The sequence below is a fragment of the Nematostella vectensis genome, chromosome 13 (genome assembly GCF_932526225.1).
Source record: "Nematostella vectensis chromosome 13, jaNemVect1.1, whole genome shotgun sequence".
NCBI classification, from domain to species: domain Eukaryota; kingdom Metazoa; phylum Cnidaria; class Anthozoa; order Actiniaria; family Edwardsiidae; genus Nematostella; species Nematostella vectensis.
In genome coordinates, this window is record NC_064046.1 from 7784318 (window position 1) to 8338612 (window position 554295).

Genomic DNA, 554295 nt, shown 5'->3' on the forward strand with positions numbered 1-554295 from the left:
TAAATAAATTAAGTAAATAGATTAATTAATCAATCAACTATGTAAAAAAATAATATAATAGAAAAGATAAAATAAGGTGAAAAGATAAAAATCGTTTAAACAGCACTATTGGTATTAATATGATTTTATGCTTTTCTCTCTCGCAATTACAAGGTAAAATGCTGCTTTTCCTGAAGCTAGTTTACTGGGCCCAACCCCGATCAATGTAGACCACACCATTGTATGGACTTAATTGGCTATGGGCCACGCCCAAAGCCGTATTTAATATAATTATTTTTTCACTTTATATTTACAATATTTTCAATTATCTTAGCCCAGTAAAGGTGAGGGCAACAAAACGCAACCAACTTGACAACTCTAAAATCTGATAGTGTGAGGAGGAGAAAAGGGGGAGGTGGTGGGTCAAAAAACACTTCTGTTCTCAACGAGTTACAGAAGACAAGTGATCCTTGCTAAGCGGTCACGTGTATGTGATAATGCACAATTAATTGACCCCCCTCTTTGTCCTCCTAACAGACATGGTGCTGACACGCGACCACAAATAATATTACATAACATACATGCTACTAAACAGTGCTCGAAATAAAGCATAAAATTTCTATTTGCAAACAAATATTTCCTTTATGCTTTTCTCTCTCGCAATTACAAGGTAAAATGCTGCTTTTCCTGAAGCTAGTTTACTGGGCCCAACCCCGATCAATGTAGACCACACCATTGTATGGACTTAATTGGCTATGGGCCACGCCCAAAGCCGTATTTAATATAATTATTTTTTCACTTTATATTTACAATATTTTCAATTATCTTAGCCCAGTAAAGGTGAGGGCAACAAAACGCCAAAAGCATCACAAACATGATGCTAGCCCCACCCAAAGGAAAAACAGCACATACTTAGGAAAAACAACCTTATTGATAACTATAATCCAACTGTTATTGACAAATCATTGGCTCTGAAATAGAGAACCCCGCTGCCCTTGCTAGACAAGGCCCCACTTCAGAGCCAAGAATGAGTGGCAACTGCCCTTGCAAGTTGCGTAAAAAGTATGCAGCATTAAACCTGCCGCCTTTGCTAGCCAGATACCAAGTTGCAAATGCTAATGTACTCTTGACCCCGAAACAAAATCTCCGCTGCCCTTGCTAGACAAAGAATCAGTTCAGGGCCAAGCGTGAAGGACAACTCCCCCTGCAAGTTGCCTTCTGGTTCTAAACAGATGTGGACACTGATTGGATGCGAATATATTTCAGAAATGCATTGGATTTCCAGCGGCCTAAGGCCCTAATCTGCGCATCGGACATGCCAGCATCTGCAGCATTAGAAGCAGCACCTATTCTGAAACTATGGCCCTTGTATCTGGAGGGGTCTAACCCACATGATTTAATGGCAACTGAAAGCCTGTCCGTAAATTCTGATCTAGGTACAGGGGAACCATCCGCAGAAATAAAAATAGGTCCTGGCCCACTACCCCGGAGAGATAAATACTTCATAATATGTTGTACCGGACAAACATCATTCCTACGCGATACTTCGATTGAAAATGGGTGCTGATTGTAACTATGCTTAAAATTACCAAAGGTAAGCTTAAGAGCTACAATTTCCTTTTGTTCATTGACCATTTTGGTAATTTGATAGATAGCAAGAGGGGGATTACCTTTGTTACCCGAGGAGGTGGTTATCTCACCAACTCGTAAGAAGGCATGAAAAGCTAAAAGACACATAGCTTGGAACCGCGCAATAAGAAAACTACTCAATGAGAAATTATTTGCAGCCTCTATGAGTTTATGAAGAATTGGGAGGGTTATTGGAAGGCGCGAATCTAAACGGAAACCTATTTTTCCGTAACCCTTAAGCATCTGCAAAATGAAAAAGGCTTTAGAAGGGTCTGGCAAATCTGAAAGCCTATGTAGATAGCCTAAGGCTGAAACATAGGTATTCACTGTTGCGGGAGCATAATTCTTGTCAAAAAGATATGCTATGAACAAAGCTAATGTGGAAGGTGAAATAGGAAGGGTTGCTGAAAAGGCAATGTTGGTAGCATAAATAAACTGAGAAAAAAGGTTCCAAGCTCTCCTATAAATTGGCATAGAAGATGGCTGTAAGCTAGACTGCAATAGTTTAGTTACAACAGTTGCAAGTTCTGAGGCTGCAGATGGGCTGGAATCTCCGCTGGCAGCTGATCCACTGTGGGAGGAGCCATTAATCTGAATCTCTGAAGCTGTAAACGAGATAAGGAGTCGGCTAAGCTGTTCCGAACACCAGGAATGTGTTTCGCCTTGAAAAATATGTTATTTTTCAGACATGTCAAAACTAATTGCCGCACAAAAAACATCAATTCCTTATCCTTACAGGACTGCTTATTTATCACATGTACTAATGCTTCATTATCAGTCAAGAATAGGATACACCTATTGCTCATGTCATTGCCCCAGAGTAAGAGACTGAGAACTATGGGATAAAACTCCAATATCGCAATGTTACGATGCTTCCAGTTGTCTGGCCATGTACCATAGCACCACTTATTTCCGAAAACAGCCCCAAAACCTATAGCTCCAGATGCATCTGTGTATAACTTAAGCTTATCAGAACTGTGCCAGGTATCCTCCAAAAAGAATGATTTACCATTGAAATCTTCAAGAAAACACTGCCAAACCCTTAAATCCGCCTTGACCTCCCTTGATAACCTAATGTAATGCAAAGGCGAATTGATGCCTATTGTCAAATCGATAAGTCTCCTAAGAAATGCACGGCCTGGGACAACCACTGAACATGCAAAGTTCAGTAGGCCATTCAAAGACTGTAGCTCCCTCAATGTGACTTTCTTTCTAGTCAGAAATTTAGAGATGGTATCTAAACACTTCTGAATCTTGTCTACAGGCAGCCGTGCTTCAAACAGTATAGTATCTAGTTCAATTCCAGCAAAGGATAATGTAGTGGAAGGCCCTAGTGTCTTTTCAGGGGCTATTGGGACTCCCAAATAATTACAAACATCCAAAAATAAATTCAAATGCATGACACCTAAGTGTTGACTTGGCGAAATAAAAAGAAAATCGTCTAGTAGGTGGACTACCTGTGGTAATCGCAATTTCTCCAAAGCTATCCACTCCAAGGCAGTGCTGAATAACTCAAATGTTTTGCAAGAGCTAGAGCAGCCCATGGGCATGCAACGATCATGATAGTAAAACCCTTTCCATTGCATGCCAAGTAAATTATAATCCTGAGGTCGGACAGGAATAATTCTAAAGGCATTTTTGATGTCGGTTTTAGTCAAAAAACACCCCCGCCCTGCAGCCCTAATCTTGGAAATGGCATCCCCAATCGTGGCATAGCGCACTGTGGAATGTTCCAATGAAATGCCATCATTCACAGACAAGCCCTTGGGGTATGACAGGTGATGAATTAATCTGAAGTCCCCAGGCAACTTCTTGGGTACCAAACCTAGGGGCGAAACCCTGAAAGGGACCAAGGGTGGAGTGACGAAAGGTCCGGCTAAACGCCCAGATTGCAATTCTGTTATAAGTTTTTTATCTACGGCCTCAGGATTGTCCTTGGTGGACAACAAGTTACCAGAAACTGCCGACTCACGACTGCCCTCATAATGCAAAGCAAAACCAAACTGAAAACCGTTGAAAAGAATAGAAACCTTAACCGCATCATAACCTACTAATAATGAGGCCAACCTATCAGCACTGACAGGAGTGGGTAGCTCAAGACCTTGGTTGTTGTGGTTTAGCCTGGGGGCTTGCAGCCGGGGAATGATTGGAGGTTCTCTTAGGGGCACGAAAAGTACAGGCCCCTGGCCTGTGGTCGCCATCACACTTATGGCACTTGTGTTTGTAACCACAGTCACCTGAACAAGGGTTACCCCTACTAAATCGATAGCAATATCCCCTGACAAGACTGTTACCCCTCAAATTCCGGCTCTCATTCTGCTGTTTGGCTGAAGAAGGTAGGGCAGATCGCTGTGACCGGAGCCAGAGCTCCCAGTGCGTGTTTTGCCAGGGGTAAGCACTTGGCTGACCCTGGCGCAAAAACCTAAAATTCTAATCGTAGTACCTCCAATCATGTCCCCGGCTGGCAAGGTCCTGAATGGTCTCACCGTATTTCATGAGAGCAGGGGCCTCATGACAATACTTTTGGGTATAGACACCCACAAAAATATGGAAACATGATATCCAATTCTCTATGCTTAAATATTTTTTGGTTTTACTGACTGGCTCAACGTTTAACGCTGGCATGGCCCCGTTTTGGGAGGCGGAGAGAGTAAGCTGGTATTTCCCTGCTAGGATGGGATTGGCCAGCAGCAGCCCAAACTCGACAAACTCATTTTGCCAAATTTTGGCTTTTAACTTGTCAGATACCCTGGCATCCACCGGCAAACTGGGGGAGGAGAAGAGGTTACCTGGCATGGCAGCAGGACCTGTACCTTGCATCGCAGGTTGGCCGGTGTGAGCTGCTCGTGCTGCGGCAATAGCCTCCTCCACAATCACTTCACTTGGACGACTGTTGTGATCTACCTGGTGTTGAGTTGATGTTGATGGACAGGGTAGGAGCTGCTTGGACAACTCTGCAGTTACCCGCTGCACCACTTCTTGAATCACACTCTCAGGGATCTGAACCTGGGATGGAGGGGTCTGGTGTATCTCATCTTGAGCATTCGACGAGTCCTTCTCCTGAGGGGTGTTGTTTGACTGGATGTCTGATACATTGGAGTCGTTGGTCTGGGTAATTCTGGTCCTGGCCCGTTTCCGCCCCCTGACCTGGGGTGCTCTGTCCTCCTGAGGGGTGATGTTCATCTCCCTGACTGGAGCATCCGCTGCAGCGTCTCGGTTAGTTCTACCCCGATTGGGTCCCCCAACCTGTCTGGCTGCTAAACGCCTGGAACGCTTAGGCCCCGCAGAACTCATTGCAATAACTCCAAATAAAAGGAAAGAAAATGCAATTAATGTGGAGTGAAAAACAAAAATTAATGAAACAACTCAAAGGAAAATTGTTACTCAGTTCCACAAAGCATATTTTACCAGTCCTGGACCAACAACTTTAACAGAAAATTTGGCAAAGAGAAAGTCTGTCAGACGCAAGGTCGACGCATTGACTCCCCTAAATTGCCACATAAGAAATGTGTTGCACGGGGACGAATCCGTATAAACAAGGTGGATAAAACACCAAACAAACGGAAGGTGAGTCCATATCAAACAAAGAAACACCTCCTCAAAAACCAGCGGGCTAGCGCCCGCGAAATGGCCTAACGGCCCGCCGGATCATCCCGTGAACAAAAATGAAGCAAAACAAACGCTCCATGCACACAACGATTAATAAAGGTTTGGTGACTGCCTATCGGCAATAAACCGAAAAATGTTTCCAGGACTAGTAAAATATTACTTTGAGTATACGCTAAAGCGGTACCGGAAACATAAGCTTAAAGGAAAGACAATGTTTCAAAATGGCGCCTTTGAAACTGCGGTAAAACAAATACTGCCCGGCGTGATGCACTTCATATTCATCAAAAAGTACCCGCACGAGCTCTTCTATAGCTGAGCCCACCCTTTGGGACTTAAAAACGTAAGGTCATTGGTTCCGATTTCCAATATGACCACATCAGGACTGAAACTCCTGACTACATGGAGATCGTAGCTGTGAAGTTTGCTCACGGTCCGCCCGCCAACGCCGTGCAAGCAAACCGTCGCGGTGCCACGTAGTTCCAAATCCTTGCATACCCGATGATCAAAACGCAAAGAAATATCACTTTTTAAACGCCGAACGAAGGAATGACCTAAAATAAAGACCTTAGGGGCACTACCTGCCATGACTAAACAATTCTCAGCCGCCACGTGCGTGCTGAGATGCGCCGCGAGTAATGCCTAAACAGCCCGAGATTTACGACAACTAACGAAATTTCTGACAAATCAGAAATATGAAAGTTCGAATCACTTATAACTTGATAGCAATTCGAACAGAAAATGATAATACAAGGTCAACTTACCTCCGAATATGGTGGCACACTCAAAAAACACTTCTGTTCTCAACGAGTTACAGAAGACAAGTGATCCTTGCTAAGCGGTCACGTGTATGTGATAATGCACAATTAATTGACCCCCCTCTTTGTCCTCCTAACAGACATGGTGCTGACACGCGACCACAAATAATATTACATAACATACATGCTACTAAACAGTGCTCGAAATAAAGCATAAAATTTCTATTTGCAAACAAATATTTCCTTTATTTATTTAATCTTATTCTTTCTCCGAATAACTAGTGAAATTTATTGTAAGGTTCGGCAGCTTGCTCCATTGTTTGACCGTCCTGCAGAAAAACGAGTTCTTGTAAGCTTCTGTTCTTGGAGATAACTCTAAACATTTATCTAAATTAGAGCTGCGTAATTGGCGGGTGCATCTCTCAATATAGTCTGGTATCTCAAGTGCTGATTTTTCGTTAACGGCCTTCTAGAATAAGGTGTGCCTAACATCCTGGCGCCTTTTAGAGAGAGGGGACCACTTCAAATCGTTAAGGATGTTTGTTACTGTGCCAGGAGTCCTATCCCAGCAATTTTTTTCACAAAACGACCCGCCCTCCTTTAAACCTTCTCAATCTGTTGGACGTGTTTCTTTAATAACGGTTCCCAGGCAGAGCTGGCATACTCTAAGTGTGGACGAACTAGCGATTTATAGGCAGCTTCATTAATGTTCTCTGGGCAATTGCTAAAGTTACGCCTAAGAAAGTCTAAGGTCTGGTTGGCTTTGGACACTATGTTGTTTATATGCCAGCTCCAGTCAAGTGTTCTCGAGAGCTCGACGCCTAGGTATGGATGATGTTCTACTGATTTAGGGATGTGGTTCATCAATGTGTAGTCAAATACTACAGGCTCCCTATTTCTCAATTTGTTTAAAAAAACAAATCAGGGCTGCGCTCGAGGCGGATCTTAGGAGCAATAACCTCAACATTTGCGTCATGTCGAAAACATATCTTTTCACAAATATGCCTGACTCGACAGTCAATATTCCTGGATACACTCGGATACTAGACAGAAATGCAGTTGCAATTTATGTCAGGGAAATCTCAATGTTTTGAGCGTCTACCGTTCCAAACTGTATCAATTGGCCAGTTTGACACTGTTACTTCCCTCTGGGAATCACTTTCTTGCGATTGGTCTTTATAATCTACCAAAACACAAATACAAAGATAGAGACCTGATGAAATACATACAGTAATTGGCCTCGCTGATGCAGAACTAGACAAACACCAAAACACCGTGGTGGTATGTGGCTGTGACGTCAACCGTTTACATACACAACAGCTCCAAGCCATGTCAGGTTGGAACGCGCTGGTCAGTTTCCCCACACGTGGTGGAGCCTGCCTAGAAAACTGTTTCATGAATAAACCTGAACTCTTCGTTTCGAGCACTAATGAAAACGGATCATACAGGTGTTATTTTGCCACAAAGAATCAAGCTAAAACCCACACGTCCTAAGTCCAGATCAGGGATTGCAGAGGACACCGAAACATTCAAGAGAGGCAGGTTTGGGACATTGGCCCAGAAGAGATCTTGGCTTGGGTATGGAAAGATCATGCGGAGATATTCACAAAGATTATCACATGGATTTGGAACCTCTCCCTGGCCACCCACACCTGGCCGGAGTTGTGAAAGAAAGCGCACATTAACCCTCTGTCAAAGGTGGACATTCTCAGTCTGCACAGGCGCTGAATATGGCGGCCATGTTTTTGCTTGCTCTGCGTTTATCATATCTAGTGGTTTTCGGCAACCTTACTACCCAACCTAATAATGGAATCTCACCCTATCGGAGGCTCCCTCGTCGACAAGACTACAAATCTTCAAGCTATCATGTATATTTACAGAGATAATTCACTCTCTTAGGCAGTCAAGCTCTAGTACCTAAACATCGATCTCTCACACCACCTGGACATTCCAGGTCGAAGATCCCTATTGAAAAATGGTCTAAGCATGGCTTTACATTTTGGTAGTACCGGGGCATGATCCACCGATCTACATTACCGTTTTTGTTGATGTCTCTTCTAACCCCGGGTCCCGATCAACTGGACCCTAGGAGTACATCTTTGGAGGGAAATTTGCATATTCGCCAAACCAACCATTCCAGTACCACACCACTCTCTTATTCAAGAAGTCAACTTTTAAGTTGACTTTTAAGCTAACTTGACTTTTAAGTTAACGCTTAAAAGCGACTACATGGATTTGAAGACAGAAGTGTACTGACCTCCGAGCTTATCAACACCCTGAAATCGAACAATCTCTCCCGCTTCCACCGCTTCCATGTCAAAAAGGCCTGTAAGAGATAAAAAAGTAGAGAAATTTTGCTATCGTCTGAATCCTCTTGTTTTGCTCGATATGCAACTGTCGCATCCGAAACGGGAAGAAACGCCCCACGCCTGGCTGACCGCGTACAAAGCCCTTTAGCACAGGAACAATGGTAATTATCCACCCTTGATCGCCCTCTCGAACATGAGCCCATTGACGATTTGGATGACGATGTAAACAGTCCTACAGAACCGGCAAAAGAGCTACGGTCTGTAAATTCGTCTCGCCCGGCAATTCCATCGCTGATCGTCTGCAACGCTCGCTCACTAACAAATAAAGTACAGAACTCTGGCTGCGTTCTATGCATTACGGAAACCTGGTTTTCCGACCAAATATCAGATGCCTCAGTCGCAATGTCTGGGTATAATTTCATATGGAACGATCGTTCGAGACACGCTGGTGGAGTTGCGGCGTACGTTCACTCATCTATTCCTTATAAGAGATTGGCCAATCTCGATCTCGTCAGTTCTATCACCGAAACCTTGTGGTTTCAACTCCGCCCGCGGCGTTTACCGAGACCAATTACATCCCTTCTGATCGGAGTTATCTACCACCCTCCACAAGCTACCGCCGAGGACAACGACAACTTGTATAATTATGTACAGAGCTTTGTCGATGATTATCAGGCCAGCCATCCTGATTATTTGGTTTATGCGCCGGGGATTTTAATCCCAACTCAAAATTTCCCCAGTGGTGTTCAACCGAGCGTGCGGGCTTTCCCAGATAATCAAAGTTTTAACACGTGACACGGGAACTCTTGATTGGTGCTTAACAAATCTACCTAATCAACTGGCGTCCCCCGACCAGCTTCCTAAGCTCGGGTCCAGCGACCATTTCTGTGTTTTGATAAGACTGCATATAGACTCAACCAAGGCCATAAAAAAGTCGGTCACAAAGCGCGACACTAGAGACAGCGCTGGTTGCTTTTGGTCGTTGGATCACAAGTTTAAGCTGGGACTATCTTTTCACCCTAGAATCTTGCGCTATTAACACATTCCTTCCCTCTAAGGTGTGTCGTATGTATGGAAACAACAAGCCGTGGCTGTCCTCTGCCATCAAAGCTATGATTTCTAAGAGACAGAAATGCTTGTTGCTTTTCGGAAAAGATTCTCAGCAGTTTCTTTACTGGCGTAACAAAGTCCAAGTGCATATTAAGGACTGCAAACAAAGATTCTACAACGCCAAGGTCGCAACACTTAAACAGTCCAACCCTGACAGGTGGTGGATGGAGGTCAAGTCACTGTCTGGGATGTCTCGAAATGACAACCAATGGTTCAACCAGTTAATTGACGGGACTAACATTGTCACCATCCAACAGTTATGTGAAAATATTACAGTAACACCTTTTTCACAGGGCTTACGTCTGAGTTCGCCCCCTTGTCTACTAACGACGTCGACGCGATATCTGTCACTGAGATTCCCGACGATCTATTTGTTACCCCGCGGGAAGCTACTGCAGCACTACGTTCCATCAAGCTAAGGAAGGCTCTCGGCCCTATTTGGTTTCGAACTTGCACCTGTTGTCGCCGAGTTGTATAACTCCTCCCTCCGCATACCCTGGCTCTTAAAATGCGCAGCTGTCAACCCTATTCCTAAAGAGCGTCCTGCCTCAGTCATTGAAAACCATATTCGCCCAATCTCCTTAACTTGTCAAATAGCTAAAGTATTGGAACGGTTCACCTACGTGCGACTCCTTCCGCGTATCCTAGTTAAACTAGATCCCAAGCAGTTCGCGGTCGGAGGAAAGTCCACATCACAAGCAGTCTGTTACATTTTACACCTTGTTCTTGACGTCCTTGACATAAACAACTCTCTCGCGGAAACGGAATTTTCCGTATTGGAAAGACCGTCTCGTACGCCTAGATACAGAATTTTTCGTATTTTCGATATGCCCATAAAGACAAAGGGACTGCCTTATATGGAAACCGACACGTTGGGTTTATAAGGCATGAAATTTGACATGTTTCTTTCAGTCACTGCAAAGTGATACGACAAAGCGATCAACTCGAAATTTATCTGCAAAGTTTTAACTTCTTCGCCTGCTCCCGATCGATTCTCGTCCATAGAACTTGCATTTGAAATCAAGGACTTAGTCCGGTATATTTTCGATGATTCAGACAGCGATTCGGAAGAATTTAACGGTTATGAAGACGATAATTACGGCGATTGTAGTAACTTTTTGATGAATGAAAATGTTCGTATTTTGCGTCCCAAAGAACTGGTTTGGTCTAGAACTGCTACTTCAATTGAAGAACCGAAGTTTTTTCCTTTTGTTCGACCCTAGAATGGTCCAAATAACGACTCTGAACTCGGGTTTTTTTTACACCCGAATTGATAGAAATCATCATCGATCAAACGAACTTGTATGCAGCTCAAGTAAATGCTGAAAAGAAAAACTAGTATAAACGTGACTTCAGGTTCTGGACTTGTTCCATGGCTGTGTCTCCAATGCTTTGAGAAGGCATTTGCAGTAGTAAATGATTTTGTGCACTTAGCACAAGAAACGGTAAATGAGAAAGAGGGCATCGTCTCGAATCGTTGCTTGGTGGCGTACGAGAGGGTTTCTTTAGTTTGTTATCGTGTGTCCAGGACAAAGGCGTCATTTCCGGATGATAGCTACGAAGTTCTCTGTGTCTTCTTTACGCAGCGGGCATAACCAATCAAACAAACCTTGATAGTCCATTGAAATCTATTTGGTGATTAATTTTGATGCGATCATCCGTAACAGTTCCAAGCATAAAGATAGGAAATCAAGTTTCAGGATAAAGCTAGTATGCCCACAGAAAACAATGATTCAGCATAGAGATCGCTGACCATAGTTATGTTCTGACCAAATTTCGCCATTCACGAATAATGGTTATGATAGCCATCACCGATCACGAAATTCCGATTTTACACACTCGCGATTCACGAAAAAAAAGGCCACTCACGGATGCAATCCACTACATCCACGGCCCCAATAAACACGCCAAACTCGTCACGTAGGAAAAATGTAGCACCAAGATGTAATAACTGCCTGTTCCTATACGTAAATCCGCTGATGTCTTGTAGTTAAAACAGAACACGCCTATTTCCGCTTGAAGCAAGCGATGCTAAAGACTATATATCGGGCTAAAAGTCACCTATGAAAATCAAATAGAGAATCTTCGATCGCTACAAGCTTACTGTCATGAATAACGTCGTAGATAAAACTTCTACATCAAAAATGGGTCATCCCGACCGGCTAAAATTCAGAGCTATCAGGAACCTTAAAAAAAAGCAATGGAAGAAGAGAAAGCAGGCTCGTCAGGAAAAAAACACTGCGTCGGTTGATGATTCTGACGTTTCAAGTGAAATTAGAAATGCCCAGAGAAAGAAGCGTTTAAAGTTCATGGAGGAACGCAGAGCCCAGTGCCGATATGGAAGTCGAGAAAAACTCGGAGATAGTACCGCACACCAGCTCCGTAAGTTGGTCTCGTGGTAAGAAAATGATGGTGCAAACCGCACTCTGGAAGTCAGTAAACCCGCTTCGAAAAAAGTGGGCGCCCATCGACCCGCCGGCCGCTTCACAATCGTCGAAGAATCCGCCGCATAAAAGGGGGCGCCTATCGACCTACCGCCGCTAAAGAGAAGGAGCGAAGTAAAGGAAGTCGCTCCCGTGAAGAGAAGAAACACGATAATGGAGATCGATCGATCGTTCGTTGCTAAAGAAGGAGTCACCCCTAGGTAGTGGTACATTCGGTGTATGCTACCTAGGGAAATACCGTGAAAACACCTCGGTAGCGATAAAGGAAGTTAAAGACGGCGACGGGAAAAAGGACCCGGCCAGCTTACAAAAAGCCCTGAGAAGAGAGGCAGAGGTGATACTTCAGCTTGGGGACCACAAAGGGCTGCCTTACTTGTTTGGCATTTGCAGCAAGGAAAAGCCTGCCCTCCTCGTTACGCTCTATCATGGAGACGAAACAAATCTAACAATCTACAAGGCAACTAAACCAAAACCTAGTATCGCCTTAGCAGACTGGGGGTCAATTTTTGCGGGAGTTGCGGATGCACTGCATTTTATACATGGCAGGGGCTTTGTCCACAACGACCTCAAGGGGAACAATGTGGTCCTGGAGGGAGAAGCTGGCAATTTCAACCCGATGATTATAGACTTCGTGAGCGCCGTCAATGCAAGCCTGGCTAAATGCCGCGTACCGACGGGCCCACCACTTGAGCCACATAGACTCATAAATCGCCCCCGAAGTTGTTAACGGAAAGGGCAAGCCTTAACCAAGTAGTGATATTTTTTCCTTTTGTATAATGGCTATCTTTGTTGCGGCACGTTGTAATCTATCCGTGATTTCGGCGATACAGCTAGCGACAAAGCAGTCGAGTGAGCATCGACTCTAAATTAGAAAGCCTGAAATATCCGTTTAACGGAATATAGAGTCGGCTAACGAAACGGCAATAAATAAGTTTTGATTACTAGATACAACACACCTATTTACAGAAACGTTTGCTTTACTCAATAAATATAAATTGCATTCTTTTAGTGTTTCGTTCAAAAATAACGTTTTGTAAATACTGTTTTAAAGTTATAGAGTATATCCTATTGTTGCTGTTATTATCAGTTTAACATTTACTTGCCTTGAGTGTAGTTATTTATGCTTCGCAACTGAAAACTGTTTGACTAGATATTGATAGAAATATAAACAAGGACCCATTACACCCTGTGAGATGTCAAGCGCATAAAGCGACGCTGCTCAAAGGTGTTGCGGATTAAAACACCATCTCGAGTGTAAGGGTGGTTTGAACTCACCCTTACGTCACTTTTTCCCCTATTAAAGCTCCTCGTGGAATAACGCTCAACTTCAACAGCAATGCGACTCCGCTTTCGCCCAATTGGGTAATATCACCGTTGTCTTGTGGCGAGATTAAGCCAAGAACAAACCTGTGACTGTACTTTCTACAGTTCACAAGGCCGTAGGAGACGACACTGTACAGCGAAGAAGAAAGGGACCGAATGGGAAGATGCAAACCATTGAGATCAACAGACATCGCCAAGTATTGCAAATACATAAGTGTCGAAAATCGCTCTTACTACACTGTTTCTTTTCGTCTACACGTCAAGTGGTGGAAGTATGTGTTCTTTTTTCTATCTGACATTGCTCTGCTGAAATCTTGGTGCCTAATGAAAGCTGTGACATGAGCTAATTTGCCGCACATTGACTTTCGCAAGACGCTCGAGAAACAGCTAACCAACAACTTCAGTGGCCGTAAGCAAACAGGAAGGCCAAGAACTGTGCCAGTGATTGCCGAAATCACATATGAGTACGTTGAATTGGTGACTTCTGGCAAAGGCAAACAATGCAAGAACTTCCAGCGAAGGAAGAGAACTGCAAAGGCTGCAATTCAATAGGTGAAGAGACCACGCGAGTCACGCTTCGGCTGTCGTCATTGTGATGCGATTTTGTGAAAGGGACAATGTTTTCAAGAATGGCACAGGTTTTAAGCAGCGCTATATTTCTACAAAAATATTTAAAACAAGATCATAGTAATTTTAACAAAGCTTTAGATGCCCACCCTCTCTCTTTTTATCTACCACAACCTAAAGATACGACTTACAACCTACATAGAAAAAAATGTGTATTCCCTAGGGTCAACACAGAACAATTTAAATCAACTTTCGTAAATAGATGGATTTTTAACTAAGTGTGTCTCAAAATTGTATTGTAAATTATTATACTATGTTAATGTCTCACTTTTTAACATATTTTTATCTTTTTAATGATTGTAACATAGGATACACCTTGTTCTTTTATTTTATGAATCAATAAAGACATTACTAGTAATATGGGAAATGCTTAACACTAATAAATGACATTTATTAGTGTTAAAATAAGAGAAGCTGTAAATAAGGACAGGCCATTCTTACGTAAAAACAAACAAAATAAACAAAATACATAACTTATAACATAACGTTTGAGAACCTTCAGTACAAAGAATGCACAGTCTTGTGAACTTTAGTTTGCTGGAAATATGGGTGTAAAACAACATTCTGACTATAAAGCAGTAGTTTGATATTTTATTAACCAATGATGCTGTCTACTGCTGCTCAGATTAGAACATTTTATGGCATACCTGTGTTATTACCATCAGGGGACTGGGACTAGCCAATTAAACTTCTCATTTGTTTTACTCCATCATTCAAATTAGATAGCACAAATAAATTACCAAAATGGATGGACTCTTAATTAGGAGTACAACCAAGCTTAGAAGATCAAGATTTAAGGAGTGATTTATCATGAAAATCACATTGAAAGCATGAAAGGATTCCATGGCAGCCATGTTGGATTTGACCATCATGCATCAAAATAACGCCAATACCACACTCAAGAATCACCAAATCATGCCAAAATACAAGTGCCCCTTCCCCGACTGTGACTACAAAACAGAAGATGTCTCTGATGAACTTGCGCCGTCCTAATTTCCATTCACGCGAACATTGGACTCCTTCAGCAATTTACCCTCAAGCCCAACGTCCAAAGTCGAAAAAGTTCACCGACCCACCATTTTATCAATGGATCAAGTAAAAACTGGTCCTACTTCAAGACATGCTGGTAAGATTACCATATTTCCAGGCGTATAATGCACACTTTTTTACTCCCAAAATGACCTTGTTGAAAAAAAACGGGTTTAGCATTATACGCAGAACCTATTGTTCTCAGTATGATAAAAAGCGGAAATCAATAAGAAAATGCAGCGATCCAATTGTAGGTGAGAAAATAACATAGTAAAAGGTATTCCAAACGAAGAATATCTCTAATTTCCTCATGTGTTTTGTAAAAAAATAAGCACAAAAACTCCCCAGAAAAACAGCAATTATTTATGCTGCCTTCGCAATTTTCTTTTGTCTGCCAAGTTGGAGAAAATTTAAGAAAATTTACTCGACCCAGTCTCTTTGCACCTCATCCAAAATGGCAGTAATTGCTGTGAACGAACACAAACTCGCATTTCGATGTTCCATGTGAAAATACAAATGTTCAGCGATGAGAATAACAGCTTTACAGTTGTGCTAAGAGCTTCAAAGTGATTATTGCCTTCAAGTTCAGATGTATAAAAGCATGTAATGTACTTATATACAATAAATAAAATTAATTGTGAATCGGAAACATTTATCTCATCTTGATACTTCTGTTTCTTTTTTGGTTGTTTCTCATTTCGTTTTTTCTATTGGGGTTGCATATTTTTTAATTTTCTTATTATTTTTTTTTTTTAAAAGGCCTTGAAAATTGGGGTGCGGATTACATGCGAGTGCGCAGGTGTGTGTAGGTCATGAAAATTACTGTAAAGACAAAGTAATTTGGTTAAATCCTCTGATTATTTTTTTTATTAAAATGAATGCATGTTCCAGACCTTATTTACTTTATTATTTCGTTGATTTTATAATTTTACCTAGACTTTTTAACACACATTCGCAAGCGCAACCCTTCAATGAAACTATTAGGTAATATTTATTTTACACCATCCTCAAAGTTAAGCGAGGGCTTTTACAGTAGTATTTGCAGTATAATTACTTTTGAAAGGTAATGGAAAGTAATGTATTGCCGGGGAAACTGCAATCTAATGTCACAAACTATAAAGAACCACCATTTTTAAAGATTAGAAAAGAAAGACAATGATTCAACAGTACTTACAACTGGTGGTGCATGGAGTTCTGCACAACACAAGCTATGTAGAGTGTTTGGCAACCTGTGGTAAAAATTGTAAAAAAATAACACTTTTTAGTACACAATGTTAATAATATTGGGGGATCTTTTTCAAACAGAAAATTTTAATATCAATATGATGCTTATTTTGTCCATTGTTGGGATTATTAAGACGTCACGATTTTTAAAGACAAATAATGGACACTGACCATGTGCTAGCAGGTGGCTGTGATCTTAATTGCCTTATTAAAAATTTATTTTGTTGAATACAGTAGCTTGTCAATAATGAGGTCTCAACACTTTTAATAACAACATTCGGATATCAAAATCTCATTAATTTGAGGGGCACTTGCATGCTTGTTAAAGTCAGGGCATCTGACAGGGTGCGAATCCACACAATATGGCAAATTCAGCTAATTTTCCGCTGAATTTCTGTTTTTTTGTCGAAAAACTTCTAAAAAATACTCAAACCTTGATTATAGCTTGCTTATATGTATTTTTTTCAGTGATGAGACTATTTTTCCCTGGTTGTGTGATGAATAATCTATGCCCTCGTCAAATTTGGTGAGGTACACATCTCTAGTAAAAAGTGCACATCTCTGAGAAGCAACGTCTGTTATCAGAACAGTTGTATGAATTGAGATGAAGCCTGTATTTCGCCTTACCTATCGTGTGTGTAATTTTAAATACAGTCTTTATAGTCTCTTTATAGTTCTAAAAGTGTTAAAAGGGTTAAAATGTGCCAAGAATTGCCAAAGACAGAGCATCGCAATCAGAATGGTCGACGATGACCGGTCGATGATACCAAGGAAACATTACAATTGTAACTTTTATTTGAGCATTGATACATCTAATATGCTTCTACTATAATAAAGGGTCTTGTCAATTCCAACTATGCGACTTTCATTGTTTGACTTGATCTGCAGGTTCAAGACAACACAAAGAACAAGAAAGCAAAATTTATTCTTTAGTGTGTTGATTTTGTAGAGTAGACAATAAAAACACGAATCCTTTCTCGTTTTGGTTGAGTGATTGTATGGGCTTTAGGTAGCGAAATATCCAATAAAATGTTGAACCAAGCAAATTTATCGTGAAGGCTCTAATTCCATCCATGTAATAAAACAGAAAATCGCAGAGAAAGTTACTACCATCGTGGTTGAATTCTGGGACACAAGTTGACTTTGCAAAGTAAACAACCTAAACAAAAGCCTCCTCCCAGTTGCCGTTCCATCCGCTATACAAAACACTAACCAAAAAAACAAATAAAGTTCAAATATTTGCACGATTCCAACTTCTCCCCAGTATACTTTATTTTAGTAGTGCGTATAGGTTGTTGAAATCGCTTTACTAATAAACAATGTCAAACAAGTTTGCTCGTTGCCCTACATTGGTTATGTGATAAACAGAATCGAGTCGAATGGACAAAACGCTCTCTAATCCTACATCTTGAAATCTGGTGTGAATATGGTTGAGAGCGAGAGAGACTGGGCCCCAATGTTTCGATCGATGACATCAGGCTATTGTATTGACGTTGATAAGTAGGGGCAAGTTATTTTATCTTTTTAGTTTAAGACTTTTTTTAAAAAAGTAGCCTGCGCTTGGTGGAAATTAAAATGGCGCTTACGCTGGCCGCGGGAGCCTAATGAAACCCCTGAGAAGCTTAAACAAACTTTTTTGTTTATGTAGAAACAGCAAGGATTACCAACTTGTGTAGTTTTTATTCGGTCCCAATTTCCATATATCATAAATAAAATTGAAGGAGTCCCTCTGACAAATGCATCTAGAACTCTTTAATAAAAAAAGGGTGCCAAATTCCAGCCTGTAGGTTCTCAATCTCTGGGTTCTTATATGCGAGTGTTTACTGTATTTGAATCTAAAGCTTTTGATTTCAAGTTGGCATTATTGGAACAAAATATTTGAAAAAGGAACAAGTGCTTTTGCAACCACAAAACAATTTTGTGGCTGCATGGATGCACTAGCAGACAACATATTGATGTTATGTAGCTTCTCTGGTAAAATAAACAAAAATTTACACTTTTACCACCAAGTCTTTTTGAGCCCAAATTACCACAGGCCTCTAAAGAAACCAAAATTGAACAGAAATTGTATACACCTAGTTTAAAAAATGGAGCCACTGCAAATGGAAAATGACAGTTGAAAGACAGGCAGATGGTTATTGTATTGATGATTTATTAAGATATAATAATTAATAATTAGATATAATAAATAATTAGATATAATATGCAATGTTTGCCATACGTGCTACTATAAACAGCAAAGTTTTTGACAAGCTTTTGACAGGTTTTGTTCAAGTTTGTTGTGTGACATCTTAACTCTGTCTAATCAGAGGTGTGAGTTTTTTTGGAAGAATGAGCTGTCTATGGTACTATGAGAAAGCTATAATATATATTTAAGGTATTCCACAAAGTCAGCAGCCTAACAATTGCATTATGGCTTTTGATAATGGGATCCTATCGGAAAACACTGGGGCCATGTATCAGGAATGTTAACAGCGTCACAGGCCCCAGTAGCCAGGAAAGTAATGAGCATTTAACATTATATTAAATGTTAATTTCCCCGCTATGTCCCGGGGGTCGGGGTGCCATGGTTTGATTTGACTGGTGCATAACGAAAGTAATATCAAGCAAGAAATATAGTATTTCTGATCTAGCAGTCTATTCACTAGTTGAAATAAAATAGTTTAAAATATGCTTTCTACAGTAAGCAAAAAATAATTGGTAAATTTACGCAATAAAATTTGCTCTAGCAAAAACAATAGCAATAACAATATAACCTTACTTACCAATAGTTTGTGAAGGTTGTGAAGGTTTGAGTTCTCATATGGGAAAAACATAAGTAACGTCTTGCAATCTATGGATTTTGAAGAGAAACAAGACAACATCAAATTAGTAAACACACGAAAAATAGCATTACAGATGCATGGATCAATTACGACAATGTTAACATAGTTTAACTAAACATACATACCACTAAGCTGTCAAATATTTGAAGAATAAGTACTTGAGCTCACTTGAAGCAACAGGCTTCCAAGAGTAGCGATCTAGTGGCGAACAAAAATGTCATTACAATACAAGTTTTTTGGCACAAATAAATCACAAAAAATAGGTTTACAAATGCATTAAAGAGTTACGGACATGATGTGATCACGCTTTGGGTGATAACTTTGATATTTGAGTGGATTTGAAGTGATTTTGAAGTTCGAGCTCGAAAGCGATGACCATTACTCCAAAAGGCAGGTATGGAAGGGCGCTATACTGCTCATGCGCAATACAAAGCGCGGGAAAAGCTGTTCGCTGGCCAAAAGCTGTACACCGCTGGGAGGCCTTTGGTTTTTTACAACTTTCTCAGGCCCGCCGTACCCAGGAGGGGTGCAGGGGCTGCGCACCCCCCCCCCCCCCCCACCCCCCCAACGGCCGAAGGTCCACTTTCGGTTCTCAATAGACGTGCTATTTGTAGACAAAACCATCAAGCATAGGCTAGATCACTCTGGTATGTAGCAAAATCAAAAAATCTCCCATAGAAATACTGCAACGCATAAAAAAATCCCTTTTTGTTCTTTCGGGGATGGTCAGATTTTTATCAGAGAACTCATTCCATCCCTCCCCCGGAAAAGTTAGGTCCACTTTTCGGATTTCGCAACCCCCAAGAAAAATCCTGGGTACAGGCCTTGTATCTCATAGTTTTCCACGGTGTGCACCCTTATACACCACAAATTTTGTCTCCATTTTATAACACTTTACAACAAACACAGTTTATTTTGGATATGTAGCCAGCGCCTAGCTAGCAGTAATCACTGCTGAATGAACATTACAATGCCAAACAATCTGACAAGCAGTAAACACTGAATTTTCAATACAATTACAATCTGAAAAGGTGAAATATTATAATCACCTAATTTATATTTACAAGAAGATCATACTGAACCGGACACGTAAACCAGACTTAAAAACCCTGTGGGAAAAAAACTCTGGACCGTGTTCCCCGAACCAATGCTCAGCATTGCGTGCTCTCGGGGCTTAAGAGCCGAAGAAAAAGTTTAAAAAAGAAAATACACATTAAAAATAAAATTAGCAAAAGTCAATATCGCTTCGTGAGGCTATACAACACAAACAACTTCTTAGAAAATAAAATGAACATGCACATATAATAAAAATAACGTCACTTTCAGTGTTTTCTGACGTTTTAATCCGTGTTAGTGTGCACGGCTGGATCCAGGCGACAATGCTGCGAAAACGATAGTGTTGACGTGAATCAAACGAACGTTTTCGGCGAAACGAATCCGGATACTTTTGAATCCGTGCGAGTTTGAACGACCCCTTCGCTTCGAACCTACCAGGCAAGTTATTTGACCAACGTTTTGTCTACTACGCTGGCACTATGTGTAGTAGCCATAGTGGCAATCTTCTTCACACTTTTCCAATTGAAGAGATCCCTACATTATCTTAAGGACTAGCGTCTTTTCAGAACCGCATGCATTTTTACGAACCTAAAAACTGGCATTACGAACCTAGAAAAAAGGCAAAACCTCATTTTTCATTAAGAACAAAAATATTCATATCTAATGAACAAAACATAATATGACTACTATTCTTGATATGTGTCATGAAGGTGTCAAGGGTGCACCAAAATGGTCACGTGATTGTGACGTCATCAATGACGTCACTAGAATAAAAAAAATATGTTGACGTCTTCAAAATGAAAAATATTTATATATCATTAAAGAAACATCGTATGACAACCAAACTAGGTAGGTGTCATGTTGGTGTCAAGTGGGTCACTAAAAGCAAACACACACTCTGACGGCGAAATATCGTGTGACAACTCCACTTGTAATGTGTCAAAGGTGGGGGGAGGGGTTTAACAAGTTTTTCGCTTGATCTGTGAAATCGTTGACGTTGTCAAAAGCAGAAATATAATAGTAAAATTTGATATTTCTAATATTATTAATGGAAATAAGTAAAGATTTGGTCGTTTGAAGCTCCGCCTTTAGACAATGCCTCAATCTATATATTAGCGGTGAATACTGTCCATTTTTCGTGCGAGGGCCTATAGAATTAGCCTGATCCAGAAGAATGCCGTTACACCAATGTACAGTGGAACCTGGGTTTTACTACAACCTCGATTTTACGATACAAATCTGTTCTCCCAATCGTAGTTTTAATCTCGATACAACGATATTAGAGATGGGCGTGTTAATCAGGAAGAGATGGGCGGTGTGGTGAGCACAAAGGGAAGGATGGTATACAAGAAGGGGTTGGTTGGTTATGCCATCATGATGTGCCATGGCTTACCATACTTTCAGTATGACACGCCATGGCATGTCATAGCAATGTTTTGCAGTGGCGTGCCATGGCCTGGCATTGTCCACCAAATTATTGCCATAACCTGCCATACATTGCCATGACGTGCCATGGCATACCATACTTTGAGTACGGCACACCATGGCACGTCATAGCAATGTTTTGCTATTCATTGCCATGGTGTACGGTGGTGTGCCATGGCATGGCATGGTAATGGATTGTAATAGAGGTATGCATATGGCATTAGATGGAGAGGGATATTACGATTGCCCATTTTGTGACCTAAGGATAACGGGGTACGTAACTGAGGAAGAGTCGGCGAGGTTCGAGGCATGTTGTGATGGGCAGGATATGATAAATGACAATGGAGCTAATATATGTAAAAATTGTGGTTTTCACCATGGATACGATTATGCCACCGAGTATGTTGATTTTCATGCGAATAAGTATAGAATGTACAGAAAGTCGGTGTACCAAAGTACTATCTAGAAAATGTATAAATTAACTTCGGTTTAGAGTACTAACCGAAGCAAAGTTTACGCAGGGGGTTCAATCAAGTTGAAACGGCTATGAATAAATTGTTTACTTAAAGACGGTATATCCCATTGAAATTTATTCCCTACAAATTATTTCAACTAGAAGATGATAAACAGGGTATGGAAAGGTGTATAAAATATATCAGTCATACAACACTGGAATATTATGAAGGGTTATGGAAACGGATTTGTGATCATCTGGGATGGACGTACATTCATGGTAGTGAGTTTATAACTAAACGCGTAAAGACGAAGTGATCACCATCTTTCTCTAGAGACATGCATACGCTTCCCATATAGGGTCTTATCATAATAAAACCTTATGCTTAAGTTTTGTTTAGTTTGTCCCTCATTTTTACTATAATCTGTTCTCGTATATGGCCCTCGTTTTTTTTTTCTTTCAAATTAGGTGAGTGTTTATATACTTTTTCTAAACCAGAGGAGTACGACTACGACTAGTCCAAACTCACCGAAAGTAATTAAAAAATAATTTCTAGTATAGTAGTATATGACAGAAGTTGGACGAGTAGTGAAGACTACAGACTTTGTAACGTACAACGACAATGGCGAACTAACAGACCTCCTCGTAGAAGTTTACCACAACTGTGAAGACACTCCGTTCCTAGAGTACGGCTCGACAACGTACAAGGATCCTGAAGGCGTGTCGCATTCTGACCTAAGAAGGTTATTCTTATACAACCGCGATGATCCCAACAGCCGTATCAACCGAGACTACGACATATCAGGCGTAAGAAGCACAAAAAAAACATTACTCACATCAATTAGGTACAGTGACAGGAGCTAAAAGACAGCTGAGAACATGACAACTCAATCATCGTTTAGCAGCCCACCGCCACTCTGTCGAGGTCCCTACGTCGGAGGGCACCACGCGCTGCCACCCTTACACAGATCGGAGCCGATTGACCTAGAGCAACTCTCAAACGCATTATCGGAAACTGACGGCTGTAAGGCTAACTATATTTAATTGACGCACTGCTGAGTTACTACACTCTGGTGCAAACGGTCGACAAACATACTTTCGCGGAATTAGGGGGTAAAAACACCAACGTATGGTGCCATGGTGCGGTGACCATCATCAGAAGTCTCCCTTCTACCTCTTGGTCTCCGCTTCGTTCCAATCAATCCACTGTCTCGCTATAAATGCGATATTAACGGAAAAGATATATAGTTTCCAAGAAATCAGTTCCAACATATAGTTTTCATAAAATGGATTCCATCATATAGTTTCCATAAAAATTGATTCCATCAGCAGTTTCCATAAAATGGATTCCATCGGCAGTTTCCACATATTGGATTCCATCACACGGCAGCAGTATTGCAGTTGGCTTGGTTAGAAAACACTTTCACAAAAGCGTTCTCAAACCGCCATTTCCTATACTACTGTAGAACTACAATAGATTCTGCATAAACACCCTCTGTGCTTTGTTTAACAGCGATAGCAGACCAAACTAAGATATTCTTGGAGGCTGCCAGGGGTGAGGAGTAGAAATGGAGGAGAAGTGAGGAGGAGTGGACGAGGAGGAATGAGAAGGAGTTAGGAGAGGAGAAGTGAGGAGAAGGAGAACTGAGGAGGAAGAGAAGTGAGGAGGAGGAAGAGAAGTGAGGATGAGGAGTAAGATTGGCTCCATGTCAGATTGACTAGAAATCCACTGTGGCATACCCCAGGGTAGCCTGCTAGGTCAGTTATGTTTTAACATCTTCATAAACAACTACATTGTCCTTCAATCGTCACTGCGATTATGTGCGGACGACAAAAATTAGTACAAGCACCTGTCCAGTAGCATATCTCTCAAATAAACGACTCGTTATCCAGCAATTACCTCGGCATCAATACCAGAAAAACACAGGCAATGGTGCTTGGCAGGAACAGCGCATACGGATACGATCTTTACGTTAGTCCTGTCCACATTACAGTAGTTACAACTTTGAAAATACTGGGGGTCACTATGGACTCGTCCCTCTCCTACAAGCGACACATATCTACGGCTCTTAAAAAAGTCTATGCAAAAGTTGCTGCGCTTCGCAGGATCAAGCGTCTTGTCCCAATTCAGACCATGGTTGCGCTCTACAAGACATATGTTGTACCCCACCTTGAATACTGCTTCCCTCTGCTACTAGGGGCTACCAAGACTTAGAAGGACAGAGAAACGTAACTATTATAGCGGAGCTAGCGCGGCCGCGGGCCGAGCGCGGAGCTCCATAGCTATAGAGAAATGGTAAATAACTATGCGACGCAGTTTTTTTGGTCATCGCGCGGATAGCCTGTGGTCGCCCGCTAGCCAATTTTGCGATAATTTTGCTATACGTCTCCCAAATAAATAAAAAAATAAAAAATGAATACACTTTTGCACTACCCGGGATTGTTGAATTCGTTAGAAAACTCTTACAGTTACAGTAAGAACCTACAATAATTTGAATTTTTGTATTTATGTGCTTACACTCACGGGAACCCTGTGTTTTAGTTTTTCGCGCGTTTTTGCTCTTGCAACTCGCGGTCAACACAGTGAATATTGTTAACACTGTTTTTTTTTTTCATAATTCTTTTCGTCGTGGCTAAAACCAAGAAAGAAAATCGATAATCTTAACATTTTTATTACATAAAGACATACAAACGATGGAAAGAAGGACAAGCAATGGGTTTGGGATAGGCTCGTTTATTATTTATTAAATTGTATAGGATGCTACAGGCTAGTTATCTCTCCATCTTCTTTGTAACCCGGTCCTCTCAGTACAATTGGCGCTCTTCTGTTAATAATTTCACAAAGCCACCCTATAAATCGATGTATATGCATAACTCTTTTAATTAATACCACATTTTTGAAACCAACTTCCTCACTCTGCCAAAAATGTAAATTCCGTCTCTGAGTTCCGCGAGAATCTACCAGACATGATCCTGCATGACTGCCAATGCAGCAACGGCATGTAAATTCTCCCTTTTTTCCCATAATTATAATTATTATGTAATGTGTAAGTGTGTAATGAAAAGTGTTGTCGAGCGTTGTCATCGACTGAAAATAAATTATTGAATTGTATTGTGAGGAGGAGGGAGAGTGAGGAGGAGGAGAAGTTAGGAGGAGCAAGGAGGTTTGGAGGAGGAGGTGTGAGTAGGAGTGAGGTGGAGTGAGGTGAAGTGAGGAGAAGTGAGGAGAAGTGAGGAGGAGTGAGGAGGAATGGAGGAGGAGTGAGGAAAAATGGGGAGGAATGGAAGAGGAGTATGGAGAAGAAGGAGGAGTGAGGAGGAATAGAGGTAGAGTGTGGAGGAGGAGGAATGGAGGAGTGAGGAGGAATGGAGGAGGACTGTGGAGGATGTGGAGGAATGAATAAATAGGAGGAGGTGGATTGGGAAGGAGTTGTGCTTTAGCCTAGTTAGATACACAAGCTCTATAGCCTGTCGCTTTATAGTCAACTCAGGAAAGTTCTATACCCTATAACCATATAGACAGGAGCAAAGAATGGCAAAGTTAAAATTGTAAACTCGTGTTAACTTATATTCGCTTGATTTTTTGCATAGATGTTCCTTGTGTAATATTAACCAAAATAAGTATTTTTGGTTAGATAATCCATTCTACAGATATTGCAAATTGTAAGACTCTTGATTTGTTTGAAATTGTCCAATTTGGGCTTGCTTCTTTTTTTATGATTTATGGCAACTTTGCTCAATCATATTTCAAGAATGGAATGGATCATCTACCAAAAAATACTAAAGCTAACACAACAAATTTAATTTTGCCATTTTTTGCTCCTGTCAACCATATAGCTTAGCTAATCGCTATATAGCCTAGCTCCATAGGCAAGCTCTATAGCCTATCCCTCATCACTGTATAGCCAGCTACATAGACAACTTACATAGCCTATCGCTATATAGCCTCCCCATCATTACATAGCTTAGCTACATATCTGTATACATAGTATTTAGAACGCCAAAGAGGCTATAGAGCTAGGTTATAGATGCTCCATATGTACCCCTTATGTACCCCGTATATACCCCTTCATAACCCCTTATATACCCCGTATGTACCCCTTATGTCCTGTATGTGGGGAGGAGAAGTGAGGAGGAGAAGTGGGGTGGAGGAGGAGTAAGAGGGACTGGGTTCGTGGCTTGCCGTATTGCCTCGGTTCCGAAGCATGGATGGCCTAGTGTGTTAGCGTGTGGCCTAGTTTCGAATCCTGGCTCATAATTTCTTTTTTCGGTGTACAACCTTGATTCGAATTTGTGTCACAAGTGAGTTGAAGTTATTCTCCCGTGTTTCCATTCTTCTGGGATAAGGGCACTAAACCGGAGGTCCCGTCTTTTCAAGCTGCAATACACTAACCTGAATCGAAGGGACGTAAAAGAACCACTGGGGACGCAATAAAACCTCTGGCAGTGACCACCCCCCAGTGAGAGTGCTTACAATGCTTACTAACAATACACTCAAGGGAGTATTTGATTTGGAGTATTTGATTTGAAAATTTAATAAATAAATAAAAATTCGCCTGAAACCTGGACTACTATTAGGTAATAATATTATGCAAAAACCTTTCGAGACACTTAAATTATATAATCTCTAAGATTGTTTTTGCTGACCGGTTGCTTTTAGGTGGATTTTGCTAACATTTCCTGTACGAGTCGAAATCACCGAAAATGTAGCCAATTCGTTAGACAAAATACCTTTTCTTGTCTCAAGCCAAAACCTTTTTAATGATATGGCTAAAAACTAGCACAAAATACTAACATCGTCACGGCTAACCTCTGAAAAAGTATTTTTTTTTCAAACCACGCTTCCCATCCTTTGAGACGATCCATCTTAAACACCAAGGTATGTGATTTTTAAAAAACCGTATTCTTTCGAGTTTCCGCCGGTAACAGCACTACAGCTACTTCCTCCACAATACGAGCCCCCTCCCCCACCGGCTTGCCCGGAATGTGTACCACTCCCACCTCCTGAATACCCACCACCACCCCCTGAGGCACCGTTATCCTCGGATCCTCCACCCCCTCCTCCAAATCCACCCACAGCACCCGGGGCAGGACCGCCGTTGTAGCCACTATTCATGCCCCCAGCCCTTCCCCCGACCCAGCCCTTCTCTATAGACCCCCCTCGCTCACCATGTTCGGGCCCAAGCCTTGTACAGCCAGTACCATCCCAACCCGCACCCACTCCCCCATGGTAGCTACTTCCAGCACTGTTACACTCCCCTGGATTGCCCCCTGTCCCTCCCGCGCGTGATTGACCATAATTTGTCCCAGAGCTTCTGTATCCATTTTCACCTGACTGACCATCCACTCCATTGTACCCATTTGACGCACCCCCTCCCCCACCAGCTATTACTAATAGCCTTCTATCGCTAGTATACACAAACGATCCACCCCCTCCCCCTGTGCCTGCATTATCCTCCACTGATTTTCCTAGCTGTGCTGCTGTCATTGTAGTACTCTGTCCATCTTGCACTTCTACCGAGTCCCCTCCGCGCAGACCGACCACAATCTTCAGCTCGGTGCCGTTTATGAGTGTGAAGATGCCCGACACGATGGCGCCTTTGCCACCGTAGTACGTGCCGGGTTGATCACCATAGCTTGGACAGTGCGTACCACCACTTGCGCCTCCTGCCTCGATTCTGTAAAGACCGGTTTTGGGGACACGGAAAGTTTGTATCAGGCCTGATCTCCCAGAATGCCCCATGTTGTCAAATTGATTCACTGATAAACAAACAAACAAATAAACAATCAAAAACATGCAATACCTTCGCTTTATCTTAAATTTGATTCTTAATCTTTCGAAATTAGAAAAAAACAGATTACAAAGTTGCTTGTAACCTATTGTTACACGTCTATAGTCTATAATGTAAACATGAAAAGCAAGTAGTAAGAAAGAAATTCGGAAATATCAAATAAGGCCTGTATGTATTTTAATGTAAACTAATAAGACAAGCTGAATAATGCCGGGGAATAAAAAAAACCTAACACCGATAATCGTGTGGCCCTTGGGTTTTAATTCATTAGGTTATCAGAAGACTAACCGATAATAAAACACGTTTTTCCATCCCCTGTAAAGCCATCTTTGCAAGCACATCTGTAGGATCCCGGGATGTTGATGCAGCTTGCGTTGGCATGGCAACCATGTGATCGACCTCCGCACTCAGCCACGTCTGAAACGTTTTGTTTTTTTGTTAAATTACATTATTTTACAGAGCTATATCTTGCTACAATCATAACAGTTTTGTTTGGGACAATTTATTAAGTGAACGCCTTTGTTCCAAAGTAATTGTCCATGATTGCAGATAATGAAAATATCGCATACTAGACATGAGAATATACTAATCACAGAAAATCTCGATAGTGGCTGATCACTTCCGCCTGTCATACTTTACAAATATATTTTCAACAAAGGAGAACACATCTGTCCAAAAGCTGGAACAGATTCGCCTGCCAAGCTGATACAAATTAAAAATTCCGTTAAGGAGACTCATTTAGCTAGTGGCTGTACGCTTTCGAAACAAGTTTAAGCGATAAGACTCGACGTGTCCCGAAAGGCCTGTTTTGCTTTTGGGTGCGTTTTGCTTAATAATGTTCTGAGTATGTTAGGTTCTACTGTAAACCACAGTCGTTCATTGTACATTTTATGAGCAGTTTAAGATAAGCATTAAACGCCCCCTCAAGACTTAGCTGAAGGAGGAAAGAAATAACACTAACCTGCTGAACAAGTTTGTCCAGTAAAACCGGCTGGGCATGCGCAATGGAAGAATGGCTCGTGGTAAATAGTCACACAATCTCCATTCTTGCAAGGCGAGTCTTCACAAGGGGACTGGGAAAAGATGGAAGACGTGTTTCACACATGGTCTGGTTGGGGTTAGCTCATGACTGTGAAAGGGCTTGAAAATAACTGTTAACTGATAATTACACATATGTGTAGAACCGATATAAGCGAAATAGCTGCTTCCTGATAGTTTTACTATCCCAAGTGCAATCATGCGTGGCGGCCACTATATTTTAACTAGAAGAACGATGACCATCTAGCCAGTTCGTTACTACCACACGCCGCTTCGCGGACATGGGCTCTTAATGGCAGAGACTCGAGCGACAGGAGCTCCGGCTCAGATTATTTTATCCCTGAAACACAAGTGCCGCTTGAATAACCAGCGGTGCAACCGGCTGAGCCGGATAATTTTGCGATAATGAGTGTTCTCGTTCTTAAATGGCGTTGGAGGTTTTGTAAGTGTATGTTGTATGGATTTGTTTTTGGTTTAGCCTTTAGCTGTATATGCTGGTGATTGTGCTACCAGAGTCATACCCTATTTCGTCGGTGTTTATCGCCTTTGCCGTAATTGTATTTTTCAGTCGTTGTAGGTTCCTTAGTTTCCTGTGTTTAAATTCACAGTCTGCACTACATTATATAGCATTCTATACTGTAATTTTTCTGTTAAGTTAATGTTCTTCTGTTTTCTCGGAGATCTTGATTGCAGTAGTAAACCACCCCCCACATGCTAATAGCGAAATTAATCACTGTCTTGTGGATCATATACAGAAAATATTGAACACTTTCTCAGAAATCATCCTGAAGGTTTAATCTTCGTGACTGGTGACTTCAACCCTGCAGTACTGGACTAAAAGAGAACTTTGTCAAATACAAATGTGGATTAAAGCAGATTATTACAGTTCTCATCAAAGATTCAAGCATCTTTGGTTGGTGCCTCACTAATAGGCTTGAACTGTTTAAGTCACACCTGAGTTGGGGAGTAGGGACTGTTGAGGCCACATATGTAACAACCTGCCGCATTTGTTATAACGGCCACATTTGTAATAAGGTAGGACACATTTGTAATAAACTATCTGATATCTCATAAAAAAACATAGTAAGACAACCAAACTTGGTAAGGACATGTAGGTGTCGAGGGGGGTGCAACCAGATGGTCAAGTGATGTGACGTAATCAATGACGTCACCAAAAACAAAAATATCCGTATCCCATGAAAGAAGCACGTATGACAACCAAACTTGATAGGTGTCATGTAGGGATCAAGGGGGGTGCAAAAAGATGGTGACGTGATTTGTGACGTCATCAAAAACAAAAATATCCATATCCCATGAAAGAAGCACGCATGACAACCAAACTTGAGAGGTGTCATGTAGGTATCAAGGGGGGTGCAACGAGATGATCGAGTGATGTGTGACGTCATCAAAAGCAAACATATCCATATCCCTGAATTTTAGCTGTTACTAGGTACATGGATTTCCTCATCCAGACCATGTTGAAACAGTCTTATGATAAATCATCACTCCCAATGTAGGTTTCTGAAAGTTGCTGTACCTCAGAGACTTAAACTACTCTATCTGGAGCATTTTCTAATGTATACAGAAACTCATTAAGAATATTTCCCTAGTTAAAGAAATCAGCACACAAAATGCACAAATCCATTAACTTCCGAAGATGCAAGGTGATTGATCCGCCCATGTCTCGAGCTCTTTTTTGTGTCTTCGTCTTGTACCAAGTATTCAGAGTGATTATACCAGCCTACCTTTATCCCAAAGTGCACGGAGTCTTTGTCTTGTACCGAGTATTCAGAATAGTTATACCAGCTTCCCTTTATCCCAAAGTGCACGGAGTTTTTATCTTGTACCAAGTGATCAGAGTGATTATATCAGCTCACCTTTATCCCAAAGTGCGCGGAGTCTTTGTCTTGTACCAAGTATTCAGAATAGTTATACCAGCTTCCCTTTATCCCAAAGTGCACGGAGTTTTTATCTTGTACCAAGTGATCAGAGTGATTATATCAGCTTACCTTTATCCCAAAGTGCGCGGAGTCTGAATTGTACCAAGTATTCAGAATAGTTATATCAGCTCACCTTTATCCCAAAGTGCGCGGAGTCTTTATCTTGTACCAAGTATTCAGAGTGGTTATATCAGCTCACCTTTATCCCAAAGTGCACGGAGTCTTTGTCTTGTACCGAGTATTCAGAGTGGTTATATCAGCTCACCTTTATCCCCAAAAGCGCAGAGTCTTTGTCTTGTACCGAGTATTCAGAATGGTTATATCAGCTTACCTTTATCCCAAAGTGCGCGGAGTCTTTGTCTTGTACCAAGTATTCAGAGTGGTTATATCAGCTTACCTTTATCCCAAAGTGCACGGAGTCATTGTCTTTTACCAAATATTGAAGGTGGTTATATCAGCTCACCTTTATCCTAAAGTGCACGGAGTCTTTATCTTGTACCGAGTATTCAGAGTGGTTATATCAGCTTACCTTTATCCCAAAGTGCACGGAGTCTTTGACTTGTACCAAGTATTCAGAATGGTTATATCAGCTCACCTCTATCCCAAAGTGCGCAGAGTCTTTATCTTGTACCAAGTATTCAGAATGGTTATATCAGCTTACCTTTATCCCAAAGTGCGCGGAGTCTTTGTCTTGTACCAAGTATTCAGAGTGGTTATATCAGCTTACCTTTATCCCAAAGTGCGCGGAGTCTTTGTCTTGTACCAAGTATTCAGAGAGGTTATATCAGCTTACCTTTATCCCAAAGTGCACGGAGTCTTTGTCTTGTACCAAGTATTCAGTGTGGTTATATCAGCTTACCTTTATCCCAAAGTGCGCGGAGTCTTTGTCTTGTACCAAGTATTCAGAGTGGTTATATCAGCTTACCTTTATCCCAAAGTGCACGGAGTCATTGTCTTTTACCAAGTATTGAAGGTGGTTATATCAGCTTACCTTTATCCCAAAGTGCGCGGAGTCTTTGTCTTGTACCAAGTATTCAGAGTGGTTATATCAGCTTACCTTTATCCCAAAGTGCACGGAGTCATTGTCTTTTACCAAGTATTGAGGGTGGTTATATCAGCTCACCTTTATCCTAAAGTGCACGGAGTCTTTGTCTTGTACCAAGTATTCAGAGTGGTTATATCAGCTTACCTTTATCCCAAAGTGCACGGAGTCATTGTCTTTTACCAAGTATTCAAGGTGGTTATATCAGCTTACCTTTATCCCAAAGTGCGCGGAGTCTTTGTCTTGTACCAAGTATTCAGAGTGGTTATATCAGCTTACCTTTATTCCAAAGTGCACGGAGTCATTGTCTTTTACCAAGTATTCAAAGTGGTTATATCAGCTTACCTTTATCCCAAAGTGCGCGGAGTCTTTGTCTTGTACCAAGTATTCAGAGAGGTTATATCAGCTTACCTTTATCCCAAAGTGCACGGAGTCTTTGTCTTGTACCAAGTATTCAGAGTGGTTATATCAGCTTACCTTTATCCCAAAGTGCGCGGAGTCTTTGTCTTGTACCAAGTATTCAGAGTGGTTATATCAGCTTACCTTTATCCCAAAGTGCACGGAGTCATTGTCTTTTACCAAGTATTCAAAGTGGTTATATCAGCTTACCTTTATCCCAAAGTGCACGGAGTCATTGTCTTTTACCAAGTATTGAGGGTGGTTATATCAGCTTACCTTTATCCCAAAGTGCACGGAGTCATTGTCTTTTACCAAGTATTGAGGGTTGTTATATCAGCTTACCTTTATCCCAAAGTGCACGGAGTCTTTGACTTGTACCAAGTATTCAAAATGGTTATATCAGCTCACCTTTATCCCCAAGTGCACGGAGTCTTTGACTTGTACCAAGTATTCAGAATGGTTATATCAGCTCACCTTTATCCCAAAGTGCACATAGTCTTTGTCTTGTACCAAGTCTTCAAATAGGTTATATCAGCTTACCTTTATCCCAAAGTGTACGTAGTCCTTCTCTTGTACCAAGTATTGTATAGAGGGTGGTTATATAAGCTTAGCTTTACCCCAAAGTGCGCGGAACCTTTGACTTGTACCAAGTATTCAGAATGGTTATATCAGCTCACCTTTATCCCAAAGTGCACGGAGTGGTTGTCTTGTACCAATTTTTGAGGGTGATTATATCAGCTATCATTTATCCCAAAGTGCACGGAGTCGTTGTCTTGTACCAAGTATTGAAGGTGGTTATATCAGCTTACCTTTATCCCAAAGTGCACGAAGTCGTTGTCGTGTACCAAGTATTGAGGGTGCTTATATCAGCTTACCTTTATCCCAAAGTGCGCGGAGTCTTTGTCTTGTACCAAGTATTCAGAGTGGTTATATCAGCTTACCTTTATCCCAAAGTGCGCGGAGTCTTTGTCTTGTAGCAAGTATTTAGAGTGGTTATATCAGCTTACCTTTATCCCAAAGTGCACGGAGTCATTGTCTTGTACCAAGTATTCAGAGTGGTTATATCAGCTTACCTTTATCCCAAAGTGCGCGGAGTCTTTGTCTTGTACCAAGTATTCAGAGTGGTTATATCAGCTTACCTTTATCCCAAAGTGCGCGGAGTCTTTGTCTTGTACCAAGTATTCAGAGAGGTTATATCAGCTTACCTTTATCCCAAAGTGCACGGAGTCTTTGTCTTGTACCAAGTATTCAGAGAGGTTATATCAGCTTACCTTTATCCCAAAGTGCGCGGAGTCTTTGTCTTGTACCAAGTATTCAGAGTGGTTATATCAGCTTACCTTTATCCCAAAGTGCACGGAGTCATTGTCTTTTACCAAGTATTGAAGGTGGTTATATCAGCTTACCTTTATCCCAAAGTGCGCGGAGTCTTTGTCTTGTACCAAGTATTCAGAGTGGTTATATCAGCTTACCTTTATTCCAAAGTGCACGGAGTCATTGTCTTTTACCAAGTATTGAGGGTGGTTATATCAGCTCACCTTTATCCTAAAGTGCACGGAGTCTTTGTCTTGTACCGAGTATTCAGAGTGGTTATATCAGCTTACCTTTATCCCAAAGTGCGCGGAGTCTTTGACTTGTACCAAGTATTCAGAATGGTTATATCAGCTCACCTTTATCCCAAAGTGCGCAGAGTCTTTATCTTGTACCAAGTATTCAGAATGGTTATATCAGCTTACCTTTATCCAAAAGTGCGCGGAGTCTTTGTCTTGTACCAAGTATTCAGAGTAGTTATATCAGCTTACCTTTATCCCAAAGTGCGCGGATTCTTTGTCTTGTACCAAGTATTCAAAGTGGTTATATCAGCTTACCTTTATCCCAAAGTGCACGGAGTCATTGTCTTTTACCAAGTATTGAGGGTGGTTATATCAGCTTACCTTTATCCCAAAGTGCACGGAGTCATTGTCTTTTACCAAGTATTGAGGGTTGTTATATCAGCTTACCTTTATCCCAAAGTGCACGGAGTCTTTGACTTGTACCAAGTATTCAAAATGGTTATATCAGCTCACCTTTATCCCAAAGTGCACGGAGTCTTTGTCTAGTACCGAGTATTCAGAGTGGTTATATCAGCTTACCTTTATCCCAAAGTGCGCGGAGTCTTTGACTTGTACCAAGTATTCAGAATGGTTATATCAGCTCACCTTTATCCCAAAGTGCGCAGAGTCTTTATCTTGTACCAAGTATTCAGAATGGTTATATCAGCTTACCTTTATCCAAAAGTGCGCGGAGTCTTTGTCTTGTACCAAGTATTTAGAGTGGTTATATCAGCTTACCTTTATCCCAAAGTGCGCGGAGTCTTTGTCTTGTACCAAGTATTCAAAGTGGTTATATCAGCTTACCTTTATCCCAAAGTGCACGGAGTCATTGTCTTTTACCAAGTATTGAGGGTGGTTATATCAGCTTACCTTTATCCCAAAGTGCACGGAGTCATTGTCTTTTACCAAGTATTGAGGGTTGTTATATCAGCTTACCTTTATCCCAAAGTGCACGGAGTCTTTGACTTGTACCAAGTATTCAAAATGGTTATATCAGCTCACCTTTATCCCAAAGTGCACGGAGTCTTTGACTTGTACCAAGTATTCAGAATGGTTATATCAGCTCACCTTTATCCCAAAGTGCACATAGTCTTTGTCTTGTACCAAGTCTTCAAATAGGTTATATCAGCTTACCTTTATCCCAAAGTGTACGTAGTCCTTCTCTTGTACCAAGTATTGTATTGAGGGTGGTTATATAAGCTTAGCTTTATCCCAAAGTGCGCGGAACCTTTGACTTGTACCAAGTATTCAGAATGGTTATATCAGCTCACCTTTATCCCAAAGTGCACGGAGTGGTTGTCTTGTACCAATTTTTGAGGGTGATTATATCAGCTATCATTTATCCCAAAGTGCACGGAGTCGTTGTCTTGTACCAAGTATTGAAGGTGGTTATATCAGCTTACCTTTATCCCAAAGTGCACGAAGTCGTTGTCGTGTACCAAGTATTGAGGGTGGTTATATCAGCTTACCTTTATCCCAAAGTGCGCGGAGTCTTTGTCTTGTACCAAGTATTCAGAGTGGTTATATCAGCTTACCTTTATCCCAAAGTGCGCGGAGTCTTTGTCTTGTAGCAAGTATTCAGAGTGGTTATATCAGCTTACCTTTATCCCAAAGTGCACGGAGTCATTGTCTTTTACCAAGTATAGAGGTTAGTTATATCAGCTTACCTTTATCCCAAAATTGCACGGAGTCATTGTCTTTTACCAAGTATTGAGGGTTGTTATATCAGCTTACCTTTATCCCAAAGTGCACGGAGTCTTTGACTTGTACCAAGTATTTAAAATGGTTATATCAGCTCACCTTTATCCCAAAGTGCACGGAGTCTTTGACTTGTACCAAGTATTCAGAATGGTTATATCAGCTCACCTTTATCCCAAAGTGCACATAGTCATGTCTTGTACCAAGTCTTCAAAGTGGTTATATCAGCTTACCTTTATCCCAAAGTGTACGTAGTCGTTGTCTTGTACCAAGTATTGAGGGTGGTTATATCAGCTTACCTTTATCCCAAAGTGCACGAAGTCGTTGTCGTGTACCAAGTATTGAGGTTGGTTACATAAGCTTAGCTTTATCCCAAAGTGCTCGAAGTCGTTGTCGTGTACCAAGTATTGAGGGTGGTTATATAAGCTCACCTTTATCGCAAAGTGCACGGAGTCGTTGTCTTGTACCAATTTTTGAGGGTGATTATATCAGCTATCCTTTATCCCAAAGTGCACGGAGTCGTTGTCTTGTACCAAGTATTGAGGGTGGTTATATCAGCTTACCTTTATCCCAAAGTGCACGAAGTCGTTGTCGTGTACCAAGTATTGAGGTTGGTTATATCAGCTTACCTTTATCCCAAAGTGCGCGGAGTCTTTGTCTTGTACCAAGTATTCAGAGTGGTTATATCAGCTTACCTTTATCCCAAAGTGCACGGAGTCATTGTCTTTTACCAAGTATTGAGGGTGGTTATATCAGCTTGCCTTTATCCCAAAGTGCACGCAGTCTTTGTCTTGTACCGAGTATTCAGAGTGGTTATATCAGCTTACCTTTATCCCAAAGTGCACGGAGTCTTTGTCTTGTACCAAGTCTTTAAAGTGGTTATATCAGCTTATCTTTATCCCAAATTGCACGAAGTCTTTGTCTTGTACCAAGTATTGAGGGTGATTATATCAGCTTTCCTTTATCCCAAAGTACACGTAGTCGTTGTCTTGTACCAAGTATTGAGGGTGGTTATATCAGCTTACATTTATCCCAAAGTGCACGAAGTCGTTGTCGTGTACCAAGTATTGAGGGTGGTTATATCAGCTTACCTTTATCCCAAAGTGCACGAAGTCGTTATCGTGTACGAAGTATTGAAGGTGGTTATATAAGCTTAACTTTATCCCAAAGTGCACGAAGTCGTTGTCGTGTACCAAGTATTGAGGGTGGTTATATAAGCTTTCCTTTATCGCAAAGTGCACGGAGTCGTTGTCTTGTACCAATTTTTGGGGGTGATTATATCAGCTTTCGTTTATCCCAAAGTGCACGGAGTCGTTGTCTTTTACCAAGTATTGAGGGTGGTTATATCAGCTTACCTTTATCCCAAAGTGCACGGAGTCATTGTCTTTTACCAAGTATTGAAGGTGGTTGTATCAGCTTACCTTTATCCCAAAGTGCACGGAGTCATTGTCTTTTACCAAGTATTGAGGGTTGTTATATCAGCTTACCTTTATCCCAAAGTGCACGGAGTCGTTGTCTTGTACCAAGTATTGAGGTTGGTTATATCTATCTGTGGAGATGAGCTCACAAACGTGTTGCCCACTCTTCGTCAATGTCAACTTGACGTTTAGGGAGTGGCACCACTTTTCAGCAAGACACTCGAAAGAGCAGTCAATGACATCATTTGCTAAAAGGCTTTTCTGTGTAACTGAACCACAAAAAAACATCATATAAGATGAACGCTCCTATTACTAATTACTCTAAAGTTCCTAATCAGTCCTTTAGTGTATATTAATAGAAACAAAAAAAAAACATTCGCGCTACGCATAAAGGTTCGTTTAAGTTTAGTTTATCATCTTTTTTTTCATGTTTTATCACTTTACACCTTGCTGGTCCCCTCCCCCGACTCCTCAACACACCCTTTTCCCCCTTTTTGGGATTACTACTTCCCCTCCCCCGATCCTTTTGATCCCTGAAGATGCATGGAGTCAGCATCTCAATCTCACCATCTCTGTGAAAGGTGTTCCCTGTGGATTTGGCTGGAAAGAGAGTCATGCGCGCTCCACAATATTTATTTCTTCCCTACGTGAAGAATTAGTTTGTGAATCTCCTTGTGTTGTCGAAAGGACAATATCAGGTGCTGTTCATTTATTTCAAACTATTTTGGAAATGGCTACCTTCAAAAGTACGTTTTTCCATGAGCATCAACTTTGATCACTCTTGCTACAGAAAATAGCAAGAAAGTATCCGAATTGATAATTCAGAGAAATGTCGCATGCCATTACTCCATTACTTAAGATAATAATAACAAACCTGCACAAGTATGCACTTCTTAAGATTCCAAAAGAATCTTGCTCTTACCCACCGGTTTCATTTGACGTGTTAGCAGCAGAAATAGGCACCAAAAGACGCTTGCCTTGATGTGCGACAAATATGATTGAGCGACGATAGTAGTCGTCGTCTTCATGAAGAAGATTTTGTCCGAGACATGTAGCAATGGACATTAACAGGCACAGAACAGAGAGGCCTGAGCCAAGGGTCATTGCTAGTAAAGCAGACTTGATTTCGAACGCTAGTACATCTCTTTCTATAGTTCCTGTTAAGAAAGCAAATTATGACAAGTTGAAAAATAAACAAAGCTGAAATCATCATTAAGAGTGAGTTCACTTGGCACAAATAAAAAATGTAACGGAATGGCTTTATTTCAGGGGCATAGAGCATGCTGGTGGTATATATTTTTCGTCGACTTAGATAGTTGTAATTACACGCGACCCAGAAATGCAATAACTTATAATTTGGACATAGAAACATCGTTAGAAAGCAAAAATCGGCAGATGTCATGTGGGAGCCAAGAAGGGTGGTACATGGAGGACATGGTACCTCAGCATAACGTAATCGATGACGTCACAAAAATGTAAAGTACTCATATATCATCATGAATAGACATCATAAGGCAACCAAACTTGGCAGATGCCATGTAGGTATCAAGGAGGGATGCAACGATATGGTACATCGGCATGAAATAATTAATAGCGTAACCAATATCTCATTGTACAAACTTCATAGTTACACCAATGGGGGTGCAACGTTTTATTGCATTTATGGGCGGTGTGTTATTAGTTTATGGTGAACATGGTTTATTATATTTATGTGCGATGACGTCACACAACACTTGACTATCTCCTTAAATTACATGACATCTAAGTTAGGCTGTCAGACGATGATTCTCAAATGATATTTTTAAAAAAAAATTTTTTGTTCTTAATGAAATCGGAATAATTTTGCTTTTAGTGACGTCATCTTTGGCGTCACGTATCACGTGATCATATCTTTGCATTTCCCTTGACACATACATGACACCTACAAAGTTTGGTGACCATATGTTTCTTTCATCATGAGATGAATATTTTTGTTTTTAATCACGTTTTGATTAGTTTTGCTTTTAGTGACGTCATTAATGACATCACACATCACCTGACCATATTACTACATCCCCTTAAGATCTTGGCACCTACCGAGTTTGGTTGCCATACGGTGTTTCTTTCATGAAATATAAATATATTGTTTTATGTTGATGAAGTCAGCATATTTTGCCCTTAGTGATGTCATTGATGGCGTCACAAATCACGTAACCACATTTTTGTAGCCCTCTTGAGACATAAATAACACTGCTTGTCATACGATGTTTTCTTGAAACGGACAAAATTAGTTCTCTTTTTTAAAAGAATATGCCTATTTTCGAGTTGGAGTTTTACAAAAGAGTTCAGCTACATAATGAATCTATTGAATCTAACATTGGCGATATTCCCAATGGGTGTCTTCGTTTAGACCTTTCCCGGTTTACTCCCAGAGGTGAAGATGCTAATTACATAGGAGCTGAAAATTTTGCGCGGCATTCGCTTATTAATATTATCCACACAAACCTGCATGTGTTAAAATAGAATATCGTCAATGAGATAAAAACGGTAATAACAAACCATTAATCAAAGATGTTTCACCGATTCGTTCAGCCGTGATAAAAGCAGCTCTTTTTATGTAAAGATAAGAGAATATTTTTTAAACCAAACCATGTAAACAATGATTTCGTTTAGAATTTTGTCAATACATGAACAATATATTTCCGATTTTGAAAAGAATTGCAATTTAACAAAACAAGAAGGGGCATTCTATTACAAGTCATGCATATTTTAACAGTGAAGAGATCTTTCTCTATCATTTGATGCATATCTGACCATTCGCACTTTTGATCAAAATCTGTTCTTAGACGGTTACAAGAAATGTTCTTTAAAAGGATTTAATAAATCCACCCTCAGCACAAACTTTAGTGTTATGTTACTTGTTGATTACAGAACATTTACCTCGAAATGATATTATAAATTATGATTCTTAACTAAAAAAGTCCAATTCATATAGGCTTGTATGGTGGAAATTGCACCTAGAGTTTAGATTAGGACATAAAGGGGAAATCTTACCTTTCAAATGATATTGATTTTTATCAAAAAAGCTTGAGAGTGGCAGCTGTGTGGTACTAAGAAGGTTGGCAAGAAGTTTGAGACAGTTTGACAGAATATCCATAGCCAATGATGTGAAAGCTGCCGCGGGTGCTTGTTTAAGGGCCCAGTGGGCCGTTGAAAAAACAGCCCCCGCCCCCTGTGGGCCTTTGTTTCTGGTAATTGGCCCGTAAGTTATCGGTACAGATTTAATTAGGTAATCATGGAAATTGGCCAAAAAACACGATTTTTTCTACTGTCTGACTTAGATAGAAAGATTTACTTAGGTTTAGCCTTCATATTGGAAGCAAAAAGGTTGTCGTCAACGCATGTAAGCGTGGGTAAAATACACGATTTTTTTCTACTGTCTGACTTAGATAAATAGATTTACTTAGGTTTAGCCTTCATATTGGAAGCAAAAAGGTTGTCGTCAACGCATGTAAGCATAGGTAAAAACTACTGAAGCAACTTGCTATATATAAAATGGTAAAAAAATTCACATTTCCTAGAAGCTGAAATAATGCTTATTTTAAAATATTCGCAATACAATTCGTTCCTTTAACGGCATTGCGTTGATTGACGATCAAAATGCCCCCCAAAACAGCCCCTTCAATAGTACTACCCTCTTAGGCTCAAACCTCCGGAGTCAAAATCTTGACAACAAAATTGTTAGGACTCAAATGGGTGCTCGTGCGTTAATCCATCTATTAACCCCTTTCAGTTGACCAAGTTTGATCCAAATCGAAGACTTAGGCAAAAATACAAACAACAGTCTCATTTTATATGTAATTGAAGTAAGCTAGGATAATAATATATAGATTTAGGCACTGCCTAAATGCGGAGCCAGCATTTAACACCTTTTTGTGTTGACTGATAGGGGTAGTTTTAGAGGGGATCTTGGTGTCTCTAGAATGTTATTTTCAATGAGATTAAAAATATGTCAAATTTTACTGCCATGTAATTATGAATTGTATTGGCCCCTCCAAATGGATCAAGCAAGCACTCATTTAATAATATTAAATATGCAGTATGAAAGTTAACAAAATACTAAAACTTGGTGTGAAAAAGGCTGTCAAAGTTAAAGGTGTCACATTGACGAGAATGTTTTTTCAAGAGTCTAATGGTCAATTCTTATTTCCCTTTATAGAAGTTCCACTATGTATATTTTTATCAAAACACCATTCTAACAAGCTTTGACCTTGTGAAGAATACAGGATGTAACAGCATTCCAAAGATTTAGATGCCATACTGTAGTTCAGGGGCGGATCTAGCTTTTTGCCAAGGGGGGGATTTGGCCCAAATATTTTCGTCATTATTTTACCTTCGTAACGATTTTGGGGTGAAAAGATACACTGAAAATAATAAAAAAAAAGCCCAAGGGGAGGTTTAAACCCCCTACCCCCCCATAGACCCACTACTGTAGTTTTCATGTACCACAACTGATTATTCAGAAAAATGTGTTGAAACTTAACTCCACAAATATACCTCCTGTCATGCATTACATATTGGTGCGCCCACCCATTGGCCTGTTGGTTTTAGAAACACTGGATCCGCCCATACTGGCTAATCAAAAATGGATGCAATGGAGGCAAATCCTAAATTATTACTGAAAGTAATAATAATAAAGTAATTTAAAACCAAACCATGTTCATTGACCTATGTTAGGGTTAGAGAAAAATAAATATAACAAAAAGTCAATGGGGAGAAGAAAAAGGGAGAAAAGAATGACTCTATTTGAAAAAAATGTGACTCTACTTTAAAAAATATATAGCAATAAGGCAATAATAGCTTAAATGAGCATATTCCTAACATTTTCCCCTGTTTTCTTTACAGATTTATTATTGAAACAGTACCTTGCTCCCAGGGGGGAGGTGGGGGGACTTTTAGAAACGGGAGTTTGAGAGACGGGGGTGCTCGACAGCATAATCAATTTTAACCCTAAGGGATAGCACTAAGGGCATGGTGTAGTGTCTAACTTCGGGATGGAAAAGATTACACAGGATGATTGTCAACACAACGCTTTACTCGCTCAGTTTCCGCATGTACATAATCCAATATAGCGATTTACTTTTCCTAGTACCCAGGCCTCGCCCGGCTGCACAGCCTACCCACTCGAACACTACACATGGTCAACAACAATTCTTACCTCTAAGAGATAGCACATTGGGTGTGGTCAGAGGAATTTTTAACCCAGCATTAAAAAACAATGCTGGTTTTAATTTGCTGACGGATTCTATATTGTTATGTTACCGACAATAACGTCAAAAGTATTAACTGATCAGTTGACTTGTGGTTTATTGTAAAATACATTTCAAGCGATTGGGCCACCATTAAGCATGAGACACCCTAAAAGATAGCAGAATCGGAAAAATACTCCTCCCCGGGCGTGGAAACCCCCAAAAGATAGCAGAATTGGAAAAATCCTAAAACACACCCTAAGAGATAGAAGTTGGTAAGAATATTATACCATAAAAGATAGGTCGAGCACCCCGTCTATCTTTCTGGAGAGTCCATCCGGACCTTGCTCTAATAAAAAACCCTTCCCTTGATAGAAGTTTCATTAATGTACACTTGTATCAAAGCTACATTCTGACCAGCTTTGCCCTTGCAAATAAACAAATGATGGATGCAACAGCATTCCAAAGATAGAATGATACAGTTAGATACACTTCAGGTGCACTATGGAAGATTAATATATCACTTATTACTGGTGATACTCCATCACCAAGGAAATTAGAATTCACAAACATACCTTCAGTCATGCATTAGACATTGGTGCACCCACCCTGTAGGATTGAGGCCTGTTTTTTTTTTTTATAGAAACCATGGATCCACATATGCTAATGCTACTCCAGAATTAAATGCAAGGAGGAGAATTTCAAACCTATTACCTATTTTAATTTATTTAGGGTGCAGAGAGGAAACAGCAAATAATATTAATAGTCGAGAGAGAGAGAGAGAGAGAGAGAGAGAGAGAGAGAGAGAGAGAGAGAGAGAGAGAGAGAGAGAGAGAGAGAGAGAGAGAGAGAGAGAGAGAGAGAGAGAGAGAGAGAGAGAGAGAGAGAGAGAGAGGAGAGAGAGAGAGAGAGAGAGAGAGAGAGAGAGAGAGAGAGGGAGAGAGAGGAGAGAAAAGGAAGAAATTGGACTATAGTTTTTATAAAAAAATCATCAGTAATGCAACAACTTGTTTGAGCACTCTCCTAACATTTCCCCTTTCCTCATTATCTTTAGGTTGATAGAAAAAATGTTTTCAGATCTATCATTGAGGGAAAGTATTTGCTTTTAAAATGTCTATTTCACATTTACTGCTGTATCAAAGTAAGAAATCCCCTACTTTATTATCTTTAAGACATTTGCCTATTCTCATGCCTCCCAGCCTTCAGCATCAATCATGGCCCTTGGGTAGAAGTCCTTGGTTGGTTTTACCTAAATAAAAATGAACACAATTATAAGTATTTTTTTCTTTCAAAACAACCTTTTCATCATGCCAGTTATAACCTTATTAACTTTTCACAACTATTTGAATAATAAATAAATAAACACAATAGATAGTATTCAAGATGCAGACAATATAAGCTAAGCAAAAAGAATATAGGTAATAGGGGTTGCATTTTGTGTTTTTATTTTCGATGAGAAAATTCTTTTGTAACTGTAAAGTTAATATATAGTAGGTATATATAGTATATATAAGTTATTTGTAGTTATGATAATGTTAAAAAAGTTGCTGTATCTTCGAGAAGCCTAAATACACAGAATATAAAGACAGGAAAGGTCTTCTTTAGCAATAAATGACAGGATGATATTTGTCAGCCTTTATTAAATATCTCAACGCAGTCAGTATAGAGAGAACGAAGAATATCAAAGGATGTTGTTATGCTCAAATTGTTTGATTTAGACCACGAATTCTCAAAGCACACTCTATAAACAAATGTATAAATCGAACAAGCTAAGTGACATTGAAACAGTAACTAGACTACTACGTATTTCTGTCGTTAAATTCTTACTTACCGTTAGGAATATATGCCTGAATTTATAGAACGTGTAAGTATTTACGAATTTAACATTTTCATGGCGATTGCAGTGGAATGAAAACCACTCAAGTGCACTCCAAAATTATAAGTCGATCGGAATTCAAGTAGATGGTATTTAAGCCAATCAAAACAGTGATAGATGACTTTGATATGACATCTTGACGTCAAACTGGTACGGTGTTTAGCTTGAGCGATTGGTTTTGGAAAAAAAAAACAGACGAATAAACGAGCATTATAAAAGCACAACAATAAAAGAAAAATAACTGTGATATTCTCAATACAAACCGTCGTTCAAAACTCACCTTGGCAGTGTTTTATGTCGCTTTCTGTTTGTCGCTTGTGTGGTTGTGTTCGCTTTTTGTTGTAAACTGTGAACTTGTCGACTTTCTGCTAGCATCCATATATATAGACGTGAAGGAATGTTATTAGAATGGTAGTGTAGAGCCTCTAAGTAGTCCTCTTTTCGCTGCTGCAACGGACGGGATTCACGAACACTCGGGTAGATTTTACTATCGGCTCGTACTTCAGACAAAACGGTTCCTCAAAGATTTCAGCCCATTTGAATCCGCATATTTTCTCATTAAATACTATTTTCAATCTGCCTTTTTTGCTGTGAACATACGAACTTTGATGGCGGTAAAAAAATAAAAGACCGAGGGGGCCTGGGAGTTGCACGATTGACTGGATGGATGGATTGTGACACCACAGGATACCCGCGCGATGACCACAAAACCAGGTCGCATAGCTATACCATATTTCTATACCTATGGAGCTCGCGCGCGGCCTGCGGGCTCCGCTATCAAACACAAGTTTAATGGTAGTACTTACACTGCTCTTGTATGTATGTGGTTTGTTTGTTTTTTTGTTTTTCTATTCTTCGTAGTAAATTTTATACGTGTTATTTTCTGCAATTTGAGTCTCAAATCTACACTAAAAGTGGCCGGTCAAAGAAAACAGGGCTAGAACTTTCTACGCTGACCGGAAAATGCTCATTTGCTAGTCCAGATTCGCAGAAACATATCTTAAATAATTTTTGCCGTCGATTGGCGACTTTTTGTGGGACATTTGTGGGACCACATGGGTGTTATTTCATTATCTCTTTCCTGAATGGCTATTCGTGTGGGCGTGATTGACATGTCGGATCTATGAATTGAAAGTTTGTCGGGCAGCAGACAGTGCAATACAGCTCACAAGTAATTTTGATAAACATCACGTTCACATTATAGCGGAGCTCCATACAAGAAAAAATGGTATAAAACAAATATGGTAACAAATATTGGTAACCATCGACTCAACGCGATATCCGTGCGTCCGTCCGTCACTTGAAAGCACCGTATGACAACCCAACTTGGCAGGTGTCAAATATATGTCAAGGGAGGTGCAAAACTGTGGTCACGTGATTTGTGACGTCATTGATGACGTCACTAGAAGCAAAAAAGATGTTGACGTCATCAAAATAAAAGAAAATTATATTTCACGAAGGAATAATTAATATTATAATATGTATAATTTATATATATATATAAATATATCATTAAAATATCTATTATAAATATTATATTTCACGAAGGAAACATCGTATTGCAAGCAAATATTGGTAGGTGTCATGCAGGTTTCAAGGGGGATGCAACAATATGGCCACGCGATGTTCGAAAAACGTGATTAAAAGCAAAAACATTCATATCTCATTTTGTGTCAAGGGTGTGCAAAACTATTGTTACGTGATTTGTGACGTCGCCGATGACGTCACTAAAATTTAAACTATTCCGATTTCATTAAGACTCATGAACGAAACATCATATAACAACCAATCTTGGTATGTGTCGTGAGGGTGTCAAGGAGGTATGTTTCGAAAGCGAAAATAAGCAAAGATTTGGTCGTTTGGAGCTCCATTTTAAGGCAATGCCTTAAAATCTATATATTAGTTTTTAAAATAAATAGAGCACGGCGGAAAAAATTGCGTGAGCATGCGAGCAAGGCGGAAAATTATAAGGTTTGAAATAGTTTTTATAAGAAGGACTGTAAATTAAGAAATATTTAAACAAATAAATGTATTACAAGTTTCCAATTTCCATTGGTTTCTTTTAAATATCCTTAGGCATTAAGGCATACATTTTTTGTCTAGTCATAAAATCTATCTGTTGCACAAGCAAGGAAGGGTGCACGATTTCAAGTCCTGATAATTTTTTATTTTAGTCTTGAAGTCTCACCTAATTCATTTCTTGTTTTTTTTTATAGATTGAGACCATGGAGAATTTTTTTAAGCCTGATGGTCTTCAAAAGATTATGTTTTATTATCAAGAAACAGACAACATACCAGAAGCAGGTACTGTATTTTGTATTTATCCTGAATTTACCTGCTGACCCCCTCTTTCCTTTGGTCATGGTGTTTAATTAATAACATTATCAATCTGTTTTCTTACAGTTGAACATGTTCGACTGGGTCCGGGTGGAGCACCAAGGACTACCATAAAAACAAAGCCAAAAGTATTTGTCACTGATGGCAAAGATAACCAGCTTTCTGGTGCATGCGTGTTCTTTATTCGTATCAACCCATCAAAACAGATCAATACTTCCAACATATAACAGGTAAAAATAAAAGAATTGCCCTAGCTAGTTTGACAGTATTATTGTTAAGTCCATAACCCTGAAGGGACTCTCCAGAAAATAAGACGGGGGTGATCGTCCCATCTTAAAGGTATAAAATTTCGACCAACTGCCATCCCTTTAGGGGATAGTGAAGGACAAAATTAGTTCTCTTTCTTAAAAGAATATGCCTATTGTCGAGTTGGAGTTTTACAAAAGAGTTCAGCTACATAATGAATCTATTAAATCTAACATTGGCGATATTCCCAATGGGTGTCTTCGTTTAGACCTTTCCCGGTTTACTCCCAGAGGTGAAGATGCTAATTACATAGGAGCTGAAAATTTTGCGCGCATTCGCTTATTAATATTATTCACACAGACCTGCATGTGTTAAAATAGAATATCGTCAATTGGATAAAAACGATAATTACAAACCATCAATCAAACAAGAAATTTCACCGATTCGTTAAGCCGTGATAAAAGCAGCTCTTTTTATGTAAAGATAAGAGAATATTTTTTAAACCAAACCATGTAAACAATGATTTCGTTTAGAATTTTGTCAATACATGAACAATATATTTCCGATTTTGAAAAGAATTGCAATTTAACAAAACAAGAAGGGGCATTCTATTACAAGTCATGCATATTTTAACAGTGAAGAGATCTTTCTCTATCATTTGATGCATATCTGACCATTCGCACTTTTGATCAAAATCTGTTCTTAGACGATTACAAGAAATGTTCTTTAAAAGGATTTAATAAATCCACCCTCAGCACAAACTTTAGTGTTATGTTACTTGTCGATTACAGAACATTTACCTCGAAATGATATTATAAATTATGATTCTTAACTAAAAAAGTCCAATTCATATAGGCTTGTATGGTGGAAATTGCACCTAGAGTTTAGATTAGGACATAAAGGGGAAATCTTACCTTTCGAATGATATTGATTTTTATCAAAAAAGCTTGAGAGTGGCAGCTGTGTGGTACTGAGAAGGTTTGCAAGAAGTTTGAGACAGTTTGACAGAATATCCATAGCCAATGATGTGAAAGCTGCCGCGGGTGCTTGTTTAAGGGCCCAGTGGGCCGTTGAAAAAACAGCCCCCGCCCCCTGTGGGCCGTTAATTTCTGGTAATTATAGGGCCCGTTAGTTATCGATACAGATTTAATTAGGTAACCATGGAAACTGGCCAAAAACACGATTTTTTCTACTGTCTGACTTAGATAGATAGATTTACTTAGGTTTAGCCTTCATATTGGAAGCAAAAAGGTTGTCGTCAACGCATGTAAGCATGGGTAAAAACTTCTGAAGCAACTTGCTATATATAATATAATAAATTCACATTTTCTAGAAGCTGAAATAATGCCTATTTGAAAATATTCGGAATACAATTCTTTCCTTTAACAGCATTGCGTTGATTGACGATCAAAATGCCCCAAAAACTGCCCCTTCAAAAGTACTTCCCTCTTAGGCTCAGACTTCCGTAGTCAAAATCTTGACAACAAAATTGTTAGGACTCAAATGGGTGCTCGTGCGTTAATCCATCTATTAACCCCTTTCAGTTTGATCCAAATCGAAGACTTTGGCAAAAATACAAACAACAGTTTTATTTTTATATGTAATTGAAGTAAGCTAGGATAATATCAAACACAAGTTTAATGGTAGGACTTACACTCCTCTTGTATGTATGTGGTTTGTTTGCTTTTTGTTTTTCGTTTCTTCGTAGTAAATTTTATACGTGCATTTTCTTTGAGTCTCAACTCTACACTAAAAGTGGCCGGTTAAAGAAAACAGGGCTAGAACTTTCTACGCTGACCGGAAAATGCTTATTTGCTTGTCCAGATTCGCAAAAACATATCTTAAACAAATATTTTTGCCGTCGATTGACGACTTTTTGTGGGACATTTGTGGGACCACATGGCTGTTATTTTTATCATTTTTTTCCTGATTGGCTATTGGTGCGCGCGTGATTGACATGTCGGAGCATGCGAGCATTAGCCGAAAACTGCGAGCACATCGAAATTTCGGGGCCCTCTCTCTCAGGGTCAGCGAATAGCGGTAGATTGTCCCCTCCCCCATCCTCCCTTGGTACGGGGCTTGGCTTGGACCCAAAACGATTATTACGAGAAATCAACGAATTTCGATTTTTATAATCAAATGCCAAGTGAGAAGGTGATTCACATAATACGATGGATTGAATGGAACGGATCGAGCAGGAAATACGATTCACCGGTCTTCCTGTGCCCTGTAATGATTTTGCATGCATAATTTATTTTGTTGATAGCACTCGACTGGCTTCCATGGTAATTATAGAAACCCAAAATGGCCGACACAAAAAAACTTGCGGATTACCGATCAAGTCCGCTAAACCTGCTACAATGAACGCATAATATATATGCCAGAAATATTCACAGTCCATTAGAAAATATTTATAACAAATTATTATCAAGAAAGAGAAGTAATGGCAGATCAAAGTCAAAATATGGAAAGTTCCCATAGCCAGTCACAGGGGGTTCGATCGAGCGTTCGACACCACAGAACTAGAAAACAACAGAAACCTTCCACTGCAGAAAGAGAACAGAAAAAAGCCTCCAGATTACAGACCTTAGGCCCTGGCGAAAGCATCAAGGAAAAGCAAGTAGGTAGAATGTGATTTATAATGTTTTGGCGGCAAAAACACAACGAAAGTTGTTTGACTTTTGTCGCGTAGTGAAATTGGAATGTGTTATTGTTTCGCTGTAATAAAGTTAAGCTCGCACTGAACTGTTATTTTTTCTCCCTAAAATATTTAACTTTAGAGTCGCTTTTTTACTATTTAGAAATTATCGTAATTTATTTTATTTGAGATTTCTCGATCGCTCACAGGAACAACTCACAATAGGGTTTTCAAATGTGGATCAAACATTTTGTTTGCTTTGAATTTCGATGTGCTCTGAGCCTTTATTGTTGCGATAATATTGCGAGCTATTTCCGGGTATGAATGAGAGTGATTTTGTGAAAATTACGACCCTTTCTCTTCTTCGTTAAATGGCCGTGATTTGCGGTTCGTTAAAAAATACTGTTAACAATATTATTGTAAACACCAGAGCAATATGTTACGACACCCATATTACGAAGTGACTTTTTTGCATTTATTTAAACTTTTTCTTCATAAATATCTACACTTCACTATATTATCGTAAATAAGGCTCTGTAAATTCAAAACTTTTATCTGTACGATGTACGCTGTAAGTATCCGTGTTACTGTGTTGATTGAATATAGTAATGCTTGAATAGCCGTATAGTTGCATATTTTATGTTAAGTGGTCAAAGTTACTTGCATTCAGTGTTGTTTAAAAACCAAACTGCCATGTAACTGTTCAGAGCACATAAACGTGATTATTGCTGTTAGCTATGCATCTATCTCTTTTTGTTTGTAGTTCTAATTATAACTTTTAACTAAATTTCCATCGCTTCCCCCTCCCTCTCGTCTAGTATAACTTAAAAAAATAATTGTAGCATGGTTGTGGTTTAGTAAAAAACTGAGCAAACTACTTCACAGCATCATTTTACACTCTAGTTTGTACTACTTCATAAATATAGATACACCAACAAAGCCCCATATTAAAACCCTTATTATTTTTTCTTTGTTTATCCAAGCAAAAAGCAAGAGAAGAACGAGAGGCAAAGAAAGCGATGATAGACTTTCGTCATGACCATCTTATAAGCACTGTGGCTTCAGCTCTTGGTTTGGCTCAAGATGACTTAACAGAAGCCATGCTTGATGGAAATCAGGTTTGAAATAGTTTTTATAAGAACGACTGTAAATCAAGGAATATTTAAACAAATCAATGTATAATACAGTAAGTTTCCAATTTCCATTGGTTTCTTTTAAATATCCTTAGGCATTAAGGCATATACATTTTTTCTAGTCATAAAATCTATCTGTTGCACAAGGGTGCATAACTTCAAGTCCTGATATTTTTTTATTTTAGTCTTGAAGTCTCACCTAATTCATTTCTAATTTTTTTTTTTTATAGATTGAGACCATGGAGAATTTTTTTAAGCCTGATGGTCTTCAAAAGATCATGTTTTATTATCAAGAGACAGACAACATACCAGAAGCAGGTACTGTATTTTGTATTTATCCTGTATTTACCTGCTGACCCCCTCTTTCCTTTGGTCATGATGTTTAATTAACAACATGATCAATTTGTTTTCTTACAGTTGAACATGTTCGACTGGGTCCGGGTGGAGCACAAAGAACTACCATAAAAACAAAGCCAAAAGTATTTGTCACTGATGGCAAAGATAACCAGCTTTCTGGTGCATGCGTGTTCTTTATTCGTATCAACCCATCAAAACAGATCAATACTGCCAACATATACCAGGTAAAAATAAAAGAATTGCCCTAGCTAGTGTGACAGTATTATTGTTAAAGCTCCATAACCTGGAAGGGACTCTCCAGAAAATTAGACAGGGGTGATCGTCCCATCTTAAAGGTATAAAATTTAGACCAACTGCCATCCCTTAGGGGATGTTGAAGGATTTTTCCTTTTTCTGCTAAAAAATTCCTTTAAGCACACCCAATTTGCTATCTTTTAGGGGTAAGAATTTCTGTTGACCGCCCCCAAATTGCTATCCCTTAGGGATAAAATCGATTTTGCAGAAGAACACCGCCATCTGTTTTTATCGGAGTCCCCTCTTTAACCGTTGGTTGTTTTTTAATTTACCCTGGAAACAACCAACTGAACTAATGTCCACTCAAACCATCACTGCTCATCAGGCATAAAACCCTGCCATCATCATTTTTTTCAGCCTTATTGCTATAAGCCTTGTGTCATATACACTATAGTATGTGCCTGCTTTCCCTTCTCACTTAAAACCACAGACCCCTCCTACGTCTAGTGATAAAACTATCAATTACCTTTATGTTCTTTTACTAAAATTGTCAAGGGGGATAAGCGTCAGTTACGTCCTGCTAACAACAGTATGACCCTTAAATTACTGTACAGTACTAAGTTCTATTACATACACATAAGTACTTCAAGCCTATATATTCAGAGGAAAAAATATGATACTTTATACAATGTAAATATTGTTATGATAAATTTTGCTTAAAACAATGTTCCTGTATATATGCAGGAGACATCTTTTGGAGTGCTGGACACTAGAGGTGATGGTATGCTCAATGCCGTTGAGAGGGTGCTAGGTGATGTGTTCATCCCTGCTCTTGGAAAGAATTCCAGTTGGGGAGAGTTGTCAGATAAACAGGGTTCCTCTGTGCGACATGAGTTTATGAATCAGCTTGAGTCATTTGTGGGTATGTATGATAATCATGACTAATTCTATTGACATTTTACTATGCTAACCAATTAACTCCAGGGGTGCATCCAGGGTTTCAAAATGAGGGGTGGATAATGGCCTGATGGGCAGTTTACTGTATAACTGATTCAGTTGGTTCTTGGTAGGTCACATACATCTAACAAACTTAAAGCTGTATTGGATCTGTCACGTCTGCAAAGTGAAGCAGGCGAAGGCAAATGGACAGTACCTCCCGTCCCTTATTTTCTACAAACAAAAAAGACTTTTCACTTTTTCTACTAAAAAAGGGGGGTGGATAGGTGTGGAATTTCTCTGTCACTCCGCCTTTCTATGAGGAGGAAAAGATGGATGGAGTAACAGAGAAAGTCCTGTCTCTTATCTCCCGCCCCCTAACCCCTCCCACTCCGCCGGCCTTATTCCACCTCGTTTTAACTTCTGTGACCTCAACGCCCTTGGTTTCAGAGGATGATTACAAACTTGATTCCCAATACTTGGCAATTAGGATATAGGTTTAGAGAAGTTCTGATACCCTTTTTTGTTTATTAAAAATCGTTACACTAAGATATAGGTTTAGAGAAGTTCTGATACCCTTTTTTGTTTATTAAAAATCGTTACACGTTTCCACGGTAACTGTTTTCCTTTTTTGAGACGCCTTTTTTTCCCCTAGCTATTCTTGCCAGTGCACAAGCCAGTCTCGAAGATGCTGTGACGCTAAAGGAGTGCGATACTGTTGATTTGTCAAACATTAATACTCCAACTGACTTTATCGCCGCTGCGAGCTCCAGCGAAACCCTTGAACAGATTGAGGCTGTTGTATCAGCATGGATTAAACAGATCGAGCAGGTATGATCAGCTTTTTATGGTGGTTTTTTATACTTTGTCCACGATTTCCATCAGCTAATTAACATCCTGGTATCCGTCATTCAAAATCCTTGAAGCGTTTTCATTGGCCGGTACTGAAAAAGTCTCAATGACATTTTTGGTGAGAGAAGAAATGACCTTCCCACTTACTTGCTCGACGAATGGAATTACATCTGGCTAATGGCCTGGCCATCGTTTTTAATACAGTTTGATTATAATCGCGTGTTCTCATTGACAAGGGCCAATTTCAAACAGTCAAAAAACTGCCTCAAATAGGGTGGCATCAAAAAGTCATTGAGACATGGAGAATTAATTCCCGAATGCCGACGTTATTTGTGATCCCTGGAATGTGTTAACTATACGTAGAAATAAAAATTTTAGTTGTATTTCATTGATATGCTTTGTAATATTATGTACGTCAAGCATCTCTTTCCTGCCCGTTGCCTCAGCCGTCGCCGTCGTCCTTGCATCGTGTCCCTATTATTATAGGAGAATGTCATCCATTCTTTATCTAGGTGCTGGCTGAAAGTGAGCAAATGCGTAAAGAAGCTGATGATGTTGGACCAAAGGCTGAGCTAGATCACTGGAAAAAGCGCATGGCGAAATTTAACTCACTGCTGGACCAGATCAAGGGCTCCGACTGCAAGGCTGTTGTTGGGGTGCTTCACGCTGCTAAATCAAAACTACTAAAGGTGCGTACTAGTCACGTTTCATTACAATGTCTCCTTGTCACAACACGCCTAAAGTAACGTCATACCTTCTTTATGATGTCGTCTTTGACACATTCCACACCATGGCTTCTATTATCCTGGTTAAAACTTCCTCTATAGCTCTTATTGATGGTGTACGGGAACTTATGAACCCAATAATTTTTCCATCAATACCGCTTTGTTTCTGAGCGGACCGTATTTGCGTTTCTAGTTTACGCCTTAAGTTTCCAGTGGGCTTCGCTAAGAGTTGAAATATATTGTTCCAATATACCAAGCGGATGACCGATCTGTTCTCAGTAGGTTGTTTGTTCACCGTGGTTCACCGACAACTTGTGAAGCAGCCCTATGAAGGTTCATGTCACCATCAGCTCATCATGTGTCACACCACATACTTTCTTATGTTACACCTATATTTCTCACGTTACTTTACATCCCTGCGTGACATGTCTGTCTTTCTCTATCAGACCTGGCGAGAGTTGGACATACGAATAACTGATTATGCCAACGAAGCTAAAGACAATGTGAAATTCCTGTACACGCTGGAGAAGTTCTGCGACCCGCTTTACAACAGCGACCCGGTATGTGCTTCTTGCGCATCTTTAATTGACGTTAAGTCGCTAGTTGATGTATGTTCAATGGCGCACTACATCGTTTGTTTGTACCCATAGTATATCACTATGATACATCGTTGTTTTACGAGTTGGTATAGTATATCGGATGTTGCATGTTGCTATAGAAATGAATCGCTTGTCGATATAATAACAAACTTGAATCACTTGTCGTTATAACAACAAACTTGAATCGCTTGTCGGAATAGTAGCAAACTTGAATCGCTAGTCTGTATAATAACAAACTCGAATCGCTAGTCGGTCTATAAAAAGCTTGAATCGCTTGTCGGTATAATAACAAATTTGAATCGCTTGTCGGTATAATAACAAACTTGAATCGCTTGTCGATATAATAACAAACTTAAATCGCTTGTCGTAGGTTGGTATGATGGACGGTATTCCAGGCCTCATCAACGCGATACGGATGATAAATAGTTATTCCAGATACTACAACACATCCGAGCGGATGACGGCGCTCTTTGTTAAGGTAAGTTACCCATTGATGTTGGTGTTTGTTAGGAATTGGAAGACACCAAGCCCGACTTGACGACGTGACGAATAGTTTGTTGCTAAAATCTGCGTTTCAACGCACTTAAACAAGTACTAGCAGACTCATCTTGGTTTCATATATGAAAATGGATTATGTAAATGGTATCTTACCTTTTCTGATAGTAGGAAGTAGTAACACGTTTATTGTCGAACGACCCGCACTTTTAAACTATCTTATCAGTATCTCTTTGACCCTGGATTATATTCTCAGTTGTTTATTTCCTTTATCAATCTATATGTAAAAAAATACCCCCAGGATTGGATTTATTGATTTGATCAAGACATAAAGACCTACCATTTGGAAAGACCTTTTAGTCGTTGTAAGCATGTAGGCGTCATACGAATACCACAGTTTTACGTGATTCCATTCCATAAATTGCGTTTGACTTCCAGGTGACGAACCAAATGATCACCGCCTGTAAAAACTACATCACCGAGCACGGGTACAAGAACGTGTGGGAGTATACTCACTCTGAATTAATCGAGAAACTCGGCAATTGCATCAGGCTTAACGAGGAATACCAACGATGCTTCCAGAAAACTAAACAGGTAACGAGAGCATATTCTAGTTCACAACTTGTCATGGTAAGTAGTGCGTGGACGAGTCAGGTGCGATAAGGTGATTAGAGGTACCACAAGTGAGATGTGGAGAGATGTACTGTAAAGTTAGGTCAGTATTGGGATGCGGTGATATGAGTTAAGGTGAGGTTGTTAAAGTGTAGTGTGGTGGTAGGGTATGTAGGTACTGTACGGCATTGAGGGTAGGAGCGTGGAGATAGGATATAGTGAGATGAGGTGTGTTGAAGTCAGGCTTGAGAAGGCATGGTAGGGCAGGTAAGGTATTGAGGCTAGGAGAGTTGAGATATAGTGAGGTGATGTTGGTCGGATCAGGTAAAAAAGTTACTGCAATGATAAGGTGTTAGGATGAGATAAAGCTACCGTACTGTATCTGTTCTCACACTACTCGTCATTATGTTTACAGAGACTGGAACAGAATCCAGACGAGCGCCAGTTTGAGTTCAGTGAGATGTACATATTTGGCAAGATCAACACTTTCTCCCGGCGCCTCAACAAGATCATCGAAATGATGAACACCATGCAGAAGTAAGTTATTTTCCTTAATGTTTTGACTAGGTTATACCTATTTCGTTGGCTTCACCTGACCCTTACTCGTTGGCCGCACCTGACCCTTACGTTATACCTATTTCGTTGGCTTCACCTAACCCTTACGTTATGCCTATTTCGTTGGCTTCACCTGACCCTTACTCGTTGGCCGCACCTGACCCTTACGTTATACCTATTTCGTTGGCTTCACTTGACCCTTAAGTTATGCCAATTTCGTTGGCTTCACCTGACCCTTTGCGTTATACCTATTTTGTTGGCCGCAGTTGACCCTTACGTTATACCTATTTCGTTGGCCGCAGTTGACCCTTACGTTATACATATTTCGTTGGCCGCAGTTGACCCTTACGTTATGCCTATTTCGTTTGCTTCACCTGACCCTTTGCGTTATGCCTATTTCGTTGGCCGCAGTTGACCCTTACGTTATACCTATTTCGTTGGCCGCAGTTGACCCTTACGTTATGCCAATTTCGTTGGCTTCACCTGACCCTTTGCGTTATACCTATTTTGTTGGCCGCAGTTGACCCTTACGTTATACCTATTTCGTTGGCCGCAGTTGACCCTTACGTTATACCTATTTCGTTGGCCGCAGTTGACCCTAACGTTATGCCTTTTTCGTTTGCTTCACCTGACCCTTTGCGTTATGCCTATTTCGTTGGCCGCAGTTGACCCTTACGTTATACCTATTTCGTTGGCCGCAGTTGACCCTTACGTTATGCCTATTTCGTTGGCTTCACCTGACCCTTACGTTTTTGTCGGCCTGCCAAATATTTGAGAACTCCAAAAACCTAAGGGAAAACATAATTGCATATAATGATGTGTAGCATTTTGTACACTTCAAAAGACTGTGAAGCCTGGTAACCCAAATACTAGCCTTCTCGAAGTGAAGGTGACAGTAACAGAACTTGAGCAGAACTTGTGCCTTGCTAAAAGATATTTTATTTTATTTGGTCAGTTTCATCTGACTATGCGCTCCTCCCTGTCTGTCAGATAAAGAGTGTCGCCTGGCTCGTGAAGGCTTGTTAATCTGCTAATCTTTATTAGACTGGTTACCTTAACCCTTGCGTTGGGTTTGTGCAGGCTTAAAGCCGCATTGTCACCAGTTTACTTCCGGAGGTCCGACGGAAACCTCAACCGTTAAAAGACAAAAGAATCTATTAGAATCCGAGATATTTAACAGGACATCCGCTCTAAATTATCGATCACATCCTCGGAGAAACTTCCAATAGACACACTGCTTTCAATTTTTTGCAATATTTTTCGCGTTTTCCGTTAAAAATAATCGGAGATTGTTACGTAATCGACCGGAGGTAAACTGGTGACAATGCGGCTTTAATAAGACTATGAGAATCGCTATTTGACCGGTCAACTAAATGCTCTATGTAGGCCTTATGAACCTATACGAATCCTATTCGCCCGGTCAAGAGAATATTTGTTGCCCGGTTTTTGTAGGTTTACGACCCTTTTCAAGTCATGTTAGGCCGGTCAATTGAATGCTCGTTGCTCGTTTTTTGCAGGTTCATGACTCTGGGCGAGTCCCGTATTGAGGGCCTTGAGCAGATGTGGAACAAGGTGCAACTCATAATGACGACTATGAAGAAAAAGCCGTATGATCTGCTAGACTACCGTAAGATGGAGTTCGACGCTGATTTCGAAGAATTCAAGCGACAAATAAGCGAGTTACAGGTAACAAGAAATAAGCCAAAGCGGCTACTGATCTCTAACAGCGAGTAAACAGAAAGTGCGCCATGCTTTATTCGACATTATTACAGGAGAGACAAAAGCTAGGGCCTGAATAATTATCGATATGATTTTCCTCCCTAGGCTCAGCTACAGAATTTCATGGACATATGTTTTGAGAAAATCCCATCTACGCAAAGGGCTCTTAGATTGATAAGGAAATTCGAAAGGTAAGATGATGGATGATGGTTATGACGATGTTAATGATGTCTATAATGATGAAAATAACGATCATGACAGTGACGTCGATGATTGTGACGCTGGTTATAATGCTAGTGGCAAAAGGGGACTTATGCATATCTACACGACGAATTGCAACCAAGAGGGAGAGTTTTTCACGCTCCACAACGTTAGAGGCATTGTTATGTAAACACATATAGGCGTCTCTATCTCCTAATATAAAATGAAGGGGATAGTGATGATGGTGTTTAGTAGATATGGTTATGAGGGCGGCTATAATGATAATGATGATGATGAATGATATTAAGAGAAATACCCGTTTCATTGTGGCATTGTGTTTTATGCTGTTATAATGAAAACATTGAATTTGCTAATTTAACAGCCTCGGTCTTGATTCCTTACGTGACACAATCCAAGAGAAATACGAGCGCATTCTCATCTACTTCGGCCGTGACATCGAAACCATCCAGAAGATCTACCAGCGTCACAAGACTGACCCCCCTGTTGCACGAGATCTGCCCCCAATCGCCGGAAAAATTGCATGGGCGAGGCAGATGTACAGGCGGATCCAGGAACCGATGATTATGTTCCAGAAATACCCGTCCATTCTACAGACCTCTGATGCGCGCAAGATAATCAAGAATTATAACAAGCTTTCTAAAGTGCTGCTGGAGTTTGAGTTGCTTTACCATCAAGCTTGGGTGAAACAGGTCTGTAGTGTCTAAATGCTAATCATTCGTTTTTTTTTTTTGAAAGGATATCATATATTCCCAATACATTGTCGTGGCAACTTCGATAGTAGGTAGTTATAGTGTCGACATGTTTTCACCGAACCCCCCTTAGGGTTGGTTTAGGCGCCGTCCTTCTCGTGTTCCGTTCAAAATGTAAATGCATTCAAACGAAGATGAAATAATAATCTCCGTTCATTCGTGTATTTGGATTTGGACGGTAAATGAAAAGAGCGGCTTCTAAAATATGCTTTTATTCTTTAAAGTGTAAAACCCGTTTTGTCATCACGTCCTCATTAGCGTCATATTAGGCCCTTCCGCTCTCATAGCAAGAAGGTATCAACCTCTTCTTTTTGTATTGTTTACAATTGAAAATACAGCGGTTTATTTGTAAGAATTTAAAATAACCATTCACGATTGAAGTCTGATACTTCATTAGTGACATTCAATAGAAGGTTTCTCTGTTACATAAAATAACGGCGTGATCGGCCTTCTTTAACTATTACATGTGACCCGTTCTTCTAGTGCCTCGTGGCACATAGTGGCTCCTTTTTTCCAGTTGTTTCTAGTAACCTTCTCTTTCTCACGAACACCTCAATATCGTTCATACAGGTCGAAGTGATCAAGTCTGGTCTTCAGGCCTCTCTCCTTGTCCGTCACCCTGACAACAAAAAGCTCTTCGTGAACTTTGACCCCCAGATAATGACGCTCATCCGGGAAACAGAGTGTATGGTGCGACTTGGGCTGGATATTCCTTTCTCGGCGCATGCGCTTTTACAGAAACAATCAAGTCTCAAGAAGAACAGTGACACACTCCAGGTAACTGTACCCACATGGGTGACGATTGGTAGTCGAGTCGAAAGCATATACTACCACCATACGATTGATATCTGAGCACGGAACACACCTTACTGTAGGATCGATATTATCGTTATTTTTATTTTGTTGGTGGCGGAAAAGCGGAGATCCTGAAGAAACCTCAATCAACATATTTAAATCACCTCGGAACCGGTAGTCAAACACCCAGAATCCAGTAGTGAGGCACACTAACTACAAGCAACACTATGCCAACTGCGCCACACCAGTTCTCCCTGTTCATTTGGCTTAGCGGTCAATCTGCGCTATAGTTGTATAAAGAATAGCTTTACTAACCAAGTATACATCTAAAAGCTTCGAGACCTCTTAAACTCGGTGCATCAAAATGACCGTACAGGAGATCAGTTCAACTTCCAACTTTGATAATGTTTTCTTTGTGCTGCTTTTTTTTTTCACGTCTTGCTTTTTTTTACCTGATTATCTTTCCTTTCTCCAGTTGTTGCTGAATGAGCGTGAGCGAGTTCTTGGAAAGATTCCCCAGACGTTCCGTCCGCTGATGGCCCCACATCTCGCTAAGGTGGAAGCTGCCATTGACCCTGGTCTTACCATGCTCAACTGGACGTCTCTGAACCTTGATACTTACGTGGATAGCGTCTACGAGTCACTTGGTTAGTATTTTGTCGAGATAGCTTAAAACTCTGCGCGGTAGAACCAGGCTTTTCAGAAAATGGCGGCAAACAATTCGCCATTAGAGCACGCACAACGCTATATACAACCCCATTATAAATAAACATCTTCTGTACTTTATTGCTTTAAAGCTGTAAAAACTCAGCGACTGAAATCAGCTGTTCCCAGCCTTACTCGAATGATTTAAAACTTGAATGTTTTAATAGATACTCATTTTTACGTTCCAATTGTGGTCTATTATGCTACTCATTGCATTACTGATAGCGTTACCGATTCTGGTTTCCACAGGAGAGCTTGAGTTACTTATCGATCGCGCCAATGACCTTGTGGCTTTCCGTATCGATGCCGTGCTTGAGGAGATGAGTTCGGTTCCTCTGTGCGAGCTGCCCACGGACACACCGAAAACCATCGAACAGTTTCTCAAGACTACAGAGGTATTCAACCAAAACATTCATTATAGCAGTATTCCCCCCCTCCATTCCCATTGCCCCAATCTCTATTGCCTTCAGATAAAATCTTGAAATCGAAGCTTTGTACCAACCCTCATGAACTCGGACTCTACTGCTTATGTCAAGTTTGATTTCTATACAATTAGTAACTTTGTAAAAACCTTAACATCCCTTAATTCTAAAATGTTTTGTATAACATTTGTCAAAATTTTATAGCACATGTTTTTTGTACTTTTGTATTTTAATTTCTGATTTCCACCATAAAACGTTCGCCCATCTCGATCATTGCACTTTGCCTTATTCTTGCATACATTCCGACTGTTATACTTTTTATTCCAGGGCCTGTGTAAGCGCGGAGCAGACCTTCTAGAGACAAAGAGCGCACGCGTGGAAGAAGCTGCCAACGAGCTGATAACCATGCTCCTAGAACTAGAGAACGAAGAAGAGGCGAAGGAAGACGAGAAAGATAAAGACGAAGAGAAAACTGGTGAAGAAGAAAAGGACCGCAGCCGCTCCCCTACCCGACCCCACACGGGGAGCAGCCGACCTGGTAGCCGCGCCAGCAGACTAGGCAGCGCCGCTATCAGTCCAGCGGCTGCAGCTGCTAAGCGCAAGCGCGAAATGCGGGACTACCTTGCTGAGGAGGCACAAGAATTGCTATCTTACTTCAATCACCGCAATGTGGACGCCATAGTTCGAGTTACTCGCGCGACTCTTGATTCCACTCGTCGACGGATTGCAGCTAGTGCGGCACACCATTTTGTTAAACCTCGGTCTAATGTCGAAGGAGAGAACTCCTCGTCATTCGTCCCACCCCTCTTCAAAGCGAACGTGACCTTACAGATACCTAACGTGACAATGCAACCGGCATTGGATGAAATCCAGCAAGGCCTAAATAAAGCGGCCCAGTGTGTAGTGTCTGTGTCCAAGGGCGTGTCGCAATGGGACAGGACCTGCCGAGCACTTCGGAAAGCTGAAAAAAGGGACGATTCAGATAACGAAGACAGTCGGAGTCGCTCGGCAAGTAACGTCGGTAGTGACGATGAAAGCCGAAGTGAAGCAGCGCCGACGCGTCGCTCTGCCCGAATGCCGACCGATGATGCGAGCACTGTCGTGAGTATGCCGATCTTCCCACAGAAGATGAATTACTTCAAGAACGTGTCGGAAAATAAGGAAGTGGCGAAGCTGTTATCCATGCTCTCCACTGTGGTCAACTCGCAGAAGAAGGTAGGTATTACGATAAGTTCATATTTTCAAATGTCCTGTCATCAACTCGACTTAGGAACTTGACTTAGTAACTCGATAGGAAGTTTGAGTTATCCGGTTTCCACTTAAGTCTTGCTTGCAGGCCCTTGCTTTGATTGCAACATCTCTTAAAATACACTTGTTCGACTTTCAGAACACTGTACGTTTTTACAATATGAGAAACAAAATGCTGATTGATTCAATTTCAAACGAATTTATATCCCTTCTAATTGACCATCTCATTTGCATATCCATTTTATGGCACTAAATGATTTCTTTCAGAGGCAGGATCGGAATGTTAATATATCACTTGATAAGCACGTAGCCATGTCTGCACGTGACGGTGCCATTTCTGCACGTGATCATTCCTTATGAACACGTGACTTTCCTTTGTTTTTGCAGGAGGTAATCACCGCCCTGGAACTGTTCAACAAATACTCGTCCGTCTGGCAGGGCGATCGAGATCATACCATCTCCGCCTTCCTCCAAAACGACCCAAAACTCTCCGAATTTGAAGCACAAATCCTTCACTATAAGGAAATGGAGCAGACGATCGTACAAGAGCCTGAATCCTACAGTGTTGGGTCCATAGCACTCATGACAGGTACGTACATGCCTTATTGAGGCTTTCCTTTAAGAGTTTGACTGTAAGAAAGACCATTGGAAATGTTGGATATGATTGTTTTTACTAGTGTATCGGACTATCAAAATATCCTACTAAATAATCCCCTAGTGAAGAGAGACCGAGCCTCCATCATGTATCGTTGTGATTTTCAAGACAATCCTCTATTGACTCTTAGCGTGGCCCATGTAACTCCATGCACAATCAAGATGCGTGCTGATGAAGTAATCCCTTTAGGTAAAACATCCCCAGTGGACACAATATCGGACACACGTGTTCTTTTCAACAGAGAAATTGAAGTCTTCTCTGTGCGCGGAGACCAAGGCGTGGTGCATCTCGTTCAGTCGGTATTGCAATCAAAAGTACCGCATGGAGATGGAGGAGATCTTTACGTTTGTGGAGGACATGACGAAGAGACTGAGTAGACCTATCAAAGACTTGGACGACATCCGACTGGCCATGAACGCGCTCAAGGAGATTCGCAGCCAGGAGATTAAGATTGACATGAATATTGGACCAATCGAGGTGATTGTCATTAAAGAGGCATGATAAAGCAATGGCATTGTAAAATGGCTCAAAACAGTGCAACTCTAATTACTCCTAAGGACGACTATTACTATCCGACTATCTGACTCTCAGCGCAGGCTCTTAGCTGATCTTGATTTAAGAGACGTTCGAATATCACTTTTTTCACTTTCTCTGTCTATGTATGATCAAGCAATGTGAAAACTTACTTTGTATATTAAAGGTTACGAGGGTTTTCTTTGAGGCACTCCGTATTGCTACGAGCCACTGATGTATACCTAGATCACAGCTATCATTTTGATGTCTTTTGATTGGGCTGTACAGTTTTATCCCTCCGATACATTTGGGTATAGCTTTCTCTGAATCGTCATCTTTAAATGCACCGGCTTTTTTTAAGAAACTGAAACTTTCCAACTCGTCTTTCATTCTTGCCGTGATAGTGCTTAATCATATTTACTCCGTTTTTTAGGAATCGTACCAAATGCTTGCTCGGTATGATATGCCGATCGCTCGAGAAGAATCTGAAAGGGTGGACACACTTCGCTACTCCTGGGAAAAGCTACAATCTCTTGCTGTAAGTATGCGGTCTTAGGTAATGTAGTAAATGTAGTATTATGTATATTGTAGTAATATGCACCGTTTTCTCCCTTAGACTGAATCTCAGGACCATCTGATCGGCATTCAGTCCAATTTTAAAGGTGGGCTGATAGACGAAGTTCAGACGTTTATCTTAGATGTTGGCTCCTTTGCTGGTGACTACAACTCGGTAAGATTTGTATATTGACGCTTTAAGATTTATTTTTCTTATCTGATTCATGTCTCTCATCGTTGCACCAACCTTACAGTTCCGGATAGATGAGAGTGGCAGATCTTGGGAGGGTTGTGTGTATGTGTGCGTGGAGGGTCCTTCACATCACATTCCATGTACCTTTGACAAGCTATTGGGAACAATACTAGAATAAATTAGCAATGGCAATGGCCAATGGCAATCTCTTCTTTGAACCGTGATCTTGAGAAGCTGATTTTAAGTTATCACTTATTTGCAGACTGGTCCAATGGTTCCTAATGTCCCTCCACGAGAAGCTAGCGACCGACTCATCATTTTCCAGGTAGCTATCGCGGCATTACTCGCGAATCTTCCTTATACGCTTGCGGCACTCCTCGCGAATCTGCCGTTTTATCCGTTTTTAGCCGTTTTATTGTGGGATGAATGGGGTTTTACAGTATAACAAAAGTTTAGTAGCTCGCGCTTATTTTTTGGATTGCAAAATAAAAACACCGCCTAATTTAGTACCTGCTGTAAAACATTATGGCCGGAAATATGAAATCGCGATCAAAGGCGCTAAAAGACATCCATCTATTTGATGACAACTTGCCTTATTCCAGAATCGGTTTGACACCCTATGGCGTAAATACATCACCTACTCCGGGGGCGAGGAACTGTTCGGGCTCCCTGTGACAGAGTACCCAGAGCTGATGCAGATCAAGCGAGAGTTGAACCTGCTGCAGAAGCTCTACGGGCTATACAATGACGTGATTGACACTGTCAATGGTTACTATGACATCCTATGGCAGGACGTCAACATTGAGAAGATTAACCAGGAGCTGCTTGACTTTCAGAACAGGTGGGTGCGCACGTGCTAGCTGCGCAGATTTTTTTCTTAATTTGCCAAGCCTGCCATCCCTGTCCAATCCTGCCCAATTCACTTTGAGAATTACTTATATTATCATAACTTTTTTATTGTTTTTTTTTTTGGTTTAGCAATTTTATACGCCTGTCTTTTTCGCATTTTCCTAAGGAATGACTGATGAAAATATAGAGCAAAAATAATTAAGAAGTAAAGCATTTCGAATCAGGCAGATAATTAATTTTAGGTGTTCAATTTCATATAGCGTTTTTGTAAAGCAATTCTATACAAGTCATTTCGCAGCTTGAAATGATTCTGACTAATGGTCCTTATCCTAAATGTTTGTTTTACCGAGGCTTGATTTGCATTACCAGGTGTCGCAAGCTCCCTCGCGCCCTGAAGGACTGGCAAGCTTTTCTCGACCTGAAGAAGACGATTGACGACTTCAACGAGAGCTGCCCCTTGCTGGAACTGATGGCGAACAAGGCGATGAAGCAGCGTCACTGGGATCGCATCGCCAACCTGACCGGACACACATTCGACATCGAGTCTGATACTTTCTCACTCAGGAACATCATGGAAGCACCGCTACTTAAACACAAAGAGGACATTGAGGTAAATAAAAACCCTACGGCCTTTTGTTTAGTCTAAAATACTGCGGAGATGGCATGTTACCACGTAAGATTAGTGTAAGCTAAAAGTTTGACGGCGGGACCCTGTAGAATATTGGACGGTGAAACCTACCATCCATGTGTTACACCGATGGTCTCCTTTAATGCTGCATGGTATAGATGTCAAAACAACCGTGTTATTTGTGGGTGGCAAAAGATCTGACGGGGGCCTGTAGCTGTTTTGTGACTCTTAGCTCTGGTTCCCCAATGTTTATCATTTTGATGTTACAGTGCCTTACCTGAACCAAGTGTTTTACTTTACCATGGCGGGCCCAATGCTACAAATTTGACCGTAGGTTATCTCTTTTCTTCACACTCACTGGCAACCCATTTTATCCCAGGATGTATGCATTGCTGCAGTCAAAGAGAAAGACATTGAAGCTAAGATGAAGATGGTGATTGCAGACTGGAGTACTAAGGACCTTACATTCGCAAACTTCAAGAACCGCGGTGAGCTGCTGCTGCGAGGAGACAACACCAGTGAAATAGTGTCCCTCATGGAAGACAGCTTGATGGTCCTTGGATCCCTAATGAGTAACAGGTAACAGACCCTACAGAATGATGTTCCCTTTGAAAGTGCTGGCTAACTTAAATATTGTCGCACCTAAAGTACTGGGTCCCCTTTAGCTTTTCCGGGGGGGGGGGGGGGGGGAATGGAACTTTGATAAGGCAGACTTGTTGCATTCTATAATTAAAACTTACGGTCGAGGCACACCCTATGAAACATTTTACAAGAGAGTTTGACAGAGAGTCAAATTTGCCGAGTTCTTTAAAGCGCATTCCAACATTGTGTCTTAAAGTATTGTGCACTTCTTTTGTGTATCTATGTCATGTTTACATCTCTTTCCTTGACTGACACTCTCTCTCCGCGTGTTTTTGTTTAGATATAACGCTCCATTCAAAAAGAACATTCAGTTGTGGGTGCAGAAATTATCCAACACTACCGACATCATTGAGAACTGGATGACAGTACAGAACCTGTGGATCTACTTGGAAGCCGTGTTCGTAGGTGGTGATATCGCCAAGCAGCTTCCAAAGGTACCTTGCTAAACTCTCCCTATCTTATCATGTTTGTATCTTTTTCAACTTTATTAAACTTCTATTAAAATAGAACCGTCTTTAGCGTAGGATGGATTAAATGTCCCGGTAAATCAAGCTGGTTAAGTTCTCCACTGAGTTCGGCTTTTCCAATGCACTGAGATTTGTATTTTGCGGAACCCAAGCCATGCGGGTTATAGCTAAAGCCGACATTTACATTTGTTCACATCTTTCAGGAAGCGAAGCGATTTCAAAACATCGATAAACAATGGGTGAAAATCATGACACGGGCGCACGAGAACTGCAATGTCGTGCAATGCTGCGTTGGTGATGAGACCCTCGGTCAACTGCTTCCGCATTTATTGGAGCAACTCGAGCTTTGCCAGAAGTCACTGACCGGGTACGTCACATAACATGCTTAACGGTCACGCAACGCATATCTCCGTTACCTAACGTGTTTCAAGTGACACGGAGCATAGGTGCAACTACTTCTGCATTTTAAAGAAAAAAAAAGTAACGAGACCAGTTACATGTTATGGTCACGTAACTTTTGTCACGATTACTGGACTACTATTGTATCAACCAGAGCTTTGCCAGAGCGGGTTAGTAACATAGTGATGCGTCACGGCCCGTTTCCTGTCACCCCTAAGAATATTATAAATATGAAGGCCCACTCGTAAAGTTTAGGCAGAATGAGTGTTTCATATGTTGACCTTTTTTTCCTTCTCAGATACCTTGAGAAGAAACGATTGGTTTTCCCGCGCTTCTTCTTCGTCTCCGACCCAGTCCTCCTGGAGATTCTCGGCCAGGCTAGCGACTCTCACACGATTCAGGTCAGTGCCTATTGGTTGACATATAAATCGGCTGGGCATCGTGCCCTGTTTGTTAGTTAGACTGCTAAACGTAGGTACGTTTCTGTCGGTATTCTATCACATAAAAACAACTAGGCGGCTCTGTTTACGTGACAAATGTAATTAATAAATATTGCATAACATTACGAATGTCGAATCTCCTGGAGATTCCAGGCGACAAGGGTATGATTGCGTGATAACTTGCCATACGTATAATGACATGACGTTTTTGTTTTCGTAGGCGCACTTGTTGAATGTGTTCGACAACATAAAAAGCGTGAAGTTTCACGAGAAAGACTACGACAGAATCATGGCCGTCATTTCTTCGGAGGGAGAGACTGTCGAGGTAAGACGGATATTGTAACCTGGTCTTGCCTTAACTTAATTCTATTGTCTTATTTACTTGATGCTTCAATATTGACACATACTTACTTGCGTTACCATACCTACGTCATAATTCATTATAATTCAAGTATGACTTGTGTCATACTTACCTTACTATGCGCCTGAAAACAATGCGGCTATTATTATCTCTCAATTGCGAAGTGAAAAACTCATTGACTACAAGAAAAAAAAGAAACTAATGATAATTAGGGAAGACCTTACCTTTTGCTAACGTGGCTGCAAAACGATATTAGTAAACTGTTTACCTGTTCTTACTCGATACATTGGTAATTTCAGATGGTGAAACCGGTGATGGCGCAAGGTAATGTCGAGATCTGGCTCGGCACTCTTCTCACTATGTCACGCCAGTCCCTGCATAACGTCATCCGACAGGCTTACGTAGCCATCAATGACTCCAGCTTCAACCTTCTTGAATTCCTCAACACATTCCCGGCACAGGTAATACTATAGTTACGATGGTATGAGTTACAGCAGTAATGTAGTAATTTCCTGTAGTAATTTCCACAAATAAGATTTCCGTTTGCCTTTTTAAAAAGCTCGCGCTAAGCCGGGTTTTTGTTGATGGTAACGGTGGGGGAGAAGTAAGAGGATAGGTACCGTTTACACGCCACGCAAAGTGACGCATGGGATAAGGAAGAAAAAGAACCGTTCCGATCCTTCCTTCTCCTCTTGCTTCCTTGCCTGCGTCTCCGCACCGACTTTTGCACTCGTTATCATCTTACGTCTCCGAAATGAAAAATTCATATGATTTCAGTTAAAATCTTGTTAAACTCTTTGGCCGATTAAAAAAAAATGATGTAAAACTGTGTCTTTATGGCAGCTGAAATATCAGGAGTTTTGTCTGTTGTACTTATGCCCCCCCCATTTCTCAGGTTGGGCTGCTTGGGATCCAGATGATCTGGACACGTGACGCCACCGAGGCCCTTACGAACGCTAAATACGACAAGAAGGTGATGCAGCAGACAAACGCTGCCTTCCAAGAGCTGCTCAATGTGCTGATAGAACAGACCACCAAGGAGCTGACTAGAGTAGTGAGAACGAAATTCGAGACGCTTATCACCATCCATGTGCATCAGAGGGACATCTTCGATGACTTGGTCAGTGCAAATGTAACACCAAATTCTATTGGTCAGCACAAATAAGACACTAGATTCTATTGATCAGTACAAATCAGACACTAGATTCTTTTGGTCAGTATAAGTATAACACTTGATTTTATTGGTCATCATAAATATAATACTAGATTCTATTGGTCAGTACAAATCAGACACTGGATTCTTTGTGGTCAGTATAAATATAACACGTGATTTTATTGGTCATCATAAATTTAACACTAGATTCTATTGGTCAGTACAAATAAGACAGTAGATTTTATTGTTCAGAACAAATAAGACACTAGATTCTATTGCTCAGTACAAATATAACACTAGTTTATGTTTGTCAGTACAAATAAGACACTAGATTATGTTGGACGGTACAAATCTAACATTAATTGGCCAGTAGTCTCTATATGTTAATTAGAAATGCTGAAATTTTCACCAAGTGTTTCGTTTACGGCTATTTTTTCTGCAAAGCAAATGATGGTGGGGATGCTTACTCGAGTAAATACGATAAAGGCACCGATCCTGTACTAACAATATTATATTTGTAATCACAGATACGCATGCACATTCCGCGTCCTCCACTCACCACAATCTATTTTACCTCCTCAGTGTCGCATGCACATTCGAACACCGTCAGACTTCGAGTGGCTCAAACAGATTCGATTCTACTTCAACGACGACACAGACGTGTGCAGCGTGAACATCACTGATGTAACCTTCATCTACCAGAACGAATTTCTTGGCTGCACGGAGCGGCTTGTTATCACACCGCTGACAGATAGGTGCTACATTACATTGGCTCAGGCGCTGTTTATGTCGATGGGTGGTGCGCCAGCCGGACCGGCTGGAACCGGTAAAACAGGTACAACCGGCTTTGGAGAAATCTTTACAGATCAGGCGCTACTTTTCTTTCCCAAAAAGCTATTTTTGCAAGGAAAAACTCAAAATAAAATCTAGTTAAGGTATCTCAGTTGATCCCCAGTGAAGTATCTCAGTTTTCCTCTTGAAATGGCAAATTATAATGGGCACTTTATGTGACTTCATATTGCAGGAAGGGGGAGGGGTAAAGTGGCGGTTGTCCTTCTTCAGCAGACATGAACTTAACACCTTCACAAATAGGATGGCTGCTTGATGTTTTACATTTGGGTTACCTGTTGAAGCATTTATACTTAGTGGTTTTTATAATCAAACCGAAGATAATATAACTCACTATGGCTGTAGCTGTGTTTTTTTACAATGTTCTACTGAGCCCCTTTTCTTGCTTGGTCGAACATAGCAGTTTAAAAACAAATGCTTGAACGGATTCTATACTAAGGTCGCTCTATTATTGAAATCTTGTAAACAGAAACCACCAAAGATATGGGCAAAGCTCTCGGCAAATACGTGGTCGTGTTCAACTGCTCCGATCAGATGGATTACAGAGGCCTGGGCAGGATATTTAAAGGTGATTATTGTGGCGTTTGTGATGGTGGAATTGTTTGTTGTGGTAATAGCGTTCATGCACATGTTGGTGTTTGTAATATGAATTTGTTGTTATGATAATAATAATGAAAATTGCGCTTTTGATGATTATCGTGATGTTGAGTATGGTGATGTTATTGATGATGTTGATGAATATCATGAACTTGATGATCATGTTTGGTGAGGTTTTTTTTTATTAATAGTTTCGGTTATGATGACAAGTTCCATGATGATAATAATATTACTGATCATTTTGTTTATGAGCAATAGGAGAATTGTGAAGCTTATTATAACAATTGCAATAATGGTGTCGACAGTCTTACTTTATAATGCTGAGAAAAGTTGATTAAGTTGATGTTTCTAATGGTGGCTTCAATGATAACCTCACTTGTGAATATTAGAAATAATAAAATAATAATAATGGTAAAGCCACCGTCGCTGATCGTGACAGTTATCATTGTTTCATAGGTCTCGCGCAGTCTGGCAGTTGGGGCTGCTTTGACGAGTTCAACCGTATCGATCTTCCCGTCCTGTCCGTAGCTGCTCAGCAGATCTACATTATTCTGACGGGGAAGAAAGAGCGCAAGAAGCAGTTTATCTTCTCTGATGGCGACGTCGTCGACATGAACCCTGAATTTGGCATCTTCCTTACCATGGTAGGTCTCGTCAAAAACAACAACAAGAGCAAAGATAACAAACAACAACAACAGTAGCAAACAGCAAACAGCAGTAACAATAACTAGGGGCAACACCTCGCCTGGACTTGTTCCTGTTCGTGCTGACCCCTTTGTGATAATAAAAGCAGTAGTAATAATACCAACGACAACAAGAGCAACGATATTGACGACAACAACATCGACCACAAACAGTATCAGGAAACAGCGACACCAGTAGTAAGAACAGCAGCGATGATAACAGGAGCAACATCACCAATATTCACAACAAAATAACGATGACTTTTATATTTCAATGGTGAAAATGGACACTAAACGCTAACAACAGCAAACAATACCATCAAATGAGCAAACATTTACAACAGGAACATAAGTATTTGCAAATACAAACAACACCCGAAGGTGTCCTAATAGGCGGATTCCTTTCTTTTCTTACAGAATCCTGGTTACGCCGGTCGCCAGGAGCTTCCAGAGAATCTAAAGATTCAATTCCGTACGGTGGCCATGATGGTCCCTGACAGACAGATCATCATCAGAGTCAAGCTCGCGAGCTGTGGATTCATCGATAATATCACTCTGTCTAGGAAGTTTTACACGCTGTACAAGCTTTGCGAAGAGCAGCTCTCAAAGCAGGTATGTTGGGAGATGGTCAAGGGTGTGGTTTCTGTGGTTGCCATGACAGTGAAAGGATAGTGATTGTATATGCACATGGCAATCACAGAGATACACGGATTCGGGATGGTGTGGCTTCAGTATTAGAGGTTCATCCACTTCGGCTCTTATCGAGAATCGTGAGACACACGAAATCACTGAATCGGGCTTCTTGTGTTGCGGTAACCGGAAGCGAGGAATACGGATTTAATGATATGGGGTTTATTTTGTTTGTTGATAAGAAACGCCTGCGGAGGTGTCCGGGAGAAGTCGGGTTATTCATTTGAGATGAGGATATGTGTAATCACTTTCATTGTTGATGCTTGTGATCGTGATGACATTTCTGGTAAACATGGTGATCATATTGATATCGAAGTTTATATGATGATGGTGGTGATGATCGTGATAATGATGCTAGTGATGATGGCGCTGACAATGACGATTATTATGTTGTTGTTGATAATATTTCTTTTATTTACCTTAGGTCCATTATGATTTCGGTCTGAGGAACATTCTATCTGTTCTGAGGACTCTTGGGGCCGCAAAGAGGAACAATCCCGGGGACAGCGAGAACACCACCGTGATGAGGGTCCTTAGGGACATGAACCTCTCCAAATTGGTTAGTGCTTTTGCTATCGTTCAAAACATTCCCATTTTCAAGTTTAACGATTGCATCCATTTTAAACTAAGCTTGAATGACTATTTTAGTTAAAATTCGGTTAGCTGGCAATTGTGAAATACACCGCTAGCTTTTTCGTCTTTCAAAATTTTTCTTAATTTGTTTATTCCATCTGAGCTCGGACATTTTTAACACTGCTCATTCGCCAGTGTAGATCTCATGGACTTTTTACTTTCTTGGGAGGAGGGGGCTTGGGAGGGGAGTGGCTACAAAAATTGATCTAACTGCCAATTCAATTCTTAGTAATGTAAATTTCGCCTTCAGATCGACGAGGACGAGCCGCTCTTCCTGAGTCTTATCAACGATCTCTTCCCTGGCATTGTTCTGGACAAGGCGGGCTACCCCGAGCTCGAACAAGCCATCGCAACGGAGGCAGAGGAGATAGGTCTCATTAACCATCCGCCGTGGAGGCTTAAGCTTATCCAGGTAACAATGGGAATTAGTTATGCGACGCAATTTGGATTCACAGAAACCAGCACTATTCAGCGTACGTAGTAATACAAGGTGATCTTATTGTAGGACAAATATATGTGACGTGACACTGTTTTTATCATAGTTGCTCCAAACAAAGCGTGTGCATCACTGTATGGCAATAATGATCTTTTTTTATGTAAACCAATCCTGTTTTATAGCAATCCTGTTGTAATTATATTATAACCCAAGCTATTGTAACACAATCTTGCTGTGACACAAGCCATAGTCGTTGAAGACTTAGCGTGTTCGTCACGGCTTGATGTGTTAGACCCACAACTACATCACTAGCCTGTTATAAAGCACGCATGCTGTAACGCAAGCGTGTTCGTCACGGCTTGATGTGTTAGGCCCACAGCTACATCATTAGCCTGTTATAAAGCACTCATGCTGTAACGCAATCCTGTTGTAACACGACCTTGCAATCGCCATAGTTGTTCGAGACCCAGCGTGTGCGTCACGGCATGATGGTACTAGGACCAAGTGGTGCCGGGAAGACCAAGTGTATCCATGTGCTGATGAAAGCGATGACAGACTGCGGTACCCCGCACAAAGAGATGAGGATGAACCCCAAGGCCATCACGGCGCCGCAGATGTTCGGGCGTCTTGACGTCGCCACCAATGACTGGACAGACGGTATCTTCTCCACTCTATGGAGGAAGACACTGCGGGCAAAGAAAGGTGTGTGTTCTGTCTTCATTTCTGCAAAGGTTTTCTTTTCTAACCCTATTTAATCCTTGACTTGTGTCCTCTTATAATATATGACTTTCCTTGCCAGGTGAGAAGATCTGGATTGTTCTTGATGGTCCCGTGGACGCCATCTGGATCGAGAACCTGAACAGCGTGCTGGACGATAACAAGACGCTAACCCTCGCAAACGGAGACAGAATTCCCATGAGTCCTCAGTGCAAGATCGTGTTCGAGCCACACAACATCGACAACGCGTCACCCGCCACTGTGTCACGCAACGGCATGGTGTACATGAGCTCTTCTGGCTTGGACTGGAGACCTGTCGTACAGGTAGTGTGAGATTTTTCACATGTTGTTGCATGTGTGGTTAGTCATTATCCATCACACACGATCAACTTTCAACCGCGACGTCTCTTGACGTCTCTCGTATTGATGATAATAACGATAATGAAGATGGTGATATTTTTTTTTATTCTGAAGATGTTTTTGTAGGTATTCTTTTAGATGATGACAAGAGTGATGTCGCTAATGAAATGGATGCTAGATTACGGCGATAAAAGTGACTGCAATGTTGTTGTAGTTAGGAAGGAGGATAATGATGGTTATGACATGATGGTTATGATGGTAAAAGGAATGCTGCTGTTGCTGATGATGATGAAGATGAAGGTGGTGGTGGTGGTGTTGCTGATGATGATGATCGTTATGATTATGATGATGCTTATAATAATTTTATTTGAGATGGTGACAAGGGCTGACTGTAATTGTTGTCGTCGTTACAATTGATTGATGACTAGTTCATCTGTTTTCTTAGGCTTGGATCAACAAGCGACCAATCCCAGAGGGAGAGATTCTCAATGGTTTCTTCGAGAAGTCTTACGAGGAACTCCTTACTTTCCTCCGTGAAAGTCTTGTCAGCAAGATGGACATACTTGATCACAACTACATCATCCAGGTACGTATACCACTTACCATTTTCATGTTCATAACTTGCGAATGTTCTCCTTATCCACTTTTCGACTTTGCTTTTCCGTATATCGTTTAATATATCATCTTGAGAGTGTTCTCTTTGCAGTCATCTTGTTTTTTATTTCTCTTTTTTCTTTGACAACAGCTTTCTCTTGCGTCTTTTCCAACTCGTAAGTGTTGCTTTTTTCCTTCGTTCTATTGATCTTATTTCTTTATATCTTTCTCCTTTCACTCAATCTCTTGTATCAGCTGGTTTGCTTCATCTCTAAGGGCATAAACAACTTGACATGTCTCTTTAAATGGCACGCTGATCTAACAAGGACGAAAAAGAACCACTAAGGTCGAGATTAATATAACAGTGGAGACCCTCAGACAGAATCCCTCAGACAGAAACAATTCGAGCTAGCTAGAGTTTGGGTTATCCGAATAGAAATGACTCTAAAACTCAGAGTTTTCTCGATATAGTGAGAAACTATATCCAAGTTTTCACCTTCTTGCAGTGATGTTTGCTCTGTGTAACATAAGAACACGTTATAATCATGCTACCCCGAGCTTGCGTTATCGGGTTTATACAGTAATTACACTTTTGCATACGTCTTATAAGTCTGCTATCATCTCCCGAGGGCGCTTGATTTAGGCAGAACTGTTGTCCCACTTTAACATGTTTTGTTTTTCATATCTAACCATGTTTTAGACGCTGACCCTACTGGACGGACTTATCCCGAAGAAGGACGACGGTGGCCAATTCTCTTCTCAGCACCTGGAGCATTTGTACGTGTTCTCCCTAATGTGGAGTATTGGCGCGCTGCTAGAGCTTGATGACAGAGCCAAGATGGAGACGTTCATGCGCGAGAACTTCGACTTGGATCTACCACAAGTATCAGAGAATGAGAACATCTTCGAGTTTATGGTCAATGATGCGGGTAAGAAAGTTACCTCTTACTTTCGATCATTCGAAGAATCCAAAATGCAGTGGAAGTTCCAAAGGACCTGTTTATTTTGAAGTCAAATTGTCGGCTCTCGTTCTTTTTCGGGCTAACTAGGAACGCAGGCAGATCTAAACAGTGACCAGGCAAAACGGCTCCGTTATATTGTTGTTGTTGACGATTAATAAAGATTGTGTATGCTGTTGTTGTCAATGTTGTTATAATTATCGTTCTTCTTATTTTTGTTGCTGTTATTCTTCTTGTTGCCGTTGTTGCTACTGTTTTTTTTTTTGTCGTTACCGGCAAACCATTATTTTAAGATGCTTAATTTTTAAGTCAAAAAGGTCTTATAAATGTTGTGGTTCTCCGTAGGCGAGTGGGCGCACTGGAACACGCGCGTGGAAGAGTATGTGTACCCCAAAGATCACGTCCCGGACTTCTTGTCCATTCTGGTTCCAAACGTAGACAACGTTTGCATGGATTATCTAATAGAGACTGTTTCCAAGCAATCCAAGGTAAATGATAGCTATTGTTGTTATCAAAAGCGTGCTTTTCTTAGAAGTGTGTAGAGTTCAACTGTACACAAAACGGCTACATAATACACTGTCCCAGTTGAGCTTGTTTCTTTATTCAGATTTTAAGCCTTCAATTCCATATTGTTAGACTCTAACTCGATTAATCTTCCAAGGCCGCACTCCTGATTGGTGAGCAAGGAACCGCTAAGACTGTCATGATCAAGGGATACATGAGCAAGTACGACCCTGAAAAACACCTGAGCAAAAGCTTCAACTTTTCGTCCGCCTCGACACCTTTGCTCTTCCAGCGGACCATTGAAAGCTTCGTGGATAAACGTATGGGCAGTACGTACGGGCCCCCTGCGGGGAAAAAGATGACGGTGTTTGTGGATGATATCAATATGCCCATTATCAATGAGTGGGGGGATCAGGTAAGGGTCTCCTTGGATCTTTTGATGCTCTTTTTGGATGATATTGACATGCCCATTATCAATGAGTGGGGGGATCAGGTAAGGGTCTTTGAGTATCTTTTGGTGATCTTTGTAGATGCTATCGCTATGCCCATTATCAATGAATTGGGGTGGTAGTGGGGTAGGGGGAAGCTTTGGTCCCGGCGACTTTTGTGGATGATATAGGTATACCGATCGTCAGTAAGTGGGGTGATCAGTAACCTGCGTAGCAAGCCCAAAGGGAAAAAAGACAGACGGAGATGAGGCCCGCACGCTTGGGAGAGGAAAGGATATTCGCGCGCGAGGTCTATCCTTATTCTTCCCCAGCCATTGCGCTTGCTACGCAGGCTAGGCAATCAGGTAATTGTCTTTGAATATCTTTTGAATTTGTCGATTTCATCTCAAGGTAATATGGGCTCTTGAGCTATTGAGGGCAAATAAAGTAGTGGTATGTTATGGTTAAATGCTTAAGAAGTACAGGACAGTAACTTGTTACGGTGATAGCTCTACGATTATGATGATGATAATGGTGATGTAGTATGTTTTCGACAGTCCCTTTGAGTTTTAAAGGATGCTATAGTGGCGACTAAGCCAATAAAGTAAGTGATAATGGTACAATAGACGAATTTACTGATTGAAAGTATTCAACTCTCAGGTCACTAACGAAATAGTACGCCAGTTGATGGAAACGAAAGGCTTCTACAATCTCGAGAAGCCGGGGGATTTTACCAACATCGCGGACATCCAGTTTTTGTCCGCTATGATCCATCCGGGAGGAGGACGCAACGACATCCCTCAGCGCCTCAAACGACAATTCCTCATCTTTAATTGCACGTTACCTAGCAACGCTTCTATCGACAAGATCTTCAGTAAGTTCAGTCGAGAGTTGCACGTTAATAGGAGACTTGCGCTCTCAGATCACCTGACTTTTTGAGTGGCAAACTAGCTCGCGCTCAGGCTTTTAGCAAAAAAATAAAAACAAAAAAAGCGGAAATGGCTTATTTTCATTAAGTTTTTCGTCGGTCTCTGGTGTGACGGGCGCATACATTTTTTGTTTTATTTTGTCTTGAATTTGCCACTCATCCCCTCGGCTACGGGCCAGTATTCGACGGAGTTCTTTGCCTATCTTATGAGGTTAGTATTTTTCGGCTGAGACCACAACATCATTCTGGGGCACATTTAAGTACTATTATAACGTACCTTAATATCATTCATATTTTAGATATCGTTAAATGATTGTTATTTTGTAAAATTGACAACGATTTATTAATTTTCTTCAAAGGTGTCATCGGCGGAGGGTATTTCTGCAAAGAGAGGGGCTTTATCAATGATGTGCAAGACTTCGCGCTTAAACTCGTACCATGCACGCGGAAGCTTTGGCAGCTAACAAAGGTAAGCTGTATCCTGTCAATAAAGTGAATGTTTTAACTAATTTAGTTAAAGCATTGATTAATTGATAGAGTGCTTCTTCTGATTATTTTGTTATCGTGGACTGTGCCGAAAGATATTATCTGTTATTATTCACTGTACTCATTACTCGTTTTGTGATTGGCTGAGATTGTACGGACAATTTTAGCAGTCTGCAAGTGCCCGCGCTATTTTCAGCGGAAACAGGTGTCTGTACAGGTTATTGGATCACGCCCGCAATTTATTCAGCGGTCCTCTGTGTGAAACTACAAATGCGCGGTAAAATTATCCGTTTTCTTTTGAAACGATGGCTGCTCGCTGCGACGTTTTCTTCAAAAGACACTGAGAATATTATACAGAACAAAAACTCAAATAACGCTAAAACGTTTATATGTAAAGGCAAGAAAGAAGGACAGTTCGTGTTATTCAATGGGAACTTTATTATACAGCTACGTTATGGTTGATTAGCGGGCCGTTATTTGTCATTTTCCACTAACGCTTACTCATTGAAACAGGTTAAGATGCTACCGACTCCCGCCAAATTTCACTACATCTTCAACTTGCGTGACTTGTCACGCATCTGGCAAGGCATCTTGAACACAATCGCTGAAGTGATCAATTCTGAGCGAGCTTTGGTATCCCTGTGGAAACACGAGTGCCAACGAGTAGTCTCTGACCGTTTCACGAATCAGCAAGACAAGGACTGGTTCGAGAAGACGATGAAACGAGTGATCGTCGACGAACTCGGCGAGGATTACCAGCCTATGATCGACGCTACAGCGTACTTCGTGGATTTCCTGAGGTAAGCGTGTCATACCTGATGTACTGTCAGATAACGCGGAACGTGACACGACTTGCACAGGGTGAACCATCCCCCCTGATGCCTTTACTGCTTTTAACATGCATGTAGCCCCTTCCTATAGTGGCATGCCTTTCACATGCTTGTTACAGTTAGTGCAATGCATGTCACAAATTCCTCTAATTGCTTGTACCGCTTTTGACATTCATATAACACATTTTTCTAATGATTACACAAAGTGGCGTAAATGTCACGCATTTTTCTAATATAAACACGAACGAAGTTGAATGCATGTTACGCATTCCTTTAATGCTTTGAACACTTCCACAGAGATGCACCAGAAGCGACTGGTGACGAGCCTGAAGACGCAGACTTCGAGACTCCGAAGATTTACGAACCGGTGAGCGATGCTAAGTTCAAACGTCGTATTATCCATGAGCCGTATCCAATGCAAATGCGTGCAAATGAAGATGTAACAATCGACTCGATTCATTTGCATTAGATACGGCTTATGGATAATACGTTTGAACTTAGCCTGACATTATATATATTTTAACATCAAAACACTTGTTACGTGATGACATTGAGCGTGCTGGCTCATGGCGTTTTCCACAATATACCAATGTCCCCCCCTGGGATAGTTACAAACCATCAATTTTTAAAAAAGTCAACTGACAGAGATTCTTTGATGTATTTACTTGACTGTAGATCCCGTCATTTGATGGTCTCGAGGAACGCCTGGCAATGTACATGGACCTGTACAACGATAGCATTCGCGGCGCCGGCATGGACCTCGTGTTCTTCAGGGATGCTATGATCCACTTGATGCGGGTATGTACCACAAACTTTGGTCACGCTAACATGTCACACAATACCATGTCATGCGTTACACGCCACGCAATCATTTAACAGTTGTCAAGTGACATGTTACATGTTACGCACTTTACTGTCGCGTGTCAAATGTCACACAAGCTCTAATCTCGCGTAACATATCACACATTACTAGGTTACAACCTATACTTTATTAAACACAGTGTTATATGTTATATATTTCTCCCAATTTGCATCCCATACAAGATTTTATGACATGATCGATGCCAGAGAAAATCCGGTGAATTACTGTTGTGTTTCTAACCGTAAGCTTTTGCGTGACAGGTGTCTCGTATTATTCGTACTCCACGTGGTAACGCGTTACTTGTTGGTGTGGGCGGCTCAGGCAAGCAAAGCTTGACGCGGCTCTCGTCCTTCATCGCTGGTTACAAGACCTTCCAGATCACCCTCACAAGGTAAGTCCGCATATCCAAACATAAAATAATTCGAAGAGTAAGTTAGGGGTGCGACTTATTATAAGACTTTGACAATTTATGATGAAATCTAACAGAATATCGAGCAATTTTCATGACTGACCGTCAAAAATCTTATACCAAGAAATTTTAAAGTCTGGCGCAATAGTTTTGGTTTCTTTAAAAACGTAAGCATGTGAGTAATCATGCATGGTGTTTTCACCGAAACATATTTATTGGAAGCTTTTGAAAGTGATTTTAAAGGCACTGTTTTTTTTTTATCATTTTCTAAATATCAACTCTATAGGCACACTTACTTTGAAAACTGTTTATCGCGGCAGTGCAAACAGTATCGATCAAACAATCGTCTGAGAGTTCGTTTGCATACATTTTTTTGCCAGGTCATATAACTCGTCAAACCTGATGGAGGACTTGAAGTACCTGTACAGAACCGCTGGACAAAATGGGCAAGGCATCACCTTCATCTTCACCGACAACGAGATCAAGGACGAGGGGTTCTTGGAATACCTCAATAACGTCCTGTCTTCCGGCGAGGTGCGCTCTTTTGAGACATATTATATGTCACACAATAGTTTATGTGCAACATGTCGTCTCCGTGTGACTGTCACGAAATCTTACGAAACGTTAATTCCTTTTCTATGTATTTTTTACATTATTACCTCAACAACGTCGTTGACGTTGTATTATAATGTTGAAATATAAGTGTCACGCAATATCCCTACCTTTTTATGTACTTTTACGTCATTCAGTTTACAACACGAAATTCCTCACCACGAGGTGTATATACCAATAACCGATCATTAAGCCAAGCATCTATTTTTGTGCGTATATGAAACACAACACGTGCCAATCACCAGAGTATTAAAAGAACCTGATTGGTTAGGATGTAAATCCTGCTTTCGCGGCTATTTTGTCCCCAGCTCCGTCTTTTCGTTATTATGGCTAAGACCCCGTTTTCGGTAACTGAAATCCTGTTCCCGGCCTTCAATAAAGGTAAATCTCGGTTCCTGTTTTACGCCTTTAGCAATTAAGCTCTCTTAAATTCTTATTGTTAAAGTAGAATATGCACCCTTGTTTTATACGCAAATCCCTCCAGACATTTTAGTTCTTTAACTAAGTAAGTAACTGGGACAGTGTTTCATTGACTCCATCTCCTTTTCTCAGGTTTCCAACTTGTTCGCACGTGATGAGATTGACGAAATCTGCGGCGAGCTCATCCCAGTCATGAAAAAAGAGTTCCCCAGACGACCCCCGACGGGCGAGAACTTGTACGAGTACTTCTTGACTCGGGCAAAACACAACCTCCACGTCGTGCTATGCTTCTCACCCGTCGGAGAGAAGTTTCGCAACCGTTCGCTCAAGTTCCCTGGGCTGATCAGCGGTTGCACCATGGACTGGTTTAGCCGCTGGCCAAAGGACGCGCTGATCGCTGTGGCAGATCACTTTTTGTCGAGTTTTGATATTGTATGTACGGCGGAGATTAAGACGCAAGTGGTCCACTCGATGGGTGTGATTCATGACGGTGTCGCCAACTGTTGTACTGATTACTTCCAAAGGTATCATAATATGATAAATCTGACCTGCCTACAGATTTTTAGGATCATGATAATCGAAAGTAGAGATATTTGTCAATAAAAATCACCCCCAATTAACCCTTCAATAAGCGCGCATAATCGAATTTACACCATTCTTGGTGTCCCCCAAAGCATACTAAACGTGCGAACATAGCTGGCCAAAAGCGGAAGAATTTTTTCGAAGCCCAAACAGGGAGATTTCTGGTCTCCCATCCGACTCCTTTTTGTTTTCTTGTTTTGGGTACAAAAGCAAGAGATTACATCAGAATTGAGGACTTCTGTTTAAAGTTGGCCTTGTTTGTTTTACTATTGTGTGCACAATGTTGAATAAGCTACTCTTTTGGCTATTAGCTCTTTATACGGTAGTTAGTTCTGCTATTAGCTCATCGAGAAATCTTTCATCCTGTCATTTCGTAGGTTCCGTCGTGCCACCCACGTGACGCCCAAGTCCTATTTATCTTTCATCAACGGGTACAAATCCATCTACACGGAGAAGCGCGGAGAGATAGGCGAGCTCGCGCAGCGCATGCACACGGGGCTGGACAAGCTGATGGAAGCGAGCGACTCGGTGGCACAGCTTTCAAAGGAACTTGCCGTCAAAGAGAAGGAGCTCGCTGTCGCCTCAGAGAAAGCCGATAAAGTAAGATAGTAAACCGCAGTTATTGTTTTGCCATTGTATCTGCTGCTACTGTCGTTGTCATTTCAATCAACGTCACAATTGTTGTCGTTGCTGCTTCTCTGTTCTTTCTGCTGTCGTTATCGCAGCATAGAAAAGTATAACAACGTTTAATCGAACATCTAACGTCGTTGTATCTTTTTAAACACTGTTTTTGTCCATCCATTAGATGTGTAAATCTGAGTTTCGCACCACTTTCCATTTTAAAACATTCGTTCTTTTCCATCAATTAGATATTGAAGTCTTATTATTTTTCTTGCACTTTGTCCATAAGGTGTTGAAGGAAGTCTCGATCAAGGCCCAAGCTGCTGAGAAAGTAAAAGCCCAAGTGCAGAAAGTCAAGGATAAAGCTCAAGCTATCGTCGATGAGATAGCGGTAAGTGGTCTGGAACAGTTCATTTAAAGTCCATTGATGTAACTTGCTTGACATGAAACTTTTTCTGCATTGTTTGATACTTTGGAAATACAATTGAGCATTTTTTTATTGTAGGATAGATTGAATTTCACAGTTATTCACGCGGTTTTAGTTTGAAAATTTCTTTTAAAATTTCAAAGCCTAAGAAGTATGCATGGCACAATTTGGACACGCGGACATACTCATGCTCGATATATGCTAGTTAGTTATTATTGTGGTAGCGCACTATTGCCGCATTAGCCACACTATTCAATTCAGCCAACAATTGCTTAAACTGTAAAATTGTGGATAGATTGATATATCTCCCTAAACGATGAAATTCAAGTTTTTATTAATTTTTCCCGCAAAAATAATTGTCATTGCTTTTATAACACGACAAAAGACAGGTGGCTACTAACTCTTTTAACGCTGGAAATCTACTTTTGATATTTACAGGTTGACAAAGCAGTAGCAGAAGGGAAACTAGAAAAAGCGAAGCCGGCATTGGAGGAAGCCGAGGCAGCCCTACAGGTAAGTGGCCATTGGCAGGCGGCCACGTATATTTTTACATCATCAACACAGAAATGTATTTGTATGCTGAGCCCTCTTAAAACAGAGGTGCTTTTGTTTTGAGGATAAGCACTCCTTCTAAGGTTCTATGGCGTGACGGCATTAATGGACCTTTATCTTAATTCGATATGAAGAAAGTTTATGCATCCAACCGCTACCTGCTTCACTCTCTTAAGAGAAAATTAAACCCCAACACAAGAAATCAGTTGAAAATTGTCTGATTTTTTAGAAGTTGGGCCTACGACAAATCGGCCAGATAAATCATCGCGTAAAATACAACGTTAAATTGTGTCCTAGATGGCAGGTTTATGATATGGCTTTCTCCCCATCCACAGACTATCAAGCCCGCGCACATCTCGACCGTGCGTAAGCTCGCCAAGCCGCCGCATCTCATTATGCGCATCATGGACTGCGTCTTGCTGTTGATGGTCAAGAAGGTGGACCCCGTCGTACACGACCCCGAGAGAAACATGCTAAAGCCCTCTTGGTCTGAATCACTAAAGGTACTTAGGCTAAAACTCCCTTGGTCTGAATCACTCAAGGTACTTAGGCTAGAACTCTCTTGGTCTGAATCACTCAAAGAACAAAGGCTAGAACTCTCTTGGTCTGAATTACTCACGGTACTAAGGCAAGAACTCCCTTGTTCTGAATCACTAAAGGTACTTAGGATAAAACTCACTTGGTCTGAATCTTTCATGGTACTTAGGCTTAAACTCCCTTGGTCTAAAGCGGTTTTAGTAAGAAAATCACTCAAGGCACCTATCGATGCTCAAACCCTCTTGGTCTGAATCACTCAAGGTACATGGGTCGTGTGGAGCCGACACATGCACCTCGTCGCTCGCGCCACAGGACTCCCAGTTTTTTAAATATTTGGTATTTACCCCCAAATGAAAGCCTGCTAGCAGGGCTTTATCAACCGTCATGTTATAGCCTTCCGCGCTTAAAACATAGCTTGAACCCAGGTCAGGTTAATATTTAATTGTTTCACATATAAAAAAAATATGACAATCTGTATTAAATGCTCTATATCCCTAGTGTCTCAGATCCCTACATATTGATTTAACGAAGCCTGGTTTAACGTCTTTGTATTGGATTGTAGCTGATGAGTAAGTCGGACTTCCTGAACAATCTACTGAACTTTGACAAGGACTCAATCAACGATGAAACGGTAGAGCTCCTTGCCGCATATCTGGAAGCCGATGACTACAACATGGAGACAGCAAAAAGGGTAAGTCCGGGGGCGGGAGAGTATGCGATACACTACACATCTTAATCCTCTGTTATTCTGAACTTTAAACACAATAAAACCGATTTAATAGACGCTTAACGGGTATCATAAGAAAATGTGTAAACATACAGCAGAGAGTCATTCAAGACTAAAATAAACTCACAATAACAACTGATCAACACGTGGCCCCCTTTAGGTGTGTGGTGATGTAGCCGGACTGTGTTCATGGACACGTGCAATGTCGACCTTCTTTGGAATCAACAAGGAAGTTTTGCCACTTAAAGTAAGTACTGGTACTTAGAAGTTAAGTCCGAACTTGCGCAAATATGTTCATTAATCGTAAGGGGCAGCATTGCCGTATATACGAGATTATGCTATTTCTTTTCCAGGCCAATCTTGCAGTACAGGAAGCTCGGTTAGGAGTGGCCCAGGGAGACTTGAACAAAGCGCAAGCGCAACTTGACGAGAAACAAGCCGAATTGGACGAGGCCCAGGCTATGTACGAGAACGCGGTCAAGGAAAAACAGGTAACCCAAGACATTTCTTAATTTCATTCTAGCTTTTGAAAATGTTCAAAAAATTTTCCAGCGTAAAAGAAACAGCCATTATATTATTGGAATGCGTGACTAATCGTGACTCCATTGTGTTGCATGACAGGACCTTCTTGATGATGCAGAAGCTTGTAGGCGTAAGATGCTTGCGGCCTCAGCTCTTATTAGCGGTCTTGGAGGAGAGAAGGAAAGATGGACTGAACAGAGCAAGGAATTCGCCGAGCAGATTGGAAGGTGAGTAAGCGCTATTTTGCCTGCATTGCCCAACCACCTTATGACAGAACTTTAATTGGTTATTAGAAATTAGTATGACCGGGGGTTCATGTTTTCCCGGAAGATATGACCCAGAAGATATTTGTTGAAAATCCGCATAACCATTAAAGGCTGGTTCACACTAAAACGCAAGCGCAAGGGAACTCAACTGCACATTGGTTTGACTGATTCTTACTTGTTTTACGCTTGTGTTTGACTGATTTGCCTTTGTCTTGAGCTTGTGTTTGACTGATTTGCCTTTGTCTTGAGCTTGTGTTTGACTGATTTTCACCTGTCTTTCGTTTGCTTTTGCGAAATGATCAAAATTTCTTGCTTCCCTCACAGGCTGGTTGGGGATGTATTGGTCTGCACGGGCTTCCTGTCCTACTCAGGCCCTTTCAACCAAGAATTCCGCGAGCTGCTCATGTCAAATTGGCAGAAGGAAATGAAGTCGCGAAAGATCCCCTTTACTTCAAATCTCAACGTGACAGGCATGATGGTGGATGGCGCGACTGTCGGCGAGTGGAATCTACAGGTAATGCAACACAGCACCTGAAGCTCGTAAATTTTAGTCGGATTTTTAGGTGTTTTTTTTTACTGCAAAGCTATCACAAGTATATGGCGAAAAGTGTTGCAATAGTAACATGCGAAATGCGTGTATTTTATTCAAGATACGGCTCAAATTGTAGTTAAATTACCTATTTTTTGTATATTGATACAGTATTTTACAGAATTAATGAAATAGTTGGCTTATAGTAGTGGTATGTAGCTATACCACTTTCCTCTAGGAGGCTGCATTATAAACATCAAATAACCGTCTCTTTCATGTTGCTACAGGGTCTCCCAAATGATGAGTTGTCAGTGCAGAATGGTATCATTGTCACCAAGGCAACCCGGTTCCCGTTATTAGTCGACCCTCAGGGCCAGGGGAAAGCGTGGATTAAAAACCGAGAGAAAGACAACGAGATGCAGGTAATATACGAGAAAAGCTGAAAATATACAAATGAAGTGACACGGGTTGGCCCCTCATCCATTAGCTTGAGAGAGGGAGAGGGAGTAGGCGACTTGATTCGTAAGCGCTGAATAAATCCTTTTTTGTTATTTTGTGAGTGAACGCATTTGCCACGCAATAAGTCGCGTGATGTCTTAGGGCAAGTCGCCTTTTAGCATAGCTCAGTGACACTTGCTTAAGCTAGAAGCTCGAGAGAGCGCCGATCCAGCTCACAACTGTCTTCCTGTGTTAGATCACGTCATTGAATCACAAGTACTTCCGCACGCACTTGGAGGACGCACTCTCGTTGGGAAGACCGCTGCTCATTGAAGACGTGGGCGAAGAATTGGATCCTGCTCTTGATAACGTGCTGGAGAAGAACTTCATTAAGTCCGGGTCCACACTCAAAGTATGGGCGTGTTGCTCGCCGTCATTGTTGTTGCTATGTTTTACGTTATTGTTGTTGTTGTTATTATTGCTATTGCTGCAGCTGTTGTTGTTGTTGTACATGTTGCATTATTGTTGCTGTTGCTTTTGTTGCTCTGGCTGTTTCTGTTTTTGGAATTGATGCCGTATACTGTTTGCTGTTGATGTTGCTGTTGGTAATTTTTGTCAATGACTTTGTTTGTTGTTTTTGACGTTGTTATCGATTTTGTTGCATGTTCTTACTAGTGTCATATTTGTTACTGCTACTGTTTTTTGGTGGTAATCGCGATATTATCGAACAATAAATGTTAAACAAATGATAAAGATTAGTTGGCATATGTTTTTGTTTTGAATCGCTTCATCGTGTTTTTCTTTCCAGCTGTTTTATTTAGTTGTTGTCGCTATTTATAGGTCAAGGTGGGCGATAAGGAGGTTGACGTGATGAAGGGCTTCGTGCTTTATGTGACTACCAAGCTTCCAAATCCTGCCTACACCCCTGAGGTAAGTCACAAAGAAGGCTCACAGGCTAGGCTTTCGTCTCAAACAATGGGTAAATCCAATACCATACGCGACTCCGGAGGAACTACTACATAATAAGTCACCCCCGTGTCTAAATGACGCTTTTGTGGGTTTGTGGTGTACCTTTTTTTATTCAAAAAGCCGCTATGGAAAACATTTTTTTTATAAATCGTTGCGAATGCGGGTGACAGTTTGCAATTTGGAGTGCCAAAGAGACAAGAAAACAATTGAATCGACCTCAGAATTTAAGGTTTGATCTCGTTTGGCCGAGGCAAGCCGAGCTAAAAACAAAGACTAACAGCGCAACCGCAAGCTGTTTTGCTCTCCTACGTTTGCTCGTGGCCTTGTGTTTCAGTGGGCCTTGTATATTCGTTGCTTTGCGCATGCACAAACATTCGTTTGTGATTGACAGATTAGTGCAAGAACGTCGATCATTGACTTCACTGTGACGATAAAAGGATTGGAAGACCAACTGCTAGGACTTGTCATATTGACAGAGAAAGCTGTGAGTATAACTACATTAGGGACTGTATTTTAACATACCAGGGACGTTTTGATCAATCGACCAGTCCCACTTTTTGTCTGGGCGTCACTGTCATATAGCCTTCAAACCCGGTCCCCAACAAGTCGGCGATGACCAGTTTTAACGTTGTTGCTTGTCAATTTTTTTGTCAAGACGCTTGATTTTACGCATGCAGTTTGGCATGCCCTGCCTGCGCTCGTATAGCGAGACGGAAAGTAGATCTGTTTCTCAGATCTACGGCCCAATATATTAGTCGCGCACTTAGTGTCCCTCGTACAGCAAAAGCGTGACATATAAATCTAGCTTAAGATTCAAGTTTAGGTGAAACTTATTCTGACTCTCGTAGCAGCCGAATGGTTTCACTAAGTATTTTTAACAGGAATTGGAGTCCGAGCGAACCAAGCTGCTCGAGGACGTGTCTTCCAACAAACGCAAGATGAAGGAGCTCGAGGACAACCTGCTTTATCGGCTCACCAGTACTCAGGTCAGCGGATATCAATAGCAATCTTGGTCGATCGATTGCTTTGGTTATTTTGTTCAGCAGATGACCATAGTTATCGTTAACAAATATGGTCTTGATATTAAAAGAACAAAGAACAAATTTAAGTCTGTGGATATCTATAGTAATGGTAGGCAACGGGTTTGTGGTTAATGTAGTAACCGTTACCTGGTGGGAAGAAAAAGGTAATTATGGTCAGTGGATAACTATATTCGTGTGATCGTGGTCAGTGAGATCATGGTAAGAACGAAGTCATGACCTGTGGCCTATAAGTTGTTCACCTAGTATATATAAACTATCATTGACGACCATGTTGCATTCGGTGAGTGGCCACACAACCACACAAATTCTGCTCGTAGATACGTCGTATATATTTAGATCTTGTGTGCGGCTGTGAAGTATGGTAAAACCTGCTGCAACAACCCCACTCAATCTGTCGCTCAACTCGCGTTTTCTCCCCATCCTACCCTCCTAGGGCTCACTGGTGGACGACGAGTCCCTGATTGAGGTCTTGAGCGTTACCAAGACAACAGCAGAGGAAGTTAGCCAGAAACTGCTTGTAGCCGCTGACACAGAGATCAAAATCAACGGCGCGCGTGAGGAGTTCAGACCAGGTGTGAAATGAAGTCATGATTATCATGCTACTTGAATAAACCGATATTTTTTAAATAATATTTCCCACGCTATAGTGTAATACTGATGACGTCACTTTCTACTTATAGTTGCTACATGCGGCAGTATTCTGTATTTCTTGATCGTGGAGATGTCGTACGTGAACTGTATGTACCAGACTTCGCTCAAGCAATTCCTGGGATTATTCTCTCAATCGATGGAAAGGTAAACATAATGATCTTACGCTCTCCTGTAAGCCACTGTCCGTTCGTCCGTCGGTCCCACTGTCAGTATCATTTGCTGTTGTTTATTTTTTTATTACATTTTTATCCTCAACAGATCTCATCCTTCACCCATCACAAGTAAGCGGATCAACAACATCATCGACTACCTCACCCACGAGGTGTGGCGTTACTCCTGTCGAGGCTTGTTCGAGAATCACAAGTTCCTTTTCACCCTACTCCTCGCATTCAAAATCGATCTTCAAAACAAGCGCATTAAGCACAACGAGTTCATGACGCTTATTAAAGGCGGTGCCTCGCTGGATCTCAAGGCGTGTCCTCCAAAGACATGCCGCTGGATCACGGACATGACTTGGTTGAATCTCGTGGAGTTGAGCAAGCTCTCGCAGTTCTCGGATATTTTGAACCAGGTAAAGTATATTTTATGACTGTCTAAAATAACATCAACTCAAGTAAGACAGAAAATGGTTCGAGTCATTGAGAAATTCATGCAGTCCAAATAAGATGGATGGGGAAGCTGAATTTACTTCGATTAAGTAGGGAAGTTTTATGCATTCGTCGAGAACTCTAACATCTATTTATACACATCGTTGTTCAGGCGATGGCACAGCCTGACTTGCCCCAACTCGATGTTTAGTACAAACATTTTTGCGGAATTAGATTCAATTCTTCAGCAAGCGGTTCGGGCAATGTACACGTATTGAAAGGGAAAAAAGTACTTTGAGAAAGTCTAAAGTGTGGCCAGATAAAGCAGCTAAGTTTTATCTATTAGAGCTGTTTGTATATACTGCTAGGTTGGTATTGGCTGGTTTGATGTTTGCCTTTTAAGATTCCCAGTAATTAGGTCTTATGTCATTTGTGGCTTTGGGTTGACTTATTTTGTAGATTTCCCGTAATGAGAAGCAATGGAAGAATTGGTTCGACAAAGACGCGCCAGAGGAAGCGGAAATCCCTGATGGCTACGCCAACTCGCTCGATACATTCCGGAAACTACTCTTAATCAGGTATGCAAGGACATCGTATTCTTTATAGAGCAAAGGAAATAAAAAAGTAAGCAAACGCTGTAGCTTTATACTTTTGGAGTTATTTTGTTGATTGTTTTCGTGGCTTAGGGTAGAGTCAGGTCTCTGCCCTTTGTGATTGATATTCACTTTATCGCGTTTGAGATTCTACCAAGTATGAACTTTCTTCACTTTGCAAAGGGAATAACGAGACTCATGAACTACATGCGATCTATTTGCGCTTTCATTTCCTCTCATGGCTCTTGCGCATGTCGTAGGTCCTGGTGCCCTGACCGTACTATTTCGCAAGCTCGTAAGTACATCTCGGAGTCTATGGGGGCCCAGTACGGCGAGACGGTAATCTTGGAGCTCGAGAAGACCTGGGAAGAGAGCGATAACAGGACTCCGCTGATCAACTTCCTCTCCATGGGTTCCGACCCGACAGGCATGATAGAAGCGCTTGCCAAAAAACACAAATACGGTGAGTACGTGAATAGTTGCGTGTGACTGATTGCCTGACACTTATTGCCCAAAAATAATTGTGTAGCACCAATTCCGTGACACTAAATGCGTAGCACCTATTATGTGACATTAGTTGCGTGTTACGTTTTTCTTGGTATCAATTGCGTCACTACTTCTCTTCTGTTTCTGATATGGTCATATTCTTATATGGTCATCTTGTGTACAGACTGCCGTGCGATATCTATGGGTCAAGGCCAGGAGGTTCACGCAAGGAAGTTACTCAACTCGTTCATGCAGACTGTAAGTGTATTCGGCATGTTTTTTCTTACCAGACGGCGTGACATGAACAGAATCCCTTATTTGAGAACTTTAAAGGTTCAATGCATGATCCAAGAAAAAATCTCCCACAAAAGGGAACTCGTAACTCCGGTGATTACGGAAGGGTAAAATTGGGCTGGCTGACGGAACCTGTCTTGAATTTGTCTATCCAGCAAGTGTAACGTGAAACTGCAACCAGCCTGTCAATAATGTTAGGGATGGCTGGCATAAACCCACTTTTTTTTGGGAAATTTTTTTCATGTGTCCGCACCCATTCAACCGAGAACTCTTTGAGAAATGAGCTTTAAGGATCAAGCACTAATTGCGCCTTGATGTGAACCAAAGGGTGGATGGGCCTTGCTGCAGAACTGCCATCTTGGCCTCGAATTCATGCTTGAGCTGATTGACACGGTGGTAGAGTCGGAACACATTCACGAGGACTTCCGGTTGTGGATGACGACAGAAGAGCACGTCCAGTTTCCCATCGGCTTGCTGCAGGTAGACAGTCATCCGCAATGTTTTCTCTGTTTGAATTTTTAACTCATATTCTTTATTCCATTAAAAAATATCCCGCGAACTCTCGCCTAGGACAAATTGGCATCTGGCTTCCGCCATTCAAAATCCTTGAAGCGTTTTTATTGGCCAGCTCCGCAAAGCGCTTATTAATAAAAAAGCACCAAATGTAATCCAGTTAGTTTGAATGAAGGATGCAAGAAAGTGATTTAGCATTTGGAAACTATTGACGAGACAAAATATTGAAAATCGCCGACCAGAACTCGGTTCTATACGGCACACGTCTGTTACGAGTATTGAAGGACCGTAAAAACTGGTTAAGGCTGACAGTCAGAAGATGAATATTTTTTTATAAGATCCTTGGAAAAGCGCCCGTAGAGGTGTCTGGGTCCCCAAACAAGGCGTAACTAGTGAACTTTACCATAGATCATTCATTTATTTTAATATCCTCTGTTTTTTTTTCTCGCAGATGTCAATCAAATTCACCAACGAACCACCTCAAGGGTTACGAGCTGGGCTTAAACGAACTTATAACGGTAGGCTGTCTGTAACAGTTATTGCCTTTTGCAGTTTCTGGTTTACTCCAATAACTCCTTAACCTTTTGCAACGCTGCAAATCCTAAAGTGACTTGTTAAGTCCTAATCACGGTCTCTTAGGCCCAGGGGCTCTCACCTGCCATTCACACACACGTCCTTCTGTCACAGGACCTCTCAAGTCACCCAGATCCTGGACTTCTCAAGGACTTACGTAGTCGTATTTACACAGACTTGAGTCTCAGACTCAATATTCCTCAAATTTTGTCCACGTATTGATCTTTTAGACCAAAAACTAATGTGGTTTCCATGTTAGCTGTTCCCTAACTTGTTAGTCATGGAGTTTTCTACTTAAGTTTGCCTCACTCTCTCAAAAGGAATCTCGCAAGACCAGCTGGATGTCAGTAACCTTCCACAATGGCGGCCTATGCTGTACTCTGTTGCATTCCTGCACTCTACTGTACAGGTAAGAACAATCGCTAACAATTGTCTACATTTGTCTCTACATCGGCCTAGTGAATGGTTAGGCCCGTTAAGAAGGCCAACCTACTGAATGTCAACATAGTTTCTATCAATATCATCATTACCATCATTATCATAATTATCATATTTCTCTGAACAGGAACGTCGTAAGTACGGGCCTCTTGGATGGAACATACCTTACGAGTTTAACCAGGCGGACTTTACAGCTAGCGTTCAGTTTGTCCAGAATCACCTCGACGATATGGATATCAAAAAGGGCGTGTCCTGGAACACCGTGCGCTACATGCTTGGCGAGGTCCAGTACGGGGGGAGGGTCACGGACGACTTCGATAAGAGGCTACTCAACACCTTTGCCAAGGTAACATCACGGCATCGTTTTACTTTTACTTATGTTACGTTATTTTACATTGGCTAGTCACGCAATTCTTGCTTAAGGTAATCAGTAGCCAAGCATTCATTGGACGAAAGATTTAAAAAAGCCGAAGGCGGTGCATAGACAGAGCAAACAAATGAAATTTTCCAAATCTCAATTTATAAGCTCAATATTTCGCATACAAGGAGTTCCTCTGACCAAAAGCTTAATTGAAAAGATATGAAATTTAGATATTAGCGAGCAAAGTGTGCTTAGTTCCTGATCAGAGCCCGGCTTCTCCCTAAAAACGAGGAAAATTCCTACTTTGAACATTTGAGAAGTGCACTTCAAGCCTCGTATCTCAAAGATGAATCCATAAAAAAAACACTTTTTGATATGTTGGTTTACATAACATAAGGAACCTTTATGCAAAAATTCATCTTACCGAAATTAACATTTTGGGAAAACTTGCCATTTTTTGCTCTGTCCGGTGCATATGACGCTTACATTAGCCAGCTATGCTGGCACCGCCTCACTCGGCACAAGACAATGAAAATAGTGACGAACTTGTTTGCAGTACCTTCCACCCTGAGGTACAAACAGCGCCGACATTGCAGTGTCGACAGTGCTGGCTATGTTTGCCAGTGTTACTAACGCTGCTTATAGGGGCCTTAGAACCTGTCTCATTGGATCTGTGTTCTTCTGTGTTCAGGTGTGGTTTAGTGAAGGCATGTTTCATCCAAGCTTTAACTTCTACAAAGGCTACGTCATACCTAAAGGAACATCCGTACAGCAATTCCTCGAGCACATCGACGGTCTCAAGCTTGTTGATTCCCCAGAAGTATTCGGACTACACCCGAACGCAGACATTACGTAAGTGAACCAAACTCCACTTGCTCGGGCGAAAGTGCGAATGCAAACACAATACAGTAAAATCAGTCAACACAACCGTTACGAGATCGAGTAGTTCTCTTTCGCTGGTGTCGTAATGAGAACCAATTCCAAAGGACGAGTTCGGTTCCTAATAGCTCTGAATGCGTTTTGCCTTGACGAAGTACCAGATAAATCTTAATGCGTTTCACCAATACCAGGTACCAGAGCAATCTTATTGCCTTTTATTTGCCATTACCAGATACCAGAGCAATCTAGCCAAGGACTGCCTGGACACTATTCTCAGCATTCAACCGAAAGACAGCTCAAGCGGTGGCGGCGAGACTCGGGAGTCCATCGTGCACAAAATGGCCGACGACATGCTCGAAAAGCTTCCGGAAGATTACATACAGCACGAGGTTAGTCGCTATGCCCTCGGCACCTTCTCGCGAAGTGCTAGTGTCCAGTCGGGACTTGCTAGACTTTGTTTCGTCATGTATTTGGCGTTTACTTTTAATACTTAGTATTTACCATGCAATCTTTCATCCTTATCCCTTTCCCTAAGTCGCCCTGCTACTTGCTATGCACTCGGTACTAACTCGAAAAAATACTGTCGCCTTCATCTCTGCACTTAACCGTTTTTCTGTCGCCTTTATCCCAAAACAAACATTCCGATCTTTCTCGTCTCATCACCACGCTTTGTATCTCAGGTCAAAGCTAGATTGCAGAAAATGGGTCCCTTGTCGCCGATGAATATCTTCCTGCGACAAGAGATCGACAGAATGCAGCGGGTGATCACTGCAGTCCGCATCACGCTCACCGACCTCAAGCTCGCTATCGACGGTACCATCATCATGAGCGAGGTAAGGGGGGCATAAGTGTAGTTGTACAGACGCTTCGGGAAAGTGATAAGTGGGCCGCTCAATGGAGATTGACCTGGCGGTTTACAAAGCAATGGAATGGAGCTGAATTTGCGGGGAACCTTTAGTAAAGGCCGCTGCCAATGTGTTTTAAAGTATGTTTATGTTTCTCAAGGCAGAATGAATTACCTCTTAATACCGCTGTTGTAACCAAAGTATGATTCGATCCACACTTGGAAAAGCTATTGTAATGCATTAAATTGTATCTTAGAACACAACGGATTCACCGTTCCAATAGCAATATAAGCCATAATTAAAGGTGCAATTGGAACATCTTTAAAGCAAACTCTGGGATCCTTCTTTGGCTGGGGAGTCTATTCACATTGGAGAGTCCCATTAATTGTTTAAACAAACTTTATTCTGTTTTTCCTTCTCAGACTTTGCGAGATTCTCTGGATTGCATGTATGACGCAAGAATTCCTACCCACTGGAAAAAGGTAACACATTTCATTGAGGCGCTCGTCATATTGTGTTCCTCGGAATTATACGGAATTATACTGAATCAAATCGCGGTCTCATCTTATCAAGTGTCCTTTTCATTAAGTGCTCATCTAATCGTTTTTTTTTTTCATCATTTCGAGGATCTGATCATCATGTCCCATCTTATTAAGTGTTCTATCTTATTGCTCAAGTGCTTTATCTGATATGTAATTTTCTTTGCATTACATTAAATACTCTTGTGTTCTATGCATTTGATCAAGTGTTGTTCTTGACCACTCATGTGATCCCTTCAATTCTTCAAGTTTTAATTCAAGTCATATGCTAGAACAATTCTTCAAGTACTGATTTATCTGATTATCCTCTTGTAGGTGTCATGGGAGTCATCTACGATCGGATTCTGGTTCACGGAGCTTATCGAGAGAAATGCCCAGTTCCGCACGTGGTGTTTTGACGGCAGACCTAACGTCTTTTGGATGACAGGCTTCTTTAACCCTCAGGGCTTCCTCACCGCCATGAGACAGGTAGCCACTCCCCCCCCTCACGTCTATTTGTGATAGCACTTGTACGGTTAACGAGTCTCTTTCAACCGCCTTTTTCCTAGACATAAAGTTTGAGAAAGCATCAATATCGGCTGACTCTGGACACAGTACCTTAAGAAATAATGTGGGCAACCTATTACCTCAAGAGAATAACTGTCGAAGAACACTAGCACGGCGGACTAAATTTACATTACTGTTAAAGTGATTGGGGTAGACTTGCTCTCTCTACCGGTCCTCTGACCCGAGGCTGCGCTGAAGCATCACTTACATACGCTGATTGGTAATGACAAACGTCTTGTCAATCAAACGTCCTGAAAATGCCTAGATGGTTACCTTAGCACGCGACTTTCCTGGTGCTCTCATTCATGGTCTTATTAATCATCTTGCCTTTGTGACTTACGGTATATCTCTATTTGCAGGAAGTGACGCGCGCGCACAAAGGATGGGCGCTGGACAGTGTGGTCCTGCATAATGACGTCACGCGGTTCTTTAAAGATGACATCACCACGCCCCCCGCTGAGGGTGTCTATGTACATGGTTTGTTTCTTGATGGCGCTGGCTGGGACCGCCGAGGCTGCAAGTTGGTGGAACCACCGGCAAAGGTGCGTAACTAGTACAATGCCTTGATAATCTTAAAGGTCATGGTGATGGTAATGATAAAAGTGATGATGATTATTTTGATGATGTTGCGGATGATGGTGGTTATAGTTATGATAATAATACTAGTGATGACGATTATTGAGATTATGATGCTTATGCTAACATGCCCCCTTTGGTGTGTTTTTTGCAGGTTCTCTTCACGCCTGTGCCTGTTATCCATATATATGCCATCAACTCGACCGGCGGTCGAGACAACCGTCTGTACCAGTGCCCTATCTACAAAAAACCTCGTCGGACGGACCTCACTTACATCGCTTGCGTCGATCTCAAGACGAATCAGAACCCGGATCACTGGATTCTACGCGGCGTTGCGCTGCTTTGCGATATCAAATAACTTCCCACTCACAAGTTTATGCACAAATTTATACAAGTCGTATTACTAGTTACAAGGAATCTTGGAGGGGATATCTCATATCTACTATACATTATCAAAAGAAACAAAGAAAATGTGAAAGTATTTTCAGAAAAATAATGTCTAGTTTAAGCAGACACAGTTCAGGTTGAAAAACCTAAATTAGCCTGTCACCAACGTAACGCATCTTGGTAAGGCTTAGATCTCCCCTTAAAGGCTCGAGTAGAGGTTATATGACTTTCCATTTCTGAACTGTACATAGCATGACTAGCGTGCCACAATACCCTTGCGTAAGTACAGTGTAACCCCGATAACTCAAACTACTCGAGCTCCATGATAAATTGAATGTTTTCATTTCCTAACATTTTTTTAGTCATTTCTACTCGAATAGGACTAACGCTCCGCTAAATGTATATTTGTTGAGGCTTGAGTTGACGGGGTTCTACTGTATGTATACGTTTTTAGATAGAAGAATTAGTCCGCATGATAATATATTCACCGACATAGATTTTTATACGGTTTGCCCTAGTCTCCTCCTTAGTTGTACATAATCTCTTTTATTTATTGCAATAACATTTAAACAGTAACAGAAAGTAGAGAACATACGAATTTATACATGACCTTAAGAACCAGTATTTATATCAGCAAATTAGTCTTTATGTCATTTTATTATTGAGGCTGCGTTGTATGACAATGGCTAATAATAAATAATAACAAGAGACCATGAAACGGTCCAATTTGTTTTATTAAGAAAGTTAACGCTTTATCTTGCTTGTTGCCAAGAATGTGTTTTTAATGTGTTTTAATATGTTTTAATGTGTTTTTAATGTGTTTTAAACACGAAAAAGGGATCGCTCCGCCCCCTTTTCCGCAAGTTCTTGCGCAAGTCGTCGAAAGAGGGGGGGGGGGGGGGGCGACGGAGAGCGGGGGAGTCGCGAAGAGGGGGGGGAGACGGAGGGGGGATTGGGGTAAATGGCGCGTTCCATAAAGTATGTGAAAGCAGCACTCAAGGCTTGGACACTATAGGGTCATTTAGGAGCATTCAACTCAAAACAGAAATAGATTTTGCGCGCACGCTTTTTTAATAGCACCGGAACCCTGTTTCCGAACGCAATGTGACCACGATTGTAGGCTTCATTAAGTGAGGACCTCTGAACTGCCAGAAGAAAACATAGCAAAAGGTAGAGCCGTACGACAAACTAAGACAATTGTAAAAGACAAGAGATTGTTAAAGAACTATCAGGCATATTCTGGAAAGTGTTTGGAGTCAATTCTCTACAAAAACAAAGACAAAAATTGCCATTGAGAAATCAAACACAGCGCGCTCTTTTAAAAAATAGCGTGCGCGAGCTCATTTGAAATGGCGTCATTCAGGTGCGCGCGCGAACATACAACAAATTTTCAAAATTCATTACTTCAAGACCTATCTCATCCTCCCTTGTTTTTCGTTTTGTTATAACAAAAGGCTAATAGACTGTGTTTACTTCAATGATGTGTTTTCGACCAATCTTGAGCTCTATTATAGCTTTCTGGCCTCTCTCTACGGAGCTCTCTGGAGCTCTCTAAAATGACGAATGACAGCTTGCCTAAGGCAAGTCGCTTTTATAGTGCGCGTTCGTGTTTAAGCATATGACGACAGGTTTCACGGCCAAATTTCTCATTCCTTATTTCATTAGCTGCGAATTAAAGATGTCGATCTAGAAGTAATATGTAGGTTTTGGCAGTGCCTTAAAGCGGAGGTCCAAACCAAAACTGTTTATTTTCGTTCATTAATTGCAATAAAAAGTTTTACGACTGTTTGCGATGCTACCGTACAATCACACTAAGTTAGTTTGCCTGATAATGATTCTACGTCACAAATCACGTGCATCATCGCTGCACCACATTGACACCTACATGACACGAGATATGAATATTTTTGTTCTTAATTAAATCGTACTAGTTTTCCTTTAGTGACGTCATCCTTGACGTCAAGCAACACGTGACCATATTTTTGCAACCCCTTGAAATCGGAATATTTTTGCTTTTAGTGACGCCATCGATGACAACATAAGTCACGTGACAACAGTTTTGCACTTCAAGAAAAGCAACTGTATTTGACAAAAGTCCTTGAGCAAAATTTATGTTAAAAAATGATATTAAAAACCAATAAAAAGTCAACAAAAGTAAGCGCGCTAGAGGCACAGTTATTTTCATGTTCAAGTTTTTACGAAACGTATGTTCAACTTAGCATCATAATAAGGAATTATCATTACATAAAAGCATTGAAATTGCTTGCGCTGCCTTTTACATCTGCATCAATCTGCGTGATGGACGTTAAATCTGTTTGACAGCGAAGCTTAAAATATTTTATAGTAAATCAGCCGTGGATTTTCAACGGGAAAATACTGAGATCCATATACGGCAGCAGAACAAACTCTCCAATCACAATCACACAGAAAAAATAGATGGTTTAAGTTTTATTTTCCCAGGATGGGACGATAGAGTCGGAAAAATGATGTGACGATGGAGTCGGTATAATGATGTGATGATGGAGTCGGTATAATGATGTGACGATGGAGTTTGTATAATGATGTGACAATGGAGTTGGTATAATGATGTGACGATGGAGTTGGTATAATGATGTGACGATGGAGTTGGTATAATGATGTGATGATGGAGTCGGTATAATGATGTGATGATGGAGTCGGTATAATGATGTGACGATGGAGTTGGGATAATGATGTGACGATGGAGTTGGTATAATGATGTGACGATGGAGTTGGTATAATGATGTGACGATGGAGTTGGTATAATGATGTGATAATGGAGATGGTAAATGATGTGATAATGGAGTTGGTATAATAATGTGATGATGGAGTTGGTATAATAATGTGATGATGGAGTCGGTATAATGATGTGGCGATTGAGTTGGTATAATGATGTGATGATGGAGTTGGCATAATGATGTGATGATGGAGTTGGTATAATGATGTGACAATGGAGTTGGTAAATGATGTGATAATGGAGTTGGTATAATGGTGTGACGATGGAGTTGGTATAATGATGTGATGATGGAGTCGGTATAATGATGTGACGATGGAGTCGGTATAATGATGTGACGATGGAGTCGGTATAATTATGTGATCATGGAGTTGGTATAATGATGTGACGATGGAGTCGGCATAATGATGTGACGATGGAGTTGGTATAATGATGTGGATGATGGAGTCGGTATAATGATGTGACAATTGAGTCGGCATAATGATGTGACGATGGAGTTGGTATAATGATGTGATGATGGAGTCGGTATAATGATGTGATGATGGAGTCGGTATAATGATGTGACGATGGAGTTGGTATAATGATGTGACAATGGAGTTGGTAAATGATGTGATAATGGAGTCGGTATAATGGTGTGACGATGGAGTTGGTATAATGATGTGACAATGGAGTCGGTATAATTATGTGACGATGGAGTCGGTATAATGATGTGATGATGGAGTTGGTATAATTATGTGATAATGGAGATGGTAAATGATGTGATAATGGAGTCGGTATAATGGTGTGATGATGGAGTCGGTATAATGATGTGACGATAGAGTTGGTATAATTATGTGATCATGGAGTTGGTATAATGATGTGATGATGGACTAGGTATAATGATGTGATGATGGAGTCGGTATAATGATGTGATGATGGAGTTGGTGTAATGATGTGATGATGGAGTTGGTGTAATGATGTGACGATGGAGTCGGTATAATGATGTGATGATGGAGTCGGCATAATAATGTGATGATGGACTTGGTATAATGATGTGACGATGGAGTTGGTATAATGATGTGACGATGGAGTCGGCATAATAATGTGATGATGGAGTTGGTATAATGATGTGATGATGGAGTCGGTATAATGATGTGATGATGGAGTCGGTATAATGATGTGACGATGGAGTTGGTATAATGATGTGACGATGGAGTCGGTATAATGATGTGACGATGGACTTGGTATAATGATGTGACGATGGAGTTGGTATAATGATTTGATGATGGAGTTGGTATAATGATGTGATGATGGAGTTGGTGTAATGATGTGATGATGGAGTTGGTGTAATTATGTGACGATGGAGTTGGTATAATGATGTGATGATGGAGTCGGTATAATGATGTGACGATGGAGTTGGTATAATGATGTGACTATGGAGTTGGTATAATGATGTGACGGTGGAGTTGGTATAATGATGTGATGATGGAGTTGGTATAATGATGTGACGATGGAGTCGGTATAATGATGTGACGATGGAGTTGGTATAATGATGTGATGATGGAGTCGGTATAATTATGTGATCATGGAGTCGGTATAATAATGTGATAATGGAGTTGGCATAATGATGTGACGATGGAGTCGGTATAATGATGTGATGATGGAGTTGGTGTAATGATGTGATGATGGAGTTGGTGTAATGATGTGACGATGGAGTCGGTATAATGATGTGACGATGGAGTCGGTATAATGATGTGACGATGGAGTTGGTATAATGATGTGACGATGGAGTCGGCATAATGATGTGATGATGGAGTTGGTATAATGATGTGATGATGGAGTCGGTATAATGATGTGATGATGGAGTCGGTATAATAATGTAATGATGGAGTCGGTATAATGATGTGATGATGGAGTCGGTATAATGATGTGACGATGGAGTCGGTATAATGATGTGACGATGGAGTCGGTATAATGATGTGACGATGGAGTCGGTATAATGATGTGGCGATGGAGTTGGTATAATGATGTGATGATGGAGTTGGCATAATGATGTGATGATGGAGTTGGTATAATGATGTGACAATGGAGTTGGTAAATGATGTGATAATGGAGTTGGTATAATGGTGTGACGATGGAGTTGGTATAATTATGTGATGATGGAGTCGGTATAATGATGTGACGATGGAGTCGGTATAATGATGTGACGATGGAGTCGGTATAATGATGTGACGATGGAGTTGGTATAATGATGTGACGATGGAGTCGGCATAATGATGTGATGATGGAGTTGGTATAATGATGTGATGATGGAGTCGGTATAATGATGTGATGATGGAGTCGGTATAATAATGTAATGATGGAGTCGGTATAATGATGTGATGATGGAGTCGGTATAATGATGTGACGATGGAGTCGGTATAATGATGTGACGATGGAGTCGGTATAATGATGTGACGATGGAGTCGGTATAATGATGTGACGATGGAGTTGGTATAATGATGTGACAATGGAGTTGGTAAATGATGTGATAATGGAGTTGGTATAATGGTGTGACGATGGAGTTGGTATAATGATGTGACAATGGAGTCGGTATAATTATGTGACGATGGAGTCGGTATAATGATGTGATGATGGAGTTGGTATAATGATGTGATAATGGAGATGGTAAATGATGTGACAATGGAGTCGGTATAATTATGTGACGATGGAGTCGGTATAATGATGTGATGATGGAGTTGGTATAATGATGTGACGATGGAGTCGGTATAATGATGTGATGATGGAGTTGGTATAATGATGTGACGATGGAGTCGGTATAATGATGTGATGATGGAGTCGGTATAATGATGTGATGATGGAGTCGGTATAATGATGTGACGATGGAGTTGGTATAATGATGTGATGATGGAGTCGGTATAATTATGTGATCATGGAGTCGGTATAATAATGTGATGATGGAGTTGGCATAATGATGTGACGATGGAGTCGGTATAATGATGTGATGATGGAGTCGGTATAATTATGTGATCATGGAGTTGGTATAATGATGTGATGATGGACTAGGTATAATGATGTGATGATGGAGTCGGTATAATGATGTGATGATGGAGTTGGTGTAATGATGTGATGATGGAGTTGGTGTAATGATGTGACGATGGAGTCGGTATAATGATGTGATGATGGAGTCGGCATAATAATGTGATGATGGACTTGGTATAATGATGTGACGATGGAGTTGGTATAATGATGTGACGATGGAGTCGGCATAATAATGTGATGATGGAGTTGGTATAATGATGTGATGATGGAGTCGGTATAATGATGTGATGATGGAGTCGGTATAATGATGTGACGATGGAGTCGGTATAATGATGTGACGATGGAGTTGGTATAATGATGTGATAATGGAGTCGGTATAATGATGTGACGATAGAGTTGGTATAATGATGTGATGATTGAGTTGGTATATTGATGTGATGATGGAGTCGGTATAATGATGTGACGATGGAGTTGGTATAATTATGTGATCATGGAGTTGGTATAATGATGTGACGATGGAGTCGGCATAATGATGTGACGATGGAGTTGGTATAATGATGTGGATGATGGAGTCGGTATAATGATGTGACAATGGAGTCGGCATAATGATGTGACGATGGAGTTGGTATAATGATGTGATGATGGAGTCGGTATAATGATGTGATGATGGAGTCGGTATAATGATGTGACGATGGAGTTGGTATAATGATGTGACAATGGAGTTGGTAAATGATGTGATAATGGAGTTGGTGTAATGGTGTGACGATGGAGTTGGTATAATGATGTGACAATGGAGTCGGTATAATTATGTGACGATGGAGTCGGTATAATGATGTGATGATGGAGTTGGTATAATGATGTGATAATGGAGATGGTAAATGATGTGATAATGGAGTCGGTATAATGGTGTGATGATGGAGTCGGTATAATGATGTGACGATAGAGTTGGTATAATTATGTGATCATGGAGTTGGTATAATGATGTGATGATGGACTAGGTATAATGATGTGATGATGGAGTCGGTATAATGATGTGATGATGGAGTTGGTGTAATGATGTGATGATGGAGTTGGTGTAATGATGTGACGATGGAGTCGGTATAATGATGTGATGATGGAGTCGGCATAATAATGTGATGATGGACTTGGTATAATGATGTGACGATGGAGTTGGTATAATGATGTGACGATGGAGTCGGCATAATAATGTGATGATGGAGTTGGTATAATGATGTGATGATGGAGTCGGTATAATGATGTGATGATGGAGTCGGTATAATGATGTGACGATGGAGTCGGTATAATGATGTGACGATGGAGTTGGTATAATGATGTGATAATGGAGTCGGTATAATGATGTGACGATAGAGTTGGTATAATGATGTGATGATTGAGTTGGTATATTGATGTGATGATGGAGTCGGTATAATGATGTGACGATGGAGTTGGTATAATTATGTGATCATGGAGTTGGTATAATGATGTGACGATGGAGTCGGCATAATGATGTGACGATGGAGTTGGTATAATGATGTGGATGATGGAGTCGGTATAATGATGTGACAATGGAGTCGGCATAATGATGTGACGATGGAGTTGGTATAATGATGTGATGATGGAGTCGGTATAATGATGTGATGATGGAGTCGGTATAATGATGTGACGATGGAGTTGGTATAATGATGTGACAATGGAGTTGGTAAATGATGTGATAATGGAGTTGGTGTAATGGTGTGACGATGGAGTTGGTATAATGATGTGACAATGGAGTCGGTATAATTATGTGACGATGGAGTCGGTATAATGATGTGATGATGGAGTTGGTATAATGATGTGATAATGGAGATGGTAAATGATGTGATAATGGAGTCGGTATAATGGTGTGATGATGGAGTCGGTATAATGATGTGACGATAGAGTTGGTATAATTATGTGATCATGGAGTTGGTATAATGATGTGATGATGGACTAGGTATAATGATGTGATGATGGAGTCGGTATAATGATGTGATGATGGAGTTGGTGTAATGATGTGATGATGGAGTTGGTGTAATGATGTGACGATGGAGTCGGTATAATGATGTGATGATGGAGTCGGCATAATAATGTGATGATGGACTTGGTATAATGATGTGACGATGGAGTTGGTATAATGATGTGACGATGGAGTCGGCATAATAATGTGATGATGGAGTTGGTATAATGATGTGATGATGGAGTCGGTATAATGATGTGATGATGGAGTCGGTATAATGATGTGACGATGGAGTTGGTATAATGATGTGACGATGGAGTCGGTATAATGATGTGACGATGGACTTGGTATAATGATGTGACGATGGAGTTGGTATAATGATTTGATGATGGAGTTGGTATAATGATGTGATGATGGAGTTGGTGTAATGATGTGATGATGGAGTTGGTGTAATTATGTGACGATGGAGTTGGTATAATGATGTGATGATGGAGTCGGTATAATGATGTGACGATGGAGTTGGTATAATGATGTGACTATGGAGTTGGTATAATGATGTGACGGTGGAGTTGGTATAATGATGTGATGATGGAGTTGGTATAATGATGTGACGATGGAGTCGGTATAATGATGTGACGATGGAGTTGGTATAATGATGTGATGATGGAGTCGGTATAATTATGTGATCATGGAGTCGGTATAATAATGTGATAATGGAGTTGGCATAATGATGTGACGATGGAGTCGGTATAATGATGTGATGATGGAGTTGGTGTAATGATGTGATGATGGAGTTGGTGTAATGATGTGACGATGGAGTCGGTATAATGATGTGACGATGGAGTCGGTATAATGATGTGACGATGGAGTTGGTATAATGATGTGACGATGGAGTCGGCATAATGATGTGATGATGGAGTTGGTATAATGATGTGATGATGGAGTCGGTATAATGATGTGATGATGGAGTCGGTATAATAATGTAATGATGGAGTCGGTATAATGATGTGATGATGGAGTCGGTATAATGATGTGACGATGGAGTCGGTATAATGATGTGACGATGGAGTCGGTATAATGATGTGACGATGGAGTCGGTATAATGATGTGACGATGGAGTTTGTATAATGATGTGACAATGGAGTTGGTATAATGATGTGATGATGGAGTTGGTGTAATGATGTGACGATGGAGTCGGTATAATGATGTGATGATGGAGTCGGCATAATAATGTGATGATGGACTTGGTATAATGATGTGATGATGGAGTTGGTATAATGATGTGACGATGGAGTCGGTATAATGATGTGATGATGGAGTCGGTATAATGATGTGATGATGGAGTCGGTATAATGATGTGACGATGGAGTTGGTATAATGATGTGATGATGGAGTCGGTATAATTATGTGATCATGGAGTCGGTATAATAATGTGATAATGGAGTTGGCATAATGATGTGACGATGGAGTTGGTATAATGATGTGATGATGGAGTCGGCATAATGATGTGATGATGGAGTTGGTATAATGATGTGATGATGGAGTCGGTATAATGATGTGATGATGGAGTCGGTATAATGATGTGACGATGGAGTCGGTATAATGATGTGACGATGGAGTCGGTATAATGATGTGACGATGGAGTCGGTATAATGATGTGACCATGGAGTTGGTATAATGATGTGACAATGGAGTTGGTAAATGATGTGATAATAGAGTTGGTATAATGGTGTGACGATGGAGTTGGTATAATGATGTGACAATGGAGTCGGCATAATGATGTGACGATGGAGTTGGTATAATGATGTGATGATGGAGTCGGTATAATGATGTGATGATGGACTTGGTATAATGATGTGACGATGGAGTTGGTATAATTATGTGATGATGGAGTCGGTATAATTATGTGATCATGGAGTCGGTATAATAATGTGATAATGGAGTTGGCATAATGATGTGACGATGGAGTTGGTATAATGATGTGATGATGGAGTCGGCATAATGATGTGATGATGGAGTTGGTATAATGATGTGATGATGGAGTCGGTATAATGATGTGATGATGGAGTCGGTATAATGATGTGACGATGGAGTCGGTATAATGATGTGACGATGGAGTCGGTATAATGATGTGACGATGGAGTCGGTATAATGATGTGACCATGGAGTTGGTATAATGATGTGACAATGGAGTTGGTAAATGATGTGATAATAGAGTTGGTATAATGGTGTGACGATGGAGTTGGTATAATGATGTGACAATGGAGTCGGCATAATGATGTGACGATGGAGTTGGTATAATGATGTGATGATGGAGTCGGTATAATGATGTGATGATGGACTTGGTATAATGATGTGACGATGGAGTTGGTATAATTATGTGATCATGGAGTTGGTATAATGATGTGACGATGGAGTCGGTATAATGATGTGATGATGTAGTCGGCATAATGATGTGACGATGGAGTCGGTATAATGATGTGACGATGGAGTTGGTATAATGATGTGATGATGGAGTCGGTATAATGATGTGATGATGGAGTTGGTGTAATGATGTGACGATGGAGTCGGTATAATGATGTGATGATGGAGTCGGTATAATGATGTGACGATGGAGTCGGTATAATGATGTGATGATGGAGTCGGTATAATGATGTGATGATGGAGTTGGTATAATGATGTGACGATGGAGTCGGTATAATGATGTGATAATGGAGTCGGTATAATGATGTGATGATGGAGTCGGTATAATAATGTGACGATGGAGTTGGTATAATAATGTGATGATGGAGTCGGTATAATGATGTGGCGATGGAGTTGGTATAATGATGTGACAATGGAGTTGGTAAATGATGTGATAATAGAGTTGGTATAATGGTGTGACGATGGAGTTGGTATAATGATGTGACAATGGAGTCGGCATAATGATGTGACGATGGAGTTGGTATAATGATGTGATGATGGAGTCGGTATAATGATGTGATGATGGACTTGGTATAATGATGTGACGATGGAGTTGGTATAATTATGTGATCATGGAGTTGGTATAATGATGTGACGATGGAGTTGGTATAATGATGTGACGATGGAGTCGGCATAATAATGTGATGATGGAGTTGGTATAATGATGTGATGATGGAGTCGGTATAATGATGTGATGATGGAGTCGGTATAATGATGTGACAATGGAGTTGGTATAATGATGTGACGATGGACTTGGTATAATGATGTGACGATGGAGTTGGTATAATGATTTGATGATGGAGTTGGTATAATGATGTGACGATGGAGTTGGTATAATGATGTGACGATGGAGTCGGCATAATAATGTGATGATGGAGTTGGTATAATGATGTGATGATGGAGTCGGTATAATGATGTGATGATGGAGTCGGTATAATGATGTGACAATGGAGTTGGTATAATGATGTGACGATGGACTTGGTATAATGATGTGACGATGGAGTTGGTATAATGATTTGATGATGGAGTTGGTATAATGATGTGATGATGGAGTTGGTGTAATGATGTGATGATGGAGTTGGTGTAATGATGTGACGATGGAGTCGGTATAATGATGTGATGATGGAGTCGGTATAATGATTTGATGATGGAGTCGGTATAATGATGTGATGATGGAGTCGGTATAATGATGTGACGATGGAGTCGGTATAATGATGTGACGATGGAGTTGGTATAATGATGTGATAATGGAGTCGGTATAATGATGTGACGATAGAGTTGGTATAATGATGTGATGATTGAGTTGGTATATTGATGTGATGATGGAGTCGGTATAATGATGTGACGATGGAGTTGGTATAATTATGTGATCATGGAGTTGGTATAATGATGTGACGATGGAGTCGGCATAATGATGTGACGATGGAGTTGGTATAATGATGTGGATGATGGAGTCGGTATAATGATGTGACAATGGAGTCGGCATAATGATGTGACGATGGAGTTGGTATAATGATGTGATGATGGAGTCGGTATAATGATGTGATGATGGAGTCGGTATAATGATGTGACGATGGAGTTGGTATAATGATGTGACAATGGAGTTGGTAAATGATGTGATAATGGAGTTGGTGTAATGGTGTGACGATGGAGTTGGTATAATGATGTGACAATGGAGTCGGTATAATTATGTGACGATGGAGTCGGTATAATGATGTGATGATGGAGTTGGTATAATGATGTGATAATGGAGATGGTAAATGATGTGATAATGGAGTCGGTATAATGGTGTGATGATGGAGTCGGTATAATGATGTGACGATAGAGTTGGTATAATGATGTGACGATGGAGTCGGTATAATGATGTGATGATGGAGTTGGTATAATGATGTGACGATGGAGTCGGTATAATGATGTGACGATGGAGTCGGTATAATGATGTGACGATGGAGTCGGTATAATGATGTGACGATGGAGTCGGTATAATGATGTGACGATGGAGTTGGTATAATGATGTGACAATGGAGTTGGTAAATGATGTGATAATGGAGTTGGTATAATGGTGTGACGATGGAGTTGGTATAATGATGTGACAATGGAGTCGGTATAATTATGTGACGATGGAGTCGGTATAATGATGTGATGATGGAGTTGGTATAATGATGTGATAATGGAGATGGTAAATGATGTGATAATGGAGTCGGTATAATGGTGTGATGATGGAGTCGGTATAATGATGTGACGATAGAGTTGGTATAATGATGTGACGATGGAGTCGGTATAATGATGTGATGATGGAGTTGGTATAATGATGTGACGATGGAGTCGGTATAATGATGTGATGATGGAGTCGGTATAATGATGTGATGATGGAGTCGGTATAATGATGTGACGATGGAGTTGGTATAATGATGTGATGATGGAGTCGGTATAATTATGTGATCATGGAGTCGGTATAATAATGTGATAATGGAGTTGGCATAATGATGTGACGATGGAGTCGGTATAATGATGTGATGATGGAGTCGGTATAATTATGTGATCATGGAGTTGGTATAATGATGTGATGATGGACTAGGTATAATGATGTGATGATGGAGTCGGTATAATGATGTGATGATGGAGTTGGTGTAATGATGTGATGATGGAGTTGGTGTAATGATGTGACGATGGAGTCGGTATAATGATGTGATGATGGAGTCGGCATAATAATGTGATGATGGACTTGGTATAATGATGTGACGATGGAGTTGGTATAATGATGTGACGATGGAGTCGGCATAATAATGTGATGATGGAGTTGGTATAATGATGTGATGATGGAGTCGGTATAATGATGTGATGATGGAGTCGGTATAATGATGTGACGATGGAGTCGGTATAATGATGTGACGATGGAGTTGGTATAATGATGTGATAATGGAGTCGGTATAATGATGTGACGATAGAGTTGGTATAATGATGTGATGATTGAGTTGGTATATTGATGTGATGATGGAGTCGGTATAATGATGTGACGATGGAGTTGGTATAATTATGTGATCATGGAGTTGGTATAATGATGTGACGATGGAGTCGGCATAATGATGTGACGATGGAGTTGGTATAATGATGTGGATGATGGAGTCGGTATAATGATGTGACAATGGAGTCGGCATAATGATGTGACGATGGAGTTGGTATAATGATGTGACGATGGAGTCGGTATAATGATGTGATGATGGAGTCGGTATAATGATGTGACGATGGAGTTGGTATAATGATGTGACAATGGAGTTGGTAAATGATGTGATAATGGAGTTGGTGTAATGGTGTGACGATGGAGTTGGTATAATGATGTGACAATGGAGTCGGTATAATTATGTGACGATGGAGTCGGTATAATGATGTGATGATGGAGTTGGTATAATGATGTGATAATGGAGATGGTAAATGATGTGATAATGGAGTCGGTATAATGGTGTGATGATGGAGTCGGTATAATGATGTGACGATAGAGTTGGTATAATTATGTGATCATGGAGTTGGTATAATGATGTGATGATGGACTAGGTATAATGATGTGATGATGGAGTCGGTATAATGATGTGATGATGGAGTTGGTGTAATGATGTGATGATGGAGTTGGTGTAATGATGTGACGATGGAGTCGGTATAATGATGTGATGATGGAGTCGGCATAATAATGTGATGATGGACTTGGTATAATGATGTGACGATGGAGTTGGTATAATGATGTGACGATGGAGTCGGCATAATAATGTGATGATGGAGTTGGTATAATGATGTGATGATGGAGTCGGTATAATGATGTGATGATGGAGTCGGTATAATGATGTGACGATGGAGTTGGTATAATGATGTGACGATGGAGTCGGTATAATGATGTGACGATGGACTTGGTATAATGATGTGACGATGGAGTTGGTATAATGATTTGATGATGGAGTTGGTATAATGATGTGATGATGGAGTTGGTGTAATGATGTGATGATGGAGTTGGTGTAATTATGTGACGATGGAGTTGGTATAATGATGTGATGATGGAGTCGGTATAATGATGTGACGATGGAGTTGGTATAATGATGTGACTATGGAGTTGGTATAATGATGTGACGGTGGAGTTGGTATAATGATGTGATGATGGAGTTGGTATAATGATGTGACGATGGAGTCGGTATAATGATGTGACGATGGAGTTGGTATAATGATGTGATGATGGAGTCGGTATAATTATGTGATCATGGAGTCGGTATAATAATGTGATAATGGAGTTGGCATAATGATGTGACGATGGAGTCGGTATAATGATGTGATGATGGAGTTGGTGTAATGATGTGATGATGGAGTTGGTGTAATGATGTGACGATGGAGTCGGTATAATGATGTGACGATGGAGTCGGTATAATGATGTGACGATGGAGTTGGTATAATGATGTGACGATGGAGTCGGCATAATGATGTGATGATGGAGTTGGTATAATGATGTGATGATGGAGTCGGTATAATGATGTGATGATGGAGTCGGTATAATAATGTAATGATGGAGTCGGTATAATGATGTGATGATGGAGTCGGTATAATGATGTGACGATGGAGTCGGTATAATGATGTGACGATGGAGTCGGTATAATGATGTGACGATGGAGTCGGTATAATGATGTGACGATGGAGTTTGTATAATGATGTGACAATGGAGTTGGTAAATGATGTGATAATGGAGTTGGTGTAATGGTGTGACGATGGAGTTGGTATAATGATGTGACAATGGAGTCGGTATAATTATGTGACGATGGAGTCGGTATAATGATGTGATGATGGAGTTGGTATAATGATGTGATAATGGAGATGGTAAATGATGTGATAATGGAGTCGGTATAATGGTGTGATGATGGAGTCGGTATAATGATGTGACGATAGAGTTGGTATAATTATGTGATCATGGAGTTGGTATAATGATGTGATGATGGACTAGGTATAATGATGTGATGATGGAGTCGGTATAATGATGTGATGATGGAGTTGGTGTAATGATGTGATGATGGAGTTGGTGTAATGATGTGACGATGGAGTCGGTATAATGATGTGATGATGGAGTCGGCATAATAATGTGATGATGGACTTGGTATAATGATGTGACGATGGAGTTGGTATAATGATGTGACGATGGAGTCGGCATAATAATGTGATGATGGAGTTGGTATAATGATGTGATGATGGAGTCGGTATAATGATGTGATGATGGAGTCGGTATAATGATGTGACGATGGAGTTGGTATAATGATGTGACGATGGAGTCGGTATAATGATGTGACGATGGACTTGGTATAATGATGTGACGATGGAGTTGGTATAATGATTTGATGATGGAGTTGGTATAATGATGTGATGATGGAGTTGGTGTAATGATGTGATGATGGAGTTGGTGTAATTATGTGACGATGGAGTTGGTATAATGATGTGATGATGGAGTCGGTATAATGATGTGACGATGGAGTTGGTATAATGATGTGACTATGGAGTTGGTATAATGATGTGACGGTGGAGTTGGTATAATGATGTGATGATGGAGTTGGTATAATGATGTGACGATGGAGTCGGTATAATGATGTGACGATGGAGTTGGTATAATGATGTGATGATGGAGTCGGTATAATTATGTGATCATGGAGTCGGTATAATAATGTGATAATGGAGTTGGCATAATGATGTGACGATGGAGTCGGTATAATGATGTGATGATGGAGTTGGTGTAATGATGTGATGATGGAGTTGGTGTAATGATGTGACGATGGAGTCGGTATAATGATGTGACGATGGAGTCGGTATAATGATGTGACGATGGAGTTGGTATAATGATGTGACGATGGAGTCGGCATAATGATGTGATGATGGAGTTGGTATAATGATGTGATGATGGAGTCGGTATAATGATGTGATGATGGAGTCGGTATAATAATGTAATGATGGAGTCGGTATAATGATGTGATGATGGAGTCGGTATAATGATGTGACGATGGAGTCGGTATAATGATATGACGATGGAGTCGGTATAATGATGTGACGATGGAGTCGGTATAATGATGTGACGATGGAGTTTGTATAATGATGTGACAATGGAGTTGGTATAATGATGTGATGATGGAGTTGGTGTAATGATGTGACGATGGAGTCGGTATAATGATGTGATGATGGAGTCGGCATAATAATGTAATGATGGACTTGGTATAATGATGTGATGATGGAGTTGGTATAATGATGTGACGATGGAGTCGGTATAATGATGTGATGATGGAGTCGGTATAATGATGTGATGATGGAGTCGGTATAATGATGTGACGATGGAGTTGGTATAATGATGTGATGATGGAGTCGGTATAATTATGTGATCATGGAGTCGGTATAATAATGTGATAATGGAGTTGGCATAATGATGTGACGATGGAGTTGGTATAATGATGTGATGATGGAGTCGGCATAATGATGTGATGATGGAGTTGGTATAATGATGTGATGATGGAGTCGGTATAATGATGTGATGATGGAGTCGGTATAATGATGTGACGATGGAGTCGGTATAATGATGTGACGATGGAGTCGGTATAATGATGTGACGATGGAGTCGGTATAATGATGTGACCATGGAGTTGGTATAATGATGTGACAATGGAGTTGGTAAATGATGTGATAATAGAGTTGGTATAATGGTGTGACGATGGAGTTGGTATAATGATGTGACAATGGAGTCGGCATAATGATGTGACGATGGAGTTGGTATAATGATGTGATGATGGAGTCGGTATAATGATGTGATGATGGACTTGGTATAATGATGTGACGATGGAGTTGGTATAATTATGTGATCATGGAGTTGGTATAATGATGTGACGATGGAGTCGGTATAATGATGTGATGATGTAGTCGGCATAATGATGTGACGATGGAGTCGGTATAATGATGTGACGATGGAGTCGGTATAATGATGTGATGATGGAGTCGGTATAATGATGTGATGATGGAGTTGGTGTAATGATGTGACGATGGAGTCGGTATAATGATGTGATGATGGAGTCGGTATAATGATGTGACGATGGAGTCGGTATAATGATGTGATGATGGAGTCGGTATAATGATGTGATGATGGAGTTGGTATAATGATGTGACGATGGAGTCGGTATAATGATGTGATAATGGAGTCGGTATAATGATGTGATGATGGAGTCGGTATAATAATGTGACGATGGAGTTGGTATAATAATGTGATGATGGAGTCGGTATAATGATGTGGCGATGGAGTTGGTATAATGATGTGACAATGGAGTTGGTAAATGATGTGATAATAGAGTTGGTATAATGGTGTGACGATGGAGTTGGTATAATGATGTGACAATGGAGTCGGTATAATGATGTGATGATGGAGTCGGTATAATGATGTGATGATGGAGTTGGGGTAATGATGTGACGATGGAGTCGGTATAATGATGTGATGATGGAGTCGGTATAATGATGTGACGATGGAGTCGGTATAATGATGTGATGATGGAGTCGGTATAATGATGTGATGATGGAGTTGGTATAATGATGTGACGATGGAGTCGGTATAATGATGTGATAATGGAGTCGGTATAATGATGTGATGATGGAGTCGGTATAATAATGTGACGATGGAGTTGGTATAATAATGTGATGATGGAGTCGGTATAATGATGTGACGATGGAGTTGGTATAATGGTGTGACGATGGAGTTGGTATAATGATGTGACAATGGAGTCGGTATAATTATGTGACGATGGAGTCGGTATAATGATGTGATGATGGAGTTGGTATAATGATGTTATAATGGAGTTGGTAAATGATGTGATAATGGAGTCGGTATAATGGTTTGATGATGGAGTCGGTATAATGATGTGACGATAGAGTTGGTATAATAATGTGACGATGGAGTCGGTATAATGATGTGATGATGGAGTCGGTATAATGATGTGACGATGGAGTCGGTATAATGATGTGACGATGGAGTTGGTATAATGATGTGACGATGGAGTCGGCATAATGATGTGATGATGGAGTTGGTATAATGATGTGATGATGGAGTCGGTATAATGATGTGATGATGGAGTCGGTATAATGATGTGACGATGGAGTCGGTATAATGATGTGACGATGGAGTCGGTATAATGATGTGACGATGGAGTCGGTATAATTATGTGATCATGGGGTTGGTATAATGATGTGATGATGGACTTGGTATAATGATGTGATGATGGAGTCGGTATAATGATGTGATGATGGAGTTGGTGTAATGATGTGATGATGGAGTTGGTGTAATGATGTGACGATGGAGTCGGTATAATGATGTGATGATGGAGTCGGCATAATAATGTGATGATGGACTTGGTATAATGATGTGACGATGGAGTTGGTATAATGATGTGACGATGGAGTCGGCATAATAATGTGATGATGGAGTTGGTATAATGATGTGATGATGGAGTCGGTATAATGATGTGATGATGGAGTTGGTGTAATGATGTGATGATGGAGTTGGTGTAATGATGTGACGATGGAGTCGGTATAATGATGTGATGATGTAGTCGGCATAATGATGTGACGATGGAGTTGGTATAATGATGTGATGATGGAGTCGGTATAATGATGTGACGACGGAGTTGGTACAACGATGTGACGATGGAGTCGGCATAATGATGTAATGATGGACTTGGTATAATGATGTGACGATGGAGTTGGTATAATTATGTGATCATGGAGTTGGTATAATGATGTGACGATGGAGTCGGCATAATGATGTGACGATGGAGTTGGTATAATGATGTGGATGATGGAGTCGGTATAATGATGTGACAATGGAGTCGGCATAATGATGTGACGATGGAGTTGGTATAATGATGTGATGATGGAGTCGGTATAATGATGTGATGATGGACTTGGTATAATGATGTGACGATGGAGTTGGTATAATTATGTGATCATGGAGTTGGTATAATGATGTGACGATGGAGTCGGTATAATGATGTGATGATGTAGTCGGCATAATGATGTGACGATGGAGTCGGTATAATGATGTGACGATGGAGTCGGTATAATGATGTGATGATGGAGTCGGTATAATGATGTGATGATGGAGTTGGTGTAATAATGTGACGATGGAGTCGGTATAATGATGTGATGATGGAGTCGGTATAATGATGTGACGATGGAGTCGGTATAATGATGTGATGATGGACTTGGTATAATAATGTGATGATGGAGTCGGTATAATGATGTGATGATGGAGTTGGTGTAATGATGTGATGATGGAGTTGGTGTAATGATGTAACGATGGAGTCGGTATAATGATGTGATGATGGAGTCGGCATAATAATGTGATGATGGAGTTGGCATAATGATGTGACGATGGAGTTGGTATAATAATGTGATGATGGAGTCGGTATAATGATGTGATGATGGAGTCGGTATAATGATGTGACGATGGAGTCGGTATAATAATGTGACGATGGAGTTGGTATAATTATGTGATGATGGAGTCGGTATAATGATGTGACAATGGAGTCGGCATAATGATGTGACGATGGAGTTGGTATAATGATGTGATGATGGAGTCGGTATAATGATGTGACGATGGAGTTGGTATAATGATGTGACGATGGAGTCGGCATAATAATGTGATGATGGAGTTGGTATAATGATGTGATGATGGAGTCGGTATAATGATGTGATGATGGAGTTGGTGTAATGATGTGATGATGGAGTTGGTGTAATGATGTGACGATGGAGTCGGTATAATGATGTGATGATTGAGTTGGTATAATGATGTGATGATGGAGTCGGTATAATGATGTGACGATGGAGTTGGTACAACGATGTGACGATGGAGTCGGCATAATGATGTGATGATGGACTTGGTATAATGATGTGACGATGGAGTTGGTATAATTATGTGATCATGGAGTTGGTATAATGATGTGACGATGGAGTCGGCATAATGATGTGACGATGGAGTTGGTATAATGATGTGGATGATGGAGTCGGTATAATGATGTGACAATGGAGTCGGCATAATGATGTGACGATGGAGTTGGTATAATGATGTGATGATGGAGTCGGTATAATGATGTGATGATGGACTTGGTATAATGATGTGACGATGGAGTTGGTATAATTATGTGATCATGGAGTTGTTATAATGATGTGACGATGGAGTCGGTATAATGATGTGATGATGTAGTCGGCATAATGATGTGACGATGGAGTCGGTATAATGATGTGACGATGGAGTCGGTATAATGATGTGATGATGGAGTCGGTATAATGATGTGATGATGGAGTTGGTGTAATAATGTGACGATGGAGTCGGTATAATGATGTGATGATGGAGTCGGTATAATGATGTGACGATGGAGTCGGTATAATGATGTGATGATGGAGTCGGTATAATGATGTGATGATGGAGTTGGTATAATGATGTGATGATGGAGTTGGTGTAATGATGTGATTATGGAGTCGGTATAATAATGTGAGGATGGAGTCGGTATAATGATGTGACAATGGAGCCGGCATAATGATGTGACGATGGAGTTGGTATAATGATGTGACGATGGAGTTGGTATAATGATGTGATGATGGAGTCGGTATAATGATGTGATGATGGAGTCGGTATAATAATGTGACGATGGAGTTGGTATAATAATGTGATGATGGAGTCGGTATAATGATGTGGCGATGGAGTCGGTATAATGATGTTACGATGGAGTCGGTATAACTATGTGACCATGGAGTTGGTATAATGATGTGATGATGGAGTTGGCATAATGATGTGATGATGGAGTTGGTATAATGATGTGACAATGGAGTTGGTAAATGATGTGATAATGGAGATGGTATAATGGTGTGACGATGGAGTTGGTATAATGATGTGATGATGGAGTCGGTATAATTATGTGATCATGGAGTTGGTATAATGATGTGATGATGGAGTTGGTAAATGATGTGACAATGGAGTTGGTAAATGATGTGATAATGGAGTTGTTATAATGGTGTGACGATGGAGTTGGTATAATGATGTGATGATGGAGTCGGTATAATTATGTGATCATGGAGTTGGTATAATGATGTGATCATGGAGTTGGTATAATGATGTGACGATGGAGTTGGTAAATGATGTGATAATGGAGTTGGTATAATGGTGTGACGATGGAGTTGGTATAATGATGTGATGATGGAGTCGGTATAATTATGTGATCATGGAGTTGGTATAATGATGTGATCATGGAGTTGGTATAATGATGTGACAATGGAGTTGGTAAATGATGTGATAATGGAGTTGGTATAATGGTGTGACGATGGAGTTGGTATAATGATGTGACGATGGAGTCGGTATAATTATGTGATCATGGAGTTGGTATAATGATGTGATGATGGAGTTGGCATAATGATGTGACGATGGAGTTGGTAAATGATGTGATAATGGAGTTGGTATAATGGTGTGACGATGGAGTTGGTATAATGATGTGATGATGGAGTCGGTATAATTATGTGATCATGGAGTTGGTATAATGATGTGATGATGGAGTTGGTATAATGATGTGATAATGGAGTTGGTAAATGATGTGATAATGGAGTTGGTATAATGGTGTGACGATGGAGTTGGTATAATGATGTGATGATGGAGTCGGTATAATGATGTGACGATGGAGTTGGTATAATGATGTGACGATGGAGTCGGTATAATGATGTGATGATGGAGTTGGTATAATGATGTGACGATGGAGTCGGTATAATGATGTGACGATGGAGTCGGTATAATGATGTGACGATGGAGTCGGTATAATGATGTGACGATGGAGTCGGTATAATGATGTGACGATGGAGTTGGTATAATGATGTGACAATGGAGTTGGTAAATGATGTGATAATGGAGTTGGTATAATGGTGTGACGATGGAGTTGGTATAATGATGTGACAATGGAGTCGGTATAATTATGTGACGATGGAGTCGGTATAATGATGTGATGATGGAGTTGGTATAATGATGTGATAATGGAGATGGTAAATGATGTGATAATGGAGTCGGTATAATGGTGTGATGATGGAGTCGGTATAATGATGTGACGATAGAGTTGGTATAATGATGTGACGATGGAGTCGGTATAATGATGTGATGATGGAGTTGGTATAATGATGTGACGATGGAGTCGGTATAATGATGTGATGATGGAGTCGGTATAATGATGTGATGATGGAGTCGGTATAATGATGTGACGATGGAGTTGGTATAATGATGTGATGATGGAGTCGGTATAATTATGTGATCATGGAGTCGGTATAATAATGTGATAATGGAGTTGGCATAATGATGTGACGATGGAGTCGGTATAATGATGTGATGATGGAGTCGGTATAATTATGTGATCATGGAGTTGGTATAATGATGTGATGATGGACTAGGTATAATGATGTGATGATGGAGTCGGTATAATGATTTGATGATGGAGTTGGTGTAATGATGTGATGATGGAGTTGGTGTAATGATGTGACGATGGAGTCGGTATAATGATGTGATGATGGAGTCGGCATAATAATGTGATGATGGACTTGGTATAATGATGTGACGATGGAGTTGGTATAATGATGTGACGATGGAGTCGGCATAATAATGTGATGATGGAGTTGGTATAATGATGTGATGATGGAGTCGGTATAATGATGTGATGATGGAGTCGGTATAATGATGTGACGATGGAGTCGGTATAATGATGTGACGATGGAGTTGGTATAATGATGTGATAATGGAGTCGGTATAATGATGTGACGATAGAGTTGGTATAATGATGTGATGATTGAGTTGGTATATTGATGTGATGATGGAGTCGGTATAATGATGTGACGATGGAGTTGGTATAATTATGTGATCATGGAGTTGGTATAATGATGTGACGATGGAGTCGGCATAATGATGTGACGATGGAGTTGGTATAATGATGTGGATGATGGAGTCGGTATAATGATGTGACAATGGAGTCGGCATAATGATGTGACGATGGAGTTGGTATAATGATGTGATGATGGAGTCGGTATAATGATGTGATGATGGAGTCGGTATAATGATGTGACGATGGAGTTGGTATAATGATGTGACAATGGAGTTGGTAAATGATGTGATAATGGAGTTGGTGTAATGGTGTGACGATGGAGTTGGTATAATGATGTGACAATGGAGTCGGTATAATTATGTGACGATGGAGTCGGTATAATGATGTGATGATGGAGTTGGTATAATGATGTGATAATGGAGATGGTAAATGATGTGATAATGGAGTCGGTATAATGGTGTGATGATGGAGTCGGTATAATGATGTGACGATAGAGTTGGTATAATTATGTGATCATGGAGTTGGTATAATGATGTGATGATGGACTAGGTATAATGATGTGATGATGGAGTCGGTATAATGATGTGATGATGGAGTTGGTGTAATGATGTGATGATGGAGTTGGTGTAATGATGTGATGATGGAGTTGGTGTAATGATGTGACGATGGAGTCGGTATAATGATGTGATGATGGAGTCGGCATAATAATGTGATGATGGACTTGGTATAATGATGTGACGATGGAGTTGGTATAATGATGTGACGATGGAGTCGGCATAATAATGTGATGATGGAGTTGGTATAATGATGTGATGATGGAGTCGGTATAATGATGTGATGATGGAGTCGGTATAATGATGTGATGATGGAGTTGGTGTAATGATGTGATGATGGAGTTGGTGTAATGATGTGACGATGGAGTCGGTATAATGATGTGATGATGGAGTCGGCATAATAATGTGATGATGGACTTGGTATAATGATGTGACGATGGAGTTGGTATAATGATGTGACGATGGAGTCGGCATAATAATGTGATGATGGAGTTGGTATAATGATGTGATGATGGAGTCGGTATAATGATGTGATGATGGAGTCGGTATAATGATGTGACGATGGAGTTGGTATAATGATGTGACGATGGAGTCGGTATAATGATGTGACGATGGACTTGGTATAATGATGTGACGATGGAGTTGGTATAATGATTTGATGATGGAGTTGGTATAATGATGTGATGATGGAGTTGGTGTAATGATGTGATGATGGAGTTGGTGTAATTATGTGACGATGGAGTTGGTATAATGATGTGATGATGGAGTCGGTATAATGATGTGACGATGGAGTTGGTATAATGATGTGACTATGGAGTTGGTATAATGATGTGATGATGGAGTTGGTGTAATGATGTGACGATGGAGTCGGTATAATGATGTGACGATGGAGTCGGTATAATGATGTGACGATGGAGTTGGTATAATGATGTGACGATGGAGTCGGCATAATGATGTGATGATGGAGTTGGTATAATGATGTGATGATGGAGTCGGTATAATGATGTGATGATGGAGTCGGTATAATAATGTAATGATGGAGTCGGTATAATGATGTGATGATGGAGTCGGTATAATGATGTGACGATGGAGTCGGTATAATGATGTGACGATGGAGTCGGTATAATGATGTGACGATGGAGTCGGTATAATGATGTGACGATGGAGTTTGTATAATGATGTGACAATGGAGTTGGTATAATGATGTGATGATGGAGTTGGTGTAATGATGTGACGATGGAGTCGGTATAATGAGGTGATGATGGAGTCGGCATAATAATGTGATGATGGACTTGGTATAATGATGTGATGATGGAGTTGGTATAATGATGTGACGATGGAATCGGTATAATGATGTGATGATGGAGTCGGTATAATGATGTGATGATGGAGTCGGTATAATGATGTGACGATGGAGTTGGTATAATGATGTGATGATGGAGTCGGTATAATTATGTGATCATGGAGTCGGTATAATAATGTGATAATGGAGTTGGCATAATGATGTGACGATGGAGTTGGTATAATGATGTGATGATGGAGTCGGCATAATGATGTGATGATGGAGTTGGTATAATGATGTGATGATGGAGTCGGTATAATGATGTGATGATGGAGTCGGTATAATGATGTGACGATGGAGTCGGTATAATGATGTGACGATGGAGTCGGTATAATGATGTGACGATGGAGTCGGTATAATGATGTGACCATGGAGTTGGTATAATGATGTGACAATGGAGTTGGTAAATGATGTGATAATAGAGTTGGTATAATGGTGTGACGATGGAGTTGGTATAATGATGTGACAATGGAGTCGGCATAATGATGTGACGATGGAGTTGGTATAATGATGTGATGATGGAGTCGGTATAATGATGTGATGATGGACTTGGTATAATGATGTGACGATGGAGTTGGTATAATTATGTGATCATGGAGTTGGTATAATGATGTGACGATGGAGTCGGTATAATGATGTGATGATGTAGTCGGCATAATGATGTGACGATGGAGTCGGTATAATGATGTGACGATGGAGTCGGTATAATGATGTGATGATGGAGTCGGTATAATGATGTGATGATGGAGTTGGTGTAATGATGTGACGATGGAGTCGGTATAATGATGTGATGATGGAGTCGGTATAATGATGTGACGATGGAGTCGGTATAATGATGTGATGATGGAGTCGGTATAATGATGTGATGATGGAGTTGGTATAATGATGTGACGATGGAGTCGGTATAATGATGTGATAATGGAGTCGGTATAATGATGTGATGATGGAGTCGGTATAATAATGTGACGATGGAGTTGGTATAATAATGTGATGATGGAGTCGGTATAATGATGTGGCGATGGAGTTGGTATAATGATGTGACAATGGAGTTGGTAAATGATGTGATAATAGAGTTGGTATAATGGTGTGACGATGGAGTTGGTATAATGATGTGACAATGGAGTCGGCATAATGATGTGACGATGGAGTTGGTATAATGATGTGATGATGGAGTCGGTATAATGATGTGATGATGGACTTGGTATAATGATGTGACGATGGAGTTGGTATAATTATGTGATCATGGAGTTGGTATAATGATGTGACGATGGAGTCGGTATAATGATGTGATGATGTAGTCGGCATAATGATGTGACGATGGAGTCGGTATAATGATGTGACGATGGAGTCGGTATAATGATGTGATGATGGAGTCGGTATAATGATGTGATGATGGAGTTGGGGTAATGATGTGACGATGGAGTCGGTATAATGATGTGATGATGGAGTCGGTATAATGATGTGACGATGGAGTCGGTATAATGATGTGATGATGGAGTCGGTATAATGATGTGATGATGGAGTTGGTATAATGATGTGACGATGGAGTCGGTATAATGATGTGATAATGGAGTCGGTATAATGATGTGATGATGGAGTCGGTATAATAATGTGACGATGGAGTTGGTATAATAATGTGATGATGGAGTCGGTATAATGATGTGACGATGGAGTTGGTATAATGGTGTGACGATGGAGTTGGTATAATGATGTGACAATGGAGTCGGTATAATTATGTGACGATGGAGTCGGTATAATGATGTGATGATGGAGTTGGTATAATAATGTTATAATGGAGTTGGTAAATGATGTGATAATGGAGTCGGTATAATGGTTTGATGATGGAGTCGGTATAATGATGTGACGATAGAGTTGGTATAATAATGTGACGATGGAGTCGGTATAATGATGTGATGATGGAGTCGGTATAATGATGTGACGATGGAGTCGGTATAATGATGTGACGATGGAGTTGGTATAATGATGTGACGATGGAGTCGGCATAATGATGTGATGATGGAGTTGGTATAATGATGTGATGATGGAGTCGGTATAATGATGTGATGATGGAGTCGGTATAATGATGTGACGATGGAGTCGGTATAATGATGTGACGATGGAGTCGGTATAATGATGTGACGATGGAGTCGGTATAATTATGTGATCATGGGGTTGGTATAATGATGTGATGATGGACTTGGTATAATGATGTGATGATGGAGTCGGTATAATGATGTGATGATGGAGTTGGTGTAATGATGTGATGATGGAGTTGGTGTAATGATGTGACGATGGAGTCGGTATAATGATGTGATGATGGAGTCGGCATAATAATGTGATGATGGACTTGGTATAATGATGTGACGATGGAGTTGGTATAATGATGTGACGATGGAGTCGGCATAATAATGTGATGATGGAGTTGGTATAATGATGTGATGATGGAGTCGGTATAATGATGTGATGATGGAGTTGGTGTAATGATGTGATGATGGAGTTGGTGTAATGATGTGACGATGGAGTCGGTATAATGATGTGATGATTGAGTTGGTATAATGATGTGATGATGGAGTCGGTATAATGATGTGACGACGGAGTTGGTACAACGATGTGACGATGGAGTCGGCATAATGATGTAATGATGGACTTGGTATAATGATGTGACGATGGAGTTGGTATAATTATGTGATCATGGAGTTGGTATAATGATGTGACGATGGAGTCGGCATAATGATGTGACGATGGAGTTGGTATAATGATGTGGATGATGGAGTCGGTATAATGATGTGACAATGGAGTCGGCATAATGATGTGACGATGGAGTTGGTATAATGATGTGATGATGGAGTCGGTATAATGATGTGATGATGGACTTGGTATAATGATGTGACGATGGAGTTGGTATAATTATGTGATCATGGAGTTGGTATAATGATGTGACGATGGAGTCGGTATAATGATGTGATGATGTAGTCGGCATAATGATGTGACGATGGAGTCGGTATAATGATGTGACGATGGAGTCGGTATAATGATGTGATGATGGAGTCGGTATAATGATGTGATGATGGAGTTGGTGTAATAATGTGACGATGGAGTCGGTATAATGATGTGATGATGGAGTCGGTATAATGATGTGACGATGGAGTCGGTATAATGATGTGATGATGGACTTGGTATAATAATGTGATGATGGAGTCGGTATAATGATGTGATGATGGAGTTGGTGTAATGATGTGATGATGGAGTTGGTGTAATGATGTAACGATGGAGTCGGTATAATGATGTGATGATGGAGTCGGCATAATAATGTGATGATGGAGTTGGCATAATGATGTGACGATGGAGTTGGTATAATAATGTGATGATGGAGTCGGTATAATGATGTGATGATGGAGTCGGTATAATGATGTGACGATGGAGTCGGTATAATAATGTGACGATGGAGTTGGTATAATTATGTGATGATGGAGTCGGTATAATGATGTGACAATGGAGTCGGCATAATGATGTGACGATGGAGTTGGTATAATGATGTGATGATGGAGTCGGTATAATGATGTGACGATGGAGTTGGTATAATGATGTGACGATGGAGTCGGCATAATAATGTGATGATGGAGTTGGTATAATGATGTGATGATGGAGTCGGTATAATGATGTGATGATGGAGTTGGTGTAATGATGTGATGATGGAGTTGGTGTAATGATGTGACGATGGAGTCGGTATAATGATGTGATGATTGAGTTGGTATAATGATGTGATGATGGAGTCGGTATAATGATGTGACGATGGAGTTGGTACAACGATGTGACGATGGAGTCGGCATAATGATGTGATGATGGACTTGGTATAATGATGTGACGATGGAGTTGGTATAATTATGTGATCATGGAGTTGGTATAATGATGTGACGATGGAGTCGGCATAATGATGTGACGATGGAGTTGGTATAATGATGTGGATGATGGAGTCGGTATAATGATGTGACAATGGAGTCGGCATAATGATGTGACGATGGAGTTGGTATAATGATGTGATGATGGAGTCGGTATAATGATGTGATGATGGACTTGGTATAATGATGTGACGATGGAGTTGGTATAATTATGTGATCATGGAGTTGTTATAATGATGTGACGATGGAGTCGGTATAATGATGTGATGATGTAGTCGGCATAATGATGTGACGATGGAGTCGGTATAATGATGTGACGATGGAGTCGGTATAATGATGTGATGATGGAGTCGGTATAATGATGTGATGATGGAGTTGGTGTAATAATGTGACGATGGAGTCGGTATAATGATGTGATGATGGAGTCGGTATAATGATGTGACGATGGATTCGGTATAATGATGTGATGATGGAGTCGGTATAATGATGTGATGATGGAGTTGGTATAATGATGTGATGATGGAGTGGGTGTAATGATGTGATTATGGAGTCGGTATAATAATGTGAGGATGGAGTCGGTATAATGATGTGACAATGGAGCCGGCATAATGATGTGACGATGGAGTTGGTATAATGATGTGACGATGGAGTTGGTATAATGATGTGATGATGGAGTCGGTATAATGATGTGATGATGGAGTCGGTATAATAATGTGACGATGGAGTTGGTATAATAATGTGATGATGGAGTCGGTATAATGATGTGGCGATGGAGTCGGTATAATGATGTTACGATGGAGTCGGTATAACTATGTGACCATGGAGTCGGTATAATGATGTGATGATGGAGTTGGTATAATGATGTGATGATGGAGTTGGTGTAATGATGTGATTATGGAGTCGGTATAATAATGTGAGGATGGAGTCGGTATAATGATGTGACAATGGAGCCGGCATAATGATGTGACGATGGAGTTGGTATAATGATGTGACGATGGAGTTGGTATAATGATGTGATGATGGAGTCGGTATAATGATGTGATGATGGAGTCGGTATAATAATGTGACGATGGAGTTGGTATAATAATGTGATGATGGAGTCGGTATAATGATGTGGCGATGGAGTCGGTATAATGATGTTACGATGGAGTCGGTATAACTATGTGACCATGGAGTTGGTATAATGATGTGATGATGGAGTTGGCATAATGATGTGATGATGGAGTTGGTATAATGATGTGACAATGGAGTTGGTAAATGATGTGATAATGGAGATGGTATAATGGTGTGACGATGGAGTTGGTATAATGATGTGATGATGGAGTCGGTATAATTATGTGATCATGGAGTTGGTATAATGATGTGATGATGGAGTTGGTAAATGATGTGACAATGGAGTTGGTAAATGATGTGATAATGGAGTTGTTATAATGGTGTGACGATGGAGTTGGTATAATGATGTGATGATGGAGTCGGTATAATTATGTGATCATGGAGTTGGTATAATGATGTGATCATGGAGTTGGTATAATGATGTGACGATGGAGTTGGTAAATGATGTGATAATGGAGTTGGTATAATGGTGTGACGATGGAGTTGGTATAATGATGTGATGATGGAGTCGGTATAATTATGTGATCATGGAGTTGGTATAATGATGTGATCATGGAGTTGGTATAATGATGTGACAATGGAGTTGGTAAATGATGTGATAATGGAGTTGGTATAATGGTGTGACGATGGAGTTGGTATAATGATGTGACGATGGAGTCGGTATAATTATGTGATCATGGAGTTGGTATAATGATGTGATGATGGAGTTGGCATAATGATGTGACGATGGAGTTGGTAAATGATGTGATAATGGAGTTGGTATAATGGTGTGACGATGGAGTTGGTATAATGATGTGATGATGGAGTCGGTATAATTATGTGATCATGGAGTTGGTATAATGATGTGATGATGGAGTTGGTATAATGATGTGACAATGGAGTTGGTAAATGATGTGATAATGGAGTTGGTATAATGGTGTGACGATGGAGTTGGTATAATGATGTGATGATGGAGTCGGTATAATGATGTGACGATGGAGTCGGTATAATGATGTGACGATGGAGTCGGTATAATGATGTGACGATGGAGTTGGTATAATGATGTGACGATGGAGTCGGCATAATGATGTGATGATGGAGTTGGTATAATGATGTGATGATGGAGTCGGTATAATGATGTGATGATGGAGTCGGTATTATGATGTGACGATGGAGTCGGTATAATGATGTGACGATGGAGTCGGTATAATGATGTGACGATGGAGTCGGTATAATGATGTGACGATGGAGTTGGTATAATGATGTGACAATGGAGTTGGTAAATGATGTGATAATGGAGTTGGTATAATGATGTGACGATGGAGTTGGTATAATGATGTGACAATGGAGTCGGTATAATTATGTGACGATGGAGTCGGTATAATGATGTGATGATGGAGTTGGTATAATGATATGATAATGGAGTTGGTAAATGATGTGATAATGGAGTCGGTATAATGGTGTGATCATGGAGTCGGTATAATGATGTGACGATAGAGTTGGTATAATGATGTGACGATGGAGTCGGTATAATGATGTGATGATGGAGTTGGTATAATGATGTGACGATGGAGTCGGTATAATGATGTGACGATGGAGTCGGTATAATGATGTGACGATGGAGTCGGTATAATGATGTGACGATGGAGTTGGTATAATGATGTGACGATGGAGTCGGCATAATGATGTGATGATGGAGTTGGTATAATGATGTGATGATGGAGTCGGTATAATGATGTGATGATGGAGTCGGTATAAAGATGTGATGATGGAGTCGGTATAATGATGTGATGATGGAGTCGGTATAATGATGTGACGATGGAGTCGGTATAATGATGCGACGATGGAGTCGGTATAATGATGTGACGATGGAGTCGGTATTATGATGTGACGATGGAGTTGGTATAATGATGTGACAATGGAGTTGGTAAATGATGTGATAATGGAGTTGGTATAATGGTGTGACGATGGAGTTGGTATAATGATGTGACAATGGAGTCGGTATAATTATGTGACGATGGAGTCGGTATAATGATGTGATGATGGAGTTGGTATAATGATGTGATAATGGAGTTGGTAAATGATGTGATAATGGAGTCGGTATAATGGTGTGATGATAAAGTTGGTATAATGATGTGACGATGGAGTCGGTATAATGATGTGATGATGGAGTCGGTATAATGATGTGATGATGGAGTCGGTATAATGATGTGACGATGGAGTTGGTATAATGATGTGATGATGGAGTCGGTATAATTATGTGATCATGGAGTCGGTATAATAATGTGATAATGGAGTCGGTATAATGATGTGATGATGGAGTCGGTATAATTATGTGATCATGGAGTTGGTATAATGATGTGATGATGGAGTCGGTATAATGATGTGACAATGGAGTTGGTATAATGATGTGATGATGGAGTCGGTATAATGATGTGACGATGGAGTCGGTATAATGATGTGATGATGGAGTTGGTATAATGATGTGACGATGGAGTTGGTATAATGGGGTGACGATGGAGTTGGTATAATGATGTGACAATGGAGTCGGTATAATTATGTGATGATGGAGTCGGTATAATGATGTGATGATGGACTTGGTATAATGATGTGATGATGGACTTGGTATAATGATGTGATGATGGAGTCGGTATAATGATGTGATGATGGAGTTGGTGTAATGATGTGATGATGGAGTTGGTGTAATGATGTGACGATGGATTCGGTATAATGATGTGATGATGGAGTCGGTATAATGATGTGATGATGGAGTCGGTATAATGATGTGAGGATGGAGTTGGTGTAATGATGTGATGATGGAGTTGGTGTAATGATGTGACGATGGAGTCGGTATAATGATGTGATGAATTAGTTGGTATAATGATGTGATGATGGAGTCGGTATAATGATGTGACGATGGAGTTGGTACAACGATGTGACGATGGAGTCGGCATAATGATGTGATGATGGACTTGGTATAATGATATGACGATGGAGTTGGTATAATTATGTGATCATGGAGTTGGTATAATGATGTGACGATGGAGTCGGCATAATGATGTGACGATGGAGTTGGTATAATGATGTGGATGATAGAGTCGGTATAATGGTGTGACAATGGAGTCGGCATAATGATGTGACGATGGAGTTGGTATAATGATGTGATGATGGAGTCGGTATAATGATGTGATGATGGACTTGGTATAATGATGTGACGATGGAGTTGGTATAATGATGTGACGATGGAGTCGGTATAATGATGTGATGATGTAGTCGGCATAATGATGTGAGGATGGAGTCGGTATAATGATGTGACGATGGAGTCGGTATAATGATGTGATGATGGAGTCGGTATAATGATGTGATGATGGAGTTGGTGTAATGATGTGACGATTGAGTCGGTATAATGATGTGATGATGGAGTCGGTATAATGATGTGACGATGGAGTCGGTATAATGATGTGATGATGGAGTCGGTATAATGATGTGATGATGGAGTTGGTATAATGATGTGATGATGGAGTCGGTATAATGATGTGATGATGGAGTCGGTATAATAATGTGATGATGGAGTCGGTATAATAATGTGACGATGGAGTTGGTATAATAATGTGATGATGGAGTCTGTATAATGATGTGGCGATGGAGTTGGTATAATGATGTGATGATGGAGTTGGCATAATGATGTGACGATGGAGTTGGTATAATAATGTGATGATGGAGTCGGTATAATGATGTGATGATGGAGTTGGCATAATGATGTGTCGATGGACTTGGTATAATGATGTGATGATGGAGTCGGTATAATGATGTGACAATGGAGTTGGTAAATGATGTGATAATGGAGTTGGTATAATGGTGTGACGATGGAGTTGGTATAATGATGTGATGATGGAGTCGGTATAATGATGTGACGATGGAGTTGGTATAATAATGTGATGATGGAGTCGGTATAATTATATGGCGATGGAGTCGGTATAATGATGTGACGATTGAGTCGGTATAAATATGTGATCATGGAGTTGGTATAATGATGTGATGATGGAGTTGGCATAATGATGTGATGATGGAGTTGGTATAATGATGTGACAATGGAGTTGGTAAATGATGTGATAATGGAGTTGGTATAATGGTGTGACGATGGAGTTGGTATAATGATGTGATGATGGAGTCGGTATAATTATGTGATCATGGAGTTGGTATAATGATGTGATGATGGAGTTGGTAAATGATGTGACAATGGAGTTGGTAAATGATGTGATAATGGAGTTGGTATAATGGTGTGACGATGGAGTTGGTATAATGATGTGATGATGGAGTCGGTATAATTATGTGATCATGGAGTTGGTATAATGATGTGATCATGGAGTTGGTATAATGATGTTACAATGGAGTTGGTAAATGATGTGATAATGGAGTTGGTATAATGGTGTGACGATGGAGTTGGTATAATGATGTGATGAAGGAGTCGGTATAATTATGTGATCATGGAGTTGGTATAATGATGTGATCATGGAGTTGGTATAATGATGTGATGATGGAGTCGGTATAATGATGTGATGATGGAGTCGGTATAATGATGTGATGATGGAGTCGGTATAATAATGTGACGATGGAGTTGGTATAATAATGTGATGATGGAGTCGGTATAATGATGTGGCGATGGAGTTGGTATAATGATGTGATGATGGAGTTGGCAAAATGATGTGACGATGGAGTTGGTATAATAATGTGATGATGGAGTCGGTATAATGATGTGATGATGGAGTTGGCATAATGATGTGATGATGGAGTTGGTATAATGATGTGACGATGGAGTCGGTATAATGATGTGACAATGGAGTTGGTAAATGATGTGATAATGGAGTTGGTATAATGATGTGACGATGGACTTGGTATAATGATGTGATGATGGAGTCGGTATAATGATGTGACAATGGAGTTGGTGAATGATGTGATAATAAAGTTGGTATAATGGTGTGACGATGGAGTTGGTATAATGATGTGATGATGGAGTCGGTATAATGATGTGACGATGGAGTTGGTATAATAATGTGATGATGGAGTCGGTATAATGATGTGGCGATGGAGTCGGTATAATGATGTGACGATGGAGTCGGTATAATTATGTGATCATGGAGTTGGTATAATGATGTGATGATGGAGTTGGCATAATGATGTGATGATGGAGTTGGTATAATGATGTGACAATGGAGTTGGTAAATGATGTGATAATGGAGTTGGTATAATGGTGTGACGATGGAGTTGGTATAATGATGTGATGATGGAGTCGGTATAATTATGTGATCATGGAGTTGGTATAATGATGTAATGATGGAGTTGGTAAATGATGTGACAATGGAGTTGGTAAATGATGTGATAATGGAGTTGGTATAATGGTGTGACGATGGAGTTGGTATAATGATGTGATGATGGAGTCGGTATAATTATGTGATCATGGAGTTGGTATAATGATGTGATCATGGAGTTGGTATAATGATGTGACAATGGAGTTGGTAAATGATGTGATAATGGAGTTGGTATAATGGTGTGACGATGGAGTTGGTATAATGATGTGATGATGGAGTCGGTATAATTATGTGATCATGGAGTTGATATAATGATGTGATCATGGAGTTGGTATAATGATGTGACAATGGAGTTGGTAAATGATGTGATAATGGAGTTGGTATAATGGTGTGACGATGGAGTTGGTATAATGATGTGACGATGGAGTCGGTATAATTATGTGATCATGGAGTTGGTATAATGATGTGATGATGGAGTTGGCATAATGATGTGATGATGGAGTTGGTATAATGATTTGACAATGGAGTTGGTAAATGATGTGATAATGGAGTTGGTATAATGGTGTGACGATGGAGTTGGTATAATGATGTGATTATGGAGTCGGTATAATGATGTGACGATGGAGTCGGTATAATGATGTGACGATGGAGTTGGTATAATGATGTGACGATGGAGTCGGCATAATGATGTGATGATGGAGTTGGTATAATGATGTGATGATGGAGTCGGTATAATGATGTGATGATGGAGTCGGTATAATGATGTGACGATGGAGTCGGTATAATGATGTGACGATGGAGTCGGTATAATGATGTGACGATGGAGTCGGTATAATGATGTGACGATGGAGTTGGTATAATGATGTGACAATGGAGTTGGTAAATGATGTGATAATGGAGTTGGTATAATAGTGTGACGATGGAGTTGGTATAATGTTGTGACAATGGAGTCGGTATAATTATGTGACGATGGAGTTGGTATAATGATGTGATGATGGAGTCGGTATAATGATGTGGATGATGGAGTCGGCATAATGATGTGATGATGGAGTTGGTATAATGATGTGATAATGGAGTTGGTAAATGATGTGATAATGGAGTCGGTATAATGGTGTGATGATGGAGTCGGTATAATGATGTGACGATAGAGTTGGTATAATGATGTGACGATGGAGTCGGTATAATGATGTGATGATGGAGTTTGTATAATGATGTGACGATGGAGTTGGTATAATGATGTGATGATGGAGTCGGTATAATGATGTGACGATGGAGTCGGTATAATGATGTGACGATGGAGTCGGTATAATGATGTGACGATGGAGTTGGTATAATGATGTGACGATGGAGTCGGCATAATGATGTGATGATGGAGTTGGTGTAATGATGTGATGATGGAGTCGGTATAATGATGTGACGATGGAGTCGGTATAATAATGTAATGATGGAGTCGGTATAATGATGTGATGATGGAGTCGGTATAATGATGTGACGATGGAGTCGGTATAATGATGTGACGATGGAGTCGGTATAATGATGTGACGATGGAGTTGGTATAATGATGTGACAATGGAGTTGGTAAATGATGTGATAATGGAGTTGGTATAATGATGTGATGATGGAGTTGGTATAATGATGTGATAATGGAGTTGGTAAATGATGTGATAATGGAGTCGGTATAATGGTGTGATGATGGAGTCGGTATAATGATGTGACGATAGAGTTGGTATAATGATGTGACGATGGAGTCGGTATAATGATGTGATGATGGAGTTGGTATAATGATGTGACGATGGAGTCGGTATAATGATGTGATGATGGAGTCGGTATAATGATGTGATGATGGAGTCGGTATAATGATGTGACGATGGAGTTGGTATAATGATGTGATGATGGAGTCGGTATAATTATGTGATCATGGAGTCAGTATAATAATGTGATAATGGAGTCGGTATAATGATGTGATGATGGAGTCGGTATAATTATGTGATCATGGAGTTGGTATAATGATGTGATGATGGAGTCGGTATAATGATGTGACAATGGAGTTGGTATAATGATGTGATGATGGAGTCGGTATAATTATGTGATGATGGAGTCGGTATAATGATGTGATGATGGACTTGGTATAATGATGTGATGATGGACTTGGTATAATGATGTGATGATGGAGTCGGTATAATGATGTGATGATGGAGTTGGTGTAATGATGTGATGATGGAGTTGGTGTAATGATGTGACGATGGAGTCGGTATAATGATGTGATGATGGAGTCGGTATAATGATGTGATGATGGAGTCGGTATAATGATGTGATGATGGAGTTGGTGTAATTATGTGATGATGGAGTTGGTGTAATGATGTGACGATGGAGTCGGTATAATGATGTGATGCTTGAGTTGGTATAATGATGTGATGATGGAGTCGGTATAATGATGTGACGATGGAGTTGGTACAACGATGTGACGATGGAGTCGGTATAATGATGTGATGATGGACTTGGTATAATGATGTGATGATGGACTTGGTATAATGATGTGATGATGGAGTCGGTATAATGATGTGATGATGGAGTTGGTGTAATGATGTGATGATGGAGTTGGTGTAATGATGTGACGATGGAGTCGGTATAATTATGTGACGATGGAGTCGGTATAATGATGTGATGATGGAGTTGGTATAATGATGTGATAATGGAGTTGGTAAATGATGTGATAATGGAGTCGGTATAATGGTGTGATGATAAAGTTGGTATAATGATGTGACGATGGAGTCGGTATAATGATGTGATGATGGAGTCGGTATAATGATGTGATGATGGAGTCGGTATAATGATGTGACGATGGAGTTGGTATAATGATGTGATGATGGAGTCGGTATAATTATGTGATCATGGAGTCGGTATAATAATGTGATAATGGAGTCGGTATAATGATGTGATGATGGAGTCGGTATAATGATGTGATGATGGAGTCGGTATAATGATGTGATGATGGAGTCGGTATAATGATGTGATGATGGAGTTGGTGTAATGATGTGATGATGGAGTTGGTGTAATGATGTGACGATGGAGTCGGTATAATGATGTGATGATTTAGTTGGTATAATGATGTGATGATGGAGTCGGTATAATGATGTGACGATGGAGTTGGTACAACGATGTGACGATGGAGTCGGCATAATGATGTGATGATGGACTTGGTATAATGATATGACGATGGAGTTGGTCTAATTATGTGATCATGGAGTTGGTATAATGATGTGACGATGGAGTCGGCATAATGATGTGACGATGGAGTTGGTATAATGATGTGGATGATAGAGTCGGTATAATGGTGTGACAATGGAGTCGGCATAATGATGTGACGATGGAGTTGGTATAATGATGTGATGATGGAGTCGGTATAATGATGTGATGATGGACTTGGTATAATGATGTGACGATGGAGTTGGTATAATGATGTGACGATGGAGTCGGTATAATGATGTGATGATGTAGTCGGCATAATGATGTGAGGATGGAGTCGGTATAATGATGTGACGATGGAGTCGGTATAATGATGTGATGATGGAGTCGGTATAATGATGTGATGATGGAGTTGGTGTAATGATGTGACGATTGAGTCGGTATAATGATGTGATGATGGAGTCGGTATAATGATGTGACGATGGAGTCGGTATAATGATGTGATGATGGAGTCGGTATAATGATGTGATGATGGAGTTGGTATAATGATGTGATGATGGAGTCGGTATAATGATGTGATGATGGAGTCGGTATAATAATGTGATGATGGAGTCGGTATAATAATGTGACGATGGAGTTGGTATAATAATGTGATGATGGAGTCTGTATAATGATGTGGCGATGGAGTTGGTATAATGATGTGATGATGGAGTTGGCATAATGATGTGACGATGGAGTTGGTATAATAATGTGATGATGGAGTCGGTATAATGATGTGATGATGGAGTTGGCATAATGATGTGTCGATGGACTTGGTATAATGATGTGATGATGGAGTCGGTATAATGATGTGACAATGGAGTTGGTAAATGATGTGATAATGGAGTTGGTATAATGGTGTGACGATGGAGTTGGTATAATGATGTGATGATGGAGTCGGTATAATGATGTGACGATGGAGTTGGTATAATAATGTGATGATGGAGTCGGTATAATTATATGGCGATGGAGTCGGTATAATGATGTGACGATTGAGTCGGTATAAATATGTGATCATGGAGTTGGTATAATGATGTGATGATGGAGTTGGCATAATGATGTGATGATGGAGTTGGTATAATGATGTGACAATGGAGTTGGTAAATGATGTGATAATGGAGTTGGTATAATGGTGTGACGATGGAGTTGGTATAATGATGTGATGATGGAGTCGGTATAATTATGTGATCATGGAGTTGGTATAATGATGTGATGATGGAGTTGGTAAATGATGTGACAATGGAGTTGGTAAATGATGTGATAATGGAGTTGGTATAATGGTGTGACGATGGAGTTGGTATAATGATGTGATGATGGAGTCGGTATAATTATGTGATCATGGAGTTTGTATAATGATGTGATCATGGAGTTGGTATAATGATGTTACAATGGAGTTGGTAAATGATGTGATAATGGAGTTGGTATAATGGTGTGACGATGGAGTTGGTATAATGATGTGATGATGGAGTCGGTATAATTATGTGATCATGGAGTTGGTATAATGATGTGATCATGGAGTTGGTATAATGATGTGATGATGGAGTCGGTATAATGATGTGATGATGGAGTCGGTATAATGATGTGATGATGGAGTCGGTATAATAATGTGACGATGGAGTTGGTATAATAATGTGATGATGGAGTCGGTATAATGATGTGGCGATGGAGTTGGTATAATGATGTGAGGATGGAGTTGGCATAATGATGTGACGATGGAGTTGGTATAATGATGTGACGATGGAGTCGGTATAATGATGTGACAATGGAGTTGGTAAATGATGTGATAATGGAGTTGGTATAATGATGTGACGATGGACTTGGTATAATGATGTGATGATGGAGTCGGTATAATGATGTGACAATGGAGTTGGTGAATGATGTGATAATGGAGTTGGTATAATGGTGTGACGATGGAGTTGGTATAATGATGTGATGATGGAGTCGGTATAATGATGTGACGATGGAGTTGGTATAATAATGTGATGATGGAGTCGGTATAATGATGTGGCGATGGAGTCGGTATAATGATGTGACGATGGAGTCGGTATAATTATGTGATCATGGAGTTGGTATAATGATGTGATGATGGAGTCGGTATAATTATGTGATCATGGAGTTGGTATAATGATGTAATGATGGAGTTGGTAAATGATGTGACAATGGAGTTGGTAAATGATGTGATAATGGAGTTGGTATAATGGTGTGACGATGGAGTTGGTATAATGATGTGATGATGGAGTCGGTATAATTATGTGATCATGGAGTTGGTATAATGATGTGATCATGGAGTTGGTATAATGATGTGACAATGGAGTTGGTAAATGATGTGATAATGGAGTTGGTATAATGGTGTGACGATGGAGTTGGTATAATGATGTGATGATGGAGTCGGTATAATTATGTGATCATGGAGTTGATATAATGATGTGATCATGGAGTTGGTATAATGATGTGACAATGGAGTTGGTAAATGATGTGATAATGGAGTTGGTATAATGGTGTGACGATGGAGTTGGTATAATGATGTGACGATGGAGTCGGTATAATTATGTGATCATGGAGTTGGTATAATGATGTGATGATGGCGTTGGCATGATGATGTGATGATGGAGTTGGTATAATGATTTGACAATGGAGTTGGTAAATAATGTGATAATGGAGTTGGTATAATGGTGTGACGATGGAGTTGGTATAATGATGTGATTATGGAGTCGGTATAATGATGTGACGATGGAGTTGGTATAATGATGTGACGATGGAGTCGGCATAATGATGTGATGATGGAGTTGGTATAATGATGTGATGATGGAGTCGGTATAATGATGTGATGATGGAGTCGGTATAATGATGTGACGATGGAGTCGGTATAATGATGTGACGATGGAGTCGGTATAATGATGTGACGATGGAGTCGGTATAATGATGTGACGATGGAGTTGGTATAATGATGTGACAATGGAGTTGGTAAATGATGTGATAATGGAGTTGGTATAATAGTGTGACGATGGAGTTGGTATAATGATGTGACAATGGAGTCGGTATAATTATGTGACGATGGAGTTGGTATAATGATGTGATGATGGAGTCGGTATAATGATGTGGATGATGGAGTCGGCATAATGATGTGATGATGGAGTTGGTATAATGATGTGATAATGGAGTTGGTAAATGATGTGATAATGGAGTCGGTATAATGGTGTGATGATGGAGTCGGTATAATGATGTGACGATAGAGTTGGTATAATGATGTGACGATGGAGTCGGTATAATGATGTGATGATGGAGTTTGTATAATGATGTGACGATGGAGTTGGTATAATGATGTGATGATGGAGTCGGTATAATGATGTGACGATGGAGTCGGTATAATGATGTGACGATGGAGTCGGTATAATGATGTGACGATGGAGTTGGTATAATGATGTGACGATGGAGTCGGCATAATGATGTGATGATGGAGTTGGTATAATGATGTGATGATGGAGTCGGTATAATGATGTGATGATGGAGTCGGTATAATAATGTAATGATGGAGTCGGTATAATGATGTGATGATGGAGTCGGTATAATGATGTGACGATGGAGTCGGTATAATGATGTGACGATGGAGTCGGTATAATGATGTGACGATGGAGTTGGTATAATGATGTGACAATGGAGTTGGTAAATGATGTGATAATGGAGTTGGTATAATGATGTGATGATGGAGTTGGTATAATGATGTGATAATGGAGTTGGTAAATGATGTGATAATGGAGTCGGTATAATGGTGTGATGATGGAGTCGGTATAATGATGTGACGATAGAGTTGGTATAATGATGTGACGATGGAGTCGGTATAATGATGTGATGATGGAGTTGGTATAATGATGTGACGATGGAGTCGGTATAATGATGTGATGATGGAGTCGGTATAATGATGTGATGATGGAGTCGGTATAATGATGTGACGATGGAGTTGGTATAATGATGTGATGATGGAGTCGGTATAATTATGTGATCATGGAGTCAGTATAATAATGTGATAATGGAGTCGGTATAATGATGTGATGATGGAGTCGGTATAATTATGTGATCATGGAGTTGGTATAATGATGTGATGATGGAGTCGGTATAATGATGTGACAATGGAGTTGGTATAATGATGTGATGATGGAGTCGGTATAATTATGTGATGATGGAGTCGGTATAATGATGTGATGATGGACTTGGTATAATGATGTGATGATGGACTTGGTATAATGATGTGATGATGGAGTCGGTATAATGATGTGATGATGGAGTTGGTGTAATGATGTGATGATGGAGTTGGTGTAATGATGTGACGATGGAGTCGGTATAATGATGTGATGATGGAGTCGGTATAATGATGTGATGATGGAGTCGGTATAATGATGTGATGATGGAGTTGGTGAATTATGTGATGATGGAGTTGGTGTAATGATGTGACGATGGAGTCGGTATAATGATGTGATGATTGAGTTGGTATAATGATGTGATGATGGAGTCGGTATAATGATGTGACGATGGAGTTGGTACAACGATGTGACGATGGAGTCGGTATAATGATGTGATGATGGACTTGGTATAATGATGTGATGATGGACTTGGTATAATGATGTGATGATGGAGTCGGTATAATGATGTGATGATGGAGTTGGTGTAATGATGTGATGATGGAGTTGGTGTAATGATGTGACGATGGAGTCGGTATAATGATGTGATGATGGAGTCGGTATAATGATGTGATGATGGAGTCGGTATAATGATGTGATGATGGAGTTGGTGTAATGATGTGATGATGGAGTTGGTGTAATGATGTGACGATGGAGTCGGTATAATGATGTGATGATTGAGTTGGTATAATGATGTGATGATGGAGTCGGTATAATGATGTGACGATAAAATAATAAATAAAATAAATAAATTTGAGTAGCTAATCACTTTCATTGCAGCTGGGAAGCTGAATTACGAGAGCGCAGATTCAGACGTGGTCGAGTTGAAGGCACATAGGAAGGCGCCTCAGGCAGCCGGCATACAACTCATGTCTGACCACGGATCACAGCTAAGATCGAAATTGTTGGTTTTGTGGAGGGATGAAAACCGGAGAACCCGGAGAAAAACCCTCGGAGCAAAGGTAAGACCAACTAACTCTACTCACGTCGGAACCGGGAATCGAACCCAGAACCCAGTGGTGAGAGGCACAGGCACTACAGAGCAACGCTCTGCCAACTGCGCCACCTAGGCTCCCAAGATGTAATTGGTACAACGATGTGACGATGGAGTCGGCATAATGATGTGATGATGGACTTGGTATAATGATGTGACGATGGAGTTGGTATAATTATGTGATCATGGAGTTGGTATAATGATGTGACGATGGAGTCGGCATAATGATGTGACGATGGAGTTGGTATAATGATGTGGATGATGGAGTCGGTATAATGATGTGACAATGGAGTTGGTATAATGATGTGACGATGGAGTTGGTATAATGATGTGATGATGGAGTCGGTATAATGATGTGATGATGGACTTGGTATAATGATGTGACGATGGAGTTGGTATAATTATGTGATCATGGAGTTGGTATAATGATGTGACGATGGAGTCGGTATAATGATGTGATGATGTAGTCGGCATAATGATGTGACGATGGAGTCGGTATAATGATGTGACGATGGAGTCGGGATAATGATGTGATGATGGAGTCGGTATAATGATGTGACGATGGATTTGGTATAATGATGTGACGATGGACTTGGTATAATGATGTGACGATGGAGTTGGTATAATGATGTGACGATGGAGTTGGTATAATGATGTGACGATGGAGTCGGTATAATGATGTGATGATGGAGTCGGTATAATGATGTGACGATGGATTTGGTATAATGATGTGACGATGGACTTGGTATAATGATGTGACGATGGAGTTGGTATAATGATGTGACGATGGAGTTGGTATAATGATGTGATGATGGAGTTGGTATAATGATGTGATGATGGAGTCGGTATAATATTTTGACGATGGAGTTGGTATAATGATGTGAAGATGGAGTCGGTATAATAATGTGACGATGGAGTTGGTATAATAATGTGATGATGGAGTCGGTATAATGATGTGGCGATGGAGTTGGTATAATGATGTGATGATGGAGTTGGCATAATGATGTGACGATGGAGTTGGTATTATAATGTGATGATGGAGTCGGTATAATGATGTGATGATGGAGTCGGTATAATGATGTGACGATGGAGTCGGTATAATAATGTGACGATGGAGTTGGTATAATAATGTGATGATGGAGTCGGTATAATGATGTGACGATGGACTTGGTATAATGATGTGATGATGGAGTCGGTATAATGATGTGACAATGGAGTTGGTAAATGATGTGATAATGGAGTTGGTATAATGGTGTTACGATGGAGTTGGTATAATGATGTGATGATGGAGTCGGTATAATGATGTGACGATGGAGTCGGTATAATGATGTGACGATGGAGTCGGTATAATGATGTGACGATGGAGTTGGTATAATGATGTGACGATGGAGTCGGCATAATGATGTGACGATGGAGTTGGTATAATGATGTGATGATGGAGTCGGTATAATGATGTGATTGTCAGAGCGCGATTTCCGGTCACTTGTTAGGAAAAGTCCTAGGCGTTCATGTAGCGCGCTCGCGCCGGCCTGGACCGGAGTCAGGCACCTTTGTCAGGACATGTTCAGTTATGTAATGGCGATCGAGCGTGTTGATAATTACACAGCGCAAAATCTCGTCGAAATTGTGTGTTAAAGTAATCTTTCTCCGCTCGGAAATCTTTGGAAATAGTCCCCGATATCCCCTGTTACATTTTGGCGCCCAACGTGGGGCCCGTGGAGTTAAACTATGGAGATTACCGAAGAAGAAAAGATGAAAATCGAGCGCGATCGAGTTGTAAGTCTCCTTGGGGCAGAGACCGAAGAAATCACTATCGAATCCCTGGTGGAGAAGTATACAGCTAAGTATAACTGTGGTTTAGAGTTATGGAAAGGGGAGTTTGTAAAAATTGAGGCATTTTTAGCCCACTCGTGCAAAGCCAAAGTAACGGGCTCAAAGGTGATAATAATCAAGGAAGAACCAAAAACTGTTGCACCTACCACCACGATGCAATATTTTTCGAAACCACAGTTCTCACAGTTCTTTGGCTTTGTGCAGACCGATAAAGGGGTGTCGTACCGAGTATGGAGGTACGAAGTTGAAAGTGCACGAAAGGAGGCCATATATTCCAATGAATTAATAGCCGAGCAGATAAGGAAATCTCTTCAAGGAGAGGCAAAGAACAAAATAGTGGGTTTTGGGCCTGAGGCAACACTAGATTCGATTCTAGACAGCCTAGACCAATTTTATGGGGATAATGGTTCGGTGCATGGGGACGAACTAATTTCACAAGCTTATAAGTTCAAGCAAGGGGAGCATGAAGAAGTATCGGCTTTCGCATCCCGACTTGATACCCAATTACGTAAAGCCAAGGAACAAGGGGCAGAACTGTTCAAGGACGATGACGCCCTACGCAAACACCTAAGCTTAATATTTTGGGAGGGTCTGTTGTTCGGAATAAGGGACAAAGCGAGACATAAGAAAGATCAATGTAAGTCATTTAGCGAATTGATTGAGGCTGCCCGTTATGGGGAAAGGGAGTACAGAGTTAGCCATCCCACACATACAAGCGCCAGTTGTAAACAAGCTCAGACTTCTGCTGCAAAAAATCAGGCTCCCGCATGGCTCCCCGAAATTGTTGCCGCAGTGACCAGGGAGGTGAGGGATATTATGAAACCACAGGGGTCCCACTTTGAACAGTCCCAGCCCAAGGTCACCTCAGGCATGAAAAGCCAGGTTTACCAAACAACACCACCCAATTATTCATGGAACCCACCCCCAGCCACCTTTTATCCCCAACCACAGGGAGCCCAAGGCTATCATTTGGGGCAACCACACCCATATCAGTATCAGCAATCTTACCAGTACTGGCCCTCTCAACATTCCAGCCAGATGTTTTCACCACAGGGCTCTGCCTTGCCTAGGACGAGAACATTGGGTGGGTCCTCCCCCCAGTCTCCTGTGCCAGAGTCACCACAGGTACCCCGTGAATATTTACCGACATGTTATCACGGTGGGGAACCCGGTCACATACAGAGAAATTGTACAAACATTCCATATTCGGGAAACAGGAAGGTGCCTTTGTGGAGGGGCAACCAAAGGCAGTAAACTACCAGCCCCACATGATGACCGTTTTAAAGTCTTTGATTGGTGATGCAAATGAGTGTATTACATTTGTTAATGGGAGTCCATGTCTGGCACTTTTGGACACTGGGAGTCAAATTTCATCTATATCCCAATCATTTTATGAGAAACATTTAAAGAACTGTCCGTTGAACTCTGTTGACAATTTGATCAAACTCGTTGGGGCTGGGGGGGAGCAAGTCCCATACATAGGATATATCGAGGTTGAAGTTTCCTTTCCGGAAGAAGAGACAGGTGTTCATTTGGAGGAATGTGCTTTATTGTTGGTGGTACCAGACAATGATTACAACAAGCGCGTGCCCGCAGTTATTGGAACGAACATTGCAAAGGCATTCCATGTACGATGTAAGGAAAAGCATGGAGTTCAGTTTGTTCAAAGGGTACAAATCTCGTCTGCATGGAGAAGGGCTTATGCATCGCTCCACAAAAGGGAACATTTCAATACTAAGCAAAGCAACGGAAAAGTAGAAGTTAAATCCACGCTCCGTCATGATATTGTTATTGGTGCCCATCAGCGTACGGTGGTATGGGGTTTAACCCAGTCCTACCCTGGAGGGGACAGTTTGGCTATCTTAGAGACTGCCGGAGATAATAAGCTTCATCCAGATCTTACTGTTACAACTAGTCTTATCTCGCTTCGCGGAAATGGTGGGAAATGTAAAATCCCAGTCGAAGTCACGAACATATCTGATGAGCCGGTTGTTATCAAAGGGAGAACGAAATTAGCGTGCATTTCATTAGCTTCTGCTGTACACGAACCAATCATCGAACCTGATAGGGGTAGTATTGGGGACATTGATAAAAGTAGTTTTCACGGGCTGTTTGATTTAAGTGGCGTCCAACTGAACTCTGACCAAAAGGAGAGAGTAAATATCATGTTGAATCGCATGCAAGGAGCTTTCGCTAAAGATGCGCAAGATCTGGGCTGCACCGGCGTCATTGAACATGAGATCAATCTTTCTGATGATGGTCCTTTTAAAGAGACAACTAGGCGTGTTCCACCTGGACAACTTGAGGAATTCAAAAATGCGCTTAATGATATGCTTAACTCAGGTGTCATAAAAGAGTCGAAAAGTCCGTTCGCTTCCCCAGTAGTTCTCGTCCGCAAAAAAGACAACTCCTTAAGAGTATGCGTGGATTTCCGAAGACTGAACAGTAAAACGATCAAAGATTCCTATGCTATTCCCAGAGTCGTGGATACCCTTCAGTCCTTGAGGGGATCTAAGCTATTTTGTACTCTCGATCTACAAAGTGGCTATCTACAAGTTTGCATTTCCGAGAAAGATCAACCAAAGACCGCCATGACAACACCGTTCGGACTTTTCGAGTTTACTCGAATGCCGTTTGGACTCACAAATGCACCGGCCACGTTTCAACGGCTGATGGAACATTGTCTGCGAGATCTCAATTATAATACATGCGTCGTCTATATGGATGATGTCATTGTTTTTGCGAGGAATTTCGATGAAATGATGGTACGTCTCGAGGAAGTTTTGACTCGACTCATGAAGTGTGGTCTAAAATTGAAACCATCCAAATGTAAACTCTTTCAGACACGTGTTAGATGTCTAGGTCATGTAGTGTCTGCAGAGGGAATCGAACCTGACCCTGAAAAGGTAGCTCCGTTACACGAATGGTTGTCGAACCCACCAAAGAACACAAAGGAACTGCAAACCTTCTTAGGTTTTGCTAGCTACTATAGGTCGTTTGTCAAGAACTTCTCAAAAGTTGCAGAACCTTTGCGTCAGTTACTCATTACAGGACCAGCCAAGAAACATAAACAATCCTCGCCACCTTCCTCGTTTACTTGGACCAGTGAATGCCAGTCAGCATTCGAGACATTGATTTCACATTTGACAAGTTCTCCTATTCTTGGCTACCCTGACTTCGAGTTACCTTTTATTCTGCATATAGACGCAAGTGGATCAGGTCTTGGAGCTGCACTCTACCAGAAGAAGCATAACAAGTTGCGGGTGATTGCGTATGGCAGCAGAGCTCTAACGCCTGCCGAACGAAACTACTCTGCTTATAGAAGGGAGTTCTTGGCTTTAAAATGGGCAGTGGCAGAAAAGTTCCGCGACTATCTGTATGGGGCAAAGTGTGATGTCTTAACGGACAGTAATCCATTAACTTACCTTGTATCATCTGCGAAACTGACCCCTACGGATCACCGCTGGCTTTCAGCTCTAGCCCCCTTTGATATCACCATAACATATCGCCAAGGAAAGTCAAATGGTGATGCGGACGGCCTGTCAAGAATACCACGAGAGGGGTCTGAACCCACCCCCGAGGATAAGGAAGACTACTTAAAGCCATTTCTTGAACGCCTTCAGACATCGGAAGAAGCGAGCACCTGCCCCAAAGAAGTATTTCAAGCTATAGTCCAATCACTAGTTGTAGACACTGACGACACTCCTGAATGGATCCCGGTTGCCGAGCAAGTTGGTGCCAGACCAGAAGCTGTTGCAGTAGATTTCCAGGAACATCAACGTTTTGTCCCATCTTCTACTCCATTTATTTCAGAGAACGACTGGCCGAGATTACAGCAAGCAGACCCTGTGATCAGTAAAGTGCTACCTTTTGTTACTAGTGGTTTACCCCCGACAAGACGCGAACTAAGAAAGCTGAACTCAAATGCAGCGAGATTAGTAAAGGAATTCGAACGCTTGGTAGTGATTGATGGAACCTTGAAACGCCGCCGAGAGGTTGATGGGGAAACTTCCTTACAACTGGTTTTGCCCTCAAAGTTTCACGCCCAAGTGCTTAAGGGTTTGCATGACGATGTTGGACATTTGGGTCGAGACCGTACTCAAGATCTGATTCAGTCTCGGTTTTACTGGCCCTTCATGGCCAGAGATGTCGAAGCGCATGTATCAAATTGTCAACGTTGTATTGCTCGGAAAGCACTGGACCCACCGCCAGCACCCATGCTCTCGCTACAAGCAAATGAGCCGATGGATCTCTTGGCGATGGACTTCCTTTCTCTTGAGGAGGGGAGAGGGGGTATGTCAAACATCCTGGTCGTTACGGATTCGTTTACGAAGTTTGCATGGGCATTCCCAACTCGTAATCAGAAGGCGGGTACTGTAGCGAAGATTCTATGGGAGAAAATACTCATTAATTACGGGTTTCCAAGGCGTCTACACTCGGATCAGGGTCGCGATTTTGAGTCCAATGTTATCCGCGACTTATGTCTTTTGGCAGGAATTACCAAGTCGAGAACAACCCCGTATCATCCTCAGGGAAACGCCCAGACGGAGCGCTTTAATAGAACCCTGTTGAATATGTTAGGAACATTAGATGAAGATAAGAAGTCGAGTTGGCCGGAGTACGTGTCATCAATGGCGCATGCGTATAATTGCACACGGCATCAGACCACAAAGTACTCACCATACTTTCTAATGTTTGGCCGACATCCGAAGCTACCAATTGATGTAACATTGGGGGTTGCATCGGAAATCGCACCCACGAAATCCTTGTCTTCCTACGTTGAGAGTTTGCGTGCAAGGCTTGACTATGCTTACAAGTTGGCTTCTAAGGAGAAAGATGCAGCGGCTGATCGAAACAAAAAGAGATATGATGTTCGCGCTCGTGATGTAGCCCTCCAACCAGGAGATCGGGTCTTGGTTCGCAATTTGAGTATCCGAGGGAAACATAAGCTGAGTGACCGCTGGGAAGAGACTGTTCACATAGTCGAAGCGCGCCATGCCGACTTACCAGTCTACACTGTGCGACCAGAACAGGGTGGTAGAGCCCGAACTCTACATCGGAACTTGCTGTTACCAGTTGAAAGGACGTACCAACCAGTTGGTTTGCCACCAGATCACAATAGCCGACCCAGACGGCCACCGGAGGGCAAGAGACGTAGGAGAATACTACCTCAAGTGCCCCCAAGACCAATAAGACAAGAGGCCCAGGACGATTCCAGCTCAGCTGAAGACAGCGATGGCCTCGACCTGTTTGGGGTTCCCACTGCGGGACCCCCAGAGCTGCTGTTTCAAGCCGAGGTTGAGGAGCAAGACCCACAGGTAGCTGACGAAATGGAAGACACAGCTCCACCGGTAGTGGAGAACCACGCGGCAAGGCCTCCAAGCCTTGCCTCATCGGATGTCTCTGATGTGCAGTCGGAACCAGAGCAGAGAACCAGATCAGGGCGTGTTTCCAAGAAGCCGCAGCGTCTGGTAGAGGATCCAGTTTGGTCAAGAAAACTGACAGCGATTATTTATCTTATAGACTGTCGGAACCAAAAGGTTTCGAGGAACTGGCATTTAAGCCATTATTAGTAGACATTGAGATCGTATAAGACATTGTTTATTATTAACGTTTATTCTGTTAAACGTCGGGACGCCGTTTCCCACTAGGGGGGACCGTGTCAGAGCGCGATTTCCGGTCACTTGTTAGGAAAAGTCCTAGGCGTTCATGTAGCGCGCTCGCGCCGGCCTGGACCGGAGTCAGGCACCTTTGTCAGGACATGTTCAGTTATGTAATGGCGATCGAGCGTGTTGATAATTACACAGCGCAAAATCTCGTCGAAATTGTGTGTTAAAGTAATCTTTCTCCGCTCGGAAATCTTTGGAAATAGTCCCCGATATCCCCTGTTACATGATGATGGAGTCGGTGTAATAATGTGATGATGGAGTCGGTATAATGATGTGACGATGGAGTCGGCATAATGATGTGATGATGGAGTTGGTATAATGATGTGATGATGGAGTCGGTATAATGATGTGATGATGGAGTCGGTGTAATAATGTGATGATGGAGTCGGTATAATGATGTGACGATGGAGTCGGCATAATGATGTGATGATGGAGTCGGTATAATAATGTAATGATGGTGTCGGTATAATGATGTGATGATTGAGTTGGTATAATGATGTGATGATGGAGTCGGTATAATGATGTGACGATGGAGTTGGTACAACGATGTGACGATGGAGTCGGCATAATGATGTGATGATGGACTTGGTATAATGATGTGATGATGGAGTTGGTATAATTATGTGATCATGGAGTTGGTATAATGATGTGACGATGGAGTCGGCATAATGATGTGACGATGGAGTTGGTATAATGATGTGGATGATGGAGTCGGTATAATGATGTGACAATGGAGTCGGCATAATGATGTGACGATGGAGTTGGTATAATGATGTGATGATGGAGTCGGTATAATGATGTGATGATGGACTTGGTATAATGATGTGACGATGGAGTTGGTATAATTATGTGATGATGGAGTTGGTATAATGATGTGACGATGGAGTCGGTATAATGATGTGACGATGGAGTCGGCATAATAATGTGATGATGGAGTTGGTATAATGATGTGATGATGGAGTCGGTATAATGATGTGATGATGGAGTTGGTGTAATGATGTGACGATGGAGTCGGTATAATGATGTGATGATGGAGTCGGTATAATGATGTGACGATGGAGTCGGTATAATGATGTGATGATGGAGTCGGTATAATGATGTGATGATGGAGTTGGTATAATGATGTGACGATGGAGTCGGTATAATGATGTGATAATGGAGTCGGTATAATGATGTGATGATGGAGTCGGTATAATAATGTGACGATGGAGTTGGTATAATAATGTGATGATGGAGTCGGTATAATGATGTGGCGATGGAGTTGGTAAAATAATGTGACAATGGAGTTGGTAAATGATGTGATAATGGAGTTGGTATAATGGTGTGACGATGGAGTTGGTATAATGATGTGACAATGGAGTCGGTATAATTATGTGACGATGGAGTCGGTATAATGATGTGATGATGGAGTTGGTATAATGATGTGATAATGGAGTTGGTAAATGATGTGATAATGGAGTCGGTATAATGGTGTGATGATGGAGTCGGTATAATGATGTGACGATAGAGTTGGTATAATGATGTGACGATGGAGTCGGTATAATGATGTGATGATGGAGTCGGTATAATGATGTGACGATGGAGTCGGTATAATGATGTGACGGTGGAGTTGGTATAATGATGTGACGATGGAGTCGGCATAATGATGTGATGATGGAGTTGGTATAATGATGTGATGATGGAGTCGGTATAATGATGTGATGATGGAGTCGGTATAATGATGTGACGATGGAGTCGGTATAATGATGTGACGATGGAGTCGGTATAATGATGTGACGATGGAGTCGGTATAATTATGTGATCATGGGGTTGGTATAATGATGTGATGATGGACTTGGTATAATGATGTGATGATGGAGTCGGTATAATGATGTGATGATGGAGTTGGTGTAATGATGTGATGATGGAGTTGGTGTAATGATGTGACGATGGAGTCGGTATAATGATGTGATGATGAAGTCGGCATAATAATGTGATGATGGACTTGGTATAATGATGTGACGATGGAGTTGGTATAATGATGTGACGATGGAGTCGGCATAATAATGTGATGATGGAGTTGGTATAATGATGTGATGATGGAGTCGGTATAATGATGTGATGATGGAGTTGGTGTTATGATGTGATGATGGAGTTGGTGTAATGATGTGACGATGGAGTCGGTATAATGATGTGATGATTGAGTTGGTATAATGATGTGATGATGGAGTCGGTATAATGATGTGACGACGGAGTTGGTACAACGATGTGACGATGGAGTCGGCATAATGATGTGATGATGGACTTGGTATAATGATGTGACGATGGAGTTGGTATAATTATGTGATCATGGAGTTGGTATAATGATGTGACGATGGAGTCGGCATAATGATGTGACGATGGAGTTGGTATAATGATGTGGATGATGGAGTCGGTATAATGATGTGACAATGGAGTCGGCATAATGATGTGACGATGGAGTTGGTATAATGATGTGATGATGGAGTCGGTATAATGATGTGATGATGGACTTGGTATAATGATGTGACGATGGAGTTGGTATAATTATGTGATGATGGAGTCGGTATAATGATGTGATGATGGAGTTGGTGTAATAATGTGACGATGGAGTCGGTATAATGATGTGATGATGGAGTCGGTATAATGATGTGACGATGGAGTCGGTATAATGATGTGATGATGGACTTGGTATAATAATGTGATGATGGAGTTGGTATAATGATGTGACGATGGAGTCGGTATAATGATGTGATAATGGAGTCGGTATAATGATGTGATGATGGAGTCGGTATAATAATGTGACGATGGAGTTGGTATAATAATGTGATGATGGAGTCGGTATAATGATGTGGCGATGGAGTTGGTAAAATGATGTGACAATGGAGTTGGTAAATGATGTGATAATGGAGTTGGTATAATGGTGTGACGATGGAGTTGGTATAATGATGTGACAATGGAGTCGGTATAATTATGTGACGATGGAGTCGGTATAATGATGTGATGATGGAGTTGGTATAATGATGTGATAATGGAGTTGGTAAATGATGTGATAATGGAGTCGGTATAATGGTGTGATGATGGAGTCGGTATAATGATGTGACGATAGAGTTGGTATAATGATGTGACGATGGAGTCGGTATAATGATGTGATGATGGAGTCGGTATAATGATGTGACGATGGAGTCGGTATAATGATGTGACGGTGGAGTTGGTATAATGATGTGACGATGGAGTCGGCATAATGATGTGATGATGGAGTTGGTATAATGATGTGATGATGGAGTCGGTATAATGATGTGATGATGGAGTCGGTATAATGATGTGACGATGGAGTCGGTATAATGATGTGACGATGGAGTCGGTATAATGATGTGACGATGGAGTCGGTATAATTATGTGATCATGGGGTTGGTATAATGATGTGATGATGGACTTGGTATAATGATGTGATGATGGAGTCGGTATAATGATGTGATGATGGAGTTGGTGTAATGATGTGATGATGGAGTTGGTGTAATGATGTGACGATGGAGTCGGTATAATGATGTGATGATGGAGTCGGCATAATAATGTGATGATGGACTTGGTATAATGATGTGACGATGGAGTTGGTATAATGATGTGACGATGGAGTCGGCATAATAATGTGATGATGGAGTTGGTATAATGATGTGATGATGGAGTCGGTATAATGATGTGATGATGGAGTTGGTGTTATGATGTGATGATGGAGTTGGTGTAATGATGTGACGATGGAGTCGGTATAATGATGTGATGATTGAGTTGGTATAATGATGTGATGATGGAGTCGGTATAATGATGTGACGACGGAGTTGGTACAACGATGTGACGATGGAGTCGGCATAATGATGTGATGATGGACTTGGTATAATGATGTGACGATGGAGTTGGTATAATTATGTGATCATGGAGTTGGTATAATGATGTGACGATGGAGTCGGCATAATGATGTGACGATGGAGTTGGTATAATGATGTGGATGATGGAGTCGGTATAATGATGTGACAATGGAGTCGGCATAATGATGTGACGATGGAGTTGGTATAATGATGTGATGATGGAGTCGGTATAATGATGTGATGATGGACTTGGTATAATGATGTGACGATGGAGTTGGTATAATTATGTGATGATGGAGTCGGTATAATGATGTGATGATGGAGTTGGTGTAATAATGTGACGATGGAGTCGGTATAATGATGTGATGATGGAGTCGGTATAATGATGTGACGATGGAGTCGGTATAATGATGTGATGATGGACTTGGTATAATAATGTGATGATGGATTCGGTATAATGATGTGATGATGGAGTTGGTGTAATGATGTGATGATGGAGTTGGTGTAATGATGTGACGATGGAGTCGGTATAATGATGTGATGATGGAGTCGGCATAATAATGTGATGATGGAGTTGGCATAATGATGTGACGATGGAATTGGTATAATAATGTGATGATGGAGTCGGTATAATGATGTGATGATGGAGTCGGTATAATGATGTGACGATGGAGTCGGTATAATAATGTGACGATGGAGTTGGTATAATAATGTGATGATGGAGTCGGTATAATGATGTGACAATGGAGTCGGCATAATGATGTGACGATGGAGTTGGTATAATGATGTGATGATGGAGTCGGTATAATGATGTGATGATGTAGTCGGCATAATGATGTGACGATGGAGTCGGTATAATGATGTGACGATGGAGTCGGTATAATGATGTGATGATGGAGTCGGTATAATGATGTGATGATGGAGTTGGTGTAATAATGTGACGATGGAGTCGGTATAATGATGTGATGATGGAGTCGGTATAATGATGTGACGATGGAGTCGGTATAATGATGTGATGATGGACTTGGTATAATAATGTGATGATGGAGTCGGTATAATGATGTGATGATGGAGTTGGTGTAATGATGTGATGATGGAGTTGGTGTAATGATGTGACGATGGAGTCGGTATAATGATGTGATGATGGAGTCGGCATAATAATGTGATGATGGAGTTGGCATAATGATGTGACGATGGAGTTGGTATAATAATGTGAGGATGGAGTCGGTATAATGATGTGATGATGGAGTCGGTATAATGATGTGACGATGGAGTCGGTATAATAATGTGACGATGGAGTTGGTATAATAATGTGATGATGGAGTCGGTATAATGATGTGACAATGGAGTCGGCATAATGATGTGACGATGGAGTTGGTATAATGATGTGATGATGGAGTCGGTATAATGATGTGACGATGGAGTCGGTATAATGATGTGACAATGGAGTTGGTAAATGATGTGATAATGGAGTTGGTATAATGATGTGACGATGGACTTGGTATAATGATGTGATGATGGAGTCGGTATAATGATGTGACAATGGAGTTGGTGAATGATGTGATAATGGAGTTGGTATAATGGTGTGACGATGGAGTTGGTATAATGATGTGATGATGGAGTCGGCATAATAATGTGATGATGGAGTTGGCATAATGATGTGACGATGGAGTTGGTATAATAATGTGAGGATGGAGTCGGTATAATGATGTGATGATGGAGTCGGTATAATGATGTGACGATGGAGTCGGTATAATAATGTGACGATGGAGTTGGTATAATAATGTGATGATGGAGTCGGTATAATGATGTGACAATGGAGTCGGCATAATGATGTGACGATGGAGTTGGTATAATGATGTGATGATGGAGTCGGTATAATGATGTGACGATGGAGTCGGTATAATGATATGACAATGGAGTTGGTAAATGATGTGATAATGGAGTTGGTATAATGATGTGACGATGGACTTGGTATAATGATGTGATGATGGAGTCGGTATAATGATGTGACAATGGAGTTGGTGAATGATGTGATAATGGAGTTGGTATAATGGTGTGACGATGGAGTTGGTATAATAATGTGATGATGGAGTCGGTATAATGATGTGGCGATGGAGTCGGTATAATGATGTGACGATGGAGTCGGTATAATTATGTGATCATGGAGTTGGTATAATGATGTGATGATGGAGTTGGCATAATGATGTGATGATGGAGTTGGTATAATGATGTGACAATGGAGTTGGTAAATGATGTGATAATGGAGTTGGTATAATGTGGAGACGATGGAGTTGGTATAATGATGTGATGATGGAGTCGGTATAATTATGTGATCATGGAGTTGGTATAATGATGTCATGATGGAGTTGGTAAATGATGTGACAATGGAGTTGGTAAATGATGTGATAATGGAGTTGGTATAATGGTGTGACGATGGAGTTGGTATAATGATGTGATGATGGAGTCGGTATAATTATGTGATCATGGAGTTGGTATAATGATGTGATCATGGAGTTGGTATAATGATGTGACAATGGAGTTGGTAAATGATGTGATAATGGAGTTGGTATAATAGTGTGACGATGGAGTTGGTATAATGATGTGATGATGGAGTCGGTATAATTATGTGATCATGGAGTTGATATAATGATGTGATCATGGAGTTGGTATAATGATGTGACAATGGAGTTGGTAAATGATGTGATAATGGAGTTGGTATAATGGTGTGACGATGGAGTTGGTATAATGATGTGACGATGGAGTCGGTATAATTATGTGATCATGGAGTTGGTATAATGATGTGATGATGGAGTTGGCATAATGATGTGATGATGGAGTTGGTGTAATGATTTGACAATGGAGTTGGTAAATGATGTGATAATGGAGTTGGTATAATGGTGTGACGATGGAGTCGGTATAATGATGTAACGATGGAGTCGGTATAATGATGTGACGATGGAGTCGGTATAATGATGTGACGATGGAGTTGGTATAATGATGTGACGATGGAGTTGGTATAATGATGTGATGATGGAGTCGGTATAATGATGTGATGATGGAGTCGGTATAATGATGTGACGATGGAGTCGGTATAATGATGTGACGATGGAGTCGGTATAATGATGTGACGATGGAGTCGGTATAATGATGTGACGATGGAGTCGGTATAATGATGTGACGATGGAGTTGGTATAATGATGTGACAATGGAGTTGGTAAATGATGTGATAATGGAGTTGGTATAATAGTGTGACGATGGAGTTGGTATAATGATGTGACAATGGAGTCGGTATAATTATGTGACGATGGAGTCGGTATAATGATGTGAGATGGAGTTGGTATAATGATGTGATAATGGAGTTGGTAAATGATGTGATAATGGAGTCAGTATAATGGTGTGATGATGGAGTCGGTATAATGATGTGACGATAAAGTTGGTATAATGATGTGACAATGGAGTCGGTATAATGATGTGACGATGGAGTTGGTATAATGATGTGATGATGGAGTCGGTATAATGATGTGACGATGGAGTCGGTATAATGATGTGACGATGGAGTCGGTATAATGATGTGACGATGGAGTTGGTATAATGATGTGACGATGGAGTCGGCATAATGATGTGATGATGGAGTTGGTATAATGATGTGATGATGGAGTCGGTATAATGATGTGATGATGGAGTCGGTATAATAATGTAATGATGGAGTCGGTATAATGATGTGATGATGGAGTCGGTATAATGATGTGACGATGGAGTCGGTATAATGATGTGACGATGGAGTCGGTATAATGATGTGACGATGGAGTCGGTATAATAATGTGACGATGGAGTTGGTATAATGATGTGACAATGGAGTTGGTAAATGATGTGATAATGGAGTTGGTATAATGATGTGATGATGGAGTTGGTATAATGATGTGATAATGGAGTTGGTAAATGATGTGATAATGGAGTCGGTATAATGGTGTGATGATGGAGTCGGTATAATGATGTGACGATAGAGTTGGTATAATGATGTGACGATGGAGTCGGTATAATGATGTGATGATGGAGTTGGTATAATGATGTGACGATGGAGTCGGTATAATGATGTGATGATGGAGTCGGTATAATGATGTGATGATGGAGTCGGTATAATGATGTGACGATGGAGTTGGTATAATGATGTGATGATGGAGTCGGTATAATTATGTGATCATGGAGTCAGTATAATAATGTGATAATGGAGTCGGTATAATGATGTGATGATGGAGTCGGTATAATTATGTGATCATGGAGTTGGTATAATGATGTGATGATGGAGTCGGTATAATGATGTGACAATGGAGTTGGTATAATGATGTGATGATGGAGTCGGTATAATTAGGTGATGATGGAGTCGGTATAATGATGTGATGATGGACTTGGTATAATGATGTGATGATGGACTTGGTATAATGATGTGATGATGGAGTCGGTATAATGATGTGATGATGGAGTTGGTGTAATGATGTGATCATGGAGTTGGTGTAATGATGTGACGATGGAGTCGGTATAATGATGTGATGATGGAGTCGGTATAATGATGTGATGATGGAGTCGGTATAATGATGTGATGATGGAGTTGGTGTAATGATGTGATGATGGAGTTGGTGTAATGATGTGACGATGGAGTCGGTATAATGATGTGATGATTGAGTTGGTATAATGATGTGATGATGGAGTCGCTATAATGATGTGACGATGGAGTTGGTACAACGATGTGACGATGGAGTCGGTATAATGATGTGATGATGGACTTGGTATAATGATGTGATGATGGACTTGGTATAATGATGTGATGATGGAGTCGGTATAATGATGTGATGATGGAGTTGGTGTAATGATGTGATGATGGAGTTGGTGTAATGATGTGACGATGGAGTCGGTATAATGATGTGATGATGGAGTCGGTATAATGATGTGACGATGGAGTCGGTATAATGATGTGATGATGGAGTTTGTATAATGATGTGACGATGGAGTTGGTATAATGATGTGATGATGGAGTCGGTATAATGATGTGACGATGGAGTCGGTATAATGATGTGACGATGGAGTCGGTATAATGATGTGACGATGGAGTTGGTATAATGATGTGACGATGGAGTCGGCATAATGATGTGATGATGGAGTTGGTATAATGATGTGATGATGGAGTCGGTATAATGATGTGATGATGGAGTCGGTATAATAATGTAATGATGGAGTCGGTATAATGATGTGATGATGGAGTCGGTATAATGATGTGACGATGGAGTCGGTATAATGATGTGACGATGGAGTCGGTATAATGATGTGACGATGGAGTCGGTATAATGATGTGACGATGGAGTTGGTATAATGATGTGACAATGGAGTTGGTAAATGATGTGATAATGGAGTTGGTATAATGATGTGATGATGGAGTTGGTATAATGATGTGATAATGGAGTTGGTAAATGATGTGATAATGGAGTCGGTATAATGGTGTGATGATGGAGTCGGTATAATGATGTGACGATAGAGTTGGTATAATGATGTGACGATGGAGTCGGTATAATGATGTGATGATGGAGTTGGTATAATGATGTGACGATGGAGTCGGTATAATGATGTGATGATGGAGTCGGTATAATGATGTGATGATGGAGTCGGTATAATGATGTGACGATGGAGTTGGTATAATGATGTGATGATGGAGTCGGTATAATTATGTGATCATGGAGTCAGTATAATAATGGGATAATGGAGTCGGTATAATGATGTGATGATGGAGTCGGTATAATTATGTGATCATGGAGTTGGTATAATGATGTGATGATGGAGTCGGTATAATGATGTGACAATGGAGTTGGTATAATGATGTGATGATGGAGTCGGTATAATTAGGTGATGATGGAGTCGGTATAATGATGTGATGATGGACTTGGTATAATGATGTGATGATGGACTTGGTATAATGATGTGATGATGGAGTCGGTATAATGATGTGATGATGGAGTTGGTGTAATGATGTGATAATGGAGTTGGTGTAATGATGTGACGATGGAGTCGGTATAATGATGTGATGATAAAGTCGGTATAATGATGTGATGATGGAGTCGGTATAATGATGTGATGATGGAGTTGGTGTAATGATGTGATGATGGAGTTGGTGTAATGATGTGACGATGGAGTCGGTATAATGATGTGATGATTGAGTTGGTATAATGATGTGATGATGGAGTCGCTATAATGATGTGACGATGGAGTTGGTACAACGATGTGACGATGGAGTCGGTATAATGATGTGATGATGGACTTGGTATAATGATGTGATGATGGACTTGGTATAATGATGTGATGATGGAGTCGGTATAATGATGTGATGATGGAGTTGGTGTAATGATGTGATGATGGAGTTGGTGTAATGATGTGACGATGGAGTCGGTATAATGATGTGATGATGGAGTCGGTATAATGATGTGACGATGGAGTCGGTATAATGATGTGATGATGGAGTCGGTATAATGATGTGACGATGGAGTCGGTATAATGATGTGACGATGGAGTCGGTATAATGATGTGACGATGGAGTCGGTATAATGATGTGACGATGGAGTCGGTATAATGATGTGACGATGGAGTTGGTATAATGATGTGACGATGGAGTCGGCATAATAATGTGATGATGGAGTTGGTATAATGATGTGATGATGGAGTCGGTATAATGATGTGATGATGGAGTCGGTATAATAATGTAATGATGGAGTCGGTATAATGATGTGATGATGGAGTCGGTATAATGATGTGACGATGGAGTCGGTATAATGATGTGACGATGGAGTCGGTATAATGATGTGACGATGGAGTCGGTATAATGATGTGACGATGGAGTTGGTATAATGATGTGACAATGGAGTTGGTAAATGATGTGATAATGGAGTTGGTATAATGATGTGATGATGGAGTTGGTATAATGATGTGATAATGGAGTTGGTAAATGATGTGATAATGGAGTCGGTATAATGGTGTGATGATGGAGTCGGTATAATGATGTGACGATAGAGTTGGTATAATGATGTGACGATGGAGTTGGTATAATGATGTGATGATGGAGTTGGTATAATGATGTGACGATGGAGTCGGTATAATGATGTGATGATGGAGTCGGTATAATGATGTGATGATGGAGTCGGTATAATGATGTGACGATGGAGTCGGTATAATGATGTGATGATGGAGTCGGTATAATTATGTGATCATGGAGTCAGTATAATAATGTGATAATGGAGTCGGTATAATGATGTGATGATGGAGTCGGTATAATTATGTGATCATGGAGTTGGTATAATGATGTGATGATGGAGTCGGTATAATGATGTGACAATGGAGTTGGTATAATGATGTGATGATGGAGTCGGTATAATTATGTGATGATGGAGTCGGTATAATGATGTGATGATGGACTTGGTATAATGATGTGATGATGGACTTGGTATAATGATGTGATGATGGAGTCGGTATAATGATGTGATGATGGAGTTGGTGTAATGATGTGATAATGGAGTTGGTGTAATGATGTGACGATGGAGTCGGTATAATGATGTGATGATGGAGTCGGTATAATGATGTGATGATGGAGTCGGTATAATGATGTGATGATGGAGTTGGTGTAATGATGTGATGATGGAGTTGGTGTAATGATGTGACGATGGAGTCGGTATAATGATGTGATGATTGAGTTGGTATAATGATGTGATGATGGAGTCGCTATAATGATGTGACGATGGAGTTGGTACAACGATGTGACGATGGAGTCGGTATAATGATGTGATGATGGACTTGGTATAATGATGTGATGATGGACTTGGTATAATGATGTGATGATGGAGTCGGTATAATGATGTGATGATGGAGTTGGTGTAATGATGTGATGATGGAGTTGGTGTAATGATGTGACGATGGAGTCGGTATAATGATGTGATGATGGAGTCGGTATAATGATGTGATGATGGAGTCGGTATAATGATGTGATGATGGAGTTGGTGTAATGATGTGATGATGGAGTCGGTATAATGATGTGATGATGGAGTCGGTATAATGATGTGATGATTGAGTTGGTATAATGATGTGATGATGGAGTCGGTATAATGATGTGACGATGGAGTTGGTACAACGATGTGACGATGGAGTCGGCATAATGATGTGATGATGGACTTGGTATAATGATGTGACGATGGAGTTGGTATAATTATGTGATCATGGAGTTGGTATAATGATGTGACGATGGAGTCGGCATAATGATGTGACGATGGAGTTGGTATAATGATGTGGATGATGGAGTCGGTATAATGATGTGACAATGGAGTTGTCATAATGATGTGACGATGGAGTTGGTATAATGATGTGATGATGGAGTCGGTATAATGATGTGATGATGGACTTGGTATAATGATGTGACGATGGAGTTGGTATAATTATGTGATCATGGAGTTGGTATAATGATGTGACGATGGAGTCGGTATAATGATGTGATGATGTAGTCGGCATAATGATGTGACGATGGAGTCGGTATAATGATGTGACGATGGAGTCGGTATAATGATGTGATGATGGAGTCGGTATAATGATGTGATGATGGAGTTGGTGTAATGATGTGATGATGGAGTCGGTATAATAATGTGACGATGGAGTTGGTATAATGATGTGATGATGGAGTTGGTATAATGATGTGATGATGTAGTCGGCATAATGATGTGACGATGGAGTCGGTATAATGATGTGACGATGGAGTCGGTATAATGATGTGATGATGGAGTCGGTATAATGATGTGATGATGGAGTCGGTATAATGATGTGATGATGGAGTTGGTGTAATGATGTGATAATGGAGTTGGTGTAATGATGTGACGATGGAGTCGGTATAACGATGTGATGATGGAGTCGGTATAATGATGTGACGATGGAGTCGGTATAATGATGTGATGATGGAGTCGGTATAATGATGTGACGATGGATTTGGTATAATGATGTGACGATGGACTTGGTATAATGATGTGACGATGGAGTTGGTATAATGATGTGACGATGGAGTTGGTATAATGATGTGATGATGGAGTTGGTATAATGATGTGATGATGGAGTCGTTATAATAATTTGACGATGGAGTTGGTATAATGATGTGAAGATGGAGTCGGTATAATAATGTGACGATGGAGTTGGTATAATAATGTGATGATGGAGTCGGTATAATGATGTGGCGATGGAGTTGGTATAATGATGTGATGATGGAGTTGGCATAATGATGTGACGATGGAGTTGGTATTATAATGTGATGATGGAGTCGGTATAATGATGTGATGATGTAGTCGGCATAATGATGTGACGATGGAGTCGGTATAATGATGTGACGATGGAGTCGGTATAATGATGTGACGATGGAGTCGGTATAATGATGTGACGATGGACTTGGTATAATGATGTGATGATGGAGTCGGTATAATGATGTGACAATGGAGTTGGTAAATGATGTGATAATGGAGTTGGTATAATGGTGTTACGATGGAGTTGGTATAATGATGTGATGATGGAGTCGGTATAATGATGTGACGATGGAGTCGGTATAATGATGTGACGATGGAGTCGGTATAATGATGTGACGATGGAGTTGGTATAATGATGTGACGATGAAGTCGGCATAATGATGTGACGATGGAGTTGGTATAATGATGTGATGATGGAGTCGGTATAATGATGTGATGATGGAGTCGGTGTAATAATGTGATGATGGAGTCGGTATAATGATGTGACGATGGAGTCGGCATAATGATGTGATGATGGAGTTGGTATAATGATGTGATGATGGAGTCGGTATAATGATGTGATGATGGAGTCGGTGTAATAATGTGATGATGGAGTCGGTATAATGATGTGACGATGGAGTCGGCATAATGATGTGATGATGGAGTCGGTATAATAATGTAATGATGGTGTCGGTATAATGATGTGATAATTGAGTTGGTATAATGATGTGATGATGGAGTCGGTATAATGATGTGACGATGGAGTTGGTACAACGATGTGACGATGGAGTCGGCATAATGATGTGATGATGGACTTGGTATAATGATGTGACGATGGAGTTGGTATAATTATGTGATCATGGAGTTGGTATAATGATGTGACGATGGAGTCGGCATAATGATGTGACGATGGAGTTGGTATAATGATGTGGATGATGGAGTCGGTATAATTATGTGATCATGGAGTCGGCATAATGATGTGACGATGGAGTTGGTATAATGATGTGATGATGGAGTCGGTATAATGATGTGATGATGGACTTGGTATAATGATGTGACGATGGAGTTGGTATAATTATGTGATCATGGAGTTGGTATAATGATGTGACGATGGAGTCGGTATAATGATGTGATGATGTAGTCGGCATAATGATGTGACGATGGAGTCGGTATAATGATGTGACGATGGAGTCGGTATAATGATGTGATGATGGAGTCGGTATAATGATGTTATGATGGAGATGGTGTAATAATGTGACGATGGAGTCGGTATAATGATGTGATGATGGAGTCGGTATAATGATGTGACGATGGAGTCGGTATAATGATGTGATGATGGACTTGGTATAATAATGTGATGATGGAGTCGGTAAATGATGTGATAATGGAGTCGGTATAATTATGTGATCATGGAGTTGGTATAATGATGTGATGATGGAGTTGGTAAATGATGTGACAATGGAGTTGGTAAATGATGTGATAATGGAGTTGGTATAATGGTGTGACGATGGAGTTGGTATAATGATGTGACGATGGAGTCGGTATAATTATGTGATCATGGAGTTGGTATAATGATGTGATGATGGAGTTGGCATAATGATGTGATGATGGAGTTGGTATAATGATTTGACAATGGAGTTGGTAAATGATGTGATAATGGAGTTGGTATAATGGTGTGACGATGGAGTTGGTATAATGATGTGATGATGGAGTCGGTATAATGATGTGATGATGGAGTCGGTATAATGATGTGACGATGGAGTCGGTATAATGATGTGACGATGGAGTCGGTATAATGATGTGACGATGGAGTCGGTATAATGATGTGACGATGGAGTTGGTATAATGATGTGACAATGGAGTTGGTAAATGATGTGACAATGGAGTTGGTATAATGGTGTGACGATGGAGTTGGTATAATGATGTGACAATGGAGTCGGTATAATTATGTGACGATGGAGTCGGTATAATGATGTGATGATGGAGTTGGTATAATGATGTGATAATGGAGTTGGTAAATGATGTGATAATGGAGTCGGTATAATGGTGTGATGATGGAGTCGGTATAATGATGTGACGATAGAGTTGGTATAATGATGTGACGATGGAGTCGGTATAATGATGTGATGATGGAGTTTGTATAATGATGTGACGATGGAGTTGGTATAATGATGTGATGATGGAGTCGGTATAATGATGTGACGATGGAGTCGGTATAATGATGTGACGATGGAGTCGGTATAATGATGTGATGATTGAGTTGGTATAATGATGTGACGATGTAGTTGGCATAATGATGTGATGATGGAGTTGGTATAATGATGTGATGATGGAGTCGGTATAATGATGTGATGATGGAGTCGGTATAATAATGTAATGATGGAGTCGGTATAATGATGTGATGATGGAGTCGGTATAATGATGTGACGATGGAGTCGGTATAATGATGTGACGATGGAGTCGGTATAATGATGTGACGATGGAGTCGGTATAATGATGTGACGATGGAGTTGGTATAATGATGTGACAATGGAGTTGGTAAATGATGTGATAATGGAGTTGGTATAATGATGTGATGATGGAGTTGGTATAATGATGTGATAATGGAGTTGGTAAATGATGTGATAATGGAGTCGGTATAATGGTGTGATGATGGAGTCGGTATAATGATGTGACGATAGAGTTGGTATAATGATGTGACGATGGAGTCGGTATAATGATGTGATGATGGAGTTGGTATAATGATGTGACGATGGAGTCGGTATAATGATGTGATGATGGAGTCGGTATAATGATGTGATGATGGAGTCGGTATAATGATGTGACGATGGAGTTGGTATAATAATGTGATGATGGAGTCGGTATAATTATGTGATCATGGAGTCAGTATAATAATGTGATAATGGAGTCGGTATAATGATGTGATGATGGAGTCGGTATAATTATGTGATCATGGAGTTGGTATAATGATGTGATGATGGAGTCGGTATAATGATGTGACAATGGAGTTGGTATAATGATGTGATGATGGAGTCGGTATAATTATGTGATGATGGAGTCGGTATAATGATGTGATGATGGAGTCGGTATAATTATGTGATCATGGAGTTGGTATAATGATGTGATGATGGAGTTGGTAAATGATGTGACAATGGAGTTGGTAAATGATGTGATAATGGAGTTGGTATAATGGTGTGACGATGGAGTTGGTATAATGATGTGACGATGGAGTCGGTATAATTATGTGATCATGGAGTTGGTATAATGATGTGATGATGGAGTTGGCATAATGATGTGATGATGGAGTTGGTATAATGATTTGACAATGGAGTTGGTAAATGATGTGATAATGGAGTTGGTATAATGGTGTGACGATGGAGTTGGTATAATGATGTGATGATGGAGTCGGTATAATGATGTGATGATGGAGTCGGTATAATGATGTGACGATGGAGTCGGTATAATGATGTGACGATGGAGTCGGTATAATGATGTGACGATGGAGTCGGTATAATGATGTGACGATGGAGTTGGTATAATGATGTGACAATGGAGTTGGTAAATGATGTGACAATGGAGTTGGTATAATGATGTGACAATGGAGTTGTTATAATGATGTGACGATGGAGTTGGTACAATGATGTGACAATGGAGTTGGTAAATGATGTGACAATGGAGTTGGTAAATGATGTGATAATGGAGTTGGTATAATGGTGTGACGATGGAGTTGGTATAATGATGTGACAATGGAGTTGGTAAATGATGTGACAATGGAGTTGGTAAATGATGTGATAATGGAGTTGGTATAATGGTGTGACGATGGAGTTGGTATAATGATGTGACAATGGAGTCGGTATAATTATGTGACGATGGAGTCGGTATAATTATGTGATCATGGAGTCAGTATAATAATGTGATAATGGAGTCGGTATAATGATGTGATGATGGAGTCGGTATAATTATGTGATCATGGAGTTGGTATAATGATGTGATGATGGAGTCGGTATAATGATGTGACAATGGAGTTGGTATAATGATGTGATGATGGAGTCGGTATAATTATGTGATGATGGAGTCGGTATAATGATGTGATGATGGACTTGGTATAATGATGTGATGATGGACTTGGTATAATGATGTGATGATGGAGTCGGTATAATGATGTGATGATGGAGTTGGTGTAATGATGTGATGATGGAGTTGGTGTAATGATGTGACGATGGAGTCGGTATAATGATGTGATGATGGAGTCGGTATAATGATGTGATGATGGAGTCGGTATAATGATGTGATGATGGAGTTGGTGTAATGATGTGATGATGGAGTTGGTGTAATGATGTGACGATGGAGTCGGTATAATGATGTGATGATTGAGTTGGTATAATGATGTGATGATGGAGTCGGTATAATGATGTGACGATGGAGTTGGTACAACGATGTGACGATGGAGTCGGTATAATGATGTGATGATGGACTTGGTATAATGATGTGATGATGGACTTGGTATAATGATGTGATGATGGAGTCGGTATAATGATGTGATGATGGAGTTGGTGTAATGATGTGATGATGGAGTTGGTGTAATGATGTGACGATGGAGTCGGTATAATGATGTGATGATGGAGTCGGTATAATGATGTGATGATGGAGTCGGTATAATGATGTGATGATGGAGTTGGTGTAATGATGTGATGATGGAGTTGGTGTAATGATGTGACGATGGAGTCGGTATAATGATGTGATGATTGAGTTGGTATAATGATGTGATGATGGAGTCGGTATAATGATGTGACGATGGAGTTGGTACAACGATGTGACGATGGAGTCGGCATAATGATGTGATGATGGACTTGGTATAATGATGTGACGATGGAGTTGGTATAATTATGTGATCATGGAGTTGGTATAATGATGTGACGATGGAGTCGGTATAATGATGTGACAATGGAGTTGTCATAATGATGTGACGATGGAGTTGGTATAATGATGTGATGATGGAGTCGGTATAATGATGTGATGATGGACTTGGTATAATGATGTGACGATGGAGTTGGTATAATTATGTGATCATGGAGTTGGTATAATGATGTGACAATGGAGTCGGTATAATGATGTGATGATGTAGTCGGCATAATGATGTGACGATGGAGTCGGTATAATGATGTGACGATGGAGTCGGTATAATGATGTGATGATGGAGTCGGTATAATGATGTGATGATGGAGTTGGTGTAATGATGTGATGATGGAGTCGTTATAATAATGTGACGATGGAGTTGGTATAATGATGTGATGATGGAGTTGGTATAATGATGTGATGATGTAGTCGGCATAATGATGTGACGATGGAGTCGGTATAATGATGTGACGATGGAGTCGGTATAATGATGTGATGATGGAGTCGGTATAATGATGTGATGATGGAGTCGGTATAATGATGTGATGATGGAGTTGGTGTAATGATGTGATGATGGAGTTGGTGTAATGATGTGACGATGGAGTCGGTATAACGATGTGATGATGTAGTCGGTATAATGATGTGACGATAGAGTCGGTATAATGATGTGATGATGGAGTCGGTATAATGATGTGACGATGGATTTGGTATAATGATGTGACGATGGAGTTGGTATAATGATGTGACGATGGAGTTGGTATAATGATGTGACGATGGAGTTGGTATAATGATGTGATGATGGAGTTGGTATAATGATGTGATGATGGAGTCGGTATAATAATGTGACGATGGAGTTGGTATAATGATGTGAAGATGGAGTCGGTATAATAATGTGACGATGGAGTTGGTATAATAATGTGATGATGGAGTCGGTATAATGATGTGGCGATGGAGTTGGTATAATGATGTGATGATGGAGTTGGCATAATGATGTGACGATGGAGTTGGTATAATAATGTGATGATGGAGCCGGTATAATGATGTGATGATGGAGTCGGTATAATGATGTGACGATGGAGTCGGTATAATAATGTGACGATGGAGTTGGTATAATAATGTGATGATGGAGTCGGTATAATGATGTGACGATGGACTTGGTATAATGATGTGATGATGGAGTCGGTATAATGATGTGACAATGGAGTTGGTAAATGATGTGATAATGGAGTTGGTATAATGGTGTTACGATGGAGTTGGTATAATGATGTGATGATGGAGTCGGTATAATGATGTGACGATGGAGTCGGTATAATGATGTGACGATGGAGTCGGTATAATGATGTGACGATGGAGTTGGTATAATGATGTGACGATGGAGTCGGCATAATGATGTGACGATGGAGTTGGTATAATGATGTGATGATGGAGTCGGTATAATGATGTGATGATGGAGTCGGTGTAATAATGTGATGATGGAGTCGGTATAATGATGTGACGATGGAGTCGGCATAATGATGTGATGATGGAGTTGGTATAATGATGTGATGATGGAGTCGGTATAATGATGTGATGATGGAGTCGGTGTAATAATGTGATGATGGAGTCGGTATAATGATGTGACGATGGAGTCGGCATAATGATGTGATGATGGAGTCGGTATAATAATGTAATGATGGTGTCGGTATAATGATGTGACGATGGAGTCGGTATAATGATGTGATGATTGAGTTGGTATAATGATGTGATGATTGAGTTGGTATAATGATGTGATGATGGAGTTGGTATAATGATGTGATGATGGAGTCGGTATAATGATGTGATGATGGAGTTGGTATAATGATGTGACGATGGAGTTGGTATAATGATGTGATTGATGGGCTTGGTAGAATTATGTGATGATGGACTTGGTATAATGATGTGATGTTGGAGTTGGTGTAATGATGTGATGATGGACTTGGTACAATGATGTGATAATGGAGTTTGTATAATGATTTGATGATGGAGCCAGTATAATGATTTAATGATGGACTTGATGATGGACTCGGTATTAATTGTGATGATGGAGTTGGTATAATGTCGGTGGGTCGGTCGGTCTTTGCTCGGTATAATAATGATGGACTCGGTAATATTATAATATTTTTATTTTATTTTATTAGCTATACCATGCATCTGCAGCAAGTGGATGAGTGTTAAGACATCCGGACAACATCTTCCATTAGGACGATGTGTTTTGGTGCATTTCCAGTGCGGACATTCTCTCCACAGATATGGCTAGATCGCAAACTCAAATGTCATACTAAGGCATAAAAGATTTATTACAGCTTTCTGTGTAAGCTGATAAAAATGAATAATTGCAAAAAAAATATTATCCTTTGAACAGAGATGAATTGTCTTTCATTGAGAGACATATCATTCCAGTGCTTATCCCTTATTACTTGAGGATGGCTTAGGATTATACCCTCAAAAACGAACTTGAAGAGATTGCTTGTTTATCTACTTGCATCCGTATACCTCTACCCTAATAGCTGGGCGACTAAAGAAGGTAACTATGACGAACCGGATTCCACGTGCTAGAATGGGTGATGGGAACGAGCGGTACACAGCGTTGACGCTGTCCACGTTACCATCAAACACCTAGAAAAAGTAAAATATCTGAATTTAGAGAGACAGAGAGACCACAACAACAACAACAACAACAACAACAACAACAACAACAACAACAACAACAACAACAACAACAACAACAACAACAACAACAACAACAACAACAACAGCAGCAACAACGACGACAACGACAGCAACAGCAACAGCAATAGCAATAATAATAATAATAATTTATTAACTTATATTGCGCTTATCAAAAGCGCATATTTTACTATGTAAAATTTTAAGGTTAAAAAACACCTAGGAAAAGGTACATAGCTGAATTTAGAGAGAAAGGGAAAGATCACGAAAAAGACTCACGAGAAAGACTTTGGTCATATTCAAGTTGTTCAACATCAAATTTCTCCTAAAAACGAAAACATCTTGAACTTCAATTTCGCAATTTCAAATTCACTGTAAATCCATTTTTTTCTCCGCGATCGCCAAATAAGAAAAAGGTACCTTGTCTATTCCATTCTCTTTGCACACTTGCCAGGATTCAAGATCGGAGCTGTAGGTGATCTTGTAACTGGTCACCCAGTGATTAAAGCCATTTCGTCCCTGTGTAGCGACTCTTGCGACCTCCATCTCACGTCCCAGATCAACCTGGAGGTACTCGCCAGCAAGGTTCTCCTTCGGCATCCAGCCGAGTTCACCAGAAGGTGAGTTCAGGCGAGCATTTTTAGGCATGAATACCGAGCTAAAGAAGCTTGATGCGTTCAGTGCAGAGTCGCTTATATCGCTTGATTCCATACCCAGGGGATCTCCTTGTTCACAGACTGCGAACAACACAGCATCATTAAAGGAATAGAATAAAGATATAAAGACAGTTAAATGAATAAATGAATAAATGAATAAATGAAAAAATTAATAAATGCATTATCGCATAAATGAATAAATGAATAAATGAATAAATGAATAAATGAATAAATGAATAAATGAATAAATGAATAAATGAATAAATGAATAAATGAATAAATGAATAAATGAATAAATGAATAAATGAATAAATGAATAAATGAATAAATGAATAAATGAATAAATGAATAAATGAATAAATGAATAAATGAATAAATGAATAAATGAATAAATGAATAAATGAATAAATGAATAAATGAATAAATGAATAAATGAATAAATGAATAAATGAATAAATGAATAAATGAATAAATGAATAAATGAATAAATGAATAAATGAATAAATGAATAAATGAATAAATGAATAAATGAATAAATGAATAAATGAATAAATGAATAAATGAATAAATGAATAAATGAATAAATGAATAAATGAATAAATGAATAAATGAATAAATGAATAAATGAATAAATGAATAAATGAATAAATGAATAAATGAATAAATGAATAAATGAATAAATGAATAAATGAATAAATGAATAAATGAATAAATGAATAAATGAATAAATGAATAAATGAATAAATGAATAAATGAATAAATGAATAAATGAATAAATGAATAAGAGAATAAATGAATAAATGAATAAGAGAATAAATGAATAAATGAATAAATGAATAAATGAATAAATGAATAAATGAATAAATGAACGACAGACCTCACGCGTAGTAACACTTTACAAACATCATTATGACACGAATTACACCGCAGAAACGTCGTAGTACTTCTAGTCTGTGACGAGGCTCTACTCATTTCGAATGCGCTTCATTCATCGATCGGAATTATTTTGTACATCAAAGATTAATTAAATAAACTGTTCAAGTACAAATCCCTCAAACTTGACTCAACCCTTGAATTATCTAGAGCCTTTCAATAGAATTTTCCCAATATTGTTGTAATGTTTTTAGTGTATAGTTTTTCTTTTCCCTTTTGATATGTAAATTTCGAGACAGTTTTTATCGTTTTTGTCAATCAGTGATGGTGCAAATTGGAAAAAGGCGTTTGTTCTAGTCAGGCAACTGATTAGATTGGAAACAGATCAGTTACCCAGGGCGTCTTCTTCCCTCTTTATTTCGACTTCGCGCGTACGTTCGCTCCCGGTCTCTGGGTCGCCCTGGGTCGCCGAAGATGATTTATTTTAGTAGTACTAGGATTTAACCTAGTGATTTTAGTAGTACTAGGATTTAGTATTGAGTGGAAAGAAGTCAAAACTCCTATCTTTAATTACGATTTAGTATTTTTTATATCGATCCCGCAAGCATACCTTTGACGCATTTGTATGCCACTCCTTTTCCTGTCAGAAAGCACTTTTTTTCCTTTGAACAGAACTCGTCACTGCAATTGCTTGGCGGTTCCACCAGAACATAGTATGCGCTGGGGTCTGCACCAATCATTTGGGGATGGGTCATATGTGAAGCACCATTCAACTCGCATCGTGATCTGATGATATACAGAAAACGTTGATGACGATAACGATAACGATGGCGGTGATGATGATGATAACGATGACGTTGACGGTGATAATAACGATGACGATAATAAGGATTATGATGATTATGACAATAACAATGACGATAACGATGTAGTTGGCGGTAATAATAGCGATGAAGATGAAGATGATGATAATAACGATGATGATAATGATGATGATGATAATGATGATGATGATAACAATGACAATAACGATGACGTTAATGATAGCGTTTTAGATGATGATGATGATGATAACGATAACGATAACGATGGCGATAATGATAATAATGATGACGATAACAATGACAATAACGATGACGTTGACGGTGATGATAGCTATGAAGATGATGATGATGATAACGATGACGATAATGATAACAATACAACACTAACAGAAACAACAAAAGCAATAACAATAACATAATATGATCAAAATGATGATAATGATGACGATGGTGATGTTGATGGATGATCATGTTAGTTCGTTATTTGAATTTGTTATTAGTATTGTTCGAACGATGAACAGAGTTTTCAAAAAGGTATTAATACCATATAACTACTACTCACTCTTTCTCCTTAAAATTTATTGACAAGCAATCTTTGTTTCTATGGCAACTCTCTCGGCAATCGATATCATTTGTTAGTGTCGTCACAATGGTGTTGTTATGCAACAGAAAGCCTGGTATGAAGTAGAGATCACCACATCGTTGGCCAGCAAAAATATGTTGCCATAACGACAACAAAAAAAACAACTGGGGCAGCAAAAACCTCATAGCGGTTCTTAACCTATAGGCGGAAAGAAAAAATTTAGTGTTTAAATTCATATGGCACCTGGTAAAGTAATGGCATTGTATTGATTAGAGTCAACAGTAAACTCTAGGTTGTTAACACAGTCACTTTTTGTGATGACATTTCTCACTATGTCAATTCTGATTGGCTAGAGCGCGCTTTATTTTGAGAAACACGCAATCTGAGTGTCTTCACTGACAAATGTTAAACTTTGCTATAGTCGCCTTATTTTCATTAACTCGAGGGAAGCACCCTCCCCCACATACTTTCTGTTAACCTTTTATTGTTTTAAGTATCCTACTCATTTCTATTCTTTAGCTTTTATTTAAAAAAAAGCATTTTATAATATTTTCGACTATCAGCGCGCTAACCACTTGATTCTTGATTCTATGACATTTTGATCATGACGAATACCATGTATAAGTCATCCAAAAAAAAAACAAAAAAAAACTATGGGGACAAATTTGGCGGTTCTGAAACTTATCCGTAATCTTGTTTAATGATTTGCTAAGGGTATCATTGGCTTTTTTCATTCGCCAGTTTGCAATAATTTGGCAAGGTCATTATTTGAAGCAAGAGACTAAAATCGACATTTGCTTTTTCTGATAAACAAAAAATACACGAAAAGCTATGGCGAGTTTGTTGTGCCTGAATGTTACGGGAGGAAAACGCTTAGACGTCAATGCCACAAAAGAAAGAAGAAGTAAAAACCTTGGAAGCTACAGTATTTCCAGCTTGTATTTCTTACCTTTTCCTTGTTATTTTTAATCGAGCGGTTTTCGATATATATTATTCACATCGACACATATGACATATTTAGAATATATAAAAAAAATCAAAGAAGTCTTATTAAAGACGAAAATTTGGCAGAGTCGAATTCCAGTTTTCGGTGTATTATTATTACATATTTAGGGTACAGCAAAAGCTCGTTCCGATTGGTTATAGAATTCGGGTTTGTATTTGATCAATTTATTGTTTGGAAGTGAAGTTTTGACATTTAAGATAAGTAAAAGACTGATGCCTGTTATGACTTTTGTCGAGCAACGAAATACGACAAGAATAATATCAATGACTTGATTACACACTTGCAAAGCCCTGTGCAAACTGCGCCAGACAAAGTAAATTTCAGAAAGCCATTTCACATTTCCTTTGTCCTATACTCAGTCAAGCGAAAATTCGCAAAGAAATCAGAACGACGTGTCCAAGTAAACTAGTTACTTCTAATATGGCCAAAGTTTGTAAAGTTCGAAAGAAATAGCTCAAATCTATAAAGTATAATGCCAATACCTTCACTTTTGGTAGCGGAGAGCAGTTTCGCTTCACTTGACCGACTCAACTAATAGAATGCGCTAAAACGTCTTTGCGTAACGTCTTTCTATTTTCTTGCACAGCAAGAGCGTTTTTCTAAAGAACAGGTGTGTATTTGACATGACATAACAACTGACACAAACCTTCGGTTCCATTTTACGTTTTCTAGGTTTGCCTTCGGCTGATTTGGCAGATTTATAAAAGTAGATCACATCCTTCATGTTTTCAGCCTACAATACCAAGTTTTTTTAAGTTGCTGACTATACTTATTTCTATAAGAACCTTTTTTATAATACCGTACAACCTGAGATTTCGACGAACTGTAAGAACATGCGTTCTAAAAATAAACTGAATAAAGAAAATTGTGTTCATACTATCGACCTAAAATAATATTATTTATCATTTTGTGTAATCCTGATTTTAATACTTTATTAGTCTATTTGAATAAAATTAAAATCTTCACAATAGCTGTCTATATTCCAGGCAGCAACATCACTTAAAAAGAACTTCCACCCGCCTCAACTGAAAATTAGACGTTCCTATAAGAGTGTAGTTGATGTGATAGTTTGGGCCAACATGTATGTCGTCAAGATTCGTTTTCTCTTGGTCACCCTAACGACGTAAATCGTCGGGGGTGCGGGTTCGGACGGAATATTGAAAACTGCATCAAAAAAACTGACTGAAAATCCTCTTTAAACTATCTGAACTAAATAAGACAAGTCATGACATCTGATGCTGTGATAGTTCGAACAACATGCGTGATTTTGTCGTCAAAATTTGCTTTCGCCTGACAATTTAAGCGCTTGTAATTGCAATTGAAATTAGACAAACCTAGACAGTGAGGGTTAAACAAAAGTCATGCGTGCGTTCAAACAAGTCATGATAGTTTGTAATAGATCAAATGACTGGCATAGCGTGTCGTCAAAATTTGTTTTCTTTTGACCACTGTGGCGCTAGTAAATTCATGTCGTTTATGTTTTGATTACAAAACATGTTTATGTTTTACAGTACAAAACCAGACAGTGAGGGGTAAAAACCAGCATGTCTCCCAGTCACTGTCGGCAATTCTAATTAACGGATACAGCACTCTAACAGTTCCAGTAACTTCTTTAATTCTAGCCTGCTAGCCGTCTCTCCAGTGGGTAATTCGGAAATTCCTGTTTTCAGGGTGTGGGGAGTCACCGAGGCTGGAAAGAGCTCTCCAGCTCCTCAATAATAACTAGTGTTAGCAAGGCAGATGTTTACACAATTGGCACCAACAAGACAAATCAGTGATGGATGCTAGTGGTAAACCTAACACAGCGTGATTCAGTTAGTTCACTGACAAATGTTAAACTTTTCTCAAGTCGCCACATACTTTCTGTTAACCTTTTATTGTTTCAAGTATCCTACTAATTTCTGTTCTTTAGCTTTTATTAAAAAAAAGCATTTTATAATAGTTTCGACTATCAGCGCGCGAACCACGCGATTCTTGATTCTATGACATTTCGATCATGACGAATGTCATGTATAAAGTCATACAAAAAAAAAAACTGTGGGGACAAATTTGGCGGTTCTTAAACTTATCCGTAATCTTGTTCAATGATTTGCTAAGGGTATCATTGGATTTTTTCATTCGCCAGTTTGCAACAATTTGACATGGTCATTATTTGAAGCAAGAGACTTACATCGACATTTGCTTTTTCTGGTAAACAAAAAATACACGAAAAGCTATGGCGAGTTTGTTGTCCCTGAATGTTACGGGAGGAAAACGCTTAGACGTCTATGCCACAAGACTCTCATCAATGAGAAAAAAGAAAGAAAAAGTAAAAACCTTGGAAGCTACAGTATTTCCAGCTTGTATTTCTTACCTTTTCCTTGTTATTTTTAATCGAGCGGTTTTCGATATATATATTATTCACATGGACACATATGACATATTTAGAATATATATATAAAAACTTAAGAAGTCAAAGAAGTCTTATTAAAGACGAAAATTTGGCAGAGTCGAATTCCAGTTTTTGGTGTATTATTATTACATATTTAGGGTACAGCAAAAGCTCGTTCCGATTGGTTATAGAATACGGGTTTGGATTTGATCAATTTATCGTTTGGAAGTGAAGTTTTTATAGTTAAGATAAGTAAAAGACTGATGCCTGTTATGACTTTTGTCGAGCAACGAAATACGACAAGAATAATATAAATGACTTGATTACACACTTGCAAAGCCCTGTGCAAACTGCGCCAGACAAAGTAAATGTCAGAAAGTCAATTTCACATTTCCTTTGTCCTATACTCAGTCAAGCGAAAATTCGCAAAGAAATCAGAACGTGTCCAAGTAAACTAGTTACTTCTAATATGGTCAAAGTTTGTAAAGTTCGAAAGAAATAGCTCAAATCTATAAAGTATAATGCCAATACCTTCACTTTTGGTAGCGGAGAGCAGTTTCGCTTCACTTGACCGACTCAACTAATAGAATGCGCTAAAACTTCTTTGCGTAACGTCTTTCTATTTTCTTGCACAGCAAGAGCGTTTTTCTAAAGAACCCTCGGTTCCATTTTACGTTTTCTAGGTTTGGCTTCGGCTGATTTGGTAGATTTATAAAAGTAGATCACACCCTTCATGTTTTCAGCCTACAATACCAAGTTTTTTTAAGTTGCTGACTATACTTATTTCTATAAGAACCTTTTTTTATAAGAACGTACAACCTGAGATTTCGACGAACTGTAAGAACATGCGTTCTAAAAATAAACTGAATAAAGAAAATTGTGTTCATACTATCGACCTAAAATAATATTATTTATCATTTTGTGTAATTCTGATTTTAATACTTTATTAGTCTATTTGAATAAAATTAAAATCTTCACAATAGCTGTCTATATTCCAGGCAGCAACATCACTTAAAAAGAACTTCCACCCGCCTCAACTGAAAATTAGACGTTCCTATAAAAGAGTGTAGTTGATGTGATAGTTTGGGCCAACATGTGTGTCGTCAATATATGTTTTCTTTTGGTCACCCTACCGACGTAAATCGTCGGGGGTGGGGGGGGGGGGGGGTGGGGGTTCGGACGGAATATTGAAAACTGCAGCAAAAAAACTGACTGAAAATCCTCCTCAAACTATCTGAACTAAATAAGACAAGTCATGATATCTGATGCTGTGATAGTTCGAACAACATGCGTGATTTTGTCATCAAAATTTGCTTTCTCCTGACAATTTAAGCGCTTGTAAATGCAATTAAAATAAGACAAACCTAGACAGTGAGGGTTAAACAAAAGTCATGCGTGCGTTCAAACAAGTCATGATAGTTTGTAATAGATCAAATGACTGGCATAGCGCGTCGTCAAAATTTGTTTTCTTTTGACCACTGTGGCGCTAGTAAATTCATGTCGTTTATGTTTTGATTACAAAACATGTTTATGTTTTACAGTACAAAACCAGACAGTGAGGGGTAAAAACCAGCACGTCTTCCAGTCACTGTCGGCAATTTTAATTAACGGATACAGCACTCTAACAGTTTCAGTAACTTCTTTAATTCTAGCCTGCTAGCCGTCTCTCCAGTGGGTAATTCGGAAACTCCTGTTTTCAGGGTGTGGGGAGTCACCGAGGCTGGAAAGAGCTCTCCAGCTCCTCAATAATAACTAGTGTTGGCAAGGCAGATGTTTACACAATTGGCACCAACAACACAAATCAGTGATGGATGCTAGTGGTAAACCTAACACAGCGTGATTCAGTTGTTCCCTTGTTGTGGTCAAACATTGCATTTGAAATCACTACGATATAACAGAGAACAGGAAAACCTCGATATGAATGATGTGGATCCTAAATGGAGTCTATTCGGGGGCGGAGACTCAGGCCCGTACCCAGGGGGGAGGGGGGGGGGGGGTGCGCGGACGCCCCACAACGACTGAAAGTCCACTTTTGGTTCTCTATAGACGTGCTATTTGTAGTTTGTAGACACTCAAACTCATAAGCAAGATCACTCTGGTATGTAGCCAAATTTGACAATAAACGTCCCGTAGAGACACTGCAAAGGCATAAAAAAATCCCTTTTTGTATTTTCGGAGGTGGTTAGGTTTTTATCAGAGAACTCCATCCCTCCCCCCTCACCCCCCCCCCCCCCCCCCCCCCGCAAAAATTAGGTCCATTTTTTTCGGATTTCGCACCCCCCCCCCCAAAAAAAACATCCCGGGAACGGGCCTGAGACAAGATACGACACTATGGTGGAGCATCCATAGATGCAGGCATACCCAGGATTTACTTAGAGCAACGATCGCAATGTGAAGTAAATCGTTTGACAAATGCTAATCTGATCCATTCTTTATTTCGTTTGATTAAGAACAAGCACACAGCTAAAAATCGCACCCCTGCGAAATCAGCGGATCCCAACCACAATCCCGGGTTTCCGGCATTCTTAAAGCTTTATATAATAATATCACGATTATTTGTTTCCCTGTGTACAATCCCACAAAGATCTACTTTTTGAAAATAAATATTATCGTTGCACTTGCGATGAAGTTTTCCATTGGTGTGACTTCAAAGACCAAAGCATTAAAGTGCTCGATTTGGTGTTACTTCAGAGGTCAAAGCATTGAAGTGCTCGATTGGTGTCACGTCAGAGACCAAAGCGATGAGGTGTTCGTTTGGGCGTAACTGGCGTCTTGCGGCCAGGTGTAACGATTTTTGTCCTGTGAACAAAACGCATGGAGTCAAACTAGCAGTCTTGGCTATGTGCGCGTATTGAAATTAAACCTTATAGTATTGAATTTAAACCGTACAGAAGCGAACTCAAAACAGCTTGCGCGCCTGCACGTATCCAATATACACCCCTCCCTCCATCCTTCTGCCCTTCTCTCACCTACCCCCACGGGATTGGATTTTACCTGACAGAAGCCACGTGCTTGTTCAGCTTCTCTTGTTCACGCGCTTTGATTTGCTCGCTCGCTTCCTCGAGTTCGCGCTCCATGGCACTCATCTCCTCCTTCGCGCGCCGACGATTCTCCTGCACAGCGGAAAAGATTATTGGCAATTACTCAAGACGAAGTGGTCAATGGCTGGATAGGATGTTTCATAAGCCATGATTAATGATTCAAGGTAATTAAACAATAGAAAGAAGCCACATGGCATGAAACGTTCGCTCTACCGTAGAGCACACCAATAATTAATCAAATCTTTTTACCGAGCAGATAAATAAGATCAGAATGGTTTTACAGGCGCTGTAACCTCATACAAAATAATCAGGCGCTTTTCAAGACAGTTCATATACCAAATAGCATCAAATCTGAGTTTTGTAAAGCTTTTATACAATTTATAGGCAATTATAACTCATCATAGCAACCCCTTTTCTGGGACATTTCAATGTTGTGAGAGTCAAATCGCAGTGCTTAATATCTCAGTAAAGCTATATTCAATATAAACTTATGGTAAATGTGAGGTCTGCCTGGCTATATTCAATATAAACTTATGGTAAATGTGAGGGATAGCCTGGCTATATTCAATATAAATTTATGGTAAATGTCTAGCCTGACGTCATCATACATACCGCCCTCGACCTTGTCGACTCCTTGACCGAGTAGAACATGGGCCCGAGTTCCGCCAGCCAATTGCCATCGACGGCTGTGACGCATTGCATGTACTCCTTGGAGGTCATGACGAGCTCATGGTAGACGATGTAGTCCGGCGTGTACCCCATGCCAAACAGTGCGCTCGTGGGGTGGAGATGGCAAGGCATGCCGGTACGCATGTTAACATACTCCCCTATGCCCTGTGTGTAGAAAACGCGGTTAGAGTACCTTATATGTAGCGGTCCGATTGCTATAATAATCTTACGCAAAAAGGCGGCCATTTTTGCAAGGAGTTTAAATTAGCCGTATTTTTAGTCATCACCTTGAGGCGTGCCGCTTGATGAAAATACGACGAACAGATGCACTTCCGGATCACGTCCCAATCTGAGCCACATGATGTCAGCGGTATCTTCTGTTGCACCATGATGTCTTTAAGTTGACCACGCACTTCCCGCACCTTTAAAATTCGTTAGAAATCATTTGCAAAATTTCAATTTTAATTAAGCAGTGACCAAGTACTTCAAAGCGGCTTTTACGAGTAATGATAAGGCTCTTACAAAAGGCAGGATCACTATTCACAAAAGTAACCCACTAAATCAACAAGGATTAATGTTCTAGCTATAATAACTACCTACCTTACGCATTGCTTTAACGTGAATGAAATGCTCGCTGCTCCACTGTGCCCCATAACTAAAAAAACAATGACAAAATAGTTTATCGATAAGTGATAATAACAGAAAGAAACAAACCATCTTAAAGGGTTCTAAGATAGGTTCTGCACAGATAACCCTGCAATTTGCGCCTGACTTGCGCTAAAAGATCACGTGACTGTTTGGGTGGCAAACTAGCGCGCGCTCAGGCTTTTAGCGGCAAAATATCAGCAATAAAAAGCTTATTTAGCTCTTAAAAAACAAAAACAAAAAAAACAATAATTTTCTTTCAGAAAGGGTTTAGTTTTATTTAAAGATTTTTTTTCGTCGTTCTCTGGTGTGACGGGCGCAGTCATTTCTGATTTTTTTGTTTATTTTGTTTTGAATTTGCCACCCGGAAAGGTCACGTGATCTCTTAGCGCTAGTCCCCTATTAAGAGATCTGCGCTACGATGAGTATGTATGTGCGATTAGTAACGGCTCTACAAACAAGCAGATCTAGAACCAAAAGGGCCAAACAAAAACACCTTTAACGCAAGTGGCGAGGTCCGCCCAAGTCAGCAGGAGACGCGGTGAACAAGGTGCCTAGTCATTTTTGTACTCTCTTTTTCTTGCATATGGGCAATGAATTTATCAGATGTAAATATAAATCGCGAAATTAAAAATAATCGCGTGAAATGAATCATAGATGGCTTTAGTCGATACTTTCTGTGACTTTCCTTCTATCTGATATGACAGAAATGTCGCCTAGCATCGTGGAATTAAAGCCGCCATATTGAATCATAAAATTCAAATCATAGATGGTGGCCGATAATCCGTGGGTTCGATTTTTCCGCTGCAGCCAGACTAACAGAGTCTCGCTTGATAAACCCTCTCGTATCACATACTTGTTGGTTTTCCACTGCAAATAGACGTTCAGATAGGTGAGATGATCGCTCTCGGGGACGGCAAACTTCTCGCGGGCCGCATCACTGTCTTCCTCACGTCCCTTTGGCCTAAAGAATATGGCGGGTACGGAAAGCATGGACACGATGGTCTGAGGAGGTAAAAAGCCATAGTCTAATTTTCATTAAGCATTAAAATGCTTTCTTGCGAATTATTCTTTCTAGACGCCGTAATGAGCTTTATATCGAATAACCCAAAGGTTCGAAATCGAGGGATGTACGATTCAATAACTTGGGAGGGAGCAGGATATTTTGAAGAACACGGTGTATTTTGATCAGGGTGTTTTAAGGTGGTAAGAGATGATGTAATCAGTATAAGAGTAGATTGATATGCAACGCACCAAATCATCTTCACTACGAGTTAACATACAGTACCAAATCATCTTCACTAGAGTTAACATACAGTACCAAATCATCTTCACTAGAGTTAACATACAGTACCAAATCATCTTCACTAGAGTTAACATACAGCACCAAATCATCTTCACTAGAGTTAACATACAGTACCAAATCATCTTCACTAGAGTTAACATACAGTACCAAAACATCTTCACTAGAGTTAACATACAGCACCAAATCGTCTTCACTACGAGTTAACATACAGCACCAAATCGTCTTCACTACGAGTTAACATACAGTACCAAATCATCTTCACTAGAGTTAACATACAGTACCAAATCATCTTCACTAGAGTTAACATACAGTACCAAATCATCTTCACTAGAGTTAACATACAGTACCAAATCATCTTCACTAGAGTTAACATACAGTACCAAATCATCTTCACTAGAGTTAACATACAGTACCAAATCATCTTCACTAGAGTTAACATACAGTACCAAATCATCTTCACTAGAGTTAACATACAGTACCAAATCATCTTCACTAGAGTTAACATACAGTACCAAATCATCTTCACTAGAGTTAACATACAGCACCAAATCATCTTCACTAGAGTTAACATACAGTACCAAATCATCTTCACTAGAGTTAACATACAGTACCAAATCATCTTCACTAGAGTTAACATACAGTACCAAATCATCTTCACTAGAGTTAACATACAGCACCAAATCGTCTTCACTACGAGTTAACATACAGTACCAAATCATCTTCACTAGAGTTAACATACAGTACCAAATCATCTTCACTAGAGTTAACATACAGTACCAAATCATCTTCACTAGAGTTAACATACAGTACCAAATCATCTTCACTAGAGTTAACATACAGTACCAAATCATCTTCACTAGAGTTAACATACAGTACCAAATCATCTTCACTAGAGTTAACATACAGTACCAAATCATCTTCACTAGAGTTAACATACAGTACCAAATCATCTTCACTAGAGTTAACATACAGTACCAAATCATCTTCACTAGAGTTAACATACAGTACCAAATCATCTTCACTAGAGTTAACATACAGTACCAAATCATCTTCACTAGAGTTAACATACAGTACCAAATCATCTTCACTAGAGTTAACATACAGTACCAAATCATCTTCACTACGCTCCATATCTATACATTGGCTCATATCCATATCTACATTGGCAGTTAGGGTAGATGACAGAATAAGCACTACGGCCAAACTTTAAAAGGCGGTGTTAGAGTCAAAAGAGTTAACATACCAAACCCTCTCACTACGCTCCATATCTTAATATCTAATACATTGGCGATTTGGGTAGATGACAGAATAAGCAATACGGCAAAACGTTACTAAGAAAACCAGTACAAGGCATAGGCCTTGGTGTTACAGTCAAAAGAGTTAACATACCAAAACCTCTTCACTACAGCCCATATCCACAGAGACAATCAGCATCTTAGACATGGCGGGATCCAATGGGAATTCTACCATTTGTCGTCCCAGAGGGGTCAGGGAACCAGTGTTATCCAGTGCTCCAAGAATCCACAGCTGATACATGGAGTTCAGGATGTTTTCCTATAACAAAAAAGCAGATTTTAGTTTTTAAGTCCATACAATCTTGACGGCGTGCAGAGCAGACCATGTTAACAAAATTCTGAAAGTTTCACAAAACACTGTCAAATCAGTCTCAGCTTTTAAAAGCAATCCAGCCAATCGAGTTGCAGTATTCCCACACACATTCAACCGACATTCAAGAAAGCTTTCAATTTAAGTTGACAGTTGGAAATGCTATTTCTGATTGGCCACTCCAAAATGCCAGTTTTTTTTATTTTCAATAAGTCAAGAATGGGCCTCCCTTATACATTACAAGATATACTTTGACTGCGAATGGAATAAAGTGGTGGTTGTATTTTGGAAGCCTTGTGGCAAGGTTGACTTAGTGTATATCAAAAATAACTTCTCGGTTACAAGAATATCGACGGCTTTATGGGTGTTTTTTTAGATTGGGATGCCTGTTTTCTGTTTGGAATCTATTCGTTTTTTTGGTGGTTTACAAAGGGAAGGTTAACATCGTTCTCATCGAGTTTGCAAATTTGTGGAGATAAGCCATCCCAAAGTACACAGTACCTGTGGTGGTGGATCCATAAAGTGGAATTCTAGAAGGTTCTGGACGCCCAGAGACTTGAGCAATAAAACCACATTCGCCAAATTTGTACGTTGAATCTCAGGAATAGTGGTGGCAAGAAGTTCGCTATTGTAGGAGTTCTCCGTGTACAGCCGAAAGCACTGTCTGTAAATTGAAATTGTTATAGTCATCAATCATGTTATCTGTGAAGAGCCCTCTTGTAGCAGAATATAATCAAAGCAATCGGTCTGGTTAACATAACAATTCTCGTTCTTAAATCTTTTAAGGCTGGTTCTAACTAGGAAATGAGAATTAGTAGAAGCGCAAGAAAATAAAGCAGCGGTATTTACTTCTGCTTGCGCTGACATGATGGAAAAAACATGACTAGACGTTTCCAATAAGCTTATTTCAGAGACAGAGCAAAAAATTAGCAAGTTTTCCCAAAATTAGGTCTGGTTAACTTCGATAAGCTTTAATTTTTGCATAGAGGTTCCGTATTAAAAAGTGTTTTTTTTTTCTAATGGATTCGTCCTCGAGATATGAGACGATATGAGATGCAATTTTCAAATGTTCAAAGTATAAATTCTCCTCGTTTTCACTTCACAATGTTTGTGCAACTTTCCCAGACACGAAAGCTCCTGTGTATAAGTCTTAACTTTCTCCAGTGTTTCGTCCTCTTTCTTTATATCTTGCTTTTTTTCTACTCTAGCTAAAACCCGGCTAACCGCTATGTTGCAAAGCAAGGGCGATTCACAGAAGCAAATAGGCAGTCAGATTATTACAGCAGTGGGCAAAGTATTCCTTACCCTGGACCAGTTCTGCCGGCTCGGCCTGAACGCTGGTTTGCATTAGCCTACAGGCGAAACAAAAACGGTAAGGTAAAATTACCAACAGTAGAAACCAGTTAAACAAAGCTCTTAAAGTAGGGAGGACGTGATAATTACTGCTCGTTTTTGTTCCATGTAGACCATAAACAAAATGTTGTTCTCCTTATTGTTCTCAATATGACGTATTTTGTATCTGGTTCACTCACTTGACTGATGGGGTAGACTTGTAGTGCATCCATACCGATCTTGGGGTTGTACACTTTAAGCTTACAGTACCCCGCATCAATGACAAACATGATGCCATCAACTAAAGCAAATATATAACATCATTAAATTATCTATTCCTACCTCTGCTACATTGATATTATGGGGCGTGAGTATTGTTAAAAGGAGTATGTAGAACATTGGATAAATAAATACAAGGCAACCAGAACACTCATCCCTTGCGGTTTGGGCAGCCTTGTACGTAAGGATAAAGACCTTTCCTCCCTAAGTTTAAAAAGGTGAATCGTACAATATTTATGTACGAGGGAGAGAGGGAGAGAGAAAGAGGGGGGGGGGGGGGAGTATTTTAATCACACACACATAAACCAATACTGTACCAGTAAGAGATGTTTCCGCGATGTTAGTGGCCACGACACATTTGCGAACACCATCTGGAGCCTTCTGAAAGATCTTGGCCTGCAGGTCGGAGGGGAGCTGGGAGTAGATGGGTAGAACAGCAAGCGGGGGAGCCTCCTCGACCTCGGCAAGACGTTCTGCGATTGCGATAACAGTGAATACTCGAGCATGATTATAGGAATGATAAAAAGATATAGACTTTCTTTTTTATTTCACGACGCATTGACTGAAGTTCCCGCCAAATTATCCGGTCGTCCAATCAAAGTCTGTAGGGGTACCAACAAAGTATAGACAGACACGACGGCGCATCTCACAGGATCCCGCTCGCGTCTAAGGGGACGCATACTTTACCCCTTTCTAGGGGCTCCGCAAGAATACTGATACTTTGAAAAGGGATTTATGAAATAGTAACAGTGTTATTGAATAATATTATTCAGAGTCTTGTTTTGTTGTTGCAGTTGCTGCTACGATGTTTATTTGGGTTGTGATCGTAGCTATGGTGGTAATACTGGGAAGAGAATAACGTGTTGATGATAGATTTTAATGAAACGACGATTATTGTTTCTATTAGTTTTTATTAGACATGACATATATATATATATCTCCGCCTTGTGTGTTATATTTATTTACCTGATATAAGTTCACACGTGACCTCAATATCCTCCTGTCCAGGCATGAATACCAATATGTCACCTGGAAAGCAACACAAATACATCTAGACCTGCAATACATCTAAACGAGCCCGCAACACAACAGCTACAAGACCAGTTACAAAATGCAATGCAGCGTGTGAACACATCTATTAAGCGTTAAAATACGAAATACACCTACTGTGATGATCATACACCTGAAACTCTTGCAATGCTCTAGAAATGCACCTGTAATGGGCCGGCAATACCCTAGCTTCTAGACTGACAAAATGTGATACAACCTTGAACACGTGTATACCGTTAAGATCCGTAAAACACCTGCAACGCATTTGCTATGCTCCTGCAACACCGCCCTCAATAAGCCTGCAACAGACAAGCTACATGACTGCCAACAAAGCGCACTATAACCAGACCTCCAATACACCTGCAACGCGTCTCCAATGCATCTGCAACACCACTTTGAATGGACTTGCACCAAACCAGCTACAAGACTGATAATAAAGTGCAGCGCAACCTGTACGCATTTGTGTACTGTAGCGTCGAACTCCAAAACGCTTGCAACACATCCTCACAGAAAATGTGCCTGCAACATATTGTTTGAGGACCCGTTGGTGTACACACCTTTGGAGGGCGTCAAGTGTATCTGCAGTGCCTGTTTCACAGCACTATCCACGTAGTCCTCCATCACCGTCCTTGTGAAGAATATCTCAACCGGAAACGTACGTCCAGGTATCTGAAGCAGGACACTGGTTAAACATGGGCAATAAACGGGGTGCGGTCTACTGGCGCACTTCAGAGGATGATGGTGGTGGTGGTGAATTACTGTTAATGTAACTGGCAGTTAGGGACAGTCGCCGGTGTAGACAAATCAAAATTAACAAATTTTTCTTTCTCGAAAATTAGTAGAATATGACACAAATACCTTATAAGTTGGCACGTTGCCAAAGAAGTCTGCAAATTTCTGTGCGTCCATGGTTGCTGAGGTGACGATCAGCTTCAAATCACGTCTTCTGGACACAACCTGCATAGTAAAAAGTAAAATGAATGAAAACAGGAAAGAGTTCTTCCCTTCCTACTCATTTCAGCAAAAGGCGTTTTTTTTCATTGAGCCTCATTTCAATAGTTGTGCCGTGTACGAGCCAAGCTATCTTAAAGGATCGCCCTCACCCTGCCCATGACCCTTTTCGCGATCTCGAAAAAAACACTCCAAATCCGCCATTTTCGTTGAGATCGATCCGTGTATTGAGTACAATCCAACTGAATCTGAAGTAATCTTCGCCTTTATTAATACCAGATCGTCTAATTTTAGACTTTTCAACAGTATACTCACGTCTCTCAGCAGACCAAAAAGCACGTCTGTGTCGCTTATATTTCAACAGTATACTCACGTCTCTCAGCAGACCAAAAAGTACGTCTGTGTTGAGTGATCTCTCGTGGGCCTCGTCCATGATGATTACGCTGTAGTGGTCGAGGTCAGACTCGCGCAGAGACTCACGCAGCAAGATACCATCTGTCATGTACTTAATCATGGTTTTCTAGACGAATAAATAAGCCAAACAATTAGTTTTTTTATGGAAATGATTTGGCCAATTTTTAGGTGAATTCGATGCCTGCATATCCCTCCTGTCGACGTGCTTGAATCAGGCATTTCTTAGCTAGTATGCTTCACGACCCAATTTATTCCAATCATTCCATTCCATTATTTGCAGTAGTTGACAACGAACTTACGTCTGATGTGACGTCCTCAAATCGGATAGCATAGCCGACCTCTTCGCCAAGACTACAGTCCATTTCTTCACTGACTCGCTTGGCTACCGACATGGCGGCAACACGGCGGGGTTGTGTACATCCAATCATTCCGTAATTGGTATATCCATCCTCGTGCATGTACTATATATAAACATGACATCATTATACCAGAAAATAATGATCATTGCAAAATATCAATCATCAGCAAGCATTAACAATAGCAAAAGACAAAAAACAAAAACTTATCAGCAGCAGAAAAATAAAAACGATGATTAAAAACAAAAGCAAACAATAGCAAAAGACAAAAAACAAAAACAAACAACAAAACCGATTAACTTATCAGCAGCAGAAAAATAAAAACGATGATTAAAAACACCGATGAGTTTACCATTATCAGTAACAGTTGTATCAGTTGTAACTCTTATTCTACCACATACATTTCTAACAGTAAGTTGCAAGAGCAACATTGGGTTATCATTATCAACGGCTGACAACAAAGCAACCATCACTCATCATTATTATCAACAATAGCAGCTAACAACAAAGCCACCATCACTCATCATCATTATCAACAATAGCAGCTGACAACAAAGCCACCATTACTCATCATTATTATCAACAATAGCAGCTGACAACAAAGCCACCATCACTCATTATTATTATCAACAATAGCAGCTGACAACAAAGCAACCATCACTCATCATCATTATCAACAATAGCAGCTGACAACAAAGCCACCATTACTCATCATTATTATCAACAATAGCAGCTGACAACAAAGCAACCATCACTCATCATCATTATCAACAATAGCAGCTGACAACAAAGCAACCATCACTCATTATTATTATCAACAATAGCAGCTGACAACAAAGCCACCATTACTCATCATTATTATCAACAATAGCAGCAATCAACAAAGCAACCATCACTCATTATTATTATCAACAATAGCAGCTGACAACAAAGCAACCATCACTCATCATCATTATCAACAATAGCAGCTGACAACAAAGCCACCATTACTCATCATTATTATCAACAATAGCAGCTGACAACAAAGCAACCATCACTCATCATCATTATCAACAATAGCAGCTGACAACAAAGCCACCATTACTCATCATTATTATCAACAATAGCAGCAATCAACAAAGCAACCATCACTCATTATCATTATCAATAATAGCAGAACAAAAACAGAAGCAGCAGCAGCAGGAGCAGCAACAACACCACCGACACTAATCATAAAATCATTACCATCAAAACAACATAAAAAATGTCAGACACATCACCATCAACACGTCCATGGAACAACCATCAAAAGATAATCTCCACATACCTGGGTTAGCTGTGTCGTTTTCCCTGATCCTGTCTCACCGACAATAATAACGACCTGATTGTCTCGTACAATGCTCAACAGCTAAAATCATAAACATCAAAACAAATTACTTTATTTCAAGCCCCATGTAAACAGCATTTAGCATTGCCGGCATAACCTCACTCGGCTAAACAAACAAAATATTGGTAGGCTCTGTTCTTTGCAGCACTTCGCGTTTATTAATGAAGCTGGAATGCAATGTATTATAAATGAATCCATTTAAATGCTCTGTTTGAATGGCATGAAAGGTTGCCCTAGAGCTTACTGGTAGTGCAATAAAAACCCAAAATTGGTACATGATCTTAGCATTTGTGTAAGCTAAATATCTAGATTAATTTGTTAATATTATTTTGAGAGATTGATTTTATTTCATTTGGTTCGACGGTAGAGCAACTGCATTATATTGCAAAATGTGTTATTGTCTGTACCTCTTGCCTGACTGCAAATATTGGCAGGTACTGTCTCTGTTGGACCAATGACTTCTTGCTTGCAAAGTCACTAGAAGCCTGGGACTTGTCTTTCATGTGTTTGGCAAACTTCTGGGCATTTCGGTGTTCACCCTCGACAGCTTCTCCCTCCTAAACACACAAAATCAAAAAGGTACTGCGTTAACAAATGGATCACATGGTGCATTGACTTCCGAGATGTACATAGGGCAAGGCTTGAGTAAGACGTTGCCTTACAGTATGTGCCTAATATAATGATTTGCTGTGATATCACTGGTGCATCTGTTAGAGACCAGACACAGCTATAAAGCTGTGATGACGCTTTTACCTTGGTTTGCCACATTTAGTTCAGTCATGACATACATACTGTATTCATAGAACCACGGATAAAAACTGCAGTAATTCATGCTTACTATACATAACCATTACGTATCTGTGGCTGTGATTAAAGGTCAAATCATTCAGTTAGTAAAGTTTATCTCACGCGTGCAGTCCAACTGAACATCAAGCAGACTTTTCTTGATTTACAAATCAAATTATTCCTAATGTACAATCAGCTCTTATGCCGTACTTAACTGCGGATTTTGGCCGCATTTTAATGAATATAACATTACCGCGGCAGGAAAAATCTTGGAGGCGGTCGCCACGATTTTGCCGCAGAAAATATTGCAATAATTTTATGACAACACTGTATGTAAACACTGCATATAATACAGTAGGGAGTCTGCTATAACATGACATGTGAATTACAGTGTGAATACGACCTTATGAGTATACAAGTTTAAAGAGATCATGCAATGTGTACCTCTCCCTTTTCCTCCTTCACACCCAATATGTTTCCGAGCTTCGTGCCTGCAAGTTCCCAGTGTTTTTGTTGGGCTTTCTTCCTCTCCTTCTCTTCACGGAATCGTCTCACCACAGCGCACCCCTTCCTCGATATAATAGCCATGTCTGACGTGGGGTCCTGGAACAGATAACATTTTCAAATGCAAAGTGTGAAGAATAATCTTCAGTCTCATTTCGCTAGTTGCTGCTTTGCATTTTTATACGCCACCTTATAGTTTTATGATAACACAAAGAACAAACCTTTAATGGTATCACTGGCTCTGGTTGCTTTGTGAACACGATGCGTCCATCCAAAAAAGGTGGCACAATATTATGGACAAGCAAGTGGACTTTGGCCTCATTCTCCTCCTCAAAGTCCTCGTCAACGTCGAGCTTTTGGACAACACCACTCGTCAACATTCGGTTTGTCTCCCACATGTCATTGTCCTGAAAGAAGAACACAATGAATTTAGTTAATTCTAACATCATCATAATCCTGCTGATATTCAGTAACAAACTTCTTCTAGCGGCGACTTAAATATTGGCGAGTAATGTCCAAGGATGAGAAATGGTATGAAAAATAAAGTTGGCCGAAAAGCAAACTTCAATTTTTATCTTACTTTAGTGTAACATAAAAAGGATTTTATTCATGATTCTTGTGGATTCTTGACGTTTTGAAAACCTTGGTGTTTGTTTGTGGAGGTATTTAGCAGATGAAAAGCAAGTTTTGACTGCACACAAATGTTCACAGGACAGATATCACTTTGGCTGGACATTATCGGACGATATTTGTCCTGTGAAAATGTGCAGGTCACCGTATTGACCAATGAAAGCCCATGAAAATTTGTCACTGGGATATGATTTCAAAGAGTAGATAGAAACTACTATGCTAGTTATAATGATCATGTCAATCAAAACTCTGAATCCTTGCATTACAATTGGAGAGCAACTTGCTGAAACTTGGTCTTTGTGGTCAAGGTAGCATGTATTGAACTCTCACCACCTTGCACTTACTTTGTTGATCTGACGCTGCTGCGCAGACATTTTTTTGACAGCCTTTTTGATGAGCTTTTCCTCTTTTTTCTTGGTGTATTCCTCACTCACATCTGCAAACGGATTCTGCGTCTCATCGTAACCTGTGTCCATATCATACCATGCACGGTCCAGTCTCTGTTAGAGACAAATACGGCAGCACATTTAATACAATGACCAAAACATACAGTACTGTATGTGAAAATGTTATGTAACATACAATATATCAATAAAATTGACACAAAATACTGTACAGTACATACATCAAATATACAAAAACAAACAAAATACATATGTTATTTTTTAAGGCAGCAAAACGAAGAATATAGTAACAGCATTTATACTGCTGTAAAGCCATTGTAACCTCAAGACATTGTAACCCCAAGATTTACCAAACAACCCCTGCATTATAACAGTCAGATATTGATACACATAAAATGTGTTCATAAAAATACCTGTACTGGTACCTGTGAAAATATCTTATGAACAATGGACTGTTCTGATCACTATTTAAACGAGTTCATTCAACAGATCAAGGTAATTTTACTAGATGTGGGACACTTGAACTCAAAATATAATACAATAAGATATAGAATACTGTATATACTGTATACTATATTTATTCATGTACTGTATAATACGCACTCACTGTATGTATAATATGTACCCTGATTTTTTAGGTCATTAAAAAAACAATTAGAAAAGTACTATATTTGACAAAAAATCCTATATGAACAAATAACTTGACTAACTTATACTTAAGAGCTTTCTATTGTTTTAATTATTATGCCAATTTTTGACCTCTCAAACAAGAAGTTTCATGTATAATGTGCACCACGATATTTAAGATCATTTCCGTGTGTAAAAAGTGTGATCAGCTGGTATTATACATGAGAAAATGTGGTACTAAACACAGAGCTTGTACATATAATTGGTACTGTATAACTACTTGCAAATAAAAATTGCATTCTCTAGTTACCTTTTGTTCCTCCTCCCATTCTTCTCTATCGATAAAATTGTCTTCATTATCTTCACCATCAATATCATCACCACGACGAGCACTTCCTTGATCATCTCTTCTTTCTACATAGAAAAACAACAATTAAAAAGTTTTATAACAGCTGTATACTTAACAACCAGATCTCATTTTAGCTTGTGTCTGACCTCTAATAGATGCACAGATGATGTTGCAGCATGTCATGAACAAAAAAGTACTGTATGCAACAAGACGCAGTTGAATTGCATGACTGTTGTTCATGCCAACATGTGACGTCTTCTGTGCATCTATTAGAGGACAGACACACAAAAAATGAAATCTATTTGTTTTATACAACAATAAAACTGTATTCTTACAGTATGTACAATATAGTTTTGGGGAGCATGCGTGCATGCGATACCAAGTGTGTGTGTCCTCTTACATATAACACATGGACCCTTGACCAATCAAAGAGCGCAATTTACAAGTGTCGTTGTATAATACATAACACAGTGGAACCTGGATTTTACGATGTGTCTCGGGAGAAAGAAGATGTATCGTAACATTGAGGTAACGCTGCAAAGAGGTCCTAAATTTTACGATTTAAAGGAAATTCCATTGAAAATATCGTTGTAGCGAGGTCGGGTTAATTATCACCTTTTACAAAATAATAATATTGTAACTGTATGTGGTGTAAGACTTCACAGTTAGGTACTGTACTCTATATATTGTAACCTAGATTTAACAAGATCTTCAAGTAAAAAAAAATCAATTAACTGCACTGTACGTGTATGGTGTTTTAAGTTTTTTCTCTCTTTGTTGATAGAAAGAATCAGTAATTGTTGTATCAAGGTCAAAATTACGCTTGGGAGAACAGATTTGCATAGTAAAATTGAGAATATCGTTATATCCAATATTGTAAAATCCAGGTTCCACTGTAAAGCGTGACATTTGGTCCTTGTGGAATTTAGGTGTATGCAAAGTCTATAAAAACTCCATCTTATACCACTTATACATACTGTATGGGAGGAAAGCTTCTGTAGTACTAAGGAGAAGACTAATATACTGTATTCTATTTCAAATTTATAAAGTGGGCACACAAAAGGACTTAGGAATTATCTTGAATATTCTACTGTACAAGTTCTGTGTACAAATGTTTAATCAAAGCAAGACTTTAAATACTGTATTCATTTCATTTTAAGTAATGTAAAAAAAGATAGTGTAAAAACCTATGCAGGACTCAGTATACAGACTTAAAGTTGTACCCTGGTTTTCCTTGAGGTGTTGGTCCTACTGTACTGAAATGTTCATATATGTGTATGTTACTAACTTTTGCCTTTGAAGCTTGGAGTTACTCCAGTTTTTCTCCGGTCATTGGCCCACTCATTGTACTTGTGGGTTGGTGTGAAGCGGGGTGTGTCATCAGGGTGTCTGGAGTGCCTGGAAATGAAAAACAGTGAGGGGTTGGGTACCATTGTTGATAAATGAGCCACAATATGCAAAAAATACCCACAGGGCAAAATGGTGCAGTCTTGATTTGGATCAATTTTGACCTCTTTAAAAGGCAATGTACAATAATGTAACTTCTGCGATTAAGTGAGGGGAAGGGTGATGTGTAAAAAAAAAAAAAAAACTAGCACGAGAATGAATTCTTGATTTATGAGTCAACATGTCAAGTAAAGTTTAGATTTAGCACCACAGCACTTACCTTTTTTCGCTGGCTATGTAATCACTGATAGATCTTGCAGGAGATGGCATTTCCCATTTTGATCGTGAGGGAGTTGAATTCTCGTCTTCCTCCCAGGAGCTTCTTGAAGGTGTCCTTATACCTAGAAACAGGCACCAAACCACCAGGGCTCACACTTTATCATTTATTCTAAACGCTTTGCATGCAATGTATCAAATGATACAGGGAAAGTCTTATTTTTCAAAATGATGAGAGTTTTGAAAATCAAAACAAAAAACAAATCAAAACTGCCATGCAAGTCGGATCTATGGTTTTTCATTTTCAAAGAATCAGAACAATTTTCATCTGCCTTTTTTGATTTGGATATGCATCAATAGGGTAATTGTTAGGATAAAATTTTATTTATGGGATTAATGTGTGCAGTGGCCAAAGCAACAGGTGCCATCCAGTTAGTCACTACTATTGATATTAAGTATCATAATTCATACAGTACAGACTGAATGTGGTTTAAAATTTCCCGCGTTTGCAATAGTCCCTGAGCAGCTTGGTGATGTTGAATGTAATTTCTAGTTCTTATGTGTCTTTTGGTGTCTTACTCTTACTACTTAATGCCTTTTGCATATGTAGCAAAAAAAGACAGGCTGGAACCGGTTTTGTATAGGCTGTGGATACCTCATAAGTTACAGTGATAACCAAAATTATTGCAATATTTCCGTAGCAAAACTGTGACGCAGCATCCAAGATTTTTCTGCAAACCGAGGTTCTGTGTCGGTTGGCCGCGTTGACTGCAGTAATGTTATATTCATAAAACTGCAGCTGAAATCGGCAAGTACCGCAAAGAGCTGAATGTACACAAGGAGTGATTTGATTTACAGTTTACATCCCTATCTCATGCTTGCATTAAAGTGCCCTAGACCAACAGCTGAATCACAATCTCAAAATACACTCCTATCAAGCAGTTTACTAACCTTTTGATTGATAGCTTGGTGTGCCAGACCTCTCACTGTATGATGACCTTGAACTTCTAGATGGGGTTTCATCCCATTCCCCACGTCTTGACCTCGACCTTTCACTACGCCGGTCAGAAGGTCTTCGATCAGCCTCGTAGTTATCGTCATAGTTTTCTCGACGGTCCTTTCCCCTATTACGATCATATCCACAATCCTTGCCTTTGGTGTCGGCATACACTCCGTATTTTCTGCTCTCCCTTTCTCTCTCCATTCTACGGAGTTGCTTTTCGCGCGCTTCGTCGCTAACCCCACCAGTATGCGATGGCGTCTCCTCAAGATGTGATCGATATTGTCTCTTCTTCTCTTGTCTATCGCCCTTCTCCGACTTTAAATATCTGTCCGTATCCAAGTCTTTAGATAAGCCTTCTCCTGTAGCAAGTCTTGCCTTTTTGGAGTCAGATGTATCAATATCTTCTTTCCATTTTCGTTTTTCCTCTGCGAGCTTCTGCAAACCAAGAACGCTTTTCTCGGGCAATTTAAATTTATGTTTACTGCTTCCTTTCTTGATTAACCCCCCAACCATGTCATTTGTCCCCTCTAGGCGGTCAGAAGCGCCTGGATCAAAGCCACTAGCCATTCCTAGGGAACTGTGAGTGCTTTTCTTCGGTTACAAACGTTTCTTTGACGTTATATTTTCCTCGCCTCGATCGACGATTTCATCACATAAAACTCTTAATTTGGGCCATAAGAGACATCAGTCATCAGTTGGGCTTCAAGCTCAGATACTCTGCGTGCTTGATACCAGCTGAAGATTGCTAGAGAATAGCAAGAGTTTTTAAACTTTGCGGTGTTTTGTGAACAAATCGTCCGCCATTTCTCGGCTCGTTCGCGCATGTTTTGCACGCATTATCCACAGGCAGCCCAAACAGAAATCTCGTTACCAGGGTGAGTACCGCGTTCAGGGGGACTGACCCTTCGCATTATAAAACCTTTAAAAGAAAAAGTCGACAACAACGCAGATTTATGTTTTTTAGAACGATATTTCGGCAGGCCAATACCTGCCTTCTTCAGGTTATAAATGAGTTACAATGGCATGTTATAGCTAGTATATGTACAAAGTTCATTGATGATTAACTAACAAAAGGTAAAAATAGTAATTGAGTGACAAAGTACAAAGTTCATTGATGATTAACTAACAAAAGGTAAAAATAGTAATTTAGTGACTTATGGAAGATGGTAAATAGGGTGGTGTGGATTACTAAGTAGCTAAACGGTTTCTTCACGCCGGTTGAGGCCACCGGGTTCAAGAGTGCCAGCGCGAGCTATCAATGTGGCTTCTCTTGCTTTGCGGATGGAGTCGCGGTTATTTCTTAATTTTTCAATAGGTATTAGCTCTATGTCAGAAGCGGAGTGGTTGGGTTTTAGGAAGTGTTCAGCGGCGTGGGTTGGTATGGATCGAGATTGAGAGTCTACAGTTCTGCGGTGGTCATTAAAGCGTTCTTTTAATTTGCGTTTAGTTTCCCCAATATATTGAAGGTTACAGCGGTTACATTGAATCATATAAATCACGTTTTTAGTATTGCAGGTTATGTGGGAGGTTATAGGTCGTGTTTCACCTGTTGAGAAAAATGTGTAGCTTGTAAGGCCATCGGTTCTAATATAGGGGCAGGTTAGGCAGTTTTTTCCGCAACGGAAAGCACCGGGAGGTTGGTTGGTGGGAGAGCGGTCGGAAGGTAGCTTGGCTTTAACGAGGATGTCGCGGAGGTTAGGTGAGCGGCGAAAGGCGACAAGAGGGGGCTCAGTGAAAACCTTATGGCATCGCTTAGACGAGAGTAGAAGGTTGTAGTTTCTACGGATTATGTTGTTGATGTAAGGTAGTGTAGGGTTATAGGTAGTGACAAAGGGGATGCGACGGGAGTTTTTGTGGTTGTTATTATTAGGGCGTAGGGCGTCAATGCGGGAAATGTTAGCAACGCGTAGGATTTGTCTCTTGAGAAAAGCGGGTTTATAGCCACGCTTGAGGAGGTAGTTGGTGAGTTCATTGCAGTGGTTATTAAAGCTTTCTTCTGTAGAACAAATGCGGCGAATACGGAGGGCGAGGCTATAGGGGATGGCCTTTTTGGTGTGATGAGGATGGCAAGATGAAAAAAGAAGGTGTTGGTGTTTGTCAGTAGGTTTGGAGTAGAGGTCAGTTTCGATTTTACTAAAACCCGCTTTTCTCAAGAGACAAATCCTACGCGTTGCTAACATTTCCCGCATTGACGCCCTACGCCCTAATAATAACAACCACAAAAACTCCCGTCGCATCCCCTTTGTCACTACCTATAACCCTACACTACCTTACATCAACAACATAATCCGTAGAAACTACAACCTTCTACTCTCGTCTAAGCGATGCCATAAGGTTTTCACTGAGCCCCCTCTTGTCGCCTTTCGCCGCTCACCTAACCTCCGCGACATCCTCGTTAAAGCCAAGCTACCTTCCGACCGCTCTCCCACCAACCAACCTCCCGGTGCTTTCCGTTGCGGAAAAAACTGCCTAACCTGCCCCTATATTAGAACCGATGGCCTTACAAGCTACACATTTTTCTCAACAGGTGAAACACGACCTATAACCTCCCACATAACCTGCAATACTAAAAACGTGATTTATATGATTCAATGTAACCGCTGTAACCTTCAATATATTGGGGAAACTAAACGCAAATTAAAAGAACGCTTTAATGACCACCGCAGAACTGTAGACTCTCAATCTCGATCCATACCAACCCACGCCGCTGAACACTTCCTAAAACCCAACCACTCCGCTTCTGACATAGAGCTAATACCTATTGAAAAAATAAGAAATAACCGCGACTCCATCCGCAAAGCAAGAGAAGCCACATTGATAGCTCGCGCTGGCACTCTTGAACCCGGTGGCCTCAACCGGCGTGAAGAAACCGTTTAGCTACTTAGTAATCCACACCACCCTATTTACCATCTTCCAAAAGTCACTAAATTACTATTTTTACCTTTTGTTAGTTAATCATCAATGAACTTTGTACTTTGTCACTCAATTACTATTTTTACCTTTTGTTAGTTAATCATCAATGAACTTTGTACATATACTAGCTATAACATGCCATTGTAACTCATTTATAACCTGAAGAAGGCAGGTATTGGCCTGCCGAAATATCGTTCTAAAAAACATAAATCTGCGTTGTTGTCGACTTTTTCTTTTAAAGGTTTTATTAATTAATCAACTGTCGACGCAGACCACAAGGTCCGACGCACACCAGCAGATAGAGGCTGTCCGGTGGTTTCTTCCTACGTTTTTGTATTATCCACAGGCAGCCCAAACAGAAATCTCGTTACCAGGGTGAGTACCGCGTTCAGGGGGACTGACCCTTCGAATCCAAACGAAAAAAAAGAGAGAGAGAGAGAGAGAACTCACTTTGATTAAAATTAAATTGGAATTGGAAATAATTGAATAAAGAAAAGTTAGCTTACGCCGGACAAAAGCCTGGTTGTCTGCCGCTGTTGAACGCTCGTAAGGGGCGGATTTTGAAAAAAATATCCTGCAAGCTACATTTTAAAGAAAAAAAATGCATACAAAGCAAATGAGCAGAAAAAAATTCATGCACAAGTTTAAGAAAAAAATGTTGCAAAGCCATTGTGTGCAAAGATTAACTCTATGAAATAAAATCAAAATTCTGTGATAACTTTGATGTTTTTACTCTATAAAACGTTTTCCTCTATATTTTTGATATGTGTATTTTGTATTTTTCCTCACCATATTCTTGAAAGCTTCTATTGGTTGAGACTCGCCCTTTCCACTATCAACCCTATGTTGAAACTTATAAGTTGTGTGGTCTCCTACTATCAGATGGAACTAGTTCCCAATGGTTTTATTCTAGAAATTACATTCTGACACTCTGCTGAAGATTTTTCAATGATGATTGCTATAATGCCCTTTGCAATCATTTTTGAAAAAAAAAAATACCAAAAAGTTTACTTGTGCAACAGAAGTCACAAATTTTTAATATCATTTTTATTTATTTGTTGTTTAATTAAGACTTAATAAAACAACAAATAAATAAATAAAAAGGTTTAATAGATCAATATATAAACTGTAACATCATATTGTATATAAATAGATAAAATAGATAAATCTTTCATAATTAATTTGATGGACTTCTCCAAAATAAAATATAATGTGAATGAGGAAACTAAAATGGTTGTCTCCTTTTTGTGTTCACATGTAGGCAGAGATACCAACCATCGATTAAAATTCAGGAGATGGGATCTATATAAATGCTTACCACCTAAAGTTGTCCTTGTTTTGTGGAATATTTCAACAGAACCTTAAAAACATTCTAACAAATATGGGAGATTTCAAAGAAGCTTCTCTTTTTTTTTGCTATTTTATCTGACTCAATATGCAAGGTAAGAGCTTGATAGCCAAGACTCGTTTGGCTTTGACACGAAGGTCTTACCATGTATAATCCCAATACCTAGTGAGTTTATTAAATTATAATTTCAATCTATTCGAAGGTCAAAAAGAATGAAACACAACGTATGGAGTTCTATATTAGAGATATAGGACAAGAAAAGAAAAAAAAACAATGCCGATTAGAAAAAAATGCTGCAAAAAGACGTGGGCTTCAAGAAAAAAAAAATATCCTGCATAGCGGTACATGGGAAAATAAAATCCTGCACATCCGATGGGCAAAAAAAATTCTTGCAGACATAAAATCACCCACCCCTCAAAAGTCAAATGGTCCGCCCCTAAGATGTTCGAGCTCAAGTGAGCAGCGAATAGACACACAGTTCATGTAAGACCTCATGAGCATTAGATCATACAAAAAAAGAATTTTGCGCAATACAAGTATTAGGATTATTATTAGCGGAGCCCCCACGTTGAGCCCCATACCTAAGAAATAATGGTATACAAGAAAAATATAGTATAACAAATATTGGTAACCCAGGGGCAATCAATTTCCCCATATTCTGGTATTATACAGGTGTCACGGCGTTTCATAGGATCAGGCTATTTCTAGACGCGCCGATTAGCCAATCAGATGACAGGGCGAAAAAATTGACTTTGTCTCAAGAAATCCAAAATGGCGGCCGAGAAGGGAGAAAACGACGCTTGCTTTTCAAAGTCTTCCTACTACATTGTCATATGCCTCCTAATTTCTGAACCCTTTTAGCCACAAAGAAAGAAACATTTTCTTACTAGCCTTGGACTATTTATTTCTGCAGATGTGGACTCAAACTTTGTTACGAGGACATTTTTTCTTGCTCTTGCAAGGCAATAAATTCGGAAAAAAGTGATCATTTGTTTCGATCTCGAAATTCACTCACTGAAAGGCCATATTATCATTCATAAGGTGTTTGATACTGCTAGTTAACTAACAATAGTGTAAGAAGTAAAATACGGAAGTTTATGTCTTGTTTTTTTGTCACACTACTACATAATAAGCATAACACAAGGAATCGACTCAGTGAGATTGGATAATATCCATGTTTTGGCAAAGCAACACATGGCACAGAAATGATATGTAGAATTTGCTGAAGCACCCGTGCAAACGAAGGAAATTTCATTGCCATCTTGCCCTTTTAGCAATACAGCTTGAAGTATTGCTAGATATGTGACCTACCAAGAACACTGGGTCAGTTATAGCTACAATACGGGGAATCTAAGAAGGACAGAAGGGAGATATGGCAAATTGCCGAGGTCGAACAAGACAGGAGTGCGAGTACCAAGGTTGCTGTCTACATATGAATGTCAAATTAAATCATTCTAAAAATGATGGATTGCTGTCGAGAACTGTACAGCTTATTTGACAAATTTTCGAAACGACACAGCTTCTTGGAGATAGTCATTCAAGCCGTCTTCTCGGCCATTACCCCTCCCCCCTTTTTTGAAATCCTAGATCCGCCCCTGCCCTACAGCAGAACATACACCATCCTCACAAACCCAGGGGAATTCACATCTAGTTTCACTCGAGAAAAATAACCCCTGGGGAAGTGTAAGAAACGATCTTGGTCAAAAAGCCGTCGCGTCAGAAACGCGGCCCTTCTTTGTTAAACATGTTAAAAGCTGTCGTCCATCCAATTGTTTTTTTTAATCTAAAACGTTACTATATTATTTCAAATTCCTTCAAACGCCTTTGATAAAATTGTACTTTAGTTGTATTCTTTAAATGTCCTTTCAGTACAGTTTGCACATTTGATTATCCTTCCATGCTAGGCTTGAGAGTTTATCACTGTCGAAGTGATCGTTAAATGATTAATATGAGATGCACCTGTGTGCTAGTTTGTTGTCTCAAACTTTGTCACGTTGCCCTAAAACATATAGGAATAACAAGTACCTCCGGCTTAGCTCCCTTTTTTCTTAACAGTGCAGTCTTTAAGAACAATCTTTAAGAGACAAGAGGAAAAATGAAACGGACATGCCCGACATTGTTTTTTGTTTGTGTTTTTATCTAAAGCACGAGACGTTATTATATTATTTCAAATATCCTTTAAATGTCTTTGACAGGATTTTATTCTCACTGTGTTCTTCCTTTTCACAAATACTATCACACACGATCTCACCGTTTCAGCCAAGCAAGTAGACGATATAACGGAGCAAAGGAAGCAAATGCACTTCTCACAAAATGAAAACAGACCACTCCCCTGTTTCTTATGGATGGAGATTTAACTGTTCTAAATACGCAAGAGAAAGTTTTGAAAAGTACAGTGTCTGTCATTGATTCTGCCGTAAAGATTTAATAAAGACGAACATTTGGCAGAGTCTAGTACCTTTTTTTGATGAACCATAATCAATACTCTGGTTAACGAACAAAAACGTTTTGGTATTTTGATTGATTTGCCATCAAAGGGACGTGTTAGCCACGCCTTAGTTATTGTTTACAACAAAAATTGGACGACAAATTATATGAAGAAATCTCTAACAGCCTACACTAAAATCTTATGCCTTTTTTAACTAAATTCGATAATAAAAAATATCACAACAGCTTCTCCAAACCAGCCGATAGAAATGGTTTCTTTGTCGCATTTGGAGCTAAGCAGTATCAAAAAATGATAATGCATAAGTACCTTGTTGATTCCGGCGGCTACATATGATCTAAAATTAACTAACAACCAAGCAATTTCAGGTTATCGCAAGGTAGGTTCTCAGACAGTTGGTTAGGTAGCTGTCATTCAGCAGGTGTAACGCTTTCACGCCAGGCTTGAGACTTGATCAAAAGTGGCTATCTAAGTGATCTTTAAATAATCATGTGATACACCTGTGTTTTTGTCTCAAACTTTGTCAAAAGGCCCCAAAACAGATAGAAATAAGTGCCTCCGGCGTAGCTCTCTACGCAAGTACCTTGATGATTCCGGCGGCTACAAATGATCTAATAATAACTAACAACAAAGGAATTTCTGGTTATCGCAAAGTAGGTTTTCAGACAGTTGAAAGGTAGCTGTCATCCAGCAGGTGCAACGTTAAACCTCACCTGCTGGCTTCCACTGTTAGTGGCTGAAGTGCGGTGAGGTTTTAGAAAGACGTTTAAGTGATATGTGGTCGGGTAGGGCTCAAATCTCTCAAATATCTTTTTCTAGAACTATAATATAAGAAATCTTGCTCGCACTTCTCCTTTAAATGTCCTTTCAATAAAATTTGCAAATTTGCAAAAGTGGCTATCGAAGTAACTTTAAATAATTATGTGCTACACCTGTGTCTTTGTTTCAAACTTTGTCGAGTGGCCCAAAAAACAAATAGAAATAACAAGTACCTTCGGCCTCCTTTTTTTCTTATCAGTGCAGTCTTTAGGAACAGTCTTTTAGATAAGGGTACAGACATCCAAAATAAAATAGATGGTATGCAGGTGAGGTTCCAGACAAAAGTATACCAGGGCAACGGAAATAAAACAAAGAGCAAAAATGGAGCGGACATACCGGATTGTTTTTGAGTAATTCACGAGATGTTATTATATTATTTCAAATGTCCTTTAAAAGTCTTTGATAAAATTTTTTTGTGTTCTTCCTTTTCACAAATACTATCACACGCGATCTCCCCGTTTATGACGAAGCAGGTAGAACCTGTCGATACAGCGGTACAAAGGAAGCACGACACACGTGCACACTTCACAAAATGCCAACAGACCACACCCCTGTTTCCAACGGACCATATGATGCCAATTAATCATTAAGTATAGTCAAAATGCAGTCATCCCAGTAATAACAGGTAGAAAACGTCGCATTTTAGCCAATAAGGGACCGAAATAACGGTACAAAGGAGCCCCCACTTTAATTTTATCTCATAGCTGCTCTAACCATTGAGAAGTGCAGGTAAGTTTAAGGACAAAATACTTCTCAAGACTGAAGTACTACTTATAATAATATATTTTAAGAGACAGGTTTTCATATGATAATCAACTCTCTTCCCTTTTAGGTTTTGCTTTAGATTTCCTTAGCAGCGCAATGCAAAAGCAAAAAGTTACCCGTTAGCTATTACTACAATTTTATACAAATTTATACAAAACGAACAAGTAAACAAACGAGCAATCAAGAAAAAGGCGGGCCTAATACAAAAAAATCACTAAAATATAACACTAAGTTAATACAACATAAGCGCACAGGTTATACTGTTTACAAGAAAAATGTCTTTGTGCAATTATAGGGTAGTAAACTATTGTTTAGCGTGAGTTTTCACTTGAATGAGAAACTAGTTTGCAGGTTAACCATACAAAGCATAATTGATTAGAATGAGCGTATAAACCTTAGTTCAAATCCTTTTGATAACTGTCTTCTAAACGATTTAAACTAAAATATATATATGAAAATATGTAAGCTATGAATGGGGCGGATTAGGGAAGCATCAAACCTCTTGGGATGCGCCAATTATAATAAACTAATGCACACTTCTTGATTTATAGGTTTACGATGGAAGCTACGTATTTCCTTCGTTTGATCCTGGCAGCTATTGTACTGTTAAAAACATCTCAAGCAGCGACATTCAGTTTTGGGAAAGGTCAGTAACCAGGTCGACTATTTGATAGGTTGTGGATCTATGAATATTATTTTATTTATTCACCAAGTTTAGCGGAGCTCCCACGCGGAGCCCCATACCTTAGAAGTTTTGGTGACGCAATGTCTGTCCGTCTGTCCATCATTTAGAACAAAAATATCCATATCTCATGAACGAAACATCATGACAACCAATCTTGGTATGTGTCATGTTGGTGTCAAGGGGGTGCTCCAATATGGTCACGTGATTGTGACGTCATCAATGTAGAAAGAAACATTGTATAACAACTAAACTTGCTGGGTGTCATGTATGTGTCAAGGGCAATGCCAAGATATGGTCACGTGATGCGTGACGTCATCGATGACGTCACTAAAAGTAAAACTACCCTGACGCCGAAACATCGCATGACAGCTAAACTTGTTCTGTTGAGGGAAGGGGGTTTAACAAATTGGGCGCGTGATTTGTGAAATCGTTGAAATCGTCAAAAACAAAAATATAGTAATAATATATATAATAATTTCTTAAATTATTAAGCGAAAATGAAGCAAAGATTTGGTCGTTTGGAGCTCCGCTTTTAGGCAATGCCTAAATCTATATATTACCTCGCTCGTTCGGCTTTCGCGACAATGTGTACTTGGTCCATTCAAAATGTTAGAAGCATTTATAGACGCTATTTCAAAGCTCTTTTTACAAAGTTTAATACCCAACACATTTTGATAAAAAACCGTAAGGTTTATCCCTTACCAAGATGATACTGTTTTGCTTTTTTCAAGGGTGTTATGGACGTGTCATTATTTAGCGGGGGATGGTTCCTTGTTTTTTTTACATGTCTAAAGGGAGGGTCCTATCTTTTTATCAAATATTTCGTGAGGAATATTTTTTTGCTCCATCACATAAACCTCAACAGGAACCTATTAATCTGCACAGTACTGTCTCGTATATTTTTCATATTAAAATTCTATTCTTTTAATAGAATGGAAGTACGCATGGTCATTGCAACTGATCCTGTGTCTCCTTAGGAACCTTTGAATGTTCTACCTGTTCAGTCTTTAAAACATAGTTTCTAAAGATATGAAACGTTAGCATTGCTTATAACACGGTTTGTTCAACAGGGCACTCATAACGGAAAAGTAGTAAAAATCCACTCGTATACTACCTTCGTTATTCTGTGCCAAAATATTCGATAAGGCGACCATTTTACTGTTCAAAACTCCGGTATTCAATACTCGCTGTCCATCACCGGATAGATAGCAAGTAACGAATCAAACAAATCACAGAATTTGTGAAAGTATGCGACTGGGTTTTAGTGAATCTGAATAGGCCTTTAACTTGCCATTGTTGGTCTTTTAAAAAAAATCTCTGCAATTAACATGTATTATACTTAGCATATATATTCTAAAACTCATCGTCAGATAAATGCTGTAGAAGGGCTATACAGTTGAATTTATTCCAAAATGGTCCAATTTCATCCGGTGACTCTCATGAGTCGCTTCAATGACCGAGGGTGAGGTGACTATTTTCATCACCTAAATGCCCGTGCGTTCAAGAAAAGAATGAGAGAGGAGTCAAGAAGGAACCTGAAAGATGAAGAATGTTTGAAAAAGCATGACGACTATGACTTGGTACACCTATATAGAGAGGGCAAGCTCAAGAAGCTAAAGGTGTCGGTCCTTGATCTACACATAGAAAATGAAAAGCTCAACTGCTAGAAGGGGATGTTGAAGGGCAATCACGTCGATGCTGTCACGGAATCCCAGTCTCAACTGAAGATAATGGAAGGAGCAAAGGGAGAAGATTCCGCTCAACTCCATGACCTGAAGAAACACGGCGTCACAGGAAAAGGAGAAGTAAGGAAAAACCAGGGGGATAGGAAACCCATGCAAAAAGCACAGTGTTTAAATAGATATGGCCTAAACCACAGCGAAAAAGAAGAATGCATAGCCATAGGAAAAACATGTTCCAAATGTAAGAAGCAAAATCACTTTGGTAGAGTATGCAGATCAACTTCAAAGGAAGTGCTATTGAACAAGAGGTACTGTTTAGTACACTAGACAGTATCCAAGGAAGAAGAAGGAGAAAACACCCTGTTCAAGTTTTTGTTGACATTGAGATGGGGGGAAGACAAAAGAAAGTCAAGTTTAAACTAGACACTAGGGCTCAAGTTAACGTAATGCCCAGAAGCATCTCATTTCTTTGGGATAAACCACACCCCTAAAAAAGCCTAATTCAAAGTTATTTCCCTACATCGGTAAACCATCAGAGGTTGAAGGAAAATGCTACTTAAGTTGCAAACACAAGGGGTCAAAAAAACAATTAGAATTTCATGTGGTTAAACCCGAAGCACCAGTGGAGCTCATGTCCACAACTGAAGCTAATAGAGCTTGTTCTGTTAGTGGGCAACAGAACATTCCCAAGCAAACCCAAATTTGACGGTGATTTAGAACAATACTAACTACTTACTAACCGAGAGTGAAGTCATACCGGGAAATATCAAACTGAGGCTTTGGCGTATCGACCGAGGCTTTGTATTTCTTGACTATCGGTGGCTGCTCGTCATCTTATTGTTTTTCTTTTTGTCAAAATTTTCCTCTTCATTCTCTTCAGGATAATAAAACTCCGGCTCAGAGTGCTCGTCCTTTCCCATTATCAACTTTAAGACCTTTTTTTGGTGGCTTTGGTATTTTGGTCGACTTTGTTTTAGCGAAATTCGTGGAACCGAACAAAACAACACTAAAAAGCTCACAAAATGTCCCGCTCCGGATACGGAAAAAGACGGCCCGCCAATCAACCATTTCTGTTTCTTCTGGGTGTTAGAATTCGCTACCCGAATGTTCGCTGTTGCTCATTTTGCATTTTGAAGGTGGAAAAAAACAGAAGATTGTGAATTTTTTTTCGTAGGGCAACACGGAATTGCGTAATGCCCTCAGAGACGGGCAATACGGGAATGTCACCAAATTAGCCAATCACAGCGCGCGTACTATCGTAGCCATATAATAAAGAGATGTATAAGTTTGAGTCCAGATGTAAACCCAGTTGTCCATGCACCTCGCAAAGTAGCAATCTGGTCACCTGTGAGATAATCGCATAGCAGTAATAGGTTATAGTGGAGAGTCCGGCTTCTACCCTTGCCATCTTCTGGTTTAACCTCGTAAACGGGACTCGATTCTCCCTTTCGACTCACAACAACGAATACCTGATCCTCAAAATATGAGCGTAGTTTCCCTGGACCACCTCGCCCATAGAGCAGATAGAAGGGTGAGAATCCCGTGGAATCATTTCGAGTGCAATTATACGCATGCACGACTTTGTTAAGACTATCTTTCCATTTGGACTTCTGGTTCTCCGGCAATGTCCGTAACATAGCTAGAAGAGTCTGATTACATTTCTCCACTTGCCCTTTTTCCCTGGGGATGATAGGGTGTTGTTCTGGAGTGGGCTACCTCACCCAACTTCTCGAGATGTTTGTGTAGGGCATTTTCGAACTCCCTCTTGGTCATGGTGATTTCGCAGCGGGAAGCCAAACCTAATGATGTAGTCATTGTATAGTTTTTCTGCCACTGTAAGAACTGATTTGTTTCTCGTGGCGTACGCTTGGGCGAATCGAGTAAAATAGTCTACAACCACGAGTACATATTCATACCCACGCCTACTACACTCTAGATGCACAACGTTCAAGGACACTAGTTCGAATTGAGCCATCGTCTGGATGCTCTGCATGGGTGCACGCTGGGTATGCTTGGGTAGTTTTTGCTTAATACATCGACAATCAGAGGTAACATGGTGTTCAATGTCCTGTTGCATATGAGGCCAAAAGAACCTATCCCTAACTAATTGCAGTACCCTCTCAGCACCGAGGTGTCCCATCTCCTCATGTAATTCTTTAAACACGACAGGGTGAAGTTTCCGGAGGAGGACAAGTTGAAGACGCAACCCAAGTCGTCGACGTAGGATGTCATCCTTAGCTAGTTTTAACTTTTTCCAGTGACGTAACAGGGCCTTTGTGGCCGCAGTTTACTTCTGTCGTTCCTTTACACATGGTGCAGACTTGCTAAGCATGAAATGAATCACCTTACCAATTGTCGTGTCCTCACGCTGCAGTCTCGCAATGTCCTCATTCGACCATGCTTGCGCGCCTAACGTGACATCATCGTCGGGAGAATTCTTCAGGCGTCTTAACATTGAGATCATTGGAATATCATCACCATGTGCTTGGGACTTTACAAAATCAACAGAGGCTATGATGTCATCCTGGCAAATGGTCTTATCACATTCCTCCATATACTTCATATACGTCTGCGTCTCCATTTGCCTTTCCGGTTCGGTACTTAATAACAAAGTTATAGTCGGCTAACTCTGACACCCAACGACGTCCTGTTGCATTCAACTTTGCTGTGGTAAGGACGTAGGTTAAGGGGTTATTGTCTGTATAGACGGTGAATTTAGGGGCGTAAAACAAATAATCCCTAAACTTGTGATAGCCCATTTGAGCGCTAAAAATTCTAGTTTTCCAGAATGCAGGTGGTAATTGCGCTCTGCTTGGGTCAACGACCCGTGACCCGTAACCAGTTACCTCAGGGTTCCGTTCTGGCGTTGGTATCATAAGATAATACAGCCCCCAGTCCCCGCTCCGAAGCGTCTGTGTGGAGAATAAATGGTTGTTTGTAATCGGGATAAGCCATTACGGGAGGTGTTGTGATGATACCAATGAGTGTTCCGACTATACGCTGGTGATCCTCGGACCAAGACACTGGCTGTCGTAAAAACGACTTCCTCGACCTGTGCGCCTTACGACTCTTAAACGCAGATGATTTGGTAGCTCCCCCAGGCTCTTTTAATAGGTAGTAAATGGGCGCTGCGATTGTTGCAAAGTTATGTACATATCTACGGAAATTATTAAACAGTCCCATAAGCCTGCGGACATCACCCACTGCCCTAGGTGGTAAATTCTTTAAATCTGTAACCGCCTTGATACTTTCCTGATCCATCCGATAACCCTCTCCCGATACAATGTGACCCAGGAACGCCACTTCTCTCTGGAAAACCTTACATTTACTTGGTTTAGGTTTGATTCCATGCTCTCAAAGTCTTTGTAGTACTTTCCTCAGATCACTCACATGTTCATCAAATGTTTTACTGAATACAATGACATCGTCCAAGTATGGGCAATCCTGAATATATCTTTGGAAGGCGGCGGGGGCCTGGGAAAGGCCCATGGGGATTCAAACCCACTCATATAGGCCCCAGAGAGTCACGAAGGCAGTTAACGGTCGGCTTTCTTTTTTCCCATGAAACCCTGATAATATGATCGCCCTTGTTCTAACACTGAAAACCACCTATTCCCCCCTATGGTGTCCAGTAAGTTCTGAATCCTTGGAATTGGGAAGCCGTCCATCCCTTATTTATCAAATCCTCGATATAACCTTTGACTTCAGCACACAACGGCCGGCTGATTGAAACATATGTTTTCTGGACCGGGGTTCTATCAATTATGGTTAAATTTAACTCTAGGTCTTCGATGCAACCAACAAGCACCCGACATACGGGATGTCACCGCCATTTGCAGCTGATACATTTAAGTTCCTGTCTTCACCCAGTAGTGTCCTGATATCTTGGAAGCCTGTATCCAAACCGTTCTCCCTTATCCATAACCTGGATAAAATTGAGATTTGTGCCCCCATATCCCAGAGGGCCTCGGTGCTAATCCCATTAAGCATTGGTACATTTTTGTGAGACCTGTAAGATGTATAAGGGAGATGATAAAATACTGTTTGTGCCGCTAGTAACGAGGACGATAGGTCACAGGTTAACAGGTGTGAGGGTGTGTGATAAGGAAGGACATTTCATTTTTTTACCTATTGCTTGGGGGGTGTCCTAGTTTTGTGTTTGTGTGTCTAAGGTAAGGGGCGTACTTTTTTTAAAGTATTTTGAAAAAAATCAGAGCCCCCCGTTTAATAATAACACGTTCCTTATCATTGCAGCCGTTAACAGGTCATTTTAGATTAGAACTTTTGCCTTCACAAATTCTGAGAAACCTTTCAGTGTAGGCTCCCTGTCACCATTGATCACCCTGAATTACTTAGTTTGTATCCTCTATCCCGCAAGTTCGTAGCACAGTCCAAGTTGTTACATGACCCAATAACAGTTCTCAATCAGACAGTGTAAGCAATGCAGCATGATAATCAGACTTGATTGTTGGACCTTCGTTAACAGTCATCAACTAAGACATCAATTAAGCTACGTAGCTATGTAAACGATTTGTAATATATCAAAAATCGGAAAAGTTTTGCTTTTAGTGACGTCATCGATGACGTCACAAATTACGTGACCATATTTTTGCATCCCCCTTGACACAAACATGACACCTGCCAATTTTGGTATTATAACAATGCTTCTTGCAAGAGATATGCATGTTTTTGCTTTAAATCACGTTTCTTGCTTTAAGTGACGTCATCGGTGACGTCATACAACACGTGACCATATTGTTGTATCCCCCTTGACACCTACACGGCACCTACCGAGTTTGGTCGTTATACAATGTTTCTTTCACGAGATATGAATGTGTTATATTTTGACTTCAGCATATTTTGCTTCTAGCGACGTCATTGATGACGTCACAATCATGTGACTATATTGGTGCACCCCCATTGACACATACATGACACATACCAACTTTGGTTGTCATATGATGTTTCGCGTAGGAGATATGAATATAGATATGACCACAGGTAGCCCAGGCAATGGTTGTTTGTTCGTAGCTCGGAATTCGGCTGTTCTGAGAGGGGACGAGTAAAGCGTTTTTTGTGTGAAATGTTGTCAATAAAATTGCCTTAAAACTAAGAAGATAACTTGTTGTTGTCAAATTCACGTGGAATTTATGACTTCTCTCCCCCTACTAAGGAAAGAAACAAGGTTGGAGGCGCCATTTTCGGTAGCACTCAAATACCGTCGAAATTCGAGAGGAAAAAACAACAAACTAAATATTTTTATCTCGCAGACCTATGCCAGGATACACTTACATTCGATATGTGGCAAAACATCCGAGCTAAACTATTTTCCCTGGCCGCTAGCCGTATTTTGAAACGAGAAAGTAGCCACAAGCATCCTTGACCGACGCCGTTGGACGATTAGTTACGCTTCAACGCGCTGGGAAGGAGCACAGGTAGCCCATGCAATGGTTGCTTGTTCGTAGCTCGGAATTCGGCTGTTCTGAAAGGGGACGAGTAAAGCGTTTTTGTGAAATGTTGTCAATAAAATTAAGGCATGTTCTAAGTTTTAAGGCAATTTTATTTACAAAGTTCCACAAAAAATGACGTCACAAATCACGTGACCACAATTTTGCACCTCCCTTGACACATACATGACACCAGCCAAGTTTGGTTGTCATACGATGCTTTTTGGAGACGGACGGACGGACATCGCGTCACGAAAACTCGAGTCGATGGGTTACCAATATTTGGTACCATATTTGTTTTGTATACCACTTTTTCTTAGGTATGGGGCTCCGCTATAATAATGCATTAAAAGGTACTTAATAAGACTTACTTAATTATTAGGCATAATTGTTTGATGATAATAGTCTTCCTCTTGCTATGATTTGATTTATCTAGCGGAAGTTCTAAAAGAACATATATTTTTCAGGTGGTTTTGCTGCAGCTATTCAGTACGTCTCAGAGCAAGGAAAATGCTTTGGCGTGACGGACACGTTGAACCCCACACTCACATTGACATCTGACTGTGATAAGCTATACCGACTGCTGCCGAGTGGAAAACTCATGGACGAAGACTCTAGCCCCCCTGTGTGTGTGGCTGGTAGGCAGACAGATGAATGGAAATTGAAGTATTATCCCTGTGAAGACATCCAGAATGGGGTCTTCAATTACTGTGGACACACTGAATACTTGCTTAAGGAAGAAGACTCAGATCGAACCGTTGGCTACACTGTGGATCCTACCGACAGCTCGCGTAAAGTTCTCGCGCTAGTGGGGAATCAATGTCAAGCTATGCATCGAGTAGTACACCGATTTATTGGTGAGTAGTGATAATGGTTGTTGACGACTCTTTTAAAAACCACTGCTGTGCGTCTAGTAAACCTGGCTCGATGACGTTATGATGACCACGGTATACTCACTACAGATTTGTTCAAAATCTGTACAAATTATCTAAAGGGGCAATATCATCAGTTTACTTCCGGTGGATTACTTAACAATCGGTCCGATTGAAACTTTGCCGCGGCTATAGTAGGGAGAGCCCCGGGTATGGGGGGGGTGTCTTCAGGGTAAAAGTCTTCAGGGTAAAAGTGATAGGGATGCTCATCGGGAAATTAAAAATATACTCCTAAAAATACCTGAACACCAAAAATCGTTCCCCTAAAACATACCCTAGAAGCAAAAATTATCCCTTAAAAATACCAAAACGCAGATTTAAGTGTACCATTGTATAAAAAAGTCTCGAATAACACTTATTTTAAAAGTGTTTTGTTGGAAAGATTAAATAATCTTGAAAACGTTGGCTCATAGCGCTTCTTTATGCGAGCCACTTAAAATACCTTTTCTAGTAGAAAAGCCTAAGATACTCCTTAAAAAATACGATTTTGACTCCTAAAAAATACGACGAGCATCCCTATCAAGTCGACATGGAAAGAAACCCTCCCCAACCCACCACCCCTCCCCTCATTTTTAGCTCGCTAGTCCACATACATGGGAAAAAAAAGTTTAGAACGATGAGTTTAACACAAGGGTGACAGTTACTCCGTTCACGCACAGTGCGTGAACGCACAATGCGTATCACATGAAGGTCGCCTCGACTGCGCATGCGGAACATAGATTGAAGAAGGTAAATCGTTACAAGTTTATTCACATCGCATTAGTGGCGCGAGAGGTAAAAACATTACATATGACTTGAGCATGTTCTAAAATAGCGCGCGCTATAAGTAAAAAAGAACTTGATTCTTGTCATCATCATCGTCGTCGTCATATTCATTATCATCATCGATGATGATGGTGAAGATATTAAAAATAATGATAATGATGATGATTATTATTATTATCAGATGTGTTGACGTTTAGTTTTTTTTATTAAGTTATGTTGTTTCTTATACCAATCTTCAGCTCCAGGAGAAACATATGTCAACCAACTGTATATCAACATGATGAAAGCAGACGCTTTCGCCCAAAAGTGCAGTGAAATCAAAAGAAGAGTTTGTACACGGGCAGAAGTGTGCCCAAACGGGCCTCGTGAGCAGAGTCTTGTCACTACCAAACAAGAATTTGAAACCCCAATGTTCATCTACGATGGTCGTTCGATATCGCCAACTACGTGCGAGGTAGTAGAAACAAAAGATAGTTTCTACGGCATGTGTTGTCCAGAGAAGTTCCCGACCCCCAAATCATACGCTAAAGAAGGTACAACAGAATGAATTACAGTTAAGACTTAGAAGAAGAGAGGGAAGTAGGGTGAAGGGGAAGAAGGACAAGAAAGAGAAGGGGGAGACGGAGTATTTTCAGTTCCAATTATTTTATTTGGCACCTTTCATCTCTGACTCACAGGCGATGCTCCAAATACATTCATATTGAAAAATAAAATTAAAAATTGGTTTTCAATTCGTATCCTATTTACAATAAATTTTCTATCATCGTACTTTGTAGCGATGTCATTATAATTCTCATTACAAAGCACTTTCCCTTATTTTTGTTGCTTCCCAAACAAATTGAGCTTATTCTTTTTTGGTTGCACTCTCCCGTTTCAAACTAATCACCTTCAAAAATGCTATGGCAGGAGGCATAGCTTTTAGATTCTGTTAGATTCTATTCTGGAGTGGGAAGTGGTTAGGGAGGGGGATGGGTAAAGAGGTGAGGGCAAGGAACGGAAGGAGAGAAGTATGAAGAGACGAAAAAAGTTAAAGGACAAAGGAGACGAAGATCACAGGAAAGGATTGTAAGAAGAAAGAAGGGGAGAGAGGGAAATCATGGAGAAGGAAATGAGTACGAATACATAAAAAAGGAGAAGCAGATCAAGGGGGGGGGAACAAAGGGAGAAGAAACTTACGGCTTTTTCTAGTTTCGAATACCACGGTATCTGAAGAAGTGCAGGTGAAGCCGTGAAAACTGAAGCACTTACCTCAATTTATCCGACAATAACAAGTAAAACTTAGAAAACTTTGATTTATCCTAACAAAACCGAATATCTTTGATCACTATTTTAATTCTTAGAACCTCAAGGCTACTGTGACAAAACACAAATTAACACAAGGTTGAAAAAGTATGTTGAACGTCTGTGTCAAACACAGTAGTTGCGCTGACGTTTCGAAAGTTAACCCTTCGGCGTTAGCCCTTACGGTGACTAAAAAACGTTTTTCCATAGGTGTTGGAATCATAATTCACCAGAGCGGGAAGTGTATAAACGTGATAAACGGGCTTGTCAAGTTGAAGGATCAATGTTCTGGTTCGAGTGCAGCCTTGCAATGGGCCTCAGACGGTTCTCTAAGACTTCTGGATGATTCAAATTGTCTCAAGCAGGAAGACATTGGCTCCGAATCAAAACTTGTCAGCCATGACTGCAGTGGTGACCAGGCACTGTATGTATCACTTAAACGACCAACGAAAAGGCTACCAAAAATACAAAAATTTAGCGGTCACTTACTACGCCTGTCCAAAGACTGTAGGATAGTGAGAGCTTCGGTCACAGCAACTAATTTCATTTCAGTATGGAAGTAAATGACATTAGACTAATATCACCAAATCACCAGAAAAGCTATCCGATTCTGATCTTTCATCTTCCAGATGAGAGTTTTGTTGTGGCCAAATATCAAGCAGATAGCATTGATTTCTTCAACGTTGAAAATTTGCTTAGTTCCTACCACCGAGTGTCTATCTCACTATGGTTTGCTCTTTCATTTAGGTTCCAGTTTACAAAGAACAATTACCTTCAGGACTTGAAAACCAGTCGATGCTTGGTCCCTGACGCCGAGTCAGATGATGGAAAAATAAATCCAGCTGAGAACACAGAGCTCATGTTGAGGGACGAGTGTACGTCTGTTGGGTCCTTCTTCAAATTTCAAGGTAAATAAAAGAGTTCAGCTAACTCAGGCGCCCCTAGGGGTGGGCGCAGGTGGTACACACAATACCTTTCGGCCGCCCAAAGGCAGTCTTTTCTAATTATCACCACGTCATATATTTTTTTCTTAAGGACTCTCGCGGGTAATTGTTTTCAAAAATTCGTTCAAATTGAACCCGCTTAGTAGTCCCTTCAAAGCGTTTTTTTTATTGCGATCGATCTGATCGGTTGCGAATATAATCACCAATGCCTCTAGTTTGCAAAGTCATAAATTAATATTAGATATTAGTAATCGTCGAGGCGCAATGCGCGTGCAAATGAAATTGCAGTTTAGGGGGATTTAAAGAAATGTAGAGTGAGTTTGAAATTGGCATTTGATTTGTTCCGATATTTCAAAGGAATCGATTCGGTGGACCGCTTGTCATATAAGACATCAAGCTGGACTGACTTTATATACTGTATCTTAATAATATCTAATAGGAACAGCAGCATGTAAAGCACGGTCCCCAATAAAGTTGCCTGCCCTAATGCTAGACCTTTCAACATGCTCTTATTTGAAGATCTAAGAAAGTAACTAGACTGCCTCGACTTTATCAGGTCGCTGAGGTAAGCGGGAGCGATAGCATGTAACCCTTTGAATGTAATGAGAGCTATTTTAAATGTAATCCTAAACTTAACAGGTTGCCAGTGGAGATCTATGATAACTGGAGTAATATAAGAGTAGCGTAGAGTGTTTAATATTAATCTTGCTGCTGCATTTTGAGCGCGCTGAAGTCTGTCGATATGGACTGCAGGCAAGCCATATAAAAGCGAATTACAATAGCCAGTTTACCCATCATTCTTGGGGTACACCAAATGATAAACTGAATCTGTCAGGTTGTTTTCCATAAAAATAAACACGTTGTGCCCGATTACTCAGATATGATGTAAGTCATGTTAGTGCATGCAACGCCAAATGTGTCAAATGCCGCGCTAAAGTCTAGTAGCACCAAAAGGGTCACGTGATGGCTGTTCATGTTGATCAGGGTGTCGTTTTCAATCTTTAAAATATGATTTCCTATAAGCAGATTGTAGGTCAGGAAGGAGAACATTTTCCGTGATAAAACACGAGCTGATAAAACACCGCCCTCCATGGAAGTAAACTGCAAATTACTGACTGAACGTAGATTGTTATTTCCAGTGTCCTTAGCACCGTTTTAAAGTAAGGGGGTTACAGCGGCTTCCTATCAGTCAACAGGGGAATGACCAGTAGACAGAGATGAGTTTACCATATTATTACAGGGAGTAGAACTTCGAGGGAGTCGTAGACCAGACAAGTCGGCATAGGATCTAGGATGCACGTTTTTTTCGCCGACCCGCTTATCAAGTCGTTCACATCAGATTTACTCAAGGTGTTAAAATGAGTGGAGTTCTATTTTCGCTTGACCATGGCCTTTTCGGGGTCCGGGGGGCAAGCTCCACGTCTTGTAAGGAGAGACAAATAGCGTCTACGTCAGCGCGGATGGTATATAACTTGCGTACGTCTTTTAATGACGTCATCGATGACGTCGCAAATCACGTGACCACAGTTTTGCATCCCCCATGACACATACATGATACCTGCTAAGTTTGGTTGTCATACGATGTTTTCTTGGGACGGACGAACGGACATCGCGTTAGGTATGGGGCTCTGCTCACGCGGCGCTCCGCTACTGCGAAATGGCTTTTTCGCCAACTAAATATATACTTATTTCTTTCTTTTATTGGTAAACAAGTCTGTGAAAGCAATCTGCTTTTAGTCATCTTATTATCATTTATTCATGGTCTCCGACGTGCATCACACAAATGGTGTTATACATAATCATTAGCCTTGCCGCGTTCCTCAGGGGCGCTGCCGACACCGGAGGTGTAGAACTTCCTTTAGTCCGCCAGTATTAACCAGTATTATTCACTACATGCACAAGAGTTTGATTCGATTTTATTTGTTGTGTTTGATCCACGGTAAGAGCTTTAATATAAGGAATTTGATAAATCAATTTATCTAACAAATGTACAAAGATTGCAAAATCATGACTAAAATTTATCATAACTTACGTCTGATGTCTCTGTTTGCCAATCGCTTTTTAATGCGCGATGGAGCTAAAAAATCTATTTTCTTTTCGAGGAAGGAATAATGCATCTCTAAATAACGATAAAAAGACGATTGTGTTTTAAAATCTATGCAATAAAAACTACGGCAAGTATCCGAATTCTTTTTTAGATTTGATTTTCCGCGCGCTCGATGGAAGGTTTGTTTACACATCTTCCGAAATTGTCTAGAATAAGATTTCTCCTCTACTATGATATTTTTGGAGATAGACTTATTACTGTATACTTTTAGTGTGTTTTTCTTGAGAGACACGGAGGTCTGAAGGTCATTAGTCATTTTTGCTGCTGGAAATAAATTATTTTTCTGCTTCTGTGAAATCTTGAAAATGGCGCCTTTGAGAATGTGATCCTCTCGCTTACAAAAACGCGTGAGTTTAAACTTCTCTATCCGGTATAATCTTAAAATAAAAACCATTTTGCACACCTCCTCTCCGGCAATGTATGGAAATGGCGTGGTTTCGGAGTTTTCTAGCTTAACCGTTTTTTCGTAAAAGGTGGCGCACGGTCCATTCCTTGGAGTACTATATATAGTATAGATATGGCAGTTGCATTGACTAAGAATCAAAGGGACGCGTAAAGGCTGAAAGGCATCATGGGGGTGTAACAGCAAGAGAAATGAAAAAAAAAATCATGAAAATACATAGCCCCATCAAACCATATCCAATCACTATCCTATCGCCCGTGGTCTAATCGATGTGTACCCTACTATCCACAGTGCTTGAGGGGCTGATAAAGAATGTTGGCAATGGTCAATGTGTTGCTGCGGTAACAGTAGAAGGCAGTCAAGATATGCAGCTGACACTCCAGGAGGACTGTGACCTAGGCCTCTACAAAGTCATCATGCCTAAACAAAAATCAACAGTTCAGTTCATGGTCAGCGGTAAATGCCTGTCAGCGGACGTCGAAAATAGTGTAAGAACCATTCCGATAAAACAATGATACATCTGTTACAGTATGACGCGCGCTTCCCTGTTGAGACTGGGCTATTTTGAGCTGTCTGTGACTGGGGGGAGGGGAAGGGGGGGGGGGTACCTAAAAGACCGTATACTTAGAACCGCTTAGGCTATGACCATCAAACTTACAGACAATGATCCCCAGCATCACGCCCTATTTTGGGTGTGGTAGAATAAATAATGACGTCACAATGACGTCTTAATTACGAGTTCTAGCTATTCTTTCAATATATATATAAATATCAGATATCAAGTTGAAATCATCTTGCATCATTCAGATATGTCAAAATCGACACTTGCACGGCTTTGCAATGCAAAAAGGCCATGAAAAAATTTATAATCAATTGTGATCAAGGCATCAAAATGTCCGCAGGTAAATTTTAGGAAAAGTCACCAAGTTAAGCCTCTTAGCTACTATGGTTCAGGTTAGCAAATTAGCGCTTGGGGATAACAGTTTTGATTGACACAAATTTTAAAGTGTGAAGATTTCGTCGTGTTTGGATGCACACAGAAATTCTTTGCTATGCTAGTTGGCTAAGCTCGTCGATCAGATAGCGCGATTCTCGCATTCTTATTTGTCTAATTTACAAAGTTGTCGAAGGTGGCCACAGTAGCCCAAGTTCCAAAGACGCCGTTGGAGCCACGACTATGTTAATCATTCGAAACGTATATTTTCGTTAGCTTTAAAATCTTACGAAAAATTACTAATTAATATGAAGAAAACGCTAACGTTTTGGTGGTATGGTAGCTAGAAAGCTTTCCAATTCTTTGATTTGTAATGCTTTGTCTTATACTGTAATGGTGGACTTTCAGCAGGTTACATTGAATGACTGTCCAGCAACGGTAGATGCAGACGACCCAGCGTGTTTCAGTTACAAAGGCAGCAAGTTAAGACCATGTAGTGATGACAGCAAGTGCATCGTGGTCAGCGGTACCACTCTCGGCGTCAGTACTTCATGTGGACAGCCTGACTCATCTTTCCACATTGTAGGTAAGTGTCAACACGTAAAAGTAACAAAACAGGCTTTACGAAATTCCGATATATATATATATATATATATATATATGAGTGGGCAACCACGAAACAGACCTGTAGGGAAACCTATGTAGTTTGTATTTTTCTCAAACTAACACTATATATATATATATATTTCGGAATTTCGTAAAGCCTAAACCAATATGAAATACCTTTTTTTTCCAGATGTGCAAACCAAATGCGATACCGAACAATGCAAATGCAGTGAAGGCTTTCAGGGAAAGGGCACAGCTTGCCTCCCGATTAATCCATGTCATGAAGCAAACCAAGGTGGCTGTGAAGGTAGGGCCATTTGCGTGTACACTGGCCCTGGAAAAAGCATTTGTAAGTGCCCACCTGGTTACAAGCTAGACGAGAGCCAGGCGCGATGCACATTGTGCCCAGATGGTAACTGTTTTGTGGGTTGTGATTTCTACAATAGCGAAGAACTCAAGACCGCATTAAGTGAACAGGACTCTATAGTACTTCGGTTTGCATATTTGAAGACCTCGGCTCTAGCAGACTACGTCCAAAAGACCGGCAAACCCCAAAATGTTGTGGTTTATACCCAGCACCTTGTTATTGAAGGGTTTGTGGAGGTCAAGCGCCAAACTAAACTCGCAATTTTTGCGAGGGAAGTAACTAAAGTAGATGGTGCACAAATTGAGCTTTTCGCGCTTGATCCCGGTAATATCCCAGGGTTCGGGACCTCTTATCGGAGGTCCATTGCCAAGGTTGAAGGGGGCGAATTCAAGTGCGAGGACTCGTACTTTCCGCCAAGTAGGGACACTGTGACATCAGGTGCTACTTTAACTATCTACCAAGGTAACAGCGGTTCTCCATTCACTTGCTCTGCAAACTACAACAACATCGCTCTTGTTACACTAGAAACTCTTGAAAAAAAAAAGGTTTTGAAACATGCTTTAGATGTGGAGTTCCTTCATCTAAGCTTAGCTTGCGCCAAGGTGATGGCCCAAGATAGAGATATCTACCTTACGAAGGACGGCAAACATTCTCTAATTGCAAGCCAGCCAATGCAGATAATCGAGTATGTAAAGGAGCAAGTTGAGTTTGTCCGTGATGTACCAGAGCTGACAGAGCAAGAGATCTCTGATTTGAATGGTGTTGGCATTGCAGCGTCTGACGTGCGAGAGAGGTTACTTGCACGCGCACAGGGACTTACATTTGTACCATACCTGTCACTGAAGGCATATGAAAAACTTCTAGTTTTACTCAAAGATGACGCAAAGCTAGCGATAGACCAATATGAGAGATACCGAAAAACCTCAGAGGACCTGAAACACAGAATTGATGCAACGACGTCCATGACACACATCATGACAGCAATTGTTCGCTCAAATGATTTTAATATTGAGGCAATGAAACGCGAACTTGACAAAACAATAAAAGACCAAAAGCTTCTAAAAGATAAGTTGAAGGAAGCAGAAGTTGCTCTAGAGGCAGCCAGGAAAGTATTTGAGAAAGAGGTGGAGGTCTACAAGCAGAAAATGATAGTAAACGCCGTCTTTTCCATACTTGGAGCAATCACAGGGGCGCTGTCAGGGGGGTTTAATACCGTCGCTGCTATTGGAGAAGTTGCAGAAGACATGACAAAGTTTGCTCGGATCATAATCAAGATAGGAGCAATAATGGAAACGATTGGGTCAGTTGCAGCTCTTGCAGAAAGTTTTAAAGATTTCCATTACGACCAAAAACCGTACATCACTACAAATGCTGAAGGTTACTACAAAGAGAGGAAAATTGTAGATGCGAATGATGAGAGCTTTGCCGTCGCGGTGAAAGATTGGGACGTCATGGTTGCAGAAGCAGAGGGTGCACTTGCGATTGGAACTGCGGCAAATGAAATTGGGGGCACTGGGTCGTACCTTGCTGCTTTGAGGACTGTTGCCATCTGGGGCAAGGCTGTGCATGAAAAATCAATTGCGATGAAATCCCTCGTAAACAAGTTAAGTAGTTTGACTGCACTTCAGAAAGAACAGGACGCGGCGAAAGGAAAAATAGGACAAGCAATCGCCGAATCGGAAAACTTGGGTAGAGTCAATGGAGAACTTCTTGTTCAAATGGGTCTTCAAAAGGAACGTCTTAGGTTTGCCATGGTGGATACATTGATGACATTTTGTGATTCCTACTTTTATAACTGGATGGCCGAGTGTCCTGTTCAACCAACCTTGTCTGATGATCTGTTTTCATTGCACAGCAAAGTGAATGAAGGTCTGAGCGCAGTCGTCATCGCCGTAGAAAGCTTTGCGCCGTTCACTGCACAGCAATTTGAAGCGACCAAAGTGATCAGTAACACACCCGTGTGCAACAAAGGGGATGGGAAAGAACACTATCCAAAACCAGATGTTATCCCGACACTGACCCAATGCCAGCCGATTGATAAACTAAAAGAAACTGGTACTTTGCTGTATAATCTAGAGCGTGACGACGAGGACGTGTTGAAAGGATACGAGCGAGTGCACGTCGAAGAGTTGGAGGTCTACCTTGAAGGCGCTACAATCGACGAAGGAAAGCCCATCACCATCTTCATCTCCTTCAGCGGATACATGAACGACGTTTTCAAGGGCAAAGATTACCATTTCGTTACGCCACCAAGAATCATCGTATTCTCCTACTTACCCGGGGATAACCCTAAAATTGTACAGCCCGGCAGAGTCGCTGATAAATTTGAGGAGTATTATGACGGAATTTCAGCTATGACGTTATGGTCTATTACAGTGCCAAGAAATGAAAATCACAGCAGTTTGAATGTTGCAGGCGTCACCAACGTTGTTATGAAGTTTAAGGGAAGTCGTGTACATAAAGGAGAAGGGGAGGTAATGACTGTCTCCGAGGGAAAGAAGAAGTCGAAGAAGAAGAGAAAGGCAAAGGGAAAGAAAAGAAAGGAAAGGGGAAAGAAGAAAGGGACAAGAAGAATGGAAGAAAGAAAAATTGGATTCAGTCGTCCTTTGAGATACGGTGGAGAGAGAATGATGAAGATAAGTGGCTAAAATGCAGGATACATTGGAAAATGAAAAAGTATATCAAAATACCAAATTCGTTAATTACTAATAATCTAAGTAAAAAGCTTAATGAAGCATGCATGGCAAGTATATAATATATAGGTATATCAGGGATCGCTTTTCGAAATAAAATGTCTTGGTATTCGGAATTTGTTGACAAGTGGCATCATAACCTACCCAGACAAACTATCACACTAAAAAAATATTATGAAATAGAGCTTTCGCAACTCTTCCATAAATGTGTTATCCACAAGCAGCAGCTTTTAACCTCTTCAAACCTGGCATCTGCAAAAGTAACAGAAGCCTTAGCCAAACCCAAAGAGTGATGCAAGGTCAACGCCGCCTCGCTTTCAAACAAGGGCCTCACTTTCTCAGCGAATAGAACAATAAATAGGAATTAAACGTCAAATAACATTTCTGCGAGCGACACCCTTTATGATATTCAAATGTATTTATGTCAAGCATAAGCAGCAAAGTAAAATGAAATAAAAGAATATTAAAACAAGATAAAGGAAGTGATAATAAGGGAGAAGGGAGGTGAACAAAAAGGGGTGTGTGTTTGTAGTGTATCAGTACAGGATGGACAAGATTCCAACACTTTCTCTAATACACTTTACAATCCAACATGGCGATCGCGAGGTCTCTGATTTGAACGGGCTACTAAAGCACTACATACCTTCGAAACGAAAGCCACTAATATCTATCTGGTCAATTGACCACTAACTGTTCAAGTTTTTATAATGAAAATAGTCTGAATGAAAGTTTGGTTTTGGTTCGCTAGTGGAACGCCTTTAACACTTGCAGTTCTTTATTGACCTCAATCTCAGACTACGGACTCTCAGACTTTGTTGCCACCTCCATCCCGCTTTGGGATGGCTAAAAAGCTATTGAACAAGGTCAGAAGTACTTGAGGAAGTCGATGCAGAGCCGGGGATGGTGGCCGATGCGGATGGATTATTATCGCCCATCTTCAATTTCACGTTGGTTTCAAGCAGAGCGAAATTAAATGGCGAGGAATATATGGGCGCGCAAGGGCTTATTGTATCTTTGTTATTATGCTAATTTATGTATTTCTACTTCGAAAACGCTGTATCAGAGCGAATCGAAGATGGTAACACATTGTTATATGGAACGACATTGTTATATTCAATTCTTCATATAAGTAGGGTAAAAGCGACAGCAGTTTTTCCATGTATATTTTATTGGCAAAAAGCAATGCAAAAAGGAATAGCCTTCTAAACTTAACATCCCAGAACTTTGAGAAACTTTTAGTTATCGAGTAGGTATCCTCAAATTACCTTTTGCTCTTTTTTTCTAATTTTACCTCTTATACCATGCGCATGCGCACTTCAAAGAGACACTAAAGGAGCCAAAGTTTCTTACAGTGACCGTTGGTTGCCTGCATTCCGGACTGATTCAAAACACAAATACCGTAAGGCCCAAATGCTCAATTCAAGATATTTTTTGATAATTTGCCTTTGATCATTCTCGCGCTATTTATGTTTTAGGGGAGGGTCTTTTGAACAGGTATTATTCAAGATCAATTTTCCGACATCTTTAAAGTCTGTAATTTCAAAAGACCCCCCAACAAAATAAAGAAAAGTTTGTGATGGGCCTTCTGCTTTCACTTTCTTGACTTTGAATTGGCTAGCGCTGAAAATCGTTGTGGTTTCCATTTTTTTGCAGTTCTGGTTTTATTAATTTCCATCAATTTCTAATCATGTCAAAGTTTCGCCCTCCCCTCTCACACACAATAATTTGGGGGTGCGGGGGAGGGGTGGTGTCTGTTTCTCCATTCCCCACATTCAGGCCATATTCCGGTTAACAAAATATTAAGCATTTTTTTCTTGGCAAAGTGCCCAATTTTTTGTACAGTACAGCACTGTAAAGAGTGCTCATACGGTTAAAGAATTTGCTGGTGCTCCTGGAAGAACGTGCCGTACGTAGGGAATGTCATGACTAGAGTACAATTTCAATAAATTAAACAATACGCTTTTTTGAGCTTTTTTGTTCTGGGGGAGGGCCATTATTTTTGGTCCCCTTTTTAGGAGAGGTTCACCATTTTTTTTGCTTTGCGGTAGGACCGAAATTTTTGAACCAGAAAATAATTCAACTTAGCAGCCCTCCCTCTCCCCCCGATAAATAATGGCCCTTTAGATGAATTGCCCGCCTTATTGGATGAGAAATGAGCTTATTTAAATCATTCTCAATATTTTTCCCTCATGTCGATCAAAATGGGATATAGACAGAAGAGTTATCAGTGTCACACTTACAGTAGTTTTCAGTAACACGGGCACCGTGTGTCTTTAGTTTACGAGTCACAGCTGTGTTTTGATGGACGTCAATCATGACTTTTGAATTTTTCCAATTCTGTATCTGTCACATCTTTAGATCGATCACAACCAAAAAAACATCAAAGTTGATCGCCTTCTTCGATACTGTCACCGAAAAAAATACCGATCAACACAAAACCAGCAATTGAAGAACGTTTGCATTGTTCACCATTTGTTTGTTAGCTTTGCGTTGTGGTTGATTCAGTGTGTGCATATGTATCCTTTGTATGCGAAATGGCTTCTGTCACCGAAAACCAGTAGCTGCTCGGACACGAAAAACTAAAGATGCTTTAATTGGAAGTTTCCTGTTATTGTAATCTTCAAAGAACAAGAGGAAGTAGCCTCGTTCCCTGGCTTCTCTTGGCTGAGCGGCTAGTAGGTTAATAACGTCACTTTTGATTTGTGGACCATGAAGCCTGGCAAAACACTCGAAATCGGAAAATCTACGTGTCTATGGGCTTGTATGGAGCTAGGTTGAGATGTTTTTGGCTGATAATAAGGGAAACTGTCATCCGAGCGTTTCAGTTTTCAATCAGTCGGGTACAGTACGAATTCACACATATCTAACTGCTATTGAGACTATTTACTTCATCCGAGCCTTGTTTTGGTATATCCCCAAAGCACAAGAGTAAATTTAACGTGATATTTTGCGACTCGGTCCGGGACACACACGTGTAATCCGTGATGTATTTGTTGTTTACCGCCACAGCTAGATTTACATTGTGTAACATATGTATAACAAGCGATCTAAAAATTAGAATATTTCTATTTTTTATACCAATCCAATAATAATATTCGAATTCATAGATCCGACATGTCAATCACACGAGCACGAATAGCCAGTCAGGAAAGAGATGATGCAATAACAGCTATGTGGTCCCACAAATGTCCCACAAAAAGTAGGCAATCGACGGCAAAAAAGATTGGTTAGAGATCGGTCCCCTGAGCGCGGTCGGGGCCTGGACACAATAGAAAATACAATGCAATGCCATGGCAACCGCTGAGACTACTGAATTCTGTATTGTGTCCAGGCCCCGACCGCGCTCAGAGGACCGACTGTTTGTCAGCACCCTGGAAGAACGAATAATTTCAACTTTGCAGCGAAAATTTTTGGATTATTTTCTTCGAAGATGTGTTTAGAAACTATTCTTCTATGGCATATAGGATTTTGACGGGAAAAGCTGTCCGTTTTCTGCCAAAAAGTTGCCTTGAAGTTGTGATTGCTAGGGAGTGGAGCTTCCTACCCTGTTGTATTTTATTACGAGTGGGGAGGAGGTGAACCGAGATGAGGGAGGAAAATCGCCTGAACCGTTATGAATCACGGCTAAAACGGAACCAGATCAATCTATGACAACAGCTTCAAGAAATTGGCTTTATTACAGATATACTGGGTAAACCAAATTAAAAATAATATCCGATACACAAACATTTCGTCTGGTTTGCCCGTGATAGTACCTACCGAAGAGAGCACGGCTTTATCTTATCATTTCCAAGTTTTCATATTTTGAGCTGGATTCGTGCCGTTTCCATTCATTAACCAAGTCGTAGTTATCTACCTCTATGCTTCTCTACAAGATTTTCACCAAGCTTGGATAACAAGACAAGTTTCCGTCATGTTAGGTGACCGTGCTTTATTTCCCAAGTCGCAGGAAAACCTCTATAAACGTCTTAATTTTTTATGAATCCGAGCAGGATTCACAGGCCGCATCCGACATGTTGTACAACTTGTGGGACTTTTTTGGGACATTTGGATTGCACTTCGCTGGCTTCTATTTACTGCTTTTTGGTTGGATTTTCGTGCGCGCGTCGGATCTATGAATTGGAACAGTCGTAGTCGCGATTTTCGCCTTTGAGAGAGATAAGTCGTAGTGTTTTGCCAGGCGTCGGGGACAGCTACTCATCGCAGAGAATATTTGACAACAGAGGGCTGTCACAAAAGGCCTGGGGACGAGGCTAAATAGGAACTACATACTAAAGAAATAACCCGCTTTTTTATTAAAGATAGGACGTTATCAAAACATTATAGCTCCGCACCGCCCTAGTTGCTAAAAATACAAGTGGTATAAATCAAGTTTTCCTGCACCACCTGCACTTCGATTTTAGAGCAATAAAGCAATTGCCACTAGCAAAGAATAAATGGATTATGTGAAAATCCTCTGGTTCTATATTGAGTAATTAGTTCTGGTTGACCATGTATGTTCAAGTGTGATAAAGCATAATGATAACAACAGGTACCTGTGAAATTAGATAACTTTAATGCTTTACTAAATGAACTCTCCAAGGACTCGGTCTTAAAATTGTGGCAAGTGGCGCGGATCGATCGCTATCCGCTTTTGTGATGGCTTCACTTTTCAGCCAAAAATTCTTCATTTTCTTTCTTTTGTCACGTAAGTAGAGATGTTAGAAATTTTCAGAATTATTGTAAAAATAACCTAAAACACTTTCTTTAACACCTTTGCGATTTCTAGACGTGAAAAGCTTAAGTAGGAGTCTCGAGTAGTTTCCTCGGCCGGGAATAACACACAAGGAGTAGCTCCGAAAAAAGGGCCCTCTCAATGGGGGCTCTCATTTATTTTTATGAGTTCTACTTAAACCATGGTGGTTGTTAAAGGGACCATCCAAAAACCTATGTTACACTGAGTAATGTAGTAATGCGATTCCATTTACTGGACCCATCAGTTTTACTTAGTTGTGAGACAACGCCATTATATTGATCATAACAAAAATAAGCAATAAACACCGGCCTTTTTTTTATTACCAGACAGCAAGGGAGACAGCAAGTGTGAGATATCATTAAATGATAAGAAAAGTTCTTTTTTTTATCATCAGCTCTAAGCTGTTGGATCCCAACGCGTGCCTCGCCAGCTAATAACCTGCCTAATATGGTAAATAACTCCTCTGGCTATGTCCAGTATGGGGAAAATGCGTAAATCCGTTTCTTGTTTTCGTGTCAATAGCCATGTCTATGTGTCCATCCCTCTGTCCGTGTCTGTTTTGAGTTCGGGGGGGGGGGGGGGGGGACCCATGATACAGAAAAATTAAGAAGGAAGACACAGCCACGACCCTATTGGTCATTTCATTTTAAGATATTAGGGGCGGGGGTGCAATTGCCCCACCTCTTGCCAAACATGGAAGCATTCCTTTGGTCTCGTTCTCTTTACATGGCAGCGTTGCCTTGTCCGTGCCGTGTTCATTCTTTCGTGAATCAATAAAAGATAATTCTCTTTAGAAATATAATATAAATGTCATTTTAATATAAATATCCTTATTTTTCGAGGCCGATGCGTTACAACCGCTATTTATCAACGGAAAGTTTATGAACGACGCCGAGAAGAGAAGCAAGAAAACAGACACTGCCGATGGGACCAGTCAAGACAAAGTTGGGACGTTTAAATTCAACAACGGTGGAGTAGTTGGTAAGCATAAAATTGTCTTTATGTTAAATTAATTTTCTTCAAAAAAGTTCTGTCAGCTAGGGATTTGAGTCAAAACGCTGAACAGCCGCACGCTTTGGAGCACTGTATGCAACTGGAAAATTTAGCGAAGATTCCGTCATCCTATGATCTGCACTGAACCATTTATTTGTCTCGCCGGCTGGTTAGGATGGACACGGTAGCGCACGACGTCTTCTAAATGCCATCGTCAATATTCTTGATACCGATGTCTTGTCTTTTCTCTCTAGGCGCTGGCGTGTTCGAGCTCAGCAAAAACGGAGATGTTGATATGGACCTCAAGATACGGATTAAACCAAATGCCGCTGGAGGTGGTGGTGGGGAACAGCCTGGGGGAGGGGGTAAACCACAAACCTCATCCCAAGGCAGTGGAAGTAGTCCAACCAAAGCGCCCGGTGGAGGAGGGGGTAGCTCAACACAAGCACCCGGTGGGGGAGGGGGTAGCTCAACACAAGCACCCGGTGGGGGAGGTGGTAGCTCAACACAAGCACCCGGTGGGGGAGGGGGTAGCTCAACACAAGCACCCGGTGGGGGAGGAGGTAGCTCAACACAAGCACCCGGTGGGGGAGGTGGTAGCTCAACACAAGCACCCGGTGGGGGAGGGGGTAGCTCAACACAAGCACCCGGTGGGGGAGGGGGTAGCACAACACAAGCACCCGGTGGGGGAGGGGGTAGCTCAACCACGGCACCTATGGCTGGAGGTGGTAGCACGACTAAAGCTCCTTCCGGCGGAGGAAACACTACAGAAGCACCTGGGGGAAGTTCGGCAGGTAAGCCACAACACATCTGACCATTCAGCAGTTGATGTTGCTCGATGACGCCCCCTGTCACAACTTTTGGATTTATACTCGATATAAAAATAGCCAATAGTAACGGACCTCAATTTTCTCCTTTATGTCTTTATAAGACTTTTGTTGTTGTCAAGCACAGGATAATTTATTTCATTGACCTTAAATTTGAATTCCACGCCGACTTCTGCAGACCATCTAATCTCAGCCTTACAGGCCTACAACATCTCTTCAACATAAAACATGTGTACACGTCCCTTACTCGTTGACTCCGACAAGTGAGCCCCCGCCGCCGCCTGTATACTGCGCGAGTTCAGCTCAAGAGTTCAACCGTTTACACCAATCGGACTGTTGATAGAAGGGCACAGTGTCGAGTGGATTATATATAGCTATTAGGTTTATCTTGCTTATAACCTGTTTTCTTTGTTTCGTGATCAAAACTCTTTGTCTTTCGAAGCAAAAGGATAATTTTCTTGTAGGTGGAGACGCCCAAAAGTTCTTAGAGCTCCACAACAAATACCGCAAGATACATGACTCCCCGCCCATGAAACTGAACGATGAAATGTCGAAATCTGCGCAAGCATGGGCGGATAAACTCGCTTCGATGGAGAAACAACAGCATTCAAATGAGAAAGACCTAGGCGAGAACCTATCTTATGGGTGTCCCACGCGCACAGTTGAATCAGTAGTGGAGGGCTGGTATGGTGATCATATGTCAAAGTTCTTTCATGGAAGATATAGTGATTTATTGTAGTGTTTTCTGATAAAAATCCCACCACCTTCGAAAGAACAAAAATATTCTTTATGCCATTGTCGTATCTCCAAGGGATGTTTATTACCTAATTTTGGGTAAAAAAAGTTTGACTTTTAAATTTGACATAACAGAGTGATCTATATTGAATTTTTTTTTCTAATTAAAAAAAAAAAGAAATCCTAAAATTCTATTTTTGGTCTGTATCCGGAGTCAACTAATGTAAATTAATGATAACTCTGGCCTGGGTTTTCATGCTTGTATTCATGCTGTTCATGCATCAGAGCAACTGATTTCATTTCTGATCTAATTTGCGCTATCATCAAAAACACTTCGAGAACACCCCGTTAAAATAAGGTAATACAAGAGAGCATAAGATAAGAGAGGGACACTTTGGTATTATTCGCGCGCCATGTCGATTCCGAATCTATTTTTAGTAACCACCACCCCACCACTGCGCGTGAGGATTTGCTCCTTTTATTTTGTCCTACTCCCCCGCGGGTTGCGTGTTGTTGTTTTGCCAACTCGATAGGAATGAAAAGAGATCATGTAAAATAACTCGGAAGAAGAAAAAAGTCTAGCTTAAGTAAGCAAGATTGGCAAATATACTCACAGAAAGTTAAATCCCTGAATAGTTTGACTGTTTTGTTTGTCTGAGCGGCGAAGTCAAGTGAAGAAGAAAGAAAAAACCGACGAGCGATAAAATGGCTGTAATACCGCGTTTGATTCAAATCCCGACTCCAGCTTGTATAATAACAACATAATAATATAACATATAATAATAACAACATCAAGGAAGTACAGTAATATCTCCCTCTTTATTTTCTCACTATTACAAAAGCTCAGATACTTCAGCTTGCTGGCTTTGATAATCACAAAGATGCATTCCTTAGCTACAAGGATAGTTTTATGAAATGTATTTTTCTTGGATTCCTTCTCAATTCACCAGAATATTCACAAAAATCAATATCATATCTAATGTCTAACTTACAGATTTCGTTTGACCATTAGAATAATGAATGTTGAGAAACCACAAAGAAGCAGCAAGTAAAAGCGAAAACCGTGTTTGAAGCACGAGGTTTTCCGCTCTTGATTTTTAATGAAGTCTCGTTTTCGAAATCTTTCGATCCTCGAAGTACTACATCCCCTTAATAAACCACAACTGTCCGTATCCTTGATGTTAGAATGAAATTTTCGATGGTATTTGTGCAAATAGTTTTTTTTTCGGTTTCAAGTCACAAAACAGCGGCAAACAACAAGATGTAAATTCCAAAGCGCGGGGGTAGGGTGAGTAAAAATGCTCACGCGCAGTGGTGGAATCGACATGGCGCGCGGGTAATACCAAAATTTCCCTTTCTTATCTTATGCTCTTTTGGGTAATACAAATATATGAGTTTACTTGAAATTCTATCACCTTTAGGAGATGGTAAAAGAGAAAGAAAATTTTTGGGTGTGTCATTGTTATTTATATATATGTTTATTACTTATATTTTTTTAGGTATAACGAGGTTTGCAAGCCCGGTTACGCTTTTGGTGGAGCTACAGGAGGTGCCACGCTCCATTTTACCCAAATTGTGTGGAAGGCAAGCACAGAGTTAGGGTTCGGCTCTGCCAAAGGGACAAAATGCACCTATGTCGTCGGTCGTTACAAGAAAAGGGGAAACTTTGGTGACGAAAAGGACTACGACGCGAATGTCAAGAAGGGAAGCTTTGATGCTACCTCTTATTGCGCGACTGTCAAGGAAAACAAATAGTCCGTCTGCTTATTGCTAAGATGTAAAACAGAAAGGTTAAACAATTAAACGGTTGCTGTACAACGTCTAAGATGTTCTTAGAATTCAACTGGAGGTTGAGAACGTCTTTGTCGACCAGTTGACAATAAGTTGGCTATCCGATTTTTGTTCGCCAACAATAAATTCGTATGCGTTGTTGCTTACCATCTTCGTATGTTTTTCCAAATAAATAAGTACAGCTTATCAGTTAATGCCTGGTGCACACTAGTGACATAGGCTCAATAGGCTAGCGATTTTACTATATCGATACTATAGCTCAGTTTGCTTAGCCTTAGTCAGTTGATTCCGCTCAGTAAATTCATATAAAACCCAGCCTTTTTCTTGATATTGTTATCCTATTATCCCCATATGTCATGAAGAATTTGCTCTACCACAACTTAGCAACTTGGGGCAGAGCGGCTCGCACGGGATCAGAAGTTATCTCTAAAATTCTAAGAATTGTGTGGGTTTCGTATGCTGTAGGCGGGCTAACTATTTTTGGCTCTATAGGCAGATTCTAGCAATTTAATGATTGTCATTTTCTCGGATAAAGTGTGACTGATGCGTTTGACTTTAATCAAAGCAGAACCCGTTCATCAGTTTGTTACGGTTCACTTCCGCTGAAAACTCGTACTTAACGGTGATCCTCTTAATATTGCATGAACTTGGCGCGAACTTTATTATTGTGTCAACGACATCTTGTTTTTGATGAGGAAGGTCAAGATTCTTGTCAGGTAAGTTGAAGAAAAAAAAGAACATAAAGATTAGCAATACTGTTGGTGATTTAGTAAGTCAGTTCTACGAATCCTTTTGACCTTACCTGCTGATATTACACTGTCTAGATAAAGATGCACGCAGCAAGAGTTTTAGTTCCCTTACTTCTTTGCATTTGTAAGTATCGTAGTTAGAGTAAGATGAAGTGTTGTTTTGATGCCATTTCAATAATTGTTCGCCGTATAACGAGACCTTGACGCATGGAGAAAATGGACAAGAAACACATAGCGTTGGATGTCTATGTATAAAAGGTCTGAAAAACTAGGGAGCAGTAGTCTTTAATTATTTTTGGATTTTTTTGTACATAATCTAGAACAGAAACGCTGTGGTTCTTTTACAGATACAGCGACTGGTTTAAATTGCCGTATAATAATAACTTTGCAGCATTGCTATTTGCTACTCTTGGTGCAATTGCTGCGTCATAAGGGTGGGCGTAGGTGTCCTTGAAAGTAGAATTAACACGATACAACAAAAGGTGTATACAAGAAAACGCCCTAATGATGCCCTGGGCTTCTTAGGATGTCTAACCACTATGAACAGTGTTTGAAACAGAATTTTAAACACAAGGTTCCGGTATAAAAGGCCGACCCCAACAGTGTCAGCGGTCTCATTTCTCACCGTAAAGATAGAGAAATAGGAGCTCATTCATCATCCTATCAAAGACTGAACTTAAAAATGAGCCACAATAACAATGATATTACCTTCTTACATGAACTTCTTACGACTCTTTTCTATTTTACATTTTATTATGCAGTTTTAGGGTTCCCCCGCGACCAACCGTAACTGTCAATGGTTGACTGCGCACAATTTTTTAAACATTTCAGTGAAACCAAATCATAGTTATTGACACTGGATAAACATATGGAATATCACTTGTATCATTTGTATCACTTGTAAACTAGTTTCTTCTTCATATTAATTTATTGATATATCAAATTAAACCAAGGGAGCATAAGATAGGAGAGAGACTCTTTGGTATTACCCGGGCGCTATGTCGATTCCGATCTTTTATATTAATAGTAACCATTAACCCACCACCGCCCGTGAGGATTTGCTCCTTTTTCCTACTCCCCCGCCGGTCGCGTGTTGTTGTTTTGCCAACTCGATAGTAGCCTACTAGCCGGATTTTTCTTAGATTCCTTCTCGATTCGCCGGGATATACAAAAATACAGTGAAACAGTGGCAAACAACAAGATGAATCTAAAAATAGCGCATAAAAATCTCTTCAACCATAAAAAGAATTTGACCACAGGATGCGCCACTCGTGCGATATCGTTTTTCGCGTAAAATTTATCGTGGAATTCCCTTATGGATGATGAATTACTCTATAATATGTTTTGATTACAAAATATTGATTTTAAAATCAATGAAAGGCACAATTTTCGAGACATTAGATATTGTTACCCTGTCTTTCCCCCCATTAACCGAATCATAAGATTGTAGTGGCAATTCTATAATGACTCTTAGCTCGATTTGTTAGTACTATTTTAATGGTCGTTGAATAATGATTACTTTTATAAAGTATCAAACCGGAAGCTACATAGCGCAGTTACCTACTCAGAGTTAAGAAGACTTGCCCATATTTTGAAATAAAGTTGACAACCCAAAATATATGTGTTCTATATAGGTTCAACATTGATGGTTCAAAGCCGCCGATCGCAAGACCCCAAACATGACAAGCGCCAATATATCAGTGATCCATTGAGCGGGTTCTTGCCAAGGCAGCCACGTGCTTACAACCCACGTGAAGGAAATCAGCCAATCAGAGGACGTCCTTCGCTAATTTCAAGCGCTTTACAAAGGCTCACATTTCGCCTACCTGGGGCACGGAAAGAATTTGCGCGGACACATCTCACATCAGTCAACGCTAGAGATGACCAATCAGAACACGTTGGTAAAAGAAAACAAGGTGTGGTTGGCTACCATGCCCTTGAGCCTGTTGTCGGGCCCAGTACCAACGGGCAAAAAGAAAGGCATAGCTACGATATTCTAAAAAAGACAAATGACGAAGTACGAGGGGCTGAATCAAAATCTGGCGATTCTTCAAAGGCCGGGAGTTTTAAGATAGACGATGACAAGGTTAAAGGTAAAGGTTTTAAAGAATGTTCCCCCAACAACAACTTAACAAGATACAAGAGACCATCATGGCCTCTTGCGACATATCAATCAATAGCTGTCGTTGTTCTAAATGGTCTGAAAGAGTTTGGATGGAGCGCGGAGGAAGCGTCTTTTTCAAGGCGACCACAACAATAGAGTTTTGTTAAGTCGTTGGATTTCTCGACCTTTCTAGGTGGAGAATGTAAAACAGTGGATGTGATATCGAAATAAAGCAAATTGGCCGAGCGAGCAAAAAAAAAAAGGGTTTCCGAGAGACAACTTTCGGTGTGTCTCTTCTATACAATATCGTGGACACTGGGTAGTCATTATTTTGCAAAAAAGGCTGAGATTTCTTAATTCATCATTAAAAGAATAAGCTCTGATTGGCGGATGGGGAAGAAGCTTTAATTGTAATGTATTTACGAACAATCATAGCATTGTTATTTTTTATTTCTTTAAGGCGTCGGTGTTTATCAGATCAGAAATGGGATGGTCGACTTGGAGGTTTTACTCAAAATGTTTCCAAACAGCACATGCTGCGGTAGGTAAAACATATTTCATAATCCCAAAAATCTAGTCTTCTCTGGCTGGTTGTTATTAAAAGGGAGTACAACTAAGTGTGTTAAATTGATGCTTATTAAAGGACTGGCGGGTCTATACGGGCCAATAGAGTCGTTAAAACAATTTGACATTCTAAAAAATGGTCGTGCCTATGAATTATAAGACAAAAATAAAACATTTCACAATAAGGTTTGAAATACATTATACACTAAGTACATTATTCAACAAAAACCGGGATGGATTTCTCTTTATTTCATTTAGAATTCACAATTCATTGACAAAGTATCCTACCTCCCTGTTATTCAGGTTCGGAGCAGGCGTTCGCTAGTGATGGGGTAAAAGCTGCTAACGATTTTCGTTCTCGTCACAATGCTCCTCCTCTTAAGTTGAACGCGGAGATGAGCAAGGAGGCAGAGGAATGGGCGAAACATCTGAGCGAGAATGACATCTTTGAACACTCGCCTGCGGATAAGAGAAAGAATCAAGGCGAGAACATAGCGGCAGCTTGTAATGCCAAACCTGAGGACGCAGCTGCTGTGACACAAAGATGGTAAGTCACAATTATTAAAATATATAGTGAAACCAAGAGAGCACGAATATTCACCCTCTCTTGGTAAGACTTAAAAAGCCATTTTGTCATCCTAACAATATTATAGGTGTGACTCTTTTTAAAATTAAAATTAAAATTAAAATTAAATGAAGCATTTATTTGTTATCCAGCTTGACTCTTTTTAACCATATGTGATAAATCCACCATGTCATATGACGATCGCGGTGACCAGCTTTTCAACATTCCTAGTGAGCTTACACTCCTCATTAAAGCGTTTTTTGTTTGTTTTCATGTTGCATCTAGTACTTTGGCCGATGGCTTAGAATCGACCCATTATTTCAAGTTCTGAAAGTGCTATCGAAATAGTGCTCAGCGTGATCTTAGCATAGCCTCCTCCGCAAGCGTTTCGAGTGATTTGGAAAAAAGGTTTTTTTTTTATTTCGGTCTTCCGCTGTTGTTGTTCAAGAAAGAATGGAGCCTGGGTTAGAGAAAAAAAGGGATTTTGTCGCCTGCCGAAACCAGAGTACTGTGGACATGTAATGGTACCCCGGGTTTAAAGCTAGCTCTGAGGTTACAGCGGCGCCCAAAATGGCTGCCACGGCTATTGTAGCTCTGTGAATCTTGTCTCTGTTTTCATGTGTCATTGCTAGTTGAAGGCGTTTGACTGTCAAAGATGATTAACAATCCATCGAATGTTGTACCGGTATACTTCTGCCTGCCTATCCTGGCTTTCTGGTCGTTTCTGCCGTGCTATTTCCACTTGAAGGCCTTCGATCGAGGAAGCCATGTTGCTACGTTGACATCTGAACCCGTCCCATCTACTGGCTGATCGTATTGCAACCAAAAACTCAAGACTATAAGAAAATCTTAACCTAAACAACGCTTGGAGCCCGCATTATGGCAGAAACTTTTAATTAGGAAGCCCTTTCGATCACGAAGAAAGCCAAGACAAAGTCGCCATGTTTGCACCGGTCTTCCTGTGGTGACAACCGTCGACTCCACAGGGCCCCCACAACTCAGTTCTGGCTGCTCCACCAATTCTTCCAGCTCGCAAACAGCACGCTTCCCAGTCATTCCGGACACTATCATAGCGAATATGCAATCACTTCTTCCGAAGCTAGACGAATTATACGCAGCCATCATGCAATTTCCAGTGGGAATTATCTGCTTAACGGAAACCTGGCTGAATGAGTCTCATCCCGATCCATTAATCCACCTACCAGGTTACCTGTGTTTTAGAAATGACAGGACTACAAGTCGGGGCGGTGGAGTCTGTACCTATATCAACTCTCAGTATCCTTGTAGGAGGTTACCAGAATTTGAAGACCCCTCCATTGAATCTTTATGGATCTGTGTTAGACCCCATCGGCTTCCAAGGAGTGTATCCACGCTGCTTATCGGAGTAATCTACCACCCTCCTTCCAATGTAGAGATGAATCGTCAACTTGTTGACCATATCGACAAGAACTGTCGATATGGAGTCTTTCCTCTCGAAGCACCCCGATGGCCTTGTTGTTGTCACAGGTGATTTCAATCCAAGCAGCACATGACTTTTAAGTCCTTAAAAGGCTCAATATGTCACTCACAAGACCGGCCTGACTCAGATAATAAATGTCTTGACCAGAGACACCGGTATACTCGATTGGTGTCTGACCAACAAACCAAAGTACTTTCAGCAACCTTTACAGCTCTCCAAGATGGGTAGTTGCGATCACTATCCAATCCTAATCAAGACCAACTTGTCGGTTACCAACCCTAAAGCCCACAAGAGCTCTGTCTGGCGACGAAACTTGCGGCGCAGCAACCTGGACGCCTTTGGCCGCTGGATCACTCAATTTTGCTGGAATACCATCTTGAGCCTTCAGACGGCTAGGGAGAAATTTGAGCGGTTCTTTACTGTCATCACTGACGCTGTGAACACTTATCTTCCCTTGCAGAGAGTTCAAGTCTGTGCCACAAACAAACCCTGGATTGGCACATCACTTTGTTCCTTGATTGCTCGCAGACAGAAGGCTCTTACCACCCTCGGTAAAGACTCTCGACTGTACAAAGAACTAAGGAATCAAGTGCAAAGAGAGTGTAAAGTATGCAGATAAAGATACTATTCCAACAAAGTTGCTGCGCTTAAAGAGTCAAATATTTCCCGCTGGTGGCAGGAAGTCAAATGTCTGAGTGGTTCTGTTATCTCAAATGAGTGGTGGCACCAGCTGATGGATGACTCTACCCCGTCGGTCCAGATCCTTTCTGAAAGATTCAATGAGTTTCTCTTTGGTCTTACGTCTAATTTCGCGCCCATCAGCCAGCAAGTTACCTGCTCGGGGCCAGTCCCCCCTAAACTGCTTATCACCCCTGCAAAGGCGTTTAAAGCCCTAAGTCGTATCAAAGTGATGAAATCATCTGGACCTGACCCAGTCCCCAGTGTCATATGGAAGGAATTTGCCCCTGAACTGTCTGATGTCGTCTGCAGCCTGTACAATTCCTCATTGATGGAAGGCTTTGTTCCCCAATAACTGAAGGAGTCGATTGTCCATCCAGTGCCAAAGTGCGGTCCTCACTCAAAGTCCAAGGACTCTAAGTGAGGACCTCAGACCCATTACCCTTACTTCTCAGTTAGCTAAGTTATGGAGGGATTTGCACTTGATTCGCTCTTCGCATGCGTTAAGGATAAGCTTGACCCTAAATAGTTCTCTGCAACAGGGAAGTCTACTGTGCAGGCCCTGGTGTATTTTCTCCATTGCATCCTTGAATCGCTTGAAAGAGGCGAAAATTATGTGCGCATATTTTTTGCCGACTTTTCAAAGGGCTTTGACTTAGTTGACCATAACGTCTTAATGCCTGAGCTCGACCTGCTGGGAGTCAACGAGTATCTCCAAAATTGGATTGCTGCCTTTCTCACAGCCCGACCACAGCGCGTCAAAATCAGTGGCCACACCTCATCGCCTGTGTTCCCTAATGGGGGCATACCACAAGGCACTAAGCTTGCTCCACTATTGTTTGCTATACTTGTAAACAGGCTGACGAGCACTTGGCCATATTGCATTAAGTATGTTGATGACACCACCATCTTTGAAGTGATTCCCAGGTGCTCGCCAAGTTATCTGCCATTTATTGCTAATGATATTTGCAATTTTGCTACGGAGCGCGGGATGAGGCTCAACCCCAAAAGGTGTCGGGAATTAGTCATTAATTTCCGGCAGTACCAGCCCTCGCCAGTTAATGCACTGCAACTCATGGGCTCCGTGATTACATTAGCTCAGATCTATCGTGGAATAAGCACGTAGACTATGTAGTTAAGAAGGCAAACAAAAGGCTGTACGCTCTCCGGCTCCTTGAGAAATCTGGAGTACCGGTCCATGATCTTGTTGCCATATATTGTGTACTCATTAGATCTATTGTGAAGTACGCAGGTCCAGTGTGGGCTAATATACCAGGGTTCCTTGTCGACATTGTTGAGGGCATCCAAAAGAGGGCCCTCCGTATCGTTTTACCTCATCTACGATACAAGGAGGCCTTGGACGCCAGCGGGCTCCAAAGTCTTGCTGATCGCAGGCGCGAACTGTGTGTCAGTTTCATGACCTCCGCTAAGGAGCTAGAACCCCTTCGATCTGTAATTACTGGATGCGTAATTAATAACGAGCATGGGTACTCACTATCTGTCTGTCTGTCTGTCTGTCTGTCTGTCTGTCTGTCTGTCTGTCTGTCTGTCTGTCTGTCTGTCTGTCTGTCTGTCTGTCTGTCGTCTAGATCTATCGATCTATCGATAGATCGATCTATCGATCTATCGATCTATCGATCTATCGATCTATCGATCTATCGATCTATCGATCTATCTATCTATCTATCTATCTATCTATCTATCTATCTATCTATCTATCTATCTATCTATCTATCTATCTATCTATCTATCTATCTATCTATCTAATGGTACCCCGGGTACCCTCGGGAGCCATTTGACGCGCAAAAATAATATAAGGGAAGGGCCCAATGGGTATGTGAAATTGCGAGAACGCTACAAAAAAAATATATAATATAATAAATTCCAATCGAAAGAAGAGAGTAAAAAGGTGCCTTGGGAAGCGTGAAGGCACAGACAGTGAGCATAGAAGCGAAGGAGGCGGAAGTTTTACGGGATCAAAATCAGCTTCTTCGACGAACTTTTCCGCGCTCGTTTCTTGACTAGGTTTCTTTGTTTAACTTTGAAGGATAGCTCTAGGTCATTCATCTTCTAAATCGACAATATAATTCCACGAAGAGTCGTTATCGAGCACGTAAAGCCGTCTCTATGACGAGATTCGAGGAGACCGAGATTCGATAACATCAAAATTCGCTTTAAGAGATTATTAAAAAAAGCTAGTTGAAGTTTTACGGGATCAACATTTGAGTTTCTTTACAGCTTCACCGAGACTCGATAACATCAAAACTCGCTTTCAGGAAAGCTCGTTGCCGCTCTAACGTTTACTTCTCGACCACGGATGGAAACGTTATTATAATCAAAATGTTATTCTCCTGCATTCAACGGGGTGTCTTCTTTGAGTTTTTCCGATGATGAGATCTATAATTCTCCAGAAACTATAATGAACTTACGCATTAAAAATGCTCCCTCCCCTACTTAGTTTGATCTCGAAATGCCTAATCTTAACACACCTTCTTAAGATTTTATAAGTAACATAATCTAGTGAAAATAGCCAAAAATGAGCTGATATTTTAACCATAAGTATTTATTTTCCTTTAGGTACAATGAAGTGTGTGATGGATATGATTTTTCGCGTAATGATAAGGATTGGAACGCCAGCCATTTTACTGCCTTGGTCTGGAAAGGAACAACTGATATGGGACTAGGATTTTACGACAAGAAACAACCAGACGGGACGGTTTGTCGGACAATGGTGGCCCGTTATCGCCCACCAGGGAATGCCGGAGGCGGCTTCAAGGAAAATGTCCAAAAAGGATCTTTTGATCCTAGCAAACACTGCAATAAAAAAACCTAATGACCATCACATTTAAAAATTTCAATTTAGTCACTCTACTTTACTTTTAAATAAGGTGCCTATACATGTCTTTGCAGTCATCTAAATGCCATGTTACTCGCGGCAATTTTCCTACATCTTGCACGGCAATTCTTGTTGCGTTGCGAGTTGCAAAAAATTCGCCTGAAAAATCCCCTTTTTGCAGCTTGCAATACAATTTTTGTTTCGTTGCCAGTTGCAAAAAAGTAGAACTGGGTTCTATTTTTTTGCAACCTTGCGAGATAAATTGCCCTGTGTATATCATGATTTTGCAACTCGCAATGCAACCTGTAAAACCATTTCAGGAAATTAGCCAATCAACGTGCTTTATTTTCATTTTCTAATCTAAAAGGAACGGCAAACTAAAAATAGAGGTGGAATCAAAATAAAAATGAGATGTGTAAGATGTGCGAGCAAAAAACTGCGGCAGTAAAGATTGTCCAATTTGAATGGCTTATAGCTGGTTGTTAAAAGTCCAATTATATGCACGACTATGTTTTTTTTTATTTCGTCTCAGAATTAGTAAAAAAAATAAACTAAAGTAAATTTTACCCTAAATATACTTTACTGTTCATGACTGAGGCAGCATTAAAGTGGAAATAATAAACCATTAATTAGTTTTTAGTTAAGTTTCGTTCCTGTATAGTGTTTACCTTGTGTCTGAGAGATCTATTACACGCCTACTAAATCACCTGTCAACTACCTGTTCCTGTCAATTAATCACTGACTTCCTTTACAAAATACCGGACAAGCAATCTTTTTCGTTTTACCATCACTCTTATGGCACACAATTGAGCCAAAATAGGAAATTGTTCAAAGCAAAAGAAATCAAGTTAATAACCAGAGCCATTAGAGCGAGGGTAAGTTTTCCTTTTGTGTGTTTGATATTATATCATGTAATGTTTTAATTTGGATCTAAGAAAAAAAATTGGTCTGATCAATATGGCGTCCTGAAATGATTGTCAAAACGCCATTATTCTTTGACCCATGACTGAAACTTTTGGTTCTCATTTTTCCCCCGATGTAATCTTCACATGAACTCAACCATAATGCTCCATTTACAACTTTATCTCATAGACGGTCAATTGAGCAATGCTGCCGCCTCATGAGGACCTTTGACAGACGAATTTATTTTTATAGCAATGGTCTCATTTGACGGAAAAGAACATTTTAGAGAAACAAATAACTATTGGTTTCTAAATATTTTAAAAGATCCTCCGGGTGTTTCTTTAGAGATCAGTATGGTCAAATGTAATGAAGACGTTAAGGTTCATATTTTACATGATTTAAATAATTTATCACATGTGATAGAGATATTCTAACGGTATAAAAAGAGCCCAAAAACATTCGATTTTTTGTTTATGAGAATAAACATCTTTACAGGAATGCAGTGGTACTTGGTCAGCGGCATTTGTGTGGCGCTGGTCGCCATTTTAGCGGGAAGTCGCAATGTCAAAGCAGGTAAGAGCGACATATACTAAGTGATCAAGTTATCCAAAATTCAAAGTTATTTTGACATATTTCGTTAAGAAAGTCTTGAGATACATTAAAATGAGGGTTAGCAGTTTATTTAATAGCATACACAGGTAAGGAAGGCAAGGTTAATAAAACAAAAGGCACAGACAAAAAATATAAAACTAACAATATCTTGTGATACGGATCAAAAACCGAAATTCCTAACAAATAACGACCAAAATATCCCTTTAACCGGAAGAAAGGCACAACGACATTTTTGAGAATAAGAGAAGCGAACAAGCCAACTACCTTTGTGGGTTTTGATTTCTCGAAAAAAAGCTAGGCCGTATTTCGCAAGATTTTTATTTCGCGAAAGTTATTTTGGGAAAGTTATTTCTTAAGGGAAATAAATTTCGTGAAAAGACAAACACATATTTTGCTTCTCGATAATTTTATTCAATACTACAATAACAAAGAAAATAACGAAAAAAACCCGGCATAATTGTGCACATTTACAACGAAGCCGTGATACAAAACAAAAAAATATCTCAAAATTTGAGTGGCGCGAAATGTAGCGCCATAACGTAGTCACGAAAAAAATACTAAGCAAAATAAGTTACGCTTTTCGTATCCATCGGTGTATAGTGCCAAGAGAATTAGATAAATAGCATTCAAAACTTTAGTTTCCGAGAAAGAATGGGATAAAATTAAGCTTCGTGGCTAATGTCACCCCTTTATTCCTACTCTATTTAAGCATTGCGTATGATATACGCAATGCATAGTAGTGATAAGTAGAGCATTACCCTTTGACTGTGTCAGTTTTCATGATTAATACACATATCTATTCCATTTCTTTTGTTGTCCAAAATCGCAAATTCGCGAAAAAAATGTAATAAAGTATAATATTCTTTCGTCCTTCTCCTAGTTCGACGTGGTTTTATCCCACCGTACTTCCCGCAAATGCCACAAATGCCGTACCAATGGCCACAACCCATGCAGCCACAAATGATGATGCAACAACAGCCTCCACAACCGGCCAAGCTAGAAAACACTGCGACACAACGGTCGCCTATTTTACCAGGAACGCCAATGTGGAAACGAATGAAGTATATCGAGCGATATAATGCTATGCAGAGAAGCAGAGATTCGGGCATTTACAGTGAGCCTACCGGTAAAGGTTAGTCAACCCTTATTTGTTTTTACTTGGCAGCCTTGTGCCAAGTCCATAGTGTTGTGCCAATAAGTCCTTAGTGTGTGCCAATAAGTCCTTAGTGTGTGCCAATAATTCCTTAATGTGTGCCAATAAGTCCTTAGTGTGTGCCAATAAGTCCTTAGTGTGTGCCAATAATCCCTTAATGTTGTACCAATAAGTCCTTAGTGTAGTGCATAATGTTGTACCAATAAGTCCTTAGTGTAGTGCATAATGTTGTACCAATAAGTCCTTAGTGTAGTGCATAATGTTGTACCAATAAGTCCTTAGTGTAGTGCATAATGTTGTACCAATAGGTCCTTAGTGTAGTGCATAATGTTGTACCAATAGGTCCTTAGTGTAGTGCATAATGTTGTACCAATAAGTCCTTAGTGTAGTGCATAATGTTGTACCAATAGGTCCTTAGTGTAGTGCATAATGTTGTACCAATAAGTCCATAGTGTAGTGCATAATGTTGTACCAATAAGTCCTTAGTGTAGTGCATAATGTTGTACCAATAAGTCCTTAGTGTAGTGCATAATGTTGTACTAATAAGTCCTTAGTGTAGTGCATAATATTGTACCAATAAGTCCTTAGTGTGGTGCATAATGTTGTACCAATAAGTCCATAGTGTAGTGCATAATGTTGTACCAATAAGTCATTAGTGTAGTGCATAATGTTGTACCAATAAGTCATTAGTGTAGTGCATAATGTTGTACCAATAAGTCCTTAGTGTAATGCATAATGTTGTACCAATAAGTCCATAGTGTAGTGCATAATGTTGTACCAATAAGTCATTAGTGTAGTGCATAATGTTGTACCAATAAGTCCTTAGTGTAGTGCATAATGTTGTACTAATAAGTCCTTAGTGTAGTGCATAATATTGTACCAATAAGTCCTTAGTGTGGTGCATAATGTTGTACCAATAAGTCCATAGTGTAGTGCATAATGTTGTACCAATAAGTCATTAGTGTAGTGCATAATGTTGTACCAATAAGTCATTAGTGTAGTGCATAATGTTGTACCAATAAGTCCTTAGTGTAATGCATAATGTTGTACCAATAAGTCCATAGTGTAGTGCATAATGTTGTACCAATAAGTCATTAGTGTAGTGCATAATGTCGTACCAATAAGTCCTTAGTGTAGTGCATAATGTTGTACCAATAAGTACTTAGTGTAGTGCATAGTGTTGTACCAATAGGTTCTTAGTGTATTCCATAGTTTAGTGTCAAGTCCTTAGTGAAGCGCCACTTCAATTATGGTAGATTAGTATTGTACCGAGTATATTGTGTAGATCAAACTCAAATTATATTTTTACCGGTCTGTTAAGGCTCTCCAAGTGCATTCGAGAAAAGAGTCAAAGGCTATATCAACCTTCACAGACTTCTGCATAAGACCGGAACATTGGAGCTCGACCATAAAATGAGCCTGCAGTCAGCAAAATACGCGCGGGAAATCGCAAAGAGCATGCGCGTGGAACATTCTACTAAAAAAAGCAGACATGACCAAAGTGAAAGCATTGCCATTGGATGTAAAGTGTCAGGTCCCGGATTGACCGGTTTTGAAGCCGTCAAGTACTGGTAAGGGAAGAAACAGATCTAACCCTTACAACAGGTTTTTCGGGTTCCGAAAAATTATTTTCGCCTAATTTACCAATCTTGGTAAAGTACAAAAAGCAGCGTCTTTAATGGGGGCGTGAAACTACCGTCAGTAGTCCTATGCAGGGGGTCCAGGTCGGCCACTTTTTGGGTGATTGCGTTACTCTAAGGATTGACGTTACTCTTCCGTTTGTTTTTTTTCATTTTACAGGTATCAGACGGTCTGCCATAACAACTGGGTCTCGCCAGGCCTCAACGACAAATCCCGGCCGTTTACAAACATGATCTGGAAATCTTCCAAGAGATTGGGTATCGGCCGCGCCTCCTTCAAGACTAAAGGCGGTTACAACTGTACCGTAATGGTGGCACGCTATTCTCCCGAGGGGAGTAGGGGTGGGTCGAACAAGTATAGTGATAATGTTAATCAGGGCCACTACGTACCCACATCCTGTCAGTACACAAACAGCAACGACAAGCCGGACTTTATCCAACCCTCTCTTAAGTGTAGTAAGACAAGTAAAGATTTCCATGGACAGATGGTTGAAGAAGATTCTAGCTGTACCATATCAGAGCTTTTTGCTACATTTGGGGCGTCCAAGAGAAAGGGGAAATTAGCTTTTAGAGTAGTACTTTAAACAGACGACAAACTAAGTCATGGTTAGTGTTCCCGGGTGGAATTCTGGCTTATCCGAGCTTTTGGTCTGTTGCTACATCCTGGGCGTCCAAAAGAAAGGGGAAGTTAACTTCTAAAGTAGTACTTCATATAGACGAGATATTAGTATGCTATAGGAGCTTGAAGGTTCTCAACCCGCTGTAACACGTTGACGATCAACCTGCTACAGCGGGTTGGCTTCAAACCTGTTGGTCAACCCGCTACGTATGCTCGGGGACCATAGTGTGCTATAGGAGAATGAAGGTTCTCGACCCCCTTAACTCAGGGACCATAGTGTGCTATAGGAGAATGAAGGTTCTCACCCCCTTAACTCGGGGACCATAGTGTGCTATAGGAGAATGAAGGTTCTCGACCCCCTTAACTCGGGGACCATAGTGTGCTATAGGAGAACGAAGGTTCTCGACCCCCTTAACTCGGGGACCATAGTGTGCTATAGGAGAATGAAGGTTCTCCACCCCTTAACTCGGGGACCATAGTGTGCTATAGGAGAATGAAGGTTCTCGACCCCCTTAACTCGGGGACCATAGTGTGCTATAGGAGAATGAAGGTTCTCCACCCCCTTAACTCGGGGACCATAGTGTGCTATAGGAGAATGAAGGTTCTCGACCCCCTTAACTCGGGGACCATAGTGTGCTATAGGAGAATGAAGGTTCTCACCCCCTTAACTCGGGGTCCATAGTGTGCTATAGGAGAATGAAGGTTCTCCACCCCTTAACTCGTTGGCGAACTTCAAGCACTACGAGCACTACTTGCTGGCCGCCTAGTGAGGTTCATGTCAAACCCTTTGTGTTTTTAATTGGCATACTTCACAAAACTGTAAAGGTGGCCACGCTAGCACTACTATGAATTGGAGCATGGCTTTTAGTTTAGCTCACAAAATTAGATGAAAAGGCCTTTTCCAGGCTTTTATAATAAAGTGGATGATGAAATACATTACAGTTGTCTTCATTTGAGATCAACCGCCTCTTTAAACTCCATGTAACCTTTGAACTTAGGATTATCAAAGAAAAGGGATGATATTTAAAAGCTATGATTCTCTATGTTTTGTCTTTAAAAAGGAAAAAGCATTGTTGGACTAGAGACTAGAAGTGTAAAGGATATGTGGTTTCGAAGAAAATTCAAGAGTTTAGCTTGCCAAATAAAAGGTCCGAAAAGAAAAGAAGAAACCATGATTCTGTAACGTATGGGAAACTGGACACTCCCTTGATTCAGACGCACCAAAATGTCAATTGTAAACAAAATCTAAATATCATTTAAAAGATAAACAAAACTTAATAACTTTGAGTACGCAATTTCGTGTTTGAGTACGCCGGTTTTTTGTGTTTGAGTACGCCGGTTTTTTGTGTTTGAGTACGCCGGTTTTTTGTGTTTGAGTACGCCGGTTTTTTGTGTTTGAGTACGCCGGTTTTTTGTGTTTGAGTACGCCGGTTTTTTGTGTTTGAGTACGCCGGTTTTTTGTGTTTGAGTACGCCGGTTTTTTGTGTTTGAGTACGCCGGTTTTTTGTGTTTGAGTACGCCAGTTTTTGTGTTTGAGTACGCCGGTTTCGTGTTTGAGTACGCCGGTTTTTGTGTTTGAGTACGCCGGTTTCGTGTTTGAGTACGCCGGTTTTTGTGTTTGAGTACGCCGGTTTCGTGTTTGAGTACGCCGGTTTTTGTGTTTGAGTACGCCGGTTTCGTGTTTGAGTACGCCGATTTCGTGTTTGAGTAGGCCGGTTTCGTGTTTTAGTGCGCCGGTTTTGTGTTTGAGAACGCCGGTTTCGTGTTTGAGTACGCCGGTTTCGTGTTTGAGTACGCCGGTTTCGTGTTTTAGTGCGCCGGTTTTGTGTTTGAGAACGCCGGTTTCGTGTTTGAGTACGCCGGTTTTTTTGTTTGAGTACGCCGGTTTTTGTGTTTGAGAACGCCGGTTTCGTGTTTGAGTACGCCGGTTTCGTGTTTGAGTAGGCCGGTTTCGTGTTTTAGTGCGCCGGTTTTGTGTTTGAGAACGCCGGTTTCGTGTTTGAGTACGCCGGTTTCGTGTTTTAGTGCGCCGGTTTTGTGTTTGAGAACGCCGGTTTCGTGTTTGAGTACGCCGGTTTTTTTGTTTGAGTACGCCGGTTTTTGTGTTTGAGAACGCCGGTTTCGTGTTTGAGTACGCCGGTTTCGTGTTTGAGTACGCCGGTTTTGTGTTTGAGTACGCCGGTTTTGTGTTTGAGAACGCCGGTTTTGTGTTTGAGTACGCCGAATTCCATAAAATGAACACAAAACTCCATGGAATTATCAACTGCATGTATAAGGTGTGGAAGCACGGGTGGCCTAGTGTGTTAGCGCATCGGCCCTCGCCGCTGGCCTAGGTTCGAATCCTGATCAAACTGGGGATATTCCGGGTTTTTGCCTCGATTCGAATTTGTGTCACAAGTGGGTTGAAGTTATTCACCAGTGTTTCCAGTCTTTTAACCGGAGGTCCCGTCTCTTCAAGCTGCACTACACTAACCTGAACCGAAGGGACGTAAAAAACACTGGGGACACAATAAACCCTCTGGCAGTGACCACCCCCAGTGACAGTGCTTACAATACCTACTAACAATACACACAAGGGCGTATTTGATTTGGAGCCTAGCTCTGTTGTACCTTCCGCACCAGTGGTGGAAATTGAATTAAACCAACATGGCTGCCTCTCTCTATCCCCAGGCCCCAACGCGCGGTGAGCCTGGAACCGAATACAAAAATTGATCACCCTGTGGTGACTGGAACATGACTTAGGGCGCGTTTTTTTACTCGTGATTACGGAATGAGAATGATTAGAATAGTAAAAGCGCGCGTTCGTCTATCCCGCGTTCCCATTCCGGAATGGAATAAAGACCATTCCACCCATTCTGCTACCTGTAGCAGAATGACTCGAACGTCATTCTGAACATTCTCTACCAACCATTCCCATTCCAGAATGATAGGAAAGAAACTCGCCCTAAGATACAACACTATTCATATTTATAAATCCACTATACACCTGTGGAAGCATGCTGCTTCGTGAGCAGGCTATCATTTAGAAATCTTTAGGGTTGTGATACTTGCCGCTTCATGGAGGTAGCCAAATGCAGCTTCATTAGAAAGAAACTGATATTTCGGCACTACTTTAATTGACTGTATAATGGAGGTTACTTTATCTTTTACTGTGTCTAGTAAGCGCCCGTGGCGCTTATTATTTTGGGCCGCTAATTCCATGCAAAACATTTTGCTTTCCTAGACACGCAGAAATTCTGCATCCAGGAATTTTGCATTCACGTTTCTTAACTTATTTTCACTTGTTTTTCTGCACCAGACATGTAAAACTATCTGCAGGCAAATAAATTATTTTTTACATGCTGCAGAAAAGACATTATTGAATGTGTTATTCCGTATTGTTTGGAGTTTTTGTTCAATTGTAACTGAATGACTTAATTGCAGTAGAAAACAACTTTAGTACGGTAACTTTTATTTGCTCTCAATTCAGTTAATAATTGTTAAAAATTCTTAATAAGAATTGACAGATTGCTACCCTGGGTACTAGAGCCTCGACTTCTTCCGCCCAGTGACGCTCTGCCAGACTTCTTCCGCCCAGTGACGCTCTGCCAGACTTCTTCCGCCCAGTGACGCTCTGCCAGACTTCTCTCGCCCAGTGACGCTCTGCCAGACTTCTTTCGCCCAGTGACGCTCAGCCAAAATGCCGAGACGAGCGAAGCGAGGAGGCTCTGGGCGGGCGAGTAGCTTTTTTCAGTTCCAGAAATACAGATTTTGAATTCTGCAGCTGATTGGTTAACGAGATTGTCATAGTAACACAAAACCATATTCGATCGCGTGTAGTTGGTTTGCTTATACACAAATACACATGGTGTTCAACGCTAGTTTCGACAACGGTCCTTGATTCTTCTTATTGTTTTCGGGCTGGAGCTGCAGGGGTCCTACAGTTTGTACCGGAGGCGAAGTTTTGAAGATGGAGCTAAGCCCGCCCGCATCGGGGTGACATTACGAGAGTTTTCCAACCTATCGCTTTCGATTGCTCACATGTCCTTGCTTTTGTCGATTTGAATTTTTGCAGTTCTGTAACAACGACAGTAGACTGTAGTGGGGGCGGTACAGGTACCGGGCTTTACTTCGCTGTTACAAACTCAAGGTTTACCAGATATATCTGCGGCTACTACCGCACCCCTTTTTATATGGTCCTACTGCGGCGTCCCTTAGGTAATCCGACACTGACAGCCATGAAAAGCTTTTAGCTCTGTTTAGATAAGGTTTCAGCCAATGGGCGTCAGAGAAACGAACTACCCCCCCATGGGTGTGTCGGTTTGTTACCCTTGGTCTACCTTACGTAATGTTTACATGTTGCTACTGACTACGGTTGTCACACACTAACTTGTTACACTGCTAGTGCGCATGGCAAGATACACACATGAATATAATGATTGACAAGATTCCATTCATTTTTGCACTCAAAATCTTAAACCGTACTAAATCCTAATTTCGTCGACGGCCAGGGCAAACCCTGTGTGAACTCAGACCTAACTTTTCTTCCGCGCGAACAGAGAATTGGTGGCCGAATTCCGATTGTACCCCTGGAAAAGGGACGCGCCACTCCTACCTTTCCACTGGGTGAAGGGTCAACTTTTTACTTTTCGCTATCCTATTTCATAGGAACGGCTAAAGTTACTTTGTCGATATAACTTGCTTAAACAAACAGACGCCTTTTAGTTGAATAAACAAAACATACTTATAACGGTTCTTAACTTCAGGATGGTCGGTGTTTAATAAAAATAAGACAGAAATTAGCGCTGAAAAATTTCTCCCTGGGCCTTTTGATGACAACAACAACAACAGCAATAATAATAATAATAATGATGATGATGATGATGGTGGTGGTGGTGGTGGTGGTGGTGGTGGTGGTGGTGGTGAGATGATGATGATGATGATGAGACGCCAGTGACGTGCCAGTGACGGTGGCAGAAAGTGACGGTGGAAATAAGTGACGGTGAAAATAAGTGACGGTGAAAATGAGTGACGGTGGAAGAAAGTGACGGTGGAAGAAAGTGACGGTGAAAATAAGTAACGGTGGAAGAAGGTGGTGGTGGTTGATCGATAAGTGTTTTATTAAAGAATAGGGTGAAAGAGAGGTTGTTGTTTTTAATAAAAGAAAAGACATTTAAAATAAATATCAGAGGCAGAATAAAGATGTCTATCAATTTCAGCACAAGAAGTGTTGGCTGTGATAACTTGGTAAAGTTTTTCTCGTGAGAGTTAATCTGCGGCGAGCTAAATAATGCATGGCACACGCGACTGGTGGCAATCGCCTTTCGGGTAATTAAGGCAGGCATTCGTTATAAATACCAATAGAGAGAACACCTCAACGATAAACCAACTCGTTAATGCATTTGTTTATAGATTTTATTATTATCATTTTATATAGAGTTACACGAGTAAAAAGGGGTGTTAGATTAGAGACTTCAGTATGGGTTAACTCCAGAAAATTGTTTGCATGGAATCGTCTGCCCACATACCTAAGGATCGTTTGTTGTCTCAAAAGAAAAGCGTTTTTTTTTACCTGAAAACAGCTCTATAAAAGGGTTTCTTACCAATCGAAACAAAGTCAAAACGGATTGCATTATATGCTTAGAGCTGGCGTGTACCAAAGTATTAGATTGCTGCAGTGGAAAAGTCTCGTGGAGTGTCTGGCAAGAGAGCCAGCATGACCTGGGGGTATTATTTAGCTGCCCACATTGCCGCAGAAGTCAGAAGAAAGTTAAGAAAGAAGTAAACTGCATATACAGGATCCCATCCTGAGCGAAAGCCAGAGCCAGAGAGAAAGCGAATCATCAACAACATTTCTAGATTTCGTAGTAGAGTGGTAAAGTTGCTGGGGGAAAATATCTGTTCCTTTTTCCCAGGAGAGACCCTTCATTTTCTTGCCAAGCCAGCAGTGGTTAGACATGAAACCATAAAAAGCAGGAAATTCTTAAAAGGCTCGCATATTAGTGTTTCTGTTAAGCAATGCATTTTTGTCATGCGGGGTTCATGGTCTGCCCTTGAAATGCAAAGTTTGACTGAGTAATATTTACTGGCGGTTTCCATTATCTAAGGATAGTGGAAAGGGTCTACGGCCTGCTCTTGTAGAATGTGTCATGACAGTGGAATAGTTAACGAAATGTTGGGAAAATATGAAGATTAGTCTAACCCATGGCGGATCTGGGGGGGAGGGTTTAGGGGGTTTAACCCCCCCCCCCCTTGGGCTGCCAGAAAGCCATATCTAACAAAAAAATTCCCTTCTCCCCCCTTTGTCATTGAGCCAAACCCTCCCTTTAGCGAAAAGCTAGACCCGCCCCTGGAACCTGTAAACCTGTAAGTATCTTTATGACAACCCATTAGGGCTCCCGAATGGTACCCCGAAACTTCGATGTGCTCGCAGTTTTCGGCTAATGCGTGAGTAAACATGATTTTCATATTCTTGAGCAAGGCCTGGAAGCTAATCTATAAATAATTGATGAATGTTAAAAGAGCATATCATGTGCATATCATATTGTGGTGATAGAGCACACCAATCGCCGTTTTATAAATGTAAAATTATTTGTACCTATTAGCTATTACCGATTTACTAATCTGCACTTCTTTTGTCGCGTTCAGGAACACTTCCTTCTGATATTGGTGTTACTCCTGCACAAAAAGTAGAACGAAAAAAGAGAAAGACATCTTTATGTCTTAACTGTTTCATGTCTAATAAGAATATTCTCAGCTTCTGCAATAGGTACTGAGCTCGTTCGCGAAGGGACAATTCAGAGACAGGGTTTGTGTATAATGGCTATGCCAGAGACATAACCGGATTTTAATAGTTCTTTAGATCAACAACTTTACAATCAATAAATACATAAGCACCAAAGTACCAGCCCAGAGCGAAGATGAGAGGAGACACAAAACTATGTTAGTCACTAACATAAGCATCGGCTGGAATGGGGAGGAGACGGGTAAGATATTGCAACGATTGCAAGAAAGTGAAAACTTGTGTAATTACAAAAGAACCCACACGGAGTAGCAGAGGTGACTTGGAAATGGCGCCAACTGAGCACGCGGTAATCAGAAATGCCTATGGGGGGATGTAGCCACTGGGAATAAGACACCCCCTCAGCTCTCGCTGATATCACCGGAAGTAATAAATACGGGGCAATTTTCGCTATAAAATCAATTTTGATTCTCAAAATTTTCTTTATCGTGAAAACAAAAACAGCATGGGAATCCAACCATATCGTAACAATAGTTGATGTGTACCGAACCTTACATTTTGATCGTTTATTCAAAGGAGGTTCTGGTTTGTATTCTTCATCATAGCAATCAGGTACACTTCATAGGTAGTAAATAAATGCAGTATTGGCATAAAAGTAGCTCAATCAACCTTGTCATCAAAATGACAAAAATCAGAGAACAAAACTACTTTGAATTGCATTTGTTTAAATCAATGTAAAATCAATCAAACATACCTCAACTACCGTCATGCATCGCGCGCTTCAATTGATGCAAGCTTAAAAATGCGCGTGCTGCATTCTGGTAGTTGAGGTAGGTTTCTATGGCTATTCCAGCTATAAGTTCGCATTACCATAGAAACCTACCTCAACTACCAGAATGCAGCGCGGGGGGGGGATTTCTTCTGCACCAGACATGACATGCTGCATGCTGTTGGTGGAAAGAAGTGACGGTAGAAGAAAGAGACGTTTTTTTTCATTATTAATATAATCATCATCATCATCATTATGTCTTCCGGGATGGGTTTTTGGCTGTTAATTACGCGCGGCAAGAAAAACAAGTTGAAATCGAAGAAGAAATACAGAGAAACGATGGTGGAAAGGTGAAATGGACAGAGCAAATGAGCAAGGATCTTATCGACACATCGTCGGAAAATCCATCCTGTAACAGGAATGGGGAAAAAAGGCTACACAGCTTTTATGAAAGAGCTATGGAACGGAAAAGGGTACGGACATTACGAATTGAAAAGCCAAAACATACGAGATCAGGCTTCGAGGCTGGAAAAGATGGAACTGGATGGAAGCGTAAACGATGTGCAGAGTGAAGTGGGGTCCGACATGAGTAATCTTAGCTTATCTAGTACTGCAACTACCGATAATAGATCCAGCCAAGAAAGTATCGTAGGCGAAACTCAAAATGTTAATGGCCATCAAAGCGAAAATGCTAATTACTTTTTTTCCACCGAGGAGTAGCTCAGCTTTACATACGCTTTCTACACAATCCCAAAAGGACGCAAGATCTGACTAGCCTCTTAGGTGTTGCTGAAAATTAACTACATTCAGAGGTGCCGGGTCCTTAACTTGATTGTGATCCCGTAAGCAAGTATTCAAGCGTTTACTGGGGGCGCAAAAAGGATGGAGCGGGAGTATGGCTCAACACAACAGCTATCGTAAATACATACCTAGCCGAAGAATGCCTTTCTGGTCCCATGAGGGACCAGACCAGATAACTAAACACATCAATGACTGGTACAATAAAACAGAAACACAGTATATCGCTTTAACGGCAGCCATTGTACTCTTGGCACTTGCGCTGCAAAAAACCGAGCCAAGGTTCGAAAGCACCTTATTTTAATTTATACGACGAGCGGAGAACCGAATCGATTCCTTGGAACGTATTTACAAGGAGTCGATTCGGTTGTCCGCTAATCATATTAGACATCAAGTTGAACTGACCGCATATATGCAAAATGGAGTGGTTTGCAACTATAGTTTTTAAGATTTTCTACCAAAACCCCCAAAACTGCGATTTCATTTGCGCGTTCTTCGCACCTCGCCGATTATAAACATCTAACTTTTATTTCAGAATTTGCATACTAGAAGCATTGGTAATTGTGTTCGCCAAAGATCAGATCGATCTTACGCTTTAAAGAGGCTACTAAACGGGCTTCAATTTAAACGAATTTTTGGAAACAATAATATTAATCGACAGCTATTTATCAAAATCTATTTTTAAAATACTTTCAAAAAATTTGCCCGGGAGGGGGGGGGGGGTATTGAAAGTGTATGGATTTTAAAAAGGGGGGTCACTGACTTCTTTGGGTGTTGTCTCTACTATACAATTTGATCCAGTGTCATATAAGACTTGGTCCAACGAGTCTTGATTTGGGGGCAGTTATTTGGTATGCACAATCCAGGAGTCCAGGATACATATTAAGCCACGTTTTTTCTATGCAATGCAAACGTGAAAATGGACCCCGTGTCCTATTCTTTTATCTCCGTTCGGCAATCATCGCCGAGATAAATAAAATAAAATAAAATATGTAAAGTGCTTATGTTCCATATCTAAAATATCAACAAAACATTTTAATGCTATACACTTTATTTTTTTTATTGGAACGTCTAATTTTCAGATGAGGCTGAGCCGTTCTTATTTTTTGAGCATTTTAAGGCAAAAAATTTTCTTAATGTTCTTAAACTTTAGTGTTTATTAAATATAATACCCAATTAATTATTAGGAGGGAAATTACACAAATGATCAATAGCAGTATATTATTTAAGGTTGTTATTAATAAACACAATTTGGCACTGCATCTTAGAACACAAAAGACTAAAAAGGCAATATTTTGCCTTGAGCCTCGGTATGTACTAAGCATGTTTTTACAATTTGGTGAATTCTCAGCCTGGACGTTTTATAAGGTTCTTATAAAAAAAGAGTGTAAGCGCTCATTCTTCGTCATCAACATCCTCGCTCACATCTGATTCGCTGTCTTCCTCCCTTTCTTTCTTTTCTATTTTCTCGTGCTTACAAAAAGATCAAAAAAGCGTTTTTGCTTTTTCTGCGTCATCTATAACACCAACCTTTAGCACGTTGAGGACCTGGATTTTGTCGCATCTTTGAAAAAGTGAGTGCCTTCACTTTTTTCTGAATAAATATTTTCAACCAGTTTCTTCCCCTCCACGTTCTGACCAGCTTGCAGCTAATCTTTTACCCGTGTTCCTTTGACATTGTCATTGCCGTTTCTTCCTTCGCTCTTTCTTTTCTCGGTTTTTCTGGAGGGGGGGGGGGGGGGAGGTCATGGAGGGGGCACCGAAAATATGGGAGAAGCGTGGCATGGAAAATTTTGAAGAGGGGGGCATGGAAAATTTTGTTTCTCCTGAAGGGGGCGCCTAATTTTATCCCTTACTTTTAAATCAAAATCACGAGTATTGTTAGAACCTAGCATTTTGGTATTTTGGAAAACCAAGCGATTTCTGACAATACTTTATCCACTGTATTTACTATTGAAACTACAATCATTTGTCCAATTGCCTGAATAGTGTTTCGAATTTAGAGAATCTATATATAGCAAGATAATATCTGTAAAGCCCATTATTAATCATAGTTATTATTAAATTTTACCCGATGTAAATCACGCAATTCAGCCTTTTCCGTGCATTGTAATAATTTTGAAATAAACTATTTATCTATCCACACACTTGTTGTTGTTTCAACAATTGTACTTTATAGATACGTACAATAAGTGTGGGGCTCCGCCTTAGGGAGTTCTTAAATATATCTAGTATATATTCTTCTTATCTCCATTTCTCATCTGTTCATTATTTTATTTCTTTGCTTTTTTTTTTTTCCTTATTTAAGCATGTGGTTGTTTCACAAATTGTACTTTATGGATTCGAACAATAAGTGTCGGCCTCCGCTTTAGGGAGTGCCTAAAATTATCTAGTACATATCCTCTTATACCCAAATATATCTAGTACATATCCTCTTATAACCAAATATATCTAGTACATATTCTTCTTATAACCAAATATATCTAGTACATATCCTCTTATACCCAAATATATCTAGTACATATCCTCTTATAACCAAATATATCTAGTACATATTCTTCTTATACCCAAATATATCTAGTACATATTCTTCTTATAACCAAATATATCTAGTACATATTCTTCTTATAACCAAATATATCTAGTACATATTCTTCTTATAACCAAATATATCTAGTACATATTCTTCTTATAACCAAATATATCTAGTACATATTCTTCTTATAGCCAAATATATCTAGTACATATTCTTCTTATAACCAAATATATCTAGTACATATTCTTCTTATAACCAAATATATCTAGTACATATTCTTCTTATAACCAAATATATCTAGTACATATTCTTCTTATAACCAAATATATCTAGTACATATTCTTCTTATAACCAAATATATCTAGTACATATTCTTCTTATAACCAAATATATCTAGTACATATTCTTCTTATAACCAAATATATCTAGTACATATTCTTCTTATAACCAAATATATCTAGTACATATTCTTCTTATAACCAAATATATCTAGTACATATTCTTCTTATAACCAAATATATCTAGTACATACTCTTCTTATAACCAAATATATCTAGTACATATTCTTCTTATAACCAAATATATCTAGTATATATTCTTCTTATAACCAAATATATCTAGTACATATTCTTCTTATAACCAAATATATCTAGTACATATTCTTCTTATAACGAAATATATCTAGTACATATTCTTCTCATAACCAAATATATCTAGTACATATTCTTCTTATAACCAAATATATCTAGTACATATTCTTCTTATAACCAAATATATCTAGTACATATCCTCTTATACCCAAATATATCTAGTACATATCCTCTTATAACCAAATATATCTAGTACATATTCTTCTTATACCCAAATATATCTAGTACATATTCTTCTTATACCCAAATATATCTAGTACATATTCTTCTTATAACCAAATATATCTAGTACATATTCTTCTTATAACCAAATATATCTAGTACATACTCTTCTTATAACCAAATATATCTAGTACATATTCTTCTTATAACCAAATATATCTAGTATATATTCTTCTTATAACCAAATATATCTAGTACATATTCTTCTTATAACCAAATATATCTAGTACATATTCTTCTTATAACCAAATATATCTAGTACATATTCTTCTTATAACCAAATATATCTAGTACATATTCTTCTTATAACCAAATATATCTAGTACATATTCTTCTTATAACCAAATATATCTAGTACATATTCTTCTTATAACCAAATATATCTAGTACATATTCTTCTTATAACCAAAAATATCTAGTACATATTCTTCTTATAACCAAATATATCTAGTACATACTCTTCTTATAACCAAATATATCTAGTACATATTCTTCTTATAACCAAATATATCTAGTATATATTCTTCTTATAACCAAATATATCTAGTACATATTCTTCTTATAACCAAATATATCTAGTACATATTCTTCTTATAACGAAATATATCTAGTACATATTCTTCTTATAACCAAATATATCTAGTACATATTTTTCTTATAACCAAATATATCTAGTACATATTCTTCTTATAACCAAATATATCTAGTACATATTTTTCTTATAACCAAATATATCTAGTACATATTCTTCTTATAACCAAATATATCTAGTACATATTCTTCTTATAACCAAATATATCTAGTACATATTCTTCTTATAACCAAATATATCTAGTACATATTTTTCTTAATAACACGCGACCTTGTAATTCGCAACCCCCGTATTTTTCCACAACAAATATGGCAGCGTCGAGTATAACTGAGATAAAGGAAATCCAAACCTAATTCTCTTTCATAACCCTCAAATTGCAATTTCATCATACAGAATATTTGAAGAAAGAACAGAATGAGGCCGTGGTTGGATAATTCTAAAGGGAGAGCCGTCGTAATATTACAAAACCGGAGAAATACTAAACCACAAGCGTAGGCCGTGACTAAAAAACGTAGGCCGTGCTCGAGTCTCTGGTACCCAGGGTGCATTTTTGGTTCACCTCATCACAAGCTTCCCAATAGCCCAATTTCTAATTCCACTATGACCGCTGGACTTACAGACTAAGTTTGCATAAATACAGTGTAAGCCACGACTTGAGGCAAATTTCATGCGCATACCAGCGAGAATCCTCTGGAACTTGGAATAAAACAATGCAAAAACCTGTGAATACTTCATGATCCCGCTGGTATTTGCAATCGATTCAATTGAAACCGAGGCTTGCACTGTATTTATGCGTCCTCTGTGCCTATGACCAGCAGGCACAACGGAACTCGAAACTGGACTATTGAAAAAACTGGACTATTTGATGCTGACATCCTCCCACATTGTTTGTTTAACGATGCTGCCACCTTGAACCGAGAATCGAATACGTTTTTGGAGATTTCATCGATGAGTGGTAAATCACGTGACACTTTCGTTGCGCCACTGGACACCTGCAAGACATCCTATTCTGGTTGTTAGAAGATGCGTCTATCATGGACATTGTTTTGAGTTTTTTGGTGACATCATTAATGACGTCACACATCACATGACCATCATGTTGCACCCTTTCACTTTATAAGTAGGGGCTTGCTAAGTAGGGGAAATCATCTGCCAATGTGTAAACGTGCTAATGCCTGTTCCAACGCTTAGCTTCGAATAAGCGCCCAAGTCGACCCAAGCGCCATGCCTCGAAATGAGCAATGTAAATGAAAAAACGAACACTTACGGTGACAAGGTTTCTTTGCTTGACCTTTTATTCCATATGTTTATATAGGTTTGAAAGACGCGATGGAGTTTCTATTCCACCTCTTGCTAGTTCTTCTTATGTCATGGCAACACGCCATTGCACACGACTGCAGGAACTACATCTATTTCATGCCAGGCTTCCAGCTGCATGCCCACGTCATCCAGACGAAAGTGACAACAAAGAATGAGGAATGTCGAGAAAGCTGCCGCGAAAATGACGCGTGCTTCTCCATCAACTTCAAGCAGAAAGAGTAAGTGATGATACAGTATCTTTACTATGGCTCATATCATCCACAATAATATTTTTTTATATGCACAGATGCTTCCGATTTTTTTAGATCGTATAAAAGAGTTTTTTGATGATCAGATTAAATGATCAGACGATTAAGGAATTAAGAAAACGGTTTTCAAAACAAAACTGTTTGATAAGAATAAATCATTTGTTAGCTTAAGATCATAACAATAAAAAAAATAAGAAAGCAAACGAAAGAAAAAATATGAAAGAAAAGGCTAAGAACCCTTGACATTTCTTCCCATGTTCCTCTACTTTCCTCAGATCGCGATGTGAGCTGAATAACGCTTCACACATGACACATCCGGGAAGGCTGAGACCAGAAGTCAACGCATTCTACGCTTTGGTGAAACCGCCGACCTACTGCAGTAACGAGTACTGTTCGACGGGAAAGAAGTGTGTCTTGCGAGGGGAAGGAATGACGCACAAATGTGAAGGTAAGGATAAATCTATTTATCATCTACATGTATATTGATATTCAGTCCTTCTACTCCCATTCAATTCAGGGCGTAGCAGGTGGCTCTATAGCACTGTAATATTGATTAATATTGATTTTAATTTGAAGAAGGCGGGTTTGTCCTGTAGAAATACCGTATGAATAAAACGTTTTTTTCGACTTTTTCTTTTAATGTCCATATATTTTCGATGCAATATTTATGAATGTGCACTTGTAATCACCAGATTGTTTGCCAAGCGCTATGGGTATGGAGTCGGGCGCTATAAGTGACTCAGCAATTACTGCATCGAGCTTCTTTTCTGATAACCTGCGGCCTTTTAATGGCCGCCTAAATCGCCCAAGCGCCTGGGCGTCTGCAACTCGGAGCCCTGGAGAGTACATCCAAGTCGACCTGGGGCGTGTCACAACAGTCACCAAGGTGGCCACTCAAGGAAACCCGGGATATTATGAGTGGGTAAATAGCTACAAAATCAGCTACAGCTCCGACCTGTCGACCTGGCAAGTGTACCGCGAGGGAGGTCAAGAAAAGGTATGAGCTAGCCTCCTCCTCAGGCATCTCAAGTGTTTTTTGTTCTTTTTCAGCATTAAAATGGATGTAAGAAAGGGGACTGAAGTAGTATAGTATTTATGAAGCTAGACATTTTTTGGGAAGGACTTCTCCCGAAACAGTCGCCATGACAACACCACAGGAACAAAGGAATGGGAACAGTTTGTAGTCGAAGCAATAAACTGCGAGGAAAACAATTGACCTGAGCAGATCGGAGGAGTCTAAACAATAACCTAGGGGGTGCACGGAGGAGTGAGAACACTAGACTCGGATACAGATTGGAGGAGTTCGGAGGAACAATGTGAAACAATATGTAAAACGATATAATTGGGAGGAGAAAGAACAATGGATTCGGAGGAGTGACACTTGACTGGAGAAATTGGGAGGAACAAAAGTTTCGATTGTGCGATCTTGCCTAGAGTAGAAATGACGTCATCATCGAAAGTAATACACGTGTCCAGACTTACACAGGCTGGAAGTTTGAAGCTGACAAGTTTACCATAGAAGGTTTTGATTGTGAACTAATGTGCTTACATTTACCAAAATTGATTAATGCAAGTCATGTCTAGTCTCACAATGACGCCGATGTCGAATAAGCGTCTTTTGGGCTTTGTTTTCGATAACACCAAAAATGATTGTTTACGAAGGGACTATCATTTGTTCCAATCACACCAGAAGCGTGGAGCATTTTGAGGTTATCCAAAAAAAACGATATCACGTCCGCACCAAATGTCTTTGTAAAAAAAAAAATGTAAACTCCTCTTTTATAATCTAACACGGCCCTAGCTCTAAGTAAGCCTTAACATCATGCAAAATAAATTGCTTGGATGGTATTTTAATAATAAAAATAAGTTTTTAGTTCTCTTTGTTAATACAAGTGTTATGGATTGCATATTTACCTATATTGATCAGCATGCATATCCCTTGTTAAAGAAGGGATCGATAAAAGAAGTGGGGAAACTAAGATACGCTATGTTTAGGATGATATTTATTAGTTTTTTTATTCCAGTTTTTAGGTGGAATTACAATAGATACTACAATATATTAGGTCTAAAAATATCATATTTCTACCCTCCCCCTCCCCCCACGCTCAATGTTGCACGTGGAAATATACATTGAATTGTAGAGAAAGTTGATTTTCGAACAACATTGAATGGGGGGAGGGGGGCGGATTAGGCGGATTATCGACAGGAACAGAGTAGGTTCCGATATTATGATGCGCGCACCCGTGTTATACGTGCGAAAAACCGTTGTGTCCTTAAGTAATCTGTCCCTGATTGTAGGTGTAGGCTAGGCTACCAGGGGTACTTGTAGCTCCACTGGAGAGGATACTCCAGCGTCATCGCGATATATCGACTTATCACGAGAGGGGACAGTTTATCGCTTATAAGCTAAAGTCCGATTTCCGTGGGAAGCGAGCGCCAGGGGTCTCCTCCGACGATGGTAGAGGCCATTGCGCCTCAATGGGCGGCTACAGTTCGCCTCAAGCTGGGTAGCAACTAGCCAGTTAAGTGCCGTCTCGCTATGGCTTACCTGCTCCACTGGGTGCGTGGGGATCAAAGAGACACTTTTCGTAAAGTGGGCCACTAAACACCCGCACCAGACAAAAGGAATTACCAAGAAAGAAGCCTCCAGGTCTTCGTTTCGCTAGCTGGAACGTCAGGACCATGTGTCCCGGACTTACCAAAGACCTTCAGCAGATCGACGACGCAAGGAAGACAATGTTCATCGACAGGTAGCTCTCACGCCTTAACATTGCCATCGCCGCCCTACAGGAGACCGGGCTGACTGACAACGGCACCATAAGAGAAGCGAGCTATACTTTCTACTGGCAGGGACTCCAGACGAACCTGTCAGCCACCGGACAGCAGCAGAGTCAGAGAATTCGAGGGCAATGTACGAGGGCATCAAGAAGGCAACAGGCCCAACCCCCTCTAACACTACCTACCTTCTTCAAGTCCAAGTCGGGCGAGGTCATCACAGACTAGGAGAAACAGATGTAGCGATGGAAGGAGCACTACCTCGAACTGTATGCGACACTGAACACTGTCATAGACGCAGCTTGCAACGCCATCCCAGTCCTACCGGTCATGCAGGAGCTAGACACCCCACCAACTGTGGAAGAGCTCAGCAATCCCATCGACTGCCTTGTCTGTGGGAAAGAACCTGGGAGTGACGGAATTTCCCGGAGGTCCTGAATACTGGATAACCAGCCTTAATCCAGCCACTCCACGACCTCCTCTGCATCTGCTGAGAACAGGGAACATCCCCCAGGATATGCGTGACGCAAGAATCGTCATTTTGTACAAGAACAAACGAGACCGCAGCGACTTTTACAACTACCGGGGCATTTCTCTCCTCATCATTGCTGGCAAAGTGTTCGCCCACGTAGCTCTAACCCGCCTGCAGTCCCTCGCTTCCCGAGTCTACTCAGAGTCCAAGTGTGGCTTCAGGGCTGGTCGATCAACAGCGGACGTGATCTACTCCCTATGTCAGCTGCAGGAGAAGTGACAAAAGCAGCACATGCCACTCTTCATCGCTTTCATCGACCTAACAAAGGCGTTCGACCTGGTCAGTCTATTGTAACCAAGAGAGTATGATGTAAGAGAACGAATCCCCCGTATTAGGATATGTTCCAATGATGACGTCCGTGAAAGCTATTTTTACAACAAGCAGTTATTTTTAGATAGGCCTCTGATTGGTCAGCGCTCACGTTTCCTAGCAACAGGATCTTTGGCGCGATAACATCTTGAGCGATGTGAACCGGCAAAGGCTGTTATGGAAATCTTTTTGACCGAAAATACCTTCCTTTTTCACGAACGCTGTGAAAATGATTTTCCAGAGAGTACGTTGGATTCAATCAACCGTTTCTCGGACATTAAATACATTAAAATGCATAGAGTGCGTGATTTTAGGCGTGGGGAACAACTTCCCCAGTAAACGTTTTCACAGCTGATTCGCAATATGAAAAAAAAAAACAATCAATCAGAAATCTGTGTTTACAACACACAATTCTCTTCCCATTCTATTTTAATGAAAAAGATACATCCAGAACTTAATACCATTATATTCACACCGATATTACAAATAAAATGTTTCAAGTCTTTATAATGAAGTAAATCTTATTCCGGTGACAAGGTTTTCTTGAGTGACATGATTCCTGAAATTTTCCATGAAAAATTGAAGTTCATTCATCTAAAAATGTTATAAATCAAAGAAAAATAAAGGCCTTCTTGTATTAAAATACATAAAATAGACTCTGAGAATGCCTAGGTATCTCACCGAATTGCAGGGAAAAAGAACGTTTTAGGAGTCTGCACGATGCCTCTTGAATGAACTCCAAATTCACCGTCTCCCCGACGTCTTCCCGTTCAATTATTTATATAACATTTAGATAACTGAACATTAGATAACTTAACAGATAACAGGACACCACCCCATGAGTAGCATTGTGATCATGAGCCTTGAAGAGCAGCTAAAAGGATAAAAACAGGTAGCGAACGAAGTAAAGAAGTGCAGAAGGAAAAATTTGGTGAAATTGTACTAGCTCGTGGTGCCCATAACCAAATATGGACGAACCATGTATGGATGCTATGATTGACAAGCTCGCGCAATCTAAAAATAGCTTTCGTGGACGACATCATGAGCCACGGGGATTCGTTTTATTATATCATGGTCTCTTGTTGTAATTCTATCAAAAACTGGAATAAAACCCATTTTTAAACTATACGAAGACAAATGTCTAACAAGGAATAAGCATGCTTATAAAGTAGATATACTATCCATAAATAAAAACCTCCTACGGTAAGCTTGGCACCTTCCAACTTCCAGCCTGGGCAAGTCTAGACAAGTTTAGTGTTTCCGATGATGACGTCAGTTTCGCTCTAGGCAAGACGTCACACCACCGAAACTTTCGCTCCTCCCGATTTCTCCAGTCAAGTGCTACTGCTCTGAATACATTTGTACTTTCTCCTCCCAATTATATCGTTTCACATATTGTTTCACATTTTTCCTCCGAACTCCTCCAATCTATATCCGAGTGCTCTCACTTCTTCATGCACCCACGCTCTCTCTCCTCCATACACCCGCGAGTCTATTGTTTGGACTCCTACGAACTCCTTCCATTCCTTTGTTTCCTCGGGGTCGCCATGACAACAGTTTTGGGAGGAGTCCCTAAAACAGTAAAGATTAGAACGGCCACAAGGTTTTCATCAGCTCTGAAAGCGAGTTTGGTGTTATCGAATACCGGTCTACTTGGTCATAGAGACGGCCTAACGTGCTCAATTAACGACTCTTCGTGGAATTATCTAAAGTTATCCTCCAAAGTTTAACAAGGAAACCTTGTCAAGAAACTACGGCAGAAAGGCTTAATGAAGAATCTGATGTTGATACCCGTAAAACTTCCGCCTCCTTCTCTTCTATGCTCACATTAAGTGCCTTCACGCTTGCTAAAAAGTTTTTATATTTTCCACTTTCGATTGCAATTTTGTTTTTTACGTAGTACTTCCTATTTAATTTTGATTCAATAGACGCCATCTTTTCCCAACTACAAATATATCCTTGGGCCCCCTCCTTTTATATCATTTGCTTGCTTCAAAAGGCTCCCGGGGTGCCGTTACATGTCCACTGTGTTCGGGTTTTGGCGTCATGGTCCATCCCTTCCTCCCTCCCAGGCCCCGGTTCTTTCTTGATCCCGCTCCAGGAAGCCCGAGAAGCCTACGGAGGAGGTTTTTAAAAGATGTTACATAGTATTTTGTTTTGATCATTGACCAAATAGAATCGAGCCCTAACCTTGCAACCTAAGCAACCAAGGGGCGGGTGGGATTTGCTTTGATTAATATTTTGTTATGTATCGAAGGTGTTTTCCGGGAACACAGACAGAACCACAGTTGTCTTCGGGGTGTTGTCACAGCCCATTTTTACACGTGGTATCCGGATTATCGCGGTATCTTTCACATGGCGGCCTGCTGGGAGGGTGGAGATCTACGGATGCAAATGAGCTCCACCCCTTCCTTCATGGGGAAAAAATGCACCATTATCTAAATGCTTGTATATTCTCTTGAAATACCCTTAGGGGAAGAGTAGCAGCTGCACTTGATGCATAAGGAGGATGACGTAGTATTACAAACCTTTATCATTAATGACTATGACATCATTGAGAGTCGCTCCAAGGGGCATATCAGGCTCCTTATTACGATGCAGAAGAAGGCTTTTATTCAGTGGTAAGAGTTAACTATCGTTTTCTCATTCTCTTAGTCACTGAGTTGCGGCAAACTCCTAGGGTTAAATTCGGAGGATCTCTACTTTAACTTAACAGGATTGAAAAAAAGAGAATATCGATTGATGTATCAACATTTTTTTGCATTTATTCGCTTGATTTATTGTGTTGTATTAAACAGAATATCAATTTTAATAAACTCATTGCACCAAAGTAGAGTTGATGAATATTGACCTTATCCGAAAAAGTTGACAGATCTAAAACTATTGCTCTTATTAAGACTATATCTCTGAAGAGTCAACTGCAAAAATGACAAGTGAACAAACAAGAAGGGCAACTGATGCAAATTTTATGTGCAACTGATGCAAACTAGATGCGCAACTGATGCAAACTAGATGCGCAACTGATGCAAACTAGATGCGCAACTGATGCAAACTAGATGCGCAACTGATGCAAACTAGATGAGCAACTGATGCAAACTAGATGCGCAACTGATGCAAACTAGATGCGCAGCTGATGCAAACTAGATGAGCAACTGATGCAAACTAGATGAGCAACTGATGCAAACTAGATGAGCAACTGATGCAAACTAGATGCGCAACTGATGCAAACTAGATGCGCAACTGATGCAAACTAGATGCGCAACTGATGCAAACTAGATGCGCAACTGATGCAAACTAGATGCGCAACTGATGCAAACTAGATGCGCAACTGATGCAAACTAGATGCGCAACTGATGCAAACTAGATGCGCAACTGATGCAAACTAGATGCGCAACTGATGCAAACTAGATGCGCAACTGATGCAAACTAGATGCGCAACTGATGCAAACTAGATGAGCAACTGATGCAAACTAGATGCGCAACTGATGCAAACTAGATGAGCAACTGATGCAAACTAGATGCGCAACTGATGCAAATTAGATGCGCAACTGATGCAAACTAGATGCGCAACTGATGCAATCTATACAATAAGGTTCAAATTTTCTAATGTTCAATGATGTTTTTAGTTATCATTTTAGTTATCGAATTTGTCCGCATGTTCTCGGATCCCTCTTACAGATGCTGATTTTAAACCATCCTTTATTCTATAAACTAATAAAAGGAGAGGGGAAAGAAAAGTTTATTCTATGTCTATGACGGTGAGGCTTGAAAGTAGTGCACATCTTACATGCCGCGGAAAATCATGCTATTGCTAGGCTGCGTACCAAGAAAAGAGCAAATGAAAAAACTAATAGCGGCTTTCGTATTTTCTGTCTCCGTTGTATTGTCATTATATTTTGATCTGGGATCCCTGTGTCTTATTATACATTTTGGGATACCTGTGTAATGCGTGCATCAATAATGGCGAACGTTTAGTGCTGGTTTAATTCGTTTCTATCCTTATTAATCCGTATTGATCTTGTTACGCAAATCGATCACATTTTTTATGGCTTTAAAAGTCAATCCAACTCAAAATTTTTATTATATCATTGTTTTATTCGCACTCGCTTCTTGATGGTCTGTGTTTGATAATACTTATCTTTACTATTATGCGAGCTTTAGTAAACACAGTAACTTTTAGAAGAATAGTCTATATCTCGTGGAGCATTCATTTGATTCAAGATGTTTTTTTTATTCCGGCTGCTTTACGGCAAGGATATAGCCGTTTACAAAGTCTAAGCCATACTTTTCTGGATTTTTCGCTACCTTTTCCTCTACGATTACATCCTTTTCGTCTTCAGATCGTTCAGATGAAAGAGCTGAAGAAAAACAGCTTAGCTAGTATCTTATAGCAGCTTCATAGTGAAACCTGTTTAGGTATACCCGGTTTTATATGATGTGAGACAAAGTTCTTAGCTGTTATTATTCTATCTTTGTCACCATATAGCAGCTTCATAGTGAAACTTGTTGTTTATAAGTAATCATCATTGTATGATTGGACAGTGAGCGGAAGCCCCTTTTCTATGGCTGCGAAGTGGGTTTCAGTGATATCTGTGTAGTGTCCTAAGTCTCCATAAGGAATATACCTCTTGGGAATCTAGCAAGATAAGAGCGAAGGGCACGATTTAGAAGAGAATTAACAATATTTGTTTGTGAAGAACAGCAATATTTTCATTTTTCATTTATATACTGATAAAACCACCCTTCGAAGGAAGCACCAAGCTCGCCTTATACGAGCCTTTATGCGGTCAAATGAGATAAAGAAAGGCTCAGACACGATGTTTGAAGCTCTGATGCTTTGACTTGACATATCCTGTGACAAACAGACACAGCAGCGCAATATTGATTTCAGCATGAACAATGAGCTATCAAAAGGTAACAAATCGGTAATATAGACCAAAAAAATCCACCTGAAAGATGTTAGGTGTTAAGGTGAAGGTGGGTAAAGTAGTCACCTGCTTGCTTTGCCGGAAAAGGTGAAGGTGAAGGAGAGGGAGCCGGTAGGCGAAGGCGAAAGCGAAGGCAAATGCGAAGGTGGAGGCAAGGGTGCGCGCTGTTTTTGTTCTTGTTTTTGTAGAAAATGACTCCAAACACTCTTCCGAATATACCTGACGGTTCTTTAACTAGCCTGCGTAGCAAGCGTTTCTGTGAACAATATCCGTATTCAAGCATGCGAAAGGAGTTCTGGGTAATAACTGATTACTCAAGATTTACGGCTCTTTTAATATCTGATCTCCAAAGTCAACCGATGCGGTCAACACTCTGTCCTAGATATTTCAAGCTTTTCTTCTCTGAAACGCTACATTATGGCATCCAGTTTAAAGGTATGGTTTTAGAAAGGTTTTTTTGTTTAATTATTGAGTCAACATTTGTTCCTAAACCTTAGCTTTTACGAGGTCGGCGCAGACACAAAATTTAAGCGCGCTCGCAGAATTTTCTTTCAGTGCGCGGATGGATATATAATCTAAACGGCCGTCGTCCTCTCTCTCCGTAGCCTGAGTTAATTTCGTTTAGATTTTGAGCGAGGTCTGTTCACTCAGTCTAATGTCTCCGCCGTTGTAAATATCAAGGTCCCTATTGTTTCATATGTTTATTCCTACTTATTATTTTAATAGCCCAATTTTGTTCAATAAATAACTAATGAAAGTAAACCAGTAAGATCAGAAGAATACAAGGAAGTAGAACCACGCTAAAGTAGCAGCACTTCGAGATATCGCGTGACATAAAAGGTTAAATGTTACCTAATCACAATAGCCACGCGCGCGACAGAAACTGATATCACGCAAGTTTAAGATGGTAGCGCAACAGTAAGTGTCTCTATTGTTTTGCTCAATCAGAAACAAGATTTGCAACAATTATTGCATTATTTTACCTAAAAATAAAGAAAATGGAGGAAGTGCAAATGCCGATGCTGTTAGAAGCATTAAAGTAAAAAATAAAAAATAAACAAAAGAATTTGAGTATTGTTCAGATTTTTCTATAAGGAAAGAGATGTTTTGTAATCCATGAATACTGTCATACATGTTGTATTTGAACAAAAAAAATAAAATAAAGGCAAACGTTGCAAAAATCTTTTTTAGCGATCTACATGCTTTTTTCAGACTATTTACAGGCTATTTCCAGAGTTCTCTGGGTCCCCTTTCTGCATATTTGCAGACTATTTCCAGGGTAGCTGTAGGTTAATCGCATAGATTTACAGACTATCTCCAGGGTAGCTGTAGCTGCATCGCGTAGATTTACAGACTATTTTCAGACTATTTTCAGACTATTTAACCCTTGAGTGAAAACTAAAGCTAAATGCAATATGCAGATTTCAGCTATATCTGGTGATAAGATTCCAATATGTTTATAATTTCCCTAAAATATAATCACTACAGCAAATATTATTCCAGAGTATTGAGGTATTCAATGCTGGAATTTTGTAGTTGTAAAAATCGTATTTTCGGTATAATATAGGGTTCACTACCCTAATCAAGGGTTCACTACCAGACATATGGTGACGACAGGCGCGTAGCAGGTATCTCTGTTTCTTCCTCTCTCCCAGATTTTTGGGTTCTGCAAATACGTCGACACGGTCTTTCGTGGTGTTAAATACAGAGTGCTCTTAACCCGAAATTCTCCAGGTAGGTATATCATGAAGGCTGCTGCTGCTGCAGGTGCTGGTAACTTCGAATCTCACACTTATTCTTATGGATGCCTAAGATCGTCCCATCTCTAGAGATTCAATCTGCATTAGAGAGTAAGATTGTCTCTGGACACATCAAGAATCTGTACTTCGAGCAGATTAGGGCGTACAGAACAATGTTTCAGGCCGCCGATGCTAGCCCGACATGGAGGATCACATCTCTGAGAGGCAGTCAATCACCAAGACATGTTTTCATAGCGTTACAGACATCTGAGCGTCACCCTAGTGCGAATTCCCAAAATATGGGTAACAAGTAACAAGCATTACGTACTCATCAAAGACTTCAACAAATTCATGTTCAACCAGACGAAGACGAAACATAAGAAGCACTTTTGCATGAGCTGCCTCCAGTGTTTCAGCTCTGAAAGAGTACTAACCAACCACATCGAGAACTGCCTCTAGATTAATGGGACACAGGTGGTCAAGATGCCTGATAAGGAACACAGCACACTCAAGTTCACAAACCATCACAAGCAACAACCAGTACCATTCGTCATCTACGCCGACTTTGAAGCTATAACTGAAAAGATCCATGGATGCCAACCTGATGATGGTCAGTCATACACTGGAGCCTACCAAAAACATACCGACTGTGGATTTGCCTATAAAGTAGTCTGCACCTATGATGACAAGTATACAAAGCAGACGCAGATTTACAGAGGTGAAAAAGCCGTGTAAAAGTTCATGGAGAAGATGCTAGAAGAAGTCAAATACTGTAAGAACATTATGAGGAAGCACTTCAATAAAGCACTAAAAATGTTAAAGCATGACGAGGATCAATTCCAAAAAGCCCAAGAGTGCTATATATGTAACTAAGAAGGACACTCGAGTTCGAGACCACTGCCACATAACTGATAAGTACAGAGGCTCGGCACACCAAGAGTGTAACCTGAAATTTAGAATCAATCCTGAGGAGATAAAGGTACCCGTCATATTTCACAGCCTAAGAGGCTACGACAGCCATTTCATAATGCAGGAAATCGGAGCCATAGTCAAGAAGCATACATATGTGAACAGTAAGGGCGAAGAGAAGCAAATGAACATCAACGCTATACCGAACAACATGGAGAAGTACATGGCCTTCATGCTTGGCAACCACCTCACCTTTATAGACAGCTTCCAGTTTATGAGCTCCAGCTTAGAGAGATTGGTAGGCAACCTACCTAGGGAGTCATTGAAATACACCTCTCACAGGTTTAAAGGTAAGAGACTCGGCTAGAAAGGAGAGTATACCCATACGATTACATGGACAGCTTTGAGAGGTTCAACGACAAGCTACCAGTGAAGGAGGACTTCACCATGTACGACCAACACATCTCAGAGGACGATTATAAACATTGTAGAACCATGTGTGAGTCTGACATACTACTGCTGGCTGACGTGTTTGAAAACTTTAGGAAGACGTGCCTAGAGTACTATAAGCTAGACCCATGCAACTACTTCACATTCTCCGGTCTTTCATGGGACGCCATTTTAAAAATGACCGACATTAAACTGGAACTCATGACAGACATCGACATGTTCCAATTCATCGAGAAGGGCATGCGCGGTGGTATATAATATATAGCCAACAGATGCAGCAAGGCCAACAATAAGGACATGGAATCACACGACGAGACGGCGCCCTCGAAGTATGTTATGTACTTGGATGCAAACAACTTTTACGGATGGGCCATGAGTCAGTACCTATCAACTGGTGGATTTAGGTGGATGACAGAGAAGAATATCAATAAGCTAAATCTAGCTAAGTACGACGATGACAGCAAACAGGGGTTGATACTGGATGTCGATTTAGTCGATTCAGCTATACACAGACCTAGGCCTAAAAGTAACTTAAGTCCACCGAGTGTCTTAGAGTTCGACCAATCACCATGGCTAAAGCAGTATATAGACTTCAACACTGAAAAACGTAAGAACACCAAAAACTCATGCGAGAAAGACTTCTCCGAACTGATGAACAACAGCGTATTCGGAAAGACTATTGAGAACCTACGAAAAAGGGTAGACATCCGACTGGTGACTGACAAGAAGAAACTACTCAAACTGACAAGAAAGCCCTCCTATGTTAGTAGTATTCAACAAGGACCTAGTGGCCGTCCACAAAATCACTGAGAGACACTGACCCGCCGGCCGGCCTATGTGGGCATGTGCATCCTAGACCTCAGCAAGGTACTGATGCACGACTTCCACTACAACTACATCAAAGAGAAGTACGGAGACAAGGCGAGGCTAGTATTCACCGATACAGACAGTCTGACCTACGAGACAGAAGACGTGTAACAAGATTTCTGGAACGACAAAGACAGATTCGACAACAGTGACTACCCAAAGAGCTCCACATACTTCAACGAAACCAACAAAAAGGTCACCGGCAACTTCAGAGACGAGGCCGCAGGAATCCCCATCTGCGAGTTTTTCGGACTACGATCAAAGATGTACAGTTATATAAAAGACGACCAATCAGGAGAAAAGACAGCAAAGGGAATAAAAAAGAATGTGATCAAGAGCAATATCAAGCATGAAGACTATAAAAGACATTAATGGACGACAGACAGATGCATCACAAAATGAAGACCATCAAAAGCCAAAACCATAAGTTAGGAAGCTACGAAATCAATAAAGTGTCACTCAGCTGTTTCGATGATACAAGGTATATATCAAAAGACGGAATCAAAAGTTTAGCCTACCGGCACTATAAGATCGGACAATAACCCCGACCACCCATTTGACATACGAATCTTTATTTGACACATACTGGCATCCACTAATTTGGAGAAGGTATACCATCTTAACGCACTGAAACTACTTAAAAATAATTTCTAGTATAGTATAGTAATATATGACTGAAGTCGAGCAAGTGGTGAGGACGTCAAAAGTCGTCACGTACAATGACCATGGCGAAGCAACCGCGTTGTATGTAGCGTACGGCGCGCAAATGTAAGGACCCAAAGGGTGAGACGCATAGCGACCTCAGCAAATTTTACTTACCGACGAAACGTGAAGAATACAAGCTCGGAATCGGCGAATCCAAAAACGCTCTCGATCACTTCCTGCACAACCTCGGACGAGACTAAGCAAAGTCCGGCATAAGGACGGTAAAGAACGTAGTAGCCACACCGTTTAGATACGAAGACTGGAGTAGAAAAGTAGTCAAGAAAGTCGACGTCACCCCAAAATGGACTCAAACAGGACGAGAACATGGAAAAGACGACACTCTATTCGGCGTGTAAGAGCATGCCGCAGCCCCCGCAGCGCAAAGACCTCAGAGAGCACAGACGGTGGCCTTGGGTACCGACCACACGGGATTCCCTTTCAGACATACCCAATCTGGGTAAACTCCTGTAACCAGTCTGATGTGAACCTAACATAGGAAGACCAGACGCGCGAATTCCACGGAATGAAGAAAGAATATAGTTCAAATAATTTATTCATAAGCTGACACATAAAATTATAACATATAGTTTCACCAAAAGTTTATAACATATAGTTTCACCAAAAAATTATAACATATAGTTTCACCAAAATTTTTTATTATATAGTCATACCAAAATATGATACCATACGCTGGTGAGTAGTATAGACTTGGCTTGGTTCGAGCGCATACCCACGGGATGCGCTGGAACCGCCAAGTACTATACTACTGCTGTGCAATGACAGAATAACGCGGCTTGATAAACAATTGATAAAAATTGACGCCGAAGTTCACTCCATTCGAAAAGCATTAATGGTATTCTTTATTACCAGAGGTTTGACAAAAACAACCGCCAATTGTGTACGATAACTCATGTCAAATTTAGTTTGGCTATGTTAAATAAAAAGAAAGTTGTAACATTTTGATTAACGCTACCATTTTAGATCATTTTTCCGCAAAACTGATAAAAGCACATTTTTTGCAATATTTCAACAATTAACCGTGGAATTTTAGAGATATTTGTCAATGATAAAATTCTATGATCGATTAGACTGCATAGAAGCGCTTTGTTAGGGTAGGGGGATTTTTCTAAAGTGAGGGACTCTCTCGGGTTGTGTTTTCGTGCTGGCGGGGGTTGTCAATTTCTCGCCACACAGCGGTATGCAAATCGAGAGGGTGTTGGAAATGCACACACCAGTCAGGGGGGCGCAAAGACGAGGGTCAAGCCCAAAAAAGGCGCACGCTGATACGCACGAGATCATATGGTGTTGTATTGTAAACAACAGCTCACGCTTGACCCTCGTCTGCTCCCCCAACCCTGACTGATGTGTGCAATTTCTTGAATCACTGGGTTGTATTTTTTCGACGTTTCGGCAATGCAGACTTCATCACTACTTTGGAGTAACAGCAAATATGCCCCTAAGCACATGGGTGGTCAAAGCAATTTTTAAGTGTTTTCCCTAAATTTTATTTCAGTGCTAACTCTGCTGTTGATTTTAGACCAGTCAATCTGTGGTTTCAGGTGGAACTAATTGCAATAGAATTTCTCTCAGCGGATTTTGAACAAGTGATACAACCTAGTTAACATACTACAAGTCCTCAAAAATCCCTTCGGTGGAACATCCTGAAATATGTGATTTGTCCAATTCGGAGCAAAACCACAGGGTACCCGCGTCGCTAAAACGGAAAAGTAATAAAATACAAGTCTTAAGGGTGTACTGACATTAGTGTTGCTCAGTAACGACGTTGCTACGCTGGTGGCGTTGAGCGCGCGCATATACATAACACGGAATTCGTCATTCACAAGCTTTCCTGAAGTAAAAGAAACAAAAAATATGCGTTTCAAGTTCCCCAAAATGGACTTTAAGTTGATCTCAGCCTTTTCGGGTTATGATATTTCCCATATTTTGTAAAAAAAAACGAAGATTCAGCGAAGATTTAGTCAAGCCAACCTTCTGAAGCCAAAGTTTTCAATTTTCACTACTTGCGCGGGCTGCAAACACCTTATCAAATCTTATTCAGAATTTTAAAATACTTTTTCAATTTTCATCATGACATGACGGATATTGTTCCTTTGAAGTGTAAATACCACGAAACACTATTGGATTTTGTTTTTAAACTTCATTTCAATTTCATTATGTGAGATATCAGTGTGTCTGAGCAGGTCGAATGTGCACGGGGGTGCATTGTTTCACTTCCGGTTCTGCATTTTTAAAAAAAAAATTTTTGTCGCCAAATTATTTCAAGACGCAATATTTTTTCTGTATTCCTTTTTATGAGAATCTCTTTTATATAGCCTAGCATGGATTTAGCGTTAATCTACAGAAACCAATTATATCAAATAATCTGGATTTCAGGACCTTTGAAAAATCATAAAAAAACAATTACTCAATCATTTCTAAAACGCATGCTTGGCTTAATGCACCCATCCTTCAAGATTCATAAAACCTATTCAATATCTGTTTTCGAGCAATTTGGCTTGAAATATTTGCTTTTATCTATATCTATGACATCACATTATGACGTCACGGGGTGACGTCATCATAATAGTCAGCACGCTTGTGGTGGTCAACTTGGCAAATATCAGACCCTTATGACTTTCTACAAGGCTTTTATGCTATATTTCAATTTTCCTTAGCAACAGATGTCAGTACACCCTTGATTAGTACATTTAAAAGACCATTGGTCAAGGTTGATTAAAGACCCAGTTTGGATATCGAAACAAAAGCAAATTGCCCCTGTTTTATATCTTTTTCCAAAATTTCTACTTCCAAAAACCACAGGGTACCCGTGTCGAGAACACTAAAAGAATTTGTAAATACAAGTCAAATCAGAAAATTTCAAATGTCATTGGTCAAAAATGATCAAAAACACAATTTTAGTATCGACATAATGCAACTTGTCCATGTTTCATTTCTATTTCAAATATTTTCTGCACATATTTGTGCATTCTCAGCGTCAGTGACTAAAATTTGTATAGAAAACAAACTTACATGTGACAGCAACTCAGTAGCTAGGGTTGCTATAGAAGGCGTGGCCTCTCGTCACCTCACAGTGATTTCCGGGGTCCCTCAGGAAGCCTAGTAGGCCTCTTCTATTTAGGACCTACATCAACGATCTAGCAGACGCCACAGACAAAGGCGCACCGCTATATACTCAGACGACACCAAGCTATACCGAAGAATCTCTTCGATAAAGGACTGTAAAAAGCTCTTCAGGATGACCTGATAAGTCTAAACAAGTGAAGCGAGACAGATATCAACTTCGACGCTACCAAGTGTAAAGTCTTGACAGTGTCACGAAAGAAATCGCCCACAATGGTGGACTATCAGCTTGGCGCCACAAGTCTTCAGCGCATCAACAGTGAAAAATATCAGAATATCAAGCAATCTCACATGAGACATCCATATTCTATCTGTGGTGTCCAAGGCCAACGGAATGCTCGGTCTGCTCAAGAGGACAGTTGTCCTAATTACAGACTACAGGGTCAGGCGACCTTGTCAAGTCGCAGCTATGTTTCGCCACTGTCTATTCCCCCGGCAGCGTAAAAGTCCTCCTGGAAAAAGTAAAAAGTCGAGCCACCCGCTGGATTCTAAGATCCAAGATCGGGGACTTGAGCTATAAAGAGCGACTTCTAAAACTCGATCTACTACCGTTGATCTACGACCAAAAGGGGAAGGCCTAGTAACCTTTTTTATGAAGTGTAACTCCGAAATGACCGACCTAAATGTTCAACCTTTTGTCACTTTTGTAAATCATAATCGTACTCGTAAACTGAACCCAACCTTAACTTTTTCTCTGGCGCTTTGCAGAACAACTACGTTTCAAGTATCTTATTTAAATCGTATTGTAAAACCATGGAATCTGGTATGTTACTTGACTCAGCTCAATAAGTTCTCTGGCCTACACGCGCTTGAATATTTCCTAAAGAATCACTATCAGGCTCTGCTTGCCGATGTATTCAACTGATTCAACGTAGATTTACCCTGTACGTTTTCCATCGCACGGAACTGTGGCTGCCACCACAGTTAGTTTTTATATTCATTCTATTTCAAGTTTATTTGGTGGTACGTGCATGGGCCCGTTAACGTATGACCCCATTGAGCATCTATGTTTCTAATAAAGCTATTGAAGACTATTCTAGTAATCAGTAACACTTTTGTGTTTTCTTGAGGTTTTACACTAGCCTTTCGTGCATTTGCACCGCACCATTTCTAGCAGCGATCCGTGTGCTGGGGCAAGTCTGTTAGCACTGGCCCATCCCCAATTCTCAGGGAGGATACTTGGTAGGATAAACTGCATGTGTCGTGAATAGAGTGGCCTCGGGTTCTTTTTATGCCTACGACGCACGCAGCTTTCGCTTTTCATAGCTTACGAACATTCTACCGACTTCAACACAGTGGAGAGGAGATTGTGATCCCCGTAACGGAGAATAGGGGATGGGAACATTCACAGGGAAAGCTGGTGTCAATTGGAACAGACTTGACACCAGCACAAGGATCGCTGATAGATATAATGCGGTGCAATTGCAAATCGGTCGACTATAGTGCGCCGGCGTGTGGAGAGTGTAAAAAGTCAGACTTGTCACAATTCTGGACTAACTTAGCTAGTGTTAGACGTTCAGTTTCATTAGAAATGTAAATAGTTTTTTCTAAGCTTGTGTAAAACCTCAAGAAAAAGTGTTCTTGATTACTGCTGTATTACATGTATTGAATAGGCTAGCTACTGAGTTGGTGTCACATAATAAGTTCTCTATCACTGATGCGAAGAATGCAGAAATACATTTATGGAGAAGATATTTGAAATAGGAATGAAACATGCACAACATGCTTTTTTTCGATACTCAAATTGTGTCTTTAATCATTTTTGGTCAATGACTTTTGAAATTTTCTGATTCAGACTTGTATTTTCAATTTTTGTAGGGTTTTAGACGGCGGATACCCTGTGTTTTTATACAGAAATATTGAAAAAAGATATAAAACAGGGGCAATTTGCTTTGTTTAGATATCCAAACTGTGTCTTTAATCAACTTTGACCAATGGCCTTTTAAATGTATTGAAACGTGTATTTTATTTTTTCCCCTTTTAGCGACGCGGGTACCCTATGGTTTTGCTCCGAAATGGAAAAATCCCATATTTCAGGAGGTTCCACCAAAGGGATTTTTGGGGACTTTTAGTATGTTAACTAGGTTGTATCACTTGTGTTTCGGTACATATTTACTGTACTAGCTGGGTTTAGAACTTGTCTTTATTCGGCCATTGCAAGTCGAGTGTTCGCTCTGTACAAGTCCGCTGACTCCTAGCGGGCGCTACCACAGGGAGACCGATCATATCGTAACATCCCCCCTTTCTTACAAAAAAAAAATAACAAAACATGATTATAAATGTAGCTAACGAAGTGTAAAGTTCCAAATTATAACATTGCCTGGAGTCTCTTTGGCTAAACTGTAACTAACTGTATTTAACGTCCTGGACAGGGTCCATGTTCTACAAGTCTAGCCTGACTGGAGGCTTAATGATCCTTCCGCTCCTTGTCGTTCTCAACGGAGGCTGCGTTACTTCAGGGTTGACTTCTGGTGGTGTTGGCAGATGATTTTCATCCGTGCTTCCAGTATTTCGTTCCACAGACACTGGTTGTGGGTGCTGCATCGGCAGGCTCTCCCTTACTAACTCCTCTGCATGATCCTTAGTATTGCGTATAAACTTCCTGTTCCTACGATATATAGAGCCATCAATGTCGACTAGGTATGATCTGGGGGCCACTTTGCCAATGCAAACCCCCTTTCTTCCATTTCTTGGTTTCTTTTGGGAGGCTGGTCATTCTGACAGGTTCTCCGATGCTTAGCTCCGGTAGTTCCTTTGAGCCCCTGTCAAAATGTTTCTTCGCCTTTTTGCGTTTCAGCGTTAGCTTTTCTGTTACATCTTGTTGAAGCTCCGGTTCGAGTAGATGTTGTGCTAGCGGTAGAGTTGTCTTCGTTCTCTTTGACATCAATCTTTGGACTGGGCTGCTGTCCATACCTTCGGTTGGCGTATTCCTATGGTCCAGAAAACTCATCCATACGTCTCGCCCCGATTTATTCGCCTTCTTCTGCAGGTTTTTTGCGGATTTCACAGCTGCTTCTATCAGCCCATTGGACTGGCTGTGGTACGGTGACGATGTCTGGTGTTCGAACTTCCAACTGGAGGCAAACGTGGTGTACTCTGCATTAGCAAACTGTGGACCATTATCGCTGTAGACCCTGTCTGGTATTCCGTAACGCGCGAAGTGCTGTTTAGTCTTGTTTATTACGTTGGCAGCTGTAGCTTGGGTTAGTTCATCAACTTCCCAGAATCCACTGTAAGCATCTACTGTTATTAGGAAATCTTTCCCGTTGAGAGTGTAGAGGTCTTGCGCAACGATACTCCAGGGGCGTTTGGGAAGCTCTGGTGTCATCAATGGTTCCTTGGCTTGAGCTGGCGCGTGATCTGCGCAGAGGCTACAGCTGCTTACGAGATCTCTGATCTGTTGGCTCATCCCAGGCCAAAACAAAGCATCCCTCGCTCTTCGGAGACATGCTTGCTCCCCTTGATGACTTGCATGGACGCGAGACATGAGTGTTTTCCGTAGGGAAGACGGGACAATAACTCTCTCTCCCTTGTACAGCACACCATTATAGACGCTTATTTCATCACGGTATGTCCAATATTCACAACTCTCGGATCTGCTTCTTGTTTTGTCTCAGGCCAGCCTTGTAGCACTGTTTCTTTTAGACGTTGCAACTTCTCATCACACTCCGTCTCCTTCTGAATCCTCTTGAGACTGTCGTCTGATACTCTGAGAAATTCGGTTGGATTAACTTGCTCTATGTCTAGCCGGCAGACGTCTTCGTGTTCTGGTCTTAGACTGTTCTTGGCTGGACCGACCTCCGGCAATGGTGCTCTAGATAGTGTGTCTGCTAGGTACATCTCTACACCTTTCTTATAACGTACATCTAAGTTGAACTTCTGCAGACGCAGCAGCATGCCCTGTAAACGCTTTGGAGCTGAAGTCAAAGGCTTGGGGAAGATTGCTTCCAGAGGCTTGTGGTCACTCTGTACATGCACCGATTCTCTTCCATAGATGTACTGGTTAAACCTTTCACACGCGAAAACTATCGCCAAGCACTCTTTTTCGATCTGAGCATAGCCGCGCTCTGTTGGGGTCAGTGTTCTTGATGCGAATGCCACCGGCTGATCATCCTGCAGTAAGGCGGCTCCAAGACCAGTTTCGCTGCTGTCACACTGAATAGTGACTGGCTTGCTGACATCGTAACATCGTAGGACCGGATGATTTGCTACTAGATTCTTGATCCTGTCAAACGCGTCTTGGTGGTGTTGTTCCCATGCCCACTCTGCTTCTTTGTCTGTGAGACGTCTTAGTTGCTCACTCTCATCTGCGAGATGCGGTACAAACTTTGCTAAGTAGTTTACAAACCCGAGGAACCGTTGGACAGCCTTTATTTTCTCAGCTTTGCTTTTCCCATCTGGACGCGGCATTTCCTGTACTGCACGGACCTTCTCGGGATCTGGTTTTACGCCTCCCGGGGTGAGGAGGTGACCTATGTAGGGGAGCTCTGGCAGTCTGAGTTTCAGCTTCTTTGGGTTAAGCTTCAGGTTTACTTATCTTGCCCTCTCCAGTAATGCAACTAGATTACTGTCATGATCTCGAAGTGCTTCTTCTTCTGTCTCTCCTTGTCCTGTGATGAGGATGTCATCTGCGACAACATAGATGCCCTGGAGACCTTCAAGTACTTCGTGTTGGCGCCTCTGGTATTCTTCCGGTGCTGTGGCGATTCCAAATGGCATTCTCAACCATCTGTATCTCCCGAACGGTGTCCAGAAGGTCGTCAAGAAGCTGCTGTCTTCGTCCAGCTTTACTTGCCAAAAACCATTCTTAGCATCTGCAACACTGAAAACTTTTGCCTTCGCTAATTCAGGTAAGATATCTTCAATGGTCGGCATCGGGTAGTGTGAGCGCTTCAAAGCTTTGTTAAAGTCCTTGGGATCAATACAAAGTCGAAGCTTTGAACCCTTCCGTACGACAACTTGACTGCTTATCCAATCCGTTGGTTCTGTGACTTTCTTTAAGACTTCCACCTTCTCGAGATCTGCAATGTGTGCTTTCAGCTCTGCTTTCAAGGGTATTGCGACTCGTCGTGGCGTATGCTTTACAGGCTGGACATCTTTATCAACCTCGAGATGGTATTCGCCTGGCAGACATCCAAGGCCTTGGAAAACATCTTGATATTCAGTGAATATGTCTTGTGGCGCCGTTTTCTGAGGTGTGCAGATGTTATTCACTACATGGACTGTGATCAGCTGCATGTTGGTGCATGTCTCTCCAGACAGTAGAGGATTCTGCGTTCCCCTTATAATCTTGAAATTCAGCTTGTGTTCCTCTCCATTGTAACAGCATACCAAGTCGCATTCTTCAAGTGCTGGCACAATACTGTCATCATACAGTTTAAGCTTGGTACTTGTTGGCTGGTTTTCCGGTCTGCTTTATTTCGCACAGGGTCTCGTACGACATGACATTGCAGGTTGCCCCTGTGTCGAGCTGACATTGAATGCTACATTCTCCGCCGTCCTTATCCATAAATTGCAGGGGCACGAAGTAGCGTTTCCTTTCCGAGTGCTTCACAGCTCCAACTGCTTCGGTGCGAAGGGCATACTCCTCGTCTGAAGAATCTTCATTTAGAACATGTAGATCTTGCTTTTGCATGCAGACGGACTGGAAGTGGTTTGATTTTCCACAGTTGTGACAGGTTTTTCCGAAAGCTGGACATTTTTCCTTAGCCTTTTCATGCATTCCGCCACAGTATATTGCATTTAGCGCCGGATCTTGCTCCGCTCTCTTTTTTTCGCTTCTCAGCTGTCTTTGGAGGGGCTCCCTTGTATTCTTTCTTCTGTACTTTCTGCGTGAAGTTGATTGGTTCCTGGTGTTCCTCTCGCTCAATTTTCTTCCATTGTTCTCTGGTGGTTTCACTTATCCTGAGTGATTCGACTGCTTTCTTCAGGCAGCATTCCTTCTCGCGGAAGAGCCGGGTCCTTGCTGCAGTATCCTTGCACCCCAGGACTAACCTGTCTCTAACCATTTCATCTTCTAGCGTGCCAAAAAGGCACGGTTCTGCTAGCTGTCTTAGCATAATCAGGAATTGGTCAATACTCTCATGGGCCAATTGCTCGGTGTTGTGAAATATGTATCTTTCGTATAAAATATTCCTGACAGGGACAAAGTGTTCTTCCAATTTTCTGAGAATGACTCCTGGGTCCTCCATCTCGGCCACCGACAGCTGGAGTCGCTTCAAGATCTTTTTACATTCCGTCCCCATCAAGCTCTTCAGGGTTGCTACTTGCAATCGCTTTGCTTTTTCGTCAAGACCTGTCGCTATAAGATAGTCCTCGTATGCTTACTTAATATCCAATTACTAGAGACGTCTCCATTGCAATTCATTCCTTCGGGAGCGGGTATCTGATACGTTGCCATGTTGTGATCGATCCCCAGTGTTTTCAGCGATTTCTAAAATCCAAGATGGCGGACTCACGGGACAACTAAACTTCGAAATATCTGTACTTTCAGCGTTCGTGTCGCAGCAGAATTTCTCAGCGGAAATCCCCACGGCTTTAACTGAAAGCAGCCACTTCTGACACCATGTTTCGGTACATATTTACTGTACTAGCTGGGTTTAGAACTTGTCTTTATTCGGCCATTGCAAGTCGAGTGTTCGCTTTGTACAAGTCCGCTGACTCCTAGCGGGCGCTACCACAGGGAGACCGATCATATCGTAACAACTTGTTCAAAATACGCTGAGAGAAATTCTATTGCGATTAGTTCCACCTGGGCCATAAAAAAATTCATAGATTGACTGGACTATTTGCTCTCTCTCTCTCTCTCTCTCTCTCTCTCTCTCTCTCTCTCTCTCTCTCTCTCTCTCTCTCTCTCTCTCTCTCTCTCATGTGCTAGCCTGTGCCCTCTACACACCTAAAGAATGGTATTTGGTAGAATTATATACCGTTAAAAATAGGACAATCACACCTTTTACTGTCATGGAGTCCCCCCAAAACCTGGAGATGATGCTTTTTACCGTTCTTGCCCGAATCAGTGTTGTGATATGGCATTTGCAATAAAACTTAAAATTATACATATATTTTTATTATTCATATTCAAAGGTAGTGTTTTTATGACAGAAAAGTCTTTGTCATTTTGTCATACATGTCACAACAACCCTGCACACAGGTTCTAATTTACATTATTTTAATAGTCGTTTCATAAATAAGCGTTTACAATAAAGAATCTTTTATGAATTTGAGACTGAAAAAAACTTCCTGCTTCGTGCGTTCCAGCTGGAGCTGCTGGGCCAGAGACGGGGCTTCTATGGCCTGGGGAGTTAGGAGGGGAGCTACTCGTTGTTGCGCTCCCGCGTGGGATGGTGAAGCCGAAGGCAAAGACATTTGTAGCTCCTCGATTTGAGCCGAGAGATCAGCAATCTCTTGAGCAACATTAGATGTTTGTGATTTGGATACCATTCCGGCGGATGAGTTCGGATTGATAAAAAGCTAAGCGTGCTCTCAGTTGAATAGGACGGTGAACTGAGCAATCACATCACATGCTTGAGATTAAATATCGTATAACCTGGCATTACCAACATGCCATTCTGATTGGTGTACTAATTGATCTACGTTATTAATTACCCATTTTGACAGGTCAAAATTAACAAATTTCAGACTGAAATAAACCTTTTATGATTTTCAGACTGAAATAAACCTTTTTTAAATTTCAGACTGAAATAAACCTTTTATGAATTTCAGACTGAAATATATCAAGAACGCACTCCCACATGCCTTTCGTCCAATCATGCATCAAACGCCAGTCACGTGTGAACTAATAATGTGCCTGGTTGGCCGAGTCTCTTTGTGCATCGGCCCAACTTTGGCCGTAACATTCCACAAGCAATGCTGACTGAAATACGCAGTGTTCGCACGGGGTGGTTAGCTATGTTATCAATTTATTCAGAAAAAAGTAGTCATTTTTTGTTATTCTGAAATCACATATACTTAGGGGGAAGTTCAAACGCTGTATTATCCATGAGCCGTGCAAATGCATGCAAAGGAATCATTCGATTATTTCATCATCATTTGATAATACGACTATCTAGCTTGGCCGCAAAGCCGCATTATCACCAGTTTATTTCCGGTCTTTTTCGTAGCAATCTCCGATGATTTTAAACGGAAAACGCGAAAAAAATATTTTTAAATTGTTAAAGCATTGTGTCTATTGAAAGTTTCTTTGAGTAAGTTATAATTTAGAGCGGATGGCCACTGTTATAAGCGCGGATTTTAATATATTCTATGGTCTTTTACCGTTGAACGGTCGAGGTTTCCGTCGTACCTCCGGAAGTAAACTGGTGACAATGCGGCTTTATATAACGATACTTTGTTTGTGATTTATTTCACAAATAGAAATGATTTTTGCGTTCGTAGATGCACAGATGACGTCTTGGCGTGTCATGCGCAAAAAATACGCAACGAGACGCTGTCGCAGTCGTAAACTCAGAACCCCCACTAACTCGATCTGATTTCTGTCTACCTTTCAGAGTTCATTCAGATCTGCCACAAGAGCTTTACCGAATATTGCCACGGTATGAAGAATATATCATCCCCAATAAATGAAAAATCGGCAATGACTCCTCTCATGATTAATGCGTTTGCTCTCCCCGCACTGCTTATCGTCATTATCAGCCTGTTGACCATCCTCACATTCGTCCGCAGTCCTCACCTGCGCAAGCGCAGCGCGTATCTCATTGTTAACCTCGCCGTAGCTGATCTCCCGATCTGTCTGGTGCACATCCCACTTCATCATTACAATATTCTTACAATGAATGTGGTAGCCCCCAATCTGAACAATAAGTTACTACAAGGCAATTTCTTCGACATCTTTTTGGGGCTTGTTACTTTGCTTTAATTGTGCTTATACTATAGAAAGTATGCTATCTACAGTGTTGCTGCTAAGATTTCAATCAGTCCGCAAATGAGTGTATTGTTACGTGATCTGTGTAAGTTGGATTTTGCCTGCACTTATCGCAGGGATAGTCTGGTGGCTCCAAACGTCGGCATGTGGATCCGAATACATGCAAAGTGTTCTAAGTTTGTTTTCTTCATGCTGGCTACAATTGTAATCGTCCACACAGTGCAGTATGTAAGCTTTAAACGGTTTTTTTTAACTAGCCTATTCGCGGTTAATCCGAATATTGATTGTAAGGATCCGATCTGAAGTGAGGAAACTGACGCATGAATGGGCTTTATACCTAGCAATACACCCAACAAATCTAAAGAACGGGAAGGGAATTGAAATCGTCTCCAGGGAAATATTGGGGTACAATAGAAAAACAATGACAGACAAACGAACATTAAACATTATATATAAAGCTATCATGACGTCATGAAGGATTATATAAAACCCTCATGACGTAATGAAGCTTTATATAAACAGTTGGACTGCGTTTCCTAATTGAATTGAATGAAGTCCAGTTATTAGAGTATACTTCTACTTCTACTTTATTAACTGATAAAACCATGTCGGTATCACATCAGTATAAATAAATACAAGGTAAAAATATACAGATCTGTAATAATTTACATAACTTATACAATATATTCATAATTTGTAAAATAAATTTATAAAATAATTTTCAATAAAGTAATTCAATTAAATAATTTAGCTTAATTAATTTATAACTTGAATACTAGAACCACTGGCCATTATCAATTAAATGCTGCTGAAGCTTCTCTTTGAATTTGCCCTTTTCTTTTATGTCGGTAATTGAACCTGGTAAATTGTTCCAAAATTTTATAGACCACGGGAAAAAGCTATTTGCATGCTGGTTGCACTTGGAATGTGTTCTATGGAAGCGCTTGGAGTATAGAGGCTTCTCGGTGGATATCTTGTGCCGTCGGCCTTGTTTTTAAAAGATTTCAGTTTCCAAATATGCGACGTTTTTGTCCTCGACTAGTGCTCGACTAGTGCTCGACTAGTCCTCGACTACTGCTCGACTAGTGCTCGACTACTGCTCGACTAGTGCTCGACTAGTGCTCGATTAGTGCTCGACTACTGCTCGACTAGTGCTCGACAAGTGCTCGACTAGTGCTCGACTAGTGCTCGACTAGTGCTCGACTACTGCTCGACTAGTGCAGTGCTCGACTAGTGCTCGACTAGTGCTCGACTAGTGCTCGACTACTGCTCGACTAGTGCTCGACTAGTGATCGACTAGTGCTCGACTACTGCTCGACTACTGCTCGACTACTGCTCAACTAGTGCTCGACTACTGCTCGACTAGTGCTCGACTAGTGTTCGACTAGTGCTCGACTAGTGCTCGACTAGTGCTCGACTAGTGCTCGACTACTGCTCGACTACTGCTCGACTAGTGCTCGACTACTGCTCGGCTAGTGCTCGACTACTGCTCGACTACTGCTCGACTACTGCTCGACTAGTGCTCGACTACTGCTCGACTACTGCTCGACTAGTGCTCGACTAGTGCTCGACTAGTGCTCGACTAGTGCTCGACTACTGCTCGACTAGTGCTCGACTAGTGCTCGACTAGTGCTCGACTAGTGCTCGACTAGTGCTCGACTAGTGCTCGACTACTGCTCGACTACTGCTCGACTAGTGCTCGACTAGTGCTCGACTAGTGCTCGACTAGTGCTCGACTACTGCTCGACTAGTGCTCGACTAGTGCTCGACTACTGCTCGACTACTGCTCGACTACTGCTCGACTAGTGCTCGACTAGTGCTCGACTAGTGCTCGACTAGTGCTCGACTACTGCTCGACTAGTGCTCGACTAGTGCTCGACTACTGCTCGACTAGTGCTCGACTACTGCTCGACTAGTGCTCGACTACTGCTCGACTAGTGCTCGACTAGTGCTCGACTAGCAAGTCAGTTTATGTAAAACTGCGCGCAAAAATGTAAAAATGTGCTAGCCTGTGCCCTCTACACACCTAAAGAATGGTATTTGGTAGAATTATATACCGTTAAAAATAGGACAATCACACCTTTTACTGTCATGGAGTCCCCCCAAAACCTGGAGATGATGCTTCTTACCGTTCTTGCCCGAATCAGTGTTGTGATATGGCATTTGCAATAAAACTTAAAATTATACATATATTTTTATTATTCATATTCAAAGGTAGTGTTTTTATGACAGAAAAGTCTTTGTCATTTTGTCATACATGTCACAACAACCCTGCACACAGGTTCTAATTTACATTATTTTAATAGTCGTTTCATAAATAAGCGTTTACAATAAAGAATCTTTTATGAATTTGAGACTGAAAAAAACTTCCTGCTTCGTGCGTTCCAGCTGGAGCTGCTGGGCCAGAGACGGGGCTTCTATGGCCTGGGGAGTTAGGAGGGGAGCTACTCGTTGTTGCGCTCCCGCGTGGGATGGTGAAGCCGAAGGCAAAGACATTTGTAGCTCCTCGATTTGAGCCGGGAGATCAGCAATCTCTTGAGCAACATTAGATGTTTGTGATTTGGATGCCATTCCGGCGGATGAGTTCGGATTGATAAAAAGCTAAGCGTGCTCTCAGTTGAATAGGACGGTGAACTGAGCAATCACATCACATGCTTGAGATTAAATATCGTATAACCTGGCATTACCAACATGCCATTCTGATTGGTGTACTAATTGATCTACGTTAATAATTACCCATTTTGACAGGTCAAAATTAACAAATTTCAGACTGAAATAAACCTTTATGAATTTCAGACTGAAATAAACCTTTTTTAAATTTCAGACTGAAATAAACCTTTTATGAATTTCAGACTGAAATATATCAAGAACGCACTCCCACATGCCTTTCGTCCAATCATGCAGCAAACGCCAGTCACGTGTGAACTAATAATGTGCCTGGTTGGCCGAGTCTCTTTGTGCATCGACCCAACTTTGGCCGTAACACTCCACCAGCAATGCTGACTCAAATACGCAGTGTTCGCACGGGGTTGTTAGCTATGTTATCAATTTATTCAGAAAAAAGTAGTCATTTTTTGTTATTCTGAAATCACGTATACTTAGGGGGAAGTTCAAACGCTGTATTATCCATGAGCCGTGCAAATGCATGCAAAGGAATCATTCGATTATTTCATCATCATTTGATAATACGACTATCTAGCTTGGCCGCAAAGCCGCATTATCACCAGTTTACTTCCGGTCTTTTTCGTAGCAATCTCCGATGATTTTAAACGGAAAACGCGAAAAAAATATTTTTAAATTGTTAAAGCATTGTGTCTATTGAAAGTTTCTTTGAGTAAGTTATAATTTAGAGCGGATGGCCACTGTTTGTGATTTATTTCACAAATAGAAATGATTTTTGCGTTCGTAGATGCACAGATGACGTCTTGGCGTGTCATGCGCAAAAAATACGCAACGAGACGCTGTCGCAGTCGTAAACTCAGAACCCCCACTAACTCGATCTGATTTCTGTCTACCTTTCAGAGTTCATTCAGATCTGCCACAAGAGCTTTACCGAATATTTCCACGGTATGAAGAATATATCATCCCCAATAAATGAAAAACCGGCAATGACTCCTCTCATGATTAATGCGTTTGCTCTCCCCGCACTGCTTATCGTCATTATCAGCCTGTTGACCATCCTCACATTCGTCCGCAGTCCTCACCTGCGCAAGCGCAGCACGTATCTCATTGTTAACCTCGCCGTAGCTGATCTCCCGATCTGTCTAGTGCCGATCCCACTTCATCATTACAATATTCTTACAATGAATGTGGTAGCCCCCAATCTGAACAATAAGTTACTACAAGGCCATTTCTTCGACATCTTTTTGGGGCTTGTTACTTTGCTTTAATTGTGCTTATACTATAGAAAGTATGCTATCTACAGTGTTGCTGCTAAGATTTCAATCAGTCCGCAAATGAGTGTATTGTTACGTGATCTGTGTAAGTTGGATTTTGCCTGCACTTATCGCAGGGATAGTCTGGTGGCTCCAAACGTCGGCATATGGATCCAAATACATGCAAAGTTTTCTAAGTTTGTTTTCTTCATGCTGGCTACAATTGTAATCGTCCACACAGTGCAGTATGTAAGCTTTAAACGGTTTTTTTAACTAGCCTATTCGCGGTTAATCCGAATATTGATTGTAAGTATCCGATCTGAAGTGAGGAAACTGACGCATAAATGGGCTTTATACCTAGCAATACACCCAACAAATCTAAAGCACGGGGAGGGAATTGAAATCGTCTCCAGGGAAATATTGGGGTACAATAGAAAAACAAAGACAAACGAACATTAAACATTATATATAAAGCAATCATGACGTCATGAAGGATTATATAAAACCCTCATGACGTAATGAAGCTTTATATAAACAGTTGGACTGCGTTTCCTAATTGAATTGAATAAAGTCCAGTTATTAGAGTATAGAGGCTTCTCGGTGGATATCTTGTGCCGTCGGCCTTGTTTTTAAAAGATTTCAGTTTCCAAATATGCGACGTTTTTGTCCTCGACTAGTGCTCGACTAGCAAGTCAGTTTATGTAAAACTGCGTGCTGTTTGCCCGCGATCTAATGACGTTAGTGCTCGACTAGTGCTCGACTAGTGCTCGACTAGCAAGTCAGTTTATGTAAAACTGCGCGCTGTTTGCCCGCGACCTAATGACGTTAGTTTTGTTTATTGTTCTACTTGCTTTTTTTTAACCGAATTCCGGTAGTCTTTTTAAACACGAGGTTCCGCTATAAAAGGGAAAGCTTCTCCCACCCCCGGGCTCAAATTTGCAATTATGATCAGAACACTGCCACGCTAGCGGTCACAAAATTATAAGTCTCCTGTAAAATATTGCTTATCTTTGAGCCTAAGTTGGCTCGAAAAAAACTATGTTTGCACAGGTTACAAGACAGCTGTGTTAAGAGGTAGATAAATTAGTTATTTGCTGGCCACTCACGTTTTCGGTGCAAAATTTTAAATTTTGCGCTATCCATAATCTAGCGCACCCAAATTATTCTCGCGCTGTGATGAAAATGCTCGTATTTTAGAGCACACACAGCTTGGCATAGCATAATTTTACGATAAATAAAAACATTTTTCGATAGACAACTCTAAATGATATTTATTTTGGTTTAAAATATAAAATTCGAATTTAGCGCTCAGAGCAATCGTCCTTACATGTTGACTCATTGACAGCTGATTGATAACTGATTGTCCTTACATGTTGACTCATTGACAGCTGTTTGATAACTGATTGTTCTTGAGCCCGGGGGGGGAGGAGCTTTCCCTTTTATAGCGGAACCTCGTGTTTAATGACAATTCAAAAGCTCTTGTTGTTTTTTCCATTGCGATTGATCAACATGCCTATTGAATATTGATGAGTGTATTGAAGGAGTGAAAACACTCCTTCTCGTGTTTTAAATAGTACTTAAATTATGCCATTCCTTTTTTGTAGCAATAAAAGTTATTGGTCATCTCAGGGGCTAGAGGCTCGCGCAATCCCTTGAATGCCAAGAAGCGATGTCATCTTATAAAATAACTACCATTTTTTTTTGGAAATAAGGGAGCTGGGATCTGGGAAGATTCCCTTTGTGCGGCTGGCTATACTGAATACATTGCTTACGTTGTTGTTGTTTTTTTTTACGCCAAGGCCAAAGCGCTGGCGAGTTTACCACCCAAAAAGTCACGTGATTTCTTACCGAGTCGCCTATGGATGAGCCAAATAAAATATTTACAGGGGATCTCTACTTTAAACCCTAATCGTTTCACTACTTAGAAGGTGACCCCACGACTCAACATTCAATATGCAGACGAATGAAAAAAGATATGAGGATTTCATAATACTTTAAAATTCTTATACTCATAATACTTTAAAATTCTTATACTCTTAAATTCAATATAACTTTTTATAAGGCATGAGTTGAACGCGGAGTAAACAAAAATATGTGTATGTATATATATGTGGAATTTCTTAATTTTGTAATATGCAAATACCTTCAAACTACCTGAAATATCATCCTGCAAAACATTCAAGAGAAAGACTTAGTTACATTTGGCATCTGGCTGCAGTTATTACTCTTTCAGTTTCAGGAATATAAAGACCACAACCAGAGTATTCAAATTTACTAAAATCAAGTTGATATGTAGCTAAAGTTTGATTATATTATAATTAATATTTGAACGCTGACGTTTTAACCTCTACCGACTTTTAAATTAAGAAGTAATTTCTTGTCAATACGATTCAGCACAAGACCTCAAGCCCCAAGCATCACATCTTGTTTCTGCCTCCCAATTTCATAGCTTCTTAATACGTAAATGATCTTACCCGTATCTCCTCTATTATTTGACGCAAAATGACCATAGAAAACTATGCTATCGAGTTGGATAGAAAGGATTTGGTTTATACACTGGGAGACTACGTATCCGGTGAAGTCAGGTTTACACTGACCAAAGAAATCCGTGTTCGGGAGATCTACCTCCATTTCTTTGGTCGAGGAAAGGTTGAAGTCATGGAAGGAAGAACCACATTTATTGGCAAGCAGGAATATTACAGACATGTGGCAGAACTTTTAGACAAAGGTAAAGAGATATTAAGTTTGATACGTAAAGATCCTTTATTACAAAGTAATCTCTGTTACGTACTATCTTTTTAAGTCGCATCAAATGTGATTTTTTTATTTATTAATTGCCTTGGTAAAAAAAATACCAAAGTAAATAATAAAAACTGATTCGTTCATTGTTCATGTTTAACGTGAGTTATAATATCGTAGCATTTTTCGCATTCTTCAAAAATAATCATTGTGACTAAGATAATATTTCATTATGGTTAAGGAATTGTTTTCTCTAGTTTTCTTTTACACCGCTTTGCGGTTTGGTATTTCAATCAGTATAATGTTTTGCTTTTAGAAATTGATGTTTCTTTTGTTATCGCGCCAATAAAAATACATGAGGTGTTTCAAAATGAAACACTTTATTATTGTATTGACAATTTTCACTTACAATAAAATATTTTGAAGACAAAATCTGACGATAAAGTTCACGAGAAATAAAACAATACTATCAATACTAGTGTTTAGATATAGTTTACCACGTTTCCAACATGCAATACAAAAATGCAAATACAGTTTCATTCCTCGATGAGACCAATCCTGCTTAATTACAATTCTGGCCCCAACGAGTAGTCTTAAATATTTAACTACCTCAAAAACGAACCCCATGTTTTAGAATGATTAAAATACTTCGGTGTTGGTTTATTAAGAAGTTTTTGTAGCTTCTGAACTGGTTGAGTAAGTTTTGTACCATCTTTAATACAAAGGGGTTAACGTTGTATGTACCAACGCTTACTGTAAGAGCAAATTAACGCTTAATGTAATAACCATGAATTTGGATAAAGAATTTCGATGGATTTTTAAAGAACAATTCGCAAGAATTGTCATTTAGCGTGACGTCATCAGTGATGTCATTACAAGTACGAAAATCAATAGCTTGAGCTACGAGAGTCATGAGACAACCAAACTTAAGCTAAGTCGTCTTAGAGTCAAGGGGTGCAGCAATTGGGTCATGTCACGCGAGGTTATCAATGACTGACATCATCACAAATGCGAAAATCAGTAGCTTGAGCTCCGACAGAGTGAGACAATCAAACTTAGGCCAAGTCGCCTTAGGGTCAAGGCGGGTGCAACGATGGGATCATTTAGTGTGACCAATTTAATGTCACCAGTGACGTCATCACAACGAGGAAAAACATATTGTATAATATTGCAGCCACACAAGAGTAAAACTGTTTTGGTTCGTTTCTTGTAGGGAATAGGGAATCGGGCAATAAGCGAGAGGAAAAAAACTCAAATTATTCGTCGGAAAAATCACAACTACGAATGTCAATTATACAGGACTCGTGAGAGCGGCACCAAATATGTTCTGGTTAACTGAGGCACAATAAAAGTAAAGCACAAAATTTTTTTGTACACTTATTTCAAATAAGGTTGCACATGGAGAATCTATGTATTGTAACCCGTAATGCTTTATGGGTATCTATAAATAAAAAATAAGCTTATTGAAACAAACACAGGTTTAGAAAGCTTCAGCATTCTTTTTTTACGTACCTCTCTAAACGTTCATACGGTGTTCAAAGACCAGGATTCAGTCATTTATCGATACCCATGAACCAGCGCGAGTTACGATACATTGATTTGCCATGGATCGAGCACATTTTTTAGGCAGGCGTCGCTTAAAAACGCCTGCGAGGGAGTCTAACTACGAGTAAGACCAGGTTCGAGGGAGACGAGGGTTTTCAAAACATACACTTTCACGAAAATGAAACAGGCTGCTTATAATAACTGTAACTCCGAAACGTTTTTAATTTTCTTAAAAAATGACTGAGGAAAAGACCTTATTTCTATTCAACACATTTTAATGTGTTAAAACACGAAGTAAAGCAACTTATGTAAACTGAGTTCAATTTTAATTTTAGAAAAAGTGGCCGGGATGAATGGAATATTGAAGCCTGGTGAGTACAAGTACCCATTCTCCTTCGAGCTCCCGTTTGACGGCGACCTGCCTGGGACGTACGAAGCGAAGCACGGCTACATTAAGTACTCACTAGAGGCTTTGATTGACAGGCCTTTGATGACGCCTGCTAAGACTGGCACGCTAATCACTGTCATAGACTACGTGGAAATCGACAAGACGCTCCTGGTATGGTCTTCTCAAGCACGCGAGTGTTCTTTCTTCTTATTATTTTTACCAGCAAAAGTCCCCCCCTTCTTGTATACTGATATTCCCTCACACATCCAGGACCTTTCCTTTTCATCCCCAATTTTTTATAGGCAATCCTCGGCCACTGTCATTGAAAACAATTTGGGCCCGAAAAGATCCATATAACATATACCTTCACCTTCTCCTCCGTGCCATGTCCTTTCCTGCCACTCTTTCTCTCCTCATTGTCAGAATTTTAGAAATCTACCCAGCCCAACCCCCATTCTCGGAATTTTTTCCCCCTGGAAATGCAATGTTTTGAACTTCACCAGAACATTACCCGGAATCCCCAGAGCCTCCGTATAGTAATTACTCCACGTATCATTTTATAAACAGGAACCGCGTCAAAAACAAGAAAACTGGCATGTGGGCTACAACTGTTGTGCATCAGGTTCCTTGACTGTCACGGCCAAAATTGACCGCGCAGGTTTTTACATTGGGGACGAGGCCCAGGTCACGGTCTTCCTAGATAATCAGAGTACCCGTGACGTCACAGACGTAGAGATTTGCCTCTTTCAGTTTACTACTTATATCTACGGCACAGGTAACATTAAAGCCGCATTGTCACCAGTTTACTTCCGGAGGTCCGACGGAAACCTCAACCGTTAAAAGACAAAAGAATCTATTAAAATTCGAGATATTAAACAGGCCATCCGCTCTAAATTATCAATCACATCCTCAAAGAAACTTCCCATAAATACGCTGCTTTCAATATTTTGAAATATTTTTCGCTTTATGCGTTAAAAATCATCGGATATTGTTACGTAATCGACTGGAAGTAAACTGGTGACAATGCGGCTTTAAGAGAATAATACCAGAGTGTCCAGAGGGAAGGAGGGGGGGGGGGGGGGGGAGGGGCAAGCAACCCCTACCATCCCTCTACCTCGGACTTTTGAGAAGCTTGTTGATTTTATGTGTGTATTTGGATAAGATTTCTAGATAGATCTAGTGATGTATTAGCAGAGCTAAGGATGTCCATTTGAACTTAATTGATCCGTGGTCGGTGAATTACTACTCAGGACCACACCCTGCTTTTTTCTCTAGACACGCCCCCGGCATGATTTTGACACTCTTTTTTTATATTACTCACTTTTAAATCGTGGAAGTGCCCCTTTAAATCTACGTGATTTTGAAGATCCGATTGCCAAAAGATGATGGTGAAGTAGGTTATTGACGAAGCTCCTTAGTTTGCGGCCTAGCGTTATTTTCACGCTTATTTCCAATCTGGGTCATGACAATAATGCGCAACCATGATTGTTGGATTGTCAGTTGGTTCAGAGTATTATTTTTGTTTCGTTATTTTTAGATGAGAACGAATACCAAGTTAAGGACCGTTTAATTGACAGCGTGAAACGCGAGGGTGTGGCTCGTGGAAAGGAAGTTATTATCGATGACGTTACAATTACTATTCCGCAGCTACGGCCCACCAGCTTGTATGGCATAATCACCACGGCCTACACCATAGAGGTAGGGAGAGTTAGGCCTTGAGCAACGCCGTTCTTTTCATGTGCCGTTCTTTATGCAAATACATGCAAAAGAACGAAGTCGATTGTCTCATCTTCATTCGCATACATTTACATTTAGAACAGACATCTCAAAACGGAACATGAAAAGAGAGGCGTCGTAACTAGGCCTATCACAAAAGACAGACAGACAGACAGACAGACAGACAGACAGACAGACAGACAGACAGACAGACAGACAGACAGACAGACAGACAGACAGACAGACAGACAGACAGACAGACAGACAGACAGACAGACAGACAGACAGACAGACAGACAGACAGACAGACAGACAGACAGACAGACAGACAGACAGACAGACAGACATGCCTCTTGCAGCGAAATCAAAATCAGTTTTCCTTGAAAAGGGTTTTCACTATTCTTTGTGTTTTTCAGGTTATCATTAACATCAAAGGGCGCTGCGTAGAGTCCGCTCACATCCCCCTCCCAATCATCATCGGCAGCATTAAAACACCAAAAGGAGAAAAGTTGCCATTGATACAGGAAATTACTTATGGCCGACAGAAAGACAGTCAAGAAAGTACTGAGACAAATATTGAAAACGCCAATAAAGATATCGCCGTAGAACAAGGTATGGAAGGCTGTAAGAAAAAAATTATGGAAAAAGACATCGTGGTGAGCGCCTGTGCTCTTGGGAATACCGGAAAGAGCGAAATAACAGTCGAAGTGAAAAGATCTATCCCTGTAAAAGCATCAACGAAAAAGGAAGGTAAAGGTAAAGCTGAGAAAAAGAATACAAAACAAACCGTAGAGGAAAATATCGCCAAGGAAGAAAGCCTCGTCAAAGTTGATAACGTGAGTAAAGACGGGGACTCTAGAGCGAACCCAGAAGACCTGTGAGAAGGAAGGAAAATCAAAGATGTGGGGGATATAATTTTGAACAATTTTAATGTTTTATCATTATTCTTTTAATAGACAGAACCAACGTTGTTGACAATTCTAAAATGTTATACTTGAGTAAAATAAGTAAAGTGAACAACGTTTATTTACGTCTTGTTATCGTGTGACTATATGACCTCCCAGCGGCCCTAGTTCTCGGAAAAGTTTGTTTACCGTTTGTTGAGACTGTAGATCGTTTCACAGATAGATATAAATGAACATGCAAAGCTGTAGTAGGCCTCATAATTATGTGGAGGGCACGATACAGAAACATAAAATATTGAGGACATGGTCATGGTGATTTTCCTTATAAATGCTGGGGGGTGGCCCTTGTCCCCAGTGCCCCACCCCCAGTTACGGCCATGACATGGATCCTCCGAGAAACCTTTGAAATAGGTGTAGTCCATAGTTAGAAGGGTGCTGTTTGGAAGTACACGGCACCCAAGAGTTGCGTTTGGAGCGCCCGCAAAGCCCGCCGGGTCGGCCTCCGAGCGGTAATGCGCCTTTGAGATCTGAAGTCAGCGGTAAAGCATGACAAACCAAAATGGCGGCTGTTTCGAGCGTAGTGGACAAGTTGGTTGAGAAGTTGCATTTACTACGATGTTCGTCCGTAGAATCGGGTTCCACTTCGGAACAGCAAGTCTATATCACACATATGACGGTTGGGTAAGCGAATTTTACATGGTTAATTCGTTTCTTTATTGTTGTTTTTGTGCAAAAACATCTGCACGTGCAGAGATTGGCGCGATCATTGTTTTCCTCAAATTACATGCTATTAGATAATGGCTCGACCCCTTTCCTCTCCTCTCCTCTTCCCTCGATATTGTGATATTATTATATTGATGTCTATTTAAATACCCACCTTCCCTCCGCTGGACCCCTCGATGTTGTGATATTATCTGAGATTATCTTATTAGAATCTACTAGATGTCTATTTAGGTATTCCCCTTACCTATGCTGGACCCCTTGATGTTGCGATATTATCGGAGATTATCTTATTAGAATCTACTAGATGCCTATTTAGATCCTCTCCTTCCATCTGCTTTACCACTCAATATTGGGATATTATCGGAGATTATCTTATTAGAATCTACTAGATGTCTATTTAGATCCTCTCCTTCCATCTGCTCTACCCCTCGATATTGTGATATTCTTCGATTCTTCGATTCTTCGATTTATTACTCCTATAAGTAGCTTTCGCTAATACTAGGAGGCATTAAGCACTAAGCACTGTCACTGGGGGTGGTCACTGCCAGAGGGTTTATTGCGTCCCCAGTGGTTCTTTTACGTCCCTTCGGTTCAGGTTTAGTGTAGTACAGCTTGAAGAGACGGGACCTCCGGTTTAGTGTCCTTATCCGAGAAGACTGGAAACACGGGAGAATAACTTCAACTCACTTGTGACAAATTCGATTCAAGGCAGGAACCCGGAAAAAATCCCCAGTTTGAGCCAGGATTCGAACCTGGGCCACAGCGGTGAGAGGCCAACGCGCTAACACACTAGGCCACCCGTGCTTCTGAGATTATCTGAGATTATCTGATTAGAATCTACTAGATGTCTATTTAGGTATTCCCCTTACCTATGCTGGACCCCTCGATGTTGGGATATTATCGGAGATTATCTTATTAGAATCTACTAGATATCTATAGAGATTTCTTCATCTTCTCTGCTGGACCCCTCGATATTATCGGATATTCAACTACAAAATCTACTTTGACTGTCACATTTGTAGAACGAGTCTATATGTGATATTATCTGATATTATCAAGTCATGAGATGCAATAATCAAGGTCAACACAGCAGTTCTAAAGTTATAGTATCTGATATATATCAGTAGTTAGATGGACTTTCTATATGTAAATCTTGTGATATTATCTGATATATTCAAGTCATGAGATGCAATTATCTAGGTTCAACATAGCAGTTCTAAGGGTATAAGATCTGATAAATATCAGAAATTAGATTTGTGACTGACCTTTGTTATAAAATCGACTTAATATCTGATACTAGAAACCTGCGAAGAAATATCTGATTTATATCCGATTTTAGATGAGGGATAAATATCATATAAATATCAAAGTGCCAGAAAAGTTTTATATCGCGCCTTTGTGCAGGTGCGCATAGTGGATTGTATATACGATTTTAAGAGTGTTTGGTCAATGCTGTTCTAAATACTTGCTTGAAGCATTTAGAATCTAGCATTAATACTCTCCTGTGTAAGGGTTGTAGTCGTCTTAATGAATAGTGTTTTTGGTGTTGATGAGTTTCTGTGATAAAATTACCAATGGAAATTCCATTTTTCAGACAGGAAACAAATGTGTTGACAACCGGGGGTAAGTACCATATTGTTTATCAAATGTAAATGGCCAAAAATGATCATAAGATGTCAATGGCAGGGATAGGCCAGTCTGAGTTTAAGGCTTAGCAGAAATAAAGAAGTTCTTTGTTACAACTGGGGAATCAATAAACAAGACTTCCTTAACATAGATTTGAGATCATTTAAATAAATGGCCTTACTATCAGCTTGCCCAGGGGTAAGGTACTGTAGTTGTGTATTTGAGAAAAAGCAGAATGAGAAATGTTCGATTATAGTGGTTTAAGATCACATGCTGCCTTGGCCGTCAAAAAAAAATCTATGGCACTATTGGACTTTTGCTGTAGTGTGCTGTCATTTTAATATGCTTTTGACCAATCACAGTCCAAAGCAAGGCCTTCCTTATGCCGAGGCTAGTTCAAGTTTCAGCTTGTGCTTTTTTCGCTCAGCAATGGATGTCGCCGAGTTTATGACTATTATGTGAAAACTGCTCAACTACCCTAGAATGTTTTGATAGTTAGATTTGTATATTTTCGTTCCTTGTAAAATACTTTCATTGATGCTATGATGTGGACCATCGATAAATTATTTTGAGAGTTAGCAAATTTGCAATAACCGTTGCTAAAGGTAGCTCCAGCGAAAAGGCCTACTGCTCTGTACCTTATGAACTTAAAAATATCTCACCTTTTTCACTGACAAACACATGGGGTGCAAAACTTTGCTAAGAATTGATATTTAAATTTATTTCCTGGTTTGAAACTGGATCTACTGCTACAATTTGTAGATGTAGTTCTGGTTTCTCCTCTTTGGCCTGGCGAATTATCATAATAATTGAAGCTAGAAGTCACAGTACAGTTTCAAAATAGTAAAAATGCCGTGTGTTGTCCATCGGCATCGAATTTAATTTATTTCGCTTTTCCTTTACTTTGATTTTCTTCTTGGTGAATCTTGAACGTCTAGTGTGTTTTCATACAAAAACAACATTTTTCTCTCGTATGAACGTTCTGGCTGTTTCATATACTGATCTGCCTTCGTGTCTCAAGAAAATAACTCTCTATCTCAAGGAATTAGCAAATGCTTTGGCCATTTGGAACTATAAGTGATCAGAAAATGCAAAGACTTGTACTCGCCAAACTCGCCCCGCTATCAGAAAGGCCTTGCTTTGGTCTGTGATTGGTCAAGAGCATATTGAGTGACAGCGCAATGCAGCAAAAGTCAAATAGTGCTGTTTATTTTTTTACTGCGAAGGCCATGTCTGATCTGAAACTGTTATAATTTCCTATATGTCATTGTTACATTGAATTACAAACAAACATGCCTCTCTCTCTTTTATGTTGTTTCCACAGAAACTAGTGGATCTGTGAGAATCCACAATCTCGATGATCTAAGACCATTAGGAACTATAAAACGTGAGTATGTGTTTAGTGGTTTTGCTATAAAATATACATACCTGTCAATCCCCAGACCTGAAGATTCTGGAGATCAAGCACAATTTGTCACATGAGCAGAGTAGGGTGCGGACCACTTGGACCAACCCTCTGGACAAAGGAAAAACCCTGGCAATGCCCCTGAATTTTATTTTGTAAGATAGATGGTGGCAATCAAGACTAGACTATTATTTACGTGTTCGGTTTTTAATTGTTTTTTTCTCTCTCTCTAGAATCGAAGAAGCCAGTGACAGGTTTATCTGTTTCAAGAGCAAATGAAAAGTTACTTTGGACCACCAATGCAGAAGACAAAATGAAGTAGGCATTGCTTTTTAAGTTGATTTGGATTTTTTTTACAGTAATATGCATTCTGCAACTAATTGCTTACAGCACAGGAAGTATTGACAAGTGGCATACTTTTGAGGGCCTCCACAAATTATGGACAAGTGCAATAATCGCTTCTTGTGAATAAAAGCAATACAGTGAATTTTGCACAGTACATATTACTTGCTTGTACTTTAGATCTAATACTAGAGTACCCATCACAGTCATTGTTGGTTTATTTTAGTTTGTATTGGACATCTGCTTGTTTACTAAAGTAAACAAATGACACAGAAAGCTCTGCGCAGGAGGGTAGTGCGAGACAGGTTTATTTCAATGTCAATTTCTTTCCATCTCAGCACAAGCTCGATGCAATATTTTTTTTTATAGTTTGTAATCTGAAACTGGAAAGAAATAAAATGAAGAAAAACATTACTACAGCTCAAAAGCTTGCTCGTTTGTGATTTTATGCATCGCTAGTCATGAATATAATTTGTTTATATATCTCCTTTATATATGTCACACATTTTCAGCCAATTATAGTGTCCGCAACAAATGGTTGAAGCATGTCTGCACTAGTGAGCCTAGAGGCCTCAAAAGTATGTGAATACATTGTACAATAGTCCATACATTCGGTTCGCGTGCTCTAATTGCCTTTGGCTTTCATCATGCTACGTGAGTACTGGAGCATGTACTCCTTAATGTAAACTAGTGTGATTTTCTTACAGCTGCTGGGATTTGCGAAAGGACATGAAAACACCCATCTTTACACTCACAAGTAGGTGGTGACAATATTGCATTTCCTTTCAAGCAACTGATGAGTATAGAGTAATGTAAATGTGTTTAACATTTGGCTGACCACCTGTCAGTATAAATAATGTTCTTTTATGTGTCCAGATACAGAATATTGTAAGTAGCAGGAGACAAGGAATAAAAAAAGTCTGAAAAAAGCCCACTCCCTTATCGTATCCTGCTACAAACCTGCATATTCATTTTACTCAAAGGTCCCAATGGCGCATGCTACACCACATGCGATATTAACTGTTCTGGGGACATGGTTGCTGCAGCTACTGAGCCATCTGATGATGACGTTTGTATCTATGTTTGGTTAGTATGGATTAATTCCTTTGTTCAAGGAATATGGCATTTTAAAACATAGCATTTACATCTATGTCATCAATTGTTCACACTGAAAAGATTGTGAGTTATGAATAGCTGTTTGCTGGCTTTCAGGGACATACGATTGCCAGGTTCTTCACAGACTGGCAGTAATGTTTTCCTCTCAATCACTGACTCACATAAGGATGATATCACCCAGGTAATTTTGAATCCTCATTAGGATTTGTGAGACAGTATAACTCTGTGGAATTATTTAGGCAACCACCTTTTGCTAAGTGGTATGTATTTTGTGAAATTGGTTTCTTGGCCTCTATGAAAAGGTGCTGTTGTACTATATAGTATGCATGAGTTCCTACACTACCAATTCCAATAAGTGTTCTTATCTACAAGGTGATTTACCAGAGATGACTTTTGAGAACCGCTTTTCTTACTGTTTGTAAGGGGTAATAGAGTTTTTGCAGTAAAGATACAAGTGAAGAGTGAAGACAGCACACAATATTTATTTGCTAAATTCCTTATTTTGAAGGAATATCTTTGCCCCTCTTGCTATTTGCTAACAATCTCCTTGATTTTGCAGGTGAAGTTCCACCCGAGCAAGTCAAAACAGTTGGCATCTTGTTCTACAGTATGTATTTGAACTGCATGTCTGAATCTATCAGCTACCGTTTTGCTGACAGTGATCACTGCTATTTTAGGATGGACTTGTGTGTCTGTTTGATGTTTCATCAGCAGAGGAGGACGACGCCCTGCAGTGGGTCTTGAACTCTCAGTCGTCTGTGGTGAGCCTCTTGCCAATTCATTTGTGTATTTAAAGTGTTTGAAACACCATCATGTACAGTACAAGGGGTATTTTCTTAATGTGCCAAATGTAAATGAGCCAAGTTGAATGCTTGGTGTTCATCTGCATTGCAAACAGAAGGATGGAAGCTTCTTCCAGCCCCGTTAGAAAAGTGGCAAGCATCGCTGGCAAGACACTGGTCCAACATACTGGTGTGTCTTAGACACTATGTTGAGAGATGCTCTGACAATTGTTCGCCAACATTTCCTGTGTGGCTTAAGTACTATGTTAATGAATACTCTGACAATTTTTCACCAATGCAGGTTTTGTTTCATCTCACATTTTCATCTCAAACTCTTAATAGTTTTCTGTGTTTTGTTTGATCGTATCCAATCATGCTTTTAAACACTTTAGATTATTTTACTTTTTACTGCTGCTTGTCACAAGAGCGATGCAAAATAGAATGTGAGATTTATTTTTTGTTTTCATATGTTCTTCGTCAAGGCAAGGATAGGCTACTACGGTGAACACAATGAAAAGTTGTACTGTATAACACATGTAGAGACGCTACAACTGTGGGACACAGAGCAGGTTTGTGATATGTCTTATTATTTGATTATTGTTGTTGTTGTTATTATTATTATTATTATTTTTGTTGTTGTTGTTATTATCTATTAACTTTAATATTTTTGTCAAACCGTGTTTCCAGGCACAAATTTTAGCTGACTTTTCGGGTTTAAGAGAAACTCAATGTGTAAGTGTGACGTGTTTTACAGTACATAACTAGATAATCCCCACGAAGAGAGGTGAGGTGCAGGGATCCTTGATAGAAAAAACTGACAGCCAGATGTTCTTAAACACTTTATTGTCTACAGTACAAGCTTGAGGCACCAATGTTTGGGAGAATTTACTGAAATTCCTATTCTAAGAGGAAATAAAAGTGGGATATTTTTTTGGGTTACTGATTTTGTTATTGCTTTCATATTGAAAGACAAATTATGTAAAACAAAATCTCGAAATAATCATCTAGAAACAAAGTTTATTTACCAAATTCAATCGAAAATATCGCCAATTAACTTTCCTAAATAAGCCAATGTAACTGGTTGTGCATTTGGTTTTTTGCTTGGGTGACAAAATGCTATCCTCCTACTCAGCTGCACAGGGAGCTCAAAACTTACAGCAGCCGCAAAGAAAATAGTGTCAAAGAGACTTTAAAAAATACCAATTATTTGACCTTGGCCCTAAATGGTGCCACGACGAGCATTCCCATACCCCAGTGAGGAGTGGCACTGAGAACTAATAACCTGATAATCCTTTTTGTAGGGTTCACTCCCTGTGGATTATCTAATAGACTGCATGTATCTTCCTGACAGAAATAAACTTCATCTTCTCAGCGGAACACACTCGTAAGTGATAATATAAGGGGACTCCAGTTCCAATAACCAGTTGCAGGTTTTGGTCAAATGCGCGCTGTGACATTTTCATTTCTCAACTAAGGCTAAGTTCAAACATTGTACTATCCATGAGCCGTATTCAATGCAAATGCATGCAAATGAAGATGGCACAATCGACTTGATTCATTTGCTTGCATTTGCATTGAAAACGGCTCATGGATAATACGACGTTTGAACTTAGCCTAAGAGAAAAGCGGAGCCTTTTGCGGAAACGCAAAATCGACATGCTGTCAGCCATTTACCTGAGAGCTTAGGCTTTATATGTTCCCTCTAGCTCCCTCGTGCGTAGCGAGTCTGGACTGGTGATATGATACTTGATTGATTGCGAATCTAACCCTGTTTCGTGTGTGTGTTTCTTTGTTGAATTGGCTGATTGAATTGAAACTGCCTTTAACACGGCTGTGGTCCAGGTTCGAATCCTGGCTCAAACTGGGATTTTTTTTCCTGGTTCCTGTGTTGATTCGAATTTGTACCACAAGTGGGTTGAATCTATTCCCCCGTGTTTCCAGTCTTCTCGTCTGTTCAAGCTGCACTACACTAAGCTGAACCGAAGGGACGTAAAGGAACCACAGTGACAGTGCTTACAATGTTTACTAACAACACACTCAAGGGCGTACTTGATTTGGAGTCTAGCTCTGTTGTGCCTTCCGCACCAGTATAACTGGTGAAAATTAAATAAATAAAAGTAACAAAACTGTAATTAAACTACTTTGGTTATCGGATCGTTGGAAATGACCAAGGTCCGAGTGGCCAGTAGAAAGAGGCGTATGGAGAGCAAAAAGGGGAACCATATTTGTCTTATTTCACGTACCACGTACCCTTTTTCATAACAGAGGTCAGCTGAAAATCTTTGATGTACAGAGAGATGGAATCATGAGTTCTGGTTTATCTTCTGAGGGACACAGAGCGACCGTCAGGTGCCTTGATTATCACGTGAAGGTTAGTTGATGAGTATTAAATGATGATGATGATTAAGATGGTGGTGCAAAATGATGATGATAGAGAAGAGAAAGGGGCTCTCGCGCCACGTTACGCTCACATCGACGCCCTGGGTTCCCGAGGATGTGAGAAAAGCCCTTTTTTATGGAAAATGTTTGCTCTACAAAAGCTTTTGAATGCCCTTTTTAAATTGCAGAAAGAGCACGTCTGTCTCTTTGTGACCCTTATCTTATCCCTTTATTTAGTATTTATATGGAAAAAGGCTTTGTGGTGCCTTTTTCCAAATCAAAGCTCAAACTAAGAGGAATTTTTATACTCTTGTTTCTTAAAAGACATGTTCATTTCTGTTTTTTTTTTCCTTCCCTATTAACTACTATTTTTGTACGTACTCTGTTTTGGGTGTTGTATTTTATTGCCCTTATCGAAGGCAGTTTACGTGACCGTTGCCTCTCTTGATTTACATTCCCTATAAGTGTTTGCGTCCCTAAACATTAGCAACAAAATAATGTCATTTGCCTTTTTCGTGACTACTGCCTAAGACCTCTGCCATCTTTGAGCGTGTGAAGACGGACCCTGGGTGACGCAGTTGGCAGAGAGCGGCTCTCTGTTATACTGCATTGTATTTTTAGACGCCATTTTTTTCATACAGCGTAAATGTAAGTGTAAATGGAAGTGTTCAAAATGTAAGTGTATGCAAATGAGTCGCTTGTGTAATCTTCAAGTATTTGCGTTTGGAATGGCGTATGAAAAGAACGGCGTCTAAACTTGGCTGTTGTCTACCCGCACTGGACGCTAAGCTCGATCCCATTCTCGACGTGAGTCTATCTTGTCTTTTCCCCGAGGTTTTTCTCCGGCTTCCACGAAGTGTTTTGTTTTCCAAATGAAAGGGTTTCGTACTTTTTAAAGAAAGATGTTTGACCAATCCCTTAAATTTCTCGAAATCCCCCCCCCCCCCCCCTCCTCGAAGCATTGCTACTTATGCCACATGGTGAGGGTCCCAGCAGTCTTTGCGGGCCCTCTCAAAGGGAACTTATTATCGCCTTTCTTTCTGGACCTTTTTTTTTGCAGCCGAAGTAAGAATTTAGTCAATAACTAATGGCTAGATTTTCTGTTCATCTGTTCTTAGACGGCTGAGAGGGGGGGGGGGGGGGGGGGGAGGGGCGCAGTCATATGAATCATATTGAAAATAAGAATATGTATTAGAAGATTCCATTATAAGAAATGACACACTTCAGGGGCTCATAAGTAGGGACAATCAACTTCCCCATGTTCTGGTACTATATAGGTGTCACGGCGTTTCCTAGGGTCAGGCTATTTTTAGAGGCGCGGATGAGCCAATCAGATTCAACCTTTGTGTTGACGTTTTGGCTGAGCTCAACTGCACGCGCAGTCTCAGACAAAAAGCTATGTTCTTTCTTCGGTACTTTGACTTTTTGTTGCTCTCTTCTTAAATATGAATCCAACCCTACCTATGACTTTGAATTCTAGCTTGCAATTCTTTTGGTAAACAAACAAAACCGACGGATGAGCGATAAAAATATATTCTTCCTAACTGCAATTTGCGCGTGCAGCCTCACGTCACTCGCGCGCGCGACCAACGTCAACGTAGCTGATTGGCCCGTTCGTGCGCGCGCGTCTAAAAATAGCCTGACCCTAGGAAACGCTGTGACATTTATATAATACAGATGACTGCCCCTACACACTTTTTGTCCGCCAAGGGGGGGGCCCACCCTTCTCTGTACGCGCCTGTGCTTTACTATAACTGGGATGTCCTTTGCCTTTTCCTACTTTTCCTTACTTTGTTCTAAACGTGCTGTTTACACAAAAATTTTACTTTTGACCAGCATGCATAAGATTTTAGGACCCCAGGGAGTGCAGTTCCGCTCGCGACTTGTTAACAAGAATGAAGAGAGGAATTTCTCGCCAAAACCCCTCAGCTTAGTCTCTTATGTCGAGACACGTCAAGTCGTATTCCATGTCTTCCTACCGGCTCTCCTTCTTCCGGCTCCACTTCAAAGGAAACCCGAAACTCCGGACAGCCGGCTAGCAGGCTACATTAATAGGACCCTCTCGAAATATCGGAATACTTTTCCCAGAATCGTCACAGAATACTAACCAAACTCTCCAATTCCATCGTGTTTTTTTTTTCGAGTTTGTCATCGAATCCTGGTCTTTGAAAACCATGTGAACGCTTACAGGTACATAAACACTGCAACTTTTAAAACCTGAATTTGCTTTTATGAACCACTTCCGGAGGTCCGACGGAAACCTCAACAGACAAAAGAATCTTTTAGAATCCGCGCTATTTAACAGGCCATCCGCTCTAAATTATCAATCACATCCTCAAAGAAACTTCCAAAAGACACACTGTTGTTTGAAATGTTTATCGCGTTTTCCGTTAAAAACATTCGAAGATTGTTACGTAACCGACCGGAAGTAAACTGGTGACAATGCGGCTTTAAATGTTCACTTGTCTTATATCCATGAAACACTGCTGGCTATCACACATGGATTCTTTGAGTGCAGCCTTATTTGAAATAGGTGTATAATGTGCGTATGTATAACGACGATCCTATACATTTCATATTGTCCTTGCAGGGGCGTAGATTTTCCTCTGGGTGTGTTTGGGGGCGGGGTGGGGAGGTAGCAACAACTAAGACGTAATAGCTTTATTGGACCAGAAAGGGATGCCCATGGCCACCCCCCATAGCTACGCCCCTGCGTTGGCTTTGCAGGCTGCACCCTTTTTGAGTAGTCGATGGGAATACTCTGCTGTTTTACTCGCTAGTAACTATTTACCCTGCAGCCCTAGATATTTTCCCTAACCTATTTTTTTCAGAGCCGGCGTATCATCACGAGCGGAGAAGACTCCAACATCTGCCAATGGGAGGTCCCCACAGATAGCCAGGTGATATCGCCGCATTTTGTCGAAAAAGAAGAAGTTACAGGCGTCCGTAAGGTAAGTGAGACGGGATCCACATGTGGCCGATCTTCTAGCACGAAAAACTTGTGTTAATAGCACATTATCATCCTTTTTCCTGTTCTACTAAATTTTCCGCCTCTTAGATTACAACAGTATTTTTGCAAGAAAAAATCAAACCAGCAATATACCACGATGCCTTTTACCTAGATTTTTATTATATCAAAAGCTTGATTAAATTCATCTCAGTTATTTACTTGAATTAGCCGATGAAAATGGTTGATTTTTATGTATCTCGGTGTTAGCATGGAAAGGTAAAATGTGGCTTGAAGTTTTTTTATACATTGTAAAAGTGCTCATCTAATGAAGCACTTTATTTTTCAGCCTTGTGACATTTTTTCATTTTTCTTATTAACGTATTCATGGTTAACGTATTCACGCTCCTAGACTACACAAGAGACATCCAGCAGACCGAGGGCAAAGCCATACGAGAGACCCTTAGCAAGCGACAAGTCTAGGAAGAGATACAAGTAGCTAATCTTACCAGAAGCATAAAAGTGCAGGTAGGCACAGCCGTAGAAGGCCTCGGTTATGGGGGGGGGGGGGGGGGGGGGGGGGGGGGCACGATACAGAAACATTCAGAAAACATTGGGGGCACAGCCACGCCCCTACTGGTCATTTTCTTGTAATTTTTGAAAATATTGGTGGTGGGGGGGACGTGCCCCACCCCCTGCTACGGCCCTGGCAAGTGACCATTCTAGGAAGAAGTAAAGGTAGATAACTGCGAGCGAACAACTCGTCACAAATAATTCTTTGTGATCAGTGATTAAGAAACTTGTAACATGTGTATAATTTGCGAGCATACATGTGTATGCTGCGAGTATCTCGAGTTTATAACTCGTTGATCGTGTCGACTAGAGAATTTGTTTTTATTAGGTGACTCGATTTGGAAATACTGCAATGGTAGCACATTTTAACTTGGACGTCTCATATCGGGTAAAGGTAACTCTGTCAAGTAACGCTGAACCTTACTTACTCTTCGAGGTTCGAGTTACAGAGGGGCCACGATAACTCGAATAACACGAACCCTTACCTAGACGCGGCCATTTGAATCATATATCTTCTCAGACAACTCGAATTAACCACTTACTTGAACTTTATCGACAAAACGGGGTCCGTTATTTTTAGTTCTTTCCAGAATTGAACCAAGTGTGTGTACAAGTCATAAGAATGCACCAAAGATTAACCGTGTGTAGTATATATCATTTTAATGATATATACGTATCATTTTAATGAGCTTTTCAGGATGTTTTTTTTAATTAGTTAGCAGGATTTTAGGATGACTTATCAATTTGTCTTTGTCCTCGTCTTTGGCTCACGTTCTTGGCCACCCCCGCGATCGTTGTGAAACACTGCCCGTCTAACGAGTGCGGGGGCGGCTATAGGCCTCACGTACTAGGCTTGCTGCACGATTGACAGAACACCGGACGTTTCTCACAAGTCTGTCGACAGAAACTATTAATAATCCTGTTTAGCGGTCCGTAAAATGTATAGATACCTTTAAGAATTCCTTAAGCGCCTTTTTTACGATAAAAGAATATTAATCCTGCTCTCTTAATTGGATTGCAACCACGAGAGAGAATTCCTTCTAGAAGTGGTCACATATTAAAAGTGGAATAAAAAAGATTAAAAAAATGCATGCTCGAGATTCCTGTCGCTTTCCTTCTTTGGCCGCGATGGTCTTGCGGTTTTTCGTCTCCATGCGCTTGACATGTCTAAGCTGTTTTTTTTTTTTCGCTGGGCTGGCGTTAGCGAGGAAAGGCAACGCGACGCAAGCGTGATAGGGACACTTTTTTGGCAGCGCAAAAGAAGCAGGGAAAGCTTTCTCCTGTTTGTTTCTGAGGTCTTATCCATGTCGCGTCTATATTGCGGGGGACGCATGTGTTGATACGGGTGATACGGTTTTGTCTTAATATTAGTGCGGTTTTTCTTTTTTTTTTTTCAATTTTATGCGGTTTTCGCGGTCCCCTTTTCATAATCGTTTGTTGGAACAAAAAAAAAAAAAAAAAAAAAAAAAAAAACAGAAAGAAAACTCTGCTTGCAGGGTATTACGAGAATGGAAGAACCAAAAACCATCAAAATACTGCGAGCCGGATGAAGAAGTCAAGAATTTTAACATTTGGATAAAAATAACGGGAGCATTGCAAACTATTTTGGGGACCTCATCAAGGGACAAGTGGGGCAAATAGTATTTGGCGCTCGATTCGATGTTGCCGCATTCGAGTACAGGTCGAGTACTTTGTGACAAAGGCCGCTTTGTTCTAGCGATTGTGGAAGAATTGTTTTTCAGGTAATCTCCTGAAGACTACTTGTGATTAAGGTTACTCATCACAGGGACCGTACTCCCCCCCCCCCCCCCCCCCCCCCCGTTATGACACAGCGCGAAGAGATCACTGCTTACGTTCTGACAGAGATCAGAACGACTACGTAGAAGACTAGCTTCTTGCTAGGAGTGACAATCCCTTGTAATAGCAAGATAGGAAGGAACGGATTCAGGGTCACCATATAAGAAATTAAATATATGGGGGAGGAAAAAACTATGGTTCGTTCCTCCATATTCCTTAGTTGTACGTCGGACTTGTGGTCTGTCTTCTTCCTATAGGAGACAGGTATTGGCCTTAAGAACCATCGTCGTACATATGCAATTGTCAACTGTCCCCTACATAAGAAATATCTGTTATTGTTATAGCATCGAAGCTGTATCAACGCAACCGAAATTATTTTATTTGGGATATAAAAAAGTTGTTTTGTTATTTTTCTTGTAAACTTATAAAGGGAAACTACCCTCTCAACTCTTGTGGTTGAACGAGAGGCATCATGGGATAGCTCACGTTCTTAGCCCTGCACAGGTTAAACAGGTTCAACGAGGCGGCATAAAGTCCAAAGTAGGGCGAGTCACGACTGCTTTCACAGACCGTTGAACAGGCTTAACTCAAGGGGGAACTTGAGATGGAAAACTGATCATTTGATTTTACAGGCTAATGGAGTGGCTAGTCGTTAAAAAAAGTAGAGTAAAAGAACGAAAAGCTAGTCGCTCAAAAAGGTAGTACGTTGAGTAAAAAACAAAAAACACGAGGAAGGACCTGTAGTTTATGTTAGTGCCCTTGTTGGATACAGGACAGCATATTTTTAAAACTTAATTAAGACATTTAGTTTTTCAATTGTGGGCAAAAAATGCAATGGTATTAAAAAAAATGTAGTGTTAAACTCGATATGATTAGATCGAGGGAGCACAGGGAACGACTGAGATATCTAAAATTTGGACTAAACGATAAAGACCACCGATTTCAAGTAATGTTCCCAGTGCAAATGGCAAACTGTTATAAATAGACTAAATAATCGTATGGTTTATCCAGGTGTATAAAAAAGTTATAAAAAAATTACTCAACGTCGGTTATAACTGCTGAAAAAAATAGTAAAATACAGGCGACTAGAACAAACTGTGTTTTCTCATAAGCTTCGAAAGAGGATATGCAAGCATCATTCCTTTCAAGAAACAACGGGGGACAAAACTGTAGAGAAAATTATTGAAAAGGCACTTATCTATACCTTAACGACGACTTTTATGTCTTTCCTCCCCCTTCCCCCACCAAACAATGTTGTGTACGTTCGCCTTTTATTTACGGACATTTTAAGACCAACATTGTCCAGGGAGGGGTGGGGGGAGCATAAAATTTGGAGGAGAGAAGTTGATAAGCAGTAAAACGGCCAATTTTCTATACTAGTTTTGTCCCCCGCTGAAGGTATTATTTCTTGGAAAAAACCTGCAAAAGTCATCATCACAAAAGAAAGAGCACAATGGCCAAATTGAAGCGCAATCATGAACAAGAATTCATAGAACATACCGAGTGTCTAAATTTGCCGTTTACCGAAAATTCCCCCGCATAAGAGCGGGAATGATATTTGAGAGCGCCCGCAGAGTAAGCTGGATCTTCGAGCATGGCCTTTCGCCCCTCCTAGGTATTCACGCTCCTTAATTGAGTAGAGATGGCTACTAAGATGATAAATATCATGTTTTTCTTATTTAGGCTTCTTTGAAGAAGGAATGAGTAAACATGTTTTAGTTAGCATCAGGATCAGGTTTCGCATCAGCCCTAAGGGTGTTTTTTTTCGAAGTTATAATAAGGGGTTTAATGGTGTTTTTCAAGGTTGTAATATTGCAAAAGATTAAGCTCGAAATAAAAGCAAATGGATTCTTGGTCATGTCCAGCCACATGTCGCAGAAAATTTAAATGAATAACATATTCACGTAGCTAGCAAGTTTCACAACGGAGATATGGGCGCCGCGCTAACGCCAATAACAACCCGACATCAACTAATCGAACCAGTATGACTAGAAAGACTACAAACAAGTGGAGAGTCGGGAAAAAATCTAATGAAATGGAAGGTTAACTGTGAAAACAGCAGTTTTAAGCATTTTAGTCCGATGAAGAGGCTAACGCTTAAAATGTCAGCGAAACTACTTGTTTTCACAGAGTAGACAAACAATTTCGACCATGTGTTGATGATTTATTTCCCGTAATTATCTTACGTTCTATAATCGAACACCAATATGGCGTTCGATTAGTTTTGATTGGGTGTAGTTGTCGAGCATAATCGTACTCATCCAGATTTTTTTGTTACCGAACCCAAAATCGAATGGTTGGGTTCGACATTGTATAAGTTTTTGGATTCTTAAACCTGTCTGAAATTTGCGAACTTAATCGAACTGATTTCCAATTGATTATTGTTCGAATGAGTTCGGTAATTGTGCTCACCAAGATGAGCGGAAGTGAGTTCAACTTCCATCGGCCTTAGTATAGACTCTCAAGTCCTCATTTGGTGTCCTACGACTTAATAAAAAAGTCAAGTCTTTGACTTGATTTGTCGGGCCGACTTGTTTACGTTCATTTGGTGTCCTGCCGACTTTTACAAGTCTGACATGACTCGACGAAGTTTTCCTGTCGGGCTCGATTACCGAAGTGGTCCCGACAAATCGCATCGTGTGAATGCTCTGGTGGACAATCGACCCAGAAAATCGCAGCGTAAAATGGCTATAATGGACAATCGGCCCGACAAATCGATGTGTGAAACCGCCTTAGTTAATGAGTGAAACTTTGGTCTTGCCCATCAAATTTTGGTCTAACATAAAATTCTCCCCCCTCCCCCCAAAAATAATATAAAGGTTGGATTTTATCATTTTGTCTAGTTGGGTAATTGTATCAAATGAATAATATATAGATTTAGGCATTGCCTTAAAGCGGAACTCAAAACAACCAAATCTTGTCTTATTTACGCTTAATGATTTAAGAAATATTATTATATTTCTTTTTACGATGACGTCCACGTAGATCACGCTACCAATTTGTTATACCCCCTTCACCCAACCTTGACATCTACATGACGCATAACAAGTTTAGTTGTCATAAGATGTTCCGGCGTTGATGACGTCACAATCACGTGACCATATTGGAGCACCCCTTTGACACTAACTACTACCGAGTTTGGTTGTGAAACAATGTTTCTTTCTCAAGAGATATGAATGTTTTTGCTTTTAATCACGTTTTTTTGCTTTAAGTGACGTCATCGATGATGTCACACAACACATAACCATATTGTTGCATCCCTCTTGACACCTACATGCACTCCTACCTAGTTTGGTTGCCATACGATGGTTCCTTCGTGAAATATAAATATATTTTTATTTTGTTGGTCTAGCCTACTCTCATTGTGGGTTATTCGGAAATGTTTTATTTTCGAACATTGGGAACCCCGGCGCGCGCGAAGGCCGAAAGTGCGCCGGGCCGAGGCCTTCGCGCCGCACAGGGTTCCCAATATTCGAAAATAAAACATTTCCGAATAACCCACAATGAGAGCCGGCTAGCAGGCTATTGATGGTCAGCTTTTTTTGCTTCTAGTGACGTCATCGATGAAGTCACAAATCACGTGACCATAGTTTTGCACCTCCCTTGACGACACCTGCATCACACATGCCAAGTTTGGTTGTCATACGATGCTTTTAAGGGACGATGGGTTACCAATTTTTGTTACCATATTTGTTTTGTATACCACTTTTTTTATGGGGCTCCACTCACGCGGGAGCTTCGCTATCAAATAAATAAAAGAGATAAAGGCCGAGAATCCAACAGTTCTTCCAGAACATGTATTGGGCTTTGTATAAAATTCTTTAAAATCTTAATTGAACTAGATGGAATTTGGTGAAACTTGCATTTGAAAATCACCAGAGGGATTAATGATGAAAGATGATTCCTAACCTGCATCAAAACACCAAAATGGGCGGACGTGAACATGAGTTTATCTTTCATCGGCCTTAGTATGAAGGCTCTCAGGGGTGAAAGGAAGTACGAACAAAGAACTTATTATAAATAGAATAACCTGAACTATGAAGTCAAGGTCGTCCGTCCACGAGCAGCCCAAGTGTGTGTGTTTTTTAGGAGTTATAGGGAAATCTATTTTGATGAAAAAATATTATCGTAAAAAAAAAAGACAAGAGAGTTTGTTATATCGTGTTTGAGTCCCCCTTCATTTCATTGCTCGGGATAAAATGTAAATTGCTCATTTGAAGCCCGCTTCGAGTTTTACATCATCATAGATTTCCCCCATTCTTCGGCATTACTAAAAAGAGGAACTGGCGGAATCAGCATATTTTGAATGCAGGGGCGAAAGGGGTATATCGGTAGGGATGTTATTCAAGGTTACGATTTATTATCGAAATAATCTATAGAAAATTATTTTTTTGTTTGTTTCTCTGTTCCGTTCATTTTGTTGTGACTTGCTGAAACAACATCACTAAGCGCAATGCTACGTTATTTCACGCACATTTGACATTCTGTCATATGCAATTTGTAAAAAAAATTCCTTTGAAAGTTCTAGATAAGTAACAAAAAACATACTGTAAAACAAGCGCTCGCATTTTTAGGGTGCAAAAGGCGTGTGTTTTTTTTTTTTTTTGCCAAATGTGTCCTACTGTTTATTTGTCATGCACTACGAACGTATTACCTTATTTAACAATTTCTACATGTGGTTACACTTGCAGTTTTCCTGGAATTGTCCTGGACTCGTCAGGCTATGGTGGCGTTTGATGGAGCGTGACGAGTCCAGACGGCCACGAGGCTCTGACGCTGGTGCAGTTGTGTATTTGGAACTGTAACTGTTATTGTATTTGCTCGCTTAATAAATTGTAAAAAACAGGACTTTTACAAGTTTAAACAATTAGCGTAGTAGTCAAAAAAAGTAGAGAGCTCGAGAAACAATGTACTTTTGACATTGGCACTTGAACTTCGTGTTTACCTAAAAGCCTGTAAATACATTTCAAAATGTGCGACTTTTCTCTTGAGATGCCCGACAATCCGATTAACGAAAAACAAAAACACCGTGGCATATGTAGAAAAGCAAACCATGAATTGGTGTTGATTACATGAGGCGCCAAGGTCACCGACGATATTTTGTTTTCGAGAGGAGCATGCGTTTATAATCTGTATCGAGTGTGTGCATCGGCAGAGTCACGTTACAGTAGAGCAGTCTTTACCTGCGGAACAAATTGTACTCTAATGATCATTAGAAGGGCAGTAGTCAGTATTGTAGTAAAGTATTGTCTCCCTCTGTATTAGAAACTACCTTTACAACAACATAAGGTTGCATTGGTGTCGAATCCCCGTTACTTAAGGGACGTCGAGACACAGTATGAGTCTCCGAAAACCATGCAGGTCTCTAGGCGCACAATAACAACATCTATTTGCTTGGTAACATGATAGTAGACTCATACCTTTGAGGCAGCATGGGTCTTCGACACATGGGTCTTCGACACATGGGTCTTCGACACATGCTTTCTCACAGTGTAACCTCTTTTTTGGTAAAGAGCCGCGCGGCAAGTGATTTATCGATTTTCTGTCTCTTTATAGCGATACCTCTCGAGACCGAATTATCTGAGACGAGTGGCCGGAGTGGAGCCTTGCCGCCTAATAGAGGTGTCATTTACAGTATTTCAGTAAAAAAAAAAAAAAAAAAAAAATTAAAAAAGCATTTACGGAGCTGTAGGTAAAGTATTTTTCTTGAAAAGAAGTAGAAAGCACGGCTATTTATTCAATAGCCGCAGGGACCCTATTCCTAATTAGCGCCCCCTCCCCCCCCCCCCCCCCCCCTTTCAGAGCGCTCAAACTGGAATATAGGGTAAAACGATTTGGTACAGCAACATGTAACTTCAAAACGCAAAGGTACGCTCTATGTCGCCACGAAAGGATCCCTTATGTCTGTCACCCGGTTGGTGTCAACAGTTTTCTTGCAGGCATTTAGCTAACAGAGCTTAAACGCGCCACAAGATATAGACCTCGCCTGAGGCGAGATATCGCGCCTTTCTACAAATCGTAAATTGGATTATGTATAGAACCACCGTTTGCATAAATCAATAAATTTAATAAGAAACCATTACAACAAAACGTGCCAGAGGCAATTCGACAGCCCTCGTATGTGAAATCCGTTTTGGATCAGCAGTGTCCAAAACAAAAAAACATTTTCCGCTGACCATCAAGCAGTTTCGTGACACGACGATGAGAGAACGGAATAAAAGGGAAGTCTCCTTTACGCGGACGTGATGCGACGATGGTATTCAAACAAGTCTTGGTTTACAAGCAGATTAATTTGTCATCATGATGTACTACACCGCCCAACAAAAGACAAGAGAGCAAGTGCCCATAGAAGCGCTGATTGTTAAGAAAGCCAAGTTCAATGCCAAAAACAGGTACCAATTGCGTGAACCCCAACAAAACGGGCTGTCATCAAATCGAGTTGTTAATCCCTGCTGCACCAAACAAAAAGTTTAAACCCCCAAATAGCAACAAATATTACCCAATCATACGTTAAACAGGGTCCTAGGTCCTTAGGATAAAGCGGAATAGGGAAAGAAATCTGTGATAGACAGCGACAAAAATGACGGAATTGGTGGGACCCCCGTCCCCATCCGAGCTAAGCGATGCACAGTGGACCTCCGTCAAACGACCACCCTACGGTACACCTGTTACCGCTCGGTCTCGATTACGTGAATTTATCCATGTACGTATTTGTGTCTGGTCGATCATGAAACACTATCTACTCTGCTATTTTGATTTCTCTGATAGTAGTAAGAATAAGACCCCATTGCTTAACCATTGATCCTTTTTCATTATTATCTAATTTGTTAGAGGTGAAATGAATACAATAAAGAAAAGCCTAAGTTATAAACGAACTTAACTCCAAAATCCCAGAGAACATCCCTTTGCAACAGACCTGGCTGCTAATAATTTCCCGGCAGGTTTTTTTTTAGTTAAAAGCTTACCAGATTGGCAAATTTTCTACCAGGTCAGTGGAATTGTTTTAAATATTTTCGTTCGGGGAAAAATTTTCCACCAGCTTAGAGTAACATTGAACCGGGAAAGGCATAACTCTGCTAGGGAGTGTCTGAAAAATCATCAGGTACCATGATGCTCGTTAGTGATTGCAAAGGACCATTCGATGGACCTTTATCTTCCAACGACTTGTCCGTCCCGTTCGTAACGCGTCACCATACTTCAGGTGCCCTCTTCAGCACGTGTGCCCATGCATTTCCGGTACCGACAATAGCCTGGAAGTCAACAATAACCTCGGCGCTCGGTAGTCACTGTGACAAAGCATAGTTCTTTGAAGGAGCTCTAGTCCCGGGGGATGAGGTGGGAGGGGCCTTCTCCCGAGAAAGTCACATACTGTATATGCTTGCCATCACCATCCTTTAGGGTGTAAAATGTGGCCCCCGGGACCCAACTAACCGTCTATAGTGAGATATATTGTGGGAGCAAGGGTTCCAAGGCTTTCTGTTGCCAGTTCGTGTAGCTGTTCCAGTCCCTGGAGCGTCCCTACATCGGCTTTACCGCCGTCGTGCCCTTGGCCCAGCCATGTGACGCGGTAGGCTGGGAAAAAGCAAACGCAAGGGTCTAAGCGAGATGCTTGGAATACTTGTTAGGCGTGATGGCATAACGGGGTTGGCCCAGACTTACCCGAGTAACGCTACACTACTTCGCTCTCTTATCGCAGATAATCAGCTGGAGTGGCCCTGAATCGTTCGCTAAACCCATTTACACGACATTTTCTTAAATGAGATTTATAAGGGCAAGAATCACGCCTGAATGTGTATAGTACTGGCTCTTACTTTCTTTCACCGTGTCGCGAAACTAACACAAGATAGTTTTTCTAGTTGAGAATCCCGGCACCTTTACTCGCTTTTTGTACGGAAACGAACAAAAATAGAAACTAAGGTAGACAAAAAGTTTGGCACAATGAAAAGCTAAATCAAAACATTGCGACATTCCCCCATCGGGCAAGCTAATCTAGAGTTTCAACATGGTCCGACATAGGAATTTTAATTATCTTGTGGCGGAAACATCACAGAAAAACCTCAAACACCCTCTACAATGTTTTGTAAGTTTACATCGACACGAGGAGATTAACTCAACAGAATAAACCAACAAACTAAACTAGTCCTGTCCAGTAGCATGCCAGCTTAATCGTATCTCAGCCAGTGTTTTGATTTCGTTTTGCAAGGCTGTCATCTGTCAACCGTCGGATTTGACGCACTTCAAGAGTGCGCACGTGATAGTAAGAAAGGGTCTCAAGACATCTTATAACCTGCAGTCAGGCCCTCCGTGTTGAGTTTACCAGACTAGACCAAATATCGCAGCGCAATGTCGTTGTAGAGGTGACTGTTTGGGTAGCGAACCGAACGAACGTAAACAAAAACACACACGGAGATATTCTCCGTGTGAAGCCTGGTCTATCTCGGCAGCGTACCTCTAGGCTCCGTTCCATGTTTTCGCATACCACCGTGTCCCGTAGTGTGAGGTCCTGTCTACTGACATGACAGCCCCATTGTTCTTACAAGCAACACGGCCAATAACCTCTGGCTCGCTGACCCCCGTCATTGGTCGAGCTCACGGGTCAAGCTGTCACAACCGGCGCGTGATTGGCTAACACGTTGGGTTTATCTTCCATGACGTCACGACATTTGTCAGGAGTGTTTTGAATTTCGCTCGAAGTATACATACACATTCATAGAAGTTGAGTAAATCCCGCGATGTAGTTTTTTTTAGGAAAGTCGCGCGTAATTTTGATTCGATGTATTGAAACCGTGAGTTCCGAATCGTGTTCAATCTACTGGATAGCAATGGAGCCATGACAATGGGATGTGGAAGTAGCAAAAAGTTATTACAAGAAAGTCCATCGGAGCGGGTCGTAACAACAACGTTGTTGGCCGAAGGATCTCCATCACGTGAAGCTGGTACGCGCTCGAGTGGAGACAAGCCTTATGCAAAACGCAAACTCTCTGGTCAGAAAACAAAAGGCGAGAAATACAAGGCAAGATTCGATATTCGAGTCACTAAGGAGTATGAAATCAAAGCGCTTATCGGTCGAGGGTCGTTCAGTCGTGTTGTACGCGTCGAGCACTATCAAACGAAACAACCCTACGCGATCAAAATGATGGAGATCGAACAGGGAAAGGACGAGTTTCAGTCCGAGTTAGCCGTCCTTAGGCGGGTCAAACATGAGTTTGTTGTTCGGTTGTACGAGGTGTTCGAGTGTAAGAACAGGGTTTACCTGGTCATGGAGTTGGCAACGGGAGGAGTGTTGCTAGATCGAATACTCTCCAAGGGGTTCTTCACCGAGCGGGATGCGACCAGGGTCATCTATATGGTGTTAGAGGGAGTACGTTATCTCCACTCGCTGGGTATAACCCACCGGGACCTTAAACCGGAGAATCTACTCTACTACCATCCCGGCAATGATTCCAAGATTATGATCACGGATTTCGGGCTGTCGAATTTGCGCAAGCACCCGGACGATCGAACGATGGAGACGACGTGTGGTACCCCGGGGTACATGGCACCCGAGGTTCTATTGAGCAAGCCGTACACAAACTCCGTAGATATTTGGTCAATTGGGGTGATTACGTTTAATGTACTCAGTGGTCAAATGCCGTTTGCGGATGACCACAGATCGAGGTTATACAAGAAGATTCTGCGAGGGAAGTTTAGCTTCAGTGGTGAGGTAAGTTCTCGACGTACGATTATGTGTTTGGTTATTAGCGCTGTTGTTACTCTAGGACTCAATCTGCTAAAATTATCCTGCACAAAAGGGATTGTAATAAATATTCAATGGTGGCTGGTGGCCCCGTGTAGCGGCCATTCAAAACTCGTCACTATTACGTCGCTTTGTTTGGGCACGAGATGTTCTAGCAATGTATTAGAGTATTCAATAGGGTTTAGAGGGGAGAATTTGGTGGTTTACTGTTTCCATAGAATGCACAACTGTTTTCTTAATAATATATTTCATAGCACCACTCTAAAATATCAACTTAGTCGTAAATCGACCGTGTTTTGTCCCAGCATACGCGATGGCACCTAAATTGCATGCATATGCAAATGCGCACTAGGAACGAAGATTGACCTAACCCCCGTAGAACAGAATCACAATCGACTAAAGACAACATTGTAGTTGTCCAATTGTCCTCTACGATTTGTTTTTGCTCTTATAATTTTTTATGGCGAACACACGCGACTAGCCATGGCGACTGTATTAAATAAGGATGTTAAATAAGTTCAATGGCGTAATTAAACTGCTTTACTACGCTCGCGCGGCCTGGAAAGTTCTCCTAAGAATTCCGCTTCACAAAATTACCCTAAATTTAAAGTAATTCGGATAACTAATATACTTATGATATAGTATATTCTAAGTAAGATAATAATTCGTCTGCAGGGTCAGAAATATTTTTGAGTAATTTTTGCTAGTGTTTTCTCGTATACATAGCGTGCGTAGTTGATTAATGTATTTCTTGTATATTATATTACCTCCCAAAAATGTTACTGACTCGCGGCAAATCTAACAATTTATTAGAGACTAAAACCACTAGGTACGTTGCCAAAATCCGCGGGAAGCGACAAGAGAAGAACTTCCTCCAAAATAATTCTCTCTATCGAAACAACTTTGAAAGAGTAAAAGATTTCCGGTTTACCACCGTTGGCGTGGCATGTTTTCCATGTCAAGGTCTGTTAGCAGGCGTGTAACACGCTGTAATGCGCTGTATACGGCGAACTTCATTAGATCATTATTTAGTGCGATTGCCAACGATTAGCTTTACGTCGTTATCGTGCTCCAAGGGCAAGCAGATAGCCGTGAGGTTTGCTTAGCGCTTGGCTTACAAGCATTTAATCTGCCGTGGACACGATTCGGCGCTAGTATTCTGTCAATAGGTAAAAAACTAACCGGACGAACGACCGTGGCGCTAATTCAATAAACATACCTTTGCAGTTTTTGCATACTTGTGGTTTCTTGGGTCAACAAAGAGAGGAAATCAAGTAATGTAGTAAACAAATCGTAGCCTAATTTGCGGGGCCAAGTACAAGGCATATAACACGACAAAGATAGATCAAGAGTACAACACTTTTATATCACGCAAGCTGGAAACTTCCTCTAGCGATTTCCGCAAACACATTTGCGACGATCAAAGGAAGGTCCAGTCCGCTCAACATACTTTAGCATCATACTAGCTTATTTAGATGCAATTTCGACCCGGAAAACACTGTATCTCCGCAGGTTTCCCAGTGTTACAAGAAGCAGGAAGGCCAAGTGCTGACCGACCCTTTGCTGACACCCCTTTCACCGTTTTAAATAAAAAAAATTCCAATTAAAAGAAAAAAGCAGAAAATTGCTAACGTAAATTGAATAAAGACCAGTCTGTAGATTCTGTAGATCAGTCTGTAGATGTGTGACATGACAGCGGCGTGGTTGGACGTGCCTAGCTTTAGCTCCGCGTTTTGAAGTCGTTGTTTGCACTTTCATGTGCATTAAGTTCATATATGTAATTCAAATATTTAGTGTTGTCGTATGTGTCTATTTGTTCTTTATTTTTTTGTGGCCATGGCTTTAACAAGAGAGGTTTTGGAAGAACTACTCGACAAGAAACTGGCGCCATTGCAGGCGTCTCTTGACTTTCTAAATGAAAAGTACGACATCATCTTAAAGAAAGTCTCAGATCAAGAGGTTAAAGTAAAAGAACTCTCGAAAGAGAATTCTCGTCTTCTTTCGGAAGTGGGGCTACTCAGATCTACATTATCAAACCAAGGGAAATGGCTAAACGATCTAGAGCAATATGGCCGCCGGGAATGCCTCGAGATCCGTGGGATCCCTGAGGTTAAAGGAGAAGACACTTCTCAAATAGCGTGTCAAGTCGCCAACCTAATTGGGGTCAAGCTCTCGAGACAGGATATCTCGACCAGCCACCGCATCAAGCCTAAAAACTCGACGGCAAAGTTCCCGCCCTCCATCATAGTCAAATTTACAAGCCGTGACAAGCGAGACGAAACATACAAAGCCAGGGGGAGGTTGCGTGAGCTCTCCACACACAACGTGCCTGGCCTGGATAGATTTAAAAGTAACTCGATCTATCTCAGTGAGTCTCTCACTCAAAGAAACAAGGCATTATTCAAAAGTGCGTTGGAGGATAGAAAACAAATGAAGTATGACTTCATTTGGACTGCAAATGGAAACATCTATTTGCGCAAGAATGAACGCAGTCCATCGATTCATGTTACCGATGAATCGGTATTAATAAATCTAAGAAGCTCCAGCTTTGTTCACGAAGTCGAAGGGGCGACGGCGATGACAGATACCAACATCTCCTCCAAGAGCGACAGTGCGGCAAGTACAAATACAGCAAGTTAAGAATAAGTCACATAGCTAACATGTATTCTTTCCATCGAAGTTTACAATTAACTAGATCACATATAAGTTCTTATGTTGACTTACAATGACTAGAGTTATCTGTCACATTTGTTCTAAAATTATAAGAAAGAACTGTCGTGCTGTCGAATGCGATTCATGTTTACAGTGGTGTCACTTTAAATGCTCAAAATTGTTGCTTAAACAGTTTAATCATTTATCGCTCACCAACGATTTATGGCTCTGTCAGCCCTGCTATTCTGAAGTCTTTCCCTTTCACAATTTAAACAACAATGATCTATTGGATCTAGTCTTTAATTCCAATACATTGTGCCACTGCTCCCCATTCATTGATCGCGTTCGCCTTGAAAATCTTCCTCATCTAGACATAGTTTCTAGTTTGAATTTTCCGAATTTAAGTGACTTTGATTTAGATATTAATATTCCTAGTCAGATTAATTCAAAATACTACTCCCCCCATGAATTTCACTCGTCTTATGAGCTTTCAAATTTATCAGACAAATCGCTCTCACTTCTTCATTGTAATATAAGAAGTATTTCAAAAAACTTTGATAAATTACAAGATATGCTTTCTACTTTAAATCATCCTTTTAAGTTAATTGCTCTATCTGAAACCTGGCATTCTGACTGTAGAGAGCATATTGCTAATTGTTCTCTCCCAGGTTTTACTTATATATCGAAACCGACTAAATTTTCAGTTGGGGGAGTAGGTTTATTTATAGCTGATTCTTTTAATTTCATTTTGAGGGAGGACTTATCCATTTCAAATGATCAACAAGAATCTTTATGGGTTGAAATACAAAATAATAAGGGTAGCAAAAACATATTATGTGGAGTTATTTACCGCCATCCAAATAGTTCTCTTGACCCCTTTTTAGAACATTCCTATAAAACCATGGACAAAATCAGTAAGGAGGGAAAGCTCTGCCTTTTTTCAGGTGACATAAATTTGAATTTATTAAATTCAGACTCCCACCAACAAACAGGGGAATTTCTTAATACTTTATTTTCATATTCTTTTCAGCCACATATCTTGCAACCTACTAGAATAACTGATCATTCGGCCACGCTCATAGACAATATATTTTTTAACTCGCTCGAACATAAAACTTGTAGTGGCAATATTGTTTATCCCTTAACAGATCATCTTCCCAATTTTCTGACAATAGATTCAATTAATATCAATGTCTCAAAAAATGACTTCTACCAAAGGGACTATTCTAGGTTGGATCAGGAAGCTTTAATTAATGATTTTAGCCAAATTGATTGGTCTTTACAGTTTTATGGTATGGATAATGTTAACGATATTTTTTCCTGTTTTCTTGCTAAGTCTAATGAAATAATTAATTCCCATGTTCCAATGAAAAAACTTTCTAGAAAAGAAATTAAATTCAAAGCAAAACCTTGGATATCCAAGGGCATCAGAACTTCGATTAATTATAAGAACAGGCTCTATAGGAAGTTTATTAAATCTAGAAATCAATATCATTTTGAAAAATACAAAATCTATAGAAATAAATTGAACCATTTAATAGCAATAAGTAAGAGAAAATACTATGAAAAGTACTTTAATTTTAACAAATCTAACATAAAAAATATCTGGAAAGGGATAAAAGAAATTGTCGTGCTAAAGCCTAAGGCTCATTTCACACCTTCAAAAATTGTATCTTCTAATAAGGTTTTAACCAATGTAAATGAGATAGCAAATGAGTTCAATTACTTCTTTGCTAATGTTGGCAGAAATATCAGCAACAATATTCCAAAAGTAAACACTTTATTTTCAGAATTTCTTCCAACAGCTAATTCTAACAGCTTTCTTCTAGCTCCCACATCTACAGAGGAAATTAGAAGTATAATCTTAGGAATTAAATCAGGTAAAGCTTGTGGTTCTTATAGCATTCCAATTACAGTTCTTAAAATACTAAGCTCTATTATTTCAAGGCCTCTGGAGATATTATACAATCTGTCCTTTTCTTCTGGCATTGTACCTGATGCCTTCAAAATTGCACGTGTCATACCTATTTACAAATCAGGCTCTCATTTTGACACTTCTAATTTTAGACCAATATCATTATTATCTATTTTTAATCAGTTACTTGAAAGGTTAATGTATAACAGAGTGATAAAATTTCTAGACAAATACGATATTTTGTACAAAAATCAATTTGGCTTTCGAGCCAATCATTCTACAGAACATGCTCTTCTGCTTATTACCGATAAAATCCAAAGATCAATTGAGGGTGGTCAATACTCTTGTGGCATATTTCTTGATTTTAGCAAAGCTTTTGATACTGTTGATCATAAAATATTATTAGCAAAACTTTATTCATACGGCATCCGTGGCATAGCTTATGAATGGTTTGTTTCCTACTTATCAAACAGGCAACAGTTTGTTTCTATTGGTAATGTGTCATCTGCACCACTACCAATAACATGTGGAGTGCCTCAAGGTTCAGTACTTGGTCCACTTCTCTTTCTTCTGTACATTAATGATTTTAATAACTGCTCCAACTTATTTGACTTTCATTTATTTGCTGATGATGCCAATTTATTTTGTGCCGATTCTTCATTGACATCCTTAGAGACCAAAGTAAACACAGATCTGTATAATATAAATCGTTGGCTTTGTGCAAATAAATTGGCTTTGAACATCAGTAAAACTAATTTTGTCATTTTTCGACCAGCACAAAAGAGGCTGGCTAGTTCTATTTCTTTATCAATCAATAATAATACCATTAAACAAAAAAATAATATCAAATATCTTGGTGTAGTTATTGACTCCTTTCTTAACTGGAAGGAGCACATTAACCAGTTAAGTAAGAAAATCTCCAGAGGTGTCGGAATAATAGCAAAGCTGCGTTACTATGTATCACCAACAATTCTCACTCAGCTATATTATTCTCTAATTTATCCATTTCTTACTTATGGTGCTATTATTTGGGGCAACACATATGAATCAACAATCAAGCCTCTTTTTATTTTACAGAAGAAAGCTGTTAGAATCATAACTTTCTCATCTTACATTGAACATACTTCTCCTATCTTTAGAAAACTAAATATCTTGAAATCTCCTGATCTAATCTATTACTTAAACACAATATTTATGTACAAATTTAATTTGAATCTACTTCCAACTCCTTTTGATTCTTTTTTTACTACGGTTGCTTCAAGGCACAAATATAATACAAGACTGGCTTCTAAATCATCGTACTGCCTCCCTTTACCTCGAACTAATTATGGAAAGTTTAATATTCGTTTTAAAGGTGCCTCAATTTGGAATAACATCAAAGAACCTACCAAAACCATGCGTTTGCCTAGCTTCAAGGCTGCAATAAAGACCTCAATCCTTGAAAATTATTAGCCTCTATCTAGTTTTTTTGTTTTATTGCATTTTATTTTGCTGCTGCTTTCATGTATTTTGTATTCGTGCCTTGTACGTCCTTGCTATACGCTCCATTTAATTGAACTATTTTGTGCTGCCTAGCCAGATTAGCTTTTTAGTTACTTCTAGGCAGCCAATACCCAAAATCTGTAATTATTATTTATTTTCTTACTGTAATTTCTGTGTGTGGTATAAATAAAGTTATATTGTTGTTGTTGTTGTTGTTGTTGTTCCTTTACATTACTTATGGCGATTCTCCGATTTCTTTTCCGAGTTTAAGTGTGTTTTTTGTTTTGATCTTTAGTGACCTATTTTTCTGTTTATTCTCTGTTTATTCTGTTTTTGGAAATCTCGATACATACATAACAGGTCGCTTTAACGTTTTTTAGTGTTTTTGGACAAAATTAAAAATGCTCAAAGTTTGCGTGATATTCAGATATTTATTTGATGTTTAAGGGCAAGGATAGCTCAAAGGACAGCTTGAACATGTACCTAGGTTGTTCTTGGCATGTTTTCAGCGATGTGTCAAGCGAAGCATGTAACGGGGTATAGGATTACATGGAAATAAGTCAGTGATCAAAGACTTTACAAAGCTGGCTTCAGCTCAAGACAAGGAAGCTCACATTCAGTCACATGGGCTTTAGTCAAAGTGTATCTGTTTGCTTCCCTGGTAAAACAATGAATTCTAAAAAAACAGAATGAAAACTGATGCACGTTATTAAAGAGCGTAGAGAAATCAAATTCGATTTTACTGCTTGTTATTTTTATATCCCATCTAGAATTACAAATAGAAAGTAGAGACAATAAAACTGTCTCCTGCTTATGTGGGCAGGCTTGGGAGGGAGCTCTACCCAAACTGATGCCAAATGTTTGCCTCTCAGTCTGTCCTCGTTTTCTTATAGTTTTCTTGCCTTTCTGTGTTTTTTTTATTCTTACCCAAGGATGGTTTTCCATTTCAACTCCCTTATGGGCCTAAATAAACATTTACTGCCAGTTCCTGTTTGTACAAAGGGCTCTGACCACATCTGTAGTTTAAATTCTTATTTGGCAAGAGACAAGAAATAGGTGGTTCAGCTCAGGAAAATCTACATGGAGTTATGTAGAACAGATACTTAACTTTCTATTTAAATTGAAACGGTGACACACTGGATTTGTTAAAAAGTGAAGATAAACTAACAGTACTGTACATACGAGACTTCATCATTGTTCCACATTTTCGTTAAGGTTTGAGTTTTTAGGTGCAACAAAATGTGCAAGTGTTATTGAGCTTTAAAGATGATTTTAAATACTCATTTTGAGAAAGTTTAGATTGTTGTTCACCACATGCTAAGCCTTCCTTTTCTAGATCAGTTGCAATATATATACAAAAATCCTTCTAAATTGGTCATGTTGAGGACTGAAACATGTTCAGAATAATCGTGATAATTTGAAAGCCAACCTTGCTGTTTTACACTCTCACACAACACCAAATGACCCAGAGCATCCACCTACATTGCCCCACACTTGCGGAGCTCTGCTAGCTACTTCAGGTTTTATCATCGGCTATATTTTGTCTGATGTTTAAAATAAATAATACAGCTGTATAAATAATACAGCTAATCCTCTCACAACAGGCTCCTACATTACAGTACATTTTGATAGCCCTGTTGTGCTCTTCAAGGGAGTAACTGGGATAATAAAGCATAATGAAGTATCAGACTCCAATTCTGAATGGTTATTTTCATTTACATCTTAGTGATTGACACTTTCCCTACTGACAATAACTATTATGGCTAGAGCTCTCTTCTCTGATTGACATGCTTGTATTACATTGCAGCCATGGGATGATGTGACAGACATGGCTAAAGACTTCATTAATAAGCTGATTGTCTATGAGCCTGAGATGAGGCTAACAGCAGAGCAGGGGATTAAACATCCATGGATTGCTTCAAGTGCTGCAACCTCAAGTTTGAAAAATCTACATAAATCTATCAGTCAGAACTTATTAAAATCAAGAGGGAACAGTGCAAAGTCCAACCGCTCTCAGAAATCCAATAGATCTATACGGTCGGTTATTTCAAGGCACTTGAGTAATTCTCAGACACACCAGCTACAACTGTCTAATCTTCAGGAAAAGGAAGCAGAAGTAGCCCCTTCTACTCTTAGAGATCAAAGACCACTGGAGAAAGCAACTGTTCACAGAGAAACAGCCACAACTAGCCAGACTGTTCACAAGAAACAGTATGAATACTTGCATAAGCAACTTGATGGTCCCACTGAAAGAACACAAGAAGTTTCACTAGAAAGGAAAGTGCACATAAATAGAATGGCCATGGAGCCACAGGTTCCTTTTGAAAATTTCCAAAGGAGTAGCATGCCCCGTGGAAGCATGCCTCACACCTTTAAATCTGTACCTCCTACTTACACACTAGAGCAAATCCTAACAAGGAGGTCAGACCAACACCAGCTGGCACCGCCAGTATTTGGCATGCATATACAACAAAGTGCCAAGGAAGAGAGACCCCCCCACTTTAGGTCACAGTTTATAGACATGGATAGCTCACCACCATCTAGAGGTCATCACCCATTTCCAGGTCTGAGGAACAACTTCCTGGGTAACTTTTGCGCATCTGATGAACCAATTTCAAAAGAGGAAAGCATTAATTCTGATATGGAGGTCAGTGTGACAAATCCCACAACAAGCTCTTTAGAGCAGGTAGGAGGAGTGTTTAGACCAAGATTGTCACCAATGCCTAGGAGAAATAACAGAATTTTCTCTCAAGGAGATGATTATATGTGTTGAAGAAGCAAGATCAGAGTTGTCCCTAAGTTTCTGCTGCTGCCAAAGACAGGCTGAATTGTGGCTAATGAATACTTGATTATATAAAAGTTTGAATTTAAAACAAATCCAATTTCCTGGCCGAACACAAGCAAATTTCTTTGGGACATCCCTGCTAGCTTGACATTAGGTAGTTAAAAAATTTCAAAGATAACCGCAACCGATAGCTGCATTTATTTTAATGAATAATATTTAACAATTAGACTAGAGTTCGGCGCATATTATCTATTGACTCAGAGAAAATGAGAACGAGTAGTCTAATTGTTTTAGTATAAATCCACTCACATACTACCTTCAAATAAATAATGATTTTAAAAAATCTAAGTAATAAATAACCTCTTTTGTCACTACTTTTTCGCTACTTACTATCTATGGCTCAATAGATAGTGAGTACGGGAGCCAATCAAATTGCGAGATTCAGGATAGTATGTGAGTGGATTTATATGGTATGGTAAGAGTGGAGGGTAAGTCTCCCATGTTCTGTCGTAAAACATAACAGAATTGACACTACATTATACTTTGATACTCATTCTAATAATTTTTTTGTTAAAAAAGAAAGCATCTGCCTCTAATTCCAGGGGTTGTTTTTAAAGTAAGGCCTCAAATTTTTGGCATGGCACAAATGTTCTAAAAAATAATACTATAAATTGTTTTGAAAAAAAAATTGTATTATGAAATTCATAAATACACATTGAAATATAAATTAATAAATGGATATAATGTTTTGAAGAGGAAAAAATGTCACATTATTTCAGCACTTCAGTGTTGAATAAATACCTCCTTTGTGATACAAAATGTGTAAAACAGGCCCTGTGTTTTAATTTAGATCACTAGCTTTTACAAAAATGATCTCAACGTTATAAAAACAAACTCCTCAAGGTATCAATCCAACTAGGCTTATTAAACTAATCATTCAACTAATTGCAAAGTTTCTATCAATCTTTGTTAACTTCTTAATATCAGCTGAAGCACTATAAATTTTTCATTTGTAAAACTGATACAGGAGACTTTTACATAATGCAAAGGGGCTTATTTCTAGTCAGCAAGGATGTGTATGATTATACTAGAATTGCTAATATTGATGGTCGCCTAAGAATTAATTAAGCAAATTGATGAAATTGTAAGATATATATAAATAAATTTAGAAAATTGATGATGATATCAATATATTGTAAAGCTACACTTATTGCTGGCATGTTGATATTTACTCTGATGTAACTATATATATGCATCATAAATATATATTATATTGTAATATACTCACTACAACAAATACAGTTTATACACGTTTTATATACAAATATCATATTTTAAGATTACTGTATTTTATATATGAATCTTGCAAGAAAATGCACTGTTCATATCAATGGCTAACCATGATAGCATTATTGCAGGAAAGCAAGCATGTATGGGGGAGAGTGAACAATTTGAGGTGTGAAAAAAAAAAAAAACAACTATGCTCAACTCTCTATTTACTAACACTCTAATTAACAACTATATTGTAATCAAATATCCAGCTAGTGACCCTTTCAGAAATAGACAGCTACGCTTCAGTTAACTATATACTTATTTACACTATCATGCTGACACACATACTTCAATTAACAAACTGCTTACTGGCAATCAGAAAAATTCTCTGACAAACACTGTAAGTGAAACACCTTGGACAATTATTTTTGCAGAAGCCTTTTTTCAGTTCTAAGGTTATCCACTTATAAATGACTTACTGTATTGGGCTCTCTTATATAAATCCTAGACAGAACCCTGCTTCCCAAAGGCAGCCCCATACCATGTTATTATCTTGAGGCATAATGCTGTCATGGTTACTTTACAGGGTTGACTCAACATTTGGGTCATACATATGTGGATACAGTATGGTATATTGTAATGTTTTTTTAAAATAGAGAATGGAACTGTTTATACTTAAATTGATAGTTTCAGATATATATTTTGATTTAAACAAGGCCTGACATTGCACAATGCTTACCGCTGTATTTTCAAGATCATAATTATGTTAATCCAAAACTTTTTTTGCTAAGATTCTTAGAAAAAGGTTCCATTTTCTATATAAAGGACTTTGCATTTTGGTCAAGTTACATATAAGATGAACTTTAAATCATTTATCTAAAAAGATGTATTTATTTTATTATATAAGATTGCTATTTCTAAACAAAAACATGTTAAGTGACACATCAATTGTTTACTCATATGCAGTAATTGGCATTCAGCTTATTAACATTTAGCCTGCCAGTCAGTTCTCAGGGAGTGTCCATACCCTGATGGGGGAGGGGGGATGGGTGTCTGTAAAAAGTGAACACTCTGATTTTTTCATGAGCTCTACTGAAATCCTAGGGTTGTTAAAGAGGGGAGGGGGGGGAGCACTGAAAAAAAAATTACCCGAAAGGGGGAGGGGCACTGAATTTTAAGGTGGCCTGAGTCAAAATCTTCCCTCTTCCTTAGTGTATTTGATGGACACTTTCTTAATGAGGTTTATCCAGAAATATCTATTTTTGAATGTGTGATGACCAAGGCTCTTGTGTATGAACTTGTCCAAAACACAGGACCCTAAAATGTTATTAAAAAAAGTGCTAGCTGGTAAGCTGTATATGCATTTAGTTTTCACTGCCACTCAATATTTTATGGAGTAAATGAGAATCTTTTGCACTAAGGCATTGGCATTAAGGAATATGTGGGTTTTATTGTATGTGAAAAGGTTGTGGAAAGTGTTACTTACACTTTTAAAAGGATGTCAGAAACTATGTAGAGTCATTTCCATGTGCAGTAGAACTCCCATATCCAGGAGTGCTGTATTTTACATTTAGAAGGCCAATTTTCACAAAATTGGAATGCAATAACAATTTCCAAGAAAGGCTAAATCCTAACAAAAATGACTTTGTATATTTACATTTTCCTTTTATTATCCAGCCTTATCAGCAAAAAAGCATAAATATATTGTTTGTAGGTAACTGTGTGCGTCAAATGATATTGTAGTTAAATTTTGAATCTATCTACATTACCTATGTATTATAAATGGTATTTACACAAATCAAAAATAAATTTTTACATTGCAATATGTTCAGTATTAAGTTAGTCTAAAGGTCTTTCTTGAGTACGATAACATCAGCAACCCATGAAGGTGGTAGACTGCATTTTGTTGCAGAGAAAAAGCAATGTTTACAAGCACCTCAGCAACTTGGAGGATGGTGAGAGAGGTGTTTTCCACTATACAGTAAATACAGTCAACTGCCTGCAAGCAAGCTGTAGCACCATTTCCTGTATTAGCTGTTTATCTTCTAACTGTTTACCTTGCAGATTCAGGATGTCTAATAAAAGGGAAGGGGTGTACAGATCATGGAACCCTCCTGTTATTTTGAGTAAGTTTTGCCTGATTTTACTGGTTGTGTAAAACTTTGAAATAGAGGAAGGAATTACTGTGTAATTGCTCACAATTAGACAGTAACTATCCAAAATTTGGATGGTAAGATTTGAGGGAAACAATTGCTAGTAGTTATTTCTACCATGGACTCCCCATAAAAGAAGACTAGGACATACATCTTATAGGATATAAAATTCCACATCCCCACTATTTGCTACTTTTCTATTGCTACTTTTGTTCGCCACGGTGGCAAATTCTTGTTTCCTATACTCGTAAATTTTGAATCACGATCTTTCACCTTGAAATCTTATTTCTAATATGTCAAGATAACGTACTCTGACAAAAATTGCAAATCGGAAAAACACAGGCCAAAGAATGATCGCTCTCTCTCTCGTTTTGCACTAGTTCCAGGTAGCATTATAATATTTTCATTTGTAAATTGTTCGCTAGCTTCTCTGTTGTGGCTAATTTCCCATCAGTGTGGCTAATTGCTTAAAATTCGCCATAGTGGCTTGTGCCCTCAAGATCCTAGGGTACACAGAGTTCCACCAACTGTTATCCCTTAGGGGATGATTCTGCTATCCCTTACACAAATGTTTGCAAGCAAAGGTGGATTCATATGGATTTTTTTTGTTTGGCTTTCACCAGACAAGAAAACGATTTCCCAATACATGAGCTTTGATGCTGTCTTTTCTGAAACCAAATTCATTCCAAAATTGTTTACACTGCTATTCTAGGTCTGTTTGACCTGGAAATGATTTATTTGGGTGAAAAGACTTATAAACTATCTGACTGTAGGGAGGGGGCTGGGGGGGGGGGGGGGTGATGTGATGCCCAATTTTTCCAGGGATATCCAATAGTTTGCTTTGCTTTCTGTAATGGCGACAGGATGTGTTATGGGTTCCAAAAGCCTTCAAGAAGTAAAACATTGTGTTTGAGGCCATGAAAATAGACCTGGAGGGTTGGAATAAAGGTACCTATTTGTGACTCTAGTTTGCTTATCCCTTTACTTGTGTGAGGTTTTGTTGAAAGGGGCTTTTTTTTTTCTTTTTTGGTTTGAAATTTTTTTTAAAAACCCAAGCTTTTCTTGCTAAAGAGCAGTTGCTATCACCTTGGTTGGATGCATATCTTCAAGACCATTTATCCCTTAGACTAATGCCTCAGTATCTTTATCTCTTTGTGTTTATTTTGCATTTATGGATGTTTTTGGCTTGTGGGCACAGCCAGAACGGGCACGTACTATAATAGTAACTTGCCTAAAAATATCTGAATATCTGATACTGGAAGCAAACAAATAAATAGGAACACTGTTCAGGAGAAGGGCTTGGGATAACATACCCTGTATAGGATAATAGGATTTAAACAGAGAAGGTAAAAAACCCTACACTACCCGATCGAGTGGCATGACCCGATACCTCATTAGGCGGGAGCCTCAAGATTTTAGAACCCTTTTTCCACTCTCCCGCGTCAAGCACCAAATTTCTCACAACTGTTTGTCCATGCACTCTCATTAACTCCTTGACTTAAAATATGCACTGGCTGCCCAGCTACGAACTGTTTTTTCCATAGACTCTATTGCAATATTATCAAGGTTTTACTATGTGCCAATGCAGTAGCACGCCTTGGAATATTTGAGGGGCACAATACAGAAACATTAAGAAAATATTGGGGGGCACAGCCACATCCCACTGGTTATTTTTCTTATATTTTTTGGAAATATTGGGGGGCACAGCCACATCCCACTGGTTATTTCCTTATATTTTTTGAAAATATTGGGGGGCACAGCCACATCCCACTGGTTATTTTCTTATATTTTTTGAAAATATTGTGGGGCACAGCCACATCCCACTGGTTATTTCCTTATATTTTTTTAAAATATTGGGGGCATGTGCCCCACCCCCTGCTACAGCCCTGTGTTCACAGTTTGAACAACATGAATTTCAACTTTATTGATCAGATTTTACATGTGTTTATATGAACACGAACACGCTGCCATGTTGAATTAGCACAGACTACCCAAACCATGTATTATGTAGTAATACTAGGGCTTCCTAAGGCCGACAAAAATCCCAGCACAAAAAGAAAGATAAGAAAATGAAAACCTCCCAAAAACATTGTGATAAATATTTCTTTACTTTTTTCTTTCTTTGACCAATAAGATCTTTAGATTTTATAGTTTTTAGAAGGAATTTTCTTTCATTGAGTAGCCTGTGATTAGTAAGTTCAATATAGCGGCACGTTTGTTGTGTGTCAAAGGCTTATTTTACAAAAAGAACTATAGCCTATGCAGGGAAAAGCTTTAAAACAGATGTGCTATCATGTGGAAAAGGAGTAAAAGAGTGAAGTAAAGAACAACTGCAATTGTCAACTTGAAATTAGACGTTCTTATAAAAAAAGAGTGTAAAGGGATTTTTTTGTATAAGCAGTAAACCATGAACGTTTTGTTTGCTGTAACACAAAAACTGTAGAAGCCAAAGAGGACTGAAGAGATATTGATCCTACGTTTTAAAAAATGAATATTTTTAAAAATCAGTCAAACATAACAGAGTTAAACAAATAAAGGTGAATTATGACGTACATTTACATTTAAGCTTTTTCCAGCATTTAAACTTCTGACTTTTATTTCGAAGATTGTGAAGTAGCTTAAATGCGAACTGCGTGTTTTCAGAAGAAACTATTCGTTTTGCCGGCAGTGGTCACATAAAACTCTTAGGAACGTTTTTCAATAAACCCCGGTTAGAATACTACAGAAAAGTGAAATGTATTCAAAACGGGGCTGTGGGGTATTTTTTTTGGATCGCGAAATCCGGGGGTGGGGGTCATTTTTTTACCCCCTGGAACAGAAATTCCGAGGGGTGGGTGGGGGGGTGGGGTAAAAAAATTTTCCCCTCCATGCTGGGTGGTTGGGGGTATGTATGTTTTCTGGAATTGCACATTTAAAGGTAAAAGGAGAAAAAAATTCTAAATATCGATTTCTAATAATTCTTAGTTGTACAATTTTGATTCTCCTCTTACTACTGTATCTTAAAATTCATGAGCGCCTGTTCCGTAGACTGTACCATATTTTGGGGCATGTGCCCCGAGAGCCCCTCTTTAAAAAAACAGGGCCATAGCAGGGAGCGGGGCACTATAGGCATGCCCTACAAGGTAAAGACCAGTAAGTTAGGGGAATGGCTGTGCCCTCTAATATTTACTCCGTATTCCCCAAAATATTTCAAGGACTGCAACAGCTCCGATAAAAAAAGTGATAAGAAAAATACAATTCGCGAATTTTATTGCGATGATCCTTTTCTTTGTAACTAGACCCTGCGCGTAGGGTTGACTGGGATACCTGAGATGTGCAACTTGTTTGTGTGACATGTATGACAAAGATTTTACTGCCTACTTTGGATATAATAAAAAAATATTTATAATCTTGGTTTTTATTGTAAATGCCATATCACAACACTGATTGGGGCAAGAAAGGTAAGAGCATCATCTCTTCAGGTGTGGGGTGGACTCGAGGTGTGCTCCATGAAAGTAGACAGGGCTGATTGTCCTATCTTCAAAGCATTCTGGGAGATCCAGGGGAAAATTCACGAGGGGAGAGCCAGTCAACACTCCTCTCCCCAAAGTCAGATTCTTTTCAGAATTGCAGTGTAAACAATTTTGGAATCAATTTGGTTTCAGAAAAGACAGTATTTAGGAGAGCTGTAGTGATTCATTAGAAAATTATTTTCTCATCCAGGCAAAGCCAAACAAGAAAAAATCATCATGAATCCACCTTTGCTTGCAAATATTAATAAGCAAAGCACTCAATTATGCCCCAAAAGACTTCATGATGTCCTGAGACACTCTCCTAATATGCTCATAGCTGTATTTTTGATGAAAAATACAAGCAACCATCAACTTGTGCTGGCTTCAGCACAACGACGAGGGATTAAAAGTGGGGACCGCAAAGCACTGTTGGAAAGCTTGGATACCGCTGACTAGGTGCAGCTGTGTTTGACTTTGACGGGCTGTATAAAACTCAGAATAGGGGGGGGTATCTGTTTTCAGTCTGTTTTTTGTAAATTCAGCTCCAAAAAAGCCAGGAGTCAATGGGTTAAATCATGCAAAAGTTTTTAGTAACTAAGCGTTGCGATGACGTAGGACAGTAGGCTAGATACTTCGTGTAAGAAAAAGGCTTCAGTAAGGTCGCAATCAATACAATCAAAACATGCGATAGGGGGCGCCTACAGCGAGCTCAGGGGCGAGCACTAGAACCCGGGCTCGCGCGGTCAGACTCGACTTTAACCTCGTCTAAATTGCATTCAGACACATTTAAACTCATCGTCTGATAAGTTTGGGGTCAGGTACTGGATTGCGACGGCCCACGAGCCGCGCTCTCCCAGGGAACCATGGCAACTAGGCCACAATCCCCCGCCAAAAAGGTGCTTGAAAAGGAAGGAGAATGGCAGGGGCCATGGGACCTCCAGACCCCAAACGAAACAAGCACCACACACACATACCAGTGAACATGGGAGACTGATTTATTAGACTAGTTTACTGGAGGCCCCCGCTAGAACGTCGACTGGTGTGCGGATATAGGAGCGATACGCGTCACTGGTCCAGCGACCGAGAGTCTGTATCAAGTGGTCCGGTAGGCCATTGCGGGCCGCCACCGTGGCGGCTCCTATGCGGAAGCTATGGCTAGAATAGTTACCAGGAACGCCTTCGAGCTGGAGAATTTCTTGGAGCCAACTAGTAAGCTTTTGACGGGATAAGGGCTGACCTGATTCCATTACGAAAACGGGCCGGGCGCGCCACCTCTGCGGGTGTGGTACCCTAGCACCGCCTCCATGGCGCATACAGGGGGCTTGGCTCTACCGATGAAGACGTGTGTTCCCTTTCTAAACGGGTCAGTTTGGGACGCCTTCACGTGAATGCGCAGCATGGTTGGATTAGACATAGAGTCAATGGAGATGTCCGGGTCACTTAAATGGAGATCTGGCGAAAAAAATGCTACTACTGTTGACCGTAAACTCTGATGCGCATAAGAAACCGAAGTAGGCCAGGCAGCATGCGGCCCAGAACATAGCATGGTCAAACGGCGTTAAATCCAGATGCTTATGAGTCATTGACATGACCTCGGTGGTGACGGGAAGGCGCGAAGAGGGTGGTGTGCCTAGCGTGCGCTTTATGCCACGTAGAACCCTTTGCAATCGCAGGCGACCGGCAAGCGGGTCAGGGAACCCTTGCTCGATGTGTAGGGCACGTACGCTAGACATGTAGACATTAATGGATGAAGATTGCAGAGAACTGGACAGGTAAGTAGCGAACAAACAAAGCGTCCATTCGTCCGCGGGGCACGGGGAACCCGACGACGGGTGAAGTTTACAGATCTGAGAGCAGAACTCGATGAATCTTTTTTGGCCCGAAGCGTAAGACCTCCGTGTAGACTTGGCTAAGCCTTGTAGTAGCAGCTCCCGGCATCTGGCTTCGAGGTTGGCTGCGTTAGCTCCACCAGGACCGCCCGGGGTATTGAGGTAGGTGACGGGGCAGCCCAAGGCGCGAGTGTGAGGTGAGGAAGGCCTGCCAATTAAAACGAGACACTGCGTCAGCGACGGCATTCTCCACGCCGGGAACGTGCGCCGCAGAGAAGGAGAACCCTTGCCTGGCCGCGACTAGAAGCAGACTGCGTAGCAAATGCATAATGCTAGGAATGCGTGAAGTCCGCGAGGTCAGAATACAGACAACCGCTTCGTTGTCTGTTCTAAACAGGACGTGTTGTTTCCGCCACGAATGCCCCCACACGTGAGCCGCGACGACTATGGGGAAGAGCTCCTTATACGCGATAGATTCGAGCTTTTGAGGCTCCGTCCACACGCTGTTGAACCACCTGCTGCGGTGAAAGGCTCCGTAGCTCATGGCGCCCGCCGCGTCAGATGTAACCACTGTCGTTGGTGTGGCTGCCATCCCCGGGTACAGCCAGAAGGACACGCCGTTCCACGAGGCGATGAAGTCTCTCCACCACTGGAGGTCAAGCCGAAGCTCTGAGCCGATGCGAATTGGATGTTGGCGGTGACGGAAGCAGCGCAGCTGGTCAATCATGCGTCGAATAAAGGTGCGGCCCGGCCAGACCACTTTGGCGGCATGATGGAGGTGGCCTATGAGGGACTCGAGTTCGTGCCTCGTGCACCATTTAAGCGATGACCATTGCTCCAGAAGGCCACGAATATCGGCAAGTTTTTCCTCCGGGAGCTTAGCGATCCTATTGACGGTGTCGATCTGGATACCGAGTACAGTGAGAATGGTAGAGGGGCCCTCGCATTTCCCGGGGTGCAATGGCAAGTCTAGCTCGCTGCACACCCTTAGAGCCGTAGCTAGATTGAGGCTACACACTGAAGAGTTGGGGGGACCCGCCATGATGAAATCATCAAGGTAGTGTACGAGGTGGGTCACCTGATAGTTGATCACCAGTATCCACTCGACCGCGGAGGCTACGCTGTTGAAAATGAAAGGGGCTGATCGAAGGCCGAAAGGCAAGGCGAGGTCTACGTAGAAGTAGTTGCGCCACTTCATTCCGAGGAGGTAACGGTCTGATGGATGAACGGGGATGTTCCTGTAGGCTGCTAGAACATCAAATTTAGCTAGAAGCGCTCCGTTCCCCAGACCGTCGGCCATTTGGAGCACGTCATCCACCCCAATGTAATGGAGTGCGAAAAGGTCCCCATCGATGCCGTCATTGACGCTTGCTTCCTCTGGGTAGAATAGATAAACGATAAGTCGCCATTTGTCTGGTTGGCCCCGCTTGGGGATGACCCCGAATTGCTGATATGAAGGTTTGCGAACGGCGAGAAAGGAAAAGAACCAGCAACCCTTCCCAAATGCACTTCGTTCGCCAGGTATTCGTCTATGACGCCCGGGAACTCACTAGCGGACTTGTTGTTCTTTGTAGGCCACAACTAGGCCACAAGGGCCGCAACTAGGCCACCAAGGGCCGCAACTATAGGCCACAAGGGCCGCAACTATAGGCCGCAAGGGCCGCAACTAGGCCTCAAGGGCCGACAATACAGTAACAATAACAAGAAATAGTGACAATACAATAGCAACAACAGTAGCAACGCTAATAGCAACAGCAATAGCGATAACAAAAGACATAGCCAAGGCAACGGCCACCAGGGCCGCCAGTAATATCAGCAGTGGCGATAACGAAAACAAGTACAATTGCCGTAGCAGTGGCAATAGCGCTTGCAACAACCCTGACAATGGCAATAACCATAATGCTGGCAATAGCAATAACATTAAAGCTGACAATAGCAATAACAATAAAGCTGGCAATAGCAATAACAATAATGCTGGCAATAGCAATAACAATAAAGCTGGCAATAGCAATAACAATAAAGCTGGCAATAGCAATAACAATAATGCTGGCAATAGCAATAACAATAAAGCTGGCAATAGCAATAACAATAAAGCTGGCAATAGCAATAACAATAATGCTGGCAATAGCAATAACAATAACAATAATGCTGGCAATAGCAATAACAATAACAATAATGCTGGCAATAGCAATAACAATAATACTCAGTAGCAATAACAATAACACTGGCAATAGCAATAACACTAATACTGGCAATAGCAATAACAATAAAGTTGGCAATAGCAATAACAATAATGCTGACAATAGCAATAACAATAATGCTGGCAATAGCAATAACAATAATACTCGCAATAGCAATAACAATAATGCTGGCAATAGCAATAACAATAAAGCTGGCAATAGCAATAACAATAATGCTGACAATAGCAATAACAATAAAGCAGGCAATAGCAATAACAATAATGCTGGCAATAGCAATAACAATAATACTCGCAATAGCAATAACAATAATGCTGGCAATAGCAATAACAATAAAGCTGACAATAGCAATAACAATAATGCTGGCAATAGCAATAACAATAATGCTGGCAATAGCAATAACAATAATACTCGCAATAGCAATAACAATAATGCTGGCAATAGCAATAACAATAAAGCTGGCAATAGCAATAACAATAATGCTGACAATAGCAATAACAATAAAGCAGGCAATAGCAATAACAATAATGCTGGCAATAGCACTAACAATAATACTGGAAATAGCAATAACAATAAAGCTGGCAGTGGCAATAACAATAATGCTGGCAATAGCAATAACAATAATGCTGGCAATAGCAATAACAATAAAGCTGGCAATAGCAATAACAACAATGCTGGCAATAGAAATAACAATAATGCTGGCAATAGCAATAACAATCATACTGGCAATAGAAATAACAATAATGCTGGCAATAACAATAATACTGGCAATAGCAATAATACTAAAGCAGGCAATAGCAATAACAATCTGGCAATAGCAATAACAATAATACCGGCAATAGCAATAATACTGGCAATAGCACTAACAATAATACTGGCAATAGCAATAACAATAATGCTGGCAATAGCAATAACAATAATGCTGGCAATAGCAATAACAATAATACTGGCAATAGCAATAATACTGGCAATAGCACTAACAATAATACTGGCAATAGCAATAACAATAATGCTGGCAGTAGCAATTACAATAATGCTGGCAATAGCAATAACAATAATGCTGGTAATGGCAATAACAATAATACTGGCAATAGCAATAATACTGGCAATAGCACTAACAATAATACTGGCAATAGCAATAACAATAATGCTGGCAGTAGCAATTACAATAATGCTGGCAATAGCAATAACAATAATGCTGGTAATGGCAATAACAATAATACCGGCAATAGCCATAACAATAATAGCACTCGCATAACAATAGCAATAACGATATACTGGCAAGGCAATAACAATAATAATAGCAGTAGCAATGACTAGCAATAGCAATAACCATAGCAATAGCAATAACACTAGTATTAGCATTAACAATAATAATAGCAATAGCAAAAACAATAGCCATAGCAATGGCGATAGCAGTAATAAAGGCAAAGCACTAACAATAGCAAGCAATACCAAATAATAATAACGCAAGCTGTTGAGTATGTAGGAAGGTGTGAATGAACCTTTATTTAGCATATAATCAACGAGCCTGTTCTTACAACTGGAGAACACTCTGGCCGGCTAAGTAACCGCGCTCCCGCACGGGGTACCCAACGTGTGGTACACAACATATATGACACAAGCAATAGCAATAGCAGTAGCAACGCAAAGGCCACAAGGGCCGCTAGAAAGGCCGCCAGAGCCCAACTCTGCAAGGGGCCTCCAGGACCACGAAGGGCCGCGAAGGCAAAAGGCCGCATAGGCAGGGGGGGGGGGGGGGTGTGCAACCGCCGTATGGGCCGCAAAACCGGAGGCAACAGTGTTTAGGGTGAACGCTACAAACGCGGGGCTAGGAGGGCGGGGGTTCGTTCCCTTTTCCCAAGTGTCGGGGGAGGGAGCACCACTGCGATCTGCGATGCAGGATGGGGGTACTACTCGTATGCAGATGCATTAACAGCCATGACTAACGCCCCATGTATCCCCAGGTGCTGCTAGGGCTATTTATTATAGGGGTAATAAACAATACAAAGACAACAATAGCCGGTGTGCTACTAGGCTAAAGGCAGAAAATAGCGGTTACAAGGTGTAGTGCTCTACTAACGTGCACAGAACAAGGCCATCGGTGCTAAGGTGTAACGAATAGTGAAATAAACCAGGCGCCGACCCTGAGCCCAGCTAAAGCAGGGTGTAACGCAGGCTATGTAAACTTAATTAGGCTTGACACGTTTGGGTGCGGCTGGCGGTGGGGAGCGAGGCCTATTGCGATGGCTCAGAAAACCCGTTGGACGGTTGGGACAGTGCCGTACTTGGTGGTTGCCGTGGCAGGTTAAACACGAGTGGGTGAAGCGACAGGCTGAGGGGTTGGGGGTGACACATCTTTCCCTGTTCCAGGAGATACAGTAGGTTGTACTGCGGGACTTTGGCTGCGGAAGGGGAAGAGGAGCAGAGCCCGCGGTATGAAAATTAAACAGCTGTGTGTCGATTGCCGACCAGTCTTCGCAACGAAAAGAGGCCGCCTGTTGGCAGAATGCGACATCATAGTTCTGCCAGGCTCGCCCAGAAAACTGGCGATAGGTGCGGATGATCAATAGTAAGTACTGGTGAAGGTCTTTGAAGCGTTGGGGATGGTAGTGAGTCGCTACGGCCATGTATATGAAGAACGCCTCCACCCAGGACACGATGTCCTCTATAGCTTGCTTGGGCTTCCGGGATTATGTAGCGGTCAAGATGAGCCGCCCATCCAGCATCAATAGCGGCTCCGCTTCGGTGGTTGGGGAGCAATTGGTGGGCAGCAAGTCCCTCAAGTCAACATATTTGCCAGTGACAATTTGTGTGACCATTTTTGCAGGGACCGGGGGGTATCCCGTCCCTACCACAAGGGGCTGGAGTAGGGCAGTTTGGGGGGCAGACACAGCAGGAATGGACACACCGGCAGCTGTGGAGAAAGGGGCACCTGGGGCCAAAGGGGACAGCAAGCTACCTGAATACGATGGCGGGCAAGAGTTCGCCGAAAACGTGGATTGTTGTTGAGGTCGTTGGAAGCGGTTCGAGTGGTGTTGTTGGCAGTGAGGCTGTCATATCCCCCGGAGCTGTCGATTGGGAAGATGGCGGCTTCTCACTCTGCTGTCCGGTCTGGTGATGGCTCTCATTATCCAAGCTGGCCATCGCTCTCTGAATCTCCTCTCTTATGAGTTGTGTGAATGACAAAGGGGGGTTCGAGCTGATGCTGTCTTCTGGCGAAAGCATATTGCCGTTAAAAACCAGAGGTAAATGGAGAAGAAGGCAAAACAAACTCCTCTGAATCTCTGCAAGTCGAGCACGCTACAAAAACATGCGATAAGCGGCGCCTACAGCAGGCTAGCCACTCATTCACTTTGAAACAAGTCTCAAATGCGAACTTTTTCCTTACTAGGTATCTCCATCTTTCCTTCCCCCCTAGCATCCCCCGGCTCCCAGTTTCCATTCTCCCCGTCGCATTTGACTAGTACTTGGTCTTACCTCCTGATGATAAACCCTGTACTAGAAAACACGTGAGGCTGCTTAACCTTTCAAAGAGCTCTATGAAATATTCGATTCCTTATTTACCGCAATTTAATAAACATTTATGTGCATTTTTATGAACTTTTGTTGTTTTCATTATATTTTAAGTCACTTCTTTCTCCACCAGCGTGTACACCTTACCCTTTATCAGCCTTTTTGTTTTCCGGTCTATACCTCCCTACCCACTACCTCCTCCTTAATCTTCCCATTCACCCTATACGCCATGGTAAGAACAATTGCATCACTATCCCGTACACTACTTATAGTCCAACTCCACTCAACGTAGCATTATCCCCACAATGACCCTCCTGCCCTCACCCCTGCCACCTACCTCTACCCATATCACAACCATTATTCCCCTTTTATGTCCCCCTTCTCCCCAGGTGCCATTGTACGAATACCCGCTTTTAACCAAAAACTCGTGCGGTCAGACTCGATTTTAACCTTGTCTAAATTGCATTCAGACACATCTAAAACAAGCGAAGTATTGACTATGGCGCAAAGGCTCTTGGGGTATTGCGAAACATTGCAGATTTCCCGGGACCACGGAAAAAAAAAACCCAGTTGCAATTTATAACTGGGCTACCACAGGTATCCCAGTAACAAGTTCTTTTCCTCCCTATAAAAATCTACATTCATTCGCGTGTCGTGTTATATCTTAAGTACTTACACAAGTAAGTCGACCTCCTGGGTATAAAACAATTAAAGGTATTTACCTGAATTTTGTCATCGATTTACATTGTCCACCTAGCGTTGAGTAGCTTCCAGCTCAAGAAGTAGCATTTCCTGGTCCATCTTGATGGTAATAAGGCCTCTACGCAAAAGAAATTTGAAGAAGTTTTCAATTCAACTTCGCCATTTTTTTAACAAGATGGCGGCCAAGGAAGCAAAAGCCCGCGCGCGGGAAAACGACGCTTTCTAATCAAGGACCCTGGAACCGAATGGAATGCCGCCACAACTCATCCCTTGGGGGTGGTTATAAAGACTACAAATTTTACCTCTTACATTAACTTCAAAATTCACCCAAATCTGTTAATGAACTAAGTAAAGGAAAGATAACGTAAAAAATATACTACATAGTCAGTTTAGTGAATTTGAGGTAGAGATGAGTCAGTTTTAATTCATTGTTTGTTTTTAAATATCCTACCCGTCCCTCACTTTTTTTTACTGACACAAAGGCCTATAACGGCGGCACTATTTAAATCTGGATTTTGGCCAATCAGATGATCGCAAAGAATTTCTGCAGCATGCAGCTCGGGAACATGGCGGATTTCGGTTCTCCGGGAACTCCGAGCCGACATGAAAAATCGCTCGGTTTATTGACAACGAAATTCGTCAGCCTACTCCAAGAGGCGAAAGATGGAGTATTAGATCTTAAAGTTGTAAGTTACCAAAAAAGGATGTAAAATTTGCTATCCCTTCTTGGCTATTTCTGTGATCTTGTACGGAAACAGGAGAGTGTCGTTCGAGCCCTCGCGCAATAGAGGTCTTCCTCGAGTGGTGTGGTATTTACAATATGTGTTTTTTTTTTTCGTAGGCGGCCGATACCTTGGCAGTACGACAGAAGAGAAGAATCTACGATATAACAAATGTTTTAGAAGGGATCGGACTTATTGAGAAGAAATCTAAGAACAGTATTCAGTGGAAGTAAGTAAGAACAACATGCTCCTGTTGATTTCTTGTCGATGGGAGTGAAAGTCATCGCTTGTGAGCTCGCAGCCCGTGTCCAACACTCATGAACGCTTTTATTTCATAGATCAATAATTATTCTGGGTGCACTACACCTTTAATGTAAGAGTTAAACCTTTAGTTATATCCGTCACGAATTTGTCTTGTTTTAGAATGAATAATTTGTCGGACATTTCGCGCTATAGTTCCTGTGACTCAAGCAATCTTTTAGATGAAATTTGAAACTTCACTTCTCATCGAATGACCAAAAATAAATGCGATATCCTGCAGATATTTTACACTGCTTTAGGGGCAAAGTTGTGTTGTAATGATAAAGATTGGTTTCTTCTGTTGATTTACGTTTTTGCTGAAAAGCTTGCTTATTACAAAAAAATATATTACTTAACTTAAGTTATAAGAATTTTGTAAAATTCTTGTTCTAATTACGAAATGTAAAAGCCAGGTTTTTTTGGTCTCTTCTTAAAGTCTTAAAATTGTTTTAACACAGTGTTTATTGGGTTTTTCCAGCTTTACATTAAATTCCTCTGAAGATTGTGTAAATGACCTTTCCATTGTCTTATCTAAACTCCTTGTTTGGTATGCTGATGTGGCAGAAATGCATCCTTAACTATCTTTTCTGAAACAAACAAGCTTTGACTTTTAATATTGCTTTTAAAAGTCAGAAGTTTTAATGCTGAAAAAAGCTTAATTGTAAATGTACGTCATAATTCACCTTTATTTGTTTAACTCTGTTATGTTTGACTGATTTTTAAAAATATTCATTTTTTTAAACGTAGGATCAATACTCTTCAGTCCTCTTTGGCTTCTACACTTTTTGTGTTACAGCAAACAAAACGTTCATAGTTTACTGCTTATACAACAAATTCCCTTTACACTCTTTTTTTATAAGAACGTCTAATTTCAAGTTGAGGCTAGACCGTTCTTATATTTGGGACATTTTAAGGCTGAATATGTTCTTATTGATGTTCTTAAATTTTAGTGTATATAAGTATATAATACATACACATCATTACACTAATGATCAATAGCAATAATCATGTTGTTACTATGACCACAATTTGATTCTGAATTTTAAAACGCATCAGGAGAAAAAAATCTGCTATCTGAGCATCAACATGTTCTTACAATTAGGGCCCGGTTGCACTATCAAGATGTTCAGGACATCTCTGTTTCGATAAGCCCAGAAACTGACAGATGTCCCGACATGTTATAAAGCTAAGTGCGACCTATGTTTTTACCCAACGCGACAAATTCGCTTGTCAGGACAAAACATCAAAGGGGCCCATGTCCTGACCTGGGGCAGGACATCTACCTGATATCAGGGCAACTCTGTTTGTTTTTATTCTTATCGCGCAAAGGACGTCACTTACACATAAAGGTGAATGGTCTCAAATAGCAACCTTTGCTCCTGTTTCGTTCGCTCCTTCGACAATCACACACAATTTAACAATGTCTAATAGTGCGTAGATGTCATGCAACAAACATATCCTCCTAAATGTCCCTGACATCTCCTGAACATCTTGCTAGTGTGACTTAGGTGAAATCTCAGGCTGAACGTTCTTATAAAAAAGGTAATTTTAAAAAAATAGTGTACTAACAGCTTTTAAACCTGTAAAAAAAATATTTAAAAAAATACAGACGCTAAGGGTTCCGTCCTTGCTAACCCGGATTTGTTTAAATCTGTATACTTTTTATACGTTCTGCCCACACTTACACGGGGGTTGGATCCGCGTATCTGTATACTTTTAAAAAACTCTGTTGAAAGTGATGGTCCAAAGTATGGACGGTCAAATCCATATCAAAATGAAAACGATGGCGTTATATCGCAGATGTGTCTGCTGCTTTGAGCATACCATAAAAATGACTTCATACCATAACTTTCAGAGTTTTCTGATGATCCGTGCTAGTGTGGAAGGCTGGCTCTTTGCTAAGACTAAAGTGTGGACATGAATCAAGTGTTGCGCTTTTGGCGAAATGAATCCGGATACTTTTGAATTTGTGTTAATGTTGACAACCCTGAAGGTAGAAGGGCCTACAATATTATTCCTCTTAAGGAGACTGTGATTTTCAGATGTTTTTGCCCTCAGTCGGTTGTAATGTTGAATTGGAAGCATCTGTTTGCATTACAGGAAGTCCCATTGTAATTGAATACTTGCATTTTTGTTTAGAGCTCTGGAAAAACTTTGCTAACAAGCGTAAAAGGGTTTGAGGGGTTTTGAGAGTATTCATACAAGAAAAGACAATAACAGCAATTTCAAACTCCATGTAGGTGGCCCAGTGTGTTAGCGTGTCAGTGTATGGGGCCTCTCACCACAGGTGGCCCAGTGTGTTAGTGTGTCAGCGTATGGGGCCTCTCACCACAGGTGGCCCAGTGTGTTAGCGTGTCATCGTATGGGGCCTCTCACCACAGGTGGCCCAGTGTGTAAGCGTGTCAGCGTATGGGGCCTCTCACCACAGGTGGCCCAGTGTGTTAGCGTGTCAGCATTTGGGACCTAACGCCTCTGCTGAAACAGGTTTGATTCCCGGTCGAGACATGGATAGTATTTTTCTGTTTCTCAGTCCTGACTTTGACTTGTTGAATGGATGTGAGCTTACTAGAAGCTTGTGTTCCTCAGTTTTAAGATAGGACATTCTCAATGCATTAGGATTTTAAATGAAGCGCTTTGAACACGGTTTGTAATGAAGCACTACATAAATTCTATAGATATTCTATAAATAAGTGCTATATAAATTTTATATTATTTTTTATGGCAGTTTATGAAAGTTTTATTTTTCTCTTGTGTTATCCAATCCCCCCTCAAAAAAAAAAAAAAATATATATATATATATATGTATAGTGATCATCAAGCCTGAGCATCATGTTTTTCTGGGTTGGCAAGAACAGTAGACAAAGCTCTTTTCATTCCTTATCAGAAGACAAATTAGGTGAAAAAATCTAAAAATAACAAAAAATCTAAAAATACAAAGATTTCTGTTTCATATAAAGATAATAATTGCAATAGCAGATAGGAATTTAATACTTTCTCCCATGTGGTATTTTCCTGTATGTACTATTTAAAACAATAGGAGTGTTTTCGTGGATATAAAATCCCGGGGGATTTTATATGAGTCCGTTTAATAACGCAAAAAATGCCTACTAAAAAGAGCAGAGGAGGAAGTAACTTTGAGAACTGTGTTCCTCCGTCAACCAAAAGTTCTACTAAGTGGGCATTCAAGACTTTTGCAGAATGACAATTGCAAAGGGCTATCAAGGACCCATCACGACCTTCAATAAGGAAGTGCAATTCACACACAATACACAAAGAAATATCATTCGATGTTTGTCACAACTTTTCAATCCTTAAAAAAAAGCTTTTCTTCTTTAATTTGCGAAACACTCAGGATTATTAACATACTATCAGGCCGTATTTAAAGCCACATTGTCACCAGTTTACCTCCGGAGGTCTGACTGAAATGCAACCGTTAAAAGACAATAGAATCTATTAGAATCCGCATTATTTTTACTTGAGAGTATTAATTGATGTATCCATTGTTATAATTGTTGTTGTTGAAGTTAAATCCTGCTAGACTAATAGTGTAAAACTGTTCTTCTTGTAGGGGTGCCGGCCCAGGGTGTAACACTAGAGAAATCTCAGATAAACTTGTTGTTTTGAAAAAAGAGCTAGAAGCTTTAGATGAAGAAGAGCGAAAACTTGATGAACAGAGAGCCTGGGTACAACAGAGTCTAAAAAACATTTCTGAAGATCCAGAGAATGAGAAACTGGCTTTTGTGACATATGATGATGTATGTAAATCATTTAAGGGGGACACCTTACTTGCGATTCAAGCTCCCTCGGGAACACAACTGGAGGTTCCAATTCCTGAACAGGTGAGTCATAATAAGCTGGTATAGCAGTGCAGGGGTTTCCATTAGGCCCCTGCAGCCAGGGGGAACCACCAACTATTTTAAAAGGTGGTTAAAGTTTTATTTGATTTAATAGAATAAAATCACCTCCACCCCCTACTTATCAATCTCAACCGCCTACTCTGTACCTTAATGAAACCCCTGGTTGTGGCTTTTCACATGCTATTAAAGGTTATAAAAAAACTGTCCACTATGGATAGCTCATTGTTTGTGTTACTTTGAGTGGGCTAACGGTGTTCCCTGAATCAAATTGTCTGCCTTAATCTATATTACTTTATAAGCAGAGTAGAATTTTCTACTTAACAAACCCCCATTGGCTGCACAGCATAGTTTGCTAGAGAGTGGAACTGAAATATGAAGAATGCAGGGGTTTCATTAAGTTTCAGAGTAGGTTGTATAAATTGATAAATAGGGGTGGAAGTTATTTTGTTTTATTAGTTTAAATTAAACATTAATTGACTCTTAAAAAAAAATAGAAAATGGTAGCTGGGGGTTCCACCGACTGCCGGGCCAAAATGAAACCCCTGGAATGTATAAAAACATTTGTCATTTATTGGTGGAGGTGGGTAAAGATTTTCAGAAAAAGTTTCTTAGAAAGCCGTTTTTGTCTATCATGTCTTTTGTCTACCAGGTTCCTGGTATGCCTAAAAAGTACCAGATACACCTGAAGAGCCAAAATGGCCCTATCCATGTGCTGCTTGTGAACAAGGATGCAGCAGGAGATAGTCCTGTAGTCACACCTGTACCACCCCTGGCAGAGGAGAATGGAAATAATGATACAAATCCTGAGGAGCCAATGGAAGCAGAAACAAATGGGGCTGCAAGCAGTTGTAGCAGTTTGGAGAATGCCCCGGCGAAAGTTAAGACAGAGGTTCTTGATACAAGTCAAGGTGAGAGAAAGTTCATTGTTATGAGTGAGCTTGTGAATGACAATACATGTTGGCTGTTATGTTTTACAAAAATTGTCTTTCTAAAATATTGTTATCATTCACTATCAAAACTGCCAAAAGCGGCCAAACAGAAACGTGACATTTTTCCTAAAGCGGCCAAAAGCAGCCAATTTGCATACAACTCATAACAATCGTCCAATTAATTGAATTATAGTAGACAATGGAAATGGGTTCTTTGTGTCACTGTGTTGTGCTGGAGTGCTTTTTGGGGCTGTGATAAGGAATGTCTACTTTTAGGCCATGATATGGATTACAGATCTAGTTTGTTCCTTGGTTTCTTGTTGGTTGAAAGTTTTATGGCAGGTTGTTCTTGTTCCCAGTTTGCTTACAAAAGATTATTTGTAAATAACAACAGCATCATGCAAAACACAATTGAAAGACAAAATGAAATGCTGTAACTGATAAGAAGCAACCAGCCTGCTTAATGTTTAATACAGTTTTGTGTTTATTTTATTTACTGTTTAATTTCTTTTGTTTTATTTATTGACTTTTTAGCAAAAGAGCTCAAAGATGTTGCTAATGACATCATCTTTGGAAATGGAAAAGGTATACTAAGTTTAGTAAAATGATAAAAAACAGTTGATTTGGTGCTTAACTATTCCTTTCTTTAGACCCTGGCAAGATAGCAGATGAGGTTATTGATGAACTTATGTCTGCTGAAGGTAATTCGCAAGGAACAAAATATTTACCATATATTATATTTTGTTTGGTAGCTTTGCCATTGATAATGATATTGAAAAATGTATTATTAATAATAATAGTAAACTTGTTGTGATAGTGTTTGTAATATACTTCAAAAACTCATTAATATTCAATAGCCATTTTATCCAATCCGATGACGAGATTTAGTCACAAGGATGAGGTTTTATAGCACATAATCCCCTCTTCATTCTAAAAGTGTGGGGAGGGAATTGAATTAATCTCCAGGGAATTATGGGGAGCAATAGCGACTTCAAAGAGATGCATATTAGGATGAACATTTTATATAAAGAATACTAACGCAGGTGAAATTTTATATTAAAACTTCATCCTAATTTGCATATGAAATAAAACTAAAATACATAAAGAGCTCTCTAGATTATAATGTCAAATATCAAATAGTCATTACACGTTTAATCACTTTGTAGTGAAATTGATGGTGCAGTGTTTGAAAGTACAAGCTGTGAGCGTAGTAGGTTGATGGTGCAGTGTTTGAAAGTACAAGCTGTGAGCGAAGTAGGTTGATGGTGCAGTTATTGAAAGTACAAGCTGTGAGCGAAGTAGGTTGATGGTGCAGTTATTAAAAGTACAAGCTGTGAGCGTAGTAGGTTGATGGTGCAGTGTTTGAAAGTACAAGCTGTGAGCGTAGTAGGTTGATGGTGCAGTTATTGAAAGTACAAGCTGTGAGCGAAGTAGGTTGATGGTGCAGTTATTGAAAGTACAAGCTGTGAGCGAAGTAGGTTGATGGTGCAGTTATTGAAATACAAGCTGTGAGCGTAGTAGGTTGATGGTGCAGTGTTTGAAAGTACAAGCTGTGAGCGAAGTAGGTTGATGGTGCAGTTATTGAAAGTACAAGCTGTGAGCGAAGTAGGTTGATGGTGCAGTTATTGAAAGTACAAGCTGTGAGCGTAGTAGGTTGATGGTGCAGTTATTGAAAGTACAAGCTGTGAGCGTAGTAGGTTGATGGTGCAGTTATTGAAAGTACAAGCTGTGAGCGTAGTAGGTTGATGGTGCAGTTATTGAAAGTACAAGCTGTGAGCGTAGTAGGTTGAGCTGGTGGTGCAGCCTCAGGCAAAGCAATGTTAGCCAAGAAATCGTCGGAAACATCAATATCGAACAAATCTAAACTACCTTCCTCCTTACTTATATTTAAACAGGTTTCCATTTCAGAAGGGCCAAGAAATTTACTAACAAGAATGTTAATAATGTTAACACCCAACGTTTGGGCCTCCCCAAAATCTACCGAGAATGTTAATTGCTCCCTTGTATTCTTTAATTCCTCTTTGTATTCTTTAAGCATTGTTTTTTTCCATTGTTTTACTATGTACAAAGGAAGAAGGTCAATAGAAGCTATTAATATTAATGATGTGTTGAAGCCATTCAAAACACTTGAAGATTGTGTTTTCGTTGATATAAAATCCCAAGTGTGTTTTAAATAGTACATACAGTATAGGGACTAACATGATAGCCATCTGTTTTAGACATTCACATACCATATATACCGTATAGGGTATATCGCACACAATCATCTGTATTTATCTTTGTGATGTGATTTTCCTTTTAGTGTATGCTCCTCTACTACGTTTATCCCCGCCACCCGCTGACCATGACTACTACTTTAATCTGGATGACAATGAGGGGGTCTGTGACCTTTTTGACATCCCAAACCTCGACATGAACATGTCATTACAGGGTACCATGGCCACATAGGCATACTGCTGCATGAAGGCTAGTGTACTTTGATTTAGATGCTATGTATATATAACAAGACAGGTAGGAGAAAAATTCAGGATTTTTAAGTGAGTGTAAACAGCCAGATACACATCTAAAGTTGAAAACAACTTTCTTCTTAAAGTAGGTATGATAAAAAATGCTGATCCTATTCAAAGTTTGATTTTTTTTTCTTTCATATCATATTTTTTCATATCATAGATTATGGTATCATAATTATGAAAGTGAGTTAAATTGTCTATTTGCACCACTGGCTACTACTATGATATTCTGTAAATACAATAGGCCATTCAGCTCCTGATAAATCATGCTCAAAGCCTAAAATGCCAATTGAAAATGTACAATCTCCATTTGTTCGTAATGTACAATCATAGTTTCAGTCCTATTTTCAATCATTTAGAATACTGTTATTTTTTATTCCCCATTTTCTGTGCCATTCTGAAATGTAGCAAAGTTGTTATTTGAAAACATGGCAACCATTGACTATTTATTGTTAAAAGCCATAATGTTCCTAACAATTATTTGTCAAGATTTGCCTTGCTTTAAGACACTAACTTGTGAACAATTCTTGACGCGACAGGGGATTCTAAAATAGAGATCGTCAATAAAACAGCTGTAGACTCATATAAAGAAGATACTACGGAAAGATTAAGCAGAATTTTAGTAAACCTATATTTTTCTAATGAAAGGTTTTTTTTTAAGGAATTTGTAAGGATCTGCACAGATCACTTGTGAACTATTTTGATTTATAGTACTGTTTGATTTATTTATTTTTCCTTAAAGAGGCCGTCTCATCCAGTGTACACTGCACGCTTGTGCTTGTTTTCTCCAGATCTTGAGCGAGCGCATACGTTATTCAGCCCTATCCCCTTCGGATAATTTCGATGGGCGCAAAAGGTTTGAAAGTTATGTTGGCGCACACTGCACACACACCGAGTGTGTTAAGCAAAATCCTTTTCTTGAAGTCTCTACAAGACGGGGACCCGGGACTGGGACCTCAAGTTCCCAGATAACAACACAAACATGAGCGTGCAGTGCACACTGGGTGAGACGGCCCCTTTAACCTTTTCTATGAATACAGACAGTAAGTCATAACCTTTTCAAAGAAGTGAACAGCACAGGAAAGTTGAATAATTCAATACTAATGCATGAGCTATTATATATATTATGCCAACAACCTCTAAGGAAGCAGTCCCTTTGCTTGATTTTTGTTATCATTATAACTAATTTTTGTGTAAGGTTGATATGATTTATTATTAATCACAGCTTACAGGTGTATTATTATTATTTTCTTTTGTTACTGCTTAAAAGGTGAATGGAATTTCCTTGTTTTGTGGAGATTTAAGAAATGGCTATTTTCAGTGTATCTTCTGATTTTTGTGTTCTGATTATTGTAATCAGAAGCTTGAATAAAGCAAGTAGCTTGATTGAAGTCTGAAATGAGGCAGGTTTCAGGGTGAGTTTTATAGGAATCATGTACTTGAGTCATGAAATCTTCTTCACCTAACTACAAAGCTGTTGTTTGCTATCCATGAAATTAATTTTGTACTTTCTATTGATTATTTGATCACGCTCTTTGTATTTTATGTTCTTTTTCTTTGCTATTGAATTAGGGAATCCTGCAAAGGTCAGTGTAAGTATTTTAAAATTTCTAAGCCATACACCAATGAAATCGTTTTGACGTTAAAGAGCCCTTGTCAGCCACACCTTTGTTATTGTTTTCATTCAATATTTAAATACAAATTATATGAAGAATTTCGAAAAGCTATCTAGATACACAATGTCTTAAACTTTGTTTACCAAACAAAAATATCACAGTAGCTTCCTATATTTAGCCAATGGAAATGAAGGCTTTCTCCATGCTTGGTATTTTGCTAGGATGACAGGAAGCTTCAGTCCCTGTCTGTGGAGAAATTGGTCTTTTGCCTTTACGGGCTTATTTCGCCTTTTTTGTACTGTGGTGTCAGTATAACTATCTCGAGTTGAAGAAGTTAGAAATAGTACCCCTTATTCATTGTAAATAATTATTGAATAAACTATTACTTCTTTCACTAATGTCTTATGAGAATGTCTTGATATGACCCTCGCCTACCTGCACCCTCACCTTCTACCCAAGCCCTCACCTTCTACCCGCGCCCACAGTTTCTACCCACGCCCTCACCTTCTACCCGTGCCCTCACCTTCTACCCTTGCCCTCACCTTCTACCCGCGCCCTCACCTTCTACCCATGCCCTCACCTACCCGTGCCCTCACCTTCTACCCATGCCCTCACCTTCTACCCGCGCCCACAGTTTCTACCCATGCCCTCACCTTCTACCCGTGCCCTCACCTTCTACCCGTGCCCTCACCTTCTACCCGTGCCCTCACCTTCTACCCGTGCCCTCAACTTCTACCCGTGCCCTCAACTTCTACCTGTGCCAGCACCTTCTACCCGTACCCTCATTTTCTACCCATGCGCTCACCTACCTTAACCCACACCTACCCGTGATCTCACCTTCTACCCACGCCCTTACCTTCTACCCGTGCCCTCACCTACCCTTGCCCTCACCTTCTACATTCACCCTCACCTACCAACGCCCTCATCTACCCATGCCCTCACCTTCTACTCCCACCCTCACCTACCCACGCCCTCACCTTTTACCTGTAACCTCACCTTCTACCTGCGCTTTAACCTTCTACCTGCACTGTCACCTACCTGCACACCTCGCCTTCCACCTGTACTCTTACCTTCTACTGACACCCTCACTTTCTACCTGCACCCTCACCTATTCTCCCCTACACCTTTTTAACGCAACCTCACCTTCTACCTGTACCCTCACCTTTTTTACGCACCCTCACCTTCTACTTGTACCTTCTGCTTGTACCCTAACCTACCCACACCCTCATCTTTTACCCGCACCCTCACCTTCTACCCACACCCTCATCTACCTGCAACCTCACCTTCTACTCACACCCTCATCTTCTACCTGTACCCTCTCCTCCTTCATGCACCCTCACCTTCTACACGCACCCTCACCTATCCTCATCTTCTACCTGCACCCTCACCTTTTACCTGCATCCTCTCCTACCTGCACCCTCACTATCCTCACCTTCTACCTGCGCCCTCACCTATCCACACTCACCTTCTACACGCACCCTCACCTTTCCACCCCCCTCATCTGGTACACGCGCCCTCACCTTCTACCCATGCCCTCACCTTCTACCCGTGCCCTCACCTTCTACCCCTGCCAGCACCTTCTACCCGTACCCTCATTTTCTACCCATGCCCTCACCTACCTTAACCCACACCTTCTACCCACGCCCTTACCTTCTACCCGTGTTCTCACCTACCCTTGCCCTCAACTTCTACCCTTGCCCTCACCTTCTACTCTTGCCCTCACCTTCTACCTTCACCCTCACCTACCAACGCCCTCATCTACCCGTGCCCTCACCTTCTACTCCCACCCTCACCTACCCACGCCCTCACCTTTTACCTGTAACCTCACCTTCTACCTGCACCGCCACCTACCTGCACCCCTCGCCTTCCACCTGTACTCTTACCTTTTACTGACACCCTCACTTTCTACTCACTCACTTTCTATCTGCACCCTCACCTATTCTCCCCCTAACCTTCTTCACGCACCCTCACCTTCTACCTGTACCCTCACCTTCTACCTACAGCCTCACCTTTTTTACCCACCCTCACCTTCTACTTGTACCTTCTGCTTGTACCCTAACCTACCCACACCCTCATCTTCTACCTGCACCTTCACCTACCCACACCCTCATCTTTTACCCGCACCCTCTTCTACCTGCACCCTCACCTTCTACCCACACCCTCATCTACCTGCACCCTCACCTTCTACTCACACCCTCATCTTCTACCTGTACCCTCTCCTCCTTCATGCACCCTCACCTTCTACACGCACCCTCACCTATCCTCACCTTCTATCTGCACCCTCACCTTTTACCTGCATCCTCTCCTACCTGCACCCTCACTATCCTCACCTTCTACCTGCGCCCTCACCTATCCACACTCTCACCTTCTACGCACACCCTCACCTTCTACACGCACCCTCATCTGGTACACGCGCCCTCACCTTCTACCTAAACCGGTAGAATTAAGTAGTAAGCAATTTAAGTGTTCCCTTTTCTAGAAGAAAATGGCATTGCTGTTTTCTGTCCGGCTCCCAAAGATGCTTTTATTTTCTTTTTAGAAATCGCGTTTAAAAAATAAAGAAGTCCTGCTAGTAACACTTGTTCGCGCCCCGTTAGCAGTGGCCCTTTTTGCGGTATTTCGCTGGAGGCCTCAGCACTGATGACCGTCGATATTGATTATCGACCACAGCAATGACGAGAGACTAATTACTCTATAATAGTGTAAGTGTAATTATCAGTTTAATGACAAACATTAAATCACGTAAAAATCAACCCTACCGTTTGAAAATAAACGAAATGATCAACGCAAGTTTCATTCATGCAGCTTTATTTTAATAAATGAAACTTATGGGGTGAAACTAATTCACGAAGGGTTATTTTTACAATGAAATCTTTATAACGACAGAGGCATTTACGCTAATAATCCATATATTGTTCATCGTTGCTGTTATGGGTCAATAATTGGTGTCACCCTGGTAACCGAGTAAAAACTAGAAGGAGAGCGGCAAGGGGGGTGCCGGTCACAACCGGTTTGGTACATAGAGAATGGCACGATATATTACGTCATTTTGTTGCCTTTTGTTTGGATTGACGAAACAGCTTTGACAAGAAACTATAAATTTAGTTTGGCATTCACTTCAAACAAATGATTTGGAACGTTACTTTGCTATTAGTTTCGGTAGATTGCAAAATTATACTAGTACTAGTTCGACGTATCTTCTCCGGATCACATCATTACTAGCGGACATTTTTACCGATCTAAGGTTCGGCATTTTTCTTCATTTTGCGAAGCATATTTATGGCTACTGTATATGTCCATAAGCCAGACAAACGAGAAGACACTAAATAAACATTTCAAAAAAACATTCCAATAACTTCCTAATTCTGCTACTGCTCCTTATCTGACCTTTGCTTTTATAGATTTGATTACTAATTGGTGCTAAAACTGACATTTGAAGTGATTTTTGAGTGTTTTACGTCATGCTTTAGGCAAATGTTGCTACCCACTCCCGGTGGGGTTAATGAGTTAGTGAAGTCAGCCCCCTCCTGTTCGGCATAATTCCCAGATCGCCATTTCCGCGGTCTGAGCCAGACCGAACATTAACTCGTACAAACTACAAAAAATAACACCGGATAGAACTAAACCAGTAAGGGTAGAGCAACGAGGCTAACAGCCTTCACTGACAACATGTCTGGCGAATCGTATGTATAATTTGAAGTCCATTTTTCAAAGCGCTTTTGAGTGATTTATTTTTCCCTTTAGAGTTAAAGTCGCCGTGCGAGTTCGACCGTTCAACTCGAGGTAAATTATTCGATTACTTAGAAAGTTTATTAGCAATTTCTTTACCACAAAGCAGGCTTTGAGTTTGGGGTATTTTCAACAGGGAGAAGGACCGTGGCTCCAAAGTATGTCTCGATATGATAGATGCTTTGACTCAAATTAGAGACCCTGAGAATCCAAGTAAGTTGCACAAATAGACTTAGAGTTTTTGGAATGTGAGCTAATCTTACATAATTATGACTTTTCAACGCCTTTATTGTGGAAGATTATTAGAGAACTAACCCAACTCTCCTTCTGGTTGAATTTTGACAGATGCACCCCCGAAAGAGGTAAGAATTTAGTACTTTTTGTAACTTGTGAAAGTATCCGGTTTTAGCTCGCCGTGTCTATGTTTGGTTCTGCATTAACTCATGTTTATATTTCTTTTGCTTGTAGTTCACGTTTGATTTCTCATACTGGTGAGTATACGACACGTTGTTATCGTAGATAAGGTCAATTCACTTCTTCTCAAGTCCTTTAGGCTCAAATAAATTATAAAAATGTATCTATCGGGTGTTTCAAGGAGGAAGTAACATCGACTGTATTAGCAACGTTACCACACAAAGACATCTCAACCCGCTGGGAGTAAAAGTTTTAATTTACCTCCCGCAAAACTCAAAAGTCAGTCTTTTCTGATTACGATAGGTCTCACGATGGGTTCCGCGAAGACGAAAACGGTTACTTACATCCTGAAGACCCAAAGTATGCAGACCAGCGGAAAGTATTCGATGATTTGGGGGCCGGTGTACTGAGAAATGCATTTGAAGGTCAGTAAATAGTAATATAATCGAAAATAAAGCGTCTTTCTAACAAAAAAAAAAATGGACAGGTTTAACTTCCCAGTTTAACGTCCATAGTTGACATTGCTTTAATCCGGCTTCTGATTTATGTTATAGATCGTTGCTTACAATTTATTTTAATTAAAATTATGCGTTGACGGTAAATTAACTGGAAGTAAATCCGTTATGGCTCTTCAAACGCCTTCATCCAGACGCTGGACATGGACACTGGAAATTCGTTTATGTTTGTGTCCTTTTTTTTGTTGTATTTTTTGTATAATATTTAACATTATTATTTCAAGTCATTGTCAATCCTCTGTAATAACGTACCCAACCTACAAGCTGTCTGTACGGTTTTTGCATTCGTTTTTCTAAATATTTGCTTTACTCTTGTGATTTTGTAGCATGGATAAACTGAAATGTGTGTAAAATTGTAAATTACACTCTACTGCCAAAAACCCATTCAACTGGTGACTTGAAACCCAGTGTAAAGTATCTCCATGAAAAAAGTAGTTAATTAGGCCACTTTTACAATGTACAGGTTGAATTTATAACTGCTCAAAAACTGCTGCAGTTACCTGCTCTGTTTAAAAGACCAAAAACAACAGTCTAAAAAAGGGGCTTGTTCTGTTTCATTAAATCAAAGTTGCTGGTGCAAGTTTTTGGCTCAGATCTTTGTGAAAAAGCTATTGCTTTTGGCTTGTTTCACATGCACATTTTTAGTAGTTTTTTTTTTTTACATGAAATCTGTGTCAATATTTGAGCTGCATTCAAGATTTTGGTCCTTATTTTTCTTGCTTCCTATTCAGCATTTAGTTTCTGGCTTATTTGCTCTCATATTGTCAACAAACCAACTGTTCATTACTTTGGGTTTTCATTGATTTTCACATTGTTACTACCTATTATCATGAAAGGATCTGTTAAATTTGATATGTGCCATCAGTAGAACTGATCTAATCTCTGTTTGCATAATGTGTTTGTTAACTTTCAGTTGGTAGTCAAATCTACCCAAATAATTTTTTTTTATGCCAGCTGTTTCTACATTTTGTCATATTTTCTTACTTGTTACATTGTTACCCGTGACATTGTTTCCAAAATCAATAAGATGCACTTGTCTGAGCCATATCACCATATTACATATTATTGCCTGTTTTAAAAATAGTTTCAATGGTGGTTCCCATCTAAACCCTGAGACTTGCATAAATCATGTGTCTTTGCATCCTCGGGGACCCAGGGCATCGCAGAGATTGGGCACACAGGGAGTGCACGAGAAAAAAAGAAGCCCTGGGCAAATGATCTGTAAAAGCTATTTCTATAAAGGTTTCTAATCCGGTTAGTCACCTGACTAGACCTGGCACAGTTTTCCAATTAGCGCCTGTAAACCGGTCCCGAAATTTACATATTACATGTTAACAGGAAAAACAAAAACTATATGCTAAACATAACAAACAATATTGGGGAAATTCTATTGAGAGGGTCAAGTTTAAGGGATTTTACTTAAACTGTTTATTTAATTAAAGTTCTTAAAACCTTTCACTTATATCAATCTAGCCAAAAGAAAGTGTCATGGTATCCCTGTGGTATCCATTAATTAGCATAAACACATGTGCTAGAACCCGCCATCTTGATTAGAACACACAAAGCTAGAAGCTCTATTAAAAGGTTGAGTTACTAGAACCATAACATGGTGTCAGAAGCCAGGATTTAAGGCAGAGCAAGCGGAAACACACCGGAATACCTGGTCGGTATTTTAACCCATTGACTCCTGGCTTTTTTGGAGCTGAATTTACAAAAAACAGACTGAAAACAGATACCTCCCCCCCTATTCTGAGTTTTATACAGCCCGTCAAAGTCAAACACAGCTGCACCTAGCCAGCGGTATCCAAGCTTTCCAACAGTGCTTTGCGGTCCCCACTTTTAATCTCTCGTCGTTGTGCTGAAGCCAGCACAAGTTGATAGTTGCTTGTATTTTTCATCAAAAATACAGCTATGAGCATATTAGGAGAGTGTCTCAGGACATCATGAAGTCTTTTGGGGTATAATTGAGTGCTTTGCTTATGGATAGATGCAAGCAAAGGTGGATTCATGATGATTTTTTCTTGTTTGGCTTTGCCCGAATGAGAAAATGATTTTCTAATGAATCACCACAGCTCTCCTAAATGCTGTCTTTTCTGAAACCAAATTGATTCCAAAATTGTTTACACTGCTATTCTGGGTCTGTATGACCTGGAATTGATTTGTTTGGCTTCGGGGTGAGAAGACTTATAAAAAACCATCTGACTTTGGGGAGAGGAGTGTTGACTGGCCCTCCCCTCGTGAATTTTCCCCTGGATCTCCCAGAATGCTTAGCAATACGTAAAGATATTTTCGTGGTTGTACAATCCTTCAAGGAATGGACATTGTGTTTTGAGGCCAAGGAAATGTACCTGGAGGATCAGAATAAAGGTATCTATTTGTGTCTTGAGCTGTGTTTGCTGATCTCTCTCCCTTGTGTGGTATTTTGAGCGTTTTATTGAGAGGGGTGATTCTGCTTTTCTCTCCTTGTTCGATTTGAGATTTGTCAAAGAACCTGTGCTATTATTTGGCTTAAGAGTAGATGCCAACACCTTGGTTGGATGCATACCTGCAGACCATTTATCCCTTAGACTGATGCCTGAGTATCTTCATCTTGTTGTGTTTATTTTGAATTTATGAATTTTTTGGGTTGTGGGTACTTCCCAAAGCCGGTACAGGCCGGTTGAGGGGTCAATGTGTTAAACTCCATTTGTTGTCAAAATCGTCGAAATATTGCCGAACTCGCTGGTCTTCCGAGTCCTCATATGGATTGGAGTTCCACAGACCTCCCACAAGCCTTCAAGAAATTCAGACCTACTTGCGAGCTGTACTTTTCCGGGCCACTGAAGGAAAAATCAGAGCCGGAGAAAGTTAGCTATGTTCTTATCTGGACGGGAGACGAAGGAATCGAGTTATCCTCTACTTGGGCTCTTGAGGAGTAAATCTAAAAGCAAGCCCCAACCATCTAAAGTCCAACACAAGGGGAAACCCAACAAGGGGAAATTTAGCAAGAAAATTCACACCATTGATGAAAGTGATTCTCAAGAGCCCCCTGCATCCCAATTGTATTACAACTCGATTGCAATTGATAGTATTGTTAAGGGCGAAACCCAAGCCATAGTGAATCTGCAAATTGACTCTGGTCAAGTCATCGAAGGAATCGGAAACACCTACGGCCATCAGCGGTACCTGCTGAGAAGCCTACCTATCATCGAGATATTCCTGTTGATGGTGATACAGCACAGTCAACATCCAGTGATGGTCCGAGCCTCGCAGCAGGAAAGGCTACAGTAGAGCCTCCCATCATCGCAAGCCCCCAGCCTTTGCGTCGCTCAGCTCGAAACATCAAGCCGCCTGACAGACTGAGCTTGTAGAACACTTGATATGTTTAAGCAAGCATGATTTTACAACACTTATTTTGTCTTGCTACTGTTTGATACACTGTTAATTTTGGACATTGCTATACCTGATTAGCATTATCAGTTTAGAGACACTGAACATTGATTGTAATAGTTTACTTAGGAAAAAGGTTGATGTCATGGTATCCCTGTGGTATCCATTAATTAGCATAAACACATGTGCTAGAACCTGCCATCTTGAATGGTACACACAAAGCTAGAAGCTCTATTAAAAGGTTGAGTTACCAGAACCATAACAGAAAGCATAGATAAACTTTCAAATTCTGAAAAGGGAATTGAATTTGATTGAAATTTGAATTTTCTACCAAGTTTTGAAAATTTTCCTGGCCCCATGGCAGGAGATTGAATCGAGGGAATAATTCCAAATTTTGGCAGGAAAATCTAAAACAGCATATTTTCCTAGAATCAGTTAAAATTCAGAGATGGCTGTGACAAAGTGTTTTCTTTTGCAATGCTACTAGAATTATTTAGAACAGAGAATTAAATGCGAAAAAAAGAAAATATTGTTTTGTTATAAGTTTCAAAAACAGTGCACCCATATGAAAATGTCGCTATTCTTGATTGAAAATGCAGCGTGCACGCACAATGCAAAAACAATTCATCTTGATCTACGTCACAAATGACTGGACCCGGGCATTTCAGTTGACCAAAATAACGCAATTTTACATATTTGAGTTATTCACGTGAATCCGCGTTTGATAGGGTGGATAAGAACCACATACCAGTTGGAAGAGGAAGATGTATAAATATATTGACCAAATCTATCAACTCTGAAAGGTTTTATAAACTTTAACCTTTGATGTACAAAATAATTCTGACCTAGAAATCACGCATTTGAAATGAGTATGAGCCACTAGAAGCACTACGACGTTTCTGCAGTATTTTTTACTTGCAAAAATATCCTATCGTAGTGTCTACACATCGTGTTCCGTGATGTTATTGTAATAAATTAGAATAAATTAATTTTGACATCTGTGCATGGGTTTTCTCTTATTCAGCTCATGAAACACGTTTAGGTTTTGTCCTGCAAAACAAATATTCCAACATCGCTGAATAATGCTGCTACTTTTTCCAAGTGCACATTCCTTCGTTTTAATTTTGCTAATGTATACCTGCATTCTTTGTTAGAGGAGAGTAATTTAGAAAGACTACGAACTGTACCCCGTTGATAGCAAGCGCTCCTCGACTTTAATGGTTCACAGTAAACTTGAGCGTTAAGATTTGCACAACACAAACACATACATATGCAGGAGTTGCTGTGATCTGCTGCTTAAAAGGAGAATTTTTTTTAAAAAAAACCTAGCCCTTTTGGATAGAACTTTAAGAAATAGCTGAATTGCTTGGTAAATGAAAGACTTTCCGTAGCCAGTAGGAAGGCTCACAAAGACATTGACTTCATTGTTCAGAAAAGCAGAGATAGCCTTTCTTTGTTCTTTGTGTGGTTTCTCTATCCTAAATAACGTTGGCACATCTTTAAGGCTAAACTTAGGACAGATTTATCGCAAATAGGTGAAAGAGTCGTAGTGTTTTTCTCAATTGTTTTTCTCCATATTTGAACCGCTGGATAAACTCACACCGAAATCAGTGCCAGGAACCCATAATTTCGTATAATTCATATATCTCTGAATTTTAACGGATTTCAGAAAAATATGTTGTTTTAGATTTTCCCACCAAAATTTTGAATCATTCCCTCGATTCAATCCCCTTTCACGCTGCCAGAAAAAATTTCAAAGATCTGTAGAAAATTCAAATTTCAATCAAATTCAATTCCCTTTGCATAATTTGAAAGTTTATCTATATGCTTTCTTTTGGCTAGATTGAGATAAGTGAAAGTTTTTAAGAACTTTAACTCTCTTGTTGTCATGCTAATTTTGATATAAAAAAATAACAACCTTATCATTGTTTGCATCAATTTCAGGTTTCAATTGTTCGCTTTTTGCATATGGTCAGACAGGGGCAGGGAAATCATATTCTATGGTCGGCTATGGGGTCAACAAGTAAGTCATCTGCTACAGCTGAACATAATATGGTTAGATTTCATTTTGTGTTGTCAGATGTTGGGTTAACGAGTTAGTTATGGTCAGGCACTGTATGTGGGCTTCTGTACACAGTACAATATGTGAGACGTTCAAGCCACAGTATTGTATTTACCCTTATCTGAAAGATCTAAGGTCATTTGATAAACCTGGATTATTGTTTAAATTTCTTATTTTGTTTGATTTTGACTAGCCTTCTAATACAACACTAAACACGAATGCGCCCTATGCGCTTGCCTTAGGCAAGCTGTCATTCGTCATTTGACTTCACTGAGTGCAGAGTTCTGTAGAGAAAGGCCAGAAAGCTATGATAGTGTTGAACATTGGCTGAAAACACCCAATTTAAGTAAAATCATTCTATCTATTGATTAGAACTATTCTTTTAAGAAAACCAATAATAACAGAGGATTATTAGGTTTTGAAGTGATGAAATTTGAAAATATGTTGTTTGTTCGCTTGTGCACTTGAATGATGCCATTTCAAATAAGCGTGCACACACTGTTTTTGAGTTTTATTTTTTAGTTTGAAAGAGCACACGCTGTGTTCAATTTCTAAATTACATTTTTTGCTCTGGTTTTTGTAGAGAATTGACACCATCCCGAATATGCCTGATGTAGTTTTTTAACAATCTCTAGTACTTATAAGTGTTGTATGGCTTTAGTTTTTGCTATGTTTCTTCTGGCAGTTTCAGGGGGCTTCATTCAATTAAGTCTAGCTGTGAATGGCGACAATTTGTGAAAAAGGGAGCTATCCCTTTTATAGCGTACAACTTTTGTATCAATATCTTTCTGTGACTATCCTGAAACATGTTTCTTGATTCGATTAATTTGTTCAACATGTTTTTCTCCACCCAGGGGGATTGTTCCAATTACATGTGATGAGCTTTTCAAGCAAATGGCAACTAACACTGATGCAACTGTTGTAAGTACAATGTAACTGAAACCAAAGTCTCAATAATATAACATATAGAAAGTCAAGTACACCATGTTAAGGGGCGATGCTTGATAAGTTTTTCCTTTGTATTGTGATTAACTAAGCCATGACTTACATTTGCTGCTGGATTGACAAAGGGGCATGACTCGGGTTGGCTGACCCCCCCCCCCCCCCCCCCAAAAAAAAAAAAAAACAGTGCTTTACTTATCTTAGAGTCAACTTATTTGACACCTTTTTGTAATTTGCATGTGTCTTGCACCTCCCCTTGGAGGCTTTTCCACCATTTCTACTTCTAGATAAGATCTTTATTTTTAACTCGGGAATGTGAAGCATGTACGAGCATGTACGCTATGGTCATTTGTTTTGTGATTCCGTAAAATATATATAAGCTAGTATTTTCATGTCTTCCATGTGGGTTGAGCATGCACCTTCGTCACCAACGTCAATTGATCTTCTAAGGTTCAGTCCAATTCAAGTTGTTTTGCAAACAAAACAAGTAAAATGCTAGCAAAGCGTTTAATTCTCTTTCTTGTAGTTCTTGCTGATTCATGTCTCTGGGTTTTTGCGTTTTTTGTTGGAATTTGTGCTGAAAGAGCGTATAGTAAAACTGCGACTTTTAAGTCCGAGAAACATAAGGTAAAGGTTCTGGGTCTCTGGTCGCAGGGTAGTAAGAATAAAGCCTCTGTTTGAAGGACAAAATAGAAGATAGATTTCCACAAATTGTTTTTTCATAATTCTTCCCAATCAACTAAACTAAATAGTAAATATCAAACAAAACTTGTACAAATACATGGCCCCCGCCTTCATCGAATAACCATTTTGTGCCTTTCTAGAATGTTAACATGCATAAAACACATTATATGACAGTAGGGTGATCAATAATTGTGAGTATTTGATTTTGTTTGCGTAAAGAATATGCTGAAATTTGACATGCTAGCAAAAAATTTTTTTGATCATTATGATACCAATAGTTATAAAAACAATTTTAGTTACTGGTCAACTTAGTATTGCCATGTTAGTCTAGCGGTGCAAACACTTGTCTATGACCACAGCATCCCGGGTTTGAATCCCACTACAGCGCTGTTTTTTTTTTTTTTACTTTTTGTAATAATAATTAATTAATTAATTATAATGTTTTTTGTGTGTCATGACATCAAAAAGAAAAAAAAGTATAATCATCTTGGATGTGTTCATGCTTTGTTCAGTATCCTGTATATCTTCTATGCACCCATGAAAATGACTAGGAAAATTTTCATTCACATGTTTCATGTCACAGAGCCTTAGATTCAGTTAAATCTTGGCAAATTCCATTAAATAGCCAGTATTTGCTAAACTGGGTAACAGGTATAGATATTTTGTGAAAATGTGAAGTCTGGCAATTCTTGAATAAGAAAGATCAAATTTCAGCAGCTAAGAGGTGTGCATGCTCCCTGCACACACCCAAGCTACAAGTCAGAATTTGTTGTTTTCATTGCAAAACCTGGAAAATTTCCAGGGACTTATTTTTTTCATAGTAATTCCAATGGTTGTTTTTCATGTGTGTCCTTTTTTCCCTAAGAAATACCAAGTTTCATTCAGTATGTTGGAGATCTACAATGAACAAGTGCGTGATTTGCTGTGCAAGAACAACCCCAAAGGAGGCTTACAGGTGAGCACTATGCTTGTTTGGTTGAACAGACAGCTCCTAAATACTGCACAAATAATCATAGTCCTGTCCGAAAACATCTTCCACAAAAACAAAACAAGCATACCAACTTATTCTCAAAGCAATCGCAATATAGAGTAAAAAATCTAATCGAAAAGCTAGAAGAGGTGTATGGGAGCCAAAAAATATTTACCCCTCGTATGTTTAATACATTATGCTCTCTGCCTCTTGCTGGATATACCCTTGCTACACCTGTCTTTTAAAATGATTATAAAATTGTATTGTTCATGATTCAACATTTTAGAGATATGGATTTGATATCATGGAGTTTCCTGATCTCTTACATCACCTGTTGCTTACATGTGACCAAACATTTGTCAGCCTGAATGTTTTCTTGTGTGCGTAGGTGCGTCAAAATCCCAAGGAAGGCTCATTTTACGTCCAAAACTTGAAGAAAGTCGCTGTGGGCAGCTACGAAGAAATTGAAAGAAGGACTGAAGAAGGTATAGTGTGAAACATTTCATTTAAAGATAGACACAAACCTTTCTGTTACTCAAATTGCTCCTCTTTGACACATTATCGGTGATGATTGATGAGAAATGTAATTTTAGAAATTGTAATGTTGTACCTGAAAAGCTTTTCTTGTTTTGGCGTGAGACATCGTATAACTTTCATAACAGCTAGGCAAGCTAGGGGGTGCACTGAGCACAAGCAACCCCTCCCCCCTTAACAGCCAAAAGTGGATGTTTTCTTATTTCCATCCCTCTAACTCCTTTGGAGGGGCTCATGTTCCCTGTTATTCTCTGTTATTTCCAGTGTGCAACCCCTCCCCCCTTAACAGCCAAAAGTGGATCTTTTCTTATTTCCATCCCTCTAACTCCTTTGGAGGGGCTCATGTTCCCACAGCCTTTGTTGTTCTCTGTTATTTCCAGTGTGCTACCATCAGGCTATGGCACATGAAATCCTGTGTTTTTTATCACAAATTATTCTATGCCTCTTTGCAGGAACTGCCAATCGAACTGTTGCAGCCACTCAAATGAATGCCACCAGTTCCCGCGCCCACACAGTGGTGACAATAGCCTTTGATCAGATCATGAAGAATGAAAGTGGTCAGGAAACAAAGAAGAGTAGTATCATTAACTTGGTTGATTTAGCAGGTAAGGCAATTATTGATGGTGACTTTATGTAGCTACTGTGCATGTGCGAGTAGAAACTATGTCATCACACAGAAGAAGAAAAAAGGAAACAAGTAAGATTGGCCGCGGGGTTTACTAGGAAAATTAGACCACAGATACACTTTGGGATATGATAATTACAAAGTGCCAGCCTATAATCACTTTATAAAGAATAAAATATCTAAAACATCAAAAGATTATGGGGATTGTTAAACAATTCTTGGTTGAATAAACACAAACATGCCTGTATTCCATTCAATTCCTGTTTATGATCAATAAACTTTACATCAAGTTTTTGATTTATAAAGAGTTTGCAATACGTGGCATTCTTTTACTGTTTATCAAAACTTTTTTTAGTTTGATAATACTAAAAAAACGTAGAAATATTGTGAAATAAATACTTGTTGCAGTAGCTACATGCACATTTTTCATTATGGATCATACTTAAATTCTGACATATTTTTTGAAAACCACAGGCAGTGAAAGAGCTGACAGCACTGGCGCCACAGGTGACCGCCTCAAGGAAGGAGCTAACATCAACAAGTCCCTCTCTGCCTTGGGAAATGTCATCTCTGCCCTTGCAGACTTGTCTCTGGGGAAGAAGAAAGTGCTTGTGCCTTATCGTGACTCTGTCTTGACCAAGCTTCTGCAGAATGCCTTGGGAGGAAACAGTAAGACTATTATGATTGCTGCGCTCTCACCAGCAGACATCAACTATGATGAGACGCTCGGTACCCTTAGGTGAGTCTCAGGCACTCTGAATAAATGTCATTGGGATGTTCTTGGGCTTTAAGGACTAGCTCACCCTCCCAGGATCCATTGCATTCAGGACTTGAAGTTACGGACTAAAGGGTTGCATTTGTGATTAGTTTCTAGTAGGGACCGTACTATATTTTTCAAAATGCAACAGAAAATATAATGTTGTCCTAATTCAGTAACCATTAAGCATGTTCCAGTGGGAGCTACTATGGCCTAGTTCAAATGTCGTATTATCCATGAGCTGTATTCAATGCAAATGCGTTCAAAATTAATCAAGTAGATTGTTTCCCCTTCATTTCATCAGATTAATTTAATAATTTAATAATCTGAATTTAAATAACAGGAAAATATGTTGCGTTGAGTGTAATGTACTTGACCTTGAGGTTTTCATTCTCAAATCTTACAGGTATGCTGATCGAGCAAAGAAGATCAAGAACAAAGCAGTTGTCAATGAGAACCCTATGGACAAACTTATCCGAGAACTCAAAGAGGAGAATGAGCGACTAAAAAAGTCCATGGAAGGAGGAATTCCCCTTTCAGCAGCAGGGATGAGCCCAGAGGGTGAGAAGTGATGTTGATGTATGATGTATGATGATTATGATGATGATGATAATCATAATTGTGGTGATCGTGTTAATGATGTTGATGGTAATGGTGATGTTAATGATGCGTTATTGGCCATAGTTTTGATGGGAATACTGCAGGCCTTTTAACCAGGGGGGGAGGGGAATCGGGAGAACTACCCGCTTTACTGAAAGGTCTGCTTAAAGGAAAGAAAATAAATAGGACAAGCTAGGACAATACAACTAAGAGAAATTGGTTAATACTATTCCACCCCCTACCTGCTCAAAATGCTGGCTACGGAGCTTTGTGCTGCTGGTGTTGATGGCGATGGCTATAGTGACGGTATAGACAGTAACAGTTATGATATGACGAGCTGTTTGTTTATGAACCGCAATTATTTTGGTTGTATAGTGTTGTTTATATAGACTAGTGGCGAGAGTGTATTTGATTACAGTCAATAAGATATTTGAGTGATGCTACATGTATGTAAAACAATTTGATGTCTGATGTGGCAACTGAAATGATTAATTTATCTGCAGAAATTGAAAGGATGAGAAAACAGATGGAGGAGGAGATAAAAGCCCAGCTGGCGATAAACAATGAAAGTATGATGAGCTGGGATGATAAGGTACATAGTTAGAGAATCGCCGTATGATCATTTTAGGGGTGCATCAGTAAAGCCTACGTAGCAACTGTTTCCGTGAGGTTTCATCAGAAATATATATAGAGAGAGCGCGTGAAGAGTGAATAAAAATGCGCAAAAAGGCTAACGACACGGGTTAGATTGTGAATAACCATTGGCCATGCAAAATGACATCATGAAATATAATTGATGGGCATTTTTCCTAGACAATGCTAGGTTTCCGCTCTCTTAAACCATCCTCAGTCAAGTTTGACAAAATATGTCAAAAATTCTTTAAGTTATTTTGAAATACGTACACATTAATACGTGTACATTGGTAGAAGCAGTTGTGCAAAGAATGGAGATTTGCTTAAGGTTGTTTAAGAAATGTTTCTTTTTTTTAGCTGCAACAATCACGTGATGAGGGTTCCAGCAGTGAAGTGCAGGAAATGCAGCAAAAACTGAATTCTGTGCCTCACATTGTTAACCTGAACGAGGACCCTTTGCTGTCTGGTGTTGTCAAGCACTTTATTGAACAAGGTGATCCCATAAATTGTAACCCCTCTTTTTGTCAACCCCTCTGTTTCTCAGCTCAGCGCATCTAGCAATCCTTTTCTTTGTCATGAAATGTTTCTGGTGTTAGTGACATATTATGGAATTTGAAGTATTGAATAGTAGAACAAAGCATGGCAACAGTTCACGTGATGATATTTCTAGTGAATCTATATTTTAAAATATTCTTGTCAATAGCCCACACTGTTTGCATTCCGCGTTTGGATACCTGGATCTTGGAAGATTTTTCTAAGAACTAACAGATTAATTTCTCACCTCTGCTCTGCAGAGGAGGTCACCATTGGAAATAAGAAGGCAGAGCCCCAGCCAAGTATTGTGTTTAGTGGTCTGAGGTAAGACTATTTATAGAAAAACACGAAAAAAATGTGTTTTGACTCGCGTAGTAGGTCACACAATAGACGACTTAAACTACGTACGTTCAAGTAGTGGCATGTTGTTTATGCTTAAAGGCCAAGGGATGTTTATAGCGAATGTGCAAATTAGCGCAAAGGGGACTCAAGGACGCTGAGAAGGACCCGGAGAAGGAAGAACAATTCCTCTTCTTCCTTCCCTACTTGCTTACCTTTACTAGCTAAGAGCTCGCTTTCGTCATTCATGGTGATCTGCCTTCACAGTCCCCCTTTTCATTGATGTTTTTTTAGCATTCAGAAGCAGCATGCAGTGATCACCATAAAGGATTCTGAGATCACGATTAAACCTGGAACGTCTGGGGCCAAGACAAAAGTCAACGGACTTCCGCTGACGGGAGAGACCCCTCTCAAACACATGGACCGCATCTTATTTGGTAAGTTTACTTTTAGTTTTTGCATGTTAAGGTAGGGTGAGATCCCGCCACTCTAAGGATACCAATTTTGTAAAAATTCAAAATAAGTGAAAGCTATACATCTAATTTTAACCCGCTTTACGGTTTTGGAAATTGAGCTGTGAAGCCCAATTGGTCCATTTGGCCCTGACTTCTGCAGTTGTTATCCACAATATCATACGCCAGTCAACGTTTTAATTGATTTCAGTTTATGCCCTATTATTGGTACAGCGATTTGGCCCCTTTGGCAAACCATGCCAAATAATATCTAATATCTGCTAATAATATCTACTAATATTAAGCGACATATCCAAACGCCAACAAACGCTCAATTGAAATTTTGTATAATTTTACTACCAGGTTCAAATCACATGTACTACCTCTTCAACCCCAAGAACAAGGAGAAAAACGAGGGAAGTCCAGATAGGGTGGACTGGGATTTCGCGCAGAAAGAGATCGCGGAAGCAAAAGGGTTCTCTACAGGCTCTGGTTCTGGCCAGACCAAAGGTTAGATTCTGCTCTACTTCTTTTAACCCAATTTTGTTAGCGTTCTTTTAACCCGCCGTTATGTTAGCGTTCTGTTAGCACTTAGTTTTTCGAGTATCCTGTACTTTTCCGTGAGGGTCTGGGCAGGGCCACGCCAGAGGTCTCAGGTGACTTCATATTACTATTTCGACGCCTTATCAGGTTTTATATGCTGTTCGGCTTGCAGCTATCACGCCTTCCCCCATCCTTCAGTTCTGAATACTCAGAACGCTGAAACATTTTATTTTGAGCGCAACTTAAATAAAAATACATTTTCAACAGAGCAACAGCTTGCGCAGGAGCAGGTTCTTGAACTGCTACCGCTGGTCAGTGAAATTAACGCAGTCAGCGAAGAGCTGGACAAGCAGAAGTAAGTGTATGTATATGGGCGTAAGCCGCAACTAATAGTACCGTATTTGGGCATAGACTCCATTCGGTGAGGAATAGACAACACGTCTCTGAACACTTTGAACGTGGTCATTTTTTATTTGCTAATTTTGCGTTATATTGGAATTTTCTTATGCTTTTAGTAGTTTTCTAGGCTTAGTAAGGCGTAGGTAAATAATGTTATTTACCTTTTTTTATTCTAGAACGTTTGAGGTTGTTCTCGTATCTGGAGCTGCGCAAGGAAATATTGGAACTGGAACCAAGTAAGGGGATCTAAAAGGCGGGTTCCTTCGTAGTGAATTTAGTATCTCTTGTTTTCTTCTCTCTGCTGTCTTCTTTTCGATTTGCTTGATTTACTCTGGCTATTTTTGAGTTTCACATTTGCGTAACATTGGGTGTTAACCATTTACACGTAAATTACGGAACAATCGTTTGGTTGCACCAGTGATAAATGGAACGTCATGGAATAAAACGTTCCATTTTTTCTTATTTGCATAAGAATATTTGAAATGGGTTTCCTGTGTTGTGGAGGGAAACAAAATGGCGCTGAATCCAACCAGTTTAATTTTATGTATCCAAGAAGTTCTTGACGACAATTTTGAGGTTTTTTGTATGACAACAATGAAATATACTTCCTAGGTGCAGCGTCTTTCTTTACATGACGCAAACTGAGCCGCACCGAAGATGGATACGACATTTCCCAAATCGTCAAAACTGGGATTCTTTTAAAAAAAAACTTTTTAGTCTGGATTTCCCATTTGGAACGTCCCGAAAATCAGTGTTCCATTTAAGTTCCTTGTGAAATTTTCGGAATTTCGGTGTAAATGGTAAACGCTGATTGTTACTTAGAAGGACCCACAAGACATACTGATTTAGCCGTGCGTGTAATAAAGTTGGTGCAAAGGATTCTAGGGGGTTCTATAGTTTTGGGGCGGCCCAGGGTGGTATGGGACTAATAGGGTTAATTCTGACTTTTCTGCTTTGCTTATTCCGAGTTTAGCTACTTTTCTTATTTTGTTTTCCATATTTGTGGCTTTCTTGTTTACTTCAGGGCGGCCGAGGGTGGTTCAGGAGGAATATGGTTAATTATGAACTCTGCCGTTCTAACCCTTCACTTATTCAAACTCTAGTTCTGTTTTCTCTCACTTCTATCCTTCTTCAGCCAAGGCTTTGATGGCAGCATCCTCTCGGGTATAAAGTATGTCTGAATAAAACACGGTATAAAGTATGTCTGAATAAAACACGGTATGAAGTATGTCTGAATAAAACACGGTATAAAGTATGTCTGAATAAAACACTAAACAATTTAAAAGATGTAAATTATTAAACAAAACGCCTTAATTTAAACGTCTTTATTTTATCCATACAAAATCAATTTTTTTTTCTATCATTCTGGAATGGGAATGGTTGGTAGAGAATGTTCAGAATGGCATTCGAGTCATTTTGCTACAGGTAGCAAAATGTGTGGAATGGCCTTTATTCGATTCCGGAATGGGAACGCGGGATAAAAGAACGTGTGCTTTTTCTATTTTAATTATTCTCATTCCGGAATCACGAGTAAAAAAAAAACGCGCCCATAGAGGACAAAATCACCCTTCGAGAATACATTACTATATGACTGTAAGTGTAAAACAATTGAGTAATGATTAACCGCTGTATTGTCGTTATTGGAGATGCAATAAGTGGATTTGAGAGCAGCAGCAGTAGCAGTGGTAATAATAATAAACTTTAAAATAACATAAAGTAATATATATCGTAATATAATGGACACAAAATATAAATGTGAAACAATATGTCTAAAACCATTTAATGATTAATCAATCCATTAAATGACTTTAAGCTATAATTCATATAATTCCATATAATGAAATATAACATGACATTGAAATTTTACCTAATGTGGGAAATTACCTCCTGCTTAAAATTTCTACCGTTACTTTACCTAATCCTAGTCCTTATTCATTTTCTCAACATTATTGTAATGCCTATACAGTATTTCTTTGATTTGTAAACACCGTAGTAACCTGTACCACAATATGCTGTGGCCTACCTAAATCAAACCCATATAGTTAGTGTATACATATAGTTAGTGTTTAACCTGAACCCGGCCAGTATGCTTTTCAAACCTTTAGTAAATGTGCGTACCTGTGAACGCCCCGCCTAGCGCTAGCACGTTTTGACCCTGCTGTTTATTTTAGGGTCATGGTTAAGATGAAGAATTTGTTGAACGAAAATGTCTGGCTGTGGGATCGTGGCAAATTTCTGAACAGAAGATTCTTGATGCAGGTATGTGAAACATAAAATTTTATGATTTTTTTTAATTAGAGTTTAACTTTTCATGCGTATTGTGTTTAATCCTATATTCAACAATGGTTGATTCGCAAGGAAACTTCAGAATAACAATCTATGAATGAAGTATGATACGTTATTGACAATACTTGATTTATAACATCTTAGTTACTTGCTTAAATTAGCCGATTGAAATGGATTCTTTGAGCCACTTGGCGTTGAGCGGGAGCATAAAGTTGCGGCGTGCTTGGTCTTCTTTAAATTACTTTCTTTCGCATTGTTGCTTTTATAGGAGATGTATCAGAAGTTCATGGACAGCGAAGATATCAACGTTCCAAAGGAGGAGGACCCTTTCTGGGAACCCCCTGAGGACGTGCTGATTGGCACAGCGAATGTGTTCCTGCAGAGTTTGGCATACGCCCTCGATTTTGATGATAAGCTAACTGCTACTGATTACAAGGTGAATGGCACACCCTTTACAAGAAGAAAGTAGACAAAGCTGGTAGGGCCCTTGAACCTATGTTTACAGGGGTAAATGTAGCCGACAACCAGTACTTAATCATGTCGATGGTTCGTGTTCGCGAACAAAAGATTATTTTAGCCAGTGCTTGTAGCTTCAAGGTTTAACGTGAAAGGAGTTTTAGACAACTGTAAATTGACTCTGACCAACCAAAGCCTCGCTCTCAAATACAATAGGATCTTCAGATAAACCCCTTACCTTCAGATTATATTAATGTAGAAGGATATAGCATTATGCAACTTACTCTGGAATCTACCCAATAAACCTCAATCTACATCCTAATTTTAAGCGAGCGTTCTATTCAATTTTATTATTGTGTTACACAGGGCTCGGAGGAAGCGTCCATTTTCGTAAACGTTTCTCCGTGTACACAAACAGGAAAATCTCTTGACGAGGACTATTTTGTTGACGAGCCTAAAGACCTGCTGGGCAAACCCTTCCACTACAAGGTATGTGGCCTTTTAAGCCGCCATTTTGTCATCCTAGCAGCTATAGGACCAGAAGAAAAGAAAGCATTTGCATCGCCCTTCCTTCAATTTCTTTTGCATTTTTAACGATTGAATTCAATAAGCCAAATGTAAAGCTATGCTTTTTGGTACTAGATGTTGACTAAAAGACTAGACTAATAAACTAAAAGAATATTTAGGCTGGCTGCCGAGTCACCTTATTGCTCGAGCGAGCGCAGGGAGCGAGGGCAACACTAATTTCAGTCATCGTGTCGATTTGGGTTTCCTGTGGAACAAACCGTCGCCATCTTGGAAACGAAATCTCACGTCCCCTCCCCTCATCGTCAATTAGTAGTCTATGCGTTGCCTTTCCAGCTTCGATTTGGACGGACTCTGTGGAAACCAAGATTTGGGCTACCTTTGGCAGTCCGCGATTCACCAGGATTTTTCGCACTTCCTTGTGTTTCCGATAATGTTGAAAGCTCCTTCTTCGATTTTTACGGCGAATACGATGGCGATATCAAAGAATTATTTGGTAAGTATGACGACTTATGATCCGATATTTTACGGGGTTTGCTTATCATGGCTTTCGAAGTTTGTCATTTGATAATAAAAGAATTCGGATAATCAAACTAGCCCCCACCTGGAAAAGCAAAAGATATTCAAACAGCCCAAATCCCATTGCCTGGCGTTTGTACTGTAAGGCTTTGTTTATAAATGCAACTGAGCAAAAAAAACTTTATGAAGGGAAGACAAACCAACCAAATTCCTAAGATAACGGGTAAATAATAAGCATTCAGTAGATCTCTGCGTTATTTGATGAGACTTTCGAATAAAGGGAAATGTAAAATCAATCCGAAAAATCCCATTTCTCTGCCCCGCTTCTCGGCCCTTCTAATATCAGACATTAAATTGCTTTATTTTACTCGATACTGGGTTTGCAGTATTTTATATTTTGAGTCTATTTTTCCACAGCAATGTCCAGTCCAGAACTACTATGATTGCAAATCATTGCCCAAGAAAAAAAAAATGGATTGCTTCATTATTTTAAACCAAGGCAAACACAGCCACGGAGAAGACACAGAGATTCTGTAGAAATCAGTGGGCTCCAGTGAATACTGCAGTGCACTTACATGCAGAAGCTATTGTTAGGGATAACCAGGAGATTATAAATTCTGTATAGTTCACTATATGTTAATACATGAGCAGTAATCTTTTCAGTAGCTATTATCATGGCCACCACTTAGACCCAAATAGCTTACTGGGTATGTACAGGCATGCAGCTCGGGGTGGGCACACGGGTTGTGTCCCTCCCACTCAACCACCAAAAAGTAGTCTTTTTTTAAAATATACTTACTTTCCATAATATCTATGACTGCACATCCCCTCCACAGCTAATCAGATTGTTTATTATGGTTATCAGACTTCACCTTTCCTTTTCTAGACAAACAATGCCTTCAATTAAATAATTTCTTTTGTTTAATAAAATAAGACTACAAGCAATTTGTTTTTGTTCTACTTCTCTTATAAAACAAACAGAGAAACCATGAAAGGGTTAGTGATCAGCCAAGACAGTGGCTGCAAAGAAAATGGGGTCTTGCATAAACCTGGCTTATGGAAAATGTGCGAACTGCCCCACACAAATCTAAAAGAATATTGATTTAACCCTTGCAATTGAATGACCAACCAATCTATGAGCTCGAGCACTTCACTTCTCCACGAGAACTTCTGGTTAATAGTTGAACTAAATCCGCCTGCACGCAGGCTAGGGCCCACGAATGGTCTTTGGCGAGAGCTTGCGAGCACCTCGTTTTTCATACGAGGCCGAGAATTTTTATTTGTTGTATAAATCGATACTGGGAGCACATCGAAATTTCGGGGGGCCATTCGGGGGCCCTCAGGCTAGAGCTCCTCGGTCATGCTTACTGTCGGAGGCTCTGGTACCAGACGAAAACCATGGCAAAGACGAGATGTTTCTCTTACGGCTTATCGTTTGCAATGGCGGATCATTTTGAGAAAGCGTTGATTCTTATGCTTTGAAAACAAGGACAGTTAGTTCGAGTAAAAAAGATTATTGAAAATAAGGATGGGGCGTGCGAGAAATAACTTTTGATATATCCGTCATCCAAGCTTTCTTGTACCTATCCAAGACTTAACGGCTAGTTATAGCGGATAATAAAAAGCAGATAAAATCCCTGAGTATCTTCGCAATGTCTGGGGACATTTCAGCTCAATTAGCCACTGCGCGTATTGTTCAGTATTAAACCAGGGAAGCGGGGGGGGGGGGGGGGGGGGGGCAAGGTAAACAAGTATTTCTGTCTCTCGTCGTAACAGTAGTCACTCTATTAGAACTGAAGTATTCATACTTCTCGTGCTAGGTGACAATAAGAAGTGCAGACATCCACAAAGCCCGCTTCAACAAAGGTGTGTACATCAAGTACAAATGCCTTGGCGACGAGGAATTCACCCAAACCGACACAAAGGCCAACACTCTATCGCCTGAGTTCAACAACTCTAAAGTGTTCTCAATCCCGAGTATCTCTGAGAAGCACCTGGAGTGGTTTGAGAACGGCTGCATTACCTTTATGGTGTATGGACGGCAAGAGGACAGCATTCCAGACCCGCGCCTCTCTAAAATGACCACCAAGGTATTAAGACCAAACCTCTCTAAAATGACCACCAAGATATGTAAGACCTGCACCTCTTTAAAGTGGCCACCAAGATATGTGAGACCCGCACCGCTTAAAAGTGACCTACAAAAATCGTAAGACCTGCGCCTCACGAATAAATATAGGTTTGGAGGATATAGAAAAGTATGGAAACCTTTCTTTTCGGCTCATCCCCTAAATTCTAATTGAGCTTATTGCGCCATTCATTTCGTTCTACTCGTTGTTATAGGAACTGCGTCAGATGGACCACATCAAGGGCCCTCAAATGGGACCGCGGACCGGTACAATTGTGGGCGCAGACGTGAATGTTTCACAACTAAAAGCTGAGACCATCTTAATGAAAAGACAGCTGGAACGACTCCAGAACAAGGAAAAAAGGCTGCAGGTACACGGTATCGTATTATGTTATCATTGATATAGTCGTCGCCGTTGCTGCTTTTGTTGTTATAGATTTGAAATTTTTTTTGCATTCAGGGATTTTGTCGTCGTCTTTGTTTTATTTGTTGCTTTTGTTTGTTTTGTTGTGCTGTCGTCGTCTTTGTTGTTGTTACTGTTGCTCTACCAGTTCCCTCGCTCAGGGATTTTGTCGTCGCCCTTGTTGCTGCTGTTTTTTATTGTTGTTGTGCTATCATCGTCATCATTGTTGTTGTTACTGTTGCTCTCCTAGTTGTTCCTCTCGCGCTTATGGGCCTGCGGCTATAAAATCAGAGCCCGTTCGAGCTCGAGGAATTCTTATATATAAATTGGGTTGTTGAGTTTATCCCGCACCTTTTTGTGAAGAATGCAAGATGTTTTGAATACCCATGATGCATTCTGAAGTCGAGTTCTTTCAACTGGTCATTTTGGTGAGAGACTTGACACACTCGACATATATACTAGATGTATGCCCATGAGCTCGCCCTCTTTTTTGGACCATATAACTCATGTTCGACTCCCTTTTGAATTGTTTTTGCATCTAGAATATCTGCGACGATTTTGAAAAGAAGTCGGACAAAGACTACGACAAATTCTACCGTGAAATTCGCGCTGCCGCGTTCTACAAACCCGGGCAACTCAAGTACAAGGTCAACCAACTAAACGCGGTACGTTTGCAACGTTAGCATTAAGAACGGCACATTAAAAAACAGCATTGAGACTTAGCTTTGCCCTTGGCCTTAGCTTGTTATAGAGGTAATCTTATAGCATCATTAAGTAGTGCAATAAGTTTGACTAAATACTTTTTCGGCTTTTTTCCAGTTAATGAAAAACCAAAAAGGATCCACTGCGAATGGCGGCCAAGTCAAAACCGAGCTACCTAAGGCACAAGAAGGGAGCCGTGCTTGCATCATCATGTAGCCCTTCACTACCCCCCTGCGGCTAAATCATAACCCCCCCACACACACACACACACGGATAAATCATCATGTAGCCCTTCACTACCCCCCTGCGGCTAAATCATACCCCCCCACGGATAAATCATCATGTAGCTCTTCCCTACCCCTCCGTGGCTAGATTCTCATATGCCCCTCCCCTACGGCTAAATCATATCCCTCTCCCCCTACGGCGAAATCATGATCTAGCCTTTCCCACGGCCGTTACAGTAAACATTAGGTATATAGTCCTCTTGGGATATTTGTCAATCTGGTGCAGTAAAACTCAGTAAACAGTAAACTCGACCGCAAAATCTACAAAGAGACCTCACCCATCCTGGTAAAAGGAAGATATCGTTATGACCGTGGTATCTCCACTCTTTAAAGATATATATAGGTATGACCGTGGTATCTCCACTCTTTAAAGGTACATATAGGTATGACCGTGGTATCTCCACTCTTTAAAGGTACATATAGGTATGACCGTACTTGCTCTTTTAAAGCAAATCCTCGTTTAAATAGCAGTTCAACCATAGCTTGTATTTACGTGTATTTACGTGCATACGTCGCTTTGTCAGAAGAGAATGTATAACTTCCTGCGATTTTTTTTATTCTGAGATCTCTTGTCGACAATTTTCAACTACTAAACCCTTACTGGCTTCCGTCATTCAAACTAATTGAATTCCATGCGGTGTTATATAATTAGTCAGTGACTTACGTAGAGGTGATGTGGTTTGAAGCCATTTCACTGCTGGCCATGGAATGTCGGAAACCAATAGACAATTCAGCTGTTGGAAGTCGTCGGCGTGAGAGAGCGGGATATTTAAACTGCAGTAAGAAATGCACTAGTGCACATTTCCGTTAGTGTCTGTCTCTTAACCGTAGTCTTTGGCATCGATTTATCAATGCACAGTCCTTTCGTAGAGTATTTTTATTACACAAGAAATGATTGTAGTTGATTGTAATATTTATTATTTTCTAGCTTTGTATAAAGATGGTTATTAGATGTTGTCTTTGAGGTATTTTGTAATAAAGTATAATCTTTCACAAATATACAAGTGTTATTTTAGGCCTAGTTCATACGCCGTTCTTTTCATGAGCCTAATGTAAATACATGCAAATAAACGAGGTCGATTGTTTCATCTTCATTTGCATGCATTTACATTAGGAACGGCACATGGAAAGAACGGCGTATGAACTAGGCCTTAGTCTCCCTCGCAGCCGTTCTGGAATCGTCAGATTGTGGCTTTGAGGTACATTGCTAACGTGTTATATCGCATTTAGGAGTGAACGGGTTAAGTTGACCTTCCATTTGTTTTAACACCTTTAATAAGTAGTCCAGATGACTCTTTGCCTTGGCGGTTCAAAATATGCATATTAAGCCGTATGTGCAGGCTTGTTTTAACCTGTTTGTCTGTAGTAACTAGGCTAGTTGGTGAAAGCTTGTAAAAGATTGTAGCTTGTCTTTATTAATGGTATTTTTCAGCATTATTCCAGGCGTTCTGTGGTTTTCTGTGGTAGGGATGAACAGTGAAAAGTTGAGTCTGAGAAGAGCTCAGCGGAAAGGATACTTCCTGCGACGTCCGATAAACCGCCACAGGAAACCCAAACGCCTTAGACTAGCCTGGGTATTTTTGGGACTTTCTTCCTGGTCAAGGTGGCACAAGAAACACTCTCGGTGTCCAGTTGCTGATCTGGTTTATGTTAGGTGCGGATCTTGCTCGGCCCGTGCGGTACCTGATAAGTTAAACGTTCGTTTAAGGTAATTAACACCCACTTGGCCACTCCTCTTCCCCCTCAAATATCTTGTAATCTGTGCCCTCCTCTCCACCACTTAGCCACTCCCCTACCCCCCAAATATCTTATAATCCGTCCCCTGCTCTCCACCACTTGGCCACTCCCCTACCCCCCAAATATCTTATAATCTGTCCCCTGCTCTCCACCACTTAGCCACTCCCCTGCCCTCCAAATACCTTGTAATCTGTCCCCTGCTCTCCACCAATTGCCAACTCCCCTACCCCCTAAATATCTATAGTTTGTCCCGTTCGGAAGCTTGGTCCATACTGTCATATTAGCAGGTGCGTACCAAGTGGGGTACGCAGTCATATGTATCGTATGGAAAAGGATAGTATTTGACGATCGTTCAATAAAAATATACACCCACTTTGTGGCGTCAAAGGGGGGCGGGGTGGGCACCCTGTGCACTACATTACCTCATTTCCGGTTCACTGGGAGGTTCATCTGGAACTTCGAGTTTTGTGTCTTTTTCCTTTTTACTCGACTTCCCTTTAAGGATCTTCACGAATGAGGACTGAAATGATAAAAAGAAAAAAAAGTTTTAAAGATATAGCTTCCATCTAGCAGTTTAACGAGTCTTAAGCCCGGCGCACACGGTAAGCAAAACTTCATTCGTGCAATTTGCTCACTGCCTCGCAAGGCCAAAAACTCACCGTGTGCGGACGTCGATCGAACGAAATCACGTCTCGCGAGCAACTGAGGCAAAATTCTCACCTGCTTGAACTGTGAGTTTTTGGCCTCGCGAGGCAGTGAGCAAATTGCACGAGTGAAGTTTTGCTCATCGTGTGCGCCGGGCTTTAGCAAACGCGCGACATTCTTGTGTAACCCTTATTTTGTATGACGCGCATGTGACTTTCGTAGCTGGTGGAAGTAGCGGATGAATATTCAGATATATTATTTTAAAAAGTTCTTAAACATTATTCGAAAATATAAACATATGCGATCTTAGTTTGCCAGTGAAATGCACATTTAAAATATATATATGGGGGGTTGTTACACAAGTTGTGCTTCCTGTAATTGGTATGTTAAGACCTCACCCAAAACTCTCCTCGCTTGGATGGCTCTTCCCAGCCCCACTTGCCTCACGGCTAACCACAGGAATCCCGAATAGAACCCTTAAAAAAGGGCTGAATACAGTCTGTCTAATAAGACACTCACCGATCGTAGTTTCCGAGGCGTTGGTGGAGTGACAGGCATGTCTAAGCCAATCAAATCGACCCCTGATCCGAGCGAGCTGCTGAGAGTTTGCATCTGTACCAATAGCGATGAAATGTGCTCCATGTCTCGCTCATTCTTGCCTGACGAACGTATGGCTGCTAGCAAAAACATGCATGTATTTGTAAACCATTAGTCTCTGGTTTGTATAGAGATACAGACGATTCCAGGAAGTCTACAGCGAGTTAGTGCAGAGCACTGTCACTGAAAATTGTATTTAGGCCTCTCGCGGGTAATTGTTTTAAAATTCAAATTGAAGCCCGTTTAGAAACCCCTTTCAAGCGAGCGATCGATCTGATCTTTGGCGAACATAACCACCCCATTGTAAACATTCCACTTCCTTGTTACCCCTGAAATATGCCAAAACTTATTTTACTCGAAAAAAAGGATCGAGATACGAAGCCTGTACCAGCATAGTTAGTAGTAGAGACTTCAAAGAATACAGCAAAAATTCAAACTTTTTATGCTATACCCCAGAGCTATAGCCCCGTTTTCAATCTAAGTGCCACTATATTATGTTTTCTTCTAGACCACAGAATCATAAAAAGGCGTCTGGGATTTCCCCTTCTTCCCCGTCTTTCATGACGTGCTTATATTGATATTCGAGGGCACTGGAGGGTTGTGGAGAATGGGTGAGTGGGCAGGGCGCGAAAGAGTGATGTGAGAAGGGAGGGGTTAGTTTGTTTCGTCATTCTCCCCAGACGCACGCGGTTTCCTCGTGGAGGACCCATATACTCGTATATCTGGTTTCATAATAAAAAGTACTGTACCCTGAGGTCTACTTACGACTACGAGGAGGAGCAATTTTCTTTCCAAGTTTTCCTAAACACATCACATAAGCATTAAACGTTAATTAAATTATAATAAAAACTGACAGACAGACAGACAGACAGACAAAAAGAAAATCGTACTTTGTGCCCATAGCGATGCGTCTGGTCTCAAGTAGTGTTTTGCCTTGTAGCCGCTGTTGTCCCGGATGTGGATATCAGCATCTGTGATCAGAGCATTAGAGTGTGTGACCGCTATATCATTGTTATTCTAACACACAACGATATCTGTCACGCTAGTGACACACGGGATGGGAGGGGCGGGGAGGGGAGGGGAGGGGCAGGGCGCTTGTCCCCCTTTCAAAACTTTCATAATTGGGGGAAGGGAAGGCCCCCCTCACTTTACCCACTTTATCAGGGTGGATGTGTTTATTTTTAACATGAATGTGTGGTTGTTAGGTGTACCTAAAGTGTGCTTACCCCTCATCCTTCGAAATCACAATTCCTCCAGCCCCCCCCCCTCCCCCCACACACGCACACTTTTTCGACTATCCGCCGCTTCTGTTATAATTCCTGTTGTGCCGTACAATTACCGTAATTATCGACTAGCATAGAGATGACTTCTTCGTTCCCTTGAATAACTGCCAAATGTAAGGCCGTGTACCCCTAAATACCAAAAGTATCATGCTTAATCATGCTTAACCTCAAGACCTCAGAAAAACCTTGCATACAAAGAAACCAGATTATCATAGACTTACCCCCTTGTCAGGTAACACAGCAGAAATAAAGAACAGAGTAAGACAGAAAAGAAAACATTAGTAAGTATGTGTACGTGCACGTGTAAACCCACAAGTTAACACGAACAATAATAAAGAATATACTCTGGTATACTTACCCTCTTTATGAATAGTCATCGTGATAGAAGAGGGCAGAAATAAAAACAAAAAAAGCGTTAGTAGTATACTATGTACCAAAATACCTCCGAAATAGCCAATGACGTCATAACTTTCTTGGTTGCTTTGTTCTTTGTTTTCTTTGAGATCGATAGTAGTATACTATGTACCAAAATACCTCCGAAATAGCCAATGACGTCATAACTTTCTTGGTTCCTTTGTTCTTTGTTTTCTTTGAGATTGATAGGTATAGCCGGAACAGGTCTGCTGGGATTCTTTTTTCTTTTGACATTCGTCGTGTGGGTCTAAGTTCGTGAACACGGTCGGGGGAACTGGCAACAATTCTTTCTGCTTTGATCTTCAACCTAGTCACCCGCTTATTTGGCGCCAATCATCGGTGGATGTTATATATTGGAGGTTATATATTGAGGTTATTTTATTGCTTTTGTTCGAATAAAGTAGGTGAATATTCTTGTTATGAAATACCGTTTTTTCGTTTACGTCTATTCCTGTTCCACCGAGGGCCTCAACGACATCTCTTCTACCTTTCTTCGCTGCCCAGTGCATTGCAGTCTGGAAATTCAGGAAAATAAATCAAAACTTGTTTTAAAAATAGCCTGTTATTTTTCCATTTCAGTATTTTATGGAAACTTAACCACTTTTATTGGAAAGTTGTTAATTTGTTGATAGACCTTTTCGCGGATAGAAATACAATAATGATATGACTTCGCATTGGAAAAAACAATAGTTGAAAAAATCATTAAGAAAAACTAACTTTTTTCTGCAAAATTGCGTGCTTTATTTGTTATATGTAACAAAACAAGAGTGAGAGAACGATGCTAAGGAGTTTTGCAATAGAACGCTGATACAATAAAAAACTACATTTTTCAATTTCTTGTTAGGGCGGCTCTGATGTGCCGTGGTGGCATAAAGAAAGAGGATTAGAGAAATTTAAAGATCATTCACTCACATACTGTTTACAGCGAAGGAGTCCATTTATAAATATGAAACGAAAAAAAAGCATATTAGCAAATCAAAAGATACAAATGTTTAGATTTATTAGAAATCATAAGTATCCTTTACTTACGCCCTAGACACGACGACACCACGACCGTGGAAACAATAAAAATAAAAACATTAGCAATCTCATTATGGACTCAAGGAAAGAAAAGAATAAAGGAAAGAAAAGGAATAATAAATCACATACCATTACGAATTCCTATCCACATCAAGTAGCGTCCATGTAAAATAAGGCAAACAAATATTGATAAAAAAGGAAATGACTGTCCTGCTGTCTGATTTCATTTATGCGTAAGATTTCTTACGTTATTGAAAGCTTTGTAAAAATTGGGTTAAGACGAACTTCGAGAGTATTGACTAACGGAAACCGTAGTGCAGTTTGCCTCGTTGTTCAGACTGCCGTTACCACTCGCAATTTCTTTGCTAACTGACCATTTAAAATGGCTTATCGCACGGCTGGGAGTGGCAGGTTATGAGTTCAAATAAATCAATTAGTTTGGATTTCAGGAAGGAATGACACTGTTGCTTTGCTCAAAGGTGTTGTGGGGATGTTTGCAATAAAGGCCTTGTATGTTAAGAAGTATTCACAGTCTCACCTGCTTGGTAGCGAGGTTCGGGTCCTTTTCCAGAAGCCTCGTTATGGCGGGAAGGTCACATTCCATGGAGGCCTGGTGCCATTGTTTCTCGATGTCATCGAGACTCTGGTAAAAATTCAACGTGTTGTTGATCAGGGCTGGTAGCGCTAGGAAATGCACGTAACTGCAACTTTTAGACACTGATGAAGAGGCAGTAGCCTCGAAACGTCTATATTTTTACAACATTATTAACGCTGTAATCAAACATTTAAACGAAATATCACGTTATCGAGACTCTGTCAACAAAATTGAAATGGCTGGGGTAATATGTGTGGCTAAAAGAGAAAAGCATAATATCTATCGCATGTTTGGTCTCTACTGCTTGAAGCGTTGGAGTATATTGGTCTATCTTTAGCAAATCTTACTTTCTCTCAAGGCATGATGGTTGCTAGAATAACATCGCCCTGCATGCAGAATCTCATAGAATCTTATCTTAATTTCCTCGTCGTGAAAAATCGTTCACAAAAAAGACAAAATATTTTTATTTTCATGATTAAAAGAGAACACAGAAAAATTGTACCAGCGATAGGAGAACTGGCGTTTTCCGTAAAGGAGTGTTTATTAAATATCCTGAGGGTATTTAATAAACATCCCCGCCATCTTATCTTAACTTCCTCGTCGTGAAAAATCGTTCACAAAAAAGACAAAATATTTTAATTTCCATGATTAAAAGAGAACACAGAAAAATTGTACCAGCGATAGGAGAACTAGCGTTTTCCGTAAAGGAGTGTTTATTAATCCTGAGGATATTTAATAAACATCCCCGCCCCCCTTCTAGGGTACCTACATTTAGGCAAAAAACATTTCAAATCTTTTTTAACAACCGGTGTACAAAATAGTTCATAAATAGTCTCGCGGGAGGCTCGATTTGGCATGCGTTTTTGTGATTTTGCTGTACCGTGACGTACCGAGTTGAGGTGATAACAAGGCTTTGTATATCTTGGCGGGAAAAGTCGATTTAAAATATTACTCTGTCCCTGGAAGGGATCACTCTTGTGGGCATTAAATGATTATTTCATTGGGAAAGTGCTCATCAGCTATTAGTATTTCACCATTTGTTCTTTCTTAAATTATTTCGATTTTCTTGCTATAATGTGATCATAAATTTTGTCTGTAAATCCAGCTGTTGTGTAAAATGCAGAAAAATTTAAAAGCATCTATATCATATATCATATCATAATTCATAAAGATCGAAATACCTCCGACATATCAGTAAAATATTAAAGCTGTAAAAAAGGCTCATAAAAAATTAAAGCCCCCTTTTAAAGGGCCCATTTTTTTCATGCTAATAAAAATTTTAGGACCCCCCCTAATGTGGTATATGATAAACACTCCCTAAATAGGCACGTAGCCAGAATTTGCCAAAAATGGCACACCGTTATTTGTTTTGTTATACTGTGTTTAATCTTGATTCCTGAATAAGAGATGACTGAATTCCGCGCCTAATAAAATTTTGAAAAAATTGTGAAAAAAGAAAAAGAAACGAAGACGCGGATGTTTTCGTAAGCTGTCTTTACAACCAGATTGGCTTTACGATTTTTTCTTTCTCACTACACAGTAAAATAGACAAAAGTTACATGATATTAAAAGCTTGTGTATCTTAAATATCTTTAAAAGGTTTTCAGTATGAAAGGAGCTCTTTTAAAACACGAAGAATATAAAGGAAAGATGTTAGTTATGCGCAAATGTAGTCCTAAATGGCTTACTCCATCACGAATGAGGTCTCCGTGTTTTATCTAAAAATTAATAGTGGCGGAATTGTGTTGAGCGTAGTCTAAACAAAGGCAAGATAATGGCAATCTGGTTCGAACCATATTGTAAGACTACGTAGAGGAATTCTGGGCTATATATACAAGAATGAAACATGAACATCACACTAGAAAAACCATTCCGATCCTATATTAAAACAATTTGTGGACAGTGGATAATGCTATTTCTTCTTCTTTGAGAATAAGTGGGTGTTTTTTTTTCATTTTGTTGGGGAGACAGGTTTTACGGAAAATGTTGTTTGCGGTTGTGCCCTCTCGGTTTTTTATTTTTATTTTATGTTTTTGGCCTTTATTCCAAAGTGTTTTCTTTGTGTCTCATCCAATCGGCCCAATCTAAGCATGTCCATGACAACAAATACAAGCGCTGATAGTCCTACCACATTCTATCTAACAACCACATTTCAAATATTACAATAGTTTCCATTATTTTCGCGTTAATTTATAACGTTACTTACAAGCTTGGTGAAATGGAGTCAATATATGTGCAAACATAGTTTAATTTAATACATATCAATTAGAAACTGTGCTTAGACCCTCTTTAATCGAAAAGAAAACATCGGAAAACAGAAAAAAAAAACATTAACATCTGATGCCTTGCTTACTTGAACTTGAGAATCACTCTCCCTGCGAACGCTCAAATTGCCTTTTCTTGACGGTGAATCTAAAATGAGAAAAAGGCATCCCGATTATGGTTAAGAATTCCCAAGAATATCAATGAACATTTACTAAGTAACATCTGTTTAACCCTTAGAATACATCTGTTGATAGATTGACTCACTGAAGGAGAGTTGCTTTCTAATATCCCTCCGTTTCTGCTCCAGTGGAATTTTTTGTCTCTCTGTTCGCGCTGACAAACTGTGTCGAAGCATTTTACTCGGAAAATCCCCAGGTTCTTATTATATTATTCATTATATAGTGAACAATCACTCCCGATAACTAAGCCATACTAACAAACAGCTTTATCGAGACGTTTTTTTTGAACGATGGCCAGTGATTAATATTCACTATCCGCTTGTTCACAAAATAATGATAAGTATAGAAACTGAAACTTTCTCTGTCTCGTGAGAAACCGCACAGACCGAATTTTCACATCAGTACATAAAATCCGGCGTTCCCCAACCAGGATGGCTAGTTAATGTAATATCTAAGACAATGCAATTAATTTAAAGCACAGTCGTTGGAGTTACCCAAGCAGACGTAATTTCCATGTTAATGAACTAACTACTGTTTTAAAAACATACACAATAAAAATCATTACATTCTACCCTATTTTGCTTGGGGTGCGCGCAGATGTTACAGGTAAAAAACGGAAGCTCTCTTAGAGGTAAAATTGCTACTTATTAATATTTCATACCGGTAAACTGTTAGATTTTAACTTACTTGTCATAAAGGTACTTCCAACTGAGCCGAGGTTTAAAAATGAAAGATTTCAGGTATACGTGCTAAATTGTCAACTGTGTCAGTCGTGTTAGCAATATGGGTACCCTGTGTTGCAAATAGTTTTAGGTTATGCGTTTTTTAATAACCGCGAATATGTGATAACATATATATTTAATTAAACTTACCATAGTCGGCGTCGAGACCTAATTTTCTTAATGACTCTAAAACCTACACAAAAGATCAGGTAATCAACAAAAGTTAGACAAAACATAGAGTCGGACGTGAGTGTTTTTGCTTTGCGGAGCAAAGTACATTAAAGGGCTTTTGCCAAGATCTAGACTGAAGCATCCCACATGGATCTTTGTGGTTCTCTAGGCTATCCGCTTGATATGCATAGAAGCTCGACACTTAGCTAGCGCACCCCACGAGAAATCAAACTGATAAAATAACCCCTTTAATTACTTTTGAGAGCAATAATATTATCAGCAAATGTGATTACAGTGAAATGATTTAACCAAATTCCTAAACAGTTTGTAGGAGCGACTGTGGTTACAAAGCTATTTTGAAAACTTATTTAGACTTTCTGACTTTAGAAAGAAACGATAAACTTACGGAGCGCGAAGTCATCTTGCTCCCTGGTTTGCTCAATGATTAGATATCATTAGAGTTGTATAAGTTTGATATTAGTGCAACAGTTTGTTGTAATTGGCGCCGTGAACCATTTTTGTTGGATCAAGTGCGTGTTTGCCTATTTAAATACTTTAAAGTATTTATTCAAAATCTGACAATACTCAAAATTTGTTTGTTCTCCGACATAGAGAATTTGAATTATCGATGTAAACAGCACCTTACATCTATTTCGTTTCCTTTGTGTAGACATAAGCTATAGAAAAATAAATGGGCGTTGTTCACTTGAGGGCTGTTTCAACACCCTTAAAGGTTTTATGTTTCTGTATTTTGGTTACCTAAGACTGCATTATGACTTTGAAGTCTTAAAAAGCCTTCAAATGGGATTAATTTTTGATAGATGGCGACATATTACATCTAATTAGCATCGAGTGTGAATAAATAACCTGCTAAGTTATTTTCGAAAGGCGAATTAAAAAGCTTTTTCAAGACCAGGAGCTACTGCAGGTTCGAGCTATATTGAGTGAATATACACTGATGAGATACACAACAAAAAATACCCAATAACTAGATTTATAAAACAACCCCAAGAAATAAATATATTGTTTTTCAAGTCAACCGTATATGATGTACTCACTGTCGAATATTCGATGTATTCGATGTATCCACAGACACGAAGAAGCAGGCTCATTGGTATAACCGCTGGTCTACATTCGTTCCTCGCGTGTTGTGTTTTCGGTTGTGATGGTAGAAGAATTATGGGGGAAAGGACACATTATTTTTATAATATTTCTTTCGCTCGTGGCCCATAGCTTAATCTATTTTGGAAATAACCCTCAAAGGTCTCTGTCGGTGGAAGATAATGCAGGTTAGTTGATGAAAGGAAAGGAAAGTAGGATGTGATATTTGGGGTTTTGGGAAACCTTTGACTTCGATTGTTATGTCTGCACTTAATTTTTTACATGGCCATTTGTCATTAAACTTTGAGCCATGTTCCTAATATTGATTAAGCTTGTACCATTTGTATCCATAGTGTCATATTCCAACCCCTTCCAGATAAATTCACACTGTAGGATATTATTAACGCTTTCAAATAAAATATGGACATCAAAAAATAATGGGGGCATAGCGCACACCATCCCCCTTCCCTCTCTCCCCCCTCCCCCCTCCATAAACTTCCATGCACATAAGAAAAAGAAAGATGCAGTATGGGTTATAAACAATGGATTCTTATAGCAAAATCTATCTTGAATGGGTGTATATATTAATTTAGTTTGTTATTTTGATAAAGTCACACTATCCTCACAGGTGCCGGTAAGCCAGTGTATGATACTGTGATTGGTGTGCTCTCTGCCCGTGACCATTTTGAGCAAAGGCAAGCTCTGAGGGACACCTGGGTTGGCAACATCAAGAAAAACACACGGCATCATGACAGGTCTGTCCAGCAAAGCTGTTCTAGAGGGACTTTAGTTTGATTTACTTACAAACAAAGGCAGGTCCTGGTCACCCTATTTATTCGAAGGGGAAGATGATATGTTAACAACAACAAAAAAATGTGTAAAAAAAATGTGCTGGAGGAATAAAATATCCTTGTTCTTAGAATTCCAATCTGTTTTTTTGGGGGCTTATTAGAATCCAATTATTATACAGCCAGATTTAAAACAAATGACAGCACTGGTAATCACCATTTACTATTGTAAAGAATTCATGTTCATTTTTTTTGCTCTTCACTTCTCTAATATTTTAGGGTGTGGTCACCCTTAAATGTCTCATTGTCATAAGAGACCAGCACCAGTTAATGCTACTACCACTTTTTTGAGCTCCCAAGTGGACCATTTACAGAGCTTTGATTGCATCTTTCGTCTAAGCTAGTGTGTATTTTGTGTTTTATTGAATAGAATCCTTGTAATGTTTATTGTTGGTGATAAGCCCTGCCCTGTCCCACCTGAGGATAGGCTGGACCCTTACACATGCGTCAAGCATGAGCTACTCAAGCCAGGTAAATCTGTTATTAGGACTGGATATGCTTTTCCATAAAGCTTATGAAAAAGCCCATGAACTTGTGTATTTATTACCATTTTCAATCACACTGCACCTTGTGTTTTTTTCATTTCCGAGTCACGACTGGTTTGTGGTGATGGAAACCATTTTGTAGTTTCAAAGGCCATACAGAGCCATAGCAGACCTCAAAATATTGGGGGGGGGGGGAGGCACGGGACAGAATCATCAAAACAGTTGTGGGGCCATGCCCCTACAGTTAATTTCCTTATAATTTTTTTATTATTGGTGGGGGCAGGTGCCCCCAATGCCCCACCCCCTGCCACGGCCCTGCCAACACCTAACCCAACACCTAACCCAACACCTAACCGAACATCTAACCCAACACCTAACCCAACATCTAACCCAACACCTAACCCAACACCTAACCCAACACCTAACCCAACACCTAACCCAACACCTAACCCAACATCTAACCCAACACCTAACCCAACATCTAACCCAACACCTAACCCAACACCTAACCCAACACCTAACCCAACACCTAACCCAACACCTAACCCAACATCTAACCCAACACCTAACCCAACATCTAACCCAACACCTAACCCAACACCTAACCCAACACCTAACCCAACACCTAACCCAACACCTAACCCAACACCTAACCCAACACCTAACCCAACACCTAACCCAACACCTAACCCAACACCTAACCCAACACCTAACCCAACACCTAACCCAACATCTAACCCAACACCTAATCCAACACCTAATCCAACACCTAACCCAACACCTAACCCAACACCTAACCCAACACCTAACCCAACATCTAACCCAACACCTAACCCAACACCTAACCCAACACCTAACCCAACACCTAACCCAACACCTAACCCAACACCTAACCCAACACCTAACCCAACACCTAACCCAACACCTAACCCAACACCTAACCCAACATCTAACCCAACATCTAACCCAACACCTAACCCAACACCTAACCCAACATCTAACCCAACATCTAACCCAACACCTAACCCAACACCTAACCCAACATCTAACCCAACACCTAACCCAACACCTAACCCAACACCTAACCCAACACCTAACCCAACACCTAACCCAACACCTAACCCAACATCTAACCCAACACCTAACCCAACACCTAACCCAACACCTAACCCAACACCTAACCCAACATCTAACCCAACACCTAACCCAACATCTAACCCAACACCTAATCCAACACCTAACCCAACACCTAACCCAACACCTAACCCAACACCTAACCCAACATCTAACCCAACACCTAACCCAACACCTAACCCAACACCTAACCCAACACCTAACCCAACACCTAACCCAACACCTAACCCAACACCTAACCCAACATCTAACCCAACATCTAACCCAACACCTAACCCAACACCTAACCCAACATCTAACCCAACATCTAACCCAACACCTAACCCAACACCTAACCCAACACCTAACCCAACATCTAACCCAACATCTAACCCAACACCTAACCCAACACCTAACCCAACATCTAACCCAACATCTAACCCAACACCTAACCCAACACCTAACCCAACACCTAACCCAACACCTAACCCAACACCTAACCCAACACCTAACTCTCTCTTCTGAACCCCCTCACTCTAACTCTCTCTTCTGAACCCCCTCACTCTCATAATGCAGTTTTATGTTACAATTCATAATTTATTGTGTAAATTTACACGAACAGCTTTGTACAAATTTAAGTATCTTCATATCGCAAATCGTCTCATGACTGTTTCAGTTTTTGACAAGGACATAATAGCCTATAATGTACCACATGGAACTAAAGGATCACACTGCCATAGAGGTCCTCTTGGCATGGATTTCAAGGTAATTAGTTATACATGTGGTCTCAAATAGACTGAAACAGTGTGTTTATACCGAATATTATTAAAAGGGCAGCTTCTGAGTAGCAGAAGTAGCAGGTGTGACTATCCAACCTTTGGTAGTATACTATAGCATCGATGGGGATGTCATCATATAAATTTGTTTAGAGTGGGGGGGGGGGGGGGGAAGGCATTCCAAATGAATATCACTAACATCATTTATTAGCCAGTATTTCTTTGTACCCCTCCTGCCTTGAAATTCCCTTTTTTGGCTTTGTGCTCCATAGTAGTTCATTGTTGTTCCCAGGTGAATTTCCCCATCGTGGTCACACAGCTGGGAGTGTTTGACAGTGGTTCTGATGGGATCACACATGAGCTGGTTGCAAGACTCTATGACCGAATATCTGGCGTGAGTTTACTAGACCAATACCTTGTGTAAGGCGATGTGATAGTTAGCATATGCACTACATTATAAAAGACTATTGAAAAAAGGAAAATATTGTTTTCAAAAAAATTGACTAGACAGAACATACATTCAAAAATACTTACACTTATATGTGCATCCCAAGTCCCTTCCCTTTACTTAAATTCTATCAAGATTTTGTTGCATTAAAGGAAAATCTCGTATGGTGAATGTAATGAATGAATATAAACCACGCAGTCCAATTCATGTAAGTTCTACTAATTATAATTTTGAATATTTGAGTCAACTTGATTGCTAGGTATTGAAATTTGAAATATTAATTTGAAATTCATTGTGACAGATGGCTTTATTGCCTTTATATTGGTAATGAGGGGGAACCTGCTCAAGTTTCACCCTCTTTGCTATAGTAGATATAGATAGTTTTTTATGATGTTGCATGCTCATCCAAAATGTCACAGACTGGAGGGCAACAGCTGATCCTAAATGGGGATGAAGGGGAATTTGACTTCAAACTTCAATGAAAAAAGCACTCTGGCAGCATTTTCTATACCTGTCTCTGTAAACTCCACTTCATAATGTCATTTTTGATCAGCTGTGGTACACCAGTCTGTGGCATTTTGGATGCGCATATATCAGGACTTCTGGAATTACGCGGAAATAAACTCAAAATTACGCGGGATTCTTTGCTAAATTACGCGGAAAATCAATCATTACGCGCTAAATTACGCGGGATTTTGCAATACATGTTTCTTTAAAAAATCAAAATTTTGCAGGATTCTTTACTAAATTACGTGCTAAATTACACGGAATATCAACTGTTACGCCCAAACTACATTTTGTACCAAAGGAAAGCACGAAATAACTTGAAAAGGTTTATTTTATTGCGCGAAAATATCTTAGGCGAGTTTTCATTGGATCCTAGCCACCAGACAATTAAAAAAGGTATTTTATTATTAGTACTAGGCCTTCGCGGTTTAGCAAAAAACGCCTAGTCATTTTATTTGTTTTGAATTCAGTTCGAAATATCGCACTCTTACGAAGAATATCTTCCTCCCTTTACGAGAAACAGAGGTAAGAACCCTAAAAGAACACATTAGCTGTGCACTTAAATTTTTTGTCTTTCAAAATTTTGCCAAATTACGCGGAAATTTGTGGTTTACGCGAATTACACGGAGAAAGCCAAATTACGCGCTTCTGCACAAGCGCGTAATTCCAGAAGCCCTGATATATACATCTCATGAAAACAGTCTATTTCCATACATCTTGCTTTTAACAGGAAGAAGTGGTCAATGTCACGTTCACACCTTCAGATCCTGGTCAGCTTATTGGTGGTAGTAGGTTCAAACCAGTTGATCAGTATGTCATTCCAAAGGTTTGTACAATTTGGCATGTAAGAAGAAGAATGATGAATTAACAAATGACTAAAATATTAGTGTAATAAGCAGGGGCTTCATTTAGGTTTCAGAGTAGGTGATAAAACTTTAATTGACTTTTTTAAAGAAAAATAGCCAGCACTCAGGCCTAAATGAAACCCCTGAATTGGATGAATGGTAAAATTATTAGGGTGATAATGCTAATGATTTTGGATGGTGTTGATGATGATGAGGTTCTTATTGATGCTGATAGCCTGTTTGCAGGGGTTCGATGGTGTTTCATCAGAGGAAACCTGAGAATACCCGAAGTTTGTGGTCATCTTGTTTAATCTGTCCGCCTGGGAGCTGGGAAGAGGCGAAAAAAGAAGAAAGGGGGAGGGGGAGGGCAGGAAAAGAACTTCATTCCCCCACTTTTGCTTCTCCCCAGCTCACATGCAGACAAATTCAACAAGATGGCCGCCACAATCACAAACTTCAGGTTTTCTCTGATAAAACACCATCGAATGGCTGCTAGCAGGCTATGATGATGATGATGAGAAAGATGACAGTATTGTTGTAATGATGATCATGATGTAAACTGTAATTATGAAGATTTTGATGGTGAGCTTTATGTTATTGATATTGATACTGATTACGATGATGATTATGATGATAGTGTTGACAATGATTGAAAGGGTTTCTCTTTATTGCTGATGATTATATTTTTCTTATCATGTAGGGATTCGAGGCAAGTATTGTAGCTGAGAGTTTCAGTGAATCTGACCCAAGCAACAAAGTGCAAATGAAGCATGGTGCCACTGATAGCGGAGGAGGAATGATTACCTTCAGAGGGGTAAGAAAAGTGCTACTGTCCTTTCTTTATTTAGAGATGATGATGATGTAGTTAATTAAATATGATTATTATTTTGATAAAAATGATGACACTGATGCTGAAAGAGATGTATGCCAAATAACTACATTGATATATCTATTTCATGATGATGAAATAATAATCATCATCATTGTGATGCTAGTGTTGCTGATGATGATGATTCTGATATTTTTTTTATGTTTGGTATGAAGATGCTTAAAGATGGTAATTATAGTGATGATGATACTGATTATGGTAATCATAATGATGATCTTGGTGATGCTGGTGGTGTGGGTGATGATGATGATGATGATGATGATGATGATGATGATGATGATGATGATGATGATGATGATGATGATGATGATGATGATGATGATGATGATGATGACTACTTTAGTGATGTTGGTAATAGTGATGGTTTTCCTGATGATGGTGATACCAGGTATACCAGCGACATAGCTTACATGTTGGATCACCCCTCTTTCCCCTTCTGTAGGTGAGTAGATATGGCGTTATCCCTGGAGAGTTTCCTGGGAGTGTTGAGGATGAGCTAGATGATCCTTACCAGTATGCTGCTGGCACCTTCATGTACCGAGCTTACGGTAGGTACTCACCTAATGTGAAAAAAACACAAATAAATAGATAGATTTTTGTACTGGGCAATAATAAGGAGCTCAAACAACAATGACAGTGATGTCAAGAAGAAAAAAGGTTTTTCATACGTAATTTTTAAACTTGTTTTTCATAGAATTTATTTGACTTATAGTTCCAAATAACTAAAGATAAGCCTATGACCCTTTCCTTGCCTAGACTTCATCTTGCATAAAGGTCACTGTCCTCGATAGAGTTTTCAGTAGTTTCGGGGGGGAAAGGCTAGCAGACTATATGCACCTCGTGTTGTCAGGAAGTAAAGCCAGAGGCTTGGCCAGTTATCTTGATTTGTTTGAACCATCTCCAGTGAAAGTGCTTACAATTTAATACTTCTTAGAGCAGTTCGTATCTCAAGTAATGTGATCATATCTCGCAATGTTGATTTGTGGATTTACTAGCATTTCATTTTTCATTTCCCATTTTTATTTCTCGACTATTTTCTTTCAGCGACGGATAGTGGAGAGTTCTCAGCCCAAGGGCAGCAGGATAAGGTCCGAGAGAAGTTAATGAGGCAAGAGAGATGGGAAAAGATGTTGAAGGAAAACGAGTCACTGCTTCGTCAGGAATTAGAGCAACATGACGATGTCTTACTGGTAGATTCTGTTGAAGTCTACCGAAATCTCAGCCACAAAATGATGCTCTTCTACAAATGGTATGCAGGGGAACTTTATGCAGCAATCGCACCAGTTAACTTCCGGCGGGACAAAAAAGACTAAGAATCCGCTAGGCCATCCACTCTAAATCATCAGTCACATCCTCGAAGAAACGTCCAATAGGCACACTGCTTTTACCATTTTGAAATATTGTTCGCGTTTTCCATGGAATATTGTTACGTAATTGACCGGAAGTAAACTCGATTGCCGGTATTTTATAAACCAATAATTAGACTTTTAAAAGAAGTAATAAAATAATAAAATCAGTTATTTTTCGTTTTTGTTTTCAATATCCGTTCTTTTCTTTGCAACAGGTAGTATAGCCACACTGCTGGTTTGCCTGGTAACCCTGGTAACCCTGGTAACCCTGTTTCACTTTGTTGTTGTTTTTACAGGGCTACAGATAACGTAGCGTTTAACTTCACGTTGAAGACAGATGACGACTGTTACCTCGACATCGACAAGATCCTAGCAGTAAGTTAAAGTCTTGAAAAAGACTAATCACACCGCCATTTTATACTCCCGCTCAATGCCGAGTCACACAAAGCATCCATTTCCATCGGCAAATTCAAGCGAGTAACCAAGATAATTTCAATCAAATTTTGTCAACAACGTATCAGTCTTCATTCGTAGATTGATTTTTTAAAGTTTCCTTGCAAATTGACCGCTGTATTTTCAATGATAAACAATAACAAAGGAGCGGGTGACCGACATTTTTTGATGGTGATGTTTATGATGATATTGGTGGTGCTGGTTGTGACGATGTTGATATGACGCTAATATGTATAATGATGATGCATTTTTTTCGATTTTTTTTTCAGGCTCTCTCTGATTTTAACTTGAGAAACCGACAGAAAATCTGGTTTAGTGGGTACGTGATCTTGAAACCAGGAAACCATAAATGAATGATGAAACGTCGAATAAACCATGTTTTGCGTAGGAGTTAGATAACATTGCTATCCATTTAAAATATTTATGGATTATGAGGTCTTTTTAAATTATGATGCTTTGCAGGCTAGAAAATATGATAGACGTCAAGACTTTTAAACATTTACTAAAAATTGGAGGAAATGTCACTGTTTAATTAATCTACACCAAGAGATCTATTCATTTCTACGTCAAGGCGATCATTTAATTTTCTTCAGAAACAAACAATGTTTTAGCTTTGTCTGTTGGGTAGCAAGGGAATAAAGAAAAATCAATTTCGGCTCAAATCAATTAGTTCAAATCGATTGTTGTTTATTTATAGAAGTGTTTGTCTTTGCTGACCATCTGTTGCATACTTGTTGTAATTGACGCGCCTCGTTTTCAGGTTTCGCACTGATTGGCCGGTGGAGCGCCATGGGAAATGGCGGGAACCTGAGTACACCTCGTCCGTGTACCCTGCTTTTGCATGCGGCGCGGGAAATATGTTATCTGCTGACCTCGTGAAATGGCTGGCGCAGAATTCTGGGCGTCTCAAGCATTATCAGGTGACATGATTTTTTTTTAAAATAACCACACATTTAATGTTTTTGCCTACTTTAGGCCCCAAAGCATTGGTTTCCAAATTAATGTACGGATCCTATTTCCTGAATGCAAATTTGGCTTTCGTAACGTATTTTGTACTTAAAGCTAAATAAAGCGTTATGGTTGTAAGAACTTTTGACTTTTGTAAACGGTAAACACTTCTCAGGCGCGTACCCAGGATATGCTAAGTAAGCGGTGGGGTGCGAATTCTTAGGTAACATGGACAAAGGATAGCTATTGACGATCCTCCAATAAGGAATGACCCACACTTTGGCGGCCAGTGGGGGGAGGGGGAGGGGGGGGGGATGCGTGCACTGCCTGTGCACCCCATGAACACTCTTCCAGCCTGCTTCTTTTGAAGGAGTTTCATAGTCTCGAGTTCTCACTGGACAGATACACCTATTTCAATTAAGTTTGGCTATAAGAATTTGGAAAATGGAACAAAATTTGGCCAATAGTAATGTTTTCTTGTATTTAAAATACGTCCATTCATACAAGGGCCTCGCTACAAACTTAATTTAGTCTCACCGAATGTTATTAAGATACAAGACTTGTTTTCCCTACCCAGTGGTGTTTTAAAACGTTTAGGTCTGACTAAAAATATGCGTTAAGTAGAATTTGAGATTAATCTAAATCCGAAAACAGATTAAACCAGAATAAGTTATAGAATTTTAAACATTTATTCCACTACCACTCAACACCGCGCTCTAATTGATGTGCGTGATGACGCGGTAGCGGGTTTTCCACGTGACCAGGTCACGTTCCTATGTCTTGGCGGGATCAAGTTCTTACATTTTCACGCGTAAGACCATGCGAGAGAACGAACACAAGCGCAGACGAAAATTGCGAGTTTTTAACAGTAGAAATCCTAATTTCAGCGATATAAGAATCTAAGGATTCTGAATTCATCATACATCCCTGGAATCGATCTTTTGGGGAACTTCGATAAAGAATTGAAAGACTTCAACAACTCTAAGAAAGAGGATAAGATTTAACCGGATCGAAGAAAAATTCCTTATCCAGAATATAACACGGCATCGAGAAATGAGAGCCCGGCCATTTGAAAGCACAAATGAATATAACCAGGACATTGCATTGACTGTTCTTTGCGTCTTTCTCTTTTGTCAGGGCGAAGATGTGTCTTTAGGAATATGGCTTTCTGCAGTGGGGCCAACTCTTGTGAAGGTAAATACAAAGGGACACCGTGAACTAGGAAACAAATCGAGTCAGGGGGCAACTCGAGTTACTGAACTCTCTGTTTTGCCGTGTCATTTCATTTCTCTCATACCATATGACTTTATATTAACCCAATGATCGCCTCCAGAGTGAAAAACCTTTTAGCACCTTTTTACCTTTTCAACTTACTTAGAAAGTTAAAACTCTTTGCATCAGGACTTCAACTGGCAATGCATGGGAGACTGTGATGACAACATGTACAATTCAGCTCAGAAAGCCCCTGCCGAGCTACGGGAAATGTGGGATAACCGGGTACACTGCGGCAACCCATGTGGTTGTACCTAATGTATGATGGACCTACATCTAGTACTCAGCTAAAAATGGCCCTAACACGACTATGTTCATTGGTTGCTTGTTGCTGTGAAAGATCTTGCGCGATCACCAATGCAGACAATTAAACCCATGAGTGCATCTTATATAAAGGGAGCCCAGCTTATGATAACCTACGCTTTGAGCTATGTTGAATTGTTATAAGCTCATCTCTGACACAAGAACACGTATGCCCCCATGTTGGTGTCAATCTTCTAGAAGCTCAGCAACAGGTGGTAAACCCTATTCCCTACATTCCTATACTTTTTATAATTTTCGTCATAATTTGATTCTTCACGGCAGACAAAATCTCAGAGTTCAAAAGTACAGCAAATTTGTCCAACCACAGGAATCCCGACACAGCGTTTCTCTCTTTCTTCTCTTTGTAGAGACGCCTGCAGAGGAGGCTAGCCTTGTAAGTCCAATGAGATTGTTTCATGGAGCTCTCATCTCTATAGCATTTGAGCCCCGCTCGGCACTTGAACAAAACATACATGGCGGTATAAACCTAATTTTCTATAGGACTGTAGAGCTCCGGATGTAATGGTGATACAACATGCAAAGTGATAAAAACAAAGATTGAAAGAATTTAATAAAAATGGCAAAGTTTGAAATAAATCAATCGGCGATTCGTGCCCGAATACGCATATTCATAAATTTCGTCCATATGTTTACTTACTGTAATGTACGCTTGGATAGTGCAAGGTCGTGATCACGTGATAGGTTGGTTCAACATCAGGGAGCGCCTTTTGTTTATGTCCTTTGAAATTCGCCGGGTTTCCTAACAATATCCCTCTGCTTACTATGCTCAACTAGAAGATTTGTGACCAGCTTTTTACAATTCACTGGTTATTCCTCTGAAATGAAAGTTATGATATGATTTTCTTTTTAGACTCTTTTTTTATAAGAACCTTGATGCACAGCCTCAACTGAAAATTAAAATGTTTGGTACTTTGATCCTTGCTTTGTCAAAACAAATTACATCCCTATGTATTATGCTTTATAATAGAATTAGTTTTAAAGAGTATTAGTATTATTCCATAGTAGTATTAGTATTATTCTATAGAGTAATTTTTATTCAGAAAACCGACTTTTGTCGCGCGCCGCTTACGTGTCAGGAGTGACTCAGGCTATTCTAATAGGTCCGATTTGCTGTGAGTCCCCGCCCCCTTCTCGTTGCCTGGTAACGCCGACGTGTCAGGAGTGACTAAGGCTATTCTAATAGGTCCGAGTTGCTGTGAGTCCCCGCCCCCTTCTCGTTACCTGGTAACGCCGACGTGTCAGGAGTGACTAAGTCTATTCTAATAGGTCCGATTTGCTGAGTCCCCGCCCCCTTCTCGTTGCCTGGTAACGCCGACGTGGAGGGCGTGGCTAAGGCTATTCTAATAGGTCCGAGTTGCTGTGAGTCCCCGCCCCCTTCTTGTTGCCTGGTAACGCCGACGTGGAGGGCGTGGCTAAAACGTTTATAAAGGAGCCTCGTTTGTTCGCATTGCTCGTATTTTCTCTGCTCGTGTTTTTGCACTGTTGTTTCTGTAGTTTGGCTTCAAGAGACACCACCTTCCTCTGCAACCTTTCGACTTGTGCCTACGAAGAAGACAGTAATCAGGTAGGTCGATCTTACATTGCATCGTTGCAAAATGCACCGGTTCCTAAACTCAGAACAGTACTGTCTCCCCCCTTTTTTGTACCGACGAAGACTATAAGAAGCGGCAAAACTAGAAACAAAAACGATTAACTTGTCTCGCAACATTGTTGCAAAACAAGTTGTAAAGCGATGTTTCGATTTTTTGCCAACCGTCAAAACAATTTGTCCCGCAAAGATTCGAGAAATATATGTTTTTATCTTTTCTTATTTTTCTTTTATTTCTCTTTTTTTTGCGGCAGTTAAATATTACCAAAGTCGGAGTCTTTAAGGAATTTCATGACCCACCAGCAGTTGCTCTTGATCTTCGGTCACAGACTCCTCCTGTTGATTCATGTACGCACGGTCTATTGTGGCTACGCGGCCCTGGTTCTTAGTCTCCTCTGTTACTCGTTGCACCTTGCGAATGTGTACAACCTAAAATTCAATGGTTATTGATTTGGATTTCATTTGAAATTTATCTAGAAAGTCGCCTGTTTGTCCTAAGTATGATCGTGTTGAAGCATGGTGGAAGCCAGCCTTTTTGTCGCGAAATAAATCCTCTTGCACTGACTACACATAAGTAGGGGGCAATCACGCGGAGGGGATTTACCTTGTGAATGGCTATCAGTAGAAGCATGGTGGTAGATGTTTGTGTCATATCCAGGGGGGGGGGGGGTGGGGGGTGGGGTTCACTTACCTTGTGGATGATTGTCAATAGAAGCATGGTGGTAGATGTGAGTCATATCCAGGGAGAGGGGGGGGACACGTACCTTGTGAATGATTATCAATAGAAGCATGGTGGTAGATGTGCTGTGGAGTAGCGCGAAGTCCAGTACAAACATGACATCAGGGGACGAGCTGTTACGAATCATGAATCTGAGAAGGAAAGTTTTGGTTAAAATATGGCATGGACCTTAAGTAACGACGACAAAAAATAAAAAAATATATATAACACGAAGACGGCAGAAAAATGAAATTGAATTGAGATTTCAAATGCAGCCCGTGAAAAGGGGTAAATTTCAGTCATTTTCTTCCAAAAAGTGTTTCAATTATTCTATTGTTAATAGTTTTAAAGCTATACTAATGTTTTTTTAAATAAACTATTTCTAACTTGTCTCATTTTTTTTTTCCTGCCGAACCAAGTAAAATGAATCCTTGGCTTTCAAATTCTAGTATTAGGTGACCATGTGACAGAAGTAAGAGATTAAAGCAAAAGTTTCTGAAACTTTTGCTGAACACTGCTTTTTCCGTCTAATCCTGTGGAACCCCGGCCGACGCCCCTTTAGGTCTCGCAAGCTGACCTTCCCTGACACTATATCAAGGGACACAGGGATCCCGCAGCAGGACCTGCCATCTGTCATTGCCGGTCGCCAAGCGTGGTAAACTGTTGTGCGAGACATCTTGGCCGAGGCCGTAGGATGTTGAGGATGATGATGAAGAGAATAAAGTAATTTATGATTGTGTATCTCTCACCTGAGTACGGTGGCGAAGCACGTGACAAACATGGCGTTGTAGATGGCCCAGCTGACGTACTTGCTCTCGTTGTAGGCGGAGGGGGCATTCCTCACCTGGTAGCACACGTACATACCCCAGGTCAGAAGGCCAAGGTCTCCTATAAGTCACGTGAGTGACAGTTATTAGTCCTGATTTCCAGCTCAGGTCCACCTTGATTGGCATATAAAGAGGTCTTGCACTAGCAGATCATGTGACTTTTTGGGTGGCATATTCGCGCGCGCTCCGGATTTTGGCGGCAAAATAACAACAGAAAGCAACTTATTTGGGGCTTAAGATCAACCACAAAGTTTCTTTGTCATAAAGGGCTTATTTTAATTGAGAGATTATATTTTTTTCGTCACTGGATTGGATGTACGATGAAAGGAATGGACATTCAGTCAAGCTTGTCTTGTTTGCCCATGAGGAGCGAAACCCAAACTCAACTTTTGAAGCGCTTTTCTTTTCGTTTGCTAGGTTTATTTTCTCTTTGTTTCTAACAATAAATAACCCACCAAAGGAGCAAATTATAAACGTTAACAGAACTAAAAAAATTCTCATACCGACGCAATGTTACGGCGTGTTGTCATGTTGAAGTTTGAATTTTATTCAGCCGAAAGAGGGCGGAGCTGGTTCTGGTTTAATATAGATAATTGGAAACGATTTCCGTTGCCGTCTCTGCTTCAGCGGACAAAAAGGTTTGGTTTTATTATGATTTTGCAGTTCTAATGTCCATGGATATCGTAAAGAGTTTCCTTCTCGTCGGGGTTTGGCAAAAATGGCTGAATTGAAGAGCGGAAAGTCCACTTCACGTATGGCTCTTTTCTTTCTTTAGATATTTACCGTTGGCGTATTAGCAGCTTTCGCTAGTTTCAAACACTCACCAATAATAGCAATCACCTCGAGCCACGCATCTTGCTCCGAGCACCGTTTAAATATCAGCCCGTCACTTGCGGTATATTCCCCGACCGTTGGAGGACTGGTGATAGTCCATACCATCATGTAAACCAAGTAAGCCGAGATGATTAGCATAACTCTGCGCATGAGCACTGCGTCCGTCAAAGCCATCCGCTGGGCAGAACGAACGCGGAATATGACTGCTACCCTGGAAGAGAAAATATCAAAGATGTGTCTTTGCTTGTTTTAGGGTTCTGTAGCAACGAGTGTGAAAAACCACAGGTTTCCCATCTGTAGAAGAGGTTAGCATACGAACCCTACTACCTACTATCCCAATGAAATGACGGACAAACTGAACCCTTTTCTGGGCTGGCCCTTTGACTCTATATACATAGACTGGATTGAAGGTGTAATTTTCTGCTTTGACAGTATTTATTACAAAAAAAAAAAAAGAAAAAGGGAAGGGGAAGGAAATGACACCTTCAAACAGTCTACCAATTAGATCTGCCAGTCTGCTGGATATATTAAAAGAACTATAGGTTATCTATGGAATAAATCCTTGGCGCAAACTGTACGCACACATTCATCTCAAACAAGTTGCACAGGAGACGACGCAGCCCTTTAAGGGAAAAAATAGGAATCCTAGCTGTCACCTCCATGTTTTGATGATTATGGAGCTGTATGCTGAGACGAATCCCATGTGATAGAACCACTGCTCGGCGATACACAGGGGGACCGTCGGCTGAGTGGGAAACCTCAGGCATAACTGTGGATGAAGATGTGAATGGAACTCGCACTACACTATTGAATATTCAGGTTGCAAGCAAGCAAATTTTTGCTGATAAGAATAGTTTAAGTGAAAGTGTTCTAGAAAAAGCTATTCTAAACTCGCCAAAGTCACAAACTGTCCACAATCAATGGCCTCCACCAGGGCCGTAACGGACATCGAAAAACTGGGGTCGGGGGGGGGGCTTACAAGGGACATCAAGAAAACTGGGCGAAGGGGAGACGGTAAAAACTTACCGAAATGTACATGGTAACCACGCCTGCTACCGTCATAATCAGAAAACGTGGGCTTGACGCGCGGACTACCTGTGGTGAATAAAATTTAAAGAGAGTTTACAAGGAGCTCTTTCCTCCGTTCTTATAACGTGAAATATTTCGCGTTGTTCCGCGTATGTTTTTCCATGCAGGGTCACATAGGGTATAATCTACCCTACCTTATACTATGTGTATTACTATAGTCATATTGGGTTGCATATGGCAAAGTCTACCCTACCTTATGTTTTCTGTAGTAATAAATGAGTACCCCCAGGGTTATTGCCATGACGATCACCGCCGCGTTCAGAGTTTCCAGGAAAATCCTCGCGATTGCATTGGACGTGTAGATACACGGACTGTCATCCACGCATTCCCGACAGCCTTCACTGCACGGGAGACATTCGAAGTCGTTTACATACGCGGACGTGTCACCGTTCAGAAAGAGATCATACGCATGCTCGACCGCTGACCCGTTGAAGACATGTAGCGCCGCCTGGGAGTCTGGGAAATAGTATCCGGGTTTGCATTTGCATTCGTAGCTGCCTCGCTGAAAGCCTTGATTTGCAACGGGGACGCACTAAGGCGAAAATAATTTCTATTCATTATATGATCTTTCTGCAAATTATCATCATTACCATCAGTATCATCTTTTTCATCGTCACCACTAAGAATATTAAATCTCTTTATTATCTTCATATCATCAATATTATTGTTGTGACATAATCAACACCGTACTCATCACCACCACCACCATCTTCAACAAACGTATATTATCTCCATTATCATCATCTTCTTATCATCATCATTATGTCATCAGTTAGATAAAGAAAAACTATATATATACAACCTAGCCTCTATACCACCACCATATGCAAAATTCTTAACCCATACGTCATACAAGCGCGTACACAGGGGGGTGCGCATATGGTATAATCCCCTTGGCGGCCAAAAAGTGGTTCATTTCTTATTAAGGAATCTTCAAATACTATGATTTTAGCATATGATACCCATGACTGCGCACCCCCCCTTCCCCCCCCCCCCCCCCCTCGGCCAATCCTGGGAACGCGCCTGTATCATCACATTCATATTTTTTCATCTACATATTTTTAGAATTATCATTATTTACGTAAAAGGTCTCTGTTAGTTGTGATGTGGTGGTTATTATAGTGATGGTTATAAGGATGATGGTATTATTTTATTGGTGCGTTGTTTGAGGCGGTTGTAGTGGTGATGACATGATACATATGATGTTTGTGGGAAAACTACTGGTGATAGCGATGTAGATGATGATGATGGTGATGACAGTAGTGGAAGTTTTAATGATGGTGATGATTTTGCTGAGAATACGGTACAGACATTGTTAAAATCTTTCTCACCTGTGTTGATGGTTTGCATCTGTGAGTTCCCAAGAACTCTACGAACATTGCCGAATATTCCACGTTGTCTGTGAGGTGATAATCGCTTGCGTGATCCTCTTTCTCAGCGTCGCACTGGTTAATGTCCACCGCATTCAACTCAATATCTAAACTAACAACACCCCTATGCAAGCAAGCAAGCAAGCAGAAGGGTTAGTCATAAACACCACAGTGCGCCACACTTTACCGAGACCACCTTACATATCATGGAGGTGACTGATCCAGTCAACCATATAAGGAGATATTTCGGTACAGTATAACAATTAATATAACAAAACAAACTGTAGTTAAAATAAGCGACCACAAGGAGAATGTTTGCCTCTTAAGAATTATTTCGCACTTTCTAGAGGGTGTGTTATTTTCATAAAATAATATATCGAAATTCTTTAATCGAAGGGGAACAGTTGTTAGCGGAAACTCGATTGGTAGGTATTGGGAGTAAAAATGCAGTAAATGTTTAAAGCAAATCCAGATAAATTGATTTTAATTCGAGCTAGCCTAGCAGAAGATTCTATTAACCAAAGTTCGCGTTATCGAGTATCAACGGATATAAGATGACTTACACGACGACAACTTCCCCTTAAGGACTCAAGTTGCCATGACATTTCTACGATAAACACTGTTTCAATGTGAGAGGACCTTATCAGGAACATCTCGAATTTTGTCGGATATTGCACCGATCAAGTCTCCTATGAGTTCCCATTTCTCATATACACTCTACCAAAGCGGCAATTTGGCTCTGCAGTAAAGTGAAACACTTCAGTTTGACTAATAAACCTTTAGAAAGTAATTGGAGCGATGGTTGTTTTTCTAAGCTATTCAACAGTGGTTCTGCAGCTGTTTTTTCTTTTTCAAATGGATTATTTTGTCAAAATCGGTTTCGGGTTCTTTGGAGCAATGGATTTAATTTCCTTTTAAATAAAATCGAAATGGAAAATTACCGAGTTATGCAATTTTGGTACCTTAAAGTAATGTTAATGGTAATTGGGCGATTTGAACAAAAAAATATGCTTTTTCATGCTTTTTTTAGTTTCAAGATCTTGCAATACCTATTTCAATTAATTAGAGAATTATGAAATCAAATATGGAAAAAAGGTGATGAACGGGTAATATAGTTCCCTGCTAGCAGAGGCCTCTTTTCTCTGTATTTCGCTGGTCTGGAGTTTGCGAGGAATAGCTGATCTAAGTTTACCAAAAAGTTTTGTAACATTTTCTTCGAATCCAACTGTGCGATATTTACATTGAAGAAACTCGCCTGCCCAGATGTCTTGAAATTAATCCCACAAATAAGACAAAACTCGTCTTTGCTGCGTCTGTTGTTCAATCTTTTTAGTGACGTTTTAGGTGATTGAAATTGAACAGTTGTTTTCTTTTTTCGAAGAGGAGAACTAACCGGAGTTTGATTCATGATTTCCGACTAAACCCATGCAAAGCATATTGACAGCTTTCGCGCGATAGTACGGGTTTTGGCACGTCGGTCGCTTATTAACGCTCACGCATGCGCAACAGAAACAGTTTCGACCCATAGCAGAGGTATCTTTTCCTCGCGAACTCCAGCCCAGCGAAATACAGAGAAAAGAGGCCTCTGCTAGCAGGGAAGTAATATAGGGGTTAAAAGAAACATTGAAACATTTGATTTCTTGCCAGATAAAAGCACTACTTAAATTTTCGGAAATGGAAACGACATATTAACTGACTTTAATTCAAACTGTAAGTGCATCTTTAATTATTTTTTTTTTCTGAATAATGTCGAAACGCCGGTCCATAAAGATTTTTTTCATTTGTACTCCAAGGAAATTAAATCAATAGACTGCGTGACCTTAGGATATGATCTCAAGAACTCTTTCACAACTTCAACAAAACGGATAATTTTCCGGGGAGCTATGTGTCACTGTTTTCTTCGACAGGAAAATAAATGAGCTCTTGCATTAGATCTTGCTTGAGAAAAATCACTTCCATATTGATCATTAAATCGTATGGATGGGCAGGTTTTATGGTTTATTAGTTTTCACACACTTCACAACAAGGTGATTTCTCGCGCGTCTATGGAAACACCGGCCTTCTATCATAACACTATTATGTCGAGTAACCACAACTATTTTTTCCTAAATAACCTATGTGAAGTCTCGTGAAGTCCCATCAAGTGATGGTCATCCTTCCAAGATGACCTGTAAATTTCCTTGAATGAAATCCTCACAGTGGAATAACTTTTTAATTCGAAAAACAAATTATTAAATCAAGAAAAGTGCCCTTTCTAACGCTGCCACTCTAGATCTCTTTTAGTGCGTTCTACATCTATATTATTATAGTTTCTAAGTAAAAGCCCTAAAACCGTGGGGCAAACATTGAGATTTTTCTAAGTCAATCATCTGGGCCAATGTATTCCGTTTCTTCTGTGTTTAGTAACGCATACTTACAAGAATTGATTCGAAGCGTTATAAAATGGCGCCAAGTAAGTCACCATCCAGATTTTCCCACCAAAACAGTCGAAGTAAGGTCGGATCCACACGCCGTCTTTGTAGCGAACCAGTGGAACCGTAGTTTCACGGCGCACGTCTTTGACGCCGGCGCCTAGTCTGACGGCATAAAACGCCGTCACAAACGATGGCTTCAAAGTGAGCGCTTTACGCTTTGAATCGTGCCACCATATCGCGTCCATGTCCAGCGTGTAATCGTAAACGCCGCTATCCCCCGTACCTATATCAATTACTTCTATTGATCCATTGTTCTTAAACGCATAAGGGCAAAACAGTTTGTAGTCCTTATACTGGTTTTTATCGAAGCAAACAGCAGACCCGAAAGCCTCAGGAGAGAAAGTGACTATCGAGCGGACAGTTCGATAATGGAGCGCATCTGAGGTGGCTATGGTGTTGTTTGCTTTGTCCCCTGCACGCCAAAGTGAAGTCATCCAATTGGCTACTTGTACGACCATTAAAGCTTCTTTAGTCCAGCGTTTGTGGTCAAGCGCTAGGTCTAAGTACACCACCTTGTCACAAGTTTTTTGACTTTGAACATTCTCCACGAAGCGAAGTGCTTTTTCTAGATCGTTTGCCTTTGTTGCATTCAGGGAAATGCACCTAGTCACAAAACTTGAGAAAAAAACGGAAAAAGTAATGAAGCGAAGCCGCTCACTACCTGACATTTTGTGGCTCGTACTTGATTTGAACAGCGTTAAATGAGAGTTTCAGGTCTGCACCTGTACCCGACGGGACGTTACCTTAATATGGATATTTTCCGATTGAATTAATTCTCTCACCGACTCTTGATAGAATTAATTCCAAAACATTACTTAGTATTAAGTACTTGTTTTTATTTGTTGGCGTTTTATTTGAGCAAATGTAGGAAGCTTTACATTCGTTGACTTATTCAAAAGATTTAGTAGCTGTTCTGTTGTCGAGTGCATTGCATATTGATTCGCTTTCTTTAATATAACAAAATAAACTCAGCCCCTCCTAGCAATCCTTTAAATTTGAGACAAATCGACTTCTGAAGTACATGCAAATCCCTGGAAAAAGAAAATGTATTCATTTTAATCAGGGATGTTATGTAACTCGTTATAATTATGTTTTTTAAAGCGCTTTAATTGACTTTACAAGTAAAAGTTGTTTTATACATGTTAACATACGTGCAATATGTTGGATACATTTAGAACCTAGTAGAGCAAGTGAAAAGGAATTGATATGTTCACAGGCACCCTCAAATATTTAAAGGGGATTTTAATTTACTTACCCACAATGCATTTAGAATCTGTTGTTGAATCAGCTGTTTCCCCACTCTCAAAGCAAGGAGAATAATATTCAAAGTGATTTAAGATTTTTTAGACTCACTTTGCTGCGAAAATTGCATTCTAAAGAAAGCACACGCGGAAAATGTCTTCAGAACCACATAAAATCGTTTACAAAGACTAATACAGTATGAAGGAAATGAGTAAAGCCAAAAAGACTCGAAACCAGCCCCCGAATTTACATTCTGAAAAAATAAAATGATTGTTTTTTGTTTTTTTCAAGTGGCCCTGATAAAGGATCTCAAGAGTAGGAAGTTCCCACCGAGAATATCTATTAGACATCAATTGGAAAAGGGAAAAAAGACTCTGTTATCAAAAGTCATTAATCTGACATGAAATCGGCGCTTTGTACTACAATGTTTTCGTCGGCGAGTCAAAGAGTGCAATGATATAAATAACAAAGCTTTGGTCTTGTAAGAATTTTCTATTGTGCACTGCCCTAAAACCCTTTTTTTCATCAAAATAAAGTCAAAGACCAAAGTGTCCTTTTTTCGTCTCTTTTTTATATAAATGTTCAAAGGTTTTAAAGTCTTTGGCTCCTGGTCCGCTATTTCAGATCTACCAGACACACCGTTTGCTATGAATCCTATGTGTTGTACGCTTTCCAGACTACTATTGACTTCGCCTGCGGCGTTTTATAGCGGGCGAAGAGGGAGATATCGGATCTACATGAGATCAACACGTCAAACGACGCCCCCATGTAACAAAACAATGTCGAAACGATATGTAAAGAGAAGTGATATACACTTATATACGTCATATTCCCTTTATCCTTCTAGTTGCTCGTGTATGATTGCTACTGCTCGTATCAGTTGACCTGAACTGCTCCAAATTTTGTAAGCTTACCCAGGATTGGCTGGGAATGGTGCGCAGACATAGGTATCATATGGAAAAAGCATAGTATTTGAAGATTCCTTAATAAGAAAAGAACCACCTTCTGGCCGCGCATCCCCTTTGTTATAACTAGAATGTCGAGCTCAAAGAGAGTCCAAGTCTGCACTAAGCCCGGGGTAATGTCCTTGAGTTAATGCTAGCATGAAAGAAATGGTCATCGTACCTACATCATCGAATCAAATACCCTTTTTCCTCTTCTGATTCAGCGAAATCAAATACATGTGAAGAAAGGCAAGGGGAGAAGCAAAAACTTTGGCGACTAAAAAAAATATTTATATTTAATTTCATTTGTGGGCACTCAAATCATTTACACTCACTAAAGAATTATGTACAATCTATCCCGACCAGATAAATAATGATGTATCTCTAAAACATTTTAGTTGATTACTGTCGAATCCGTTGTATCGCGACCCGGGTTTTCAAAACACCATTTGTTTTGATTTTCTGTTCCGTCAGTAAAACCATTCTGAGCCAATCAGAGTCTTGCTTTGTGTACTTCCCTGGCTATCCTCTGGACAAAAACCAGACAGTGTCGCGACAGAAAGCCAGTCAACTGCACTAGGCGAGAGATGGCAAGAATCTGATTGGCTTAGAATAATTTGACTGGCTGAGCAGAAAATCCCAAAATAAGACAAAAACAAATCGATGTTTTGAAAATGCGGAGTCGCGATACAACGGATTCGACAGTAACATATGCCTAGTTTTAGTTTGCAATTTTATTGCATGATCATGACTTTTTTTTCTACATATTGTTGTTACTAAACAAACGTGTGTTTATAGTCTAGACAATGTTGCACCGTATACTTTATTTCTTACGTTTAACTGGCAAGTAAAAATGATAAATCTGTTTTTTTCTTAGAAGACACAAAATAAAAACCAAGAACGAAATAACAGTATTGATATCAATCAAGCCTTGATTGCGGATTTTTTTCATTTTTACTTTGATACCTCTTATACCGGCCATCCTAGGGACCGATACACTAGTATTGATATCGTTCAAGCCTTGATTCCTGAATTATTTTTACTCTGATACCTCTTATACCGGCCATCCTAGGGTCCGATACACTAGTATTGTTCAAGCCTTGATTCCTGAATTATTTTTACTCTGATACCTCTATAAGGCGTGGCAACTGTATCATATCTTACTGCTAGTGAAGTATCATTTAATGCGTAGGTTACGTTATTGGCTTTAAAATGTATTTCACAAGATAGTTCGATGAATAATTTTCTTTTGCATCAACTTTTGCTTATTGACTTTATCGACACAGTTGTCACCGAAGAGTATTACGATCGAAGTAGCGGAGGTTGGACCGCAAAATGGTGACCATGCCCGCTTAATGAGGTAAAAAATATAGTAACAGTGTTAATATTTCGGAACCTGTGAAAGTGGCCGCTACAAAGAAGTACCACTATCATCAAACACTCATTTAAAGACTTTCCAAGAGTTATTGAAAGTGCAAACCTTCTCCATCACACCCGCGAATTCAAAAACCTTGCTATGGGGGAAGGCGACGCTTTCCTTAGATCAAGAAAATCCCCGTCCTCGTCCTTAGTCCCAGCTCGGTCACGCTTGGATGTCTTGATGTGTTTGTTGCATTCTCTCATGAGGCGAGCTTGAAGAGAAGCGAGTTTCCCCGACAATCTCTGGACCTCCGTCTGTCAATCAAATAATATGGCACACTAAAACACAGGGAATCAGAAAAAATCTTAAGCAGAGTAACCCCTTTCCATTGGTGATATTGGTCAATTCTTGAGTTTTAGGGACTTTAACCCCTCCCCCTTACAAAATTAACTTTTAAATACCATTCTATTTCGATACCAGTCCTACTCATTAGTGAGTCACGTGAGAATGTGCAGGTAGCCCGAGCATTCAGTTAAGCGTCTAATCTTAGAGTGTTCAGTTACATGTTAATTCTGCTCCGTAATTTGGCATCTTTTTAATTTCTACCATGTCCAAATATTCCTTCATGGAAAGAGAAGAAGAAGATCGATTATTAGAGCTTAAAGACGCTACAACTTCAGACACTATAACTAAAAATGCAATGCAAATAGAATTGGGCAAGATGGCGGATGCCATAACTATGACATAACAATGAAGAAAAGCTTAGCAGGCATCCGGCGACAACGAGATGATTCGCCCGACTCAAGGGAGCACGAGAAGTGCAAACGAGCCTGACTCAGCAAAACACGAGGATGACTCAGCAAAACACGAGGATGACTCAGCAAAACACGAGGATGACTCAGCAAAACACGAGGATGACTCAGCAAAACACGAGGATGATATTATACCTTCAAGTCTTCATTCTCTCTTTCTAACACGCTGACATCCCCGGTGCATGTGGAGGGGCTGTTTGGCGACAGCTCGTGGTGTGCCTTCTTGCTACTGGTGAAGGACGAGCTAACTCCACGCAGCTTCATCTTACGTACGATAATACACTGAAATAGAACACCAGAACACGTGAAAAAACGGATATGACGTCATGTCAACACGTGATAAGGCTTATCGCACCACGTGCATTACCTTTGGTACAAATCAGACGTCAGGCTTATCACGTGTTTTAAGTCACGTGAGCATTACCTTTGGTACGAATAAAATACGTCAGACTTATTACATAGTTTTAATCACGTGAGCATTACCTTTAGTAGGAATAATACGTCAGACTTATCACGTGGTTTTAGTCAACTAAGCATTACCTTACCTTTTCATTAGCTTTGTAACGAATATGAGGTTAGTCTTATAACGTGGTTTTAGTCACGTGAGCATTACCTTTGTAACGAGTATGAGGTCAGGCTTATCACTTTGTTTTAGTCACGTGAGCATTACCTTTGTAACGAATATTAGGTCAGGCTTATCACGTTGTTTTAGTCACGGGAGCATTACCTTTGTAACGAATATTAGGTCAGGCTTATCATGTGGTTTTAGTCACGTGAACATTACCTTTGGTACGAATATGAGGTCAGGATTATGACGTGGTTTTACTCACGTGAGCATTACCTTTGGTATGAATATGACGTCAGACTTATCACGTGGTTTTAGTCACGTGTTACCTTTGGTACAAATATGACGTCAAGCTTATCTAGTGGTTATGGTTAAGTGTTACCTTTGGTACGAATATGAGGAGCATCATGACAGTTGCTATCATGTGAACAAAGACAAACTCCACCGCGAACAGGATGTCGGGATTGGTGCTGCTCCGTGTAAGACCGCTAAGTAGAAAAAGTAAAATGGTGAGTTTCACTGGCGTTAGTTCCAGATAACAATCATTCAGTTAAAACGGGGTCAAGTCGATATTAATTTCCCTGTAGACTTAGCCGACAGAGCAAAAAAATGGCATGAAATTGTCCAATTCTAAATATATAAGCTCAAGATTCCGCATACAAGGAGTTCCTCTGACCAAAAGCTTGATTCCAAATTTTAATAAAAAATTTAGTAGATATGAAATTTAGATATTAGCGAGCAAAGTTGGCTTCTCCCTAAAAACGAGGAGAATTCATACTTTTGAACATTTTAAAATTGCGCTTCAAGCCTCATATCTCGAAGAAAAATCCATTAGAAAAAAAAAACACTTTTAATATGTTGGTTTACATAACATAAGGAACCTCTATGCAAAAATTCAAGCTTACCGAAGTTAACCAGACCTTGTTTTGGGAGAACTTGCCATGTTTTTCCTATGTCACTTAGCCACGATAAAGGAATGTTTTCAAATAAGTATGTAATAAGCAAGCGTCCTGATTGAATTTTATTACCTGAGAATGGCGAAGAAGCAAACGACAAAGATAGCGTTGTAAATGGCCCAGCTTATGAATCGATTCTCGCCGTACGGAGAGGGCGCGTTACGCACGCGGTAACAAAACCACAGGGCGACCACAAGGAGCAAGCCGTTGCCTGAAAACACAGGAAGCCCATCAATGGTTTAGGAGCTACAAGTCCATTCCTTGTATATTTAGTTTTTTTCATAAAGGGAGAGAAAATGATTAATTTTTTGTGCGGCTCTTTTACCAGTTAAAAATCAGTAAATGAAATCATGACACAATTTTGATTTGGAAACCATCGTTTCCTGGCTCGTCCGGCTCATACCTTAAAAGGGTATTACACCATATTTTGGAGTGTGCTTTAAACCGGTCCTTCCTAGAATTGTAGCGCGAGTCAAAAACCTTCACTTAAACGTGCAGGATTTCGTGTTCAAGCGATTTTACTTGCCGTCTTCTTGAAAAAGAAAGGTGCCCTTTTGAGCCATTTAAGAAAACGACAGTCTTTGATTTTTCATTTATAATCTAAGTAGCCTGCTTAAATGTGGTGGACTGATATATAATATCGCGGGGAAAAAATACAGAATTTACAATCGCTGAGGCCCGAAATAATCGCCTAAGATGAGCGAGAAACATTTGATGGCATGCAGGTTTAAATATAAGCAACTCACACATTACGATAGCGTGGTCAAACCAGTTGACCGAGCATCGATGATAAATCAGCTTGCCCACCGTGACTGAGCCCTCGACATGCGGTGGGATGGTCAGCGTCCAAACCAATAAGTATATGACGTAAGCGGCAGTCACAAGGGAAAGGTGCTTGAGCATAACCAAGTCAGTGACCTCCACTTTACGCGGCGTGCGGGCTCGGAATGTCGTTGATAATCTAACGAAGAAATTGGGACACAAATAATAGGTGTGAAGGTTATTGCCTGTCGTAGTAAGCCAGTGGCGAGTGAGCGAAATGCCTGTGTTAACTAAAATACGTTGACTTTTTAGCTTTAAAATGCTTTAAGACTGACCGCTTTGGAAATTTCTGCACACGCAAATTCGCCTTAAAGGTATCGCTTCCATGTATTATGTAATGCTGACTATACCTATAATTCAGATGTAATCTGCTACTGGTATAATAAACTTATTATTATCATTAGTATTTTCTACCAGTTATTTTCTATCAGTGTCTGAGAAGGGGGGGGGGGAGGGGTGCGCAGAATAGGTATCATATGGTAAAAGCATAGTATTTGAAGATTCTTTTATAAAAAATTGCCCCCCCCCCCCCTAGAGTACGCGCCTGGCACTTATCTATTGCTGCAATTCCCTTGAAGAAATGGTTACCATATAGCAGCAAACATTGTGATTTATTGCCTCCCTTAAACATAAAGTAGCATTGGCTTTAAAGCCATCAACGCACACGAGATATAATAGATAGAAAATATAAAGATCGATTAGAGCCGAAAGATTTCGAAGCGAAAGAAACGACAACTCGCCCTAAACCGCTCTCTTCAATCAAGGGAGTGACTGCGGCACACAGTAATGGAATACGATACGCACAATAAATTATATAATTGGTACTTAAGCTCATTATAACAACAACTACAAAACACGGACATGTTTAGGCACTTTGATGCGCATTTAATAGCGTTTTTACTCACTTCCATGTCTTGAGTGCGAGGGAACAGTACGCTAAGGCGAACCCAATGTTTTGTAACCATGGGTACACTAGGCATGTGACGTCAGTAGGGGGGTTGATGTACAAGATGGCAAACTGAGAAAGAAAGTCAATATCTTTTCATGGTGAAAGTCAGATGTGGATTAGGTGCCATCGTTGATGCTTCTTATGGACATATTGGTAATCGTAGACAAATCGTAGACATGTTGGAGATCTGGAATGTCTACGTTAATACGCTTGTGCGTTAACACTCATGCCTATTCAACCTAATTCATAATTCTTCCATGTGGTCACTTAAGTAGAGTAATCTCCCTTCCAATGGTGATATTGGTCAATTTTCTTGAAAAATTAAACACCTTCCCCTATAATTCTCGGTGTGTTACGCGGCCTGTGTGATGTCTCGACGTCTGCAATGCTAGCATGCAAACATTAGGACTTAAGTTAGTGGTTAACTTCGGCGCACCCTTGTTGTTTCCTAATGGTGTCATTACACTTATCGTTGCTTATTAGTTGGGTCGGGCAACCACGGAGAATTTATAAGAGGTTTTGTCATAAGATTGAAAAGTTTGAAAAAAAACTCAAACTGGGCTTTGAAAAGTAACATTTTATAATTCTATCTTACCCCACTGTACACCAAAATAGCGCCAACTATAATAAGGATTAGTAGCACAGGACTTGACGTTTGAAAGACCTGAAAAACATATCAGAGAGTATTTAAAAATAGCTATTTACACGCATCCAAAATGTGCATCCAAGGAAGTTAATAAGATTCTCCTCTATGCGATACCCACGTTCACTTCACATTTGAAGACATTCCTGCATATTCTTTTCCTTATGTTCTCACCCCCTTCTCCTTAGTCTTATCATGAAGCCCTGGCTCCACTCCGTTAAAACTTTAACCATTGCCTCGTATTCCCTCTTCCCTATCAATCCACCTACCCCCTACTTTTTCAGCCTTTACTCCCAATATTCAATCCCTCCTTAATCCATTTTCAGCCAATACCAACCACTACACCATTAACCCCATATTTCCTCGCTCCCTGAAACCTTATCCACCTATCTTCCAATCCACCTCTCCCTCACAAACCTCCTGCTCCAACCCCCCTCTCCCCCGTCTTTTGCTTTCATCCCCCCCACCCTCCCCCCCACACACACACAAACCCCTTCAAACACAAACACAAACCACATACCTTGACATCTCTGTTCATCAGTACTATAATCCCCAGTCCCAACACTAACAGCGTGCACACTCCGTTTATCGCGACTAGCAGGGTCCTGGTACCAAGTGAAGGCACGTAGACGCACTTGCTATCATCCGTGCACTCGCTGCATCCCTCGCTGCACCTCAGGCACTCGAAGCTATCATTGTACACGTTAGGCTGCCATCTCACCATCTTATCGTATTCGGCCTCGATGACGGAGCCATTGAAGTATTTTCTAGTGGAGGAGGGTTTGGGGAAGTAGAATCCTTTCTTGCACTCGCACACATAGCTGCCGCGCTTGAAACCTTCGTTAGGTATTGGAACGCACTAAGAGGGGAAATAGGAAAGTTGAATTGGATTAAACTACTTTATTTTAAATGCCGTGCTTGAAACCTTCGTTGGGTATTGGAACGCACTAGAAGGAAAATAGGAACGTTGAATTGGAGTAAATTACTTCCTTTTTAAATGTCGCGCTTGAAACCTTCGTAAGGTATTGGAAGGCACTAAAGGGAAAGAGGAACGTTGAATTGGAAGTAAATTATTTCATTTTAGATATCGCGCTTGAAACCTTCGTTAGGTATTGGAACGCACTAGAGGGAAAATAGGAACGTTGAATTGGAGTAAATTACTTCATTTTAGATATCGCGCTTGAAATCTTCTTTAGGTATTGGAACGCACTAGAGGGAAAATAGGAACGTTGAATTGGAGTAAATTACTTCATTTTAGATATCGCGCTTGAAATCTTCTTTAGGTATTGGAACGCACTAGAGGGAAAATAGGAACGTTGAATTGAAGTAAATTACTTCATTTTAGATGCCGCGCATGAAACCTTCGTTGGATTTTGGAAAGCACTAGAGCAAAAATAGAAACGTTGAATAAGAATAAATTACTTCATTTTAGATGCCGCGCTTGGGCCTCCGTTGGAAGTAAAATACTTACTTGATGTTAGCTGGAGCACTTGGAACCTGAAGTGTCAAATCTCAGCAAGTGTGCATTATGAAGGTCATAGCTCACCTTAGTGGAAGGTTTACAGCGATGCGTACCGAGGAACTCCAGGAAACCCGTGACCTTGCTACCTTCGTACTCAGTCTTCTTGTCCGAGTCACACTGATTGATATCAATGTCATTGAGTTCAATGTCGATGCTGACCACGCCCCTGTGACGTCATAGAATATGAAAGAAGATTAAACAGTAGCCTGCGAGCCGGCTCTCCTGTGTGTTTTCGTTGTTCAGGATCTCTGTGGCATTCAATTAAAGAGCTTTTTCTGCTCGCCAGAGAAATCCCAGCCCCCCCGAAAACAAGGGATTTCCGAATTAACCAACTGGAAGCCGGCTAGCAGGCTAATTAAACATGCAAACAAGTAAGCTATTACTGATGAGTTGTTTAATTGTGATGTGTTAGCTATTTTTTTTGTGGTTCTGGCTCATTCAAAAGTTTTAGACGATTTCGCTCAAAGCAACAGCATGGCATTTCCATCAAATTCTCTATAGTATTACATAACAATGTTGAGAAATTCATTTTTCGTGGATAAAAATCCGCTACTGAAATACTACTCTTTTACCAGCATTAAAACAGGAACTGATCGATTATTTTTTTTGTGGAAAATGAAATGGCCCTCTTACCATTTTCAGACATCGAATGATCGCATTTTTTGTACTTGAAACTGGTGATTATTATTGTCTGATAATATGGGGTCATTTATTGTTTTGTTTTTCGTTTATTTTGGAAGAGAATTGCGTTCAATCTAGATGCTCTTCACAGCTCGGCGGTCTATTGGCAACTGAAGCCAACCATGGGCATCCTGCCTTTGCTAACACTTGATGACATAAAATAATCTCAAAGGAAAACAACTCGTCTAATTATTTAAGCCCTTATTAATTCTCGTCTATTAACGACGGCGGTAAAAACCGTACCAACACCGTTAAATAGGGAAGCTTATCAAATCACACAAGTCCCCGAAAGTTGAGAATCACTTGCAAATAACGATAATATTTTCCGTTTCGATAAGAAATTCCATTCCTCAATCTCCTCCAGGCATAAGTCTTAATAACTATTATCCCCCCTATCGCTTCCTGAGAAGGGTTTGACAGAAAATACATTCCTTTTAGTTGGCATACCCCTGGCACCAATATACAAAACCTTTTTTTTCGTATTTTCAAATTTTGAACTGGATACTTTTGTTTCCCTATGAATGGCGACATTAGCTCTATCCAAATTAGGGTTTAAAGAGAATTAGGGTTCAAATAGGAAGAAAGTAGCAATATAGTTCGTTTCACACTGTGAAAATATCCTTTGCGCTTTTGTAGAGCACTTTTATATCACTTAGAGTCTCGACGAGTTCCTTAAAAGAAAGGAAATGAATAAATGGGATGAACTTTATATGGACAGTTTAGAAAAACGCCTAACAGCAAGATCCGTCTTAAAAAAGAAATCCAATTTCAGTTCCATCTGAAGTCCATTCGTCCTGAAGCATTTGAGATAAAAGTAAAAAAGTTAGGGTTCATATATCAAATGATCAACAATAATACAAAAGTACAGTTATAATATAACTTTCATGTTACACCCCCTTTTGTATACATAATAGCTTCAGCATATATTCAAAAAAGATGTAGATCGAAAATGGGTAGTAAATAAACCTCAAAGAAACGTCCTAAGTCGAAACAGAAACGAGATTACTTTCTTAACATAATTGATAATGTAAAACACTTGTTTTGGTTTATAAAATCGTCCTGGGACGGCGTATTCTTTTTAATGTTTCCAGGCAATCCGTGATTACATATACATTGTTTGCTATTGGGGCAGAATTTTGACTTCAATTCCAAACAGCTATAAAACGAACCAAATACAAGCTATAATTATAATGAAAATGAGTTATAATGAAAACAAACAAATATTCTGGACAGCGAAAGGAGAAAGTACACTTGTTCAGAAATTACGAAACACTCAGGAAACACTCTTGCGAGCTCGCTATTATATTTGGTTTGGCTAACAATTGCAGCTTTGTTTATTCTTTATTTACAGAAACTTGGACGTGTTCAAATTATATCATTCACATTCAAATCTCTGCTTCAAACGGAAATGAAACCCCTTTCGATATCGGTCACTTCCACTTTTTAGATACTAATATTATCTCTAGCGCGATATTGATATTTCACACGAGCATTTCACGAGTGTATTAAAATTCTACTAAATGCTAGATCCTCGATTACTTATTGGGTCTCAACAAGAAAGCGTGAATAAATATATTCATGCCCTTTTGGTTTGAATGGTGAGAAGCGATTTATTATTTTTGAAAGTTTTCTGGCAACGTTTGCGGTACGAAAGTGCCTTAATGTAGCTAATTAATTTTACTTTCTAATACAAACCAAGTTTTTTTTAAATCACTTTTGTAAATGCATAAGATATGGCTACCCTTTCGACCCCTGTTCCAAACCACAGAAGTGGAAAATCATTAGTATTTATGGAAATATCTTTAAGACAATAAATAGAACAAAATAATCATACTCACAAAAATTGGCTGGTCTCGTTAAAAAATGGCGCCAAAAACGTGACCATCCAGCTCTTCCCGCCAAAGCAGTCAAAATACGGCCGCGTCCAGTGGCCTTCATTCTTCATATCCGTGACCAAAGGAATAGTTCTGTTATATATTGGATTAGCATGTGTAGCATTGTAGCGAGTAGAATAGAACTCAGTCGTTTGTTTAGGGACAAGATGTAAAGACCGTTCTTTAGTCTCCTTCCACCAAATGTCAGGGTTGTCTAAGTAGTCATGTTCTACAGAAATATCTTTAACATGCACGGCTCCGTTTAATGTCTTGTTCTTAAAAGCATAAGGGCAAAATCCTTTGGAGTAGTTTTTATATTGATTTCTTTCGAAGCAAACAACTGAACCATACACATTTGATGAAAATAGCACATTAGAGCGAACTATCGTATACAGAAAGTTGTCGTTCTCCGCAATCGATAGATTATTACTTTCTTTAATTCTCCAGAGAGAAGTAAGAGCATTGGCAACCTCTACCACCAAAGAAGCTTCAGGTTTCCATCGATTGTTATCAAAAGAAATATTGAGGACGACTGACTGATTTGGTTTGCACTCGTTAAACTCGTCTATTATTCTTTGCACCTCTTCGACGTGATGAAGAGCTTGAATCAAAGCATCTTTATTATGTCTTTCTAAATCCTTGCGAACACGGAGAGGTTTGTTACCATGCAAAGGCAAATATGACTCTTGGAGCTCCTCCAGCTCCTCAGGGGAATTGAACTTGCTCGACGTCTGCGATCTGACTTTGTAGCGTTCACCAACGACTGCGAGGTCGTATGACCCTAACAGAAGCACTGCGAAACCTAAAAATACCCACATATCAGCTCCATAAACCTGATAGCTGGTAATTCATGGCGTAAACGAGGAGTTTTATGCCCGTAAACACGGCGATGTCATAATGCTTTCCTGATCAACTCAGTTAGAGAGAGGTTCTCGGTTGACTAACTTGCATCCTCCACTAATACAGCACTGATATTGACTTGGAGTCTCGTGTTTCGACCGGAAATGTACTTTGTAAAGGGCACATGTCAGAGCTTGTGTTTGTTATTTCTTTGTTTGGAATAATCATCTAAACCCTATTTTCTCACAGGAGCTTTCAGCTGTATTAAAATTAATGTTTTCACTTTCGATCAGATTTATAAATTTATTATGTTTTTTTTCTGCGAATCGTTTTCGATCTCGCGATATTATATAGGCCGCGTGATTAATTTTTAATGTGAGTTGTAAAGATATGGGTTTTTATAACTTGCATCATTTGCCCGGCTGGTTATTAGGAACCACCGTTATTATGGCTTTAACAGCCTGCTTTCATTTTTACGTAGCCCATCTCTCAAGGATTTATCTCTCAAGGAATAGACCATACAATATGCTAATAAAGGCTTAGCGGTTAAAGTACCTAATTTTCATAACCTGTCTTTTGAACTTGTACCTTCGCATTTCTTATAGACAGCTAGTATGTGTCGCCTCGACCTGATCCCATTCTAATTCCATGGCTGTAATGTAAATCTAATGGCTGTAAGGGAAAGGTAATTATTTACCGGAGGGGAGGGGTGGGAGGGCTGCTAAGTTGAATTTTCTGCCTCCAAAAATTGCGACCCTTATATAATATGTTTTAATACCACCAATCTGAAAAGTTAGTAGAGGGGGGAGAGGGGGAATTTACCTCTAAAAAAGATACCAAACCAAAGCAGCAGGCTTAAGCTTTTCTAGTTAAGTTACTGATACAAATTTTTTTTCGAATATTGATCAAAACTGCTCGATATTCTGTTGGAGCTTATTCTGTTGGAACTAGTGGCCAGAGAGGTCAAGTGTCGCGATGAAGGTAGCCACTTCTTTGGGATTCAAGTCCATTCATAAGTGTCCAGAGCACATTTAATTACCTCTTGAAGTAAACTGTATGCGTCTAAAGCAGCCAGTAGATAATTCTAATCTCGATCGCGCGCTGTTTTTGAAACCTACAACAAAACAGCTTCATAACATATAATTTTTTTATAATATATATATATATATAATTCTCGATTTTAAATTATTCTTCGCTTCATTGCAATAGAAAACATTTCGCTAATATTTTATGGTATTGCCGTCTCTGAATTTTAACGTTGTTTTAGATTTTCCCGCCAAAACTTGAAATTATTCACTCGGGATTCAATCTCCTTTCGCGCGGCCATGAAAATTTTCAAAGATCTGTAGAAAATTCAAAATTCAATCATATTCAATTCCCTTTTTAGAATTTGAATGTTTATCTATGCTTTCTTTTGGCTAGATTGATATAAGTGAAAGGATTAAATTATGCAGAAGGTATCGCAAAGGCTCTTGGGGTATTGCGCAAGAATGTCCATATCGCGAGAAGAAAAAAAAAACCAGTTGCATTATAACTGGGCTACCACAGGTATCCCAGTAATAAACTTTAAAAGCACACTAGCAAACACACATCGGCACCAGTCGGGCCAAGACTAGTCTTCTTGGCAGCCCCCAGGAGTCACACAGCGCTTCCCGCCCGTAGGGGCTGCTCAGATACGAACTACATTCCTTTCCATTGTCTGTACATCAAGATGATGTCAAACGGCTAATCCAATCAAATGCCTCTCCATTGTACAATAGAGCCAATAAAAAAATACCATTTAACTGCCATTTTGTTTTGCCGCGAAGTCACTCCGGTTAGTGTCCTTATCCGAGAAGACTGGAAACACGCGAGAATAACTTCAACTCACTTGTGACATAAATTCGAATCAAAGCAGAAACCCGGAAAAAATCCCAAGTTTGAGCCGGGATTCGAACCTGGGCCACAGCGGTGAGAGGCCGCGGACACGCTAACACACTAGGCCACCCGTGCTTCCACAAGCGGATAATACACGCATCGTGATTGGTTTTATGTGCCATGGCGCGAACGGTTCTCGTAATATAGTACCCAAAATTTGATTGGCTACTAGTTGGAAAGGAATGTAGTTGGAATCTGAGCAGCCCCTACGGGCGGGGAGCGCTGTGTGACTCCGACCGCTGGGGGCTGCCAAGAAAACTAGGCCAAGACGGGACGCTGGTACAGTCTGTTACCTATGCAATACTAGAAGCCCTAGACTGCAAATATCAATAACGCATCTATAAGGGCCTCAACCCCGTTATTGGGCTGTCATTCAAGGTATTTCTCGTGGGTACATGCCCTTGCCCTTTGTGTTTTCTTCCTAAGTTTTTATGTTTCACGAAATGCCCAGAGAATGGAGGATTTGTTGGGGATGCAAACACACTTATTGGTGAGCCTTTTATCGGCGAAAACACCTAAGATAGGAATTTTGTCGCTATATCTTCGTGAGGCGCATACACGGGAGTGCTCAGGTTGCGCGCGCACCCCCCTCACCCCCCTTGGTGACCAAAAAGTGGGTCATTTCTGGGATCTTCAAATACTCTGCTTTTTCAATTTGTTTCCTATGGCTGTGCAACCCCCCCCCCCCCCCCTCCCTCAGCCAATCCTGGGTACGCGTCTGTTGATATCGATATTATGTTTTAGTCTTTAATCGCAAATTTTATTTTTAATTCATCTCATGTACATAATCTGTATAAAGACCCAATAAAAAGTATGTATGTATACGTGTGTAGGGTCAAAACCGCCCCTGATACTCAGGTCGGATCTAGGAAAAAAGTTCACATATCATTTTATTTAGATCATGGTAAACCTTCCCTTCTAAACGTTAGGCCCACGGTTAAACCAGAATTTTGGCCGTCACTAAAAATCTGCCAATCAACCAGGTTACTATAATTCGCGGCGGATGGCTGGTTTAAATCGGGCCCAGTCCCTAGGGGATCCATTTGTTTAGCTAGTTGTATAAGACACCAGTTCGAGTTAGCGAGAGGTCAAAGTTTCTGAAGTTTGGATTAGCGAGAGGTTATAGTTACTTGACTGAAAATATTTCAGCGATACTGTTACCTAGGGTTCTTGTTAGCGAGGTTGAAGTTACCAAGGGTTCGTGTTAGCGGGAGGTGCAATTTAACGCAGGGCATTGGTATATTAATAGAAAAAAGAATTGCCGTGAATGGTCCAGCAGAGGCGGCAATTGTAAAGTGCTTTACTAGATACGATCCCAAGAGCTTTTAATAATTCATCAGTTTCAAATGAATTTGTAATGCAAACTGTCCCTGAGAACCTCGTTCCGATGGAATAAAGGAATTCCAAGTCGGTATTATTCAATGAGACCCGCTTTTCAAGAGCATTCACCGTTGCACTAAAGCTCAAAAAATCATCCCCAAATCGTGTTTCCAGGTAAGACAAATTTATAATCAGCTATATTTAGAGTGGATATTCCTTTACCCACATTCTTATTCGGTATTATGCAATAGAATTCGCGTTTCAATTGAATAAATTCTTTTTAATGACACAAAAATGTATTTCGCTAAACAATTTAGAATTATTTTCCTTAAAAAAAAAGAAATCACAATACTCACACGCTCTTTTTTTCTATACAAGGGTCAAACTTCGGCGGCATGGCTGTCAAACTTCTATCATAATTTTCAATTTGTTTATACTAGTAAGCTGTTGTTATTTGTTTAATCATTGAAAACGAAGAGTGCAGAAAGTTTGCTTTAAGAGCTGATTTAAAACTGGTCTGACAAAATAAAACCACAAAAATATTTTTGTTTGTAAATAAAAATAAAAAGATAATAGATGTCATATATTTATATAAAAGAAAATGTACTCGAAATCTCTTGTTTTCTTGTTATAGTTCATCTTGATTTTCCAGTTTAAGTTTCCAGAATTTTTGAATTAAAATTTTCAGTCTTTTTTTTTAAACTAATCACCACTTATCAATGTAGTTATAATCTGAAAGCTCATCTTTGACAACACTCGATAACAAATAAGTATCCCAGAAATTCCACGAAAAAGAAAACGAAGAATGTGATCTCCCTGTGAATGCCTTACCATAACATCGCTCGCTTGCCTAAATTTATACAAAAGGCATCAATTTAGGAAAGACGGCTCACGGTATTTCTTTAGGAATTCTCAACAACACCTAATTGATCCCAGGGAAACAAGCAAATACGTGTTTCGCCACTAATTAGATCTTGGTCTTTTCGTGGTTCCCACAAGGAAGCCCAAGGTTGTAGAGGGGTGATCAACTTGACTCACATCATTTCCTTGACAACCCTTTAGAACCCATAAATGATCCCAATATATATATATATATGGTAATAAGCTTACAAGTGAAATGTTACGATCCAGGGCATACATTGCGCCCCCCTTCCCGAAACACGTTAGAATGACATATTTAATCGATTGAATATGTTTTGATGCCGAAAATATTCATTTTAAAAGTTGCTGGGAAAAAATTATCTGTTCCTTTTTTTCCAGGAGGGGCCATTCCTTTTTTCCCCAGCCAGCATTGGTTAGGATTTTTTCCCCAGCTAGCAGCCGTAAGGCGTTTAAGCACATAAATAATTGCCCGTATAGCCGATCGGGACGATTTTTTCCCCAAGCATCCGCTCCAGCGCCCCCCAAAATATTCCCAGCACAACTAGTTCGACTCCAGAAATTTGCCAGCAGAACCAATTGGGACGTTTTTTTTCAGTAACCGAATGGTCTAACATATTCCCGCCAGTAAAAAACGACTTGCCGAACAAATATTTTGCGGAACAGGTCCATTTTGTACGATTGACCATATGGACTAGCATAGCAATAACGCGAGAGGCTGAATTCCACCCTCGCCAGTCCCCTGGGTCATGAGGCTCTGAGAACGAGAATGGAAGGGAATGGATAAGAATAAAACCACAGGGGGCCCAAACTCAGTTTGTGATTTTTGAGATTCATGTAAAAATAAAAACATTCTATGACAATACGTCACTATCTCGATGACGTCTACAATATTGACTTGCGCGAGCTAAAAAAAAGATTTTGTGCATCGAAGAAAAAATGATATCAACGATATCCAAAAGAATAGATCCCATCTTTTAATACGAGCGAGCTCTAGAAGGACATAATATGGTAAGCAAGAACTGAAATGATAAAGAGATTTGTCACTTTTGCGGGCAAGAAGGCGTAACGGAACGTGGATGGATCGGATCAGACTGCAACAGTGAGAAACTAGGTTCTTTAAAAAGACACTAAGCGACAGTATATGAGCTTTCCTTTAGGAACCATGCAGCAAATAAGCTAGTTTAGTAAGCTCAAGTATGTAGTAATTGAAGATAGTTTATTTTATTTTTAGTTAGCTAGTTAACGTATTAGGCAAGTAATCCAAAAGCTTTTAGTGAGTAATTAATAAAGTTTAGATAGTCAATTAAGTGTGAGGGAGTGAGTTATTACACAACCACACCAGCTAGGCTGTAAATTCTATCGCGTTTAACCAAATCCATTTATTATTTACTACAAGAGAGCATAAGCTCTCTTGATTACTATTATTATATATCCCCGTCTCGGACAAAGAAGAACGATGTACACATATCCGTTTTGTTTGAAAATGTTACCTAAGTGTGCGCAGTTCATTGCACCTTCTGCCATATCCTTTTTTCGTTTCGAAGAATTCCATTTGTATAAATGATGACTCGATTTCTTCTCTTAGGGTTGACACTTCATATCACCGACTACCGATCACCGACAATCGACTACGTCATGCCACCCAGCCCATACTTCCGGTTACTTTTCTACGGAATGCTTGGTTTTACATACGAAGTTCTCTTCACTTCCGCCTCTGACTTCATCACTCGACGACTCGCCGATTACCAATTCCGCGGCTACTCTTCGTTGTGGTCTTTCTTTATATACGGGACTTGCAGTTTCTGTGGCGAGCAGGTCTACGTCATCACCAAAGACCGCCTATCGCTATGGTTACGGGGAATTTTATACCTCATCATGGCGTATAGTTGGGAGTTCCTTGCTGGCTTGGTGTTAAGACAGTTTAATGCTTGTTCGTGGGATTATACGCACTTCAGCTTTGACCTGATGGGATTGATTGCGCTTGAGTATGCCCCGTTTTGGTTTCTAGCCGGGCTTTTTCAGGAGTCCATCTATGACTATTTGCTTCTTGAACTTAGGTGTGTGTCTGAAACAGATGGTAATGGAAACGAAATAAAAATTGATTGAATCTGCGAAAAACTGAAACGAACTCAGTATAGGGGATAATACCATAAATGGAGGTATAAATAGGGAACTCGTATCGAGGTGTGTGTAGAGGTTATCACTGAATACCAGTCTTCTTGCTTGCACTTTTGTAATTTATTCATGCTTTTGGCCAGTTTATATCACGACAGTTTTTGCCAAGATTTTTTTAAAAGAATCCGTTCTATATTTTTGTTAGAAATTTTTCAACCTGCTTTTAAATGTTCCAAATTTGTAAAAATCCAAAACTTGCAGAATAAAAGATACTTTTGAAAAATAACATTGTTCCTTATAGTTCTAATGTCAAAATCTCAAATAGTGTAAAATGGATTTGTGGATACCGCCGCTTGCACGCGGCCACTAAAATCTAGACGTTCTTAACCGCAAATACTCAATCAATCAAATGTCGATCAAATGTGTTGACTCGCAGCCGGTTGACTTTGAACAATCGGACGCCTTGATAAAAAGTTGCTATAGGGAAAGAATGGAATTTGCCTGTATGGTTATTGAGCAACCCCTGATTGACAGGAAGGTGTTTAGTTTTTGACTTTCTGACGTGGCCGCGTAGCAGTAGAAACGGTGGTAATAGAGGAAACCTATTTATAGCACAGTTTGTGTCTGTTCTCATTTAAAATAACTCCTTTAATAGAGTTTTAAATGTTCCCAATAACAATATCAATTTTTACATCTACAATTTCGCTGGATATTTTTTGTGACTAAATACTTAGGGCGTGTCAAAATATAAAACGAAGGAAATTTTTTTTAAATTTTTTAAAAGACCATTTTTTACTGAAGTGATATTTCGCACTCTCTCGATGTGTACAGCTGTGTATATATGAAATGTTGTGTGTTTGATTAAGGCAATGAAAGAAGGAAGTAAGGATTATATATAACAAATTGGTCAGACCACACCCCCACGTGACTCCATGCTTCACTCGTTTTTCCTGTCTAGACATCATGGGTACATTAGCGTGTTATTTTCATACCCGCAAAGATTTACATTACAGTGTACAAGAAAACAATATTTCAAGGGTTACCTGTGTCACATGGAAAAAATGGAGTGGCAAGTGACCTCCCTCGCAACAGCGCAATTTGCTTTTCCTCCGTCCCAGCGACAAAATTTCTGGCGAAAATTGGCAAGAGTAATGCCTAAACAATGAAAACCCCATACTCTGACACGCACTGCGCACTTTGCATATCAAGAAAATTCAGCCAAAAATTGTCGTTTTTGCCAAACGCGGTTACTCCCATATAAGAAAAAATATATTCCTTATTTGGAAAAACTGCACGATTCTTGTTATTTTTAAGATTACCGTACCGCAGGTGCTTCGTAAACTATATGACTTGTAATCAGAAGATAAAAACAGTTACTGTGACGGTCTTTACTCAATGAAGAAAGTATCTGAAAAGAAACTAAGAGTCTTCGGTAACAGTCCCTCAAAACGACAACGTTTTCTTCATATGAGGGAGTACACACGCAACCCCCCTTCCCCCCCCCCCCCCCCCCCCACACACACACACTCTTCCTCCACCCTCGCTACGCACGGTGCCAACTGTGATTCCAAGAGGAGGACTGACATCAGGGTTGGGCATGCCAAAAACACAGTCAGTGGTTCCTGAGTAATCGCCAATTCTTAGACTTTTCGCATGGGATATCTATGAGTGCGCATACCATCCCAGAAAATCTCGGCTATACGCCTGTGGTTTGTTGTTGTCACCAGAGAAGGCCAAGGAAAAATTTGGAGTGGGACTTCTTATAGATTAAAGATAAAGTTTTAGGTGTTATCATCAATATTGCAGAAGCATCACGTGTACTTATGCTAACAAAGGAAAGACTATTACCCTTGGATGGGTGAGAATATTTGAAGAAATTGAAAGCAAGAGACAGAAGGCATCAAGGCACACTAAAAAACAGAGCAAAAATAGCGATTGTTGAGCGATTATAAGGATAATATATGTGTTACACTTTGTAAAGCTATTTACGGTACTTTAGAAACACTTGAAGGCAATTTAGCTAATCTATGAAATGACCTTTGACTTTGTGTATTGCACGTACTTTGTGGTATATCACGCGACTGCCTTGATGAGGAGACTTTAAAATAGAGTTTGTTTAAAACCTTACTAGATCATTTTAGGCCAGTAGATAAGGGGGCTCGTAGGAATCCACCACCCCCCCCCCCCCCCCCCGCCCCGCCCACCCCCCCACTCCCCACCTCAAAGTTCTGGCTACGGGCCTGCATTTACAAGGTATGGTAATTTAGCGCTAATACATGGAACTACGACCTTTGAAATCTATCGTACGTACATACGTGATGCAGTGTATCAAGTGACTGTATTAATTTCTCGAAATGAAGCCTGTGTCTGCACAATGTATATTCAATCATTAACCTATAATTCAGCTATATGCTCACTTTTAAAGTTTCAATGTATACTTTATAGGGGATATAGTGAGTTTCTCACTGCGTTAAACATTGTAATGAAGTATACGATGTACTTAAAATGCAAGAGGCTTGTTTAGCTTATCCATTTAATGATAACCTGTCTATCTGTAGCATGTACTAGTATTGTATCACTAGACTGCTGTGGACTTTGAAGAAGCACTATGTTTATATAGGATACAAGGAAACAACAGTGAGACAACTTTCTCGAACTTTCTTGGATAAGTTCCCTCCGCCTTTTGGTTGATACAGGCGCGTACCAAGGATTGTTTGAGGGGGAAAATGGGGGGGGGGGGGGGGGGGGGTATCATATGGAAAAGCATAGTTCTTGAAAATTCCTTAATATGAAATGACCCACGGCCGCAAAAAACGGGCTGCGCGCGCATCCTGTCCACCCCCCTGTGTATGCTCCTGAAATATATTGGACACGACAGTGTTGGAAAACGCAAGACTAGTTCTAGTAGTGCGGTTACACCAGCCTTTTTGTTTTAAAATGGCGGCGTTTCATCATTTACATTTTGACGAATGCTAAAAAAAACTAGACCAAACTAAAGGCTATAATTTTCTTTATGACTCCGTCATTAACAAACAAATCTGTCATCTTTTGTGCAGTATGGTTTTAATGCTGTACAGTAAGTCAAAACAGCGACCGAAGTCAGCCTTTCGTACCTTCACTCGTGCGATTCAACACTGAGACTTTGTTTGTTTTTGAACACGCGCATGCGCATATGTGATTCAGCACCGTTATTGGCCACACATAAACAATCCTAAACATTCAAGTGAAGTTTGTGTACAAGTAGAAATACAGCACTTTTTACAGAAGTGTTCCCTTCTGCGCAGAGCTTTCTGAGTCGCTCGTTCGTGGAGAGAAGGAAACGAGCGACGCAGAAAGCTCTGCGCAGGAGGGTAACAAAAGTGAGCATTCAGTATCTAAAGATCTACTACGAGTGATATTAAAAGCCTTAGCTTGTTTCTTTGTCAACCTCACGTACGCAGATCAAAGTTATGATCTGTTACAAGATGTGTACTTGGCTGTTTAGTAAACACTTTGCAACAAGGGATTTATTTATTCAAATCTCAGTCAGAAACACTCGACTAGATTTTTTATCGGAAATGGTGTGTCACGTTCATAGGAAAACATCGTTTAGAAAGCACTCAACATTAGGAGCTGTTAGTTATAAGGTCACGCTTGGTGTCAACAGATATTCTACCTTTCAGCACCTTTAAACCAAGGTTCTCTGTTGTTGTTTTTCTGTTTGTTCTGTTATTTATCCATTTATTTTTTATCTAAGAAACTCTGGGTTTCCAAAGGATGAGCGATTAATTATGGGGAAATTTCATATTTCTTCATCATACTTTGGACTCTATTGTTAAGTATGAGGGGCGGGGAAGTAGTTGTAGTTGTCGATGTCGTCGTCTTGAGGTGAAACAAGGCACTTGCCTTTGTCATCTGAGAACATATACAATAATCTAGTTATTTTAGCCGCAGGGATATTCAGTCTCGGTAATATTGCCTGGCGTGGCCATAATTTTCTTCGGTCAGGGAGAGATATATGTGACAATGCTCACAGGGAAGACGTCAGCATTTGTAGGGGAGCGCAAGACTAGATATATCACAAGAAAACAAAATGTAATTTGGCGAGTCAATATCCAGTTTGAAAGACCGCCCTCTGGATCCCAAGCAGTTCGGGGGCGGATGATGAATTCATATTTCATTATTTCCATAATTCATTATTCCTGCTTATTTTATTTCGATAATTTATTATTCATGTCATCATTTTTCTCAATAATTTATAATCGGATTTATTCATATAATTCATTCTTTGGATAAACTTCATAATTCATTATTCCTTTAGTTTTGAAACCAATAATTCATTATTCCCAACCATTTTACAGCCATAATTCATTATTCATAATTCCTCTTCCGCCCCTGAAGCAGGTGGAGTACACCCCCTGTACCACCCTTAGCTACCACGCCTCACATTTCGACTCAGCGGAGGTTCGAGTTAGCCTGGGTTCGAAAATAAACAGTATATACATTCATGGTATTAAATTACATGCAAATTACCAAAGCAAACGTGATGTTTTATTGAATGTTGGCAGCAGAAAGGCTATTTCCTAAGATTCCTTCACCTTATTTTGATTCTAATCGTTCCACTTGTTCGCAGGACACGTGCGTTTCCAAACAGGCACGTATCCATTAGGTCAAAAAAGTTTTTTTTTACTATTGAAATAATCTAAAGCCTCTCCAAGTCACATAACTACAATAGGTGGAGATCCGGATGGGCCTGCCCCCATGGGAACCCCTGACTTTTAATAAGAGAGGGAAATCCGAAATACAGTTATTAGCTACTATACAGGCTAAAATATAATGCTCTAATTTTCAGATGTTCGCATTTTTGGTGTTCGAATGCTCGCTTGTTTGCTCTTTAATTTAACACTGGCGCAAAGGGAAATGAAACCAGAATAAGTAAACAGTACTTATACTATGCTATTTTTACCTCTCGGACGCAGAACTGCTATTTCCATCGGACGCCTTTTATAAAGGTATATTTATACTCTGATGACATAACTAGGAATTGCTACAATGTTATTCCGTTGAATTTTCCCTTTTTATTATTTGGCGCGAGTCTACTTTTCCTAAGGGGTAGGGGTAAAGTCAGCGTGTCAAAAAGAAACATCGAGAAAAAGATCGAATAAGCAAGCTAAGGTCATCTCTTCAGTCTAACGATACAAGGCACATATCTGAAAATCTTATTAACTATTCAGAAATTCTACCAATAGAGGAATATAAAAATAGGTTGTTAAAAATCAGATAATAGTATGTCGTAAAGTCGAATTTCTTTTTCACGCAAGTTACTAGGTTATCAGATTGTCTTCTTCGCGTTCTATTCTTAAATTGAGCAAACGAGGTGGTCTAATTAGATTCAAGATTTCTTGACGTACTGCACAGATGGGAAAGACGAACATGGCGAGCATTTCTATTCCTTTTGCGTCACAAAAAAAACATATGTTGTCTATGGTCTTTGGTATTGCTTTCTTTTCCCTGTTTGCGCGTATATCTTTTAACTAGTCATAGGAAGGCGTATTTAATTCTTTACCGGATTAGATTAAAACAAGAGATATAATATCATTTCTATCTAGAGAAAAGGAATCATTTAAAGCCAAACAATTTATTCTAAACCATTTTAATTGTTGTTTTTATCATTTGACGTTCATTTCCTACGTGAGCAACCAACGTCATATGCTGATAAATAATACGTCGACTTTCAGCCATAAAAATGTTGTCATTTCCTCTGATTTGGTTAGAAAAAGGGGAATATCCTAAATGCTTCAGTACAAACGCATTACAAGCGAAGAAAAAAAAAAGAAGAAAAAAGAAAAAGCCCATATTCATGCTAACGTTGTACGAATTTTTGGGTTGTCTTAATAAGAGCACACATCACAGATCACACAAAAGCGATTTTTACTAAATGTGCACTTGAAGCCACCGCTATTCAATTTTTATTCCTATTTCAAAATGACGTCATATAGTATAGGCCTATTTCTCCAAGGATATGGCCGCTATCACGCGAAGTATTTTTCACTTGATCATGTTTTTCTAGATTTGAAAACCGATCCTTGAACTACAGGTATGACTAGATTCAGATAAAACATCAGTTCTATTTCCCGTTTGGGTTTCAGGTTTCGAATAATTAAAAAGCGAAGGTGTACCGCGCGGGAGCTTGAGAAAAAAAAACACCCAGTAATGATGTTGATTGCCTCGTTAATCAAATTCTAGCTATTTTTAGCTGTGCCTGGGGATTTTCGTCATTGTATTCTTCTTATATTGTTTGTTTCGCTTGGGCTATACTCCCCGAAAATATCTTTAATTGTCTCCAATACCTATGTTTCGTCGAAATTAATCTGGAATTTCTCATGGAGCTAAAATAAGAGACATTACACAGATAGAAATCTATTAGTTAGTGATAACAGGTTGGGTTAGGTATGTTGGGAAATTCCGTGAAGTTTTGCACGCGGTTATATTATTTTGAGATAAAGTTGATTATGTTAATTCGAAGTTTCGCGTATTTCCAGCTGTGCGAACAGAGCTAAATTTAACCACATGCAAATTATATTGAAAACACATTTCAAAAATATATTTTTAATATCAATAAATTTATCAGTTAAATAGGGGAATACGTTTTATCTATAGCATCAAGGCCACGCAACTTCAGCATTGTATTAGCTTATATTTATTTCTCTTTTTTTTCTTTTTCCTGTCTTTGCATACTTCATATTAATTATCTTCACATGTACATAAGTCTTTTCAAATGTAATAAAAATAAATATATACTTTCAAGTAAAGCTGTTGATTTCACTACAAAATTTTCACGACGTATGATATTTTTACAAGAAATATATACAATAGTTTTTTTTAGCATTTATGACATGTTTGTTTGCAAATGGGAATTTCCCTTCAAATGCAAATCTTGAAGTGGTATTCGTTTTACTTTACGCAATGCAAAGTTACTGTTATGGCGCTCATTTTTCACCGAAAATACGTTCTAAAATTAACCACTAATTCAACGAAGCAGAAAACGCGGTTTTCGTGAGAGGGTCAGGGGTGTTTGTAACCGTGAATCAGGTCGTTTGAAAGATTTCGGCTGCACTGTCATTCTGAGCAAGGGCCAATATCTAAAGTCCTCTTCTAGATGCCACGTAAAACATTAGCACAACTTCTCCAGAACAGTCGTTTTCGTTTTTATTAAACGTGGGCCTTTAAAAGGTGTCTTCTGTCATGTCTATGTGGGCTGAATAAAACGTTCCTTGAGCTAAGAAGTTGCACCATTTGTCTATCTCTCTGTTGCACTGCAATATGTATTGGTGAAAGTCCGTCATCGTTTTTAGCGCGAACGTTTGCACCTTGTCTTAGCAAATACGCGGCACACTTGTGATTACCACCACACACTGCAGCGTGAAGCGGCGTCCATCCCTCACGGTCTCTACAATCCACATCTGCTCCTAACTGAACCAAGACATTCACGCAGCGACTCTTCCCTTCGTAGGAAGACTCGTGCAGCGCCGTCACCCCGCTAGCGTTCAATTGATTCACGTTAACTCGCCCCGAAAGAATAATGTTTTTTAGTGCGTTGTGATCATTCGCCGAAACTGCGGAATAGACAGCGTGTGAAGGATGTAAAAAACCACCGCATGCGTCAGTCCTAACGGCCATGTCCGATGGCGAACAATCATCAGGAAATTTCACCTCCTCGATCACAATTTTCGGAATAACCCATTCTCTTCTCTTCTTTATTAACTGTTTTTCATTCACGTCCCTTTCGCCAATCATAGAAATTGGTAGAAGAATATTTTTGTATATTCTCGGATCGATGCCATGTAGACGCGCGAGCTTTTTCTTCGGGAAAAATATTTTCGCGTTGTTCTTTTTCTGTGTTGTTGTGAAACTTGGTGGTTCTGGAAGTTCTTGTATTGGCGATAAAATTTGTAAACTCGTCATAATTGCCGTCATCTGTGCATTGAACAAGAAATCTTTGCTCTCGTATTGAGCTGGAAGTATTCCCTTTGCGTTTTGTTGTCGATAGCTCGTGTTCCTCTCTCGACGATCGTGTTTGTATGGTGGAGCGCGATTCGCTGAAGGAGTTTATATCAGTATGACCTCGGCTGGAAGATTCTAAACCCAGAAATAGAACCCATTCTACTGCTGAGTGAATCAATTCAGCTTGTCAGTCAAAGCAATGACGTCATGGATTTCCTCCTGTAAGTCTAAACAATACGTTTCCTGTCAAGCGAGGGAATCAGGTAATCATTATGCAGAGCGCCTCGGGGTTTTGTCTTCACGACTCAATAGCTGAAGATATGATCACTGTTCCTTATTGATTACAACACGTATTGCGAATAAACAATACAATCGTTTATGTAAGTTACTGAAGCTTTCAAGCTTCTGTCAGGAGCCATTTTCCTAACATAAACATAAATATAGAAATAAATAAATTAAACAAAACCAAAACATAAACTTTTAATTCCTAAGATTTAAATCAGGGTTTATCTTTACTATTTTTAGAATGCGCTCCATGAATTTCATAAGCACGCATAACTGCATGTTGTTGTTATTTTAAAAGATGCTGCAACAGAAAATTCAGTATCAGCGTTTTCTAAAATTAAACGGTATTTTGTATTGTCTTTTGCCATCGGGGCTTTTTGAATGTCTGCTCCACTTAAATATTAAGGGTTAAAAAAAAGGAAAATGTCAAGCGGCGGCGCTGCGCGTGTTGTAAGCGCAGATCGGTTGAAGGAAAATAAGTATATTAAAACACATTCTTAATATAGCTTTATTCTATTTGGGGTTCATTTTATTATTTATATGTATTCGATATTTACGATGCAATTTATTCAACTTCATGTTTTTCGCATGATACAAGAACGAATAACAGCAACAAAACGATGTGACAGGGCTATGCACCTATTTTAGGCAAATATCATATCTTCTCAGATCGGATTTGCTTCAATTCATGAATGTGAGATTGATTTTCACTTATGTTTGCAGTTTTTGGTGTATTGTGTCGTCACAAGGCGGTTGTTAGGGACTAAAAGACCCCACGCTCACAGTAAGCCATCAACCATATCATAAACATCTATGAAACGGTAGATGCAAGTGTTTTGTAATCTTTTTTCTTCAATCTTAAACGTTTTCTTAAAATTCAGTTTATTCTGGCATTTTGACACGACTTTTCCCAATTGGTTTTATTATTTTCCAGAAAAATAACAAATAAACATTTGTAAAGAAAGTCAAGCATCACTTGCAGTGGTTCCATAAGAATAATCTTCTAATAAAAAAGGGATGAGGACGCTTCCATAACTCACGCAAGAAAAAAAATACATTCCTGGTTGATAAAAGAAGGGAAACCTTGATCGGAGGGGAGGGAAATAGTTCCTCCTTTTCCAGCTGCCCGTGTACACGGAAACAGGAACCTTTTTCGACCGCTGTAGAGTTTTCTTTAGTGCGTGGAAGGGTGTGAAAACGTACTGATTCGCTTCAAAAGCGTCTAATTAGTATAGGATTTAAGGCTTGGTTTTTGGAGGGAGAGAGGGAGGGGGTAGGAGATGTACTCCGTTGGTTCTTTTGTAGGGATTAAGAGCGAGGAAACACCCGTAGAGTAACGCGTGCTAGGATCCTAAAATTCTATCTTTCTTTCTTTTTTATTTGTTTTTTAAGTCACAACCGCTTTTAACACAAAGCCCGAGAATGCCATTGCTTTGTTTGCGCTTCTTCATATAAAGGCTGGTACATGAGGGGTGCACCAATTTTCGTAAAAAATTGACAATTGAAATACAAAGCTCGGAAAATTAGCGGACGTCCATGTAAGGTTTATTGTTCAATCTTAAAAGGAAATTCTGTATGCCAATAGACAGCGGAAAAACTGCTGCCTCGTCTAAAAATAAGGGTACGTGCCCTTCATAGAGTATCATATGGGGTTTCCCTTAAATTGCGAGACTTTAACTCCCCTTGCAACTTTGAATGCTCATTTGTGATGGCGCAGATATGACGTGCACAAGCAGAATATAGAAAAATCGGAGGCGGCACAGGTAGCAACCATATGCGACTCACACGCATCTTCGAGGGATCTTTTTTTTTAATGTGTGGCATATGTTTATGAACGCCCTAGTAGCAAGGAACAAATAAATTCAACTCACGTCGGAACCGGTCTTGTCAACTGGTGCCAGCCTTTGTCTGGATGGATAGAACGCCTTTTTCAGTAGAATCTAGGTCTTAAGATTGTCCTCGCAGCATTTGCAAGTGCGCACCCAGGAAGGTGTGCAGGATAGGTGTCACCTGGAAAATAGATAGTATTTGACGATCTTTTAATAAATGAGTGACCTACATTTTGGCGACCAAGGGAGGATGCTCTTGCTACTAGGGCGTTCCAAACACAATTCACACCTTGTTTCGTTTTTTTGTTTCTGCATTTCTGCCCCCGTCCTGAATGTAAAACTTGTGTTTCCACGTCGAGCATGGTTTGGGTATTTTGACGTCTGGCGGCTCCAGGCGGTCCCATTGTATTTTCTGTTGTTAGCGAGCCGTTTTTTTCAAGTCTGACAGTGGCACGTGGAAAGTCTTCTAAGAAGGAATTTCACGTGTCCAACAAGGTGTTCAAACACGTTTTTCTTCTCTGTTTCCAGAGGTGCAACTATTAAAATGCCATTTCTGACGTAAAACCATTAAAGGCCACCTCTATGAGTTCGCTTGCGGCGCTAACGCTACCTTATACAAGGCGGCACTCGCAGAGTGCATTAAAAAATGTTTTTCTTATAAATACCTAATTGGTAGACTTTCAAACTTTGACTGACCAGGGGATTTTTTTGACACTGCTTATATTCGTGACAACAAAATACAGTTATCTAATATATCATATTGCCCCTAAATTTCATCGCAATTTAAAATAAAGCCTGACTACATTATGTGGGAGGGAAAGAGGGCGAAGCTGGTAGTAAAACATTACTGTATTTGAGAAAAATATTATTTCTTTCTTTAGCAGATTGCGGGGGCAACTGTACCTGTGGAGGTCCTAGAGGTTGGAAACGACAAAGTAGTTTACCTTTAAAGAAGGCCGGCAATCACGCCGTCCTTACGCTTCCGCACAAATATACAGACCCATTTAAATAACCATTTACATTGGCTAATTTAACAAGTTTTTTGACGCCAAATATTGTTGTTTTTTGGGATCAATTCCTTATTTAGAGTACATGGCCATTACTTTACACACGTGTATTGATCATGTATTGATAACTCAAAGTAAGCCACCAATACTTTTAACGGTAACCCAGTCCACCCCAAAATTCATTTTGACCGTTACCATTACCTCGGCAGCAAAATTTTATTGATACCTAATCGTATTTAGACACGTTTCAGGGGCGTAGCCAGGAGGGTGACCTATGGGGCCAGGGCCCCTTTTAGCAGCCAAAAATACAGTAAATGTATGGAGAAATTATCTAAAATACAGCAGAAAATGCCTTGAAAGTCCCTTTTGGGCCCCCCTTCTGTTGAAAATCCTGGCTATGCCGCTGCTTTTTCTCGACAAAAAAGATAAGTAAATAAGTAAGCAGTTACTGTAGAAACGTGAAAGAAATTTGCCATAAAACAACTAAGCATAGCACAAGCAATATGTGACATCTTGCGGAGGCGTTTATCGTGTGTTTATTCTCCTTATGAACAACATTTTGATAGAAAATAGAGGACAGATTGGGTATAGTCAAAATCTAAAAGTGCGTTATTTTTCTTAATTTTTAAGCAGAACATATGATTTCATTTATGTGCACGCAATAAATAACGCTCAAGCGCAGAACGGATATTATCAGATATTATCATAGCATATTTATTTTTGTGGGTGAATAGACGCTGAAGTGCCTATTTATGGAACCGGCTAAATATACCCCGCTAGAAGCATCCTCCGCTTTAACATAATATCCTGTTACAATATCTTTTTGAAAATCACATTAAAAAATGTCAATTTCCACATAAAATTACATGAAGTATTATATAATTCAATCGAATAAGGGGAAATAAAGACATACTTTCTAGGAAAACATGCTAAAAAGCGATAGCGTCGATGGAATCACAATTTTTCAGTTGGAATCGGTTATTTAGGGACCGTGCTTCTATTTTTAAATTCCTTCTTCGGTTGTGCATACTGTGAAAATAATGATCTTAGCGGAATTAGTAACATAAACCATGCTGAGCTCTGTAAAATAGTACATCCGGTAATTCTGAAAATGTTTCTGTATTTTCAGTCTTGCGCACTTTTTATAGGAGCGCACGATTATAGTTCATGAAAATTTGAAGAGGGACACCTCAAGTTCGTATAGTAATCAGTAAAGAGATTGGTCATATCACTCCAATGCGTTAAGTTTTGAGAGACATAATGGATTTGGGGTTATTTTTTTCCATGCTTTGAGGACCCAGCGGTCTTTGCGGGCGCCCGATAAGGTCTCACAAGCAATAAGACTTTTTAACGGGAAAAATAAACGGTGAAACGTGATCACCACAAGATCGCCTTTTTCTAGGAGACACGTAGCAGTGAATCATTGTTCTCGATTTAAACACTATCATAAATGTTTTGTCGATGTATTGTGGAGGGGAAATAAATAAAATTCCGCAAAGACGTGGGTTGTCCACTCCCGCGAAACAGGTTGCATTTCTCGGTAATTCCCTTGAAATAGTTCTACAACCCATAATTTTTTAAACTTGGCATAAACAAATTGAATATAAGGGCTTTCAAAAAATGTAATAAAAAGATGGGGGTACCGATCTCGTTTTCACAACAGAGGGGCGTAGAGTTGACGCGTTTTTACTGATCGCGCAAGGAAAAATCCCAACTCTTAGTTTTCAAAAAGAGTGCCTATAGTCTTTAGAAAATTATGTTCTGCTTGTCGAGCTGCCAAAATCCGATCTTCTAAACAATAACCCGTAGTAGCTAATGTTCAAAACAAATCACATTTTAAGAGATCGCACTAAAAGACATTGTTTTCGCCATTATTCATACGGTAAAAAGCGCCATTTTGAAGTATTTTTACGGCTTTTAAGAGAAATAACAAAACTTCTACAACCCAATTTTTTTTTCTTCTTTCAGTATATCATTTTTCCGTATATATTTAACTATTTGAGCAAATAAAAAATGGGGGTAACCGACTTCGTTTTTCTGTCAAAGCGATTTTAAGTAAAAAACACGCGCCTTTCGCTATGTTTTCTTGTACAACTGTGGCGCGCGCGCGCACTTAATACCGGAAAATTCGAACAAACAGCGCGCGCCACTATGCGCAGAAGGGGTGCGCAGTGCAATTCAAGGGAATTACCTTAAGAAAAACTGTAACGAAGGAATGTTTAATGCTTTTCCAGGACCGTAGCTGGGGATGGGCACTGGGGGCACACGTCCCCCAATATTTAAAAAATTATATCTATAAGAAAATGACCAGTAGGGGCGTGGCTGTGCCCCCAATATTTTCTTAACCCTTTTGAGACTGGGGGGGGGGGGGCTCTTTAAGCCCCCCCTGTGGGAATATTGCTATAACTTCTGAACCATAGAAGCTAAGAGGCTTAAACTTAGTGACTTGTCCTAAAATCTATCTGCGGATGTTTTGATGCCATTGACATGTCGAGGGGACGCTCCCATGGCAACCGTTTTTTTACACATAGGTTTCCCAAAAACTTAAAAGTAGTGAATTTTTTATATTTTGGTCCTGTTTTCAGATTTAAATGCCTCTTTTGACTCTATAAGTTTGTTTAGGTGACAAGTCTCACAACAGCGCTAGCCTTTTTCCTCGGATATTTGGGGGGAACGTTGGGTAAATTTTGCCCTCTCAAAGCTGTTGTTAAAAATGTCACTAGATTTACTAGATGACTACTAAAAGCTGATATTATGCATTTATCATTACATACTATGAGCAGTAATACATGCATGCAAATACTTTTTTGTAATAATTACAGATTATTAATATTTTTTTTTTTTTTTGCAAAAATCATAAGAATCCAAGATGGCGGATCCAAGATGGCGGGACAAGATGGCGGAAATTCTTCCAAAAAAAATTGATTATAAACGTTTTTATGGCCTTTTTGCATTGTTAATTTTGACATATCTAAATGATGTAAAATGATTTCAACCCGATATCTGATAATTTAGGCAATATTTGAAAGAATATCAAGACATTGTATTTATGACGTCATTGTGACGTCATAATCAATTCGACCACACCTGAAATAGGGCGTGCCGATTCTTTACATGATGGTGATTATTGTCTGCAAGTTTGATGGTCATAGCCCAAGCGGTTCATGAAATACGAAGGGGGGGCCTTTTAGCCCCCCCCCTCCCAGTCACAGACAGATCAAAATAGCCAGTTTCTGGTTTGTGTCCCTCCAATATTTCGAGGCCTGCTACGGCAGTGTTTTTTGGAAGCTCGGCTTCTGGTTATTCAATTAACCATTTCTCTTCTCAGTTCTATGCCTACATTATTAACATTTCCATTTATAGTATTGTATGCAAGTTCTACTGATTTGGAAATAAATATTTGGCAAAACAAACTATCTGCACGTTCCACCTACTCCATTGTCAGAAGTACAGTTTAAACCCACGCTAAAAATGTATTACCCCTCTCAACAGGGCAAGGAGATCAAAAGCAAAACCGCTTTCCTTCTACACTAAAGAGGCCAATTTCACGCTGGGACCACGGGCGCGCGAAATGGGCGCTTTCAAAGCGTGGCAAATTTCTCCAGTTTCGAACGCATTTCGCTTCCTATGGCGATGGCGAACCGATGGCGCGTTGTGTAAAAAAAAAAAAAAATGCGCTGTCAAGTGGCGCGATCTCTGAAATAAGACCTCCGTAGAATCGCAAATATTGTATATGAGGTAATAAAAACCAAGAATTCAACAGAAAATGTCATTGTGTTTCTAATGAGAAACTCTTTTTTCATCGTAAGCCCTTCTGTTTTTCAGAAAATGGCAAAACTCTCGGGCTAACGATTCTCCGTTGTTTAGAATGTACTGGGGAGTTGGAAATCTATTCGCGCGCCCTCTGTAAAAACACGAAGAAATAAGATATCAAATCAAAAAGACTAGCAAAACTGTTATGAACATTTTCTTTATCATGCTTTTGTGTGTACATGGCTCGAAAATCGTTAAAAAATTCAACCAAGTGATCCAACATAGTCCACATCCAGAGACATTTGCAACTTCGAGGATATCAAGATAAAAATATACATTTTTACAAACCGATGAGTGTAAAGGGAACTCGTTTTCCTCGTAAAAGAATAGCTCGCGGCTATAGATCATTCAGCAGTTTCTGCTCCTATGGCCTTGGCAATAATCACCGAGGGGTAAAATTTAAAAATAATCCCACTAAAGTTATTACCTCCCCTGGATTCTGCATTTAGCGTCAAATGCCAAACGCATTTGTTTTGTTTTTTTAATATAATAGGAACCCTTTGCAAGCCTGCAGTGCATATAAGAAAAGATTACAAAATCCGCTTAAATGTCCTTTGTCAGTAAATACTTTCAGGTAAGTGTACACGCGACTGACGAACGCGGGGGTTAGCGGATTCACGGATCACGAATCAGTTCACTGCCAATAATGGAATTGTAACTCAAGCCTTAATCTTCCATGGTATTTGTCATATAATCGGTAACAGCTAAATGTACAGTTTAACCCAAGCTCATCTTATACCCTTAAAAGAATGCCAATCACCCACCCCTTTTTATTGTTTATCATTGAAAATACAACGGTTTATTCTCAAGGAAACTTCAAAATAACAATATACCAATGAAGTCTGACATGTTATGGACGATATTTGATTGGAAATATCTTGGTTACTTGCTTGAAATTGCCGATGGAAATGGTACTTTGTGTGATTCGCCATTGAGCGGGAGCATAAAATGGCGGCGTGATTGGCCTTCTTTAATAATAATAAAGTATTCAAAGTTTATGAGTATATTTTAAACATTTATCTTGCGAGTTTTAAATAACAAAATTGAAATTTAAAAAAGGTAACTTGTCATTTCTATCTTAGTCTTTGCCAATAGTTTGTGTTGCAAAAAGCGTGTCACAGTGTTTAAGAAATAGTAACCAAACATTTGATTCATTAAATGTCTATTTTTTGCAATCATTGTTCACAATTTTAGTCACGTAGCCCTGAAACTCTGCGGTTTCGTTTTAAATAGCGAAATATTGCTCTTTAATTTCTTCGATATCAAATACACTAGACAGGGGCGGCGAAATGGTCCTAAAAGTTTGGGGGAGAGGCCGCTCGAGGGGGGGGGGAGGAGAAGTAGGGATTGAAGGTAATACCTTTTCACAACATGCTTTGCTAACCCACAGATTCTAGTTTATTGTTAAGTGCTTCAAGTTTTATTACACCGTGATTTTATGATTACAAAGTGCGTGTCAGATTTGATAAAAATGCGCCAACACTTTTAATAAAACTGCGCGTCAAAATGTTTTACAAAGTGCGTCAATTTCATGAAGTGTGTCAATTTTATTATTGAGTGCGTCAACTATTCCAAAGTAACAACCGCCTTACCCTGGGTACTAGAGTCTCGAGCTTCGTTCGTTTACTATGCGCTTACATGCGCTTCCCTCCTCGTAGTCAGTAAAGGGCGCATAGTAAACGAACGAAGCTCGAGACTCTGGTACCCAGGGTAAAAGCGTCTTAACATTTTTATTTCTCTGGGTGAAATCGAAAGTCGACTGCGACAGTGTCAAATGTCTGCATCGTGGGTTACTTATGCACTAGTCAATTGAATCCATGGGTAATATGGTTCCAAATGGCTAGTGCATTATTCATGAAAAATGAATGCTGTCTTTTGAAACCACATACAGATGTTAGAGGACTATAGAAGTAAACCATATTACCAAGTGATGCCCACATATTAGTAGAGTATTGTATTGAAATGGTATAAGCTGTTTTGGCTAATGTCATACTAAAAACAGGGGCGTAGCCAGGGGGGTGGCCTGGAGCCCCCCCCCCCCTTTAACAGCCAAAAATCCAGCAATACAGTATGAGTATGTATGAGACATTATCTAAAATACAGAATAAAATGCCTTGAAAGTCCCTTTTGGGCCATCTCCTGTCCTGGCTGCGCCGCTGCCAAAAATATTGTCGGAAAGGTAAAATACAACCGGCCCTCAACCTGCCGTACTTCCTTTCTAAAAAAAAAAGACGAACCTGTCGGGTACCCTGTGGACAAAGCAATGAGCCCTGGGAACGATAGACGGCGCAGTGCATGCCGGGACTATAAAACTCAAAAGTACAACGAGTGCAATTGTAAATATGTGACAATAACGTGTCAGAAAAATATTATTTCTTCATCGTAACATTCCAAATAATGCAACATAGATCTAACTAGGTAATGGTTCTATTTAAGGTTTAAAATGTTTATGGAATATTCGTGGAAATGGGGGATTATACAAGGTTAAAGACGGAAGAAGAGGAGGACGATTTGCCTGTCCCTCAACTTCGTGAAGCTCCAGAAATGATGGCTACGGTCATTTCGTCCTGTGCGGCCAGTGCAATGGCCGTAGAAGAAGTACTTAAACAATTTAATACAGACCAGAGCAGGGGCTTGAGTAATGACGAGATTGAAAGACGAAGAATGCTTCACGGTTGGAATGAGTTCGATGTAGTTGAAGAAAAAGCACTGTGGAAAAAATACCTCGATCAGGTACAATTCGTTTATTATCGTCAACAGATTTATAGATAGAGTACAATGGAAGTAATATATGTGATGCTTGCTTTGCAAGTAGTGTTTTAGTTGTGAATCGTGTGTTTTAGTGTTTGATATAGTTCAATGAACTGTGTGGGTCATTTAGTGTGTTACATACGGGAGGATCTGTAATCTGGCTATCGTTTGTATAACTTACATTTCTAAGCAACCCTTTTTATATATCACTGTAGCGACCCCAAGAACAAGGTTAATCAAGGTTGTTTTCCTAAATTTTCCTGTAGTTTTGATAACTTAATAATCTTTTTATTATATTTGAAATACATTTTCTATTTTTTTATTCTAAAAGTGCAGGTGAGCTTGTGTTTTATTGATACAAGGGTACTTCTCCAAACAATGGAGTATTGTTTGTTACTTTTGGTATTATTCACAACCCCTCTGCTTCAGATATAAATTGCTTTTTTCTTAAACAAGTGTCTATTCCAATTTTAGGTTGAATTTATATCATCACATACCTTTCATTTCTTGTAGCTCCAATTATCTGAAAACAAATGAATGAATAAATGAAAATGAATAAACATCTGAACAGACATAGCCCCATGCAAATAGTGCATATATGAATAGAATGTGAAATTAGAAATAAGCTATTAATATCCCTTGGCTACAAAAGATTCATCTGTATATTTATCTGCAATATTACACCATTTTAATATCTAAACTTTTTAAATAGAAATGATACAAAACAATCTCACCAAATACATTGTAAAATACAGTGTTTCAAAGGTTTTACAGCGTGTTTGTGCAGTTTTGTGCAAAGTCGTATGAACAGATATAGCCCCATGCAAATAGTGCATATATGAATAGAATGTGAAATTAGAACTAAGCTATTAATATCCCTTGGCTACAAAAGATTCATCTGTATATTTATCTGCAATATTACACCATTTTAATATTTAAACTTTTTAAATAGAAATGATACAAAACAATCTCACCAAATACATTGTAAAATACAGTGTTTCAAAGGTTTTACAGCATGTTTGTGCAGTTTTGTGCAAAGTCGTATGCATGTGCTGTGCTGAGCTTTTTGTTTACTCTATTAATATATCATCATTACAGTTTTCAGGTGCATGTTTGGATAATACTAACCTTGGTATTTAACAATACTCCACATGACAGTTTTTTATAATATTATGGGTCATGCAAACAGTAGAATATTTAGGGAATGATCTTGTGATTTCTCAATATTGCTGGCATGTTGGTACCATTGCTTGTAGTGCCAGTGACTAGTCTACTGTCTGTGGGACCATGCCACCACCCCTGGTTTATTATGCAAGAGGCAGCAGAAGAAGCAAAGTTCATTTTTTTTATTTGATATACAGCAATGGTGCATGAAAGCGCACTAATGTAAAACATGTGAGAACATGAGAGTATGTTAAATCATGCAATTCATGTGCATGTACCTATTTTTTTGCGCAATGAAGATTCAGCAATGTATAGTAGAAAAAGGTTAATATGTTCTGTTTATTGCAGTTTAAAGAACCCATGATATTGCTTTTGCTGGCATCAGGGTTTGTCAGTATATGTATGGGTCAATTCGATGACGCTTTCAGTATCACTGTGGTGAGTACAGTAATAAATTTACTTGCTTCAGGTGGCAAACATTAGAGGAGAAAAACTTCCATGTACTGCAGGAGATATTGTGTACTGGTCTCTGAAAATTATTAAATTACTCTTAAATTACCTGAAAAAAAAATGAGATTTATGTACTGTTTTCACGGTGCGGCTCCCTTCCATTCTCCTGTCACTAATAAGTACTCATTACTGACTTACAGGTTTCTTTTTTATTTCAGGCAATTTTGATAGTGGTTACGGTAGCATTTGTTCAAGTAAGTGTCTTTTGCATTCCTGGAAACTTTACTAAAACTGCTTACATACTGTAGCAACCCCAGAGTGGGTACTCCATAAGTTTATATCTCATAATATTTAACTCTGCCATGACATTGTCCCAGTACCTCCTTTGGGTAGTACAAAAATGTTTTAATTAGAACCAGATACATCATACTATTGTGAATAATTGATCAACTCTGCTTGATTGATAACTGAACAACCATTTTTTTGTAGGAGTACAGGTCTGATAAATCTGTCGAAGCTATTACCAAGTTAGTTCCACCACAATGCCACTGGTGAGTTATGCTTTAGCACTCACAAAAGCAATACTTCAGGTTTTCCATCGATATCCTGGTAGCAATATGCATTCTAAAAAAAAAGCTGACCACCATCATAAGAAACAACAAGAGTGCAGATGTTATAGTCAAAGGCATAGCTCACTCAGCTGCACACAAATCATGTCTGACCACAGAATATGGCCTAGGATTGAAACTGTGATTTTTGTGAAACGAGAAAAACTTGAGATCCAAGAGATGGTCTTGCTAATGACACCTTATTATGTTGCAGTGTAAGAGCAGGGAAGATGTTTAATTTCCTGGCCCGGTGCCTGGTACCAGGAGATTTGGTTTGTATCTCTATTGGAGACAGAGTTCCTGCTGATATACGCCTGACTGAGGTGAGCAGTGTAACATAGATTTGTGTACAACACCTATTTCAATAAACGTTGTCAATTCAAATTGCGAATGATAATTGGCAAATCGAAGACCAATAACTGCTTATGGGTATAATTATTTGTAAGAATAAAGATGATAAGTAATATAATCACAGAAATTATCCAAATGTTCCTTCAGTCAGTAGAAATTTCCATTGTATTTTTTGATAGAACTGCCATTTGACAATCGCCATTTGCCGTTTGCACTGACAACGTTTATTGAAATTGGTGTATGTTGGCCTTTCCATTCAGTGATCTCCTTGCTCAATTTTGTGAGCAGAAAATGCACAACTTTTTCTTATTCTGTTATGACTTCTCTTACAAACACTGTATTTGGGCATTTTCATAGGCAAATCTGCAAATGGGCACAATTTCCATGTTTAGAAGCAACAATTTCTGATTTAGTTGTTTGATATGTACATATTTTGTAAAATGAATACATTGGATACTATCTAGTTATCATCATTACCACCATCATCATTTTCATTATCATGATTGCTATCATCATCATTGTCATCTCCATAATCATCCATATCATCATAGCAACAGCATTCTTGTAAAGATTTTTGGGAGCAGGTCATTATGAGTACTGAGTTGTTTTAGGTTGCTGAAGGTTTCATTTTCCATGTCAATACCAAACACAAAAATCACATTATTTTTTTGTCTGCTGGAGACAGTCAAATCAGCAGAAAAGGCTGCTTGTTGAGCCGGCAGCCGGTGGGTTTTGAGAAAGCTGTAGCAACCATCATTATAATTATTTTCATGTTCTATTGATTTTTTTATAATTCATTCACATAGTTATTGTACTGGCATACCTTTTTATTACTCTAGGCGGTGGACCTTGAAATCGATGAATCTAGCTTTACTGGGGAAATGGAACCAGCCAGTAAGACCACCCTCCCTATACCTGCTGTAAACTCTGGGTCTGGTGTCTCGGCCAGGCGCAATATTGCATTCATGGGCACACTGGTCAGAAGTGGGAGAGGGAAGGTAAACAGTTATAAGATATCTTAAATTCTTTATTATTGATAGATAGATAGATATTACACTATAGGCAAAAAGTCTAAGATTTGGCTATTCTATTATGTGGAATGACTGTTTTCAGCAGCCAGTGGTCTGGGGTGTGGGAGTGATGCATCTGCTGTATGCTATACTAGCTACAATGCAACCTGGATATTACGATATGCCTCGGGAGAAAGAAAATGTATCGTAAAATCTTGGTATCGTTGCAAAAAGGTTCTCGATTTTACTATATCAAGGAAAATCCTTTGAAAATATTGTTGTAGCGGGGCTGGGTTAATTATCAGCTTTTACAAAATATTTATATTGTAAATCTACTCTCTGTAAGACTTTAAATCTGTATTTAATAAGATCTGTCAAGTCAAAAAATCGTTAACGGTACTGTGCGTGTGTGGTGTCTTGAGTTATTCTCTCTTTTTTTGATAGACAGAGTCAGTAATATTGTTGTATCGAGGTCAAAATTACGCTTGGGAAAACAAATTTGGATCGTAAATCGAGAATATCATTGTATTCAATATGGTAAGATCGAGGTAATTTTTGATCCATTTTACTGCATTTCCACCGGGATAATGGAACGTCATCGTAAAATCGAGGTTATCGTAAAATCCAGTAACGTAGAATCCAGGTTCCTCTGTTGTATTTTGTTGTACACAATGAAAAATGAAATTAGTAAAGCATTTACAAAATCCAGTAACGTAAAACCCAGGTTCCACTGTATTGTATTGTACACTATGGAAAATGAAATTAGTAAAGCATTTACAATTTGTTGCATACACTTGTTCCAAAAAGGTTGTTAGTACTAATGGCAAATGGTAAATGGCAGTTCTAATCTTCAAAGATGCTTATGGGTACTAATTTTTCGTAAATGTTAAGGTGTGGAATAAAGTCCAGCAATGTCAGAGCCAAACATCAATGACATATAATGGATAATTGTATGATTTACCCATATTCTTCAGCATTTGGTAGGAATAAGACCCATGGTTCCTTTCTGCATAGAACCAATCGCAATTTGCAGTTTCTAACTGACAACCTTTTTTGAAATAGGTGTACAGTATGCAGTTTATGTTACATACATCGTGTATAATACAGTATGTTGTAGAGTTGCTGTTCAGAGTAGTACAATGTATATGTACTGAGTATTGTGCTTGTTTATTCCTTTTCAATGTTTTCAGGGTGTTGTTATAGGGACAGGTGAAAACTCTGAGTTTGGAGAAATTTTCAAGCTTATGAAAGCAGAAGAGGTATTGGGTTCATTGATGTCTTCTTGTTGAAATGATTTTATTCTGTCTATTTGCAAGTAATTTAATTCTGGATACACTTGATCTTGCAGACTCCTAAAACACCTCTTCAGAAGAGCATGGACAGCCTTGGGAAACAGCTGTCTTTTTATTCTTTATGTATTATAGGTAAGTGAACCGATGAGGATTTCAAAGTCCTTTTTTGGATTGTTGTCAAATGATATGAGCTGAACTATGGAGGTGACGATGATAGCAATAGTTATGTATGACAAAAGTGGATATATTGAAAGGCGATTGACATATTGATGTTAATGATGATTATGCCTATTATCCTGACAATGATCATGTAGCGATAGTTGCTGATAAGGAATAAACATGATGATATGGTGGTGGTGGTAAGATTTTGTGATAATTACAGTTAATGATGATGGCTGTGATAACAATCATGCTTATGATAATGGTGATGATCATAGTGATGTTGATGATGATTGTGTCAATTTTGTCGTATATGGTATTATAATATATATAGTGTTTGTAGCGGAACAATGATAAACATGACAAAGTGGTGTTGGTGTTGAATGTTGTTATAACTATAGCAAACGAAGATGCATTTGATAACAATAATGCTAAAAATAATATGTAATAATTCTGATAAATTCATTTTGGCTGGTGTTCTTAGCTGAAATCAACAATTCAGCTATATATACAGTATACACGTAATAATTCAGTATAGCTATTATATAATAATTCCATGTTGTCCTTTTTAGGTCTTATAGTTCTTCTTGGCTGGATTCAGAAAAGAGCCATACTAGAAATGTTTACAATAGGTGTAAGGTAAGGAATACGATAACTTTGATTCTCTCAAAGACAATATGCATGTTTTTTGTTCCTAAATATTACGTTGTTATTATAATTGATGTCCACTATATACTCCTAAACACTAAAAAGAAGAATCCATTAAAGACGCCTGGAAATCAAAGTACAGTATCTTCTACAAGAATTGCAGGACGATCGCCCCAAAGTACAGTCGCCTCGGTCACAGTTGAGCATGATCGCCCCACTCAGAGAACGATACCCTTGAGTTGTACTCGCCATGGTTCTGATTCTGATTCTTTGACCAAAATAAAGTAAATTTTGTGTGAACCATGACCACTAGTAAAATCCAGGTGCTACTACTGTACGGTGTTTCCATTTTGAGACCTGATAGTTATAATAACGAACATTACAGTAATTGTAAAGATTGACTGACCAATAACACCATCCGACCTGAATTCTTTGTATTTATTCATCTCTATTAGAAAAATCCAGAGTTAGTGAAAAAGAGATAAAAGTCTTACAGTGATATTTACCTTTGACGGCTTTTATTCTCAAGGTCTTCCCATAGTAGTTTTTCTTAGTGAATTGTGTGTTTGTTCGTCTCTACACAATCTTGCCATAGAAGCCACCCCAGAAAGTCTTTCAATATTAATCATTGTTTGTAAATTGAATGTCTGTTCGTCTCTTTTTTAAAGTCTTGCCCTATAAGCCAACCCTAACGGTGTTCCAATAGTTATCACCGTTAGTCAGTCAGTCAGTCAGTCAGTCAGTCAGTCAGTCAGTCAGTCAGTCAGTCAGTCAGTCAGTCAGTCAGTCAGTCAGTCAGTCAGTCAGTCAGTCAGTCAGTCAGTTAGTTAGTTAGCTAGCTAGCTAAGTTATCACCGTTAGTTAGTTAGTTAGTTAGTTAGTTAGTTAGTTAGTTAGTTAGTTAGTTAGTTAGTTAGTTAGTTAGTTAGTTAGTTAGTTAGTTAGTTAGCTAGCTAGCTAGTTAGTTAGCTAGTTAGTTAGTTAGTTAGTTAGTTAGTTAGTTAGTTAGTTAGTTAGTTAGTTAGTTAGTTAGTTAGTTAACGGTGTTCCAATAGTTACAGTATCACCGTTAGTGAGTTATATGTCTGTTTAATCTCTATCAAGTCTTGCCCTAGCAACCAGCCCTAAAGGTCTTCCAATAGTTCTCACCGTTAGTGAGTTGTGTGTCTGTTCATCTCTATCTAGTCTTGCTGTAGCAGCCATCCCTGACGGTCTTCCAATAGTTATCACCGTTAGTGAGTTATATGTCTGTTTAATCTCTATCAAGTCTTGCCCTAGCAACCAGCCCTGAAGGTCTTCCAATAGTTCTCACCGTTAGCGAGTTGTGTGTCTGTTCATCTCTATCTAGTCTTGCTGTAGCAACCAGCCCTGAAGGTCTTCCAATAGTTCTCACCGTTAGTGAGTTGTGTGTCTGTTCATCTCTATCTAGTCTTGCCCTATCAGCCAACCCTGACGGTCTTCCAATAGTTATCACCGTTAGCGAGTTGTGTGTCTGTTCATCTCTATCTAGTCTTGCTGTAGCAACCAGCCCTGAAGGTCTTCCAATAGTTATCACCGTTAGCGAGTTGTGTGTCTGTTCATCTCTATCTAGTCTTGCTGTAGCAACCAGCCCTGAAGGTCTTCCAATAGTTCTCACCGTTATTGAGTTGTGTGTCTGTTCATCTCTATCTAGTCTTGCTGTAGCAGCCATCCCTGACGGTCTTCCAATAGTTCTCACCGTTAGTGAGTTGTGTGTCTGTTCATCTCTATCTAGTCTTGCCCTATCAGCCAACCCTGACGGTCTTCCAATAGTTATCACCGTTAGCGAGTTGTGTGTCTGTTCATCTCTATCTAGTCTTGCTGTAGCAGCCATCCCTGAAGGTCTCCCAATAGTTATCACCGTTATTGAGTTGTGTGTCTGTTCATCTCTATCTAGTCTTGCTGTAGCAGCCATCCCTGACGGTCTTCCAATAGTTATCAACGTTAGTGAGTTGTGTGTCTGTTAATCTCTATCTAGTCTTGCTGTAGCAGCCAACCCTGACGGTCTTCCAATAGTTATCACCGTTATTGAGTTGTGTGTCTGTTCGTCTCTATCTAGTCTTGCCCTATCAGCCAACCCTGACGGTCTTCCAATAGTTATCACCGTTAGCGAGTTGTGTGTCTGTTCGTCTCTATCTAGTCTTGCCCTATCAGCCAACCCTGAAGGTCTCCCAATAGTTATCACCGTTAGTGAGTTGTGTGTCTGTTCATCTCTATCTAGTCTTGCCCTATCAGCCAACCCTGACGGTCTCCCAATAGTTATCAACGTTATTGAGTTGTGTGTCTGTTGATGTCTATCTAGTCTTGCTGTAGCAGCCATCCCTGAAGGTCTCCCAATAGTAGTCACCGTCACGCTGGCACTGGGTGTTATGCGCATGGCCAAGAGAAATGCAATAGTCAAGAAGCTCCCCATTGTCGAGACTCTTGGGTGCTCCAGCGTGATCTGCTCTGATAAGACAGGGACGCTGACAAAGAACGAGATGACGGTCTCACAGATATTTACCGCTGATGGCTTCTATGCAGAGGTGGGTAAAGACGTCTTGCGATATATGAGATATATAATTAACAATTATACCATTTCCATTGAGGTGGCAGAATATTCATTTTTGGATAGTGGCAGAAAATTCATTTTCTTTCGGAAACACTTGCAAATCGGCTGTTACACCTGCCATTTTGGTTGATTTTGGGGCGCAGGAAAATATCGACCTAGGAGGTGTATATTGCATTTTATCCTGAGTTTCTCGACCAATCAAATAGCTTGTTCTTGCAAGGTTTCCGAGTTTTAATTACTCATGGTCGTATATCTAATGTTTGTCGTTTCTTATTGTAGGCAACAGGTGTTGGCTATAGCCCCCTTGGTGAGGTCATATTAAATGAAGACCCCATCACTTATACCAGCAATAGCTCCATTGCCAAAACAGTTGAGGTAATTCTCGCTAGTTATTAACAAAGTCGAAATAGCAACTCCTTAGCTTCTGTTTATTTAAATAATATTCTTAACGGATCACATTTTATGCCTTTTGGGTAGTCATACACTTTACGGTTGAATGGCATGATAAAAAGCCAGTGTCTTTTTTTCAAATGAACAAACTTCACGGGTTATGATGCATGTTTCTCTTTGATTTCACGTGTTTGAGTTTGCTGTATTTCCCAGCCTGCATGCAGCCGCCGGCTGCACGTAGGCTATATTCCCCAGTAAAAAAAGATAAAACGACAATCACTGCTCGAGCGCTTACGCTAGTGCGGTTTCGAGTATTCTAAGAACTCGAGTCAAGATTTCCCAAATTCCAAGACGGGTTCTCACTTCCATCAACGGAGTTCTGAATTTGTACCGGAAGACATTTTGGAACCCCTTGATTAGTCAATGCGTTGCTGCCAAGTGTATCCCAATGAAAACCGCTCAGAATTTTGACTGACAGATGCCAAACAGTTACCACCCAAAGCTGCATATGCTTATTGTATTGAACATTCATATCTATTTGCGTTTGATTTATTTAGTAAATGATGACTGGTGACTTTTGTTTCTTATGGTCATCAAAGTTTGTATAATCTTCGTGAAAGCTTGCTGTATGTCTGCCTACTGTAGCTTAAGCTCAGTTGTTGATTGGTGTATGTTTCAGGCTGGCTACCTTTGCAATAACGCTAGCATCAGGAACGGAGTGTTGTATGGCCAACCCACGGAGGGTGCAATCGTCACAGTGGCACAAAAGGCAAGTACCTTTACCTGTGGTATCGTACAGTAGCTTGCCTAGTTATTTACACCTGTTTGCCTGAGTACCCACACCTGTTTGCCTGAGTATCCACGCCTGCTTGCCTGAATTCCTCGCCTGATTGCCTGAGTATCCTCGCCTGATTGCCTGAGTATCCTAGCCTGCTTGCCTGTATATCCTAGCCTACTTGCCTAAGTATACTTGCCTGATTGCCTGAGTATCCTCGCCTGATTGCCTGAGGATCCTCGCCTGATTGCCTGAGTATCCTAGCCTGCTTGCCTGTATATCCTAGCCTGCTTGCCTAAGTATACTTGCCTGCTTGCCTGAGTATCCTTGCAAAGAAAAGCAGAATTTACGAAAGCCCGCCATGTTATTTTGCACGTCCATGACTGCGGCAAAGATAGTAAATCCTGGGGTTGCTGTGAATAAAACACTGACCGCCCCTTCAAAACTGTCTATAAAAATCCTCCCTATGTCTGCTTGTGTGAACAGCTTGATTCATCCAGGCTCCCGGTTCATCGCAGTGATATTTCCTATAGCTTTAACGTTGACCGGGTTTAATTTGTTTATTTGTTCACAGCTTGGTTACCATGACATCAGGGAGGATTTTGTCCGTGTAGACGAGCGCCCCTTTAGTTCAGAGAAGAAGCTTATGGCAGTCAAGTGCAGAAGAAAACACAGGAGCTCCGCTATGGCCGAGGTACCCAACTTGTGCAACACCCTGCTTGAATAGATGGGGAATCGGCTGTTGTTCTTTTTCTTAAATGGAACACATCGCTTGTTCTGGTTATCTATTACTTACCTTAAAAGAACCTTAAAGGAGTTGGCAGTTATGTTGCGATGGGGGAGGGGGAGTTGGCAGTTAGGTTGGGATGGGGGAGGGGGAGTTGGCAGTTAGGTTGCGATGGGGGATGGGGAGTTGGCGGTTAGGTTGGGATGGGGGAGTTGGCAGTTAGGTTGGGATGGGGTAGGGGGAGTTGGCAGTTAGGTTGTGATGGCGGAGGGGGAGTTGGCGGTTAGGTTGCGCTGGGGGAGGGGGAGTTGGCGGTTAGGTTGCGATGGGGGAGGGGGAGTTGGCAGTTAGGTTGCGATGGGGGAGGGGGAGTTGGCAGTTAGGTTGTGATGGCGGAGGGGGAGTTGGCGGTTAGGTTGCACTGGGGGAGGGGGAGTTGGCGGTTAGGTTGCGCTGGAGGAGGGGGAGTTGGCAGTTAGGTTGTGATGGCGGAGGGGGAGTTGGCGGTTAGGTTGCGCTGGGGGAGGGGGAGTTGGCAGTTAGGTTGTGATGGCGGAGGGGAAGTTGGCAGTTAGGTTGCGCTGGGGGAGGGGGAGTTTGTTAATAGTTATTACGAAGTTTGTTTTACTTCCAAGCTACTGTTCACAACATCAACGCAAATAGGAAAGGCTAGCCCATTTGCAAAGAAGAATATAAAAAAATGCTGTTTTTACGATGTTCTATCTCGTTTTCCCATACAATATCAAATATGTCACCCCTTTTGGGGTGCTAAAACATTCGACCGTTACTATGTAACCCAATAGCTACCATCCGTTGTTAAGATGTGGGAGGCAAGCTGTTTATTGAGTCTTTGCATGTCCCTTTAGATCGCGCGGGATATATACTATGTCAAGGGTGCCCCCGAGAACGTGATGCGCCAATGTACTTCATATTACAAGAACGGCTCCGCGGTACCCATGACGGCCAAAGATGTGGAGAGAATAGGAGACGCCGTCTTAGCCATGTCTTCCCGTGGCCTCAGAGGTTTGTTTATTTGTTATTCCCTCTTCCAAAAATAAGAATAGTATAATTATTATTCCAATCGTCCCCTCCAGGAAAGACGGTTTTTCGGTCAGGTTAGGCAACCTGGCTGAAAATTAAAATAAAAAACTTTTATGATTAGCGCTGAATTATCACTTAATAAGCAAGGACCTTCGAACAGAGATAGTCTAGTTTGCGGTGTACATGACCGGCCTTGATAGACTGAAATCTGGTCTGTTCACCTCACATTTGGAGAAAAACAGATGAAACGTGTCAAACTTAGTACTTTCACGTCAGGCTTATTTTCCGCCCTTTGCCGTACCCTCCACCACATACGCTCTATCTAATGACTATTTCGACTATTCTCAATCCCCGTGCAACAGCGACAACATCAACAACCATTGCTGGCACCGCTACGCTCGGTTGACCAAAAGACTAGAGAAATGTTGGTGAGCTGCTTCACACAACACCCTGCAACACGCGGTTGGGTTTATTGGGCCAATGGTGCTGGCTGTTTTTGCCAGAAATATAGACACCCTGTTTGCACTGGGCTTCTTCCCCTTTTGTGTTATATTAGTAATCATTGGCATCGTTATGTGTTGCAGTCATCGCTTTTGCTCACGGCGAAGATCTACAACAGCTCACCTACCTAGGAATAATGGGATTGCTAGACCCCCCGCGAAATGGCGTACGCGAGGCGGTGCGAACACTGCTGGACAGCGGTGTGCAGGTCAAAATGATTACGGGAGATTCCCGCGAAACAGCCATCACTATCGGTAGGGATATGTTTTTTTCTTGTCATTCGTAGATTATATTCTTACATTGAATAGCCCTTGTTAGCCACACCTTTGTCGTTGTTTTCCTTCAATCGGTGACGAAATAATATCTAAAAAAAAATTTATACAGTGGTACCCCCTAATAAGCTGCCACTGTAGGGATCTAATCATATGGAAATGCTTTCTCGTTTTTGTTTTTGTATTTTACTTGGGCAACAAAATGTCGGCTGAGAGGCTCTTAAAGTTTTTCACTTGCGACCTAAGTTTCTAAATCACATTTCTTTAGTGTACAATACACTGTACACTGAGTATATTATCTTCTGATTCGCTTGTAGCGGAGCTACTCGGGATCCACTTCAAGGGAAGACCCACGTTATCAGGCGAGGAGCTGGAGGCGCTAGATGGACTCCAACTCTCCACTATTATTGACCAGGTGTCTGTATTTTACCGGGTCAGCCCAAGGCACAAGGTCGCAATAGTAAAGGTATGTTATCTCATTGCTCCGGTATACATTATTTTTTTAAATTATTTATTTATTGGCAATATTCAAACAGGGCACTCCTGAATTTAATAAAAGCATGTAAATTACTTTACATTAATACTGTCTGAGGGCCGTTTTAACTATTCCAACTAACTGATTTTTCTTATGTAAGAGAAAAGAAAAAATTCTGCTTCAGTGACACTTATGACTTAATAACACCCCATTAATTAAAAAGAGAGTTCAGCAGAGTCTAACAGTGTATTGGTCTTGGCAACATTACACACTTGACTTGAGGTTTCCCTTTCTGGATTTGTATGTGCGAGATGGATAAACTTGCAGTGTAATGATGATACGCACTGGGTTATGAATCTCATGATTCCACTTCGACAAGAGCCAAGTGCTCCTGAACACTGACAAGATCCTTATAAGCTCTTGGAGATTGCAGTGTGAAAACTGTAAATGTTCTAGTCTCCTTGATCAATGGGTATAAAACATTTCAATCGAAAATTACGTTGTCGCATACTCATTGCATTTGTTCCTGAAACTGTCAAGCTGGTCACGGTAGGACTCGGTCGGTAACTATGTCGATTACGTTTTTGGTTACTTAGCCACTCTGTCTCTCGTCCTAGGCTCTCCAGCAGCACGGTCATGTGGTAGCGATGACTGGGGATGGCGTGAATGATGCCGTGGCGCTGAAGAGGGCTGATATAGGTATAGCGATGGGTAAATCCGGTACGGATGTCAGTAAAGAAGCCGCGGAGATGATACTGGTCGACGACGACTTTAACACCATCATGGCGGCCATCGAGGAGGGCAAGGGCATCTTCTACAACATTAAGAACTTTGTGCGCTTCCAACTCAGCACGTAAGTACGGACAATTTACAGTTATATTTACAGCTACAATTCGACGCGCTTTACCATGGCCATCAAGGAATGTTAGAGACAATTAGTATGCGAGAACCACAGTTTACAACTAGAAGGTTTTAGTCATGTTTTGATGTTTTGCTGATGTACACCTAAGTTTTCTTTTCCAGGCAGTTTGACTAGTGAAGTAGATATCTATGTTTCTCGCATGTGTATTGGTTTTAAACGGCTTGGCGGCCACGGTAGCGCGCGACGTACTATGTTTGTTCACTGTATCGCGATGAACCAAATCGAAGCTCTGAGTTTATTGGGATTAGCGTGAGGTCTATCATTGAGCCAATCAAGGGCTTGCAGCGATACGGAAAGTGCGAGGATTTGAAGAGCTAGGCACGCTGATCTATGCACACGGAAAAGGTTGGGAAAGGAAAGAAAATATTGTAAAAACAATACATAGGAAGCGCTATAACAGACGTCGGTACAGCATTTAACGATACATCAGTAAGGAGAGCCTCTCTCTCCTGGATTTACATGCTACAAAGCAGCTACGCTGGTATGGGCTGGGCTGGTATGGCTGGTAATGCGTTTGGGAAAAATGAGTATGGGAATAACGAGTTTTAGAAATATTAAGATAAGTAAGGGGTGTTGTGTAGCGCAGTTGTCCCAGTGCTTCTATAGTTTTACGCAATCAGTATTATTGATTTCTTTCTAGGAGCATCGCAGCGATCTCTCTAATCACCATATCCACATTTCTCAAGCTGCCGAACCCATTGAACGCTATGCAAATCTTGTGGATTAATATTATCATGGACGGGCCGCCCGCGCAGAGGTAAGTCCAGTCTCGTACCCAGAGGCGCCCCATACGAGACAAAAGGCCCATAACCAAATCATAAAAAACCAGGTAAAAAGTCATTAATTGCATCATTTTCAATGTTTACCTTTCTCCCTGTGTATGCTTTTCAATGTTTACCGATTAACAATATATCGTTTAGCAGTGTTTATTTTGTGTGTGAACTAAACAACGATTAGGCTTCACAGTATAATAAGAGAAAGGCGCATGCCCCAACAAACCCTGATGTATGCGTACTTTTCGTACCTTCGTACCTTTTCGTATTGTGGTGTGCGCTTTTATTTCGTTGATCATTGTGTCATTGTGATCATTTCAACTTCCCAATAGGTCGCGAGTTCAATGAATTTACGCTTTTAAACAGGAACACCCACAACAATCCCATGCCTAGTCGACTTAAAACTGTTTTTAATTTCAATGGGTCCCAAACACGGCCCCTACCCTCTAGTAAATTGGTCCACTTTTTCGGTTTTATGATTATCTAAGCTTTACTTTTTCAATATTTTTTTTAATTAAATTGGAAATACACTTCGACGATTTAGAGTTTAATGTCTCTTGTTGTTCTATTTTGTGCTTTCTGAGATTCCCTTCTCTAAAAATAAAATATTTTTTCACGGGATAATAAAAAGTATCCTATATGCCTATTCGTATTTACTTATGTGTCCCTCTTAGCCTCGGGGTGGAGCCCGTTGACAGTGACGTCATGAGAAGACCCCCTCGTAATGTCAAGAGTCCCATGATCACCAAGACATTGATAGCCAAGGTCATCTCTGCTGCGCTGTTGATAGTATGTGGGACACTGTGGGTCTTCTGGAGAGAGGTGAGCGCACAGTTTAAACACTTATCCCTATTTCAAAAATAATGTTGGCAGTGCAAACGGTAGTTGTAAGGCTGACCGCCCCTTATGTGTATTATTATAACCGTAAGAAAAGTCAATTAATCGCAAACAGTGCCAGAAATGCCAGGTTAAGCTTCAGTCGTAGAATTGCCATTAAACAATGGCCATTTGCGCTTACGTTTTTTTAAAAAGATTTAAAAAGGCTTTAAGGGCATAAAAAGGCCTTTAAGACAATTTAACATTAGTAGGGTGCGTTTGAAGCCTTTCTGGCAGTGGGGGGAGGGGGGGGCAACTCACGTTTCACTTATTGCCCTCGTGGCCAGGTTGTTAGTAACCACATGGCCGCATAAATGGTTTATACTTATTGTCGTCTTCAAGTGGCCGTGTGGTGATGATACGCACTGGGTTATGAGTCTCATGATTCCTCTTTGACAAGAGCCTTGGCCTGGCCAACTGGACTGTGGTATATTACCCATTACAGTAATGCCGAGGCTGATGTTCGAACGGTGTTTCCATGAACGAATCAATAAAAAAACAAGCCGAATCTCAGTTTTTATTGATCATAAAATTACAGTAGCTATGTTTGAACCGTAAAAGTAAAGGACTCCTCTATATCTATAATGTTTTTAATTGTCTTGACGTCTAGATGAGGGACAATATCATAACTCCTCGTGACACCACCATGACGTTCACGTGCTTTGTATTCTTCGACATGTTCAACGCACTCAGCTGTCGATCACAGGTAACTTTGCCTCCATGCTCTCTACAAGTTTATATTAGAAATTGACTGAAATTCATTGTGCCCGGGCCGGAGAGCTATTGCAAAGTTCTTACCATGACACTGCCCCTTTAGGTATTTTTGTGATAAAGAAATAAGAGTACTTAAAAGGTACGTTATGGTTATGGGTGTTGAGAAGTGAGCAGAGTTGAGGTAAGTTGGAATGAGACGAAGGCGTTAAGTTAGATAAAGTGTAGGTGCTGTCATGTTGGCTGGCTGTCATGGGCAGTTTGAGAAAAGGTGGACGGAGGTGAACGAGGTAAGTTACGTATGAGCTGAAGTGTTGATGATAGATAGAATGTGTCAGAACTTAGGTGAGCCCCATTGGGGAGGGCTGAGATAAGGTAGTAGGGTTAAGTGAGATATGGAAAAAAGTTAGCTGCGTTAGAGTGATTTTGGGTGGGTTCAGGTTATGGTGAGGCATGGCATAAGATGTGGCGTGATGAAATGATTAAGAGAGAGGCTCCGTTAGGGTAGGTTGGGGTGAGACGAGATAGTGATGTATGGTTAGATGTTGCATGATGGAATTAGTTGAATTTTTGTGGTAGTGATGTGGGTAGACATTAATTAGACAAGAATAGGTTACTGTCTGCACTTAAAGCGGCAATCGCACCAGTTTACTTCAGTCGAAAAAAGGCAAAACAATACATTAGAATCTGAGATGTTTAACAGGCCATCCCCTGATGTTTAACAGGCCACATCCTCGAAAAAAACTTCAAATAGACACTGCTTTTACAATTTTGATATATTTGCTTTGGTCGTAGAGCTCCATTGGGCTATTTTGATATATTTTTTTATTTTCGCGTTTTCCGTTAGAAATAATCAGGGATTGTTACGTAATTGGCCCCAAGTAATCTGGTGCGGGTCCAGCAGTCTGTTTATTCGGCTGCAAATCGGACTTCAAATTAAGCCAACATAAACCAGGTGAAGATAATGGACTCTTCTAAACTCATGCATCTACTTTTTATCCAGGAAAAGTCCATATTCCAGGTGGGGTTCCTCACGAACCGCATGTTCCTGTATGCAGTTGGAGGCTCTCTGATTGGCCAGTTCCTGGTCATATACTTCGCGCCCCTGCAGGCAGTCTTCCAGACGGAAGCTCTGCACATAACCGATATCCTCCTCCTCCTTGCCGTGTCGTCGTCTGTCTTCATTGTCGACGAGATTAGGAAGTTCATCACGTATCGTGTGTCGAAACGGAGGAGACAAGCGGCTAAGGAGAAATTCCAAGTATAATATAAATAAACCGAGTTCAAACTTCGTATATTAACCACGAGCTGTTTTGTTTTATCTTCATTTGCATTTGTATTGGAACGACTCGTGGGTAATAGGACGTTTGAACTTAGCTTCATTTGCATTTGTATTGGAACGACTCGAGGGTAATAGGACGTTTGAACTTAGCTTCAGGCAATGCAGGCTTATAAAAAAGTGATTGTTCGCATCTACAGTGGAATAATTATCAGTATTTAATGTCATTTTGATAAATGCTTACATTAAGGATCACACACATGAGTCTAAAACACCACCCCTTATTTCAAATACGTTTTAAATCAGCGCAAGTGGCAGTTCTGCCATCGAAAAATACAATTGTTTCTACGTAATGTAAGAAGCTTTTGCTCTTAGAACTTCCATTTGCCATGCACTGGCAACGTTTATTGAAATAGGTGTATACGTAGATAAAACAAAAACATTACAAAGCAAACAGGTACCTACCTACCTTGTTGTGCTGTTTGGTGGATCTGTAAAGTGCCATCACCGGCCAGCATTCTTTCCACCGCCTGACTTGATTGACTGACCTCAAGACAAGGGAGATGTTGGCAAACTGTTTCTCAACACCTCCTTACATGGTGTGCAAACGGCGCCAACATTGCTGGGCCAGCAATCTTGATACTGTTTGCACGGGGAGTAACAATGCTCCCGGTTGCATGCTTGCTTTGGATGAAGATAGGTAATGTTGGGTTGTTTTAAGGATGATTGAGACGGCAGTTATTAGTCGTATGCGACCTGCCTATAACGTGCCAATTGCACACTAGACTTTCATAGTCTATCGTAGTAGCAGAGTCGTAGGCTTTCTACATTCTGCAAGTGGAATGGTAGAGGTGTTGCGGGCAAGTAGCATACGACTAAATCGCGCAGTCTAATTCAGCCTATAAAACTTAACATTAGGAACAAATATTCAAAATTGGAAAAGTGAACATATAAGACTAAAAGGAACGCGATATTAAAAGATGGGATAATATTTTGTACAAGCTTGCACATATTAAACTGTACAGGGATTTTGAAATGTCTGAACATTTGTAGTAATACCATGATCACCTCGGATTCTTTTGTTTTCTGAGGGACGATTACTAGCGAAATTCCCTCAAAAACAATAGATGGTTCTAAATTTCCCTCATGTATAAATGATGGAGGAGATTTAGGTTGTTTACCATTTAATTGTAAATTCCGAAATGAGTTCCCATTATTTCCGGAATGCCATAGTGGTAATAAAAAGTTTCCTATATTCCAGAATTTCCCACCGGTTAAATCCTTATCCAGCGGATAAAAGTTATCCGAATGGCGTGATTCGGTTACACAACGCCCGAATCAAGCGGATTAATTTATCCGGATGTTAGAGGTCTGAGAAAATCTTATCCACCGAATAAATATAAAGAAAAAACAAAATGGCCTCTTGCTTTCCAATTTATTTTCAGAATTTAGATTAATTTCAGACACAGTGAAAGTTGAAACACAAGCAAACGACGAATTTTACAGTTGGTAAATTTTCACTGAACTTACATGCAGATCTGGCAGGACTGGAATCAATCTATATTGCCCGTTCTGTCAAGAAATTTGACTCCCCAAGAATTGGAAGAAGCTACACACTACCCCTTTGAACATTCTATGATTTACGTGTATTTTGCCTCGATAAATTGTTTGTTTTCCAGCATTTTTGTAGCTCTTTCAACGGTCGCCATCTTGTTTGAAAATTTTCAACAGTGCGCGCTTTGCATATTTTCCATGGAACGGGAAGCCATTTAGTGGTAAATGACGGCTATTCAGCGTTCTATCCACACTTTGTGCAACGCTATTTTGTCCGCTGGATAGGGATTTTATTCGGTGGGTAGCGCATATCCGGCGGTGCATCCGGCCCCAGGACCCCAAAAGTAGAATTTCTGGGTATAGAAGCAAATGGTGTGTTTACATGACGCCGGATCGACTTTCGATCCGGGGTGAATTCACACCGTTTTTTTCAGTCCCCCTCATGTACTCTGTATTTTGTAACTCCGCGTTTACATGATTCCGGATCGAAGTCGCACCGGTTCTCGCTCCGGACCGAAATTTCGTTCTGGTGCGAGAATTTACTCATATTTACTCGCGGTATCTTGTAAACGCGGACCGAAAGCTCAATCCGGGGCGAGATTGCCGGTCGAGCTGCCTGGAACGAGTAGCGCACGCGCATTGATCTCCAAATACCCAATTTTCAGCAGCTACAATATTTCCAGAGGGGAGTGGGGGTAAATTTTCCATGGCTGGAAAATCCGGGGGTGGGGGGTAGTCACCCATGACCCCCTGGGGTGGGGGGTACCTTTGTAAAGTTCCCTCCGTAGGGGGTATGGACTTTTTCTGGAATTCTTAAGCTTACACTTAAGTACCTTTTTTTCTGCTGAAATCCCAGGTCTTGGAGATCTAGGAGATGGAGTTATATACGGACGAAGTTCATCCACTAGCCTCATAAAATTGGTTCTGTCCATTCTAAAATTCTTTTTCCAGTCCTCTGATAGACAATTTCCGTTCACCATGTTCAACCACCACTGATCTGTTCGTCCTGGTTTTATCCAGAATCGCCTAGGGGTTTCTTGTTTTTCCCGTGTTTTGCCAAATCTAGTCGAGAAGGAACTCCTAAAAGTTGCACAACAGAGCAGGAGATTTCATTGAAAATTAATAGTCCAGTTTCGAGTTCCGTTGTGCCGGCTGATCATAGGCACAGAGGACGCATAAATTCAGTGCAAGCCTCGGTTTCAATTGAATCGATTGCAAATACCAGCGGGATCATGAAGTATTCACAGGTTTTTGTATTGTTTTATTGCAAAGTTCCAGAGGATTCTTGCTGGTATGCGCATGAAATTTGCATCAAGTCGAGGCTTATACTGTATTTATGCATCCTTAGTCTGTAAGTCCAGCGGTCATAGTGGAACTAGAAATTGGGCCATTCGGCGTCTCAAAGCGGTAAAGAGTAAAAGTATCGGCTCATTTATCATCCTCATATATGCCGCCAGCAAGGTGAGTCGTGCAATCGCTCCAGCTCCCGCCATTTTTCACTATTTTTCTGAGGCGAGTGCTGTCCTGAAGCAATGCAGGCTCGCCGTCAGGCATTCCGCCACGTAAACGTGGAACGAAACCCAAAGTCAACCCGGAACGAAACTTGATCCGGTATCATGTAAACAGCCCCTAAGTCACCCCGATAGGACTTATTCAGGCTTTGTGCAACCGCCTTCTGGGGAATAGTGGAATTGCATTTGCACCATAGAACATTTGACCGAGGCCCCCAATTTTCTCGTATTCCCTGTAAAAGTGGACTACCTCTCAAACAATTCCACGTTTCCAGGAAATTTTCTAGTTGGAGGAATCTGTACCATTTACAAAATAACAAGAAGTACCGGAATTTCCGATTAAATGGTAAATTAATGATGATGGAAACGATCTGTCTGGGGAGAAATTTAGAACCAAGGTGCTTGTCTTCTAGTTTCTACTGTTGCAGCAGATCAGAAATCAAGGTTGTTTAATGATAAAACAGAATTGCACCAGACTGTTTTTACAGAAATTAACAGCTTATGGGGGTCAATGGAGATTGACGTTATGCCCCCTATCGTCAACGTGCCCCATGAAGACCAGACCCAGAGGCAACATTTGTTAATGCATTTGTAATCTCTTGGGCTAACAGAATATTTTATGCCTTCCCCCCATTTTGTGTGATCTGCAGATGCATTCAGAAAATAGCAGAGGTAGCCTGCGGGCCGGCTCTCCTTGTGTGTTTTCGGGGTAATGATCGTTTTCGGGGATTTGGGAAGCCTGTGGCGAGCAAAAAATAGAGAGTAGGGGGTGGGGAAGGGGAAGGGGGGGAGAAGAAAGGAGAGCCGACAGGAAAGACCGGGCTTGAGTCATGCCCGCCCCCGACACGGTTGGGCTACCGTGGTCAAATTGCTTTGACAATGGCTGTCAAACCCGGACGCAGAGAATGTAAACATAAAATGACAACTGATCCATGTGCGGTTTGATCACAATAAAGGTGCTAGGTGAGGTGCAAATTCTCCAGGCAATGAAGGAGAACCCTACGCCAACAAAAAAGATCGCGCCGGCCCGTAATGTGCCTTCAGTTAACGATTATTGTCGTATTTGCAAACAGAGTTTTATAGTTAAGTTAGGAGGGTCAGATAAAGAACCGGCTTGCTTCCCCTGAAAACCTTTTTTTCCTTCTAAAAGAGACTGGAGCCGTGGAACTGTACTCGAAAATTTATGCGAAGAGATAGGATTGAAAGTTACAGAATTAACAGAGGTATCTAGCCGTACGTGTAATCCGTGTGCAAGGAAGATAAGAAATCTGTGCAAGCTTATAAGTTCTTCTCTAGCGGAGGTCAGTTTCCCCTCTAAAGGCCAGGCGAAAAAGAAAACACCAGTTTGAAGCAAACGCTTGCTCCCCACAAGCGTTTGTACCCCCGATAGATGTCCGCTTCTTCGCAAGCAGCTTCGTAGTGGCCGAATTCCAGCTGCGTCTGGTAATTGATCGACGTTCAAAACTTCAAGAAAATCTCTCTTCAATGAGCCGCAAACTACCTGCTCCGATGTCGACGATGTTGAAGAACTGTTCCCCTCATCAAGAGCGAAAGTAAAGGTGGTTATCCAGTATCCGAACGGTGAAGTTCGAGTTAGAACTCCAGAGGACTCCAGAACTAGAAGAAAGTAGAATCCACTGCCCCTTGTGGCATTGCAAGCGTGATTGGGGCATTCGGAAAGGAGAACACTAATGCTGCTATGTTGGCGACTTCTGCAGTTGAACGTGCAAGAAACCCCAAAATGTCTGCCTTTGCCTACAGTATATCCGCAGTTCTATGCCATGGAGGAGTTGGCTATGATGACATGATCAGGCTCAATCGTCTTGGCATTAGCAGGTTGCCAGATAGCATGGTCAATCTTAAGAGGAAAATGGGAGAGAACTTTGATGCAGAAATGTGGAAACAAGAAATAGAGAAAAATAAGAAATCGATAGCGTTCTTGGAGGAAGTTCTAAGCAATCAAGTTCCGCAATTTGGACCCGAAGATATGCTTACAGAAACAGAAATTAGCCTGAATAATGATGATGTAAAGGGATACAGCAGTTACACCCCAGAGATCCTGTTATACATCCTTGATTACATGCAATCTATGAACAGTGATATAACTAGAGAGACTACATGCAAGCTGGAGAAAAACTATAGATGGTCTGCGTAGGCGTGGTTTAAACAAGGTATAAATGAACACAAGGTTTTAAAGGTATGTTAGACGCCTCTGTGAAACAGGCGTCATAGCAGTTGCGCTGAAGTTTCGAGCGTAAGCCCTTCGTCGGAGCAATAGGCCCCCACGGATGGCTAATGCTCGAAACGTCAGCGCAACCACTCTGTTTTACAGAGGCGTTCAACATACCATTTCAACCTTGTGTCGATTTATACCTAATCAAGGAACAGGTCCGACCCAGACAGGCTAACTGAGTATATGGTGTTTGACACACTATTTGAAAGGACAGAGACTTCCATACTAAGTAGGCAGAGTTACACTGTACAATTAATCATCCTACAACAGTTTAGTAGACAAAATTTTGAAAATGTACCTCCCTCACACCCGCTGTCAAGCTCCTTTCCTAATCATAAAACTAAATAAAAAAAACTTAAACTATAAGAAAGAAAACTTACTTATATTCTAGCATCTGTTTTATTTCAGTTGCATATCCCCCTTTTGTTTTATGTATCAGTGTGTATCTCCTAAAAGTTGCTGCCCCCACTTCAGGAAATCCTGGATCCCCTCTATATTCTTACATTTACCATTTGTTCAAACAGAAATAGTGGTACTTAAAACATAAGTCTTGGTTTATTCAAAACTTTTTTCCATACTCTTGGCCTAGGTTAAAGGATTTCAAGGGCATAGCCAGGAGGTTTGATTATACCTATTACCAGAAATACGTAATTGTTCCATGTAGTCTGGTGGCTTAATGTTCCGATCTATAATATGTAGATTAAGGCACTGCCTAAAAGCGGAGCCAGCTTTATTACCATATTTTCATATGGAGAATATTTGTGAGATTAAGAAGTATAGGTTAATGAATATGGACTCTCTTGAATCTGGCATGGAGAAGTGTGATTGAGGTAAATACAAATGAAAGCTTTGTTTCGTTCTGTTCGCCGTAGAGATTCTCAAAACAATTCGTACAACTGAATTTGCCAGTTTTTTTTCCTGTATTTCCTGTGTAAGATCAATAGAATCAAAAAGCCCAAACTGTCACGATCTCGTACCAGAACAATGAATACAATACACTAAAAACTGGAAATCGACTCTGCCAAATTTTCGTCTTTAATAAGACTTCTTCAGGGCAGACTGAAGAAGGTGAATCGTTACAAGCTTATTTACATCAGAATAGTGGCGCGAGACGCAAAAACATTACAACCGACAAAAACGCGCATTTTCTAGAATAGCGCGCGCTATGGATAAAAAGAATTTACACATCTCTACGTGGGTTCCTACTACAAAAAAAAGTCATCATATGGGGCCGTTTGCTAGTGTTTTTCATAAATGATAAGTAAGAATGACTTTTCCCGGTTGAAATCTTAAACTTTTACTTTCGACAAAAATTCAGGCACCTTATATTAAAGCTAATTTAAAGCTTTCAGTGTCTTCTTTCACATCCATATAAGATTTTTCGAGTTCAAGGATTACATAGTATTGTTTGACAGCTATAAAATAAGTTATTTTCCAACAAAACATTTTTTCAATGAACTGCTCTCCCCAGGCCATTTTGATTTTTCCCCGTCCAAAAAGATTTTTTTGACCCCATAACCTTTAGTCTAATCTTGGTGCATTCTTCCCCATAGAAAATATTTATAAGGAAAGTTAATTTGTTATCCCGAGGGAGGGGGTGGGGGGTGGGGATGGGTGGCGTGAGGATACTGTGTGTGTGTGTGTGTGGGGGGGGGGGGGGGGGGTGGAGGGGCTAGAGAAATTTCCGAGGTCTAAAGGGGGCGTCAAAAATTTGACCAAGTGTCAAATCAGCTTCTTGGTTCAATGAGTCTCATGCACAATCCAGGAGTCCAAGATACGTATTAAGGTGAATCGAATAAAATTACAAGATAGCACAAGCGCGTCTAGGCCAAGCTGCTTTTTTTTTGCTGTAACTCGCGCAATGCACACGTTTCAGATATCATACTTGGCCAAATAACAGCCTATCCTTCTGTAATAGCTGCGACTTATTCGATTTTTCATAGGCTTTGTATTTTTAATAATATTGCGATCAAAGTAAACTCCCTATTAGCGCTTCTTAGGCCTCCCAAAAAGAGCAAAATCGTAGGACCCATTTTTGCGTTTCATAGCTTTCTTTAATTGCAGAGTAAAATATCTTGCAATTAATCATACAAATTCAAATGTCTTTACAATCTTCTACAAGAGACCCAAACATGAACTTTATTGACTAAGTCGTCTAAGAACCTATAATATGTGAAGCATCAGTTCGATCGTCTGTAGTAAAAAGCAAACCAGAGGGGTTTTACATTTCCAAGACTTGCTCAAACCTTCGCCTTATGAAATATACCACCATGCTATTACTTGGTTCAGTCGAGATGGCGGAGCGAAATGTTTATTCTTTCTTGCGAAATAGACTCTTGAGTATTTGGTACTCATAATTGAGTTCGGGCATTGCTCCAAAGCCCGTCTTTGTTGATAAATGCTAATGCCACGGCGTGTAATTCACTCCTTTGAAAGGGGGTGTAAAGTTTCTGGAGAGGGGAGTAGTCAACCTTTCTGCTCTGATAACTTACCACGTGGCAATTCATCCAAATTGCGGCTAAGGCGTGGAATTCCCTCCTTTGAAAGGGGGTGTAAAGTCTCCGCTATTGTGGAAAAGAGGGAAGGGAATAGATGCTAATTTGACATTGAGGATCGATCGCGTAAAAAGCCAATTAAAAGTAATGGTCAGACAAGCAATGTTTGTGGTGAACGCTTTGAGATGAGTTCGGAAACTCCACTTTTGGAGCGCGGCCTCAAAGGCAAGGCTGCCAAAAAAGCAAAAAAAAAAAAAAATTAGAAAATTTATTTTCTAGAAAGAAAAAGTCTTTCACTGCACATTCAACTACGCCGGTTGCGCTACCGATTCCATCCCGGCCGGTTACTCGGTCAATGGTAGAGACAGTAAATGCGACGGTTATTGTGAAAACGAAAGCTCTAAAGTTGAGGAACTGCACTAAATGCAGTGAAGGTTCTCTCAAAGGTTACCCCTGAGCTCTATGCAATGCTACAAATCTGCATGTTGTTTGAGGGAATTGCCAACATGTAAATATCATTAACATGCAATGCCAGGAAGAAGACGGTAAACACGCCGGACGCCCAAAAGATGCGATTGCTAGGTTGGCTGTTCTTGGATGTTTGCACCAAGGGCTTGGTCACAGCCAATACGAGGGTTTGCTCTCCACAATGAATATCAAGCCTGCCTCACATGTCACTTTTTTAAGAAGGCAGAACGTGAGGTGGGCGTGGCAATTGAGGCAGCTTCAAAGCATAGCTGTGATCACTGGAGGACAAAGGAGAAGGCAAATGATAATGGCATCAAAGGATGGTATGACGCTGGATGACAAAAGCAAGGAGGGCCCATAACTCAAAAACTAGGCAGGGCACCATAGTAGGGCTGGGAACAGGGAAGCGCATTGATTACGCCACACGGAATACCTATTGCCGGAAATGTCAGCATGGAGAAAGATGTGGCAGTATTCGACCACATGACTGCCGGCTAAACCATAAATGCTCGGCGAAATCAATGGAGGCCTCGATCGCCGTCGAAATTTGCAAGCGAGATGATTATCGAGTATTGATCGGTGACGATGACTCTACGATCATTTGCCGTCTTCGGTTAACTCCAATATGGAAAAATGGTCAGACATTTACCAAGCAACCTGTACAGGCGCTATACGAAGGTAGGGGTCAGGACCTTGGTCCAGAAGATAAATTAACTGAACTGGTCATAGAGGATATCAAATACTGCTTTGCTTGTGCGGTTCACCAGAACAAGAACGATGTAAAAAGCCTCATAGCGGCAATCGACACTATCGTGCCACACAGTTTTGGAGAGCACAAGAAGTGCGGGGCATGGTGCCGATATAGTGAAAACCCAGATGGCTATCGTCACTCCACCGGGCGGCAAAGACCTGAAAGGAGAAGGACTCAGGCGCTTTCTAGGTAACGCTCTGCAACAGTTTTCTCGTGAGGCAGTGGCGAAGAAGCCACTTACGATATTGATGATTGCATCAATATCGTTATTGGCACGAAAAATTCCAAAAAGCGTTTCTATGGCGGGTCAAAAAGCAGCGACTACAGGATTGCCAAAGGTATATATCTATTCCTTTTTTCTCTCGTCCTATTCCTCTTATATTCATTTTGTTGTGATTGTTTGTGTGCTCTTTAAAGGTGTAGTTCAGTACAACGAACGCCACTCGTACCTACGTACCGTGCAGCCAGAACTGGGATCGACTCCTACATCAACAGGATGCAGCGGAAGAGAAAACAGTCAGAAGAAAGAAAACAACAAAAAGAGAAAAAAAAAGGAGAAAGGAACTTAAAAATATATATAAAAAAAGCAAAAGTGCACCGAGGAACTGGGCGCGGTCACGGCGGAGGAGGTTCTTACATGTTCGGGAAGCGTGTTATACGCAATGGCAGCCAGGGGGTCAAACCAGTGAAAAGCCCCCCAAAAAGGCAGACTATATCCCAGAAGACCTCAACGTTGTGGTGTTCGACCTGGAGACCACAAGGCTACGAAAGGATGCAGATCTGACACAGATTGCAAGCGTTGGACTCGAAAGCGAAAGCGAGTTCTCAGCCTACATCCTTCCCACCTGCCCCATCAATCCGGCCGCAACGAAAGCGACTGGTCTCTCTATTGGCTTTACACTCGGGCTGTTTAAGCTACGAAAGTTTCTGCAATCGCATTCAGGGTGAACTAGCGGATATTAAAAAACTTCTTTGTAACAGAGCAGAATTATCCGATTCAAGTTCACAGAAAAGGCTTCAAGATTAGAACAGTCTATTGAGAGACCGAGTTAACCAAATGGAAGTCAAGTTCGAGGACATGAGAGAAGAAAGGGACAGCCTCAAACTTGTTGTCTCTCTTTTGGGTAAAGACTTATATACAAGCCTGAAATCTGACAAAGAGAAAGCTTCAGTGGAACCGTCACCCATGGCTGCAGCGCCTTTACCGAACAACAATAGCAATATTGGCAAGCAATCTGCAGATGGAACAGGGAAATCAAAGAAAAGTCGATCTATAGCTTCTAAACGTAGATCTGCTAATACGCAACCAGCTAGATCAGATTCTGCCGGAGAAGGGACCCCGACTTCCATTGGATCTGGTGAAAATCAGTCAGAGGAGATGGCAATGCAAAGAAGACAAAATGTTGTTATTGCTGGTGATTCCATAATTAATTTCGTCAAGGGTCGGGAATTATCTGACGCGTCGAAACGTGTAACGGTAAAGTCCTTCTCAGGCGCAACCGTGGAAGACATGCATGATTATGTGAAACCAATCCTGAAGAAAAACCCAGACACACTGGTACTGCATATTGGTACAAATGATCTTCGGAATTCTGAACCACAAGAAGTTGCAAATGCCATCACCGACTTAGCGCGCAAGATCGAGACTGAAGCCACCCATGAAGTAAATATTGCCGTAAGTGGGCTTACTACAAGGTCTGACTCGAGTGATCTGGCTAACAGGGTAAGAGAGACAAATCGCATTCTTCGCTCGTTCTGTAACCAAAACGATTGGCAGTTTTCCGCAAACAATAACATTAATAGATCGCACTTGAACTCTGGCGGTTTACATCTAAATCCTTCAGGGACCACTGCTCTGCAAAGAAATTTTAAATCATTATTGAATAATTGATTCGATGAAAGAGTGAGCATAGGAAATTCACTTTCCCAGCAATCGAATTCATTTTCTTGTAATCCTGATCCGTTTTCAACTGCGCCACTAGATACAGGGACCACAATTCTAAATGGCCCTTAATGTAGAGGTTTCAAAATGGCTTTTCTCAACATTGTAAGCATACCAAATTACATAGACGAAATTCGCATCTCCCATTTATTTAAATCCTTCGATCTTCTTGGCTTTAGCGAGACTAGACTTGATTCTACTATTTCTGATGGCGAAGTGAGAATTCCGGGCTACGACATTATCAGGAAGGATAGGAACCGAAATGGTGGTGGTGTTTGTTTATATCTACGCTCTTCCATTAATTATTGTATAAGAAATGATCTTGTTCCTGATAGTGTTGAGGCTGTTTGTGTTGAAATAACAAAACCACATAGCCGCCCATTCTTTGTCTCTATAATCTATAGACCTGAATCACCAATCGATTACTTTAATGACCTGGAACAATTGATCAAAGCTGTAGATGACGTGAACAAAGAACATGTGATCCTCGGGGACTTCAATTGTTGTTTGATGAAAAGTCCTATTGAAAATAAAAAAAAAAGACTTAAAAAGATATATGAAACATACCAGCTTTCTCAGTTGTTAAATGAACCTACTCGCATAACAATGCATTCTAAAAGTCTAATTGATCACTTTGTCACGTCATGCCCAGAAAAGATCAACTCATCAGGTGTCATTCATCTTGGTTTGAGTGATCATAGTCTTATCTATGGCATAAGAAAAATAAATCCGTACAAAAGCTCGCGGGAAAAAGCAAATACTATTGAGATCCGCAACATGAAAAAATTCAATCAGGAACTTTTTGCTCGTGATCTCCTTGCTCAGCCGTGGGAGCAAATTGTTTTATGTCCAGACGCAAATAAGATGTGGGATTTTTGGAGGGATTTATTTCTCAATGTACTTGATAAACATGCACCAGTTCAGCTAAAAAAGAAAAAAGCCTTCAGTGACCCATGGGTAACTAAGGAAATAAGAGAATTAATAATTCATAGGGATAAAGCAAAACGCAAAGCAGTGGTGTCCAAGTTATCCAGTGACTGGGAAGTCACTTTATTTTCGAAATAAAGTCAACATTGCTCTACGGCAAGCAAAATCAAACTTTTATAGAAATAAGGTTGCTAGTCAAGAGAACAATCCTAAGGAGGCCTGGAAGACTATCAACAATTTGCTTGGCCGCAATTCTGGTCAAAGCGTTGTTAACGAACTGAAAATTAATGATCAAAGTATCAGTTCTCCTGAAGAAATAGCTGAGGCCTTTAATTCCTATTTTTCTAATATTGGCCCAAACTTAGCTAATTCAATGCCACCTACTAATACATCATTCGAAAGTTTTGTTAAGTCTTGCCAGGTAAATATGACACATTTTAAATTGTCGTCTCCTAACAAAGTTTTGAAACTCTTGAGCAACCTCTCTAGGTGGAAGGCAACTGGTATTGACAAAATCTCTGGCAAGATATTGAAAGCTGCTGCTAGTTCCATTTCTCCGTCGCTTTCTTATATCTTTAACAACGCGATAATTACATGCTGTTTTCCAGATGAGTGGAAAATGGCCAGAGTCCTACCTCTTTTCAAAAAAGGGGCAAAGAATATACCGGATAACTATCGGCCTATCTCTATCATGCCAGTGATTAGCAAGCTTATGGAGAACATAATGTTTGAACAGCTGTATGACCACTTGATTAAAAACAATATACTATCTGATCACCAATTTGGCTTTCGGAAGTTACATTCTACCACATCTGCGCTTCTCGATTGTACTAACAGCTGGTATGTTAACATGGATAGAAAATTGTTTAACTTGGTCGTTTTTCTGGACCTAAAAAAGGCATTTGATACCGTAAACCACGGGGTATTACTTCGCAAGTTAGAAATGTATAGTATCACGGGGAATGCCTTGTTATTATTACAGTCTTACTTAACCAACCGTAAACAAAAATGCCAGCTGAATGGAGTTATGTCTTTCGAAAGCCAAATTAAATGTGGCTCAATTCTTGGTCCCCTATTCTTCCTTATATATATAAATGATCTTCCCCAATGTCTAAGTTGTGCATCTCCACGAATGTTTGCGGATGACACTAATCTCACGATATCGGGAGAAACAATGGAAGAGGTGGAGGTGGCCATGAATGAGGACCTGGGGAATGTTAAGGAGTGGTTGCTAGCCAACAAATTGAGTCTAAATGTGGCTAAAACAGAATTTCTTGTAATGGGTTCTCATTATAAGATGAGAAACCTCCCTTGTCAGCCTAATATTACAATGGACGATAAAAACTTAAAGCAGATTAGACAAAGTAGGGTTTTCGGGATAGAAATTAATGAGCATCTCAACTGGGATCACCATGTCGACAATGTCGCTAACACTTCACTTTACTGTCAATCCATAATGCAATTATTCTGCCACATTTTAATTACTGCAGTGAAGTGTGGGATACTCTCGGCCAGGGAAATTCCAAAAGACTTCAAAAACTCCCAAATAGAGCAGCACGAGTGATCACCAGAACATCCAATGAGGATCCGGCCTCTGGGGCTCTGGCGGAACTTGGGTGGGATACGCTGGAGGTCCAGAGGACAAAAACAAAACAAATGTATAAAGTGATTAACGGTCTTGCGCCGAGCTGTCTTACTGATCTTTTAAAGAAAGACCAACTTTACCTCCTATTGCCTGAGAGGCTCCCACACCGCACGTCAGCTACCACTCCCTAAAACAGAATTTATGAAAAAAAGCTTCAGTTACAATGGAGCAAAAATTTGGAACTCTCTCCCTGAAAACATTAGAAATTGCCAAACTTTAAAAGCCTTTTCAAATCAATTAAATGCTCACACTTTCACCAATATTTCATACAGTAATTAATTAATTAATATATTATATTTCTTTCTTTTATCTTTCTCAGTTTTTATAATAGATATTATATAGGCTAGATTACATTATATTTATATATATATATATATATATATATATTTGTTGTAAGTAGTCCACACGCCCCCAGTGGAAATCAGCATTTAGTATAGTTGTCGGGGCAAGCGTGTTATAAATAAAGTTATTATTATTACGCAAGGTGAGCTATATCGAACAGTATATGCTGTGTTTTTTTCATTAGGTGAGAGGAAGCTTTTCAAGGGCGGGAGAGCTCTGGACGCAAGTGACAAAGAAGCTGCCCTTCTTGGTTTTAGTGCACATCTTAGAAAACATCCCCTACACAAACCGACACTGTTAGTAGCTCACAACTGCCACTCCTTTGATGCCCCACGGATCGTACATAACACACCACAGCAGCAGCAGGCTGATGAATTCTCAGGACTTGACCTGTACTCTGGAGACCCCTTGGTTGCTGGCCGGAAATATTTTAAGCGCAAAGATGGAATAAAACTATCTGATCTCTATCGTGAGACATTTGGCTGCGAGTTCAACGCGCATGATGCCCTTGAGGACTGCAGGACACTGAGAGAAGTTCTTAACGAGGTTGGCCCTGATCTCCAAAGAAAGGTTCGCGAGACAGCCATTTCGTGGTCATACTTCACCAGTGTGAGAAATTAGGAGCAGCGCCTCAAAGCCCTGCAATAAACATACTATGGTAACATTTCCTCGTCGAGAATTATTAATCGACTTAGTAGCCTTGGTCTTACATTTTCAATTCTTAAGGAATTATACAGTGATTGTGGAAAAGAGGCAATCGTCTCTTACTTGGCGGGAAAAGACAGAGGGCGTGTCAGTGTAACTAGTGATGTCGGTGAACTTTGCGAGATTGTGAAGAAATTGTCGTGAAAAAAGAGTATATTCTTTTTCACCCCGCCTCATGATTTCTAAATGTAAATAATCAAAATAAAGGTATGTTTAGAGCCTTGCATGTGTGTTAATTGTTTTTTTATTAGACACTAGAATTTATTTCTCATTTTATGATTTGACCAGTTAGAAGATGTCGTCGTTCGATGTCTACGTTTTGATTATTTGAAATATTTTACGAACACACGACACAATTTTCCTTCCTGTGTTCTTTTAGAATAAGTAGTGTTACTACCTGGGTTATTAGCCGCAATTTGGATGAATTGCCACGTGGTAGGTTATCAGAGCAGAAAGTTTGACTACTCCCCTCTCCAGAAACTTTACACCCCCTTTCAAAGGAGTGAATTACAAACCGTGACATTAGCATTTATCAACAAAGACGGCTTTGGAGCAATGCCCGAACTCAATTATGTAGTACCAAATACTCAAAAGTCTATTTCGCAAGAAAGAATAAACATTTCGCTCTCCCATTCCGACTGAACCAAGTAATAGCATGGTGGTGTATGTCTTTGACTGATCGAGGGCCAAGAAGGAAAACTAGTCGCCTAAATCGAACCCTCATAGTGGTGCTTACACTTCACTATCTTTATATTAGGCGAAGGTTATGGGCAAGTCTTGGAAATGTTGCTTTTAACTACATACGATCAACCTGATGCTTCACATATTATAGGTTCTTAGATGACTTTTAGTCAATAAAGTTCATGTTCGGGTCTTTTGTAGAAGATTGTAAAGACATTTGAATTTGTATAATTAATTTGCAATATATTTTTTACTCTGCAATTAAAGGAAGCTATGAAACGCAGAAATGCGTTCTATAACTTTGCTCTTGTTTTCAGGAAATGTCTACAAAGTGTGACGAAGAAGATTGACAAAGTAACGTGCAAAAATACCTGCAAAATTTTTTTGGGAGGCCTTAGAAGCGCCGATATGAAGTTTACATTGATCGCAATTCTTATTAAAAATACCAAGACTATGAAAAATTGAATAAGTCGCAACTATTACAGAAGGATAGGTTGTTATGTGTTCCAAATATAGTATCTCAAACTTGCGCATTGCTCGAGTTACAGCAAAAAAGGCAGCTTGGCCTAGACGCGCTTGGGCTAGCTTGGAGTTTCTTTCGAGTCACCTTAAGCCACTCTTTTCTTTCTCGTGCTTCGCTTTTCTGGCAAGGAGAAGAACGAAAAGCCTTTTTGCTTCTTTTGCGTCATATATAATATCAACCTTTATCAAGTTGACAACCTGGATTTAGTAGCGGAGCCAGCGCGGAGCTCCATAGGTATAGAAATATGGTATAGCTATGCGACTTGGTTTTTGTGGTCATCGCGCGGGTATCCTGTGGTGTCACAATCCATTCATCCATCCAGTCAATCGTGCAACTCCCAGGCCCACTCGGTCTCACAAGGGGAATGTGATTTTACGCGTTTTCTGCCTCCTATCTTAACTAAAAAATAGTATTTAATGAGAAAGATGAGGATTTAAATAGGCTGATTGTGGTCGAGGGCTAAACAAGTCTTTGAGGAACCGTTTCGTCTGAAGAAACTGATAAGATAAGACGTACGAGTCGATAGTAAAATCTACCCGAGTGTCCGTGAATCCGCCCGTCTCGTTCTTCTTCAATTGTAAACAGCAGCTAAAAAGAGGACTTCAGACTCAACACTGTATTTTCATAAATGCGTCACGAAGCAAAATCAAAGCAAAAAGGTAATGTTATCATATTATTATCTAACAGGGCGATTAAACTGAAAACTTACACCAAAACAAAACGTTTTCTGACCGTAGCCTTAACATACTTAAATTGTTCACACAATTTGTGAACACAACTGTGTTGTCAAAAGTTATACTAAAATTCTTCCTTCTACAAATAAAGGCTTATATTGCTAAGGTAGGGAGAGTTTAACGGCAAAAAAAATTCTCAGTTGTATTGGATAAATAATCGATTTAGACTATATCCGGCAATTTACCACATAGTGGAAAGCGAATGTTTTCGAGAACAACAGAAGTAAGCTTAATATTTCGCAATCAGTAAGGCATCTAAAATTTTTCTTTCTCTATAGATTTGATCATATTTTTAAGATTCTAGAGTTCGAAAATGTGCCTTTATCACTCTATAAAAATCTTCATTGAGATTTACTGTGTCTGTTTTGGTTGATACATATAAATTTGTTTTTGTTTCTGTCTCTTTTATACCAAACTGTTATGAGATAAAAAGTGATTGTGTAAACACTGAGACTTGAAACTCGTCGCCACGGTTAACGCTAATTCTTCTCATTATTGCAAGTGACTGTTCTGCGATTAATCCTGGTCCCATTAAGCATCCCTGCGGACTTTGCAATAAACCAACGAAGTCTAACCAAAAAGCGATTCAGTGCGATGGATGTTATCACTGGTTTCACGCTAAGTGCGTATCTATGAGTGCGCAATCTTACGAAAAATTTGGCAATGATTCTAAACTTGTTTGGATGTGTAATTATTGCATTTTCCCAAATTTCTCAACAACGTTTCTCCTTCACGAAATGGACTTTTCTCACGAGAACAGCTTTGATTCACTTGCGGCGGACAATAGTACCAGCGACCCTGGCTCACCTATTTTCACTTCGAGTCCATCTAAGCCATGTGGGCCCCAAAGGAATCAAACGTCACCGTCAAGAAGAAAGTTGAAGGTTTTATCCCTTAACTGTAACGGAATCAAAGGAGCTAATAAAAAGTCCGAGTTCCACTCATTGATAGACCTTCACGATCCCGACGTCATTCTAGGATGCGAGTCAAAAATTGACCCCAGCGTTCCCACTTATTCTGTCTTTCCAGACAAGTATGTGGTATTCCGTAAAGATAGAACTGTTTCCGGCGGGGGAGTATTTATAGCTGTTCGAGAGGATCTTACGGCTGCGGAGGAACGAGGGCTTTCTCTTGATGGCTGTGAAGTTATTACCGCCTCGGTTCAACTTGTGAAGCGCAAGAAGCTCTTTATCTCTAGCTTTTACCGGCCACCGACCGACCGGGATGCCCTGGACTTGTTAGACGACTATCTGAGCAAACTGTACAGCAAGTGTCCCCGATTCCCCAACATCATTCTAGGGGGGGACTTTAACTGTTCAGGTATTGACTGGTCAAGCGGTGAGGCGGTCTTTGTCCCCCCTGTTCACCCGTGGGATCGTGAACTCACTGCTCTAGCAGATAAATTCGGTCTGGTACAGCACGCCAAGGCTCCAACACGCTTCGACAGTTTTCTAGATCTAGTATTTTCATCATACCCTGGTTTAATCCAGGCATGTCATGTCACCTCCGGTCTAAGCGATCACGGCGCTGTCCTTTTTGAGATTGACTCATCGCCAAAGTATACCCCAAAGCCTCCTCGTAAAATTTACCAGTTCCACAAAGCCGACTTTGTAGGCCTAAGGTCTCATTTGTTATCTTTCGCGTCGGGCTACCTTGCAGATTGTCAACACAGGTCCGTTGAAGAGAACTGGTCAGATGTCTCTAACTGCATCACAGACGTTATGGACAGATTTATACCCCACAAGATGACTAAAGGCAAACGTCACCTGCCGTGGATAAACCCATCCGTCAAACGTTTGATGAGGAAACGTGATAGGGCTTTCAAAAAGGCAAAACGTAGTGGCAAAGATAAAGACCTAAATTCATACCGGAATCTACGTAACAGCGCAAGTAAACGCATACGAGAAGAGCATAACAGATACATCAATGAGGTGATGAACGGGATTGCGTCCGATTCTGTAACTTCTCGACCTCACGGGGTCAAAAGGGCGTGGTCCTACTTGAAACTCCTGCGGTCTGACTCTCTTGGAATACCAACCCTATTCTGGGACAACCATGTGTGCGCGTCAGACGTTGCGAAAGCGGAAGCACTAAGGGAACAATATGATAGCGTGTTTACACACGAAGATCTCACAAATGTTCCTGTTCTCGACGGCTCGCCTTTCCCGGACGTCACAGACATCATTTTCTCCGCGGCCGGTATACAAAAACAACTCCAACTTATTCAGACCGACAAGGCTTGCGGACCTGACTCTATCCCCGCGCGTCTCCTCAAAGAGGCCGCTTGTGAACTGGCGCCAATATTTGCCTCTCTCTTCCAGCAGTCGTACGACTCGGGAAAACTGCCATCTTCCTGGAAAGATGCGAACGTTGTTGCAATTTTCAAGAAGGGTCACAGAACTGACCCAAAGAATTACAGACCGGTATCCCTAACCTCCCTCGTATGCAAGGTCATGGAGCATATAGTATGTAAACAACTCACAAGCCACCTCTCTGAACATAGCATTATCTCACACCACCAGCATGGTTTTCAGAAAGGTATCTCCTGTACAACGCCGTTAGTCTCAGTGATTCATGACTGGGCCTCAGTGTTAAATGCTCATGGCCAAGTAGATGTCATCTTTTTGGATTTCGCCAAAGCATTTGACTCTGTTCCCCACGAACGTCTTCTTGCTAAGGCTCAGTTCTATGGTGTCAGAGGAAAAATGCTTATATGGCTTAGACTTTCTGATTGACCGTAGGCAACGAGTTGTTGTAAATGGTGCCTGTTCAAGCTGGTCAACTGTGCTGTCTGGAGTGCCGCAAGGCACTGTATTGGGACCAATATTATTTCTAATGTTCATCAATGACATGCCATCTGGTATCCAATCACAAGTGAAGCTTTTTGCTGATGACAGTGTACTCTATCGCCCCATCCATGACCATTCCGACTACGCAATCTTACAACAAGACCTGCATTACCTTGAGCAATGGGCCAAACGGTGGCAGATGTCATTCGCCCCTAAAAAATGCTACGTGATGTCGATCACTTTGAAGCGCTTCCCATTTCAAGGTTCCTACACATTATGTGGTTCTGTTCTGGAAGGTGTGCGGTTTCAAAAGTACTTAGGCATTTACATCACGCCCAGTCTTAACTGGTCCAAACAGTGTGACGAGATCAAGAAGAAAGCGAGCAGGGTGCTAAACATCCTCCAGAGGAACTTATCATCATGTCCCGCTGAGGTCAAGGAGAAAGCCTACATTAGTCTTGTGCGTCCTGTAGCTGAATATGCCTCCCCAGCGTGGTCTCCACACACTCAAAAGGACATCAACTGTGTCGAGTCAATTCAACGCCGCGCTGCCCGCTTTGTCACAAACGATTATCGTAGAGATAGTAGTGTTTCAAACATGATTGCCCAACTAGGATGGCAATCGTTACAAAATCGTAGAGTGGTAAATGATATTTCTTTATTTTACAATGTTAATTTTCATCACGTAAACATTGACTTTCCCACCGACATTAAGCTCAGACACTTCAATTATGCTACTAGGACTAGTGCCCGTCATTGTTTCCAGTTTGACCATCCAACACCAGCAGTAAATTGTTACAAGTTTTCGTTCTATGTAAGATCTGTTCCAGTTTGGAACTCACTGTCTCAATCATGCTTTAACAATATATCAACTGTAACACAATTTCGTGCGGCCTTGCCTAGCGAGCTAATCCTACAATGATCGTATGCTTTATTTATTTGTTTTTAATGTGTTTTTTTGTGTATCAGTATTATAACTTGATTGTACTGTTGTACTGTTTATTTATGTATTATTTATTATTATTTATTTATTTATTCTGTTGTTGTAGTCAGCTTTTTTTTTTTTTTTTTTTTTTTTGGTCGTCGACCGCTCATTGCCGTATTAGCTTGCTAGGGGCAATTATCCTAATTAAAGATTAAAGATTGAATAGTTTAATACAATTCTTGCCAAGTGTTAGGGTTCGAGGCTGTAGCTAAGAAGTTTGTTACTCTGAGTGTTTCAAAATATCCGCAATCAAACAGAACCAAAACCAACTGCCATGAACTTACTTGTCCACGCGATAAACTAGAGTACGCCATTTTCTGCGCGTGCTTTATTTTAAATTGTAACGTTCTTACGCTTACATGGAATTACAGCCTTGACCAAACTAATAATACACTAATAATAATTTAACAATACACAATAATAATAATTGTCCAGACCAACATGGTCCAAAGTCAGTTCTTAATGATTCTTAAACACATATCACTACACTTGCCTAGGGCCAAGTTACGTGCTTAGTAATTACATGATTTAGCTGGAATAGCTATGCAATGACAAGGATATCTTGGTCCCGGGGGAGGGACTCCACTATAATCAGATGGGGGATGATTGTTGATGGGAGAGCAACTTGGGTGTGGTCAGCACCTAAACGATAGCAAATTGGGTGGGGTAGAAGGAATTTTTTACCCTTAGAGATAGCAGAATCGAAAACAACCCCCCACCCAAGGTAGCTATGAAATGACAAGGATACTTTTTTTTTCAGGTGAATAAAGCAAGGACTAAAGTTTAGCCGTCATTATAAAAGCAGATGTAAATAAACGTTTTTCATATTCCTTTTTTGCTTAGTAAAATTATATTCAATCAACACACATAGCCCTATAGCCAACATGATCTGCTGATACTTCCCTAAAGTCTGTGTGGATATAAGTCTTTAACTGTCAACAAAATTATTGACCATGTTATGATTTCTGATGCTTGAAGACCAGGCTTCTGTACATACTGCAAAGTTACTTACTGCAACTGTAATTAACTGCAAACTTATTGCATTATTCTCATGTGCATAGGTAACAACAATAAATACTATTTGCATATATAACAAAATGATAGCTACACTGTTATTAGCAAATGTAGTCTTTTTTTCTTGTAACTTTTCTATGCATTTGCTCAAATGGCTTGGCCCTCTACATGACTGCTTATTATTCATGAACATGGTTCAAGAGAGACTCATATGTAATAATGGCAGGGGAGAGGGCTTTGAATATTTAAAATATTTGGTTGTTTGTTATTAGATGGAAGATGTTTTTAATACAGGATAAAAGAGAAAGGATGGTGTACATTAAAAGGATTATTTGATTTATCAAAGATTTGTAGTTTGATACCGATGAATATAAGATTAGTAAAAATGTATCAAAGGGATTAGTATATATGAGGTGGTTTTAGAATTGAAGATCAGGTATTTTAGGGTGTTGAAAGTTTCAACCTTGGTGTTATGGGGTATGTAATTTTGGACTCTTTAAGGCTCCATAGTGCATAGCCGTAGCAGGCCTAGAATTATTGGGGGACACAATACATAAACATTAAGAAAACAATGGGGGGACACAGCCACGCCCCTACTGGTCATTTCCTTATTATGTTTGACAATTTTGGGGTTGAACGTGCCCCCAGTGCCCCACCCCCTGCTACGGTTTTTTTTCAGGAGAGATTTAAAGCTATATATAATAACAACTTTTCTCTTATTTATTCAAGGGACACAACTTGAGGGTTCCTTTTTCTAAAAAAAAATCTTTGTAGATTATCTGAAGTATACTAAAAAAATGAAACATGACATAAATAAATAGGGCCCAATTTAGCAAGATCTTATTATATGGCAAATTATAAATATATTTTCTGTATCAGTTGTCTATCGAGTACAACTCTACGTAAGAGTTCAAATAATCCCTCATTTTATGCAAATAGTATCCTGAGTAATCAATGTCAATCAAAATTACTAATAGTGTCATTGTTCTGGGTATTCTCTAGGGGAGAATGGGAGGAAATAATTTTATAATAATAGGAAAAGTTATAAGCCATGTATTTTTATTCATTTAGATAGGCGGGTTGATTTTAGGGAGATGGGATACCTGAAGCAAAATCAAAGTGTAGTATCCTGTTGTTATGTCCCTCCTGAAGTTTGGTCTTTGTCGGGGTTGGGGGAGGGGTGTTGATGGAGACATACCCCTAGTTTAGGGTGGGAAAACATTGCTGGCTCCGCTTTAAGGCAGTGCCTAAATCTATATATTATGGGAAGCTTAAGGGGTGGCATGGAAAATTTTGTTTCTCCTAGAGGGGAGGGGGGCAACTAATTTTATCCCGTTCTTTTATCAAAATCCTCACGCACCCCTAGCTTCACTAGCTTACTTTCTCGGAAGTTAAACATCATTAGCAAACATGCTAAGTGATCAAAAAGGAAAAAAAACTTCTAAGAAGATTCAAAAAACAGTTATTCGAAGCTTGTGTTGTTGTGATCTCTATTGAAATGTTTATAACTCATGAATGAATTATAAACATTAACAAGCCTTTTCATTTTTGTTCTGTACAGTAAACTTGAATTATAAAAATACAATTTAATATTTCTGAAATCAAAAGGATTACTCAAACCTAACATTTTGGTATTTTGTAAATCCATCCAATATTTTTTGTTAAATTTTACTCGATGTAAACTGCGCAATGCAAAGTTTTAAATTAAGCTATCTATCTATCACACTACAAATAAGAAAAATAAGTTTGGGGGTTTGGGGCTCCGTTTTAGGCAGTGCCTAAACATATCTACTACAGTATGACAAAGAGAGACATTTTGACGTATGTATATGTATATTGATAATAAAATTTGGGGTAAAAACATAACAAAGAAAAATGACAAGGGAAAGAGAAAAGAAGACTTTGCAAGGTTGATGGCAAACAACTTTGTTTTTCCTCACACATTAGACTAGATGACCCATGTTTTAAATTGCATGAGTCGCTACCTACTGCTGATGAGTCTGCCAATGTCTATGATCAAGAACACAGTATTACAGGAGATGAACTGGAGGATGGGAGTGCTTGTGAATCTTTCCTGCAGGAGGCCCAAAATAAAACTTGTGATGATTTTCATACCAATGGTACTTCAAATGATTCTACTAAAACAATGTTTAACAAAGAAAACAATCAAGAAGAACATGTTGCCCATGATTACACCTATCCAATGAATAACTCTTCATTGGATAGTCGTTGTATTTGTGAGGGATATAGACAAATGAAAGCTTATCCATAAACAGAAATTTAAAACTAAGGCTTTAAAACAAAGAATCACAGAACTTTAAAAAGACAAAGTGGCATTTTAATGCAAAAAAGCACAAATTTAGTGGATTAGAATTGTTCATTGTGCAGATTCAATAGCGAGGCATTACACTGGTTTACCTAACAAAAAATCATTTATGCACTTCTGAAGCTTGTGAGTAAGAAGTCAACAAAGCTGAGGTAGAGTGGAGGTAGAGTGGATCTAAGAAAGTAATCTCCAGGAAATTGAAACGCAAATTTAAGAAATCACCGAAGAAATGTGGTCCTTCGCAGAGCAATAACAACTGAAATGATCTGATCTCTTTGGCATAAGCCTGACCGCTACATCACAGATCTTCAATACACATATCAAGTTTCTGGCCCAAAAGCTGAAACCTCCATTTTTTCGCCTTCAAAATAATGTATAAAGGAACACCTTCCCTCCTTACTGAAGCACTACCCTCACCTACGTTGTACTCTCGTTGTACGTTGTACTCTACCTCGCAATCTTGAAATCCAAGCATTAACATGGCCCGAGTACAAAAGGCACAACACAGTAAATTTTCTTGTTGGCATCGCGCCAAATGGGATGATCACCTTTCTGTCAAAGACCTGGGGTGGACGAGCTTCAAATAGACACATTACCAGGGAGTCGGGATTCCTCAAGTTAATTGAGCCTCATGATCTCATCTTAGCCGATAGTGGTTTGACAGTCAAGGAGGATCTCATGATCAGAAGAGCTGAATAAGAGATTCCACCTCCAAGTTCGGGAATGGAACAAATGACTAGAGAGAACGTATAAGCTACAAAGAGAACTGCAAATGCACGTATTCATGTAGAATGGGCTATCGGAAGGCTAAAGCGGTTTAGCATTTTGCAGAACACTTTGCCAATTACACTGATGCCACTCGTAGATGAAATACATATTGTTTGAGCTGCCTTATGCAATTTACTTCCACCAGTAGTTACATGATGTAAAACAAAGAAAAATGTAGGGGAATACCCTGCCACAGCAGAGGTTTCACTTGGTTCACTTTTACATTTCATTTGTATCATCGCTCATTTATGTAGCTAAGTTTGTTTTTCTTGGCACTCAAACAAAAAATACATGCTGCAAAAACTAAAATGCACTACTAGAGAAGACAACACCAACAGGAACAAAAGTAAAAGAGCTCTGCTTGTATGGTATAAAAGGCAAGACACACAGGGGGTAGATTATCAGGGTGGATTTTTAAGGGTCATGAGTTATAACATTATGAGGCAGAAAAGGTAAGTTATTAGGGATTGTTGAGTTACCTCAACAATCTTACGGGGCTTACGCTAATTCTTCATATTCTTCTTTGAGGCAGAGATTACATCTTTTGCTAGAGCTGTTGTAGGCGGAGTGAGATGACAGAATTTTCCATGAAATAAAGTGTTTTATGTCGTTGTCTTTAAGGCTCCATATGTACTTGCTTAGTTCGGTCGAGTTTCTGTGTTTAGCGTGTCGGAATGAGGCGGTGTGGTTTCTATATCTTGTCTTGAATTCGTTCTCGGTTAGTCCTACGTAGGTTTCGGAGGTGTTGTTGTCCTTTCTTGTTACAGTAGCTTGGTAGATAACAGATGATTGGAGGCAGTTTCCGTCAGCGCCTTTTATACCGCAGGTCCAAGGAATGCCAAATACTATCCTTTGGCCAAACGATACCTATGGCCGCGCACCCCTATTCCCCCATTTATTCTGGAATGGGCTCTCTTAAGCTAATAATTCTTTTTGCTGTTAAATACCCGTTTCAAAATTGCTTCTAGGGATGACACAAATAAATGACCACGTCCTTTGCCTCCAAGGATGCAAGTGACACCGCCTTCGAATTACAAACTCTTTTTGTCGCTTTTGGACAGGCTCACGTTCCTTCATACTTTTATCATGATCTTGGACGTCCTTCATTGCAAACCTACGGTTGTAGGATGCTGCAAATTTGGAGAAGGGAACGGCACCCACAGTCAGTAACGAGGACATTTCTTTAAGAACGTAAATGCCGAAGGCTGTCTCTTCCGAAGATAGGAGATATGGTTTCTTTCGGCAAAAGGGGTCGAATCTCCGTTTTTCATCCTTTGTGTAGTAGCCATAGTATTCATAGGTGGCACATTTTTTACAGGTCTTTGTCACGCGACAACCAATGAAAGCACCTTTTGTCTGGTGATATATGACAATCCACAATATTGGCACTCCACATTCCAAAGTAAATCGGTGGAATTTCATAAATTGTTCAGCTTCCTTTACCAGGGGATCGGGGTAAACAAATGCCAGGTTTTCGCACTCGGAAATAAACACTTCCACGTTGATAGTAACAGTTTTGCTTAAAACAAAACTTCTAATAACCTCAGCAAACCTTGGTATACGAAGACAGGCAATTCCGTGGGATTTCAAAATATATTGGAGCCTTGATAGAGATTCAATATCCGAAAAGAGATCCATAACATAACAGCACGTGCGGGATTCGATGTTTGATGCGACGTCACATATCACTAGAACCACATTACAATGTCGCACTTTCCCATTGTTCGAGAGATACCTATATAAACTGCATAATGTGCGATTCACATTAGATATCACTAGTATTATATACGACAAACGATCACGTACTCTTCAAAATCTAAAATCATCGAAGCTCTCTTCGTAACAACAAACTTCAACTCGCCTTAATGGCTTTAACTTCGAGGGCAGGCGCCCGTTTCTCGAAACACCCGAGAATTCTCGGGCCCGAAAACTATATTTTGCATTTTTGCCCAAAATTTCGCATGTTTTCCTTTTTGAGAACCGCTTTAATGTTTTAGAACAGTTTGAACTTCATCTTAGTTCATAAAATCAAATGATTTCGCTCAATATTTTCGAAATTTTGCTGAAGCCAGAAAGTTACCCGAAAAGACTCGGGTGACTGGTATGTTATCAATTATAAGTTAGACGTTTCTCAACTAGAAGCAACTGGTATTGGTTGGCGGCAATTGCTTCTGTAATTAGCCCCTCTAACGCCATAATTATTGTGTTTATCAATTTCCAAACAAACGTGAAGAGTGTAGGAATTTGCACCAACATAACGGAAACAATGCACATGCATACTTCAAAGGGATACTAGAGTTGCCACCATTTCTTACAATGGCCCTCCATTCCTTGTATTCCAGACTTTTCCTCTTCAGAATACAAATAAAGTGAGACCGAAAATGCGCATTCCCAGATCTCGCCTTTTTTCAGATTATTTTTCCTTGATCATCCTTGCGCTATCTAAGATTAGTGTATGTGGGCACTGGTGCAAAATCTCACTTCCAATGCCCGCTGAAAGTCGCCGCAATTTAAAAAACAATGCTCTTGCTGTTATGTTTGCTATTACCCACTGAGTTAAGTACTTAGAGGAATTTGTAGCGTCGTATCGCGTTTTTCCGTAATGTCGTTTGCACCAATTTCCCGGTGTCTTGCAAGTTTATAAAAGCACAGCCACGTAAGCTTATATGGTTTGATTGAAGCATATAATAAACAACATGAACATAAAGTAAACAGTAGAACCACAATATTTTGAATTTGTTCAACCTCGAGTATAATTACGCCTTTTTGGGAAAACGTACACTTTCATTCAACGACAACCGTGCATTTGTTTATTGGTATCTATATCTTTTATTTTTGGTATCTATAACCGACAATAAAGCTTCGACTGTATTATGTGACCCTTACATTTCTTATATACAATTGCAAATTCCAATAGGAAACAAGAAAATTCGTATCCTTTTTAGGGAGGGTTTTTTTTTCTTCAGGATTTCTTTATTCGACTCAATCCTGTGCTCCAGTGCTTGTACTTAAGTATATTGTTTTCGTAATTAATATTTTGCAAGATTTGAAATTAAAGGGGAGCACTTGCACTTGTTCTAAGAAAATCTAATACAATACGGAAAAATTGCAACAGAACGGATAGAAAAGAACCAATATTTTGTGAAAGGTATTTTTTGTGAATAATCAAGTTGGTTAATATTATGTGTTTTCAGAATTGAGTAAACGTTCAGCCTCATCTAAAACCTTATCTCTATGGCAACAAAGACAGGGTTTTGCGCGCGCATGGAAGAGGGTGCGAGTTATGGAATAGCTCTTGCGCGCTTATTATCTCTATCGTCTGCATCGTATTTGAATGAATCAAACCCTTTAATAATATGAATATGATAATACAAATTGTGATAAAGATAATAACTTCCCTTTTCCTTATCGCAGCAAACAATTACGAAAAACATGACTGGGAAGGATTCAATATTATTCGACTCACACAGACATATAGAGGGACTTATACTTTTGAGCCAGAGATTTCATTCGGTACTCTTAAACCAATGCAACTCTATCCCGAGGAAGACAACGTAACTAGGAGAGCCCAACTTAACCGCCGCCATTCGGAGTCGAACTTGAGGGAAAAGGCATGCACAACCGTTGACAATGAATTCACAACATGGAGCTTTATCGGATCGCGCCAAAAAGCGAAATATCAGATGAATGAAAGCGAGAGAAATCATGCAACTGATACAGGCACCCTCAAACAGGAAACTTCACAAGCAACAGCGAACCAGGACAGACACATGTTACTGAAGTGTAGTTTGAATATGGTCGAATTTTGTGATTTGAATGAATTTCTGCTTCGCTACGATGTGAATGCTATCAAATCAAATACTGTTTCGAGAAGAATCGAGGTAGCTAAAGATAATACTACGTCACATTTTGGCCGGTACAACTTTTGTTCTTCTGCTGTAGAGTGGTTACCGCCTTTTACCGCCAGTGAACGATTCCACTCGATGCAAAATGGCTTGGAAGAGTAAATCGTACATAAACTAGGAGCCGTTTTGGACCCGACTACTGATATGATACACGGATTTGTGAAGGAGTTCACGACCAAGACTACGGAGATCGTTGGGCCTTTGATTGCGAGATCTCATAGTGATTGGGCGATGACTCGGCCAAAGCCCAGAAACAGAGAAAGAGCTCCCGAATCTAGCCAGGCGCCTAATGATGAAGCTGGAAAAAACTCAGAAGTAGTTTCAAGAGATACAATGGTACAGAAATACCGCGCAACGAACCTCACCAAAGTCAAAGTCATAAACCGGATAAAACCAAACGATACCAAGGCTTCCAGTTTCACTACGGACCAGGCATCAAATAATGCTTCAGTCCAGAGCAACAAAAGACCGGTACCAAAAAATGCTAGAACCAAATAGACCAGAAAGGCGTTTGTAAATCATCATCATCATAGTAGGAAAAGAAGCAGTGCAAATAAACGCGAAGAGCGAGTAATGAGTAATAGAGCCTTTACACACCGTGAGTAGATATAAAACGCGCATGCCTTCGTAGTGGACGGACGTGTTTTTGTGTGCTCTCTGTTTTCCTATCATAGGAAATCGAAGTTTTTTGAAATATTTTAAAACCAAGCAGCTTTCGCTCCAGGATATAAAGAGTGCTTCAAGAAACAAGATTAACTCGCGTGGTCTCCTGAAATCATGTCGAAATCGTGGACGATTTGAAAGCCGAATCTTAACCGGACCCCGAAGGCTTTACCACGTCATAGCCTTCTAACTTGCGTCTGCTACCTGACATTTCTACAGCTACAGCATCTTGGCATCTCAGCAGCTACATCATAGTAAATTTATTGTCATTCTTTTACCATACGGTTTCTCTTTTTGCCTTTCTTGACTAAACTAGTTGCACTTGGTGAGTTTTATTTTTCCCGCCATTTCTACTTTTGTGACTCTGTCACACTGGTTTTCAATATTGTTTGTTTAGCTACAATATTGTATTTATTGGAAAGATCAAAGGTCATCTATTAAGATGATACATAGATATGTGCAAGTGCCCCTTAAAGGGTGCACATTCCATCCCCTAAAGGATAGCATAAAACTTTTAAAGGTACATGCAAACCTAACATGTTTTCTTGAGTAACAAAATAAAACCTAGGGTTATTATAATAACAATATTAACTCTCTTTTTTTAACCAGGTTTGCAAGACTATTGGGAAAGGTCTTAAACAAACCCCAACAACTGTGCTGGTCGGGATCTTGGCTCTGATCTCATTCCACATCGGCCATGCCAATGTCGTAATGCATGGCCTATGGAAGGAAGCCGTAATTCTGTGGATAGTTGTAGTTTTGCAGACAGATGAGACTAAGTCAATCTAGACTTTTGTAATTGGTAACAAGGTTATTCTTTGCTTAAAATAACAATTCTTTTAATTCAATTTCTAAAATGTTGATTGATGGTGGTGCACATTGTTGTTTCCAATTTCTTAATGAAATTTAGAACAATAATCTACCATTTTGACCACATCCAAACACCTAAACCCTTTTTGGGGATTTATATATAATTTGATTGCTGGAAAACAGTTGTGTGTTTTTTTTTTTTTTGCTATTGGCTTGTTACCTACCCCTTTCACACAGCTATAATATTGGTGTATAATATTGCTGCCAACTATGCAGTTAAAGACTTGTTTAATTTCATAAATAATTAAATTGTGCTCCAATGCCAAAGGATCCCAACAGGAGTCACATATAGCCTACAATTATACCAATTTTGTGCCACACTAATATATGCCCTATTATGATGATTGTAAACCACCACCTATTTATTTATTAACTCCATTTAACAAGGACGCACAAAACCCAAGGTTAGAGAAATATCTCAATCACACAAAAACTTTAATTTAATGCGTTAGAGAATTTGAGCAGCAATATCTGATTACAATGACTTACCTTTCTTGTTACCTGGAAACATATTCATTGCACAAACTTTGGCTTACATTTGCATCAGGACAAAAAAAAATCTTTCAAGACATTTGCATTTAAGATTTACAGAAAAATTGATTCACTTTAAAACCAGGCACATTATATGTTTTTGAATTATCTGAAGTCCAATTTAATTAGATTTTCACACGATTTAAAAGATGACTGCATAAAAGTTAGAAAAAGATTAACCTCTTGGTTTCCGATTGCAGGGGTTTCATTAGGCCCGGCGGCTGGCAAAACCACCAGCTTATAAAATAATCTCCAACGCATAATGAAACCCTGCATTGATGTTTTTTTCATGACTTCTTATATTGCGGGGGGATAGTTCACTTTTGGGGGCGAATCTCTACCAAAGTTCTAAGCTTTTATAACCGACAAGTACTATCTCCCTTCAGTGTGCTTGTTGGTGTAAAATGTTTTATTGACCATGGTTGAGCAACCTAGTTATATATTTTTTGTTCATCTTACCCCTTTTCAGTTGGAGGAAATGCCAATTTCGATTTAGAGGCGACAACTTTTACGATGTTTGGATTCACACAGTCACGCAAGGCCCTCTCACTTATGCAAGGGGAGCTAAATAATGCCACTGGATTTACATCAAGGCTTCTTTGGTATTTACCAAAGCCGCTATTCTATAGGCAGCGAGAAAATAATCTCTCCGAGGATGACAGAAGGGAGGTGCAGCCATTTGTGGAAGATTCTCGGTAAGCACTTATATAACCTTATACCAAAATGGTTGGCAGAATTCTATTTTGGGGAGTGTAGGGGACATACAACCAAGTACCAAACCAGCTGTCACTGCTTCAGGGTGGCAAAGGGGTGTATAGTCCCAAAATTACTTTTTTGAGTTTCATAAGCTGCATCTAGTAAATTAATTAAATTGATCTAGAATAACACGGATGAGCTAAATCTAGGTTCACAGAGAATCAAAAGTTTCTAATCATGTTTCACAGGGAGAGTTAGATCAATTTTCACAGAAATCAAAATGAACAGTTTCAAGTTTCTCAACATCAGTGAAAAACGACCTTGGCCATTCAATTCTTTAAGAATGTAATAAGGGGTCTGACTCCAAACAAAAGGGGTGGTTAACAACTTTCTTTCAGATTTTACCCATTTTTTCCTTTTTAGTTGAATACATGGCTGACCTCCACATCAAAGGGGACGCAACATATAATATCAGCGATGACGAAAGCGAATAAAAAAGTGATGACAGTCAATCCTAAAACTTTCCTCTTAAGCCAGGAGGCCTGGTCGAAGTTTGATTTGACATGTGGGAGTTTGACATCTGCGAAAAATATCAATATGATGATATCCTCCTAGGTAATATAGAACCGTTTCTCATAACATACTGACAGGCCTTTAACACATACGAATGGTCATTTCCCCCCCCCCCCCCTACATGCAAGATTGTTGTCAACTCTAAAATTAAGACAACAGTTAAATTATTATTTTAAGTAATACTAGAGGTTGATTTTGTCGCCGAAATCGAACAAAAGTATATCCATACGAAAGATTGTACTTAAACATTTGTTGTCGCCTGTTTTCAAGAAATTCCGCCTTTTTGTTACCCACGTAAAGGCAAATTGAAAAAAGTGTTATTTTTGCAAGAATTCATAAAATGTGAGCTACAAAACAACTAGCTAAGTTAACGGGGATTGGGAGTTAACACCCAGTTCACATTTTGTCCAACCATCAAGCTAGAGTTGAGATTCCAAAAGTCTAAACATATGCATTTTTATCGTCAGCTCAAAAATAAGGCTCCCACTTTGCGTAGAACTAAGCCAAAATAACACATCTCTTGTCATTCACTGACCGAGTCCGTTTCGTGCAAACAAAATATTCTGTAGCTCAACCATATATGTCTTAAAGCCCATATAAAGCGATAGATAAGGCTTATTAACAGTGTTTCAGTCTCACAAGCTCACAAACACATCAGACTCGACGGAATTCGTGAAGATTTTAGCAAAAAATCTGCCTTTAATCACCCGAAGAAGAGAATACATCAAAATTCAAATTATCAGAAAAGTGCAACATCATTGAAGAAATTCTCTTTGGATGACACAAGTAACAATTTCACCTATATCTCCTAGCTATTTGGAGATAACAGATTTTGAACAACGTTTGGAATTTTACCACCCTTTTCCCCTCCCACCTCCCAACCCACCCCCTCCTTCCTCCCTACAACATTGTTTGAATTTAATCACTTAATAAATAAAACCCTCTTGTCAATAGGTATCTACTCCAGGGGTAAGTCCAACGTGATAAGAATAGCAGTTCCAGTACAGATTTTAATTGATGTCATGAAAGTTGAATCTATGGACACATCGGAGACAGTGAGACGACCACGAGAATGATAATAATGATGATGAAGTAAAATTCAGCGGGACGCTATTTTAAGTTGACTGAGGACTGGCGGGCTTCACTCGACAAGAGGGAGAGCGTGGGCGTGGTCGCAATCGATTTGTCTAAGGCATTTTATTCGATCTGCCACAATCTCCTCCTAGCCAAGTTGTCAGCATACGGAGTTTCCCCTGCAGCATTAAAGACCATCCAGTCCTATCTCACTGGAAGATTCCAACGCGTTCGCTGTAATGGGGCCGTGTCTGACTGGCTTGAAATCCACTGTGGCATACCCCAGAGAAGTCTACTGGGTCCGCTTTTCTTTAACATCTTTATAAACGATCTAAATTACAGTGCCCTCCAATCGTCACTGCGATTATATGCGGACGACACTACGCAGTACTACGCAAGCACCTGCCCGGTAGCCATGGAATTTGCCATGAACGGAGATATCACTCGAATAAATGACTGGTTCTCCAGCAATTACCTCGGCATTAATACCAGCAAGACGCAGGCAATGGTGCTTGGTAGGAAGAGTGGCTACGAGTACGATCTCCCGGTCCCGACCACATCAAAGTTGAGACAACGTTGAAAATACTGGGCGTCACACTGGACTCGTCCCTCACCTACAAGGAACATATAACTACGGTTCTTAAAAAAGTTTATGCTAAAGTTGCTGCGCTGCGCCGAATCAAGCGCCTTGTACCAATTCAGACCATGGTTGCGCTATACAGGACTTATTTACTCCCTCACCTCGAATACTGCTCTCCTCTGCTCCTCGGGGCTACGAAGACTCAGAAGGACAGGCTAGAGAAGTCTAACTATTATAGTTTAAGGACACTTCTTAATCTAGGTAGATCGTCATTGAATGAAAACTGTTTAGCTATATCCAATATGCGTAAACTTGAGCATAGGCGACAAGTTCAGGCTCTTCTATTATTTTTTAAATCATATAGGATGCAACAGGCTACTTATATTGCCAACTTCTTTGTAACCCGGTCTTCACAGTACAATTTGCGCTCTTCTGTTCATAATCTTATACAGCCATCCTATCAATCGTTATATATGCATAACTCTTTTTACTACCTAATATCACATTTTTGGAACCAACTACCTAACTCTGCTAAAGCTGCTAATTCCGTCTCTGAGTTCCGCAAGAACCTACCCGACATCATTCCACATGGCTGCCAATGCAGCAACTGTATTTAAATTCTCCCTAATTCCCATAATTAGAATTATTATGTAATGTGTAATGTAATCGTTGTCAGTAGTGTTGTCGAGCGTTTGTACCATGAGCTCCCCGAGCTCGGGAGACTGGGTGACCACTCCTCACGTCATCGACGGAAAATAAATTATTGTATTGTATTATTGTATTGTATTGTATGGCCTAGCTGAGAGTGCCTCCCACGAAGCTGACAATGATGAACAAGAGCCAGAAAGGCCTGCCCATGTACTGTCATACACCGCGGAGGAAGTAGCAATTTCGCTTGTTGAGACAAGTCTCAATCAATTTTGTAAGTACCTAACATGTGTATACCATGATGGACAATTATTCAAAAAAGATTTATGGTGCTTTAGCTGATATACCCGTTTGAGATACTTAGAGCAACCACTTGTCCTCTAGGACAAATATTTTAAGATATTTACTGGGGCAAATAACCATCCAAAGTTAAAGGTTATTTTTGCAGATGAAAATTAAAAAAACATTAATAGAAGAACTACCCTATTAAGGTAAATCCATAATAGCCACCAAGATTTATCTAAATGCTAAATGTTTTCAACTAAAAATAGACTAACCCATTGTCTTGGTATAATAGACTACATCTTGTATCACACTTGGACTGCTATAATACCACTTCCTATATTAAATATTCTTTAGTACAAGCATGCATACAAGGCTGTTGAATTTTACTCCCATATATAGTTACAGGCAAATAACACACTTTAAAACAAGTTGTGCAATTCCTGCTATGACAACCCCCCCTTTTTGTAGGTCAAATTGTGGGTAAAGCCATAGCCAATAATGATGATACAAGTGAGTCAGAGGGAGACACCACCCCCGCCACCCAGTCGGAAGAAGACCAAACAGCAGTTAGAGAAGGGGGAGGTGACAAGCCTTTCCCTTCTCACAAGGAAGAGTGTCTTCAGGGCAAGAGGGAAGGAGTCTGACCTGTCCGCGAAAGAAAGGCTACTTAAAATTGCCATGGAACTCAACATAGCGGGCTTGGGCAAAGTCACCCAAGTCACAACCAGCAACAATCTAAGAGTAAATGATGATAGGCCTAGCTCTTAAATTGATAAGCAGGAAAGATATGCTGGGAAAAAAAAAAGAAAATATCCAGTGGAAGGATTCCGCAACCTACGAAATCAGATACAACGACCTTAACCACTTAGCCACGAAGCCAACGCTAGCAAAAAGAAGGATACTAAAATAATTTTTGTACTGCTTGTATTAAACCGTTCTAAAGCACAAGTCGAGTATGTCAAAAGCTTTTGATTATTTAGATATATTTTTTCTTTATAAAGTGATTCTAGTCTGGCGCATCGTAACGATCATATCCCGAAGTGTATCCGAGTTCAAATTTTCCCAGCAAACCCCGCGGCCAAACGTTATATATTTTTTCTTTTTCTGCGTGATGACATAGTAGCTACTCGCACATGCGCAGTAGCTACAAAAACGCTGCAGCACGCCAATTTTCATGAAGCAATAATTATATACAAGAAAATGACCCATCATTTGTGACAATAAAGCATTTAATTATGATCCTGTGTCTAAAAATCATAATGGAATCTTATAAAAAGGAAACATTGGCGTTAATGAAACATTACAGTTATCACATATTTAGTAAAAAGCCCCCCTGAAAACAGGAAATTAAAAAAAAAAACTTAAACTTTTACTTCTTCTTGACTACAGCAATATGCACCACGAGGACTACCTCAAACAAAGGCAAGAGGAAAGCAAGCCAACACCCAAAAAGCGAAGGGTGGAAGAAGACCAGTAACAGTAAACAGTTGTATTTCAAACTAATACCATGTTGCAATTTGATATCATATCCTAGATATGGTCATCCTTTGTCATGTCTAGATAGAACCTTCCCACTTTGTTGTTGTTTGTTGCCACATAGCCCTATGCCTTGGCCATGGTACTTGCAGTGTTGACTGTCTGCTATATGTGTGGTGCACCACCCCTCCCCCTTACTTTTCACCACATCCACCATTTGCCACGTAGCCTTATGCCTTGGCCTTGGTACTTGCAATGCTATGTGTCTGCTATGTATGATGGACCACCCCTCCCCCTTACTTTTCACCATATCCACCATTTGCCACATAGCCCTATGCCTTGGCCATGGTACTTGCAGTGTTGACTGTCTGCTATATGTATGGCTGACCACCTCTCCCCCTTACTTTTCACTATATCCACCATTTCCACCACTTGCCACATAGCCTATGCCTTTGCCATGGTACTTGCAGTGTTGACTGTCTGCTATTTATGGTGGAACACCCCTCCCTCTAACTTTTCACCATATACACGATTGTATTAGCCCTATCTCTTGGCCTTGGTACTTCTAATTCTGAATAGCTCCTATGTTACAGTGTTATATTACCATTATATTACCACTAGTGCTTGACAAATGGCCATTTCGAAATGGCCAATGGCCAATATGAGACAGTGTTGGTCAACCCTCTTTTAGGAAGCGCAAAGAGCAGCATTTCTCCGCTGATAAGCCAGTGAAGCGAAAGTAAAAAGAGGTATCGGTCCCCAAGGAAGTAAAGATCAATGTCGGGGTGCTCATGGCCATTGAGGACGGTAGCCTGTCGTCAAAAAGGTACTGCAATCTATTCATTGTGGTGAGCCCTAGCGATAGTGAAGATATTCTCTTGGCAAAGGCACTGGAGAAACACCACCGTTTGAACGAAACGATCGTACGTCATGACGATCCCAGATTTTATAAGCTCTTATACCCGGACCATTCTGCTGTCGAAGACACAATATCTTGGTACAAAGAAGACGAGCAGTTCACTTTGCAAAAATACAAGGATAAACTGTGTAAGCCTTACTCAAGGATATCCTTGTATTTATGTCAGAGCATTGACTATCTGGGAATGCTCAAACGGGGGTTTGAATATGATGAAACTGAAAGTTTAGATGAAGACGACAATGACAAGGAAATGCAGTTCTCTTCATTCGGACAAAAGGTAAGATGTTTACAACTTTGATGTGCACCACACTTTTAATCTCAAAAATACCCTTTAAAAACCGCTTCTGTGTTAGTTATGATTTCATTATGTAGAGCGTTTTGGTGTCAAATCTAATTTTTCCAAGAGTATATAACTACATAATATGTATATGAAATCACAAACCCTATTTCCTGGAACCACTGTTAGCTCCACTGTAGATCAAAACAAATTTTCTTATCAAATTTTCAGACTTCTCGGCCGGGGACTGCAACACCTTTTACTGCTTCAGCTACTGCTCCATCTGCTGTTCCAGCATCATGTTCTTCATTTGTACCATCTTCGACGGATGCTGTCGTCATTGATGGCAACACTCCCACTAACATGCCATGTCGAAGTTTCGATGCTGACATACTTTCTTTACTGTGAGATCAGGACTCAGTCACCCAAATAGATGAAAAAGAGCTAATGAAAGATTCCATAGCACGTAGCCTTGGCAATGACAGGCCAGAAAAAATTGCCCTGAAGAAGAGCCTTGAAGAGTTCCAGAAGCAGGATTCTGAGGAAGAATGTACTGTGATTGTGCTGAGGAAGCAGCTCATGGCTTCGTGCTTGAATAGCATGAAGGCCCAAGAATTCTCCTTCCTTTAGGTCCCACGTGTTCGCTTCATTGGAGAAGATGCAGGTGACCTTGGAGGACCTTCGAGGGAATATTTTTGTCTTATGATGAAAACAATAGCTGGAGAACTTGGAGTGTTTGAGGGTAGCCCTGAATCACTAGTTTCCAGCCATGTCCACACCCTATTACCTACAGGTACTGTACTGTTGTTTATTTTTTAAATGAGTGCGAGAAGTGTCATGTTGTGTCCATGACCGTGGTGAGACTATGACCCTGTAGCTTTTTCTATAAGAAGCGTATTTGTAGAAGGTCAAGTTCCATGCTGTGCCATGTTCGCAACCATGCTGCGTTGATGGTAGCCCTTTCACACTGATATAAAATCCACTATATATTATTATTGAAATCGAGTTAAGTGCACAGTGAAACCTAGAAATAACAGACCTCTATTAAGCAGACACCATCCCTTTTGTTAGTATAACGTGGATGCATCCTACCATGCAATCCCTTTTTTACCCTTATTGAAGGGACACCTCAGGTAGAACGAAACAATCATCCTCTAAAAAAAAGAAAATATGTCCTTGTCAAATACAGTAGTTCTTAATAATAAAATAATCATTAATATGCAAACTGTTCAAGATAATAGGGAAGCCTCATTATCCCAAGGGTGTTTATATGGAGGTTCCACTGTATTGTGCATTTCTTGGTATTGGAAAGATTTCTGTACCTATAGATAATGTATTTTTTTTTCATTGCTGGGATGGATTTCGTTGGTGGTTACTTCTCAAACTATGTGAAGAATTAGCCCCTCGCTTTCATGCCTCTGTAAATGATCCTACAGTGGCCATGTCACCCAACAGATTCCGGGGGTTTTATGCTGTGGTTTGGTCTGAAGAAGGTACAAATGTCGAGTAGGAGACAATTTACTGCTTTGAGCAGTTCATACAGAAGGTAAATATCCCAAATCCGCAAACATTTAATATTCAGCACTATTTACCATGTCGGGCCCCGAGCTTTGGTGTCAATCTCAAATGTTTTCTATCAGTATTAAAAAAAATGTTTTTGATATTCATTAAAGTGCATCTGAAGGAATCAAAGCAACTTCCTCCATACTGGTTCATTAATCGATAGCTGATATCACCTATGTCAGTAGAAATGCTATTACTCAAAAAAATTATTATTTTCTACAAATCCCCTATTCTCTACAGCCCTTTGAATAGGCCAGTCTGTAAAACACCTTTGTCGCTGACCGAGAAATTGATCGCGGGCACGTGGCGCGAAAGTTGGCGTTGCATTTTATTCTATGTTCTCTGTAAGCTCGCGCTCGGGAAAATGCGTGAATTTAAAAGCGCTTGTGAGTTGTCATGAGAAAGTGGATAACCTCTTTTCATAAAGAAATTACTACAAAAAAACTAAACAGTTGAATAATACTTAAAACTAAGTAAGTTAAGCTGTGAAATTGCTTTTTTACTATAACAACTGTCAATCGCGCGCGCCCTGACGTGACGCCAACGCGCGCGCGCTGTTTACAAATGTTTCACACTAGTATAGGAGATGTTAAATATTGATAAATAAACTGGTTTGGATGATGTTGCTTGATTCCTTCAGAAGCGGTAAATCCCCAATATTGAATATTTCAATGCAGGGGTCATATCAACTATCCTATGATAGGATGGGGAGTTGGCACTGGTTTGCGCAAGCTGATACGCGGGGTACTTACTCATGGCGGACATAGTTGGGATAACGGAGCACAAGAAACTATTAAGTATTAACAAGAAAAAGCAATTCAGATGGAGCGGAGACTCTGATCAACTAAAAGAATTTCTGTTGTCCTACTTAGAGGAAGGAAATAACGATAAATTTGTCAGCATAAGTAGGAATGGAGCAACAAGTGTACTTAAATTTGAATCGGTGACGGTTAATTTCTACACCAGCACGAATACACTCCAGATACAAGGTGCGGGTAAAGATGGTTATATCTCAAAACTCACCGATCTAGTAAACACAAATAGTGGCAATAACAAAAATGCTGAGACCGAAACTGATCAAGCAGAAGCGGGCGAAGAGATATCACAATCGAGCAAGAAACAGGACGAAGAGAAAGGCGAAAAAGCGATGCATGATGCTCGCTATGAAGAGATCGAAGCTTTTATGGCAACTCAAAGAGAGTTTAACTCGAAAATAGAAAGTCAAGTTTCCAAAAATACGATCGAGATTGGGGAGCAAAGTATTGATTTGGAGGATTGGAAACAGAAGATAAAGAATGGTCTGTCCGATGTGAAGATGCATTGTGAAAGTCAAATCGACTCACTCAAGTTTGAAATAAGCGAAAGTATTAAAGATGTCGCTAAACAAGTCTCCAACCTGTCAAACAAAGTAACAAGCGAGTTTAAGTCCGTCAAAAATAAATCTGCATCAACAGCGGAAACAATCCTCAAAATATTAGGCGACTTAGGAGAAATTAAGGATCAACTCCTAAAGACAGAAGAAACAGTGGCGCAGATTCACGAGACCACGCAATCAACCCACTCACGCGAACAGACGGACGCAATTGAAGTATGCAGTCAAGAAACCAGCGAAAGTCACCGAATTGAAATACTTGATCAGTCACGGCAATCCGGTCAGAGAGAGGCAATAGATATAAACAGACAGTATGCTAGTCACAGAAACAGCCGACTTGAAACACCTCGGGATACTAGTAGCCACCCAAGGACTCAGCAACGGGAAAATCGCCCCAATCAACCAAGCAGTGCTGCGCAAACCAGTGGCAGTAGTAATGGACCAGTTCTACTACTGGGTGATTCCGTTCTCAGAGGTATAAACAACCGTAGATTCTGTCCAAGCCGATTTGTAAATAAGCAATACGTACAAGGTGGAACGCAGGAAATGGAGGAGTACATCGATTCGCTTACAAAAGAAGACAAAAACGACTACGAATGTATTGTGGTTCACTCCGGGGTAAATGATTTAAGGAAGTCTAGAGCAACAGACATCGCTGACAACATGCAAAGATGTGTTCAGAAATTAAAATCACGTTGGCCGAAAGCAAACATCTATGTGTCGGGAGTTTTATACAGTCTCAAGGGAGACAATGTAAAAGTAGATGACGTAAATTATTATTACGAAGAAATCTGTCGGAACAATCAGGGATTATGTAATTTCATCAACAATCAAAAAGTCACTGCGGACCGATTTGGAAACATCGATGAGGACTCCTTCTACGATGACATCCACTTGAACAATCGAGTTGGTACCAAAAAGTTAGTGACGAACATCAAGGTACAAGTTGGTCTGAGAAGCGAAGACAAGGAATCCAATCGAGAAGGACAACAAGCTAGGAAATTTAACAGACAAAGAAGACAAAGACCCCCATGGAATTCAAGCTATAATGAAGCATTTCCGACACTTCCACCACCTTTCCGAGCACTTGACGCATTGGCGGAATATTTCAAAAGACAGGGGTTTGCGCACCGTCCAAGATAAGTGCATATGTTTAAATAATTTAATTCACATGTAATCAGAAAAAGATTCGTTTTGGTTGTTGGAACTTAAACGGTTTCAACAGTAGGGTTGTGGGAAATATGTTAAAATTTAATGATACTTTAAGCACTATTAAAAGACACGACATTTTTGGGATAGTGGAAACGCATGCAAATCAAAATTCCGATCTCAAAATAAACAACTATAAACATTTTGTAAAACATAGAGATTCAACAAGATACAAAAAATCGGGGGGTATAGCCGTGTACATCAGAGAAAATATTTCCAGTGGAGTTAAATATATACCAACAGATAATGAAAATGTCCTATGGGTTAAAGTGTGTAAAAATATTTTCAACTTACAAAAAGACATTTATTTAGGAACTGTGTATCTAAGCCCAGCAAACGGGCGATGTAATAATTATGAAGAAGACATTCTAGAAGAACTTGAATTTGAAATATTAAGGCTCTCTCTAAAGGGGGATGTCATTATCCAAGGGGACTTTAATGCAAGAACGGGTATTTTGCAAGAATTTGCTCTGGATGATGAACAAAATGACGAATTTATGGGTCTACCAAAAGATTACCAAATTGATATTCCAAATAATAGAAATTCACAAGACTCTAAGGTGATTGACAGCCGAGGAAGAAATTTAATAGAAACGTGCACTGCACTCAATATGCGAATTTTGAACGGCAGAGTAGTAGGTGACCTTGAAGGTAAGAAAACCTGCTTTCGATACAACGGAAGCAGCGTTGTTGATTACATAATTGTAAATAATGAAAGTTTAGACATTGTTGATTATTTCATTGTGAATCCGCTTGAGCCACACCTGACTGATCACTGTTCGCTTTCATGCAGTCTAAACCTGAAATTTACATTTAAACATCAAAGCTATTGTTCGAGTCCGAAGAAGTGCAAACAAATTTAAATGCGGCTTTAAATAATAATTGCGTAGACACATCAGTAGATCTTTTTACAGAAACGCTCTTATCCGCATGCGAAAACGCAGGACTGCGCTACCAAAACAATGACATTAAAGAGAGCAGCGTTAACAAAATGTGGTTCGACAAGGAATGTAAAAATGAAAAAGAAAATTTACGCTCACTAGGCAAATTACTTTCAAAGCAGCCTGACCAACGCGAGCTAGGAGCCGTCTTGAAGGAAAAAAAGAAGTCTTTTAAAAAACTCTGTAGGCGGAAAAAGTATACGCATTATAATAATATAGTAAACAGTATCGATTTCAGAAACTCTAAAAACACTTGGAAACAAATAAATAGGATTTTCAACAGCAATACACATAAACAATCACATCAAATTAGACCCGAAGAAGCTGCTGTTTTTCATCAGCACTTCGAACAATTAAACGCGACAATAGAATCACAAAATACAATGGAAGAAGTAGAAAAAACGCGAATAAACAATAGGCAAGGGCCATTGGATCACGAATTCACGGAACTCGAAATAACTAACGCCATAAAAAGTCTAAAAACGGGTAAAGCACCCGGCGCTGATAATATTTTAAACGAAGTATTAAAGTGCGGCGAAGAAACTCTGAAAAAGCCATTACAAATTTTGTTTAATAAAATTTTGAATAGTGGGGAATACCCATCTAGCTGGAGTTATGGTCTGATAGTACCGATCCTGAAAAAAGGAGATCCTAGTAAACCGGAAAATTTTAGAGGTATTACCTTACTCTCGTCACTAGGAAAAGTTTTCACATCCATAATGAACAACAGATTGTACAATTACCTTGTCGAAAGAAAAATAATCAAACCTGAGCAGGGAGGATTCAGAAAAGAGCATGGAACAGTGGATAGTATTTTCATCCTAAAATCTTTGATTGACAAATACGTTAAAGCAAAGCCAAAAAAGAAACAAAACTTCCTATTTACGTGTTATGTTGATTTCAGTAAAGCTTTCGACAGAGTACCAAGACACAAACTTTTTGATAAGCTAGAGCGTTCAGGCGTAACAGGGCGATTTCTTGAAGTTTTGAAATCAATTTACACAAATGATAAGTCCTCAGTCAAAATTAGAAATCTGTTAACGCCAGCCTTTAGGTGTTACAACGGAGTGAAACAGGGATGTATGACTTCCCCGACACTATTTAATTTTTATCTCAGCAGCTTGTCCGAGGAACTAAATACAGTAAGAAATTGCAACGATGTCGAACTCAATTCACGACCTATTAGTTGTTTACTTTATGCCGACGATTTGGTAATCGTCTCGAAGACTGCCACGGGGCTACAAAAATATTTAGACAAACTAAGCGAATTTTGTGATGAAGCAAAACTCACTGTTAATCTAGAAAAAACTAAGATAATGATATTTAATAACTCTGGGAAAACAATGAACAACTATCTCTTTAAATACAGAAACAGTAAAGTTGACATTGTCAAGTCATATAAATACCTTGGGGTGCATTTTAGCACCTTTGGGAACTTCAGCCTAGCAAAGCAAGAAATAAAGAAGGTCGGACTAAAAGCTTTGTATAAGCTTCGAAAAGAAATGGGAAACCACTTTAGAGACAAAATAACTCTTAACACTTAGGCTCTTTGATACCCTTGTAACCCCAATTCTATTATATAGTAGCGAGGTGTGGGGAACAGACTGCAATGACAAACTAGAAAAAGACCCCATAGAATCTGTACACACAAGGTTTATACGTTGGCTGCTAGGCGTCAACAGGTACTGCAGTTCTAATGCATGTAGATCCGAGGTCGGTAGATTTCCAATGCGTTTAAAAGCCAAATGTAGAGCAATAAAATATTGGCAAAAAATGATAAATTCTGACCACAGTAAACTTGCTGTGTTGGCTTTCCTAGATTCTTTAGAAAATAACAGCAAGGTAACTTGGGTGCACAAACTGAAAAACATTTTAGATCGAGCAGACTTGGGCTATATATGGCTTGATGCCCCAAACACGTCTATAAATTTAATAAAGATGCGCTTTGAAGATATCGAGCGACAGGTGTGGCTAAGTGAGATTCACAATGATAGTAGAAGAGACCCACGCCAAAAGAATAAATTGCGAACTTTCAGGACCTTCAAGGTGGTCTACGAACTTCAAAAATATCTTACCCAAATTAATAATGTACAACACAGAATTGCCGTCACAAAATTAAGACTAAGCAATCATAATTTGGCCATCGAAACAGGTAGACATGCCAAACCATATGTGCCCCCAAATGAGAGGAGGTGCACGATTTGCAAAAATGGAATAGAAAACGAAGAACACTTTCTTGTAAAATGCCCTACATACAACGCGATTAGAAAGGCATACTATAGTGTTATCAAAGACAAAACTAATATCAACTTAAATGCAATGACATCTGAAAGAGCTTTCCTTTTTATTATTACCATGGATCAAAGAAACGAGATCATTAACAGGGAAACTGCAAAATATATTTTTGACTGCACAAGAAAAAGATTTGAATGCCTAAAAGAATAAATGCACACCACGGATAATGACAACCTCCTTTTTATCTTAACTATTTGGAAAAACACCTGATATATAATCATGTATAAGGGTACCAAATAAAATATATTGATTGATTGATTGAGCTGATTTCTTCCATACTGTTACAGTACTTACCCGCTTATAAAAAAAAAAACTTTTTTGTACAAAATTAGCCTAAACACACGTCAAAAACGTCCGCGTTTTCCTTTAATTTTGCAATTTGGAAAATGTTAGCAAAACTAAAAAATACAGTGTTTGTAAAGTTTTTGAAGGGTGGCTCCTACGATGATTTAATTTCAGAGACTAGCATAATGAAAGTGTTAGAAGGTCATCCTAACCTACTAATTATTTTTGGTATAAGCCGTCCCGATGACGATGCCAAATATATTGTATCCAAGTTCCATGGAAAAGTTATGAAAGGGATTTCACTATGGGAGGCCTTGCACAACCCAGAATGCAGAACTTTTAAAGAAACTGACTTCCATGAGATATGCTTGGGAATTGCAAAAGGGCTATCATCTGGTTTCAGTTACTGATGATATGATCAATGCGAAGAAAAACAAAGAGTCTCTGAAGCCCGGATCTTTTATTGGCCCTCTGTCAGATGCTATCACATTTGTGGGTCATGCGAGTTATCTCACTTCTCTTGAGAGGAGAGACCTGCTAAAGCCTGAGCTTATCTAGGATTTTCAATCACTATGTTCGGCTTCAACGCCAGTAACTACTCAGTTGTTTGGCGACGACTTATCAAAGTTTGTCGATGAGATTTCAAAGGCGAACAAAGTTGCTACAAAAATATCGGCAAGCTCGTCTATTTCTCAGCGCCGCCGATCGCGAGGTGGTTATCGTAACAACAACAACAACAACAGGCAGAGGAATTCGTCTTTTTTACCGCGCCAGAACCCCAATTCTGCGTGGGGAAAGACGCAGGGAAACCAGAACCAAGACTCGTCGAGACCATACAACAGGAGATACCAAGCGTCAAAAGCGGCAATCAACCGCGACAACAAGTAAACAATGTGAGTTCAACTTCACATAGTATTTCCCCTGTTTGTAATGTGGCTAACAGGGTTGATCAGTGGTCTAAAATCACCTCTCACAAGTGGGTTCTTGAAACCATACAAGGATACCACCTGGAGTTTGAGCGAACTCCTTGGCAAAAATTTATTCCTGGCCGATTCAATTTATCGGAATCAGAAATTCTGCTAATTAATGCAGAAGTTGTAAAGCTTTTGGAAAAACGAGTTGTTGTCTAGGTGAACCACCGTGAGGATGAATTCTTGTCTTAGATTTTTTTGGTGCCTAAGAAAACGGGTGTTCTTAGACCAGTCATCAATCTGAAGCTTTTAAATGAATTTGTTCAGAACATTCATTTCAAAATGGAAAACATTGATCTTTTGGAGCATTTACTGCTCCCTGGGGAGTTTATGGCTTCGATTGATCTGAAGGATGCATATTTTAGCATCCCAATATGTGTACAAGACCGGAAATATTTGCGGTTTTGTTGGCATGACAAAGTTTATGAATTCACGTGCCTCCCTTTCGGATATAAATTAGCGCCTCGGGTATTTACAAGGGTGCTTAAGCCAGTTTATGCTTCGTTACGTTTCCGTCATATCAGAGTAATCTATTATATTGATGACACTTTAGTGATTGGTAAATCAATTGAGGAGTGTGCACAACATGCGCGTGATGTTTGCCAAACCCTCTCTTATCTTGGCTTTACCGTGAACGAAGCTAAATCTCAATTAGTTCCTATGCAACAAATCAATTTTCTTGGATTTGCTGTTGACTCTGTCTCAATGACTTTGTCACTCCCAACCCAAAAGATTGACACTATAATTAATGCCTGTCGTAGCCTCTTGGAAAATCCATCTCCCAGTATTCGGGACGTGGTACACGTTACAGGGTTAATAGTGTCAGCTTTTCGGGCGGTGAAATATTTAGACTTTCAGTTGAATTATGTAAATCACACCTGATTTCTAATGGTTGTAATTATGATGACAAGACTATACTGTCTGAGACTGCTCGGTTTGATTTATTATGGATTATACATAACATCCAGCGATACAATGGGCTTTCTATTGTTACTCCTAATGTGGATTTTACCATTGAAAGTGATGCCAGCATGTTGGGTTGGGGAGCCTGTTGTAAACTCCAATAGACGGGCGGCCTGTGGTCTGAGGTCGAATCGGGAAACCACATCAATTATCTAGAGAATTTAGGTGCGTTTTTCGCACTGAAGGCTTTCGCACGTGACGTCACTTGCAAACACATTCAACTAAAGCTTGATAATACCACAGCTGTATCTTATTTCAACAACATGGGTGGCATACGATCTTGCAATCTAGACAATCTGGCAAGGGAAATATGGTTATGGTGCATTGATAGACATATTTGGATATCAGCTATCCATTTACCCGGACAAAGTAATACAATAGCTGACTACAAATCACGAAATTTTAATATAAGTTTGGAGTGGAGTTTGCACCTAACCGTCTTTGACTGGTTGCCTCAGACCATTTTCATGCCGGATATCGATTTATTTGCATCTAGATTAAATACTAAGGTCCCAAGATTTATTTTCTGGTTGCCTGGTCCGTGCGCGTTTGCGTGCGATGCTTTCTCATTAGACTGGAGTAATTTCAAATCTTATGCATTTCCTCCTTTCAGTCTCATTCCAAGAGTGCTGACCCACCTACGGGCACATCTCGTGCAAACGTTGTTACTAGTTACGCCAGTGTGGCCCTCCCAGGCATGGTACCCAGTAGTATTGAGAATGTCAACCGAAAGACCAATCTTAATCCCCAAGTGGCCGAACCTTCTAAAGCTGCCCCAAAAGGATCAGCTCCACCCCTTGCCGGATCAACTCCAGCTCGCTGCGTGGACTCTATCAGGGCACGTCTCCTTAGCCGAGGATTTTCTTTTGGCGCAACCAAGATTATCTGCCAGTCATGGACAACGGGGACAGGCAAACAATACGATGGTGCCTGGTCTAAATGGGAGAGCTGGTGTCGTGACCGGTCACATGATCCTTTTCAGGCATCTGTGAGTACACTGATCAATTTTTTGACGTCTATGTGCGATGACGGCAAAGCTTACACTACAATAAACACTTATCGCTCAACGGTGTCAACTACGCTTGAAGCTGTTACGGGGATCAATATTGGTTCGCATCCTTTATTAACCAGATTTATGAAAGGTGTTTTTGTGAACAAGCCTCCTAAGCCTAAATACTCTTCTACATGGGACGTCAGTCAACTCACAATGTACTTAAAGACTATAGAACTATCGGAGTCTTTATGGCTCAAGGCTGTACTTAAATGTGCTAACATAGATACTTCTATTTTCAAGGCCCATAGTTACCGTAGTGCTGTAACATCTAAGGCTTTTTTCAAGGGTGCATCGGTAGCTGATATTATGAAATTGGCTGATTGGTCAAGACAGTGCACATTTAATGTATTACAATAAGCCTATTGCCTCCTCTGACACGTCGGTCAGTATGCTAGCGTTGTCCTAGCCCTTTACGTCTATTAAATAATGAGGTGTATGTTTCTTCTGTGTTTTTATTTGACATCTCTCTTTGAAATCGCATAATAAGGGCATAATGTGGAGTATGGTGAAAGATAATTTTAAATTAGACAAGAGGTAGACTTACCTTGAAGGATAATTGTAATTGTCTGAGCCATACGGAACATTATGACCTTATTAGGTACCCACCCTTTTCATTTGCGCCACTAAGTCTAGCTGTCTATGGCCCACACTCCATTCGATGTCAACTATGGTGTATTTTTGGTTACACTCAAGAAGAAGAGGCATGGTCTTTCTGTACGCGGGGTTTTATACCACGTTAATTTGCATAACAATGGTTTCTTAAAAACGTGGCAATCTGCGCATGCACAAGAAAGTTCGCATAATAAGGTCATTATGTTCCGTATGGCTCAGAGAATTACAATTATCCTTCAAGGTAAGTGTACCTCTTGTCTAATTTAAAATTTTTGCATGGTGTTGGAAAGTCTTATTGACATCATCTTGCTGTACGTTTAACTCGTCACCAGGAATTCGGGGATTAAAATCTTCCTCAACTCCTTCTTGTCCGTCTATATCAGTTCCATTATCAGTATTATGCCAACTTTCGACAGGGGGATTCAATTGGTTTGGTTCATCTTCGTTCTCATCAAGTGGAGAACTGACCGAAAAACGCTTGATCTTCCTCCTCGAGCTGGTTTTGCAGTCGTTTGCGAAACTCACGAGCTATATTAGTGGGGAGTTCTCCGGCTGCAGCTCCTCTGTCTCCAAAACTTTAGATGAATTTAGGTTGGTCTCTGCACCCTCATCTTCAATAGATAATGTGGAAATATCTAAGTAATTATTCGGCATAGATGAAACTTCATATTCTCCAGAACTGGAGCTCGAGTTCCCAATGACTCCATGGGACTTGAAAGTGAATACTTCTGACACTCTCTGCGGTGCTTATTGATGTAAGGACAAGAGAAACTTTGAGATACAAAAGTAGCGGGAAACATAAAATATACTATGTAACAGAGACGATCGGAAGACGAGATAAAATCATGGAATGGAACAAAAAGCGACGAAGACAGCCTTGTAGCTAATGTGTCCCGGATGTTGATTTTCCCGCGGTTTTGAGGCTATTTATGGGTCCCGGATGAATTTATAAGCTCAGGTCTTGTAAGGAATATAGGTAAGGACGTCAGATTTTCCACCAATCATAAACAGTCAGTCTTTTTTTAACCTTTTGATCAATTGTAAATATTAAGAAATGTTTATATATTCCTATTGAAATTTGTAAATATTATTATTGGTTTTATTATATTATTATTAATTTTATCATAAACTGTGTCTTATCGTGACTAATTTAAAACTTTGACCGAACACCCGTTAGATTCCCTCTTTCGAATCTTCCTTTTGTCCGGAGCATTTTTAAGATTTTTAAGATGGCCAGTAACAATCAGTCAAATTTTAGAATGACCTTAAGGAAATTAAGGATATGCTTTGGGAAATCGGCAAAGACGGGACCAAGCAAGCTCTGGATGAGCTGACTGAGACAGTAACCGTCCAGTCAGGGAATCATTCCCTTTTTGTGGACGAGCTGTTTGGGCGGCAAGCGTCGATGGAGGAGCCCATCAAAACTCAGATATCAGACGCTACGACTCCACTCCTCGAGCGCATAGAAGCATTATAGAAAAAACTTGATGAAGTCCTTGCTTCAGACAATTTAACTGAGGGCTATAATACTTCACCATCTTCAAGTTCGGAAAGGAGGAAGGTCTCAAAGATACCAGATCTATCGGTTAGTATGATGCCCCGAAAATAAACTAGGATTTGACGTTAGGCTTGTTCGATTGCGCGTATTCTGTACACTGAGTTGTTACTGCCGACGGCGCGCGTGCCTTAAATTTTCACACAGCAGGCACAATGCCCAACAGTTAACGAAAGCGTGGATTAATCCATCTTTTGTTCTTCGTAAATAGGCTTCGCTTTTGTAACCAATAGAGTTTTTTTGTGTGTTGTTTATTTATCTCTAAATATACTTCAGAATTGTAATATACCAGTGGTAATACTCTGTGATTTCACAGCAATGGGGTCAACCGTGCAATAGCTCTTGTCTTTCTCGTATCTATTGTGGTACACCGACAGGGTATTGTGCATACCATAATTACTTCAATATTCAATTTTTCATGTCCCAGGGGGGGGTCCTTATTTCGAAATCTGTTTTATCTATTGCCTTTTTTACAATGGGTTATATTTAAAAAAAATCCCAAAAACACACAATAAAGCAGGCTTTCACTGTTAAAATGGTATGGTGGGTAGTACTGTCACTTATTATTTTCGTTATCCCCCCTTTCATTGTTTAGGTGAGGCGCATATTTTTCCTCTAAGGAGAGGCAACCGGTTGTAATACAATACAATCAACATCATTTTTACAGTTTTCCATTTCAGAAAGAATGAGGGTGAAAATGCAAGAGTGGCCGCGCGGCTTCTCATAGAAATCTCAGAAATCGAGTCAGTCGCTAGCAATCGGCTATGTTCTGATATACAAATTAAAGGTAAATAATTCGATGGCACAAATGAACAATATGAAACCCACCAGCAAACAGCATTGATGTTTCTTTACAAACATTTCCTCACAAATTCCATGTGTACTACTCATAAAGCTAAATATAGAAATTTCTAACAACACAAGGTTAAAAATCATGTACAAATTCTATTTTGAACATTGTCCTTTCTATTTGTCATTTAAAGTGCAATTGATGCCACGTATTATACAGCAATTGAGAGGGTAAAAGCTAGTAAATCTCAGGTCAAAATTGGACACCCTGTGAAAGAACAGGGTCAAATTCAGGATATGGGAGATGGAGCTATTTCAGTACTTCATACTTTTTAACTTTTGAGTAATTTTGAAATAGCTAATTTGTTGCAAGGTTGCACAAAAAGATGAGTAAATAATCTAAATCTAATTTTAAAAAATTTCAAGTAATTACTTAGACATTGTCTAGATGCCTTTATTTGCATGTACTGTTCAAATTGCAAATGCATGCAAATGAAAGAAGTAGATTAGGCCTTAGACAAAATTTTGACTGAAAATTCCTCATAGTTAATTATTCTTATATAAGAATTGTTATTTTTCATTCTTAATATCAGTTTATCTTCTTTAGTTGCAGAAACAGAACAGAAACGACGCCAAACATCCCTAACGCCAGAGGAAAGACAGACAAGAAAGGCAAAGCTGTTCATAAAACCTTAATGAGCTTGGACGAAACAGATGATGATGGGGTCATTCAATATAAAAAAAAAACTAAGCTGGCGCTTTAAAGTCCTTGGGGTCTTCTACAAGCAGCTAGATGCAAGGCACGAAGGGACACTGAATACTATTCAGAGGCGCATGTTTGCTCCGGTGGCAGACTCTGGGGCTGTCAGTGAACGAACCGCAGGTGTCCCTGATGCTCTGCGTGGCTGGATCACTGACAACCCTGGTCTCTAGTTTCCTTATTGTAATACCTTGTGGCTTGCATCTTGTTGCCAAGATTCGATAGTGCCAGCTTAGTTTTTTATACATATTTTTTACTTTGCACTTTTTATATTGCTTTTTCAATTGCACAATGAAGATTATATTTATTTGAAATAAAAGGGATATCCCAATTGGTAAGAAAAAGAAAGAAAGAAAAAGATCTTCACAACAATAAATACGTTTTAATGTTTATATGAGTTATATTATAACTTTGATATAACTCAGTCTACCAAAAACTGATGTTGATGATAACAAATTATTTAGAAAAATGATTATAACAAATTTCGAGCTTATTTTAAGAAGAAATTATTAAAAGAAAATATTTGAAGCCGTCCCACTATATATTTATATGCTAAGTTGTAATATTACATGATAGAAATTGACATGATATAATAAATTCAAATGTTTTCAACAGAAATGTGTAATCTCTTCCTTTCAATCGTGTACGACGAAATGCAGGGGAAAGTCGGGGGAAATGCGGGGAAAACTCGAAATATCTGGAATAATCCTGTAGGGAAAATGCTGGGAAAACTCGAAATATCTGGAATAATCCTGTAGGGAAAATGCTGGGAAAACTCGAAATATCTGGAATAATCCTGTAGGGAAAATGCTGGGAAAACTCGAAATATCTGGAATAATCCTGTAGGGAAAATGCTGGGAAAACTTGAATTATCCTGAATAATCCTGTAGGGAAAATGCGGGGAAATATCCTGTAAAGATCACTTATGTAAACTCGCATTTTCCATTTTCCACTTAGCATTTTCCTGAGATGGAAAATTTTCTTATTCTGGAAAACGTCACATACTTTAAACATGGCAAACTAACATTTTTGAAATTCTATGACAACGGCGAGGGGGAAAAGCGTCTTCCTAGTGCATCTACGTGTGCTCTTGAGCTTTTATTACCAAGAGGCTATGACGATGCTGAGGATTTTACAAGATGTTAGAAACGGCAATCCAAGATAGTATTGGCTTTGGAACATGGTTTAAACCGTGTGTATACGCACCTGTTAGTGCATACACCGGCTAGTGTGGATGTACTCGCTAGTGTAGACGCACTTGATAATGTATACAGGCTCACTAGTATAGACGCGCTCACTAGTGTAGACGCACTTGATAATGTATACAGGCTCACTAGTATAGACGCGCTCACTAGTGTAGACGCACTTGATAATGTATACAGGCTCACTAGTATAGACGCGCTCACTAGTGTAGACACACTTGTAGTTGATATAACCTGAATATGGCCGATGGCTGTGGTAGGTAATATATCTACAGTATTTCTGCAACCAACATTGCACCGTGGCACTATTTTTGTGTGTCAATATTGAAATTTTGTTGCAATTTTTGTATACCAACTTTTGAATGGGCAGTTTGTTGATTATTAATTTATATTGGCTTTTGTTGTTACCCATACATATCAAACAGTCAAAGTTGGAAAAGGTTTATTCTAATTATATTTTATGAGAACCATTTAAAAGACTAAAATCACATTAGGTTTGAAGAAAGGTCCCCAGAAACACAGTGACCAGCACATCAGGGGTGGACACACTGACCTTCGTCTGCTAGGGTAAGGTTTTATGGAAAAAGATTAATATTTTACATGATTTATATTTGACCAGAAAAAATATATTTTATGACAAAGATATATTTATGAGAAAAGTTTACTAAATACAGAGAAAATATTAAAATGTTGTTGAAAAATATTGTGAAGTTTTGTATTTTCATAACTTGTTAGCAGGATCTGTTGTGTATTTGCTATGTCATGTAGATTTCAACTATGTATTTGCAGGCAGTATTTTGTATAATGCAAAATATACATGATCAAAATCGAAGAAAAAATTGAAGAATGTTCTAAATGATCACTTTTTATAAGGATATGCAGGAGAGATTTGAAATTCCAGTTCCCATTCAAACATCTTTATTTTATTTACAAAAAATACCGTATACTGTAAAATAATAACTCCTGCTTAAATTTTCCATAGGCTGTTATGTACGTTTTTTACAGTGTAGTTTATTTTTATCTAGCAATCCTGCAATTTCTTGAGATTCGGGAATAAACAAAGGGTTTTCACTTCATTCTCTGGCAGCGTCCAATACTGTATTTCCATAACATGGATGAAGTAGTCTTCATAAACATCATTTGCATATTCAACCTTATGATTATCTTCATTTGATTCAAGTGCATACTCACCTTGCATTCTCTTAACTTTGTGGTGCGAAGAGAAGAACCGATTACTTCAAGGCGCTGGTAACGAAAAAACAAGAGCAGAAAAAGGACCAATTACCCACCAGTGGAATAGTAGGCATGAAACCTGCAGCTGTCCCAAAGAAAGTAAAGCTTCTAATCCAGAAGCATATTTGTCGTACAATATTGTACCGGTAAGTATGAATTACAAAAGGGGCCGGACTAAGGGAAAACCCTTACAAACCATCTGTTCCAGACATTAATGACCAGGGTTATTTCCTTTCAAAGCAATACAACATCAGCCTTGATTCATACTTGCAGGGCCCGATACAGCGACTAAATATCGGTGTCGCCAAAGTGCGCAACAGTTTCTTAGAATACTTCAATTAAAAAAATAATTTGGAAATCTCGGGAAAAGACTTAAGTCTTGTGTGTAAAAAATTATGTTTTTTTTGTTTCGAGAAACTAAATAAAAAGCGGACAACTTACAGGAAATTTAATATAATTGGAGTACTAATGAAGCCTACCATGGTTTATGTTCAGCATGGTAACGAAGGACTGCGTGTATCGCTTACGAGGACATTTTTCAAATATCTGCAGGTTTACAGTAACCTCGACACACGTAACGAGATACTAGTAGATCATAATAGGGATGAATTTCCGGGTTATTTTGCCGGCGTATTCTATTTTCGCTTATGCTTGAAATTTTGCTGAATATTCTAGAGTCGTGTTGAAATTTACATAATATATTATGTAAAACACTTATACGCCCGTAAAATATAGGCCCAACTCCAATCGTCAGAAATGCAACTAATCCTTTGCTAGGATCAAAGCGGCCGGTCGAAAGAGGCTAAGCCTACTTGAAATAAGGTTGCATTTTTTTTAATTTACGACGTAATTTTTATACTCACGAACCACTGGGGGTAACGATATATGGATTCTCGAGGGCAACCTATTTGGAAATAGGTATATAGGCCAGCAACACCGCATACTTACCCAGTTTTCTGGACGTGTAATAAGGCATATAAACCAAGTCTATTTTCATCTTTTTGTTTGTGAAAGTCACGCAACGTCTTAATCACTTCTTCTGCGAGTGATATGCAGTAACGCAGCGTGCCACCCACCAGCAGCTTAGGAATTGCGTGACTTTTGAATGTGATCGACGTCACTACACTAGTAACACAAGAAGTATTGGAGTTAGACTAGAATGTGCTCACATACGAAGGGTCTGCTTTTTGCGTACCTCTGAGTGACAGTAGCTTCACCAGCCAACCAGCATGGCAATGAAAATACGTGAATAAATATAGACAAGCCCCGGATTACCTTATAGATATTCCATATTCACCCAGGACTTGGTCTAACTGTTTTTTTGGGGGGGGGATATCCCGTCGATTACGCAAAACAATGATACAGTTGTACGCTTTTAATGATTGGCTTCCTAACATTTTCACATTATGTAGACTCTAAACTTGTTGGGGAGAACTTTATCACTTCCATTACTATAACGTCCTCAGGCGCCCGTAAATATAGGCCCAACTCCAAAACGTCAGAAATGCAAACTAAACATCACCAGGCCCGGATACTCATGGATTAACCCAAGGCATAGACGACTTTCCAAAGCGCATCCAAGCTATGTAATAGAATTTCCAAAAAAAAAAAAAAACACAAAACTCCATTTTATAAACTAGCAAACACAGATCAAGTCACAAATAGATACCTTTATTGCGCTCCGTCAGATCCCATTTTGCAGCCATCAGACAAATTATCAATGCTTAGCGACTCGCCATGTTTAGGCTGTATTGCATGCTGAGTATGAGGCCATTCACTGGAAAATTCCTTTTTCACTCGGTGAAACCAAAGCACGGAATTATCCCATAAAATAAACCTAAGCGTGCTAAAAAAAAAATGGGCACAGCATTAATTACGCCCAAATACACTTCATGATGTCCTAATGCACTGTCCAGATGTGAAAAAGCTGTAATTTTAGGCAAATTACAAGCAAAACTGATGTAAGCAACAGGCTGTAATAGTGCCGTCGCTAGAGAGAAAAGACACCGGGGTTAATGGGTTAATTCTTGTGAAGATTAGGTTAAAAAAAAAAATAATAAAGCAAATAAAATGTGTTCTATGGCAATGAAATAGAGAGAAAAGCTAAGAAGCCATATTCGTTTCCTGTTTGAAGGCAAGGAAAAAGAGCAGTTATTTCACCCCCCCCCCTTCCCCCCCAAAAAAAACAACATAAAAACTGCGAAAAAAAAACAGTGAAAGATATATTAGACTCAATTCCTAGGAAAATATTAGAAAGCACGATCCCAAGAATAACAGACAGAAATTGATGCAGCTCCCTAAACGTGAATAAAAAATTAATTTCGCCATTAAATAAAAGCCAATTTTCTGTCGATTGGGTGGTGAAAAAGAAGCATTTCATTTTCTTTAAAAAAATGTTTCACAAAAAACACTTTGAGCTGTGTTAACAGCCTTTCCATACCCCCTACCACAGAAAGCTAAATTTTAAAGTCTTCTGTTAAAAGCTACTTGAACTCCTCAAGTCTTTCGGAAAAAAGATTTCTGCACGAAATGCAAGTTTTAACCTTCTCCCTCTTGGACAGTGTACGAAAAGAACAATGCAAAGCATTAAGAGAACAATGCAAAGCATATGAACAAAAAAGATAACTATAAGAAAAGCAAGTTTCGCCTTCTTGGACTCCACCACATCTCAAGAAAAATAAATCCAAAAAATGGTGCTACAAAGACTTGCCATTTCAACTTTGGGAAGCAAAGAAATTACCATGCTCGAAAAATTTGCAACATTGCAAAAAATGCAATCTCCTTTGGTGACAGAAAAACTCCTTTGTATTTCCATGACAAAACTGTCTTTGGAAGGACCATGCAACGGTGACAATCAAGCATAGACCAGATACCAAAGTATATGCACTTGCCAGTAAAGCCCTCCTTCAAGATACGGCCATGAATAGAACCCGCGGAATGTGCCCTCTACATGCCTGCCTCAAGTATTGGTGGTTGTAAAGAAACCAAACCCTTCCGTTTACCATTGTGAACGAGCTGTCGTAGTCACATAACGGAGACCTTTATGTTGACCTCCTCGAGTCTTCCTGAAGCATCGATGTGGTTTACTTTAACAAAGTTAATATCATCCCAGAGTAAATTGGACTGGGAAAACCACAATCATATTAACAAGCAAGCCAACTCCGACACCTAATATAAAATGGACAGAAATAAGGGAAAACCAATCATATTGACAAGCAAGCCAACTCCGACACCTAATATAAAATGGACAGAAATAAGGGAAAACCAATCATATTGACAAGCAAGCCAACTCCGACAACTGATTAAAAAATGACAGGAAAGAAAAGAAAACGAAAGTCCAAACAAGATGCAAGAGAGGACAGACGCCTGGCAAAGATGATACTGATTTCAGGATTGTACGAACTGAAAGACAGGAGGCAGAGCTTTTGGTAATCGTTCATTTTCAATCGCTGCACCTCGATTGTGGAATGGTAGTTCACATCTCATGGCGCCATACATGTTTAGCGTTATCTCGGCTTTAGCTTATTCACATTTATCATTAAGGACTGATGTTAAATAGAGTTTTAGCGGCAGCAACTGCAGTGTTAGCCGTGGATCTTGTACTTTATAAGTGCTGGTAGAGTTCTAAAGAACGCGTTTACACGTTAATGTATCTACGGGGTCAATTACAGTCCTATATTTAGCTTGTTGGTAATGATGATATTTTAATCCAATGGCTTGCAATATTAGATGGTTCTATGATTATGGGAATGATTATGTTTGATCATTGTAAAAAAAATTCAAGTTCGCGTTCAGTAGTTAAGTTTAATTGCTGTTATTTCAGCTCTCGCCGCCATTTCAGGAGTCGTAATCAAAAAGGACATAATCGCATAAAGTTACAAGGAAGCTGCGAGCAGGGTAACGTTCGTTTAATGTCTGGAAAAAACATCACGCTACAGCAAAAATGAGTACTAAGAAACAAAATAAAGGCGGTGATGGCCAGGGTCCTCCAGCATACCCGAACCAACCGACAAGTTCAAAAAACGGTCGAAATTGGGAGGAAATCGTAACGCGATTAGAAAACGAGGTACAGCAGCTAAAGAACCCTGGGAACGCGGTAGTCTACGTCACGCGACGAAAGCTGAAGAAGTTTGACGGCCAAACGAGCGCCCCGGAGATAGAGGAATTTAAAGAAAACGCGGAGGAGATACAAGAGTTGAGAAATTTAAATGGGAAACAGGCGGCAGATTTTGTCCTCAGCCACCTTGACGGCCAACTCAGGGAAAAAATTCTAATCAGACCAATCTCGGAGCGCGACACGCCAGATAAGATATTTGATATCCTATCACATGCATTCCTTACATGATCCTTACCAAGTTCTTCGACCATTTTACGAGCGCAAGCAAAAAGAGGGGTAAAGTATCTGAGCTTTCTCGCACGCATTGTGCGAGCTTCTGAGGAGGATTGAAGCAAGTGACCCAACTGCGAAACCGAGCAGAGATCAGGCGTGATTAGCGTAACCAATTTACTGACAGCGTAGGAGATCCAATGCTGCAGAGACACCGATCGAGTAATGAAATTCTCTGTAATGAAATATTTTTTTCTGATGCTATTCCTGCAAAGAAAGGTTTTGCAACCCCCTAGTAGAGAATAAAGATCATTAATAAGATCAAAATAATATGTTCATGCCATTAATTTCAGAGATGGGTTTGGGCATTCAGGAAAGACAAAGTTCTTGTGTTTGTCAATACCAGCAACGGCTGGTTTTTTTCGCATTGCCAAATCCTTGGGAAACAGAATTTGGTTCAAGTTAGCGGAGAATTTGAGTTAAAAATTTTTTCACAAAAACAATATTAATTAGTATTATTAAAATCATCATTTATTGGAGTGTGATTTTTATGTGAGTCGATTAATACTAAAACACTTGTCCATGAATGTAGCTGTACTGTCTAATAGTTAATCTGGTATATTGAAAGCAATATATGTACTTCCAGTCTTCACAGAAAATATGATGAAATTCCAGACTATCGTGATAGACCAGGCTTTTTTTGTGGTTCACTGTATGAAAAGATTATACACATCAATGACACAGAACCACCAAACGTGGTGTTGAAAGATCATGTAACTGGAAGATTTTCTGTGAAAATCCAGGATGTCTGCGACCCTACAAAATCAAAATGGTATGAACTATCATTTGAAAATGAGACTAGCTTGTCAAAATGTGAATGCCAAGACTGGCGAAACACCATCTTCCATGCAAGCATTTTATTATGGTGTTTATGCATTCAGACTGGGGTTTTAATCAGCTGCCAACGTCATACAAGCATATACCATTCTTCAATATCAACTATTGTGTTGTTAAGAAGATGCAAGCAAGTACTATCATTCCCGACCAACAATCCCAAGATACAATTTTTAACCAACAAGTTAAGATGCAGCAGACGATCAATCATATGAAATGCCTAAACTATCTAAGCTTCTTCCACGGAAAAAAAAACATGTGTCGGATCAACTGCATACAAACGTTTAAGGGAGCATGCAAAAAAGGAGGTTTAATTATGGAAAGGACAGCTTTATAATCCCTTACCAGGAAAAGAAAGACAGCTGATTCAACAGGACAATGCAGCTTGGCCAGCTTTAGTATCCTACTTTCAAAGTCATGCAGACTCTGAAAAGCAAGGGCGAGTGCGCACCACAAAGTAGTTGAATGATGAAACTAAGATGTACTTGTTGTTCTTGCATTTTTTTCTCCCAACAGCCAATGTCTTTAGTGTTGCGTTTCAAGCTACCAGTTACACAACCATCCATTAACTACACGCCGAGATGAGAAAGCTAACAAATGTGATCAACAATGATGATATTACTCAAACACCATACCAAGATGAAGCGAACTAGCTTGAAGACGATGCAGTGGCAGCTGGTGAGAATGCAAAAAACCTTAGCGAACAGCCTACGCGAGGAAGGGATGGATCAAGAGGTGGAATGATTTTATCTTTACATCCGGCAGTTCTACGTCAAGTTTGTGTTTACCATTTTCAAGAAGTTTACTTTTCACTCTACCCTGTTGTGCGATCTTCGCATTCTCGGCCCGACAGAAAGATGCACCTACAAGGACCTACCAGACGCTGTTGTTTGTCTTGCAAAACAATTTCCACAGCTTGGACTGACAGAAAAGCTAAATGAATTGAGAACAGAAGCAGTCAATTTTCAGCTGGCAGATGCAGTAGATCTTCCACTGGTACACGATTTCGATGAATTTTGGGCACGCATGCATGATGTGAAGCAGGTAGCCTCTCCAACCTCACCATTCCACAATCTCCTCATCCTCGTAAGAGCTCTCCTGGCTTTGCCGGCAAGCAATGCAGACCGTGAAAGATGTTTTTCAATGGTGCAAAAATCGATACCGAGGAGCGCACGCAGTATATCGAGTATTTCGAGTTCAAGCCGACGCCAGAGCTCCTTGAGCTGAACAAATCAGCTGTCCGTCTGTACAACGTGAAAAACAGCAAGCAATAGAGTTCTGATATCATCCTTTCATTCTTGAATACCGGACAGACCCCCCATCCATTGTTAAAAGAAGTATATTACTTTCATCTGTAAAAAAAAAAAAAAAAACAGCGAAATTGTTAACAGATTATTTTATTACAATAAAATGTAATGTTTGATGCGTTCGTCCTAGTATCGTACTCATTTTTTTTCGCTAATTCACAAATTCTTCTTTTGGGGAGGAGGGGAAAACTTGCGGCTGTCGACCAAAAATTCGGATTTCTGAAGTCTGTAGGTCGGATACTCTTGATCATACTTGAGGTATGCTTGGAAAAAAGCGGGGTAGACGTTGAGGGCGGCTGCGCAAGATAGAAAGGTGCATCATGATCAGAAAAACTATGCGCCTCCACTATTAGTTGTTGTATTTACGCAAGAGGGCCCAGAGATGAAGTATAATACAAGATGCCTGGGAACCGACTATGTTCGTTGTGGAGGAACTACCCATGGTATACGAAGGTACATATGCAGTAAAGCCAACATATGGCGGTGGTGTAAAGAGGGTCCACAGAGTGGTGCTGCAATCGTGTCCTGTGGCTCACTCTGATGAACAAGGAGACAAGGCACCGGCTTCCACTATCGCCAGGACAAGGCCATAAACGACAAAGAAGGATATCCCTTCATCAGAAGATGAGGACTCTGAGTTCCTGGTTGTGCTCGGTCAGCAGCCAAATCAAGTTCCGCCTCCTACAAGACGAGATCTCAGCAGAGATGTAGCCAACGACACCACACTCCAGGATAGCAGCCATAGAGCCCGGTCGCACTAGCAAGATGTTCAGGACATCTCTGTTTAGATAAGCCCAAAAACTGACAGATGTCCGTGATATGTTATGTGATATGATGCCAAGTGTGACCTATGTTTTTACACAACGCAACAAATTCACCGATTGGGACAAAACATCAAAGGAGCCGATGTCCTGCTCGGGGGCAGGACAAATGCCTTATATCAGGGCAACTTTTTTTAATATTATAATAAAGTCACTCACACAAAAAACGTAAATGGTCTCAAATAGCAACCTTCGCTATTTTTTCGCTAGGCCTTCGATCGCCACACACGTGTTAAAGCTAGAGATGAATCCCTACCAAAATCCCTAATTTCCAACAATCTGGCCACCCGTGATGAACAGTCAATCGCTGTCTGCGCAAAATATTTACCCTCCAAGGTACTTCTTTAACCAGTTCCGTGGAGAAACCAGAGAACAAGTCGGCGAGCAAAGCACCGCAAGAGGGAATTTGCCGTAATTTACTTCGCACGCGTGATCAACTTCATTTGCGCAATCTAAAGAGCATAGTCATCCGTCCTCCTATTCCCAACTTTAGGAGAACGGAAAACAACGGAACAGATACGGAAAAGCAAAGACCTGGAAGATCGTATGACAAATGGTCGGACGAGGACCAGGCCCTTCTTGTCCAACACGATTGGAGTCGAAGGATGCAAGGAAAGTTTGGAAGGAGATCACGCGGGAGGTCTCGAGAATAAAGAAGGTGACAATAGAGCAGTGTAAAAGAAGAATTAAACATTTAAATGACAAATACAAGGCAGCCACCGAAAAGAATTCCCCCAACTACAAAGAGTTTGATGGTGTCCTTGGCTGCCGAGATGTGGTAACATTTCACCACATCCAGGACTCGGCGAAATCCGAAAACGAACAGGAAACTGCTAATTAGCCAGCCAACGTTGCCTCTGTACAAGCCGATGCGAGAAGCAAAGACGACACTGTAACGCTAGCCTCAGGCGTTACAGGTCATTATCCACCCTTGATCGCCCTCTCGAACATTTAGCAGTTCAAAGTTGGTTGCAAGTGGACAAATACGAGAGCGATGAGCTTGCTGATGAATCGGCGGGAGAGAAGCGAATTAGAAAGGCCCAAGATACTTGTAGTTGATTTGATGTCAGTTGCTTATCTTTTTAGTTATTTGTGTAACAGAGTGGGACAATCAATCTGTCTTTCCTAGGGCATTCAAAGAGTTGAAGTTTGCACAGTATAAGATATGGCAAATAGAAGGAAAGAACTTAATGAAATGTCCAACTTGTACCATGTCCCAACATTCAGCACATGTTGATGGAAATTTAAAGTAATATCGCACACGTGAAGCCGACTTTGATTTTACCTTGACAACGCGTCGTTTTTAGCGTGGCCTGTGAAGTGTCTCCTGAGATGCCTTACGGTCTTATTGTTCTTACTGTGTGGGGGGGTTGCCTGTGGTGGTGACGTCATCACTTCAATGAAGCAATAATCAGAAAACCTAGCGTGAAGGTTAGATCGAGACGATCTTGCGGTATTGCACACGTGAAGCCGACTTTGATTTTACCTTGACAACGCGTCGTTTTTAGCGTGGCCTGTGAAGTGTCTCCCGAGATGCATTTCATTTTTTTTCATTTTCATCAGAGTTATCTTCATCGCTATTTTCTTTCCTTTCTGGAGAGTCAGGAATAACCTGGACAGAAATTTGGTGATGGATTATTCACTGCATTTGAAGATGAACTACTGGTCTCTTTTACAAGGCTAGTGGCCTGGTAATGCGGAGGGCTCAGAAGCTCTACTTCGTCTGATGATGTTGTTGATACATTTGCTTTGGATCTGTCATTGATACCATTTTGGCCATCTGTTGGTGAGGATGGGATAATGTATGAAGAAAAAGCTTCAGGTGAAGGCTGTACTGCATCTGATGATTCACTGGTTTCTCCAACTGTCCCAGAAAATTGCAAGCAGCTAAATTTTTCCTTACGGCGAAATGAGCTAAATGCGATAAAGCTAAGGACTTTGACGACACTGTAACGCTAGCCTCAGGCGTACAGAAGGCGAAATGAGCTAAATGCGATAAAGCTAAGGACTTTGAGTTTGTAAAGAAAAGGAGACAACAGCGAAAAGACGCCCGCGACGAGCGAAAAAGAAGGCGATGCGGCAACGCTAGTGCATCAAGACTTGCAGTAGAGGAGGAGATAAAAGAGGGGGCCTTTTTCCGCGAAAGTTTAAATGCGGTTAAGGGGCAAGGGGAGAAACTAGCTGGAGTGCTGGAAAGCATGGAGAAAAATCAAAGCCAGCAACTCCAGCTTCTGAACCAGTTTATGACTGGCTTCCATACAGCAATGAACGAGAAGTAGCAGGAGAAACCATTCTGCAGTGAAATTGAAAAGCAGTGAATTTGTAAATAAAGTTCCTTTTTATGAACACTGAACACATTTTTAATAAAACACTATACACCTATTGATATATTTTTAATACTCCTGTTGACTTTTTATTTCTGATAAAAATTGATAAATTCAACAAAAATTGTATATAAAAGTTCCGATTTTTTTTAAATATGTATAAACAATAATAGAGAAAAAAAGATTTCATTACTGTATAATCTAATATAATTAATAATCATACTAAAATCTCAATAAAGGAAATTATTGTTTGTATTATTAAACAAGAACGATGATGTTTTAACAGTAAAGATGAAGTAGAACTAATGTCATTCTATTTTGTTCATAAATTCCATACGAGTTACTTGAGGTAACTCTTATTCTCGCGAATTGTTCGTAGTCTCTGGCTATGTTCTAATATGAAATCTTGATATGGGGTAAGCACTGTCCCCGAGTATATATGGTTTAATATCCCATCCCGATGCGCGAGTTCTTGTAAACCCTGGCGTCGTACATACTTCCTGTGTAACCTGCGGATACATCCAAAAGTAACCAGTACCCAGGCCCAGGCCATACATGGGGGCCATACACGGGGGAGTGTCAATGACTATGAGTCTAGTCCGGGAGAAGTTCTGGGTACCAAAGCTGAGGGCTCAAGTAAAAAGGGTCATACACAACTGCAACAAATGTAAGCGATATCGGATAAAGCCAGTGTTGACTCCGGGATCAACAGCCTCAGCACAGCTGCCGTCATTCCGTACAGAGTTCTCTGAGCCTTTCGACGTAACAGGGGTCGACTTTGCAGGCCCAATCTATTATCGCACCAAGTCCGAGCAAGGCAAGGCATACATCGCGCTGTTTACGTGTGCAGCCACTAGGGCAGTCCATCTAAAGCTCTGCCCGGATCTATCAGCACCAAACTTCCAGAGAGCGCTCAAAGAGTTTGTCGCAAGGAGAGGATGTCCTCAGATGATCGTGAGTGACAATGGAAAGACCTTTGTGGCAACAGGGAAATGGCTTTCAGTGCTAAAGAAGGACGAAAGTCTATCAAACTATTTGGCCTCTCAAGCGATCATCTGGAGATTCAACATGTCACGAGCACCTTGGTGGGGAGGCTTCTTCGAGCGCCTAGTCGGTGTCATGAAGAATGCGCTCTCTAAAGCAGTTGGGAGGAGCCTTCTCAACTACTGCGAGCTTGAGGATGCGCTCCTAGACGTAGAAACAGTAATGAACAACCGACCATTAGTGTACCAGGGGGAAGAGTTTGATGAACCCGTCATCACACCCAACCTGTTGCTCAGGGGGAGACCAGTCCCCATCCTCGAAGAAGACTTAGAGAAGTTGTCAGATGCCGGAAACGTGACACGACGGATGAGGTTTATACAGCGTAGCAAGGAAGACCTGAAGAAGAGATTCACAAGAGAGTACGTACGATCTCTAGAGGAGAGACAGCAGAAGCACGAAGAACGCAGTGGTGAACAGCTGAAGGTGCCGGAGAAAGGGCGCGTAGTCCTGCTCAAGGAGGATGTCAAGAATAAGGCTCAATGGAAGATTGGACGAGTAGTGGAGAAGATTACAGGAAGAGACGGCGTAGTCCGGGGAGTCAAACTGAAGATGGGGAACGGATATGTGATAGAACGCCCTCTTCAGTTGATTTGCGACCTAGAGATTGGTGGGGATGATCCGGGGATCAAGTTAAACCCTAAGGCGCAAGTATTCATCCCAAGAGTTGGGTCAAGACGTCAGGCAAAAGACAGCGCCAAGGACAACATCAAGTCTTACTGGAAGAAGACTAGAACATTTATGCTGCTGTAGACACATAAATGGGGGAAGGGTGTCCGGAAGTAGAAAACCCGCAAGGTTGCGTTACTTTATAATACTGTATTACGTTACATATTTAGTTTTGTTATGTGATCATGTTGTAATTCGAGATAGGTAAAAAAGGGGGTTGTGCCCCTAGAGTTGAGATGCGAGTGTACTATTACTACGGAGAGTTTGTGATCAAGAAATAAAGTAAAGAGAATATAAGTGAGTTTATTTGGTTGTCCCCGACAATAAGGATATGCAGGAGAGATTTGAAATTCCAGTTCCCATTCAAACATCTTAATATTATTTACAAAAAATACCGTATACTATAAAATAATAACTCCTGCTTAAATTTTCCATAGGCTGTTATGTACGTTTTTTACAGTGTAGTGAGATTCGGGAATAAACAAAGGGCTTTCACTTCATTCTCTGGCAGCGTCCAATACTGTATTTCCATAACATGGATGAAGTAGTCTTCATAAACATCATTTGCATATTCAACCTTTTGATTATCTTCATTTGATTCAAGTGCATACTCACCTTGCATTCTCTTAACTTTGTGGTGCGAAGAGAAGAACCGATTACTTCAAGGCGCTGGTAACGAAAAAACAAGAGCAGAAAAAGGACCAATTACCCACCAGTGGAATAGTAGGCATGAAACCTGCAGCTGTCCCAAAGAAAGTAAAGCTTCTAATCCAGAAGCATATTTGTCGTACAATATTGTACCGGTAAGTATGAATTACAAAAGGGGCCGGACTAAGGGAAAACCCTTACAAACCATCTGTTCCAGACATTAATGACCAGGGTTATTTCCTTTCAAAGCAATACAACATCAGCCTTGATTCATACTTGCAGGGCCCGATACAGCGACTAAATATCGGTGTCGCCAAAGTGCGCAACAGTTTCTTAGAATACTTCAATTAAAAAAATAATTTGGAAATCTCGGGAAAAGACTTAAGTCTTGTGTGTAAAAAATTATGTTTTTTTTGTTTCGAGAAACTAAATAAAAAGCGGACAACTTACAGGAAATTTAATATAATTGGAGTACTAATGAAGCCTACCATGGTTTATGTTCAGCATGGTAACGAAGGACTGCGTGTATCGCTTACGAGGACATTTTTCAAATATCTGCAGGTTTACAGTAACCTCGACACACGTAACGAGATACTAGTAGATCATAATAGGGATGAATTTCCGGGTTATTTTGCCGGCGTATTCTATTTTCGCTTATGCTTGAAATTTTGCTGAATATTCTAGAGTCGTGTTGAAATTTACATAATATATTATGTAAAACACTTATACGCCCGTAAAATATAGGCCCAACTCCAATCGTCAGAAATGCAACTAATCCTTTGCTAGGATCAAAGCGGCCGGTCGAAAGAGGCTAAGCCTACTTGAAATAAGGTTGCATTTTTTTTAATTTACGACGTAATTTTTATACTCACGAACCACTGGGGGTAACGATATATGGATTCTCGAGGGCAACCTATTTGGAAATAGGTATATAGGCCAGCAACACCGCATACTTACCCAGTTTTCTGGACGTGTAATAAGGCATATAAACCAAGTCTATTTTCATCTTTTTGTTTGTGAAAGTCACGCAACGTCTTAATCACTTCTTCTGCGAGTGATATGCAGTAACGCAGCGTGCCACCCACCAGCAGCTTAGGAATTGCGTGACTTTTGAATGTGATCGACGTCACTACACTAGTAACACAAGAAGTATTGGAGTTAGACTAGAATGTGCTCACATACGAAGGGTCTGCTTTTTGCGTACCTCTGAGTGACAGTAGCTTCACCAGCCAACCAGCATGGCAATGAAAATACGTGAATAAATATAGACAAGCCCCGGATTACCTTATAGATATTCCATATTCACCCAGGACTTGGTCTAACTGTTTTTTTTTTTGGGGGGGGGAATCCCGTCGATTACGCAAAACAATGATACAGTTGTACGCTTTTAATGATTGGCTTCCTAACATTTTCACATTATGTAGACTCTAAACTTGTTGGGGAGAACTTTATCACTTCCATTACTATAACGTCCTCAGGCGCCCGTAAATATAGGCCCAACTCCAAAACGTCAGAAATGCAAACTAAACATCACCAGGCACGGATACTCATGGATTAACCCAAGGCATAGACGACTTTCCAAAGCGCATCCAAGCTATGTAATAGAATTTCCAAAAAAAAAAAAAAACACAAAACTCCATTTTATAAACTAGCAAACACAGATCAAGTCACAAATAGATACCTTTATTGCGCTCCGTCAGATCCCATTTTGCAGCCATCAGACAAATTATCAATGCTTAGCGACTCGCCATGTTTAGGCTGTATTGCATGCTGAGTATGAGGCCATTCACTGGAAAATTCCTTTTTCACTCGGTGAAACCAAAGCACGGAATTATCCCATAAAATAAACCTAAGCGTGCTAAAAAAAAAAATGGGCACAGCATTAATTACGCCCAAATACACTTCATGATGTCCTAATGCACTGTCCAGATGTGAAAAAGCTGTAATTTTAGGCAAATTACAAGCAAAACTGATGTAAGCAACAGGCTGTAATAGTGCCGTCGCTAGAGAGAAAAGACACCGGGGTTAATGGGTTAATTCTTGTGAAGATTAGGTTAAAAAAAAATAATAATAAAGCAAATAAAATGTGTTCTATGGCAATGAAATAGAGAGAAAAGCTAAGAAGCCATATTCGTTTCCTGTTTGAAGGCAAGGAAAAAGAGCAGTTATTTCACCCCCCCCCCTTCCCCCCCAAAAAAAACAACATAAAAACTGCGAAAAAAAAAACAGTGAAAGATATATTAGACTCAATTCCTAGGAAAATATTAGAAAGCACGATCCCAAGAATAACAGACAGAAATTGATGCAGCTCCCTAAACGTGAATAAAAAATTAATTTCGCCATTAAATAAAAGCCAATTTTCTGTCGATTGGGTGGTGAAAAAGAAGCATTTCATTTTCTTTAAAAAAATGTTTCACAAAAAACACTTTGAGCTGTGTTAACAGCCTTTCCATACCCCCTACCACAGAAAGCTAAATTTTAAAGTCTTCTGTTAAAAGCTACTTGAACTCCTCAAGTCTTTCGGAAAAAAGATTTCTGCACGAAATGCAAGTTTTAACCTTCTCCCTCTTGGACAGTGTACGAAAAGAACAATGCAAAGCATTAAGAGAACAATGCAAAGCATATGAACAAAAAAGATAACTATAAGAAAAGCAAGTTTCGCCTTCTTGGACTCCACCACATCTCAAGAAAAATAAATCCAAAAAATGGTGCTACAAAGACTTGCCATTTCAACTTTGGGAAGCAAAGAAATTACCATGCTCGAAAAATTTGCAACATTGCAAAAAATGCAATCTCCTTTGGTGACAGAAAAACTCCTTTGTATTTCCATGACAAAACTGTCTTTGGAAGGACCATGCAACGGTGACAATCAAGCATAGACCAGATACCAAAGTATATGCACTTGCCAGTAAAGCCCTCCTTCAAGATACGGCCATGAATAGAACCCGCGGAATGTGCCCTCTACATGCCTGCCTCAAGTATTGGTGGTTGTAAAGAAACCAAACCCTTCCGTTTACCATTGTGAACGAGCTGTCGTAGTCACATAACGGAGACCTTTATGTTGACCTCCTCGAGTCTTCCTGAAGCATCGATGTGGTTTACTTTAACAAAGTTAATATCATCCCAGAGTAAATTGGACTGGGAAAACCACAATCATATTAACAAGCAAGCCAACTCCGACACCTAATATAAAATGGACAGAAATAAGGGAAAACCAATCATATTGACAAGCAAGCCAACTCCGACACCTAATATAAAATGGACAGAAATAAGGGAAAACCAATCATATTGACAAGCAAGCCAACTCCGACAACTGATTAAAAAATGACAGGAAAGAAAAGAAAACGAAAGTCCAAACAAGATGCAAGAGAGGACAGACGCCTGGCAAAGATGATACTGATTTCAGGATTGTACGAACTGAAAGACAGGAGGCAGAGCTTTTGGTAATCGTTCATTTTCAATCGCTGCACCTCGATTGTGGAATGGTATTTCACATCTCATGGCGCCATACATGTTTAGCGTTATCTCGGCTTTAGCTTATTCACATTTATCATTAAGGACTGATGTTAAATAGAGTTTTAGCGGCAGCAACTGCAGTGTTAGCCGTGGATCTTGTACTTTATAAGTGCTGGTAGAGTTCTAAAGAACGCGTTTACACGTTAATGTATCTACGGGGTCAATTACAGTCCTATATTTAGCTTGTTGGTAATGATGATATTTTAATCCAATGGCTTGCAATATTAGATGGTTCTATGATTATGGGAATGATTATGTTTGATCATTGTAAAAAAAATTCAAGTTCGCGTTCAGTAGTTAAGTTTAATTGCTGTTATTTCAGCTCTCGCCGCCATTTCAGGAGTCGTAATCAAAAAGGACATAATCGCATAAAGTTACAAGGAAGCTGCGAGCAGGGTAACGTTCGTTTAATGTCTGGAAAAAACATCACGCTACAGCAAAAATGAGTACTAAGAAACAAAATAAAGGCGGTGATGGCCAGGGTCCTCCAGCATACCCGAACCAACCGACAAGTTCAAAAAACGGTCGAAATTGGGAGGAAATCGTAACGCGATTAGAAAACGAGGTACAGCAGCTAAAGAACCCTGGGAACGCGGTAGTCTACGTCACGCGACGAAAGCTGAAGAAGTTTGACGGCCAAACGAGCGCCCCGGAGATAGAGGAATTTAAAGAAAACGCGGAGGAGATACAAGAGTTGAGAAATTTAAATGGGAAACAGGCGGCAGATTTTGTCCTCAGCCACCTTGACGGCCAACTCAGGGAAAAAATTCTAATCAGACCAATCTCGGAGCGCGACACGCCAGATAAGATATTTGATATCCTATCACATGCATTCCTTACATGATCCTTACCAAGTTCTTCGACCATTTTACGAGCGCAAGCAAAAAGAGGGGTAAAGTATCTGAGCTTTCTCGCACGCATTGTGCGAGCTTCTGAGGAGGATTGAAGCAAGTGACCCAACTGCGAAACCGAGCAGAGATCAGGCGTGATTAGCGTAACCAATTTACTGACAGCGTAGGAGATCCAATGCTGCAGAGACACCGATCGAGTAATGAAATTCTCTGTAATGAAATATTTTTTTCTGATGCTATTCCTGCAAAGAAAGGTTTTGCAACCCCCTAGTAGAGAATAAAGATCATTAATAAGATCAAAATAATATGTTCATGCCATTAATTTCAGAGATGGGTTTGGGCATTCAGGAAAGACAAAGTTCTTGTGTTTGTCAATACCAGCAACGGCTGGTTTTTTTCGCATTGCCAAATCCTTGGGAAACAGAATTTGGTTCAAGTTAGCGGAGAATTTGAGTTAAAAATTTTTTCACAAAAACAATATTAATTAGTATTATTAAAATCATCATTTATTGGAGTGTGATTTTTATGTGAGTCGATTAATACTAAAACACTTGTCCATGAATGTAGCTGTACTGTCTAATAGTTAATCTGGTATATTGAAAGCAATATATGTACTTCCAGTCTTCACAGAAAATATGATGAAATTCCAGACTATCGTGATAGACCAGGCTTTTTTTGTGGTTCACTGTATGAAAAGATTATACACATCAATGACACAGAACCACCAAACGTGGTGTTGAAAGATCATGTAACTGGAAGATTTTCTGTGAAAATCCAGGATGTCTGCGACCCTACAAAATCAAAATGGTATGAACTATCATTTGAAAATGAGACTAGCTTGTCAAAATGTGAATGCCAAGACTGGCGAAACACCATCTTCCATGCAAGCATTTTATTATGGTGTTTATGCATTCAGACTGGGGTTTTAATCAGCTGCCAACGTCATACAAGCATATACCATTCTTCAATATCAACTATTGTGTTGTTAAGAAGATGCAAGCAAGTACTATCATTCCCGACCAACAATCCCAAGATACAATTTTTAACCAACAAGTTAAGATGCAGCAGACGATCAATCATATGAAATGCCTAAACTATCTAAGCTTCTTCCACGGAAAAAAAAACATGTGTCGGATCAACTGCATACAAACGTTTAAGGGAGCATGCAAAAAAGGAGGTTTAATTATGGAAAGGACAGCTTTATAATCCCTTACCAGGAAAAGAAAGACAGCTGATTCAACAGGACAATGCAGCTTGGCCAGCTTTAGTATCCTACTTTCAAAGTCATGCAGACTCTGAAAAGCAAGGGCGAGTGCGCACCACAAAGTAGTTGAATGATGAAACTAAGATGTACTTGTTGTTCTTGCATTTTTTTCTCCCAACAGCCAATGTCTTTAGTGTTGCGTTTCAAGCTACCAGTTACACAACCATCCATTAACTACACGCCGAGATGAGAAAGCTAACAAATGTGATCAACAATGATGATATTACTCAAACACCATACCAAGATGAAGCGAACTAGCTTGAAGACGATGCAGTGGCAGCTGGTGAGAATGCAAAAAACCTTAGCGAACAGCCTACGCGAGGAAGGGATGGATCAAGAGGTGGAATGATTTTATCTTTACATCCGGCAGTTCTACGTCAAGTTTGTGTTTACCATTTTCAAGAAGTTTACTTTTCACTCTACCCTGTTGTGCGATCTTCGCATTCTCGGCCCGACAGAAAGATGCACCTACAAGGACCTACCAGACGCTGTTGTTTGTCTTGCAAAACAATTTCCACAGCTTGGACTGACAGAAAAGCTAAATGAATTGAGAACAGAAGCAGTCAATTTTCAGCTGGCAGATGCAGTAGATCTTCCACTGGTACACGATTTCGATGAATTTTGGGCACGCATGCATGATGTGAAGCAGGTAGCCTCTCCAACCTCACCATTCCACAATCTCCTCATCCTCGTAAGAGCTCTCCTGGCTTTGCCGGCAAGCAATGCAGACCGTGAAAGATGTTTTTCAATGGTGCAAAAATCGATACCGAGGAGCGCACGCAGTATATCGAGTATTTCGAGTTCAAGCCGACGCCAGAGCTCCTTGAGCTGAACAAATCAGCTGTCCGTCTGTACAACGTGAAAAACAGCAAGCAATAGAGTTCTGATATCATCCTTTCATTCTTGAATACCGGACAGACCCCCCATCCATTGTTAAAAGAAGTATATTACTTTCATCTGTAAAAAAAAAAAAAAAACAGCGAAATTGTTAACAGATTATTTTATTACAATAAAATGTAATGTTTGATGCGTTCGTCCTAGTATCGTACTCATTTTTTTTCGCTAATTCACAAATTCTTCTTTTGGGGAGGAGGGGAAAACTTGCGGCTGTCGACCAAAAATTCGGATTTCTGAAGTCTGTAGGTCGGATACTCTTGATCATACTTGAGGTATGCTTGGAAAAAAGCGGGGTAGACGTTGAGGGCGGCTGCGCAAGATAGAAAGGTGCATCATGATCAGAAAAACTATGCGCCTCCACTATTAGTTGTTGTATTTACGCAAGAGGGCCCAGAGATGAAGTATAATACAAGATGCCTGGGAACCGACTATGTTCGTTGTGGAGGAACTACCCATGGTATACGAAGGTACATATGCAGTAAAGCCAACATATGGCGGTGGTGTAAAGAGGGTCCACAGAGTGGTGCTGCAATCGTGTCCTGTGGCTCACTCTGATGAACAAGGAGACAAGGCACCGGCTTCCACTATCGCCAGGACAAGGCCATAAACGACAAAGAAGGATATCCCTTCATCAGAAGATGAGGACTCTGAGTTCCTGGTTGTGCTCGGTCAGCAGCCAAATCAAGTTCCGCCTCCTACAAGACGAGATCTCAGCAGAGATGTAGCCAACGACACCACACTCCAGGATAGCAGCCATAGAGCCCGGTCGCACTAGCAAGATGTTCAGGACATCTCTGTTTAGATAAGCCCAAAAACTGACAGATGTCCGTGATATGTTATGTGATATGATGCCAAGTGTGACCTATGTTTTTACACAACGCAACAAATTCACCGATTGGGACAAAACATCAAAGGAGCCGATGTCCTGCTCGGGGGCAGGACAAATGCCTTATATCAGGGCAACTTTTTTTAATATTATAATAAAGTCACTCACACAAAAAACGTAAATGGTCTCAAATAGCAACCTTCGCTATTTTTTCGCTAGGCCTTCGATCGCCACACACGTGTTAAAGCTAGAGATGAATCCCTACCAAAATCCCTAATTTCCAACAATCTGGCCACCCGTGATGAACAGTCAATCGCTGTCTGCGCAAAATATTTACCCTCCAAGGTACTTCTTTAACCAGTTCCGTGGAGAAACCAGAGAACAAGTCGGCGAGCAAAGCACCGCAAGAGGGAATTTGCAGTAATTTACTTCGCACGCGTGATCAACTTCATTTGCGCAATCTAAAGAGCATAGTCATCCGTCCTCCTATTCCCAACTTTAGGAGAACGGAAAACAACGGAACAGATACGGAAAAGCAAAGACCTGGAAGATCGTATGACAAATGGTCGGACGAGGACCAGGCCCTTCTTGTCCAACACGATTGGAGTCGAAGGATGCAAGGAAAGTTTGGAAGGAGATCACGCGGGAGGTCTCGAGAATAAAGAAGGTGACAATAGAGCAGTGTAAAAGAAGAATTAAACATTTAAATGACAAATACAAGGCAGCCACCGAAAAGAATTCCCCCAACTACAAAGAGTTTGATGGTGTCCTTGGCTGCCGAGATGTGGTAACATTTCACCACATCCAGGACTCGGCGAAATCCGAAAACGAACAGGAAACTGCTAATTAGCCAGCCAACGTTGCCTCTGTACAAGCCGATGCGAGAAGCAAAGACGACACTGTAACGCTAGCCTCAGGCGTTACAGGTCATTATCCACCCTTGATCGCCCTCTCGAACATTTAGCAGTTCAAAGTTGGTTGCAAGTGGACAAATACGAGAGCGATGAGCTTGCTGATGAATCGGCGGGAGAGAAGCGAATTAGAAAGGCCCAAGATACTTGTAGTTGATTTGATGTCAGTTGCTTATCTTTTTAGTTATTTGTGTTACAGAGTGGGACAATCAATCTGTCTTTCCTAGGGCATTCAAAGAGTTGAAGTTTGCACAGTATAAGATATGGCAAATAGAAGGAAAGAACTTAATGAAATGTCCAACTTGTACCATGTCCCAACATTCAGCACATGTTGATGGAAATTTAAAGTAATATCGCACACGTGAAGCCGACTTTGATTTTACCTTGACAACGCGTCGTTTTTAGCGTGGCCTGTGAAGTGTCTCCTGAGATGCCTTACGGTCTTATTGTTCTTACTGTGTGGGGGGGTTGCCTGTGGTGGTGACGTCATCACTTCAATGAAGCAATAATCAGAAAACCTAGCGTGAAGGTTAGATCGAGACGATCTTGCGGTATTGCACACGTGAAGCCGACTTTGATTTTACCTTGACAACGCGTCGTTTTTAGCGTGGCCTGTGAAGTGTCTCCCGAGATGCATTTAATTTTTTTTCATTTTCATCAGAGTTATCTTCATCGCTATTTTCTTTCCTTTCTGGAGAGCCAAGAAATAACCTGGACAGCATTTGGTGATGGATTATTCACTGCATTTGAAGATGAACTACTGGTCTCTTTTACAAGGCTAGTGGCCTGGTAATGCGGAGGGCTCAAAAGCTCTACTTCGTCTGATGATGTTGTTGATACATTTGCTTTGGATCTGTCATTGATACCATTTTGGCCATCTGTTGGTGAGGATGGGATAATGTGTGAAGAAAAAGCTTCAGGTGAAGGCTGTACTGCATCTGATGATTCACTGGTTTCTCCAACTGTCCCAGAAAATTGCAAGCAGCTAAATTTTTCCTTACGGCGAAATGAGCTAAATGCGATGAAGCTAAGGACTTTGACGACACTGTAACGCTAGCCTCAGGCGTACAAAAGGCGAAATGAGCTAAATGCGATAAAGCTAAGGACTTTGGGTTTGTAAAGAAAAGGAGACAACAGCTAAAAGACGCCCGCGACGAGCGAAAAAGAAGGCGAAGCGGCAACGCTAGTGCATCAAGACTTGCAGTATAGGAGGAGATAAAAGAGGGGGCCTTTTTCCGCGAAAGTTTAAATGCGGTTAAGGAGCAAGGGGAGAAACTAGCTGGAGTGCTGGAAAGCATGGAGAAAAATCAAAGCCAGCAACTCCAGCTTATGAACCAGTTTATGACTGGCTTCCTTACAGCAATGAAGAAGTAGCAGGAGAAACCATTCTGCAGTGAAATTGAAAAGCAGTGACATTTGTAAATAAAGTTCCTGTTTATGAACACTGAACACATTTTTTATAAAACACTATACACCTATTGATATATTTTTAATACTCCTGTTGACTTTTTATTTCTGATAAAAATTGATAAATTCAACAAAAATTGTATTTAAAAGTTCCGATTTTTTTAAATATGTATAAACAATATAGAGAAAAAAAGATTTCATTACTGTATAATCTTATATAATTAATAATCATACTAAAATCTCAATAAAGGAAATTATTGTTTGTATTATTAAACAAGAACGATGATGTTTTAACAGTAAAGATGAAGTAGAACTAATGTCATTCTATTTTGTTCATGAATTCCATACGAGTTACTTGAGGTAACTCTTATTCTCGCGAATTGTTCGTAGTCTCTGGCTATGGTCTAATATGAAATCTTGATATGGGGTAAGCACTGTCCCCGAGTATATATGGTTTAATATCCCATCCCGATGCGCGAGTTCTTGTAAACCCTGGCGTCGTACATACTTCCTGTGTAACCTGCGAATACATCCAAAAGTAACCAGTACCCAGGCCCAGGCCCCCAGTCTTTGACGGGAATATATTAGATTACCCAAAAGTGGAGAGCACCTAATCGATGAAGAAGCGTCAAATCCGAGCCATAAGTTGTAGTACCTCGGTGCATACATCGCAGGTGCCGCAGGGGAAATGATTTCTGGCCTACTGGGTCTTAGGACCAGCAACGCCTACCAGAAACAAAAGAAGAACTTCAAGATTACAGAGACTTTCTCATAATGACTCATGAGACAATGAAACCCGTGGAGTACCTAAGCGAACTGAAACATTTTCAGTTATCAGAGAAATAACCGAAATAGCTGATTACAAAAAAGGTAGAAGAAATAAAGGGCCGATACACCTTCGCTGACTTGATGGACCTTGGGCAAGAAGCTTCTAAAGACGCAAATCATCCAGTGTTAACCCGCAAGGGCCTGGAAGAGTTGACGCGAAAGGAAGAGAGCCAGAAAAGAAATGTGAGAGGACCTAGAGGTACCGCACTCGCCTCAAAGGGAAACGAAAACCAACCGAAGCAAACCGATGCCCGGGCAAAGCCCACTGACAGCAAATGTACGGTATGTAAGCCCTCGCACAAGAACCACGTGATGAATGAACTGACCCAAGAAACTATGAAAGAGAAAGAAGATATATGCAAGAAAAGAGGACTGTGCTTTGGGTGACTTTCCCAAGGACACCGAAGGAAAGAATGCAAAAGCAAAAAAATGCACTTTTGGCATTGAATATTTTATTGGTAGTAGTCACAGATGCACAGGCGTTGAATATGGCGGCCATGTTTTTGCTTGCTCTGCGATTATCAGATCTAGTGGTTTTCAGCAACCTTACTACCCAACCTAAAAATGGAATCTCACCCTATCTGAGGCTCCTCCGTCGACAAGACTACAAATCTTCGAGCTATCATGTATATTTACAGAGATAATTCACTCTCATAGGCGGTCAAGCTCTAGTACCTAAACATCGATCTCTCACACCACCTGGACATTCCAGGTCGAAGATCCCTATTGAAAAATGGTCTAAGCATGGCTTTACATCTTTGGTAGTACCGGGGCATGATCCACCGACCGACATTACCGTTTTTGTAGTTGATAGGGTCCCCCGGTCCCGATCAACTGGACCCTAGGAGTACATCCTTGGCGGGAAATTTGCATATTCGCCAAACCAGTCCACCTAGGGGAAGGAAAACCCTGATTCCAAACCTCCGCTGCCTTGCGGCTATACCCGTTGTGGGAAAGGCTAAGGGAGCAAACCCCTACAGAAAACCCGGAGTGGAGCCCCGTTAGGCAGCCTGTCTTATCAGTCGCTGGCAACTCCTGCAGTCGACCTGGTACCAAACGTATTGGCTATGTCTTTCCTTTGGACCCTATCAGCAAGACCGAGAGGGGGATTCTGGGAGTTGGGCAAACCAGTCTCTCCATATTTTATGCCCAGGCTAGCGCCTGGAAAGAAATGTCAACTTTCATCGCGCTGATGTCATGGACACTGACTGTCCGAAGACTGCCTACTACTAATGGTCATTATCTGTTATGAGTAGTCCTTATATGGTAGTCACGCCATCACGTGACTAACAAGCAACCCTGTAAGCCTGCCATGTGATTTGAATAAATCAGTCTGAATGTGATCTTGTCGTAGCCTGTAGTCCTGTTACTATTACAGCCATAACTCAAATCATTACATGGTACCAGGAGTCGGAGGTCAAGGGCGACAATAATCATAGATATGGAGAAAATCAAGCCACCGCCAGAACTAGACATGGATAGTCGGAATTTAGCGGAAGCATGGAGAGAGTTTGAAGAGAGCTGGGAGCTGTACGAGATATCGAGTGGGCTAACAACAAAGGAGGAGAAGGTCCAAGTGGCCACACTTTACAGTATAGTGGGGCTGAAAGCTCGAAGAGTTTTAAAGACGCTACCAGGAATACCAGAGGCGATAGCAGAGAGAAAGGTCAAAGACACCCTGAAGGCCCTAAAGGATTATTGTATGCCGCGCACGAATGTAACCTATGAGAGGTACATTTTCCGAACAACCACTCAAGGGGAACGGCAGTTCGATACATTTCTAACCGAGTTGAGACGCAAGGCCGCGCTGTGCGACTTTGGTGTAATAAAGGACTCGCTCATACGTGATCAAATCGTTCTTGGAACCAACAGCCCTACGCTGAGGGAGCGACTCCTCCGTGAACCGGATTTAACCCTCACGACAGCCATAAATCTGTGCCGAGCTTCAGAGCAGGCGATTGAGCAATCGAAGTTGATCACGAGGCCAGAGCAGTCACAGGAAATCAAGGAAATTGATTCGCTAAACGCAAGAGCTCCGACACAGAATCAGAACAAGGGACAGAGCTTCAAATGCAGATTTTGTGGGCTGCAACACGATCGGGGGAATTGCACAGCATACAACGCAACCTGTCATCGGTGCAAGGAGAAAAATCACTTCGCCCGCTGTTGCACGAGGAAACTCCCCCAACCGCAAGCACATCAACAACAGCGTGGTGCTTCTAGAGCTATCCGCGAGGTCGAGTTACAAGAGCAGCAAGACCCAAACAACCTGTACAAAGAAATCGAGAGCCTTTACATCGAAGAGATCAAAAGTAGCAACAAGATAAAGTGTGTGGAACAGTGCCTGAGTTTGAATGGGAAGAACGTGACTTTCAAATTAGACAGCGGCGCAGAATGTAACGTGATCCCGGAAGCGGTTGCGAAAGAACTTGACTGCACGATCGAACAAACAGCACTCAAACTACGAGCTTTCGGAGGAAACCCCCTAAAAACTGTAGGCAAATGCTATATAGATACACTTGTCCAAGGGCAAGAGAGCCCAATCGCAGTTGAGTATTATATAGTAGAGCACAATGTTAGACCCATTTTAGGCGTAGAAACGTGTCTGAAATTAGGTTTAATCACATTTAGTGGTGGTGCGCGAGCGCAAGGTCTTAGCATAGATGCGCTAGAGCAGCCACGCAACCTCCTGGATCAGTTTGAGGATGTTTTCACAGGTCTGGGATGTGTTGAGGGTGAGTATGATATCTGCCTCAAAGAGGGCGCAAGACCTACAATTCAGCACCAACGAAATGTTCCACTGCGTTTGATAGAGCAGTTAAAAACCACCATCAATGACCTTGAGCAACGGGAGGTAATCAAAAAGGTCAACGAGCCAGTTGAATGGGTGAGTAACCTTGTTATTGTAGAGAAGAAAGATAAATCCCTTAGACTATGCCTAGACCCCCCTGATTTAAATGAAGCCATTGTAAGGGAAGATTATAAACCGCCTTCAATCGAGAAAATATCAAGCACCCTTAATGGGTGTACGGTATTTACAGTTGTAGATATGTCCAGTTGCTATTGGCATAAGAAGCTGAGTGATGCAGCATCATTACTCTGCACATTTAACACGCCCTTTGGTAGGTTCCGGTTTTGTAGAATGCCATTTGGAATTTCATGTGCTAGTGAAGTGGCACAAAAAATGGTAGAGGAGCATTTTGGTGACATAGAAGGTGTGCTTCCTGTTTATGATGACATTATTATTGCAGGAAAAACGACAGCCGAGCATGACAGAGCCCTACACAAGGTGCTTGAGAGAGCCAGGGAATGCAACATCAGATTCAACAAATCCAAGATACAGTACCGGCTAGACAAGGTAAGCTATATGGGGGAGGTGGTCAGTAATAACGGGTTCACGCCAGATCCTGCTAAAGTATCAGCCATTTTGAAGATGCCTGTCCCACAGTGTAAAAAGGATTTACAGAGATTGCTGGGAATGATCAACTATTTATCAAAGTACATACCCAGCATGGCTGAATTGACTGCCCCATTGAGAATGCTCCTGAGGAAGGAGGCAGCCTGGGCCTGGCACCCAGAGCATGATGCAGCATTAGCTAAGCTAAAGACAGCACTCACAAGCAAACCAGTACTTAGATTCTATGATATACACTTACCTACCACCTTGCGGGTTGACGCCTCAAAGAGTGGACTTGGAGCCTGTTTGCTCCAGAATGGTCAACCTGTAGCATATGCCTCCAGGGCCCTGACTAGTGCAGAGCAAAACTATGCACAAATAGAGAAGGAGTTGCTGGCAATTGTATTTGGATGCGAGAGATTCAATATGTATACCTATGGGGCAGATATTGATGTTATGACTGACCATAAACCTTTAGAGTCCATCTTTAGGAAACCGCTGCACAAAGTGCCTCCCCGTCTACAGCGAATGAGGCTGAGACTCCAAAAATACCACACTTCTGTCCGTCACGTGCCAGGCAAATACCTATACATAGCCGACACCTTATCCAGAGCATATGACACAGAAGCCCAAACCCAAACTAATGACATGCATGACGAAATGGAGCACATGGTCCATTGTATTATGACAGACCTGCCTGTCTCAGACACGAAGCTCTCACAGCTCCAAGAAATAACAGGCAAGGACCAGGACATGTTACTTCTTGGTAAGTATATAAGGGAAGGGTGGCCGCAAAACAGACAAAGTGTTCCAGTGCAACTTAGACCCTACTGGAATGTGCGTCATGACCTACACCTGTTAGATGGGCTTGTCATGAAGGACCAGCGAATAGTTATTCCAGTCACATGGAGACCGCAAATTCTCCAACAAATACACAAGGGCCATTTTGGTATAGAGAAAAGTAAGGCTAGAGCACGGGCCGCGGTATACTGGCCGGGTCTTAGTGCCGACATCTCCGAAATGATAACAAAATGTGACAAGTGTTTAAGTTTACAGAGAAAACAGCAGAAAGAGCCAATGCAGCTCAGGGAGGTACCACTGTTGCCATGGCAACACATTGCATCAGACATTGGTGAGTATCAAGGGAAGCTCTACCTGGTGGTCATTGACTACTATTCCAAGTATATAGAAGCAGTGAACATGAGTGGAAAAAAAGCTGGACATGTTATCAAGGCGCTGACCGAAATTTTTTCTAGACATGGATACCCTGAAACGCTCACAGCTGATAACAACCCTTTTAATGCAGAAGAAATGCACGAATACGCCAGTCGATGTGGATTTAGAGTTATTCCTACTAGTCCTTTATACAGCCAGTCCAATGGCCTGGCAGAGAAAGCAGTAGGGATTGTAAAGGGAATCCTAGGTAAGGGATGCAATCTACATGAAGGTCTAATGGTCTATCGCAACACTCAGGTAAGTAATTTTCCATACTCTCCTAACCAGATGCTTTTCAGTCATCAGGTACGTACAACCCTCCCCATGCACCCTAGAGCCCTTCTCCCCACTGTGCATGATGACATCCGCATACAGCTACAGGATCGGCAATTGAAAACAAAAGAGTACTATGATAAGGGATCAAAGCCCATACCCCCATTGAAGGAGGGGGATATGATAAGGTTTCAGAAACCTGGGGAGAAGAATTACAGTCCTGGTTGTGTCAGTGGAGTTCACAACACTCCCAGGTCCTATGTGATAACAGATCAAACTGGGAGGGAGTATCGCAGAAATAGGCGCGCGCTTAATGCATCTAGGGAACCACCACTGTATGTCAGTAAGGATGATATGCTAGATAGCACCTTCGAAAGTGAAAATGTAGTGATCACTCCAGAAGAGCCACGTAGATCTAGCCGTGCCAAATCTGCACCAGTCTGGCACAAGGACTATATCATGGACTCATAGCACCTCATATCTTATCCTTATTATGCTATTGATTAATTATGATTATTCATAGATTATTAATTATTGTATAGCTTAACTTGAAAGGGGGATGTTATGAGTAGTCCTTATATGGTAGTCACGCCATCACGTGACTAACAAGCAACCCTGTAAGCCTGCCATGTGATTTGAATAAATCAGTCTGAATGTGATCTTGTCGTAGCCTGTAGTCCTGTTACTATTACAGCCATAACTCAAATCATTACATTATCCACCCTTGATCGCCCTCTCGAACATTTAGCAGTTCAAAGTTGGTTGGAAGTGGACGAATACGAGAGCGATGAGCTTGCTGATGAATCGGCGGGAGAGAAGCGAATTAGAAAGGCCCAAGATACTTGTAGTTGATTTGATGTCAGTTGCTTATCTTTTTAGTTATTTGTGTTACAGAGTGGGACAATCAATCTGCCTTTCCTAGGGCATTCAAAGAGTTAAAGTTTGCACAGTATAAAGCCCTATTTACACTACACAAACTAACCCGGGTTAGTTTTTCGTAGTGTAAATGCAACTAACCCGGGTTCGACCCGGGTTAAAGTAATCCACCTCTCGAGGTGGGTTAGTTTTAAAAGTAACCCGGGTTAGTTTTCGAAAGTGTAGTCTAAGCGGGAAACTGGGGCGAACCCGGGTTAGTTTCTGTAATGAACATGCGCACTCGCGTTTAAAACAAAAACGGCGCCAAGCAAGGCTCTCTCTCTTGTTTTCACTCGACAGTCGATACAGTCAGGACGTCACTGGTTTTTACAGTTTAAATTGAAAAAATGAGTTCAGGAAATATTTCTCAAGGATCGACTTGGGCCTCTGATGAGGTTTCAATGTTGATAAGTATATGGGCAGACGAAAAAATACAGCAACAGCTAGACAATTGTTCCCGAAAGAGGTCAGTCTTTGAGAAGATTGCGAAGAGGTTGGAAGCTGAAAGTGAAGGCCGATTTACCCGCTCGTACCAGCAAGTCAGCGAAAAAATAAAACAACTAAAGAAAGCATATAAAAAAGTGAAAGACAATAACAACTTATCTGGAAGGTCACGAAAAACTTTTAAGCATTTCGACCAAATGGATAGGGTTATGGGAGATAGGCCCATAACTAGGCCTCCAAGTTTATTCGAGAGCAGTGAGCAAGCTTCAATTCAGGGTGATATCGATGATGATGAGTTTGCCCTGGAAGACCCTGAGGAGCCTGATTTTGATAATAATGCCTCTTTGGTTGAGCAGGATCAGATAGAGAGCTCATTAACTACAACATCATCATCAGCTCCTTCACCAGCAGCTACAGCTACCTCAAGCAACGGAACTCCACCCTTAACTAAGCCATCCACAGTGCCCAATGAAGATCAGGAAACTCCTGTCAATAAGGAGAATATTCTTAGCTCAAGAAGAGGAAAAAGTAAAAAAAAAAAGCAGGAATGAGACATTCATGTCAACTGCCTTTGAAATTATGCAAAAGCAGCAACAAGTAGCAGATGACAGGTTTTTTAAAATGGAAGAAGAGAGGCAACGTCGTGAATATGAAAGAGAGGAGAAGAGAAGAAAAGAGGAACAGCAACACGAAATCTATATGATGCAGATGATGGGGAATATGTTTATGAGAGTGGCTGAAAGTTTTAATTGTGGTCCAAATTTTGCCTACCAGCAACAAATGCCAGGTTTTCAACATATTCAGCAACAACAGAGAAGCCAATATCCTAATCCATCTGCTTCTACCAGTAGTGGAGAACTTCCATCTGATGGAATGCATTACACTTCGTTGTAGAATAAACACAAAAAACTACATATTATCAATCTACTGTATATATAACCATTGTAATCCATAAAATGATGTTTGTTGTTCTTATGTTAGTTAGTATAGTAAAGTTGTTATGCTCTTTATATTTTAAAGTTTTTAATAGATAAAAGTTCTAACGTTAGCTGATATATAAAGTTGTTATGTTAGTTATGTTTAAAAGTTTTTTATAGATAAAAGTTCTTACTAGCAAATATACAAAAGTTGTTTTTCATAAAAGAGTTTACTACAAATCCACATCTTGACAATATTTTACCAGTGCATTCCTGATAGAATCAGCATCCTGTGATGATTGGCTTCTACTGTCATTACCGCCAGTTGGCTGAGTGGAGGATTCCTTTTCGTACAAATCAGTATCGAATTCTTCGTTGAAAAGCTCACAGATGTTATGTAATATACAACAAGTAAACACTATTGTATTCGTCTTTTCAATTTTCACTTCATTTTGTTTTAACAAACATCTCCATCTTCCCTTTAACCTGCCGAAGGCGTTTTCCACAACCATTCTGGCCCTACTTAATCTGTAATTGAAATGCATTTTCTCTGGCCCAAGACTGCCATTATCAGAGAAAGGTTTCATCACCCATGGTAAAAGCGGATATGCAGCATCTGCAGTGATGAACAATGGTGCTTTAACACCATCTATGTCAGCAAATTGTTCCTTTGGAAATAAAGTTTTATTTTGACCTTTTGTGAAAATAGAAGAGTTTGAAAAAACTCTGGCATCATGAACTTTACCAGGCCATCCCACATTTATATCAATGAACCTGTATCTGCTGTCAACAACTCCTTGAAGAATAATAGAATACCAGCCCTTGCTGTTGTATTAATCAGCATGGAATTCTATTGGGGCTTTGACAGGAATGTGCGAGCCATCAATTGCACCAACACATTGTGGAAAGCCCCACTTGTGTTTAAATTCTGCAACCACTTTGTCAAGCTCTTCACCAACAGGGATTTTTATACCTAGTCTTGAAGCATATTATTCACAACTGAAGAACAGAATTCTTGAGTGATGTGACACACACTTGCGTCGGATATGCCAAACAGATGACCAATGGTTCGGTAATCTGAATTTGTTGCTAGTCTCCAAAGAGCCACACCAACTCGTTTTCTAACGGTGATAGCTTGCCTTAGATGAGTGTCTTTTTTGCTCATGAATGGGGAAAGCTTTTGACAGAGGAAGTTGAATGTTGATTTCCCTATTCTAAAGTTTTTTCTCCAGTCTTCATCATTGAAGGTCTGTTCCACAATAAGATCCCACCAATTATCGCTTCTGGGTTTTACCCAAACATATCTTGATATTTCTTGAGGTCTCGAAAACTCAAAAGTTAAATTGTTAATCGTACGTTTAACAAGTCTTGCCCTCGATGTCAGATAACTATTTATACGACGCTGAGCAGAAATTCTCTGTCTCTCTCCCCATCTTCTTCTCCTTACAGTTCTTCTTTTAAAAAAATATTGTACTGCCAGAGCCATGATTTTCAGCATGAAAATACCTCGACAAAACTGCGCGCCTAAAAGTTGATGATTTGCTTTGTCCGCCATATTATACTTTGATGAATCTACTACTACGCATGCGTTCTGTTATTGACCCTGTTTCGTCTCAGATCAGTGCTTACACTCCAATCCAAAACTAACCCGGGTTAACTTAGCCCGGGTCGAACCCGGGTTAGTTTTGTGTAGTGTAAATAGGGCTTAAGATATGGCAAATAGAAGGAAAGAACTTAATGGTATGTCTAACTTGTACCATGTCCCAACATTCAGCACATGTTTATGGAAATTTAAAGTAATATCGCACACGTGAAGCAGACTTTGATTTTACCTTGACAACGCGTCGTTTTTAGCGTGGCCTGTGAAGTGTCTCCCGAGATGCCTTACGGTCTTATTCTTCTTACTGTGGGGGGGTTGCCTGTGGTGGTGAAGGTTAGATCGAGACGATCTTGCGGTATTGCACACGTGAGACCGACTTTGATTTTACATTGACAACGCGTCGTTTTTAGCGTTGCCTGTGAAGTGTCTCCCGAGATGCATTTCACTTTTTTTTTCATTTCCATCAGAGTTATCTTCATCGCTATTTTCTTTCCTTTCTGGAGAGTCAGGAATAACCTGTACAGCATTTGGTGATGGATTATTCACTGCATTTGAAGATGAACTACAATAGGGTGGGGCCCTATTGTTTTTTTTTCAGAGGATACAATCACTATAAGTCAGCTGGAAGGTAAGATTGTCTGATATCTTGATCCCATAAGATAAGTAGACCCTGCACGCAGGGTTGACTTAGGGGTTAATTTATTTTAACACCCAAAGTGAGTCCTATTGTATTAACAATATAATTTTATTGAAATGTATTATTTTATTTATGTAAGTTATAAGTTAACAACAACATTTATTTATTTTGAAGTCAAATGAGCGGGCTAAAAAATATCCAGACTTGATTGAAATTTATAGAGAATAAACATATTTTCAAGATCAACAACACTACAAAAATATTAAAAATCTCTAGATTTTATTGAAAATGTTCCATACAAATAAAATGACATTCAATGAGGTATAAAGGTATTTTAGGGAAATAATAAAACTTATCTAAAGGAAGCACCAAAGTACCAAAATAATTTTCATAGATTTAAGTAAGTACTTGCTTACATATTTTACATTTACATGACCTACTGCTCGATATTCTGATGGATCTTGCTCAATTTAAGTTACACCCATGCTGTACTTTACCGAAATCGACAAGGTTAAAATGATGACATTCAATGAGAGAGATCAAGATATTTTATAGTAAGAAAATAAAATTCATCTTAGGGTATCCGGTCAAGTGTCCAAAGTAAAGTAGATTTATCGACAAGGCGATTTGTAGGAGACGATTTCCATCAATTGTTTCAAACCACTTTCACTTCAAAATAGATTAAGCAATCAAGGTAAATACCTCGAGTCCATTCATGAGTGTCCAGAACACATTTAATTACTTCTTGAAGTAAGCTGTATGAGTCTAAAGCAGGCAGTAGATAATTCTAATCTATAGCCTCAAGTATCCAGGTCTCTTCGTCCGGTTGCAAATGTAAACACGATTAAATACAGCAAAATCAATCCAAGCTGAGATGATTTTCCAAAATAACTTGGTAGAAATTGAGGCTATGGTAAAATATGCAGTTATTAAATTGTGAATCGGACCTTCAACTGCACAAATAACATGGATCTGAGGGCTGGAACTTCAAATTCAAGATGGCGACCATGACACAGTTTTAAATTATGCAAATGGATTCTGGTAACTAGGCATTGTGATGACGGGACAGTAGGCTAGATACTTCGTGTAAGAAAAAGGCTTCAGTAAGGTCGCAATGAGTACACTAAAATAAGAAGTATTGCCTATGGCGCAAGGGTTCTTGGGAATTGAATTGTGCAAATCACGACAGAAACAAAAAAACAGTTGCTTTTTATGACTGGGCTACCACAGGTATCCCAGTAAAAAGTTGTCACTTTTGTGTAAACAATATTTTTAGTGCAACCATTTCATGCACAGTATGAAAAATCCGGCAACTACTTTTCTGTGCTTTTGGGTAACAGCGTGACTCTTACTATGGCGATATATTAATTGCTAATGACGAGCAGGTGGATAAGCACATTAGAGAAGTTAACAAAGGGGCAAAGCTCAAAGAGGTATGATTTTTTTTCCTTTAGTTGGTTCAAACAAGTCTGCTGTACATGTTTACAGTCATGTATGATGGTTTGGAGGTAAGGAGCCACACCATTTCATTCTCGAGTTGTCTTCACTTTTAGATCTTTAATTTTTGTTTATTAGGACCAAGACTCAAGATTCAAGTGACAAAAGTACATAGAAGACAGCAGTAAATGTGACAAGGAAAAAGGAAAAAAGGTTTCAGAAACAGGACTAGAGATATAAGGATGTCGGCATAGCATGGCACAAGCAGAAGTAAACATGTTTTATGGAGAAGTTTATTGTTCTGCAAAAAATGTTCTTGTTGCCCCACCAGGTCAAATTCTTATGGTATGACATCATATTCAAATTCTGGCAATGGCTGGAGAAGCATGATGACTAACAGCCAAGCAAAGAAAGTCTGCCTTCTCAGGAATGCATGCCAAGGGACATAGTTATACATAAGGACATAGTTACAAAATATTTAGTCAATGTAACCTAAAAAGAAATGATTGAATATTGCTACCAACGGGCAGGCATACATAGTTGGTCCTGCCAGTTTTGATTTCCAAATGAAACACCTCTGTTGAATATTATCAGGATGGGAAGGAGGTGTTATCTATAGCCTGGTGTATATTTTAATCACCCTTTTTATCATGTTGACATGTGCAGTACAGAAACCTTCTGTCACCAAAATCCAGGCAGAAATACAATCTGAGATTGACATGCTTTTTCATCCCGCCTGGCTGCAAGACCAACTGATTCAGAGACAGTTTTATTAGTAGTCACTGTTCATTATATATTTTATGCACCATGCATTTTACATAATTTCTGCCATATATTTTCATACTTGTAAATATCATTCACTTGCAGTACTGTTATTGTTAATCACATAACAACAATTCCTTGTACTAAACTAGCAATCCCTGGGACATTTCTAAAAACATTTCTCGACACCATATTTTGATTTTAAGAATTATTTGAAAGGCAATACTTTATGTATGTTCTTTTGCATTATTGTAGATTTTATGAGGTGGTAGATGGAAGGAAAATGCCAGTGCTTGAAAGAGGAAGTAGAACAGATCATATTCACTTCACCAATCTGAGAAATAGTACCAGACATATGCTTCCTGAATGTTATATCTCAATGCTTGAGATGCTGGCAAAGGGTACTTGTTAAAATATAAACAGTATGTTGTAGAAATTGAAAACGGTTTGTTTTGAATGTACCGGTTATTAAAATAACTACATGGTTATAACATGCTATGTCAACAGAATAGGTGAAAGACTTGCTAGATAAATTAAAAAAGGCAAAAGAATGTATTTCTATTATAAAAGAGCTGGAAAGAGGAAGAGATCTGAAGCTAATTTACAACTTGAATTACAACTTCATGTCAACACCGTGATCTCAAGTGATCCTGGCCGCAACCATTCTATTATTAATGGAACTAAGCTTTGCGAGAACAATAGCCAACACCTACCTGTGCTAATCACCACACGCCATGATTATTCGACCAGCGCCAACACTCATAATGCCAGGAACTCATCTAATCTCTTAAAAATAAATTCTGTAAAAATTACACCGGACAGTGCGCCTCGATTACACTTAGCTACTTGGAATATTCGTGCCATGAACAGGAAAGCTGCATCTATCTGTGATCTTGTCATATCCAAAAGAATTGATGTCTTAGCCCTTGTTGAGACCTGGCTGACTGCTGAAAACAACTCTAAGTCTACCGTGGTTGAAGACACAAGCACACGGTTGCCTGTTCCTAACTGCTCAGATCCCACTGTTGCCGATGTAATAAACAATCTACGGGACTTCGACTTTATTCACCTACCGCGTGCTGGACGAGGTGGCGGCATTGGTTTCTTTCTTAGAAAGGCTTTAAATGTTAAACCTAATACGTCGACTGTCTTTAAGGCTCTGGAATATGTTGATCTCTCTATCACTGCATCGAGCTCATCAATGCGTCTAGTCACCGTTTATAGACCTCCACCGTCTAAAGTAAACAAGCTTACTACTCGAATGTTCTTTGATGATTTCTCTGTTCTTCTTGAACACCTTGCAATGGATCCTGGGAAATTAATTATAACAGGTGACTTTAATTTTCACATTGAAGACCCTGGTGACGCTGATGCTGTCAGACTGTTGGATATGCTCGATGCAACTAGATTCGAGCAAAAGGTAGTAGGTCCTACGCACAGAAAAGACCACACCCTTGACCTAGTTGTTGTGCGGGACGGCAACTTGTCAGTGCGCGGACGTCCTGAAATCGTTGCATTCCCTAACTCTGTATCTGACCATAGTGCCATTATTTGTGATGTTGACATGCCAAAGCCATGTGCCTCCAAGAAAATACTGCATCGGCGTCCGTTACGGAAAATTAATTTCGACTCTTGGTGCAATGACATCAGGGATTCCGCCATCTACAGTTCTGCTCCGAGTGATGACTCTGACTGCAACGTCTTATGTGATCAGTATAACACTGTGCTAAACCACTTCATCGAGAAACATGCTCCTGTTCGCACTTTTTCAGTTACACTGCGACCCTATTCACCTTGGTATGATGATAGTCTTAGGTTATTGAAAAGACAGAAACGCAAAGCAGAACGGAGATACGTTTCATCGAGATTAGAAATCCACCGCCAGGTGTACGAAGAGAAGTGTAGAGCTTACAGCACTGCACTGAATGTAGCTAAGCGGAACTTCTACAAGGATCAAATATCTGGTTCCAATCAGACGCAGTTATTTCGTTTAATTGATGGCCTTTTCAGGGTGAAGCCGGTTCCGTTGCTACCATCATATGAATCACCTCAAGCTCTTGCAGAAGATTTCATCTTATTTTTCACTACCAAGATTCAGCATTTAAAGGACAACCTACGATCATCGCCCCTGTTAACGATGGAGATGTCAGTGACGCCAGCTCAACCACAATGTGTGGCGTCATTCCCTGAGTTCTCTGCTGTATCAGTGAGTTATATACGTGATATTTTACAACAATCCAAGCCTAAATCGTGCATATTAGATCCTGTGCCGACAAGTGTACTAAAACAATCCATTGATGTTATTGCCCCGGCCATCACTTCCATTGTCAACGCATCTTTGTCATCTGGTGTTTTCCCTACCTCTCTCAAGGGTGGAGTGATCAACCCTTCCATCAAAAAGCAGAGTCTTGACCGGGAAGTATATCCAAACTACCGACCGATTACAAACGTTGCCTTCCTATCAAAAACACTTGAACGTGTCGCTGCTAACCAGATGATGAACTATCTTATCCCCAACGGCTTACTGGCTAAATTACAATCTGCTTACCGCCCCTTCCACAGCACAGAGACTGCTCTTCTTCGCGTCTTTAATGACATTCTGACCGCTATTGACTGCCAACAGGAAGTAGTATTTGTTCTCCTTGACCTGTCGGCTGCGTTTGACACTATAGAACACTCGGCTCTGTTGTCGCGTATGCAACATCGTTATGGAATTAATGAGATAGCACTCCAGTGGTTCAAATCATATCTAACTGGCAGAACTCAACAAGTCCTTATAGACGGTGTTCTATCTTCCAGCCAACCACTGCGTTATGGCGTTCCTCAGGGTTCTGTACTCGGCCCGTTGTTGTTCTCTTTGTTTTTTGCGCCTATCGAAGATGTTGTTCGTGCACATGGTCTTGGTGCGATGATGTATGCTGATGACACGCAGTTATATGTGTCCATCTGCCCGTCTGAAGATCGGTCTTCAGTTCTATCAAGGCTTGAAGTCTGTGTCAAGGATATCCTCATCTGGTGTACGTCAAATGGCCTCGCTTGTAACCCCGATAAAACGGAAATTGTACATATCTCATCTCGATTCACGTCAACCAACATAATTCCTGAAATCGACGTTGATGGACATTTCATCAAACCAGCCCAGGCAGCACGCGACCTCGGAGTAATCATAGATTCGAGTTTATCTATGACAAAACATGTCAACAGCATCTGCAAATCAGCCTACCATTCTATAAGGAACATTGGCAGAATACGGAAATACCTTGACCGCAATAACTGTGAGCAGCTCATTCATGCTTTCATAACTTCAAAACTAGATGCCTGTAATAGTCTTCTGTCTGGACTCCAAGAAAAAGAAATAGCCAAACTACAGCGTGTTCAGAACTCTGCCGCAAGACTAATCGTTGGTGCTAAGAAGAGGGACGCCATTACACCCATTCTTAAGGAACTTCACTGGCTACCTGTTGCTTCTAGAATAGACTTTAAAATTCTTACAATCACACATAAAGCTCTCCACAACCAGGCTCCTGAATATATAACTCTTAACACCGTATACGCCATCTCGATCCCTTAGATCTGCTAACAAGAACCTTCTCGTCATTCCTAAATCACGAACAAAAACTTATGGGGACAGATCTTTTTCAACCTTTGCAGCTAAATTATGGAACTCCCTCCCCCTACACATTAGAAACACCGACTGTTTCAGCATATTTAAATCGTCTTTAAAAACGTACTTATTTTGTAAGCACTACAACAATTGATTAGTTTTTAACCATTAGAAATATTATCATAAGTATTAGTATTAAGATATGTATATATATATGTGTATGTGTGTATATATATATGTATGTGTGTATATATATATGTATGTGTGTATATGTATATATTTGCATCAGTTATATATGTGTAAGATAGAGTTTTAGCAAAATTATTGAGTAGAATAGAGTAGGATGTTTGTAAAGCATTGAGATTTTTATAATGCTATATTAAATTATTATTATTATTATTATTATTATTATTATTATTATTATTATTATTATTATTATTATTATTATTATTATTATAAATATACCATAATGGCAACACTGTGATCAGAGGCCTGTAGGGAAAATCAGGAATTGATTAACTATAAAAACAAGTATTTAAAGAAAAAGAACATACAAAAATACCATTAATTATCGTCAAACCTGATATGCAATAGCATCAAATGATATGGTATCCAAGATCCTGGATATGTTTGCGAACATATAGTTTAATAAATTTCAGTTGTAGCTTTTGCATGTTTGACCTAGTGTCCCACCACTTTGGGTGAGACATGCCCTGTCTGCCATGGAATGCTTAGATAAGTGACCCCTTTTTTACTTCTTTTCTTTTATCTGTGAATATTTTATCTTTTCTGCATGTTTCTACAATAATAGCCTAAAATGTTGGTTACTGAGACTCAAGCCAAACTGAAAAAAGTACATAGTACTGACTACATGGTCAGCAACCATCCCACCCAGTTGTGAGGATTAATTACCGTAACCAATATTTCTTACCGGGTGTAAAAATATTGAGTTAAATTGCTCTGGTAAATAAATATGACTATGATAGATATGGCTTTTCCTATTTTTTTTTAAAGCACTTGGGAGATGTTGGTGCTCACAAAAGTTCTGCAGCATTATTGATTATGACTATGACTGACAAAGAAACCTGAGATTTCAGTCGAGAAAAACGCTTACCTGGAAAACATAGTAATAAAGTCTGATTCCACTTCAAAAGAAAGAGTCGTACTAGCGCACACACCACACAATTATTCCCAGGATGGACAAAGAATTCTCTTTGTGTATGAAGTCCTCTATAGGCAATCAGTAGCACACAGATAACCATAATCATTGCCAAACTGACTTTTACGTAGATATACCACCGTTCTGACGGAACAAATGTCGCAAGTAAACATTTTAACCACCAGTCTCGGTGCATTGCAAGACAAACTGTTGGGGTTAAAATCAATATGAATCACTTAAACACCTAGTGAAACAAATGAAGAATAAAACGAATAAGACGTAAAAATATCTTGATATCCTGGGATTTCTTAGATGGAAAAAAGCAGCCAAAAAAGATGTCAAGCTTTATCAATGCTGATACTCACATGCCGTCGATTCCTTTGGCCCCTTTGGAGTCTTTACACTGCGATTCGATCGGTACGGTGTATAAAAAAAACCTTTTTCCAGTGTCTGCGGGCCCCTCCGAAGATGAACAGATGTTGTCTTCCACATTGTTTGGACTCTTTCTTTGATTTCGCAAAGTTCTGCAAGAGTTTCCTCTGCTTTCCGTTCCCTCTTCTTTGCCGCCAGCTTGAATAACGAAGATAGCATCTGGCAACGAGGCTGACCGAGTGGCCTGGGCAAGAAGCCTAAGGCGCGCCAAGGGCTCTAGGGCCATATGACAACTTTACTCCAAAATGATGTCTTATGCATTTTAGTAAAATTACTTATTCCTACTTTAACTGGATGCTCTTTCCCTGCGCGCGTAAAACCTATCAAATGTCGCGCTATGTATAACCGCCACCAGGTAAATGAGTAACTCGACCCCGTCCGAGCGGAGCATTAGCCCGTGCTAGGATAGCTAGAGCTTTTCCCTGGCTATAAACTACACCAACAGGGGTGCACAAAGGCTCTGTTACTCACTGTTCGCAAAGGCTCTATTACTCACGGTGCGCAAATGCTATTTTATTCACGGTGCGCAAAGACTCGATTACTCGCGTTGCGCAAAGGCTCAGTTGCTCTCGGGTGCAACGATGCACAAGGGCTCTATTACTCACGGTGCGCAAAGGCTCTATTACTCACTGTGCGCAAAGGCTCTATTACTCACGGTGCGCAAAGGCTCTATTACTCACTGTTCGCAAAGGCTCTATTACTCACGGTGCGCAAATGCTATTTTATTCACGGTGCGCAAAGACTCGATTACTCGCGTTGCGCAAAGGCTCAGTTGCTCTCGGGTGCATAAAAGATCAATTACTCACGATGCACAAGGGCTCTATTACTAACGTTGCGCAAAGGCTATATTATTCACGATGCGCAAAGGCTCTATTACTCACGGTGCGCAAAGGCTCTATTATTCACGGTGCGCAAAGGCTCTATTATTCACGGTGCGCAAATGCACTATAACTCACGGTTCGCAAAAGCTCTATTACTCACGGTGCGTAAAGGCTCAATCACTAACGGTACACAAAGGCTCTATTACTCACGGTGCGCAAAGGCTCTATTACTCACGGTGCGCAAAGGCTCTATTACTCACGGTGCGCAAAGGCTATATTTCTCAAGGTGCGCAAAGGCTCTATTGCTCACGGTGCGCAAAGGCTCTATTACTCACGGTGCGCAAAGGCTCTATTACTCACGGTGCGCAAAGGCTATATTTCTCAAGGTGCGCAAAGGCTCTATT

At 40.2% G+C, this 554295-nt stretch overlaps 26 protein-coding genes, 10 long non-coding RNA genes, 1 other non-coding gene and 1 pseudogene across 53 annotated transcripts; 23 read left to right on the top strand and 15 right to left on the bottom strand.

The window, feature by feature from the left end:
- Positions 1-223: 223 nt before the first annotated feature.
- On the bottom strand, positions 224-3809 carry LOC116612496. The gene has a single exon (XM_032373272.2). The coding sequence runs from the start codon at positions 3807-3809 to the stop codon at positions 2118-2120; it is 1692 nt and encodes a 563-aa protein (XP_032229163.2). The 3' UTR covers positions 224-2117.
- Positions 3810-6552: 2743 nt separating this feature from the next.
- On the bottom strand, positions 6553-19280 carry LOC116614474. Of its 2 annotated transcripts, XR_007306282.1 has the most exons (4): positions 19156-19280; positions 18989-19061; positions 18804-18871; positions 6553-16043 (listed from the first exon to the last, which is right to left on the bottom strand). It is a non-coding gene; the product is annotated as an uncharacterized LOC116614474 (long non-coding RNA). The 2 variants fall into 2 exon arrangements; XR_004294545.2 differs by lacking the exon at positions 6553-16043 and having other exon boundaries at positions 17583-18871.
- On the top strand, positions 14779-17013 carry LOC116614475. The gene is made up of 2 exons (XR_004294546.2): positions 14779-14911; positions 16507-17013. It is a non-coding gene; the product is annotated as an uncharacterized LOC116614475 (long non-coding RNA).
- Positions 19281-24516: 5236 nt separating the features above from the next.
- Positions 24517-47465, bottom strand: LOC5507050 (loricrin). Of its 2 annotated transcripts, none has more exons than XM_048721041.1 (6): positions 47316-47465; positions 37641-37871; positions 36784-36983; positions 28552-28663; positions 27879-28007; positions 24517-27558 (listed from the first exon to the last, which is right to left on the bottom strand). In XM_048721041.1, the coding sequence occupies exons 1-6, from the start codon at positions 47416-47418 to the stop codon at positions 26666-26668; spliced, it is 1668 nt and encodes a 555-aa protein (XP_048576998.1). In that variant the 5' UTR covers positions 47419-47465; the 3' UTR covers positions 24517-26665. The 2 variants fall into 2 exon arrangements, with proteins under 2 accessions (XP_048576998.1, XP_048576997.1); XM_048721040.1 differs by lacking the exon at positions 47316-47465 and adding an exon at positions 39748-41394.
- On the bottom strand, positions 43079-44417 carry LOC125559094. The gene is made up of 2 exons (XR_007306345.1): positions 44099-44417; positions 43079-43191 (listed from the first exon to the last, which is right to left on the bottom strand). It is a non-coding gene; the product is annotated as an uncharacterized LOC125559094 (long non-coding RNA).
- On the top strand, positions 45601-46451 carry LOC116614473 (dynein axonemal heavy chain 5-like). 2 transcript variants are annotated; one of them, XM_032375525.2, is made up of 3 exons: positions 45601-45638; positions 46035-46122; positions 46222-46451. In XM_032375525.2, the coding sequence occupies exons 1-3, from the start codon at positions 45615-45617 to the stop codon at positions 46380-46382; spliced, it is 273 nt and encodes a 90-aa protein (XP_032231416.1). In that variant the 5' UTR covers positions 45601-45614; the 3' UTR covers positions 46383-46451. The 2 variants fall into 2 exon arrangements, 1 of the variants encoding a protein (XP_032231416.1); XR_007306344.1 differs by lacking the exon at positions 45601-45638 and adding an exon at positions 45652-45789 and having other exon boundaries at positions 46222-46272.
- Positions 47466-48647: 1182 nt separating the features above from the next.
- LOC5507051 (dynein axonemal heavy chain 5) lies at positions 48648-96448 on the top strand. Its single transcript, XM_001627653.3, has 83 exons — positions 48648-49021; positions 50023-50157; positions 50403-50490; positions 50590-50753; positions 51508-51685; positions 52355-52530; positions 53064-53240; positions 53723-53836; positions 54246-54353; positions 54809-54964; positions 55398-55519; positions 57055-57223; positions 57362-57447; positions 57840-58167; positions 58798-59004; positions 59498-59669; positions 59977-60122; positions 60477-61364; positions 61785-61986; positions 62294-62529; positions 62999-63103; positions 63182-63295; positions 63576-63638; positions 63916-64154; positions 64532-64772; positions 65170-65369; positions 65713-65866; positions 66103-66266; positions 66597-66699; positions 66959-67063; positions 67399-67560; positions 67995-68219; positions 68835-69087; positions 69571-69669; positions 70155-70342; positions 70799-70993; positions 71496-71630; positions 71955-72116; positions 72596-72842; positions 72940-73181; positions 73663-73803; positions 74512-74740; positions 75116-75258; positions 75432-75689; positions 76363-76576; positions 76990-77099; positions 77630-77916; positions 78244-78313; positions 78622-78744; positions 79069-79199; positions 79598-79751; positions 80382-80773; positions 81209-81431; positions 81742-81843; positions 82318-82392; positions 82767-82934; positions 83531-83659; positions 83856-83942; positions 84049-84186; positions 84317-84444; positions 84808-84997; positions 85300-85434; positions 85707-85862; positions 86291-86380; positions 86811-86903; positions 87301-87405; positions 87896-88034; positions 88143-88257; positions 88372-88684; positions 89160-89278; positions 89554-89756; positions 89964-90037; positions 90401-90553; positions 91038-91104; positions 91480-91568; positions 91725-91943; positions 92650-92810; positions 93070-93226; positions 93518-93670; positions 94105-94164; positions 94537-94689; positions 95127-95309; positions 95498-96448. Exons 1-83 carry the CDS (start codon positions 48845-48847, stop codon positions 95699-95701), a joined length of 14058 nt encoding a protein of 4685 aa, XP_001627703.3. The 5' UTR covers positions 48648-48844; the 3' UTR covers positions 95702-96448.
- A 70644-nt stretch (positions 96449-167092) lies between these two features.
- LOC5507035 (lactadherin) lies at positions 167093-172204 on the bottom strand. Of its 2 annotated transcripts, XM_032375499.2 has the most exons (5): positions 172079-172204; positions 170570-170788; positions 169794-169969; positions 168075-168391; positions 167093-167603 (listed from the first exon to the last, which is right to left on the bottom strand). In XM_032375499.2, the coding sequence occupies exons 2-5, from the start codon at positions 170773-170775 to the stop codon at positions 167463-167465; spliced, it is 840 nt and encodes a 279-aa protein (XP_032231390.2). In that variant the 5' UTR covers positions 170776-170788; positions 172079-172204; the 3' UTR covers positions 167093-167462. The 2 variants fall into 2 exon arrangements, with proteins under 2 accessions (XP_032231390.2, XP_001627720.3); XM_001627670.3 differs by lacking the exon at positions 170570-170788 and having other exon boundaries at positions 172079-172167.
- Positions 172205-176383: 4179 nt separating this feature from the next.
- Positions 176384-193819, bottom strand: LOC5507040 (pre-mRNA-splicing factor ATP-dependent RNA helicase PRP16). The gene is made up of 25 exons (XM_001627672.3): positions 192895-193819; positions 191948-192068; positions 191570-191679; positions 190243-190346; positions 189246-189401; positions 188493-188678; positions 188212-188370; positions 187389-187538; positions 186922-187002; positions 185559-185720; positions 185219-185365; positions 184753-184851; positions 184452-184563; positions 183811-183873; positions 183162-183317; positions 182766-182866; positions 182539-182585; positions 181735-181897; positions 181018-181182; positions 179179-179327; positions 178278-178332; positions 177965-178099; positions 177621-177842; positions 176962-177080; positions 176384-176766 (listed from the first exon to the last, which is right to left on the bottom strand). Exons 1-25 carry the CDS (start codon positions 193511-193513, stop codon positions 176694-176696), a joined length of 3654 nt encoding a protein of 1217 aa, XP_001627722.2. The 5' UTR covers positions 193514-193819; the 3' UTR covers positions 176384-176693.
- Positions 193820-194383: 564 nt separating this feature from the next.
- On the top strand, positions 194384-220555 carry LOC5507041. Of its 3 annotated transcripts, none has more exons than XM_048720657.1 (10): positions 194384-195063; positions 196101-196234; positions 201789-201883; positions 209519-209908; positions 210988-211281; positions 212240-212453; positions 212777-212937; positions 215775-215971; positions 216826-217003; positions 217214-220555. In XM_048720657.1, the coding sequence occupies exons 3-10, from the start codon at positions 201796-201798 to the stop codon at positions 220036-220038; spliced, it is 4347 nt and encodes a 1448-aa protein (XP_048576614.1). In that variant the 5' UTR covers positions 194384-195063; positions 196101-196234; positions 201789-201795; the 3' UTR covers positions 220039-220555. The 3 variants fall into 3 exon arrangements, with proteins under 3 accessions (XP_048576614.1, XP_048576616.1, XP_048576615.1); XM_048720659.1 differs by having other exon boundaries at positions 216829-217003; XM_048720658.1 differs by lacking the exons at positions 194384-195063; positions 196101-196234 and adding an exon at positions 201133-201201.
- Positions 220556-223813: 3258 nt separating this feature from the next.
- On the top strand, positions 223814-229195 carry LOC5507039 (PE-PGRS family protein PE_PGRS30). 2 transcript variants are annotated; one of them, XM_032375501.2, is made up of 6 exons: positions 223814-224770; positions 225213-225268; positions 225661-225799; positions 226066-226605; positions 227103-227322; positions 228873-229195. In XM_032375501.2, exons 1-6 carry the CDS (start codon positions 224722-224724, stop codon positions 229126-229128), a joined length of 1260 nt encoding a protein of 419 aa, XP_032231392.1. In that variant the 5' UTR covers positions 223814-224721; the 3' UTR covers positions 229129-229195. The 2 variants fall into 2 exon arrangements, with proteins under 2 accessions (XP_032231392.1, XP_001627705.2); XM_001627655.3 differs by having other exon boundaries at positions 223815-224770; positions 225145-225268.
- A 572-nt stretch (positions 229196-229767) lies between these two features.
- LOC5507052 lies at positions 229768-243982 on the top strand. The gene is made up of 11 exons (XM_048721072.1): positions 229768-229880; positions 229989-230037; positions 231548-232006; positions 232478-232558; positions 232885-233128; positions 237861-238113; positions 238331-238340; positions 239518-239595; positions 240515-240766; positions 242109-242358; positions 242588-243982. Exons 1-11 carry the CDS (start codon positions 229806-229808, stop codon positions 243009-243011), a joined length of 2175 nt encoding a protein of 724 aa, XP_048577029.1. The 5' UTR covers positions 229768-229805; the 3' UTR covers positions 243012-243982.
- Positions 243983-256657: 12675 nt separating this feature from the next.
- LOC125559083 (EGF-like repeat and discoidin I-like domain-containing protein 3) lies at positions 256658-258655 on the top strand. The gene is made up of 3 exons (XM_048720969.1): positions 256658-256872; positions 257178-257350; positions 257595-258655. Exons 1-3 carry the CDS (start codon positions 256664-256666, stop codon positions 257903-257905), a joined length of 693 nt encoding a protein of 230 aa, XP_048576926.1. The 5' UTR covers positions 256658-256663; the 3' UTR covers positions 257906-258655.
- Positions 258656-264582: 5927 nt separating this feature from the next.
- LOC116614466 lies at positions 264583-265711 on the bottom strand. The gene is made up of 2 exons (XR_004294537.2): positions 265513-265711; positions 264583-265154 (listed from the first exon to the last, which is right to left on the bottom strand). It is a non-coding gene; the product is annotated as an uncharacterized LOC116614466 (long non-coding RNA).
- Positions 265712-265726: 15 nt separating this feature from the next.
- Positions 265727-281182, top strand: LOC116614465. The gene is made up of 2 exons (XR_007306366.1): positions 265727-265881; positions 280515-281182. It is a non-coding gene; the product is annotated as an uncharacterized LOC116614465 (long non-coding RNA).
- Positions 281183-287906: 6724 nt separating this feature from the next.
- On the top strand, positions 287907-293554 carry LOC5507036 (arrestin domain-containing protein 3). The gene is made up of 5 exons (XM_001627659.3): positions 287907-288741; positions 290633-290856; positions 291253-291460; positions 292223-292383; positions 292818-293554. The coding sequence occupies exons 1-5, from the start codon at positions 288516-288518 to the stop codon at positions 293280-293282; spliced, it is 1284 nt and encodes a 427-aa protein (XP_001627709.1). The 5' UTR covers positions 287907-288515; the 3' UTR covers positions 293283-293554.
- Positions 293555-293825: 271 nt separating this feature from the next.
- On the top strand, positions 293826-311999 carry LOC5507059 (WD repeat-containing protein 89). Of its 3 annotated transcripts, XM_032375506.2 has the most exons (16): positions 293826-293987; positions 295624-295652; positions 296980-297042; positions 297294-297378; positions 298110-298159; positions 298386-298488; positions 298615-298699; positions 299078-299125; positions 299196-299279; positions 299783-299869; positions 299988-300032; positions 300602-300684; positions 301566-301671; positions 304511-304630; positions 305039-305154; positions 311688-311999. In XM_032375506.2, the coding sequence occupies exons 1-15, from the start codon at positions 293866-293868 to the stop codon at positions 305123-305125; spliced, it is 1197 nt and encodes a 398-aa protein (XP_032231397.1). In that variant the 5' UTR covers positions 293826-293865; the 3' UTR covers positions 305126-305154; positions 311688-311999. The 3 variants fall into 3 exon arrangements, with proteins under 3 accessions (XP_032231397.1, XP_001627710.1, XP_032231398.1); XM_001627660.3 differs by lacking the exon at positions 311688-311999 and having other exon boundaries at positions 305039-305205; XM_032375507.2 differs by lacking the exons at positions 299988-300032; positions 311688-311999 and having other exon boundaries at positions 305039-305205.
- Positions 312000-313042: 1043 nt separating this feature from the next.
- LOC116614470 lies at positions 313043-340927 on the bottom strand. The gene is made up of 3 exons (XR_004294541.2): positions 340748-340927; positions 325316-325381; positions 313043-314568 (listed from the first exon to the last, which is right to left on the bottom strand). It is a non-coding gene; the product is annotated as an uncharacterized LOC116614470 (long non-coding RNA).
- LOC5507060 (serine/threonine-protein kinase H1) lies at positions 314864-328661 on the top strand. Its single transcript, XM_032375505.2, has 2 exons — positions 314864-316699; positions 324589-328661. Exons 1-2 carry the CDS (start codon positions 315827-315829, stop codon positions 325552-325554), a joined length of 1839 nt encoding a protein of 612 aa, XP_032231396.2. The 5' UTR covers positions 314864-315826; the 3' UTR covers positions 325555-328661.
- LOC125559130 lies at positions 319458-322986 on the top strand. Its single transcript, XM_048721130.1, has 2 exons — positions 319458-320376; positions 321030-322986. Exons 1-2 carry the CDS (start codon positions 319458-319460, stop codon positions 321062-321064), a joined length of 954 nt encoding a protein of 317 aa, XP_048577087.1. The 3' UTR covers positions 321065-322986.
- A 317-nt stretch (positions 340928-341244) lies between the features above and the next one.
- On the top strand, positions 341245-351055 carry LOC5507044 (transcription factor E2F5). 2 transcript variants are annotated; one of them, XM_001627662.3, is made up of 7 exons: positions 341246-341413; positions 341569-341678; positions 345318-345588; positions 346256-346514; positions 347070-347120; positions 347186-347236; positions 348838-351055. In XM_001627662.3, exons 1-7 carry the CDS (start codon positions 341255-341257, stop codon positions 348981-348983), a joined length of 1047 nt encoding a protein of 348 aa, XP_001627712.2. In that variant the 5' UTR covers positions 341246-341254; the 3' UTR covers positions 348984-351055. The 2 variants fall into 2 exon arrangements, with proteins under 2 accessions (XP_032231399.1, XP_001627712.2); XM_032375508.2 differs by lacking the exon at positions 347070-347120 and having other exon boundaries at positions 341245-341413.
- On the top strand, positions 347243-348381 carry LOC125559131. Its single transcript, XR_007306367.1, has 2 exons — positions 347243-348276; positions 348321-348381. It is a non-coding gene; the product is annotated as an uncharacterized LOC125559131 (long non-coding RNA).
- Positions 351056-354183: 3128 nt separating the features above from the next.
- LOC5507047 (kinesin-like protein KIF28) lies at positions 354184-377059 on the top strand. 2 transcript variants are annotated; one of them, XM_001627663.3, is made up of 27 exons: positions 354185-354344; positions 354406-354444; positions 354527-354603; positions 354736-354752; positions 354859-354881; positions 355108-355229; positions 360633-360711; positions 361605-361671; positions 363242-363331; positions 363735-363831; positions 364333-364485; positions 364980-365244; positions 365669-365823; positions 366366-366454; positions 366853-366988; positions 367290-367353; positions 367663-367805; positions 368184-368330; positions 368631-368718; positions 368939-368998; positions 370934-371021; positions 371317-371484; positions 371871-371993; positions 374369-374638; positions 374889-375044; positions 375619-375741; positions 375896-377059. In XM_001627663.3, the coding sequence occupies exons 1-27, from the start codon at positions 354331-354333 to the stop codon at positions 375992-375994; spliced, it is 2952 nt and encodes a 983-aa protein (XP_001627713.2). In that variant the 5' UTR covers positions 354185-354330; the 3' UTR covers positions 375995-377059. The 2 variants fall into 2 exon arrangements, with proteins under 2 accessions (XP_048576625.1, XP_001627713.2); XM_048720668.1 differs by lacking the exons at positions 374369-374638; positions 374889-375044; positions 375619-375741; positions 375896-377059 and adding exons at positions 372366-372525; positions 372966-373493 and having other exon boundaries at positions 354184-354344.
- On the bottom strand, positions 376958-386247 carry LOC5507048 (ankyrin repeat domain-containing protein SOWAHA). 6 transcript variants are annotated; one of them, XM_032375516.2, is made up of 15 exons: positions 386097-386247; positions 385670-385712; positions 384707-384765; positions 382297-382401; positions 381768-381899; positions 381651-381653; positions 381167-381253; positions 380683-380685; positions 380546-380548; positions 380381-380453; positions 379932-380012; positions 379807-379842; positions 378964-379121; positions 378222-378319; positions 376958-377745 (listed from the first exon to the last, which is right to left on the bottom strand). In XM_032375516.2, exons 7-15 carry the CDS (start codon positions 381245-381247, stop codon positions 377661-377663), a joined length of 618 nt encoding a protein of 205 aa, XP_032231407.1. In that variant the 5' UTR covers positions 381248-381253; positions 381651-381653; positions 381768-381899; positions 382297-382401; positions 384707-384765; positions 385670-385712; positions 386097-386247; the 3' UTR covers positions 376958-377660. The 6 variants fall into 6 exon arrangements, with proteins under 6 accessions (XP_032231407.1, XP_032231406.1, XP_032231401.1 ...); XM_032375515.1 differs by having other exon boundaries at positions 378964-379118; positions 381651-381899; XM_032375510.1 differs by having other exon boundaries at positions 381651-381899.
- Positions 386248-386811: 564 nt separating this feature from the next.
- On the top strand, positions 386812-397663 carry LOC5507055 (UDP-GalNAc:beta-1,3-N-acetylgalactosaminyltransferase 2). The gene is made up of 14 exons (XM_048720965.1): positions 386812-386979; positions 387420-387546; positions 388010-388110; positions 389914-390002; positions 390306-390407; positions 391699-391794; positions 392514-392627; positions 393145-393250; positions 393747-393951; positions 394348-394426; positions 394774-394823; positions 395265-395424; positions 396590-396646; positions 396854-397663. The coding sequence occupies exons 1-14, from the start codon at positions 386856-386858 to the stop codon at positions 396980-396982; spliced, it is 1539 nt and encodes a 512-aa protein (XP_048576922.1). The 5' UTR covers positions 386812-386855; the 3' UTR covers positions 396983-397663.
- Positions 397574-406713, bottom strand: LOC116614471 (probable G-protein coupled receptor CG31760). Its single transcript, XM_032375519.2, has 10 exons — positions 405892-406713; positions 403436-403598; positions 402298-402636; positions 402042-402110; positions 401672-401784; positions 401006-401226; positions 400104-400242; positions 399401-399506; positions 398937-399065; positions 397574-398590 (listed from the first exon to the last, which is right to left on the bottom strand). The coding sequence occupies exons 1-10, from the start codon at positions 406614-406616 to the stop codon at positions 398384-398386; spliced, it is 2211 nt and encodes a 736-aa protein (XP_032231410.1). The 5' UTR covers positions 406617-406713; the 3' UTR covers positions 397574-398383.
- A 2153-nt stretch (positions 406714-408866) lies between these two features.
- LOC116614472 (probable G-protein coupled receptor CG31760) lies at positions 408867-419419 on the bottom strand. The gene is made up of 10 exons (XM_032375520.2): positions 418283-419419; positions 415788-415929; positions 414762-415100; positions 414194-414262; positions 413555-413667; positions 412574-412788; positions 411900-412038; positions 411254-411359; positions 410442-410588; positions 408867-409808 (listed from the first exon to the last, which is right to left on the bottom strand). Exons 1-10 carry the CDS (start codon positions 419134-419136, stop codon positions 409623-409625), a joined length of 2310 nt encoding a protein of 769 aa, XP_032231411.2. The 5' UTR covers positions 419137-419419; the 3' UTR covers positions 408867-409622.
- Positions 419420-431964: 12545 nt separating this feature from the next.
- LOC5507032 (serine/threonine-protein phosphatase 6 regulatory ankyrin repeat subunit B) lies at positions 431965-433525 on the bottom strand. Its single transcript, XM_032375521.2, has one exon. The coding sequence runs from the start codon at positions 433346-433348 to the stop codon at positions 432584-432586; it is 765 nt and encodes a 254-aa protein (XP_032231412.1). The 5' UTR covers positions 433349-433525; the 3' UTR covers positions 431965-432583.
- Positions 433526-435473: 1948 nt separating this feature from the next.
- On the bottom strand, positions 435474-436161 carry LOC125559085. Its single transcript, XR_007306337.1, has 2 exons — positions 435779-436161; positions 435474-435670 (listed from the first exon to the last, which is right to left on the bottom strand). It is a non-coding gene; the product is annotated as an uncharacterized LOC125559085 (long non-coding RNA).
- A 6446-nt stretch (positions 436162-442607) lies between these two features.
- LOC5507033 (calcium-transporting ATPase type 2C member 1) lies at positions 442608-461089 on the top strand. Its single transcript, XM_032375518.2, has 21 exons — positions 442608-443042; positions 444573-444662; positions 444893-444928; positions 445164-445225; positions 445497-445605; positions 446473-446631; positions 447834-447902; positions 447992-448067; positions 448667-448733; positions 451063-451285; positions 451591-451686; positions 452381-452470; positions 453051-453170; positions 454070-454226; positions 454829-454999; positions 455335-455483; positions 456110-456345; positions 457055-457171; positions 457862-458009; positions 458674-458769; positions 459778-461089. Exons 1-21 carry the CDS (start codon positions 442776-442778, stop codon positions 460039-460041), a joined length of 2802 nt encoding a protein of 933 aa, XP_032231409.1. The 5' UTR covers positions 442608-442775; the 3' UTR covers positions 460042-461089.
- Positions 461090-468649: 7560 nt separating this feature from the next.
- On the top strand, positions 468650-470013 carry LOC116614478. The gene is made up of 4 exons (XR_007306348.1): positions 468650-469254; positions 469288-469403; positions 469483-469635; positions 469735-470013. It is a non-coding gene; the product is annotated as an uncharacterized LOC116614478 (transcript).
- Positions 470014-470023: 10 nt separating this feature from the next.
- LOC125559126 lies at positions 470024-474850 on the top strand. The gene is made up of 2 exons (XM_048721113.1): positions 470024-470788; positions 474106-474850. The coding sequence occupies exons 1-2, from the start codon at positions 470123-470125 to the stop codon at positions 474220-474222; spliced, it is 783 nt and encodes a 260-aa protein (XP_048577070.1). The 5' UTR covers positions 470024-470122; the 3' UTR covers positions 474223-474850.
- A 17824-nt stretch (positions 474851-492674) lies between these two features.
- On the bottom strand, positions 492675-496858 carry LOC116614308. The gene is made up of 2 exons (XR_004294460.2): positions 493500-496858; positions 492675-493372 (listed from the first exon to the last, which is right to left on the bottom strand). It is a non-coding gene; the product is annotated as an uncharacterized LOC116614308 (long non-coding RNA).
- Positions 496859-510274: 13416 nt separating this feature from the next.
- Positions 510275-511288, top strand: LOC125559127. Its single transcript, XR_007306360.1, has 2 exons — positions 510275-510550; positions 511160-511288. It is a non-coding gene; the product is annotated as an uncharacterized LOC125559127 (long non-coding RNA).
- Positions 511289-524008: 12720 nt separating this feature from the next.
- LOC116605011 lies at positions 524009-525214 on the top strand. The gene has a single exon (XM_032367917.2). It carries the CDS (start codon positions 524009-524011, stop codon positions 525212-525214), a length of 1206 nt encoding a protein of 401 aa, XP_032223808.2.
- Positions 525215-535680: 10466 nt separating this feature from the next.
- On the top strand, positions 535681-541277 carry LOC125559128 (uncharacterized protein K02A2.6-like). Its single transcript, XM_048721114.1, has 2 exons — positions 535681-540807; positions 540932-541277. Exons 1-2 carry the CDS (start codon positions 537720-537722, stop codon positions 541075-541077), a joined length of 3234 nt encoding a protein of 1077 aa, XP_048577071.1. The 5' UTR covers positions 535681-537719; the 3' UTR covers positions 541078-541277.
- Positions 541278-542195: 918 nt separating this feature from the next.
- On the top strand, positions 542196-543644 carry LOC116614300 (myb-like protein Q). The gene is given in 2 exon segments (XM_032375153.2): positions 542196-543070; positions 543072-543644. Coding segments are annotated over 2 exon segments (990 nt in total). The 5' UTR covers positions 542196-542425; the 3' UTR covers positions 543417-543644.
- A 6-nt stretch (positions 543645-543650) lies between these two features.
- Positions 543651-544428, bottom strand: LOC125559109 (annotated as a pseudogene).
- Positions 544429-554295: the final 9867 nt, after the last annotated feature.

Excerpts from the sequence above, each read along its gene's own strand:
- LOC116612496 (XM_032373272.2), bottom strand. The coding sequence starts at position 3,809 with ATGGCGACCACAGGCCAGGGGCCTGTACTTTTCGTGCCCCTAAGAGAA.
- LOC116614473 (XM_032375525.2), top strand. The coding sequence starts at position 45,615 with ATGTGTCGTGAGGGTGTCAAGGAG. Across the intron at positions 45,639-46,034 it reads GTCGTGAGGGTGTCAAGGAG|ATTGAGACCATGGAGAATTT; the intron begins GTATGTTTCGAA and ends TTTTTTTTATAG. Across the intron at positions 46,123-46,221 it reads AGACAACATACCAGAAGCAG|TTGAACATGTTCGACTGGGT; the intron begins GTACTGTATTTT and ends GTTTTCTTACAG.
- LOC5507050 (XM_048721041.1), bottom strand. The coding sequence starts at position 47,418 with ATGGATATTCTGTCAAACTGTCTCAAACTTCTTGCAAACCTTCTCAGT. Across the intron at positions 37,872-47,315 it reads AAATCAATATCATTCGAAAG|GAACTATAGAAAGAGATGTA; the intron begins GTAAGATTTCCC and ends CTTTCTTAACAG. Across the intron at positions 27,559-27,878 it reads AAAAACGTGTTTTATTATCG|TGAATCAATTTGACAACATG; the intron begins GTTAGTCTTCTG and ends TTTGTTTATCAG.
- LOC5507051 (XM_001627653.3), top strand. The coding sequence starts at position 48,845 with ATGGCAGATCAAAGTCAAAATATGGAAAGTTCCCATAGCCAGTCACAG. Across the intron at positions 67,561-67,994 it reads TCAACACATTCCCGGCACAG|GTTGGGCTGCTTGGGATCCA; the intron begins GTAATACTATAG and ends CCCATTTCTCAG. Across the intron at positions 75,259-75,431 it reads CTGTTTCCAAGCAATCCAAG|GCCGCACTCCTGATTGGTGA; the intron begins GTAAATGATAGC and ends TAATCTTCCAAG.
- LOC5507035 (XM_032375499.2), bottom strand. The coding sequence starts at position 170,775 with ATGAGGTTTTTGCTGCCCCAGTTGTTTTTTTTGTTGTCGTTATGGCAA. Across the intron at positions 169,970-170,569 it reads ATAAATTTTAAGGAGAAAGA|ATCACGATGCGAGTTGAATG; the intron begins GTGAGTAGTAGT and ends GTATATCATCAG. Across the intron at positions 168,392-169,793 it reads GGCATACAAATGCGTCAAAG|TCTGTGAACAAGGAGATCCC; the intron begins GTATGCTTGCGG and ends TGTTGTTCGCAG.
- LOC5507040 (XM_001627672.3), bottom strand. The coding sequence starts at position 193,513 with ATGGCTAGTGGCTTTGATCCAGGCGCTTCTGACCGCCTAGAGGGGACA. Across the intron at positions 183,874-184,451 it reads ACACTTGACGCCCTCCAAAG|GTGACATATTGGTATTCATG; the intron begins GTGTGTACACCA and ends GTTGCTTTCCAG. Across the intron at positions 182,867-183,161 it reads CGCGGAAACATCTCTTACTG|TTGATGGCATCATGTTTGTC; the intron begins GTACAGTATTGG and ends TATTTGCTTTAG.
- LOC5507041 (XM_048720657.1), top strand. The coding sequence starts at position 201,796 with ATGGAAGCTACGTATTTCCTTCGTTTGATCCTGGCAGCTATTGTACTG. Across the intron at positions 211,282-212,239 it reads CAAATCATACGCTAAAGAAG|GTGTTGGAATCATAATTCAC; the intron begins GTACAACAGAAT and ends GTTTTTCCATAG. Across the intron at positions 212,454-212,776 it reads TGCAGTGGTGACCAGGCACT|GTTCCAGTTTACAAAGAACA; the intron begins GTATGTATCACT and ends TCTTTCATTTAG.
- LOC5507039 (XM_032375501.2), top strand. The coding sequence starts at position 224,722 with ATGGCTTCACTTTTCAGCCAAAAATTCTTCATTTTCTTTCTTTTGTCA. Across the intron at positions 224,771-225,212 it reads CATTTTCTTTCTTTTGTCAC|CTCTAAGCTGTTGGATCCCA; the intron begins GTAAGTAGAGAT and ends TTTTATCATCAG. Across the intron at positions 227,323-228,872 it reads GAATCAGTAGTGGAGGGCTG|GTATAACGAGGTTTGCAAGC; the intron begins GTATGGTGATCA and ends ATATTTTTTTAG.
- LOC5507052 (XM_048721072.1), top strand. The coding sequence starts at position 229,806 with ATGAACTTGGCGCGAACTTTATTATTGTGTCAACGACATCTTGTTTTT. Across the intron at positions 240,767-242,108 it reads CAGTGAGCCTACCGGTAAAG|GCTCTCCAAGTGCATTCGAG; the intron begins GTTAGTCAACCC and ends CGGTCTGTTAAG. Across the intron at positions 242,359-242,587 it reads TTTGAAGCCGTCAAGTACTG|GTATCAGACGGTCTGCCATA; the intron begins GTAAGGGAAGAA and ends TTCATTTTACAG.
- LOC125559083 (XM_048720969.1), top strand. The coding sequence starts at position 256,664 with ATGGAGTTTCTATTCCACCTCTTGCTAGTTCTTCTTATGTCATGGCAA. Across the intron at positions 256,873-257,177 it reads ATCAACTTCAAGCAGAAAGA|ATCGCGATGTGAGCTGAATA; the intron begins GTAAGTGATGAT and ends TACTTTCCTCAG. Across the intron at positions 257,351-257,594 it reads AATGACGCACAAATGTGAAG|ATTGTTTGCCAAGCGCTATG; the intron begins GTAAGGATAAAT and ends TGTAATCACCAG.
- LOC5507036 (XM_001627659.3), top strand. The coding sequence starts at position 288,516 with ATGACCATAGAAAACTATGCTATCGAGTTGGATAGAAAGGATTTGGTT. Across the intron at positions 290,857-291,252 it reads AAATCGACAAGACGCTCCTG|GAACCGCGTCAAAAACAAGA; the intron begins GTATGGTCTTCT and ends TTTTATAAACAG. Across the intron at positions 292,384-292,817 it reads CCACGGCCTACACCATAGAG|GTTATCATTAACATCAAAGG; the intron begins GTAGGGAGAGTT and ends TGTGTTTTTCAG.
- LOC5507059 (XM_032375506.2), top strand. The coding sequence starts at position 293,866 with ATGGCGGCTGTTTCGAGCGTAGTGGACAAGTTGGTTGAGAAGTTGCAT. Across the intron at positions 298,700-299,077 it reads ATAAGGATGATATCACCCAG|GTGAAGTTCCACCCGAGCAA; the intron begins GTAATTTTGAAT and ends TTGATTTTGCAG. Across the intron at positions 299,126-299,195 it reads AGTTGGCATCTTGTTCTACA|GATGGACTTGTGTGTCTGTT; the intron begins GTATGTATTTGA and ends CTGCTATTTTAG.
- LOC5507060 (XM_032375505.2), top strand. The coding sequence starts at position 315,827 with ATGACAATGGGATGTGGAAGTAGCAAAAAGTTATTACAAGAAAGTCCA. Across the intron at positions 316,700-324,588 it reads AGTTTAGCTTCAGTGGTGAG|CCATGGGATGATGTGACAGA; the intron begins GTAAGTTCTCGA and ends ATTACATTGCAG.
- LOC125559130 (XM_048721130.1), top strand. The coding sequence starts at position 319,458 with ATGACTAGAGTTATCTGTCACATTTGTTCTAAAATTATAAGAAAGAAC. Across the intron at positions 320,377-321,029 it reads AGACTCCCACCAACAAACAG|GCTCATTTCACACCTTCAAA; the intron begins GGGAATTTCTTA and ends CTAAAGCCTAAG.
- LOC5507044 (XM_001627662.3), top strand. The coding sequence starts at position 341,255 with ATGATCGCAAAGAATTTCTGCAGCATGCAGCTCGGGAACATGGCGGAT. Across the intron at positions 341,414-341,568 it reads GAGTATTAGATCTTAAAGTT|GCGGCCGATACCTTGGCAGT; the intron begins GTAAGTTACCAA and ends TTTTTTTCGTAG. Across the intron at positions 347,237-348,837 it reads TGAACTTATGTCTGCTGAAG|TGTATGCTCCTCTACTACGT; the intron begins GTAATTCGCAAG and ends TTTTCCTTTTAG.
- LOC5507047 (XM_001627663.3), top strand. Across the intron at positions 367,806-368,183 it reads CATGGACCGCATCTTATTTG|GTTCAAATCACATGTACTAC; the intron begins GTAAGTTTACTT and ends TTTTACTACCAG. Across the intron at positions 375,742-375,895 it reads AGGTCAACCAACTAAACGCG|TTAATGAAAAACCAAAAAGG; the intron begins GTACGTTTGCAA and ends GCTTTTTTCCAG.
- LOC5507048 (XM_032375510.1), bottom strand. The coding sequence starts at position 381,704 with ATGCTTTTTTTTCGTTTCATATTTATAAATGGACTCCTTCGCTGTAAA. Across the intron at positions 381,254-381,650 it reads TCCTTCGCTGTAAACAGTAT|ACTGCAATGCACTGGGCAGC; the intron begins GTGAGTGAATGA and ends CTGAATTTCCAG. Across the intron at positions 379,122-379,806 it reads AATTGCTCCTCCTCGTAGTC|CAGCCATACGTTCGTCAGGC; the intron begins GTAAGTAGACCT and ends TGTTTTTGCTAG.
- LOC5507055 (XM_048720965.1), top strand. The coding sequence starts at position 386,856 with ATGGTAGAAGAATTATGGGGGAAAGGACACATTATTTTTATAATATTT. Across the intron at positions 388,111-389,913 it reads GCATGAGCTACTCAAGCCAG|TTTTTGACAAGGACATAATA; the intron begins GTAAATCTGTTA and ends TGACTGTTTCAG. Across the intron at positions 390,003-390,305 it reads CTCTTGGCATGGATTTCAAG|GTGAATTTCCCCATCGTGGT; the intron begins GTAATTAGTTAT and ends TGTTGTTCCCAG.
- LOC116614471 (XM_032375519.2), bottom strand. The coding sequence starts at position 406,616 with ATGTCAGGTAGTGAGCGGCTTCGCTTCATTACTTTTTCCGTTTTTTTC. Across the intron at positions 399,066-399,400 it reads TATTGATAATCATTCACAAG|GTTGTACACATTCGCAAGGT; the intron begins GTACGTGTCCCC and ends ATTGAATTTTAG. Across the intron at positions 398,591-398,936 it reads AAGATCAAGAGCAACTGCTG|GCACAAGTCGAAAGGTTGCA; the intron begins GTGGGTCATGAA and ends TCTTCTTCGTAG.
- LOC116614472 (XM_032375520.2), bottom strand. The coding sequence starts at position 419,136 with ATGTGGGTATTTTTAGGTTTCGCAGTGCTTCTGTTAGGGTCATACGAC. Across the intron at positions 414,263-414,761 it reads TGATGAACAGAGATGTCAAG|GTCTTTCAAACGTCAAGTCC; the intron begins GTATGTGGTTTG and ends TATGTTTTTCAG. Across the intron at positions 413,668-414,193 it reads CTATTTTGGTGTACAGTGGG|TTTGCCATCTTGTACATCAA; the intron begins GTAAGATAGAAT and ends TTTCTTTCTCAG.
- LOC5507032 (XM_032375521.2), bottom strand. The coding sequence starts at position 433,348 with ATGACGGCAATTATGACGAGTTTACAAATTTTATCGCCAATACAAGAA.
- LOC5507033 (XM_032375518.2), top strand. The coding sequence starts at position 442,776 with ATGGGGGATTATACAAGGTTAAAGACGGAAGAAGAGGAGGACGATTTG. Across the intron at positions 451,286-451,590 it reads CTGATGGCTTCTATGCAGAG|GCAACAGGTGTTGGCTATAG; the intron begins GTGGGTAAAGAC and ends TTCTTATTGTAG. Across the intron at positions 455,484-456,109 it reads ACAAGGTCGCAATAGTAAAG|GCTCTCCAGCAGCACGGTCA; the intron begins GTATGTTATCTC and ends CTCTCGTCCTAG.
- LOC125559126 (XM_048721113.1), top strand. The coding sequence starts at position 470,123 with ATGGAAGTCAAGTTCGAGGACATGAGAGAAGAAAGGGACAGCCTCAAA. Across the intron at positions 470,789-474,105 it reads CGAGTGATCTGGCTAACAGG|GTGAGAGGAAGCTTTTCAAG; the intron begins GTAAGAGAGACA and ends TTTTTTCATTAG.
- LOC116605011 (XM_032367917.2), top strand. The coding sequence starts at position 524,009 with ATGAGTCTAGTCCGGGAGAAGTTCTGGGTACCAAAGCTGAGGGCTCAA.
- LOC125559128 (XM_048721114.1), top strand. The coding sequence starts at position 537,720 with ATGGAGAAAATCAAGCCACCGCCAGAACTAGACATGGATAGTCGGAAT. Across the intron at positions 540,808-540,931 it reads ACACATTGCATCAGACATTG|ACATGGATACCCTGAAACGC; the intron begins GTGAGTATCAAG and ends AATTTTTTCTAG.